General features: G+C 40.8%; 3 protein-coding genes across 8 annotated transcripts; all 3 read right to left on the bottom strand.

Moving 5' to 3' along the window:
- Positions 1-25899: 25899 nt before the first annotated feature.
- On the bottom strand, positions 25900-73280 carry LOC119652617 (probable maleylacetoacetate isomerase 2). 3 transcript variants are annotated; one of them, XM_038056858.1, is made up of 4 exons: positions 72838-73262; positions 67853-68180; positions 60778-60948; positions 25900-26135 (listed from the first exon to the last, which is right to left on the bottom strand). In XM_038056858.1, exons 1-3 carry the CDS (start codon positions 73040-73042, stop codon positions 60786-60788), a joined length of 696 nt encoding a protein of 231 aa, XP_037912786.1. In that variant the 5' UTR covers positions 73043-73262; the 3' UTR covers positions 25900-26135; positions 60778-60785. The 3 variants fall into 3 exon arrangements, with proteins under 3 accessions (XP_037912786.1, XP_037912787.1, XP_037912785.1); XM_038056859.1 differs by lacking the exon at positions 25900-26135 and having other exon boundaries at positions 60432-60948; positions 72838-73069; positions 73124-73280; XM_038056857.1 differs by lacking the exon at positions 25900-26135 and having other exon boundaries at positions 60432-60948.
- Positions 73281-87098: 13818 nt separating this feature from the next.
- Positions 87099-108907, bottom strand: LOC119650856 (probable maleylacetoacetate isomerase 2). 3 transcript variants are annotated; one of them, XM_038054007.1, is made up of 4 exons: positions 108608-108907; positions 92819-92996; positions 92155-92485; positions 87099-89126 (listed from the first exon to the last, which is right to left on the bottom strand). In XM_038054007.1, exons 1-4 carry the CDS (start codon positions 108629-108631, stop codon positions 89000-89002), a joined length of 660 nt encoding a protein of 219 aa, XP_037909935.1. In that variant the 5' UTR covers positions 108632-108907; the 3' UTR covers positions 87099-88999. The 3 variants fall into 3 exon arrangements, with proteins under 3 accessions (XP_037909935.1, XP_037909936.1, XP_037909934.1); XM_038054008.1 differs by lacking the exon at positions 108608-108907 and adding an exon at positions 93138-93167; XM_038054006.1 differs by lacking the exon at positions 108608-108907 and having other exon boundaries at positions 92819-93110.
- Positions 108908-144981: 36074 nt separating this feature from the next.
- LOC119652950 (serine-rich adhesin for platelets) lies at positions 144982-466649 on the bottom strand. 2 transcript variants are annotated; one of them, XM_038057342.1, is made up of 11 exons: positions 465849-466649; positions 403880-403922; positions 289806-290019; positions 261988-262457; positions 234075-234193; positions 233506-233717; positions 223989-224278; positions 156285-156767; positions 151205-153775; positions 145701-145895; positions 144982-145499 (listed from the first exon to the last, which is right to left on the bottom strand). In XM_038057342.1, exons 2-11 carry the CDS (start codon positions 403895-403897, stop codon positions 145224-145226), a joined length of 4848 nt encoding a protein of 1615 aa, XP_037913270.1. In that variant the 5' UTR covers positions 403898-403922; positions 465849-466649; the 3' UTR covers positions 144982-145223. The 2 variants fall into 2 exon arrangements, with proteins under 2 accessions (XP_037913270.1, XP_037913271.1); XM_038057343.1 differs by having other exon boundaries at positions 145306-145509.
- Between the last annotated feature and the right edge of the window lie 98599 nt (positions 466650-565248).

Here is a 565248-nt window from a genome sequence, read left to right as displayed (position 1 = left end):
TCCCCATGGGTCGGAATCCGCTTCCTTGAATAACCTCTTCAAGTATTCAGTTTTGCTTCTAGAGGTGGCTGCTTGAAGTTCTTTCCTGGCCTTTTTATATCGGATGTGCAATTCTTCAAACTTTGTGAAGTTCTCTAATTTCGGTATTCCACCAGAAGTGGCATGTGGCATGGAAGGGTCACATGTTTTCTGAATCCTTTCAAGAACCTGCTTCACCTTTCCATCCGCGTTCCACATCGGCATCGCCTCCTGCAGAAGTATTTCCGCGAACATTTGCTTACCAAGTTTCTTGGATGTCTGTCTGTCTGTAGCACGCATATTCCTCAGAAGCTGTTATACCGATTGGCACTAAATTTGGTGGATAGATGGGAACTTTGAATGCCCAGGCGTATAGTGCGTTACATCGTTCTATGTCTCCATACATGTAAAAGGTGGGTGTAAATGTTTTTCACCGAATATAGTCATGTTGAGTATCCAAAGAAAGCTGTGAGAGGACTTGGCTTGCCGACTTTCTCTCTTACAAGTGAACGCAATAACAACACCTAGGCAAAGTTAAGCAAACATCAGATGTTGATCCGTTTTGGGAACATCGGCCCCAAAACGGAACGCAATTCTTTTGTTATGCACATTCTCAAAATGCACTGCTGTTCGCCATGTGGTTTATCTTAAATTGCAGTAGGCCCTAGGCTCAAACAGCGTGCTGTCGGTGACGAGGTGGTGAAAGGTGGTGAAATCTACAAACCTTTCTCCATTGTTGTTGCAGTTCCCACGACCATGTCTGCCCAAAGCCTGACGGGGCGATGTGTATTGATCACCCATCACGATCACAATGCCGCTTTTATCATGGCTCTCCTAAACTGCGTGTAACTGCTAATAGAAGGTTTTTTTCTCCTTTAAATTGGAAATCTTTATTGGTACATACTACTCGCAGGTCACGGGACCGTACCTTACGGTAGCTGTTAGCAATAGTCAGATTCGTATCTGCTATCACTAGGCTTGTAAGAGTACCAAATCGCAGTGCCGAAATTGGGAGTGAAGTCCGTTTCATTAAGCTTAGACCTAGCAAGTACAATCGATATTGCCGCTTAAGTTGAAGAAAGCGAGTTTTCTGGGAGCCCTCGAAACTATTGACGATGAAAGTGGGCATATTCCGGAAATCACTCGAAAATTGGTAGCCGTCAAGTCACAGGGAATACTTTCAGTGTATTTGCAATCTACTGCTGAATGGGTAATTTCTTACTTTTGTAATGAAAGCTTTATCAGTTCTGGTCCTTATCTGTTTGTATGCTGCGGGAATTCAATTACATTTTGACGCTGCCTCTTGACATGCTCATTTAAGTAAAAGTGAACTTCGTCTTAGAAAATTTTTTAGCGAAACTTGCTACATTAGCCGGATGGAACATCGACATTGCAAAATTTGTCGAAACTCTCTCAAGAGAGACAAACCAGCGACAAGATGCAGGCACATACAGAAGGACTGTAACTGAATCACTAGTTCATCCAACAATACGCTTTATCACCGTAGCTTATAATGAATCGGCTCCCAAAAAGGAAATTGCATCCCCGTGTACTGGTGAAAGGCTGAACTTACAAACTTACGACGTAAACACAGAGCCAGTATGTGCTGGTTACCAAAAGACTTGGTACTCATCGGTCATCCTGTTCAATGGAAGCAGCGAAGATGAAAGAAATCGTGCAAGCACTTTTTCCTGTCCACCGCATCCGAACTGACGCTGTCGATGAAGAAGTAAATACTGACGAATGCCCATTCTTCACTGTAAAGGAATTAGAGGAGGCAGTCTGTCCATGAAGGATAAAAAAGGACCATGATTGGATGGTATTCCCAGCGAAGTTTTGAAGCTCGTATGCAAAGACAAGTCGTATTTGCTACACAACGAATTGAACGCATGCTTTACAGCTGGGGTTTTTCCTCCCGCTAGAAGATGCCGGGGCAGCCGGCGACAACGTATCCTCCGCTCAGTATGTTGGACACAGTGGGGAAGCTGCTTGAGAAGCTCATTTAGCCACAACTGACTGATGCAACATAATTGGTTTTAGAGCGGGGAAATTTGCAATTGGTGCCATTGAGGAGGTGGTCCAAGCGGTAAAATTGTGGTGACCTTTATGACTCTCGACGTAGGACACGCCTTCAATACTGCGAAGTATCTATTGGGATTGTTAAGAGACTATTTAAAGGACCATGCCCTACTCTACGAGTCCCGGGAAGAACAGCGCCGAATGGAGGCGACATCGGGGGTGGATCTATACTTGGTCCAGAATTTTGGAACGCCTTATACAATAGTGCGGATCAGTCCATCCTCCTTTACGGTTCGGAGTATGAACTAATTTTCTTAGTATAGAGATGTACCGTAAGCGCCTCGAGTAAGTACAAAGATGAGTTGTGTTCGCATATAGTACCGTCCCGTAGCCAACTGTATTGGTGATAGCGGGAGTTATTTAGATCACTCTCCATGCTGCCGAGCGAAGGCTTTTTTACTTCAGAAAAGGCGAGCAATCTTTGGAAACAGAATTGAGAGGGAGATGAACCCTACATCTCATAAAATAGATTCGTTCGTGGTTCAATCGAAAGTACAGTGAGGTTGACAATTACCTAACCCAGCTAGGGGTATGGGTATTTTCAATGTTACCTGCGCATAATCGGGAAATCACAGCCGCCCAACCGCATTGTTTGCAAGGATGTGGTTAATGATGCCTGTCACAATTTTTTCTTCTGCAGAAAGTGAAAGCGCCATCACCTTTCCATGGGACATTATAATTGAAGTCATGCTGCGTTATACTCAAAACATTCTTAAGACGAAAAAGAGGGAGGTGAATGGAGATTTGCCAGGGTAACTGAGGCTCTCTGAATCCAGGCCTGGCCTTAGAAAAAAAATTTTTTTTTTGCCATGCTCGTTCAATTTGAAAGTTTTACTGATGCAAATGAAAGGTCCGGGTTATGGCCTTTCAGAAAAATGATCGGTAGTTAGATATTAATCAAAATAGGTGGACTTGGATATACTATTAGGTTGTTGCAAATGAAATGGCCGATTTGGTACTAAAATTTGAAACGATTGTAAAGCTTACAAAAATTTATTTATTTAATCAAAATAGGTGCCAGTCGATTCAAAACATTTCTCCCAGCGAAATTCAAGAGCATGTATGCCAGTTCCGTAGAAGTCCAACTGTCGGGTGTTGATGAATTCGTCGAAGGCAATTTTGGCAGCCTTTTCGTTCCTAAATTATTTTTCCTCCAAAAAATGATCGAAATGCGTAAAAAAGTGGTAGTCGATTGGCAAAAGGTCCGGTGAATATGCTAGATGAGGCAGAGTCTCATAATGCAATTCATTCAACTTTTGAACCGTTGTTCTGGATACATGTGGTCGTGCATTGTCGTGAAGGAGTATGACCAATCTCAACCGTTGAAAACTGAATTTTTGGGCGAGTTGAACACAGTATTTCTGTGCATTTATCGTATCCCCAGGCGCCAAAAAAGAATAGTGGATAACTCCAGCTGTAGACCACCAAAGAGTCATCATTCCCTTCTTAGGATGGAGGCTCGGTTTCGGCATATTCTTCGGTGGCTAGCCATTGTGCTGATCGGCGACGATTGTCGAATAATATCCACTTTTCATCCCATGTCACTATTCTGTGCAAAATGGGATCGCTTCTGTTGTGGGTGAGTAAAGAACTGCAAATTTCCATTCGAAGTGCCATGTTTTGCTCAGTAAGGGCATGTGGAACTCATTTGTCGAGCTTTTTCAAGTGCCGGGAAACTGTCGAATAGTGTACGGCCAGTTTCTCTGCAATATCTCTCACAGACTGACGTGTGTCGGGTTCGACTAGCAAACGCAGCTCGCTGTTGTCAATCGATGGTCCTGGATGTCCACGTGCCTCACTTTGAAGGTGTACGTCGTCTGACCGGGATTTTTCGAACCACCGCCGTGTGGTTCGTTCGCTTACCGTATCAGCTCCGAATGCGCTGTTAATGTTCTTGATTGTCTCCGCTGCTTTATAACCGAGTTTGAACTCATACAAAGAAGTATACGTTCTTCACTCTTTTCCATCCTGCTTTCCTTTCTATTCGCTGTTATCACAACGATGGTCAAAACTGAAATGACTCCTTGATTAAATGTAGGAGTATTTATACTTCATTATTCGATACCAACAGTGCCAACTGGTGGTGGTTTCATACAGCAAAATTGCAACTAACTTCCCTTGCCAGATCGGCCATTTCATGTGCAACAACCTAATAACATTTCTTAGCAAAACAACTTCAAAACATTTTGCAAGTAGTATAATGAATCTATTTCAATTTTTCCCTGTCAGGGGGAAGTTAAAATGTCTGTTAGACCACTGGCGATAGGTTTGTAAATTTTTTTTTAGTTGGAGCCATTAGAACATTAAAATCTACATATGGTGATTCATATCTAAAACGACATACTAGGGCAAATTTATCTTTTTTAGTGTGTTGAAGAATCTACTGATCATTTTTATGAAAGACTATAGCCTGTTTGGGCAATACACAGGTTTCGCAAACAGATGCTCTGCAAATAGGTTGTTGTTTCTTAGAACGAACTAATCGTGGTTGAGGATGAATTTTAATTTTTCAGGTTTTAGTGAAAAAACCTTATTAAAATCCGTTCACTCTTTGCTTGTCTATCGGTCTGTCTATTTGGGAAGGTTGAAAGTGTAAATCCTCACGCAAGAAGTTCTATGTTGAGTTTAACGGGGAAGGCAGTCATGCGAACGGGGGTTCTATATTACGTTCAGGTTCTATCATTCTTTGAGGGTTGCTCTGAAATTTTAAAATGATCTGAGTTCAGTCATAGAAAAAACATTAGAAGCTTTTTGCAATAATGATTACCTCCATGTTATAGCATATATTTAAGTTTCATGCAACTCAGTGAATAATCGGTTGCATGCCTATTCTTCCATTAGACTTTTCAGACTTCAGTTTATCAATGCTAGTTCCCAATTAGTAGAGGGCTACCATAAAAAAATGATTATACAGTCCAAATATACAAGCATCATTCCACCTGTTCAACTAACGAAGTCAATAAATGCAGCAAAAAATGTTTTTAAAATTCATTAGTTGATACAAATATGCAAATGGCAAGTTTGTAAAAAGTAGATAAAAAATAGATTTGCCTAGACTAGGAGGTAGCTTCCAACAATGAACTCAGATACGCAGATATTATGCAAAAGAGAAATCTCCAAATTACTCGTACTCGTACATTCAATCCCGCTTGTCATATCTCTGATATAATGGTACCTTCAACCAACTTTCAGTGCGTAGTAGTTTATCTGTTAGCAACGTCATATTTCGAGCGGAAGAAACAATTGACCAGGCGGCATACAATTTGTATTATAATGGCCCCATCATCGCCATCATCGCCATCATCGTGTATACGAACGTACAATACTTTAAATTGATGCTATTACTCGTAAATATCAAAATTTAGTAGATGGCATAACAAACGGGAAATAGTAATAGAATATTTTCTGCTGGGGTGAGTTTTTTCTACGAAATTCAGAGGAATTTGGTATTTCGGTAAAATTTTGGGTACCACTTGGTGGCCATCTGGCATTGGAAAACTACGAAACTTCCTACATTCCTGAGTAAATGTCAAGCGTGGGTAAAATCATCAAAGATGCAAAGTAGGAAAAATAGTTTATGGAAGATACATCAGTGGACGGTAAAAGTTACAAAAGGATCTAGCTGCAAAAGTCACTTGAACGTAATTGGAATGCGGCTTTCGCAAGGTAAGTAGACCAGTCCGAATAGTGGAGCATGAACAATTGATGGGAGCTTACTTATTTAGGTTGCGCTCTGTGCAGCTCGCGCTTCATTGTACAGAAACTGAAAGCAAACGATGCGACACCGTCGCCAGACTAACTTGAGGTAGGGTTCTACTGCTTTTCATTATTGCTATTCATATGTACGATTAGCATTTCCCAATGAATTGAATGTTCGCAGTTACCTTTTCCCTTAATCAATTGCCACATTGGAATCTCGCCCACTAGATATCTCTGTCTGGAAGGTGCCCTTTGTAGATTTGCAATGGAACGACGCTGCAACAAACCATTATTTTCTTTTGCAGACGAAGGTGGAAACCTTAGAAAAGGAGAACTTTGGTTTAGATCAGTGTGTCTATATTAGTCGCCAGTCTTGCTTCCTAAGCAAATTATAATTCCCAATGCTTCTTTTGTATCGCTAACATTGTGGTATTTACCACAGTCTAGTTCTTCTCTAATTTCAGCAAACCGACTTAGATCTTCAGAGACAGTCCCTAGCATGTACGAAGGATAGCAGCTTTCCCAACTAGAGAACTCCGCAGCCTGGCACTAACTGAAGCTGGGTAATCGCTTGAGGTGTTTCCCCTTCCCCATCTGGTTGATTCTTAAGTAGTACGAGTAGTTTCCACCCTTCGCAGTTGCAAGCAGGATGCCAAGAGCACCCACTGAGGGATGGTCAAAAGCAGAGTCCAACTTCGCCAGTCCGTTCGCCCGCTCATTTCCATTACCTCCGTTTGGAATACACTGCGAAACCTGGATGACGGTACGGCGGCCCCTGAGGTTCCCACCCTTCCTTGACATCCTCAAGCTATTGCGTATTTTTGAGGATGTTCCTTCTAGGTTTCGTGGGAACAAGGAGGAAGAGAAAGGGAGGAAGTCCTCAAATCATTCAAAAATTATTCACTACTCATAATGTATTCTTGTTCACAAAAAGAAACAAATTTATAAAAATAATTTCTAATATTAGGTGACGCATAGCGAGGTGAGGGGTCAAAATGTGTACTCCAAAAAGTGAAATAGGTCTCGTTGTCAGAACCTATCTAACCGAAAGATCTAAAAAGAATTCACAGCGATGTATGTAGACGAAATCTAGGCCTCAAAATACATTCCATTCCAATATCTGCACAAATAAAGTTAATAATAGTATATTACCATGTTTTAGAAATTTACCGGAAACCCCCCTTATTATTATTCTGTTAAGGGAAAGTCGCACCACGTCCTTGAAGAACAATTGTGCCCCTTTGACTGGTCATAGTGTATCTATTGATCGTAGTATCTCAAGCAGACCTATAACTGTTAGGAGCTTTAGTATGTCCCCTACTTCCGGATCTTTCAGCTTTGCATCTGGTATTAAGTATTCTCCCAGATGCTTCGACCTACTTTGCACAAGTGCCGGGCACTGTCCCAGGACGTGTATAGAGGTTTCGTCCTCCTCCTCACAAAACCTGCAGGTAGTGTCCGTATATATCCCTAGCTTCCCTAGGTGATAGTGAGAATTCCCACTGTAATTCGGAGTATAGTTCCCTCAACCGTTCCTCTTCACTTCTTAGATTCATAGTCATGAAACCGTTTCCGATTCCACAGAAGGGTTCTGGCCCGTGTAAAGGCGTTCTTGCTCCCTTCTTGGCTAGTTCGTCCGCTGCCTCGTTGCCTTCCAACCCAGCATGGCCTGGAACCGAAAGTATCCAGACCTTGTTGGACGAGCCGAGTGTATTCAGTTTCTCAAGGCGTTCCCATACCAGTTTAGAGTTCACCTGGTTGGACCTAAGTGCCTTGATCGCTGCTTGGCTATCGGTGAGAATAGCTATGTTCTGGACCCTATAGTTCCTTTGTAGATTAAAGGAGGCACATTTGTAGTACATTTTCCTTGGACCAATGACACCGGATCCGTCAGTGTACCAAGTAATCAGTTGCTGGTTTAAGCCGTATGTCGCAGCCACGCTCTCCCAGTTTGCCTTGTCACTCCAACGTGTTTCAAACTTCTTATCGAAGTGAAACCTCGTTGTCATGTTATCCGTTGGTATTAGTGGCCTTGATGGCTGCTTGGCTATCGGCGAGAGTAGCTATGATCTGCCCCCTACAGTTCCTTTGCAGATTAAAGGCACATTGACACCGGCACCCGCTCCCTCTGCTGTGAGGGATCCGTCAGTGTACCAAGTAATTAGTTACTGGTTTAAACCCTATGTCGCAGCCACGCTCTCCCAGTCCTCCCTTAGGTCCGGAAGTATAGCCATCCCAGCGGTATCAGCATAGGCGATAATATAATAGGTATCAGCATAGGCCATAATATATAGGACATAGGTACAATTTATCAATGCGGTAATAGAAAATGTTTGTTTATTTAGAATGAACACAGTATTTATGGTGTTGATATGTATTTTATATTCTTAGCTATGTGCGAATGGAAAATCGTTGCATAGAGTTTTTCACATAAGATGAACACAAAACCATTATATCCGAAGTGCCCAGCCTCCGGTATCCCGACTTGTTGTTTTTTGTTTTAGTTATTTGAATATCAGTATCAATTACCGGAGACGCGTGTGTCTGTATATGTGTATACTAATGAAGGTAGCGTTCCCTATGTTTATGTATGTATAGTTGAAGCGCCGAGCCTCTGGTATTCCGACTTATTTAATCCTGTTGAGCTTAAGCCTGTATTTCTTGCTTAGCGCACTGCACAATAAGAACCCTACATTAGAATTGGAGGAACCACGACTGTATAGATCCATTAAACCATCCTCGGCTGAAGGCCCTTTTTCCTTACAAGGATTCCCGTACGGACGAAGACGACTAAATGGGCCTAATTATTCTTTTTCAGTTGTTTGTTCAGTCGCCAGTTTAGTAGGAGCCAGGATCACATGTCCTAATAGTTTAGTAGTTAGAGCGCTAGAAGGTAGCAACTTGAAACTGGCATTAAGTGCTAACTCGAAACTCGAAAGAGCGGACTTACTTAAAAAGCTTTTTCCATAACCATTCCTCTTAGGTCATCAATTTCTTCTAAAGTCATGAGAAGGATACGCCGGCTTTCTACTAAATGCCCAACATCTCCTGGTAATCGCTTATTGTTAAACTTCGAGGATAGTAGTTGGTAGGGTTAAGAAGACCCTACATTTTTGCCCTTACATTACCAGCCCCTCGAGGCGTCATGGTTTGTTGACTTAGCATCACGTCGACATTCAACTCTTGAAAGATATGTGAAAGTAGGCCATTAGTCGCTTCGCTTCAGTAAACACATATATGTGTTGGCCAATACCTCCTAAACGAAGTTTAGCGCGTCAAAGTTAGGCAAATTGATCGACGCCTTCGATTTTCAGCCCATTAATGCAAATAGTGTTGTTCTTTAATCGTCCCAGGATAATTTCAGCTATTATCTTTCCGACTGCGAGAAGATAGCAACTGCCCCTCCAATTGTCGCACTCAACACGGCAGATTCCTCGCGGAATCTGTCAAACCCAGCGGCCTAGCTCTGCTTGTTCGCTTTGAGGGCCGATATGATTTTCCTTTTTTTCTAAAAGTGGCCCATTTCATCCGCAAAAGGTGCATATGTTAGCAGATATTTTATTGCATTGTTCAGTTAAATACCCGCTCCATTTCTTAAGGTTGTCATCGTTGTGGATTCAGAATCTACCGTCCTTACGTCCCACACAGGACCATCAACAGATTTCTACCGCCTACTAGTTCTTTTGTGATGCGGTAGACGCAATAATGTATTTCCTTTTGCCAAGGCTCACGCCATGATCTTCGGGGGTCGAAGCTTCTCACTCCTATCAGAAGTTGCGGACATGATACACAAATGAGGATAGGCGTCGTCCTTAGTAAAATCGCATCCAGTGTTTGCCAAAATACATATTTGGAAAAGCTAAGAATGCAATAATTAACCCTAATGCTCCAGAGAGTTTTTATTTTTGGATTTGATAGTCCGACATATATTTTTCTTTGCTGGATGTCCCCTTAGCTATTTTTGTCCAGGTGAAGGCGCTTTCGTTTCACATACTCACATTACTTCGGGTGCATGACGTGCATGCCCAGAATTTTATTATCAAGACAAAGCCCCTGCAAAGCGGAAAATGGATGCCACAATAATCGCTGCTAGCTGAGTTGACCTGAAGAACAGGCATTGACAAAAGCCATTTACAATCACCTCAAGAATTTTATCATTGGTACGGCCTACGGTGACCAAAATATTTTGGGTCCAGTTGCATAAAAAAAACAAAACATGTTCGATAAACATTGTAAGGTAGAAATGGCTGGCATAAATTTAACAGTCTCAAAGAACGAGGACTCGTGCAAGGCTTTACCGCGTTGAGTAGAGAAGTGAATTCACAGACACAAAAAGGATACCTGGGAGAACCAACTCGGGAAGTACGGGGATAAACGACTCGAAGGAATGAAGTTTTACGAACAAGTCAGCAGGATAAAGCGATAAAGACGGCTCATCATCCACCCGAGACAAAGATAGATGGGTTGAGTATTTTAGTGCATTGTTCAAAAGTCAGAATATCTACGAGCCCCACCAACTGAATCATCATTATCATCAACGGCGCAACAACCGGTATCCGGTCTAGGCCTGCCTTAATAAGGAACTCCTGACATCTCGGTTTTGTGCCGAGGTCCACCAATTCGATATCCCTAAAAACTGTCTGGTGTCCTGGCCTACGCCATCTTTCCATCTTAGGCAGGGTTTGCCTCGTCTTCTTTTTCTGCCATAGATATTGCTCTTATAGACTTTCCGGGCAGGATCATCCTCATCCATACGGATTAAGTGACCTGCCCACAGTAACCCATTGAACCGGATTTTATCCACAACCGGACGGTCATGGTATCGCTAATAGATTTCGTCGTTACGTAGGCTACGGAATCGTCCATCTTCATTTAGGGAGCCAAACATTCTTCGGAGGATTCTTCTCTTGAACGCGGCCAAGAGTTCGCAATTTTTCTTGCTAAGAACCCGAGTTTCCGAGGAATACATGAGGATTGGCAAGATCATAGTCTTTTACAGTAAGAGCTTTGACCCTATGGTGAGACGTTTCGAGCGGAACAGTTTTTGTAAGCTGAAATAGGCTTTCTTCGCTGACAACAACCGTGCGCGGATTTCGTTATCGTAGCTGTTATCGGTTGTGATTTTCGACCCTAGATAGGAGAAATTGTCAACGATCTCAAAGTTGTATTCTCCTATCCTTATTCTTCCTGTTTGACCAGTGCGGTTTAATGTTGTTGGTTGGTTCGTTTTCGGTGCAGACATTGCCACCATATATTTTGCCTTACCTTCATTGATGTGCAGCCGAAGATCTCGCGCTAATCATCGCCTGCTCGATCTGGACGAAGGCAATTTGTAAGTCTCGGGTGGTTCTTCCCATGATATCGATATCGTCAGCATAGGCCAGTAGTTGGGTGGACATAAAGAGGATTGCACCTCTCATCACTTTCTCGAGGGGCAGGTTAAAGAAAAACGCATGATAGGGCATTCCCTTGTCGTAGACGGTTGTTGATGTCGCATGGTCTTGAGCTTTTATCTGGCCTCGCACATTGGTCAGGGTCAGCCTAGTCACTCTTACTAATTTCGTCGGGATACTGAACTCTCTCATGGCCGTGTACAGTTTTACCCTGGCTATGCTATCATAGTCGGCTTTAAAGTCGATGAACAGATGGTGCAACTGTTGTCCATATTCCAACAGTTTTTCCATCGCCTGCCGCACAGAGAAAATCTGATCTGTTGCTGATTTGCCTGGAGTGAAGCCTCTTTGGTATGGGCCAATGGAGGCCTAGCAAGATAGCAGAGAATATCTTATAGATGGTACTCAGCAACATGGTATCTCTATAATTGCTGCACTGTGTGATATCTCCCTTTTTATGTATGAGACTGATAACGCCTATTTGTCAATCGTCAGGCAGTGATTCGCTGTCCCATACCTTGAGCACAAGTTGATGAACCACCCACTGAATACGATGGAAAAATGCTAACATCACCAAGCATTGATGAAACAGTTTGTGCAATTAACTGGCTTAAGAACAGCCGAACTGATTAAATATGAAGCAGAGAAACTACATCTTGTGGTTCATCAAATTGCATTCAAGGTTTGAAACAGCAGTCATTATCTGTACCATACATGAACAATTCGGAATACTAGAAGCTGGCGCTTCGGGTATAAAGGTTTTGTGTTCATCTTATGTGACGAACTTTTCACGTATATCAATTCGTATATGCTATGATATGTTATGATGATGTCATACACGTTTAAGAATGTACGAAATTCACACAAAATGCAAAAGTTTTAACTTCTATAACTTTGTTAATGATAGTTGGATTTAATTCAAACTTCCCAAAAGTTGTTATGTTATCCCATATGTAAGTACCAAATTTTGCAGTTCTAGCATGAACTTAAGGAGGTCTCCAGTTAAATTTCTAAAATGTTGTAATATAATATACTATTATTAACTTTATTTATGCAAATATCGGAACGGGATGTATTTTGAGGCCTAGATTTCATTTAGATACACCACTGTGATTTTTTTCAGACCTTTCGGTTGGATAGGTTTTGAGAACGGGACCTGTTACACATTTGGGGGTCATATTTTGAGCTCTCTTTCCCCCTACGTTTCACCCAATATCAAATACTAATTGAGCCCTTTCATTTGATACCCTGCATCGCCACATTCTGTAAAAAAAATTTGCACTCTCCATTCACATGTATGGGAACCCCCTTTTAAACTTAATGTATGTAAAGAGAACACCAGACCACACGCTCTCATCAATTTTCGTGACAATCAGTCCGGCCGTTTTCGAATAAATCGGGTGTGACCGGCAGACCTGTGAAGAGTTGCCAGATCACCCATTGCGGATAAGGGAATGCTCGGTGGTTACGGATGAATATGTACTTGTACGAATTCGAAGGTGTGCGTACATGGGCATGCTTATGCGAAGGTCGGGTAGGTCGGAGAAAAACGCCCAACGAAGAGAAGGTGTATAGAGCTACGGTGCAGGGGCTCGGAACCCCAGTACTGGTGGTTTTGGGAGTGGGCAAGCGGGCTCGCGGTTGTCGATATCCCTCGAATGCTGTGCCTCGGTGGTGGACAACTTGGCCACTGTGGCATCTAATGCTACAAACAGCTTAGAAAAACTGATCACATCGCTCCTTAGTACACCCATAGAAAACAAACAGAAGGATGTACCCAAAGCTGCGGTGACAACAACCGCATCCGAGCGTAAAGACTTAGGGGAGGCTCCTCAGTATCAAGAGCCGGATTCGTTTAGGAGAAACTCAACAATTATGAGATCTCCCCCAATATCCAAAGCGGAAAAGGACCTGGGCCACAGAAATCCCGTTGACGACAGAAAATGTGCGGAAAGAAGAATGGAGGGTTTGGAATAGAAGTCCGACCTGAAAGAGTCATTCTTCGTTTTGCTTGGAGCAAAAATAGTTGAGTTGTCAGAATTCATCAAAGATAAACACAATGTGCACCTAGCAATCAATCATATGGTGAGAGCCATCAGGGTTCTATACAACAAATCGCAGGAAGATGAGAAAGATTTCAAGGAAACCTTAAAATTACTTCCTCGACGATGACGCCGTCGACAAAGGTAACACCTATCCGTATACTCGCGGATGAGCAGAGGTAAAAGAGGGTTTGGGAGAAGGAGGACGAACATTGAGGACATTAGCAGGCAATAGTCTTTAACCTGCAGAGTAAGTCAAGCCGTTGGAAATCTGCACGTCCAAGAATGAGGAGAACGTCAGGTTGGCCTGCGAAAATAATTGACGACCAAACATTCATAGATGTGTGGTTTGACCAGGATATTATACAAGGTACATCCTCGGAAAGAGCCCTCCATATCATGGAGTGTATCGCGAAGGCATGCAACTCATAGATGCCGAGACGTTATACTTTCCCCAGTAGAAGGGCCAACTGCTGGTGGAATAGTGAATTATCAGATCTTCGGTCGGCGTGTCATCGGATCAGACGGGCGGCTCAGAGAACAGTGGGTAGGATTGACCAGGAGGCGAAACAGCGAGCTTACAAGGAAGCCCGAAGAAACCTGAAGCTGGGTATACAGCAAATCAAGAGGAACTGCTTCAAGCAACTCTGTGCTGAGGCGGATATAGTCCCATGCAGAAGCGCCTACAGGATTGTGATGGAAAGATTTAGAGGTCAGGCAACTCCACAAATTACATGTCCCGATCTCCTACTGAAAATCGTTCAGGGTTTGTTCCCTCAGGAGCACACATGGGGTTACAATCTACAGACATCTCTAGATCCGGCTGTAACACCCCCAGTAACGGAGAAAGATGTACTGGATATTTGTTGTAGGCTGGGAGACAACAAAGCGCCGGCCTCGACGACATACCAAAAAAGCCCTTAAACTGGCCATTAAGTCGAGGCCTGACATATTCGTAGAGTTGTTTGAAGCATGCGGATGGGATCTTTCTGAGACATGGAAGAAAAGGTTAGTGTTGTTGCCTTAACCTGGTAAGCCTCCTGGTGAACCATTTTCCTACAGGCCTCTTTGTCTATTGGACACTATGGGGGAAATGTTGGAGCGACTAATCTACAACTGATCGTTCTGGGCTGTAGAGAGTCTGGGAGGCTTATCAGACCGACAACTCGGCTTCTGTACGGTCAGATCAACAGTTGACGCCATCATACTTGCCACTGGCTTAGCCGAAAATGCAATGCACGGGAGGGGTGGCACTAACAAGTATTGTTCTGTGACTCCCCTTGACGTGCAAAATGCGTTCAACTCTGCCAGTTGGAACTCTATAAGCAGGTCATTGGCGGCCATTGGTGTACCCAATTACTTAACTGCGCTAGTCGACAGCTACTTAACAGATATAAGGCTCTTGTACGACACAGTCAATGGAACCAAAGAATGCATTGTCTCTGCTCTGCTGCTGGGACCGCTATTGTGGAACATCATGTATAATGATGTCCTCAACGTTCCAGTTGCTAGTGAAGCCGATGGCAAACCAGTGATTGTCAACGATCTCAAAGTTGTATTCTCCTATCCTTATTCTTCCTGTTTGACCAGTGCGTTTTGATGCTGTTGGTTGGTTCGTCGTCGGTGCTGACGTTGCCACCATATATTTTGTCTTGCCTTCATTGATGTGCAGCCCAAGATCTCGCGCCAATCGCCGCCTGCTCGATCTGAATGAAGGCAATTTATAAGTCTCGGGTGGTTCTTATCATGATGTCGATATCGTCAGCATAGGCCAGTAGTTGGGTGGACTTAAAGAGGATCGTACCTCTTGCATTTACATCAGCATTACGGATCACTTTCTCGAGGGCCAGGTTAGAGAGAACACATGATAGGGCATCCCCTTGTCGTAGACCGTTGTTGATGTCGAATGGTCTTGAGAGTAATCCTACTGCTTTTATCTGACCTAGTCGGTCTTATTAGTTTCGTCGGGATACCGAATTCTCCCATGGCCGTGTACACTTTTACCCTGGCTTTAAAGTCGATGAATAGATGGTGCAAATGTTGTTATGTTTGGTAATGGATTAAATTCGGCTCAATAGACTGCGGTGGGCAAGTCATATAATCCGTGTGGAGGAGCATCCGGTCCGTAAAGTCGTGAAGGCAATATCAATGGTAGAAAAAGGAATCCTTGCAAACCCTGACTCAGGACTGATAGTCGGTCGATCCACTTAAAGAAAAAACTTTAAAAAGTATGAGAAACGGTGTGTCCCATTTCCTCTTCACTGGACTAGTAATTGGAGTAGCAGCAGCATTGGCCAATGCTGCTATCACAAATGGGGAGCTTGCTGCCCATAAAGATAATTGGCAGAGCTTCAGTGCCGCTAAGCTTACTAGACTTTCCTTGTTAGAATGAAACAGACATCCTGTGAAGCACTTTGTTAAAAGGCAGGGGTATACGCAGATGTATTACGGGCAATTTCACTGTCCATAACGATATAGCTGAACATATGAGATATTCGGTTAGACAAAAAATGTCTAGAAAGGTCTCAGTACTGAGAGGCTGAGCCTCTCCCCACCCTATACACACGCAGTGACTGCAATAAAAGTACAAAGTCTGTTATTCTGGAGACTCACCCGAGATTCCACAGGCACCGTTCACCGTTTTCTCTACTGCAATTTAAAAATCAGCATGGGGCACAAAACACTTTGCCGTTGCGTCCCCAGTGATTTCCCATAAGATATTCATTACCACCTTTCCCTAATACGAAAACGTAGCTAGGGCGTATAGTCTTAATTTCAGCATAGCAGGCCTGATCACATTATCAACTTCAAAGCGGCAATGTCATTTGTGTATATCATCAGCCAGATAACAAGTCGGCAATCGGAAGCTCGGCGCTTCAGGTATGAAAGGCTCCGTTGATGTTTTATGCAGGAATATTTAGGTGCACTAAGGTTCCATCTATAAAAAGCTCGTAATGTGTATATATACGTTGACTATATACATTCAATTTGAGATGATACTAACATTTTATTCCTTAGCGAGTAGTAATTTGACGCGAAAGAGGTAGACTTTCGGCCAAACTTTCTAATATGCTGCTTGATATTAAAGCCTATATTAGTGCATAATTTTACAGATTTAGGATGAACTTAAATGATTAAATTCAATAATAACGGGGACCATTGCTGGGGGAACACAGTTCAATAGGGGCTTCTTCAGACGGACTGACAGTAAATTACAAGTAGTATTAAAAATAAGTTCTATAATCAAAACCGATTTCAGTTTAGAAATGGCGAATCTCTTAATACATTTTCAGCACTCAACCAGCGAATGGACGACATTATTTGTGATCTGCCAGCTTCAATATTTCTATTAACTGAAACTTTTAAGCAGGAAAGTCAAGATGGCCATTGTAAGCAACATACAGTCAATGGCCGTCACGTGGCAATGATCATAGCGGAATAGAACAAGCCGAGAAACCGGAAGTTCAACGCTTCGTGTATTGAAGGTTTTGTGTGTTTCTTATGCAAAAACATTTGAGGTTGGTTTCATTTCTACGTAGCTCATAATCTTTATGCATTTTGTATGCCAGACTATTGACTTTAATGTGATATTAACTTTCAAAGTCTTGGATTGTAGTAGATTTCCACAATTAGGACAACACGAATCTCTTTCAAACTTTGTAGTATTATGTTCAATATTATAGCTTCCGTATATTACTGCAAAATTATATGAGTCTGGGATAAACTTAAGGGGACCTTTCAGTCATTTTTTAAAAATGTAGTAATAACATATAAATGTATCTTAACATCACGTAGGGTATTTGGAGACCTGTGGCTGGACTACAATATTTTTTCTGCATTTTTCCCTTGAGTAGTTTCTGAGGACGGGACCTGGAAGTGATTAACTTTTGTCGAACCTCTGCACTCCTTCCCTTCGTAGACTGATATTTCGAAAAGTAATAATCTAGACCTTTCATTTGATACTCCACATGACTATATTCGGTGAAACCCCTTCTCTATCGGTGCAATCCCCTTTTGCATGTACGGGGACCCTCTCTTAAACGCAACGTATAACGATGTTATATCACATGCGATGAGATTTACAGTTTCTACCAAATTTCGTATCAATAAGAGTAACCGTTTCTGAGGAAATGGATGTGATAGAGAGACAGATAGACGGATAGATAGACATTACACCGATTTTAAAACTTTAAAAACGTGAATTTATAGTGGTATTTTCCGCAAAAGACTACACACTGCAGTAGAATTAGCTTCCTGTTTTAGATTTAAAATGCTCAGTCAGCACCACCAAAAGTTTTTGATAAGGGCGGCATTCTGACAAAGACGTTGTTATCAATTCCTTTGACAACAGTTAGTCAGTTCTCATTGCTAACTCGCAGAGAAGTCACTAGTTTAAGATGGTAGTTGGAGCATTGAAGTTAGCAGTGCTCAATATTAAATGCGCTTTAATACTGATGTCTGGTTGATTTTCAGCGACTCCGAACATAGCGATGTTTTCCTCCTCCCTCAAACAGGCTCACTGTACATCAGTTCCTTAAAATCCTATTTCACTGTTTCGTCCAATATATAGTGTGCTTCGCACTCAAATGGCCCCTCAATTAATCTCTGGTTTCAATTGAGGGCATGAGTTGCAGCAACAACATTCTTATTCGTAATATCAGCGAATATTTGAAACAAATTTTGTATTTGACTGAAATCTAATTATTTCCCTCATAATGCCTGCGGTATTTTCAATGTTCACGGCCCAGAAATGTTCTAAATTTACTAGTTGATTTGTCCTGCTTAAAGGAACATTATTTAGATTAATATTCCTAAATATCTTAGCGTCTTATTGAAAAATTAACGTCAAAATTAAGCCCCACTATACATTGAGTAATTTCATTCTTGACGGGCTAAATAAATATCGCAGCACAAAGACGGTCTAGCCCCGAACACATCGCGAAAAGCATAAATATTAATTTCCCGCAATTGTTGGTCTAGTCGTTCTTGAAAAAGTTGCCAGCGAATAACGCCTCTTCCGCCAATAGAAATACACATCAGCTGATTGCCAACCAGCTAAAACCTAAATTCCTCGCTAGAAGCGGGGCTAGCACAATCAAGCGGTGGTTTCACTCTTACATGACGCCAACAGATCCATCGCAGATACTTTATTAACCCAGTTTTAACACATATGCAGCGGTGGAACCGTCTCATCATATGCCCAAGTGCTGGTACCGGGTTAAGCACTAACACTGAAGTGGAATGGTTGGTGTTCTGGGAGTGTGTGAAGGGAGTAGATGGGGAACTTAAGGCTGGAGAATGTCCTTACTCATGGCAGGATAAAAAGGGCTTTTCGAGCCCAACTTTTGGATGCATGTAGGACGGTTACAATTGCCCCCTTTAGGTCGGTTCTACCTTGGGAACAGTACTTCAGAACCCATGAGAATGCACATGGAAGAGAATATTTAAGAGAAAATCTGAACGCAGACATGAATATCTTGTATCTTGCAGTATCAACTCTGGATACCTTGCAGTCATGTGGATTTAACTTAGTATTCGTGTACTTTTCAGTTTTGATTCAATAATTACAATTAACAGTAGAAAGAAGAAGTTTCTGATTGATTAAACCGTTTCTCTACTGTTTTGTTTTTATGGTGCGAAAATTGTTTGGTACTAATGTATATACATATGAGTAATATAGATGTACATTTATCTTATGGATGTAAACCTACAGTTAACTCTGAATTAGCTTGGTCTTGACCTACCTTGTATTGTATGAAATGATATACTTAAACACTGCGGGTAAAAGTGGGACTGGAATCAGTAACAGGGTGTGGAGACAATACTCTTAAGACTATTATTTAAAAGGACAACATAAGTGCGTCTCAAAACGAATAATGGAAGTCAGTCGCAAGTACCAAACATGAAATATTTAAGGAGCGCTACTAGTTCACTAAAGTTCCTATCTTTAGTGATTTACCTGAATATCCGAACGATGTTAAGAGATGTCAAACTCTTTGGCAGGGTCCAGTATTAATAATAATAGTATCAAGGGAAAAAGATTACGTCCTAAAAGGTCGACCATCCTTATAACCGACAAGATGTTTCCTACTACTAAGTATTTAAGTCTTACCTGTATTATTCATCTTTACACAGATGCAGAATCTGCATAAAGTATTGGCAGATATTGCTACTTATTGCCACTATGACCTGTCTTTAGCAATGAGCAACCTGAACTGTTCCACTCCTGGTAAGGGAACCCAGCATAGTTCTTTTTCTAGTGTCATAACTATAAACAACTTCCCCATTCTAAACAAGAGTTTTAAGTACACTTAGCAGTGTTTCTGCTACCTTTCTGATCAGCGCATCCTTAACAACATTTTCTAACCCAGCATGGCCCAGAAACCAGAGTATCCAGATCAAGAAAACTACATACATACAGATTGTGGAATATATGGAATGGTTTTCATCCGCTATATAAACCCAAGCATGTATGCAATGTTGATCCAGACCTTATTGTTCAAGGCAAGCGTATTCAATTTTCCAAGGTATTCCCATACCAGTTTAGAATTCATCTGGTTAGACCTAAGTGTCTTCATAAGGCTGTCGGTTGGGATCGCAATATTCTTCCGCCTATAATTCCTTGTGAAGGTTATATTCGGTGCACCTATCAGTCACGTATATTTCCATTGAAAATAGACTAGCATGTTTACTCTTCGGTTCAAAGTGTGTTTTCCATTGACCAAAACTCTGCTGGGGCGGACCCCGACTAAGTCGATCACTGCCACGCCTTTTCTTATTCTTATTGAAATCCAACTTTATTGCCATGTTATCTCTTGGTATCAGTAATTTGAGATGCCGCCTAGAAAGGGTGTTAATCTTCTTTCGATTTAAACAGCTTACCGCGTCGTTGATACCCCCGAATATTGTGAAAATTACTTTACTTACTAGGTGAAGAGTGTTCAATCCTAAAAAGACCTCCAGGGATTCCTATTCACCCAGACTGTTTCCTCATAGGTAATCATTGGCCTTACTATTGCAGTACATAATAAACGTAGCATTTTCTGGAAACATCAACATTACTGCAAATATCGCTATTGTAACTTTCCTAAATCCTCTGTTTCATGTTTGTCCAGTTGCGCATCATCCACCAGTTGCTAGTAATTCTTAATCCGATATTTCACTCGGCCTAAATACGGGACTCGATGGGAAACAACCAAAAGGCCAGCCGAAGCAATAATGGCTTGATATGCTAGATGGTGATTTGAAAACCTCGCGAGAGGAAAATGGCGCAACCGATCAAGACGGGCCGCTTATGAACCAGACGAAAGCTGAAGAAGAAGAGAAAGCCAGCGTTGTCGTTGATTCCAGCATTTGCTAGCTCTTCTAAATGTTCGTTCACTATTACAGGGCAGATTAAGGGTTTCCTGAATTTTTGGAAGCACTTCACTACTGTTTTCACACGTAGGTGGTCTCAAAAATTGGTCTGAAAAGTTTAAGGTACAAAGGATAATTTTTACCCGCTTCCGAAATGAAGACCACTTGCCACCACATTCTAGGGGGAGTCTTGAACGATTTCTAGCCATACGTTCAGGTAATTACATAGCCACTGCCCATCTTGCTCAAGCTTTCGAGAGTACATGCTACTTTTGCTATTTTACAACTTTCCTTTCACCTCCCTAAGTCTGCTCTTGAGATTTCCGATATAGTGTTACTGTCCCTTAGACCGTGAGATAGGATCCCAGGAAATATATTTTGAGAAACAGCATTCTGTCCTTTTGATTCTCGGTAAATGTCGTTGCTTTGTCCTTGACTGGAATCTTCTATGGCTTGGATGCTTCTGTGGTTCGATGAACCCCTCTACAGAATTGCCTGAAGTTATTTCGCTTTGTTTCTCAATCACCTTCCTGTAAGTCATCAGCCCGCTTTGTACCTCGGTTAGTTATGCTCTTGTTTCGCTGGGTTTAGTATCTTTGACCCTCTGCTTTCTTTCTGGCTAGATTCTGTCAAAGTAACTCCTTCGACCAGGTAGCCGGCCTTGAAGGCATCAGCAGTGACTTTGTTAAGGTTTTCCATCATTGTTTTCAGCTTTAAGTCGTTCCTGACATCACCACACACCCCTAGATTAGCCTACGAAGGAATCTCAATCTTTTCTCCTGGGGTTCTTAATTGACTTTTCTATTTCATAGTTGTACTTGGCGTCGAATCTTATTATTCTGTCATCAACCACAGAGGATTCCTTCGAAATTCTCTAGATCCTGATTTGTCCATTCATAAAAATATTTTGCTGACTTACGCCTGGGACCTCTCGCTTGATGCTAGTCAGAAATTTTTGCATATTTCCTTATTGCATATTACTGATCTATTATTAAGAATCAGGAGAAGGAGCTCATGTCTTCGATTGGTTGCTTTTTCGTCAGATTTCGTTGCGTTGCTTCCTAGGAAAAATGGTAGCGTGTTTTCCTTGCTGTTCTTCATCAGTATAACGACTTGTTCCGGTGGAATCTAGACGTATTTTCCTGGAAAGTAGTCTGTTCCTATCACTGTTTTTCGAACTTGAATCTACCTGGTACACTCAGAGTTCTTGCGCAAGCATTATTCTAATATCATCTTCTGAAAATACCCTCGCAGTTACCGCGGATGCAGTTTTTGTATAGTAAAAGTTCAGCTGAGCTATCTTCTTGCTGCCCATTGACTGTTATAATTCTGTTAGCACTTTTCTAATGTCATCATATAATTCTCTTCTTCAACATGACACTTATTTTCAACCTCGAACCTTAGCAAATCCAAATTTAGATTGCCACCTCCTTACTTTCTCCTGTCATTTCAGTCTCCATAATTCTCACGATTCCTTCAAAAGTCTCGGTGGACTATCAATCCAATATGCCCTCTAAAATATACATCCACGACTTGTCTTTGCGCATCTGCTGCAGTTAATTACTTCTAGAGATTAACAACCAAGATTGTGAGGAGTTTGGTTTTGCCTTCCGCTTTGCACCGTTTGAAGGATTACAAAGCTGAGAAGCTTCACCAGCTCCATCGGTGCAACTTTGGGAAGTTAGACATTCATCAACCGTTCAGCCTGGGAATTAATTGATTTTGGTCTTGAGTCATTCCCAGGTGTTCTCCACCACGCAATTCTCCATTTTCAGACCTAGCCCAAAAGTATATGCCTCTGATTACAAGCTTTGCCTGCCTTATACATCTGCCCGACAATAAGGTTCTCTTCCCTGCTTCTCATGAGTTAATATTTGTTCTTTTAATGATCAGAGTAGAATGGCCCGCAGAATATCTTTCACCGCGTTAGGATAACTAATGTTGGGTTGAAAGGTCCCTACAACTAATAAGATTGATTAACCTCAACACAACAACAACACAAGAGGCCACATTCAAGGAATTCTAACTGAGGAATTTAGGGAAACAGTTCTTGAGTGTGATGTTCAAGCAATCAATGTTAGAAAATCTCTTGCGCTGGAACGAGTGGTCTCACTCACTCACATCTGGGGAAAAAAGATTAGTAAATCTGACCTTTTGGACCTTTTGCGTTACCTTTTATTTTAAAACAATTCTTTTTGTTGTTTGGAAAAATCTTCATTGTCATTCGAAAATAGCCTTTCTGCTCTACGAAACTGTTTCATCCCGGTCCGAAAGTTGCCATAACTGCTCCGGATATTTGCGGCTTTTATGAGGCGAGTAAATAGCACGGCAATGATTCGCAAAATTCAAAATAGGCGACTTTAACTTTGCAACACGCCTCGCCGGATAATCTTCAAAATTCAACTCGACAGCTGCGTCCTTATTTTTGAGTCATAACTATGCCGAGTCATTTCGCAGCCGGCTTTCACGGGTCCATAATCCCATCAGTTTATATAGGAAGGGCTCTTTTCGGTCAGGACCATTACCTTAGCCACTGCTTCCTCGAATTACCACAACCAACCCTACCTTTTTTCATGAGGTAATGAGTTATAATTTGTTGGCAAGGACTGGGTGAATTATGTGTATGGAACACATTGTCCTTTAGTGGAGTATCCCACGTCAATCCGGGCCGACGCGCCATCCATCGCGGCTTTCCACAATGTGTTTCAACTCCTTCTAGGACTTGTTTGAGATGTTTATACTCGCTTTGCACTCACACTCCACTATTAGACCGACATGCTGGCCGTCTTGAAATAGTGAATTCCGCCCACGGGTAACTGGCTTGTTCCCAACGAACTTCTCCATTTGAAATTGTGTCAGGCTAATGTACCTCGATGGCACGTCGAAGGATTAGTGCTTTGAGTAACATTGGTGATCACCTTCCGCTACTGCCAAGTAGCAGCAGAGAAAAACACTTGAATAGAATAGTCTTAACTTGATCTAGGTCATGACTGCATTTCCAGCCTTTGATCAAGGCTGTAAAGCCGGAACTAGCGTTGTTAATGCATCGATACCACCGTCGGCAGAAACCACGCTTCCTAGATTTACAAATTAAGCGACGTAATCGACGCAGACGGGAAAAGACTTATCAGACTGAGTACCCTGGTTTTATTGGTGTTTATTTGCAGTCCAACTCTATTTACCTCTTTTTTCAAATCCAGAGCCAAGGTCTATGACTCGGTGAGAAAGTAAACAGATGCTATTAGCGTAAACAAGGTATTTGACGAAGGCAACAAGAAGCACATTATCAACAACAATGAGAAATAATATCGTTGTTAAAATACAACCCTGACGGACTCGGCTTTCGACTTGAAATTCCTCCCGAAATCACGATATATTTCGCGCCATCATATATTGCTCTGATAATAACTGTTAGTTTTTCCAGAATTCTCCTGCATAAAGCACTACAAATACAATCCTTGTTCACGCTGCCGAAAGCCTTCTCGAAATTGATGGAGAACAGATGAAGCGGAGATCTATACTCCGCGTACGGTTCGAAATCATCCACAGGGTGTTGATAAGGTCAATACAGGGGGATCCGGAGCGGATGCCAGCATACATTCCGCGAGCAACCTGTCCGGACATCAGTTGATGCGTTCCAGGATTATTTTAGTTATCTTTGTGTAGACGGGAATACCGTAGACACCCCTCCAATTGTTACAGTCAAAACTGCCCTTCTTTGGATCCTCCTCGCAATGATCTCCTTCTTTCACTCTCAGGGAAAAGTCTGTGATTCCCTGGATTTTAGTATAAGCGGAAGTAGCAAATCTGCTGAAAATGCAGCAGAAGCAATCAATAACTTTGCGGAGAAACCGTCAAGCCCAGCGGCTTTCTTTTTTGAGTGTATTCATGTCCGAAATCATTTCTGATCTACTTGGATGAACAGTCCGCGCCAGCACCGACTAGCCATTTTATCAGCAAAAAACCGAATTTTACCGGATGTTATATGGTTTAGAACCATGATGAAGTATTCCTTTCACTTTTTTAGCTACTCGTCAACGTCGCAATTCTCCATCCGCATTAGATGGTGTCCATTCCGTACATTCGCCATTGACAAAATTGCTGTTTACAAATCAAGGATTGATTGAGTGGTTTCTTCTCAATCGTTATCCGTGAAGCGTTATTATCATCATCATTATTCTCATCGTCGTTCCCGTTTTCTTCGATTTGGCAAAAGTCTTCAAGAAATCGATGTTAAGAACATCAGCTACCAGGGTATCGTCGTCAATCTAGACACAGTCCAGTAGCTGACAACGATCGACATTATGTCTAGTTCTTCATAGATTGTCAATTTTTTTTTGCTTTATTCTCTTTGATATCTGCCAGGCGTTGGAAAAAAAGCAATGACAAATAGTCATTGTCATCCCACTCAAATTACTCCAAACTTTTGACACAATTTTTGTTTGAAATTGAGGGAGTCCAGAGTCAATTGGAAAGAAACTTTCCCCCACTTTACTGAACACAGGCCCCTTTTTGGGTTGTGACCCAGAGTTTAAAAAACACAGATGATTGCGTTTTCGTCCAGTGCAGAGACAATTCATCAGAGCTACCCCATCTCTGCTGCTTCCAGAGTGGAGGTGAGCTCCTGCCGAGTTGCCTCTGCCCTGAACGAAACAGTGGTCATCTGAGTTCTTTAAAACAATTTCTAGTTATGGACTTAAATCTTTTTGATTCTCCAAAAGTTCCAGAACTGTTTTTAAACTTCGTGGGTGGGTAATTTATTCGTCGATAACAATGAAAACACATCCCGAAATTAGAGAGCTCTAATTACGATCATCAGCGGATTAAGACCGCGTAAATTTGTTATTTTTGCCTTAAATTATTCAAAAAATCACAAATTTATCTGAAATATGACTAACATAATGTCCCAATTTGATTGAATTCCAATTAATTCTTCCCACAAAAAAAAACTACCCGAAAATTCTTCTAATGTGGTTTCCTCAATATATGAGCGGACAGGGATGCCAACATTTCCCAGAACGAAATTCCAATTAAAATTTGATTTTATCTTTTATGAATTTCAGGTATTACCGCAAAAAAGAACCTTTTATAACAATTTGTAAGTCACTGAACTCACCCAGCATGTTTTGGCAGAAAATCTCGGATGCCGAATGTACTGCGAATAGTTTATTCGGATGTCTTTGTATTCCTTGCCAAGTAAAAAGCTGCTTATTCCGGTCTGTTAATCTTTTCTCTCATAAGGCGGCAAGGATATTCTAATTCTTAGCAGACTTATTCAATCCAAGGGTTCAGATAAATCAGAAAGACGCAAGAAAACGCAAAGTATTATTATTCCCAGTAAAACCAAATTATTTGTTTGACATTTGAAATGTTAGTTAAACCAAATTCAGTCAGCTATAATATAGCATATTATGGTCAGCATGTGGTACAGGTACTTTCTTATACATACCTATGGATGAAACCTGCTTAATGTGTTTGCAAATTTTTCACCCTGCTCGAATTAGACAGTACACTTCCTTTCGCTTATACCTACGCTTGCATATACCACCTGTGAAGAGTAAACTATAATTAAACCTTTGTAAACTAATTTCTGTGTTTCATTGTAACATTTGTACACCAAGGCATGCTCACTCGTATTATCTAAATGACCGTGCATCAGCGCTAAGTATCCGTACTAGTGTATTCAACGTAATGCCAATACGCAAGGCACTGAGCGTCTGCTTACATCTAGCCTGGGCTATCTAATTGTGTAAGACCGTGAGATACAATCAACCTATTGCGGAAAATGCAGGACGATGGAAGCTAATTAACAGTCTGTAGAGCCTCTAACGACAGGGTACTTAGACGCGCCAGCGAAAGACGCAGCGTATTAGCAATAATAGCTCGAATGTACTTAGAGAACCACTAGACACGACCTGTATCTGTACTCGTGCATAATCTGCGGAAGATACATAGACATTATGAAGCTATTACAGCGGAATAGTGTTGTTTTGATGCACACTCGAAATACGCCGACCACTTTTCAATGGAGATGCACAAATGTAGGTCAGAGTGGTCGCTTCGAAAGAGTCCCATTTATTGTTTGCGTTATAAAATCGCATTGCGTAAAACAGATGACAGATACTCGACTATAGATGCATACATAGGTATGTGCATTTTCAGATACTCATGTTCCAAACAAAATTACCTCGAAGAGAAAGCAGGAGACACTGACTGTGCGCAATTTTCCCCTTGGAGCTCAGAACTGTCCGGATCTGTATGAGTTAGTAAGAATACTTCAAATTGGTTCCCCTCCACTTTATCGTTTCCTTCCTTCCTGTATGGGAATCACGGAAATGGTAACGGTGCGGGCTCAAAGAGAGAAAGTATCTGAGGGGATTGGAGAAAACGATTCCGGGCTTTCGACGTCACGGATACCTGTTACGTCACTGAAAATATCCTAGTCTAATGGGGGAGTAGATGGGAAATAGGTTTGAGAGAAGTATTGTGTTCATATCTTCATACGTCGATAATTCATTTTAGATTTTTTGATGGCTGTCGAATTGAATTATTGATTTTTTGAAAAATCTCTGAATGGTCTGGATTCGTTAAAATTTGAAATAGATCCTTAGTGCGCTTGAGGGAAATTGTAGGATTTGTCTGTGTGATAAGGGGGAGAGTAATTGAATGAGACCTTGGAACAAGCACCCGTAATAGCGTAAAAACCTGGCAATTGTATGGTTACGTTTTATAACATTATTCACTGATTTGAAGGGTGTGATTCTCAAACAGAGTATCTATGCAGGTAATATAGTGCCACAAACCAAATCTCTATGTTTTTAGTTTGATTGAAATTAAGATCATTGGAGAAGACATTTGACGGATGCAAACTTACAAAACAGTTTTGTAATGAAGAAGCCAAACATACTTCAAACTACTGATGCATTCATTCTCTAAAAGGCTGCTTCAACAGATGGTTCAGGCGCCACGATTTCGGTGTGGGTATAAGGTAGAGGAGAGGCAAAGGCTCTGAGCATTCATTCGATTCTCCTAACGGAATATCCCGAATTCGTTTATTAATCACAAGATTGCCGTTAGTGGATAGAGTGCCACCTGGTGCAGTTGGAGCAAATTAGCACCAAAAATATAATATCTGATGCGTTCATGGACGGGGCACTCACTTAGAAAATGTTCCTTGCATCTGCTTATTACATGATGGACACGGACCATTTTGAAGTATCCCTACTCTTAACTTATGTCCAGCTGTAGTGAACTACAACTACATACATACATATGTACATACTAGTCAGAATACCCACAGTACTCCTGCAAATCTTCTAGCTTTTCGGCAGGAAGAATTTTTCAGCATATTTGTTTGGTTCAGATTGGAAAAATTTTGTGTGTCGAGTAGTACAAAGGCTCTGCCAACTGCCATTATGGGAGGCTTGTTTTTGAGTTTTTGAGAGCAACATTAGTCAATGTATCTGACACCGCAATTACTGGCCCCTGGCATCTGGATAATTGAACCCTCTTTTGCTAGGGCATCCGAGATGTCATTTTCCTCTACACCACAATGACACAATGAACACCAGATTAGTTCCACCGCATTCAATCTAAAAATGCAGTTCAATCGATTTCTACATTCTTGAACATTTTTGAATTGACCAAAAGAGTGCTCAATGTCCTCATTGCAGTTTAAATCACGCTGTAGATTGTAATCCGTCCCTTCTTCAACTGCTCGTCAATCATTCTGGTTACCTCCCATAGGATCGCATAAACTTCATCCTAAGAGACCGTTGCATATTCTCCCAAGGGAAGAGCCCCCTTCTCGTTTTATTCGAGAGGTAGGCTCCTGCTCCAGAACCCTGCTCTGTTTTTCAGACATTATTGGTGTAGAAAATATCAGTATCTCTAGTTTACTCCTTACTGGCATTAGAGTTATCTATATTATATCTATATGGTTGCCTCTAAAAACGCTCCTGGTCTAGAATAACTTCCAGATATTTCATTAAATTTCCTCATTTTTGTTGGTATTTTATTTGGATTTACTGAAAATCCATCCCTGGGGCATCAGTTATCAATCAAATCAAGCGCACGCTGTATATTTTTACACATCGATCCGAGATTCCGACTAACGGCTAGCACAAGCACGGCATCCACATAAGCTTGAGCGTGTATTGGGAGATCTTGCGGTTTCCATAGTAGTGAGTCGACCAACATACCCTACAGAAGTGGCGATAGCAGATCTCCTTGGGGGCAACTTTTCTTCACTTCCGCTGTTAGGTAGCGATCAACATACACTTTAGCACGCAGCATTATTTGCGTTAGCATAGCATAAACCCAACTAATTTTCATCAACATCATGCTCTTTGGGAAACAAAGCCCTGAAGCTATATAGTATCATCGAGCTTTTAGAAGGCCGCACAGTCAAACGCCCTTTCAATCTCCACAAACACCCCCATTTGACTCTGTGTATGAGCCCCTTAGTAAAATCCGAATAATAATCCCGAACGAGCGCAATGCTAACCACAGGAAGGCACACAAGAAACGCGATGATATGGGCATGCGGAAGGCAAGTCATACAAGAAAACAGTGACATTCCCGAGAGCACACTTTGGAAAGGCAAAAGTCAACGAAGCCCATATCTGTAGCTGCTGCGCCTCCTACTTGAAACCTTCGCGAAACTGGGCCCTGTACACAGAAGGTTGGGCTGGAGTGTCGATCTGACTTACCTGAATACCCTGTTTGCAAAAGGAATGGTCTGCTGTAGGTGTGAACACTACACCCACAGTGACCACGACCCCATTTTTCGACATTAGAAACGAAGAATGCGACAGTCACGACCCGAATAGAAGTGAAAAAAAAACCGAAAAGCTGGCTGGTCCACTGGATTTTTTGAGGAGAGAACATTCTTGGCGGCTTCAGAACAAGGTCACGACTCGAAAGAAATGGTGAAAAAGTGAGTGATCTATGTCAGCGTGTAACTCAAACATATGACTTGACAATAGCATGACGGCGTTTTCACCGCAGTAGGAAACAAAACTACTGGTGCAAGTAGGAAATCTCGCTGTTGAGATCACCACGCCCCCGCGGCTCTTGTCCAAAAGATTTGCAATCCTTTTTCCATAACATGAAGAAAATGGAGCTCAGCCAACAGTCCAACAGGAAAGGTTTTCTCGATCCACTAGCGGGACTGAACTACAAGTTATCTGTGTACGAACTGAAGATAAAAAGGCTCCGAGATTGGACAGCATTCCGAACAAAGCCCTGAATTAAGCTGTTTGAATAAGGCTCACATGATTCATAAGCACATTTGAATTTTGTGACATTGGTTCTGCCACCGAAGCCCTGAAAACCACCTAGCCCACCCCCTTCATATCACTCTCCTTGTCTCTCAGACAAACAGAAAATGTTGGAAACGGTGATATACAGCACAATAGTCTAAGGGAGCCGTGTGCCGGAATTGGGACGTATGTACAGGGGTTGAAATCTCTGGTCACGTTGAACACGTTTTTCGTGTGGGTAGCGAGTGGCGACTTCAGCTTCGGCACTTGAGCAGACGCAACAACACCTCTTGTAGGGCAGCATCTGCGGCAATGTCCAAGGCATTGACGAAAACGACCAGGAACGCATCTTGCTGATTTAATGCTTCGTAGTTTTAAAAGGGACGAAGTAATCCGGCGGGAATGTTTCGTATGCGGCTCAGGACGGTAAGCTCCAAGAATTGACTGATGATGGACGGCCTTGAACAAAAAACAACGGTTAAAGTTTAACATGCCCACGAATCTTCTCAGATCCTTCGCCGTTTTCGAAAGCAGGGAGCACGAAATCGTTTGCATTTTGCGTGGTCCGGTTGAATGCTTTCAGGAGTAATTAGGTAGCCGAGGAATTTCACCTGCGATTATAAGAACTTTCATTTCTCAACGTTAAGTATTAGGCTGGTTTCAAACAGAGGTTACAGAATGAGCTCGAGTTGCGCCAAATACTCAGACTCCAAGGAGAACGCGATCAGAACAACATCCAGATGAACGAAACAAAAGTGGAGTTACAGGGGTTTGGTGCTATGCAATGACTAACTCCAAGGTGGCACTCTGCCTAAGAGTACGCAAAGAGTAGATGAGTACAGTGGAGTATCGGACTGAAATCGTCTCAACATCTACACATCTGTAATTACTACAAGGTCTCCATTCGCCAATGGATTTAGAAACCATGTGAAGTTGCGAAAATCAGCAATTGTCTGAAGGTCTACAAATACCGTGTTTAAGAAGGTCTTCTTTGCGTCCAACAGCGAGCTTACTGCTGAGGGAGGCTACGTTCGGTAGTGATATTGCGGTAAAAGGGGTGAATACGTGGGTCGGCAACGTCTTCAAAAAAGATAGAAACAGCGTTTCGAGTGCAGGTTGAGATTGATTTCAACGCAACTCCTCTTCCTCCTCTACGTAGAGCACTCTAAATGCAGAGATTATATGATTTTAGTTACTTGTACGACGCCAGATCACAGAACTATGTTTAAATATGTTACTAATAAAGGATTTAAATATTACAATGAAAGGTCAAAAGAACTTCAAGGAAAACTGAAGTTCAGTTTAAGTCCATTTATTCCAGTTACATAATTGATGATAAGAGGTTTCCCAAATCGTGCTGATAATAGGTCTATCTCGCAAACTCAAAATAGAAGAACAGAGAATGTGTTGTGTGAATAACATATTGATTGACTTTTTCAGATCTTTGGGGATTGAAAGGATGCACGCTAATGCAAAAGTATGGGTATTAGATTCAGGGGAATCACAATTATAATAAATGACACACGGGTAAGCATAAACAAATTACGAAAAAAAATGATTGGAGAAAAAAAAAGTAAAGGAAGTGGCTGAATTAGATTCTGGTAGATTAAGAAAAGCACTGCACGTACTGCAAGAAATCAGTCCAACTGAGCGATACTGCCGTGAGAAAAGTGGTTCAAATTACTCAGTGGGTCACAGAAGCATATTATGTCACTACACTACCCAAAATCCATCCGCTCACCAGTAAGCGTCCTATCTACTATTCGGATAGTTAATGCAAGGTAACTCTACCAGAGATGCAAAGAGGCACAGAGAAAAAGCGGTAGGGTCGAACGAGAGGATGCATATAAACTCCTCCGAAGCAACTTAAAACACAATACGGAGGGACAAGAGGAAGTGTTTGAAACAGCTATAGGGTACCTACTTAGTTTATTAGGTTGTGTGGAGTTGCCAAATCTCCCATCAGGCGCGTCCCTTCGTGCGGATAAGGGAATGCTCGGCGAATGTGTCATGGCCATGCACATGCACGCATCCGGAGATGTGCGTGTATGGACATGTTTATGCGCAGGCCGGGTAGGTGGGAAGTAAACGCCCACCCGTGGATAAAAATTGGCTATGGGAAGGATACCCAGAAATAAAACCAAACATGGAGGAGCAGAAGAAGAATGAAGTTACGGTGCAGGGCTTCGGAAACCCAGTGCCGGCGGTTTTTGGGAGTGAGCAAGCGGGCTCCCGGCCGCCGATATCCAACGACCGCAGTGCCTCAGTAGTGGGAACCTTGGCACTACTACTAGCACTATGGCATCTAATGTTACAAGCGTACGGGAGGAACTTGAACTGGCTCCAGTGATGGATCCGTTCAGAAGGAGCTCGATTTTTTGCAGATCCCCTCCCACACGCGCACAAGTCCCCACGATCGTTACCCCCAGTGGGAAGCATATAGCGGGAGTCTTCGATGAGGAAGAATCGCTGACGCCGATTCACCCGAGCGATGTTTTGGGCAATGATCAGTCTGGAGCTGCCTTTACTGCCCTCGGTAAAAAGATCATGGAGCTGTGTGAGTTTATAAAGGAGCGCAGGAACATTCACCAAAATATAAGGGCCATGATAAGAGGCATCCGTTTGACGTCCGGCAAGGCCCAGGATGAACGAGTAGGGAAGTCGCCGATTGGAAAAGTGAATCAGGCAACTCAAGTAACGCCGGTTCAAAACACAAAAGGGGAGAAACCGGGGAAGAGGCTGCGCGAGAAGCTGAATGACTCAACAGGCCAGCAAACCCCGAAAAGAAAAAAGGACTCAACTCCCAAAAAGGCGGAGTTCATGAAAAGTACGTCTGAAGCTACCAGGGAAAATACTGCAGTGGCTACCTCGAGAAAAGGGATCGAACCTTCAAAGGCGGATGCGGAAGCTTGGAGGAAGGTAGAACCGCGGAAAAGAAATTATCGGAGGAAGATTAGACCGGAGGTGATTTTCATTTCCAAACGAGGCGAAGGGTCATACGCCGACATTCTCAGGAAAGTGAAGGCAGACCCCGAACTCACCAATTTGGGAGACAACGTCAGCCGTATTAGACGGTCGCAGAAGGGAGATCTTATGTTGGAACTTAAGAAATCCAAGGATGTAACCGGACAAATTCTTGAGCCAAACCGGGAAGACTTTAGGACAGGAAACCAACATAAGAGCTAGCAGGCCGGAGATCACTATAATCTGCAAAGATATAGATGAAATCACGACGAAGGAGGAGGTTCGCGAAGCGTTAGAGAAACAGTTCGATCTTGCCGGACTACAAGAGTCAGCGGTGAAAACGCTAAGGAAAGCTTATGGGGGAACACAAACCGCCATCATCAGCCTACCAGTGGAAAACGCACTCAAACTGTTAGCAGCAGGGAGAGTGAGAATATGCTGGGTAATGTGTCGCCTTAGGGAACAGGTGGCGTTAAAACGGTGCTTTAGATGCCTTGGCTTTGGTCACATTGCGAAGTCATGCACTAACCCAAATGATAGGTAAAAGCAATGCAGGAGATGCGGAGTGGAAGGCCACATCAGCAAGGACTGCGGAGCTGACCCAAATTGTCTACTGTGCAAAGGAAAGGAGGGTGTGGACCATCGGCACATTGCAGGCAGCAGCAGGTGCCCGGACTACAGGAGAGCCCTTAGCACAAATCGCAGATGAGGTTAATACAAATCAACCTCAACTACTGCGAGGCGGCGCAGGATCTACTCACGCAAACCATCCGCGAGAAAAACGTCGATGTGGCCATACTAAGTGAACCATACCGAAACCGAGGTGGTAGCGTTTGGGTCAAAGACCAAATGGGCCAAGCAGCGCTGTGGACTTGTGGAGAACAAGCCTTCCAGGAAATAATGGAGCACCCGGAGGAGGGCTTCATCAGAGCGAAGGTGAAGGGCATCCACATCTACAGCTGCTATGCCCCACCCAGCGCTACACTCGTCGAGTATGAGCGGATGCTTGCTGCTCTTGTTTTGGATGGTAGAGGACGTTGGCCGAACATAATAGGAGGCGATTTCAATGCGTGGGCTCTTGAATGGGGCAGCCGGATAACTAATGTCAGGGGACGTGTTCTCCTCGAAGCATTCGCGGAGTTGGACGTGGTACTGGCGAATGTTGGGTCTTCGTACACTTTCCGGGGAAGGGGCCTGGGGTCTATAGTGGACCTGACATACGTGAGTGCCACTTTAGCCAGTAGAATCGCTTGGCATGTCAGTGAGGACTATACTCACAGCGACCACCAGGCAATCTGCATAGAGATCAAGGGCGGATCGAGCTCGAAAAAGAGTTTTCGCAAAATGCCGGGTGGTATGCTTGGCTGGACAGTGAAAGCGTTCGAGGGGGACACGTTTTCCGCGGTGCTCAAATCCGACATATCCCTGAATGGTACGGCTGGAGAGAAAGCCACCCAGATCACTCGATGGGTGACGGAAGCATGCAATGCTACTATGCCCAGAAGGCGATTGCTCCCCAGTAGGCAACCCAACTACTGGTGGAACAATGAAATCGGAAGTTTGCGAGCCGCATGTTTTCGGGCAAGGAGGCTTTGCCAGAGGCTCAGGGGAAAACCCGGTGGCGACGGTCGAGAGGAGGCACACAAGCAATTGCGTGGCCGGCTAAAGGAAGCCATTCGGAGGAGCAAAAAAAACTGCTTTAAACAGCTGTGCGACCATGCCGACATAAACCCTTGGGGCGAGGCTTACAGAGTGGTGATGAAATGGCTGCGGAAATCACCCCAGGTGACCTGTGCGCGCCTCCTGAAACAGATTGTTACCACTCTGTTCCCTCACTACGAAAATAGGGGAAGGCAAGTTTTTGTCCAGCCAAATGACGGCATAATACCGCCTGTAACTGTGGAGGAGCTGCGGGAAATATGTGGTAGGTTCGGTGATAACAAGGCCCCAGGTTTGGATGGCATCCCCAAACGAGCTTTGAAACTGGCAGTGAAGACTAGGCCCGACCTTTTCGCCAACACCTTCGAGGCGTACCTAAAAGAAGGAATATTCCCTGCCCAGTGGAAAAAGCAAAAGTTGGTGTTGCTTCCGAAACCCGGCAAGCAACCTGGAAACCCAGCGTCGGATCGTCCTATCTGCCTGTTGGATACAATGGGGAAGATGATGGAGAGAGCCATCTACAACAGACTCCTGCCCATCGTCGAAGCCAGCAATGGTTTGTCGGAACGCCAGTTTGGTTTCCGACGCGCCCACTCTACGGTGGACGCAATTGGCATGGTGGTAAACCTGGCAAAAGGTGCACTGATTTCTGGCGGCTGCTGTGCCGTGGTGGCGTTGGATGTCAAAAACGCATTCAACTCGGCCAACTGGAATAGAATTAAACGGGCGTTGGCTGACATAGGTGTCCCCGGATACTTAGCGAATTTAGTGGAAAACTACCTCTCAGAGAGGACTCTCTGGTACGGGACGGATGAGGGCCCCAAAGAGTACATTGTCACAGCCGGGGTACCACAGGGATCGGTACTTGGTCCCCTGTTGTGGAATATCATGTATAATGGGTGCTTGCTCTTCCCGTCCCAGAGGGGACTACGATTGTCGGCTTTGCTGATGACCTAGCTGTGGTTGTTGCAGCAAAACAACCAGAAGATGTGGAGGCTTACGCAACGGAAACAGTGAGAGCGGTAAAGTCCTGGCTAGAAAAGGCCGGGCTGACCTTGGCGGACGCAAAAACGGAAGCGGTCTTGATAACGAAACGCAGGAAAAATAATACTGTAAAAGTGGAGGTCGGTGGACATACGGTCGTATCAAAGCCGGCTATCAAATACCTGGGGGTAATAATTGACACCAAATTGAGTTTTAGGGAGCACCTAGAGTATGCATGCCAAAAGGCAGCCAGTGCCACCACGGCACTTGCAAAAATGTTGCCAAATATTGGTGGGCCGAAACATTGCCGGAGGTTGGTGCTAGCCGGAGTGGTGCGCTCCATCCTGCTCTACTCGTCGCCTGTGTGGGCAGAGGCGCTTGCAAACTCTCAGAGACGGAAGCAGGTGAACTCGGTTTACCGGCGGATGGCTTTGAGGGTTTGCAGTGCTTTTAGAACCACATCAGATGAGTCAGTATTGGTGGTGGCAGGCATGATCCCGGTTGACATTCTGGCCGAAGAAATGAGTGTCCTGTACAATGCAAGACATATGGAGGGGCATGAACAGCGTAGAAATGCGGCAAGGTCAGAGTCGCTTGATCTCTGGTAACGCAGATGGGACGAGTCTGCGAAAGGTCGGTGGACGCACAGGCTCATTCCCAACATTAGGGTGTGGCTTGAGCGAAAACATGGGGATACCAACTACCACATTACCCAGTTCCTCACGGGACACGGTGGTTGCTACAGGCAGTATCTGCACCGCTTTGGGTTGGATGATTTTCCGAACTGTCCCAGATGCGATGGCATACCGGAGGACCCAGAGCATGTGATGTTCCACTGCCCACGATTTGCGATGGAGAGAAGGAGCTTAAACCAGGTGCTGGGCAGGAGCGGGACCCCGGAGAGCTTGGTTACTGAGATGCTGGAGTCCGAGGAGAAGTGGCTTACGGTTAGCTCCGCAATCATCCAAATGCAGGAGGAGTTGCTGAAAGAACAAAGAAGGAGGAAAGCTGCAAATAGGAGAAGGATGAGTGCCTAAGAGCAAACCTACCCCGCGAAGTAATACCTCAATGGTGGTCCCGCGGGGCTGGGGCTGGAGAGACCGGGGGTGGTTTTTAGTGGGTGTGAATCCCACACCCGCCCGCTGTTGTTCCGCCGTTCGGGCGGCGGAGCTGCGGCGGACGTGTCTTTCTAAGATTTTCCACCTCCGTGTACGCACAAAACCAAAACAAGTCGGAATACCGGAAGCTCGCGCTTCGGATATAAAGGTTTTGTGTTCATCTTATGTGAGAAACTTCAACGCAAATACTCTGTCCGTATATAGCTACAAATTCAACATAATCCTTCATATTTTTCCAAACTACGAGACATACGTACATATTACAGCCATAGATATTACCCTCACCCTAAACAAACAAACTGAACAAACAAACTGCCTATTACCGAATACTGTACACATATATGCACGTATATAAATTGATCGTACCCATATTTCCGATTTACTTCTTATATCTATTTGAATTAGGCACTACTCGCAAAGTTCATTAGCACGCATATATTATATACTTACATACACACATGTCTGGCTGACAAATAACTAAAAAACTAAAACAAAATAATTCTCTGCGACCCAATTCATAAGAACTCATTTCGTTGTGGCATTGACGAATTGATATGTGATGATGACGTCATGCAGGTTGTAGAGTGCACGAAATTCACAAAAAATTGTAAAGTTTCACCCCCTACAACTTTGTTAATAATAATTGGATTTTCTTCAAATTTGACCAAACTGTGCATTATGTTCTTCATTACACGTATGCCAAATTTTGTACTTCTGGGATGAACATAAGAGGGGGTGCCGGGTAAATTTCTAAAATGTGGAAATATACTATTATTAACTTTATTTGTGCAGATATCTGAACCGGATATATTTTGAGGCCTAGATTTCGTAGAGATGCACCACTGTGATTTTTTTCAGATTTTTCGGTTGGATAGGTTCGGAGAACGAGACCTGTTACACTTTTTGTGGGTAATATTTTGAACCCTCACTCCCCTATGTTTCATCTAATATCAAATATTGAACCAGATTCGAAAAGTACTAATTGAGACCTTTCATTTGATACCCTACATGGCTACATTCTGTGAAAAAAAAAATTGCACCCTCCATTCACATGTATGGGGAGCCCCCCTTAAACTTAACACAAGATGGCGCCACTTACTGCATGTAAAGGGATCACCAGATTACATACTCCCACCAATTTTCGTGACAATCGGTCCAGTCGTTTCCGAATAAATCGGGTGTGACAGACAGACAGACAGACAGACAGACAGACAGACAGACAGACAATATAATAAATAAAAGAAAGATTGGAGCTGCGTATCGCATAAGTGTGCTCCGAACATGTTGCGCTTACAGAACAATTTCTAATGAAGCAGCTTGCGTGATAGCAGGAATGATCCCGATTGAGATTCTGGCGAAAGAAATACAACGACTTTACGATCGAACGTACCTCACCGGAGAATCTCCTGCCCGTCGGCGACAGTTCGCACGAGCTGAAACTGTCGCGGAATGGCAAGAGAAGTGGGACGAGTCAGAAAAAGGCCGTTGGACTCACAAAATCATATGGGATATCCGGAAATGGATCGAGCGACCTCACGGCGAAGTAGGTTTCGACCTAACTCAATTCTTGAGCGGACACGGAGGCTATCGAGCATATCTGTACCGATTTGGGCGCGATGATTCGCCATATTGCCCACAGTGTGTAAACATTCCAGAGGACGCAGAACACGTCTTTTTTCACTGCCCCAGATTCGAAACCCAAAGGGCTACATTAGAAGCTACAACCGGGGAGCACTTTACACCCGAAAATATCATGGAGCTTATGGTGAAAGCCAAGGGGATATGGACCGAAGTAGAAAAAGTGATTACAGCCATCGGAAAGAAGCTTAGGCAGGAGGAAGTCATCCGAAAGAATGAACGCGAGAAGAACACGAATGTTGACATGAGCGCAGAATAAATTCTGATCCAGCCCCGCGACGTAATACCAAATGGGAGTCCCGCGGGGAGAGTGGAAGGAGAAGGAGGTGGTTTTAGTGGGTAAGAGTCCCACATAACCGTGTGGCAGGAGCCTGCGGTAGCTTTTGAAGCTTTCCACCTTCCATCGGGGAAAAAAAAAAAAAAAAAAAAAAAAAAAAAGACAGACAGACAGACAGACGGACAGACGGACAGACAGACACCGTATCGATTCTAATAAGGTTTTGTTTCACACAAAACCTTAAAAAAAAGGTTGTAACGAAGAGGCTGAGACGAGAACAGCTGTCTATTCTCTCGTCACACGGAGTACTTAAAGCGAACGACCATGCAAACCAATGAGTCCCTGATATCTTCAGTTATTATGGAAGAGGTGTATAAATTATGCCGGAGAATCGGCTTTAGGTTTAGGCAGTATTCCCAATATATGATTGAAGATACCAGTGGGTACCTTCGAGGCCTGTTTGGAAAAAAAACGAATAAGCAACCAGGAAACCAAGCATAATATTGTCCTCTTTGCCTGTATCTGTATGAGTTTCGGTATGCCTTCGACACCTGAAATTCAATAAGTATTTATATATGTCTCATAAAAGGCATAATCAGTTCTAGAAAGTACTATGCCGTGCTGGTGCTAGATGTGAAAAATATATTTAACTCTATAAACTGACAACAAGTCACAGACGCTTTTACAGAGGTGTGTTAAGTTTTACTAAGTATTCCTCTTTTTGATCTACCGATCTTTATATCTGATTCTGTGAAGTTGCAAGTTCTTAGTTTTTCATGTGCTTACGGTCAATTTTTTAAAGTGCTATATTGTTGTCAATTGTTTTGTGCTGTGGTTTTTAGCTTGACCAATTGCAACAGTTGTTTCTTCATTTGTTTTAACCGTGTAGTTTCTACCTCGAACTTCTTGTCTGAACACACGCAATCCTTGGTGATATTTGCGTATTTTGATTACGATTGGTGTATTAACAATTCTCATAACAGATCTGACAGTGACATTAAACAGTGATGTCTCAGCTTTCCCTTACTTAAATCATGTTTCAACTTGCTACGCTGTCGATGCTACGCTATCGGCCTTCAAAGGAAAAGTTGACAACAAATTTTCCAATCGTTATACTTTCCAAATTATTGTTTGTCTCGAAGTGTGCTTTCGACACCATCTCGATGACATTAACTATGTTAAAGGTAGAATGGCAGCGTCAATCAAAATCATCTGCTCACATGACTTGAAGGGATTGAATCATCTGTCGTTTTAGACTCCCGGCGTTTTTATCAATGATTTTCGGCGACAAACTAACTTCTGAGCTTCTTTGGGAAAATCTTTCTCCTTCTATCTTCCATTCCGATTCGGAATCCTTCAATTGTCGAATCCCTTCTTGGAAACATTGACGTAAGTGGCGGTTACGGTCCCGGTGGAATTTGGAATCTCTCTCTAAAAATAAAATAAAGAAAACATGTCCCGTCCCCTCACTATCATTTATAACAAAAGCTTGTCCGAAGGTATGTTTCCTGATTTGTGGAAGGAAGCTCGTATTATCTGCTTATACAAAAAAGGTGACATTATCTACACCGAAAACGACCGACCTATGTTCAACCTTTCATCCTTCTACAAAACTTTTGAAAGATACCTAAAAGACTGGCTTTCGTCTCTATTCGATCACCTCAATTTGAAAGAGCACGATGGGTTTCAATACAGTCGCTCGACTGTCAGGAGTTTATTAGAATTCGCCAATTTGCTGCGAAGTTAATACAAGAAACAATGTCCATGTAATCTAGACTGGCTTCTGTGAAGCTTTCGATTCTATTGACTACTCCTTGCTTCTCACCAAACTCCGATCGTATGGACTTTCAACAAATACTTTCTCCTGGTTTAGTAAAATGCTTAGTTGATAGAGTAAATCATATCTTCTTCAATGAGGCTCTATCCTCTATCCATTTTTGTTTTCATTTTTCGTGAACGATCTTTCTTACTTATTTTCTTGGCCAATTCTTTTATATGCAGACAATTTAAAATTATTTTCTCCTGTCAATATTCCTATTGATCAGTACAGCCGTCAGTCAAACCTTGATATATTATATTATCTTTTCCCTGACACCCGTTTATTATCTTGATGATCAGTCCTTAACCGTGGCTGCCTCTTACCTAGGACCTAGGTGTGAGCTTTGTCAATTTATTTGATTCCTAACCTTTAAAGAGAACGTTCCTTACTCAACATATCCTGATTGTCTGGAATATCTTAACTTGATATCTCTACAACCACGAAGACCCTCGATAGACGCATGCTTGTTTCAACTTTGCAACGGCTTGATGGACAGCTCTTTAGTCTCTGAAATTCATACCGTAACACATACACAATATTCGCAACCTTAATGTTTTTTAGGTTCCATTCGTGAACATCTTTTGCTACTTCAGCTCCCCCTTTCCCAGAGTTTTGTGTGCTTATAACCATTTGAATCTTGGCCCTCTGGCTTCATCCTTAGCCACTCATGAAAATAGTGTTACTGACACTTTGATATTATCAAATATTACTTGTCCGGATAGCTGAGTGGTTAGAGCGCAAGGCTGTCGTACGGAAGGTCGCGGTTCAAATCTCACTGGTGGCAGTGGAATTTGTATCGTGATTTGACGTCGGATACCAGTCGACTCAGCTGTGAATGAGTACCTGAGTCAAATCAGGGTAATAATCTCGGGCGAGCGCAATGCTGACCACATTGCCTCCTAGTGTACCGTTACGGTCTTGAATGAAGTGCTCTAACACACTTCAAGACCCTGATCCAACATGGATTGTTGCGCCAACGATTATTATTATTAAATATTACTTACTTACCTCTAGAGCGATTTGCCCTGCATTTATGACATTCAATATTTCCACTTGCAGAAAAAATAGAATCATGATTTGTGCGAATAAGCATTACTCCACTTAGAAGCTATTTTGTTTGGGCACAAAATGCAATTCATCTTTTCACACCAAAACCATCCAAGAGAGCAGATTCGCAAACAGTTGTCGGTAACGCCACTCGATAGTAACCTCGGTCACAATTAGCGGTCGACAATAACTTAATACCACCGCCTATGATAGCATAGCCAGGGTAAAATTGTACACGGCCATGAGTGAATTCGATATCCCGACGAAATTGATAAGACTGACTAGGCTGACACTGACCAATGTGTGAGGGCAGATAAAAGCAGCAGGAACACTCTCGAGACCATTCAACATCAACAACGGTCTAAGATAAGGGGTTGTCCTATCATGCGTCCTCTTTATCCTGGCAATGCAAGAGGCACCATCCACCCAACTACTGGCATACGCTGACGATATTGACATCATGGGAAGAACAACCCGAGATATACGGTCTACTTTCATCCAGATCGAGCAGCGGCGCGAGATCTCGGGCTGCACATTAATGAAGGCAAAACGAAGTACATGGTGGCAACGTTAGCACCAAAAACCAAAGAATGAATAACAGCGAACTGCACTGCGCAAACCAAAACAATAAAGATAGGAGACTACAACTTTTATCTAGGATCAAAATTCACAACCGATAACAGCTATGACGATGAATCCGCGCACGGTTGTTGGCTGCCAACAGAGCCTATTTCAGCTTACAAATTCTGTTTCGCTCGAAACGTTTTACCATAAGGCCAAAGCTCTTACTGTGCTTATGTATTCCTCTGAGACCTGGGTTCTTAGCAAGAAAAGTTTCTAACTCTTGGTCGCGTTCGATGGAAGAATCCTCTGAAGAATTTTTGGCCCCCTACATGAGGATGAACGATACATAACGACGAAATCTATGAGCGATACCATGACCGTCAGGCTGCGGATAAAATGCGGTTCAACAGGTTACGGTGGGCGGGTCCGCATGGCTGAGGATGATCCAGTCCGGAATAAAGGCAACACCTATGGTAGAAAAAAAGACGAGGCAGACCCTGCCCTGCCTAAAGCCAGTCGGTACTCGGTTTCGGCATCAGTTCGCACTCGACAACTGCCGACGAGGCTTGAACTACGAAGAAGGATCATGTTAGGTAATGGTTTGTTATCTAATTTCACACTATAAAACATTATCTACCCCAGAAATAATATTACCACCACATTTGTGATGTGATGATGTTAATTAATACTGTGATGTTAAGGAATGCGGTGATGTTAGGTGGTGTTGTAATGTTTGGTAATGTGTGAATCGCGCACGTTGATGGTAATGTGATGTTACATTTTAAGGTGATATTACTTTTGTAATATTACATGCATCACCTGTCCACTTCTACTAAAAATCACCTGAAATTTTCTCCATAGGGTGGACAGCGTTGTCTTGAAATATAGGCGTGCAAAAGTGGTCTTTATTGCGAATGCGGGCAAACAGGATCCTTTGACCCTAAATCTTTCAGACCAGTTTGTCCAACATCGTTTGTACTCAATCCCCTTCATACATTTTGTCACGCCTGCCGGGCAGGGTGGTTAATCGAATCTGCCCTGTATTAACTGACATTACATGCATTTTTGGACATCGAAGAGGCGTTCGATAACACATCACTCACAGAGATACGAGATGCCCTAATCTATAAAGGAGTAGGAAACACGCTAGCTTCTGGATGGGTACGAAGTTAGAGAGTAAGCAAATAGAACTATCGACAAGCAGAAATTGTATTGTTATGAACACTAGTCAAGGTTGTCCATAGGGAGGGGTATTATCACCGTTAATTTGGAGTATTATAGTTGTCGAGCTCGTAGGAGAGCCAACAAATACTGGAATACATAATTACGCTGATGACATTGTTTTAATCTGCAGAGCAAATAGGAGGATATCCAATGTGACAGAATGAACTATAAATGACTAGCAACTGGTGCAAAAGACGAGGCTTTTCACAAATCCAGCCAAGGCTCATAGAGCACCACTCACTAGGCAGTATAGTTTATTCAACTGAACATAGATTATATGTGTGGAGTTGCCAAATCTCCCATCAGGCGCGTCCCTTCGTGCGGATAAGGGAATGCTCGGCGAATGTGTCATGGCCATGCACATGCACGCATCCGGAGATGTGCGTGTATGGGCATGTTTATGGGCAGGCCGGGTAGGTGGGAAGTAAACGCCCACTCGTGGATAAAAATTGGCTATGGGAAGGATACCCAGAAATAAAATCAAACATGGAAGAACAGAAGGTGAATAAAGTTACGGTGCAGGGCTTCGGAAACCCAGTACCGGCGGCTTTTGGGGGTGAGTAAGCGGGCTCCCGGCCGTCGATATCCAACGACCGCAGTGCCTCAGTAGTGGGAACCTTGGCTACTGTGGCATCTAATGTTACAAGCGTACGGTAGGAACTTGAACTGGCTCCAGTGATGGATCCGTTCAGAAGGAGCTCGATTTTTCGCAGATCCCCTCCCATACGGGCACAAGCCCCCTCGATCGCTACCCCCAGTGGGAAACGTATAGCGGGAGTCTTCGATGAGGAAGAATCACTGACGCCGATTCACCCGAGCGATGTTTTGGGCAATGATCAGTCTGGAGCTGCCTTTACTGCCCTCGGTAAAAAGATCATGGAGCTGTGTGAGTTTATAAAGGAGCGCAGGAACATTCACCAAAATATAAGGGCCATGATAAGAGGCATCCGTTTGATGTACGGCAACGCCCAGGATGAACGAGTAGGGAAGTCGGCGATTGGAAAAGTGAACCAGGCAACTCAAGTAACGCCGGTTCAAAACACAAAAGGGGAGAAACCGGGGAAGAGGCTGCGCGAGAAGCTGAATGACTCAACAGGCCAGCAAACCCCGAAAAGAAAAAAGGACTCAACTCCCAAAAAGGCGGAGTTTATGAAAAGTATGTCTGAAGCTACCAGAGAAAATACTGCAGTGGCTACCTCGAGAAAAGGGATCGAACCTTCAAAGGCGGATGCGGAAGCTTGGAGGAAGGTAGAACCGCGGAAAAGAAATTATCGGAGGAAGATTAGACCGGAGGTGATTTTCATTTCCAAACGAGGCGAAGGGTCATACGCCGACATTCTCAGGAAAGTGAAGGCAGACCCCGAACTCACCAATTTGGGAGACAACGTCAGCCGTATTAGACGGTCGCAGAAGGGAGATCTTATGTTGGAACTTAAGAAATCCAAGGATGTAACCGCAGACAAATTCTTAAGACATAAGAGCTAGCAGGCCGGAGATCACTATAATCTGCAAAGTTATAGATGAAATCACGACGAAGGAGGAGGTTCGCGAAGCGTTGGAGAAACAGTTCGATCTTGCCGGACTACAAGAGTCAGTGGTGAAAACGCTAAGGAAAGCCTATGGGGGAACACAAACCGCCATCATCAGCCTACCAGTGGAGAACGCACTCAAACTGTTAGCAGCAGGGAGAGTCAGAATAGGCTGGGTTATGTGTCGCCTTAGGGAACAGGTGGCGTTAAAACGGTGCTTTAGATGCCTTGGCTTTGGTCACATTGCGAAGTCATGCACTAACCCAAATGACAGGTCAAAGCAATGCAGGAGATGCGGAGTGGAAGGCCACATCAGCAAGGACTGCGGAGCTGACCCAAATTGTCTACTGTGCAAAGGAGAGGAGGGTGTGGACCATCGGCACATTGCAGGCAGCAGCAGGTGCCCGGAATACAGGAGAGCCCTTAGCACAAATCGCAGATGAGGTTGATACAAATCAACCTCAACCACTGCGAGGCGGCGCAGGATCTACTCGCGCAAACCATCCGCGAGAAAAACGTCGATGTGGCCATACTAAGTGAACCATACCGAAACCGAGGTGCTAGCGTTTGGGTCAAAGACCAAATGGGCCAAGCAGCGCTGTGGACTTGTGGAGAACAAGCCTTCCAGGAAATAATGGAGCACCCGGAGGAGGGCTTCATCAGAGCGAAGGTGAAGGGCATCCACATCTACAGCTGCTATGCTCCACACAGCGCTACACTCGTCGAGTATGAGCGGATGCTTGCCGCTCTTGTTTTGGATGCAAGAAGACGTTGGCCGATCATAATAGGAGGCGATTTCAATGCGTGGGCTCTTGAATGAGGCAGCCGGATAACTAATGTCAGAGGACGTGTTCTCCTCGAAGCATTCGCGGAGCTGGACGTGGTACTGGCGAATGTTGGGTCTTCGTACACTTTCCGGGGAAGGGGCCTGGGGTCTATAGTGGACCTGACATACGTGAGTGCCACTTTAGCCAGTAAAATCGCTTGGCATGTCAGTGAGGACTATACTCACAGCGACCACCAGGCAATCTGCATAGAGATCAAGGGCGGATCGAGCTCGAGCGCAAAATGCCGGGTGGTATGCTTGGCTGGACAGTGAAAGCGTTCGAGGGGGACACGTTTTCCGCGGTGCTCAAATCCGACATATCTCTGAATGGTACGGCTGGAGAGAAAGCCACCCAGATCACTAGATGGGTGACGGAAGCATGCAATGCTACTATGCCCAGAAGGCGATTGCTCCCCAGTAGGCAACCCAACTACTGGTGGAACAACGAAATCGCAAGTTTGTGAGCCGCATGTTTTCGGGCAAGGAGGCTTTGCCAGAGGCTCAGGGGAAAACCCGGTGGTGACGGTCGAGAGGAGGCACACAAGCAATTGCGTGGCCGCCTAAAAGAAGCCATTCGGCGGAGCAAAAAGAACTGCTTCAAACAGCTGTGCGACCATGCCGACATAAACCCTTGGGGCGAGGCTTACAGAGTGGTGATGAAAAGCCTGCGGAAATCACCCCAGGTGACCTGTCCGCGCCTTCTGAAACAGATTGTTATCACTCTGTTCCCTCACCACGAAAATAGGGGAAGGCAAATGGCCTGTAACTGTGGAGGAGCTGCGGGAAATATGTGGTAGGTTCGGTGACAACAAGGCCCCAGGTTTAGATGGCATCCCCAACCGAGCTTTGAAACTGGCAGTGAAAACTAGGCCCGACCTTTTCGCCAACACCTTCGAGGCGTGCCTAAAAGAAGGAATATTCCCTGCCCAGTGGAAAAAGCAAAAGTTGGTGTTGCTTCCAAAGCCTGGCAAGCAACCTGGAAATCCAGCGTCGTATCGTCCTATCTGCCTGTTGCATACAATGGGGAAGATGATGGAGAGAGCCAGCAATGGTTTGTCGGAACGCCAGTTTGGTTTCCGACGCGCCCACTCTACGGTCGACGCAATTGGCATGGTGGTAAACCTGGTAAAAGGTGCACTGATTTCTGGCGGCTGCTGTGCCGTGGTGGCGTTGGATGTCAAAAACGCATTCAACTCGGCCAACTGGAATAGAATTAAACGGGCGTTGGCTGACATAGGTGTCCCCGGATACTTAGCGAATTTGGTGGAAAACTACCTCTCAGAGAGGACTCTTTGGTACGAGACGGATGAGGGCCCCAAAGAGTACATTGTCACAGCCGGGGTAACACAGGGATCGGTACTTGGTCCCCTGTTGTGGAATATCATGTATAATGGGGTGCTTGCTCTTCCCGTCCCAGAGGGAACTACGATTGTCGGCTTTGCTGATGACCTAGCTGTGGTTGTTGCAGCAAAACACCCAGAAGATGTGGAGGTTTACGTAACAGAAACAGAGAGAGCAGTAAAGTCCTGGCTAGAAAAGGCCGGGCTGACCTTGGCGGACGCGAAAACGGAAGCGGTCTTAATAACGAAACGCAGGAAAAATAACACTGTAAAAGTGGAGGTCGGTGGACATATGGTCGTATCAAAGCCGGCTATCAAATACCTGGGGGTAATAATTGACACCAAATTGAGTTTTAGGGAGCACCTAGAGTATGCATGCCAAAAGGCAGCCAGTGCCACCACGGCACTTGCAAAAATGTTGCCAAATATTGGTGGGCCGAAACATTTCCGGAGGTTGGTGCTAGCCGGAGTGGTGCGCTCCATCCTGCTCTACTCGTCGCCTGTGTGGGCAGAGGCGCTTGCAAACTCTCAGAGACGGAAGCAGGTGAACTCGGTTTACCGGCGGATGGCTTTGAGGGTTTGCAGTGCTTTTAGAACCACATCAGATGAGGCAGTATTGGTGGTGGCAGGCATGATCCCGGTTGACATTCTGGCCAAAGAAATGAGTGTCCTATACAATGCAAGACATATGGAGGGGCATGCACAGCGTAGAAATGCGGCAAGGTCAGAGTCGCTTGATCTCTGGCAACGCAGATGGGACGAGTCTACGAAAGGTCGGTGGACGCACAGGCTCATTCCCAACATTAGGGTGTGGCTTGAGCGAAAACATGGGGATACCAACTACCACATTACCCAGTTCCTCACGGGACACGGTGGTTGCTACAGGCAGTATCTGCACCGCTTTGGGTTGGATGATTTTCCGAACTGTCCCAGATGCGATGGCATACCGGAGGATCCAGAGCATGTGATGTTTCACTGCCCACGATTTGCGATGGAAAGAAGGAGCTTAAACCAGGTGCTGGGCAGGAGCGGGACCCCGGAGAGCTTAGTTACTGAGACGCTGGAGTCCGAAGAGAAGTGGCATGCGGTTGGCTCCGCAATCATCCAAATGCAGGAGGAGTTGCAGAAGGAACAAAGAAGGAGGAAAGCTGCAAATAGGAGAAGGATGAGTGCCTAAGAGCAAACCTACCCCGCCAAGTAATACCTCAGTGGTGGTCCCGCGAGGCTGGGGCTGGAGAGGCATATGGCCGGACAGCAGGAAAAAAATGTGAACGCACCTCAAAAATGCCACACTGGACTTACACTGCAAAGGAAAGCCAATATCTATGGGACAGTAATCTGAGCAAACAGTACTGAACTTAGCACAACTGCCAAGGAGTTACACAAAGTTCAATGACTGGCATGCGTGAGTTACTGATACTTGGTTTTGCTTGCTGGGCAAATTTACTCAGAATGGGGGATACTAACCCAAGCACTCGAAAGATTGTTTAAACCTTGCCAAGAACAACTTTCGGGTCACAGTAGGAATACTCACTGGTCACTGCAGGCTAAATTATTACCTGAGGATACTAGAGATATCTACGGACTCTGTCTGGAGATTCTGTGAGGAGAATAATAAAACCTGCACACATGTTCTGGGACTGTGTCGGGCAAAGTAGGTTGACTCACCTGGAAAAATAGTTAATACCAGATTGAAACACTTGGAGACGTGACATTTGGAAGTATGGAACATAAGTTCGGTTGTAGACTTGATCAATATACTATAGTTAATAGGTATACAATAACACCACTTTAAAGGCGCGCAACAGTTCTTTTAGGGCGCAGTGAGATTTCCTTTGGGAATATTCTTATTATCTTTAATAGTCAGGTAAACTTCATAGCTTTATATACTAAGTGACATTCGGCTCTAACTTCCTTTGGTGATCTGCATATGCATGGGCTCTTATGTGACTTCAAGCAAGTAATATCGAAATGTTTATAGTTGCATTCATCACTGACACTTATAATTTTCGTAACCTTGTGCTAGTAATCAATAAAATCGCGAAAGCTAATATAGCAGTAACTCTAAACATAGTTTCCAATATTTAAATGATTTTGTTGGAAATATAGCCACACGTATAATAGTATATTAATAATTTACCTGGCATGAGAACAATTTAGTTTATCTTGAAAAGGAATACTTTGAACAACACTCACGAAGCAATCCTGATAGCTGGGAAATAACGCCGAAATTTGGAATTCTATAGAATCAGACCCAGTCAGTCCTAGTGGATGTTTATTTCGATAATAATTTAAGCGTTTTAAAAACCGTTAAATCCCGAAAATTGGTACACTATTCTGAGAATAAACGTTCACACCGGTTTGACTTGCGTTGATTGCATCCTATACTTCTGCTTTGTTACGTTTCATTATTTTTTTCATTAGAAGTATAGAAGGCTCATTAACATCTTCATAGTCGTTTTATCACGATTTTAATTGCACTCAAGGTTTCTTCCGCATCGCAATTACAGATTTGTTGCTTTGTAATTTGTTGGAAAATGAGTCAAAAAGTCGAGCTTTTCGGAATGTTAATTGGTAATGTTTATTGTAAAATCCACACTAGAGCATGACGTTTTAACTACGATGTGCATCTTCCCTGTGACTTTCCCGGAAATTTATAACTCTTTTCTAGAATTCTGCGCTATACTTGTGCCACTCGCTCTGCTCTATTGCAAAACAAATTCGTTAGATTCTCTTGATGGTTAACCTCTCGCAGAGGATTGCCTATGCAACTTCCCTTTCAAGAACTAAAAAAGTTTGTGGTGGTCAAAGGGTAGAATAGGTCTCAGGGCGAAACGTAGATTGGTACCGACGATGGAGCATAAAACCTGGGAAACGTGACCTCGCTATGCAGAGGTGGAGCTGCCAAGCATCTAGCCGATACCCTGTCCCAATATTGGGCGATGTAACAGCGTTGCAGAAAATGCTTTGGACAGGGACTGGTTTTCTGGAGAAGAGTCACTTCACCGTATATTATAACGGCCATCCAGTAAAGCATGTGCTCGGAGTGGGTTTCTTAGTCAGCCAAAAAATTCAACCTGCTCTGATCGACTTTGAAAGCGAACGCTATGCACTCAGCGTTTGCGAAGCAAATTTGCAAATATAAACCTCATTAATGTTCACGCCCCTACAGAGGAGACTGCGTAGTCGGAGAAGGATATCTTCTACGAGGCAGTAGAACGAACCCTCGAATCCAATCCCAGATATGATATGCAAATTACTTGGGGATTTTAACAGCCAAGTAGGGAAGGAACTCGTATTCAGGCAGTGTGACACGAAATGGTTGTTGGAAATACCTGGTTTGCCCGGAAATCGGTCCACAAACATACGTACGCCTCTCCAGATGGGACCACTTTTAACCAAATTGACCACATGTTGATCGAACGCCGCCACCTCTCAGTCATGATAAATTTCAGAACATATAAGGGGCCAATATAGACTCGGATGACTATTTCGTTAGCATGGTGCTCCGAGCTCGAATAACAACACCACCCAGAATCCCCTCTGACAATCAGGTGAAAGTTAACACTGAAGCCATCCAAAACACAGCCCTTTCCAACACCTATAAGAGGGAAATGGATGCTGCAATAATCGCAGTCAAAGGAGATCCTGGAGATGAAGCATCAACAAATGATCTCCACAATCACCTGAAGAACGCTATCATAAATACAACATACTTGGCCCCAGCCGCAAAAAGAGTCGGAATGCCTGGTTTGACGATGAATGTAAGCTAGCAATGGAAGGCCAGAATGCCGCATACCGAGTAATGTTGCATTTTCAAAGAACGTGGGCACGCGCAGAGACTTATCATGAACTCCGTCGAGCGGGGAAGTGACTTCACAGACGGAAAAAGGAAACCTGGGAGAACCAACAGGTCTGTGAATTCGAAAAGTACAGGCGCCCAAGTTTTACCAACAAATCAGCAAGATTAAGCCTTACACACCTCGATGCTCATCCTGCTGAGACAAAGAGGGACATTAGAACGGGCATATTGGAGCGATGGGTTGAATACTTTGACGAACTACTAAACAACCAGACCACCAGCTGCCAAGTGTAGTTTCTTCTACACTTGGCAGTGTGCGATTCATCGGCTTAAAAATCATAAGTCGCCACGAGCCGATGGAATTACAGCCGAATTGGTTAAATATGGAGGCGACCAATTACACCAAGTGGTTCAACAACTTGTGCTTAAGGTATTGGGCAGCGAATCAATGCCTGACGACAAGCAACAAGGTGATAATGCCTCGTTCCCAGTCGTCAGGCATCTCATACATAAAAAGGGGGATATCACGCAGTGCAGCAATTATAGAGGTATCACGTTGCTGAGTACCATCTATAAGATATTCTCCTCTATCTTGCTAGGTCGGATAGCCCCATATGCCCAGAACATCATTGGCCCATACCAAGGAGGCAAATCAGCAACAAATCAGATTTTCTCTGAGCGGCAAGCGATGGGAAAACTGTTGGAATATGGACATCAGTTGCACCATCTTTTCATCGATTTTAGAGCTGTCTATGATAGCATAGCCAGGATAAAACTGTACACGGCCATGAGAGAATTTGATACCCCAACGAAATTAATAAGACTAGCTAGGCTGACCCTGACCAATGTGCGAGGCCAGATAAAAGCAGCAGGATCATCTCAAGACCTTTCGATATCAAGAACGGTCTACGACAAGGGGATGCCCTATCATGCGTCCTCTTTAACCTGGCCCCGGAGAAAATTATCCGTGCTGCTGAGGTAACTGCAAGGGGTACGATCCTCTTTAAGTTCACCCAACTACTGGCCTAGGCTGACGATATCGACATCATAGGAAGAACGACCCGAAATGCACAAACGAGATCTTGGGCTGCACATCAATGGCGGCAAGACAAAATATATGGTGGCAGCGTCAGCACCGAAAACCAACCAACAACATTAAACCGCTCGAAACGTCTGTTACTGTACAAGACAATGATCTTGCCAGTCCTCATGTATTCCTCTGAGATTTGGGCTCTCTACATGAGGATGGACAATTCCGTAGCCTACATAGCGACGAAATCTATGAGCGATACCATGATGATGATGATGAGGATGATCCAACCCGGAAAGTCGATAAAGGCAATATGTATAATAGAAACAGAAGGCGAGGCAGACCCTGCCTAAGATGGAGCGATGGCGTAGGTCAGGACGCCAGACAAGTTTTAGGGATATCGAATTGGTACACCCCGTCGCAAAACCGGGATGTCTGGAGATCCTTATTAAGACAGACCTAGACCGGATATCGGTTGTTGCGCCGTTGATGATGATGATGAAAAAAGCTTCCACTGCTATCAAAAAAACAGCTGAGTTTGGATGATTTTTCACACTTATTCTATGCTAGCAGCTAACTTCCCAAGGCACCGATGCACTTCTGCATTGCATCCGCAATTTATGACTTCCAGTTGTAGGTTGTAGGTGTCGAGAAATTCTGCCTACGAAGACCTTACATTTTCCTATGGCTTACATAGAGCAAGTGATCGATGTACGAACTCAATAACTATATCTTATAAGTGCTTTGAAAATAATCAGTTTAGTTTTAGCGTAAAGGCCACTCTGTACAGTAGATGCTATCAAATGCATCATAGCTTTGCTGATAACGACCTTAAGATAGGGGTTAAATCTTAGGAATTCGTCAAATTTAATTTCTAAGTACTTGATTGTTTCTTAACTACGTTCTATTATGCCTTCCAGCATCTAGCATTTGTGGATAGGTCTAGACTGAACAACTTTTTCCGAATGATACATACCTGGGTTTTAGGCTCATTGGTCTTTATGCTCCAGCTAAGGTTGAGGTAGGGGCTAGGCAGAAGTTAAACCTGTTGTCGACAAATTGGATCAGATTTATGCCTAATTATGAAGTAGCCAATCGGAGATCAGAGTCAAAGGTTATCGTTGAGAATAGGACATGCATGTGGATGAGACCTCCGATACACAGATCTGAGCTACGACCTACCAAATACAGACTACAGTTAGTTTCTGGAATGTGCAGATGCTCCTCGAAAGCAGTATTGGGAATTCCCAGAATGAATGCTTTAAAGACCTTTAGCAAGTATTTCAACGACAAAAACTGGAGCGAAGTGAAGTGATGGGACCCTGGAGACTACTTGTAACAAAATCTACTAGCTCACGGCAGCGGATACTTTTGACGCTGTCGTCAACTAATTTATATATCACTGCGGTGATTCCTCCTAGCGGTAGCCTCGAGCCTCGATCTCTCCCTTACACGCAGTTGAGAAGAGGCTTTCTAAAGGTGATATTTTGATCGTGATGGGTGATCTGAATGCCAATATGAGCGCTGTGACAATACCTTTGCCACCATAGCGATAATAATGGAAGGCTTGTGCGGCTTCAGACGCCTCGTCATTGTTCGAGCATAAAGCTTGCTAGTAAGTCAGTTGGGTTTCAACTGGCTGACACAGTACGAGAAATCAAATCGATAGTAGGGGGTCATCATCTAATGGTCGCTTACACTTGCTTTCATCTTGCGTACGCCACTTACCACAGGGTTAGAGTAGGTATAATCTAGCTGTTGTTCGACAGTGGGAGAACAATCTTGCTGATCGGATGGTAGATATCTGCTGAGCACATAAGCGGTCAACTGCTCATCGACAATTACGGCCAGCTGAAAAAGTGTTAAAGTTACTCATCACATCCGGCGAAGTTGCCCCTATTATAGATTAAATGTCTAGTCGCCATAAGATACGGATGCAGACTGTTTCTCAAATCAGAAGAGAAATCATTTCGGCTGTCACTACACTCAAACGGAATAAAGCCACTGGGCTTCATGAGCTCCCCACAGAACTATTTACCGCTGCACCGGTAGCTGCCGCAGATCTACTATTTTCACTTATCCAGAAATCTAGGGAATCCAAGACTTTTCCGAGAGCCTGGAAGAAGGGGATAGTCGTGAAAATTCTAAAGAAGGGTGCTCGTTTTGGGTGTAACAATCGGGGGGGTATCTTCGTGCTGTCTGCCGTCGTAAAGATAATAGCTTAAATAATCCTGGAACCGCCATCAAACAACATCTCAAAAACTTGATCGACAGGAAGCAAGTTTATTTCCGCTTCGGATAATCCTGCATTGACCACATCAACATACTGTGGATCATTTTGGAATAGTGTGCGGAGTTTAGATCTTCGCTGCACTTGTTCTCCATTGATTTTGAGAAAGCTTTCGATAGCGCGAAGAGGAAATGTATCTGGCGTGTTCTATGCCCAAGGAGGTCATTGTGGAGAAAATGAAGCGAGATTTCATGGCGTAAAATGTCACGTGCTAAACAGAAGTAAAATTTCAGAGGATTTCGAGGTCGAAACCGGTGTCCGCCATGGTTGCATCATGACACCGATATTATTTGACGACGTTCTACATGGTGCTTCGAAGGCGTTGATCAATTTGTATATCCACCATACGTTACAGGCAATGTGATCGATAATTGCATTGCTGGCTACGTCACGCAACGGAACCCACTCTTTGAAAATGGTTACGAATGGGTCGACCCGAAAGTGCTTGCTGCAACAGTAGAGGATGGGTGGAGGCATCCCGGGAAGATCTGGAAAGAGTTGAAGCATATTTCAACGAATCCTGAACGATGGTGAGTACGATATCATATAGGTCTGGTTGACGTGCTATTAATTAACTAGAACTTAACGTAACTGACACTGGAATCATAAGATGGTGTCACAATATAATAATAAAGAGGTGAGTCTCTCTTTGACTTTATTATTAACGTACACCTATCGGTGTGTAGTATGGGCGGTACATCAACCTTCCTTTTCTCCAGCTCGAAGAATTCTGTCACTTGGGAGATCTTGATATTACCATAGCAACCAATAATGGAGCTTTTCGGGTGAATGATTGCGGGGTCTGACCAGATATCCTTCTCAAATCACAGTTGGATACTTGTCAGTCTGAAGCTTACTGTAAAAGTCTCCCACTCTTTCAAAGACACCAGGAAGATCGCCCGAAGGAAGTTTGGACAAGTCATCAAGAACGAAATTTTTGGAGCCTGTAGCAGTGCCACGGTAGACGAACTAGAATGAACGGTTAGGGCTGCGGAAAACGAATTCGAAACGGTCTTTAAAACACTCTGCAAAATACAATACAGCGAAAAGACGTTGCCACCGTAGTGGAATGAAGATCTGTCAAACCTCAGGAAGCTGACCAGGGAGGTCTTTAACTTCTGATACAAGCATAAATACTAACAGCCATACTGCTTGAAGACATACAAGTTCGCCATCAAAACTGCTAGGAAGCGGTCCTGGCTAGATTTTTTCCAGAACATTAAAAAGCCTAGCGATTCTGCCAGATTAAGTAAGATTCTGGCTTAAAAGCAAAGGACGCATCCTTTCTTAAAAAGTCGGAATATTCCTGGACGAAATTTGGTGCAGCCCCATTTCCGTGAGATTACCAAATTAGCAATTACCGAGGATAATATCATCAGTCTCTGAAAAGAGGGCCCCTCAAATGAAGTATGAAACTCCACAGATATTAGACAGGAACGGACTGAGTGAAGATGGTGGCCTAAACTGATGACTTGGTGATACTGGAGTCAGAAGTGTTTCCCTCCGTTATGAGCGAAGCCATAGAGGGCGTGTTGAGAAAGTATATGTGTGCGCAACAAGATGTGTGGGAGTTTTTTCTGATACGCAGAGTGCGTGCGGTCTTTCGGGATCCAGCGGTGTACTCCAGGCGAAAGTGCTGTTAATGCTGGAAGTCTTTAGATGACTGGGGCATGATCGGAGCCCTAAGTGTAACATAGTCGAAGCAACCATTAGGGCTTTTTATTCAGTAGCAGCACCCGGGTAGGTGGAGCAGTAAGAGACGCTCTGAACAGACTGAGTGATACGCTCAAAGCCAACTCCCTCGGGGTTCCTAGTTATAGGGGCATAGTGGGGAGGAATAAGCGGGCTGACGGATTAGCCAGGCCTTTGTCCCGGTATATTTATGCATTTGTCGATATTTCGGGTGTCAGCTACTTCCTACCCCAGTGCTTATTACAATCAGCAATAATTGTAGATATCGATATATGCATAAATATATGGGGTTTATCCCGAATTTAAAAACGATCTCTTTTTCCTTTTCTTTATAGTATGTTACTATATTTTTTTGGAATCGTACAGCTTTGCAGTATCAAAAATCATAATATTATAGTCGGTAGTAGTGTTGAAAATTGATCTTAGTAACGTGGCGTTCCTGTAAAAGCCGGTCAGTAATAGTTACAAAATTCTTAAGAATTATTACCGTGGTAGTGGTAAATAGGTTTTTCTCATTAAAACTTGAAAGAAATGGATAACGGTAAAAGTTTTGCCTTTCACCTATGATCCGAAGTATTCAGCTTAGTCGAATGCTCCGAGCCGGATTTCAAAAATACTTACATCCTGTACAGCTGTATTTTGGTCCGCCCATCTGTAATCCGATGTAAAAGCAAACACTGCACTTTTCCATATAATGCGAATAACTTCAAAGGGTACGTGGAAGCATTGCCTAGGCTATTTCAAACTTCAGAAACTGCATCGTCTTCAATAAGAAATTCAAAAGCGCCGGTAAGATGGAGTCAGTGTATTTTTACACTGCATCCCACCTTCCTAGGCATGTGTGAGTCGATCAAGATAATAAAGTTATAAATGAAATGTTATCAGGTCGATAGGGTCCAAATTGCTTTTTATATCGTTATTGCACTTTGCTACTAAAATAAATACAGAAATAGCTTATCAGTTTCAGTTGCCGTTTTCAACCTTTTGTTACACATGCGGAACTTTGCTAATAGTTAGTTGATCATAAAACTTAGAAACACCCTAATGCAATGAACATTGTCCCTTGAAAGATACACATATATGGTAGATAATTATCAGCTCTACTTCATTGATATCACTACTTTCAGCGACAATACCGGGTATTTACACAGTAACCCAAGGTTTCGGCAAAGACGTTATCTGATTGAAGGAATTTTTTTCAAATGTCTACCTAACTTTGGAACCCACAATTCTCAGAATAAGTTTATTGGAACGTTCCTTATCATGGCAGTGTTCAGATAGCTTGTTTGCACAATTCCCCGGCATTCGTAAGTGTAATGTGAAATTTATTTAATTGAATTAGGCTGTTTGGTGGAAAATCACTTAGAGTAACCACAAAAACAGTTAATAACTTTTTGAAAAAGTACGATTGACAGAGAAACGGTTGATTAAATAACTGATAAGACGTTTTAATTAAAAATAGCTTGATATCGTTCATAGGTATGATATGATATGTATGTGTGTATTTTCCGTTGATTTTATTCATTCAGGTAACGGTGTAAATTATTAACTGAGAAAATTCCGCAGAATGAGTAAGATTTTGGTTGTATTCAAACCTCTTCTTAGCAAGGAAAATTGCGACCCCTTAGCAGCGATCGAAAGAAGATTCCTTCGAAGAATTTTGCTTATACAGGGTGCGGCAGCATAACTTCCTTTTTTCAAAACTCAATAAAAACTATTGTATGCATCGGAAAATATTTATTTATTTTTTATAATGTAGGTACATGTCTAAAGTTATTATTTACATTGTTTTGAAGATCAAATCTCTTAGGTGACGTCCCCCATTATCCATACATTGCGTAAACCGATTTCTGGCGTTTGTCATGACTCTTGTTAACATAGCAGGTGTTATGTTGGCAATTTCTTCTTGGATGTTGGTCTTCAAATCTTGTAGGGTTCTTGGACGGTTCACATAAACACGGGATTTCAAAAAACCCCATAGAACAAAATCACAAGGGGACAGATCGGGAGAGCGTGCCGGCCATTCCAAATCGCCTCTAATTGAGATAAGGCGCTCTGGAAAGTGTTCCCTCAAAACAACCATCGATGCTCTTGAAATGTGTGTTGTTGCACCGTCTTGTTGGAACCAAGTGTCCCCCAAATCCAAATTTTCTAGCCGTGGGAAAAAAAATTCTGTAGCATGTTTACATACCGGTCCGAATTCACTGTCACTGTAACCTCATTTTCCTCAAAAAACCAGGGACCAATAATTCCAGCTGAGGAAATTGCACACCACACTGTGACTTTGGGTGAATGCAAAGGCTTTTGATGCAATTCTCGAGGGTTGGTGTCAGCCCAGTAACGCATGTTTTGTTTGTTAACCTACCCACACAAATGAAAATGGGCTTCATCGCTAAAAAAAACAATAGCACCCTCGGGAACGACATCAAGAAGAAGCTCACACGCGTTCATCCGAGAATTGAAGTCACGTTCTGAAAGTTCCTGCACTATCGCCATCTTATAGGGATGAAAATCAAGATCATCACGAAGAATTCTTCTCACAGAATGATCGGATAGTCCAAGGGCAGATGCGTGTTTGCGCGCAGAACGCCGTGGCGATCGCAACATTGACGCCCTCACTGCTTCAATGTTCTCAGGTGATCTAACGGGCCGAGGGACTCCAGTTCTTCCTTTTGTCGCACTTGCAGTTTGTCTGAATGTAGTGACCCATGAAACAATTTGCGGTCTGGGACGGGAGCCAACGGGACTAAATTAAAGCGATTCCGAAATGCACGCTGTGTTGCAATAATCGAACATCCGCTTGAAAAGTAAACCTCAACGGCAAAGGCACGCTCCTCACTATTCCAGCGCATGATGGCGACTGAACCGTGTCGGGACAAAACTTTACAGTATCCCCTTTTGAACGAGACCACTAGCGCTCCGCTATGACATCAACTAACTGAGTGGCGCGCATTTTAAAAAAGGAAGTTATGCTGCCGCACCCTGTATAACGACGAAATTCATGAAGGAAACCACAAAAATTCGACTCAATAGGTTGCGATGTCCAGGTCACACCGGGATGTCTGGAGTTCATTTCTTATCCAGGCCTAGACAGGATACGGGCTTTTGCGCCGTTGATGATGATGTTTAAAGCCCGTAAATGTTGGATGAGATCTTTCCTGATGTCTGAAAATGCCAAAGGACAGTGTTCTTGCCTAAAGCTGACTTAAAGACTACTTATTATATCTGCAGATTGGATACTATTGGGAAAATACTGAAACGAACAATTTATAACCATCAACTTTTCGACTTTCGTATAGGTAGATCAACCATCGCCGCATTCAAAATGGGGACTAGCTTGGCTGAAAATTCAATGCACAGAAAAGGTAGTTCAGGCAAGCACTAGGCAGTGATTGCCCTTTCTGTGCAAATTGCATTCAACTCGGCCATTCAGTTTTGGTACGATACAGACAATGAACCCAGGGAATACATTTTCTCCGCAGGTGTTCTACAGGATTCTGTACTGGGACCACTATTGTGGAATTCCAGTTACTAAGTAGACCGCAACAGTGGGTAGCACCGATCAAATAGCGGTGATTGTCGTTGACAAACATCTGACGGATATGAGCATTCCTCCGAGGTTATCATTGCTATAAAGAGGAGGATGAAAGATGTAGTTATTCCGCACGCGGTGGACAAAGTAGAGGCGGTGGGTACTAAATGATTTCACGCATCAGGAAAGGAAAGCACATCATCACTTCACACCCAGCAATCAAATACCTTGAAGTGATGATTAATGCTAGGTTAAACTTCAAGGAGCTTTTACACCATGCTTGTATTAAGGTGACTAATGTCAGTGTAGCCCTGGCAAGGATGATATTAAATATTGGGGCCCCGTGACATACCCGTAGATTGCTTATAGCTAGAATGGTGAACTCTACTCTGCTGCTTGCAGCTTATAGGAAGACCGCATCAGACAAAGTGGCTGATGGGGTAGTCGGAATGATGACGAATGACATTTCAGCCCATGAGGTGACACGCATTTAAAAGGGGTCTGTGACGTGAAAAACGCAGAAAGGGGGGAATCATTGAACAGGTGATAAGAACGACGGAAACTGGAGGAAAAGAGTTGATGGTAGGAGAGGCTAGACAGACGATGCGAATGCGAATCCAATAGATGGGCAAAAGTAATTCTCTGCGGTAGTTCCGTGGGAAGATGGTGGCTTTAGTGGGTAAAAATTCCACATGCTGGAACATATGTACCAGTATCTTTTGAAAATTTCCACCTCCGAAAAAAAAAGACCGACAGACAAACATTAAATCGACTTGAATAAAGTTTTCTTTTTCACAAACGCTATTGCCTGGGGGATTTATAAAATAGTTAGTTCCAAACTAAGTTAAGCTGAACCACATTTAAAAAGAGTTGTTCAAAAGTGGGTCTTTTCCTTCGCAGCCCGTGTTCTTTTATCGACGACCGCGGCGTGAGATTAATGGGAAACAGAAAGAAGTAGCTTTGTACTGATGAAGGGTGTAAGTTGCTCCCGAAAAATATAAATACACTATAAAATAAAATTGTAGTTTGGAGTAAGCTACTGGTCTATCAATGGGAAAAGTGTTTTTAAGCAATGACAAATGAAGAAGGGTGCAAGTAGCACCCGAAAAACCCATGCATATACCAATAAAAAATAATTTTATATTAGAAAAATCTTTCTTGGACATATTTTCAAACAAAAAAGCTGCGCTATTGAAATTCACTCATACACAGTATGTTATGACTTTATAGAAACATTTCCATTTTTAATATATCTGTTATATTTTATATTAGTAAAAACTTTGGTTCCTGGAATGAAGCTGAAATTGCAAAGATTTGGAAAATATAGGAAAAGAGGATACCGAAATCCCTTGTTTGGGTTCAGATTTTATATTTGAATAGTTTCTGAAAATGAAGTCCGCCCTAATTTATTTCTACACATTTCAATCCTTCCAATGCAGTGTCATTTTTTGCAAATTGACTTTATCGATCCGTGTATGATCATGTACTTTTGCTAACTTCGTTGAAAATATATCCAATTTTCGGTTATAAACGACAGATGGATGCACTCGCATTCAGTAAAACTTTCACAGCCTTTGTTTAGTGAAATTTACCTAAACTTTCAAAACCGCAAATTCGAAAGTTTTCCGAGGAATTCGGGATTATCTTGTTCAGGTGGATAGTCGGGTTGTTTCGTTGGATGAGCAGCCCGGAATGCTGGGTAGTTCTCAAGTTCACTATCAATTCGAAGAATATTTGGATACTGGCGAAGATCTATACCGAATCTGGAAAAAATACACATTCTAATTTACTTCTTGACTATTATAAAAAAATAATTAAATGATTAAATTAAATAATTTAATTTGGAGAAATTTGAATAATTTTAAGCATTTTAAGTAAATAAGCTAAGGCTACAGCCTAGTAACGAGTAAAAAATCAAGCCTGACTCAAAACCAAAAATAAGGTATTTCAGAGTAGTAATGAACTCAAAACATAAAATGAGATAGGAATAATCAGGTTTTTTTGTTTCCCTATGTAATGAACGATGAGTGCATGACAGTTCAGCATGCACATAGTTAAAAATTCAATTGCCCTCTATTTTTCAAAAAGCCATTTACTTAAATAATATGATTTTGAAAGCATTGTATTGATAATAGTCTTCACAGTAGGTGTTTAACATTTCCTAATAATTTCGGATTTTTCGGTTAAGTAGCTTCTGAGAATGCGGCCGTGAAATTATCACTTTCGATCCCCCGCACCCCACATCTTCCAACAAATGTCAAAACTAAGACCGGCTTCGAAAAGTTCTAACCGATGCCCTTCATTTGATACCCCACATGACTATATTTGGTGAAAAAATGTACACTCTCCTTTTGGGTGTATTGGATCAATTCTAAAAGTATTAATCGAGCCCTTTTATTTGATGCCCCACATGACCATATTTTGTGAAAAAAGATGTGGACCCCCCTTGCAGATGTATGTGGAGCTTCTCTCTCTTAAACTCAACAAAAAATCGTCCACTTACTGTACTCGTATGTAAAGGGATTCATAGACCACATATTCTCGTCAAATTTCGTGACAACAACCTCAGCCGTTTCCGAATAAATCGGATGTGACAGACAGATAAACAGACAGACAGTGAATTAAGGTTCCGTCTTCGCAGGTTTTGTTTTACACAAAAGCTTAAAAACGGTATTTTCAAATAAGGCAAATAAACGCCTTTTTGTCCGAGATATACATATATTTGATGATGAATTGCCTTGAGATCATGTATATAGACACTTTGCTGACAACGCCAGAAATGTTGATAAAACTCCTTCTCGTATTAATGTTTTTTATATTTCGGTATACATAGAACCGTCCGACATCAAAATTGCTCCAACTCCTTGATATGTTCTGGCTCCTCAGATCGTAACATACGGGGAATGTTTGTAGGTATTTTCAGCATATCTACCATAAAGTGTTTTCCACTTCCGTGCCTAACGCTTTAATTACCCCCGGCGACAATCAGATTTACTTTACATTCATTCGAAAAACAACCATTGGCGCTTACGATATCAACATTATGGGAAGAACAACCCGAGATATATAGTCTACCTTCATCCAGATCAAACAGAGAAATTTTGGACTGCAGCTTTTCGGATAAGCAGTCTGACTTCCATGAAGTCATCTCATTACTGAAATCATAAAATTGATACCAGCCTAACTGAAAATGTTTTGATATAATAATAACAATCGTTGGCGCAGCAATCCAATTGTATCAGAGCCTTGAAGTGTGTTAGAGCACTATATTCCAGACCGTCACGATACACTACAGGATTATCGTACCCTATAGGAGGCAATGGGGTCAGCATTGCGCTCGCCCGAGATTATTACTCTGATCTGACTCAGGTACTCATTCACAGCTGAGTCGACTGGTATCTGACGTCAAATAACGATACAAATTCCACTGCCACCAGTGAGATTTGAACTGCAACCTTCCGTACGACAGCCTTGTGCTCTAACCACTCACCTATCCAAAATGAATATTCTGCCAATTGAAACCAAATTGGAAGTACATTGTAAATTGTACTTTGGCCTAAAGAACATGACATACAACGGTATACTCAGCCTTTAACCAGCCACGATAGTCGATAACGCCAAGGACTGCATTGGTTCTAGTTATAAAGCTACTTGAAAACACCGGGTTGTATTCATGTGAAGATGTAGCGGTGCTGAAAGACACAATGTTCAATTTTAAGCAGTAGGTATGTGGTGTACTTTTGGTTCCTCCGAATTGAAGAGAGGAGGTGATTTTCCCTAGGCTCGGAATTTCTCTATAGCCCTGTTCCTATCGTCCAAATAGGGCCCTGTAATCGAAACAATATTGCAACAACAATACGAGAGAATACATCTAAATGTGCATACTTTTTCAAAATATAAGTTGGCAATTAATAAATTTTGAGAGGTGGTTAATGGGATTCATTTTTTAGAAATTAGTTAAAATAATAAAATAAATAAGTAAGAATACCCCAAGCTGGATGCTTCAAATATAAAGGTTTTGTATTCAGCTTGTGTGAAAAACTTCCTATGCACATTGTCCTATTCGTACATAGCCAAAAATTCAAGATATTCCTTGATATGTTTGTATTTCCAAACTCCAACTCCGCCATTCATATAACATCACTTTATATGATGATTTGATGATGACATCATACACGGCTTAAAGTGCGACAAATTCAGGTGAAATACACACAATTCTGACCTTCTATAACTTTGTTATGCACTATTATGAATTTTTGTTTTTCAGATTTCTCATTTGGATAGATTCTGAGAACAAAACTCGTTCCACTTTCTGGGAAACACATTCTGAACACCCACTCCCCTATTGTTCACTTGGTATCAAAAATAGAGTCAGCTTCGATATATCTAGTATAGTACTAATCAAGCCCTTCCATTTGATACCCCACATGAACATATTCTAAGAAAAAAATTTTTTCGCTCCCTTCTTTTCGCATGTATGCCTTGAAACGAAAAGGATACCACGCATTGGGTGTAAAGGAATTCACAGACCACGTGTTCTCCCTAAACTTCGTGACAATTAGTTCTGCCGTTTCCGAGTAAAGTCGATGTAACAAACTGACAGACGCGCAGCCAGACATTGAATCGATTCCAATAGGGTTTTGTTTCACACTAAACCTTAAAAAGTTCCAAATTTTACTCGCCATGTGGGAATTGTTATGCTCTCCGAAAAGAAGTGTGAAAAGATGTAGGAATTGCCAGACCATAAAAACGATTTTAAGTGCAATATGTAATGTCTGCGGCTTCGCGTATCCACATCATTACATTCGTTTTGACCTGTAACGACGAGAGATTCATTTCTTCCTACTTAACTTCTTTCAACACCTTCACTACCCTCCTTCCATTCCACCATTCACTTATGTATTTTAAAATATCAATTCAGAAATGATCATTTATCATAATTTTATTTGCAAAACCTCTATCTTTAACTTTCCCTCAAAACTGTAAAATTATTTTAAATATTTCCGGATTTTAATATAGCAATTTTCTTATATTCTGGAAACGATCATCAACCTTTTTGTTGTTACTTTCACGTGGGCCTGGAGTCGTTCGAGGAGGATACAACTTACAGGCGAATTCGAGGCAGCTTTTGTTATTGTCCCACATGAGGAATTTTGGGTTTAAGGTCTGGATCGAAAAATTAGAGGGTCATTCGGCTGCTGAGGAAGGAAGGATGAGTCAGATTACTTGAGGATTTTGTTGAAGCTGCTGCTGTAGTAATACTATATATTTGCGAGTTCAAAAGAGAGTGGTGAAGGAAGTTATCTTAAAGTAGTGGAGTAGTTGTTTGATTACTGATGTGAGCTTTTGAATAATTGTGACTTTTGAGGACCCACAAACGTGACTCAATCTTGCGATTCCATCGCGGTGGACGCAAACAGCAGCTTTTTGAATTTCCCTGGGTTCATTTCTAGTGCTCGCGCGTGAACTTTGCTATTGGCAAATTTCTACAAACGGTGAAGAGTTGACTATTCAGGTTGCGGTGTACAACTATGAAACGTAGATTTGAAAAAAGAGATTACCCATCAATGCAGGTTGATGGTATAAAATTTGATATTCATGCCATTTTGTTACGTCATTAGTAAGGGGTCCTGGTCGACACTATCTCATACAAAGAATTTGGTCGCCGCACAGGCCTGCCACTGTGATCGGAAAGCGGAAGTAGCAATGGATATGTCACACATTAAGGAGGAGCGCACTACGCGGGATCTGAAAGGCATTTCTGGTAACCGCGAACGAATCATTATTCATCATCATTATCATCATCAACGGCGCAACAACCGGTATCCGGTCTAGGCCTGCCTAAATAAGGAACTCCAGACATTCCGGTTTTGCGCCGAGCTCCACCAATTCGATACCATTATTGGTGATGAAAACTGGACACTTTTTCCTGCCTTGGCGAATAGCAGCCAGTTGATGAACTTACTAGTACCCTGAATTTAATGGTATATTTTTGCTTGAACATTCATATTGAAATCAAAGAAAATGTAACTGATTTTTTTTTTAATGGAAGCTTGTGAGACTACACTTCTGACTTAGCTTATGAAACTGCACTTCAGATTTTCAAAAACAAAGAAAGAAACAACTAATTTAGAAATCAGAGTTTCCCGAATATTTATTGTACGGCATTTGCGTTGGGATTTTGGGAACCCTTTTACGTTTTAAAGTAGCTAAAAATAGTTAAGGAACCCTAAGTCCACATCAACTTGATGTCGGGCGGAGAAGAATTTACTCCCACTTTTTTCAGTTCACGGACTACTCTGTTGAAGCCACTCAACGTCTAAATATTAAAAATTAAAAGGCGACGAAGACGACTTACGGTTTCGTACCAGGGTAGAGGAAACTCATAACACGTTGTCTTACCTCTGCCCTGGAAGCAGGGTGACCGAAGCGGTTCGCAGGAGTTTTTATAATTCGCAAAACACAACGTGGGTGCGTAAATCCCATCGCTCTTCGGACCAAAGCTTGACCGGAGCTAGCAATGTCTGTTTAGGCATTGAGGAGTCCTAAGTCCGTCCCCACTTTATGTCGGACCATGTTTTGTTATTTTTTTTATTACTGTTACATATCGTGATGCCCTGAGGTGGCTGGGAGGAACATGGGCAGCAACTCTGTCGCTGGGAGAACGGGATAGAATTCTGAATGTACGTCTCTTGGGAGAATTTCCGGGACATATACTTTCAGCCTGGTTATTTGCGGTTAGTTTGAGGTTGTGGTTACTTTCAAGCGGACAAGGGACCTTCGGGCCCCAAACGTGGAGTTGCGTTTCAACTCGGATGCCGTACTCCTTAGTTCACTAGATTTTTGGGTATGTAACCATGCCCTCAGTATAAATTGGTGCCGTTGTTACTTGTTGGGCTCTGATTATGGTCACAAAATCATTCCGTGTTTTAATGTCCGTGTCGTTTTAATTCCGTATTTACCGGTCCGAATGACTTCGATAAAATCATAAGAATTAAAGCCAAGGCTTTACTTGTTTTTCTTCAAGAAACTTAAAGTTTATAGACTAAGTATAGCAGATTAATGGTCAGTTAAGATTTTATGGTTAAAAATCGTATTCTACTTTTCAAATGCGTCTTAAAACTGCATGTTAAAAATCGGCTGGCACATAGCCCCAAATCTACGCAACGAAATTCTTTTAAATTTTCACGACTTATTCAGAACAATTGCAGTTTAATCTAATCACCAAAATTTACGAAAAAAAAGCTTAAGAAGGCACCAAAAATTTTGCGGACTGCGTTAAAATGCCGTTTACATTTTTCTTTAGGATGATCACAGTGCGCTTTACCGTGTGGAGATGGGTGTATAAGTTGCTCTTTATTTCAATAATGAACTTTGTTATCGGCCTGGAAACGTATTTATTTGTTTTTTTCTTCATCCAGTCTTTCATAAAAAAAATCTAAAAAAAAGCGAAAAAACGGGATGGCTCCTTTAAGAAGATCATGGGGTTAAGTCCAAACGACGGGTACTCACGTTAAGCCATCAGGACCTAACAGTCGTATGACTATAATTCAATTTATTTGGTTTTTCTTTTCTCATTTTGCTACTTTAGTGTTTCTTCAAAATGTATATTTGATTTTGATTTTGCTTATTTTATCCTTGGTTTTTTTTATTTTTTGGTTGAATTATAGATACGAAATCAATCTAAAGCTTTTGATTTGAGGACTCCCTCTTTCCTTCCTCTTCTTTAACCCCGCAAGTCTCACACTCTCTCATCTCTCATCTCCAATAAAATGGCTTAAGGATCCCAAGGTATAGCGGGAACCTCAAAGGCCGCTCCCACAAATATCTGAAGCAGGAGAAGCATTAATTGAGGACGTACGAGTTTTACGTCTCTACGCACGTGGTCGAGCCGTTATTTTTTTTATTTTATTTCCTGCTGTCTTTACTTTTGATAGGTATGCGTGATGTCACATGTTTGTTAGGTTTCCCATGTAGACCCACGCACCGTTTTAAAGAGACGTAAACTTTTGTAAAATGAGATGTGAGGGACCATAGTGTTCAAAGGAATCCCCCGCCCCCAACTCCGAACATGGTTAGCAAAGAGGCGAGTAAGCGATCGTTTCTGGTCGCACAGGTTGGTCTTTGGACCATTGCCCACTTCATCGTAGTCATTGCAAATATTAGTTGAATTCGAAATAGAGATGCTTCAGAAGAATTCTACATCAGAGGCATGGTTTTCGAGTTATTTGCGAAATATCGTGTAAAAAATGCTTTTTCCCGATGAAAAAACATGTTTGAACATGAATAACTTGAAAATTACTACTTGTACGAAAAATTTTCGCTAAACATGTTTTGCTTAGGGTCGAAAAAAAAACCAAACCAAAAACCAAAACAAATATCGGAGCCCTGTTATGGTGATGAATATACAATACGCAGCAAATAGCTTAATTCGGTGTTCTGTTCTGTCCGGATATAACTCTATTGAACATCACAAGAAAGGTTCCCACTAATATTTTTCATGGCAAGTATTAATTTTCATGTTGATTAGAAAAGACATTCACTACTTTTGGACAAGGCCTCATCAAAATATAACCAGCCATTTCTTAAAAACTATTTCCTAAAATAATGCTTTCGAATCGCTGAATTTGAGATATATAAGTTTGGTTATATGGTTCATAAGCTTACCGTCTTGCGTTGCATGCTTGTGGAATCAGGCAACAGTCTGCCATTGAAATCTCATCACCAACGCAGTACTTTCCAGAGGAGGTTGACAAAATTTTTTCTAAAGCTCGGAATCCACGGTGGATCCAATGTTGACCCCATTCCTTTTTCCTCTCCCCAACGTAACTCAAAAGGCCTATATTCTGCAGAGGTTGAATTCCGGATGCAATTATTTCGCACAGCTCACGGACTTTTGCACGTTGATAAACATCTTGCGGTAATAGCGGACGTTCGGGGCGTGTTTCTTCTAAATAGTGCATTATCGCTAAAGACTCTATAAGTGTATGACCATCTGAAATCATTAATTTAGAAAATTATTTGAAGTACATTATACAAAAATATACAGAAAACTAGATGCACTAAAAATACATAAAAAGTCGAAAATCGGAGGCTGGGCGCTCAGGCATGAGGGGCTTTCTATGTTTGGATGCAGAACTGTCCCATTTGTATGTAGCTAGTAGCGTACACGCATTTAGTATGTCAGACTAGTCATTTTAGTGTGTTATAGATATTCAATGTTTTCGTTTGCAGTAAATTTATACAAAAGAGAAAATTTTTACTTGCTGTAATCTGGTCAGTAATAGTAGGATTTCCACAAAACTTAGTAGTAATATGCTCTATATTATAGCCTAAAGTAGCGTAATTGATTCTAGGATGAAGGGGGTTTTCATTCAATGTTCCAGAAACATAGTAATATAATGTTTTTAACTATATTCGAGAAGATATCGATTTGAAGAGTATTTTCAGGCCGGGACATTTTTCAGTTCAGAAGTTTCTAAGAATGGGTCCATCAAAGAAATGACAACTGGATCACTTGGCGACCATTGCATCTAATACTACAAGTAGGCTGAATCAGGGGAGCTCTTAGAAAGCTAATAAATACGGAAGTGCCCCGTGGGAAAACAAGCGGGAGAACAGCGTTCGAATACGAACGAATCATTTGCAATGACAAAAATGTGACTGCGATAATGAGAAGACCAACTTGGGTGGTCGACATGATCAGAAAGGAAGAGCTATCCAAAAACCTAAAAGGAAACGAAAGTTAGCGAATTTGATCGTGTAGATCCGTTAACTTTATTGGAGAAGGTACCGGAATGGGATGTATTTTGACGCTTAGATTTTGTATAGGTGCACCATTGTGAATTTTTTCAGATTTTTCGAATGAATAGGCTCTGAGAATGAATCCTTTTACACTTTTCCGGGCACACATTTTGAGCCCTAACTCCCTTACGTTTCACCCGATTTTAGAAATATTTTCGATAAGTACTAGTTAAACCGTTTCATTTGATACCCCACATGACCATATTATGTGTTTTTCACATCTCCCTTTCGAAAGCATGTGAAGCCCGCCTTAAACACAACAGAAAATGTTGCCACATGTTTACGTAAAGGAATTCACAGATCGCATATTCTAACCAAATTTCGTGACAATAGTTCGAGCCGTTTCGGAATAACTCGGGTATGACAGGTAGCCAGGCAGACCGACAGACGAACATTGAATCGATACTAATAAGGCTTTGTTTCACATAAAACTTTAATAGTGGCTCGATTGCGCACGTTGAGCGGTAAAACTCCGGACAGTGCCGCCATCGAGAGGGAATACCCACGACGGTTCACATCCTCAATCGATGCTTTTTCTGCCTCAGATGTGCTATAAGGCGCGGCCTTTAATCTTCCCTTTCAGCCCTGGTATCCTCAGGCCATTCTATTGGAATATGCCGCTTATTAAGTGTGAGAGTTGAGGGTTCAAGAGGAGGAGAGGAAGTCTTCAAATTAATTAAAGTTAAATCGTCTTCATTTCCTATATTTCCTATAATTTAGTTCGAATAAAAAAAAAAGCAAAAAACATCATGTAGCGGATAAAAATATAAAAGAAGAGAAATAAAAACTAAAAATGAATAAGAGCGGAAGAAAAGAACATCGGCGGAACTCACTAAGACAAGACATTACTAGGCTGATTCAAATCAGCACTGACAATGCCAGGAGATGGGTGAAAAATAAAGTACAGAAGGCTTACCCGACAGTACAGTTTTCGGTAACAGATACAAAAGAGTATCGGGGTGGATTTTGGGGATTACCCACCCAGCATGCTGATCATGCTAAGTGGATTGCCGAGAAGATGCCCACCCATGCCGGGTATGAATTTTGCGGACGTTAAACAGCTTGAAGAACTGGTTTGAATAGGGTGCAGAAATTCTGATATAAAAAGTTCACCAGAATACCCGGTTAGTTGGCACACAGCATAAACTAGATCATTAGTCGGCCAAAGGAATTTCCACCTTTCCTTACTGCAGGAGTTACTTATCTTGTCTCTAAAGGACACACGGTGTAAAGCCCCGCAAACAGAAGCCCGATTACGAGCAGCAGAAGGACCGTCAGTCGGTCAAAGGGTTGCGCAGAGCAATTCATTACCAACTCGATAGTTGTGAGACAAACAACTAAAGGCCAAAGAAATCTCTTTAGTTGCTGTATCGATTACACCAAAGTTTTTCGTCCTGTACACCTGGCTTATCAATATCCTGTATCACACCGATCAATAACTAATAAAGTTGTTGGCGGCAGCCGTGGAAGGGTGGCATACCACCTTACCAGTGCATTCTTCTGGGGATACAACTACCTCAGAGCCTATCTTAGATGACATCAAGCTGTATGCTGGTACCGAAATCTGCTGTGAATGGTGGACATGTTCAGCCATTCCGATGGAATTTGGATTAGGTAAGTGTTGAATCCGAGCTATAGCCGAAAAAGACTTCTACAAACACCTAGGAATTTGGCAAGGAACCCATTCGCGAGTTGGTGATCTGAAGGATGCTCTACTGTCCGAATACCTGCGACGTGTAAAGCTGGCACTGAAATCGTATCTCTCGGGGAAGAATAAAATAAGTGCATTGAATATATTCGCTACCGCTTCACTGGCTTATGCATTCGGAATATTGTCGTGTGGAAGACTGACCTGGAAAACGCCCAATGGCGGATACCGACTATTATGTTCAAATTTCAAATGCATCACCCAGACTCTACCATGGAGCGAATGAACCTGCCTCGTGACATCGGAATTGATATGATAACCAGACTTGTTACCTTAAAGCTCTTTAACTTCCATCTTGTGGGGTATAGGAGATAATCTTCCTCTTAATTCCCAGAACTTTTCTCAAAAAAAAAAATTGTTAAATGATATTGACGAACGTATGAATCAAGACCGTCACTTGCAAGTACGATAACCTGAATACGATAAAACAAACGCCTTTCATTTCTATCCTGCTCAGCAGCTAAAAATGATCTGCCGTTCTTAGTTCAGCTGATCAAGGTCCAACCTTATTAGTCGTTCCGGATTCCGCTAAATCTTGCTTTTGCTAACCCCGAACTTCAAATTCCAGATGGGCGACAGCAAAAGCAAAAATTATATAAAACTTTCACTTAGCTAAATGTATTTACATTCGCTCCAACTAGAGGCACACATTCAGTATTACTCGTAGCAACAACATTCCCCTTGTCCGATCAACCTTCAGTTTGTAATGTGTATTAGCGAATTATTATTATGTTAAAAATTTAATTTTTTGCAAATGGAGATGGATTTTAGGGTTAAGGGGATAGGTATGAAGTATTAGGTTTTTCCCAATTAAAAAAATTCATTACTTTAAGGGGGTCACCCCGTGTGAAGGTCGTTTTTTTGGCTTTTTTTCGAAATCCTTTATGAGGAACTGGATGAAGGTACACATACGAATTTTTCACCATAGATTTAATAATATCTTCAGCGTGCATAGTAACTTTTCCAGCCCGATCGCATAGTTCGTTATTCAAAAAAGTTCGTTATAGAAGAAAGTAGAAGGCATTTTAACCTACAGACTTAACTACAGTCCGCAAACTAGGATTATTAAAAAATATTAAAAACTAAATTTTTGGTTCCGTGTTAAACTTTTTTTTTTAAGTTTGGTGTTTTTTTACGGCTTCCTCGATGAATAAAAAAAAACTACTGAATGAATCGCAATAATCCTAGTTGGCGGACCGTAGGAATATGTTCTGAATAAGTAGTGAAAATTTCAAAGAATTTCGTTTGGGCTACGGTGGCAGTCGATTTTCAACATTCGGTTTCGAGAAAAACGCATTTAAAAAGTAGAATGCGATTTTTAGCCATAAAGCCTTAACTGACCATTAATCTGCTATACCTAGTCCATAAACCTTAGGTTTCTTCAAGAAACACATGTACGGCCTTGGCTTCAATTCTTGTCCTTTCAGCGAAGTCATTCGAACGTCATTCGGACCGATAAATACGAGCTTTATTACGACGATCGACATAAATCTAGCATGACTTATCACGTGTTTAACACTATAATTTCCGAACGACTACGAATATCAAAAAATCACTTTGCCTATATATTCTACACTTTATCTAGATACAATTGATGCCAAAAAAAATTTGATTCCTCGGATCCGACACACGGATTAACTCCCTTAAATATTAAATTTTTAAAATAAAGGAATGCCAGGATGGGAATTAGGAAATTGAAAGAAGTGACTCGGAAAAGCTACAGAGTGCTAAAGTGTGAGAAAAAGAAGAAATGTTGCATATCATTTAGTGGATTCTCCGCGAACATTACACATTGCTTGCTCTACTCGGAGAAAAAATAATAGAGTTGTCCGTATTCATAAAGGAGAAACCCACGCCGACTTCAATGCACTCAAGGAAGGTAAAGCCCCAAAGAGGAACGAAGGAAGCATAGACCAAGGCTGGTGGAAAGAAAAACGCAACGCGAATTATAAAATAGAAATTTTTTTTTTTTTTGTATTCTTAAGATAATATAAAATCCACATTCAAAATTTTATTTTTTTCCAACTAAAAAAATATTTAGACAAAAAATTTTAGGGGAAGCTTGGCACAGATATTCCAGTTGGGATTTCAGCACTTATATCACTAACGCTATCTATTTCAGAAATGATATTCTACTCACCAATATGCAGCGCCGGAACTAGTTCCATTGGGTTCACATCTCGATACTCAGTAGAATGCTGCTCTCCACCTGATTTGATGAGGTTGATGGGCTTTATGTCGTAAGGAATCTCCTTTAAATTGAGAGCCAAGCGTACCCTCCAGGAACACGAGCTCCGCCAGTAGGAGAACAGTAGGGGTTTTACCGAAGTAGATAGGGAAGACATTTGATAACTTGCTCAGTCCGATCTGATCTGTTTAAATTTAAACTAAGAAATTGTACATATGATTTGCAAATATTAATGCACTTGTAGATAAATAAACTTGCAGGAAGCACAAGGTCTAGGCACTATTCCAAAGCACTCGACTTGCACACCAGAAAATAGCCACCAGCTGTTTCCTACATACTAACGAGAAGTAGAAGCGGCCACTTGACGCTAGTTCGAGATAAGCGTTTCTGTTCGTAACACCATCAAACCAGCTAGTATAAGAGAAGCGCTTCTCTATTGAAATATTTCTATTTGTGTCTCCTCGTGGCTCTACAAAATTGTTGATGGAAAAATTATAATCAAGTTGAAGAGCATGTTCTCTAGAGAGTGAAGATAATTGACTATCTTTTGCAAAATTTTCTATAGATTGGAATATTTAATCTCGCGTTTCTGGCGCTACTGGTAGAACAGAAAGTAGATACTATTCTTCTTGCTGTGAAAACGCGTTGTCATGCATGTCATAACTAATATTGCAATCTTCACCATTTTTTAGTGTTCGCCATTCTAATCAGTAGCTCTAGTTATCTACTCACATATGTTATGAATATTATCATGAGTTCAAATGTTTAAAGTTATTTTCTAATTTTCATTTCTTTTGATTGCTAAATCATTTAAAGCTCCAAGGAAAATAATCTAACAATTTATGAATAATTTTCTTCTATTTCAACTGTGAAATCCTACCTAATTTTTAAGGTTTTATGCAAAACAAAACATTATTAATTTCGATTCAATATCGGTCTGTCTATCCGTCCGTTTGTCTGGATCACCTAATTTACTCCCTTGTCGTGAAATTGGGAGAAAACGAAAGTCTGTGAGTGATGATATGGACTGCAATCCTTTTTAAGGTTTTGTGTAAAACAAAACCTTATTAAAATCAATTCAATGTCTATCTGTCTGTTTGTCTGTCACACGCACTTTTCTCTAAAACGGCTAAACCGATCCAAACGAAATTTGGTAGTCAAATGGAAACTATGAAATGCCACGCATACAGCGTGAGGGCATAAATTTAGGTTTAAAGGGGGGCTCCCCATACATGCAAAGGGGGATTCAAAAAATTTTTCCACCGGATATATTCGTGTAGGGTATCAAATGAAAGGTCTCGATTTATACTTTCGGAAACTGAGTTTTAGCGTGAATTGCAAAGTGCGTGAGTAAGGAGTCAAAATGTACGCACTTAAAGTCAAACAGGACTTATTTTCGGAAACTACCCAACCTAAAAATTCGAAAAAATCAGGGTGGTGCGCTTAGATGAAATCTAGTCCTCAAAATATGTCCCATTCCAATATTTACTCAAATAAACTTACTTATAGTATATTACTAACTTTTAGAAACTCACTGAAAACCTCCTTAAATTCATCCTAGGACTTCCGAATTTTGTGCCAGAGAGAGGACAATATTTCGTATATACGTGCTAAATTGCATGAAAATCTGGCTATTAACGCCAAAGTTATATCAGTTCAATTTCGCTCGAATTAACATTCCAAAGCCATGCAAATAAGATGCTATAAAAGTCGCATTTACGAAGAAGGTTTGTGTAGAATATTTATGTGAAATCTAATCTTCGAGAGATGTCCCATTCCGGTATCCGGTGAAAATCCAACTATTAGTGTCAAAGTTATAGCAGTTCAAACTTATCAATTTTGTGCGAATTAACAGCATTCTAAGCCATACAAATAAGATGACTTTCGAATGAAGTATTAAAATTCCATTCAAGAAGAATCTAATTCTCCCCAGCCTTTTTTAAAGTTTTGTGTGAAACAAAACCTTATTAAAATCGAGTCGATGTCTGTCTATCCGTCTGTCTTTCTGTCTTTTTTTTTTGAGGAGGTGGAAATCTTCAAACGACACTGGTCTGGACACACCAGCGTGTGGGATTTTTACCCACTAAAACCACCCGCGACTCCCTCCCTGCCCCGCGGAACCACCATAAGGTATTAAATCACGGGGCGGAGTCAGCTTACTCTAACTTAGTCACCTTTCTTCTATAAGCGGCGCATGTGACCTTGTTTTTCTCCTCTCCTCTGCTTTTCGCAGTTTATTATGGATAGATGCGATCATGCAGTTAACCGCATCCCAATTCTCTTGATGTGCTAGCATTTTCGGCACCAGATTTTCTGGTACCAGCACCTCTCCTAGAGTCTCCTCTACATTCCTTCTTTCTTCCACAGATTTCGGACAGTGGAAGAATACATGCTCTGGATCCTCTGGGACTCCATTGCAATTTGGACACTCGCATGAGGTTTCCAATTTAAACCTGTGTCCAAACTGGGGTTGCATAGAGCATGATCGAGGTCACCATCCTGGCTATAAGTAACCTAGAGGCATGCCGTGGCCCTCCCACGTTCGCTTTGAGACAACAACCAGCGCTATTTCGTTAGCGTAACCCACAACTGCGGCCCCCGGAAGAAAGAGAATAAGTACATCGTTGTACATGATGTTCCACAGTAGTGGGCCCAATACGGAGCCCTGTGTGCTACTCGCGGAAACAACGTACTCCTGGGGTCCATCATCGGTGTCATACCAGAGCCTCCTTTCAGTTAAATAACTATCGCCGATAGCAGCGAGATAGGCGGGAATACCAACCTTCGCTATATATTTTCGTATTAGATTCCAGTTGGCCGAATACTACCACACAATATTTGCTGGTACTACCCTTTCCGTGAATTGCATCTTCGGCCAAGCCAGTAACCAATTTGATGGCATCAATGGTTGATCTGGCTTTAGGGAACCCATACTGCCGATCTGAAAGGCCGCCTTGGCTCTCAACAATCGGGAGTAATCTATTATACAGGGGGCGGCAGCATAACTTCCTTTTTTAAAATGCGCACCATTCAGTTAGTTGATGTCATAGCGGAGCGCTAGTGGTCTCGTTCAAGAGGGGATACTGTAAAGTTTTGTCCCGACACGGTTCAGTCGCCATCATTCGTTGGAATAGTGAGTTGCGTGCCTTTGCCGTTGAGGTTTACTTTTCAAGCGGATGTTCGGTTATTGCAACACAGCGTGCATTTCAGAATCGCTTTAATTTAGTCCCGTTGGCTCCCGTCCCAGACCGCAAATCAATTGTTACATGGGTCACTACATTCAGACAAACTGCAAGTGCGACAAAAGGAAGAACTGGAGTCCCGCGGCCCGTTAGATCACCTGAGAACATTGAAGCAGTGAGAGCGTCAATGTTGCGATCGCCACGGCGTTCTGCGCGCAAACACGCATCTGCCCTTGGTCTATCAGATCGTTCTGTGAGAAGAATTCTTCGTGATGATCTTCATTTTCATTCCTATAAGATGGCGATAGTGCAGGAACTTTCAGAACGTGACTTCAATTCACGGATGAACGCGTGTGAGCTTCTTCTTGATGTCGTTCCCGATGGTGCTATTGTTTTTTTAGCGATGAAGCCCATTCTCATTTGTGTGGGTCGGTTAACAAACAAAACATGCGCTACTGGGATGACACCAACCCTCGAGAATTGCATCAAAAGCCTTTGCATTCACCCAAAGTCACAGTGTGGTGTACAATTTCCTCAGCTGGAATTATTGGTCCCTGGTTTTTTGAGGAAAATGAGGTTATAGTGACAGTGAATTCGGACCAGTATGTAAACATGCTACAGAATTTTTTTTTCCCACGGCTAGAAAATTTGGATTTGGGGGAAACTTGGTTCCAACAAGACGGTGCAACAGCACACACTTCAAGAGCATCGATGGCTGTTTTGAGGGAACACCTTCCAGAGCGCCTTATCTCAATTAGAGGCGATTTGGAATGGCCGGCACGCTCTCCCGATCTGTCCCCTTGTGATTTTTTTTAAATCTCGTGTTTATGTGAACCGTCCAAGAACCCTACAAGATTTGAAGACCAACATCCAAGAAGAAATTGCCAACATAACATCTGCTATGCTAACAAGAGTCATGACAAACGCCAGAAATCGGTTTACGCAATGTATGGAGAATGGGGGACGTCACCTAACAGATTTGATCTTCAAAACAATGTAAATAAAAATTTTAGACATGTACCTACATTATAAAAAATAAATAAATATTTTCCGATGCATCCAATAGTTTGTATTAAGTTTTGAAAAAAGGAAGTTATGCTGCCGCCCCCTGTAGATTACCCGCTCTAACATTTTCTGCATCGTGTCCAAAAGATATATGAGTCGGTATGACGTTGGTTCACCTGGAGGTTTACCTGGCTTAGGCAGAAGTACCAACTTCTGTCGCTTCCATGCCGCTGGAAATATTCCTTCGGACATGCACGCTTCGAACAACTCAGCGAACATGTCCGGCCTGGATTTCACGGCAAGCTTAATTAGCATTATTATTCGGTACTCCGTCCAGGCCCGGCGTTTTATTGTCTCCTATTCTACCGCAGATATCCAACAGTTCGTCTCTGGTGATTGGAATGTGTCGGTGCTCTCCTCTTGCTGGGGGAATAACCCCTGGATGATTTAACAAGAGGGTGGGACACGTGATCTGCGGAGATGAACGGCCTCTGAATCGTCCCATCACGATTCTGTAGGCACCCCCACGGGTTCGCTTCTGAGCAGAGCTCCTTAAAGCACTCCCTCTTGCTTCGCTGAATCGGCCTACAACCGATCCTGACTCTCCTTTCTGAAAGGTGTTCACAGCACCTTCGTTAGCCAAAACTATGTCCATCTGCGCGAAAGCTTCTAATAAACTGCGCCCCCTAGCATTTGATTCCCTACTACCCCACTCTAGGGCCGTCAAGCATTAAAATCACTAGCAATCATCTTTGGACTTCGTCCCCTCGCGTCGAGAACAAGATTATCAAGCATTTGCTCGAATTCAGACAGTATCAAACTTGGTGGGGCGTAGCAGATGTATACACATACACCACTTATTTTCGTCCACACAAAGTCACTAGCTGCCTGACTTGCAGTACATTGTATGGCCTGTCAATCCCATATCGCCGCTCCACCAGTCGAATCTGTGACCCATGTGCCACCGTGACGGTGTCTATACGGTTCGCTTATGATGGCGATTTCCATCTCAGATTCGGACGTCGCCTGCTCAAGTAAATCCCGAGCGACCCTGCAATGATTAAGGTTTATTTGAATAAACTTCATTTTCTCATTACACGGCCATTGCCACCATTGCCCTCAACTTTGCAGATATTGCGGAGGTTTAGGTTTTTGTATGTGTCCACAAGCTCTACTGGATGTAGAGCCGATCTTGCCATCTTTCTTATTTTTTCCATTCGACAAGGGCCGGATGTGGCGCCTTGAGAAAGACGGGTCATATAGCATCGAACTTAATTGGGGAGATTGGTTGCGGAGAGGGGTTGCCGTTGAATCCATTTCCATGGTTTCAGAGAGCAGGACTTGGCCCATCCGCGGGAGAGAAAAGTGAACTGAAGGAGGCATATCATGATCAAAGGACACATGGTTGTTGTTCTTGCATATGGCGGGAAATAGAAAAGTCTGAAGCGTAGCCGCGGACTGGACTGACCTTTTTAAGGTTTTGTTTTGCAAATTTATTAAATTCAATTTCTGTTTGTCTGTCACACGAACTTTCCTCAGAAAAGGCTATACGGATTGGCGCGAAATTTCGTGGGAGGTGTCGAAAGTGAGGATTTCTTGAATGGATCCATTCTCAGAAACTACCCAATCGAAAAACTGAAAAAAATCATGAAGATGCCTTTATATGGTGTCCAGGTCTTGCTCCCCATATCAACATCTGCTCAAAGTAAGTTAATAGTATTATATTACTACACTTTTGGGAAAATTGAGCAAAAACCCCCTTTAAGTTTATCTTAGAGTTATAAGTAATAAGTAGTAATATAGATTATAGTGTAAAGCAGGTTATCCCCAAGTTTGATCAAAATCATACTATTACTAAAAAAATTACATTAGCTCATTTACATTTTGTTTCACACAAAATCTTAAAAACACCCATTTCTAGAAGAACCCCACAATGTGCGAAAAAAAGCGACGTGGCAGCTGTCAAAAGGTGACCAAAGAAAAAAATTGCTTGAACACGGGAACACCACCACTTGAACGGGAAAACAACTATTGATCGACGCGGTGCACTGCTTTCGAAAAAATTGCGAAGTGAGAAAACTCAACGGCCGGAAGTTGACAAATGCGTGTGATGGTTTGATTTAAAACACGTCCGAACTCAAGCACAGCTACTTCGGGTCCACAAAAGTTGGTATGCAAGCTAATCAGAGATAGAGTTATGGAATGCCAGTAAAAAATCAGACTTCCTGCGCCATCTCTTAATAAGATCAGACATTTTTCATCCCATCTTCGTAAGGCCGTAGTCGCTATGTTTGATAATAATCACTGATGAAAGTGCTCAAAGGACCATATTTCCAAACCTGCCTAGGTAAATAAACTTGTGCCGATGGAGCACTTTGGTTGGGCTGCATTTGGGTACTGGCGGACCTGCACGGTCAATTTTCACGACTTTTCAGCTTTTTGGGTTAGCTTTCTCATAATTAAGTGTCCGGATAGCTCAGTGGTTAGAGCACTAGGCTGGCATACGGAAGGTCGCGGTTCAAATCTCACTGGTGGCAGTGGAATTTGTATCGTGATTTGACGTCGGATACCAGTCGACTCAGCTGTGAATGAGTACCTGAGTCAAATCAGGGTAATAATCTCGGGCGAGCGCAATGCTGACCACATTGCCTCCTAGTGTACCGTTACGGTCTTGAATGAAGTGCTCTAACACACTTCAAGGCCCTGATCCAATATGGATTGTTGCGCCAACGATTATTATTATTATTATTTCTCATAATTGGTAGTATTTACTCTGAATTGTCATTTGGACCTCACCTAGCACATCAATAGTGCCATAAGTGAGCGTCATGCCCTTCTAAGATAAGACAACCGACTTACTGCACGCTTGAAATTGAGATGCCTGTTAAATTGAAATAAAAGGCCAATTCGTAGTTACTACATAAAGTAATTTATTACACCTTTGTTATTTCAGAATCTATTATGAAATTTCATACTCCAATTACACTTAGTAAATTGTAAATTTTAAATTCAGTGAATTTGACTTGACTTTTTCGTTATACCTGTTTTTATGTATTTTAAATATTATCTTTTGTACTCAGTTTTTGTTTTGTTTCTATAAATATAGTTCATCAAGTAAGATTAGTCTTTGTTTCACTTTTTCCAATATCCATTATGTAGTGCCATTCGGAACGATTATTGGTCAACCAACCCAAAATGCAATTGACAGCATTAAAAGTTCGCCGGAATAGAAAGCAGGCTCTAAATGTACAATGTATTTGAAGGAGTTGTTTTTCTACTCAGGAGAACTGCTTAAACAACCAAAATTTAAACGTACCAGAGCAATTGATTCGTTTTCTTGAGTTACGCAAAATTGACTTTATGTGACCTATCTACTGCACAAATCTAAAATTTAGAAATGTTTGCTTTGATTCGAAGCTGGTAGCTATACCGATAAAGGAATCAAACAACAAGACTAATCTGTAATGATTTTGAAGACTTTCCTTTCCCTTTGAAATAACTGAAACCATATTACTGTACGTGAAGGAGTTACTTAATTTTTCAATAATGAAATGGGTCGATTTTCATAAAACCAATAATCTACATCTTAGACTGGATATCCCTGAAAAATCTAAGCGCGGCTTCCAATCAGTTTAGTTCTTTTTCATTCTCAAAAGTTTTGTGCACAAATTTCTTCCTAGACACACAATAACGATACATTAGTAATTAATTACTTACGAACTATATATTTCACTTTGAAAGCATATAATTTCATTCTTTCTTTGTCAAAAAGGGAATGTTTAAAATCCATTATTAAGTAAATGCGCAGTGAGCGTTGAGTAACTACGAAAGACTTCTTCTAATTTGAAATTCACTCGCTCACTGGTAAGGACTTCATAACAGCATTTGTCTGACTTGTTCAGAAAATAAGCGGGAATATGTAATAAAAATGCAATTCATAATTTACAGAAATATTACTATACCTCGAAGCAGTTTTTGACTTAAATAAGAAATAAAATCACAAACCTTCTAATATCCATAGTCTTAACGAATGAACAGAATTTAGATCCTAATTATCGTTTTGTTTCGCAGGGAATTATTGTTCACGCTCGTAGACAAATATATTAATGACTCTTTGCAATCCTTACAGGGCATAAATTTAGGTTTAAAGGGGGGCTCCCCATACATGCAAAGGGGGATTCAAAAAATTTTTCCACCGGATATATTCGTGTAGGGTATCAAATGAAAGGTCTCGATTTATACTTTCGGAAACTGAGTTTTAGCGTGAATTGCAAAGTGCGTGAGTAAGGAGTCAAAATGTACGCACTTAAAGTCAAACAGGACTTATTTTCGGAAACTACCCAACCTAAAAATTCGAAAAAATCAGGGTGGTGCGCTTAGATGAAATCTAGTCCTCAAAATATGTCCCATTCCAATATTTACTCAAATAAACTTACTTATAGTATATTACTAACTTTTAGAAACTCACTGAAAACCTCCTTAAATTCATCCTAGGACTTCCGAATTTTGTGCCAGAGAGAGGACAATATTTCGTATATACGTGCTAAATTGCATGAAAATCTGGCTATTAACGCCAAAGTTATATCAGTTCAATTTCGCTCGAATTAACATTCCAAAGCCATGCAAATAAGATGCTATAAAAGTCGCATTTACGAAGAAGGTTTGTGTAGAATATTTATGTGAAATCTAATCTTCGAGAGATGTCCCATTCCGGTATCCGGTGAAAATCCAACTATTAGTGTCAAAGTTATAGCAGTTCAAACTTATCAATTTTGTGCGAATTAACAGCATTCTAAGCCATACAAATAAGATGACTTTCGAATGAAGTATTAAAATTCCATTCAAGAAGAATCTAATTCTCCCCAGCCTTTTTTAAAGTTTTGTGTGAAACAAAACCTTATTAAAATCGAGTCGATGTCTGTCTATCCGTCTGTCTTTCTGTCTTTTTTTTTTGAGGAGGTGGAAATCTTCAAACGACACTGGTCTGGACACACCAGCGTGTGGGATTTTTACCCACTAAAACCACCCGCGACTCCCTCCCTGCCCCGCGGAACCACCATAAGGTATTAAATCACGGGGCGGAGTCAGCTTACTCTAACTTAGTCACCTTTCTTCTATAAGCGGCGCATGTGACCTTGTTTTTCTCCTCTCCTCTGCTTTTCGCAGTTTATTATGGATAGATGCGATCATGCAGTTAACCGCATCCCAATTCTCTTGATGTGCTAGCATTTTCGGCACCAGATTTTCTGGTACCAGCACCTCTCCTAGAGTCTCCTCTACATTCCTTCTTTCTTCCACAGATTTCGGACAGTGGAAGAATACATGCTCTGGATCCTCTGGGACTCCATTGCAATTTGGACACTCGCATGAGGTTTCCAATTTAAACCTGTGTCCAAACTGGGGTTGCATAGAGCATGATCGAGGTCACCATCCTGGCTATAAGTAACCTAGAGGCATGCCGTGGCCCTCCCACGTTCGCTTTGAGACAACAACCAGCGCTATTTCGTTAGCGTAACCCACAACTGCGGCCCCCGGAAGAAAGAGAATAAGTACATCGTTGTACATGATGTTCCACAGTAGTGGGCCCAATACGGAGCCCTGTGTGCTACTCGCGGAAACAACGTACTCCTGGGGTCCATCATCGGTGTCATACCAGAGCCTCCTTTCAGTTAAATAACTATCGCCGATAGCAGCGAGATAGGCGGGAATACCAACCTTCGCTATATATTTTCGTATTAGATTCCAGTTGGCCGAATACTACCACACAATATTTGCTGGTACTACCCTTTCCGTGAATTGCATCTTCGGCCAAGCCAGTAACCAATTTGATGGCATCAATGGTTGATCTGGCTTTAGGGAACCCATACTGCCGATCTGAAAGGCCGCCTTGGCTCTCAACAATCGGGAGTAATCTATTATACAGGGGGCGGCAGCATAACTTCCTTTTTTAAAATGCGCACCATTCAGTTAGTTGATGTCATAGCGGAGCGCTAGTGGTCTCGTTCAAGAGGGGATACTGTAAAGTTTTGTCCCGACACGGTTCAGTCGCCATCATTCGTTGGAATAGTGAGTTGCGTGCCTTTGCCGTTGAGGTTTACTTTTCAAGCGGATGTTCGGTTATTGCAACACAGCGTGCATTTCAGAATCGCTTTAATTTAGTCCCGTTGGCTCCCGTCCCAGACCGCAAATCAATTGTTACATGGGTCACTACATTCAGACAAACTGCAAGTGCGACAAAAGGAAGAACTGGAGTCCCGCGGCCCGTTAGATCACCTGAGAACATTGAAGCAGTGAGAGCGTCAATGTTGCGATCGCCACGGCGTTCTGCGCGCAAACACGCATCTGCCCTTGGTCTATCAGATCGTTCTGTGAGAAGAATTCTTCGTGATGATCTTCATTTTCATTCCTATAAGATGGCGATAGTGCAGGAACTTTCAGAACGTGACTTCAATTCACGGATGAACGCGTGTGAGCTTCTTCTTGATGTCGTTCCCGATGGTGCTATTGTTTTTTTAGCGATGAAGCCCATTCTCATTTGTGTGGGTCGGTTAACAAACAAAACATGCGCTACTGGGATGACACCAACCCTCGAGAATTGCATCAAAAGCCTTTGCATTCACCCAAAGTCACAGTGTGGTGTACAATTTCCTCAGCTGGAATTATTGGTCCCTGGTTTTTTGAGGAAAATGAGGTTATAGTGACAGTGAATTCGGACCAGTATGTAAACATGCTACAGAATTTTTTTTTCCCACGGCTAGAAAATTTGGATTTGGGGGAAACTTGGTTCCAACAAGACGGTGCAACAGCACACACTTCAAGAGCATCGATGGCTGTTTTGAGGGAACACCTTCCAGAGCGCCTTATCTCAATTAGAGGCGATTTGGAATGGCCGGCACGCTCTCCCGATCTGTCCCCTTGTGATTTTTTTTAAATCTCGTGTTTATGTGAACCGTCCAAGAACCCTACAAGATTTGAAGACCAACATCCAAGAAGAAATTGCCAACATAACATCTGCTATGCTAACAAGAGTCATGACAAACGCCAGAAATCGGTTTACGCAATGTATGGAGAATGGGGGACGTCACCTAACAGATTTGATCTTCAAAACAATGTAAATAAAAATTTTAGACATGTACCTACATTATAAAAAATAAATAAATATTTTCCGATGCATCCAATAGTTTGTATTAAGTTTTGAAAAAAGGAAGTTATGCTGCCGCCCCCTGTAGATTACCCGCTCTAACATTTTCTGCATCGTGTCCAAAAGATATATGAGTCGGTATGACGTTGGTTCACCTGGAGGTTTACCTGGCTTAGGCAGAAGTACCAACTTCTGTCGCTTCCATGCCGCTGGAAATATTCCTTCGGACATGCACGCTTCGAACAACTCAGCGAACATGTCCGGCCTGGATTTCACGGCAAGCTTAATTAGCATTATTATTCGGTACTCCGTCCAGGCCCGGCGTTTTATTGTCTCCTATTCTACCGCAGATATCCAACAGTTCGTCTCTGGTGATTGGAATGTGTCGGTGCTCTCCTCTTGCTGGGGGAATAACCCCTGGATGATTTAACAAGAGGGTGGGACACGTGATCTGCGGAGATGAACGGCCTCTGAATCGTCCCATCACGATTCTGTAGGCACCCCCACGGGTTCGCTTCTGAGCAGAGCTCCTTAAAGCACTCCCTCTTGCTTCGCTGAATCGGCCTACAACCGATCCTGACTCTCCTTTCTGAAAGGTGTTCACAGCACCTTCGTTAGCCAAAACTATGTCCATCTGCGCGAAAGCTTCTAATAAACTGCGCCCCCTAGCATTTGATTCCCTACTACCCCACTCTAGGGCCGTCAAGCATTAAAATCACTAGCAATCATCTTTGGACTTCGTCCCCTCGCGTCGAGAACAAGATTATCAAGCATTTGCTCGAATTCAGACAGTATCAAACTTGGTGGGGCGTAGCAGATGTATACACATACACCACTTATTTTCGTCCACACAAAGTCACTAGCTGCCTGACTTGCAGTACATTGTATGGCCTGTCAATCCCATATCGCCGCTCCACCAGTCGAATCTGTGACCCATGTGCCACCGTGACGGTGTCTATACGGTTCGCTTATGATGGCGATTTCCATCTCAGATTCGGACGTCGCCTGCTCAAGTAAATCCCGAGCGACCCTGCAATGATTAAGGTTTATTTGAATAAACTTCATTTTCTCATTACACGGCCATTGCCACCATTGCCCTCAACTTTGCAGATATTGCGGAGGTTTAGGTTTTTGTATGTGTCCACAAGCTCTACTGGATGTAGAGCCGATCTTGCCATCTTTCTTATTTTTTCCATTCGACAAGGGCCGGATGTGGCGCCTTGAGAAAGACGGGTCATATAGCATCGAACTTAATTGGGGAGATTGGTTGCGGAGAGGGGTTGCCGTTGAATCCATTTCCATGGTTTCAGAGAGCAGGACTTGGCCCATCCGCGGGAGAGAAAAGTGAACTGAAGGAGGCATATCATGATCAAAGGACACATGGTTGTTGTTCTTGCATATGGCGGGAAATAGAAAAGTCTGAAGCGTAGCCGCGGACTGGACTGACCTTTTTAAGGTTTTGTTTTGCAAATTTATTAAATTCAATTTCTGTTTGTCTGTCACACGAACTTTCCTCAGAAAAGGCTATACGGATTGGCGCGAAATTTCGTGGGAGGTGTCGAAAGTGAGGATTTCTTGAATGGATCCATTCTCAGAAACTACCCAATCGAAAAACTGAAAAAAATCATGAAGATGCCTTTATATGGTGTCCAGGTCTTGCTCCCCATATCAACATCTGCTCAAAGTAAGTTAATAGTATTATATTACTACACTTTTGGGAAAATTGAGCAAAAACCCCCTTTAAGTTTATCTTAGAGTTATAAGTAATAAGTAGTAATATAGATTATAGTGTAAAGCAGGTTATCCCCAAGTTTGATCAAAATCATACTATTACTAAAAAAATTACATTAGCTCATTTACATTTTGTTTCACACAAAATCTTAAAAACACCCATTTCTAGAAGAACCCCACAATGTGCGAAAAAAAGCGACGTGGCAGCTGTCAAAAGGTGACCAAAGAAAAAAATTGCTTGAACACGGGAACACCACCACTTGAACGGGAAAACAACTATTGATCGACGCGGTGCACTGCTTTCGAAAAAATTGCGAAGTGAGAAAACTCAACGGCCGGAAGTTGACAAATGCGTGTGATGGTTTGATTTAAAACACGTCCGAACTCAAGCACAGCTACTTCGGGTCCACAAAAGTTGGTATGCAAGCTAATCAGAGATAGAGTTATGGAATGCCAGTAAAAAATCAGACTTCCTGCGCCATCTCTTAATAAGATCAGACATTTTTCATCCCATCTTCGTAAGGCCGTAGTCGCTATGTTTGATAATAATCACTGATGAAAGTGCTCAAAGGACCATATTTCCAAACCTGCCTAGGTAAATAAACTTGTGCCGATGGAGCACTTTGGTTGGGCTGCATTTGGGTACTGGCGGACCTGCACGGTCAATTTTCACGACTTTTCAGCTTTTTGGGTTAGCTTTCTCATAATTAAGTGTCCGGATAGCTCAGTGGTTAGAGCACTAGGCTGGCATACGGAAGGTCGCGGTTCAAATCTCACTGGTGGCAGTGGAATTTGTATCGTGATTTGACGTCGGATACCAGTCGACTCAGCTGTGAATGAGTACCTGAGTCAAATCAGGGTAATAATCTCGGGCGAGCGCAATGCTGACCACATTGCCTCCTAGTGTACCGTTACGGTCTTGAATGAAGTGCTCTAACACACTTCAAGGCCCTGATCCAATATGGATTGTTGCGCCAACGATTATTATTATTATTATTTCTCATAATTGGTAGTATTTACTCTGAATTGTCATTTGGACCTCACCTAGCACATCAATAGTGCCATAAGTGAGCGTCATGCCCTTCTAAGATAAGACAACCGACTTACTGCACGCTTGAAATTGAGATGCCTGTTAAATTGAAATAAAAGGCCAATTCGTAGTTACTACATAAAGTAATTTATTACACCTTTGTTATTTCAGAATCTATTATGAAATTTCATACTCCAATTACACTTAGTAAATTGTAAATTTTAAATTCAGTGAATTTGACTTGACTTTTTCGTTATACCTGTTTTTATGTATTTTAAATATTATCTTTTGTACTCAGTTTTTGTTTTGTTTCTATAAATATAGTTCATCAAGTAAGATTAGTCTTTGTTTCACTTTTTCCAATATCCATTATGTAGTGCCATTCGGAACGATTATTGGTCAACCAACCCAAAATGCAATTGACAGCATTAAAAGTTCGCCGGAATAGAAAGCAGGCTCTAAATGTACAATGTATTTGAAGGAGTTGTTTTTCTACTCAGGAGAACTGCTTAAACAACCAAAATTTAAACGTACCAGAGCAATTGATTCGTTTTCTTGAGTTACGCAAAATTGACTTTATGTGACCTATCTACTGCACAAATCTAAAATTTAGAAATGTTTGCTTTGATTCGAAGCTGGTAGCTATACCGATAAAGGAATCAAACAACAAGACTAATCTGTAATGATTTTGAAGACTTTCCTTTCCCTTTGAAATAACTGAAACCATATTACTGTACGTGAAGGAGTTACTTAATTTTTCAATAATGAAATGGGTCGATTTTCATAAAACCAATAATCTACATCTTAGACTGGATATCCCTGAAAAATCTAAGCGCGGCTTCCAATCAGTTTAGTTCTTTTTCATTCTCAAAAGTTTTGTGCACAAATTTCTTCCTAGACACACAATAACGATACATTAGTAATTAATTACTTACGAACTATATATTTCACTTTGAAAGCATATAATTTCATTCTTTCTTTGTCAAAAAGGGAATGTTTAAAATCCATTATTAAGTAAATGCGCAGTGAGCGTTGAGTAACTACGAAAGACTTCTTCTAATTTGAAATTCACTCGCTCACTGGTAAGGACTTCATAACAGCATTTGTCTGACTTGTTCAGAAAATAAGCGGGAATATGTAATAAAAATGCAATTCATAATTTACAGAAATATTACTATACCTCGAAGCAGTTTTTGACTTAAATAAGAAATAAAATCACAAACCTTCTAATATCCATAGTCTTAACGAATGAACAGAATTTAGATCCTAATTATCGTTTTGTTTCGCAGGGAATTATTGTTCACGCTCGTAGACAAATATATTAATGACTCTTTGCAATCCTTACAGCTTAAAAGCAAAGAAATGCTAACTTAACAAGTTAATCATAATAACTGATAGTAGTTTATAATTACTGGGATCATATAGAAAGATTATTTCGAGTAGAAGCGACGATCTTTCAACTTTATATAACCCGTTCTGAGTTTTGATGGTTCAAGAAGTTATATCATAGAAAAGCAATTTAAAAGGTTCAGTAAAAATAATTCACATTCAATTTTCATTTTCTATTTCTATCTTTCATAGGACTTTGTTCCTGAAATAGTGTGCATTGCGTGTTATTTTCGCTTTTTTGAACCGACATTTCAACAATTCCAGCACTAAATATTTAGGATCGGAGGAAGGAAAATTACTTGAAAATATGAGTTAGATTTACAACTTTGAGTGTATAATAATAACAAACGTTACAATAATTATTTAAATTATTTTGCATCCTATTAAGGATTCCTTTTCTAGTATGCTAGACACACGAACTTTGCAACTTTATAAACGTTGAAAACCACTGCAATAGGAAACATAAGCAAACAAAATTATATTCGAGTTTTGTATCGGTTTTTCCAGAACAAATATTTCAAACGGTGAAACTTTCATTTTTTCTTATTCAAGCTTTAGTATAAAGGATCCGATACCCCATAATCAAAGCTAGTGCTGAAATTGATAGAAAGGTGAATTCATTGAGGAAATTTGAACTTATTTGGCTGCTTCAGGTGGACAGTCAGGCTGATTCGATGGATGAGCTGCACGGAATGCTGGGTGACTTTCTAGTTCACGATCAATTCGAAGAATAATTGGATATGGGCGAAGATCTACGTGGAATCTGAAAAAAGTCACATAAATTTATTCATAATTATTAAATAAATACGAATAATTTGGAATCGATTGTATACTAGGAGAGTATCTCAATCATCGAGGACAGAAATAGGAACAACGCATTTCTTTTAAATTATAATAAACTATCGTTGAGTCATGATTTTAATAGAGAGATGCATTTGAACGGAGTTTTATGTGAGCCGGAGGTTTAGCGTAAAAAGCAAATAACGTCAATGGTTAAGCGTGAGCAGTTTTGGACGTTGCCAAGGAGTAGAGGGCTGACAAAAAGGCTAGCGTTAGCATCGTTGTGGTTGAGTAGTAGGGTCGTATTAGAGTACCGCAATGTACTCACTAGAATGGCTGAAAAAGTGATCCTATATAAGAGCCTCTGCTTCGCCTTTATATAGGATCACCAATTAGCTCAAAATGCAACGAGTCGCTTGCGGCTAATGGGCGGCAGGTTGCTCCTGATGCTATTGGCATACCAGTCGGCCGAAACATGAGGTAAAAATTATAAGTCCGCTGATCCGGTCTGGCTCTGAAGTGATCGACAAATGTATGTCTGGAGTGAACTCCAGACGTAGTTGATAGGTTCACATCTGCTGAACACGTGTATGCTGTGTTAAGTGGTTTAGCAATTGGGCTAGTTCGCACGACATACTCCCTGCAAGCTTCAGGTTTCGACCATGAGGTCACTGATTGCAAGGCAAAAGACCTGTGTGTCCCTTCAAGGCTTGGAACGATACCCATTATCCAGTGGAGGAATAGTGCAAGTTTCCCGAAAAATCGACAGATATGGTGCCTAGGGAGGTACAGGATGCCCATAATGGAAAGTCGCGGTTCAAGTCTCATTTGAAGGTGGCACACAGATTTGTATCGTCACTGGAAGTTGGATACCAATCGACTCAGCTGTGATTGAGTCAAATCAGGAAAATCACTACGGGCGATCGCAATGCTGATCGTATTGTCCCAGTAGCGTTAGACGCCTAAAGCCTTTTTGAAAAAAGATATGACATAAATCAAAATAGGCAGGTTTCAATGTACTCACGTCCACAACCCCGCATGCTATTAACATAGTATGCTGGTCCCAAGCTCAGGTAACTACTATCCTCAGTAAAATCAAAATAAAATGCTGAGATAAGGAAAGAGATCTCCCTTGGTGACAGGTCCCGCGACAGGCCGAGCAAGAAAATGCGTACAATGTCGTTACAAACATGATGATCGGATTGAGTCACAAGCCTCGGAGAAATGCTAGGGCGTCCACGTCAGTCGACGTGGCAGGACGGGCCCCGGTCCTGTCGAGAAATGGGCAAGGGTTCTTGACGCATGGACGGCGTCAGGACGTAAGCAAGTAAGTCCGAATAAAACAAACAAAACAAATACGTGTCTGCACGCTAAATGTTGGTACCCTAACTGGAAAGACGGAGGAACTCGCGTTCGGAAAAGGCGCATTGATATCTGCGCTCTGCAAGCAACCCGATGGCCTGGTGCCAAAAGCTGCGACATTGAACGCGAACGCGGTTAAAATCGCTATAAACTTCTCTAGTTTGGTAACCCACACACTCAATATGGTGTTGGTGTTGCCATCTCAGAGGGTTTCCGTGATGCCATTAAAGAAGTCGAACGATTTGATTTCGGCTGATGAAGCTCACCATTATATCAGCTGATCGCACTATTCACTTCTTCACCGCGTACGCACCACAGACAGACAGGTCGACCTAATGCCGAGAAAGATGCCTTCTGGCAACTTCTCGATGAAAAGACTTGGCACGTGCCTGCTGCCGACTATATTATTATTGCCGGCGACCTTAATGGTCATGTGGGTGAAAAGGCTGACGGTAACAGGTGCCATGAGGGAAAGGGGTTCGGAGTGCGCAATGAGGGTGGCGAGCGTATAATCGATTTTACAGACACCCGGCTACCCTGTCGGCTGAACCAAAACCAAGTGGCCGAGGAGAACCTCCACGTGGTGGCACCGGGAAACGCTGTATCGCATTGGATTCCCGGCCGGGATGCATTAGGCGAATGCTCCAAGGCTTAATAAGGGCGATCAGACCCGAGTCTGCACGGGGACTCATCTGAAGTGGCTTGAATGAGTTCTGTCTCACTTTAAATGGGTACATTTTTACTTACTACTCGCACATTTTACAATTCACGTCAAAACTAATATTAGTTTCGGAAAGTACTAACCGAGATCTTTCATTTGATACCCCACACGATCCACTGGAAAATATTTTTAAATCCTCCCTTTGCAATTTATGTCGCTCGCTGAATGCGTGGGATTTCATAGTTCCCATTTCTTCACCAAATTTCGTTCGGATCGGTTTAGTTTTGGAGAAAAGTGCGTGTGATAGACAAACATACCGACAGACAGGCAAACAGACAGACAGTGAATCAATTTTAATAAGGTTTTGTTTTACACAAAGCCTTAAAAACCAATTGAGTATGCTCGAAAGTTTGTCAATAAGACAGAAGAGCTGAAGAAGAAAACGTCACTAAAATAGGTTAAGTTGACATACCAAACCAGTACATACCAGCTACAGTTGCTATTACAATGACCTAAAACACACAGCCAGGGTAGTTAAGCAATGGGTCCTGTTTAATGTCAAAAGGAGCCACCTCGGAACCCGAATTTAAATCTGATAAAACTCTTGCGGACATACGTCGAATAGGAGCTACGCATAAGAGAGGTAAAAGGCAAAAAGGACTTGAAGAATCATAGAAAGGATATCTGGAGGTTTACTGCAGAAGTTACCGAAGAACTTATAGGATTACCAACCAACTGACTTCCGAGATATGTGACTTCAAAGTGTGTTGCAGTAACTGCCCAACTTTTTAACTGGTTGACTGCATTTCGACTACCCTTTTTAAGATGTTTACAAATGGGAGAAAAAAATATCTTAGTTTTTCTGATCTATTCCGTCCGGCTGCAGACACTTGCTACACTCTAGGATATTGTCCAGTCAACTTTTATTCGCTCACATTGACCAACAGTTAGAGGTTCAGAGATGGATTAATTTAGAAAATGAACTTACCGTCTTGCATTGAATACTTGCGGAACCAAGCAACAATCTGCCATTGAAATTTCATCGCCGACACAGAATTTTCCAGCCGATGTTGATAGAACTTTTTCTATGGCACGGAATCCACGAGTGATCCAATGTTGAGCCCACTCCTTTTTCTTCTCCTCCCCAACATGAATCAAAACAATTAAATTTTGCAAGGGTTGAATGCCGGATGCAATAATTTCGCATAGTTCACGGACTTTTGCACGTTTGTGAACATCTTGAGGTAATAGAGGTCGTTGCGGACGTGTTTCTTCTAAATAATGCATAATTGCTAAGGATTCAATGAGCGTATGACCATCTGAAATCAGCAAATGGGAATTTGAAAGTTATTCAAAAGTTGTCAAAGCATTAAAACCTTATATTTATAACAAAAAAGTTTAATTCCGTTTTTCATGCATTAATTAAGTATTAAAAGGATTTATCGTTAATTGTTAAGTTGTGCAGATAAGCCAAGTGAATCTTAATTTAGCAATCTTTTTGTTTTTTATCTATCTTGCAAAATATCAGTTTCATATAATTCATATTATTCTGCAAGTTACTGTTACCCTGAAGAGTTAAATAAAAGATATATTTAGTCGAAACTGGCCTAGTTACTGGACATTTGAACAACACAAAACATTTGGGTACATACCAATCTGTAGTGCTGGAACTTGTTCCATAGGATTCACATCACGGTACTCGTTACAATGCTGCTCTCCTCCAGACTTGATGAGACTTATTGGTTTTATGTCGTATGGAATTTCCTTCAGGTTGAGTGCTATGCGTACCCTCCAGGAACACGAACTCCTCCAATAGGAGTACAATACAGGCTTTTCAGAAGAAGGAATAGAAGACATTTTAATAAGACAAATTTACACCTTTCCTTGGATATGTTCGACTTGACACTAAGAAGTGATATAAATACGTTCCGAATCGCAAAAATAAATAGATAGGTGGGTTTTGCCGCTTACACGAGGTCTAAACATTAAAATACTCGACTTGTTTGCGGGAAAACCTGATATGCCGGCTATTTAGCATATGAGAAAAATAAATCCGCTGCGACGTTTAAACCGTGGTACAAATATCTACTTTGTGAGATAAGCAATGATTTTGATAACATATCATCAATATATGAAACAAGTACTTTTCTCTTACCTTTTGTGCCTTTGCAAAATTCGCAGGGGTTTGTTTATGAATGAAAACTTATATATAAATTTTATCGGAAAATTAATCGGAGGTTTAGATTTCGAATGTGCAACAAGAAATAACACAACATTGTGAACAATTTCATCGCCTAGAGCTGTACCTTTGATTACTTTTTATGCGTGCAGGCTTAGTATATATCTTAGATTTGCAAATATTCTGTTTATCGTAATTACGATTTTATGCTGCGATAAGTCTTCTTATCTGTTGGCATTTTTTCAAGTGTTGCAGGGAACAGTTGTTATTGTTATCTATTTTCCCGTAGAGTTGAGTTGCATTTTATGAATTTATCTATTGATTCAGTTTTATCATCATCATCAACGGCGTAACAATCGATATCCGGTCTAGGCCTGCCTTAATACAGAACTCCAAACATCCCGATTTTGCGCCGAGGTCCACCAATTCGATATCCCTAAAAGCTGTCTGGCGTCCTGACCTACGCCATCGCTCCATCTTAGGCAGGGTCTGCCTCGTATAATGAGACTACCAATATTGTTCATACACTGTGAGAGATGCGAGGTTAAACACATCTAAGCATATATGAGCCGATTCAATAAAAATCTCACAAGGAAAAGGAGGAAAAATACAACCGAGTGCAACAAACTCGAATTTCCATTTCAATTTTAATGTCATTTACGCAATTACAGCTGCAAGATAACGCTGCATCTTGGGAAGATATTAAATCATTTCGGGTAAAGTTTATTCCTACCTTAATAAAATGTATTTCTCTTGTTCACTCCTTTGTGGAATATAGGGCATCCGCACAGTCTGAGCTTTCACTGAGGCTGTGCTTCATTTTCATTATTATCACACGTAATGCTGTGCAAGTGACAAGCCTACAAGAGCGGGACAGCACAAATACGAACAAAAGCATCCAACGACCGGGATTTTGTACCAAGGGTAATGGGATCGAGGGACTGACCCGCAATCATTTCGATCACCGCACTGATTTTACAATGTTTTCGGAAATCCTTTTTCTGAGGAGATGGGCCGTTTATGAACATGGGGTTCAAGGAAATGCTGCAAATGTATAACCAAATAAAGTTTTACCGATTGAGAACGCTTAAACGTAGTGCTGACGTGGGACAGTATACAATATTCAATGCCTAAGGTGGCGTTTTATAGCATATTAAATCACAACACATGAAAGTACACTTCCTTTTCATATTCTTCAGCCTTTTTCCCGTTCACAAGTGGGGTCGGCTCGTCGTGATCGATTTCGCCATTTGTCTCTATCGAATGCCCGATCTGGGTGCAATCTCAAGGCTTTCAAATCACCATCTAGCGTATCAAGCCACCGTTGTTTAGGTCTGCCTTTTGGTCGGTTACCATCGACTTCAATGTTCAGACCAACCTTGGCAAGTGAATTCTCATTTACACGAATTGTGTGACCATACCATCGAAGGCGCCTCTCTCACAAGTTTTCCACGATCGGTGCAACCCCATAACGATCGCGGATATCCTCATTTCGAATGTGATCAAAACGTGTCACGCCACTAGTCTAACGTAACATCTTCGTCTCCATTACCGCAAGACGCCATCCATTGTCTTTTATAGTCGGCCAACACTCAGAACAATAGACAGCGACAGGACGGACGACATTACGGTAAATTTTCGATTTGAGACGTTTGTTGATACGGTGATCACAAAGAACACCAGTTGTGGAACGCCACTTCATCCATGTTGCGTTAATGCGTGAAGCAATTTCAAAACGCAGTTCTCCATTGGCTGATAGCGTTGACTCAAGGTATTTAAATCGCTCAATTCTAGGCCGGTCGTTGCCGCTGACAGTAATTGTGCCTATTTCATTGGGATCGGTCGTCAAAAATTCAGTTTTATTTAGATTCAATTTGGGACCGTGTTGCATGAGGCGATCATTCCATTTTTGGACAAGTTGCTCGAGATCATGTTTACTATTAGATGGTAGGAAAACATAATCTGCATAAAGCAATGTATAGGGCCAAAAAATCAGAAAATGACTGACGGTTTCGTCCAGGGTAGGGTCAACTCATCAGACGCTGCCTCACTTCTGCTCGGGGAGCAGTGTGACCGAAAGTGCCAACAGGTGGAAAAACGCTCCCTTTTATCATCGCAAAACACGACAAGGTTGCGAATTATATTGGACTAAAACGCCCTGGACGAAACCGTCAGTCATTTTTTGATTTTTAATGCTTAGGGTGCTATGCTCCAAACTAGGGATCCATGGACTAGAAAACGTGGGAGTAAGTTGCTCCTCATTTAGTCCGGTCCACCATCATGTGGATGTGGACTTAGGATCCCGCATATCCTAAACAACTACCTAATGTATAGGGCGCTGGACGTTGGATATCCCATGTGACGGTGTCCATAAAAAGAACAAAGAGGAGTGGTGAGAGGTCGCTTCCTTGATGAACACCAATAGTGACACGAAGCAGTTTTGATACACCCGCCATACTTCGAATTTTACTTTTCGGATCGTGGTAGAGCAACTGAACCCAGCGCACGAGATCTTCTGGCACTAAGTGTTGTCGTAAAGCATACCAGATGAGTTCGTGTGGCACACGGTCAAACGCTTTCTCTAGATCCAGAGAGGTAATGTAAAGAGGGCGATGCTTCTGACGGTGTTTCTCCATGAGTAACCTCGCAGCCTGTATTGCGTCAGTAGTTCCGCAGTTTTTGACAAATCCGGCTTGATTCACGGTTATTTCAACGATTTCGTGAATACGGTTGTTAAAGTAATCGGATCGGACGGTAATTTGAACATTCTGCTGGACTACCTTTCTTTTTCCATATTGGAACAGTGGTACTTTCTTGCCAGTCAGATGGTGTTCTTCCTTCCTGAATAACCCGGTTAAAGAATTCACTGAGCCACAGTGTTGGGTCCCAGCTCTTCTCTTTCCAGAACTCAGATGCAATGTCGTCAAGTCTCGTGGCTTTTCCCGATTTCATTCTTTTTATTGCCTCCTCGACTTCAGTTGTGCTGAAAGGTGGAACTGGTCCAAATGTCGGCAATGATGGTGGAAGTGGAGGATGAGCAAATTCTTCAGTTGAAATCTGCTTGAAGTATTCTCAGCATCTATCTGTCGGGGCTCAACGGTTGGTAAGCAAAGTACCGTTCTTGTCATTAACGCAACAGAAGTGTTCGACATCCTGTGGACGTTCGTTACGGCTTTTAGCAAGTCGATACAGATCTCTCTCGCCTTTTCATATTCCAGGCAATAAATACCAATCTACTCATTCTCGTTGTTTTGAAGCTCGAAGTTAACTGGTTCCCATCACATCCATGCTTTACGGTTGCATGTATTTCGGGAAGTTTAAGCTCCGTATTGGCTTACCTACAGACTAACTGCTTTCTATCAAACTAGAACCATTTGAAACTGAATACCCAAAAGTCTAAGATTTTTAGAGCACACTCACAAAGGCACGCTGTTTTCTTGATTAGATCCGGAGATGGATGGTATTTTTCTGCCCAGATGACTATGGAACTTCGCTACTCACAATATTCCGCATAAATTCTAAAAGTGAACCAATGTCGTGACGCTTTTGAACAAACTTTTGCGTGAATTGCTGATGACGCTGAGGTTGTTGGAAGTAAATGGTTTGCATGGAAAGCACTCCACAGACAATCGTAGGTCTCTCCAGACGGGACTACTTTCAACCAAATTGACCAGGTGCTAATTGAACGTCGCCACCTCTCAGCCTTGATGAATGTGAGAATAAACAGAGGCCAATATAGACTGAGATCTCTATCTCGTTGGCATGGTGCCCCGAGTTCGAATAACAACACCACCTCGAATCCCCTCTCACAATTAGGAGAGAGGGAACAGTGAAGCCATCCTTAACACCTATGGGGGGAAAATTAATGCCGCAATAACCGCAACTAACAGAGTGAAAGTGAAAGTGAAGCATCAACAAATGATTTTCACATAATTGATATGGCGATCAATATACTTGGCCCCAGTTGCATAAAAAGTCGGAACGACTCATTCGACGATAGATGTAAGCTAGAAATGGAACATGAAAATGCTGCATACCGAGTAATGTTGCATTTTCAAAGAAGGCGGGCATGCGCATTATGATGAATTCCGTCGGCCGGTGAAGCGACTCCAAAGACGGAGAAAAAAGGCTGGAGGAGCCAGCAGGCCTTTGAACTCGAGAAATACACGAAGCAACCCCAACCCCAATGGTGCGGAAGTTTTACTAACTATTTAGAAGGATGCAACCATATACATTTCGACACTCATCCTGTCGAGACAGAGAGATAGATGGGTTAAGTACTTTGATGAACTGCTCAACTATCAGGTTATAGGAGGATTGGAGGTCACCAAATAAAAACAACGGGTAGTTAGTGCCACCACCAAGGATGGAAGAAACAGAAGTCACAAGGAATTACACCCAAACTTAAACTGGACAAGCTACACCAGACTGCTCAAAATTTGGGACAGTAAATTAATGCTTGATGACTGACAAGGAGGCATTATTTGTCCCATGCGTAAAACGGGGGATATCACACAGTGCTGTAATTATAATTTATTTTGCCCTTAATAATCTATATTATATCTTTAAATAAATTGTACACGGCCATGAGATAGGAGCAGCAGGATCACTTCCAAGACCTTTCAACATCAACAACGACCTAAGACAAGAGAATGCCCTATCATGCATCCATTTTAATCCGACGCTAGAGAAAGTGATCCGTGATGCTAATGCTACAGGCACAATTGTCTTCAACTCCACCCAACTATTGGGCCATACTGTTGACATCAACATTGTAGGAAGAATAAAATGAAAAGCACAACCTGTTTTCATCCAGATCGAACAGTCGGCGATCGGCGCGAGATCGTTGGCTGGACAATAATAAATTAAGACAAAATACATGGGGATAGCATCAGCGAAAAAAACCAAACAAGCAACTTTAAATAGCGCGATAAAGATAAGAGAATCTAACTTTGAAAACGTTGATAATCTTTTATTCTTCTGAAACGTTGGCCAAGAGAATCTATTTCAGCTTACGAAAACTATTCCTCATAGAGCGTCTCACCACGCGGTCAAACCTTTACTGTATAAGGCAATGATCTTGCCAGTTCTCATGTATTCTTCGGAGACTTGGGTTCTTGGCTAGAAAAATTGTGAACTCTTAACCGTGTTCGAGAGAAGAATCTGCCGAATTTTTGGCTCCTTAAATGATGGACGATTACGTAGCTTATATAACAACGAAATTTATGAGCTATACCACGACTGTCTGGTTGTCGATAAAATCGAGTTACCTTATCTGTAGGGACGGAAAATGGCGATAAGTTCAGTTAACACGCTACAGGCTAATTAGGGGATAATGGCGACAATATAAGTGGAATAAATTGTCGATTTCCAATCACCTGCTTCAAATATATTTCAAGCGATCCGAGATTTTTTTACATTGTATCATCTCCTTCCCTAGCTTTTGTTCGGTTCAGTAGCAATATAAGCTTATCTTAATCGAATGCCCCATTGTGCTCGGCCATAGGGTTGGTCCGGGTGGAGTCGAGAGGCTCTCAAATCACCATCGGTCCATCTTTTAGTCGTTTCCGGTTGACTTAGATGTTTAAGAAAATCAAAGTGCCCCTTCCGCAATTTTTCCACAATCGGTGCAACCCCATAGCAATTATAGATGACCTCATTTCGAATATGCTCATAGCATATTACGTCACTCAATCAACGTAACATCTTCCTCTCTATTACCGCGAGGCATTCGATTGGCACTCAGAATGGTAGATGGTGACAGGGTGCCCTTTACCACATAGCCTGGTTTGTAGAAACGTATTTGCAGGAAGAAAGGGTCCCTTTGTTGGATTTGCCACGTAATAGTCCCGATATGATCCTAATGGAAAGCGTTTAGGAGCTGATGAAGAAAAAAGTGGCTAATAATGTCTTCACAACCAAAACACGGCTTTTGGAAAGAATCAACCAAGTACGGAATCAACATCCACAAATAGAGAGTAGATGCAGTGAAATCTTCAATCGACGGCAAGACACGCCAAATTGAAGCCCATATAGCAGCAGCAAAGGAGACTCAACAAAATATTAAAAGCTTGTTATTTTTTGTTTCATGGGAATATAAATAAATATTAATTGAAGGAATGTAACTTTCTATTTATGGTGAAACCTTCATAAAGAATTAGATTCTGCTTTCTGATTAAATTTATTGTGACTGAATATTCGGAAATTGTGGTAGCATTGAATCACAATTTGCATAAAATCCAAAGGGCGTCTAATGATCTCCCCTAATCGGGAAAACAATGGCCTAAAACTTACGAGGTGCCGTAGCCTCACCACCAGCATCAAGTTAAGGTTGCAAGAACCATCCATCAGTGGCACTATATGCGATTAGGGTACATAATAACCACTTGAAAATTACAACTAGCAGAAATAAAAGCAACAAATTGTTTGCTTACATAAGCCGCTTTCAGAATAGAATAAATGTCTTTTATTTATTTTCTGTTTTTTTTTTTTAGTTTCAATATTCTTGGGTAGGGTAGGTGAATGTGTATACGCACTGAGGTTAGACTCCCGCAATGATATACCTCAAAGTCATCAGAGAATTTTCCAGGAACATTTTGACACTTTGCTTCGGGCTAGCCCTTTCTTTGCCCTGTTTTGAAGAGCTTCCAAGTAGGAAATTCCTTTCACCAAAAGAAGGATAGAGAAGGAAGGAAAGGGAGAGATCCCCTGTATCTGCATAAAAGTGCTGACGATCGGCACTTGATCGGCGTCGTTCAGCACCAGAACACACAGGCAGGTAACACTGAAAGTCTTTTTGTACTGAATCTTCTCCCTTGCCTTTGTAAATGTTTTTACGTTTTTTAGCGATCACAACTACAGTCTTTTCTGTGACAGTGTGGTATGTACACGCCACTCGCAACTTTCTTCATCTCTGTACTTGCAGCCTGCCTCAGATATGATATTAAAATCATACATACATACAGACAAGTAGGGATGGAACCGGTATTCAGGCGATACGTTGGCTTCTATAGCTTACATCAAAATACAAATGATAACAGACTGCGGATTATTCAATTAGCAGTGTCACACGAAATGGTTGTTGGAAGTACCTGGTTTGCACGGAAAACGGTCCGCAAACATACGTGGGCCTCTTCAGACGGGACTACTGTCAACCAAATTGACCAAGTGTTGATCGAACGCCGCCACCTCTCAGCCTTGATAAATGTCAGAACATATAGGGGGGCCAATATAGACTCGGATCACTATCTCGTTGGTGCTCCGAGCTCGAATAACAACACCACCCAGAATCCCTTCTGACAATCAGGTGAAAGTTAACACTGAAGCCATCCACAACACAGCCCTCCGCAACACCTATAAAAGAAAAATGAATGCCGCAATAACCGTAGTCAACAGAGATCCTGGAGATGAAGCATCAACAAATGATCTTCACAATCACCTGAAGAACGCTATCATGAATACGGCTACAAATATACTTGGCCCCAGCCGCAAAAAAAGTCGGAACGGCTGGTTTGACGATGAATGTAAGCTAGCCACTGAACGGAAGGACGCTGCATACCGAGTAATGTTACATTTTCAAAGAACGTGGGCACGCGCAGAGACTTATCATGAGCGGGGAAGTGACTTCACAGACGGAAAAAGGAAGCCTGGGAGAACCAACAGGTCTGTGAACTAGAAAAGTACAGGGAGCAACTGCACCAGGCGCGTAAGTTTTACCAACAAATCAGTAGGATGAAGCCTTACACACCTTGATGTTCATCCTGCCGAGACAAAATTGGAAATCTGATTTTCCACAGAATGGGCATATTGGAGCGACGGGTTGAGTACTTTAATGAACTACTGAACAACCAGAACTTCGGCGAGTTGGAGGTCTCGCCAACTGAATACCACGGACAAATACTGCCACCACCAAGTATAGAAGAAACAGTCGGTGCAATTCATCGGCTTAAAAAGCGCCAGCAGCCGATGGAAGTACAGCCAAATTGGTTAAATATGGAGGCGACCAAGTGGTTCATCAGCTTATGCTCAAGGTGTGGGACAGTGAATCAATGCCTGACGACTGGCAAAAAGGCATTATCTGTCTCATACGTAAAAAGGGGGATATCGCGCTGTGCAGCAATTATAGAGGTATCACGTTGCTGAGTACCATCTAAAAGATATTCTCCTCTATCTTGCTAAGTAGGATAGCCCTATAAGCCCAGAACATCATTGGTCCATACCAAAGAAGCTTTACTCCAGGCAAATCAGTAACTGATCAGATTTTCTCTCTGCGGTAAGCGATGGAAAAACTGTTGGAATATGGACACCAGTAGTACTATCTCTCCATCGACTTTAAAGCCGCCTCTGATAGCATAGCTAGGGTAAAACTGTACACGGCCATGAGAGAATTCGGTATCCCGACGATATTGATAAGACTGACTAGGCTGACCCTGACCAATGTGCGAGGCCAGATAAAAGCTGCAGGATCACTCTGAAGACCATTCGACATCAACAACGGTCTACGAAAAGGGGATGCCCTATCATGTGTCCTCTTTAACCTTTTAGCTTACAAAACCTGTTCCGCTCGAAACGTCTCACCATAGGGTCAAAGCTCTTACTGTACAAGACAATGATCTTGCCAGTCTTCATGTATTCCTCGGAGACTTGGGTTCTTAGCAAGAAGAATTGTGAACTCTTGGCCGCGTTCGAGAGAAGAATCCTCCGAAGAATGTTTGGCCCCCTACATGAGGATGGACGATTCGGTAGCCTACATAACGTACATAAGGTATAAATACACTGAATACTAAACAGACGCGCGTGTTGTTACTTGAGTTGTGTCTTCAGACGTAGTTGTGCTAGGCAAGTATAATTTTAAGCAGCAAAATTATAAAAGGATCTAGATAGAAAATCTACGCTAATGTGTAAGTGTAAAGATTTAATTTGCGCCATACCCCTCAAGGTAGAGAGACCCAACGTTTGCATCAGCTGACATAAGGGCGAAACTTCAGCTGCGGCCTTGTCCGCTGCTGTTTTGATTTGCTCGTAAAAGCTCATCTTCGAGTCGAGCGTCAATCGAAGGTATTTCTGACATCAAGCGTTGCGAGGAGTACTGCTCGTCGAGATCAACGGCTGTGCATTATATTGCTGGAATTCCCGCTCAAATTGGAGAAAGGGAGCATTCTGAGGACCCTCGCAATCGTTATCGAGGAGCGTGAGCCCATTCCAGAAGCCAACCATAGACCGATTTCGACAGCTAAACGTTTTCCTTATCCAACACGTGGTTGACGTTGTGGCGCGGCAGGATCTGCAGCATTCGAAATTTATTTCGGATATTGCGGATGCGGACGGGTAGATGGCGCTGAACTCCGAAACTCTCCACTCACGCGTTTTCTGAACGCACCAGGGGAGTGGAGAACCAGCGGTAAAAAATGCCGTTGGTTGGGACAGTAAGGACCGCATGGAAATAAGTCGGTCTCTTCTGTTTCCAACCGCGGCAGTGAACACTCGCGTTTTCTCCTTTAATTTAAAATATTGTATTCCGTTGCAACATTGGTAAATTTCTCGTTAGAAAGTTTTATCTCGTTTAAATTGACGAGGGTTTTTGAGTAGTTTAGTATTTTAGTGGTTTAATATTTGTTACTAATATTTTCCACAAATTTTATAAAAAACAACTCTAACAAAATTGCCATCCAAAGATTTGTTCAAAACAAAGCGGAAATAATATATTTACAACACAAATATAAGTTGCGTGATTTGATTTTTAGTTATACAACTGTGACTAAAACGTTTCGGTAGCAATATAGTTTAAAAATTTTGCGGATTTCAACCCTACAAATTTCTATCCCTTTCACTCGCGTCTTATGAGACGTAATTAATTTGGTCCGAGTAAATTAAGTACGTGTCTGCACGCTGTATATTGTCATCCACCCTGGAAAGACCGAGAAACTTACAAGAGCCCTTCGGAAAAGACTCATTGATATCTGCATGCTACAAGAAACCCAATGGTCTGGTGTCGAAAGCTGCGACATAGAACGCGAACACGGTAAAAATGGCTATAAACTTCTCTATTTTGGTAGCCCGCACAATGCGGGAAAAGAGTTTGGAGTGCCCAATGAGGGTAGCGAGCGTATAGACGATTTCGCGGACACAGATGACCTTGTAATTCATCAAACCACTGTCTTGTCTTCCCACATTTTATAGTGGCAACAGCAAAACGCAAATCGACTATATTCTCATAAGATGCCGACATTTTACCACCCTCCCTGACTACAAAGCCGTTCCCTATAAGACCATCGCACCTCAACATCGGCCGTTGATTTCCATCTTGCGAATCAAGCTATTGATAAAAGAGTGTGAGGGACTCACTGGTCCGCTGCGTATTAAATAGTGGCGATTTCGTGCGAAGAAAGAAGAAATGATCTCACTTACGCAGTTATCAACCCTTACAAATGTGGAAGAATCGTAGAACCAAGTTAAAGACCCGATCCATAAAGCGGCCTATACAACTCGTGGGGTCACCAAATCAGGAAAGCAGTCATCAGCCGAAATACTTGGCTTTAGAATGACGATGTTCAAATGAGGGTCCGTGAAAATAAACTCATATACCTTAAGTTTCCCGACGATAAAACGAAGACTAATTGGCAAATTTGCAAGAAGCAAAGAAGGCAATCGTTGTTGCCCGTGCGGTATATTACAAAGATATTTACGATAAACTTGACTCTCGGAATGGTGACAGAGATCTGTATCGACTTGTCAAAAGCCGACACCAACAAACATAGAATATCGAACACTACTGTTGCATGAATGACAAGAACGGTACTTTGTTTATGAAACGACGAGTCGCGACGGATATATGGTGAGAATATTTCGGACAGATTTCAACGGAAGAATTTATTCATCCTCTACTTCCACAAGCATTGCCGACTTTTTTAGCAATTCAGCGCCACCGATGCTCAGAGATGGCGGTGAGGAAGATGGGCGGCAACCTTGTCGGCCAAACCAAAACCAAGTGGCCGAGGAGAACCTCCATAGTGGTGGAATCGGGAGACGCTGTACCACATTACCTTCAAAGGGCTAATGAGGGCGATCAAATTCGATTCTGCACGGAGACTCATCTGAAGTGGCAGTAGGTCACGAAACCGTACCATGTGAACCGGGATAGTTTCCTGAATTTACATAGTTCAGGAGAATTCCTGTTGTATGTGCGTTCAGCTTGGTGGTCGCGTTTGACGCCCTAGTCACAGTAGATCTACTATAGGCAGTACCCTTAATAAAATGACCCCCCACTTGCGAATGTGCTTGCAGAAGCTTATCTGTACACATCAGAGACGCCAAACAAGGAAAAGACATAATCTTCGTCAAATCGTATTGGTAAGAGAGAGATCATTGAGCTTTTGCTATTCTGGTACTACGGCGTGCTCACCCATATAGCAAAAAGTTGTTTCACGTATTCACTTATACATAAGCAAAAACTTGCCAATCTCACCAATACATTGGCAAGTCCGGGCGGTATGTCAAACATAGCTGATCGCATTTTCGTTACATCTCGCTCATGCTCAAGCGCAAAACAATTTGAAATCGTGTATACTCGCACTGATTTCCTCCCTTGAGGGGCAAGGGGGAGTGTGGTAGCTGTCTAGTATCTAACTGTGGCCTTAGTGGGATTTTACAGGGGGGTTTTGGTTGTGTTCAAGCGAATAGAGACCTACGGGCCTCAAACGTGTTGTTGTCCAACATGGGTGCCGAACTCCATAGTTCGCTAGAGATTTAGGTAGGTCTTGCATCAACTAATATGAATGCTGAGTCATATACTCAGTATAGACTGGTACGGTTGTGCTTGTCTCAGCGGGGCTCTGATTGTGGTCACAAAATCAATCTGTCATAAGAAGACCGTTGGATTAAATCCCCGCGACAGATAACCTCGTAGAGACGTAATAGAGACAGCGCCACCGAAGTTGGGAAAGCAATAAAATGGTTATTCAGGAATCTAGAACACCATTTGACTGGGAAGAAAATACCACAGTTCCAATATGACCCAAGATAGGTAGTCCAGCAGAATGATACCGTGAGAAGCATCACGCTCTTTACATTGCATTTCCATATTTGATGAAAGCGTTTGACCGTGTGCCACACGAACTCATCTGGTATACTCGAAGACAACACCTAATGTCAGAAGAACTTGTGCGCTGCATGCAACACGGTCTTAGATGGAATCTGAATAACCAAATTTTTGTCGACCGATCCCCATGAAACGGGATTGGCAGTGGTAGTGACCTACCTACCAATTGAGCGATTTAAAGTCAATGGAATAGCACACGCAACCTGGATGAAGTGGCGTTCCACAATTCACACGTATTCTGTGTGATCGACGTATCAATGAACGTCTCCAAAATTTACGGCAATGTCGTAAGGTAATGGAGACGGAGATGGTACATTGGATTAACGGCGTAACACGCATTGATCACATCCGAAATGAGGATGTCCGCGCTCGGTCTGGGGTTGCACCAATCATGGAAAAATTGCGAGAGAGGCGTCTTCGATGGTATGGTCATGTAATTCGCGCTAACAAGGATTCATTCGCTAAGATTAGTCTGAGTTTCGAAGTCGGTGGTAAGCGACCAAAAAGCCGGTTGAAGCAACGGTGGATGGGGATTTGATGCCTCGCGACTGCATCCAGACCAGGGCTTTGATAGATCAAATGGCGCAACCAATCGCAACGAGGCAAGCCCGCTTGTGAACGAGACAAAGGCTAAAGAAAAAGAAGATAGAAGTAATATTTAGCCACTTAAGAAAATCCAAAAAAGTTGTATATAGGAAATTATATTGAGAGGACTGCAATGCGTGATGTCACAGTACTATTTTCTTACCGCCATTGGGTTTCATGAGTTTTTTGAATGGCACAAAACACAATGAAAGGATTCCTCATTCCTCGGAACTCGGGTCGACATTATTGATCAAAAGGTAATTCATTGAGTAGCTGCGATTCCAAGGGCGCGTGATCGTGCTAAGCAGAATACAAAATGCTAGATACGTAGCCGCTTGTCTGCAATAGCTGGCAATCTAAGATAAATGATTTCTTCACTTCCTATACTTCCTGTGTTTTATACAGGGTGCGGCAGCATAACTTCCTTTTTTAAAATGCGCGCCATTCAGTTAGTTGATGTCATAGCGGAGCGCTAGTGGTTTCGTTCAAGAGGGGATACTGTAAAGTTTTGTCCCGACACGGTTCAGTCGCCATCATGCTTTGGAATAGTGAGGAGCGTGCCTTTGCCGTTGAGGTTTACTTTTCAAGCGGTTCGGTTATTGCAACACAGCGTGCATTTCGGAATTGCTCTAATTTAGCCCCGTTGGCTCCCGTCCCAGACCGCAAATCAATTGTTACATGGGTCACTACATTCAGACAAACTACAAGTGCGACAAAAGGAAGAACTGGAGTCCCTCGGCCCGTTAGATCACCTGAGAACATTGAAGCAGTGAGATCGTCAATATTGCGATCGCCACGGCGTTCTGCGCGCAAACACGCATCTGCCCTTGGACTATCCGATCGTTCTGTGAGAAGAATTCTTCGTGATGATCTTCATTTTCATCCCTATAAGATGGCGATAGTACAGGAACTTTCAGAACGTGACTTCAATTCTCGGATGAACGCGTGTGAGCTTCTTCTTGATATCGTTCCCGAGGGTGCTATTGTTTTTTTAGCGATGGAGCCCATTTTCATTTGTGTGGGTCGGTTAACAAACAAAACATGCGCTACTGGGCTGACACCAACCCTCGAGAATTGCATCAAAAGCCTTTGCATTCACCCAAAGTCACAGTGTGGTGTGCAATTTCCTCAGCTGGAATTATTGGTCCCTGGTTTTTTGAGGAAAATGAGGTGACAGTGGCAGTGAATTCGGACCGGTATGTAAACATGCTACAGATTTTTTTTTCCCACGGCTAGAAAATTTGGATTTGGGGGACACTTGGTTCCAACAAGACGGTGCAACAGCACACACTTCAAGAGCATCGATGGTTGTTTTGAGGGAACAGTTTCCAGAGCACCTTATCTCAATTAGACGCGATTTGGAATGGCCGGCACGCTCTCCGGATCTGTCCCCTGGTGATTTTTTTCTATGGGGTTTATTGAAATCCCGTGTTTATGTGAACCGTCCAAGAACCCTACAAGATTTGAAGACCAACATCCAAGAAGAAATTGCCAACATAACACCTGCTATGCTAACAAGAGTCATGACAAACGCCAGAAATCGGTTTACGCAATGTATGGAGAATGGGGGACATCACCTAACAGATTTGATCTTCCAAACAATGTAAATAAAAACTTTAGACATGTACCTATATTATAAAAAATAAACAAATATTTTCCGATGCTTACAATAGTTTTTATTGAGTTTTGAAAAAAGGAAGTTATGCTGCCGCACCCTGTACATTCTAAATTCACTGAAAAAGGCGTTCCATAATTAATCTTGTATGAAATTCTCAGACTACGAGACGAGAAATAAGAATTAGCCAAAAAAATTTTCCAATTTTCGAGCGGGAACTGTATATGCAAAGGAGCTGCTGCAGTCATTTTCCAAACACACATTTTCCGGGAAAACTGGAATAATGAAGGCGTGGGTCACAAGAGATGCACCTTATGAAGTATCGTAATCCGCCTGTATAGGCATGAATGCTATTAGTTCGCCCATTAGGCAAGCTCGAGGGGGATCCACATTGATCCCTCGTTTCGGGAACTGCGTGTTGATATGAGTCATAATTCCACCTTTTTATTCGGCTAATCAGACTGAATGTTTTGGAATTTTCTTAACGGGAAACTAGAGCTCCAGATTGTAGCTCAAATCTTCGGCAACCATAAATGAATCGCGCATTACATCCTTTCTCAGTTTTCACTTTTTCCATAGAATGAGTCATTCCTGGGTTGAAAGTCGCAGCAGGTCAGGTGCTCCCAGAAGCATCCCCGGAGCAGTTACTTGGCCAAAGAAGTAACGTCAGCACCTGCTCTTGGTCAACTCGGGAGTCATTAACCCGCGGCAGGATCTCATTTGAGAAAGCCGGCAGTGACTTTCCCGTTGAGGCTGGTCATTTCACCCAGGACTTGCGCCCCGCAGCTGACATTCAACCCGGTGACAGCCCGTCCGCGGTCACTGTCATCGCCTTTTGATTGCTTCCCTGCGGTGTTCCGAGACCGCAGGACCTCCATTTTCCACCGCATTTACCGAGCAGGAGGCCATAACACTTAGTGACAAAACAAACGACACGAAAAAACATTAAATCCCAAGCAAATTACCTTCGCTATCGCCGAAAGCGACATAGCGTTGTGATACTTTGAGTAATTAATTTTGATGCTGTTTCTTAAAACCGCGGGCGAAAGAAATCCACTTGCCTCCTTTTAGGCGTTGCGAGCGATCGTTTCAGAGTTTTGGGGGCTCGACTTCCGACGGACAACCTCTCACTTTCACTGGAACGCGGACAGAATATCGCGGAACTGACGAAAGGATTCGGCGAAGGGCAGTTTAGAGGTTAAATCCACCGTAACCCTGCGGCGAAAGGACAATACACCGGCACCCGCTGATTTGTGTTGGTGAGCGGCCGATGGGGTGATTTTTGCAAGGGAAGTGGAGATTTGCGCGTGCATGTTGGCAGGGCTGGAAGTTCAACGACCCAGGTGTCCTGCGGCGAGGTGTGATTGAAGGCGTCGCAGCCGTGCAAAACCTATAAAGAATAATTTTTCCTTGCTGCAAATTTAATCTACTTGGCGTCGGTGAAGAGCTTTTAGCCTTCGCCTTACATGAGTTTTCGTATAAAATTACTTTTGCCGATTAACAGATGGCGCCTGAAACGATTTGTAGTTGCCTTTTTTAACCCTTTAATGTTGTCACCAGTTTCGACGTGTTTCATAGCAACTACGAATCAGCATCTCCACAACGGGTACTTTGGTATCGTAGAGCCAACGATTCACATTGCTTTTATTTGTTACATAAAGGGGGCTTTACACGCAACGATACATTGTAGCAATTTATCGTAACGATCAGATTGTTACAATTTATCGTTGTGTGTAAACGGGAGATTGTAGCGATTTATTGGGATTGGAGTTGGAGTGGATGGTTGATGCCGGCCGGCATCAATTTCAATGGTTTTAATGGTTTTCGCGACTTCTTCACCTTTCTCACCAAACAACCGATGTACAGCGACAGCAACACTACTTCCTCCATGGTTAAAGCTTTTATAAAGACTGGGGGGTCGGTGTAGGGTGACATTTGACAAGAAATCGTTACAATTTAGCGTAGCGTGTAAACAGTGCTCTACTCTTTCGATTTGTTGGAGCGATAAATCGTTCAATGAATTGTTACGAGTTATCGTTGCGTGTAAAGCCCCCTTAATGTTTATGGAAGAACTTCACCTCCATTCCTGTGGTGGTTCGACTATGTGGTTAGAATAGACGCACACCAGATAGTGTTTGCTGAAATCATCCATTCCACAGTTTGAGAGTCTCGGTAACATTTCATCAACGTAAAAGGGCCCACAAACGACGAACCAAGTTCCCGGTTACAGTGCGGTTGCACGTCTGTGGAGAAATTCTCCATGCAAACTCAGGTTATGGCAAGGGTTGCAGGAACATCAAAATGTTTTGATATTTTGTGGGCGTGGCCTCTAAATGTGAATCAATTGCGAATCGGTTCGGTGTGTGTTTGATCATTTGAAAAGCTTCCGAGCGATCCTAATGTGCTGCGAATGCTTGAGGCATTCACATCAAATGATGAGGTATCGATTGGGGGGTTTATGGGAAGGGTTGGAAATGGAGGACTGTTGATATATCATGATTATTAGATCTTGCCACTTTGCAAAATTACACTTTAAATTACCCGGTCGCTACAAGTTCATTGCGATAATGTGCTACTTTTCTTTTTTCTTGTTCGCTCATATTCTTTTCTTAAAATGCATTTATCTTATTTGGAATGTAAAGACATGTTGTGTGGTATCTTATGATGTTCCTTATCTTCGAATATTCAAACAGATGTGCATTCGATATTTCATACATTTTATTATTGGTTTGTGACGCGTCGGATGCACTTTGAACTTCTTATTGTTCAATTGAATGGTTTTTAATTCTCGTTTGAATAAGTGTTTAGGGTAGTGGAGCCTACATTGGTATGTGGCGACATAACTACATATATTTGAATTAAGGTGTGAGCATTGCTTGTATCCCATTCATCATCATCATCAACGGCGCAACAACCGGTATCCGGTCTAAGCCTGCCTTAATAATGAACTCCAGACATCCCGATTCCCCAATTCGATATCCCTAAAAGCTGTCCGGCGTCCTGGCCTACGCCATCGCTCCATCTTAGGCAGGGTCTCCCTCTTGACCAAATGAAACTAAAGGCAGATGGACTGCGCGGCTCATCGGTAACTTAGGTGCGTGGCTGTATCGGAAGCACGGTGAGACTGACTATTTCCTTACCCAATTTTTAAGTAGGCATGGAAGTTTTCAGTTTTACCTGCACAGGATTGGAAAGGCGCCGTCTCCGGAAGGTGGGATGGGGTTCGTCAGCAGCTCTATTTAAACACAGGGGATCTCTCTCCCGACAACTTTGTCGAAGAGGTACTGAGGACTGCTGACAGGTGGAACCGTGTTGCCCATTACGTTCGGGCCCTTCTCGTTGCTAAGAAGATAGAACTCGACCGGTGAAGGAGCCGGATTGCAGGGGGTTCCTTGAACTGACAGTTCCCTTCCTCCCCCCCCCCCCCCTCCCGATGGTGAAAGGAATTCCCTGATTTGAAGTCTCCCCAAGGCGAGAGAGTTTGGGGACTAGCCCGAAGTAATGTGACAAACAGTTCCAGGCTAGCTCTCTGACGATGGGGAGGTGTTTAGTTGGTAGTCCGACGACGTACCGAATCGGGAGTCCAACACTGTGTGCGTAAATGCATTCACCTACACTACCCCAAAAAAAAAATCTTTGGCAGGGTCTGCTTCGTCTTCTCTTTCTACCACAGATGTTGCCTTTATAGACTTTCCGGGCTGGATTATCCTCATCCCTACGGATTAAGTGGCCCACCCACCGTAACCTATTGAACCGGATTTTATCCACAACCTGACGGTCATGGTATCGCTCATAGATTTCGTCGTTATGTAGGCTACGGAATTGTCCATCCTCATGTAGGGGGCCAAAAATTCTTCGGAGGATTCTTCTCTCGAACGCAGCCAAGAGTTCGCAATTCTTCTTGCTAAGAACCTAAGTCCCCGAGGAATACATGAGGACTGGCAAGATCATTGTCTTGTACAGTAAGAGCTTTGACCCTATGTTGAGATGTTTCGAGCGGAACAGTTTTTGTAAGCTGAAATAGGCTCTGTTGGCTGACAACAACCGTGCGCAGATTTCATCATCGTAGATAGGAGAAATTATCAACGGTCTCAAAGTTGTATTCTCCTATCTTTATTCTTTCCGTTTGACCAGTGCGGTTTGATGTTGTTGATTGTTTGGTTTTTGGTGCTGACGTTGCCACCATATATTTTGTCTTGCCTTCATTAACGTGCTCGATCTGGATGAAGGCAGTTTGTACGTTTAGGCTGAGGATAATATCTATGGCTGTAATATGTACATATATTTTGTAGTTTGGAAAAGCATGAATGAATGATGAAAGAATATGTTGGATTTGTAGCTATACACGGATAGAAAAATGTGTGTTGAAGTTTCTTACATAAGATGAGCACCTGAAGCAGCTGAACCTGAAGCGGGAGCTTCCGGTATTCCGACTTGTTTATATTTGATGTAGGTTACATTCTTAGTATTTGCTAATAATATTAAACTCAGAGCGTGAAACGTATGAGGTTAACTATTATCAATACAGGGGCTTCCATCAAATTATTATATTTATTTAAATTGTTTTCTAAAAAATAGAGGGCAATGGAATTTTTAGCTATATGACACGGAGCTGTCGTGCACTCGTCGCTCTTCACACTTTTTACTTTTTCTCCAGCCTGTGTCCCGTTCACATGCGGGATCGGCTCGCCGTAATCGGTTTCGCCATTTTATTTTATCAAATGCCTGATCAGGATGTAATCGCGAGGCCTTTAAATCCCCAACCAACGTTTCAAGCCATCGTTGATTCGACCGGTTTTTTGTTTGCTTACCATTGACTTCGATGTTGAGACCAATATTGGTAAGTGCATTCTCGTTAGCGTGAATTGCGTGATCACACCATCGAAAACACCTCTCTCGCAGTTTTTCCACGATCGGTGCAAACCCATATCGATCGCGGATATTCTCATTTTAGAGGTGATCAAAACGTGCCACGTCACCATGCAATGCAATATCTTCGTCCTCATTACCGCAAGACGCCGTTCATTGTCTTTAATAGTCGGCCAACATTCAGAACTACAGAGAGCGGCAGACGAACGACATTGCAGTTAATTTTAGGTTCTCAGGTGCTTTAGGTGCTCAGTTCTAGCAGTGGCAGTAACCTGCCCAGGGCTGAGCAATTTAAATATCTCGGATCAATACTATCAGCCAATGGAGAACTACGGTATCCTCCTCACATAGGGTAACACAAAACCTTTTATACCTGAAGCGTCAAGCGTCCGGTTTCCCGACTTGCTGTATGTATTTTGAATTGATTCTTAATAGGTGCTAAATAAGAAATGTTAGTTTTGGTACTTCATAAGCAACAAGCGACAAAATGATTCTACTTTCTTTACCCTAAGCATACGAGCGTACGCTTCGACTTATCATATTTTCGGCTTAAAGCGCACTTTTATGGAACCAATTGGAAAGTCGAAGTATGCCTGTATCCATGTACATATATACATATACAAGGAAGAAAATTACAGATTTTAACATATTTTACCGAAACATCTACAAATTTCCAGTCTAAGAAAGTTCCTTTTTTGTCTGCAGGGATTTGAAAGTTTTATTTACTGTTTTACTTTTAGAAAAGAAAATTGTTTATTTACCTAAGTACGTATAAAAGAAATAATTATTATAATGTTTTAGGCTCTGTTGCTCCCTAACCCTCTCCCGGGAAGCGTCGGTCCTCCCATTTATTTAGGGTTCCCCCCATTATGTTTAAACGAAAGGGAGCGAACGATTAGGTTGGGGTGACCCGCCGGGTGGATTTCGTTTTGTTGTTTCTTGAGTCAAGGCACGTGATTAAATCTCTGTGTCCTGACAGGGAGATAACATGTGAGAACCAAGAACCCCGGCCCCCATTTCGCCGAACTGCTAACATTCGGGTTAGCTTCAACAAGTGCTGTCCGGTTCCGGTGTTCACGACTTCACGACAATCAAAAAATATACAATTGGTTAGTATTAAGAAGTTCTTCGTAGACATAGTTAAGTTTTAATATTAAGGGTTAAGAGCGGGTGAATTACTGCAAAGAAAATTTTTCTTTGCTCCATCGTTCCGCAGAACGAACGATTGCAATTGTTTGTATTGTTTAGAGAGCCGTAAGCCAAACTTCCTCTGCATTAACATCAGAATTTCTTTTGAACCTTATAGCACCCACAGGCGACGAACCAAGTTGGTAACCCAGTTACGGTTCGTTTGCCAGACACGCAGCAACCGATCCTGCAACTTTATTTCGTTGAGAGATCTCGAGGCGTGCACACCGTCGCAAATATAAACATATTGGAATTCGGCATTAGTTTATTGGAACTGATATGTTACATTATTTGTGCATTCCGACATCTTATTTACTAAATCTTATTGAGTGTTTGTGTTGGTTCGCATAGTTCGATGTAACACTTTGGTGCCGTGAGCATGTAATTGCCAGTATTGTAAATAAACTTAATATTATATTATAATATATATTTTCTTCAAATCTCGCTGGGGGCAGAGGAATTTGTTATCGCGATTGGATGTCGGACACCAGTCGACTCAGCTGTGAATGAGTACCTGAGTCAAATCAGGGTAATAATCTCGGGCGAGCGCAATGCTGACCACATTGCCTCCCACAGTGTACTGTGGTGTACCGTTACGGTCTTGAATGAAGTGCTCTAACACACTTCAAGGCCTTGATCCAATATGGATTGTTGCGCCAACGATTATTATTATTATTAATATATATTTTCTATTTGGAAGTTATTTACCAATTAATTAAAACTTTCACTTTTCAATATCATGCGTTAGGCTACATTTTTACAAATTACCGCACTTAATGCATTTTCTAGCTTAAGTGTAAATATGCCTCCGGTTTTTGAGGTTTCCTGTAAAACAAAACCTTATTTCTAATTACCAACATACCTTGGGCTATCGTTAGCAATTGTTGTGGCACCGTGGTTTCTGATACCAAATGCTTGTAATGCAATAAAACGATCTTTATGAAAGGATTCATGCGACTTAGGAAGGTAATAATGCAGATATTAACATATAAATTCTTATATCTGTGCCACCATTCACCGAAAGGTTAATTAGAATTTAATGGATCAAATTCTTATTTTTATATGTCCATAATTTAATTTAATACAATGTTAAGAAACACAAAGGAGTTAACGGCCTATGATCCGCTTGCTAATTATCCTATCTTAAATGATATTTGTTTGATTTCGGGCTGCATCTTAATTAACTTCTTAATTTCAATACAAGCAATAATTTCTTATTTTCAAAGAATGAACCAAGTTGGTAACGAGGTTTCGGTTCGTTCGCCACGCAGGCAACAACTTCATTTCCTTGCGAGATCTCGAGGAGTGCACATCCGCGCATCGTGAAAGTAATTACATTTACGTTGTCGGGAACTGATAGTGGACGGTTGAATTTGATTGCGTGGGAAAAGTATATGTATAGAGATTTTAGAGTGAATTGGACGTATTTGTAATGGATTTAATATATTGTATTTTTTTCGTCTGTTTGTCTTTAAAGACATCCGCTTTGATCTTCCAAAGCTCCTGCAAAGTTTGTAGCACGAAGAAAAACTCCTTCCACGCCTCGGTATCCGCAATCCCTGCCATACTACTTACCACAAATGTACTACGAATGTAAATACGTTCTTAAAATAATAATTTAAAATATATAGCAAACAATTGCAAATCGAAGTCCTATCACATTTTTGTTAATTAATTTTATAAATTTAACTACAAAATATCAAAATGTTTCGGAAAGGAAATTATTAGTAAAAAAATAGTAATGTTACAAGAATATTCGATTATAATGTATAATATGTTGTAAGCGGCTTATAACTTACTGACTATCTACGAATATAATGTTCCTATTTATACTGCGTCAGGTAATTTCCTAATTTCTTCGTCAATACAAAATTATCTTACCTCTTTTTCTGCCATTTTTTAAGCATTACCAAGGCAGAAGTCTATATTAAAAATTTCACCTTCACCTTTGAACATTGATTAAGAATTTTCGTTTCATTTTTAAACTAGACTTACTTTTTATTGCCTATCATAATCCTAATATTTGGGATTAGCCAACTCACCCCGCCGATTTTGATATTGATCCCTACTGATCCTGTACGAGGCTAATGCTTGCAAAACAATAGAGCAATGGAAACTTTCGTACAGCTACCTATTCCTCAATTGAAGCTGTCCTTCCTGAAATGCAAGCAATAATTCTCAAAGGCGCCGTACATATTTGGAAAAGGTTCCTAAAAAAATATATAGGTCCCATCACAACATTCACTACACTTCAATTTTTATTGGCCATCATTATTTCCATTGTCGGCATTGCCCACCTTACTCACTCAATAATCTTTTTCAAAACAAAAACATCACACAAATTAAACATGATAAAGAGGCAAACCTCAAAATGGATATATGGTACCTGTGAACATTCACTAATTGCGATCCTCTCCTTTTTTACAGACATTTAAATTTTTGCCTCCAAACTAATTACCATGATTGCCATTGCCGATCTTACTTTCCATTTTGCAAGAAAACTAATTAAGTTACCCGACGAACCGATGCAAGGGAAACGATTGCTAAGCAGCAAAAGATAGGAAAACTATGGAAAGTAATGTGCATATTTACAAAAGCAAAATGAGGAAATGTATGTGCCACCTTTGAACACTGCGTTTAATGCTTTGTTTTTCTTGTGATATACATTTAGATTTCTGCTGACAAATTAATAAATGATTCCAAACAATTAAATTAGCTATTCCGCTTACAGTTGGTTAAAGGGTAGTATAGGTCCCAGGGCGAAACGCGGATTGGTACCCACCATGGAGCATAAAACCTGGGAAATGCCTGCTGGATCAACGCCAACAGCTCTACTACCAAACCCTATCTCCACCTCCACGTGGTGACCGCTGGGAGCTCTTTCTTAACGAAAAGCTGCGGACAGAGAAGGATGAAGGCGAGTCTCCCGCGCCTAAAAACGGGACAAATTGTACCAACTGGTCCTCCGGTTGAGGGTTGGGTAGGGCTGACAACCCTACACGGAAAACAAGTTGTTACGAAGTCACAACAGGAGCCTCGGACTGGATGGATAACACAACGACGAACCCGGCAACGACAAAGGAATAACGATTTGCGCATTTTCTCATGGAACGTGCGCTCCCTGTACAGAGATGAAACTGGTGAGCAGCTAGCCGATACCCTGTCCCAATATAGGGCTGATGTAACAGCGTTACAGGAGATGCTTTGGACAGGGACCGGTTTCCTGGAGAAGAGCCGCTACACCATATATTATAGTGGCCATCCAGTAAACCATGTGCTCGGAGTAAGTTTCTTATAATAATAATAATAATAATAATAATCGTTGGCGCAACAATCCATGTTGCATCAGGGCCTTGAAGTGTGTTAGAGCACTTCATTCAAGACCGTAACGGTACACTAGGAGGCAATGTGGTCAGCATTGCGCTCGCCCGAGATTATTACCCTGATTTGACTCAGGTACTCATTCACAGCTGAGTCGACTGGTATCCGACGGCAAATCACGATACAAATCCCACTGCCACCAGTGAGATTTGAACCGCGACCCTCCGTACGACAGCCTTGCGCTCTAACCACTCAGCTATCCGGAGTAAGTTTCCTAGTCAGCAAAAAATGAAACCTGCTGTTATCGGCTTTGAAAACATAAGCGAACGGCTATGCACTCTGCGCTTGCGAGGCAAGTTTAGAAATATAAGCCTCATTAACGTTTACGTCCCTACAGAGGAGACTGCAGAGTCGGAGAAGGATACCTTCTACGAGGCAGTAGAACGAACCCTCGAAGCCAGTTCCAAATATGATATCGAAATCATACTTGGGGATCTTAACAGCCAACGCAATACGCTAGCTCCCATAGCTTACACCAAAATACAAATGATAACGGACTGCGGATTATTCAATTAGCAGTGTCACACGAAATGGTTGTTGGAAATACCTGGTTTGCGCGGAAAGCGGTCCACAAACATACATGCGCCTCTCTAGACGGGACCACTTTCAACCAAATTGGCCACGTGTTGATTGAACGCCGCCATCTCTCAGCCATAATGAATGTCAGAACATATAAGGGGGCCAATATAGACTCGGATCACTATCTCGTTGGCATGGTGTTCCGAGCTCGAATAACAACACCACCCACAATCTCCTTTGACAATCAGGTGCGAGTTAACACTGAAGCCATCCACAAGGCAGCCCTTCGCAACACCTATAAGAGGGAAATGGATGCCGCAATAACCGTAGTCAATAGAGGACCTGGAGATGAAAATCATAAGTCGGTAGGAGCCGATGGAATTACAGCCAAATTAGTTAAATGTGGAGGCGACCAGTTACACCAAGTGGTTCATCAACTCCTACAACTCCTACCCTACTCCTAGAAAACAAAAAAAAAAAAACTAAGATGTGAGCGTTATTCGCTCTTTGTTTTTGAAATTTCTATAGTGCGCCCTGTAAGTTGGAATTTAAAAAGTGGGGAAAGAAACCAGCAAATTGCGAAACTTTGCTGTTACCGAAATATCAATAACGCCTAAGATTGGGAATTTGGCTATCGAAAGAGAACTATGATTGCTTTCCACATTTTACGCACGTTCCTCGACAGAAGTCCAGAGGTCCCCAGAATGCCTACTTTCTCTAATTCGAGCGAAAATGCGAATTCATGCTCTTTTGTCGAATAGGGCTTTGATTACAGGATTCCAGTGCTGGTTAAGACACCTCACAATTGTGGATTACCATACAGCAGCGGAGACTTCCAATGTAGTGAAGAAGGATGCCAACAATTACACGCAGTTTAGGAGAGACTTCCTGAAGGTGACATTGTGATTGTAATGAGTGATCTGAATACCAAGATGAACTCTGATAATATCTTGGTGGACATGATGGAGACGCACGGTCTTGGCCACCGCAGTAATAATGGTAGGTAAGGTAAGGATTTCCGCAGCTTCTACCGCCGCCTTTCCTTGTGTTTGCGTCTACCGTTGCCCACCGGGTTAGAGGACTGCAGCTCCCACGATCTAGTTGCGATCAACTTCTTATCCAAGATGAATAGCAGCTGAAGAGGTGGAAAGAACACTGCATTACGATTGTTAGCTGTATTTCATCCGTTGAAGTTTCGTATCTTGTGAAAGAAATCGCTAATCACCATATCATTTGGATGCGTCTTTTCCTACAAGCGAAACTAAATTTTTTTCTGCCATCAATGCACTCAAACGGAGTAAATCGTACGAGGCGTGACAGTGCCCCCGCAAAGTTATTTATAGTAAATACAACTGCAGTTTCTGCATATCTCCGACTTCCTCGCATACCGAAATCTTGGTAATCCGAAACCTTTCTCATTGAGTGAATGAAGTAGGTGATCACATAAAATTCCAAATAAGGGCACCGGTTTTGAATGTGCCAATTGGAAGGGCATTTGTGGGCTCCCTGCTATAGCAGAGATATGTTAATATCTAAAATAATACTGGAACGCATCAAAGAAAATTTCGAAAGCTCGATCTAGAAAGAGCAGGCTGGTTTTCGCTCCGGCATCTCCTGCATTGACCACATCAACATCCTACCCAACATTTCGCAACTTTTCGCGGAGTTTAGATCGTCACTCCACCTGCTCTTTATCGATTTTGAGAAAGCTTTCGACAGCGTGAATAGGGAGTGTATCTTGTGTGCGCTACGCAGAAGATGCATCCGGGGAAACTAATAGCTATCATCAAAACGGCATATGATGGTGCAAAATATCACGTGCTGCACCGAAGTAAAATATTAGAACACTTTGAAGTCCAACGCGGAGTCCACCAGGGTTGCATTATGTCACCGATATTATTTCTTCTTGCTATCGGTGACTTTCCTCTGCTGCTTTGTAAGGAGAATGTGGAGGAGTTCAATGGATGATGAGATTTTTCCTCAAACATCTTAACAATGCCGATGACATCTGCGGCTGAACAAAACAAGGTTCTCGGTGCGACGGGTCATCTTACTCTCCCTATCTTCATAAATAGGCATATATCGAAGGCGTCGATCAATTTGAATACTAAGGAAGCGTTGTTCTTGCTAACGATTGGCCGAGATCCGAGACTGTTCTATACTAATATGCTGCATATGGATGAGATACGTGTGAGGTGACCAATACTGTCAATCAAATCTCCAAGCCTACGTGAACACCTGTCTGCGACATATCATCGGACTTCGCTGGTCCAATACTATTTCGAGCTTCATCGATGCACAGGTCTGTCATCTGTACGCGATGTGATCGGAAGGCGGAAGTGGCAGTGGCTAGGCTACACATTAAAGGGGGGCGATAATTGTATTGCGGAAGTCCTGGGGGAGCCAATACGGATGCAGATACTGTATATTTTTATAGGGGAACTGAAAAATGGGAGGATGTTGACACCAATGAAAACATATTTTAAAAGAAACTTTCACGTTAAGTTTTTAATAGGCTTTTGTTTTCTCATGTATCTTTACAATACATATATAATAATAATTTTCATAAACATGATGAGATAAAATATACATTTTCTTTCTTATTTTTTTTTCTTTTTTTGGTTTTCTTTTGATTTAAATTAACCTCTATAGGTGTTCTTGTATTCATATTTCAATATGACTCTGTATTTTTATAATTCCTTTACTTTCCGTGTTCACTGTTTCATTTCCATTTATTAAAATTATGTCAATATAGTTTTTCCACTGTTTCTTGAATTTATCTCTTCTGTTTCAACATACATCCTAATAAATATTTGAATTTTACGCCCAAAGAAAATTCAGCTTTATTTTATATTGTGTGGCTATGAACATTCTGCTTACGAGCTCTGTACAGTAGTTTGTAGGAAGGTATTTTGCTGCAGCTGCTTAATTTGTGGATAGTTCTATCTATGAGTACCCTTTTGCAAGGATCTGGGTTCAATGTTTTTATAGCTTGGGGGATCGCGAAATATTTATAGCTTCCGGGTTGTTATGCTGAGTTACTCGGAGAGTTTCCAAAAAATTCACTAAAATCAGCACTAAAAGTGCAAATCAAGACAACTTCTTCAGTAAAATTGTTTTTTTTTATTTAGTAGCTAAAACAATGGAGGAAAAGCTTTTTGGAAAAATATCTAATTCATTTTCGGTTAATAAAATACTAAGCTGGCTCTAAACCTGCATGTACGGTACCATATAACATCAAACATTTATTTTCTTTCTCTATTTCATTATTAACGTTAGTCATCATAGTGCAATTGTTATAAATTTAATTACATATACAATACCCTTATAAACAACTCTAGCATATATGTTTTTACAGTATTTTGAGTTCATGGCCCAATGAAATTTTCCGAAATTTATTTTTGCTTAACAGCCTTAGTAAGTACACTCTGTAAGGTGAGAAATTTTCGTGTATATTTTTTTGTTGCTTCTTATACAAAGATTACATTTACCTTTTCATTTTCATATTTGATAAAAATCGCAGATTGTAGAAATGTATTTACAGTTTAGAGTACACGTAAATATACAGTTTAATGTCGAGTGTTTCCATGAAGTTTTTGTTAGGCCCTTCTTTGATTTCACGTTTAGCTCTATGTTTCCTTTGGTTTTCCTTAGAGGCGAAACAAAATTTCAGGATGGAGTGTGCTTCAGTTGAAAGTGAACGAAAATTTAATTCAATTAATTGTGACGCACGTGCATCTAAAACTTTGTGCCTGAAAAACATCTACCGGAACGTTGGAAAACTAAATGGAAAAGTTCCCTAAATTGTGAAGCTTTTGAGAAGTCACAAACTCTTTAAAAATTTCGTTTAGATTTTAAACCTAGAATCCTAGAAACAAGATCGTCGGTTGGTTTATTCCCTTTTCGAATAGAAAAATACAAAGTGCTCTATTTTATAGTATAAGACAATAGGTACGAATACACAACATCTGATTTGCTATTTTACCTTTTTACATTCTAAATCTTTTGACTGGTTGCTTTTGATTCTGCCTTGTTTCCTGTTTACGCAGTTGTAAACGTTATTTATTGTTCAATTGATTAAAACATTATTTATATTTTCATTATTAAATAATTTTGTTAGAGTTACAGTTAAAATCTATAAACTGATATGTCTAAGAGCTATTATCATTCGTTTCATTGTAAGTACTCTTTGATTATTAGGTTTGTATAGTTCAAAGGAAGGAGCAATTCAAGGATTTTAATAAATACTCAGTAAAGTACGTTTCTGTGTACTTCTCTAAAGTATTGTATTACAATTGTTATGTAAAATTAGAGGTGGGTTGATTTTAACAGTTTTTATCTTAATTAAGCAAAGCAAAAATATTGATAAATCAAATCTCAAATTGAAGTAATATATTTGGAGGACGATCCTGCAGCAACTGCATGTGACTATACTGTTCAATTATAAGTCCCGCAGACGTAACTACACTGAAACAAATGGCAAAGGAAGGCTCGACGGAAAATGGCGGCTAACTATTGGACACTCGCATCGTGGCTGAAAGTAAATCAACATACATAGAAACTGAACATAACTCGCGAAACTGACAATATTTCTTTTACAATATTTTAAAGCGAATTTAATCTCTAACAAGTCGGGAAACCGGAAGCTGGGCGCTTCAGATATGAAAGGTTTTGTTTGCTTCTTCTGTGAATATATTTGAGTGTAGAGCTATTCCATTTGTACGTAGCCCGCTATGTATGTGCATTTAGCATGTCTAACTACTCACTTTAGTGTCATATTGATATTTAGTTGCAGTAAATTTACGCGGTAAAGTCAACTTTGAGCTACTGTAACTTTGTTAGTAATAGTATGGTTTTGATCAAACTTGGGGATAATATGGTTCATATTATATTTTATACTACTACCAACTCTTATAACTCTTATACTACCACCAACTCTTATAACTCTGGGAACTTAAGGGAGGTTTTCCTCAATTTCCCCAAAAATATGATAATACACTATTATTAACTTATTTTGAACAGATACCGATATGGAGAATATTTTGAGGCCTGGGCACCATATGGAGGCAGCTTCATGAATTTTTTCAGATTATTCGGTTGGGTAATTTCTGAGAATGGGTCCGTTCAAGAAATCATCGCTTTTCACCTCCCCTACTCCCCGCCTTTCTAACAAATACCAAAACTAAGGCGGGCATCAAAAAGTACTAATCGAGACCTTTCATTTAATATCCCCACTAAATCTCAACGTAGAAGGATATCACACACTGCATGTCTGGGCGTTCACAGTTCCCACATTTTCACCAAATTTCGTGTCAATTGGTATAGCTATTTTTGAGAAAAGTGCGCGTGACAGACGTACAGACAGACCTGTGCGGTTTTGCCAGATCTCCCATCAGGCGCGTCCCCTCATGCGGATAAGGGAATGCTTGGCAGATGCGTAGGAATATGCACATGTACGCATTTGGAGGTGTGCGTGTATGGGCATGCTTATGCGCAGTCCGGGTAGGTGGGAAGTAAACGCCCACCCGTGGATAAAAATTGACTATGGGAAGGATACCCAGAAATAAAACCAAACATGGGAGAACAGAAGGTGAATAAAGTTACGGTGCAGGGCTTCGCAAACCCAGTACCGGCGGCTTTTGGGAGTGAGTAAGCAGGCTTCCGGCCGTCAATATCCCTCGACTGCAGTGCCTCGGTGGTGGATTACTTGGCCACTGTTGCATCGAATACTACAAGTAGTCTGGACAAAGAAGCATTTAAAAGGAGTATATCACTCCCGAGAAAGCCTATTCAAAATACACGAAAGATGCCCCATAAACTGGTCATTCATTAGCCTATAGCGGGGTGACTACACCTGGTCGGAACATGCCGCAGGACTTAGTGTTTGATCCATTTAGGAGAAGCTCGACGATCGTGCGATCTCCTCCGAAATCAACGTCGATGAAGGAGGGAAATCAGGGAAGCTCCCGGAAGGCCAATAAATACGTAAGCGCCCAGTGGGAAAAGCAAGCAGAGGAGCTGTGTCAGAATGTGGACGAATCATCGTTTGCCTTACTCGGAGGGAAAATAGTAGAGTTGTCTGTATTTATAAAGGACAAATACAATGTGCACCAGGCTATCAAAAACATGGTCTGTACCATTCGTGCACTATACAATGGTGCCAAGGACGAAAAAAATACCCCGAAGAAATCAAGCGTCACCCAGGCAACACAAGTGACACCCCGTCAAAATCCAAAGGGCGGTAACCTTGAAAAGAGGAGAAGAGAGGGCGCGAACGATTCTTTCGGATCCTCACAAAACGTGAAAAGGCAAAAAGGCCTCTCACCAGCAAAAGGGAAGGCAAACAAAGTTACCAAAATTGTGCAAACTGTGGCGCCGACTCCAATCGATCCAAGGGAGGCAAAAGCATGGACCAAGGTTGGCGGAAAGAAAAATGTAACACAGAAAAGAAGATTACGGCCCGAATTAACTATCATCGCCGGTATCCTCAGGAAGGTCAAATTCGATTCTGAGCTGATGGACATTGGGGAAAACGTCAGCCGAATCAGACGCTCTCAAAAAGGGGATTTAATTCTGGAGCTGAAGAAGTCTCCGGGCAAAACCGTAGAAAACTTCCTCGCCAGAAAGCAGGAGATTGTTATACAATGTAAGGACATTGATGAAATCATGACCAAGGAAGATGTCCGCGCCACCTTAGAAAAGCAGTTCGGGCCACTTGGCTTGCAAGATTCCGCGATCAAGGCACTGAGGAAGGCATACGGAAGCACGCAAACGGCAATCATAAGCTTACCAGCTGAAGCAGCGTTCAAACTGCTGGTGGCTGGTAAAGTAAACATAGGTTGGGTTATTTGCCGACTCAGGAAGCAGGTGTCCCTCAAGCGCTGCTTTAGATGCTTGGAATTTGGCCACATAACGGCGAAATGCACCGGTGACCGTGACAGGCCAAAAAGTTGCAGAAAATGTGGGGGAGAAGGTCATATGTTCAGGGAGTGTAAGGCTGATCCTGAATGTATGCTTTGCAAGGAGAAAAAGGGCGTTGACTGTCGGCACGTTGCACGCAGCAGCAGATGCCCAATAAACATTGAATCCAGTAATGAAATGAGGTTGATACAAATCAACCTCAGCCACTGCGGGGCAGTGCAAGACCTTCTCTCGCAGACCTTCTACAAGAAGGGAATCGAAGCTGCCATAATCAGCAAGCCTTACCGCAATAATAAGAGCGGTGCCTGGACTGCAGATGTATCTAGCAAGGTGGTAATATGAGCGTGTGGAAATTAGGCCATTCAAGAAGTGATGGACTTTCCAGAAGTTGAATTCGTCAGGGCAAAAATAGCTGGTAATTATATATATAGTTGCTACGCTCCACCAAGCGCGACGATGGCAGAATTCAAAGGAATGCTAGGTATTCTAGACTCGGATGCAAGAAGTCAAAACCCCGAGATCATAGCGGGTGATTTCAATGCGTGGGCCGTAGATTGGGGCAGTCGTACTATGAACACCAGTGGCCGTATCCTGCTTGAGGCTTTCGCGGAGCTAGACTTGGTGCTTGCCAATACGGGAAATGTTTTCACTTTTCGTGGGGCTGGGTCGGACTCAATAGTCGATCTGACATATGTGAGTAGCACATTGACGAGGAGAATGATATGGTTTGTCAGTGAACATTATACTCACAGTGACCAGATCGGACATAGGCCATGCGTTTCAGTGAAGCTGGAGACCGGGGTTGATCTGTGAAAAGGTTTGAGGAGGATGCATTCATAGAGATGCTATTGGGAGGCCAAAATTCCGGTGGTGCGGCTACAGAAAAGGTAGGGAAAATGATGGGACGCATAATGAGAGCATGCGACGCTGCTATGCCGAGGCGATGAGTTCTCGCAAAAAGGCGCTCAAACTATTGGTGAAATGAAGAGATCGTGGTGTTACGGGATGCATGTTTTCGAGCTAGAAGGATCTGCAGCGATCTAGAGGAAGACCGGACTTCGACGAGAAGCAGCTAGTATATGTGAACCTTCGAGGTAGGCTTAAGCAGGCTATACGGCCCAGCAAGCGAGAATGCTTCAAGGAACTTTGCGCAGAGGCAGACCAAAGCCCCTGGGGAACAGCGTATAGGATAGTTATGAAGAAGATGAAAGAGCGAACACCACAACTGACCTGACTGCATCTTCTACTCGATATCGTGATGGCGCTCTTCCCCCTGCATTGGACGTCTGGACCATACCTGCGGTAACTGAGGAGGAACTTACGCAAATTTGCCGGAGAATTGGTGATAATAAAGCACCGGGTCTGGATGTTGTTCCCAATAGAACTCTTAAACTCGCTGTTGCGACCAGACCCGACTGGTTTATCAGCGTGTTTGAAACATGCATGGTAGAAGGAGTTTTCTCCGACCGGTGGAAGAGGCAAAAACTAGTTTTGCTCCCGAAGCCGAATAAGCACCCAGGACACCCATTATCATACTGACCGCTTTGCCTTATTGACACCGCAGGAAAGATGCTCGAAAGGATGATCTACAACAGACTGCTCCCTATGATCGAATATAAGGATGGCCTATCGGAGCGACAATTTGGATTTCGATCGACGCCGAGCGTTGTTTCGAAGCTGGCTTCAGACGCGATATCGTCTAAAAAATGCTGTGCCGTGGTGGCGTTGTACATGAAAAATGCTTTCAATTCCGCGCGTTGGATAAAAAGCTCATTGGCTAAAATGGGTGTCCCTAGTTTTTTAACTTAGCTCCTCGACAGTTGCTTTTCGAAGAGGACACTTTCGTGCGACACGGATGAGGGATCCAAGCAGAACACCGTCACGGCAGGAGTACCACAGGGCTCAGTGTTGCATCCCCTCCTGTGGAACGTCATGTACAATGGGGTCTTTGTCCTTTCCGTGTCAAAGGAGGTCACGATAATCGGTTTTGTAGATGATTTACCTGTGGTTGTCGTCGCAGAACAACCTAAAGACGTTAAAATGTACACTAACGAAACCATTAGCGCCATAAAAGCGTGGTTGGAGATGGTTCAGCTTGGCCTTGCAGAACAAAAGGCAGAGGCAGTCTTGATTACCAGTCGTAGGAAGAAGAATACGGTTAATATTCGTGCTGGTGCTCACGTCATCACTTCGAAACCGGTTATCAAATACCTAGGGGTGATGATTGACGCTAAAATCAATTTCAAGTGACATCTGGACTATGGCTGTGAGAAAGCGGCAAATACCAGCGTATCATTAGCGCGGTTGATGCTTAACATTGGAGGACCAAGATACAGTCGCAGATTACTTGTGGCCGGAGTGGTTCGCTCCACACTATTATACGCGGTACCAGTTTGGGAGGAAGCACTAGCGTGTGAGAGTAATCGTAGGAGGGTAAATATGACTTACCGCTTAGTGGCGCTAAGGGTGTGCAGCGTCTTCAGAACAATATCAGGCGAGGCAGCGTGTGTTATTGCGGGAATGATCTCGATAGACATTCTGGCAAGTGCGACACGCTGCCTATACGAGACAAGGAAAATTAATCCTCCTGAAAAGAATGCAAAATACCCAAAGGCGGCAAGGCGAAGAGTCGCTGGAGAACTGGCAGAAACGGTGGGACGGATCGCAGAGGGGTTGCTAGACCCACACTTTGATTTCCCGTATTGAGGAGTGGATCCAGCAACGACACGGCGAGATTGACCGAATAATCTGACGCTATTCTTGTGGTTACAGGAAGTACTTGCACCAATTCAGGCTGGATGATTCTCCCTTGTGTCCTGAATATGGTTGCACACCTGAGGACCCGGAGTATATTATGTTCCACTGTCCACGATTTTTCTCAGAAAGAAGGAGTCTGGAAGACTTCCTGAAAACAAACCTAAGCCCGCAGAACATCGTCGGGGAAATGTTGAAGTCGGAGGGAAACTGATGTGCGGTGAACTCCGCAATCAAAAGAATACAGGAGGAACTTAGAAGAACGGAGCGCGGAAGGAGGACGCGAAGAACGGAAGGCTTGGTCGCTTAAAGGAGATTCAGTGCATTGCGTTCACTTTAGTTAGTAGCGATCAACAGAATTTTCATCCCTTTATGCTAATTGCTCGATCGCTACGTATCTGTAGTCAACCGTCTCTTGTTATTTAATTTTTGGGCATGGCAGACGACACGCTTTAGATGATGGCCGCTCAGCACTCATCATTATTCCCGTAAGTAGATTAGTATGAGCAAATTAAATACGTATCTTTACGCTCAATATTGGCACCCTTATTGGAAAGACCAAGAAACTTACAAGAGCTCTTCGAAAAAGGCGCATTGATATCTGCCCTCTACAAGAAAAATGATAGTCTAGTGCCAAAAGTTGCAACATTGAACGCGAACGCGGTAAAAATGGTTATATACTTCCTTATTTTGGTAGTCCACACACTCAATACGATGCTAACACTCCCATCTCGGCGGGTTTCCGTGATGCCATTAAAGAAGTCATAAGTTTTGACAGCCAGCTAATGAAGCTCACCATAATATCAGCGTCGACTATTCGCTTCTTCACTGCGCACGCACCACAGTCAGGTCGATCTAATACCGAAAAATATGCTTTCTACCAACTTCAAGTCTCCCAAATAAAACTCTGGCAATTGGCAAGTTTATAACAAGTCGGGAAACCGGAAGCTGGACGCTTTAGGTACGAAAGGTTTTGTGTATTTCTTAGTCCGGAACACGTAATATATCCATATATTATGTGAGAGTATCCACTTTCGGGTGATATTGACATTCATAGTCTTCAATTTTCAAAGAAGCAACAAATTTGAGGTATTATAACTTTGTTAGTAATAGTGCGATTTCCACCAAACTTGGTAAGACCATGCTCCATATTATAGCCTATATCACTGCAAAATTTCATGGTACTAGGATGAACTTAAGGGGGGTTTCTAACCAATTACAAAAAATTGTTGTAATATACTATTATTCACTTTATTTGAATAGATATCGTCATGGAAGGTATTTCGGAGCCAAGGCACCATATAGTGACAGCCTCCTGATTTTTTTCAGATTTTTCGGTTTGGTAGTTTCTGAGAATGGCCCCCTTAAAGAAGTGATCACTTTCAACCCCCCGCGCTCCCCACCCTTCCAAAGAATGTCAAAACTAAGATCGGCTTTGAAAAGTACTAACCGAGGCCTTTAATTTGATACCCCACATGACTATATTTGATGAAAAAAAATTTTACACCCCCCTTTTGCATGTATGGGGACCCCCCCTTAAATTCGACGTAAAAGGATGTAATTCACTGTATGCGTGAGCGTTCACAGTTCCCACCTTTCTACCAAATTTGATGTCAATCGCTATAACCGTCTCCGAGAAAAATGCGTGTGACGGACAGACAGACAGACAGACAGACAGACAGACAGACAGACGGACAGACAGACAGACAGACAGACAGACAGACAGACAGTGAACCGATTTTAATAAGGTTTTGTGTTTACACAAAACCTTAAAAATGCCAATCGGGAAGCTAAGAAAACGACCGCTGTATCCGAGCGGTTTATTACAAAGATCTGTACGATAAATTGGACACTCGGGATGGCGAGAGAGATCTTTATCATCTTATTAAAAACCGACACGAACACACACAGGGTACTGAATACTTCTCTTGCGTCAGTGACAACAAAGATGCTTTGTTTACCGACCAATGACCCGCAACGGATAAATTGCGAAAATATTTCGAGCAAATTACAACGGAAAAATTTGTTCATCCTCCACTTCCGCAAGCATTGCCGACATTTGGACCAATTCCCCCCGTGCGACTGAAGTCGAGAAACCAATAAAACGAATGAAATTGGGGAAAACAACAGGATCTGACGACATCGCTTCTGAGCTCTGAAAAGCGAACAGCTAGAACCCAACACCATGGCTCAATGAATTCTTCAATATCATCTGACTGCCAAGAAAGTACCACAGTTCCAACATGGAAAAAGAATGGTAGTCCAGCAGAATGTTCAAACGACCATTCCATCCAGTTACTGTCCCATACCATGAAGATTTTTTATCGCATTATTAACAACTGTGTTTGCGGATGCGTTCCAATACCCGTGAATCAAGCCAGGTTTGTCAAGACCTGCGTAACTACTGACGCAATTCATGCTGCGTGGTTACTCATACCGAAAAACCATGAGAAACATCGCAATTTGCGAGATCTGATCTGGAGAAAGCGTTTGACCGTGTGTCTTATCTGATATACTCTATAACAATACATATTGAAAGGGGGTTTCCGGTTAAGTTTCCAAAATCTGGTAATACATTATTATTAACTTCATTTGTGCATATATCGGAACGGGGTGTATTTTGAGGCCTAGATTTCGTTTAGACACACCACTGTGTTTTTTTTTCAGATTTTCCGTTCTGAGAACGAGACCAGTTATATATTTGAGGGTCATATTTTGAGCACTCATTCCCCTAATACTACTAATTGACCCATTTCATTTGATACCCCTCGTAATGATATTCTGTGAAAACAAATTCTGTATCCCCTTTTCGCATGTATGGGGTCCCACTTTAACTCAAGACAAAATGAAGCCACTTGCTATATATAAAGGGATTTACAGACCGCACGTTCTCACCAAATTACGTGACAATTGATTTAGCATTTTCCGAATAATTTGGGTGTGTCAGGCAGACAGGCAGATAGCCAGACGGACAAACAGACATCGAATCGATCCTAATAAGGCTTTGCTTCACACAAAACCTTAAGAAGGTCATATTGAAGTCTAGTAGGTCCAATCACTTCACTGCTGCTGTCCGTTGGTATTTAAAACAGGGAGGATTTTGATACGACACCGCTGACGGATTCATGACGTACATTGTCCCTACTGATGTACCACACGACTTTCCACTGGATCCACTTTTTTAGAACGGTGCACTCAATCTCTCGTTGAGGAAGAAACTACACCGATGTTGTGGTTGCAAAATATCCCGACTGTATTGAGTTATATTCAACGGAAGTAATTACTACATCCTATTATGTAATACCTTATGGGTATTCCATACCACACCATAAACTAGCCTATCTAGGTCAATAATTGCTGGAGACCTCCACTTCCTTAAAAAATGCACAAACAGACAGATTAGATAAACTTTTTAGTTCAATTTTGTTTTAAACCTTAAAAAGGCTAGTATCTCATATTTCATATAAGAGTGAAAAAATATATATCTATAATTAAAAACCTATAAGAGAAGAACGCTCTCAAACACCCCAAACCGAACCTAATAAGGAGGAAACCCAGGATTGACCAGACGCGAAGGTGGGGTCCATGAGACCTGATCTTTAGCTATGCTAGTACGGTAAAGAATAATGATGATTTCTGAAACAAGTACTCACACATGAGGGCAGAACATTATCGATGACCTTCGTGCAGATGTGTGATCGATAGAGTACCAAACTTGTTTTTTAGGGCATGTGTTTTCGGTAAGATCTGGTACTTATAGACTGCGCAACGGAAGACACGGTGGAAAGGCTTGTTTCGGTGGGGAGTAGAAACAAACCGGATGACAAACGCAAACTCCTCACGATCGGAGTAGACGATAGATCTCTGAAGGCAGTTAAAGGCAACAAATGCTATGCAAGTAACAATTTCAGTATCAGCCCGCTGCACGATAAAGGAAAATCAAAGCAGGTTACTTCGGAGGGAATATTAAGTTGGAAATCTGCCGAGATCCCTAAAGGAATCGTAGGGATTACGTAGCACGAAAGGGCAGAAGTGGGCAAGAAAGTGGATTTGCTGCCTATTGAGAATGAGAGGCTGGACGATCTAGACCTGGATTTCATAAGGCTCAAAGTGAACAGAGAGCCATAAGCAAATGCCTTATCAACGGAGGAGGACTATACTCAAATATTGGAGAAGTGCTTGATTAGAGCTCTTAGAGCCAGTAGCCAGTGCTAAAATACCCCAGGTGAAGTTCCCCCATTCAAAATCTGCAATTGGAAGAACAATTTACAAGGACTATATTCGAATTGTGCTAACTCAAGAACTGTGGGTGTATCGAGGGGAGATTCGTGGCCTGCAGCGAAGAAGTATGGAATTGATTCAGAGCGCTTATTGTGAAAAGACAAGAACGTTTTATTGTTAAAATGTCTCACTGGAGACCTCGTGGCCGACCAAGTTCTATTAAAAGCCGGCGAAAAAGCTCAAAGAAGAGACGTGGCATCGGTTCAAATTCGAAATCATACCCTAAGAAAAAGGCAATACCACTTCCCCTCAACTACGATGAAAACGTACGTAACGGTATCTGGGTGAGCAGCGAGCTGATCGAAAAAGATGACTAATTTCTTGAATTTATCCTTAGCAGTATATAATGTAGTAACTACACCACACGCAGGCAAGAAGTCCTGGACAAAATTCTAATCCATGCCGTAATGAATTCGCTAGTCAGGGAGTGGAGAATTTCGCAGGAATTCAATTTATTAGATAACGGAATAATAAGATTCAACCTTCATTCCAACTCTGAAATGGAGAGAATAGTAAGGAATCCCAGGAAAACGAATTGAAATCAAGATTTTGGTAGTAATAACAACAAGTTGGGAAACCGGAACCGCTTCACGTATGAAAGATTTTGTTTGCTTTTTCTGTGAGTATATTTGAGTGTAGAATTCTCCCATTTGTAAGTTGCCTGTTATGTATATGCATTTAGCATGTCTGACTACTCACTTTAGTATGATATTGATATTTAGTTGCAGTAAATTAACACGGTAAGTCAACTTTGACCTACTGTAACTTTGTTAATAATAGTATGATTTTAATCAAACTTGGGAATAATATGCTTCATATTACATTTTTATACTACTACCAACTTTTATGACTCTGGAATAAACTTAAGGGGGGTTTACTCAATTTCTCCAAAAATATGGTAATATACTATTAGTAACTTAATTTGATCAGATATCGATATGGAGAGTATTTTGAGGCCTGGGCACCGTATAGAGGACCTTCATTTTTTTTTTTCAGATTTGTCGGTTGGGTAGTTTCTGAGAATGGGTCCGTTAAAGAAATCATCACTTTGCACCCCTCCCACTCCTCGCCATCTTAACAAATCTCAAAACTAAGACCGGCTTTGAAAAGTACTGATCGAGACCTTTCATTTAATATCCCACATGACTATATTTGGTGAAAAAAATTTGCATGTGTGGGGGTCCACAGTTCCCACCTTCTCACCAAATTTTGTGTCAATCGGTATAGCTATTTCTGAGAAAAGGGACTGTGACAGAAAGACAGACAGACAGACAAACGGACAGACAGACAGACATTGAACCGATTTTAATAAGGGTTTGTTTTACAAACAAAACCTTAAAAATGAACTGTAACTGAAGAAAGGAACTGGGGAAAGAGGTCAGAAAACACTTCAACCGAGCGAAACAAACCCTGGATTGACCAAAATGCAAACCTCACTGAAAACGTATAACAACGCGACCAAATAAGCAAAGCGAAATAATTTCGCTAATTCTGTGAAGGGAACGACCATACCACAAAAGTACGCAGGCTACAGAAGACAGGAGCAATTTCTCCTGCTTGCTTAAAAAAGAAGATGGGAAATTTACTGAGTGCATTAACAAAAGTTTTAAAAATAAAACTAAATATCCTGGACTCTATCCCACGACAGAGGACAATAACATTCTATCTGGATCCCAATAATAGATAGAGGGTAAAAAGGTATGCTCGGAGCGTAGAGGCAGTAGAAACTTTTAAATCATTGAAATCACTCAGAGTGGATGGTATCTTTCCAACACTACTTTAGGTGGTGTTAAAAATCGTTCTAGCATCCTTCTTGAAGAAGTTAGGAGGCTGTGTAGCCTTAAAGTACATACCAAGGGCGCGGAGGCTGGCAAAAATAGGCATAATACTGACAGCATGAGAAAAGGATCATTTTCCAAACAGTGGTGGAAATTCTAGAAAATTACATTAAAGCTAACGTTCTAGAGCAAAATTACTGTTCACATCAGCTTACTGGCCAGAACAGTCAATCGAAGCTACCCTACAATTGTTGACGGATGTATTACGATATGCCATAGCTGTGGAAGTTCCTGTAGACCGAAAGGGTGTTCGACAAAACGTTATTCTGTAGCCTTCCTGATTGGGAAAATGTTACCAGACGGAGAAGTAGGAGTACAAACAATTAAATAGAAAACTCCGCGCCAAAAACTGTCCGCTAAATGTGGTAGTATCATCGCTAATATGTATTATAGTAGTTGACGAACTACTGAGATCTAACAAATACTGAAATAAAGTTCCAGAACAACGCTGACGATATTGTATGAATGTATAGGCGTAAACATGCGGGAACGTAATGAAATCCAGGTGGGGTTGAGAATTACTGAAACTGGTGCCAAAGGGCGGAACTGAGCAACAATCCTGCCAAAGCCGCCATAGTACTATTTAACAGAAAACACAAGCTTGATGGCTTAAGTGCTATTAAATCGTACGGCATAGAAGTTAAACAGTTGAGGGAGGCCAACATTTTGGAGTGCTCAAATGAACTGAAACAGAATATCGCAATTTTTATTCAAATCTGAGCTTAATCCAGAGGGTCGCAATTTGGAAAAGAAACACGGTATATAATCTTCGCTATTTTTTGCACAGAAGAATCACAGCACTTTAGCTACACCAAAACATATTGTATACTTTCTTGTCTGCACGTAATCTGCGGTGAGTTTCACAAAACAAGTCTCTGCATCAAAAATAAATAAGTCGGGAAACCGGAAGATGGGCGCTGCATGTATGAAAGCCAATTACTAAAAATTATAGTAACACATAAAAATAAATATAAAACTTTTTTGAACAGATATCAGTATCGAGAGTATTTCGGACCCTAATTACCGATAGTGGCAGCCTTTTGATTTTTTTTCAGATTTTTCGGTTGCATAGTTTCTGAGAATGGATCCGTTAAAGAAATGACCACTTTTTACCCCCCGCATTTCAACAAGTTTCAAAACTAAGACCAGCTTCGGAGAGTACTTCGGAAGTACTAACCTTTCATTTGATACTCCACACGACTATAGTTGATGGAAAGAAAATTTACACCGCCCTTTTGCAGGTATGGGGACCCGCCTTCCTCTTAAATTCGATGTAAAATTATGTAACTCGCCGTATGCGTGAACGTTCACAGTTCTCACCTTTCTACCAAATTTGGTGTGAATCACTACAACCGTCTCCGAGAAAAAGGCGTGTGACCGACAGACAGACGGACAAATGGACAGACAGGAAGACAGGCAGACAGACAGTAAGCCGATTTTAATGTTTTTTTACGCAAAACCTTAAAAAGAGCTTATACGCAGAAAATGCAGTAATTGTGGGCAAAATCATGCTGCTAATTATAGAGGAGGCAAAGTTCATAAAGCTCTGAAACAAAACACGTCCCCCGGTGTGAACAACAACAAAAGAACACTGCGACAAAAACTCGAACATCTATGGCTCCTGTAGCTTTCCAACCTCAACTATTTGCCCTGCAGTGCAATTACCTGATTTAGTAAAAACGAAAGGTCGAAAAGAATCTGCAATTAAAAGTTCAAAGCCAGAACTATCTTTGATGCTCGCTACACTGTCCCATAATATGAACAAATTCATGAATACTGTTGGCACCATAATCCAGGAGCTAATCAAAAACAAAATATGATGCAGCAGGTCCTTTTAAATAAAGAACAAATACCATCACAATTGGACACTGGAATGCGAACGGCCTAAGCCGAAGTTATACTCTTCATAAAACCGCATGATATTTACTTGTTTCTATCATATCATTTCATGGAAAAAAAATAAGCTCAATGCTCCCGGCTACATATTTTATGATGCTAAATACCGTGGAGAGAAAGTCAGAAAGGATCAGCTATTTCGATTAAATAATGAGTCAGTGGTTCAACTAACCAAGAAAGAAGGAAATATTGCGCACAGAATAGGACTCATGTTTGGAGTCGGGAACGGGTTCATCGCCATACATATCTTTGGACAATATCCGGCATTTGAGCAAAGTATTATAGTTTGATGCCCCTGGGAGAATACTTAATACCAGAAGCATGGCTAAGACATCGCGAACTGATCCACATGCTGCAGTTAATAGGTGCACCATCGCCATCAAAGGGGAAAATAGTTTTCTCGGAAGCATTAAAACTTCCCTTAATACTACTATTATTATAATCTCAGCATACGGTCAGAACAGAAAATATACTATTTCCGTAATTACTTATTAATGAAACATGAACCTAATCGCAAGTCGATACAAATTACTGCAGATAATCGTCTTAATGTTGCTTGCCCAGAAAAGTTTCAAGGAAGAATGGACTGAAAACATATTAGTTTCATTTACACAAACAGACACAATAAAAACAGGAGCTATTAAAATCCTTATTCAAAATAAGGTCTGAGTTTGGTTGAACGGAATTTTCCTAAAATCTTATGGCTATTTCAATAATTTTCAATAAACTCTCTATATAGAGGACGTTTTCTTAAATTTATATAAATAAAAGATATATTTACTAGGTACAACAAAACCCATTAAACTTTAGCCAGAATTCATACTATCTAAGTCAAATTAATTTCATTGCAATGAAATTCATTTATAGAACTTATTCTTTCGTAACATATAACACTTAATAGTCAATAACAAATTTTTGTATGTCATTAAAAGTAATCATTCTTAACCAAATAAACTTTCTTTGTATTTATTTTGGTTTATAAATACTTGATTGAGACACATTTGCTTTGCTGGTAATGATGAAATACTCGTAGTTGTGCACTGTGTTATAAATCCGTAATAATGTTTTAATATACTTATTTCAATTTAATTGAGGATATTAACACTTAGAGACTAGGTACAACCATAATGTCTGCAGTTAAATTTTAAGTTGGTTTTCGAAAAATAATACTACTGGTTTCTTTGTGTTGCAATACTAATGAGCAAGCCCAATTTAGTTGTCTTAAATTAATTCATTCATTCGGGTTTATTTTTATTTATAACTTACATATTTGAAACAGAAGGTTTATACTATTCAGATATCAATAATATTATCCATAAAAATACTTTGATTGGAAGGTCGCGTTTAAATTATTATCATTTTGGTTTCAATTCAAAATTGATTTATTCCTTTAAAGTTAATCAATAAAAATATTCCGTAGAGATTCAATAAATAAATTATAGAATGACATAGTATAAAATTAATTTGTTCTAACATTGCATTTTGTTTGCAAGAACAGATTTTAAATAAAAATTTGAATTGGCTTTCCAATATTTGTTAAATATAAAGATTACATATTTTTATTTACAGAAGTCGTCTTGTTATCTTTAAATATATTCTACTAAATTCACAACTTATGATCGCTGAGCTTAAGTATCTTTTGACTCAATTTTCCATAATAGAAAAGTCATTTTTGATTGTTAGGGAAATAAATAAGGCTAATATACATATAACATGCTTACAATTGATTACAACTAACTATCAAATAAAACGGAAATTCATCTATGTTCACAAGGAGTTGTCACTTCAAAGTAGAATAGAAATAGAGAGTATTTATTACATTAATGCTATTTCCCTTTGGATTCATTTTTGAGTTTTCTAGTTCGTTCCATTACAAACATTTATAAATATATAGATATTTGCTTGTCTTTTCAATTTGAGAGTTAGTTTTGCCAATATTAACACTTAATTTTGTCTATTTGCCGCAACTACTATTCTACGTATGTAATATATAAATTTTATATCATTTTTCCTATGTGTTTTTAGTATATTGACTTACATTCAGTTTTATTTTAATTCTCACTCATAGATTTCGAAAATTTATACTTCTTCAACAGTTGAACTAAAAAGGAAATATGGAGTGGAATTTTTCTCGTCCATTTTGATAGTTTTAAAACATTACATTCCACGGATTTTTTCCATTTTCAAATAGAAGAACGTAAATTCTTTTTTAAATACGATCTAACGTTTTATGTTACTGTACAAAAATTATTACTCCCTCATTGAGTTCATGTAGTTTCGTCATAAAAAATATTATTATATGCAGCTTAGTTTTAATTTAAATTTTATTTGATTAAGGTTTTTATAAATATATTAATTTCCGATTGTCATCTAAATACAATAGTTCCTTTTTAATATATCTTCATTTCATTTCACACAAAAAATAATTTAAAAGAGAACGAAAATAATTTTCTTTTTTAAAAGTTGCTAAAGCGAAAGGTTTTACTGCAGTTTTGCACTAAATGGACAGATTTCTCCTCTTTTTCGGTCGAAAAGTTGAAGGATGCAGTGAGAAGTTCCACTTTGCTATCGAAGGCGATATTTTAATTTGATGGACTTCATCCAGATATTACGTTTACGTCATTTTCCTGAGGTCGATGGGATTTCATATGGGCACTCCGACTTTTCACTTTGCTGAAAGTTCTGGAAAGTTAAAGGAATCAGTTAGATTCTGAAGAAAAGCGGCTGGGTCATGAGAATATATTACATATCGGATAGAAAACGTAGTTTTGATTTGGAAATAATGTATGCCTACCGAATGCGCATGCAAAAAGTTTTTGTGAAATTCAATAGTTTGTGCATTGATACAATTAAAAGTGATTTTAAAATGACATAAAAAATAACACACAAAACAAATTATAAGTTTCTAAATACTGTCTGTTTCAGTTTAAGGATGCATTGAATTAAATCAGGAGAAACTTAAATTACTTAACTTTAATCCACTTCAGCTTCTTTTTCTGGTTGAATACAAGAAGACTAAAGACTTCCGTCTTCATCTCCCAGCACACGTTCGAAGTTGCATGGAAGGGAAAAACTATTGCGGATGTTCGACTTCTACGGAAAATACACGAGAACAATCCTGCGTACAAGGTCTGATATTAGTGCCGTGTATATGATGCAGTGCATTAGTGTGCAACCATGTGGGACAGTTATTTACGGCTTGCCATAATGGATGGGGAACCCACACAAGAAAATCATCTAGGCGTCGTCGACAAATCGACACCAATACATGAGCGACAAAAGCCACGGGATAGTTAGTTACCTCGCTCATGCCCCAGGAATATGCAATGACATTCCGTGCCCCTAAAACACTTAATTTGCTCCTCCTGTATGTAGACTTCTTGACTTGTGGCTACAGTGGAGACAAATCAAATATATATCATTCCATCAACTGGAGGCTGTTATCGAACACACAAAAAAATCGGCAAAGAAATTTAGACCCTACACCCTGTGTGCATCAGGCATGTCGAGTTCTGGGTTTTATTTTGAAGTTCCGAACGCGCACATGTGTAGTCAATTACCAGCGTTCCAGATTTCCTGTAAACATTGTGTTTAAAGAACATCCTTAGCTAACTAGAAACAAGACGGGAAACCGGAAGCAAGACGCTTCAGGTATGAAAGGTTTTGTGTATTTCTTGTATATGTCTCATGAGTGTGCATTTGTCTCATTAGAATATATGCATATATAATATAATATTATGTGAGAACATCCACTTTCGGGTGATATTGACATTCATAGTCTTGAATTTGCACAGAAGCGACAGCTTTGACCTATTATAACTTTGTTAGTAATCATGTGATTTCCATCAAATTAGGTAAGATCATACTCTATGCTGTAGCCTACATTGCTGCGTGATTCTATGAGAAGTTTAAGGGGGGTTTTACAGCCAATTACTAAAAATTAAAGTAATGTACTATTATTAACTTTATTTAAACAGGCATCGGTATGGAGGGTATTTTGATGCCTAGGCACCATACAGTGGCAGCCTCTTCACTTTTTCGAGTTTTTCGGTTAAGTAGTTTCTGAGAATGGGTCCGTTAAAGAAATGATCACTTTCAACCCCCCGCACTCTCCACCTTTCCAACAAATGCCAAAACTAAAACTGGCTTAGAAAAGTACTAACCGAGATTTTTAATTTGATACCCCACATGACTATACTTGATGGAAAAAAATGTACACCCCCCTTTTGCATGTATGGGGACCTCCCCTTAAATTCGACATAAAAGGATGTAACTCGCTATATGCTTGAGCGTTCATAGTTCCCACCTTTCTACTAAATTTAGTGTCAATCACTACAACCGCCCCAAAAAAAAATGCGTGTGACGGTGATGGTATGAGGCAGTCAGGTGTCCATGCAGGCTTGGAGCTTTTGAGTAACAATGGGGTTCACTTTCGATGTCCTACTCTCACATAGCAGCACAGAAAAAACACTAGCGCAGAACAATCTCAACTTGACCTTGGTGTTGAGATAACTGCATTTAGCGGATCTAGCGCTGTTGAAGTGTCGGGCAACAACGAGTTCAGTGGGACCGTGTCGGCAGCCGCCCGACTACTTCGATGCTGTACCCGTTAAAGCAGATAGAGAAAGTGTGATACCCCGTCAGTTTGAGACACTTTGCTTCATCTTCAATCAACTCTATTTATCTCTCTTTTCAAATCTAAAGAAATTTGGCTAAGGTCCATGACCCGGTGAAAGAGCACGCAAATGTTTTCAGCATAGTCCAAGTGCTCGAAGAAAGATGTTATCAACCATTGAACTCCTCCACGTCCTCTGGATAAGGAAACATTAAACATGTCACCGATAGCAAGAAGAAACAATATTGGTGACGGGATGCGACCCCGGCAGACTCCATTTCAAAATCTTCTGAGATTTTACCTCGATACGGCACGTGTCATCAGTTTATGCAGAATACTCTTACTTCCTAGAGCACTCTAGATAGACTCCTTATTGACGCTATTTTTCGAAATCGAGGGAGAGCAGGTGGAGCGAAGACCTGAACTCAGCAAACTGTTCCAAAATTGTCCGCAGGTTGTTAATGTGGTCAATGCAGGAGGATTTAGAGCGAAAACCAGACTGCTCTCCCACGATCAAGCTTGCAGGGTGTTGTTTGGCGCATTCCAGGATTATTTCAGATATTATCTGTATCTTTTCCAGTAAGTATCCAAGTATCTTTTTCCCGAATCTTAACGATCATTCATTCATTGTTACATCCCTTGAATTCCCGTACAACGGCAGATCTGCAGGAGCAGCGGTAAATAATTTTGAGGGAAGACCGTCAAACCCAGCGCCTTTACCCCGTTTGATTCAATTATTGACCAAGATAATTACGATACGGCAGCCATTTCATCCACAAGAGCAGAAACTTCACCAGATGTGATACGGGAAAGAACCACAGTAAAGTATTCCACCATTTTATCTGCTCGAGAGACGTTCGAGACGTTCACCAACGCTCATAGTGGCCAATAGAGCATTAAGTCTCTTCCGTTTATAGAGCCGCCTCCACGATTCCGCAGTCAGCTAGATCTTGTGGCTTAGCAACTGAGAAATGGGTTTTTTTGATGCCGGATGAATTTTGATCTATTTTCTCAGGCAGGCTAATCGGGGTATATGTCAGCAATATTGCTCTTTGAATGCGGTCAACAACTGGATCATACATACAAGCGGTCGATGTTGAACTTGAACGGTTGGAGTTCTCCAGCCCAGATAATGATTTGATTCGAGGCTGATGTCAACGACTCTCTTGTTGTACACATCCAAATGACAATTCCTAAATTGACTACTGATCGCAAGGTGGTTAATCCAATTGCTCCAGCGTCGGCCACTTAGAACCCAAATTACCTTATGTCAAACTTTGTGCACATACAATTGCCATGAATGACGGGGCGGTGGATACTGCAGAAATCGATAAACCCGCCACTTTTATCATTCCGATTGTCAAAGCCATACTTGGGAATATTTTAAGTGCATCTTAACCCCTTAACCCCGTAACCCCGTAAGCCTCGACTTAGACACGCCGGAGGTAAAAGTAGCATCAGATAGGCATACGCTCATTGTCGATCTTCCTTTTTTGGTCGCGGCACGCAGGTTTCGATTTTTTTTAGCTCCGTCGAGTTTTAACTTTTCATTTTGTTTCCAATTTTGCCAAGTTTTTTTCTGATTTCAGATCTTCCGACTCCGATGCCTTAACACAATAATGTTACAGAGACAACACGAAAGGATGCGACAAGCATCAGTTATTATTTAAACGTTTGAATCCAAATATAGCACACAGCATATTCGATTGATGCCCGCGAACGTCAGAGTCTTACTCAAGTGGAAGTGGCATTTGTGAAAGCCATTATAAATACGATTGCTTCAAAGGTTTAACGCTCGCCAATGTGACCAATTAAATCTTAAACTGTTGATCAAAAATGTGATATTGTGCTGCCTCTGCGATGAAGGTTGACAATTCCATGCAGAAATTGATATTGGTATATTTTTGGCAATAAAATCCTAAGTGGTCGTTCGTCTCTTTTATACCGCACTGATTGCAGACGTCTGAGGGTGAAGGCTCAATTGGAATTGCTCCGCTGAAGTTGAGGAAGATTCTGGGGTGAAGTAGGCCTCCGGGGGTCGATTTAATTTCAGCTTCTCAAAGCAAAATCTCCCTAACAATATCGCTTTAGCGTAGTCCTCTTCATTAAAGGGGTTATAACGGTGGGCTGGGGGCCATAATATTTGGCAGTTGGAAATAATGCAACTATGAGAGAATCCTCCGGAGAATTTTTGGCCCCCTACATGAGGATGGACGATTCCGTAGCCTACACAATGACGAAATCTATGAGCGATACCATGACCGTCCGGTTGTGGATAAAATCCGGCTCAATAGGTTATGGTGGGCGGGTCACTTAATCCGTATGGATGATCCCACCCGGAAAGTCTATAAGGGCAATATCTATGGTAGAAAAAGAAGACGAGGCAGACCCTTCCTAAGATGGAGCGATGGCGTGGGTCAGGACGCCAGACAGCTTTTAGGGATATCGAATTGGTGGACCTCGGCGCAAAACCGGGATGTCTGGAGTTCCTTATTAAGGCAGGCCTAGACCGGATACCGGTTGTTGCGCCGTTGATGATGATGATGAGAGTGATGTTGATTTTGTTGGCCATGTAGTGTCTGATGCCGGTGGACTTTAGGAAATTGCATACATTAAGAGAGTCACTGATGTGGACTACTTTTCTAAAATTTCTCCGGTTCAGTTACTATCAGCCCAATATCTAATAGCGCATGCTGAGTTTGGAAGGGAAGAAGACTGTTCGTAAACCTATTTAATTCGGGAAGGCTGCTGCATCTGATCTAATGAAATGGAACGTGTGGCTTGGTGTCAATTGGTGCAAGGTTATTTTGAATACCAATGAAGACCTTGGAACTATTTTCTTGAACTGTAAAAGGGTTCTATTTGTGAGGGTGAAAATAACGTGAGTGGATGTGGATCTTATGTGCCCCAAACATTTACGAAGCTTACTAGCCGCAAAATACGGTCATGTTAGTTTTTGTTTTGTGAAAAATCTAATCTTTCCTGTCAGTGCGTAGTAGCATAGAGTTTCTATGGCTTGATGGCTTGTGATGTCGAGGGTGAGAAACATGAAATCGTCTGAAAATTGGAAAGGTTGCGTAAAGAATTTGGAGAACTATCGGTATGTAAAGGTTACGGAGGTAGGTGCAGAAACAGTTGCCTTGACAACGACCATTCTCTACTGTAACAGAGGAATCTTTGTGGATTAGTACCCTGTGGCACAGGAATTTGGAAATCCACAATATTATTTTATTGGATATATGAAGGTCGATTACTGTTGAGCTAAGGATCATACCCCAGATCAACGCACTCGTACACACTTCATATATAAAAAAAAATAGCTCCAAACATCTAGGAGGTCCTCATTAATACAGCCAGAGAAGGATCTGCCACCACTCTAGGTATAGGTTCGAATAGATAAGATATCCATGATAAAATCTTCCAGTCTATTTTTAACCATAGCTTGAACAGTTCTAAATTGAATATTGATTAGAACAATTAGCTAGAAGTTGGTGATATCAGTTGGATCCATGTTTTGGTATAGGCACTACCTTAATTGCAGATAAAGTCCAGTGAATATGGTGACTAAGCTAACCACTGTTGGGAGTTTAAAGCAGACTTAATGTTGGTAAGAGATGGAGTTCGCGCTGGGAGTTTAGCGAGTTTTGTGCTTCGATAATACGTAACTGAGCTCTTCCATGGAGAAAGGTTGGAATTTGGCGAAGTTGTAAGGCCTGTGGAGATGGGAGCACTAACGTTGCGATTAAGAGATTCGATGAAGTCCAGATTGCGTTGATTTTTTGTGTCATTCCAAGCAAAATGGCAATCCTCTTGATTGACTATGCACCTGAAGATTCGCAAAAATCCTGAATCTTGAAAATCCTGTTCAAGCGGTTTTTTTTCCTTTTAGCGCTTTGCTTTTATGTAGTTCTCTAAAGCCTTAGAGGGTCAGGAGATTTTCCGGATAATTTGTAAATTGCTCGCTTGTTTTTGAAGCTAGATCTTAGGTGAGGTAGTCTCACCTAACCATCCACTGCCATTTTTTCGGTACTCTCACAATGGTCATGGCTGGAATTTTACGGAAACTAGACATAAATGGAGTGAATTGGTATAAATTATATTCTGTCATGTTGGTATGTGAGATACCGGACGGTGTTTTGAATGTGAACTTATCATAAATTCAGCCAAAATTCATCCGATGATATTAGCTACTAAAAGAAAGACTTCCAGAGTGGTATTTCATACGAAATATGATTAAACATAAAAGTATGGATGAAGGAGGCCGCACATGTTTTGTCCAAAGGTGATTTTATGAAGCTACACAGTCGAAATTGTCCTATCAAGACTTACCGCCAACCTAAACTAAACAGGGTGTACTGTAAGTTTCCACTTAATAATCCTAAGGAACTGTAGATGTGGACATCGTGGACCCATTCAGAATTGCCAAACGGTTCCCCTGACGAACTTTTGCGACACCTTCCACTTGATTTTCATATCACATATATTATATTACACAGTGCTATCTGCCTCCTTGAATCAGGATCCTCGACAGCGAAACCTTTGGCCCGTTGTGATATATTGCATCTTAAACATCTCTAGCGAATGAGGATTTTGTTTAGTTTACAGTGACTGGCTAGACATACAGGAACAAGAGGAGGATTGTAAGATTGCAGCTTCATGATGGATGTTGAGACTTTATATGAGAGTGCTTTGGGCACTATAAAGCCTGGCTGGCAAGTCAGATTATGTTTCCTAGTTACACTTCCAATAGTAATGTTTCCAATATTCTTTAACAACGCCTATTATATAATGTTTCATTTCGAACGAATTAAGTAGTGAATGTCCTCTCTCCTACAACCATTTTGTAAAGAATGCACTACTTCGCCCTTTATGAGATATTTTAGGCCGTAACAGTAACAATCAAACTAAACGGTTCTCGTAATATAACTTTAAATGTATTCAAATAATAAATAACAGTTAACAGAAGGAATACATAAGGTAAATTAGAAGATACCATTGAAAAGAACAAATGAATTAAAACAGTTTTTAATCCTAAACAATCATTTAAACTTTAAATTATCCTTAAAATTACAGAGAGAAACAATTAAACTACAAATACATATAAATAAACGAACAATAAGTGAAATTCAAACGTTTAAATTATAAAATTTCCAGCATTCATGAAGTAAACATACCATTACGGATTACAATTACAAAACTTGATAAATCTAATTTACACGAGTAGTCACTTAATTCATTACAAGGCGTGTTACATATGACACTGTGATGAGTATGCATAGTATTTATATATGAGAAAGAGAAAAGGATTTTGGGGTGATCTTACTTGCCGCACACCTTGCAGGGATAATCATCTTTTTGTGGTTGGGACGTAGATACAATACTGAAAGTGGATGATCCTGACCCATAACTGTGACTTTGTCCATTTGAACTCGAGGCCGAAATAAAGCCTGTGGAGACAGAAGCACCACTCGCGGGGGGAGATGTTGAAGATGTGGAAGAGGACAAGGATGATGACGATGATGCCGCTACTGATGAATTTCTACCGAGACAATGGATCCGCGTATGACCAAGTAGTGCAGCCTTCGAGGTAAAACTCTGTAATTGACTTGAAATTAATTAATTTTGTTGTTGAAATCTACTACCAACAGGCAGATTTCTGGCAAACGGAAAAATACAAATTCTGACGGGGAGCGGTTAGTAATGGAATGGTTGGAAGATTTTAATATATTGCTTGGAAGTTTACTTGGTCAATGTCAGTTTTTCTTTCTTAGCTTAGAAGATGTAACTCAAACTCACAGCTGAACAGTCAGGCATTTCACACACGTGAGGGCGATTTTCGGGCGGAGATTGTGTTGCATGAGTTGATGATGATGTGGATGCTTCGTCGTGGTCAGCCAGTTCTTGTTTAAGGATCAGGTTCTTATACTCTGGACATAGCTTTTTCCATAGATAGTAAAGTTGTATGCAATCACTAGTTGTTTTGCCTTCGACCTAAAAATTAAAAATTGAATTTATTATTCACTACGATATGAGAAAGAAGAAAATTAAGAAAAGAATGTGGCTTTTTTCTTAGATTTGAATTCATTTATTTAATGTCAACTAGGCTAAATGACAATGAACAGTTGGTTTGCCACAGCAAAATGTGTAATCTTTTCTGACCTTTCCCTTCAACCATATCAAATTGAGATCAGAACATATAAAATCACGATTGGAAATCCTCAAATTCATAAATAATCAACGCTCCTTATAATATTATTTTAGTTTCTTTTAATTTTTCTTGATATTAACTAACTTACCTTGTTACTGTAGACTTGTTATACTTATGATAAGCGGTATGCACTGTGCGATTCAGGATGATAGTATTCAAGAAAGTTGCATTAAAGGTGAGTCCATTTTCAGTGGGGTTCAGCGAACAACACACCGATGAGAAAAATAGAAAAATGACTCAGTTGTAACAGCTAGATGTAAACCATAGCTGTGCAGAGAGCCAGGAGACCCTTTTTAATGTTTTGGAGAAAAACAAAACCTTGTTAAAATTGGTTTTCTGTCTGTCTACCCACCGACCCATCAGTCGTATTTTTAAGGAGGTCGAAATCCTTAAAAAGCGCTGACCTATGCACTCCAGTTTGTGCAATTTTCACCCTCTAAAATCAACGCTAACCAACGAGATAAGAAAACGTTTCGATTTTCGGTTTCAAATTACTACAACTGGAGATGTCGTTCCTACCAGTAACCCACCCTTGTTTTAGAAGAGCCTACTTTTACCGCAAAAAAACAAGTACAAACGATTGTCAAATTCGTGAATTTTGTATCATAATTCAAGATCCCAGGAATTACATATACATTGCTTGAAATGATTACATTTATTTTTATTGCCAAAAAAAATTCGAAAAAAAAGGTTGAAATACCGATCGTTGCATAGGGAAACCCTTAGATCCGGCATGCCTTTTGAAAAGCTGAGTGAGATTTTAGTTTTCCTCCGCAAACAATTTCTCCAACCACTCTTTGATGGTAGAACCCAGTCTGTGTGTCTATCAAACTTTCCTGAGCTTTATCAGCATGATTATCGCAAATGCTCTCATCTCCTCTACTGAAATTTCAGTCATATCATTTCCGAGATAACAAACGCTGCTTCATCCGATAGGATATTATAGGCGGAACAGAATTGTCCTTCTTTAGACCGCACTCAGTTTATTTTGTTTGGGTGGTTTTATTATGAGGTTTCTGAAAAATTTCTTGTAGCCGTCATTGCCCTTTCCTTATTTTGGAAGAATGTCCTTGAATGGCTTACAACAAGAGTTTGTCTGTTTATTTGTCCGCAATTTTCGCAACAATAATAATATTATATGGTTGCCTTTTACCAGTTGGTAGTGTATAGCGCGTCAACCACACCTACGCTCCATCGTTTAAGGTTAGCTAAAATGCGCTTCAACTCCTGACAGGCTAGCACCTCTTCTCTACTGTTCTCTACTGTTCTACACCATGTACCCTTAGAACGACCCACCGGTTAAAGATCTTTGGAGAGTGGATTTCACTTTAGCAATGCAATTTTCGCCCCTCCTTGATATGTAACCTATCCACTGCCACTTCCATATCGCCCACGGGTGACAAATCTGTCTGCCGACCAAGTTCTATGTTTGACATAGTGTCAGGTCAGATACTCCGATAATACGACGCAGATAGGTGATCAAGAAGACTTGGAGCTTTTTAGTAACAGTGGGTGTCATTTCCCAGGTACTGCTCCCATTGCAACACAAAAAGAACACTAGCACAAAACAATCCTAACTTGTTCTTGATGTTCAGATAACTGCATTTCTAGATTTTAAACAGGGCAGAGAAAGTGGATCTAGCGCTGTCAATGCTTCGGGGGACATTCGGTTTGTTGCCACCATCAGCAAAACCCTCCTTCCTAGGTATATAAATTTATCAACGTTTTCAATGATCTGCCCATTAATGCAAATAGGGAAAGTACAATGAACCGTCAAACTGAGAATCTTAGTTTTATTGGTGTCTATCTTCAATCCGACTCTCTCCCAAATCCAGAGTCATTTGACCGTAGCCCATGACCAAATGAGGTGATTAAGGAAAGATGTCAGCCCATTAAACTCCTACCAAGAAAAAATAATATCGATGGCAAAATGCAGCTATGCTGGACTTCGCTTTAGACCCCAAATTCCTCTGAGATTTTATCTCAGTGCAGCACGCGAGTTTCTAGGGAATGACACCCCTTTATAGAGCCGCCATATAAACTCCCTGCTCTTTCAAAAACGACGTAGAACAGACAAAGATATAAACTTCGCGTCCTGTTCCAGAATGATCTGTGGGGTATTGTTGTGGTGAATACAAGAGGATCGGAACCCACTCATGCTCCCTTTTGATCAAGCTTTCGCGATTTTCTTTGATGCTAACTCTGGGGTAGATCGTCACGCTCAGCAGCTTTACTACGTTCGAATGCATTAATGGCCGGAATGATTCTCTTCTGCTACAAGGAACAGGCCATATTCGTATGTTACCGTGACTAGTTATTTCATCCAAAAAAAGAGAAACCTAACCGGATATAATAAGATTAAGTACATGGTCAAACCTTTCTTGCACATCTTCATTTACTCGTCATCGTAGGTTAGAAATCGACTGTTAACGTCCTTTACAGGGTCATCGAAAGGTTTGCGACCACATGAAAGCACTTTCGTGATACGATATGCACTTCTGAAATCACTATTTTGAGCCACACCTTTTGCAATCCTTCAATCCTTTCCGTTCATCGATCCACTTCCACGATTGCGCAGTTAGCCATCTTATGACAGCCCATGGGTACGTAGGCTGCTTAGCACCTGAGAAGAGAGCATTTTGGATAGCGATCGAATGCTCATCGATATTCTCAATGTAGTGTATCTGCCGCTGAGCAGCAAGGTTGCTCTCTTAGTGTCGAGCGACAGTGATGTTGAACTTGAGGGTCGCAGCTCTCCAACCCTGCAAGAGGTGGTGGATGCAACAGAAGCGGACGTAAGCGACCATCAGATGATGATCAGTTTCCAGACCGATTTCAGCGTCTCTTCGGTTATCAACATGGTCAGTTGAAACCCAACTGACCTTATGGGATGCTCTGTGATCAAACAATGTGCCACTAATGACGAGGCGGGCGAAGTGCGTCACTCCATAAACTTACCACCATACCGTTACCGTCTCTAAGGCCCCCATCATCTGTAGCAACAAGGTATTGTCAGAACCCACCTTGACATTTAGATCCCCCACCATGATCATAATATCACCATTTGGGACGTCTCTCCCGCTGTTCGTTTAATTGTCTGTAGAAAGGATCCTCATACACTATATCGGAAATATTGGTTGGTGCATTACAGTGTGCATTTCTAATGTTCCTTAACTGAATTCGGATTATTATCTCGTTAGCATGCTGATCCAGGGTCGATCACAACACCACTTAAAATCGACATCACGTGAGAGTAAACAAAGGAGCGGTTAATAACAAAGTCCTTCACTTAGAAGAAGAAGTGAATGGGGAAGCTGTCAAATGCTCTGAAGATGAAGCATCGACACCATCAGCACTGAAGCATTCTATTATCCATGCATTCTACATCGTAAAAAGTAATTGTGGATTTAGCAAAACGAAGGGTAAATGCTACATACCAGCCAATGCACCCACGGCTTATTACGAAAATCATCGAACAGCCGACTGTACAGACCAGCCGACTGTACAGAAAACCTGGCAAAATCTACAAGTTTGTGAACTTGAGAATTACAGGAAATAACCGCCCCAGACGTGCAAGAGTGCGAGAGGATTTTCTTTGGATAGGGTGGGTCAAACTCCCGTGATGGTAACCCATCAGACTACCAACTAAACATCTCCCCGTTATAATGAAATGAAGCTGGAACTATTCGCCACATTACTTCGAGATAGATTTTCGGCTCTCCCACGTTAGGGAGCCTTCAACTTAGGGAATTCCCTTCCCTAAAGAGAGGAGTGAGAAAGAAGGGAATTTTAAATTCAAAGAACCCCCTGCCAATAGGTCTCTTCACTGTTCGAGCTCAATCTTCTTTGAAAAAGATCAATTTAAACGTAATGTGCATGTGCAAAACAGATCCAATTATCTCCGCTCTTGTCCGACATTGCTTAACTGTGTCTATATACAGTTGCAGAAGAATATCATCCCAACTCCACTGCTGAAAGCAGTCAGGGCTTCGTGTCTCCTAACAAGCAGGTAAGTCTGAAAACTTTCATATCAGCTTAAAACCTGGCTAAAGATCCAATCAATCTCACCCTGCTTTTGGTCCAATCACGAACCTAAGTTGACGATAAAGCATCTGCCTCTTGAGTCGTTTTGCACAAGGTGCCTACGATACATTTCCTTGCAAAGAACTACAGCCCATACCTCTGTGCAGTAAAGCAGAACGGACTATATTGTTCTTATGAGAAAATATCTCCTGTTACAGATGGGACGCCAACGATTGCCATTAGCCAACTAAAGGCCGACACTGCAGCTGCAGCTTTGTCCACTGCTTGCTGATTTGCTCGACGAAGCCCATTTTCGAGTGTTAATGCAAGGGGTTTTACCGTTGATTTTGACGCATGGTCGAATTCTATTTGTAGTTAAGGTAACTACTTCGGTTTTTTTCCAAGCGCGAGTCTAAAACCATGAGTAGTTATCCATTCTTTTACCCGTCGCATTAAAGTGCCAAATTTGCTTTGCGCAGATTCAACAATGCATCCCGCAACAATGGCCGCAACGTATCTGCATTAGCGACCAGGCATGTCGAGTCTTGGCAGATTACGATAGGAAACGCTCCAGAGGTCCGGCTCTAAAATGGATCCTTCTCCTTCTCCCGACATTATCTCCATCCACCTCTGGCCGTTCAACATTTCATAGAATAGAAACCGGTCTCACAGATAATCCTACAATGCCCGCCCGGTACATGGAATGAATTTTAGAGTGTTTCTCACTTTTGGGAACCATTAAATGCAGCGATCAGTAGGCCCGGGCTATATACTTTTGACGGGATCATTTATGAAGTTAAAAAATTTGAGAAATTTCAAACCGCAGAGATGCAGTGGATCCTGTTGCTTGGAATCTCTGATCCGGACATTTGCCGGAAATAAATATTTTTCACAAATCCTGTGTTACCCGCATTATTTCATGCAATTCCATTTTGCTGGGACCGCATGGTGTCAATATTGGAATTGCGCATTAACCGATGGATGCTTAATTCAAAATCAAAACTAATTGTCAGGTGTCTTGCGCTTCTGCGACAAAATATATAGTAATAAAAGACACTTAAAAACTTACCTCGCACGCAATTCGATAGAAGTCCTTTCCATATTTTTCCAGACCTTTCAGAAACATCTCAATTGTCTTGGGACACCAGCTCAAATGTACACGACTTGACGGTGTTTGCAGCAATGTCAGCGTAGCCACATGTGTTTGACCCTGCGCATCTAATAAGGCTTTTAAGGCGACTTCTTCAGAATGGTAACCGGACGGTACAGCGTAGGATTTACTCAATTCGATAAATCTAGTGAGCAGATTGGCGTCGTAACTTTCACTTGAATTCCACATCAATTCAGCTTTGTCGTCCACTAAGAAGTTCATCTCAGTTTCAAGGTTAGGAATCATCGCCTGGTAGGCAGTTCCTATATTAACCTTGGAATCATCCAAAAATGCGGATAAAATGGGATTTTCTTCAAACTCCTCCTCAAGCTTACTGGCCGTTTCTTGGATTTGAGTTTTCGGCAGGCAACTATATAGGCCGGAGGATCTCCGGTCAGGGTTCAGAATGGGTGGTGGAGTGTAGTGTGTAGTAGATGGTCGACGAAGTTTGGAACGGTATACTTCTAACTTTTTTGGAATTGGTGGAGGTTTAAGTTTGCGCTTCTGTACAGAATTTGAATAGCTTAAGGAAGTTTGAAAAGTTGAGGAATAATTGTGGTGTTGAAGCGTATTTCCACTGGGTTGCTGAGTAGTTTGTGCTGACTGCACTGCGGTGGGTCCTGTTGCTGGTTTGTGTAATGTGGCACAACTGTTGTCCAGGAATATTTGGTTATCTTTTGGCAAAGATATTACTGAAGAACTATTTCCGACTTGCACTGAAGAACCTACTTCTTCTCCTATGGCCGCCGTACGAATTCGTTTAGCAGGCGTCGGGCCGTTATAAGGTGTTGTTGAAATTTGTACTTGTGGCTTAGTTTGTAATTGTGCCGGTGGTGCCGGACCAGTCTGAACAGCACTAGTTACTGTTCGTTGCCCAAAGTCCTTCGGAGAGGAAGATAGAAGCGGGTCGTCTGAATTAGACATCATTTGGGATTGAAGTGTCAATCCAGGCAAGTAGTAAAGGTCAATGTCATTCTGACATGGATTTCCGTCAACTTCGTCAGTTAACGTCGCTGAAGAATTATTTTGTGGCAAAACATCATTCAAAACTTGCTTAACATCCTCGACACTTGTGACTTCAGTTGTGCTGAAGAATGATGCGGAAAGTGGTGAATTTGTGTTCTGGGCATCGTCCAAAAAGCTCTGTGTTTCGTCCAAAAATGACAGGTTTTGGTGATTAAAGTCTTTAAGGTCGCACTGCTCATTATTGTTTTCATTTAGTAAATCCTCAACCTTTACATCTGATCCGAACACATCTGACGAGTTTTCCTCCGATCGAAAGAATTGTCCACCAGCTAAAACGCTTTTACTTTCATTGAAAAGTTCATTTTTCAATTTTAAAATTTTCTCGCTCTCTGTCAAATCTGATGTATCACTTGTTTTCAAAAATTGACTTTGGTTATCATCGATGAAATCCGTGTTTGACTTTTCGTCAAAAAATGATTTCGCATCGGAAAAATGATGCGAATCGTCCAAAAATGGTGAAGCTTGCGCAACTGCTTCATGGCTTGCTGGGGGTGTTGGATATGCGAGTGGCGAAGGCAACGGTGATGCAGTAGATTGGGTGGCTGGCGATTCGTTTGAAGTACAGTTATATAAAACATAATCCTTGGAATGAAGCGCACTGAATTCGGCCAGGCTCTCTGGCAAGGGGGAGTTTAGGACGGCTTGAAGCTGCCTCGATGTGGGCCTATATTCTTTACTATCTCCCATTTGACAACTGTCTCCTGCCGCACCGAGTGAGTAATCACTGAGGGATGCTATTTCTTCCAGCTGGTCGGTACCTGTAGTGGAGTCGTTCAATAACTGGATAGAATCTACAGCTTGTAATAGCATAGCAGTATCCGACACACTGTACATGTCACTTTCTCCGAAAAATGCTGTAGATGAATCTGTTGCGTATGTGAGAGTGAAAACATCACCTGAAGCATTTTGTGTTTGAGATATAGTCAAGGCCACAGGAGTTGCTTCACCGCCAGGTAGAGAAATAGCCAATGGTGGCGTCGTGGTTGGAGTGTTTGGGGCAGACAATGTTCCATCTGATGGCATTAAAACTGTTTGTGTATTGGCGTTCGTATTGGTTCCAGTTGTAGTGGTAGTAAAAATTTGGCCGGGATCAGAACAGGTACGTTTCACTGCTACTTTTGTGCCACGCTTTAGAAGTTCAATAAGGGTAGCATCCTTAGTATCTGTCCCTGTACTTTGATGGTGTGTACCAACGGAGGTGCCATTCAAGTTGGCCACCTTGTGAACAATTTGCTTCTGAACTTGCATTGATGTTGCTATTGTTGTGGTTGTAGTTGTTCCTTGTGAGATGTTTGCGGTTGTCAAAGAGTTCGCTGAATTTGTTGACCCAGAAATAGAAATCGAACCATTCGGTACTGTGCTTGAGAGAATTGTCGGTGTTTTTGGAGTGAGGAACCCTTCAGCCTCAGCGGCTAGACGACGTACAGCTGATGTCAGGGGAGCAGCAGGTACAACAAAGGCGCCCTGCAAATGAATGTAGATGTATATAATATGGCAATTGTTAATGTATCGATGAAACCAATTAAATAATTTATAAAAACTTTGGTATGATAGTAGGATTCACTCAAAATCTAAACGACCATATTGGAAAAACTACATCATTGATGTCTTAACATATAATAGGAGACAAAATTCAACCATGGCTGATTCTACATTGGATTCCAAATCATTCCGAGATTTTAATTCGGTGCTATCATATGCCGGCTTGACATAACATAGCTATTAGCTTCGACGGAGTGCCGATCCTTCGGAAAGCATTCGAGGCACACTCTCTTGTTCCCGTTGTTGAAATTATTTCAAATACCGATAAAAAGCGGGTGAGACTGTGATCTGATTTGCGCTCCCTGCTCCCCATTAATCCGAAGGGTTTTAATGTGATCGGGAATGAAGGATCTAGAGAAGAAACTAAATTCGTCTATTATGTTTGCACCGCAACAGGAGCCGATGTATATCCCCTAGTTTTCGCACTCACGACAGATGTAGTGTACACAGGATACATTTTATAACTGTTCGATGGTATGACCATGCATCGCACGTTAACTAGATTGAATTGGTCATCGCATTTCGGAAATTTGAGGGACATTCCCAGCGCACGTTGTAATATATCAAAATTGCCCATTTCGCGCCAAATTACTGCTTCCTAAAAGATTGACTGTCAATATCACATGAAATTGAATACCGAGCATAATCAATGCATATACACTACGCCTTGGCTTCAACAGTATTTTTTTCCACCAAAAAGCAATTGTTTATTAACGCATATAATCCCTTTTAATGCATTTTCTTGAAATTAACAAAAGTTGCTTCACTCAAATTGCTCTTCGATAGCCGTCAAATTTTTAGACTTGTCTTTTAAAGGTTAGGGTTAACTTAAAATCAAGTGAATTTAATGCTACAAACTTTTCAGCCCAACTGGTATAACATCAGTTTCATCTCTCCTCTGTTGCAGGCGAAAAGGACCGAAAGGAAAAATTCATAAATAAGTGGCAACAATGATGGGATCACTCAAAGAAGTGTCGTTGGACCTAAAGTTTGAACGGTGCCATCGGGAAGTGGAGCTGGAGAGAAAGCATGGCAAGGTCAATTATAACCTTACTCAGTACCTGATTGTCTAGATTGCGATGGAGTCCCGGATGACCAAGATCAGAAAAGAAGGAAGGAACCTCGACAGTACTCTAGGCGGGGTGCTGTCACCGGAAAATTTAATCGAAGAATGGAAGCGCGGCAGGAGGATTGGGATGCGATGAACTCAATGATCGCGTGATCCAGGAAGAATTGTGGAAAGCAGAAAAGTTATGAAAGCGCGGTTACGAACGATGTAGACAGAAGAAAGGAGACCTGAAGTAAGCTAACTCCACCCCGTGATGTAATTCCTAGTGGCGGTTTTGCGGAGCATGAGGGAGTGCGGGTAGTTTTAGTGGGTAAAAATCCCACATTGATGTGTCCCGGTCAGTGCCTTTTGAAAAATTCACCACCGTAAAACAAAAAAGACCGACAGATGAATAGGGAGCCGATTTTGATAACATTTTGTTTTACATAGCACCTAAAAAAGAAGAGGGTACCCTAAACGTAGTAAAATAGTAAATTTGATCGACCACGTGTATTATTTATTTCTAAGGATAACATTGAAATAGTGCTGGCTGCAGGGAAGAAGTGCACTAATAATTCGGGACTCTTCTAGTAAAAAGGCAGAGCTTGCATTACTCTTAAATCCAATTTATAGGTAAGTTCTGACTAGACATCTCGTGTCTAGCCAAGTTCGACTGAAAGCTAGCTGGAGAGCTCAAAATGTTGTTGTGTAATCGACCTATTTCCCAGGAGATGACATCCGGTGCTCATCGGGATAAGGCGCTAGTCTGGTGAAGTACTATGACAGCAAGGCGCTATTACTCTTCATCGGGTACCATACCAGTGCACACCATGAGATGTGGGGAACAGTGACACTAACAGGAGGGATGAATTTATTCTTAGCCGTAGAATAAAAGTATACGGTGTAGGAACCTTAACAACACTCGTTATTAGAACCAAGCATGAAGTCCTAGATATAATCCCAAGGAATACTCTCATGATAGGGCGCCGGCTAAAAGGGCACGTGAATATTTTAATAATGACTGAGAGATAAAAGTGATCAAAGGGTTCAAGGATTCAAGAGATTCATGGCCAGGACACTCTGAGAAAATGAAGAACGGTTGAAGGAATTCTACTAGGTGAATTTAACAGGAATGGGACAGTCCCGCCTGTTTAAGGAGAAGTATGAAAACTTAATATCTCACGCGATGCTAAAACACTTGAAAATCCTGTCAGTTATAAGACTGATGTTGACCAGCAGCGACACACTGGTACTATTATCATTATTATTGCCCCGAGGCGCATGTACATATATATACAGATATACAATAGGATGTTATTGGAGTTTAGCCGTTATGTTGGATCTACGGTAATATAATTAACTCACTACTTGCTCTCCACTTACCTTCAAATCTTTACTCCTTTTGCTAATAATCTTCTCTTCAATCAACGCTCTCACCCCAATGCTAGCTGTCTGCAAAGGAGGACCAGGCGTCTCCTTTTTCTCATTCTTCTTGGATTCAGTATCCTTTTTAAAGTAACCACCATGCAATCGCATGTGCCCATTTAAAGCTGGAATATTTTTGAATTTCCTATGACATAAATTGCATTCGACGGGCTTTTGTTCAATTTTAACAATATTAAGGGCGTGTGTAGTCTGGTGGGGTTGGATGATTTGTTGTTGTTGCTGCTGATGCTGTCCGAGCTGCAGTTGATGCTGCTGTTGACTCAGCACTTCATGCTGTTGTTGTTGCCCCTGCAATTGTTGTTGATTACCAATGGATGTTGTTGTTGATGCTACTCCCGTGGCAACTGTTGTTGTTCCCATCGAATTTACATTTTCGCCTGAACTTGATGAGATTTTTGCATGATTCTGCTGAAGCTGTGTCTGTAATGTGAAAGTGAAAAGATTAGGTGCGAGGAGTCCGGTGGAAATATGCAGGTGGGATACACTAAAGTGAAAAATAGTCTTCTACAAGAATCGGCAGAGTTACTGTTCAAAGGAGTAAGATTCAATATCGACATGTTTTCTATGAAATAATCAATTTGTTGTACCCCAAATTGACCGCTATTCCCATCTGAATAAAGGCAATTGATTTACCACGATGATATGGAAGCTCACAATGGTGTAGTATCATATCTTCACAGTCAAACTCCACAAATAGGTAAATGCAAGCTCTCACTATCAATTTCGCGGAAGCAACGAGGTCATGCTATATTGAGACCAAGGATCGATTCCTGTTCATTATGCGATTTTGACATTCCGAATGAAAACCTTCACAAAAACCATTTCAATGTTAATTTTTCAACATGATGGAATATATAATGAAGGCTTTATCCCGCGAACCACAAACATTGGCGATATTTCCTGGAAAAATGCAATTTTCCGATGTTGGTCAGGACAAACATATCAAGCTGACTCCTTTCCGTTAATGTTTACGTTGATTACATGGCAATTACATAATTCCTCCCCCATTTGTCTTTCTCCGGTACATTTGCCTTGAAAGGCAGAGTAAATTGATTTCCCATTTATTTTGACTGCACACACTCTATAAAGGTTGACCAGAAGTAGGACATCTTGAGTTGAATGGAGCACGGTCGATGGGGAAAAGACGGGCTGATATCGACGACAACGACAATTTTTATCTCACAAGAGATTAAATGAATTTCTCATAAATATGATAATCATGAAGGAAAGAGCGAACACTTAGAAGTGCTGAGCTCTAGCATTCCGGACATGGTGACTGGAATCGTAATTTTGGTATTTTTATTCCACACCAATAGCCCTGCAGTGATCTAGTTGGGATTTCGCTTGATTTTTTCGTCCTTTATCCAGTTCTTTTGTTTTTTTTTGGTTGAAATCATTATTCCTTTTGGTTAGTTACCGTAACGAACACACTATGGTGCTTCCATCCACGTCGTGTAGATGGACGCCCCCGTCAATAGATAGGAGGATTATAGGGGCTGCGATGGTGAATGCAGGCATGGCGGAAAAATGTTGCTGTGCCACTTTGAATTAATTTCAGAGCTTTGTAGCTGGGAGGGAATTGAGTGGATTTGCTGTCCTATATGTCCTATTGATACAGTCGCTACATATTAGGTATTATCGGGACGATAGAAATGGCATAACAAACGCCATTCGCATGATTTGTTTTATTCAATAGTCAGCATATTTTTTGTCCTCGGGTTGGACTGTTGAAATTAGCAACTAAGTAGGTCAAATAAGACAAGTTTCGGTTTATTTATGCTGTTGACGAATAAATTATGATTGAGCCCTATTTGTTACGGTAGGATTGGTTATTCTCAGTGGATATTATTTCGAGTTATTTGACAATTCAACTAAAATATTGTTACTATTAGGAATTGTAACAAAAGGATTTCAAACATCTACTAATTCTGACAGGACAAAGAAAAGTTTGAGAATTGCCCTCGTATTATTTTCTAGGATTGTTTGTCAGCTTCCTGGGCATTTCCAGAAATTGACCAGTAAATAGAAGAGGATATTTGTTTGAAACCACGTATTACACGTAAGAATGTTGTCTGAACCGAAGTAAGGACGAATCCCATATTAAATGATGTCATTGTGCTTTTATGTGCAGGCAGCATGTGAATCAACTTTTCGGGGAGTAAAAAATATCGCAGGGGTATGTTGTGTCTACTCCAAATTACGAGCAGTATCATTTCCATTATTCTCCGTAGGAAGTCGATTCATTCTGATCATTAATTTAAGGGATGCTGTACATACCAGATTATAATGGTTTGCCGATCTCTCTATTCCCTAATAAAAAATATTGTTACCGCAAGTTGGGGCTCCAGAAAAAAACTAAACCATGGTCATCATATGATAAAGAAGCAGGTGACTGTAGTAGCTCTGGTGGCACATTGTTTGAGCACAGGCAATTGATTTCCAACTAACCGACAGCGTGTGAGTAATTATGTCGACCACTTTGTGGTGAGCAGTAGATTTAGAAGTTGCCTCCGGGATGTGTGGAACAAGAGAGGCATGACCTCAAAAGGGAACATCATCATCATCTGATGGTTGCTTACGTTCGCTCTACGGTGGGAGAGCTATCAATGAGCATTACTGGAAGTTCAGCGTCGTGCGAGCCCTGACAAAACGGAATTTGTTATTGCACCGGTCAGGGAAGTGCAGAACAGAAGTTTATACTGCATGACAAAAGAGCTTGAATGTGGTCGCAAATCTTTCGGTGATCCTGTGAAGAACTTTAACGGTTTATTCTTTCTCCACGATAACGATAGGTGCAGGCAACACTTCACCAAAGGTCTTAACTGTATCACATCCGATGAAGTTGCTCTCGTGTGGAGAGGTGTGGTGATAGCTAATCACCATTCCTCCAAGCAGAAAGGAAATCATTTCCCCAATTAATGCACTCAAACGGAGTAAAGCCGCAGGGCTTGACGGTCTCCCCACAGATTTATTTACCGCTGCACTTACATTCCCTGCAGATTTGCTACTTCCAGAGAGTGGAAGAAGGGGATAATCGTTAAGATTCCAAAGAAGGAACCCGTTTTGGGTGTCACAGTTGCGTATTCCGTCACAAACATAATAACCAAACAAAATATTGGAACGCATTAAGAACGAAAGCTTGATCCGGATCCTCCTGCATTAACCACATCAACACAATACGGATCATCCGGCCGAGTTTAGATCTTTGGCTCACCTGCTCTCCATCGATTCCAATAGCGCTTTCGATAGTGTTCAAATCTCGCTGGTGGCAGTAGGATTTGCATCGTGACTTGACGTCGGATACCAGTCGACTCAGCTGTGAATGAGTACCTGAGTCAAATCAGGGTAATAATCTCGGGCGAGCGCAATGCTGACCACATTGTCTCCTACAGTGTTCTGTAGTGTACCGTTACGGTCTTGAATGAAGTGCTCTAACACACTTCAAGGCCCTGGTCCAATATGGATTGTTGCGCCAACGATTATTATTATTATTATATTAGATCAGGGCCTTGAAGTGTGTTAGAGCACTTCATTCAAGATCGTAACGGTACACTACAGCACACTGTAGAAGGCAATGTGGTCAGCATTGCGCTCGCCCGAGATTATTACCCTGATTTGACTCAGGTATTCATTCACAGCTGAGTCGACTGGTATCCGACGTCAAGTCACAATACAAATCCCACTGCCACCAGCAAAATTTGAACCGCGACCTTCCGTATGACAACCCAGTGCTCTAACCACTGAGCTATTCGGACAGTTATTATCAGAGCTAAATCCGCTTTCGCTGCCCTGTCTTAAATCTGGAACTTCAGTTATTTCAACATAAAAATCAAGTTGAGACTGTTCTGTCCTTTCTGTGCTGTTATATGGGAGTTGAACACAGAAAGTGGACACGGTCAGGAACTCGTACGCACCTCGATCGGAATGTGAAAGTCGTAGTGACTAGGTCACACATTAAGAAAGGGCGATAATTGCATTGCAGGCTACGCTATGCACCGGAATCCAGTCTTCTAAGAAGGCCAACGACGAGGTCGCTCCAAGGGAACTTGGCACAGAACAGTACAGGACAAGTGTAGATGTCTCAGGAAGTCATGGTGTGAGCTAAAGTACATTTCAGGTAACCGCGAATGATGGCGCGTGGGCGTGGTTGACGCAGCGCCAAGGGTTAAATGACAACCATATACATCAAAAGAATTATCGGAATAACTTCTGCTATCACCTTTGCTCCTGCTGCGAGGTGGTACCATAGGCGAAGAAAACTTGCAAACCCCCTGGCTGTTATACTTGCGTTTAGCGCTAAGGGTAGATACTTTTACTGTAGGAGTTAGCCCATACTTCGGAACTATAAAGGATGGACTGAACCGTACACACCATTAAATGGACCTTACTGGTTGAGGGATCTCCGACTTTAGGCATCAGCCGGCAAATCGCAATCATTTTAGCCGCAGCGTTCTCCATTCAGAATCTGCTCAAAGAAGCTCATTTTCGTGTCTGTTATGATGTCGAGGTATTTTACTGCCTTCTGCGGCAAGACAATGGTTTTGCCAAACTGAATAGGTTTTTTCCAGAGCTAGGGAGAATTCGTATTCAACCATTCATCTGCTAATTCACCGCATCACTATTCTCCGTGTGCAATTTCCAAAGTTCCGGGCCAAGAATGGATCCCTGCGCAGCCCCTCCCCCCTCCCCGCCCGTTTATTTGGCGCTGTCCTTTCCGGGCCTCGTACAGCAGTGCATGGTCATTTAAATCCTTAAGCTCATAAGTATCCGCAATAGGTAGCCCGGAATTTATAAACAATTTTCCAGCACCTCAAACATGTAACACAAGTTCGCAGAATTGAAAGCGTTTGTTACGTCTAGGTTCACAATCAGCTGCATGGATCACTTCCTCAATCGCATCAATTATGGATCGCCCCACTGTAAAGCCAGAACCCTTCCTAATCAGTACAAGCCCCGCAATTTTCATTGGGAGGGGAAAACTCCCGTTGTAGAACATGCGTTAAATGTGCTAAGTTCCAGCACTTCGCTGGGAATACTATCTAGCACCTAGCTGTTTTTTTGTGTTTCATGGACCGGACGACCTCCTCTAATTCCTTAATTTTTTTCCTCGAGAGTGGACAAGGAAAAGGCTCAACACGGTCTCTTTGATGCTCACTGTTTCTATGCGGCACGGTGATCAATGGACACCCCTGCGGTGATAAGCTTCATTATTGAATGAATTGGCAAGTCAGTGGCAGTTCTTTTGTCCGCGCATGAGCCTTGTCGTTCATTTACCCCTCCTAGGAGCTTCGAAAAATTTCCTAATGTTGATTTTCCCGATATTCCACCCGGTAGGTGTTACCGGACATCAGAACATTGAGAGGAACCGTTTGTCACTTCGAAAGAAATGGGCTGATGAGCACTGGGCGCAAAATATTCGAATACTTTCCATCGTTGAACCGCTCACACCAAGGTCCGGTCTATCAAAGGTTACATCAGAGCTATTGCAATCGCTACCAGGGTATCGGAATATATTCAGGACAATAAGTTTTCTCCTGGCGGTCAACTTCAAAATCTGTGTTCCTCGAAAACCCGGTTGGGCATGCATCATTCGTAAACTCTGGTGTTAAAATCTTCTCCTACTAGAACCCGCTCTGCCGTGTTTCTAATCTCGTTCTTCAAGGAGACGAGCCTATTCCGAAAAGCGGACATTGATTTATTCAGTGGGAGGTAAACGCTGCAAATAGTCGTTTCCACACAGCGAACCCAAACAAAGCTATCTCCCCGTCCCCTCTGTCACCCAGCAATGTCAGATATATTAGCATACCACGATGGTGAGCTTTTATCTCGGTACTGCTCGCTGAAAAAACAGTCAGCTCTGCTTGTACCATGTACCCGATCAGTTCATGACTAGTTGGACACTTATGCATGTTTGTGGATGTGGATCCCGGTGCTTGGCTTTTTGCTTTTTGCAACTTTTCTTTGAAGACCTAGCATTGCCGGGTACCGGGAGCATGAACCAGATCTTCTTTCTACAGACCGCGAACACAGAATTTTGAGGACTCGTAAGTCTTTGCTTTGTGCCCGGGTTTGTCACGCTTGTAGCGCAAAGTGCATCGTCCCTACCGCTTGCAAGCTCCTGCTATATGTCCGTAGGCCCAGCACTTAAAATAGCGGGTTAGAACTGCCTCTTAGCTTATCCACCCGATCTTCATTTTCCCGCAATGAAAAAGTTGGTTCGCTGTCTTCTCAGGGACAGTGACAATGGCCAATTTTTGTACTCTGGAGTTGACAGATGTAACTCCCATGTTCATATCTGTTTCACTAACAGGGACAATCCACATTCGTAATTTTAAAGGTGGGGACTACTACTACATCTGGCAGAATGTACTTCTCTTATCGGTCTTCAACCTAAGCTTAATAACTATATCCATATATGAGTCGACTCGATAGATTTAACATTTATCCCAATGTTTTCTTCTCTTTTTCTTTGATGCTGATGTCTTTCCGTAGTTGTCTTTCGCTTTGGTAACTTGGATACTGTTTGGTCCTTTGAATCCTTTTATCGATTATTTCTTCACCGCCTAGTGAGCTGAAAGCCTTGCATTTTGTGTAGCTAGGGATTGTGCTAGTGATGTATTTTTTCCTCAGCCCCTCCTCGGTTGTCTTCATGTTGCTTATGTTGTCATTGTAGTTTGGATTCCAGCTTCAAATGATCCCCGTAATTATCTATGCGAGCAGGGAGGTCACGCGGGTTTCGATAAGATTCCTTAAGGTAGCTTGTGTTGAAAGTCGGGATCACCAGTCAGGAGTTCATCTCAACTGAACTTGCATTGTCAACTTAATGGTGTTGTAGCACCATTGCAACCCTGCCAAGATTATTATCGGAAGCCCTCTCCACGAAATGTCACTCTGCAGTAAGATGACAGAATGTCACAGCCATCAGCCTATGTGCAACTATTCTGCATTGTTTGCCATATCATAAACTCATAACATGTTGAGTCGTCCTCATTATCGCCACTAATGTTGTTTCACCACCAGGTTGATTGGTGGTTACGTGTGAGTCGACTTGGTTCGGGAAAACAAGGATCGCTGCTAGTCTATTTAGCAAAGAAAACTTTGAAGAAGCATACACTTTCCGATGGCTTTGTGGTCGAAGAGTTGTTTAAATTACTTGGGGAGTTGCGAAAACATATAACATACTGACACCATGCACACAAAGTGATTGCTTCTAAATGGCGACCCTAATATGGATAAAAAAGTGAAATTTCCGCGCTTTGGGCTGCGTGTTTTAGTGTAAAGATTATATGCGCAAACCTCTTGTACTAGGGCGTCTACCTCTTTGATATTAAATGGAATTATCATGCTTCCAACCCCATAAAAGATGATTATCATTAATTTTCTACTTTGAAACTCTTTTTTGCGGCAATATTTTGTCAAAAAAACTCGCGTCGATTTTAGTAAAATTTTGTTTGACTCAAAATCTTAAAAAGGTGCGGTAAATATGCTCTGACAATACTTGAAGGACTGAATCCGATTCTGAAGTGATGGAACCTTTTTTGAATCAGACGCTATCGATTTTTGTTTCGATAGCTGAAGAACTCTGAAGGGCAAGACAGCGGAAAGCTCACCCTCTAAGTTGGAGAAGCTAATAGAGAAAAAGGTTTGATTTAGGTCTTAGCTCGCTGTTATGACCAAGTCTGATTGATTCATTAGAGTGTCTGTAAGAGTAAGTATTCAGGGAATTTATTGGCATATCGCCTCACAGATACGATACTAGGAATGATAATTTATGATATAACAGGAAGTAGGAGTAATTTGATCAAGTAGGTGAGGATTGACTCAATAGCCAAAGCGAAAGTCCCCACCTAGAGAAAACTGTTCCCATGGAATGACAGTTTGACAGAATCGGGTTGAGAAAGGGGATCAAACCGATAGTTTTCTTTTCCGGAGAGTTATTGCTAAAATGGTTTTTGTCAATGCCGCAGAAAACTACAATCAAGGGTTTTGCGGATGATTTGGCAGTAGTTAACCTTACAAAGTTTCTGAAGATGTAGTACATTCTAAAGATATAGTTAATAATAGTGTAATACACAAGGGGTTAGATTTCTCGGAGCTTAAATCAGCGGCGGAAAAGTGGGCGATGGTCTTGCCTGCAAACGGTAGAACAAGGAATATGGTTAGTATTCAGGTTGCTGGTTATTTAATAAGTGAGAGTGATGATCGCGAATTTAAGTTTCTGCGGGAGTCCGGATTATTGCTGTGAGAGACTGGTAACCTATGCCGCAACGCTAAAGCATGGAAAGCCCTGGATAATAGAGCAAAATACTATATGCAAGTGGTTCATTTCATCCTTCTCTATGTGGGACCGATCTGGAAGAAAACACTGGTGTGTGACAGTAATCGAAGGTTACAAGTGCTACCGCTTAAAGGCTTCAAGGCTTTTGAGACAATAAAGCGTGGCAAAGTCTGTATTTTATTAAAGGAATGGTCCTGGGATGGATGGATTAATCTCTGAGAAGGACAATATTGCCGATAGCGACAATGTTTTACTGAAAAATTCAAAACATCGGTGGACTGATTTGCTTAGGATATCTTTGCATCCATATCTACATGTATTTGCTATTTAAAATCGCTGAAAATTATACTTAAGTTGCTTCGTGGAAGTAAAACGTGTTCCGTATGGAATCGTCAAGCGAATCTTCTTGAAAGTGAGAGAACCTGCCACTACATGTTAGATGCATACATCTTAGGTATTCGCTTAACATATGTGTATGCAAACCATATATTATGTCCATATACACAAACCTCGAAAAATACAAAAAGGCGGTCCTTCATTCGTAAATAAAAATGCCAAATATAATAATGTATTTCCGTTAACAAAAAACAATATATACGTTTACATTAAGAATATAAAGTCGTATATGTACTATTCAACGTAGAAGTTTTCGAATTCCCCATAGAAATTGATAAGGGTCAATGGTTCCCTTCTTTTCGACGGAAAGTATTTGTTTAGGTCGAAGAAATGTATGAATTCAAGATTTGCCATTCCTTTCAGATCATCCACATAATGTACATTTCTGTATGTAGGTGTTATGCGTTTCTTTGATATTCCGAAATTCCATCTTTTCATTTTTCATACAACTGGCGACAGGAAATCAATATCCTTAAAGGAATAAAAACAAAACTGTATTGCTCTACAAGCACATGGCTGATACCTCGGTAACTCTGCTTCAAGGAAGGTTCAACTTTCTCCACATAAAAATAATATTAGAGATACATAGTATGCAGGACAACAACAAGCACCTGCAGCTCTCTAGATCCATTTTGTAACCACTCTGCGCCACTAGCATCTTACATAATCTCAATTCCATTGAATGACTTCGTAAATACGATGTCTCCGAATAGCATTGTCACTTAGGAAACGTTCCTTTTACATTTTTTTATCCGACATTGTTATGAGATGAGGAAAGTTTTTTTCAGAATGGAAAGTCTAGTTTGATATAAAAGAATTTGCTATTTATTCATATTCTTGTTTTAATGGGTGGTCTCGGAAGACAGATTGTGGTTCAAAGTCTTCGCATGTCTAGATACATTTTCTGCACTAATGTGTTCCTTTACGAGTTGACTTCACTATTTATTTCTGGTTCAATGGAAAGGCGCCTGCACATTCTCAAATTTAATGGTGATCGTAAAGATTACGTACTTGCATACTTTGTGTATGACTTTCAGAACATCCAATTAACGATTGCATCTTTTTGTATAGATAAAATTGTATCCCTGTGCATGATAGAATAAAGAGGATTCGAACCTCTTGTTAAAATTATTGACCGTTTTAGAAATTAGAAAACTTCAGTCCGCAGAGAAAAGAATTGATTTTCACCTTAATATATGTATATGCAAATGAAACCGGGAAGTATGCGTATTGAATATTTATTCAACTCGGCAAATGGAGGATATATTCTCGAATTTTAGGATCCCTAGTTTCCGACTTACTTTTTACTCCCAAGTTCTTTGGACATGAAACGGGCGGATGACCAAAGGTGTACTTTGTTAAGATAGGCGCATTTTAAAGTATCACTTTGAATTGTCGTCAATGCAACGTAAGATACGGTACATTGACACTTGATTTAAGCGTGGATCTTTTTATACTGCAGCTGTGGACACAATAACTGTCAAAATGATTACCTGCTTCGAAAAGTACTTATCGAGACGTTCCATTTGGCGGAAAACGTTTTACACATACCCAATGAGTCAGTACGAGAACAGACAATCAGAGCCTTTTCAGCTCTCAGAAGAATCTTTGGCGGTCCGGATAACGCAGGATGGAGCAGGGAACCTAAGAAACCTCTACTGAGCCAACATTAACAACTGTATTGCCAAATACTATTTTCACTCACGTGTGGTGATTCCAGGACAGACGAAGAAGAATGAAAACGGGTCTTTCACACCTAACATTGGGAAACCTGTGTCAACTGGTCCACTTATCACCAAAAACTACTCCAGCCGCAAAACATCTCAGAACGAACAAACTTTCTGTTAATAATAAACTTCAATCCAATGATCCTACATTAAATAGCTGAATCCCAATGCCGCCAGCATGACATCCTCAAGAGTAGCATAAAACCCACTTCGATGGGTCCCGCACTCTGTAAAGGCCTCGTCGCCATACGAGATGTACCTCACATAAACAAGTTTAATAGACTGGTTCTGGCTAACCAAGCATTTGGGTGGAAAATTAGGGCCCCCTCCCCTCATCATAAAGATGCGGCGCCAACCAGTTCAATAAACTAAAAGTAGTAATTATAATGTAGCCGGTTTCAAGTCTGGTTGGTCCCTTCAGTATGTTCGACTAGGCTGCGAATATAGTGGACTAAGAAAATGAACCTTTTTGTCATCGGGCGAGATTGTAACGGGGAGGCAAATAAAACATCGTACCACCCTTGTTGCTACCAAGATTCATCGAACGTTTTTCGGTATACAAGCATGTGATCAGTTCTTCATTACTACTACCAACCTAGGCTATCATCAGGGAGCATGTTTGCCTTCAGGTAATCCTGGAAATTGGTGCCCAAGAGCCGATGAAGGCAGACGCGGTGCATCAATAACATCAAGCCACATCACGGTTTTCTTCAACATCCAGCTGAAGTCTCCGCTGAGGTTCGGGATGTATTCCGAAATTCTCGGAAATGTATCCTTTGTATAGACCAGGTATTCCTAGATTTTATGCATTTCCGTCTACACCGAGACTTCAGTCTCAAATCCATTATGAGACTATGTATTGTGGTTCAGTTGTGGCTGTCAGATTGCATGATCAGAATATTCGCTTAGTTAGTTTAAATGACCGAACAGATCCTACGGATGGAAAATTCTTTCCGAAAGTCGACGCAACCCTTTAAGGCAGGCTCATCATGTTGGTTCAAATCAGCAATGACAATGCTAGCAGAAGGGTCAAAAGCAAAGTGTAGGGGGTTTGCCGCTACTGTGCAATACCCAGAAAATACCTCCAACTCATTAACTTTCCATCGCAAGCAGTCGCTCGTGACGATGCGGTATAAATCACTCTTCAGAAGGTACATGCGAGAAACCAACGGAGCCTTTTCAGACCACTCAACGGATCCTAACAGAGTGTCCAGCTAGTAAAGTTTTCGGCGGTGACGGAAGAAGACTCTGAGGGTTATCCATAATAATGTAGTGCTACGCACCAACGAAGATTTCCGGGACAGAGGAGCCTAGCGACAAGACAAACAGCTATACACAATTCAAGAGAGATAATTTGAATTTCGAAGTTGGTTCTAACAATAATTTGTTTGGGTATGTGATTAAGAGGCATGGTGCCTATGACAGTAACAATGACGACATGTTTGTAGATTTCTATAACTTTCTTCGTTTCTGCAATTTGACCATCGTTCAGCAGTTGTAAACTTCCACCTCCCGTCATCCATTACTTCTAAAAGTACGAGAAGCACGGAGTTGCCTACACTATAACAAAAACAATTCCATCATTATGTTGCTCAAAGAAATAGAAACTACCGCAAAATGTGAATATCTCGCTACCACATTTCGCTTCATCAAAAAAGAGCTGGTGGTCATAAGCCTTTTCGCCTTTCGTGAGTGACTTCATCTACGCTAATGACGATGAAGAGGCGAGGCGGAGCCTATCACAATATGACCGAGTTGGTCTCTCTGGGGCTAAGTGGCCTACAACAGTGAAGAAAGAGTGCAAACTACTCGGAATATCATGAGCGAGTTGAAGCACATTGACTGAAACCAAGAATAATGTAGCCTAGTGGATAATAAAACCCTCTTCCCCACCGCCCCATACATACAGGATAATGGAAAATATGATATATAGTATATGGATGTATTTGGTATAGGAATGGGAATCACCAAATAAAGCAGAAGAATAATCAGAAATCCTACGAACTCTTTTGGAAAAACATTAGCTTCGTAATATATGTACAACGAGGGACTTGATTGAGAGATTTACAAGGTGAGAGATCGGAGTGTCCTCTCTACCGAACCACGCAGAATTTAAATACAGAATAATTAATTAATTTTAAGTGAGAAGATCATTTCTGTTGAAAAATTGAAATTGAGGCAGTTTTTGACTTTGTTGATCCAAACAAATTTTGCTGGAAGAAAATAGAACCGTTACAGTTGTGTTAAGCTTTCTCAATTTGTAAGAGCCAAACTAAAACCACCACCTAGCAATTATTTCACAACTCATTGAATATAATCATTTTCGTGTAGTTCCTACTGTAGCTAAGATTTTTTTTTAAGTATCTGAATACGACATTTAAAGAAAACCTTACTGCACTTACCACCTGATGTCTAGCATTCGACTAGTTGCCATCAAAAAAAATATTTTGCCAGCTGTGAATTTGGACTAAATAAAGAAACGCAATCCAATCCAATCTCCGCAATCCGTATTTACAATATTGTAAATCGAAACAAAGTCTTGGAGCCTCTTTACAGAATCGAATTGGAACCATCCAATTGCAAACTGGAAGCCCATAAAACGCATCCGATTTTTAATCTGCGGTATCTCCCCCATCGAAAAATAACCACCGAAGAATCTTTGAAAAGGTTATAATGCTTACTTCTGAAACAAGCCTAACAGATTAACACAATGTCAGCCATGATCCTTTAATTCACATTCAACGATACGAACCATCCTGAAAGTCAGGCTCATGATGAAAAACTAGTGTACAAATTATCTGCTACTGACATCTATTCGAGTGCTGCAAACAAATTCGGGACTTTTTTGACACTGGACAATAGCTGTAGGAAGCTGCAAAGCGAAACATATTCACTGATGTTCCGGACTAGTCAATCCAAAAGGAGTTTATTTCATCTGGGCACTCAACTTACTGGCTGACTGACGGCCGCAAAACTCCTATTCTAACCAATTTCTCAATTACGAAAAATATTCGTCGAGAAACGATTTCAGTTAAACCATGGTATCAATTCTCACCTGATCATTCTCCTGTCATTACACATATGTTCAAACAGCATTCGAGAGGAAGCTAATCGATAGCTTTAATAAACAAATTTATAAACTGGTTGGAATATCGGAAATATTTAAGTTTTGACTTAGTCAATGGAATACCTTTAATTTCCAAGCGTGACATTGACCTAGCCATTGAAAATTTCATCAACACCCTATACTTAACTGAACTACTATTCACAAAACCAAAGGATAGCCAACCGATACAAAACTTCAGGGTATATCCTAGAAATGACCCACAAAAAATGAAATCTTAGACGTGTATGGAAAATGCATTGTTCTCCGAGGAAACAGAAGGATACGAAAGAGAAGCTTAGCTTCGACAGCAGACAACAACTTGGAAATACTAACATAAACTCCAAGGACCGAAACAACATTCACCACATTCGCGCCTAGGAAATGGTAACTCGTAGTGATGCTAAACAAAGTACTGGACTGGTGACCCATTTAGGAAATGTTTTTATACCCAACCTAGTGAAAAACATCTGTTAAAACGAACCTCCGCTTCAGAGTTGAGAATCCGGTCCCTAAATGTGATCACGACAAAGTTCCGGATAAAATGGTTAAATAACCCCCACTCCACGCCACTAAGCATCAAATTAAAATTTTCTACGCGATGACAGGTATCGCTCACTTCCCAAACATGTGGAGAACTTCTGTTCTAATTACGGTTGAAATGCCGGCTGAAGATTCAACCCCAAGTAACATCATGTCATCCGATAAGCCTGCTTCCTATCTTATCACAAGTATTTGAAAAACTATTGGCATCAAAGATTCTGTCATTGCTAACAAGTCGAAATGCAATCACCGACCATTAATTCGGTTTCCAAGAAAAGCATGATAGAATAGAACAGGTTTATCGTAGTTTCCAACCAAAAGAACATTGATGCCTGTCTTTTCCGATATCGCCCAGGCTTTCAACAGAGTATGGCACAAAGGGCTATAGGAAGATAAGAAAAATTCGATCGGCAAATATCTATGTAAGCTATCTTGAAGTCCAATATAACAGGTCGGGCATTCCCATTAAGTTTCAAAAGCTCACATGCGAATATTATACTATCAAAGCGGATGTCCTCCAAGGATGCATACTACGTCCACTATTGTATTTGATATATGCTTCCAAACTACCAGTTAAAGATAATCTGCTTATGTCAATGATTGCGGACGACACGGTCATCATTAGATCTCATGACAACCCTGAGGAGACCTCCCAATTCCTGAAATTTTTTTTGAAGAAACTTGAGCAGTGGCTGATAACATGGAGATTCGATCGAATGAAATCAACAGCTGCCACGTTACATTTACATTAATTCCGAAAAAGTGCCCGGCTATTTCGTTAAATGGAATCAATATTAGACAAACTGAATGTCAGATGTTTTGGTTTCCACCTCGATCCAGCCAGCTCTAATCATACGATCCAGTAATTATCATTTTCATCACTGCACGTTTAAGACACAGAAGAGTTTGTGACACAGCAGGGTTAACAAGATTCGAAATTTATTTCGAATGTTGTTAATTCGACTGTCAGATGCCGCTACTGGTGCTCTTCACGGCGAAGTAGGCTTGGAAATGAAATGTGAAAAATAATTGAAGTTTAAAAAGTGGAGATAGATATAAAATTTTTCAATGAAGCAGAACTAATTATAAAAAGTTGAGAATTTTTTCGACTGAGAGAGTCTCGCTATCTATTCCTTAGCTTTGATAGAGTCTCACTAATTATTCCTTAACTTTATATTAATGAAATTATTTAAGCTGAGTTTCTACGTTTATTTTAAAATGCCAACGCTCCGAATCGAAAGCAGTTGCTAGTGATATTCATATCTAATATCTAGAAGAATCTTGTAATTTAGTCGTATCAAGGCTAAGAGTTGTTTCATACATTTACTACGAGCGTATTCATACGATCCAGCATCAGCCGCTTCGGATACAGCTAGGAATGTGTCAGCCATGCCATCGTAGAAGCCAAAAACACTTGTCTCCTTGCCTGAATTTTATGGCGGAAGAAAATTATTGCACATATACGCCGTTTCGCGCATCACAGTTTGTTTGTTCGTAATGTATATTTAGGACGTCAAACTACTCACTTTAGTGTGATATTGACACTTAGTATTTTGGGTTACAGCAAATTTACACAGAAAAGACAACTTTGAGCTACTGTAACTTTATCAATAATAGTACGATTTTGATCAAATTTCATCATGCTTCATACTATAGTCTATATTACTGCCTTATAACTCTAGGATAAACTTAACGGAGCTTTCTAATCAATTTCCCGAAAATCTAGAAGTACGCTATTATTAACTTAATTTGCGTAGACATCCATGATGATTATGATGATCATGATTTTCTATAGATTTTTCGGTTTGGTAGGTTCTGGCAATAGGTCCGTTACATCCCTTCCCACTCTCCCCCCACTATTCCAGCAAATGTCGAAACTAAAACTTCGAAAAGCACTAACCATATCGTATCACTTTCATGTGATACCAAATATGGCTACATTCGGAGATAAAAAATTTACACCCAAGCTTTTGCAGATTTGAGTTCCCTTAAACTCAACGTAAAAAGATGTAACTTACTGCATATGCCGGCGTTAATAGTTCCCACCGTAGGACCAACATTCGGCGTACCCGTTTCTGAGAATAATGCATGTGATAGACAGACAGATAAGCAGAGAGCCAGACAGACAGAGTACCTAGTGCCGTTGGCGACTTTCTAATTGATAAGCTTTTGTGCTGCGAATCGAATAAGAGAATGAAACCCTGCGACATGCGGAGTCGGACAAGGGTCCGTCCTAGGCACAGTCTTGTGGATTATTATGTATAATCGATGATTGATACTAGTATGTTCTGCTGGTATGGTCTCCATTAATTTTGCGGACGGCATTGCGGAGGCGGTTACGTTTCCTTGAAGAAGTCGAGCTTTACGCAAATGAAGCAGCCTATGATATTAAATCCTGGTTGGAGAATGTTGGTCTATTGCTCGCAGAACATAAGACAGAAGTAATACTTATTACCAAGCAGAGAAAGTATACGTCCATGAAAATTAAAGTTGGAACACAAACGATACGTTCCAAGCTTACGCTCTAGTACTTAGGCGTAATGATTGATCAGTTGTGCTTACACAAAAATTTTCCATTACGCAGCTTGCCTGATAGCTGGAATGAACTCGATTGATATTCTGGCGAAAGAAGGACAACGTCTTTATGATCGAGCGTATCTCACCGGAGAAACCTCTGCCCGTCGGCGGCAGCTCGGACGAACTGAAACTATCCAGGAGATGTGGGACAAGTTAGAGAAAGGGCGATGGACCCGTAGAATCACCAAATATCATGGAATATTTGGAATTGTAGCGACCATACGGCGAAGTTGGTTTCGACCTAACACAGCTGTATTAGGTGGTTTCCAAGCAAATCTCCATCGATTTGTGGATAACGATTCGTCATATTGCCAGCGAATTTGGCGGTGGACGTAGAACACATTTTATTTGGCTGCCCGAGATTCGCAGCTCACAAGGTAGCATTGGAAGCTACAAACGGGAAAAAACATTTTGCATAGTATGTTGAAGTCGAAGGCGTTATATGTAGACTGAAGTCGAAAAAGTAATATCAACCATGCATAAGAAGCTTAGGTAGGTAGAAGTGAGCCGGAGGAATGAACGATAGAGGAGCCCGAATATGACAGGAGTACGATAAAAATCCGTATCTAGCCTCGCGACGTGTACTATATGAGTCCTGCGGGGAGAGTGCACGGAGAAACAGGCACTTTTAGTGAATAAGAGCCAACATAATGGTGGTGCGTTATTCTGTTTCTGTGCGAGTCTGGAACCCCTGGTGCTGGATTGTATGAATATTCTCAACAACAATTTTTTCTGTCTGAAACGTGCAGACCTGAACACGCTAGCTGCGTATGAATAGAGCTGTACTCGGAGAAGGTACATCGAAGTTAAACGAATACAAGTAAGAGTAAAAGTAATAAGTATCTACTGGTCAACCAAATGAAATTCTAGTTTATCTCTAGACAACAAGTTTTTTGTACAAGTCATGAATAAATCCATCTGGACCTGCGGAATTGAAGTTGGAGCGCACCAATTTCCAACCTCAAACTGCTCTGATCTTTCGAATAATAGAAAATGCCTCTTGGTTCATCAATCATAACAGCTTACATCGAGATTTAATGAGAGGAGTCATAAATGCCGAAATATTTACATAAAAATATCATCATCATCATCATCATCAACGGCGCAACAACCGTTATCCGGTCTAGGCCTGCCTTAATAAGGAACTCCAGACATCCCGGTTTTGCGCCGAGGTACACCAATTCGATATACCTGAAAGCTGTCTGGCGTCCTGACCTACGCCATCGCTCCATCTTAGGCAGGGTCTGCCTCGTCTTCTTTTTCTACCATAGATATTGCCCTTATAGATCATCCTCAAACATACGGATTAAGTGACCCGCCCACCGTAACCTATTGAGCCCGATTTTATCCACACCCTGACGGTCATGGCATCGCTCATAGATTTCGTCGTTATGTAGGCTACGAAATTGTCCATCCTCATGTAGGAGGCCATACATTCTTCGGAAGATTCTTCTCTCGAACGCGGCCAAGAGTTCGCAATTCTTCTTGATAAGAACCCAAGTCCCCGAGGAATACATGAGGACTGGCAAGACCATTGTCATGTTCAGCATGAGCTTTGACCCTATGGTGAGACGTTTCGAGCAGAACAGTTTTTGTAAGCTGAAGTAGGCTCTGTTGGCTGCCAACAACTATGCGCGGATTTCATCATCGTAGCTGTTATCGGTTGTGACTTTCGACCCTAGATAGGAGAAATTGTCAACGGTCTCAAAGTTGTATTCTCCTATCCTTATTCTTCCTGTTTGTTGGTTGATTCGTCATCGGTGCTGACTTTGCCACCATATATTTTGCCTTGTCTTCATTGATGTGCAGCCCAAGATCTCGCGCCGCCTGCTCGATCTGGATGAAGGCAGTTTGTACGTCTCGGGTAGTTCTTCCCATGATGTCGATATCATCAGCATAGCAAAGAGGATCGTAGCTCTTGCATTTACCTCAGCATCACGAATCACTTTTTCGAGGGCCAGATTAAAGAGGACGCATGATAGGGCATCCCCTTGTCGTAGACCGTTGTTGATGTCGAATGGTCTTGACAGCGATCCTGCTACATTAAAATATATCGAAAAAAATGAAAACTGACCCAAATATTCTTTTCAGAAAATTGTTGTTTTGTTTTTGAGTGAAATGACGGTATTAATCTATCCTTCACCTTAGAATACTGTTAAGGCTAACCTTTTATCTATCAGAAGTTCTAAACCCTAAAAAGGAATTTATGTTTTGTGTTAAACAAAACCTTATTAAAATCCGAGTCCGGATAGCTGAGTGGTTAGAGCGCAAGGCTGTCGTACGGAAGGTCGCGGTTCAAATCTCACTGGTGGCAGTGGAATTTGTATCGTGATTTGACGTCGGATACCAGCCGACTCAGCTGTGAATGAGTACCTGAGTCAAATCAGGGTAATAATCTCGGGCGAGTGCAATGCTGACCACATTGCCTTCTAGTGTACCGTTACGGTCTTGAATGAAGTGGTCTAACACACTTCAAGGCCCTGATCCAACATGGAAACGATTATTATTATTAAAATCGATTCACTGTCTGTCTATCTGTCACATGCACTTTTCTCCAAAACGGCTAAACCGATCCGAACGGTGGACGTTGAGAACTATTAAATCCCACGCATACAGTGAGTGACATAAATTGGCATACAGTTTAGAGGGGCGTTCCCCTTACATGTAAAGGAGGAATGTAAATTTTTTTTTCATCGAATATAGTCATGTGGGGTATCGAATGAAAGGTTATTATTATTGACGTAAATTGCAAAGTGCGCGCGTAAGGATTCAAAATGTACACACTTAAGGTGAGACAGGACTCATTTTCGGAAACAACCCACCCAGAACTCCGAAAAAAAATCAGGGTGGTGGGCTTAGGTGAAATCTAGGCCTCAAAATATGTCCCATTCCGAGATCTGCTCAAATAAACTTACTAATACTATATTACCAACTTTTAGAAACTGGCTAAAAAGACCCACCTTAAATTCATTCTAGGACTTCCAGGGTTACTGCCATTGGCAGAAATGAGCGATTTAAATATCTCGAGTTGCGTTATGCTCCTCACATAGGGAACCACAAAACCTTTATACTTGAAGCGTCAAGTATCCGGTTTCCTAACTTGTTTTTGTAATCAATAAAATTCGATTAAATATTGTTCATTCTGCAAAAAGTCGAAGATGCAATGATAAATGAAGTTGTAGAAAAATGTAAATGTTAACTTGCTACTAATTTTGTATTATTTGATGCATTATGTGGTATTCCAGCCTAAAATATTGTGATATACCTCAGTATTATACGTCATTTAAGTACATTTGGGAGTAACCCACTTTACGTTCAAATCGTTATCAAACATAATTTTTGCTTGAAACAATATAGTCATGAAACCCACACCATACAGGAAACATAAACAAGAGTAACAACAAAGAATATCCGACAGTAAACAGGAAACGATAACAACATATCATCTGTACGTAATTTAATACGCGATGATCACATAATACGTTGAACGAAAACCATTCAGCCAAGGATTCCAGGACAATCGTCAGAAATTAATATCGGAGCACATCAATATTTATGACGATAATTCAATTCGCCTTCTCCCCAATGTAGTTGGTTCGTATTCGACATTTGTTCCTGTCTTCCTGCAGCCCCCACGCTCTTTTAATATTCTGTCAACTTTCACCCGCATATTTCGTTATTCTCATCAATTTCCCATTCTATGGAGCATCCTCCATGCTTCTACTGATTTCTGCTGCTCCACGGTGGCATTGCATATACCTAATCAACAATCGGCCTTTCGAACTTTATTGAATCTCGTTTAGTTTTAAGGCTAGGACAGGATCAAATCGATAAAGTTCACGGGGAATGCAGGATTCACGTAAGGAATATATCTGCCCCCGTGCATAGCGTGACGAGAATAGCTTTTTAAAGGTGTGTTTTCTATCGGGAGCGGTTAGGCATTTATAAAACGAATGTAACTCAAATTACACATTTTATCCTCATCCTAAAATTTATAATCCTTTCCCTGGAAAATCATTCTTTTGCCAAGTCTTCATTTTCTGATGTCACCTGCACAATTTTCTTCTAAAGATAAGTAATACATTGTTACATGGATAAGAGAAGTGAGAGGTAAGTAAGACGGCATTACATTGACAATACAAGTGTATGTGACCATTTGATTTATGAAAGACTTTTAAAAAAGAAATCATTGACATGTTGCCTTTCATATCAAAAAGGACTGGAGCAAGAACCATGAAAGGAAAAAGGAAAATTTGCCATAGATTAAAGGAAGAAAAATTGCTGATGTTAGTCGAATGGATGGCAAGTCGGATTTGGCCCGGGCGAGGGGTGCAAACAGTTAGGCAAGAACAGAATGGAACTGAAGGAAGTGGAAAAATCGCACCAAGTGGGACTAAGCCAAACAAGGAGCAGACAAAGGAACTAAAACGAAACACTTCGATAACAAGAATCTTTCTTTTTCCCGAAGAAAATAAGAAAAATCCTTAACTTGTTTTCTCTCATTTCTTGTCCATGTTTGAATAAGGGTTTATTGTCTGTAAGCGGATTTTGGCTCCCAATTAGGTTACAAGCTTACAACATAGCCTGCGATGCTATGGTCCGGATATTATAAGCTGTACTACGTATGTACAATATTACACCCAAGCGTCCGAATACTACTTAACAGCTTAAAGACGTTCTCATTTTGAGTGGTTTGTTGTATTCTTACAGTTCCCTACCAACTACGAGCATGTATTCCTGGGGAATTGTTATATTTTCGAAGACGAAATTCCTGTTTCGTACATACATACTTATACATGCTTGGAACAACAAATAAGAAGAGAAACCGTAGCCGAGAGACGGGGATGAAGTCAAACACCCGACACCACTCGTCTGAACCCAACTGCAAGGGGGATTCGCACTCGCATCGAAACCAGAGACACTGTTATATAAGTACATATGTATACACACAAGTACTTTTTCTAAGTAGATCCAATAAAAACCCACATTCGGCTTCAGTGGAAGCCTCTTAGGCTGAGTTTCTTGACCTTCCGATAAAATCCATAGAAAGATAAAGGTAAAAAGGAAAGAAATCGACAAACAGATCCCAAAATATTATAATCAGGTCCATAGAAAACTCGCATTTTTATCTTTTTTCGTGATCCATGAAAGGATTTAATAAAATGTACAATATAAATCCTAGAATTATCCTTCCGATTCATTTTCATATTTCTTAGGAAAGCTTGTGCTACTTCCGATTGGATCCTAGTTGTCAACGAAAAGAATGTTGGATTTTTGTCCTTTCTGGTTTTTATCTTCGCTCCGTTTAGATATCTCCCGCCACTGTGTAGTCTATAACTTGTATTCTATCGGCAATGTCGTAAAGGATAATCTTTGAAACGGGGCGAGAAAAATCGATTGGACAATTTCTTAAATCAGAATGCAGAGACCGATAGAATTAGGGCAAATATAAAGAAAAATCTTAGTACAGACTTCTTTCATTTGATCGTTAAGGATTATGTGGTTGAGTCAACCGTTGACCTAAAAAGAAAATTGGTCTTTTGCCTAGTTGTTGGCTGATTCTTACGTATTGCTGTATCATTTTCCGAACAACTCGAAGGAAGGATCGAAGGGCGATTTTGCACATTATCATCAAACTCGAGTCAATAACTCGCGATTTAATTTGAAGAGTTTGTTTTCGTCCTTTAATAGTAGGATGTTCTAGTGTAGTACTGTCGTGACATATAGCGTCCATTGTACACAAGAACAAGGAACATACGAAAGCTATTTAAAGAGCTACAAACTTAATCATAAGAAAACTATTAAGAGACATTATTTGGAGGTTTCCGAAGTCTTTCTCAACTTCCCTAGGCCAATGGCAATCATTTTTGGTCCCAATTTGGTTCCAATGGTTTGGGATATAATTGGGAAATGTCGGTATCAGAGGTTATTTGAACGAACGTCGATATGGAGGACACTTTGATGCCCGATTTTTTGACTGAGTAATTTTTGAGAAAGGCACTTAACATAAGTTACCACATTCCAGTCTTCGCAGTCCTTCCCTTTATAACTAATGTCAAAATTGACACTCGGTTCAGATAGTGCCAATTGCGGCTAAATTTAAATTTGGAAAAAATGGTTTTGCAACCCTCTTTTGCCCTTAAACTCAACTTGGAAGATCTGATTCACAACGTAGAGGTTTACAGTTTCAATCTTTTTACTAAATTATAAGTGCTCTTGAGACAAATAGACATCTGACTGACAAAAAGGATACTTAAAGCTTGAGCTGGTCACCTGGCAAACCGACTGAAAATTTACTCCAAAACATGAAAAGTCTTTAGGAGAACAGGGTCTAGTGGGAGTCAAAAAGCAGGTTGTAACCTTACAATGTAAAGACATTGTTGAGGCTACATCGAAAAAGGATATTTACGACGCTTTACAAAAGCAGTTCCGACCACTCGGTTTGAAAAAGTCCGCCATGATATTATTTCGTCAGTCCACCATAAGCGAATCCATCAAAAATGGGCTGATGAGGCAACTTGTACATAATCAAGACAACCAAAAATAGTTTTTGTCCCATAGATTTAAAAATCCGAACCATCCGGAAGTCATGTTTCCACTAACAATGCAATGGCATGCCATCATATATGATTAAACCAGCCTGTCAGTTACGCCTGAACAGTCCGCAGTTGGTGTACGGCCGGAACGTGGGTGGAATCCAGTCTGCCGGTGCGGTGATCGAATGAAAAACGACTCAGACATCCGGTCGAAACATTTTCGGCTCAAATCCAAAAATAGCTCTGATTTGCGTTCCCTTTTACGGTCAGAGTTTAACACATGGTGTCATCCGGACTGGCAGTAGGTGGATGCTGTTTTTAGCCCAACAGGCCGCCGGGTGGACTGTGGACTAATCAGGCTTCTCTGACTGTGGGGGCGAGCTTTGGACTCAGACTATCATCAATGCAACCAGACTGACAAATTTTATTTACAAAATACATATACGATTAGCTTACCATAGTTTTATCATTGGGACTGACGCCAAACTGATCAAATACTGATCGTCTAGGTCTATAGAGGTTTAACAAAAGTTTAAAAAACTATCTATGAGATGGGATTCGGATCATAATCAGCGAGCAATACCTTAAAAATAGTAGCGGGCCTGCGTTAAAAATGAAACTGGCAAGGCGACATTATGGGTATATGAATGTCAAGTAAACTAAGAAGTGATGAGCTTCCGAAAGTCCAGTTAGTCAGGATATGCTCCTAAATATACAACTGTTACGTTCCACTAAGCACAACGATTCGGTTCGGATGAAAGAAGTCGAAAGGTCACAATTATAGCCAATAAAATAGGGGCCGAATTCAACTTAAAGCTTTCATGCAACTAAGGTTGATGCTCGCAAACAACGAAAATGTACCCCTGTTTCAAGGGGAAGTCTTGGGATTCATAGTCAGCTGGGCATATGTGAGCATCATACTAACGAGAAGGATGGTTTGGTTTGTTAGTGATCACTATAATCGTAGCTATTTTCAGATAATTCTCCTCTAGATCGAAAATGGGCTGTGGTAGTCAAACTATAAGTGGAACGAAGAAATTGCAGAGCTGCCGGCTGCAAGACAGATTTTCTAATAAGGGCAGGCCAAACTTCGGCTAAAAGCCTTAAGACTTAAGGGTTTTCACGCAAGAGAGTATCCGTATTGAATTAAACAAAAGAATTGTCTTTTTTGGCTCCAGGGTGCTGGTAATATGGTGCTTAAAAAATAGAATGCCGAAAAGCGGCAAGGCCGCAATTATATTGTTGGACTTCTGGGGTCTACTGTCCGCCATTTTGCCCAGGAAGAATAAGCCTGAAAAACTCCCTGAAATAACCCTCAAATAAGAAGTCTTCTGTCTGAACCTGGTAAAGCGAAGCGCGAAAAAGCGAAAGATTCGTTAGCTTGAAGCGTAGTGCTCTTTGCGAAGTAATGCTTTGCTCTTTAATAATTACTAAGACGGTAAAAAGAAAGCAGACAGGCGGACAAACAAACAGATAGAAAATGAAACGATTTTTATAAAGTTTTGTTTTCAATGAAAACTTGAAAAGGAAGTCAGCTTACTCAGACTTTCGCATCATTGTGGCGGGAAGAACAACTTAGATACCTCAATGCGCAGCCCGATTTTGTCTTTTCCATTTCCATCTTTGTTGAGCTGCACAACGAGGTAACACTCGAAGAAGTTAAGAATGCACTAAAAATGAAGAGAAACAACAAAGTGCCGGATATATATAGAATAATTGCGGTAATACTAAGGATATGAAATTAGGTATTCTTAGTCGTGAGCGGCCCATTACAATAATCTTTACGATAAACTGGATACTCGGGATGGCGAGAGAGATCTGTATCGACTTACCAAAAACCAAAACGAACGCACGTAGGATATCGAACACTTCTGTTGCGTTAATGATAAGAACGGTTCTTTACTTACCAACCGTCAAGGGGCGACGGATAGATGACGAGAATCTTCCGAGTGAAGAATTTGCTCATCTTTCACTTCCACAATCATTGTCGATATTTGGAACAGTTCCACATGTCAGCGTAACTAAAATCGAGGAAACAATAAAGCGAATGAAATCGGGGAAAGCAATACGACCTGACGACATCGCATCTGAGCTCTGGAGTGAGAAGAGCTGGGACCTAACACTATGGCTCAGTGAATTCTTCAATCGGGTTATTCAGGAAAATAGAAGACCATCGTACTGCCAAGAAAGTACCATAGTTTCAATACGGAAAAAGAAAGGTAGTCTAGCAGAATGTTGAAATTACCGACCGATCCGGTTACTTTTCCATACCATGAAGACTTTTGAACGCATTCTTGACAACCGTATTCGCGAAATCGAAGAAATAACCGTGAATTAACCCAGATTTCTTAAGAATTTGTCATGAACTGCGAAACTACTGACGCAATACACGCTGCTTACCTTGAATTTCTACAACTAACGAGCATCCTAGCAAGTAAATAATCTGAAGGATGCCAGTGAACCTGAATGGTGTACCACTGTGCAAAGAATTCCTGTGAACTGAATTGGCAAAGGGGACCCTAGTGAAGCTAGTTGAAGTAACGCAAATTATGACACAAACTAGAGCAACCAACCAGACAAAACGCGACAGTTAACGACTGCTACTTCGAACAAGCTTTATCTACTTAGGCACAAATCTCACAAAGGGCAAATACGAAATATACGAAATCAATAGGCAGATCAAGATTAAATGTGGTGATGGTTGTGATTATCGATGGTTTTGGTTGGTTGTTTTGTATTCCTTCCCTTCCATTAGAAATGGTGCTCAATCATGGTCGAATTAACGATTACTTAGGTTTCATGACGATGAATCTGTAAATGTTAATTTAGGTCCAACTTTTTTTAAATTTTTGGGTTGCGAATGGAAATTAAATCACTCCATCAATTCATCAATAGGGTTGTGTTTCAGAAATGGGAACAAGATAGCTGCTGATCGCGTGGCAGATGGCCTGCATCCTTCACTTGAGAATAGTGATAAACACTTTGCTGACAATGCCCTTTCTGCAGATGTCAGTCAGGTTGTCGACCACGTCTCGAAAGAATGTTACAAGAAGGATTAATTAAAGTGAGCGACAACCCCATTCGAGGCTATGCCATACTATGTATACCACTATTCCAAGAATCGCCGATTATTGTCTGGCTCAAAATCACCTGGCACAGAACAGTGAAGGAAGAGTGTGAGCTTATTAGAAAGATCTGTAGATGGTTTGGATATCGTTTTCAATAGCAAGAATAGCCAGTTTAAAATCTTTCTGCAATTAAAAAGTATCCAATCGACTAAATCGAACAAAATTGGAATATCTAAAATTTCCTGCATTTCTTTCAACAAAGTGTAGTATTTAAAATACGCCACGGCGAGCACCTGAAAGCGGCTGAACTGCTGTGAAAGGAAAGTCAATAAACTTCACATCGAATGTGGCAAAACCAAAACGAATGTAAAGCTAGTGAAGCACGTAAACAATTTAAGAAACAAGTCGAAATGCCGAAAGCTGGACGCTACGGATAAAAATTTTGTGTTCATCTTGTGTGAGAAATTCCGTATTCACGTTTTTTCATTCGCGTATACCTTCAATATTCAAAATATTCCTTGATATATATATATATTTTCAAACTTCAACTCTGCCCTTCATATGAGTTGACTTTATATGATAATGATGGTAGCACATCTTAGAGTGCGGTAAATTCACGTGAAATACAAAATTTTGACCTTCCATAACTTTATTAATAACGGTTGGATTTTTGTCAAACTTTCCAAAATTATACATTATGTTATTACTTATAACTATACCAAATTGTGTATTTTTAGCATGAATTCAAGGGGCCCTTCAGGTAAACTTCTAAAATATGTTAATATACTATTATTAACTTTATTTGTGTATGGTATGAGGTGTATTTTGAGGCCTAGATTTCATACGTTTGAACCGTTATGATTTTTTCATCTTTCGGTTTAATAGTATTATATTTTAAGCTCTCACTTCCCCAGGTTTCACTCGGTATCAAAAATATCATTAGCTTCGAAAAGTACTTATTCAGCCTTTCATTCAATACCCCACGCGACCATAATCTGTGAAAAGAAATTTACACCCCCCTTCCAGATATATGGGGGCCCCCTAAACCCAGTGTAAAATGATGCTACTCTTTGTATATAATAAGGTTTTGTTCTACAAAAAACCTTAAAAATGGATATGGCCGCATGGAGGTTTATGAAACCGATAGAGAGTCACTTTTCAATGACCTAGGCAATGATTTCATCGAAATCTAAAATCAAGTCCGAGAAAGTCTACTGCATTTAAATTTCAGATTGGAAGATATTTGGTAAAGAGAAGATATATATGTATAGGAATAAATAAAAGGAGTTCTGTCTTTTATTTATGTTTTTATGCACGTGATAAAATTGAACTGAAGACTCCTTAAATTTGTCGTAGAATGCATAAAGTAGACCTTGAATTTCCCCTGAATATTGCTTTAAGGATTTGCTCGATTAAACGTAAGTTAAGATATTGAAGTCTTTTTCATATTAACACATAAAGAAGCTACGATACAGACCCAAGTAAACATGGGAACGAAATTCGCCAACAAAATCGACATGAACAAAAAACACCCAAAATTAATCTTATTGGCATTGATATAAAAACAAAGCTTGCCTTTTCCGAAGGACAGCAGTCGAAGGATTCGCTAATTTTTATCAGGAGTTGAGGGGACTATAAGATGGTCGTTGATTCAATTAGGCCTGATATCAACGAGCCTAGAGAATGATTGGATTGTTTTATATTTGCTTTTGATTTTAAAAGTAATTCAAGCGAAATTTGTACGGCTCATATCCTTCGATCGTTATTATGTTCCACCAGACATTTTAACGGCTTGCAGATAACAAATACATATCTTTGACTTCTCTTTCAGTTCATGTTCAAGGATATGACGGAGGTTGTAAAGAAGTGTTACTTGCTTTGGTGAAATTATTCTCGCCCAATACCCCAATTAACGATACCGAGGAAAGTGTTGCAATATACGTGGTTTATTTCATTATTTTATTTCACCTTTGTCTTATTACGAGCTAACGGGAACAATCATTTGCCTGAATGCAGCATTCCTGCTTTTCCTACTATCGAGCATCCATTAGCACCTCCTTTCAAATTTCTCATTACCTTGAAACGTTAGGATATTAATTTATAAATTCAAAATACTCATTATAAATGAGTTATTTTCTTTTTAACATTTTTAGCACAAGACCATCTCAACTTCAAACTTCCCCTATTTAAGTATCATTCAATCATAATCTATAAATTTTCAAATAGCCAAAAATGATCATTAACCTTTTTTTGGTTGTTTTTCAATATGATCCGGCTAGTATGCAAACAAATGCATTTGGCATAGCGGAACGTTTCGTGAAATTATGAAACAGTAATATGTGTAAGGATTGTAGTAAAACAGGTGAATGGAAGAAGCATTGGGTTGTGCTGCACGGAGAGCGTGCGCGAATATGAAAAACCACATCATCGGGTATTCATTTTCGGCGCATTTGGAATTCATGTGTTATAAAAGAGGACTAGGTTAGAAGTTGGGATCGTCTGGAAATATCGCTGTTATCTTCTAATAATCTAAGGCAGTTTAACGACACCCATGTAAGGAAGCTTTCACAAATTGAGTTATGTAATGAGGAATGGATCTGCCCTCGTATTTGATCTTCAACTTTGGATGTTCTTGTACTTATCGCACAAACCCCTAAATAATTGCAGTGTTTCCTTTGAAGAAGGTAAATCGATTGCCATCATCGTGTTTCTTACTCCTCTGTACATAACGGTGTATCGCACCCACGAATTAAAGAAACAGGTTTGCACTCCTCACATCATTATGGAAACCTTAATCGACATATGTTCCCTTTCAACATTTCTAAATGTAGGAAATGTGAATTTAAGTATTATAACGGATAATCCAATTGAACTATTACATAATATCGACATTACTGAGTTCTTGGTTTTGAAACAATTTTCAGCGATCCATTCACCCGGCAAAGTTCCATAGTCGATTATGCAACTTTTCAACCACATCCGAGTGGCAGTGCCCGACTATCATCAAGACGAGCACAAATGCACAAAACCAGATTTCATTGCTATTGGGAAGACAGCAGACAACTGATAAAGGATTCAGTCATGCCACCTAAACAGACATATTGAGTTTCTCCCATTTTCCCGCTGACTACATAGACGCGAGATGGTTTTCCATTCTGCTTGACTTGTTAAATAAAATCCTTGTCGTCCTTTTCCATTCCCGACTCACGTTGTGTTCGTTCAGCAGAAGCAATCAATTAAAGTTTTAAATCTCTAAGGCTTTTGTCGTGACGCTCAACTAATTCCGCTTCGATTCCTTTTAGAATCCTCATAAAGTCACAACTAATATTGTTGTCGTCCTTCACGCTTCTATCGGTTATGGAATTGTGCACTATAAACCCTTGATGGCGTTAAAGTGGAACAGGGTCAGAACCAAAGCATTGAGGGTATCGATCCCCGAATATATGGTTTTTGTCCCGTTATAAGATCTCAGTTCAGTGAATGAATTAGTCCTGAAAAATATGGCAGTTCAGGAAGTTCCTTATTGTAAGCAAACGAAAAAGTCCTAGTCTGCAGAATCATCAATACAGGCAGATGGAGGAATCGGATTTTTTCTGTTCCACAGAAGCACCCATCGGCAAGGTTGAAAACAATGGGGGCCGAACAGTGGAACAACCAACATCACGAGCCCTGACTTTTCACAAAAATCACGCTACGAAATATTATCATATATTCTGTGCAGAGAGCAGTTGCAGGTCCTGGTCCTGTGAAAGCCGTGTGTATGTATATTTTTATTGCTTTCATTATAGTACGAAATTCGTGCGGAACATTGAATCGAATCTCGTATCATCGGTTGTGGAGTGTTTTTATGCTGGCACAAATGGCGCATTTCCAGCTGAACGAAGCGAAAAGCAGATCTAACGCTGACTCGAAATGCCATGTTATTTTCCATAGTATTTTATTTTAGATGGCGATAACGAGAGACAAATACAAGTGTGTTTTTTGTGCCGTGTTATGTTGGACCGGTAACACTCTATTTGGATGTTTGTAGCGAAATGTTTGAGAGCGAATACCGCATGTGAATTATTAGGGAGATTACAAACTGCCAGTGCTTTCATGTTTCATTTGGGCGTACAGTTAGCGGGTGAGGATGTGCGGGTCATTGAGCAAGTAGGACATGTTTGTTATGAAAATTTCAGATGAGTGATGATTAGTCGTTTTCCGTAGCATATATTGCTGAGTCGCTGTCGCGAAATGGGGAAACAACAAACAACAAACTACTATAAACGACAAAAAGCACAAATTCAAGCCTACAAATGGATGTTCGATACGACTTCCAGCAAAATATATTATGCTGTTTTTGTAGTACCCGACAATGTTTATAAACATATCGACTGAACGCCTGAAATAACAGATTATGATAGAGATTCCTTACCAGGAAGCCAGGTTTGTCAGTTGTGATATCTACGGGATTTGATATGATTTGGTGATTGGCACTAGTTGGTCTATGTAATCGCATCTAGGTCCGATGTGAAATAACGGATTGGCAGATGCACTTTTGTTGAGGCAATTGACTATTTATTGACATATATCTAATGAATAGTAGACGATTGAGACTAGCCAAATATGCCACTGCCAGGTAGCTTGATAATATAGAAGCTAGTGGGAAAAGACGACGTTTGTCCTTTAGAGAAAAACGCGTCAGAGTTAGGATATTTCTAGGACACTTCAGAGTAAACTGTTTTAATTCCCACGCCCAACAGAAATTCTTTGCCAAATTTATCATTTTGAGAAGTCCATTAGCGTCACTTTAAGCTTCAACACTGTAGAAAGAAAATTATGCGGGTTTCTTATTATTCCTTTGTTTTAATAAATCCCGTATTCCAAAAGCTTATATCGTTTCCTTCCCCACTCACTGTGCCTGCTTCCACATTGAAGGACTTTGGACGTGAAAATAATATTGAACTTTTAGTCCATTTAAGCTGAGGAAAATAATGTATGTAATGATGGATATCTTCCTTTGCTTGGGTGGAGGTAGGAATAAAAGAGTAATTAATCAATTCCAAAGGAGGAGCTAAAAATCTTCACCTCACGGGAGCATTTTTTCCTTATTTGGAGGATACTGACAAAAGGGCCTGGTGTTGAAACGTCAAACCAAAATTGGCACTGCCAAATTATACTAGGCTCAGCTTCACGTAGCATTATTCCGAAGCCGAACGTGCAGAGAAATGTCACCTTAGTAAACTTATGGGGCAAATGGAATTCTTCAATGTAATACTAATTCTAGATAACTTCAATATATTAATTCGAAGCCAAGATCGCGGAAATTGCTTCGTCTGGGTTGAGTTTATTAGAAGAACGCTCCAACGAGTCCATTAGGGTTTGTTGTTAGTTCTGGTAGACCCTGGCTTCAAAGAACGAGGTTTCATGCAAAAGCCTGTATGAGCTTGATTGTCCAGGTCTGTGAAGAAAAAGGGAGAAGGATGATCATGCCTGGGCCCGGATTTTATTTGGGGGAAGAAGCTTAAAAGAGACTTTAATAAAATTCGATCAAGGGTAATTCGCATCATTTTCACTATGGGTTTTCGAGGAAAACTCGAACGAGTTTACTTGTGGCACGAAAGTGTTCATGGAAATGGTATTATCTACATTTTAGGATAGGCCTTTGGTTCTATTATATCAATCGAAAAATACCCTCTAACGTGACAGATTGAAGCTTTACGATAATGAGTATGACAGCAACCCTCAGATAGGAGCTAAAATCTCTAGTAAATCAATCAGTTTACATATTGCTTTTTGGGTCAAATAAAAATTTCCAGGGCTCTGATAAATTACGTGCACTTGAAGGGTAAGAAACTACCACCTCATACCCCAGCCTGAACTTTTGCTCTATATACTGTATGCAAAAGATATTGTCGTGTTGGCGGGAAGGTTTCAAGGCTACAAGAAGGCTACATATAGGAGGAGCAAATCGAGTTTCTAGGCGGCACGGAATGTCATTGAATAGACACGGGTTAGGTACGACATAACTAACTGGCGCTTGTGTCGATGACACCCAAATAGATTTCTTGTGCATGTTTCCCCATCCAATGCGTCACATATATAATCGCATATATAACACTAACTGTGCAAGTGATTAAAGATCGTCGAATATCTACAATGATTTTATTCCACCATACAAATTCAAGCATTGCGCAGGAGACGAATAAATCTAGCATTAATAGGTTACATACCAAGCTAGAATCTGCGGTATTAGAAACATGCCATGCCTATTTGGAATTAGCGGCTGGGGGTCAATATATTCAACTTATCATCTTTAAGACCCATTGAGCCCAGGAACGAAAAACGATCATATTAAGAAATGAGGTGAATTTGTGAATAAGAAACAAATCCTGTAGGAGGTGACCCAAAGCAAAAGCCCAACCGTGGGCGAAATCACAACCCAGGTGATTAACAAGTCTTCAACGACTTTCGCAGAAGCGTAAATGAAGCTACTAAATAGGGGTTGGACTTATGCCGTAAAACATAATTTTCAGGCCCAAAATGTAGTTATAGATATCGATTGAACTTATGCCGAACTTGAAAGTTGAGATTAAACACGAAGTATCCAAAGTATTAGCAACAGGCAAGCATAAATAGAAGAATAACTACAAAGATAGACAATTTACCTGGCACCTCCATGAGTAGTCAGTTTACTATCAGAAGGCAATCAAAGGTAATTCCATATTAATTATGAACGATCAACAATCTGGTTATGGAAAAATTTACGGGAGAAAACTATTTTAAACTACGAAACAACCCACTACCAGCTTCCATCAAACGAGTTGAAGAAGCGTACAAATGCTGGACCTCTGGTTACCTAGATTTAGATGCCAGCCCAAGTAGGATAATGAAATAAGGAAAATCTTTGCAGATTTTAGAATATATGGAATTAGTTCCACCACGGATAATATTACAAAGTGGCTAGTTCAAGAATGTAAAAGGCTCGGTCTTGCAAATACACGGTTAAAAGCTTGCTTAATATCCTACGGCGTGAAATCCGTGTTTCCGAATACCCCGGTAAAACAGACCTTGTTAAAATTCCAAGAATCGCTCCCGCAATTTGGCTCTTCAATAGAAACGGAGAAGAAGGCGAGGCAATACACGAGACTAGTGGCCCTATGTATAAACGAAAATTTAAAACTTTAAAGCCGGGCAATTTTCATATGAGAAACAGAGGAGGACTAGACCATCCTATTCTCTATTGGCACAAGAGACAGTACGTCTTTCTTTCCATGGAAAATCTGCACGCTCCTGGAAGTTATATTGTTGACGCTGAAAACAGATTTTTGGACTAGCAACCTGCAAATATCGAATTTTATTAGTGAATTTTATTAAGCTCGCGTCGGAATCTGACCGATCTTTCGGACGCTTCCCTGTGCTTTCGTCAATATTGAATTCTGGTATATGTGAACGCTTCACAACGAAGGTATCGGTTCTCCCTGGAATGTTTCCTTACACAAACTTCAGCGATACAACCTGATTATTCTGTGAGGTTATATGATGGGACTTTAAGGAGCATTTCACTCCACCGACACTGTTGTATTCTGGGAAGCTTGCCGGAAATTAGCACGAATCGGATCTCGGAGAAATACCTACTGCCTGACAATAATGAGAGGTTTACAGTTTTACAACTTTCGCGGCCTCGAAATTGACAGTATATTGTTCGAGCATAGAGTCTGCCATACAGTCAATTGAGTTTCAACCAACTGGCAACGTTCATCTAATCAGATTAACAACATCTCGATCAGCATTGGATTTACCAGTTGTCTTCTGAATGTGCGAAACAAGGCAGTCGCTGACATCGGCTTGTTAATCGCTTGCAACCACTTCGGTATCGTGTCCGCATCTCGTCATCGAGAGTCAACATGATTTGCTCACCGGACTTAGCAGCCTTTCATCAGTGGGACGGCAGACACAGTTAATTGGAGCAAATCGATAAGTGCTGGGCCGTCTTCCAAATTGCTCTTTTCCCCGACAAAACAGAGGGAATTTAGAAACATGTTAATTTAAATAGAAAAATATAGTTTTTCTTGTTTATTTTCAACGTAAGATCCCGAAGTTCGTGGTTTCAACACGTGGGCTCTCCAGTAAAGAAGTAGAAAAATTAACGTCAGGATTGCAGTCGATTAAAAGGGTTTGCCTACGGGAAAGTGACAGTCTGGTTCATTCTTAAATTTCGCTTTTTAGCACTACACTGGTATATAAAAGGTTTTGATACGTTAGTGGGGACTACACCCACAGTGACCATCATGCGAACATGTCTGAATTATAGAAGGAGTCACGGGATAACAGACCGGTATGTGTAAACTAAAGGTGAAAAGGACATTATGCTACCTTGCAAAAGCATTGGATGGGTAAACAATGCTGATGGTGTGGCTAGACCGTATATTTTCCGTATAATGGAAGACGAAAAAGCTTGTTCTGCCACCTTATGATGGTAGACCTCCAGGAGAACAATTCAGTTATAGGACTATATGTCCCTTAGTTGTAATATTAAAGCGAGGATCCTGCAATAGATTGCTTCTAATTGTGGAGAATCAAAAAAGTAAATTCACTGAATACAACAAAGTGGTTGCTGGCTGCGCCAAAAATGCTACTAATGGGAATGATATTACCAGTAAATACTCCATGGTAGTAACCTGGAACTTGCAAATGCATTTAACTCAGACAATCGTGGCTTAATACGATAGTCTCTCGAAACGATTGGTACTTCTAGCTATCTCGATGTTATTGTTGGCAGTTACAGGAAAAAAGATTCCGATGTGATACTGATGACAGACCCAAGGAGTATGTTTTTGTGAGCTGCACATAGGCTCGTGCTAGGTTGATTACTGGGGAACATCGAGTACAATGATATACTCAACCTTCCGGTTTCGGTAGCGGGTTACACTCACGACACAGGACTTGGTTTATCTTTACTTTATTTTTTGATATCAAGCAACTTTATCATGTATTTCATTGCATTTTATTCGTCATTGACTTTTTGAAAACTGTAAACGAAACTTCTTCTGCATCTCTTGCAAAACATTTTTGGGGTTAGAGCTGGCAGTTTCGTTAGCACCATTAATAAGTACTTGCGGGAGAACAATCAAGATTTGAAAATCTGAGAAAGAAGGGTTTTCGAAACGTCCAGCCCCCATAGTTATTACAATTCTTTAAATACTTCACTATTTCTAATCGCCATATAAATCACGTTCTCTTCTCTCTGAGAAGCGCATTTGTTATCCTAACCCGATTTCCATGATATTTTTGCTGGTATTGCACTGCCCACAAAAACCACCTTCCTACCGAAAGAAAAAGCTTCCTCATTTGCTTAAGTTTTAAAAATTAGAGTTCCTATCTAAAACTAGTCGCAAGCCGCAAAATTTACTGCTCCCATCGAAAACGGGGTTTGACTGGTTTTTGGACACACAACCTCGAGCTTGTATCCAGATCAGGCATTTGATAGAGCCAAATGGCGAAACCGATCACGATGAGCCGACCCCGCTTGTGAACGGGACAAAGGTTCAAGAAAAAGAAGTAGCACTCTCCCAAAATTAGTAGCTTAAAGTCGTCAATTTCTTCTTCTCCAGCACTTTTTCTTTCATCCAATCAATGTCCTATGGATTTGGCTATCGACTCGTTTATCCTTGAATTGTGCTTGAAATTGTTCTTTGTTTAATAAGACCGTGTACATCCGTTGAATCATCGTATTGAAAGTGGCCATTTTTAGATTCGATAATTGTTTAGTATTATTGGGATCACGCGTATTGACGGAATAATATTTCTGAGAAAAGATTGTTCTATGTTTTATGTTTCTTTGTCTAGCATACACACGTGTCAGCTGATATTCCAGAAGCAGGCAGGTTTAGAACGCGAACATAAAGTGAGAAAAGGTGTATTTGCAAGAATTCCTAGATAGAATACCGGCCTTACAACCATGTCATATTTAAATGCAGAAGTTTTGCCCTCAAAGTTCCTCTGGTACGGAAACCAAAAGTTACATGCTTCAGAAGTTGCAGCACCCCAAGTTGTTTATTATTTTTATTTAAACCTCCGCGGGAAAATGAATATAGGATGTGCCAAAGAAGCTGTTATATGGTCATCTAATATAACTTTATTTTATCTTTAAATCAATCTGATGAGCTAATTGCTAGCAATAGCTTACCTTTTCTGTATATATCACATTTCACATCGATGCTGTTTTCATTAAGAAATTCTATCAAATCGTATATTTTTAAATGTTAAACAAGTCGGGAAACCGGAAGCTGTACGCTTCAGGTGCGAAAGGTTTTGTGTATTTCTTAGTACGTAGCACGTAATATATGTACATATTATGTGAGAGTATCCACTTTTGGGTGATATTGACAATCATAGTCTTGAATTTTCAAAGAAGCAACCATTCTGACCTATTATAACTTTGTTAGTAATAATGCAATTTCCACCAAACTTAGTAAGATCATGCTTTATATTATAGCCTACATCACTACACAGTTTCGTGGTGCTAGGATGAACTTAAGGGGCAGCCAATTACTAAAAATTACAGTAACATATAGTATATACTACTATACTATTATTAACTTTATACTATTATTAACTTTTATACTATTATTAACTTTATTTGAACAGATTGCGGTATGGAAGGTATTTCGGAGCCCAGAAACCAAATCGTGGCAGCCTCCTGATTTTTTTCAGATTTTTCGGTTTGGTAGTTTCTGAGAATGACCCCCTAAAAGAAATGATCACTTTCAACCCCCCGCACTCCCTACCTTTCCAACAAACGTCAAAACTAAGGCCGGCTTCGAAAAGTACTAACCGAGACCTTTAACTTGATTTGACTATATTTGGTGAAAAAAAAATTTACACCCCCCTTTCGCATGTATGGGGACCCCCTTAAATTCGACGTAAAAGGATGTAACTCACTGTATGCGTGAGCGTTGACAATTCCAACCTTTCTACCCAATTTGGTGACAATCACTATAACGGTCTCCGATACGTATGACGGATAGAAAGACAGGGAGAAAAATAGTAAACCGATTTTAATAAGGTTTGTGTAAAACAAAACCTTAAAAAATTAGAAGTGACAGAACCCTTAGTTTATAGGTCTCTTTATCAGCCAATTTATTTCTGAGCACTTCTTAACGATGAGATTAAAAACGATCTTCCAAAGGATATCATAATTAACTTACTTTCAGTGGCATTATTTTAAAATGACTGGAACGTAAAAGTCGGCCTCCCCTTAACAGTTCACACCAATTTTCATGAAAAATGTGATATTAATCATTAAATTTTTTTCGACTTTCAGGCAAATAAAAGATGATTGTTAATGGATGGTAATTATTGAATTGTGTAGGTTATTTAATTTTTTATTGAACCTTTTTGCCCACGCATTGTTCGTTTTGCAATTAAATGGTATACAATGGGACATTTGGAAAATTTTCAATTGCAGGCAATTACCATGCAAGAGAATACTTTTTCCAAGCGATTAAAATTGCACAAAATGAAAATTGAAAATGAACTTGTAATAATTTGGAACCAAGTTGATTAAGCATGACCGTGGAGATCGTAGAGGGCTTCGTAATTTTTTCATAGAGAGTGGTACAAAGTTGGGATTGGGTGAGTAATGCAGAAAAGTCGACATTGTAGACATATCACGTTCGGTCATCAAATCTCTTCAAATCTCCACTTGTTGCTAGTCATCTGTAACAGACGAGAATGCAGCACAACAAAAATCCTGCTCGAAAAATGGAACCTCGCAGGACCGATCTTCCAAAATATGAACTGGCTGATGTCTTAGCAACCATTGTCAGCGACTGGGGTCGATTATTTTCTTTTTAAATAGAACTCCTCGAAGAATTAGTCATAAAGAACAACCTGCACTTCAAAAAATTAAATGGGGCACACTTAGTATCTAGATCTGATGAAAGTTAGGTCCTCTGAGCCCAGAATTTTCTAAGGAATTGAAGTTTCAATTAAAAGAGAGATAGTAAAGGGGCCTGCAAAATTTTCACCTGGAGTCTAGTTTTCCGGCACAATTTTCACATTATTAAGACGTTAGAAAGTTATAGAAAGTTGCAATTAGAGAGGTGGAAGTTATATTCTTTAGTGAATTTCGGCTCAAAACCGGGATGTTAGGAGTTCTTTACTAAGGTAGAACATGATGCAGACTCCAGTTGCTGTGCCGTTGGTGATGATTCTTTTTAATAGTGGCAAATAGATCATGGAATATTCATTTAAAGTAACAAACGGACGTTTCGGCACAAAGTTGAGCAAAACAAGACTAACTTCATAACACTGTACTACGGCCGTTCAATTAGAAGCAAAATCATATACTCGTGTGCCACAAAACGCAAGACGCCATTCTAGTATCACAGAAATCGCTACTGAAATTGTAGCCCTTCTTCTAATATGCAAATCTAAAGTTCTGGACTGAGTTAGAAAATTCAGCTCCGAAAGATCATTGCTTCATCTTCGCTCCGTAAACCGGTTGAAAATAAATACACTTCAACAAAACTACAAAACCCTACAGTGGGATTAATTCGAATGAAATGAAATTGCATTTCAACCTCCCAATATTTTTACGGAATTAAAACAAATGATAGGCACTTCGAATGCGAAAGCAAAATTGAATGAAATACACTGCTATCGCCATTGAATGATAAATGCTGGATGGTATATTCGAAAGTGAATAGAATGAAAGAGGACAGAAAGTTGTCAATTGAAATCGAAAATTCTAGAACGATGGGAGTTGCCTATTATTGCATTCGGGGCTTTTCACGATTATTTACATTTAAATGAGACTTTCATTGATTTAATGATTCAGGATGAAAGTTGCGTTGTGGCAATCTTTATATGAAAGTGTTGAAGTGGAAGTCGGCGAAGAGTTCTTCACTTCGTTCAGTGAATTATTTGTGTATTTATGTGGTCCAAACCTAATTGATAAACGTTTTTATAACTTGATGCACTTATGAGCTAATATGGTAGCACTGATACAATGCTTTTAATCTACGTAAACTTTATAGCGCTAGCAGTATTTTGGAATTCGTTACTTGCTTCCATTGCACGGATTTAGATTTTGATCATTAATTATCATCGCAATTCCGTCCCGTCAAAGATCCGGATTTCATATCCTTAGTCATATTAATAACATTCTTTTCTCTTCGGACACCGCCTTGTCTTGGTGAGGTAGCCTGTAGTCGTTCACTACATAACTAAGAGCGCCGAAAATCGGAGTAGCGAAGCTAGCTGTTCCTAAAGGGAGCAAAATCTGTGGAAGACATGCTCTCTTTTCAATGGGGAAGCTGCACTCAGTTTCTAAGGCAATATCGACCAGAAAGGAGAGAACTCTCATAATGGATGAAACTGGATACCAGACAGCTCAATCTTGCCTGTTAGAGCTCCCGCTTACGCCACTACCTGGAAAAGTGGACACAAGGAATTTGGTGATCGTATTGCAACTAGTGTAATATCGATATGTAGATGCGAATCCACATAAGACGAGGCAGACTCTTCAGTAAGTGGCGTGAATCTACCTTTGCGAAAACAAGGAGAAGTGAAGCAATTGACCCAATAATCTGCACCTCAAAGATGTTAGAGTTAAATCGGGACTGGCGTGTGCTGGACGAAGTCTACTTTTAGAATTTACTTAGAGTTTGGTTGGGACTACTGAGGGCGAACATACTTTAGTACAAAGCAGGAATCCTAGATAAACAGATTAGAAAAAGTTCAGTGCGATGGTTGACAATAAAGTGTAGTTCCTTACGTAAATAACGATTCTTTTATTGATAGAAGAATTATTAGAAACTTAAATGCTATTAGAATGCGTTGAAGGGGCTTGCCCTCTTACCTGAAGCAACACGGAAAAATTCTTCAGCGGTAGCAAAAACTGGGAAACCATGGTTCTAAAAGCAAAAGCAACGAAAACTGGTTCAAATAACAGCGTGAATAGTTAGTAAGAAGCTCCAAACGAAGCTCCCTTCGAATATACTGTCAGAATCCAGAAGGGGAGGAGGTAGACTTGTACCTTGAAATTTGAAAGAATTCTTGAAAGGGATGAGTCAGGCAAGTTAGGCTCTTATAGAAAATCGAATGTACCTTCACGAACTCCAGGGTTGAGTTAGTGTAGACTCCCTTGAAAATACAAAATCCAGGAGAACAGGTGGCAAGAGTTGGAGGTAGCGAATTGCAGGTGTCTGCAAATCTTTCAATACGAAAATACATATAAGCGTAAAGCGTGTTTTGGAGCAGGAAGTATGATGGCAGCTACCTAACGATGCTAAAAAAAGGTTTAGAGCGCCTAGAACGATCTTTAGGCAATATTTTTCGAGCGTGTCTTGGTTTACGTACCCATCTCTTGGTAAAAAGGTAAGGAAGTCTTCATACTGAAATCCAGAGGACTTCAGATAAATCGTCTTCGCTGAATAAGCTGATTCGCAAGAGAATGTTCGAGTCGCACCTACTAAATGAAAGTTAACATGCTTGCCAGCGCGGTGAGTTTGCTCTTCCTTTTTGGATTCCGAGATAGAGGATGTACCTCGGGGGTGTTCGCTCTGATCGTAGGAGCTGTTGGTTATGAGCTTTCCAAAAACTTATTGATGCCTCCAGCGAGCACAGTGTTGATGATACTGTAGTTAAGTGAATCTGTGCTACTTGTATGCTAGAAGATTGCTGTGTGCTGAACTAGGTTTTGATTACTGGCAACAGAAGCAGAGAAAGGGTTCTAAAAAACGGAGGTGAGGCGCAACTTTCGAAGGGGAGCCTACTTATTCTACCACGTAAGTAAGACCTCAACTAGGGACGACTGGTATCCGACGTCAAATCACAATACAAATCCCACTGCCACCAGTGAGATTTAAACCGCGATCTTCTGTACGACAGCCTTGTGCTCTAACCACTTAGTTATCCGGAGTCCATAAAAGGAGCAGTTCATTCAAGAAAGGAGCCCTGATCCGGCAGAATTATCCTTAAAACTTCTTTGAGCTAAAGTAGATTAGCTGTGCGAATTTATCAAGGATAAGCACAATACACATAAGCTAGAAAAATTTGGAAAGAGTCATTAGGGTCATTTATAAAAGGTTGTAAGGGCAACAGCCCCCAAGGAAAATCAGAAATCTGCTACCGCAGTAGAAAATCCAAGTGATCCCTAACGGAAATGCCGTCGTTATTATTGAGGGCTGAAGTTGGCAAAGCAAAAGTTCGATTTCATGTCAAGCAAATTAGACGACTAAAGTTTTAACTCTTTTCCTTTATTGCTATTGGATTTTGATTTTATATTCCTTTTAAAGCTTCCAATAAGCTTATCATTTTGTGCAAGAATTGTAATTAGCAACGCACATCTGTTTAGGCTTTTGAAAAGAACTCAAAAAGGACATTATATATGCACATGTTCACCATTCAGTCAAATTTAAAGACATTTTGCATTAGAATGAGGGATGGACCAGATGTTCTTGATATATTACATACCATATTATTGTTCTCCCTTCAGCAGGGGCTCATCCTCACGTTTCAACCAACGAATGCGTTTTTAATCTATTTGTAGTGAGTATTTGGGTTTTATGTGGAAGAACAGGACATTCGAAAAAACTTAACGACGTCCTATTTATCTCCGCAGTTTTCGTTTAGTCCACGACCATTTCCCAAACCGTCGAATATCTTAATGTGATTTTAGTTGTAATCGTAATATTCGCTTTACAATCCTATCTTTCGCTTTCTTTTCCATATGCCGCAATACTTACTTTTCATAATGTCTATTTAATTGAAATCAAAAAGTGAAAATAAAGCTTTAGCCTTTTTTCAGCGTCGTGTCGTCTCTGCATTCTCAAAGCCAACATAAATTGCAATTAATATTTAATTTTGTTTGAGGAGGAAATGTTTAAGTAAGAAGACTATAAATTGCAGCTACTGTACTTTCTGAGAAGACACTATGCTTTAGCAGATTGCAAATTGTTTCAGGGAGACGAGATGATTTTCTGGGGAATATTTCAGGTTTCTTTGGAACTTGCGGAATTGCAAAGAGAGTGTCACGCCCTCAGGATTCGCATTCTTGCAAGTAGATAGTGAAATTAATTAAGTTCTGTATCTAGCTGCTTCCACCTTTTCAGTTCTTTGTTTAAAACAACCTTAATGTAAAGAAGAAGGATGACGATGCTGTTTGAAGTGTAAATTAGAATATTGAATTGCAGGAGAAAAGGCATTCGTTTGGGGTCTAGGACGTTCGTTAATTTTATCTTTTGTAACTTAGATTAAGTTATGTTCCAATAATTATAATTTGGAAAAGTGGGCTTTTGATAGCACCATGAACATGAAATTGGTCTTCAATTGCATTGGGTACGAAATTGTATCTTGTCTCTTTTCACAGCGGAAGATATGGGTTCAGCGTACATGGTAATCGCACCAATATATGTATATACATTAGAGTAAATGTATATACTACAGTCAACTTGATGAAGGGGTTGCTCTAGAGTTACAGAACATAATAAGCGAGGAACACAAATCAATCAACATGTAACTAAAACTAAACAGCGAAGGTTATTAGATGCATTTTATGCACTAGGTCCTAATTAGTTACTCAATGCAATAATATAAAATATAAGGCATCGGAGTGGCCGGGCAAGGTAAGTAAGCGAAAAATGAATAACGAATGCTTTAAGGGGGCCATCCAGTGTCTCGGATACGCGGAATCGATTTTTTTGCAACAATTGTACTAGATATAGTGTAGAATATATGGGTAAGGTGATTTTTTGATATTCGTAGACGATCGGAAATTATAGTGTTAAACACGTAATAAGTCACATGCCAGATTTATGTCGATCGCTGTAATAAAGCTCGTATTTATCGGTCCGAATAGCGTTCGAATGACTTCACTAAAAGGACAAGAATTGAAGACAAGGCTGTACATGTGTTTCTTGAAGAAACCTAAGATTTATGGACTAGGTATAGCATATTAACGATCAGTTAAGATTTTATGGCTAAAAATCACATTCTACTTTTTAAATACGTTTTTCTCGACCCATAGCCCAAAATCTATAAAACGAAATTCTTTTAAATTTTCAAGACTTATTCAGAACATATTTCTACGGTCCGCAAACTAGGATAATTGCGATTCATTTACTAGTTTTTTTTTATTCATTAAAAGAGCCTTAAAAAAACACCAAAATTCCCAAAAAAAAATTAACACGGCGCCAAAAATTTAGCTTTTAATATTTTTAATAATCCTAGTCTGCACGTTAAAATTCCGTTTACTTTTTTTCTTTAAGATGATGGCAGCGCCCTCTAGCGGAGCAGCAGAAAAAATTTTTTTTGGAGATGGGTGTATAAATTGCTCTGTATTTCAATAATGAACTATGCTATCGGGCTGGAAAAAATATTACGCATGCTCAAAATATTAGCAAATATATGGTGAAAAATTCGTATATATCTTTATCCACTTCTTCACAAAAAATTTCCAAAAAAAGCGAAAATAAAACGGCCTTCACACGGGATGATCCCCTTAAAAGTAAAAGCGGAATAGTTTTTGAGAGCAAACGTGGAGAGAAGTATACTCGTCCTAGTTTTTGGGTTGCCTTCCTTCTTTTCTTCGCAATTTTATCGCCTTATGATTCCAATAGCCTTGTTCGAGGTATATCTAGGAGGAAATTTACACGTCCCTTTACGAAGCTCTTGGCTTTGATTTTGTAACTCGTTCAATCTTTATCTAAAGCAGGAAGCGACAACTCAGGCCTTCCTTTCGCTAACTCCCAAAATTAAATTTGATGTCGTGCTCAGTTACTGGAATTGGATTTAACAGCTTGGGGAATGTGCAAAAGAAAGTTCCTGCTAGAGGAACGACGTACAATCAAAGACATCGTATTTTACCAAAAAAGAAACTACCTTCGTATACTCGACTAACACTTATATCGCAGAGGGTACGGTAACAGAAACCGCTCTCACAAAATGTTATAGTGAGTTATCGATGCCCAATCACAGCATGATTCCAACAAATAGTAATTATATTAAAAGTACTGCAGGGGTTTTAATAGCAGATTAAAAGCCGATGAAACCAATATTTCGGAAAGGTACTAATCATGCTGGTAAAATCAACTCACTTCGCAGTATCATAACCTATAGAATTGGTGGAACAATCAGATACTTTCCCAGCAATCTGGTTTGAGAACTTGGTGGCAACGCTTGTGAGCTCTGAAAAGAGCATAGCTGTAATCCAGTACTCTGACCCAGTAAATGCTTTAATCATTCCAAGATGGGAAAAGCAAGGCAGTCCATAAAGAATGTTCAAATTAATGCAAAATTCGATTGTTATTCCCTAGTGTGAAGATGTTTAAAATTATTCTTGGCAACCGCATTCGCTAGTTCCTTCAAATAACTTAGCTTAGTATCTGTTTAGCTGTTCATCAAGGAAATGCTCTCCCGCTATCCCTTTTTGCTTTTGTTATGGACAATATCACATTAAATAGTGATTTGACAACCTCTCAATTTCATCCAAATCAGGTCTATGATCAACGAAAATGACAATCGTGGGAGACGACCCGACCTCGCAAATGAAGAGGGAAGGAAGAACAAGAACATACCTTGTTCCTAATTATAAAAAGGTTACTGTGAAAACTATAAGCGAATACTACGAGTTATAAGCTGATCCTTTTGATGGTTCGAACTTTTTATAAGAAATATTATCAGAGACTATCTGGAAGGATTTCAAAGAGGAAAGTCAACGACTGAGTAAATTTCTTACTTGAAAATACAGGGAGTAATCTAGTGGTGAAGTAAACCTAAATTGTGTGTCCCTGTAGACTCGTTGGGGGACTTATGAGACATGCACACAGCCAGCCTATGTTTCAGTTTCATTAGAGTTTCCACTTAATGCTGTGTAAGTGATAAAGTCGTGTCCGGCCAGCTTAGTGGTTAGAACGATGGGATGCTACAGCTGAAGGTCGCGGTTCAAATCTGACTGGTGGCAGAGAGTTTCGTATCGTGGATGTTGGCTACCAGTCGACTCAGCTGTAAATCAGTAACTGAGTAAAATCACGGTAATAATCACATAGGTGAGCGCAATACTGACCGCATTGTACCGTCACGGTCTTGAATGAAGTTCTTTAACAGACTCCAAGGCCCAGATCCACTTGGATTGTCACACCAACGATTATTATTACAATTACTAATAAGCAATAAGCTCACAGCAGCGAGGCAAACACGAGACAAAAACAGACACCCATGACCACTGGGATCTAGTGCAACAAGTCTGAAAGGCCGAAGCCCTATCCCCTCACCATCGCACTGTCAAAGCTACATAATTGACTAATAATTTATTTTGGAATCGACGCTGAAACATGGCAATTAGTTGGTCCCAAAATTATTCATTATTATTATGATGTCAGTAAACTTAAGGGGTCACTAATATTTTATGAAAACTTTTTTAAAGGATCATTCTATCATGTTAAACTGCACAGATTGGACACTTTCAGTATATTTTTATTGATTGTATGATACAGTTATGTTGCAAATACCCCCCAAAAAATTGTGGCGAACTGGACCATCTGGAAAAACTAGTTTTGAAGGATTTAAAAAAAGTGCATTTATCGAAAAAATACGGACAGTCAAAGTTATTAGGTCGATTTTTCACTAAAAAAAGTTTCTTTGGAGAAAAAAATCTAAACTATTAAGCGCTATATTTCTATGTATTAAATAAACCGGATAGCTCAGTGGTTAGAGCACTAGGCTGTCATACGGAAGGTCGCGGTTCAAATCTCACTGGTGGCAGTGGAATTTGCATCGTGATTTGACGTCGGATACCAGTCGACTCAGCTGTGAATGAGTACCTGAGTCAAATCAGGGTAATAATCTCGGGCGAGCGCAATGCTGACCACATTGCCTCCTAGTGTACCGTTACGGTCTTGAATGAAGTGCTCTAACACACTTCAAGGCCCTGATCCAATATGGATTGTTGCGCCAACGATTATTATTATTATTAAATAAACCTAGGAAGTTTCAAAAAGTTTGGTTTAGTACTTTCCGAGTAATTTAAAGGAGTAGCTTAAAGTTTCAACCTGAGGTCGTTTACGGTAAGGTTTCTTCTTTTTTAATGGTCACACCTCAGTCAGTTTGATTCGGGTCGACTCGAAATTTTAAGAACATATTCTCAGATAGTTATATAATACTTTAAAAAATACAAACAAAAAATCGATTTTTTTTTTACAGTTACAAGTGGGGAACTATTAAGAACATGTTAACAAGCAGCTTATCCGGATGACCATCTTGAGATGGTCGGAAATGAGAGTCCTGGGGGAACCGTTATAGAGCATGATAGAAGAGAGAAAGAAGTCGGAATTAGCAAGAATGAAACGAAGACCATAAAATGTAATGGATGATGTGAAATTAGGGATAATGAGTGCTAAAATTATTACTTTGTGCTGTCAATTTGAAAAAGAAAACGTACACACGAACACAAAACAAAGAAGATATATCAGCGAAACCGAGGAGAAGATTGGACTTTCAGGAGCTGCTCTCCACATTCAAACAATTGCGGCACGATTTGCAGAAAACAGTTAAACAAAGCAAATACAGGAGCTTTAATAACCTATTCAACGAAGCGGACGTAAACCTCTGCGGCACAGAGAGAGAATGGTGATGGGAGTGGTGATGTTTGAAATAAAGGAGAGAAAATTATCGAAAGTAACTTGCCTGACAATGCTGGCTGCGATAGTGAACAGAGTCATCGAAACAATCGGTGTAGCTGGTTAAAAGACCATACCACTTATCATAGAAGATGAATTGCTGCAGATATGCAGAAAATAAAGGCCAAGAAAGCGCCGGGACCTGATGATATTCCCAATAAAGCAATGAAAGCGGGTGCCCACGAGATACCAAACATGTGTTTTCTAGCAATGTCAAAATGAAAACATTAGCGTTTGGTTTTGCTGCCAAAAGGAAACAAATAACCTGGCGATCCGTCATTATATCGCCCAATATGCTTTCTAGATACGATGAAGTAGATACTGTCGGGAATAATTGCCAAAAGATTGCTCGAGACAACTGATCATGAAAGGCTCTTCCCGGTATGCAGTCATTCCACCGTTGATGCAATAAAGGTTGTAATAGATGCCGCAGCTACTGCCAGAGAAGGTGAGAGATGGCGGTGGGGGTCATAAGAGAACTGAGCAGTCGTCACGTTGAACATGAAGAAAGCTGCTCAGTAAAGTGATCGGCCATCAAAAGACCGTGCCCCAGCTGGAGTCCCTCGGAGGTCGGTACCGGATCCACTCTTGTCGAACATCATGTATGATGGACTCTTCCGACTGGATTTATCACAAGGAGTAAGGCGACGAACATCCACGAGATTGACGCAGCAGCGAATGAAGCGATCTGGAAGATCAAGAGTTGGCTGGAATCTGCCGGAATAGTGCTCGCAGATCGGAAAACAGAAACTGTTTTAATAACAATCCGTAAAACCCTAAATACTTAGGAATGATGATCGAAAATAGACTCAAATTCCAAGTGCATGTAGACTACGTCGAAAAAAAAGGAAGCACTGTTGCAGGCAGCACTATCGCGAATGCTGCCAAATATTGGCAGACCCAAATACGTCAGTAGCTCAATCTTGCTTTATGCCGCTCAGTCTTCATTATCAAATCTTCTTAGTACATTCATTTTTATTAGTAGGTAAATAGTCCATTGTCTTAGTCTTAGTCAATCAATCACCAGCGAAGACTTACGATTACCTGTAAACCGTTTCGTAATGCAGAGTATGAAATCGAACCAGTTGCCATTTCCGGCAACTTCTGCTTTTACCTTCTTGACTTGTACTTAACAGGCTTTATCATCGAGATAGTGACTCTCAATACTTGCGTACTTCATCATGTGTTATGTTAACCTTTTAAGGCATGATGAACAATTTCCAATAGCATATAAAGAGGCTTTTATTAGTAGCCCGTCATTCTTTGATATTTTCTGAAGCACTGTTTAAACACTGCCGGCTGGGTCGGAATGATAATTTCTGTTTTGCGCGCAAACACTACGTTCGGGGCCTAATGACTTCCGAAGTGTAGTTCGCTTCATCCCTCATCATTTTTCTTCCTCCACGACTACCAAACTTGCTGTGGTGTGTAAAGTCATTATGGCAAATCTTCTAAGGAAATTGGGTAATCAAACACCAAGTAGAATATCTGACTATCGCGCCGAAAGCTGAGTGGTCCAGTTTCAACTCTTCTCCGCTTCTGGCAAAATCGACCCACTTCCTCCAGCGAAACTAAAGCCAATCATGAGAACTTCCACTTTAACAAAAACAAAAAAAAATAAGAAAAAAGAAAGGTCAAACCGGGATATTGACGATTCAACCTTCAGTAGGGTGGGAAGAGGACAAGTCTAGATTTTTCATATATTCTATTGGGGACCAATTCAATTGAGGTTCAGCCTTTAACGGACCAACTTAACGTTTTTACATTTTTGACACATTCACCCGGGTAAACCGTCTCCGGATAAATTTACAGGTCGTTCGAAAGTAGAAAGAAGAGGAATGCCCTGGGCATTCGTGCTTAAGGATAAACTATAGTAAAGGTGGTTCTATGACATATTCAAACTCCTCAACCCGGTAGCACAGAAGGCGTAAAGTCTCTCTCTATTGGCAAGGCTTGCGTAATGAATGGGTCTTATATAATGACATCAGGGTATGATGCAAACGGCCTAGGCAAAAACTCCTCTCCTCCTATCATCGCATGGTTCTGTTCTTCCGCCATTGACTCATAAGAGGCGTGCCACTAACTCTTAAGAAGGTCACTGAGTTTCCATCGTTCAACAAATACTTTTTTTTAGCTTCCTAAAGAGACCAATCTCAACACCAACGCATTGAGAAAACGGATGTCAGGAAAGTTCGGGAACATCCGCATCTCGAATCGATTTCTCCAGAGCCTGGCTAAAGAGGACGCATGATAGGACATCTCGTTGTTATAGACCGTTGTTGATGTTAAATGGTCTAGAGTGATCCTGCTGCTTTTATCTGGCCTCGCACAGGGTTTACCTAGTCGTTCTTACCAATTTCGTCGGGATACCAAATTCTCTCATGGCCGTGTACACTTTTACCCTGGCTATGTTGTCATAGGCGGCTATAAAGTCGATGAAAAGATGATGCAACTGATGCCCATATTCCAGCAGTTTTTGCATCGATTGCCACACAGAGAAAATCTGATCTGTTGCTGATTTCCCTGGAGTGAAGCCTCTTTGATATGGGCCAATAATGTTCTGGGCGTATGGGGCTATCCGGCCTAGCAAGATAGCAAAGAATATCTTATAGATGGAACTCAGCAACGTGATACCTCTATAATTGCTGCACTGCTTGATATCTCCCTTTTCATGTATGGGGTAGATAATCCCTCTTTGCCAGTCGTCAGGCATAGATTTGCTGTCCCATACTTTGAGCATCAGTTGATGAACCGCTTGGTGTAATTGGTTGCCTCCATATTTAACCAATTCGGCTGTAATTCTACTATGCTTGGTTGTGGCAGCGTTTATCCGTCGTCTTCAGTTGGCGGGACCTCCAACTCGCCGATATTCTGGTTGTTCAGTAGCTCATCCATCCACTCAACCTATCGCTCCCATATGCCCATTCTACTACCACTTCTTGGCAGGAGGAGCATCCAGGTGTATAAGGCGTCATTCTGCTGACTTGCTATTAAAACTTGCGCGCCTGTTGCGGTTGCTCCCTTTACTGTTCGAGTTCACAGACCTGTTGGTTCCCCCAGGCTTCCAGTTTCCGTCTGCGAAGTCGGTCCTCTGCTTGCCGGAGTTCGTGATAGGTCTCTGCGCGTGCGCGCTTCCTTTGGGAATGTGCCACTACTCGATCTGAAGCGTTCTTCCATTTCATTGCTAGCTTACATTAATCGTCGAACCAGCCATTGTGGCTTTTCCTGCGGCTGGTGCCAAGTGTGTTTGTGGCCGTATCAATGATAACATTCTTCAGGTAGTTGTGAAGATCATTTGTTGGTGCTTCATCTCCAGGATCTCTGTTGACTGCGTTTATTTCGGCATCCATTTCCATTTCATTTAGGTGTTACGGAGGGCTGTGTTGTGAAAGGTTTCAGTATTCACTCTCACTTGATTGTCAGAGAGGATTATAGACGGTGTTGTAATTTGAACTCCGAGCCCACGTATGTCCTTCAAACAACCATTTCCTGGATACTGCTAACTGAATAATCCGCAGCCCGTTATCATTGGTATTCCTATGTAAGCTATGGGAGCCAACGTATCAACTGAATACGGACTCCGCCCCTATTTGACTGTTGAAATCTTCAAGTATAATTTTGATATCATGCTTGGGAAAGGCTTCGCGGGTCTGCCCAACTGCCTCGTAAAAGGTATTCTTCTCCGACCCTGCAATCTCCTCTGTACGGGCTTGAATGTTTATGAGGCTTATATTTCTAAATTTTCCTCACAATAGCAGCAGGTTTCATTTTTTGGTTGACTAAGAAACCTACTCCGAGCACATGGTTTATTGGATGGCCTATAAAATGTATGATGTAGTGGCTCTTCTCCAGGGAACCGGTCCCCATGCAGAACATCTCTTGCAACGCTGTTACATCAGCCTTATATTGGGACAGGGTATCGGCCAATTGCTGAGCAACATTCGTCTGTACAGAGATCGCACGTTCCATGAGAAAATGGCCAAATCGTTATTCCGTTGTCGTTGCTGGGTTCATCGTTGTAAAATCCAGATTTTAGGAGCGCATCTCTCAGCTTCTGTTCCATTAGCCCCCTACTGCATACGCGTGTTCTTCCTTATGCCTTATCGTAATAGGACAGTACCATGCTTCATGGTGCAGACAAGTATTGGACCACATCTTTTCATTCTTATCGCTTGCCTTCTATTGCGAATATTCTTACTCCTCATCTTACAGTAGGTACAGTATTTGTAGTGCAGTACCTACTTATGTTATATTTTCAGCTAAACTTCTTGCCTGCGCTTACCCTAGGCCGTTCCGTGTTCCACTACCACTAAGACAGCAATGGCATAGAGCACTTGCATTGGGATACACATTCCACTATTGTGTTGCCCTCATTTGCCCATCGCAAATCAATCAACCTGACATTTTCCAATGAAATATTCATGATACGCGTGTTTGCTAATTTGACAGTGCTCATTTTCAAATATAGTATTAATTGCAAGCAGTTTGCCTTTGTAATTTGATTTCCCGATATTAGGTACTTGAAATTTATCCATTATCCTGCAAACTTCTAGTACGAGGAAAGTCAACAAAGTGTTTGTAAGTCAAACAAAAGCCTACAATCCTGATCCTTATCTATCTATCACCTGACAGAATATTAATACTTGAGAAATTAATATCAATGTTGTTTGACTCCTTCATCAAAAATTATAACTTGATATCAATTAAACTTCTTGATTAACAGCAAAATTAGGTATTCAGCTCTTCCAGAGGGTAAGGGATTAATGTAGTATTATACCTCTCGTGAGAGCTCGCAACAACCTTGGCAAGGAGCATAATGGATACTATCCGCTTTCAGGTACTTCACCTTACTTAGTTGTTTCTTAGCCTCCAGTCTTGTTATTAAATTTCAAAAACTTTGTGAAAATTTCAGTGCCCAAAATTGAGTAAATATACGAAGCGTAAATTACCGTGAAACGGATATTTTGTTTTAGGCGATACTACCTAATAAACAAAACAAAAGCCCTCGTCCCTCATTCACGGCAATGTTGGACGGTTCCCTCCAACTCCCGGCTACCATTGATGGTGTTTATGTCCCTGCGTTCAGCCGGCGAGAATTCTAATGCCTTTCTGTTCAGTGTTTATCTTCGAAAATAGAGTCGTAGAGACAAGTTTCTATCTCAGAGTGGTAACGTACGCAAGAGGAAGGCATCCTTACGCATTGTAGCGTGTATGAGCAGATGAAAACGAATCGGATACTCTCAGTTTGAAAAACAAATTTGCTGCCTCGAGTTGTATGTAGTACTCCTACTTCTTCGTGTATCGATTAAAAGCTGGAAGATACAACATTCGCTTCGATGTCACAGTCTTATCGGATGTAATCCGCAGCAGTCCTTGTTTCAATTACTTTAAGAACATCGATAAATACCATTCGACTGAGTCTTATTTACATTTAATCTTCGTTCAAATATTGATTTCGAAATGTACCATTATTCAGCTCAAACCCAAGCGAGGACATTGAGATGATCCCTTCTTTATGCCTTCCATTTGCAGATTCTTTTTTTGCCTATTCACAATTGCTTCAGTGGTTCGGAACTAGTTGAGAGCGACCTAACTGCATCCAGTTAATTTGCAGAGAAGTCAATATAAAATGCGCTTGCATTTAGGCTGGAGTAGGATAAATGACACATTAGTAGTTTACTAGTTTGAGGACAAATCAGTGCAAAGTTATGATATATACTAAGCCTCTCTCAAACCGCATATTGCACCCAATTAGCATTCCTGAAGTAAATACTATATTTTCCGATGTAATGCCAAAAGTCGACTCCTACTTTTGAGTACTTCCTTCCTCACCTCAAACAAAGACCGAAAGAGTTGCGTGCCATCATTCAAAGTGAGACCAGCATCATGCCTGAATCCATGTTATGTACCTTCCTCTCCTACCAGGTTTACAGTCCCATATCCCCAGCAAATCCGAGAAACACTAAACCAACTGACGGGAATCCTTCTCATTGCAAATTCAGTAAATTCAACCACTAGCTTTCCGGCCAAACATTCCAATGACTTTGAAAGAGACATCAGGATAAGAAATATATGGCCCCATTTCGAAAGAGGCGAAAGCGATAGAAAGATAGAACGGAAGACATTGATGTTGCCTCCATTACATTTGCAGATAAATAGGATCATCCATGCTGTCTGTAGCAGACATAAAGTAAACTTAAATGTCGGGATGTTTTTAAGGATATTAATTTTTCAGGAAAAACCGAAAGAAGTGGAGAATATTTAGATAGTCGCCAACCTTTACACTATCTCAAAATTCACCTGCCATTCGTTACGAGAAGTGTAGGTGTTCGGTCCTTCTAAGAATTCTCTCGTTACGGGCACCTTGCACAGGAGGCGGTCGTTTTCACTGCTCATCCCCAACAAGACCGATGTCATCTATGAACTCAAGAGACTTTCTGATATCTATATCAGGGGACGTGAAGTCCTATATATCAGTGGTTCACGATCCCATTAGTTAGTGATTTATTTCAGAAAATTATAAGGTTGAGAGGGAGCAGGGAAGACGAGGGTAGACTCGAAAACTTTCTGAGAATATCGAAAACGCATCTACGTGGAATGGGAGCAAGGTCTAACTATTGATGGCTACGGACATTGGGTGTCAGAGTGGCAGAAAATTTGTTTTCTACAATTTAAATTTGATGGCGTTTTGAAAACCCGATTATTCGCTCCCAGGAATATTCACAAAAATAAATTTCACTTAAATTTAACGCTTGAAAGTCGTTGTATTCACCAATTTTCCATCAAATGGTTGGTGTTCCATTTTTAAAATAGAGTAGAACAAAATGTGGTCTTTGGTAAGCATTTCATTTTTGTTTCCGAAATAAAGGCGTCCTTCAGGCCTGTAGCCACTTTAAATGGCTCACAGGAAGAAATATGCTCACATCCACCATACATTAGACAACTTTATGGCGCGCACTCATCTTCCGAGAACAGATGAGGGAAGCAAAATGGCATCGAATAAAAGTTATAATTCTTTCCAATGTTTTCATGGCCGGTGATAAACTTTTTTCGGCCGCTGAAGGGAAAGAAAGTAGGAACAGTTTGGCAGACCTTTTGCTGAAATATGTCCGTCATGGGAACGAGATACACATCATAATTATTAATCATGATGAATAGTAGTAGCCTTGACACTTTTGATATTGAGTGTTATGTTGTACTTTCCCTTTCTGCCGTTTGGTCCTCATTTTAGGGGCGATTTTTTACGTTCTGTGTCTTTGATGATGGAAATAACTTTACTGATAAATATTTTAGTAGGTTTTTCAGAAAAATTATTTGGGAAAATTGTTGGCAAACATGTTGTTCGATCAGTTGTTGGTTGGGGAATGGAATGTCGTAAAAACAAGAGTGCTTTGTCAGAGTTGGGTAATTAATAAGGAATACGAGTTTATTTGAAAACAATCTTGGTGTTGTAACTTGTTCGAAATATGGATTTCTGATGGAAAAGCGTGGGTGACTGGATATATTCTTTAGAAACTTTATTGGTTTTCAAAAAAGAACATAGTGTTAACTCAGCATCTCGGCAAAAACAGGGTTGAAAAAGGGAAGGGGAAGAATCATTATGATCTGACTTGGAGTGAATTTTCGAGGAGTAGTTGACATGACGGACAAGGCTGTATTTCATGTCGATAGCGATAACTTATCTTTCATCAATGAAAATTACTTTTACCAATTATCTTAAGTAGTGGCTCGGCTTGAGAGAAATGAATTTAGTTTACATATTATAATTCTTCCTCCTGGGTAATGTGGGTAAAAAGAAAATTCTCTGACAAACTTACTTGTAAATTGTATTAAGTAAGCGCTTTGAAAGATTGACAGGAACAATATCCGTCTTCTCAGAATTATATTGTGAAGGAATTCAAAGGAACCTTGTTAAAATGGTGAACCCCGGAATTCATTATTAACTAAAGTCAGGTCCCACAGAAATGCTTTTGACGAAATGTAAATGTCTTATCTGTTCAACTAGCAGAGTTAACCTACGGGCTCAGAAAAACTACTTCACGGTAAAGAAGTGTTAAAAAACAAGCGAATACCAACTTGTGAACTAAAGCTTCTATGGGTCAAAAATGTGCCATATCGACATTTTCACAAAAGACATTCATCATCATTTATATCCCATTCCCATTTAGTAGCAACGTGAAAGCATTGGCGCAGAATAACCTCAACTTGATAGTAGCGTTAAGATAACAAAATTGCATTTCCAGATTTTGAACAAAACTTTGAAGGCGGAATTAACAGCGTTAAGACATTGGTTGACACCAAGTTCGAGGCCGTTGACAAAAATAACGCTTCGTAGATATAAAAATGGTATATACAAAGCCCCACGTGCTCCGGACAAGACAACATGAGGATCACCAACCATACCCATAAGAAATAGTATCGCTAATAGAAAGCTGGATAATCAACTCCACTTTCGATTTTAGACAACATTTTGTTGCAACTTATGTCTATCGCTCTGATCGCAGCTATTAGTTTCAATGGAATGTTCACGTTTTCTGCTGTACGCCATCGAAAAGCAGGGGGAAGTGCATATCTTAACTGGGCACATTGTTCCAAAAATATGGGAAGGTTGTTAACGTGGTTAGTCCACAAACATCTAGAGCGAAAACCAACTTCCCCTCTATCAACCAATCATTCGACTTGTTCCTTCCCACATTCTTGGCTTTTTTTTGTGATCGCTGGAAGTATCCATTCAGCTGTTCTGAAAAAGTTAAAGACGGTGAACGTGATGACTGGCAATGGAGCTTTACCTGCGGCATACATAGAAATGGAAACATCAAGCAGGACAGCAGTTATGTGGGTGTCACGTTTCTGACTAGTATCTGTAAGATATTTCCCACTAACTTAATAGGCCAAATAGCGCCATACACCCAAATTATCATCGACCCATACCGACGGTTCACTCGAGGTACATCAACAACAGATTAGATTTTTTTTCGGAAAGCTATCGAAAAAACTGTTAGAATATGGCCAACAAGGGTAAAATTGTGTTCGGCCATGAAAGAGTTTAGTCTCTCGACTAAAGGTTGATTTCGATCAATGTGTGAGGGATCACTCTCGATACCATCCAATATCACCAAAAGTCTAAGAAAAAGCGGCCTCCTTTCATTCACCCTTCAACAAGATCAAATAGCACTAGTCAACTGGGAATAGTAAAGATAGGAGAATAGAACTTAGAAACCGTAGATAATTTCTCCTATCTGGGGACGAGAATCACAACGATAACAGATATGACGACGAAATCCACACACGGTTGTTGACAACCAACAAATACTGTTTCAAAATCCACAAACGGTTGTTAACAACCAACAAATATTGTTTCAGCTTACAGGAACTGATCCGCCGGAAACGTCTGACCATAGGGTCAAAGCTCTTACTGTACAAGAAAATTATATTACCAGTCCTCATGCGTTCCTCGGAGAGTTGGATTTTTAGCAAAAAATTGCGAACTCTTAACCGCGTTTGAGAGAAGAATCCTTTAAATCATTTTTGACTCCCTTTATAAGGAGGGACGATTTCGTTCCCTCTATAGCGATGACGACGGTCTGGATCGGGGTAGAATCCGGCTGAAAAGGTTGCAGTGGACGAGGGTAATGTGGGTGAGCATAATCTACCCCGGACAATATTTGACTGAGATGGAGTGATGTCATAGGCCAAGATGGCAGAGAGTAGTTGGGGATATCGAATTGGGGACGTCAGCGCAAAGCCGGAATATGTAGAATTCCCCACTAAGGCGTTGATGGCAATGATCAATATTCATCGATATTCTCTGGTGAATTATTAAAGACGTACCCCGTCCGATCAACCAGATAATTCCTCCACTATCGAACTATGTTCTGAGTTATAAGCGTCGGTGTTGAATTGGTGTTCTCGAAAAGCCCTCCAGCCATGCGAGACACGACACGCAAGTGAAGGCAAGAAGGTATTAGGTAACGACTTACATAACAAGAAAATCCCTTCTAAATCTATCGTTGGTCGCAAAGTGATCAATCTGATTGCTGGTACATTGCCGGTCAATTTAAGCTGATCTAATCTTCAGAAAAGCTTTCAGTTTCAAAAATGTGCCCTGTTTCACAAGCGCTTCAGAAATCTACACTCACAGTTATTATTGTGACCGCCAAGACTGCCTGTCGCATTCCACACCCGAGCAAGCCTACCTTGTCATTCAGATGATCTATCCCGATCTCAGTACCACCTCTAAGAAACCTCTTTTGCACTCCATTCAATTGTTCATAGAAAACCCTTCTGTATCGGAGGGGTCTGTTGGTGCGTAATATTGTACTATTGGAATGTTCCTCAATATAAACCAGAACCTTGTAGTTAGTACCTACCCGAAACTGCTTCGCGTGAGTCGGCTGCGGGGGAGGGACCACCTTACCCGAATGGAAAAGAAAACCCTGTCCATAATGTCTATAAAAGCAATACCTATGGTTATAGGCGGCAAGGTATGGCTAGCTTCTGGTAGAACCACAGCGAATGTAGAGGCGCTAAAGATTTGTTGAAAACAACGGACGGGACGACATTATTTAAAGGCCGTGGCTATTGGATTCTTACAAGTATGAACCAGATACCAGCTATCGCGCGACTGACGACTATGGTTTGCTAAAGAACAGTTTTCAGAGGTGTTTTAAGTCCTCAGCTTCAAAGGATTAATAAGTGGTGTTAGAAGCAAGTGTTCATTGGGACTAATTTGGTCGTACTGCCACCAACCGGCACAAAAATAAAGCAAATAAAGGCATGGCCTCAACATTTTGAAATTCCGCCACTTTATGTCACGCCTATTTTTAAGGTTTTGTGTAAAACAAAACCTTATTAAAATCGATTCAATGTCTGTCTGTCTGTCTGTCACACACATTTTTCTCCAAAACGGCTAAGCCGATCCGAACGAAATTTGGTGGACAGATGGGAGCTATGAAATCCCACGCATACAGTGAGTGGCATAAATTTAGGTGGAGTTTCAAGGGGGGCTCCCCATACATGCAAAGGGGGGATTCAAAAAAATTTTTCACCGAATATAGTTGTATAGGGTGTCAAATGAAAGCTCTCGATTGGTACTTTCCGAAAGTGATATTAGTTTTGGCAAAAATTGCAAAGTGCGTGAGTAAGGAGTCAAAATGTACGCACTTGAAGTGAGACAGGACTCATTTTCGGAAACTACCCAACCTTAAAATCCGAAAAAAATCAGGGTGGTGCGTCTAGATGAAATCTAGGCCTCAAAATATATTCCATCCCGGTATCTGCTCAAATAAACTTATTAATAGTATATTAATACTTTTTAGAAATTTACTGAAAAACCCCCCTTAAATTCATCCTAGGACTTCCGAATTACCAGCATAGGGGACAATATTTCGTACATACGCGCTAAATTTCATGGAAATCCGGCAATTAACGCCAAAGTTATAGCAGTTCAAACTTAGCAATTTCGCGCGAGTTTACCGCTTCCAAAGCCATGCAAATCAGATGCTGACGTCGTAATTACCCGGAATAATTGACATTCGCATGGAATATTAAAGTCGCATTTATGAAGAATCTATTTATCTGCAGCCCTCTTTAAGGTTTTGTGTAAAACACTTATGTGAAATCTAATCTTCGAGAGATGTCCCATTCCGGTATCTGCTCAAAAAATTTACTAATAGTATATTATCAACTTTTAGAAATAGACTAAAAAGCTCCCCTTAAATGCCATCCTAGGTGTACCAAATTTTCCACCGACATAGAGGACAGTCTCGTGCATACACATGTAAAGTTCCATAAAAATCCAACTATTAGTGTCAAAGTTATAGAAGTTCAAACTTATCAATTTCGTGCTAATTAACAGCATCCTAAGCCATACAAATAAGATGCTGACGTCATAATTAACGGGAATAATTGAAATTCGAGGGAAATATTAAAATTCCATTCAAGAAGAATCTAATTCTCCCTAGCCATTTTTTTTATATTTCATGTTGATTAAATTGTTGGCATTTGCTAATAATATTAAACTGAGAGCGTGAAGCGTACGAAGTTGACCATTATCAACACAGGGCTTTCCATCAAAAGATTTATTTAAATCGCTTTCTAGAAGATAGAGGGCAATGGAATTTTTAACTATATTACACGGAGCTATCGTGCATTCGTCGCTCCTCACATCCTTTTCTTTTTCTTCGGCCTTCAGTTCACAAGCGGGGTCGGCTCGTGGTGATCAGTTTCGTCATTTTATTTTATCAAATGCCTGATCAGGATGTAATCGCGAGACTTTTAAATCCCCATCCACCGTATCAAGCCACCATTTTTTTTGGCCGGCTTTTTGGTTGCTTACCATTGCTTTCGATGTTCTGACCAATACTGATTGTTGAACTTTCGTTAGCGTGAATTACGTGACCACACCATCGAAAACGCCTCTCTTGCAGTTTTTCCACGATCGATGCAAACCCATATCGATCGCGGATATTCTCATTTTAGACGTGATCAAAACGTGTCACGCCACCAGTGCAATGCAACATCTTCGTCCCCATTACCGCAAGACGCCATTCATTGTCCTTTATAGTCGGCCAACACTCAGAACTATAGAGAGCGGCAGACGGACGACATTGCAGTAAATTTTAGATTTCGGACGTGCGCTGATACGTCGATCACAAAGAACACCAGTTGGGGAATCCCACTTCATCCAGGTTGCATTAATGCGTGAAATAATTTCATTACGCAGTTCTCCATTGGCAGATAGCATTGACTCGACATATTTATATCGCTGAGTTCTGGCAATGGCAATAACCTGCCCTTCGAGATATTTAAATTGCTCAGTTCTGGCAATGGCAGTAACCTGCCCACAACTGATTTCAATATCTCGGGTCAATGCTATAAACCAATGGAGAACTACGTTATACTCCTCACATAGGGAAACACAAAACCTTTTATACCTGAAGCGTCAAACTTCCGGTTTCCCGAGTTGTTTATATAATCAAGGAACTGCTGCTTTTCAAGCCTCATCGAGTAAAGGGCGTTGGAGCAATTTTAAGGCAAAACATTAGTACTGATTTCACGCTAGAGAAGACGCACCATTTCAATCTATCGATAAAACACCATAGAGCACCCTGCAAGCCATCATCCCAATTGTTGTACGAAAATCAAAGTGACTGATATTCCGCATGGGATAATTTTTGTACCAATCGGTAGATATGAGGAGTTTCCCATTATTTCTGTTCTGTTTGAAGTTTTCTCCCCTAGAAGGAGAATGGCGAGTATAAAGTATATGAGAGAGTATATGCTCAGGTTCCAGGTGCATCAATTTGGTAATGGTCATGCCATCTAATTGCAAGAATTGAAAGAGTAATCCAAATGATCATTACCATGACGAAAGGAGCCGTCAAGAAAAGCCACTTTTCCAGTACTGCAAAGAAATAAATAGTACACTGTATAACCGCAACTTAACAAAGCACAAGAGTCTGTCAAGAGCCCTCTCTAACCGACCTCTAATAGCTGAGTAGACAGGAGACTGGAATCTGTAGAAAAAGGTTTAGGAGGCACTGAAGAATGGCATAACATTAGAAAAAAAACACCGACCACCACGCTTTTTGTTAAAAGGCGTAGCCAGCAACTGGACAATCTGCGTTTATAAAATTTGCAATACCAACTGTTGAAAGAGCATTTCCAGAGCTGTATTCAAACCATAACTTTGAGCAGACATACAAAATAGTGTCATTCGACTGCATTTAGCTGGTTCCATATATACAAATCTGAAGGTGGCACATTTCCTGCCTTGAATTTCAAGAAGCCTACCCAATTCAGTGGATGGACATGTATATTGTCAAGTCTACGGTTCATTGTGGGCAACATATCCCTCAAAAGCAAAACCAAAAGAAGAGATAACTCGACAAGTTTACAGTTAAAATTGAAACTGTAATATTCGAAATACAGGGTGCAGCAGCATTCATCGGAAAATATTTATTTATTTTTTATAATGTAGGCACATGTCTAAAGTTTTTGTTTACATTGTTTTGAAGATCAAATCTGTTAGGTGACGTCCCCCATTCTCCATACATTGCGTAAACCGATTTCTGGCGTTTGTCATGACTCTTGTTAGCAACATTGACGCTCTCACTGCTTCAATGTTCTCAGGTGATCTAACGGGCCGAGGGACTCCAGTTCTTCCTTTTGTCACACTTGCAGTTTGTCTGAATGTAGTGACCCATGTAACAATTGATTTGCGATTCCGAAATGCACGCTGTGTTGCAATAACCGAACATCCGCTTGAAAAGTAAACCTCAACGGCAAAGGCACGCTCCTCACTATTCCAACGCATGATGGCGACTGAACCGTGTCGGGACAAAACTTTACAGTATCCCCTCTTGAACAAGACCACTAGCGTTCCGCTATGACATCAACTAACTGAGTGGCGCGCATTTTAAAAAAGGAAGTTATGCTGCCGCACCCTGTACAGACGTGGAATATGGAAATCGTGGTTACAGCTGGCGCGGCCAGAACCAGTTCATGATGAACAATGGAGAAGCTGAACTAGATATATTCACTATGAAAAATAAATTAGTAAGCGATACACAGCGCATTTTATTAGGGGGTTGAAATCCAGCTGCTGTAAAGAGTTGTTTTGGAGAATCTAGATTGCTCGAGGATGCGATAGAGAAGATCTGGTGTAACTACAACAGATTTATCAAATGCGCTTGAATCCCAGAAAACTGTTGGTTCCAATTTACAGGTTTAGTAAAAGCATTTCATGAAACAGAAACCGATTAACTACGATTATAAGTTTCCCGGTTGAAAAGGAGATCGAAAGCACCTTTTTATGATCGAAATTCCTGGATAAATGTCAGAAAGTTCTGATGCCCGTTGATATTTTTCTAATTCTAAAACATGCTTTGTCAATCTTGCTGGACGAAGTGGTTTAGTCGAGCCAAGGAACCATTTGACCGTGCCCCCGACGTTGTGACTAAAATGATGTCGGCTTCGCTCGAGGACTTCAAAGGGGCCCTCATAAGGTGGCTGCAGCAGCTTCTGGGGAGCGTCCGACCTATTTAGGACATGCGTTCAGAATTTGGGATCCCTTGGCACGTCAGCCACGGTGTTTACGTGGTCGGTGGATGGTGGCGGCTTTGGCTTTGGTATTGCGATCTTGAACAGACGCAACAGATCGGTAGCGTTGAGTCCCGACTTGATGTCAAGAACAGGGTCTCGGGGGAGTCTCAGGTTCTCCTCGTATACCAGCTGCGGGACTGGCAGCAAATTACCCTTGATTAGCTGTCCGGACGTTAAGTTGAACGAGTGGCGGAGCGAGCAATTTGCATATCGGACACACGCAAGTACGAATTGCGATGGATATGACATCGAAAAACAATTTTCATCGTCAAAAATTGTTTTTCAATGTCAAGTCAGTTGAAGAAAAACGAGCACGAGGAACAGGAGGAGTTTTCAGTCAATTTTTATAAAAATATAGTAGTAGCAACTATAGTAAAATACTATTTTTTAGCTTTATTTGAGCCCCAACGGAGAGCATTTCGATTGGTAGATATCATGTGCATCATCATCATCAACGGCGCAACAATCGGTATCCGGTATAGGCCTGCCTTAATAAGGAACTCCAAACATCCCGGTTTTGCACCGAGGTCCACCAATTCGATGTCCCTAAAAGCTCTCTCGCGTCCTGGCCTACGCCATCGCTCCATCTTAGGCAGGGTCTGCCTCGTCTTCTTTTCCTACCATAGATATTGCCCTTATAGACTTTCGGGGTGGGATCATCTTCATCCATACGGATTAAGTAACCCGCCCACCGTAACCTATTGAGACGGATTTTATCCACAACCTGGCAGACATGGTATCACTCATAGATTTCGTCGTCATGTAGGTTACGGAATCATCCATCCTCATATTGGGGGCCAAAAATTCTTCGGAGGATTCTTCTCTCGAACGCGGCCAAGAGTTCGCAATTTTTCTTGCTAAGAACCCAAGTTTCCGAGGAATACATGAGGACTGGCAAGATCATAGTCTTATACGGTAAGAGCTTTGACCCTATGGTGAGACGTTTCGAGCGGAACAGTTTTTGTAAGCTGAAATAGGCTCTGTGGGCTGACAACAACCGTGCGCGGATTTCATCATTGTAGCTGTTATCGGTTGTGATTTTCGTCCCTAGATAGGAGAAATTGCCAACGGTCTCAAAGTTGTATTCTCTTATCTTTATTCTTCCTGTTTGACCAGTGCGGTTTAATGTTGTTGGTTGGTTCGTCTTTGGTGCTGATGTTGCCACCAAATATTTTGTCTTGCCTTCATTCATGTGCAGACCAAGATCTCGCGTCGCCTGCTCGATCTGGATGAAGGTAGTTTGTACGTCTCGGGTAGTTCTTCCCATGATGTCGATATCGTCAGCATAGGCCAGTAATTGGGTGGACTTGAAGAGGATCGTACCTCTTGCATTTACCTGAGCATCACGGACGGCAAGGAATGCGTAGGTTGCTTATAGTCAGGGGGCCTCTACGCTGCATTTCACATTCCCAACAGATGAGTGTGGTTCACAGGAGTGCGGTCTCAACAGTGCACAGCAATCGGACTTATTGCGATCGATTTCTGGGCGATAAGATGACGTGCATTTCTAATGATTAGATCAGCACGAGAGAAGAAGGAGTGGTTGGACAGATGATAGCAAAAATGGGAACAGGCGGAAAGGGTCGTTAGACTCACAGATCAATTCCCAGGCTGAAGTCACAAAGAAATAAACTATAATTTCACGCAACTTCTCAAAAGGGCATTTCGGATACCATAAATACCTAAATAGGTTTACATTGGACACCTCAGCTAAGTGCGGTACTCCGGTTAACCCATCTGCGTTATCCTAGATTCGCATAGGAAAAGAAGGGCTTGGAGAAGGTATTGGAAAGGGTTGTTGCACCGGAAAGTCTAATTGGGAAAATAATTGCACGTCCGAGCAACTGAAATGCAATTAACTGCATTTTGGTTCCAGAAAGGAGCGGTTGCAGATGCAGTCACTGGATACAGAGAGAGGTAGCTGCATGCATCTCACAGCGTAATAGTTTGTGGTGTGTCAACACGGAACAGGTCAAGAGTTAATGCATGTTTTCAGTGGATTAAAATCCCACACTTTCGAACATATACGCCAGTCTCTTTTGAAGAGTCCTACCTTCGCCAAATCAGTAAAGGTTCGATTTTTCTAAAAAAAATTGATAATTGCCTCTTAGCCACAAATTATAAAGAAGCGGGTTTCCTAGAAGACTTGAAACCTTGGATCTAAGTGGGAGCCTGTATAAAAAAAGCAAAATGCTATCTTCCTTTTTCCTTAAACAATATCGGTTTTTATTAGATTCATATTAAGGTTTAGTAGCTCCTTAATTATTATTTGAAATGACACTTTTAATAATAGTTCTCAGAAATGGTATGAAATACACTTGAGGAGTTAAATTTGTCTCTGCTTATGATTGGAAGGAATCCAATAACAAACGTTTGTTAACACTAATCTGTGTTCGTCACGAACATATGGTGATGGTGAGATAATCCATTCGTCTGGACGGTTTCTTGTTTGATTTCTGTCGTCTCAGAATCTTGCAGACTTAATATTAGGTGCGAGAATTCCGTGATAATATGCTCGCGTGTAGCAACATTCGGGGCATATACATATGTATAATGCACAGAAATGATTGCGAATACGGCAAATATTGTGGACGACATTTTGGTCTCTAGACATTCGACATTAACCCTTAAGGATATATTAGATGACTAGTATTAATTCCAGTGTCCGAAAGGTTGCTGCCAATAATAAACCAAACAGAACCCTACTCAGGGTCTTCGGAGCACGGGAAGCGATATGGATTTATGGAAGTTGGCGTTTCCGACAGTTCGCTTCCGGTTCGACTGCTTATATCTGTTCAGGTGGTTTTTCAAATGGCTGTAACGGATTAATATCAGAAATTATACGAGACAGTTTTTCATGGCCGGATTTCTTTTCTCTGCCTTCTATTTTCTTCACAAATAGGCATGTACCTTAAAATCTTTTTTCATTTACCTTCATTTGCATCAATCTTTTCGTCGGTGGGAAGGTTAATTAGCAAAGGTTTTGAAAAGTCCTAAGACCAGGGTTGTCATTGCATTGAATTTAAGTAGTGAAGATCCTCCTTTAGGGAGCAATTCTTGAAGACATTCTCCTTCAATTACGCTTCAATTTAAGGATGTCTAATTGGTCAAGGCCTGGCTGGTAATATGTTTATCCAAGAAAGATCTGTTGCCCTACTGGTGGTTTTTTATGTGAAGCGAACCTAACTGCGAATAAACCGAAGGAATAACTCGGCGTCCGTTTGTTCGGTACTATAAAGGGTGCCAATTGGACTCACAGTCAAGGTCGAAAACCACATGGGAAAGGCTTTATGGACGATAAAGGAAAAGAAAAAACAGGGACCTCCAAGTGATTTACAACCTGAAAGCCACTCTCGTGCAACTGCAAGTAGTTGCTCCATGGCCATGGAGGGTCCGCCGGAAGCATCAAAAGGTCATCCATATTCTTAACAAAATTGTCAAGAATAGGGAAACTTTCACTGTTAACGAGCCAAACAATAATTACCTTGTTAACTAAACAGTGATTCTTAAGGCATATAATAATTTGCCGCCTCCAAACACAACAAATTTCATGGCAAGGCGAACAGAGGAGAGAGAAAAGTTGCTACGTTTCCAGGGGGGGTTGTATCCCCTACATCGAAATTTGTGCGTCGTTGGAAGAACTTCAAGCTTAAGGTTATTTCATACATTGGAATCTCCATGGGAGGCTGGGTAGTAATCAAACAAAAAGAACCTAGACGAGAAGCCTGCCCTTCCTACTCTGCATAAATAGAGTGTTTGAAAAAGGACTTGGGAATGGAATTCGGAGTCAAAAATGCAAAAGCCAAAGTGTTTCGCTCCATGAAAAGCGGGCCAAGATTTGCGAAGATGAAAGTCAGTGGCCTGACGGGGATGGCAAAGAGTAACGCAAGTACTCGTAGGTTCTTGATATCACTTTATGACTTCAACTGACAACTGGACTTCCAGGACAAAGACCCCGAGAGAGTTTCATCATTAATCCTTCTCATATCAGAGATTGAAACTGTTCCATCTCAATAACAACGTAGAGACTGCTACTCTTTTAGAGCAGTGCAGCAGGACTGGAGGAAGTTTTATCATGCTATCAAAGCTAAAGTTGCCGTTAATGCACCATCGACAGACTACAGATGGACTGAATTCAAAGCCCCTGTCGTTTGAGAACTTTCAGTCATTGGAATATGCGCCGTACATCTGGAGACGCAAGCGAATGGTTTTCATACCGAAAGTGGATTGGCACTCATGGAGATAAGGCCGGAAAAACTTTTCCGCTTTCAGTATATGATGAAAATAAAAAAAGAGGTTTCCAGTCCCAAAATCTTAGCATGCCTACCTCAAAGGCAAATCTAAAAAAATGCTTTTCACGTGATAATTACCGCGGGTGCTACACTACAAGCAATATATCTTGACTGCGTGCTTAGATATTGAGGGAGCATTCAACGAGTAGAGTACCAAAGCCATCAGGTTTATGCCGGAACAGGATTTACGGAGTGCTTTTAAGGACCAATGTAATTCAATCATATCTTAGAGGTAACTACCCCCTGAGCTATTAGAGAGCTAAAGCCCAAAGTGCCGTTATCTCCTAAAGCTCTTGTTGATAGTGGTACATTAAAATCTTCGGATGTGGATAGGTACGAAGGAGGTGTTATATGCCGATTACTTGGTGACATTAATGTGGAAGCTATTCTCCTCCATTATTAGCTAAATTATGCGAAGCGACATGTGAGATGTACCTGTGGGTTGTAAGATGCGCACTCGGCATAAATTTGACCAAAACAGAGCTGAAAATACCAAGAAAAATATTCCGCAGTTCTTCTCTCCCCCCGTTGCTTCGTAGAAAGAAAGTCACTTCATAGTTCCTCAAATGTAAGAAATCGCAATTTTTCTTGCTAAGAACCCAAGTCTCCGGAGAATAAATGAGGACTGACAAGATCGTTGTATTGTACAGTAAGAGCTTTGACCCTATGGTAAGACGCTTCGAACCAAACAATTCTTTGGGGACTTTATAGAAATTTCTGGTTGTAGGAGGCGAGACTGTTACCGCTATGGATTCACTCCAACGATAAACTAGCAGTCACCATGGTAGGAGTTTGTGGCATTAAATAGGCACTCCTCGGCGCTTATTGAGCCCTTCGGAACTTATACCTACCTATGTATCCTATAATACTTGAAGCTGCATTTGACACATTAGTGTCTATAATCATTAAGTAGAACTGTCTATGCAGACCAGAGCTATTATATTTTTGGTTTACGTATGATGATATTTCTCAATTCTGTGCAAGCAGAAAGCTTACAACAGCCGACCATGTGTTAATTCAACCCGAAAATCTAGTCGAGTCAGGATTCAGACGGTGAAAAGAGACTCACTAGATTATTCAACGTTTGAAAGGAAACTTTGACGTTTTGGATAATCCGTTGATAACACAATTGATTGTGGTTAAATATGCTGGAATTTTGTTATTGATATCTCCTCCTTCACCACTTCCCGCCCTCAACTTATGGCATTTACGTATTCAATTTCGGAATACAAATATTCGAATACTATGTAAAGCCCATTCTATAGTGATCCCCAAGGAGTAAATTCACTTTACGTCCCCATCGATTCATTTTGCCATTAATTGGACGGTTATAAATAGTTAAATACAACTCACCTGCATGTTCCACGTTCGTGGTCTGGCTTGATGGTAGCTCTTCATTCCATTGTTGTGATTTGCCGAAATTGTTACTTGAGTACTGGCTTGTTTGGTCTGTTGCATAATTTGACTAATGAGATCCAATTGTTGTCGAGTGAGCCCCTCATTACCGGTGCCATTTCCACTCCCCGCCGGTGAACTAGGTGACGATGGCTTTGAATTGTTGAAGTCGCTACTGGCATTACCGCCTCCGCTACTGCTGATACTGTACTGTACACAAGTTGCCCCGTGAGGTGAACTTGCATCGCCTTTTAAAACAGAGAAATACATTTGATTAAGCTTGTTCTGAAAATTGGGAATTTCGAATTTTATCAATAATCGTATTATTTGTTTGACCACATGTTTGAAAAGCTCATGGAATGTAAGAAGCAAAGACGAATTCTACTCCCAGAGAACGCACAATTGTTTGGTACTTCCTATTAGGAAAGCATGCCAGGAAGGTTGGGTACGCTATCAGAATCGTTTGGAATAATGGTCTAGAAATAGCAGGAGTCGTATTTGTTGATAATACTCGATTCTATCGAATACTTCGTCCGTATTACTGTACATTATATTGGAGATAATTAATTCCATTGTTCAGCGTCCAACATGCGCCCTAGCTAAACAAATATTCTGCCAATGTACCTAGATAAACACTTCTACGATATATGGACATATGGTTTTCACAGTTCAGTTGGCTCAAATATGTTTGAAATTTAGTTGAGCTTAATTATCGGAGGAGCTAGGAGAGTCGTAATGTCTGGAGATGTTTGGTAATTATGCAAAGCTTGTGAGTATTGAGTAGAACATTAAATTTTAGCTAAATTGATCTATTTCTTGCAATGTGGATGTAACATAAAGAGTACTTGCTGATTGCTTTCCCAACATGTAAGCATACGATTTGAGAGGATTAATAAATTGTGATTACATGTCTATATGTATGATTTCAGCAGAGGATGTTAGGAAATCAAGGTAGATGGAATGCTTACTATCGCTTGGAATAATACAATCATAACACTATTTAGATCCGATGTGTTCTATGGAGTTCGCTCGTCGTTAAAACTTTCATAACTTCCGGAGTTGCATTAAACACTCAAACAAGTCGCAGATAAGTATGACCAAAATTTCTAGTTGATCAAAGAAGGCGCTCAGGTTATTTGCAAGAGTGGGATGTGTTTCACTATTTACAGTTTCATTAGGTGATGGAATTAGTTCGATGCAAGCTGGCTTCAGTTCTCCAGTAAACTGCAGCTATATGAATGGAAGCTTAAGTTTTCTCTTACTTCTTGAGAACAGTGAAATAACCAACAGGTTTAAGATCTTCTTTTTATTAGGAACAATAGTTTTGTCCATTCTAAAACCTTATGCCGGAAGAACAGTGGGTATAGGATGATACAGGAATATACCGGGGGTCGAGCCGTTCCACCGTCATCACATGGCAACCACAACGTTCGGTAGTTAAGCAGCATTCGTCGAAGATGGACACCATGCCTGTCGCCTCTGCTACACTAATGAGACATCAGCCAATGATATCCAAGCAACAGCAGGCAGCAGGTAGATAAGTGCTAAAATTCCTCTTTTCATGGTTGTACGACCCGCAGAAAATTTCGCATCCAACCAAACCATGATCTTCAACTCGGTTATTCCTGATTAAAAAATCAAGAAGCTCTAATAGTCAAACTACTCTGCTACAGAACCTTCCCAGGAAGAATCAGGTGAAATCCTTCACTTATACGTTTCCGTTCGAGAGAACAAACTCGTCAATAATTCGTGGCCTTGACTACATTTACTCGTCGCAGTAGATCGCTGAGGAGTTCAAGACCCAAGACATCTCCACGTGCTGTCCATTAAAGTTGTCGTCACAATGAAGGCAAGGTAAGAGGGCGAAAGGCAATAAACCGCACTCTAATCCGCTTTGAGCGAATCATGAATAAAAAAATTGTACAGTGGGAAAACCACCAGTGGGTCGGTCATGTGGCTCCGAACTGGCAGACATGGAGCTAGTGATGCCGAACGAAAGTCCCAAATACATGAATTGCGGGGCAAGCGACCGCAAGCAACGACTACAAGTGCCCTAACTTTGGTCAAGTTATGGCGATAGCAAACGCTCAAAAACAGGTTTCTTCATCATAGAATCAACAACCCGCGAGTAATTTCAATGCCCTTCTTCACTCTCCCCATCCATATCCCTGGCCAATGCACTTCGTGGCGGCAATCCAACTACACTAGCTAATCCAGCATTGTCCAAGCAAATCATCCCAGATCTAAATAAGCTGGGCGAACAATCTCAGCATATAATAGTAATGTTTAATACGATGATAAAATGACCTCATTGAACTGAACCTAAACTCCTTAGTCAGTCAGGTTCGTAAATACGATTTCAATTGTTTCTTGGTGAATACAACCTGTAAAACGTCACAACAAGCTGCACTACCGCCGTAGGCCCACATTTCCAAACTTAAACTTTTTACGAACCGGTAGACACTATTCAAACAAAGCGTCCACATCTCCCGCCAGAAGCACCGCAATTCAAGTCTCCGATAAATTTCTTACCACACAACTCTTCCTATCCACTACCGAATGACAACTCCGCCATGAGTTCCTTCCACGCGGATCAACTGAGCCCACCTCTCACATCATGATCCCTAATTTTAGGAAGCGGCTTAAATTCCAATTATGCCTCATGCCACTAACAATGGCCGCTTGCTACACCGCTGGTTGACAACAAGTTTTGCTGCTTGTAACATTTACCGTTTCAGCCTGGCACTGGTGCTGCAAACTCAAATACTTTCCCATTGGTAGAAACATTCCCCAGAATCAGTGACCATGAGACTATCATCCTCCTCCCTGACGGTGCCATCCCCCACCACCCCCGATGGTGCCTGACTACAGGGATACCAATTGGCGACTCATTAACCGACCCTTTAGATCCCGACTTTCACAAATCATACTTTTCCCGAAACACATCGAATCGAGTGAGACCATTGATAGCACAGCTCATCCATTCACTGAAGCCAGCACGCGCACTCAGTAATCAAAACGCATTTGCCTACTGGATGACATTCTTCAGGATATATCCTATAAACAAGTCGGGAAACCGGAAGCTGGACGCTTCAGGTACGAAAGGTTTTGTGCATTTCTTAGTACGTAGCACGTAATATATGCATATACAATATTATGTGAGAATATCCATTTTCGGATGATATTGACATTTATAGCCTTGAATTTGCAAAGAAGCGACGACTTTGACGTATTATAACTTTGTTAGCAATAGTGCGATTTCCACCAAACTTGGTAATATCATGCTCTATGTTACACCCTATATTGTTGCGAAATTTCGTGGTCTTAGCATGAACTTAAGGGGGGTTTTGCAGCGAATTACTAAAAATTATAGTTATATACTATTATTAACTTTATTTGTGCAAATATCAGTGTGGAAGGTATTTTGGAGCCCAGGCACCATACAGTGGCAGCCTCCTGATTTTTTTTAGATTTTTCGGTTGGGTAGTTTCTGAGAATGGCCCCCGTAAAGGAATGGTCACTTTCAACCCCCCGCACTCCCCACCTTTCCAACAAATGTCAAAACTAAGACCGGCTTCGAAAAGTACTAACCGAGACCTTTAATTTGATACCCCACATGACTACATTTGATGAAAAAAAAAATTACACCCCCCTTTTACATGTATGGGGACCCCCCCTTAAATTCGACGTAAGAGGATGCAACTCACTGCATGTGTGAGCGTTCACAGTTCCCACCTTTCTACCAAATTTGGTGTCAATCGCTGTAACCGTTTCCGAGAAAAATGCGTGTGACGGACAGACAGACAGACAGACAGACAGACAGACAGACAGACGGACAGACAGACAGACAGACAGACAGACAGACAGACAGACGGTAAACCGATTTTAATAAGGTTTTGTGTTTACACAAAACCTTAAAAAAAACTCTACGTTGGAGACTATTTAGAAATAGGTACTCTCCGCAGCACTCCTCGGTGAATAACAAAATTGACGATTTTGATACTTCAATCCACAGAGAAATCCTTACCCCATATACCAGCCATCTTCCTTAACACCTGTCATGTATGGAGTTAGACCCAAACACATACACGGAAATCCGTAACCCCATGACTTGACAAAGCTACCAGCTGTAGTGAAACGTCCTTGCAAAACATTTTCGCAAAATTCGCCACTACACCCTCCTCACGCTTGACCAAAGCTTCGATGCCGCAGCCAATCCATCAATCGTCTCCCTTAAAGCCAATCTATCGTACTCCCAAGTATCGAGCCAAACTGAACTATTCCAATTTCACCAATCAAGTTCGTCAAACCCGAAACGGTGACAAAACCAGATTAGGAGGCTTATTTTCACGTATTTTTCTAGCAGGAAAAATTAATTAGAATGCAATTAAATTTAGACATTATATTAGTCGTAGGCCGAACAACTTTTGAAATCACTTAAGTTAAAAATAACAAAGTTAGGCGGCATTGTTCCGCTGAAGGTTGAAACTAGAGTTCTCCAACTGGGGGACGTGTAGCATCCAATAGTAATCTGAATTATTAACGTACTTTGTAAGAATATTAACCTCAATGCGGGAGAAAATAATCAAAATTTTTGGAACTGCTGAGAAAAGAAACTCCGTTTATACCATTTTTTTCACTAATTATGCCAAAAGCATGCTTGAAAAAACGGTATGACCCCAATTCCTAATCCTTGGTAGTTTTATAGAAAACCATTCCTCCAAATTACATCCCATTATCACTTTTTAAGTTCGAATTCTCGCTAATAGGAAAAAGCCATTTTATGAAAAACGCGTTGGATTTTTTTTTAAAGTTGCCTTTTGAAAGCACCGTCAGAAGACTTTCATGTTATTAGTTTGAATGACCAATAGATCCACCGTCGAAAATTAGCCTGGAGTGTCGGCGCCACTTATTAAGGCAGGACATTGCTAGGTTGACTCAAAGAATAAAGTGCACACCTTTTAGTGGAACTATGCCATCTCCAGTGGGACACTCACAGTTGAAATTCTGACCAGATCGAAGAGGAAACTTTCTGTTGTCGGTTGTGGCGATGTGGCGAAAGTCACTTCAGATGCATTCAAAAGGCAGTGCAGTTTTGTCAGATCACTCAACGAACCCCAACAGAGCGCCCAGACAGCTTTCGGTAACAGAAGCAAAAAATTATTGTGGAGAATTTTGAAGGATTACCGCTGAAGCCACCTTTCAAGCCTTGGTCCGGATCAGATGCAGAATTTCTGATACAAAATATTTAACAACATATACGGTCGGTTGGCACATTGCATAAATCAACACATTAGTCGACCGTAAGTTCCACCCTTCCTCAAGGCGGAAATTACCTATCTTATCGCTCAAAAGGATGTGATGTAGGAACTCGTAGATACAAGATAAATTTGTTGCTTACAAACCCACTACAAATTCATAATGTTCGTTATTAGAGCAAGGGTCAATGCGCACCTCTAGGTCAAAAGCAATCTGTTCGAGGAGCAGAAGGCCTGCCGAGTCGAATGAAAGGTTTGCAAAGACCAACTCATTATCGACTCATTGGTCGTAGGACAGGCAAATAGAGGCCAGAAAAATTTCGTCAGTTGCTATATTGACTACGCCAAGGGTTTTAATAGCATACCGCATACCTATCGAACCTGTACCGCATGAATCCCAAACTAAATTTTTGTTGACAATTACAGAAGGTGGTATACCAGTCTGTCAGTGCATTCTGCATTCATCCACTGAGGGTAGCAACAACCCAGAACCCATCCGCCATACGCAAGGGTTATCACGAGTCACATGCTTGGTATAGCATTGGTAACCTCCAAGTCCAAGCCATTCTTTTGGAATTTCTAGGAGGCATAAAGCTAGTGCTAAACTCGCATCTATCGGGGAAGAATGAGATAAGTGCACTGAATGTATTCGCCATCCCTGCACTGGCATATGCAGGAAGCAGGCAAGGCACTTCAAGGTTCACTCCACTTAACTTAAAAGATCCATCTTTCAATCCTCTAAGTGGAGTCGAATCGGACCAGGAGCGGATCGATTAATGGAAGTCGAAGGCAGTGCACGGCAAACACGTGCATTATATCTGACTGCCGTTTATCGGTCTTTATATGTCGAACTGATGGCTGCGTGTTGAGGAGCTTTTCGCTGAGACGGAAGGAGTTATGTGCGCCATTCAGACAACCGAACAAAAAGATCATAGGAGCGGGTCGAGAGTGACCAAGGCATCCTGCCTGTGTTGTTAGAGACGTTGAACAAGTGATACAGCAAGAGGTCGAAAATTATCAGCACTGCCATTATGCATATTGTTTCCGCTACCTTCTTACTGACGTCTTTTTCAATTACTTTTCGTCACGGGAGAAGTGAATCTGCTAAATCTTCAGTTATGAAGGAGAGCCTATGAACGTCGCAACTGCCCACCTTATATAGACACAAACGGCATGTATCACACCTAAATGAGATATCATCATGTGTCAATACTGTTCACTTCCGCTCACAGCATACACGAAAGGAATAACCTGTAGTTTCAGTCAATTCTCTCCGTTGATTTTCCTTTTATTTTCCCTGATTCAACGGAGATATCGTACAATACGTCTTCTTCGTGATACTTTCTAACATCTTCTCTTAATGCAAGCAATTCAAATCGCACTATTTCTTACTCTTATACAGAGTCAATACAGTACAAGAGAAAAATCAAAAGGAAAAATTGCCATTTTTTTAATAACAACGCTGCAGATTACTGTTTTTCTTTTTCTTCAGCCTTCCGAAGCGGGATTAGCTCATCCTGATTGTTAATGTTATTTCGCTCGCTCATATGCATGATTTAGTCTAGGGACTCCCAATTCATCAGCTAGGTTATCAAGCCAACCTCCTTTCGGGCAGATTTTCCGTTGTTTTTCATCAGCTTTGACATAGCAAATGCGTCCTCTTCGGTGCGAATTACATATCCGTACAACAAAGACAGCTCTCCAGCAATTTTTCTACAACTGGTGCAACCCCATATTGAGAGTGGATATCGTCATTCCGGATGTCGCATATTACACCACTAGTCCAACTTAATATTTTTGTCTCCATTACCACAAGGCTTCTACAGACGGCCAACACTCCGAATCATAGAGAGTAATAGAGCACTTCCGCAAATTGTGAACTTAAGAGCTTCGTTGTGGAACGCCATTTCCTCTAGGTTGCGCTAATACCTGAAGCAGTTTTATAACGAAGTTCACCATTGGCAGATGGCAATGATCCGAAATATTTAAATCGTTCCGGGTTACTACCACTAACAGTGATGGTACCTGTTTCATTGGAATCGGTCGTCATAAATTCTGCTTTATTCAGATTCAGTCTCAGATCAAGTTGCATGAGGTCGCCGTTCCACCTTTTTAAAAGTCGCTGGAGATCATCTTTGCTGTTAGAAGGGGGAAACATCATCTTCATAAAGCAGTGTATACGGCACTGGATGTTGGATGTCCCGTGTGACAGTATCCAAACCAAGAACTGAGAAGAGAGGGGAGAGAGCGCTTTCTTGATAAACACCGATCTAGACACGAAACCGTTTTGATATGTCCGCTACACTTTGAACTTTACTTTTCGGACCGTGGTAAAGCAATTTAACCCAGAGAACGAATTCTTCTGTTACTAAGAATTGCCATAGAGCATACCAGATGATTTCGTGTGGCACACGGTTAAACGCCTTCTCTAGGTCCAATGCAATATAAGAAAGGCAATGCTTCTCACGGTGTTTCTCAATGAATAATCGCGTAGCGTTTATTCCGTCACTAGTTCCGATGTTCTTGGCTTGGTTCACTGCAATTTGAATAATGTTCAAAGTACTTTTGTCAAGACTGCCTTTAAAAATGATCATGGTATGGCACAGCGATCGGATCTGGCAGTAATTTGAATATTCCGCTTAACTCCCTCTCTTTTTTTGTATTGTAACAATGCTGCTCCCTGTCCAGAACTCAGTCAAAAATATATGCCAGGCGATGTAAATTTCTGCAATAAATTTTACGTCTTGGAGTGCTTCTAGTCCTAAGTGAGCAGCACTTCATCTAATTTGTATTACAATAAAGTCCCCGAGCGCTTGAACACGATGACTATGACGAGCGGACCAATCCTTGATGGTAATTGCATTATCGTCGTGTAGACAAACCTGTGTTCGCCAATTTTTCATACTGTCGCAATGAAGTAGGCCTTTTGCGCCGCTCAAATAGCTTGCGTTTTACCCCATGCATTTTGTCATACCAGTCTAAAAAGGAACAAACATTGTAATATTGCTTAATATCAATTTCTAAGCAATTGCCAGTATTTAAAAGATAATTTTTGGCGTCTCCTATTCATTTAATTTCTGGAAATCCTGGTTTGATTGACCGGAACCCGTAAAAGAAAACTAGTTTCCTTTCATTCGCATTACCGTTGTCTCTATTCCACCAAGTCATCCAACGGTGATGCAACAACTATTTTAAGCTGAATTTGCCGCTAATATTGTCTTGCACATTTACAACCTCGCAAATTCACACACGACAAAATCTCTCCATTTCCTTCGCCGATTCGTTAAGCAAAATGCCGCCTACATTGCCGTAAAATTTCCTGGTTCTAGGATGTACTTAAGGGGGTTCTGTAGTCAATTACTGAAAATTATAGTAATATACTGTTATTCATTTTATTTGATTAGATATCGGTGTGTAGGGTATTTCGGAGTCTAGGCACCAGATAGTGGCAGCCTCTCGATTCTTTTCAGATTTTTCGGTTGGGTAGTGTTTCAGAATGGGTTCGTGAGAAAGATACTCCATTTAAAAGAAGAGTTCCTCATATTCTTTTAAATTGTAACTGCAGCAACTGAAGGTCTTGAAATGACAGCTGAAAATCAGTCCCGGGCTTGTTTTTGAGTGGTTTTTCTATAGCATTAGTCCAAAAATGTGCCGCTATTCAATCTCCCGATCTGTTCCTTTTAGTAATTTTTTTCGATTTCAGATCGAAATGGCTTATTATATTCTGACGATGAATCATTCTCAAGTCAAAGGGGTTATTGAAAATGATGTCCCTGAGACGAGAAAATTGCGAGCAGTGTCTTCAAGCAGTCAGCAATTAGAAAGGATTCTATGTAGTAATCAAATAATAATTGACATTTTGAAAGACTTGGAGACCGAGCGCTTTTGCTCCCTTGTTTATCAAATAATTTCCCTTTGCTTATTTTATTTCAGCGAAGAACTGGAAGGTTACTATCATGCGCTTAATGATTCGATTCAACTGAAATTTTGTAAAGTATAAACTATGGAAACTTTCTTGCAACCAGTAATGAAAAAATAATTGAAACTGCGAAAATAGACTGCCTTGTCAAGGAAAACATATCTAAAATTAATGCGTGATACATTAACCTACAACTTGAAAATATCTTCTTCCACATTCGCCTAGAACTACATACTCGTATCACCTCGTTGGTGTGCTAGACCAAGGAGAAAATCATTTTCATCTTCAATTTTCTTACCACTTGCGGTTGCCGGTGATAAACTGAGCCCAGTTGGTGGTCCGGTTGATGGCGACATTGATTGATTGGGTGTTGTTGGTGTCATTGCCGAGGAGCTGTGGTGGTTTTCCGTATGTCGCCTTAATGATCTTGCATCACAGTATGATTTTCCGCAACCCTCTGCTTTACATTCGTACGGTTTCTTATTACGATGTGTCAGCATGTGACCATTTCTGTGGATTGTTTGTTCGCCGGTTGTAATGCAATTAACGTGGTGGAATATCAGAGCGAGTCGAGGAGAATGACTGAGGAGCAGAGTTCATGCCAAAAATGCTTGAATTTTTTAGGATGCTCTGACCTAGTTAGCGATAAGCTTCACGAAACTTTTTTTTATTCAGCAGAAGGAGGTAATTTCGTCCTTTGATTTTTTGCTCAATTCACCGATTTATTATGCGGGTCACGCTCAAGAAAGTTTTTTGAACACGACAAAAAAGACTGTTTATGCATGAACTATGCTCCATCAAAACTACATGGTCATAAGTAGTATATTCCTCTCGACTCAAACTATGAACATCTCAAAAGATACTTACAGATGGTCCTGTCTTTTAAATGCTTTCGAACACATTGCACACACATATTTCCTCTCGTCGCTGTGTGTTAGTTTGTGTTTGGCCAGCGCTGAGGCATTTCCAAAAACTTTACTACAAACCTGCAATGAACAAAAAGAAACAAAAAGGCATGAAATGGAGAAAATGGAGGAACCGATGATATTGTTCAATAACAAGATGAAATCATCCTAAAAATAAGGAAGCGGTTATGTGGGTGGACATGAGAACAAAAAACATCCCGTGCACCTAATTGGAAACAGACATTGACGATTTCAGAGGAAAATATTTTGAAACGATTTCTTGTTAGATGTGTAATCGTGCAAACAACTTTTTTATTCATTTTCAATCTTTAATGTATCTTGCAACACACTTAAATGAAAATTAATAGGAACACAGTCGATTATATTTGTCATTAAATTGTCTAAACTGATTTATGGCAATTTTTGATAAATACAGATTTGAAAAACAATTTGTAGGTTACCAATCATTGCTGACACTGCCGTGCTCGAAACGCCTATTTTTACCTGAAACCCCGAAATATCCCGCACAATGCAATGTGGAATTGCTCCTTCACTCTATTTCCCTAAACTGGTAACCGTCATGAGGCCAGTCCCTATATATACTGTATACTGTATACTGGCGTATACTGGCTATATAGAGGCACCCCTTTTGCACTGCAATCCTGAACTTTTGATCAGCAATTTTTCGTTTTTCCCAAGACAATCCTTCACATTTTGGAAGCCCCGTCGGGTCCAAGGTGAGGAAACCCCGATTGGCAGAAACCGGCATGTACTTGTCGAGATTAGTGTGCAATTTAGGGCGAAAACTGGCCACACTGGTTCTGACATTTTCGTAATGAAGAAAAACGGATCGAAAATTAGTCGCGTTTTGAAGGGCCAAATTAGGTTGAAAGCAGCGAATTTATTTATGTTTTTATTTATTAATGAACAATAAAGGCTGTCGTACGGAAGGTCGCGGTTCAAATTTCACTGGTGGCAGTGGAATTTGTATCATGATTTGACGTCGGATACCAGTCGACTCAGCTGTGAATGAGTACCTGAGTCAAATTAGGGTAATAATCTCGGGCGAGCGCAATGCTGACCACATTGCCTCCTAGTGTACCGTTACGGTCTTGAATGAAGTGCTCTAACACACTTCAAGGCCCTGATCCAACATGGATTGTTGCGCCAAAGATTATTATTATTATTAAAGAGAGTAAACTCCGGTGACTTATTACTCAGAAGGAGGAGAAAGTAATAACCTTAACCAATGCTAAAAACTACTCAATGGAAAGAAGTTTAAGGGACCAAGCTGTTGTGCGTTATACCTTTGACAAAGTCTTAGAATCAGGTAATGGAAATAGATTTCCAGCTTCGCGCAGGACACGTGTATTATAAGACGCAGCAGGGTAGATTATGGCGAAACAGTCCATCAGACCCGAGGGAAGTTTGAAGTTTGAAAAATGTGCGTAAATCCAAATAGGTTCTACACTGTTGCAGGAGGAGAAGGTTCAGAAAGCAGAAGTGAAACTGGTAGTCCACACGAGAATCGTTTTTCTTAAAGAAGAGGGAACGGGTTAATTTACGTTGCACTTTTTCAGGGGTAAGAGATAATCACAGCTACGGAAGGGTGACTAGATCACTGAGCAGTACGCGAGGATTTCTCTCACGAGGAAGTTGAAGAAAGTTACGGAAGGTTGGATGGAATCAAAATCCGAGGTGGAGTGATGTAGAAAGACAGACAACTTAGCACCCCGATTGGTGCGTTCGAGGTACAAAGCGGAGCTAATTGTCGACAGTGACTCCGAGGTCTTGAATGTAGTTCCAATATGATTGGGAATATCCGGCAAGATAGTAGGAATAGGAAAGGGGTGCGAATTTGGGCGAGTAGTACATAGAGTGGCACTCTCTAACGTTAAGCGCTTGAACGTGAACAGAGTACCAGGGAACCAGAGTGTATAGGTTTGATTAAAGGACACAGTCTCCCCTCGTCGACGATATAGCGGAAAGCAGCATGAAGTCATCCTCGTAGACCAAACAGCGACAAGTAAAGATATCATTGATAAAAAATAAAGGTAATAATTGAGCGCTGCAAGACGCCCGAGAAGCAGAGGAGGATATGCAGCCATCAAATGAGACGCGCGGGATCCATTGGAAAGGAGGCATGCCATGAAACAACTGATATGCAATACTGAGGGTGGGGCGCTTGAGCAGTAATATCTTGCGATTTACAGAATCGAAGGCTTTAGAATAGTATAGAAAGTATGTACTTAATTTAACATTTGGTCTGAAAGTTAGTGAAGTCGACTAGGTTGGAGGCGGTGGCCATACGCTTAACAAAGCCTTGTTCTTCTTTCACTATAAGTTGGGCAAAATAAGACGATAATTTTCAGCAATAGCGTAATCGCCTAGTTTGTGAATGGAGATGATTAGGGCCTCTTTCCACAGGTTAGAAAAATGGTTCTCTGCAAGGGCTCTTGTCGTAAATAAGATAGAAGGTACGGGGCATGCTGCGTTCACTAATGGGAGGAAAGAGGATGAAGGAGAAGGAAAATAGGGTGAATAAAAGTAGCGGGATAGTAAATCCCAAGATAGTTGGGGGCGTTAGGGGAAACGCCAGAAAATTTGATGAAAGGAGGAGACAGTTGGGCAGAAGTGCCGGAGATGACTTGAGGTATTTCCGTACCAGTGATAGTTGGGGGGTTACGAGAAATGCCAGAAAATTTGATGAAAGGAGGAGATAGTTGGGTAGAAGTGCGGGAGTTGACTTGAGGTTTTCTGGCTTCAGTGAGTATAGTTTTGAAAAAAAAAGGAAATTAGTATAGGTCTCAGAAGACAGGAACTTTTTCCTTGCAGTGAGTATTTGAAAAAGGAGATGGGGCATGGAGAGATTGGGAAAGGCAACGCATAGCAAGATGAAAATCAAGAGTGCGATTTAAGTGTTTCCTGGGTAGGTTAAATTGAAAGGTGGCATACGTGTCTCTGAAAGTAAACAAAGGAGGGGAAAGCTGGGGGGAATTATTGAGGAGGGAGGGAAGGCCGAAAGTAAGTCAATAGGAAGGTTAAATTCACCGCAGAGGAAGAAAAGAAAAGAGAGGAATAAAACGGTTAGGCTTGCTGATATTCTGTCGAAGAAATCTTCATGCAGAGACGGTGCCGAGGCAGGAAAAATATATAGAGGATATAATATTCGTATGTTTGGCGGATTGACTCGTACGGTGACAGAATCGTAGGTGCAGTAGGAGGAGGAAAACAAGCTTTCGGCACTGAGACCTGAACAGCTGTCAAGGCACTTTCGCCGATTGACTTGTCAAGCCCAGCGCAGTTTCTGTGACAACGGGTTACAGAGTAATCTTGGTGGAACGCGTGATGTTTTAACGCAAAGACAGATAACGACAGTTTGGTGCTTAGATCCTTTACATTTTGGTAAATAAAGTCTTAACTAATGCAAATTGTTCAAAGTTGGCGGGCGAGCCGGGCATTTTCTCGATGGTTAATCTCTTGATAAGGCTTGATGAAGACCCCTGGCGGCCAAAAGGAGGATTGGGAGATAGTTTCGAAGTCATGAAGGTATGTTACTTTAAAGAGGAGCTAAGTTAAGTTGGGTTTGCCTCTGACGTAGGCCAGAATATCGTCGGAAGGCGCTGGAAGTAGCGCTCGGGGCGCCAGTTCAAAAATAGTAGCACGATACTCTTAGCTGCGTAGCGCAGCCGATGCCGAGTACGCAACGTGCACCCGGAATGAAAACTCATTATTTGCGATAATTTGTCTTCGAGACACCGTCACACTAGTGCGATATTTTACAGTTGTACTGGAATAGCTATTGGTTGATTGGTTATTGCGGGACCCATTTCCCCCTTATAGGTGTTGCGAATGCTGTATGTGGATGTGTTGTGGATGGCTTCATTGTTAACTCTCACCTGATTATTAGAGGGGACTCTAGGTGGTGTTGGTTTTCGAGCTCGGACAGTGTGTTCTAGCATTCATCAAGGCTGAAAGGTTGTGGCGTTCGATCAAGACGTGGCCAATTTGGTTGAAAGTGGTGTCGTCTGAAAGTGGTCTCTCTTTGTGGACCGTTTTCCGCACAAACCAGGTACTTCCAACAATCGTTTCGTGTGACACTGCTAACCGAATAATCCGCATTCCATTATAAAGTGTATTTTTCTGTAAGCTATGGGAGCCAACGTATCATCTGAATACTGACTCCGCCCCTACTTGACTGTTAAAATCCCCGAGTATGATTTTGATATCATACTTGGGACAGGCTTCGAGGGTTTGTTCTACTGCCTCATAGAAGGTATTCTTCTCCGACTCTGCAGCCTCCACTCGTGAACGTTAATGAGGCTTATATTTATAAATTTGCCTCGCAAGCGCAGGATGCGTAGCCGTTCGCTTATTTTTTCAAAGCCGATAACAACAGGTTTTATTTTTTTGGCTGACTATAAAACCTAGTCCGCGCATATGGTTTACTGAATGACCACTATAATCTATGGTGTAGAGACTCTTCGCTAAGAAACAGGTCCCTGTCCAACGCTCTTCTGCAACGCTGTTATATTTGTGCTATATTGGGGCGAGGTAGCGGTTGCTTGGCAGCTCCATTTCTGTATAAGGAGCAAATGTTCAATGAGAAAATGAGCAAATCGTTATTCCATTTACGTTGCCGGGTTGTCGCTGAAATTTTTGTTATCATATATCGTTTTTATATTAGATACCAAATAAAACGCAACTATAATTTAATCGAAGGTGCCTTGTGTACTTTGGACGAGCAAATTGCTGTTATGTATTAATTTTCTCCGTCGAAACTTTTATTTCATCCTTCTCTAAACTAACAGGTGGTGTGGGTGCTTCCAAAGACTATCCTTTGCTATTTCATTTTCAGATTTTTCCCCGAAGAAGTGCAGAACAACCAACCCCAGCTGCGTTCTCACCCAGTTTGCATAAATTTAATATGTACAACTGCCAGAATGATTTACCTTAACTGCACTCCGCAAACAGGATCCTTACAAATTACACCGACCCTGAGAGATTGCCTGCACAAGCATCACTTCGCCAGAATCCATCTTGACTTGTTACTCCATTTTTTTAGCTTTTCCTGTAATCAAGTCGAACTGGAACAGAAGCAGAAAATTCAATATCTGGATTCGTAATAACGATTGCTTACCGTTTCCAGATCAGTGAAGCACAATAAATTTCCGGTGATAATAATAAGTTAGGATTGCTTGCAATATTGCCGAAGCAAAAGAAATGGAAAACAGTATTGTCAGGATGTTCCTTATCTTGCTCCTGCTTGCCCTTTTCGTGCATCTTGTACCAATCATTATCCATTAATCAAGGAAAAACGAAACCAACTTGCTTCGAAGCGGGAGCCAGGGGCTTCGCTTGTTTGCTTATTAATTTTCTTTAGATTCATCGTAATAAATACAGTTCTGTCTCTACCATTGGATCGATTTGAGAATGCTCTTTGCAGTGCTTCTTTCGGTTGAAACAAGGATTCCCGTTGAAGTTTATTTTTAGCCCTTCAAGGAAAACACAAATTCGTATATCCAAACTTGGCGAGATATTCCTCTGTTCCGCGTTTCAGGCTCCTCTTGTGGGTACATTCGCCTGGTGGAGCATGCAAGAGCTTCGAGCCACACCATTGGCAATAGTCCCCACGATTCTGAATTCCGTCATCTGTACGTTACCGAAGAGTGCTGAGCGTAAGAAAATTCGCAGTCTCACAATAAAATTTAATAATCTTTCCTTGTTTTCATTTCATTAATTTTCTTCCCTCAATTTTCCTTTCATTAAAATAAAAAACAATATCGCGCGTCCTCCGTATGAAAATTTGGAAGAAGCGGAAATACAGAGAAGAAAAAGTATTGAGGTTTCTACGACGCCCGGAGTGGGGGCAAGTATAGCAGTAAATCGGGAATTGGATAATAGATAGTCTGCGAGGGGCTAAGTTGTCTGAAAGCATTCTAAATTTGTATCTTGTTGAATGGAACGACACAGCGGAACGAACGTTACTCCGAGCAATGTAACTGAACAGCAAGAATGAGATATGACGAAAATGGAAGAGATTTTTTCAAATAGCAATATCAGAGGAAAAATGATATTATGAAAATATTAAATTCTGTTGTTGTTTATTTTCCATCCCTACATGATACCATGTCGGATTTACAGAGAGAAAAGACGGAGTTTGTATGGCAAGGCGTCGGGAGTGAGGGTGCAAACGAGCCCTGCTCGCAGTAACAAGAGTCGCCAGGATACATTAAATTGGTCACAGGCAAGCAGTCTCGGCTATAAAATGATCATATGCTAAATGTACGTGTGCTCATGTTGTGAATTTAATTAAATCCCTACTTTTTTGAGGTGTCAATCAAACGATAGGGAGCAAAAAGTTTCCTACTTATTAAAAGAATTAATTAAACAGAGCCGGATTTTTCTTTCGCGCGAAATCTATTAGCCTGGCACATTCCTAACAGAATATAATTAAAATGAGGAAGCGAAGGCCTTTTCACGCTCGGATGCTCTAAGTTGTGAAGGAATAAAAGATGATTCCCGGGAGCTTATACTGAACGTAATTTCTGTATCTAGCGAAACGATGGCTTGTTTAAAGCAAAATGTAATATGATACGGCGTGTAAGTGGGCAAGAGCATTATGGGCTACAATTTCTTTTACATCTATCTACGTTTGGAGCTGTTGTTTGCTTTAATTTTGGTCGCTGCTTATATGTTCGGCTTATCCTTGTTTAAAATTGAGGGGGAATAAATAAAGCCAATATACAACATTTCATGGTTGGCCTGCTCGTTAGACATGTGAGCGACGGTGTACCGTAGTTTCGCTAATTGAATGTTTAGTGAATGTCTTTTGGGTATTGCTATGCATGTGGATAAACTTTTGGCAGAGAATGAAAGAAGGAGGAGTGCTGTAATTGGAAGGGTAGTTGCTTCTATCCTGCTGCCACGCCAAGCCCAAATAATGTCCAAACGCATCAAGGAAGACTCGAAAGTTTGACCAATCGATGCAACGTGAATAGGGAGTGTCTCTAAAATCATCTGTTATTTGATAGGAAATGTCATACGTTGCAATATATTTTCTAATATTTCAAAAATGATCATTGACTTTTTTGTTGTTGTTTTCACATATGCCTTATGATACTGAATATTTTAAATGCATTTTTAGCTCTTTGTTTCCAAAACACAGCTGATGGTGGGGAGTTAAGTACGGACTTGGTCAGGAAGGGTAACGAGTGCACGGTGCGATGAAATCGAAAAACGGAGCAGCGGAACTGGGGAAAAGGTTCCGTCGATAGGAGTAGTGATAAGGCCGGTGGATGGCAGGTTATTAGCCGTAAATTTATAATCATAACAAAATCTGCCCCAGACTGTGTAAAAATTGTGGCAAATAGAAAATCGTCCGACCCCACCCACTTTACGGGTTTAAATTTAAGCTAACATTGTCTATCTAGGAAGCCGTCGTGCATTCTCGAGCAGGAGCGCAGAAATCGAATAGAAAATGGTTGCATCGTACTTCGAACTTATCGTCCTTGTGGTCTTCTTCTAATATCCGCCCTGGTGTTCTGACTGCTCGAAGTCCGCAATCTTCTATAGACAAGACAAGACAGTCTTAGGTTTGAAGTGGGAATCATGTGCAAAGGAAGATTTAAAGAAGAATGGTAGATACTTCAAATCGTTAATATATGTACATTGTATATTTTAGGAATGTTCGACATTTGCATGTTCTGGATAACATGAATTTTGCAATGGAAAGAATCGAAGAGTTGACTTATTCAAAAAAACTGGTCTGTTTTGAAATCTTTATGGAATTGTACTTTAAATGACAAAATAAGCAAGCAAGTTAACAAGATGTTTTGTGTAAACTTTCTACATTTTCTTCAGAGTCAAAGTCATTATTTATAATAGAAATGATTCTCCGCTTTCATTGATTACTTCCTCGTAAGCTAATCTTTCAGAGCTCTAAACGGAGGGGGCTTTCACATATTGTTACAATAACTTTGATAACCATTTTAAGTTATTTTTCTTTTTCTGCTTTCATTTCTAGTTTTAGTTCAGTGTTGTTTTGGAGAACTAGATGTCATATGATTATTTTTCGGATTTGTTGTTGGGTAGCTTCTATCAAAATTACGCTTTACTTCACAATCCAGAACTTTCATCTGTTATCCCACATGGCTACATTTCAAGAAAACGACTTCCTGCATGTATGCTCGAATCTCTGGTGGAAGTCAGAAGTTGAAGAATTATGCATCACGAGGGGAGGGTTGTGGTGTGTTAGCAATTATCAATCAAGGGCAAAAGCTCGCCGCCAACCACAAACCCCAATTTACTTTGGAAAGTACCAAGCCCTTGTGAGAAGAGACGAATCAGTACAGTTTGAATATCGTGTAACACATAGAAAAAATCTAACGCGTTCAATAGAATTCGTTGTTAACTTATTCCATCTTCAGTGCGCTGAGATAGTGACTGCCTTGTAATATGGGGATAAGACATTGACTCAAAGTACGTAAAAAGCGACTAAAAGGGGTAGAAATCTATGAGTATGCAGTTTCAGAATTTTCAATTGCTATGGAAACGTTATCCGTGACTCAGATTAGGACGGACTTACCGGTAGCGATCTATGGCTATTATATCACGAGCTCGTTTTTGACCTGGTGGGGTTCCAGAGACCATTCCTTTTCTTCCTCTTGCACCGCTCTTTTATTGCATCCCCAAATGATTGGCGAAAGTAGGAGCGAATCTGGTGTTGGGTTAATACTAAGGGCAACCAACCGTAAGGAGTGCTCTCACTTTGAACCCAGTTTCGGACAGCATATTGACTGCGACTGTGTTCAGACGGTTCAAGTAGTTAGAGCGCTGGGCTATCGTAGCGGAAGATCGCGGTTCAAATCTCACTGGTGGCAGAGGGATTAGTTACCCGCGATTGAATGTTGAATACCATTCAACTCATCTGTGAATGAGTACCTGAGTCAGATCAGGGTAATAATCTAGAGCGCGCACAATGCTGACCACATTGCCTCCTACAGGCTACACTGTAGTGTAACGTAACGGTCTTGAATGAAGTGCTCTAACACACTTCAAGGCCCTGATCCAATATGAATTGTTGCACCAACGATTATTATTATTATATTTACTGCGAGCCTAAGTTCCAGAGTAAAGAATATTTCAACAGTGCAGTACTATGAACCAATGGAGATTTCCGATTTAGAGGAGAGACTAGATGTAGTCTACGTGATTGCTGCACTTTGACAACAACGCGCTCAGTCATTTAATCGGAAAACACGGTCTTGGCGACGTTGACTATAATACTGAAATTTCAATAGATTTCTGCCGTCTCTACCGCCTCGTCATTGGTGGCGCATTATTTGAGCACGGAGCTTGGGATAAGGATCAAATCAAATCAACCAATCAAATTAAACCTGATTGGCCACATTGCCAGCAGCTGTAGATTTGCGGGTTGTTTTCCAGATTTTATCGAAAATCCAGAGTGACATCAGCTTCAGAAGGGATCATGATCCGTTTTCACATGCGTGTTAGGTTCACCGGTTCTCAGAGGAGCAGGGACCACCCAAGTTTAACTGTTTAGCAGTAACCGCGATGAAGCTCCGATACCGTGCGAAATCCCGGCAAGTTTAGCGTAATATGTACCTTAACAAAGGGGAATTCATTATTGCACTGGCCATGGAAGCAAAAGATTCTGTAAAAAGCAATTATTTTGATGCCTTCAAAAATCCGCCAATGTTGTATCTCGTCACCAACATTATGTCTTCTTGTTGTCGGTGTTATCCTCGGAGGGGAAGGGGACTTCAATGGACCATGACATCTTTTCTCAAGCACCTCAGCTACTCTAATTATGGTTGCTCTCTCATCGTATCATCATCGAATTGGAGCTAATGTCGCCTGATCCATTAACAACCCTGGATCTACCCTTCTTGCTTTGTCCAATATGTGGAAATGCAATAATTTCAAAGCCAAGATCAAGTTGAGATTATTATGTACAAATGTTCTTTCTGTGCTGTTCTTTAAAAGTAGAGCATGGAAGGTCACCATAATTGTTACTCAAAAGCTCCAAACATTCCTCAATACATACCTTCGACGTATATTGGGGGCATCCTGGCGTGATTAAAATTCCAACGATGAACATAAAGTGGACACATTGCTAAACACGCGGAAATAACAATTGGTAACCAACACATTAAGAAAGGACTCCATTGCTGGCTACACCATGCAGTGTATTTCATTATCCTAAGATGGCGAGCCCTGGGAGGAGTATAAGTGCAAGAATTCTTGGGAGCTCTAGAGGAAGCATTTTAGCGAACTGTCAATGATGGCATATACGAGCGATTAACCCGCTATAGCCTACCAAGGGATGAATGGGAACCAAATTATCCATTTACGGATAGAAACCTTTAGAAACGCTCGTGGAGGCAAGTATACTTTTCTTTACTGCCAGTTGACTAAGGTAATTTTAAGATGAAAGACTCTCTGGCAAGTCTGATTCGTGACTTGAAATCGCCACAGAGAAACAATCTAGAAAACGGAAGATCTAGATAATATACTTAGAACTGCATGTCATAATTTTGAAGCATAAGAGCTCAAATATAAAATGCGGCGGTAATAAGATGAAATAAAGGGGGTCCTAACATTATTGAACTATTTGACGAAAGAAAATGAGAATCAGAACCAAAGGAAACAAGTAGCAGCAAGCGCTGGGATCAGCGAAGCTAGCGACCGCTACAAATGCGAATCGTATTAACGCACTCCATCCCTAGATATCGAGGTCAGTGAAGAAGTTGTTTGATGAAGCGGAATACCATCTTTCCTTTAATTTGCCTTAATAAGGAACTCGAAACATCCCGGTTTTGCACCGAGGTCCACCAATTCGATGTGCCGAAAAGCTCTCTCGCGTCCTGGCCTACGCCATCGCTCCATCGTAGGCAGGGTCTGCCTCGTCTTCTTTTCCTACCATAGATATTGCCCTTATAGACTTTCCGGGTGGGATCATCCTCATTCATACGGATTAAGTGACCCGCCCACCGTAACCTATTGAACCGGATTTTATCCACAACCTGACGGTCATGGTATCGCTCATAGATTTCGTCGTTATGTAGGCTACGGAATCGTCCATCCTCATGTAGGGGCCAAAAATTCTTCCGAGGATTCTTTCTTGGAAGGCGGCCAAGAGTTCGCAATTCTTCTTGCTAAGAACTCAAGTCTCCGAGGAATATATGAGGACTGGCAAGATCATTGTCTTGTACAGTAAAAGCTTTGACCCTATGGTGAGACGTTTCGAGCGGAACAGTTTTTGTAAGCTGAAATAGGCTCTGTTGACTGGCAACAACCGTACGCGGATTTTATCGTAGTTGTTATCGGTTGTGATTTTCGGCCCCAGACAGGAGAAATTTTCAACGGTCTCAAAGTTGTATTCTCCTATCCTTATTCTTCCTGTTTGACCAGTGCGGTTTGATGTTGTTGGTTGGTTGATTTTTGGTGCTGAATTTGTCACCATATATTTTGTCTTGCTTTCATTGATGTGCAGCCCAAAATCTCGCGCCGCCTGCTCGATCTGGATGAAGGTAGTTTGTACGTCTCGGGTGGTTCTTCCCATGATGTCGATATCGTCAGCATAAGTCAGTAGTGGGGTGGACTTGAAGGGGATCGTACCTCTTGCATTTACCTCAGCATCACGGAATACTTTCTCGAGTGCCAGGTTAAAGAGGACGTATGATAGGGCATCCCCTTGTCGTAGACCGTTGTTGATGTCGAATGGTCTTGAGAGTGATCCTGCTGCTTTTATATGGCCTCGTACATTGGTCAGGGTCAGCCTAGTCACTCTTATTAATTTCGTTGGGATACCGAATTCTCTCATGGCCCTGTACAGTTTTACCCTGGCTATGCTATCATAGGCGGCTTTAAAGTCGATGAAAAGATGATGCAACTGGTGTCCATACTCCAACAGTTTTTCCATCGCTTGCCGCACAGAGAAAATCTGATCTGTTGCTGATTTGCCTGGAGTGGAGCCTCCTTGGTATGGACCAATGATGTTCTGGGCGTATGGGGCTATCCGGCCTAACAAGATAGTGGAGAATATCTTATAGATGGTACTCAGCAACGTGATACCTCTATAATTGCTGCACTGTGTGATATCTCCCTTTTTATGTATGAGACAGATAATGCCTCGTTGTCAATCTTCAGGCATTGATTCGCTGTCCCATATCTTGAGCACAAGTTGATAAACCACTTGGTGTAATTGGTAGCCTCCATATTTAACCAATTCGGCTGTAATTCCATCGGCTCCTGTCGACTTATGATTTTTTAGCCGATGAATTGCACGGACTGTTTCTCCTAAACTTGGTGGTGGCTGTGTTTGTCCCTCGTCTTCAGTTGGCGGAACCTCCAACTCGCCGATATTCTGATTATTCAGTAGCTCATCAAGGTACTCAAGCCATCGCTCCAATATGCAAATTCTGTTGGAAATCAGATTTCCCTCTTTGTCTTGGCAGCTTGAGCATCGAGGTGTATAGAGCTTCATCCTGCTGACTTGTTGGTAAAAGTTCCGCGGCTGGTGTGGCTGCTCCCTGTACTTTTCTAGTTCACAGACTTGTTGGTTCTCCTAGGCTTCCCTTTTCCGTCTGTGAAATTGCTTCACCGCTCAACGGAGTTCGTGATAAGTCTCTGCGCATGCCCGCGTTCTTTGAGAGTGCAACATTACTCGGTATGCGTTCCTTTGCTAGCTTACATTCATCGTCAAACCAGCCGTTCCGACTCCTTTTGCGGCTGGGGCCAAGTATATTTGTGGCCGTATCCATGATAACGTTCTTCAGGTGATTGTGAAGATCATTTGTTGATGCTTCATCTCCAGGTCTTCTGCTGACTGCGGTTATTACGGCATCCTATTCCCTCTTATAGGTGTCGCGGAGGGCTGTGTTGTGGATGGCTTCAGTGTGGAGTTTTTAAGTTTTTGCCAGAATTTGATTCTAAGCACGTTTACAGGGACATGCAATAGTTCTTTTGGGAAACGGGCATTCAAAGGATGCATTGCACAGAGCTCCTTACCAAAGCTTTGGGTTCATGTAGGTGAACGACATAGTAATATCACTTTCATACTCTTTGTCTAATCGAATTTCAGATGAATTCATCGCAACGCATATTTCAACCTCAAACAATGGAAGGACTCATCTCCTTTGTTTTTCAGCAAACTTTAGAACACATGACGACAAAAGGCTCTAAATATCAATAGCGAAATTACATACCATCTACATGGAAAATTAATCAAACAAATCATTTTCTCATTTCATTCATTCGAGCTTCATCAAAACAACAATTTTCAAGCCTTGATATCCTTAAAGTTCAACATCCAATACTCGGGGCGCTATTCCATTCACTCCATCCCATCAATGCGCCAAAAGCGAAACCGAAATTCAACTCATTCGCTCAGGCACATAAACGAGAGATAGAAATGGAAATGTTCGTTGGGAAGGATCACGACTGGGTTGTAAATGGAAAATGGATGGGACGTAGTGGGAATTATGTTAAGGCTCTGATGTGTGCTTCATGCATTACAGCAATCATGCATGGTTAAGTTTGAAGCTTTAAATTAATGAATTTCTTGCTTCGTCGGTTGCCGTTATTTCAACACGGTACATGTACTGGTGGTGCCGTTTCAAACAGATCCTGTTATTGTTCCTTCGCGCCTCTGGAATTACTGGTGAATCTTACGATGGTTACAGGATGTGCCGCAAATCAGGAGCAGGCAAATTAGCGATCAAAGTCTTTAAATTTATTATAGAACTTGCTGGACACTTGAGGTTACTGATAGAAAACTAATAACTAACGGGATCAAAGTATCAACTTTAATTTTTAAAAATTAAAATGGAATAACATTTGCAGTTTTCGCTCTAATTCTCCAAAGTATCTTGACTAGAAAGTTGGGCCGATGGAGATGAATTTCCAAGATTTTTCGACGAACATTACTGCAATCGAGAGATTTTGTCAACTTAAATAAATTGCCATAAAATTACCCTGTTGGATAAGAATACCAAACTGTTTTGCCAGTAAGTTAAGTATAAGAACTGTTCGGTTACTGTCCTTTCGATTTTCCCCTTACACTGCCATATAATTGATTATGGACAGGTAATGCATTACTTGCCAATTTTCTTGTGCAAAAATTCATACATGACTGATATATCTACCATCTCTTCCTGAAATAGGGCTGGGTAACTAATTAAGTTTGAGAGTATGCTCTATCCGAAAGGTGTGTGTTCCATCAGTTTGGAAGCATTGCCTTGATTGAACTGCCAGCCATCCTCGAAAAATAAATAAATTGACCACGAGTAGTTTTAAGTCAATAGATTTGACGAGGAAAGCCATTATCCAGTGCCATGACCCTGTCGCAAGAAAGTTTGATTGGATAATACGGACCGTCGTAGCTCTCCGAAAGCTGGTTTTCTCGAAAGCTCATTTCAATTCCGGACATCTTCTAGCTAATTCGTGTTAGCTGCAGCTGAAGCTGGAATTAAGATAGTGGAGCATGGAATTACTCCCTCTTTAAATCGAGGACCGATTCTCTTTTCAAAGAGTATGAAATGTGAGACTCTTAAATATTACTGTTGTTGTCAAATCCTCCAGATCTAGCTTCCATAGGTTAGCTCATTCCAAGGAATACTTTTTTCCTTCTTCTTATCGACCGCAACAACAAATATTAAAGAAGATGCAAGCCGTTGTAGATCCTGGAATAGTCCACGGCTGGAATACATGATATGATGCAAGAAGATTTATTTCAGCATTTTTTTCGTTTCTTCTTAAAATACTACCTACAAATACTTCTTCAATTACTCATCATCATCATCATCAACGGCGCAACAACCGGTATCCGGTCTAGGCCTGCCTTAATAAGGAGCTCCAGACATCCCGGTTTTGCGCCGAGGTCCACCAATTCGATATCCCTAAAAGCTGCCTGGCGTCCTGACCAACTCCATCATTCCAGCTTCGTCTTCTTTTTCTACTATAGATATTGCCCTTATAGACTTTCCGGGTGGGATCCTCCTCATCCATATAGATTAAGTGACCTGACCACCGTAATCTATTGAACCGGATTTTATCCACAACCTGACAGTCATGGTATCGCTCATAGATTTCGTCATTGTGTAGGCTACGGAATCGTCCATCCTCATGTAGGGCGCCAAAAATTCTTCGGAGGATTCTTCTCTCGAACGCGGCCAAGAGTTCGCAATTTTTCTTGCTAAGAACCCAAGCTTCCGAGGAATACAATTACTCCCCGTCGTGAAATAAGAAAAAATATAATTGATAACGAAAACAAACGCGAGAATCCCATCAATTTATCGCCGCAAAGGCCCGTTTTTCCGGAGACTTCTCGTCTAAGGACGAGTTCGATGCATGACAAACTTTCCCAGGAAACATTTTGGGATTATTATTATTCTGTTAAGGGAAAGTCGCACCGCGTCCTTGAAGAACTATTGTGCCCGTTTTACTGGTTATAGTGTACCTATTGATCATAGCACATTTTGGGATACTATTGCCGTCCCAATTCGATAACTCAATACGAAGCTTGTCGAAAACGCCTTCCACTGACCCAGTCTGATGAAGAATCTAATGAATAATGAACCCCACATGAGGCACCATTTTTGTAAAGTTAAAAAGAAAAAGTTAATTTTTCAGCAGTTATCGACTTGCAGTCCGTGAGGCTGTTGAAGCGCCAAGGAAACAAAGCAAAATTAACCACAATCAATAATGATGATTAGGTCTGCCCGTATATATATGCAACTTAACTGAAATGTCCCGACGACCCGCATTTGCCGGTCTCCGTTAGCCTTGGCAATGTGCACGACTTTGTAAAAAATTTCGAGTCTTAGTCAAAAGCGCAACCAGAATTTCGTGCCAAATACAAAAATTTGTCCATGCACAGCGAAATTGCATCGTAAGCATTTAGACAAACAAAAATAACAGAAGAATTACGCGACACTATTTCACTGAATTTGACCAGCTGCGGGACATGTAGCTTTTAACTTTACTTCACTAACTTAGTTTCTAAGAATATGGACTTCAATGAAGCTCAAAATAATCAAAATCGAAAATTTTGGATTCAAAAATCCTCGAAACATGAAAAACTACATTTTGACAAAACGCGTTTGAAAAAGAAAGTCGCAGTCATGAGTCCGCAAAGGACTTTCGACCAATCAGCCTGACCTATTTCGTACTGAAGACCCTAGAGTGCATCCTGGACATTCAGTTAAGGACGATTATGGAGAGAACGCCTTTCTCTAAGTCCCAGCATGCCTACCTCTAAGGAAAATCCACTGAAACCGTCCTTCACGAGGTAATTGGCACGGTTAAGCGGTCGCTGCAGTACAAGCAGTATTCCCTAGCTGCCTTCTAGGATATAGAGGGAGCTTGTAACAACGTCAGCACCAACGCCATCAAGGAAGCCTTGACCGGTATTGGATTGGAGGGATATCTCACTCATTGGATTATATCCAATCTAAGTACCAGTCCGATCTGGGAGGCAACCACTTGACCAGAGCTGTGAACAGAGACACGCCTCAGGGTGGCGCCATTTCACCGGTGCTCTGGTTAATAGTAATGGACAAAATTTTACGCACATTAGACAGCAGCGGGGTGAAGGTGGTGGCGTATGCCGACGACTTGGTGATATTAGTATCAGGGATGTTTCTATCCATTATGAGCGACATCATGGAAGGCGGGTTGCGAAAGGTGTGCCTGTGGGCCGCAAAATGCGGACTCAGCATAAACGCAACTAAAACGCAACTGATGCTATTCACCACCAAGACAAGGACACCTGAATTCCACCTACCACGGCTAAATGAACAAAGATTAGTTCTTTCCTCTAATGTAAAGTATCTGGGTGTAATTCTGGATCCAAAGCTAAATTAGAGATTGAACATAGAATTTAGGGGTAAGAAGGCCTGTATAGCTATCTATGCCTATAAGAGAACCTTTGCAAAGAAATGGGGTCTCCGACCGAGGATGGTTCTCTGGATGTACACCACTGTAGTGCGTCCGATCCTATCCGATCCGTACGGGTCTATTGTATAGTGGCAGACTTTGAAGAAAAAAATACGATAGGATTAAGCTTAATAGGATTCAAAGAATCCCGTGTGCAGGTGCTACTGGGGCTCTACAGTCCTGCTCGACAGATGCTCTCAATGTACTCCAGCATCTCCTCGCCGTAGACCTCCACATTAAATACGTGGCAGCGTGCAGTGCCGTCAGATTACGTGAGTCCCGATGCTGGGCAGCGAAGTCCTACGCCCGCAGCTACATCCTTGATGAAGTACCTCGGGAAATCTGGGCATTCCCCACGGACCATGCCACACGCAAGCTGAACTTCACTTCTTCCATGCAGGGCAAAGTGGAAGACCGGCGGCGTGTTTCAAGGTTATGAAACAGTATTCTGTACGGACGGATCAAAGATAGTAGAAGTACTGGTGATATTGGAAGTCTGTCGATAGCTGCAGCGAGATTCAAGCCCCAAGCGTAACATAGCCGTTCTGACCGACACCCAAGCGGCCATCAAGGCCTTGTACTCAGTGACGACATCTTCCAGGCTGGTAGGGTAGTGAAGAGATGCGGGCGGTACGCTCAAGGTCACTCTCCTCTGGGTTCCCGGGCATAGGAACATAGAGGTGAATGAGCGGGCTGGCGGATTGGCCAGGCGAGGCTCTGATCTTGGCAGTCCTTCGGCGAATACAGTCGGTGTTTCATTGGCGGTTTTCGAGGACTGAGTTTACTAGCACTACCTAGCAGCCGCGGGCCTAAAATGGCGAAGGCTTACGAGCTGTGCCAAGTCAAGGAGAATTTGGCCCGCTTATGACATAGCCCGGTCACGAGAGCTCCTGTGCCAGACGCGTGCAAATGCATTCAAGATTACGGTAGTCTGCACGGGGCACTGGCCCATAGGGGTCCATACCGATAGGCTCGGCATATCCTACAATCCGCATTAACGAAGCTGCGGAGAAGGAATGGAAACCCCTCATGCACTTTCTCTCCGATTGCTCAGCTCTGGCTGCGGACACTGGGTGAAAAATTCTTTGGGGACCTCAGAGAGATTTCTAGCTGGGTCGTGGGAGAGCTGCTTTCTTTCGTGAGTGCTGGACTCTGCCTCCCTGATCCCATAACAACAGTCACGGCCTTAGGAATTTGTGGCATCAAAACGGCGCACCAAAGCGCTAATTGGGCTCCCCGGAGCGGCCACTGAAACCTACCTACAAAAAAATACAGTTATATTAAATACACGAAGAAATAGAAGGGACTCTACCGAATTTCGTAAGGATATAAAGCGACAACATCCTGAGTAGTGGACTTTTAGCCCGTACCCGATAATGGCTCGTTTCTATCCCTATCAAATTTGAAGAAACACGACTTTCAATTTCAAATTTCTGCTGCGTATTCTGGAATAGCTAAGGCAACAATTTACGCAATAAAAATCGATTCTGAAAACCTAAAGATTAGCATTTCCAGGTTGCATTTGAATCAAATATTTTTTTAATGGAGTTTTTATAATGTCGTACGTATTTGAAACTGAGACAAAATAAAGGTCATTTGTCTAGCCAATTTTCAAACCACACTCCAAGCATTCCATCCACACCGTGAATCATTACGGACTACCGTTAACCCTATTACTTTTCACATACGACATCTTATTATTTGATTATATTTACAAATATTCGGTTTCATCACAGCACATAATACCGCATATTCAAAACATATAAATTTTGGCAAAGACATGTCAGGAAACCAAGTACCAAGGATCCGACAGATCCTCTGGCTCTAACTAGCAGGGACAAGAGGAAGGAGGAAGGATTTTTCACCGACTTTATCAAAATGAGATTGATATTTTGGCAATATTGGGGGACCCTTTGTGATAAGAATAAAGAGAACATTGCCAAGAAGTGGAAGGTGACCTTAAATCCATGTTGTTTGAAGGAAAGGAGGGAAGAATAGAGAAAATAGATTTTAACTGAAATGGAAAAACTAATTCAATTCGACCTCAGGAGGGAAGATTTCGTACGAGAACCCTCCAGAACTCGTTATAATGATTTATGAACCACAGAGCAGATCCAATGTGGAAGTCTATAGGATTGCAAGAGGCAGCTTTATGTCAGTTATGATAACTTGCTATTCGATGCTCATGATTATTGACGACTAGCAAAGACCCAATGATTCACAGTTCATTATTAAGATTTGCAAGACAACGAAAGTGATATAAGTATGTACTGGAAGAGAAGGTTTGATTCTGTTTTGGGGCTGGCAGTGTTAGAGTTGCTTAGATAAATCCAGTCCATATTGAAAGATTGCGATGATGCACATTTTATGGCAGCAAACTTAACTTCTGCTCAATAGTTAATTAACAAAACCGGACACGTTTGCAAAGTTTTAACAAACGTTCATTGCAGAGAAGATTTGTCCAGCTGTACGGAAGTGACAGAAGCTTATGTTGGTATATAAAGCTCGAGAGCGTTGCTTGACAAAGGTATGCATAACAAGAAAGGCGCTGACATCGATCTCACAAAGGATCGTCATCTAATACTCATTGGTGTACGCATGCGTCGCCTGCGTCGAATTGCATACTCCCTTCCATCTCAAAAATAACAGATAAAACAATTCTGGAAAGCAGGTTAATTTTTGCTATAAATCCTTCTGCACTGAGCACATCAAGATCCCTCGGATCGTTTTGTAACAATGCGCAGAATTCAGGTCTCCATGGGAAGAGTTTCGATAGCGTACACGGGGAAAACATTTAGAGTGCTACAAGCAGGAGGAGAAGCGACATATGAGACGCAAAATGTCACGACATATAATGAAGGGACATATAATGCGCAAAATGTCACGTGCTGCAACCAGGCAAAATGTGAGAGAAATTTGAGGTCCAAGCCGGGGTACAGCACGGTTGTATCTTGCCTTCAATATTATTTTTTCTTACTATGGGTGAGGTTCTTTATGCTGCCTTCTTCGGATCACGTCTAAGGATTCAATGGATCAAGGTATCCTTCCTCAGACCTTGGGCATTTAGCTCTGGATTTTAAAGTGGGGCAAGTAGAGTGAGACTGAAGATCAACACCAACTAGGCCACAGTTCTCAGTCTGAAGGGTATATCTAGCATGGTTTTTGTCATCAGTGGCACTGAACTGCAAGTTCTTCGGCACATTAACAGCGCTAGATACACTTTCGCTGTCTTGTCTAAAATTTGAAAATGAGATTACCTAACTACGAAGAGCAAGTTGAGATTGTCCTGTGTCGGTATATACAGAGCTAGCACGAGAAAAGTGACCACTAATATTACCCAAAAGCTCTAAGCCTTTGACAACACTTGATAGCGACATGTGAATCGAGTACGTCAGCCCGATACGTTTTCCAGCGAAGAACCTCATTAACACACAGGCTAGTTACTCTCAGGAGGCACAAGAGGCAGGCGACAACTCATATATTTATCAAGGGCGACAGCTGCATCACTGGATAGTCATACAGGGGAATCTACTATCCCAAGATGACCAACGACTGGGGTACCTCAGGAACACATGGGCAGCATCTGAGGACCTGAATGGCATTTCGCCGAACAGTAGATGATGGTTCATTCCCGTGGTTGACGTGTAATGCTCTGTTAAAGCGGACCTAATTTTTTTTGACATGTGCTTCATTGGAGTTAACTTCAAAATGATTGAATTAAAGGAATTTAATTAGGGACTACGTTAGTGTATTTAATCGCAGATATCGATCCCTTTGGCACTGAAGAAGGGAGCAAGTGGCTCCAGGAATATCCATATCTGCGAATACACTAGGGTTGTCACTAATTAAAAATAAGCTTTTCGTTTCATATAAAGACTGAGTATAACCGAGACGTTCCATGCCAAAAACCAAGTAACTTCAAAATCATTATTTTCCGTAATCAACTTGTTGCTGTTTTTCATTGGGATTAATTACAATCTATCGGAGGCATGCGGAAATGAATAGCGAAAATCCCGGTTATCTTGTTATATCAAAAATGTGGAATATTTTGAAATTTATCAAAGCGAATTGTGCCTGACCGGAATGCGAGTTAAACATTCAATGACCCGTCGATAGATTTGATCAAGCATTGATAAATATTATACTTCTACGACCAGTTTGCACATTTTTGGAATATTTATTAATTTTCAGCCCTAGCTTTGCGATGAAAACACAAACAGCTAATTATTCAGACTTCCATTTATACGTGCATCCCCGTAAATAGAAACCCATTTAAATTTTGTAATTTTAATGAATCGAATGGAAATCAAAGCTACGTAAATTTGCATATCCGCACTTCAGCCCCGAGCGATATATGAATATGCATAGCACTGGAATTTTTGCAACGATTATTTGCTGAAGGCTGGTTTCATGGCATTATCGTGGGGACTCTAATACAATTGGACTCAGGGAAATGTGAAATCAAATTGTGGTTGTTGCTTCCAACAAAGCCATGTTGAATCATCTCCCTATAGCTAATATACCACTCCATTGCACCGTTCTGAAAAAAGGTGGAAAGTAAATACAAATCACCAACAAAACAAATTGATGGTTGAGCTACCAAGTCGCACTTTTCAGAGGGCGGAGCTCCATTTTCAGCATATTCTCTACGCGTATTTCTCATTGAGGAGACATTATAAATTTCCAATTTTTCCATTAGTAATGATTCAAAAGTATGGAAAATATGTGTCCTGAAAACTACACGTACAAACTCATTTCATCCGGCATATGCCCCCGCACATATCAGGGCAACCACACATACATCTCCAAGCATTTTATCAGGAAAATTATTTCGAAAATTATTTGTATAGCTAAGAGCAAGTTTTCAATTTAATTTGAAATCTTTTTGTTTGTATATTTGTAAAGTGAAAGAGGAGAATGGAGGCGAATATTCGTCCCTAATGAAGTATTTACTCAATGTAGCTCCATTCATCATGAATAAATCACAAGTAGTTGCATGGAGGAAGGAGACTCCAATTGGGATGATTTAATCAGGATAAGGAGTAGTCAAGGGAGAAGTGGGTACAGTATCAAGTGAAGCCATGTGCATACCAATCTCAATGGGTTCGTCCAATAGCAAACTGAATGAGAATGCATAATATTATTTCAATTTTGTGCAATTAATGAAGTTTATTTGCTGAACTTCCGTATGCAGATGGAAAAAGATAAATTTACTCAAATAAAACTCGCATTCAATGCAGATGAACTCACCCGGTATCTGGTGTTTTCAAATTGTTTATATAAACACAATTAAAATAATTGATTCCTGCTATGCATTCCGTAATATACTTTACGGAAACATCTACATTGAATGGCAAATTTACAAAGATATTCAGCTCGAATTGTTTGATTTTTCCAATAAATGCATCCATGATTTCGATGGTAATGCATGAACAGAAATATATTTACTTGCGTCTATCTTTTAATGCACAGAAACACTTCCCATGAGAAACATTAAGTAACGCGTCTGTAACCCTTTAAAAAGTTACAAATAGAACTCGGTTCCCCCTCCAACTCCCTGACTAAGGTTACCACTTTGAAGTGAGTTCGATGTATGTTTCCCAATGTGGACTTTTTACTTTTGGTTTTCCTCGCTGTTCTCATTAAATTGCGGACATACATTTCGCATTAAATTTTGAGATGCTTTTCTATACTATTTATTCACTTAATTAAATTTTGTTAAAACTTTGCATTCTCCCCCAGATTGGGATGGAAAATTTGATTTACGGATGAGTGGGCTGCTCCTGCGATACAGAACTTTTCCAAACTTTGTCATGCCTTCTTTATTTCATTTCACGTCAAAAAAAATATTGAAATTAACACACCAATCACTAAGGAGAAGTTCACCAAACATAGCTTTCTACTCGTTTTGAATTTTTGACAGATTTTATCTTGAAGTAAATAATGCACCATTTATTTTAATTAAATGCAAACTTTTAGACGCCAATTCAAAGGACTGGAACGTTCAATAGCGGGTAGTCTTCTATAGTTGAGTTCCGTCACCGTGCACCATATTGTATATATATTCTGTCCAAACAGCCGAAACTGACCGTGCAGGTCGGCCAGGATCTAAACTCGGGTCCATAGAAGCAACCACTTTGGGAGCAAGGTGGCTTTAGCATGAATATAGTGAAAGTTTTGTGTATTAATCGGGTAGCTGATGATAACTGAATGGATTATAAACCTTGAGAATCTACTGTATCTTAATAACGTCGACAATTAGGACCATGCAATATCGAGTCTAGAAAGATGTTTATACCTTTTCTTTTGCTAAAATTCAATTGATTTTTGTTTTGTAGTGAAAACAAATTTTTTTAGGTAATCTTTTGTTCACGATTATGACACTGCAAAGGCTCTGTATTTACTAGAACACTCAGTCTTTTACGCTTTTCACGTCATTAATCCAGAGAGCTTATTGGTTGCCCTGGACACAACATTTACGTCAGTGGCTCACTACTACAACAAGGGCGTCCAAAACATGAAATAGAATCTGAAATAGATCCCTCTAAGTGATACCAAATCATACACTTTGAATCAAGCGATGCGTTTCAGCAATCAATTCTTTATACAGAGCTGGGAAGTTTGAAGTTCTTTACTAAAGTAGACCTAGATCGGACACCGTTCGTTGTGGCTTTGATGATAGTGAAGTGTCAACCAGGGCGAGGATTTTTGAAGCTTGCCTTTCATTGCACTCGACCGGAAGGAGAGTATTGCAACTCAAATCAAGGAAGAAACTGGAAACCCAACTTCGGCTGGCCTATCTTCGGCGTTATTGCCTAAATCTCCCAGAAAATGAAAAAGAAAATGTCGCCATTAAAAAGGGGTGAATACACGCTACATCTTGTCTATCATAATATTCTTCTTCACTTTGACTAGGAAAAAGGGAAGAAAAGGAAACTAATGGGGTGGATTCAACCAATCTAATACCAACATATGAAAGCAGAGCAGCACCGAGAATCTCGGAATGCTCGTTACCGCAGACAGATGAAGGCTAAGACCGTTAGGAATAAGTACATGGACATTGCTGTATTACCACGTGCGAAACCCTCCCGAGATTTCTGCGAAAGGAACCTGTCCGAATGGACTGTTACTCAGACTCACTTCCATCAAAATTGGCAGTAGGCTTTATTGCTACAATGATGATTTTGGGATAAACGGGGGTCCCCAGCAAACACTAAAAAATATAGTAACATACTATTATTAACTTACTAAACTTTAAACAGGTATCAGTATGCAAAGTATTTTGAGGCGTAAAATTAATATCGGCTTCGGAAAGTACCAACCGAGATCTTCCATTGTTACTCAAAACGATTGTCCTAGATCAGAAAAAAGTATAAAAGTGGCATGTATGGGAAGTCCTCTTAAACTAAACGTGGAACTTTGTTACATTAAATGGGATCCTACTTTTCTACCAAATTTCGTATTAATAGAAGTAACTGTTTCAGAGATAATACATAGGTGTGACAGCCGGACTAACAGACACATAGGCACGAGGATGGACCGGCATACAGAGAAGCAAATCGTGCTTGCCAAAATTCTTAAAAAAAAGCTGGCCATTTTAGCTTGCAGTCTGCAAAAGCCTCCTCGTTTGTTCGGACAACAACTCTTGGGGACCATCCGACCTAGCAAGGTAGCTCTCTATCATTATTGCACTATGGGATATCCGCCTTTTTATTTATTGCATCTTGAGCATAAGTTGGTGAATCGCATGTCTAAGGGAAGGAACCCTAAATCAAGTATTAAGCAGTATAATAAACACATTGTTTCAAGGCAAGGGTAATGTTCAATTAAAAGGTCGTAGTCTGCAAAGAATGGTTCGTTCTAGTTAGAAATGAACTTAACATTGTCTGCGCTGAGTTGGTGGCCGTCTAAACACCGCTTTTAGGCGGTGACTGGTGTTGTTGTCGAAAAGATATAAACTACTTGGAGAGCCAGCTTTCCACTGGCTAAGGAATGCAGCTAGTATGAATTTGCTTAACAGGGTAATCTCGATTAGCCAGCGAAAGGTAGATCGGAGTAAAAGTTAAGATTTTTCGCATCCTGATCAACGGTGGATGTGATAAAGACGGTGGTTAACCTAGACGAAGGAACAATTATAATAACAATAATCGTTGGCGTAACAATCCAATTGGATCAGAGCCTTGCGTGTTAGCGCACTTCATTCAAGACCGTAACGGTGCCCGAGCTTTGACCTAGGTACTCATTCACAGCTGAGTCAACTGGTATCCGACTTTAAATCGCTATACAAATCTCAACAGTGACATCTGAATCGCGACCTTCCCCACGAGAGCATTGTGCTCCAACCACTTAGCTATCTGGACACCATTACAGACGTAAAACCCGTTCAACTTTGTTCCGCAGGAACACATTGAAAAACATCTAAATGTGATTTATACAAGTAAATATATTAAGCGAATCATCAGAGACCGCTTGCTTTTCTGCTACTCGGCTGGAAATAGAGGTGAATATCAAATAACTAATAGAGTAGCTCAAAGATTCCTACTGGGTCTATTATATTGGGAACATCATATACTACCACGCGTTGCATATCAAGTTTCCTCGGCATCATGAATTACCCTGACTAGCTATGCCGACTACTGAAGGTGTAACCAAGGTATATGAAATAAAGATCAAACTTATGACGGCCTAGATGGTGACTTGCCTGTGATAATTTTAGTTAGCAATCGATGTCTTAAAGAAATCATGTATTTTAACATACATGATAAATTCTGATTTCCTTTTTCCATTGTGAGTGAAATATTTTTGACGTCCAACTCCGTCATGCTATTAACATAGTATGCTGCTCCCAAGCCCAGGTAAAGGAGGACCCTTTGAGGCAATGTACTTTGTACTGTCCCCAATAAAGCAAAAATAAAATGCTGAGATCAGGGAAAGAGATAAATAAAGTATAATTGGAGTTATTCCACTATGCTACATCTTTTTTGATCTCTCAGGGTGACCGGCCGGCCAAGAAAATGCATCCAATGTTGTTAGAAACAAGATGATCGAATTGAGTCACAAGCCTTGGAAAAATTCTAAGGCGTCCACCATCCAGAAATGGAATGATCGCCTCATGCAACACGGTCTCAAATTGAATCTGAATAAAACTAAATTTTTGACGACCGATCCCCATGAAATAGCCGCAATTACTGTCAGCGGCAACGACCAGCCCAAAATTGAGCGATTTAAATACCTTGAGGCAACGCTATCAGCCAATGGAGAACTCCGCTATGAAATTACTTCATGGAATAACGCAACCTGGATGAAGTGGCGTTCCACAACTGGTGTTCTTTGTGATCGACGAACGTCTCAAATCTAAAATTTACCGCAATGTCATCCGTCCTGTTTTTCTCTATGGTTCTGACTGTTGAGCGACTAAAAGAGGCAATGAATGGCGTCTTGCGGTAATGGAGACGACGATGTTGCGTTGGACTAGTGGCGTGACACGTTTTAATCACATCCGATCACATCTGAGTGCACCGATCGTGAAAAAATTGCGAGAGAGGCGTCTTCGATGGTATGGTCACGTAATTCGCGCTAACGAGAGTTCACCTGCCAAGATTGGTGTGAACATCGAAGTCGATGGTAAACAACCAAAAGGCCGCCCGAAACAATGGTGGCTTGATACGTTGGATGGGGATTTAAAAGCCTTGAAATTGCATCCAGATTAGGCATTTGATAGAGCCAAATGGCGAAACCGATCACGGCGAACTGACCCTGTTTGTGAACGGGACAAACGTTGAAGAAAAAGAAGAAGAGTGAAATATTTTTAACGGTATGGGTAAGCCCATGGGATCTTACTCCGTCCAATGAGTTATTTTATTTAGATGGGTAGTTAGTTAGTTAGATAGATGGAAGCTTGAAAGAACGGTTTCCGGAGGATGATAAACATATTGAAAAGAAAGATTCGCCTTTGAGAAAAGCTGTAATGCTCAAGTTATTACAAAAAGTATGATGCGATATAGAACAAATTGGTAAGGGTCATGGACTCAATAGCCGTATAACGTCTTCTCAGGAACCACAACAAACCAAAAACAAAACAAAGTGGGATTTGTACGTTCTGACCTAGACTACGACATAATCTATGTCGCGTGGATCAAACAGTTGATTTGTATAATATTTACTTGCTTCACCACATATCGTTCCCGCTGTATAGCTACATTTTTCGCAGTGCAATTAAATCTTTTTTGCTTCTTCCTTGAAAACTTATTGGTGAATGGCGAAAGCATTGGAGCACAAACTTTCATCCCAGCCTTCTGTTTACATGAAAACGTTGGCCACCAAGCGCTTCGTTGAGGGGCTTGGAAAGGTGAGTGCAAGAAAATGAAAACTCAACAACATGGGGAGGATGCCTCAACATATCCATTTCATTATGTTTCTATGTGAAATTGCAAACTGCCTTGATTTTGGCATTGATCATAATCGCACATGGCCCAAAGGACGTTAACATCATTGAAATTCCAAAATATTAATAATTCATAATATAAAAAGATTCCTGAGAATTACCCTTTTGCCAATTCTTCGCAAATATAAGACTCTTCTTAATGGTTCGCTTATGATATTACACGTTGTGTTGAGCATCATTACCACATTTTTCTGGGATTCATTTTCTTCTTTTTCAATCAGGGTGATCTCAGATTATTCTACGCGCTCCCATCGATAGCTCAGGATCTAACGCCCTCTAATATTAGTAGGCCCCTGGGATCACCAAACAAATGCATCATAATTTAAATGGAATGACAAATTTTTGGTCAATCTTATTGTGCTTAAAAGCGACCCGATGGACAGATAGTGGCTTACATTTATGATATCATTGGTTTATCCAACACTTTCTTTCAGATTAGAAATATTCGTAAAAAGTTTGCCAAACTCACCTGGCACTGTTGTGGGCCATGCCTTGTTGGTGACGATGTTTTAGGCCTTGTCTTCTTTACAACTATCGGTGGATGATTCGAGGACGTCGACGAGGCGGACGATGTTGGCGACGATGACGACGATGAGGACGACGACAATGATACAGGAACTGTTGTACTTTCATTACTGCTGCTACAACTGCTACTATTACTACTCACACTACTGCAGCTATTACTACTATTGTTACTGCTAAGGATTAGACTAGTTCGAGTGTTTGTAGTACTAGTAATGGCGTTGGTGTACAAACTACTATTTCCAGTTGTACAGCTTCCTACTGAATTTGTTGTAGGACTTTTACTATTTCCAATATTATTACAACTAGCGCCAGTATTACTACTTGTAACCACTGTGCTGGAATTACTGCTTATTGTACTACCACAGTTGCTACTGATGTTACTATTGGTGGTGGTACCGGTGCTGGTATTTAAAGCTGAAAAGAAGAAAGCAGAATTTGGAGTATGATTCAGAATAATTATTAATAATTTCAATGACAGCGCATAAGCATCACCATTCATAAGGACTAGTGATAGTTAAGACAGGATACTATTAGAGCAGACTAGATATTTACTAAACTATTCGGTGATTTTTGAATACAGACTAGTCATATCATGGATCATATCGGGTCAAAACAGCTAGGCTGAAATCAGGTAAAAATACATGACTCTAGCGTTGGCTGTGTGGTCTATAATCTAATTAGATACAGCCCGGAGCGAAGGTATATTATCTGCAAGCGGTATTCAAAAGGCTTATCGCGTTGCAAGTTTCAATACACTGGCTTTAAGGCACGTGAAAATTGTTTCAAAGTACAACGCTACTTTGAACAGTCTACTCCAACTACAAACTTCGTTTTTGAACCGGCTGATAAAGAATAAATGATTTGCGGCGATGAGCACTTGGTTTAAAATTTTATAAAATTTTTGTCAATTTTGCTCTTTATTTTCGATGTAATAAAAGTTTGTACCTCTCATTCTAAGCAGCACAACTAAACTCCAATTTTGCCTTTTAATTTCCCGAAACCCCAATCATTCAAACATCGAATTAATAATTAGTCTCTTTCTTTAACATCCCCATAAATTACTTTGTCTGGCCACGTAGGTGCCCATGCGGAGTCTTAACAACTGCTTTTCTGCCTAACGGTTTTCTTCAAACAATTGCGAAGCATTTATTTGTTTATGTATCTGCGAACCTGGTGCTCAGTGGTGGCGTGGAGGAGCACGGGGCGGCAACCCTGTCGGCTGAACCAAAACCAAGTGGCCGAGGAGAAACTCCATAGTGGTGGCACCGGGAAACGCTGTATCGCATTGGCTTGCTGGCCGTGATGCAGTAGGCGAATGCTCCAAGGCTTAATTAAGGCGATCAGACCCGAGTCTGCACGGGGACTCACCTGAAGTGGCTTCGGCCACGAAACCTTACCAGGGGTATACTGGTACCATGGGAACCGGGGTAGCCCCTGGACTCATATACTTCGGAAGAATTCCTGTCGTATATGAGTACAGCTCGGTTGTTTGCGGTTGGCCCCCTAGTGGGAGCTTCATGGAAGCTCGGCGTGGTGTTGCGTTTCAACACGGGTGCCGTACTCCTTAGTTCGGTAGAGATTTAGGTAGGTCTTGCTGAATGCTAAGCCATGCACTTGGTATAGACTGGTACCGTTGTTGCTTGTCACAGCGTGGCTCTGATTGTGGTCACAAAATCAATCCGTGTCTTAAGAAGACCGTAGGGTTAAGTCTCCACGACAGGTACCTACGTAAAACACTCAATGATTCAACTGTATCTGCGAACCAGCTAAGCAAATGCAGCATGGGATTGTGATTGGAGTGCGTGCGATGATTTGTTCGAGGAGAGTGCAAGATGTCCAGATACTAAAAGAAGATGTCAAGTATAGATCGAGAAAACGCAACTTGAAAATTTATTTTTCGGTATCGGTTTTTTCGTAGAAATTGACCACAAGTTGTTGCAACAACATTTTTTCAACAAGAGAAAAAAAAATAAGAAGCACATTTTTTTGAAAAAAGCTGTAAGCTGTTTAGTCATTTTCAAGTTTCAATAACTTTTCCCCTAAGTTTCATTAGGATTTCTGAATTTATGGGTCCGGTTTCCCGGCTTCACGTGCAAATAACGTTAGCGTTATCTCCTTGACTTCCATACCTAGCTACTCTACAAAGATGCACAATAATACCAGTAAATTTGAAATAACAAAAACTTGTTTTTCCTATTCGCTGGTGTTGATTTATATTTTGCAAATACCGATATTTCGGGAACCACTTGTTCACCAATAGAGAAAACTAGTTTTTATTATTTCAAACACTTAATCGCTAGAAATATCGCGTAATTACACTCAGAAAAATACTAGTAAAGCCAAACAGTCTCCATTCTGAAGAGAGTTAACAGTAAGTTATTTGTATTGAATATACTTGGAAATAAGCTTGGGATAAGCTCCTTTCTATCATCCCTCCGGATTTCTTTTAATCCTCGAACAGTTGCGGTTTGAATCTCCTCAATGGAGTCAAAACGATGTCCACGAAGTGAAAATTTCAGTATGGAGAACAGCTAGTAGTCAGACGGAGTTAAATAGGGTGAATGGGTTGTGCCAAGGTGCATTATCGTGGTAAGGAATCCAAGAGTTGTTGCCCCTTCAAAATTTACTAAATTAAGCCAAATGATACGTTGGTTATGTCAACCAAATCTTTGATTGACAAGTGATGATCCCTGAGCACTAAATCCTTGATCTGGTTGACGTGGAAGCACAATCAAGACGCTCATCGTCCTCAACGCGATCTCTGCCTTCTTTGCACAGTTTGTACCGCCCAATGACACTGGCTCTCGACAAAACACTGTTACCAAATGCCTTTTTCAACATGTCCAATCTTTGCGTAGCCGAATAACCATTTTTAAAACAAAATTTTACGCAACTTTTTTGTTGAATTTTCTCACTCATTCTAAAAATTATAAAATGTTATTTTGTGGTTGACTGAAAACACGCGTGCCTCAGTAACGCTATGGTCTCTAATGCCCCGGAGGTTTCAATTCATTTGTTTAATACTACTTTTTGATCACAGTAGTAATTTGGCAGACCCAAGCATCGATTTTTAGATATTTGCCACTGGCCCCTATGATCTGGGTAATCACTTTGATAGAGGCTATGAAGCTCAGCGCGTACAGTATCGAAAAGTATCATATTCGCTAGGAGATATGCTGCCTTTTCCAGCATATTTGTTCAGGGATAGAGTCGTCGTGAATCACCCATTTACTTGATGGTGGACAGCACCAATTCTGGAATACCTCTTTTGTCCTAGTTCACGGTCTTCTTTTTCAGGCAAATATCCAATATTTCAAAAAATTTGGTAGCGACTTTGTTATCAGGACAGATACAAATTCATCAGACGCTGACTTTCTTCCGCCTTCCGTCCATTTCCACCAAAATATGTATGTCACCGCTGTCGATCATGCCGCATCGGCAGACAGACAATGCATATGGACGAAAAAGGGCAGGAAAAAATCCGCCCGAAAATATTATTATTCGCTAGAAGGGAGATATGTGACAGGTATGGTCTGCAAGAACCTAGACAAGATCACCAAGTTTGCTCTGCGTTGAAGGAGTAATTCAACCTTAGAATATATGGAAGGTTTACCGAGGTAAGCAGACTACTATTGTTAGCAGTGTAAACAGCAAAGTGTAAATACGATCAGGTCATTTGCAGACTCAGGGAACCGGTATCTTTAGAGAGGTGTTTCAGATGTCCTGATTTTGGCTGCTTTGCAGCAGTACGTATGATAAGTCGAAAAGGTGCAGTAACTTGAAAGGAAGGGGGGGAGGTGAACTGAACCGTTAAAAACTTAATACAAATCAACCTCAACCATTGTGAGGCAGTCCAGAACATACATTCACAAAACATTTGAATGAGTCGAATGCAAAAATAATGATAATTCGTGAGTAATACCGAAATGACGACAGCATGATTTAGATGAGGAATACATCTAGTAACGTGGCAACATAGGCGCATGAAGAGTCATACAAGAAATGCTGAAATTTCCGGGAACCAGTTTTGTTAGGCCAACAATCAACGACGTCCATCCCTCCAGCAGCTATGCTCCTGCTAGTACTAAAGTATGAGGAGAAAGAAACAAAGATGATAATTGTGAATTAGTTGTGTCAAAGTATAACGCAGGCATGCGACGCTACTATGCCTCGAGGCGTTGGCAACCGTAACAGTAAACCATGTAATTTCGATGATGAGATTGTCTTGTCTATGAGCGATCAGACTTTACCAAAAGTTAAGACAGAAAGCAGAACGCTGAGTGGTGGAGGGAGAGTATTGGGATCTCTGAGTGGTAAAGAAAAGAAAACGGGGTCGGTGCAGGCAGATGTAACGTGACGCCAGTGCGAACAAGTGCGGGCAAAAATCACCCTCTTTCTGCACCAAAAGGAGTGGACATCATCCAACGGTTCAACATTACGTCTTCTGGAGATAAAAATACTGCTAAGTCTGTACTGGAGATAAAAAGACTCCAAGGTTAAAGGGGATTCCGTACAGAGTTTTCAAGTTGGTTACTAAGGCTTACTCCGAGTGGTTTATAACCGCATTTGTGTCCGTTAGCGTGGAAAAGTTGGATTGCACGCATCTCCCGACTGTTTCAAATGCACCGCTACACCTGAATCCAGAGCATATTATGTTTCAATATGCGAGAGTCGTTGACTAAAAAGGGAAGGTGAGTGTTGCTCTCATAATTCCACAACATTGCAGAGCGGAGAAATTTTTCCAATCGGATTGATCCTGGCAGACACGACAGGCGCATGATTTGATCGAGGTAATGTAAGCTTTAGCCGTAAAGTAATACTCCACGGTGGTCTCGGGAGAATATTGGCAGAGACGTGGGGGTGATATTTTTAATAATTTAATCACTTTTTAATATTTTTTGTGACAAAAACTCTGCTTGGCATTCAGTTATCGCTTGCTTAAACGGTACTTTATCAGATATCTACATTGCAATCCTGACAGATTTATCTGCAATCCAAATATTTCTGCGTCAGATTTTATATTGCTCACACAATACCGGTGCACTATCATCTCGTAGATACTTTGTAGATACTTTAGGAAGCAAATTCTGTGTTATCACACAATGTTTGAGCTCAGCTAGATGACTATCACTTGCATTTATGATAAGATATCAACCATTGTCAGATACATGCCAAAAATCGCCTTGATTTGCCCTGGTACAGAAGAAGCTTCTTTGGTCTTTACAACACCCTTTTGCGAAATGTCCCTATTCAACAAAATGCCAGAAAATGTAAATGTGACCTGCCATTTACACTTTTACATTCTCTAGCTAAGTGATCATACTCCAGCGACCTGAAGCATCCTTTTAGTTGCATGTGCTCATGTAGTTGACTTGCCTATGTTACATGGGCAGGTGCGATAATTTGATGGTAGCACCTCGAACCTTTTATATCTTCATTTATTCCCGTTGCACTCCAGTCACATCTGAAACGCATTCATCTCGTCCTTGCTTATCTTGCATTAAAAATCCCACAACTCACTGTGTGTGTGCTTCCGTTTATTCGAACAGGTACAACTCCACTGAACAGATTAAAAAAGTTGTTTTCGCAGAAAATTTAAAATTGCTCTGCAATAGTCGAAGAGCTGGTTAAAAAGTAATGTTCAAAGAAACTATTAGAAATGTTGACGGTAGAACTGCTAGTGTTTGGTAAAGGATTTATGAGAATATTTTTCTACTTTCGTTGATAGCAAAGAGAAAGTTTGTCCGTTCGTTTCGTTGTGTGCCGGTTGTAAAACTCCTTCTTGCCACTGCCTTTGTTGTTGCTGGCGCAATAGTCGCTCTCACAGCGGCGTGTTTTTTCGCCCTCGTTCGTCTTACCACCTTTATTTTGACCAGTTTACATTCTGTGAAAAATTGTGTGCCCCCATTTAAAGTTCCTCCAACAGAGGGTGTCACAATGGCCACATTACCGCAGGTATAAAATGTTTGTCGTATAGTAAAGCTTTGCTGTTATTTACGTGTAGCGAGTACGCTACTTTCCGGGTGGTATGTTCGCTGTTAGAAGTCTAACGTTGAGAGAACGAGGATACTCGTACACATAGGTGAACATCTTTGTCGTTTACTTTATAGGGTTGCGTTTAACATTTCAAACTGTATAAAAAAGTTCCTTCTTTCTGCCTTTTCTTTCCGAGTGAAAATTCGAATGAGATGAAACCTAGTCTGTGATATGTACAAAAGGCAGCCGCAATTGTGAAGTGCATACACAGCCCTGGGAAGTCGGTGAGGAAACATGTTCGAGGTTCAGTCGGCAAAGAATAAATGTGAAGTCTTTGTTTTCCAGTTTTCCCACGTTCTTAGAAGTGGTTGATATGAATGGATGCTATAAGGCAATCCAAAAAAGGTTTTCACAACATAACAAAAACAGTACGTAGGAAAAATTTGGAGATGCCTTTTAAATAAAAAATACAAATTAGATGTAGGCGTTGTTTCAAAAAATATTCAGTCGATGCTATCCTATTATATGTCCCATGTTAGAGCAAAAAAAAGGCTGTGTGATCCCTTCATAAATCAGGGCCTTTTCTCAGCAACTCAGTTATGAATTTCCACAAAAGCGACAAATTTGACCTACTCTAACTTTGTTAGTAATAATGCAATTTCCACCAAAATTGGTGGGATGATGCTCTCTCTACAATGTTGCATTCCGTGATCCTAGAATGAACTTAAGGGGATTTTGCAGTCAAAACTGAAAAGTTATTAACTTTATTTGAAAATAAATCGGTATGAAGGGTTTTATTCAGATTTTTCAGTTGGGTAGTTTCTGAGAATGGAACACACAAATCATCACTTCCAACCCCCGGCACTCCCTCCTTTCCAACAAATGTCAAAACCGACTTCGGAAAGTACTAACCGAGACCATTCATTTGATACCTCACATGATTATATTTGGTGAAAAAAGTGTACACTCCGTTTTGCATATATTGAGACCCCCTCTAAATTCGACATAGAGTGAAGTAATTCACTGTATGCGTGAACGTTCACAGCCCCCACCTAATGTCAATCGTTATAACCGTTTCCGAGAAAAGTGCGTATGACAGACAAATAGGCAGACAAATTATAGCTGGTGATTTCAATGCCTAGGCTGAAGAATGGGGTAGCCGCGAAGCAAACCCAAGAGGGTCCATACTTATTGAAGCTTTCTGGCACTTGAATATCTTTTTGGCAAACACTGCAGGATCAAAAACATTTCAAAGCAGGAATTGTATAATAGACGAAACATTCGTCGGTGATTTCTTAGCTAAGGATCTCCACTGGCACGTTAGCGAGCATTACACGCCACGAATGGGCCATTCGATTGTCTTTCAAATGGGACGCATCATTAGACCAAAGCAACGACGAACTTCATAGGAGAGACTTCTAAAAAGCTCCCTGAAGAAACATTCCCGGAGATGTTGCTACAAGGTACAAATTTTTCGAAGAATCTAATGGATATGGCTGCACAGATTCTGGTGCGAATGTAGTTAGCTTGTGACGTGCAGGCAGCGGCGAACGGGATCCTTGAACCGAAGGCCAAATTCCTGGTGCAATGATGAAATCAACGAATATCACAAAGAATGCGTAAATGCGAAAAGGGGATGTCAACGCCACAACAACGGGGTTGGAAAGTGGTCACTTATTTAAACGACCCATTCTCAGAAGCTAGTCAACCGAAGTATATAAAAAATAAATTGTTACTTTTATAAAGCCTATATAAAGATGATATTTATGGCTCAATAGGCTAATGTGCGGGACACTCAATCCATGTGACTGAGGATGATCTTGCCAGGAAATTCTATAAGGGCAACTTCTATGGTGGCAAAAGACAACGTTTCAGATATAGCCTCAGGTGGGGGGATGTCAAATTGGGGGACCTCGGCGCAAAAGCTGGATGTCTTAAATCCTAACTACGACAGGCCTAGACGGAACACTGATTCTTGTTGAAAATGGGTCACGTGGCAGACGTTTTAAAGATGGTGCGGTGTGGAATGTCGAGTTGATCTTTGAGAATATTTGAGGACAGCTTTGGCATATATGTTAGAAGGGCAGGATATATTATATATTAGAATATCGGAAAATAACGCATGTTGTTGCTGCGGGGAGAGTCAGTGAACATTTGATTTCTCTGCATTTTCTTTTCAATATAGTGAGGATACCTTTGCTCCAGCGAAAAACGCACCATAAAAAATTAAGAAGGGCGAAAGATGTCTCATCCATAACCATCATTTCCAATAAACCTTTAAACTCAGCGTGGAAGCCCAACAGGTTTATTAGGTTATTAGAGGCAACCATTACGGAAGGAATTTCTCCCGCTCATTGAAAGACCGAAGCCAGTTTTGTTACGGACCCATTAAATAACCAGATGATCCACCATTATAACCCCCATAATGGTAGCAAGGTAGCTTATATGGATGCGGCTCACTATTTCAATAGAATCATCAAAATTAACCTCTTTGAAAGGGACTCTGATGTAATTCGTCATGGCAGCGATTTTACAGCTTTGAAGCTGGGTCCTCTCTCCTAGACCGTGATGCATGATGAATTGTTCCGATATCGCAGATGTAAGATACAGTCTCAAATTGCCACTATGGCCGGGTTGAGTCTTATATATGCAGCACCGGTGTGGAAAAGAGAACTAACTTATGAGAGTAATAAAAGGAAGGCCAACTTGGCACATCAGTTGGTACATTAATTGTGGGATAATTTGCAACAGAATAGTTAGACCCATACACCGAATTGAGGCGTGGATACATGGTGAAACGAGCTAACACCTGACACAATTCCAAACGGGAAATGGTAGTTACTGAAGTTATAGATACAAATTCAGATTGAACGAATCTATGTTATGTTCTGGTTATTCCAGAGCTTGCTACGTTGTACCGTTAGCGTTTTGACGCGAGAGCAGAGAGTGGAAAATTTTCTGAAGATTAATATAATATTATGGCAGGGGTGCTGAATTTGAGAAACAATCATTTCCCGTTGAACTCTATGAGAAAGAAATAATTTTCCAAGATGGATCAAGTAAGAAAAGCTCGAGGAAGCAGGAAAACAGAGCGTAGCAGTAAGGAGGACTTTACTAGATTGAAAGTTCAAGGCAATAGTGACATTAATCAACGAAATGATTGTTACTGACTCCCACACAGAGGTACTATTTATACATAGAAGAAATTTGAAATTTCTGACAATAGCTTGAGTTGCTCAACCCTTCTATTTATATGTCGCTCACAATATGCATACATTCATTATATTGGACTATTAATTTCAGTGCAATATGATTACATAATTACTTTATTATTGATTTGGATACCTTGAATTTTTTTGTTTTTGTATGATATTTTGAGTTAAAGTTAATTGATAGCAAAGAGACTGCCTCAACTTTGGCAGAAATAATGGGATTTCCACCAAACTTTCCAGAATTTTGTGCTATGTGATGATCTATAAGAAAACAAGATTCAAAAATAAGCTTTTATTTGAAAAGATAAATCGGCTACAGAGACATATACCCCAAAATAGCCACATTAAGGAAAAATGTAGTACCCGTATTACTTATAAGAGACCCTCTCCTCTCCAGTTAATGCCATGCGATATCCATCACTACATGCGTGAAGTATATTGCTCCAACTTCCCCCTCAGACCCCATATCAATAGGTATGACATTTTCTCAAATCCCATCACGTAACAGACAGATATGCGAACAGAAATATGTCATTAATACTGTCAGGTAATAGTTGTAACGTGGCATAAGTTGATTAGTAAATCCCTGTTCTCCACTGAAAGTACCGGGATGTTTCGGAGCAGTGTCGTAAATAAAGAGAGTGTAGCATACACATTCGACGGAAGAGGTAAAAGAGCGACGAAAGAGGCGCTATAATATGTGGAGACTAGGAGAAATGGAATAGCTAACGCAGTCAACCTGGTGAGTACATAGATGTAAATGCCCTCGAAGAGGAAAATATAGCGTAAATATAGTACTCTACAATGTGTGAATAATAGCTGCAATTATGTCTAGAGGAATAATGATGCTAGTTTTCCCAACTAGCATGGCACCCATTGGTTTTCCCAACTGGATTTGACTGATAGTCATGTTAGAATAGATCTTCATTTCCCAAGTTATGAATTGTCTTGAATTTCTTTTTAGGCAAGCGACTTGCTCAAAACTTGCAATCTTAAGGCACTCATTAACCAGGTCGAAAAGTACAAGATAGACGTCTTGGCGGCGCAGGAAACGAAATTATTATTTGACTACTAAGCGCACATTATTATCAAGAGCAGAAAAAAGTCTGAAACGCAACGCGAGAATGTAATACACTTTTGTTGCCGATTAGAATTTTTCCCGCTACTGCAACATCCAAGCAATCAACGAAAGAAGTGCAGCACTTTCCAATTTCTCAACGTTCGGCTAATAAATACATCAACCCAAGACAAGGCCACTCAGAAAAAGATGAGCTTTATAGTCGCCTTCAGTCGGTATTTGATTCACTTCCATAAAATGAACTAAAGGTAATAGCCGCAATAGCCCACCCTGGAAATACTGGGGATTATACTCTCAACGATAACACTGGTGAGAATGAAAGCAAAGACATAGCATTTGCAACACAAGCATGACAATTTCATCGACTTGCTATTCTCATCGTGAGATCGAGAAAAGACCATGGACCTCTCCAAGTGGGGTGACCTTCAATAAGATCGATCTCGTCTTAGTTGGGAAACAACCTGCATCCACGCCCATACCAAAGAAAAAATTACTGTACCGATCACTATCCCGCCAGAGTAAAATATTGATGACTCCTAAGAAATAATGGGAGTAGCAAGGTCACTCCATCAACCAGATTCGATACTGCAAAATGCAAAGCAGAACAAATCTTGCAGACACCAGTATGCCTATAACATTGATGCAAAGTGTGGTCTGGTGAAGGACGCAATCACTACAGGTGTAGAAAAAACCATCGGATACATCTGGGCGAAAAGTATGAAAGCTTTGACAAAGAGTCAACAATATTATAAGGACCCACAAGATCCGCACAACCCAAATACATGGAATTATTACCTACTGCAGACAAAATCTGCAAGTAGAAGAAAGAAAATCATATAAATAGCGAGATTTGCCGACTGAACGATAACTTTAATAATACGAAAAGAATAACAGCAGGATTCCAGCCCAGAATCATATTTTATAGCAACGCAATGAAGAAACTTATTGAAGACATGGGGCCAATAAGCATGTTGGGGAACTACAATCTGCCCACATTAAGGAAGAACAAGCCGCATAGGGACCTGTCTCAGAATAGTCAAGGATGCACCAAACACACTGATAAACGACAAAATCCGGGTGGTGGATGGAAATCCTGCCGAGTTACTAAAGACAAGAAGTATGGCGATGGTGGCCAGACTTCAGGAGCTCCTAAACACTATTGGATATGATAATTTTCCTATCATTTTCCCTGTTTATATGCCGGAGGTGGCAATCTCTGCTGCGAAAATATTTGAAAGATAGATTTGGAAGATTTTTGTACACATCTTACATATTGCTGTCAAAAATAATTGAATTGATAAGAGGCTCAAACTTGCTGAAGAAGTGCTGATAGCGAATATCAGGAAGGATTTTAACGGGGAAATTGATCGACTAATGAGATAATAAACCTAAAATGTTTTGGCACAGACTTCAAATGAAAGCATAGCGATGGACTAGCCCGAGCATTATTTAACTTCGCTCTGAGTATATAATCCGTAAGATATCAATAGATCTAAATAGCATGCTACTATATAAACCATCTTTCTACGAATAATATATCAGGGCATGATCGAAAGAGTGCGCGGATAAGAGCCTGTATGAAGAAGCATAGAAGGTTCCGAATATAAACGAAGTGAAGATAAAAATCATGACACAAACTAGAAGAAAGACACAAATCAGACAAATTGCAACACTAAGCGATTAGAATTTTCACCAAGTCGACAATTTTGTGTACTGGCGAAAATATAGCAAAACTCTCATAAAAAACAACTATGAAATAAACGAACAAAACATGGGGATCATACTTGCTAACAAAATATTTTACCTTAAACTGCCAATTCGAAAAATTAAAAATCTACATACGAAAACGAAGTTCAAATATTTAAAGTTCTGATTCCACCTTGGACGTGCACGCGGAACCGTGTCGCAAAATCAATTAAAACAATGGTTTCGGACGTCAAATCGTAGGTTCAGTGAGGGTGAATGGCAAATAAGACAACACTGAATTTTACCTATTGTATGGCAAACCAGAGGCCGCCATTCTTATTAAAATCTAAAAGGTGCAATGCAAAGAATTTTCAGCTGCACAACCACCAGGGAAACCCTGAAGCATATAGGAGGATTCAGGGGAAGCGGAACTTACACGCTATTCGGCTTTCGATATTGCAGAACAGAAGATAGAAGACTTCGAAAGGCCAACATCGAGGTGTACTCCCATGAAAGAAGAAGCGAGTAAGGAAGTCGAAGGGAGCTTCCTCCTTCTCATTCCTAAGTGATGTTAAAAAATCGTGATATTCCATGATGACGGCCAAACACCTCCCCCCCCCCCTCTTTGAGATGCCATCGCTTGTTAAGGTAGGTAGTCGCTACAAGGCTGGGGAGAGGAAACCATCCGCTTTTCTTTCTATAAATAGGTTTAAAATTGAATCTTACCTTTATCAAACTAGCACTATTTAAAGCGACACAATTCTTCAGCGAGCTTATTTTTTTCTCGCTATACTGTTTTTAAGGTTTTGTGTAAAATCTGTTTACTGTCTGTCTGTCCGTCACACCTATTTTTCTCAGAGACGGTTGTAGCGATTGACACCAAATTTGGTAGAAAGATGGAAACTGTGAACACTCACACATATAGTGAGTTACATCCTTTTACGTCGAATTTAAGGGAGGAGGTCCCCATACATGCAAAAGGGGGTGTATTTTTTTTTGTCATCAAATATGGTCATGTGGGGTATCAAATTGAAGGTCTCAGTTAGTAGCCGGTCTTAATTTTGAAATTTGTTGGAAAGATGAGGAGTGCGGGGGTTGAAAGTGATCACTTCTTTCACGGACCCATTCTCAGAAACTATTTAACCGAAAAATCTGAAAAAAGTCAAGAGGCTGCCATTATATGGTGCCTAGGCACCAAAATACCCTCCATATCGATACCTGTTCAAATAAAGTTAATAACAGTACATTACTATAATTTTTTAGTAATTGGCAGGAAACACCCCTTTTGCTGCAATGTTTGCTGTTTATAAAAGAAATACATAAAACGTTTCATACATAGCTTCCGGTTTCCCAACTTGTTTATTTCGCATCATCAGGAAGTATTACTCGGTCTTCTTCTTTTTATATATGTATAGAGATTTTAAATTTTTCCCACCAATATGCTACAAAAGCACTTGTTTACTTGGATACCAACGCTTTCGTACTTGGACTGGTTATCAATTTGTAAAACTCTGATACCCAAAAAATTTATTTTACCCGAGCCTCCAAACTTTCATAATCATAATCCTTACAAATCTGCATGAATCGCGATGGATCTGAATCACTGAACCCGGTCATAACTTTATAACGCTTTTCTTTGCAATTAATTAATTATATTCCAGGCGTGTAACATTTCACTAGATTTTCCACCTATTGCTCTATTTCTAAAACTTGACTAATTTCTAGGGCGGACCTTAGGTTCTTTTATACCTTACTGAATATTCCAGTACGGTATACGGATACTTCGCTAGAAAACTGCTTTACTACTTAGAAATGAAACTCCTTACTGGCATCCGATTTATCTGTTATAAATATTCAGTCCTTTATTTTACAATTTGTGTGTCCCCGCTAATTGTCGTTACTGCGAATACGAACTGGCATCACACAGATTTTTCCAAAGTGATTTTCATCACAATATGTTCAAGTGGAACACTTTTCTTAAGACCAAAAATTCCACATTCATAGTACATTTAGCAATTAATAACAATTGATGAGTGACTGAAGTAAAAAATCGAGTAAGAGGTACTTCCATCAGTTAGAACATCCCTTATCTTCTCTTTAACAAAGACGGAGTATATTTCGATAAATCGTACTATCTTTACCATTCAGTAAGGCATCAATAATACAGATTATCCAATCCCCCTGATAAGGTTATTCTTCCATTAGCCATGTCCCTGTGGGAAACATTGAGTGGGCCTAGTATCTAGTTGGTGACAGGATAGAAACTTATCACCAACATCTAGGTGAAACTATATTTGATGTGACCAACCCCTTCAGAAAGTTTCCTTATAAGTTCGGAAAATAGGGAATTTTGTAACTCTCCAGGGCAATACTGGTTGCTGTACGTATTATTATTATTATAACGCCTTCTTCCAACCCCGTGCATGTGGCATTGCTTCGAGCAACAAAATATTTGTTCAATTCCAGAAAGCGGATAGTCAATAAGATAAAACAGTGTGAATGGGCTCCTGGAAAGGATTACGGCTCCAGAACATGAACTATGCTTGGAAGTTTTGTATTCTCTATTAGAATAATAAGAATCTTTTGAGGTAGTTATTATCTACTATACGAGTGTGTTCTGGTTAACAAGGCTGATTTGGTATTCAATGTATTTTTACTTATTTTAAAGCTTCTTGGTAAAGATGACGATAAATATACAGCTGAATTGGGTAAGATAGGAAAAGAATGCTCAACCAAAAGCAAATGAAGTCTATCCACCGTAATTATTTTACTGGTAGCTAAAAAGACATTTTTACTTATTACATTTTTAATAATAAAAAAATCTAAATTAGCTCGAAACCATCTTTTTGAAGCAATTTAAATTTTCTGTACGAAAATTTCTCGCGTTTATTGTGAAAAGTACATGAAAGCATATACACACAGTAACTTTATATCCATATAAAAGTACGTGATTAGAAGATAAACAGTCATCTTTTACTTTTCCGAAAAAACGGAAACAATGCGGGCGCTAATTAAGAGAATGAAAAGAAGGAAAACTTAAAGAAAAAGCCTGCGGATTAAGGACGACTAAGTTTGAAAAGGTATTTGAAATAAGAACCTACACACAACTGTATATATATATGAACATCTCTACATAGCACTGCCATTTACTCTGCGCGTTACGTGTGAAGATGATATATATGATACATACTTTCAAAAAGTTCTTTGTAGGCGTTATAAATTCCTGGGGAGTTAACGCGCACTGAGGATTTCGAACATTTGAAGCGGAAGAAGGAAATAAAGGACCCTTTGCAAAAAATATTTGGGGTAGACGTAATAACTTCTTTTTATATCGCTTACGTACTTTTCTTTCAAGTTTTCAAACAATGCCGGGTTTATATCATTTGCTTCTTTAAAGAGTATCGTAATCTTTGGATGTGTTTTTTTCGCTACACAATTTTTTCTCCTTTTTCCTTAGGGATTGAAGAGGACTTTCATTGGAAGGAAGAATCATTACTGGCTTCTATTACAAGAGTTTTAAGCAGACTAAAAGAATAAGTTCTTTATGATTGTAGGCCTTAAAATGAGGGCTGAGAATAAGAAGCTTTAAAAAGACGTATTTTTTATAGAATAAACCGTTAACCTTTGTAGTAGCTGCGTCTTTGGTAGCGCTCGGCTGCTTTTGCTCACACGGAACTCAAAAGTCTAACTGCCCTATAATGCCCGCGGTTTCGTGGCATGGACATTTTTTTATTCTTTTATTTGTTTATGCCGAACTGATTGATGAATCCATGATTACATATACGCAGCATTTTCCATTTCCCTACCACATAGCATGGTTTATCATTCCACTATTCTGTTAATTCTGTTTCCAATTTCCCAAATCTCATCCGAACATCACAATACTGAAAAGTAAGATATTTTTAAATATTTATTTTAAGATGATCATTTTATTTCTAGGTTTTTCTACCTAAAATATATAATAATTCAATAAAGTACTTAATTGCCGTTATGTAGTCGAAAACCTAAACAGATTATCATTTATTAATATGCTATTTATCCGCAGCTACTGGCGTGCAATTCCATGTATATTGTCGGAGTGTTTTCCCTTAAGTAACACCTGCAAATTACATAAGTATGTTTTTTGGCGGCGCACAGTGCATCAAATGTATAGAAAATGTGGTAAAAATCGAAACGATCAAGTTTCTGGTTTGTTTGTATTGCTTTTGCCATCTGGAGTTAATTTTAAGGATCAATGTTACGCAATTAACTACCACGGCTGGGAAACGCTTGTAACTTTTCCCTCACAGAAGATGTAATTCATTGGACTGCTTGAAGACATTGTAACAAAGCATTTTTTTCCAAATTTTTCCTTAAGCTAGGAAAGTAGTATTTACGTGAACCGCTGATTACAGACCTCAAAGATTTAAACTCGTGCCTGGTGAGAATTCAAAGAAAACTGCTGATCACTAAGAAAATTTAGCGGGCGTATCTGCAGCACTCGTACTTTCAGTTAGCGAAACTAAATGAAGTCTGAAATCTTCGTTATATTGCTTGTAGGGATCGCGTCTGTGGACATCTTCGGGGCCGAAAAGCGACTTTATGAACTTTGTCCAAGTTTTTATTAAACTTGAGGTAAAATAATCAACTCACGTTGCTGATTATCCTTTGCAATTCTTCCGTTGACTCATATACATTCAATATCGAATATAATTTTCAATAAACGGTTATTCTGTTGTTCTTCCTCCGTTGAAAACAGCTCCGTCAGATGTTCTAGGCAAAGATACCATTGCCTATCAAATGGTACAACCACGAAAGTTGCATTCAAAAGCAAACTACATGGCAAATTAAAGGGTATACATGAAGCAACTAAAATAAGCAAAAAGTACCAAAGGATATTTGAAGATTTTTCAAAGCTTCTTCAAAGTTATAACTTCAATAATGGTAATTATTCTTAGTTTCCAGGCCATGAGGATAATTTCTTAATAGGAATATTTTATTTCAAAAACAGTATTTGAAAGTACAAACCCTGCCGCGTATTCCTTATTCAGAGATGGGCTTCCATTCAAATATGAGGCGTTTCACACGAAAGATAAAGTACAACTGATGTAGCAATTTATTAAACAAGTCGGAATACCGGAAGCTCGCGCTTCGGGTATAAAGGTTTTGTGTTCATCTTATGTGAGAAACTTCAACGTATATAGCTACAAATCCAACATAATCCTTCATATTTTTCCAAACTACGAGACATACGTACATATTACAGCCATAGATATCACGCTCACCCTAAACAAACAAACTGCCTATTACCGAATACTGTACACATAACATATATGCACGTATATAAATTGATCGTACCCATATTTCCGATTTACTTCTTATATCTATTTGAATTAGGCACTACCCGCAAAGTTCATTAGCACGCATCTATTATATACCTACATACACACATGTCTGGCTGACAAATAACTAAAAAACTAAAACAAAATAATTCTCTGCGACCCAATTCATAAGAACTCATTTCGTTGTGGTATTGACGAATTGATATGTGATGATGACGTCATGCAGGTTGTAGAGTGCACGAAATTCACAACAAATTGTAAAGTTTCACCCCCTATAACTTTGTTAATAATAGTTGGATTTTCTTCAAACTTGACCGAGTTGTGCACCATATTCTTCATTATATGCATGCCAAATTTTGTACTTCTGGGATGAACATAAGGGGGGTGCCGGGTAAATTTCTAAAATGTGGAAATATACTATTATTAACTTTATTTGTGCAGATATCGGAACCGGATATATTTTGAGGCCTAGATTTCGTAGAGATGCACCACTGTGATTTTTTTCAGATTTTTCGGTTGGATAGGTTCTGAGAACGAGACCTGTTACACTTTTTGTGAGTCATATTTTGAACCCTCACTCCCCCATGTTTCATCTAATATCAAATATTGAACCAGATTCGAAAAGTACTAATTGAGACCTTTCATTTGATACCCTACATGGCTACATTCTGTGAAAAAAAATTTGCACCCTCCATTCACATGTATGGGGAGCCCCCCCTTAAACTTAACACAAGATGGCACCACTTACTGCATGTAAAGGGATCACCAGATTACATACTCTCACCAATTTTCGTGACAATCGGTCCAGTCATTTCCGAATAAATCGGGTGTGACAGACAAACAGACAGACAGACAGACAGACAGACAGACGGACAGACAGACACCGTCTCCTGTGCGGAGTTGCCAAATCTCCCATCAGGCGCGTCCCTTCGTACGGATAAGGGAATGCTCGGCGGATGCGTAGGAATATGCACATATACGCATTTGCAGGTGTGCGTGTATGGGCATGCTTATGCGCAGGCCGGGTAGGTGGTAAGTAAACGCCCGCCCGTGGATAAAAATTGGCTATGGGAAGGATACCCAGAAATAAAACCAAACATGGAGGAACAGAAGGAGAATAAAGTTACGGTGCAGGGCTTCGGAAACCCAGTACCGGCGGCTCTTGGGAGTGGGCAAGCAGGCTCCCGGCCGTCGATATCCCTCGACTGCAGCGCCTCGGTGGTGGATTACTTGGCCACCGTTGCATCAAATACTACAAGTAGCCTGGAGAAAGAGGCATTTAAAAGGAGTACATCACTCCCGAGAACGCCTGTTCAAAACCCAAGAAAAGATGGGGCACAAACTGGTCAGGTATTAGCCCATAGCGGGGTAACTACACCTGGTCGAAATATGTCGCAGGACTTAGTGGTTGATCCATTTAAGAGAAGCTCGACGATAGCGCGATCTCCTCCGAAATCAACCTTGATGAAGGAAGGAAATCTGGGAAGCATTCGAAAGGCTAATAAGTACGTAAGCGCCCAATGCGAAAACCAAGCGGAGGAGCTATGTCAGAGTCCGGACGAATCATCGTTTGCCCTACTCGGAGGCAAAATAGTAGAGTTGTCTGAATTTATTAAGGACAAACACAACGTGCACCAGGCCATCAAAAACATGGTGCGTACCATTCGGGTATTATACAATGGTGCCAAGGAAGAAAAAAACGCCTCGAAGAAATCAAGCGTCACCCAGGCAACACAAGTGACACCCCCTCAACATCCAAAGGGCGGTAAACTTGAAAAAAGGAGTAGAGAGTGCGCGAACGATTCTTTCGGATGCTCACAGGACGCGAAAAGGCAAAAAGGCCTCTCACCGGCAAAAGGCAAGGGAAACAAAGCTACCAACATCGTGGAAACTGCGGCGCCGGCTCCAATTGACCCAAGGGAGGCAAAGCCTCAAAAAGGGACCAAGGAAGCATGGACCAAGGTTGGTGGAAGGAAAAACACGACGCAGAAAAGAAGATTACGGCCCGAATTAATCATCATCTCCAAAAAAGGGGATATGACTTACGCCGATATCCTTAGGAAGGTCAAAACCGATCCTGAGCTGATGGACCTTGGAGAAAACGTCAGCCGAATCAGACGCTCCCAGAAAGGAGACTTGATGCTGGAGCTGAAGAAGTCTCCGGGCAAAACGGTAGAAAATTTCCTCGGCAAGGTGGAGAAGTCCTTAGGAGAAGAAGCTCAAGTACGGGCCAGAAAGCAGGAGCTTGTCATCGAATGCAAGGACATTGACGAAATCACGACCAAGGAGGATATCCGTGACGCCCTAGAAAAGCAGTTCGGACCACTTGGCTTGCAAGATTCCGCAATCAGGGGACTGAGGAAGGCATACGGAGGCACGCAAACGGCAACTATAAGCTTACCAACTGAAGCAGCGTTCAAACTGCTGGCGGCTGGGAAAGTAAAAATAGGTTGGGTCGTTTGCCGACTCAGGGAGCAGGTATCCCTTAAGCGCTGTTTTAGATGCCTGGAATTCGGCCACATAGCGGCGAAATGCACCGGTGACTGTGACAGGTCAAAATGTTGCAGAAAATGTGGAGGAGAAGGCCATATGTTCAGGGAATGCAAGGCTGAGCCTGAATGCATGCTCTGCAAGGAAAAAAAGGGCGTCGACTGTCGGCACGTTGCAGGCAGCAGCAGATGCCCAGTGTTTAGGCGAGCCTTGAATGCAGTAAAAAAATGAGGTTGATACAAATCAACCTCAACCACTGCGAGGCAGCGCAAGACCTTCTCTCGCAGACCATCTATGAGAAGGGAATCGAAGCTGCCATAATCAGCGAGCCCTATCGCAACAATAAGAGCGGTGCCTGGACTGCAGATGAAACTGGTAAGGCGGCAATATGGGCGTGTGGAAATCAGGCCATTCAAGAAGTGATGGAGTTTCCAGAAGTTGGATTCGTCAGGGCAAAAATAGCTGGTATCTATATTTATAGTTGCTATGCTCCACCAAGCGCGACGATAACAGAATTCGAAGGAATGCTAGGTATGCTAGTCTCGGATGCAAGAAGTCGAAACCCCAAGATCATAGCTGGTGATTTCAACGCGTGGGCCGTGGATTGGGGCAGTCGCACTACGAACATCAGGGGCCGTATCCTGCTCGAGGCTTTCGCGGAGCTAGATTTGGTGCTTGCCAACACGGGAAACGTTTCCACTTTTCGTGGGACAGGGTCGGGCTCAATAGTCGATCTGACATATGTGAGTACCACATTGGCGAGGAGAATGACATGGTTTGTCAGTGAGCATTATACTCACAGCGACCACCAGGCGATTTTCCTCCAGATCGAATATGGGCCATGCGTCGATACGTGTTCCCGTGAGGCTGGAAACCGGGGCTGGTCCGTGAAGGGGCTTGAGGAGGATGCATTCATAGAGATGCTATTGGGAGGCCAAAGTCCCGGTGGTGCGGCTACGGAAAAGGTAGAGCAAATGATGGGACGCATAACAAGAGCATGCGATGCTGCTATGCCGAGGCGACGAGTTCTCGCAAAAAGGCGCTCAAACTATTGGTGGAATGAAGAGATCGCGGTGCTACGGAATGCATGTTTTCGTGCTAGAAGGATCTGCCAACGAGCTAGAGCAAGACCAGACTTCGACGAGAAACGGCTAGCATATGTGAACCTTCGAGGTAGGCTTAAGCAGGCTATACGGACCAGCAAGCGAGAATGCTTCAAGGAGCTTTGCACAGAGGCAGACCAAAGCCCCTGGGGAACAGCGTACAGGATAGTTATGAAGAAGATGAGAGGGCGAACACCACAATTGACCTGTCCGCATCTTCTGCTCGATATCGTGACGGCGCTCTTCCCCCCGGATAAAGGGGAGCGCAAACAACACAAGCGAGCACTCGACGTCTACACCATACCTGCGGTAACTGAGGAGGAACTTATGCAAATTTGCCGGAGAATTGGTGATAACAAAGCACCCGGTCTGGATGCTGTTCCCAATAGAGCCCTTAAACTCGCTGTTAAGACCAGACCCGACTGGTTTATCAGCGTGTTTGAGACATGCATGATAGAAGGAATTTTCCCCGATCGGTGGAAGAGGCAAAAACTAGTTTTGCTCCCGAAGCCGAATAAACACCCAGGACACCCTTCATCATACCGACCGATTTGCCTTATCGACACGGCAGGAAAGATGCTCGAAAGGGTCATCCACAACAGACTGCTCCCTATCATCGAATACAAGGATGGACTATCGGAGCGACAATTTGGATTTCGTCAAGCCCACTCAACGATCGACGCCGTAGACGTTGTTTTGAAGCTGGCTCGAGATGCGATGTCGTCTAAAAAATGCTGTGCCGTAGTGACATTGGACATCAAAAATGCGTTCAATTCCGCAAGCTGGGAGTGGATAAAAAGTTCACTGGCTAACACGGGTGTCCCTAGTTACTTGACTAAGCTCCTCAACAGTTACCTTTCGGAGAGGACACTTTGGTACGACACGGATGAGGGATCCAAGCAGTACACCGTCACCGCAGGAGTACCACAGGGCTCAGTGTTGGGTCCTCTCCTGTGGAACGTCATGTACAATGGGGTCCTTGTCCTTCCCGTGCCAAAGGAGGCCACGATAATCGGTTTCGCAGATGATCTAGCTGTGGTTGTCGTCGCGAAAGAACCTGAAGACGTCGAAATGTACGCTAACGAAACCATTAGCGCCATAAAAGCGTGGCTGGAGATGGTTCAGCTTGACCTTGCGGAACAAAAGACGGAGGCGGTCTTGATTACCAATCGTAGGAAGAGGAATACGATTAATATTCGCGTTGGTGGTCACGTTGTCACTTCGAAGCCGGTTATCAAATACCTGGGGGTGATGATTGACGCTAAGATCAATTTCAGGGGACATCTGGACTATGCCTGTGAGAAAGCGGCAAATACCAGCGTATCATTAGCGCGGATGATGCCTAACATTGGAGGTCCAAGGTATAGTCGCAGATTACTTGTGGCCGGAGTGGTTCGCTCCACACTATTATACGCGGCACCAGTTTGGGAGGAAGCATTAGCGTGTGAGAGTAATCGTAGAAGAGTAAATATGACTTATCGCTTAGTGGCGCTAAGGGTGTGCAGCGCCTTCAGAACAATATCAGGCGAGGCAGCGTGTGTTATTGCGGGAATGATCCCGATAGACATTCTGGCAAATGAGACACGCTGCCTGTACGAGGCAAGGAAGATGAATCCTCTTGAAAAGGATGCAGAATTCCGAAAGGCGGCAAGGCGAGAGTCGCTGGAAAAGTGGCAGAAACGGTGGGATGACTCGCAGAGGGGTCGCTGGACCCACACTTTGATTCCCCGCATTGAAGAGTGGATCCAGCGACGACACGGTGAGATTAACTACCATCTGACGCAATTCCTGTCAGGACATGGTGGTTACAGGAAGTACCTGCACCAATTCAGGCTGGATGATTCTCCCTTGTGTCCTGAATGTGGTTGCACACCTGAGGACCCGGAGCATGTTATGTTCCACTGTCCACGATTTCTCTCAGAAAGAAGGAGTCTGGAAAACTCCCTGAAAACCACTCTAAGCCCGCAGAGTATCGTCGGGGAAATGTTGAAATCGGAGGGAAACTGGTGTGCGGTGAACACCGCCATCAAACAAATACAAGAGGAACTAGCAAGAGCGGAGCGCGCAAGGAGGACGCGAAGAACGGAAGGCGTGGTCGCGTAAAGCGCAGTCCACCCCGCGAAGTAATGCTTTGCGGCGGTCCCGCGGGGAAGGAAAAAGGAGAAAGTGGGGGTGGTTTTAGTGGGTGAGAATCCCACACGCTGCTGCAACCTGGCGCGGAAGTGTCTTTCTAAGATTTCCACCTCCATCCATAAAAAAAAAAAAAAAAAAAAACAAGGACACACCGTCTCGATTCTAATAAGGTTTTGTTTCACACAAAACCTTAAAAAGAATAATTGCTTAAGGTTCGCCATTACTACCGACTTAATAGAAAATGTGAATAATGGAATATTTGGATTTAACAACTGTCTAAGGTCCCCTTATTAAAACCAAGTGTGTGATCGCCTGATCGAAGGCAACCGGTGGTGCAGAACACAGAGTTAACAGGTTTGTTTCGACCCTGTGACCAACCGACCGATTGAGGGAACGATCTATCTGGCAGAGAGGCAGGAGGCAGGAGGCAGGAGAGGAAGTGGAAAAGCCTGTTGCTGGGGAGAATAGTGAAAGGAAATTTGCAGAAGACAAAAAATAAAAATAGATTTTTTCCAACAATAAATGGGAATATCTTCAATTCTGCAAGAAGTATGGATCCTACGGCGAAGTTGTTATTGAGAGTAACTACCGCATAAAAGAAAGAGTGTCAATTACAAATTGCCCAGTTTTGACTTTGGCCTACTCCCTTTTTCGGAATTTATTACAGGACAGACAATTGGGAAGTACTGAAACCTTGCTGCGTGATCGCTCTAAAGTGTAGGAGGAGCAGAACGGCGAAATCGCGATTAATTAGGCGTGAGATATATGTGCCTTTGCCTTTTTTCACGCACATCATTCTGCCGGCCTCCACTTCAGAGTTCCCATTATTATAACACCTTTTGATTCCAAAGCACTTGTTTCCATTTTTGGACAGCAACATGCAAATTTCGATAGAACTTTTGAAAATGGTTTACGATTTGCTTCAAGAATGTGAACACATTTTTCGACAAGTATATTGGAACCCTCCAAAAAGCTCATTTTCTTCAAGTTCACTTAGAATTCCAGAGAAATAAATTGGGCATTACGGGCCTAACGGAAGTAAGAGGGTAGGATACTAAAGAGCTGTCCTCCCCTTCTTGTGGCAATGTGCTTTTGCACTTTGCAAATCAAATTGTAGCAGGCACGAATCTCCTGTCGAATTATTACTGATGCTACCGCAAAGTGAGATCTCTTAACATGAGAGCGCTTTTCTGACAGTTCTGGTTCACATTAAGGAGCATTCCAAATGTATGGTCCTATGCACAAATCGGGATCTTCTTCACATACAAGGTATTCGACGTGGAATTATACACAGTTCAGGGAAAGTTCGCTAAGGTGACATTGTGTTGATTAGAAGATAGACCCTGATAACATCGTGTTCGCACATTATATTAAGGCATATGCTTCGTTATTGTGTGTATGTGTGTATGCGGTTATAAGGAGGTTTCAGCTATGATCAGCCACAAATTTTATTAAATCATGGTCTTGCATCACAAAGATTTAAGTGCAGTCCTGCAGCTTTATCAATCTTGCTATCAGGAGAGAGAATTTTTGATATGCTACGGATCGCCTTGGCCAAATTTTAAGTTTTTGATCCGACTGCACAATTGATGTTGAACCAATATCGTTCCGTTTCTTCCGTTAAAAATGTAGGAGGAGCGATAGTATGCGGGGTCTTCTACACGGATGGCTTAAAAACTAAAGTAGCTTCTGGATCAGTAGTCTAAATTTCGTATAAAAACTAGAGGTGTGCTGCTTCTTTGAAACACTATTATATATATACAAGGTTTTTCAGACAATTCTGTATGCGAACCTGCAAGCTCGGTGATTCTGGGTGACGGCTTAGCAAAAGGGAACTTCCTTGAAGGGACCGAAATCTCTTTCACGCAGAGATGAACTTGGGCCGGCCGCCACTTTAGAGTAACCTAATCGGTGCACTCCAAATGGAAGAACTCATCTCGAAAACCTTGATTGCTGGTGCAAAAATAACGATTAAAGGTTTGTAAGCTACTGGAATTTCCACGTCATCGGCAACATGCTCTTGGAGCATAAGGCTAGCCACAAAGTCAGTTGGGGTAACTAATCTCAAATTAGATCAACTATATCGCAATTAGAGAGATTTAGAGATTTAGAATTTGTCGTCTACCTCGAAAAGAACCTTCACTTCGTTCATAGAGGGATAGACTCTCGCTCGCCAAATTCAGTACGACCTGTCTCCACGACCCGCAGTCTTTCAGTAGTAGGAGACGTAAACGACACAAATCATAAACCACCGCCCAAAAATATTGGAAGGACTGAGACACAGCGAAAAGCGTGGATGAAGTTATAGGCCACGTTACAAAAGAACGCCACAACTTTTGACTAAGTACGGAACCGTGGTTACATGAAGGCCGATCAGTGAAAGAAAGGAGCCGAGATTTGAATAAATGGACGCGCCGAAGCACCGTTAAAATGGGAAAGTAAGAGAAGTGCAGCGTATTGTACGCGGGAATAAGAATCCAAACATTACGTTGGTGATTGAAGTAGAAGCTCCTGCAAATAACAATGATTTCGCTACCGTATACCACATCATAAGCAGTTAAGGTACTTTAAGGGTAGGCTTCTCAACCACGACGATGAGTAACCTCAGTATAACATCCTATGAAATTTCTCCTGTGGTGAATGTTATGGCGAGCCTCTGTAACATGAGGATGCGAATGGCATTGTGCGCACATTATATCACTTAATCGGTGTATCTGAAACGTTCTATCTGAGCGATATATTTTTTGGGTAAAATGTCCCTTCCTGCATTGAGGCAAAATATAAGAGGAATTTGAAGTGCAAGGCAAAGTCTGCTAGACATCATCGTTTCTCTTATACGTCGACTGCGCTGATAATACTTGAACGCCGAAGTTATCCTGAATGGTCATACCTTCCTTGAGCGGAATACGAAAATCCAGTGGAAACATGACATCTGTAATAAGAAGAGACCGTGCCGAGAACTAGTAAGATTTCTTTTTAAGGATTGAGGAGTTCTAAGTCCGCATCAATTTAATGCCGGACCAAACCAAAAAGAGAAGTCCGTGGGCCATAAATAGTGGAAGCAAGTTGCTCTCCATTTGGTCCAGTCTGACATTGAATGGATGCGGGCTTAGGACTCCTCAATCCCTAAAAAGAAATTGTCTACCTCCGGCCAAGTTTTGATCCGAACTATGGGGGATTTACGCTGAATATAATTCGTACCCTTGTTGTGTTTTACGAATTATGAAAGAGAGCGTACAACACCTCCGAGCCGCTTCGATCACGCTGCTCCTAGGGCAGAGATGAGGCAGCGTTTGAGGAGTTGCCTCTGCCCTGGTAAGAAACCGTAGCCGTCCTCATCCCTCTTTTCATGTTAGCAGGATTTGTAACGTACATGATGGCGCCAGTGAAACGTTGCACTTTGGGGCAAGCTGAAGCGCCCTTTCCAACCGAGGTTAAGTACCTAACACCTACTAGGACGATTTTCAAGTTCTTGCGGAAAAAGAATCAAAATTCCATATTCACGAAGAATCAAGCAAATACTGTTTTCGTATCATGATAGGTGGGAACACAGTTGACTCAAACACATTTCCATACAGTATAACTTTGTGAGGGGACAGATGAAGAAATAAATCGTCTACGACCAGTACTTGGACACCCAGAAGCTAATGGCTGGCACATAAGAGAGAATGTCTTTGTATGAGTAAAGTTTGGATGCATCTTCTCCTGATGATTCCTTCTTTTTTTGATGAAACAAAACCATATTAGAATTGATTCAATGTTTGTCTGTCTGTCATACCCGATTTACTCTAAAATGGTTGAAACTATTGTCAGGAAATTGGGTGAGATCGTGCGGTCTGCGAATTCCTTTACATACAGTGAGTGGCATTATTTTGCGTTTTATTTAAGGGGGAGAGAGGGCTCATAAATAAATAAACAAAACTAAAATCAAGGTCTGTTTTGAATTTTTACCTGTGTATGATACGAATGGAAAATCGTGCATAGGAAATTTCTCACACAAAATAAACACAAAGTTTTTATTCCCGAATCGTCCGACTTCCGGTATTCTGACTTATTTTTTTTTAATGGTTTTCAAAATTAAGAACCGTGTTGCAATATGTGTGTACGTATTATTTTATATTTTAAATATGTCAACGGCAAACTTCTTAGCTTTTTTTTTACTTTTTCTAATAATTGAGCTTCAGTCCTCCAGAATTCCAGTTTTTATTGAGGGCTGCTTTCTTGTAAATACGGGAAAACTCTACAAAACTCAAAATTAATAAGTGGAAGCTTCCCGTTTATGGAGGACGCATTAGAAACTTGTTCTTGTGAAAAGACTCCACCAAATGGTAAACTAATTGTGAGCTACAAAGCAGAAACGTTGCTAACGTTAATTCATTAACAGTGTAAAGCTTTGAATAACGCCAAGATCATGGACTAATAATTCCTACGTTTTCCACCATAAGACCGAGCTGCCGAACTGAGTACTGAATTTTGCTGATTTATTGATCAAATATCATGTACGAGAATTGTAATAGACAAGCTATTTGCCTGAGGACGTGCATGCATGTGATTTTCTTCTTTTCTCAATCATTGAAAACACTCCGCTGAAAAAGGGACTTAATTTTTTGGAAAAAGCCCCGCCAATGCGAAATCTTTTAACGGCTTACGAAAAGTACATGGTTGGGTTAACCATTGGAGTACATTGCATCTTTGGATTTCCCTCACCTTGATGATAATGCTGTTCGATGCATAGCTCCATAATACTAAAGAATTACTCTTACCTGCAGCCTGTAATGTTCCCAATACATCAGCCAATATTTCCGGATCAGGATAACCAATCGTTAAGGCCGTATCTAATGAACTTCCTGGTTCGGGTGCTTGTACAGCTTCACGTAATTGAAGTGTTACAGATCCTTCTGCACCCATTGAGGCACTACACATTAATACACGGGGCGTTGCTAATCCTGTTAATGGCAAATGAAGGGCACTTTGTACCTGAAAGGAAAAAGAATAAAATTGAATAAAACACAGTTATAATTCCTTGGCTAGCTGCAACTATTCCAACCAGTATTTTATATAAAAGACAAGAGAAAAATCAGCGGAAATGGAAGTTGCAAAACCAACAAGATGCAACTGGCACCGTATTTCAAAAAGGATGTCATTATTATCAATTTAGAAGGAGCGCTACATTGAGAAATGGTGTGAAGTTGAAGTGGACGTGTATGTATGCAGTCGGAAAAAATCGCAGTGAGAGAAAAGTCAGAAAGAAGAAAAATAAATTGAAGAAAATAATTTTTCTCAACTACTACACTCTACTAATTTCTTTTCATTGCAAGAGAAGAAAATGTCGCCAAGTTTTCCTTGCTGTCAAGTGCAGAAACCTTTTATTTCTGTTTGGCATCATTGTCGCCCGGTTGTAATAAAAACGGTGTTCTAGCGCTATGTCCATAGAAACTAAAGGAAACTACACAGAAATAGGAATGGATATTTGAACAGAAAATAAAAGAAAATGAAATGCTGGAGCATTTGCTGTGAATTGAATTAGGATAATGGAAGAAGGAAGGCTAGTGGGGCTATTCCGAGTCATGGAGAATGTAAATGTTGGAATAGGTGCGGGTGGGGAAGCTCCAATGGTTCTCGGATTGGTCGTGTGATTGGCGGAGAGAAATGAATCCTGTGGATAATAAGGGACGAGTATTGCCATTTGTATTGACAAGTTTGAGAAGAGGAGGCAGCACAGATTCAAATAAAACAAATAGTAAAGTTCAAAACAATGAGTATTTTCCAATTTTGCTCTTTCCTCTTTACAATCTAGAAGTAAATCACAAGTTTTAAAACATTTCACCACCACATGGATTTTGTATCCTCTTTGCAAAAAAGGAAAAACAAAAGCCACCCCCGCGCAATTCCCTTTCTAAATCCATTACCTCGCATTGCTAATGGAATATGTCGCAAAAACACGTTGATTGTCTTTAATCGGACCTTCTTTGCTTAACTATTGGATGTAATCAGGACGGATTTTCACTTCTCAGAAACTGACATGAAGAGATTCCATTTAATCTGATCAGAACAGAACGAATGGAATTGGATAATACCTCTGATTACATCCAATGAGTGTTGTGATTATGCTACTGCAGAAATTCACCCTTCTTGTGACCGAATAACACAAAAGATTTCATGGCCATGCCAATTCCGCGTATTTTAGACTGTCAGGATGAAGAAGGACTCGAAAGCTCTGTTTTTAGTGAATTAGATAGGAGCTAACGATGTTAGCCTTAATATCCTTCGCATTCATCGTTTTGTGGTGATAAATGGACGTTCTGAAACAATATATGCTATTGTTTGACCCAGAACCGACATTGTTTTGAAAAGCTTCCGACAGTATCCATTTTCGTGAAATCCCTAATTTCCAAGCCAGTGGATGTGAACCTGCGTAAACTTTACATTTTTCAGTAGAGTAAATTGTTAAATATTTTCAACTTGAACTACGCCTTTAGTAAGTAACTTGAAATTCAGAGCAATATAGGAAAATAATGTTTAAATTATTTTTGCCTACTTCAATGAATTCGACGTGATACTGACATTTTATCTCCAAGGAAGTAATCATTTGATGCATTTTGTGAATAATAGTAGGGTTCCTATCAAACTTTCCAGTATACAGCTCCGCATATATCATCCTATATTATCGAAAAATTTTACGGATCTAAGATCATCCTAAGCGGGTTTCATATGTACGGACCACCATATTGTTGTTCAGATTTTTCAATTGGGTAGTTTCTGAGAGAGGGCCTTTGAAGTAATTGATCCATTCCGGTTAACCTATAAGAGTTAAGAGTTGGGAATCCTCAATCTTTCTCGTTTCTCTTTTACAGGTTCAGCCATAACACGTTTACCTACTACGACTATAGACCGAATACCGATGAAGAGGCGAAAGCTTAGTCTACAATTGAACACTCGCAGGCTGCAAGGAAGATTTCCACAACTGCAATCATACATGTCATCCCCAGCGTGGTAACAATCAGCCTGCCTGCCTAAATATGTAACTCCAAATATCGGAAATAGGAACCCACATCCCCTTAATCGATATCCCTTGCAGCTGCTTCACACCCTAACCTGCAAGTGGTCGGGAATTCTTCAGACAAAGCTTGGCTCAAAAGTGATCGGCTTAGCGGGTAGCGGTTGTGACAGATGGGAGAAATTGTCAAATATGTTCAAATAGAAGTCTCTTATCGTCATTATATCGTTATATCGTTATCATAAAAGACGGCACGTCTTGCCTTTTATTAATGTTCAGCCCGAAATCCCTCTAATTGGATGAAGGTAGTTTGTATATATCGGGTGATTCTTTCCATTACGGATAGGCATAGGCCATCAGTTGAATATACTTGAAGGCAATAGTGTCTCTGACAACTATGTTAACGTCAGGGGTCACACTTTTATAGAGCCAAGTTAAAGCAGATACATGTTAGGATAATCAATTCCCTCACGAGTGATTCTGCTGCTTCCAACTGGTTTTGTGCATTAGTTCGAGCCGTGCTAGTTAATTTTTCGCAACTGTGTTATTGCAGAAGACATTGAAGTCGATAAAATGGTGGTGGAACTGATGGGCTTATTCCAACAGTATTTCTGTCTGCTGGCGCAGAGAGAAAATATAATTTGCTGCTGATTTCCTCGGAAGAAAACCTCTTTGTTGTGGATCGAAAATATTCTGGAAATAAGAAATCATCTGACCCAGCAAGATAGTAAACAACACCTTATAGATGGTATTATACCTGTTTAATTGCTACCCTGCATGAAATTGCCTTTTTTATGCATGGAACAGTTGATGGCATTATTTCGATCTCCGAAACTGACTTATCGAATTCAGCTGTAATTGAATCGCTTCTCAGCGAATTATAATTCTTAAGCCAATAAATTACACAAACCGTTTCCTCCATGTTTGATCGTCTTCAGTTAGCGGGAGCTGTAACTCGCAGGTTGCTAAAAAATTCATCAAATACTAGTATCACACTTCCTTTTTACGTGGACAGAGTGAGCATCAACATGCAAACGGCTTCTTACTAGTGACTGGGTGGCCAGGCTTATGGTGCGGCTTTCCCAAATGGCCTTCTCTGCTTGGGAAGTCGTTTCTTTGCTTAGCTAAGTTCGTGGTAGTTCTTTGCATGTGTCCGCATTTTTAATGACTTCTGCATTCCCCGCAGTCATGCGGTATTCTATCGTTACGCTGCTAACTTGCATCGTCGAACTAGCGGTTTCTATGATATATTCGTGGTCGTACCAATGATAATCTGCTTCAGATAGTAGTGCCAACCAGTTGAATATGCATCATATCCAAGGCCTTGACTGGCTGTAGTTATTACGGTATCCAAATTCCCGCTAAAAATGCTATCGAATACTTTGTTAGAGAGTTCACTTTCAGGCAATGAAACGGGGGAGGGTCTTGAGATATTAATTCATCCTGGAGCATTGTGCTAACAAGATAATGATCCAAATCCATATTGACCGTCCTATTTGCTCCGAGATTCGTGTTATTAGAATTGAGGAGTGGTGATGTTCGATTTACATATGATCAATTAAGATTAAAGTGGTATCATCTCGGGAAACCCACGACTAGCTTATATAATTGCAGTGACCATTTCATATTCGTGGTTGGATAATCTGGTGCATGAGTTTATGACTACCGACTTGCCAACTAAATATGAGCTTTTAAACTACTTGGCTGCTGAAATTTGCAAGTAAATTTCAATTGCCTTTATTGCAACGCTCTGTGGTCGTCTCCTATCAATTCTGTAGCCTCATCTGCAGGGGTATGAACATTTACCAATCTGATGTTTCAAAACTTGTTTCCCAAGCTCAGAGTGCATAGTAGGTCGCTTATGTTTTCAAAGTCAATGATAGTGGGCCTTAATTTTGGCTGACAAAAATTACTACTCTGAACACATGGTTTACTAGATCGCAGCTATATTAAATAATTTAGCCCCTTCTTTCTACAGAACAGGCCTAGCGCATTTCTTGGAATGCAGTGGGATCAACCTTATATTGAAAAATGATACTGGTTAGCTTAGTGGCTCCTTTTTTGTACTGGAAGTGGACATTCCGAAGGGTCTTTCGCGGATTCGTGGCTTTTTACTTTTGTTGGTATGATTATCGATCCTACATCGACTCCAACCTGAAAGACTTTTTATTACAATTTTTTGCTTTTTTTAGTTGCAGCCTTCATCCTTTTCTGTTGGCAGTTTTTTGTAGACAATTTGGTATTGGTTTCCTAGTTGTTGCTTTCTTTCGTGAGTACCAATGCGGACTTTTCCAGTGAGGTCTATACTCTTCTTTGATCGCCATATAAATTTTTAAGGAAATAAAACAAAAGCTTTATGTAGTAGGGCAATGCGCTTTTCCAGCCAAAGATAACACAAGACTTTAATTTAGAGGCTGTAATCTCTGGTAGACCAGTGCTATTTGCCAAACTTCAATTTAAAAATGCTTTTGCTGAAAGTCATGAGGATGGTAGCTAATACTCTGGTAGTAGGTTGAAAGTGTTGGATACATCTGCAGAAACATTGCAGCCAGTTCCAAATCCACTAGCTTTGCTGGCGCTTTTCGTCCGTGCATGGGAGACGACGCATTTCAATGGCAGAACAGGTGCCAAAGAGCTCGGTATATGACTGGTGGGATTGAAGGAGTCCTGAAATTGAATCGTGATGCGGTAGCATTCTTAAAGTGCTAGAGGATCGTGACTCTCAATATTACAACACTTTTCAATTTGATCTGACTGGATTAGGGAGCGATTCGGTATAGAACAAAAGATAGACGGGAGGTTCCTTACAGTTTCATTTCGAAGTAGGGAATTTTTGGTAGAGTGTTCGGATGTCGTGCATCAGAGGAGTCAGCAAGTCATAGTCTTGTGGATAACCTGGGTTACGAACTGTACCTGGATCATTAATCCCATGTAGAAATAAGTCAACTACTACATAATACTGTTATGTAGGTGACATGATGATTGTAGGAAGTATTTACATCTCTTTGTATCGGTTGAGTCGTCTGCTTCTTTTGACTATACTACCGTACGTGAATGCTCAAAGCAAATACCGCTCATTTCGCGTCCCGAGGCAGCAGGAATAAGAGACGTGATATTCTGTAGAATAATCAAGGAGAAATGAGTGTGTAATCGACACTGTTCACATTCCCGATCTAGGCACACAACCCTCCAATTTGCGGGCATGGATAATGGAGATAGTTTTGTATTATTAGTTGTATTTGTATTAGTATTTAATAGAAATCCACATTTCTCCGTCAGTATCCTTAATACTTTTTCCACAACCGTTAAGCTTTATCATGAGATTATAATTCCAAAATTAGTATCTTATTCTGGAGACACTTTCTCTCAAATGATGATCTCAAACATTTTTAGTATCTTTACGATTTTACTATCTTTCCATAAGTGTCTATTATAACAGACTTCTGTTAGGTCTGCTTGATTTTTTGTATTTCTCTAGAAAAACACCCTAATCAGCTGTTAGACTATCTCAAAAATAATGGCCTAACTGCAAGTCGACTGTTCTCTCAAAGGATCATCTAATGGATGACATACACGTAGATCCTTAATTATAAGCTGCATGGCCTTGCTTGGTTTTTCTCTGCATGAGTACTTTGCTTAATTCGTTGCAAATCGTTTTCATCATAAAGACTAACAATTCCTTCAAATCATCCCAATCACGAAAGCTTATTGTCCTTATCCTGATTTTATCTTTTGCCGTGTAGCTCAAGTATGTTTATTTTCGCGAACAAATTCTCAAAAATTGTTTAAAAATAACAACACGTGTCTCTGTTAGGCTCATAGCCTTAAAGTCCATTTTCCAGTTTCTCTCTTCAGAATCGATAAGTTATTCACAATAACAAACTCTGAGTGGTAATACTTCCGAGAACTGCTCCATAAACTTTCAAATTTCTAGACTAATGGGGGGAAATTAGATAAAAATATGAATAGATACAAACATCTATTTATTCCTTTATTTGAAATTATAAACCTCAAGTCTGCTTTCATATGTTTCAAAGTTGGACACCTTATTGAATTTTCATGTCACTCTAAGTTTATTGGAAGCAATCAGTATACTATTAACAAATTTTCTTTTTTCAAAAGTAGGATTGTTTCAGACTATGCGAACTCCGTTTAAGAGGGTAGAGTTATTACAACCTGAACTGCCAAAAAATACCTAGGGCCTTATGCAGTAGGTGGGGAAATCTCATTCTCGAGTTTTCCATACTATATTATATATATAGAAATCACCCACGATTTCTCTTCGCGCCCAACCGTATCGCCTGCGTCACAGCGCCAATTCGTTTCAACGCAGTCTATATGACCATGTGAAAATATTTTGCTGTATTTCCAAACCCTTCAAGTAGTAAAGCGGTGGTTCTTCGCTACCAAGACATATAGATCGCAAATGGAAGACAGTGCAACTCTAAAATAGAGACGACTAGGCCAGATTGCCACCACACTCTTCGAAATACGGTTCGGTGAGGCAGGTTACAAGAATGATAACTTTTTGCAACTCCATGTAGAACCCGACCCTTTGGTCCTGCGTCTTTATGTAAATTTTGCGGTAATAATCCTGTGGCTGAAATGATGACCGGCACCACTTGGATCTTTTGTAGTCCCATGTCCCCTCCCTTTTCTCAACAGTGTTTCGATTCAGTCATATCACTCGGCCGTGCTTATATTATTTGCATTTTATATACTTGTTTCGGCCCCCTTGGTCGGGCTTAGCTGATCTGCATGGAATCGAGAGGCTCTCAGCCCACCATCTGCGGTATCCGGTTAGCCTTTAGGTCGTTTCTCAGACCAAGAGTATTGAAGTTGATGGTAAACGACCAAAAAGCCGACCGATATTGTGATCATGCTGAGATCCTTTCACAATGATTAGAAGCTTAACCTTCGAAGGAGAGCCATATTGCATCCACATCCTCCTCAGTTGTTAATCCCTGTGGCCGATACTAATTTCTTAAACTATCCCTCACCTTTCTTCTCCTGTCCGTTACCTTCACATTGATATTTCTCCTGTTTATTTTATTTCATCCAAAAGCTAAATTCCAGAATTGAAAGTACAACGCTTGCGCTTAAGATATTTTTTTTTGTTCGGACGTAGAAAAACTGCTTTGGCATAACATCCCTTAAGGCAAATTTATTTTTGCAAGTTAAAGCCAGCCACTGTGGTATTTCAATCGTTTAAAAATGAGTTTTTTTCTAAACTAGGGCCATAGGGGGATTAATTAAAGGAGCGGCAATAGTAATCGGATAGCAGGTTCAAATCCAAAACGAAAAGCCAACAAAGCAGCGATGGGAATTGTTTGTTTCGCTTACGAAACCTCATCAGCGGAAAAATATCATTTCGCAGCTTTTGTTGATTATGGTGATCGAGATATTCACACACAACTAATCAGCGAGACTCCAATTGAACTCCGGCAAAACGGCTGTACCGGTACGAATTTTTGATGTATGACAATCGATTGTTCCATACCTACCTTGAAGTTGGTTTATTTGATTTATTCTCCTATGCGACAATGAAGTCAGTTTACATTAATTCTACCCATTGCAAAATGAAACCTCATCTATTTGATTGGGATACAGAATTTAAAACTAATCTAAACTGGCCTTTTATTCGGAAAATTAACTTCGGTTTCGTCCGGTTTCGTAGAGGCAATTCTCCAAACGCTTCCTCCCCTATGCCTAGGTTCATAAGCAGCTATTGGTTGCTTCTTTTTTATCAACTTTATGAACACAAAATGCCCAGGAATAACGTTCGTTAAAACCGCTTCTCCATGAATTGGCTAATGTACCACTATACCATGAGACAACCAACGGTAAGGGTAAACGAATATTTTGAAAAAAAATACCCTCTTAAAAGTTAAAAGAGATTGCGATTGGAAAAAGTGAAACAAGGTCTATCATCGAAGGTTTTTCCGTGAAGAAAAAACCCACTAGAAAGATGCACCCCATTAGGTGAAATCATAAGCAAATTCTGATCTGCTTTATATGACAATTACACACGGTGCCACGATGTCAACTTGTGTCAACAGAAAGCGATGACTGCGGAAATCACCCATCGACATCCCTGGAGAAAGCAATATAAGTAAATCGAACACCTGATCATAACTCACAGCAAAATAATCATTAGGCATTTTGCTGAGATCACAAGATTACAGGGATGTCATATCATAAGTAGCTTCAGCTTCAAATGAAGAGCCGCAGCATAATATAGCAACTAGCGACAAAAAATGGTAAAAGAAGTAAAAGCTGATCTATGAGATCTTACGTTTTCCACACAGGAATATTAGCTTAAAGTCTACAAGAAAATATATTGCAAAATGTCCGTCAAAAGGCGGTATAGGTCGCGCAGTGAAGGCAACGGTTGGTACCTACGAACACAAAACCTGAAATTCACCTGATACACTGTCAACAACAGCTCTGCGATCAAATACTACTTCAACTTCTAAGTGTTGGTCAAAAAGGATTTTTTTTTTGTTCAACAAAAAACTGCAAACAAAGATGAATGGAAGCTAGTCAACCGCAGCTAAAAGCGTTACAAAATGTGCCAACTTATTCTCTAGGTCAGCGGTTGGTGCAGGGCTAAAACTCCTTCCCGGGGAAACCACCTGTTATGAAATCACGAAAGGAGACTAGAACACAGTAGCAGACTGGGCAAAGGAGAAGAATAAACGATTTACGCATTCCTTCATGGGATGCGTGCTTCAGTTAACAGTTAACCAACACAATGTCTCAAAATAAGGGTGATATCACGGCGTTCCAACAAATGCACTCAAGAAGAACCTATTTCTTGAGGAAGAGCGAATGTATACAAGGTTCGGAAGGAAATCGGTCGGATAAAAAATTATGTCTATTATTACTATACCAAAAAATTATGCTTACAAGGTATGTTTCAAAACAATACTCTCATAAACATTCGTAGCCCTACAGAGAGACTGCAGGGTCGGAGAAGGGTGCCTGCTACTAGCCAAGCCTGTTCCCAGGATAATATCAAAATCACACTTAAAAATTTCAGAAGCCAAATAGAGAAAGAACCCGTATAAATGTACCATCGCCAGCCCTTGAACCTTGGGATTTGTATCGTGATTTGACGTCGGATACCAGTCGACTCAGCTGTGAATGAGTACCTGAGTCAAATCAGATAATATACAAATTTTAAACCATAAATAATAAAGTATGAAGGGAACAAGTGGTTCCCGAAATATCGCTATTTGCAAAATAAAATTCTACACTAGCGAATAGGAAAAACAAGTTTTGTTATTTCAAACATAATAGTGCAATCTAATCTATCATCTATGAGATGAATGATCTGGTTGACCAGAAACTTATGTGGAATGACGGCACAGGATTATGCCATCTCTACGGTGCTTTGAAAATGATGAATGCAATTCTATCAACACTGGATAGGACCGGGGTGGAAATAGTGGTGTATATCTAGGTAATATTGGAGTCAGGGATGTTTCTCTCCATTATCAGTGAGATTGTGACAAGATATAAACTCGGCCAAATCCAACCAAAACCACCCAGACAAAGATTGCCCGATTCAATCTTAGCGCGAAAAGGGAGAAAAATGGTAAATTTCATCCAATATAATACATATTGGTGTGATGAACCCTAAGTTAAATTAGACCGTAACCGACATAGTAACAAAAGCCTGTATAACCTTCCAAACCTTCAAGAAGGAAGGTAAGGTAAGGAACTGGGATCTCTGGCCGAGGATGTTTCTGTGGACGTACATAATGTTAGATTCCGTGAATTCGGATCCAATGGCCATGAGAACATTATACACATTACAGAGGTACCGCCGAAACTCTAAGCATTCCCAACAAACTACACGCTATGTAAGGTGAGCTTCAAGAAGAATTTTGCGAGGATTATGATTCTTTAACGACGAAGTGGGATTATTCTCAGATACTCACAGTATAACAGATTTGTAAGGTCTTTCTAGAAATGCCAGTATATTCTAAACAGAGATCCTAGTAGTAGTGCTAGTCATTCTGATGACCAACCAGGCAGCCATTAAGACTTTGTACTCACTGGAAATAAACAGTCTGGACCAGACGTTAAAGGGCTCTTGAGAGTCCCACCGTGGCCGGAGTCTGCGTTCGCTATGACTGTGAAGGTGGGAATCAACTCGCACAAAATCTAGAAGAATTTGGTCTTTCAATAAAGAAATCCGATCACGAGAATTTTTTAAGAAGACGTCTGTAAACTGATTATGAAGGTTTACAGAGCACCAGCTTAGAGGAAATCATGACATGACGTGACTCGGCATACCCTACAATTCGCAACGTCGAAATTGTGGGTAGTCAGTTCTTCGAGCACCTCAAAGAGGCCTTTGGTTGTAGGGTTGAGGATCTGCTGTCCTTGTCAGGCGCTACGGATTGGATGTAAAATTCTGGATCAGTTAGACTCAACTGCTGTTTCCCTTCCCCCAATAGTAATGACTTAGAAATTCGTGGAATAAAAACTGCGCTCAGTAGCATTAATTTGGCTCCTCGAAACTGTCAAATATCTTGCCTTGGACGAAGCTTCGTTAGACTTGTGCTTCAGTGGCATGCTTTTTAAGGCTTTGTGTGAAACAGAACCTTATTAAAATCGATTCAATGTCTGTCTGTTCATCTGTCACACCTGATTTACTCGGAAATGGCTGAACCAATTGTTATAAAATTTGGTGAGAATATGTGATCTGTGTTTTCCTGACCATGCACTGAGTGGCGCCATTTTATGTTGAATTTTAAGGAGGGATCCCCATATATGCAAAATTTTTTTTTCATAGAATATGGTAGCATATACGGACAAAACGAAATTGATACTTTTCAAAAACTAATCTTATTTTTGATATAAAACAGCTTAATCGATGTGGGTGAGGAGGATCCAGCCCGGAAAGTCTATAGAGGCAATATCCAAGGTGAAAGAAGACGTGGCAGACCCAATCTCAAATCGAGCAACGCGCAGGCAAGGTCGCCAGACCTTCTTGGGATATCGAATTGACGAACCTCGGTTCAAAATCGGGATGTCTGTCCTCACTAAGGCAGGCTCAAACCACATGCTGGTTGTTGCGGCATTAATGCTAATGATGAAAGCTTAGTTGCACTTCGACACCATCTGTTTTCCTGTGGATCGTTCTGCGCCTGTGAATACCTAGCGAATCAGTTTTGTATGACGACAAGTTGGCTAGAAAAATGAATTTGTAAGAGCCCTCCAGAAGAAAAGAATCAATATCTGCCCTTTCCAGGAAACTCGGTAGAGTTGTAGCAACACTTATTTTGCTTTGATAGGCCCAGCACTCAATATGGTATTGGCATGAAAATGTCGATTTTTCTTCCGAACCGGACAAGCACAGAAGAGATAGAAGAGTGAATTATTTTATTGATTACATTGACAAAGCCACTCGGTGCATGTGTAGTGCTGCTCCCTCACTTTTCTCCCGGCGGGTTTATTAGAAGGCAATGATATTATGGATGGATCAAGATTTATGAAATAGGAACAGTTGTAGTAAAACATGCCATTCTCAGGTAGATTTGCTTCAAACACTATCCCTAGTTCAGGACTAAAATTAATTTACAACGCTTGAGGCTGGTTCAATCTTTTTAAATGGAATGTTATGAGGAACTACAAGGAAACACTAAATACAGTAGTTGAAAAATACACAATCTATATTGTGTCTAATGCTGGCATATGTATATAATATATTTAGTGAAGGATGTCAATAAATTGCCCTGAAAAGGTCATATATTTGTCAACTAACATTTAGCTCCTAACCGTTGAAGTTGGTCCTTATAACACCGTCAACTTAAATGTGACGTTAAATTTTGATGTAAAATACTTGACCTGATTAATCAATGATACTTTTGATATTATCACCGCCCACAATTGTTCTCAGGATTTTAACTTCAATCTGAATTCAAGCTAAAAATAAAACCCCATACCTTGCCATAACATCGCGCCTGCAAGAAGCTTCGGCACCACTGATTCAATTTATTCAGGAAATTTACCACTGCGAACAAAGACCAAAGCCATAGACCAAGTAACTAAGAGGCAGCAGATATATTAGCACAATGACGAAAAGATGATATTAATGGGTACGAGCATATCTTAACGTTATTATGCTCTCGCCTCTGTGTGTATGGTTAAGTGGAGATATCTTGAATGCAGGTTTCAGCACAATGATAAATGGGGAATGTTTCCGACCCTTATATGGCGCCTGGGGCATTCTCTTTCGTTCTACAGTATGGGATTCGCACCGCTTCAGGATACTTCAGGACTCTTACAAGGCCTCTGATGTATGGCCCGACATATAATGAAATTTCTTTTTTGTTCCTATGAATGTGTCCATAAATTTGGCAAGGCGGCACCCGAAAAGGATTCTTTTCTGTCTCTCACTCCTACCTTCTTCGTATACTTGAAAACCTATGCCCTGCCGGAAGAGTCTAAACCTAATTCTATTCCTAAGGCTTTGCCGATTAGATGCTATAACAAAGCGACCGTAATATGGAACGATGACTGCAATTAATTTCACTTTTTCTTCTACTCACATGCTGAAGCTTTAGATCAAACGCTTGTACGAGTGGATAGGATGGTTCTTATGTTTATCTATTTGGTTTCAGGAGTTACAGGAAAAAAGGTAACAAGAACGGTTGGTCTCGTATCCGTCTTATAGTCCGCTTCATGGTAGGCAGTTTGTATCAGAATGAAGGATGGATGAGCAGAATATAATTGAATTTGCGGCCTAATCAGGAAAGGAGCAGGTGAGAGTGTAATTCATAACATCAGACTAGGACTTAAAAGAATTCAGTCCTTTCAATGGCTAGGTTAAGTCTATTAACATCTCGGTGAAGGATACTTTACGATCGCCATTGTGATAAACTTTATTATGATACTTGTCCACGCCATTCTAAAAATTCGCCAGAAGCTAAGAATACAGAATAACAAAAAACTTTAAGGTTGAAAGGGCTAAGCAAAACCTTGAGACCTACAAAGATTATCTCTAACCATCAAATTTCCATCATTGTCTGCATCGCCTCCTGTGAAACATTCTGTAAAAATAGACTAGATGATAAATGTGTATCCATACAGAAAGGCTGATATAACTCTTGGCAATAACAAGAGCCACCACTTGTCTGGTCCTTCTGCTTTTTGTACCCATATGTTATTTTTGCTAATTTAATAAAAAAATGTTTGCTTTATACAGCGCTAGTGGAAACAATACAAGACAAGGGCATAATAGAAGAGTTTTCATCCATGGAAAAGAGGCAAACGTATTGACTTGGCTCTAGAGTCAAGATGTTACAAAAGAGTGTGGAGTAGATACAAAATGTATGTATGTTTATTTTTTCACAAGCTTGTGAGACATGAAAAATGAAATATTGAAGGGTAATATCCGGCGACTGAATGGAAACTCAGGAGTACTGACTTGAAAGGATTCTAATCCTTAGAAAATTGAAACGCACCCTTAAGCTCTTTAGATACTAAGAAGTGGAAAACTGTACCTGTACCTAGTGCTGCTAATATACTGTTAGCAACAATTATTGATTTAAAACCGTTCATTTTGGTCATGTCTGCCTGTTTTTGAAGCGAAGTGGGAAATTTAACGCACAGAAACGCCGTGAGACTAACTCCACTACTCACGAAAAATCTGAAAATAGAAGATGGAGATGAAACATTCATCAAGTTTTTAATATTCAGTCGAAAGGTGCCTCATCTAGTAACCGCTGCCTTTTTGTGTTGGGATTCAAGAGCCATAATTCTCTTTTAATAAGGTTGATAGCGAATGACCACGGCGAATGGATATTTGCAAAAAAGTCCACTTCCAAACCAAGGTTCCAGGGGACATCGAGCAAGCTCCGATTGACTCGGCATTGGCGGCCAGCGATCAAACACGCGGGCACTTCCCAAAAACAATTTGTGGGAACTGATTCCGTATTGAACTCAATTAGAAGAAATTAGTGTCCTGGCAACCTATTTCGAAGTTTTATTGCTACCGAAACATCAACAACCCCTCGTATATGGACTGACCCCATGCCAAAGAGCTTCGGGTGCTGAAAACGAACTATGTTTTGTTTCGGCAATGTGCGCACGCTCCTCGACAAGGGTATCGAAGGTCCCTGGAATGCTTGCTTTTTCAAACTCGAGCAAGATTTCCAACAATGTAAACTGATTAAGAAAAGAACTAAGTTTTCTGTCCTTATTCCATATTTTTTTTAATTTCTTTTACATACAATTATTTCGAGGACCACACACCTCCTTCATCAGTGCTAATACCTAATCTTACCTAAGATTAGCATTAGCACATGGTCTCCGAAATAATTGGATGCTAAAGAAAATAAAAAAATTACAGAATTAGGAAGAAAACCTAGTTCTTTTCTTAATCTATAATCACTGTAAAAAACAAAAACATTGACACAATTTTCAACTTGGCATAAACTGGACCTTCAAGGTCTAAGCTATGAAAGATGGTGGGACTCTGGGAAGTGCTTCCCACCCCCTTGCGGCAATGTGATTCTGCAGTATGGAACCCCGATTGCTAGCAGACGCAAATCTAGTGTCAAGTGTTTCTCACGCTTTCCGCTTGACCTAGGAACCGATTTCTGACAGGATATTTACTGCAGGATTCCAGTCCAAGTTGAGAAACCAGATAATTGTACATACAGTGCTATGCACCAACGAAGACTTCTGAAATAGTGGAGAAGGATGCTTTTTACGAGCAATTACATCGCGTTCAAAAGAGGCTTCCTGAAGTTGACATTGCGATCATAATGGTGGGCTCTGAGAACACTTTGCTCGGACATGTGATGTGGAAAAACGGCCTTGATGATCGTAACTGTATCGATGGGATGTTTGCGGATTTTGGAAGTTTGGACCGCCTCATCATTGGTGGCACATTGTGCTAGCAGAATGCTTGGTAATGGAGTCAATGAGTTGGGTTTCTAACTGGGCAACACCACACGATCAACTAGATTAACTATGTTACCATTAACAGCAGAGTTGGAAGTTTTCATCTAGACGTGCATTACACAAGAAGTGCTGACATCGACCGTATTACGTCCGAGCTTCTCGCCGTTCAACGACTACCAACAGCAGTTGTCCGGCTGTGGAAAAACTATCTTATTGATCGCAGGGGCGACACCTACTTTAGTAATAATCAGTAATGCCCTCTCCTCGTGCACAATTCGGCTCATCGGGCACATCCCATAGAGACGTCACAAGGTTTGTCTGACCGCGGAACCATGGGAAAAAATCGATGAACGGAAGGGGTTGAAGGCTCTGTTGATCGCTGCGAGTGATGCGTGTGAAATGGCCTTCAGCTCTGATACCTTGGGAATTCCCGATAAGTTTAACATAGTATACGCCGCTAGTGCGGTAAAAGCCGCCGCAGATAGTAATGATTTCAGAACCGAAATCACGAAAGAAGTTGCATGTAATCGGAAATATTAATATGTTCTTGCGAAGGTCGTTAACGGTGGCCTCTTTATTCGCGATGACAACCAGCTGAAGAGGTGGGAAAAATCTCACGGCTCCTAACCACATTACATTTTGCGAAATCCCGCCTTTTGTGAACGAAATGGCTAGCCACTGTACGATCTTCTCAGACCGACCAGTAAAAAAATGCGCTGAGTTTAAACCTCCGCTTCACCTACTCTTCATTGATTTTCAGAAAGCTTTCGACAGTCTATCTGAAATGCCCTACGCCGGGCAAGCATTCTGATTAAAATAGTAACTATTATAAGGACGAGATTTGATGTCGTAAAATGTCACTTGCTTCTCGGACGTAAAGTCACAGAGGAATTTAGTTTTTCTAATTTGTACTTATTATCGATGACGTTGTTCATCCTGCCTTGTCCGTACGGCGTGGAAGACTTTTCTCAAACATCTCGACTACGCAGATGACATTTATTCGCACCATCACCAAATGGCTCTGCTGGTGAAAATGGAGGGAAGTAGAATGGGACTGAAAATGAACACCAACACCTCGTGTCGCTTGATGCATTATTAACGCCTCGATCCACCTTCGATGCTTTGTCGAAAATTTGCAAATGTATTTATCTCGACACCAAGATCAGATTGAGAAGGTTTTATACTAGCGTTCTTTAATGACTAATCCTGAGTTCACGCAGTTGACCTAGGGGGCAGAGCTATTCCAAAAACTTGAAAAGTCGGCAAATCGGTTGCAAATATAGAGACTCGACCGAAGTGTTTCGTGGGTAGTGATCTTTAAACACGTCAAGAGTCATTGAATAAAATATCACGTGCCACGAACGATAAGGAAAACCTACGATGGGGACATGCTCAATCGACGAGTCTCCTACATTAGACGTCTATGAGTCGCAACTTTGGGGCTCCTATCCTCTCTTAGCATCATCAAGTAATTATATTGGAGCATACCCCATAGTTGCTAGGAGCTTTGCGGGCTAGAGGGGAGGAGGGAGAGATTGAGCCCTTCAATCGGAAAATCTGATTAAACTTGATCATCTAATAATTAGGACAGAGGTAAAGTGAGCAAACAAAAAGGAAATAATAATTTCAAAATAAAAGAAGGATAAAAAAATAATCATAAAATAAAAATTAAAAGTAATATAAAAATATAAATAATAAGGTAAGAATTAATATAAAACGAAAACTTTGAAAATACGAATATAAAACACATCGGATACCCGGAAGCTGGACATTTCAGGTAGGAAAGGTTTTGTGTATTTCTTTTATAAAAACGTTTGAGTAGACATTTGTTCCATTAGTACCCAACACGTAGCATATGAATATATTATGTTAGAATATCTTTCCCGTGATATTGACATTTCCTTGTTAATAATAGAGCGATTTCCACCAAACTTGGCAGAATCATGGTCTATATTATAGCGTACATAACTTCAAAATCTACGATTCTAGGATGAACTTAGGAGGGTTTTACAATCAATTTCTAAAAATTAAGGTAATATACTATTATTAACTTCATTTGAACATATATTGGCATCCGGGCTATTTCGAAGCCTAGGTCCCCTAGTGGAAGCTCCCTGATTTTTCTCAGATTTTTCAATCGGGTATTTTCTGAGAATGGGTCCACGAAAGAAATGGTCACTTTCGGCTCCCGTACTTCCCACCTTTCCCACAAATGTCAAAACTAAGTCCGGCTTTGAAAAGTACTAACGGAGACCTTTCATTTGATATCCGACATGACTATATTTGGTGAAAAAAATACACCCCCCGTTTGTATGTGTGGGGACCGTACCGATTTTAACAAGGTTTTCTTTTACGCAAAATCTTAAAAAAGAAGCGAAAAGGAACATATAATATATATTCACACGAACAATTGAATTCTGCACCAGGAGAAACTTTACCAGAAACTACTTGGTAAACTGGTCTTCTTTTGTCCGTGCTGAAAATTGGCGGTTGCGTTTATTAGAGCTCTTCATTATTAGCCTGATTTGCATCCGGTATTCATTCGCAGCTGAATCGACTGGGGTTCACATTTAGACATTATACAAATCCCACAGCCGCCAGTGAGATTTTAACTGCGACTTTCCGTACAAAAGCTTGGAACTCAAAACACTAAGCCATCTGGGGACTAATAACTATCTTAAAAGAATTGAATTTTTCATTGAATATAGAACTTTCGAAAACCGAACTAGGCTAAAACGCCGAATCGATATACTAAATTTTATTAGTTGAAAAAAGAGAACTAGGTTTTCTTCCTGATCCTGTAAATATTTTTATTTTTTCCCGCATACGATCGTTTCGGAGACCACGTGCCTCCTTCCTCAGTGCTAGTACCTAATTTTATTACTTAATTCAGGAAACTCGTCAGGTAAAAATCATTTTAACCATTGCTTCCGACGAGTTCGAAACTATTACCGCCATTCTTTGGGGCTTGTAAACTCAATTCATTATAATGATGTAAATGATGAAGTAAAGCACCACCCACGAACAATTTCCTCCCTGGCCCTTAGCTCGAAAACTTCACTTGCAAGCCCCTGTAAATCTTTGGGAACCACTCACGGCTTTAACAAGAGAGAGATCTGTTATCGAAAGAAATTACAAGACAAAAACGATGTGCGCTCAAGAAAAATATCACGGTACCTTCCAAACGTCCGGGGACACCGAAGAAACCGCACGCGACATTTTAAGATTCTTTTGCAGAAGTTTCCTGGGATGATCAAAGGAATTCTACTTACATATGTCACCACCTTACCGATTGCCAGTTTAAGAGCCACTACGAACAATACCTTCTCGCTTATGGCGATTATTACAATTAGCACTAAGCAGATTGCCAATTCGAGCATTCCAAGATTTCCGTTCATACGAAATGGGAGATCGTGATTTCTTCGCAAATTTTTTAAAAGATTATTGGCCAGAATCAATGCCTAGCCCCTTCTATGAAGATCTCCGGCCCTACCGCTAAAAGTGCCTAACGCCGAAACTACCGCCAAAGAAAACTAGATGAAGTGCGATCAAATCGCACTAATGATGCAACTTCTTCAGTTCAAGTGCTCTGCATCGGCTCAGCCGGCATTCGTCCAACAGTGATACTACTAGATCCCGTATTACCCACACACAATATTTAGCTTTGGCCAGAAACAAGCAGCAATGCATCTCGGAATATGTAACGCGATTAAATCTATATGTAAAAACAACAAAAAAGGCTAATGATCGTTTTCCAAGATAATATCTTTATTAACTATGAAATATTTGAATGAATTTTAGGGTTTTGTGGAAAGTTACCAGATGAGAGAGTTTTGTAAATAAAATGGAAAATAAAAATTATCCTTTTAAGGTTAATATCTTTAAAATAAGTGGGTGTTCGGGTAGGAAATTGGAAACTGAAAGGAGAGTAATGACAGCAGTTGTATGCGATAAGGAGATAGTTTAACTGCAAGAAAAATTAATCTCTCATTTGCTCTTCAGAGAATAAAGTGAAGGAAATTAAGCGCACCCTGAGAAGCCGCGAACACTACAGTTCTTTCAGTGTTGCTATGTGATAATAGCACAAGGAAAGTGACCGCCGATGTCACTCAAAAGTTCCAAGGCTTCGTCAACACTTGCCTGCGCCGTATCATTAGCATACGCTGACCTGATACAAAGTACTTCGTTGGCATACGGGCTAGCTACCGGTCGACGTGTTGATGAAAAGATGGAAGTTTCAGCGCATAGGTCATATATTAAAGAAGGGCAACAAATTCATCACTGGCTACGCCATGCAGTGAAATACACCATCCTAAGATGGTCGACGAGTGTGGCGCAACAGGAGCACTTGGCATAGAACAGTAGGTGACGAATGCAAATGTCTCGGGAAGTGCTGAATAGAGCTGAAACGCATTTGAAGGAAATGTGAACAATGGACTGGTTGGAGCCCTATTCCCCATTCAGGGGTAAATGACAACAATATATATATATTTCAGCTAAGTATTGCTCTCTTGAACCATTAACTTGATTTTATCAGCTCCTATATAGGCTGCAGCATTAACAACCAAAGGAATCAGAAAATGGCTGTCGTGATCATGCAAGATAGTAATTTAGGGCTTTCGAACGATTACCGATCACGCGACGTTTGTCATAGTTGGTTTATTGCCGATAGCCTGATAGTATCTGAAAAAAATTCACGAAGCTACATCAGAAGAATGACAAGCAAGGACCTCGTAAAAATCATCAAGGCCGAAGAAAGGTAGCATCAATGGTCAGATGACAGCGGCTTTAATATGAAAGTAGAATGGTGATGTGTATATTTTCAATAAACAGTAGTTCATCAATATCAATTTCAGAAAGAATTGACCATCAGAGGTTATTTCGTGGCTTTGGACTTCAATTATCCTTTGTTTCAGATACTCCATCAAACCAACATGAAGATAAGAAGGGCTAACATACAAAGGGTTCTGAAGTACACATGTAGAGTGCAATAGAAATATTTTCACTAAAAATCAATTGGGCCCAATCAAAAACCGAGTGTACAACATTAATCCAAATTATTGAAACACCTCAAAGGCGTCCTCGAGAAATAAATCTAATACTGCCAAACTTACCCAGGGTTTCCCTTTCACTCAGTTTCAGCGAAATTGCAAACCATATTACAAAGTCGGCACGAAATAAATTGCCTGTCTACGCTCAGGCGCCTACGCTGGTTTTAATCATTTGGTAAATTGATTTACACATGTAATATCCACTCAAATTTTCGAGCTGTGTAGTACGAGACAACTAGATCTAAATAGCAATAATTACTGCCATCAAAACATTGGCTCCTAATTGCACAATGCAACTTTGCACCGAGAGCGATGCTAATTCCACTTTATCTGCCTTGGCCATTGCTGAGCCGGTTTCATTGTCCAGCCGGCGACCACAGCCAAAATTAGCCAATCCCACTATTGCAGCAAATCCACATAGCAAATTTGCATTAATATCTTGGGAATAAACAAAAATATTCACCCCCACCCGCCCCAACCAAGCCACAAGACTTTAAGTTCACGTTGTTTGGATGGGACTGTTTTCGTCCGTCGTTGTCGTCCGCTGAAAAACACAGTGAATTATAACATGGCTTAGCATCAAATTGCCGTTGATGCTGATGTTTACAGAGTTCTGGTCTACACGAAAACAAAATAAATCCTTCGTAATTTGATTAATTCCTTAAAGGACATGACATCTTGTACAAAGCATGTACCCGTACATCGAGCGTGGAGCGAGCATGTTGCGCAATTTCGGTATCTTTGTCGAAAGCTTAGATGGCTCCAACGAGCACAAGCAGCTCCTGTAAAGTGAAGCAAAGTTTCTAGTCAAAAAGTTCTGTACACAGATCAAAGTGAATTATTGGCTTAGGAGCGGACTTGGTCCTTATCTTTCTGTGTGATGTCTTGAGGAAGTCATAATAAATATTAAACTTCAGATTTTCGGGCTAATATCGACCTCGATGAAGTCATTCTGGGGGGAAACGTTTGGTTAATTGACGTGACTTTGGCAACTGGAGAGCGTATTTGTGGTTCAATACGTCCAAATACTCATAGGCAATTGAGGGCTTTTGAGCGAAATTTAAAAGTTGTAGGCAATAAATTACCGAAGTATATACTAAGCGGATAATAAGTTTGAAATTACATTAAGGCGCGATGGATTAGGGTGAAACCATAAAGTGTTTTGTGGGGGTATACCCCGCAGTTCTCGGAAATGTGCACATGTTTGTTCCCAGAGTAGATGATAAACTTGCTAAGAAAGTGAACAGATTTTACTAAAATTTGAGGAGGATGGGCCAATTTCCTATACCCTGTTGCTTATCTGTATTTCTCCCCCTTTCCTTAGCTGGAGATTTTAACGCAGCATATTAGGTACAAAAGTTTATAAAGGACATTTAGTCTTGAGGATAGTAGAATATTCCATTTGACTAGACATGGTTCATTGTATTTGCTTTTCTTGGCTTCACACGATTCTGCGTTCCCTACAATCGTATACAAGTATGTATGATATATAAACCCGATATAATTTTGATGAAAAAGTGTGCTATAGAAAATAGAAAATATCATCTTTGATGTAAGAAGTTGACAGGCAATAATCTACCATACTTAAAGTATCTTCCAGTAAATAAGAATACCCTGTGAAGCCCCCAAGATTTTCCGCCCTTGTCATCTTCCACAACTAAAAAAGGTATGATCGGCGTCGCTCACAACTTCATTACAGAATACACAATCAAGGACTCCTGCTTTCCAGTTTTGTACAGGTAAGACGGCAACTTTCATGACCCCTTAGATGCTCGGTAAGATAATAGTCATCCCACCGTGCTTCCGATTCAGATACCAACCTAAGTTCTCGATGATTCATACTATCCATATGCCTTTTGATTGATTGTACCTGACATTAGGCTCATCTGCATGGAGCGCAATGGAATCATAGCCGGTTCTATGACAGTGTGATAGGCAGACGCCACCTGCAAAGTTTCCAAATTCTTTCCAAATAATTTACGATGTACTAGATGCAACCTTCCGGTCTGTGAAGTCTTATACCGTAGGAAGCGTTGTGTAAGTCCGTCCCTAGGAGTGACCCCTGTGCTCTTCCGGGATAATATTCATCCTTTTCTCGTCCTCTAGCTTTGTATACAGCACTACACGCCGCGATCAGCGGCAGCGTGCCTTAGCTCGATGGACGACATCTAGCGTTGCTTGCTCTAAATCTAAACTGTCTTATATGCGTCGCTTGCTCTAAATCTAAGCTGTCATATATGTGAAATATATGTTCGACGGTACGTATCATTTCCCTGCTGTGCCAACCCTATTAAGTGGTCGGCATAGTAGCTCAGGATCTACTTTCCCTTTGCAATTCTCCTTCCATGCTGCAATCATCAGCCCGTATGGGTTAACTGTTCGGCACTAAGTGAACAAAGTTGCTTGCTTTTGTCCATTACGAAAGTAGAGTCTTTTTTCAAATGATCTTTCATTTTATTTCGATAATGCCCCCCTCCGAAGGCGTTTAAACGTTATGTCAAACGGTGGAGCTTGTGGCATTTCTTTTTTGTAGCTCGACAATTTCCGCCGACTACCAATGTAAAGAAAGTTTGTCAGCCAGCCGCTAGCTTTGGGTATGGACGTTCGGTAAGCTATCATTATTAGATTCATAACTGAATTTACGACGGTATCCGCTGCAGCACCAGCACCACTGCAATTCCATTCAGCACGATTCAATCCGTTCCAAAAGCTTGGGAGAATCTCTCGCCACCCATCCTCACGACCTTCCAGGAACAGCTCCACTCTGGTGCATAACGGGAGCTAACACTAACCACTTCCAACATGATATATTGATTGTCGTTCTCGCGCCATTTCGAGTGTCGTCTCCCTTCTGCAGTCTTGATCAGGCATGCCACATTCAAGTGGCCTGCCAATGAAATCACCCCCAACCTATATTCTTCCCTTCTTGACCAAGACAACGTAGTCCAGGGCATGAAATCTGCATTGAAACTCCGGCACCGTCTCAGGCAGTGTCAGATAGTTTTTGAAAAACGTTATCCATAAACACTGAATCCAAACAAAGCAATGCTCCGATATTGGACAAGAATTCGAAGTCGAATCCAACACCGAACCCGGATGACAACAGCACCTAACAAGTCTTCATGCCATTGAGCATATTTTGATATTGTTCGGCGATTTGCATTAAATCGGCTTTAACTTTCGAAGCGAATTGTACAAGCAACTCATGATTAATGGCACTTCGGAAAATGTTGACTTGTACGATGAAAAATTCAAAGCAGGTTGTAGAGGTGTGCCCATAATCTAAATACAGGGTGCGGCAGCATAACCTCCTTTTTTAAAATGCGCGCCACTCAGTTAGTTGATGTCATAGCGGAGCGTTAGTGGTCTCTTTCAAGAGGGGATACTGTAAAGTTTTGTCCCGACACGGTTCAGTCGCCATCATGCGTTGGAATAGTGAGGAGCGTGCCTTTGCCGTTGAGGTTTATTTTTCAAGCGGATGTTCGGTTATTGCAACACAGCGTGCATTTCGGAATCGCTTTAATTTAGCCCCATTGGCTCCCGTCCCAGACCGCAAATCAATTGTTACATGGGTCACTACATTCAGACAAACTGCAAGTGCGACAAAAGGAAGAACTGGAGTCCCTCGGCCCGTTAGATCACCTGAGAACATTGAAGCAGTGAGAGCGTTAATGTTGCGATCGCCACGGCGTTCTGCGCACAAACACGCATCTACTCTTGGACTATCCGATCGTTCTGTGAGAAGAATTCTTTGTGATGATCTTTATTTTCATCCCTATAAGATGGCGATAGTGCAGGAACTTTCAGAACGTGACTTCAATTCTCGGATGAACGCGTGTGAGCTTCTTCTTGATGTCGTTCCCGTTGAAGCCCATTTTCATTTGTGTGGGTCGGTTAACAAACAAAACATGTGCTACAGGGCTGACACCCACCCGCGAAAATTGCATCAAAAGCCTTTGCATTCCCGCAAAGTCACAGTGTGGTGTGCAATTTCCTCAGCTGGAATTATTGGTCCCTGGTTTTTTGAGCAAAATGAGGTTACAGTGACAGTGAATTCGGACCGGTATATAAACATGCTACAGAATTTTTTTTTCCCACGGCTAGAAAATTTGGATTTGGGGGACACTTGGTTCCAACAAGACGGTGCAACAGCACACACTTCAAGAGCATCGATGGCTGTTTTGGGGGAACAACTTCCAGAGCGCCTTATCTCAATTAGAGGCGATTTGGAATGGCCGGCACGCTCTCCCGATCTGTCCCCTTGTGATTTTTTTCTATGGGGTTTTTTGAAATCCCGTGTTTATGTGAACCGTCCAAGGACCCTACAAGATTTGAAGACCAACATCCAAGAAGAAATTGCCAACATAACACCTGCTATGCTAACAAGAGTCATGACAAACGCCAGAAATCGGTTTACGCAATGTATGGAGAATGGGGGACGTCACCTAACAGATTTGATCTTCAAAACAATGTAAATAAAAACTTTAGACATGTACCTACATTATAAAAAATAAATAAATATTTTCCGATGCTTACAATACTTTTTATTGAGTTTTGAGAAAAGGAAGTTACGCTGCCGCACCCTCTATCTTGAAAATTTGATGCGCCTGCTCGAATTCGTACGTTACATACTATACAACCAACTCTGATTTTCCGCCGTTAAAAAGTTTCGTGACGTATTGCTCGGTAACTATCAACGCATATAATTTTTAGCCCCGACAATTTACAGAGGTGATATAAAAACAGGTATGGGTTACTTGTGGACATTCATGCTCAATAGCCTCTTCTACTTTGGTCTTTTCTGGAAGACAAGATCTCGGAGCACGTAGACTCTAAGGTACAAACCTGTGCCTATTTTTCTAGTAGCTTCATGACCGCCTCAAAGAACGTACCTCATTTTATTCTTTTCGAAACTAGTTCAACGAAGACTCCGCTATTCTTTTTTCTACGAAAGAAAGACACTTCTGCTTCACTTCAGGCTTAATATTATAGCAGATTTTGCTGAGAACTTCCGCAAAGGTTTTGTATTCCCTCGGTTTAATGAACAGAACTGAATGAATTAGGCAGCCTCCTTCGTCCCCTCATTTGGTGCTCTATTATTTAAATCCGCCTTTCTTTTAAGGAGACGGTTTTCTGATGATTCATTTTCCTTTCCTTTTTACGAATTTTCTCCCATTCGCTCAGCAACTGCGAACCGGAAGCCGGATATGGTGCTTTCAATAGGAAATGGGGTTACTTCTCATAAACGCCTATAGAAGGAATACGGTCCAGGTCTATCATGCCTTTTATTATGTTTTTCTGGAGGAAGGTTACTGTGAAGTATTTCCTAACAAACCTTTCCTCTTCGACCAGATGACTGTCCTCCAATTCGACTTATTTTCAAAACATCTGCCCAGTTCAAGCGACTTCACTCATAGTACACTCAATTCGAACTCCCGGGAGAGAGTTTAAGCGTGATACAAACTTATACTGAGCAAATAGTTAATTTATGGCCCGTGCTGCTTCGGAAACACAGATGATCATTATCAACATAAGGGAAGTTTACCAGCAACGATGCCTTGTAAGTATGCTAAACATGAGGAAGGAATTTGGCAAAATAGTGGAAAACTGCAAAAGCAAATCAACCCAACTCGGAAGGCTGAGTCAACTCAGTACATGATGTTAAGGAAGAACCAATTTAGAGAGACGCGCCAGAGGCGATTTCCAAGCTAGAATAAATCTTATTTAAATAGCCCAGCCAGAATGAGGTTGGCCAACATTTACACAGTAGCAAGTATACAGAAAGGGAGGAAAAGGCAGAAGACTTTCTGCTTAAAGTGCATTTCACAGAAAGCGTCCGGAACCACAATTCTCGACCAGTAGTCATACGCACACTCCGAACCCAGAGATCTGTTTGTGGTAAACAGACACAAAAAAACTTAACTTCCTTTCTTCCAAAAGAATTAGAAAGCTGGTAGGGCTGGTAAGGAATACATATATTTTCAAACCCCTGTTTGGATAAATCGAAACGATTGGTCCCTAAATATTACGGCGTGGTGAAAACTATACTAGCTGGAATTCTGAAAGCTTCCCTATCTATTTGCCATTCTGCTGGAGCTGTAATGAAAAGCAGATTCATAAAGATTTGGTACTTCTGCGATTTTGGAAAGGCGCCATCCGATTATAGATCTAGCTTAGCCCTTCGCAAAATATAATAGCTTATTTCAGGCTTAGATATGTGTATGTACACCATTTTGTATGCAGCAGAAGAACTTCTTTGGTGAAACTTGCTCAGAAAACCTGTTCCGACTGTTACCCGGCGTTACTTACACTACAGACAGTTGGTATAGAGCTTGAACCAGATGCAAGTAAAACTTGATCGGCTATAAGAAGTGTTGCCGAAAGAGGAGCCGGGGTACCCGAACATTTTTGGCAATCAGTAAGCTGAGAAATTATTTTTCACAAAGACTCGATTCAAAATGGTGGGACCAGAGTCACTTTTGGCCGCAGGACGGATTCACTTGGAATCATGCATGAATAATTTAACTTTATCGTTGTAAATGGACTTGAGGTATTGTGCTCCATGAGGAGCACATGAAGTTTTTAAGAAGGCACTGCTCCCTTCACTATTACCAAGAAATGGTTATAGTCACTCCCACGTAATGGTGATAGTCACTCCCAGGTAATATTTGACGAGATTGACTGCCAGCGTATACCATCAAGAAACATAATATTAGAATAATCAGATACAGTGGTATCAGACGAGAGAAGAGGATCATTTACAACCTCAGAGGTAAAGTAGTATACTACATATAAGTGAACAAAGGAAATGCACTGCTTATATTTGATACAACAGGCAACAAGAACAGGATAAAGGACAAGTTTGATAATGGACCATACAGGATCGATCCTCTACCACAGTTCGTGAAACAAGTGCAAAGTTATCAAGAAATGCCAACTAATCTTAAGAAAAAACAAATTTACTCTTTTTAATTCAGTATTTCCTCGAGCTTTACAAAATCCGTAAACGGGGCAAGGAGACGAAGGAAATCATTCCGGCGACAATCTCATTAATATATTAAATAATTAAATTGACTAACGTAAAGGAATTCAAAAATGTAGAGAACAGGATTGAGACGTATTTGGTCAAGAATTCAACCATCGAGGAAGATTAATTCTTTGTGTCCTTTCTTGCATTATGCGTCTTATATGAACATTTCGACCAAAAAGCGACCGCTGTAGTTGAAGATGGACTACAAAGGCAACAAAGTGGTTTTCAATAAGAAAGTAAGATGAGTAGTACAGAAAGCTGGTCAGAATCCTATTGAGCAACTCCCTCTCCCCGGTCATCAGAAAAATCTGCATGGCAAAACCAAAATCGGAGTTAGGCTCTGTCGGTCTGATACCAAAATTTTGGAACGGACATGTGAAATGACATGAACCTTTTCAATAGATAAACATCCAAACACAGAATTTACACAGCAAATCAAACCATGGCAATCAGTTCACAATCGCCTATATGATTCATCGGATGGTAATTCCCTTTGTATCATCGAAGGGAGTGATAAGACAGATGAAATCTGATATACCGGCCTTTCAATAAAAAGTTCCATCGACAAACAAAAGTGGACTCACCAACGACAGGCATTCACCAAGCTTATGAAACAACAGCCCCAAAGAAGAATAGCACTGGAGTTTAACCAATTCTCCCAAATCTGTCTTGAGGAAATAGGGTTTGGATTTCAGTAACAGGAACAGTCAACTTTAAACCAAGCACTCAATGAACGAAATATCCAGATCTTAGAATACAAAATAACAGGAATATTTGAGACACATTAGAAGGAAAATATAAAGAGACCTCGCGGAATATCTAAACGAGGCAGAGCTTTTAGATGTCTAGCGTACTCTCCGAATTTGATCAAGGAGGAATATAATAATAAACATCGCTTTCTACATTTGACACTACACTTTTAATTATTTTACAATAAACTTAAAATGAACATCTCTTTGACTAAATTACAAGGACCTGCTCGGTCAGGAGTTTGCAACTTCAATTGGAAAATTACACATAAAATGAATGTGGCTAGTTTTGGTAAAGAAAACACTAGCACCTCGTGAACGGTTGTGAACTGACTACCCTCTTCAATTATTTTTTACAATTGTTTCTAATCAGATTTCAAAGTCTACTCCGCCACGGAGAACACCGGTGGTGGCATCTGTCAGTCGAATTAACAACATTGGAAATAAATTTCGAATGTTGCTAGCCCTGGTGCGCCCCAAGCTGGCCGTAAAAAGAAGCCGGTAGGTTTCATATCGAAAATATCAGAGCACGTCGTCTTAGGAGACCACACCATTTCCAAGGAAGAAAAAGACGTGCAAGGGCTGTAAAGAAAAAGATGCATTTCTCAACGAGGACCGAGACAACCGATATCCCCGGCTGTTCAGGAGAACAGCAGACTACTCAAGACATTATCTATAACATTTCTTCCACGAGTCATCTAGAAATCAGGGGGAGGTGATAATGAGGATTTAATTATGGGTCGAGGGATGGGTCGACCATCCACCCTGTTCGAAGGTTAGAAGCATTAACAAGATGATCCTAGATTTCTTTTTGCATTCGAATTGAAACATTCGGCCTTGGAAGGTATTGATTGCTTGTTTTTCGCCCTGGTTGATCGTTGTTGGACCGCCGGTATGTGGTGGCCGTTTTTCTCTACCTACCGCTTGTCATAATTAAGGTTTTGTTTCTAAAACAAAACCTTATTAAAATCGGTTCAATGTCTGTCTGCCTGTCTGTCTGTCCGTCTGTCCGTCTGTCCGTCTGTCCGTCTGTCCGTCTGTCCGTCTGTCCGTCTGTCCGTCTGTCCGTCTGTCCGTCTGTCCGTCTGTCCGTCCTAAAGGTATGCCGTGGCCCTACCGCGTTCGGCATCATACTCGCCAGGGCCATACTGGCAGTGGATGATTTATCACAAACATACTGTACGTGTTGCTTATAACTGAGCTTCCTGTCTACCACCACCCCCAAGTATTTGATGGTCGGCTTGGAAGTGATGATATGATTCCCGATTCTAACACAGTGGTAATTTCTCTTCCGGCGCTTCGTGATGAGGACCACTTCTGTTTTTTCCTCCGCAAGCGTCAAACCAGAGCTCTCCAACCAGCATTTGACAGCACTGATTGCCTCGCTTGAGTATAACTCAGCATCTTCAAGATGCTTTGCGACAACAACCAGCGCTATTTCGTCAGCGTAACCCACCACTGTGGCTTCCTCCGGAAGGGGAAGATTAAGTACATCGTTGTACATGATGTTCCACAGTAGTGGGCCCAATACGGAGCCCTGTGGGACACCGGCGGAAACAACGTACTCCTGCGGTCCGTCATCAGTGTCATACCATAGTCTCCTTTCAGTTAAGTAACTATCGACGATAGCAGCGAGATAGGCGGGAATACCAACCTTCGCTAGAGATTTCCGTATTAGATTCCAATTGGCCGAATTGTATGCATTTTTCGCGTCCAGGGTTACTACCACGCAATATTTGCTGGTATTACCCTTTCTGTGAATTGCATCTTCAGCCAAGCCAGTAACCAATTTGATGGCATCAATGGTTGATCTGGCTTTTCGGAACCCATACTACCGATCTGAAAGGCCGCCTTGGCCCTCAACAACCGGGAGTAATCTATTATAGATTACCCGCTCTAACATTTTCCCTACCGTGTCCCCCATCTAGGGCCCAAGCATTGAAATCACCAGTAATCACCTTTGGATTTCGTCCCCTTGCGTCGAGAACAAGATTATCAAGCATTTGCTCGAATTCAGGCAGTGTCAAACTTGGTGGGGCATAGCAGCTGTATACATATACACCATTTATTTTCGCCCACACAAAGCCACTGGCTGCCTAACTTGCAGTACATTGTATGGCCTGTCGACCACAAGCCCATATCGCCGCTCCACCAGTCGAATCTGTGACCCATATACCGTGACGGTTTCTATATGGTTCACTTATGATGGCAACTTCCATCTTAGATTCGAACGTGGTCTGCTCAAGTAAATCCTGAGCGACCCTGCAATGATTGAGGTTTATTTGAATAAACCTCATTTTCTCATTGCAGTGAGCGCCTTCCTAAATTCCGGACATTTGGCACTTCCGGCAATGTGCCGGTTATCCTGTCCCCCTTTGGCTTCGCACAATAGGCATTTGGGGTCCCTATTGCACTCTCTGGCAATATTGTCTTTCTCCCCACACCTTCTGCATCGATCGGACCGATCAATGCTGCTGGTGCATGCCTTCGCGGCCCAAACATGAGGCATTTAAAGCACCTCTTTAGTGAAGTTTGCTCCCTTAAACGGCAGACAACCCATTCAATCCGAATCCTTCCGGCAGCTAACAACATCTGCGCTGCCTCCGCTGGCACTCGTATGGTGGCCGTTTGAGTGCCACCATAGGCCTTCCGTAGACCGACAACAGACTCCTCTGTAAGTTCTTTCAACTTGAATTGCTCCTTCAGAGCAGTACAAATTTCTCCTTTCGATGTAACTTCATCCAGATCCTTACATTGTATATAGATTTCATGTTTTTAGGCACGCACTGCGGCATTCTCCCCAAGTGAGTTTTTCACTTGAGTGCGAAAGTCATCAGTTTTACTGGATCTTTTCAGCTCGAACATGAGATCCCCTTTCTGGGTTCTTCGGATTCTGTTCACATTTCCGCTCAGATCTTTTAGGTCGGGATCAGCTTTGACCTTTTTGAGATTGCCCTTACTGGAGATAACAATCGCATCTGGACGAGTTCGCACATTTGCTTTTCGTTTCGCTTTTTTGTTGGTTACTTTAGTCCATCCATCGTTTTCGTTCATCTTGGGCTTCGCAACGCTTTCCTCCTTCTGAGCTGTTGGTGTTGGTTTTGAGGATGTCCTGTCCGCCTTTTTTTTTCTTAGGCACCTGCTGATTATTTAAAGGATCCCCCTCTTTTTCACGTACTCGCTTATTTCGGTGGGATTCGATGGTAGTACGGTTAGGCGTCACTTGGGTCGCTTGTGATACTGTTGGCACAGCGGGGTTCGGCATGTTGTTATTATTCTTCTCCTCCATCTGTGATCTATTATAGAGGGCTCTAATAGCACTCACCATATTCTTTACGGCTTGGTGCACGTTGTGCTTGTCCTTGATAAACTCGGACAGCTCAACTATCTTTGCCCCAAGCTGGGTGAAGGGTAATTCCTCCGGATCGGGACTCTGCTCCCTATAAGTCCCGCCAGGGTTACTCCTTTTACATGGTCCTTCACGTTTGGCCTGTACTTTATCCTTCATCGTCTTTGGCATTGGTAGAGATCTCAAAGTTGATGAGCTTCTTTTGAATGGATCTCTTCCTTGCTCCTGGACCACCTCCTGCTGTCGAGCATCTTGAACATGTGCGGTGGGTGTTTTCACGGTTTTTGTTGTCCAAAAAGCTGCTTTTAGTTCATCTTTGTTTGGTCTTGTTATTGGTGTTCTCGGTAAAGTCGTACTTCGCTTGAATAGTTCCTTCTCCAGATCCAAATCACTTGTAGCATTATATGCCAAGGTGGCCAAGTTGTCCACCACCAAGGCACTGCGGTCGAGGGATATCGACGACCGGGAGTCCGCTTGCTCACTCCCAAAAGCCGCCGGTACTGGGGTTCCGAGCCCCTGCACCGTAAGTTTCCTCCTTCTCTCGTCTTCCATGGTGGTTTTATGTTCTGGGTATCCTTCCCATAGCCATTTTGATCCGCGCACCAGAGATGAGCAAACACTCGTGCATGAACATATATTTACACATCAATAGGTATGCCCCGATCCGCCTGATGGGAGATCTGGCCACTTCTCACAGGCCTCCGCCTGTTCGTCAGTCCGTCTGTCTGTCTGTCTCTCTGTCTGTCACAGGCATTTTTCTCAAAAACGGCTATATCGATTAACACGAAATTTGGTGAGAAGGTGGGAACTGGAGACCCCCAGACATGCAGTGAGTAATATCCTCCTACGTTGAGATTTAGGGAGGGTCCCCATACATGTAAAAGGGACGTGAAAAAATTTTTTTCACCAAATATAGTCATGTGGGGTATCAAATGAAAGGTCTCGATTATTACTTTTCGAAGCCGGTCTTAGTTGTGAGATTTGCTAAAAAGGCGGAGAGTGGGAGGGGTGCAAATTGATGATTTCTTTAACGGAGCCATTCTAAGAAACTACCAGACCGAAAAATTTGAAAAAAAATCGTGAAGCTGCCTCTGTACAGTACCCACGCCTCAAAATGCTCTCCATATCGATATCTGTTCAAATTAAGTTAATAATAGTATATTACCGTATTTTTGGGAAAATTGAGTAAAACCTCCCTTAAGTTTATGTCAGAGTTATAAAAGTTGGTAGTAGTATAAAATATAATATGAAGCATATTATCTCTAAGTTTGATCAAAATCGTACCATTAGTAACAAAGTTACAGTAGCTCAAAGTTGCCTTACCGTGTAAATTTACAACCCGAAGTACTAAATCTGATATGATAAATGCATATTCTTAACGGGCTACGTACAAATGGGAAAGTTCTACACTCAAATATATTCACACAAGAAACAAACAAAACCTTTCATACCTGAAGCGCCCAGCTTCCGGTTTCCCGACTTGTTTAATATACTTTTGAGGTTTTGGGTTCACCAGAATGAATTCTAGAGTTAAGATGAAAAGCGAGATTTTACGGGATGGCGTGAGGGTAAAAATGGCAAAAAAACGACATCCATGCCATGATTCCCGAGCAGTTATCGGGTGAAATATAGAATTCTATCCATTAAAGCAAATTTTCCAGAAAAAAAAACGTTTTATTCGTTTGCCTAAGGCTCTTTTCAAAATTAACTTTAGGGTGGAATAATTTCATGCAAATGTTCCAAAAGTTATTATATCGTTTGAAAGATTGAATGCTACGCGGTTCATGACCCATAAATTGAATTGTGGTGTAATGCAAATATAAGCATAAATTATCATTTCATCCGTGAATCGAAGGTTAGCGTTGCATGGGTTCCCACATTCCTCATGGGGTCGATTTATTCGTACAATTTCCAAAAGCTTTTCCCATCCAGATAAATGAAATCTAATAAAATTCGATAAAATTCGATAGACTAATGCCATCGCAAACAGGCAAACACATGTTGATTTTTTCGCCTAAATCGCCCTCGACTCTGCACATCTGGTCAATGAAAACAAGCTCAACTCCATTTCACTCACAATCCGGGATGGCGTCGTGTATTTACTTTGAACATGTAAACAATTTGTCTGCACATACTTAATTCCATGCCAAACAAACCATCACTGCTGGGAACAGGCAGTGGCAGTTGTAATTGAAGCGCCATTGTACCCATGCAGGCACCCCCGAAGTCAGCCAACTCACTAAGGGAATCCATAGCTCCTCCAGCGCGCTCCATTTCCTCATTTCTTTTGATTTTCTTGCCTGTTTCCTAGTCTTTGCTCTGAAAATTGCATAACATGCCATCAAAGAAAATCGTCTAGTGGTTTCCTTTTCCACGTTTGCGTCTTCCATCATGAAGTCGTTTTCCCATATGCCCTCAAGTGTGCATTAATGTGTACATTTAGTAGCAAATATTCATGGGGAGCTAGTTGCTTCCTGTCGACATTAAATAATTTTTGATGAGTGCCGCTAGTCCAAGTGCCGAATCAACGAAAATCTTCAAAAGGGCCCGATATCAAAGCAGCTTCTCCAATCTTATCGAGATTTTAGAAACACTCAAACCGCATCGCTTTGAAGTGAAATGGTTACAAAATGAGGGCTTTGGAAAGTATTCCGTATTCCTTCGCTAATGGTTTCATGTTACCAGATTTGTCATTATTCACTGCGAACGGTGTATCTTATCTATTTCACCTTGCGATCGAAATACGAGTAGAAAGCGCTTGTATTGCTGCGATTAATATTAGAAGGACAATGTACATACGCATTTAACATACTTATATGTATCTCGTTTGTACTGTTACTGTTATAATTCTGGGCTGTCCATGTTTCATGGAATGTAGTCATTTGGGATATCAAAAAGAAAAGACTCGATCAGTACTTTCCAACATAGTTCTTAGTGAAATGTGGAGTTGGGAGTTTAAAAACAGACCACTTAAATTAACAAGCCATTTTCAGGAACTATCCAAGCAAAATAGATGAAAATAAGTGGGGAAACCGGAAGCTTTACGCTTCAGGTATGAAAGATTTTGTGTATTTCTTTTATAAAGAGATTTGAGTGTGCATTTGTTAGTATGTAGCACGTAATATATGCATATATTATGTGAAAATATCTACTTTCAAGTGATGTTGACATTCATAGGCTTGAATTTGCAAAGAAGCGACAGCATTGACCCAGTATAACTTTGTTAATAATAGTGCGTTTTTCACTAAATTTGGTGGGATCATGCATACTGTTGCCTACATTGCTGGTTCTACGGTGAACTTAAGGGGGGTTTAAGTGTCAAATACTAAAAATTATAGTAATGTACCATTATTAACTTTATTTGAACAGGTATCAGACCCTAGGCACCATATAGTGGCAGCTCCATGATTTTTTTAGATTTGTTGGTTGGGTCGTTTCTGAGAATGGGTTCGTTAAAGAAATGACCACTTTCACCCTCCCCCCGCACTCCCCACCTTTCTAACAAATGTTGACCGTCTTCGAAAAGTACTACTTTAATTTGATACCACACTTGGCTAAATTTTATGAAAAAAAATTTACGCCCCCCTTTTGAATGTATGGCGACCCCACTTAAATTCGACGTAAAAGGATGTAACTATATGCGTAGACGTCCACAGTTCCCACCTTTCTACCAAATTTGATCTCAATCGCTACAACCACCTCCAAGAAAAATGCGTGTGATGGACAGACAGGCAGACAGTAAACTGATTTTAATAAGGTTTTATGTTTACGCAAAACCTTAAAAACAGGTGGCAAATAGAAATAGATTCTTCAGGAATGGAATTTTAATATTTCACTCGAATTATTCTCGTTAATTATGAAGTCAGCATCTTATTTGCATGGCTTTAGAAACAGTAATAATAATAATCGTTGGCACAACAATCCATATTGGATCAGGGCCTTGAAGTGTGTTAGAGCACTTCATTCAAGACCGTAACGGTACACTACAGTACACTGTAGAAGACAATGTGGTCAGCATTGCGCTCGCCCAGAGCAGTAAATTCGCGAGAAATTACTAAGTTTGAATCACTATAATTTTGACGTTAATAGCCAGATTTCCATGAAATTTGGCACGCACATGTAAGATATTGTCCCCATGCTGTCGCATTTCTATTCCTAGGATGAATTTAAGGGTCGAACAATTTCTAAAAGTTGGTAATATACTATTAGTAAGTTTATTTTGAGGCCCAATGCCACCCTGATTTTTTTCGGATTTTTGGGTTGGGTAGTTTCCGAAAATGAGTCCTGTCTCAATTTAAGTGTGCACATTTTGACTTCATAATCGCGCACTTTACAGTTCATTTCAAAACTACAAACGGTTTCGGAAAGTACTAGCCGAGACCTTTCATTTGATGCCCCACACGACTATGTCAGGTGAAAAAAAGTGTTAAATTCCCCTTTTGCATGTATGGGGAGCCCGACTTTAAACTCCACCTAGGTTTATATCACTCACTGTATGCGTGGGATTTCATAGTTCCCATCTATCCACCAAATTTCGTTTGAATCGGCTTAGTCGTTTTGGATAAAAGTGCGTGTGACAAACAGATGGGCAGTGAATCGAATTTAATAAGGCTTTGTTTTACACAAAACCTTAAAAATCATGAAGATTCCTCTGTATGAAATCCAAACCCCAAATTATTCTGTTTGGTATTATCTTGTGAAATAAAGTTAAAGTCAACTTTTTCTTTAGCCATTCAGACCACCATTGTTCCGCCAGCCGTTTGGGAGCTTACCATCGACTTCGATGCTCAAACCAAACTTTGCAAATGAATTCTCGTTAGCGCGAATTACATGAACATACTCGCGAAGACGCCCCTCTAGCAATTTCTTCACGACCGAGGCAACCCAACATCGATCGCGGATATCCTCCTCCTTTGATAATTTCTCCTATCTAGGGTCGAAAATCACCACCGATAACAGCTACGATGATGAAATCCGCGGACGGTTTTTGCCAGCCAACAGAGCCTATTTCAGCTTACAAACGTCTCATCATAGAGTCAAAGCTCTTATTGTACAAGACAATGATCTTGCCAGTCCTCATGTATTTCTCGGAGACCTGGGTTCTTAGCAAGAAGAATTGCGAACTCTTGGCAGCGTTTGAGAGAAGCATCCTCCGAAGAATTTTTGGCCCCCCACATGAGGATGGATGATTCTGTAGCCTACATAATGACGAAATCTATGAGCGATACCGTGACCATCCGGTTGTGGATAAAATCCGGCTCAATAGGTTACGGTGGGCGGATCACTTAATCCGTATGGATGAGGATGATCCATCCCGGAAAGTCTATAAGGGCAATATCTATGGTAGAAAAAGAAGACGAGGCAGACCCTGCCTAAGATGGAGCGATGGCGTAGGCTAGGACGCCAGGCAGCTTTTAAGGATATCGTGGGCCTCGGCGCAAAACCGGGATGTCTGGAGTTCCTTATTAAGGCAAGCCTAGACCGGATACCGGCTGTTGCCCCGTTGATGATGATGATGATGTTATCCTCCTCCGGATGTAATAATAGCGTATTATGGCACTAGTCCAAATTGAGTAATAATATTATATTATTATATTTTGCGCATTTAATGGAAACCCCCTTCAGTTAAAGTTGAAAAACAAACTTTGGCAGTAATGTAGATCGCAAAATAGGCCATGCATTTGTTGTACACTAAGCATCTTATAAAATAATATAGATTAGTTCATTGATAAATATGGACACCACACTTTAAAAGATTTATAAAGTCTTATGATGATCGGTCGATGGGCGAGAGGCCATACTGTGTGGCGGAGACGATCTAGAGTCTGGAGCTATTCTACGATCAAGCAAGCAAAATCTACCAATGAAATAAAAAAAAATAACCATAAAAAATAACTCGTGGAATTATGAACTCCGGATCTGAGCCCCGCGATGGCAAGGGAAGATCATCTAAAGGATCGCACCCTCAAACGATGCTTCTTCTACCTTAGATATACAATGCGTCCCGGCCTTTGATGTTCTTTCACTATCTTGGCATCCTTGAGACATTATATTGGAGGATTCCCATTAATTAGTGTGAATTTTGCGGAGCTAGAGAGAAAGAGAGGAAGAAACATCAAAATGTCCACAAAATAATTTTGGATAACCGCAAAGTGAACTTGATCCATATGGCTGAGGCTGCAAAAATATTAAAGAAGCATGTTGGACGTATTGTGCATGAATGTTTGGATATGCGAAACCTCTGTTTAAAGTGGGTGCCGCGCGAGCTCACAATCAACCAAAAAGAACGACGAGTTTACGATTTTGACCAGAGGTTGAAGTTTTTCAGTGACAACGCTTTTGCGCAAATCATGAAGCACCATATCGCAGCACCGCCAATGCAACAATTCCTTATAACGTAAATGCGTTTTCAAGCTTCCTTTGGAGCTAGATTTTTGAAATCGAAATTCGTTCATTGATTATGAATGTCAGCATACCAGTTTCAGAGGCAGTCAGCATATGTCGTGTCGTTTCCAAAGGAATTGGAATATCTCCTCATTATACTTTTATTTCAATTAAATCGTAGCGCATGAAATTAAATCCCCAAACGCTTTCAGATCTCCATACACTCGACGCAACACGTTTATAAAGTCATTTTTGTTGAAATGCGAGGCCCCTCATAACTTACGATATTTTGAGCCACCGGCGCTGGACAGTGTGGATCGAAGATAAATCAGATTAACCTTTACTGAGAGAATTAAGGCCTACAGTATCACATGAAAACCACTAGTTTTAAATTTTTCGGTTTGGACATTCAATTCGAAAGTGTATACCAATCGTTTGCTTCAATAATCGAGTTTTTCTCAATTGCCCCGATGAACGTTAAGAAATTCTTTCGTGTGTTTCATTTTCATCAATCATTGTCCATCCTCACACTCCCGCTAACTTTTTCTTCATTTCAACCCGAACTTCAAACTCCATATCAACGATAGCAAGAGCAAAACTCACAAAACTCCCCTCGAAAACAGCAGCAACCCCCTAGCATGAAACAAAAGTTGGCTATAGCATGCACCCAGTAATATGCAGCGTGAGCAGACTTGTATGGAAACAAAAGTGGTCAACCTTGTTGAAATTTTAAAGTGAAGTTTTGGGGATGATACTAAGTATTAGGTTTATAAGTAATAAAAATGAGCAATTTAGATCACTTTCGTGTAAATGAATGCCGGTATGGAAATTAGGAAATTGGAATGAGTATAAAGAAAGCAGAAGAGTGCTAAAACGTGATAAAAAATGAAGAAACGCTGCATAATAGCAAATGCACTCTATTGTCAGTGTCGAGTGACAGACAAGACAAATGAAATGCTGCACAAGTCACAAAACCGCGGACACTACAGATTCTTAGCCTAACAGAAACCCTACCTTCTAACATATCTGAGATTGAGGAGCTAATAATATCACAAGGAAACCATGTTCAAATTTGCACTTCTCAGTAATGCGTGCTGACTTACATATATAAGTTTCCGACTACTGAATTCAATTATTCAATCCATTTTTCCCTAACATATATTTTTTAGAGCAATATTAATGCATTTATGTTTATGGATGCATGTGTTCAGTTACGATAGGTCAAGTTCGTCATCGCCTTTAACTTGGCAAAGGCTGGTAACCATCTTTGTCCATGCCTGCACCAAATCGACTTATACCTTTCAGTAGTAACACTGAATAATTACTAAACATATTTTTGCGTTATCCCCGCCAGCAACCACTTTAATACAAAGGCCGTTGAACTTGGGAAGAGGTGAATTGCGTCCACACATATGTAATGGAAGAAAACAATGGTTTAAATACACCCCTCTCTAGAGGTCGGCCTTACGCATTCTGTGAAGGACATTTTACTGTATTTGTTCGAGCCTTTTAGTAAGAGTTCGAAAGTTACAGAATTACCACCATCGATTAAAACTATATAACCCAAAGTACAGAAAACATCACACTAACAACAAGGAAAGGATAACCTAAAACTATAAAACCAGTATTCAAGCATAAAGACTTCAGGAAAAGAAATGTTGTGAAAGGAGAAGGGAAGAATAGCTTCAGTCTGAATGGCTGTTGGCCACCTCAACGCCTGAGGGAGCAGGCGAGGAAAGTGCAGGTCATTTCTGGTGTTGCGGATTTTCAACTGTGGAAGCTGCATCACAGTTGACAGTTAGAAAATGTCAAGTCAGAAGAAGCATAAATTTAAGGTCTAGTAGTCTAGTAGTCAGTTGTCTGACTTGGTGGCGGAGTCGGGTTTCGTTAATGGAAAGTATAACATAAAAACCGCTAATCGTGGGGCGGTTCTACGTGTGGGCGTCACGATGAGCAGGAGCATGGCTTCGCCTGCTGTAGCTGTTTCGCCAAAATTTGTGGTGGCCGCTTAAGCTGGTTCGCTGAATGCCTTTATTATCCGCTTCAAATATGAGATTACAACGGCAGGGTCAGGTACAACGTCTAACTGAACTCTGAATTTTGTGTACAAAAAGTTCACCAGAATACATGGGCGGTTGGCACATAGTATAAATTAGGTCATTAGTTAGCCGGAGGAGTACCTCTTAAGAGATACGCTATAGGACGTCGCAGATACAAGCTCGATTACTTGCTTAACAACACTCTAAAAATTCATGAAGTCTGACATTCTGTCCGAGGAGCAGAAGCGCTATCGAGGTGGATCAAGGAGTAAATAAAGTAATCTCTTCTCTCTTTCTGCTATATTGTTTACCCCAAAGCCTTTGGCAGCATCCCGCACACTTGGCTAGAGGATGTTCTATATCTGTGTCGCACTGATTCGAGTCTCGTAAAGTTTTTGGCAATAGCCATGTAAGGGAGACCCCAAAAACTCAGAGAGAGTACCCATACGTAGAGGCATCTTTCAAGGCGAATTCATTGCGTTCTTTTTGGATTTGTTTGGCTCTGGATCATTACTGCTTACTGAGTCATGCTAGAGGACATGATTCCGCAATAAGATATCGCCTAGGTGCTAAGTGCTAGCTGACACACTCGATGTATTTGAATGACATCAAGTTCAACGCTGTGAATTGATTGATGACCATCCTAGAAGTCTATTATGCATAATTGTTATGACTAGCTACACTTTGTTTTAGAGAAGTGTCGAATTCGTGCCATCCGCAAGCGTAACATAAATAAATTATGCATTATAAATTCACCACAAATATAGCGAAATCTATTGGAATTATTCATACAACTATGATTTGCCATTTCTTGTTCATGGAGCAAATAGAGAGCCGTGAAGGACAGCTAAAGTTGCTCAGATCTAAGAACCAGCGATAATGGCTCAGAGATCACAATAGAAACTATGAATTACAAAGAAAAAACGACCATGAGGTGTCATTCTGCAATTTGGATCTGCTGGTTAGGTTCTGCGAATTCGATCCCACCATCTCAGTCCTACCGATAAGAAATATAGAAAATACGAGACTCCAGACCAGCACATTGAATAGATTTCGATCACGCTGCTGCCAAGGCAGATGTAAGGCAGGATCTCATGAGTTGCCTCTGCCCTGCCCATGTGAACCGCAAATTATCTTTCTTTAAAAGCTAAATGTTTAAACTTAAAAAGATGGCTCTGTGGATCAAAGAAAATGAACCAGTTTCGCTGCAATTGTTCCCTTACGCCATCAACCTCATGACAGACTCGGGATTCCCTCAATTCCTAAACAAAATTGAGATCTGTCTCGGCTGACTTCCACTGGCGGCTTTTGTTAGGAATATAATGCATACCCACTTTACTTTTATGAATTGTATATAAGGGGGCAAACAACGCCTGGTAGCTAATTCGGCCATGCTGCTCCCAGAGCAGAGCTGAGTCAGTTATTTCCCTGGACGAAGCCGCAGTCGTCTATAATTTTTTGCGAATTCGGGCATTAGGATTTAATGAGGGGGACGTGGACCAAAAATAGTGGTCGTAAGTTTCGCAATTGGTCCCGTCCGGTATCGAATAATTGGCAGAATCAATTCCTAAACCAGAAGAATATAAGGCAGAGACGAAACTACGAAAAAAGTTTTAGGTACTTGGGTACATAGTTGGGTCCGGTGAAAGCCAGTGTGGCGGAGTCGGATTGCGGACTGAACCTTCAGATTGCGGATTGGTCGATGTTATCAAACTAGGAAAGCAATCTCACGATGAACAGATTCACCAGCAACAACTTCAATACCGGATAATACAATATTTACCACGTACTGTGTCCATATTTGACTGCATAGTGCGTTAACCTACTTGCCATCATAGCGGTTTGGTCGAAATGTGTTTTATCCTACGAAACACACATCACGCTAAGATTGTCTTTCTTTACTTTTCTATGCAACGTATTTTGAGGAAGATTCACAGACATGCCATCTTTAGATAGTAGGATCCATTGCATGAAAACACACCCAATAAAGATGTGGTCCTTTCCAAATGCGTAACCTACCTATTTTTACTACAGCTTTTTCATTAACACGCCCGCCGGTATTTGGTCCGAACGTCATCAAGTTTGTTGCCACGGCCGACAAAAACAAAGTGTCTTAGATATAAAAACTGTTCGTCCCCTTTGACATTCAGCTTAATAACGTAAATAATAAATGACATGACTATACTATCAAAGAACCTTCTTGGTCGATTTCCGGATAATGGGTGAGATGGTCAGTTGTGAAGGATTATATTTGATAAACAGTCATAGCAAGTTATGATACTGATCCAACTCAAAAAATGTAACTTTGAAACCCACGAACAACGCAATCCAGTACTTTAAGGGCACTTATCACTCTTCTAATAGTCTTTCCCTTAGTGTTGGAATTTCCGGTTAGGCTTTTTTCGAACCTAACGATCGTCGCAAGTATCATTTAAATTTCATCTAAGGAAAATTCTCCTTAATACCACGAACCCTACAAAGCTTCATTGTCCTTTTCGCGGTCCCACCCTTAAAATCATTCCCCACCATCGCATAATCCAGCGCACAAGGTGTAACCGTGTGACATATCTTCGTACGACCTAAAAACGCTTCTGACGTTTCGTTTTGAAATGTATGGAATAAAAGCTGACTGGGTATTATTATGACGTTGTAAAAACACCAACATTTTCCGAGTAATATTCGAATTTGGCCGGATGCCAGACAAACTTTTATAACATTGTCAATATCGGGAATACTTGCAGGAATATCGGGGCTCGAGTATGGGATTTGGATGACTGTCATGGGAGAAAATAACTCGCAAGCATATTTACCTCACGTCATCGTTTCTTATTTCATTCCTTGTATTATTGTGTTGGCTCCATCCAGTTTGGGCGATGCGAATGTAAAAAGCGAAGACGAAAATTTATTGTCAAAAGCATTTTTATTGAAAAAGGTTCTTGTCGTTTCGCTTCTTCCAGCGACGAGCGTACACGGACGACATCAGTTATTAGGATTGAATCGAGGAATTTTCCATAATTTTAGTATTTTCCCTTGTTTTTCTTGGGCGGTCGTTTGCTTCCACTTTCCCCGTAGTTCTATTCATGTTTTCCATTTAAGTCTTATGATATCTTGTTATTCTGCCGCGATGTAGTTGCTGCTGCTGAAAGCTGGTGAGTGGAATCCATCCCATTTTCCGGATCTTGTTGTTGAAATGGTCTCAAGTGGCACACGAAAATAATAGTCGTCCGTTAAAAATTATGAAAAGTTTTCCGAAACAAGCAAAATGTATTAAGACTCAATATATCATGGCGTAACGAGGAAAACGGTTGTGTGCTCGAGATGAGCAATTTCTTTTATCTTTTATGGGCGTTTTGGAGCCTCCAGTTTCCAATGGTTTTCGATGGTTCACTTCTTGGGTTTATTTTTTCCGAAATTCCCAAAATGATTACTGCAATTTGTGCTTTGGGTTTAATAAAATCTTGGTGGATCGCTTAATTTCAACAAAAGTTATAAAATATGTTGTTGCTAGGATGCAAACGGAGTCGTGTTCCATCTTTGAGTGGATGTCGAAAATTCAGTCTATTCATTGGAGCGCAATATACTTTGAAGTAGAAATTCAAGTTCGTGGAGGCGTTCTTTTTGTGTCAATACTTCAACAATATACCCTTCTGCTGTCTTCGAAGCGAAAACGTTGTAAGAAGTCGATCCCGAACAAAACAAGTTGTCTTTTTCATCAAATAAGTCCTTTTTAGCTGCAGTTAGGTTTGAGTACCGAAAAAAGATGTCTTGTTGGATGCACCGGTATAATCATACATCAATATGTCATCTTAAGATTTGAGAGATGATTCAATTGCTTTTTGCGTTTTCCGACAACGAAGAGATCTTCCATAATATTATTCTATTTTGGCATTGGTGTCTGGTATTCGTTTCCGAAAAGTGTTTAAAGCCTACTTCTACATACTGACAGCAACACTAAACGATCTTTTAGTAATATTTGAGCATTATTTAGCCCCAAAACCGTAAGTTTCTTTACTGACAAATATTTTATACGGAAAACTTGCAAAGGTGTGGTTTCAGACATCGGTCTAATTTCCAAGAAGATAATTCCACCGATATTTGCAAGGTGCCAGACAATACTTCTTGGTTTTTCCTTTATTTTCCTTTCCTCTTCATAACTCCGTTGTTCATTCCTTTCTGGAGCATGGGCATATTCATAACTCCTCCTCCTCCTGCATTATTATCATCATTCTTCACCTTATGCCTTAATGGTACCATAGTGATGGTAACTATTGAACATTCAGAGAAGTTTTAATTGATAAGTGTATGGCGTCCTCTATTATCTTATCTTATTCCGTAGATGCGTAAACGTTCAAATATACATTTGTGGCTCTAATGCACTGGCAAACAATCAACATTTTAGGACAATAACTGGTGATATGATAACCAACTTCAGTTTAAGGTAAGCAGTGATTTTGATTAGAAACTATAAAGAGAGACATACTTTTTAATGGACCCTTATACTCGTTTTGATGCTTTGAAACATTTGAACGCTTATCAGATAATTTTCTAGGCGTTTTTGTAAAACAAATACCCACCATACCGATATCTGTCCAAATAAAGTTAATAATAATATACTACTATAATTTTTAGTAATTGACCGCAAAACCCCCCTTAAGTTCTTATCACCACGAAATTGTAATTGTAGTAATGTAGGCTATGACATAGAGCATGTTCCTACCGAGTTTGGTGGAAATCGAACTATTACTAACAAAGTTATAATTGGTCAAAGTTGTCGCTTCTTTGCAAATTCAAAACTATGAATGCCAATATCATCCGAAAGTGGGTGCATATATTATGTGAGAGTATAATATATGCATTTATTACGAGCTACGTACTAATGTGGCAAACGCACATTCATGTATCTTTATATAAGAAATCCACAAAACCTTTCATACCTGAAAAGTCTAGCTTCCGGTTTCTCGACTGGTTTATCTTTATCTTAAGTTCGTTTCCCTTTCCTTTGGGATTTTTATTTTGCGGAAACTATGAACGATTTTGCATTCTGCTGCCGTAACTTATTTTCTTGGTCCCGTGTACCGGTCAAACGTTTTCGTTATTTAAAGCTCTTTCGCACTTTTTAGGACTTCCTTTTGAAAAAGGCTGATATCTACTTATACAAAAAAATGATAAATTTACTGTTCTTTGGTTACAACTTTACATACAAGCTCTCCTTGGATTTACGCGACCTTTCCCTTTTTGTACTGGAGCGTCAAGCCCCTTTTGGTATGATCGAAACACACCTTAACTTTCGACACCCAATGTTACGTTTGATGTGAGGGGACCTTAGCAGCCTGAGTCTAGCTGGTATAATGGCTGATTTTCAATCAGCTAATCTGAAACTCTTCTTAATCCTCGATGCCCAAAAAATGACCCTACCTTATAGCTGAGGCTTTTCTACCAACTAAATCTTATTTATTCTGAGAGTACTTCTCCCAGAAGTTATTGAGGCCTTTATTAGATACATACGTATACATCATCATTTTATTATTCGTAAATGTGGAAGATCCTGCACTGTAAGCAGTAAAAAATTGACTGCCCTCAGCTGGAGTACTCTGAATGTCATCTAGTACTTTATTCCTCGCAATCATATATATATACAGACGTAAGATGGGATGTATAATGAACTTGGATAAGGAATAAATAACGAAAATATGTTGAAAATTATATAATATAGATATAGATAATAGCATACGCTAACTCTGTCGCTCCTGGTTCGATGTTCGTGAAGGGAGTCTTCTTGTCGTGCGACTCTTCTCTCTTTCTTTCGAGCCCGATCCCTTCCTTAGCCACTCCTGCTGGCCTAATGCCTCTGGATAATAGAAGGTGCAAGGTTATACACAGTGCGCATATAGCCATCTTACCCGGGGACCCTCCCATCTACTTTCCTAGTCATTTTAAAACGATACCATCCTTAAGACAGAATGACTCGATACAATCTTATAAACGTATGCCCTCTTTTTAACCCTGTATTCAGTGCCCCTAGTATAATTTTTATCATATTCGGTAACCCATTTTGATCCAGGCCAAAAGGTTCACAGTCTGACAGGTCACCCCACTCTGCCCGACGCATTAGCCGTCGTACTTTCGTCGTCTTCTACCATTAGCTTGATAGACTACAGAGATTCAAGTTCATCCTGTTGTTTGCCCGTACTTGAATTCTCCGAGTTCAACACTCTTGAAATGAATATATCCGGTTAAACCCAGAAAGCTCAGGGTCGGCTTTGTCATGTTTCTTGGCCTTAGTTTTTACAGCAATACCGCGCCCGATACAATGGGCGCCTTTTCGATACCGCCCGATACAATGGAGTCATGTATGTAGGTATCCCCCTGGTTCCGTCAGCAGAGTAGAGCCTGAAATCTGTATCTATGAACTTCACAAAGTTTTACTGAATTATTGCACAGTCCAAATAAGGTTTCTGATAAGTTCCTAGAGCGTGAAGAAGAACGTATAGTTTCCACTTTCGAGAGTGACGGGTAAGGGGAGGAATCTGTTTTCCAAATCGAGTAGTGAAGCACTTGTACGCTCGGTAAGTAGTCAGTACGTCTACCAATTAGTAATTTCCTGCATGAAGTTCCAAATGTTTCTGGAATCAGTTGTTCCGTTCCTTAATATTTAATTCCTTACAGAGGGGTAGCTAATTCTCGAAGTAAAAGGACATAAACACTGATGAAGAAAACAATTGGCTGCAGAAAAATGATACTTGTTTAAGTAAAGCAAATTCCAGCTAAAAAAGAAGATCCTTCTATTTTTTCAATCTGGTATAATTTTCCTTTTTAATTGACGGTCATTAACAAGTACACGCCTTTCTTTCTAGGAATCAGTTATTCAATTAGAAAATGCTTACTTTTGACCGATTGTCCGGTCGTTATTATTCTCCTGATGAAGTGGATTCAGATTCGCCAGTCCAGTTTCCAATCAACCCCTTGTCGTTTCCCCAAAAATTGTTGCATGCTACCCTGGATTTCCTTAATTTTGAATGTGTTTGATTCATTATAATCTCTCTCTCAGCTTACGTCGGGCTCCGTATTTGATTAGAATTGTTACTTATTTGGCACCAACTGGGGATAACTACATCTAAGTGAAGTGTTTCACCGCTTGATGGGAAGACGGTATTTTGTTGGATCTCTTCTAAAGCGCGTTGCATATGATGCTTTACCTGGTTGGACCCAGCCTTTCGATAAGTCTGTATTTTTTTTATTTAGAGGAATTTCTCACGAATATGCGCAACCCGAAGTCCTTCCGGTAAAGACCTCCAAAAATCTTCTAGGTTTTTCGCGCTGAACTGCCCTTCAAGCATTGCCTCACGGAACTGGTCCAGTTTACGTGAAATTTCAAATACAGCATACGTGAAACAACAAACAACAAATACTGAAGTCTTGCAGGGAATTATTTTGGGCAATCTCCCATGTGTCCTTCCGTTTAAATTCAGCTTGCCATTACAGATGATTTATTCCTTTTGCCACTTCTATTGCACCTTGCATTTTGCATTGCCATGCACGCTTTTTCAACAACAAACTATTTGCTCACTATTGAATGCTATTTTCGAGGTGTTCTCTTACAAGTGGAGACCTCGGGCAAATAAGTAAGACGTGTTCCGCATCTTTCTCTACGACATTATATGTGGTGAAGATATTCTTTTTATCCACGACAAGTTGTAGTTTGCTCTATAGTGGTGTGAATGTCCCACAACACTGGTGCAACAAACCCGTGGTGCCTGTCAATATAAAATATTTAGGAACGTAACCAACAACCAACAAAACTTCACGACTATTGGTCAGATAATAAGAGCGGCTGCAGTGGCAGTCGGGAACTGGAACCCGCTACCTCTTGAGCCACTATTGAGTTGAAGTAACACCCTTCAGATTCTCCATTCCTTTCATATCATTCTATCTATCCCGGTTTCTTGTTACGTCTCGTTCTCCCCTAGGTTTCTGCTGTCTTACCCATTTTAGTTCATCAAAAAAATTAATAAAAGGCTCCGACGGAAAGTCATACATATAGGAAATATCAAATTTAAAGTTCTGTGAACTTCAGTAAAATCTCTAATAACTAAATCCAGGAAGGAGTAGTTGGTTTGTGTCGAGATTGCATTGGCATGAAACGTCGAGTCTAGTCTCATATCCGGAACACCCGCAACCCTGCTCTTTCGTCTCCAAATTCAACATGTTTTCAGGCCCCTCTATTGATTCGCGTCACATATCATGTGATTTAATTTGTATTTACTTTTAATTGTGTGTATAATTTTTCCTCCCATTCTCCTTCCCTCGATTGACTTCAGCTTCATTAAAGTTCCACAAAACTCCTTCCTGCCTACCGATCTCCCTTCTTTAGTCAACCTTGACACCACTGCCCCTGCAACCTTCCTAACCAGCGTTTGCTAAAAGTAAATCAATACATCTCCCCTACATAAGTTTTAACGAAAGCGTCGGATGTCAGTATTTTCCTAGTGTGTGGAAAGTGATTCCTATTGCCACTGTACACAATACTGGTTATACACTCACTGAGGGTTAGCATCCTATTTCCCTCCAATAGGAGGGGCTATTACAAAATCTTTGAGATATGCCAACCTTTGTTTTATCGCTGACTGTGGCTACTTTATATTACTCAATGCATGCAAGAGTATTCACAAGTGCCATTTTTCCACCAAATTTCGTATCAATAGATGTAACCGTTTCTGTGGAAATGGGTGTGGCCGACAGAAAGACATACGTGAGACCTGTATGGGCATTAGCGCTAAAAATCGTAGAAAATCACAGACATGCTGCGCGGGAATTGCAATAATGATCCCAGTTCCCAGATTGGTGGAAGCAGAAGCATCGCGGAGGCACAGAAGGGAAGCTACTGCAATTAACACCACGGAAAGCGGTAACAGCTAATATAACATGAGCAGTTAAGAGCTGAACAGCCCCGCGAGCAATACCAGAATGGTGGTCCGCGGAGAGAGTGTGGAGAATATGGGAGGTTTGAATACGGCAAGCACATCCTACATTCGATATGCATAGCCTTGATGAATTTCACTTACTCAGGAAGAAGGCAGACTGACAGAGGGCGAACGAGGCACTCCCTTCAGCTATCTTGTTAGAAGCTTCGTTTAGTAATGCTCCTTAATCTGGTCCCTTTCCTGCAACTGTGAACAATTTCACTTAAACTCTCTTTTAACCTCTCCTTACTCGAAACTGTGTTTTGAGATAAAAGGAGTAATTAGCTCAGTAAAGTATTGATATCTCTTAAATATACCTGAGTAGTCTCGCACTTTAATCGAAATATCTAGCTTCCCTTGACGGCGATCACCTTTCTTTCTTGCCATATTAACAGGCCTTGGGATAACCTTCTTTGCAATTTACGGCACAGAGAAATATTTTTTAGTTCAACAGTGGAAACTATGCCTGTCTTCTCATATCTAGAAAGAAGGTGGCCTGGTCAAGGCTATGCTAAAAATGCTTATTCATTGCTTAAGTTCAGTTTATGCATTAAAATTTATCCCGTATTGATATGCAGAAAATAAGCGTATTTGATCATCAGATTCGTTTTTCCAATACTCTTCAACCAATAGATTCCAGTAGTGCCAAGAAGCGGAAATAGCGTGAATGGCGAAACCTATTAAATTACTTTATGCAGTAGAATAAGCCAAAGCTGGCATAAGACTAAGCATGAATACACCTTTCTTCCCACAACCCATTATTTTCCAAATTGCTGACTCTACATGCAAGCTCACTGTGCTCTCGTAAAAAGAGTATCTTATGAAACTTCTCCATACACTTTGCCAAACCTCCAGATAAAATTTTCATATCCTTTAAACGACGCTCACTCACTTTTTCAAGATTATTGTAGTCCATGAAAAGTTTCCTTTCATAAGTTTTCCCAACTTGTTCCTTGCTTGGCTTGGTGTACTTTCCCCAGAACTCCCAGCACATATTTCCGCTTTAAAATAATTGCAACTGTCGTTCAGACAAGCATCTCCTCTTCCGTCAAACTGTACCATAGTCGTCATCTTCGCGCTAGTCAATTTCATCTTTCTCAGGCTCTTGGTTTTTGCCGACACAAAGGATGCACTCAGATAATCTACGAATTTCTTGAATGCTCTTAATTGCATTGTTGCACATAAAGACGTCGAAGTAGATGGTCTCCGCACATTATTTAGTACGAGGATTGGAGAAGGAGAGGGGGTGACCACGTATATTCAGATGGGTGTTCTGCAATAATGCATTGCAATGCATTATGTAATGAAATAAGCGACAGATGCAAATCGTCGTGTAACTTTCGAAATTATTTCATCGTCTGCATCGTCTTTTCAGAGCGATTCGGCGAAAACTTGTTTGGGGTTTTGATTAAATGATTCATGTCAGTGGCATTCGCATGCAGATATTATGACAGTATCGGGGACGGGCAAATAGACAGACAGAGAGTCAGGCATGCGAGCGGGCAATCAGACGCGGTTGTGGAATTCAGAGCCCTCAGGAGGCAGACGTCGGTTTACCCGTGCCAAAATCAGAGCAGAATCAAGCGCAGACAATGGTTAATAATGAGTTCCACGGTAATTTATTGGAACAGCCCGTGACTGTATTCTCTCGTATTCCATCCATGCCAACTTTTGCAATTATAGGGCAGCGTTTGGCACAGATTTACTCATCGCTGAAGCCATGATGTACGACACACCGCGATGGAATACAAAAATAAATAAACGAGCATGCGAGCATGCAAGTGGACGAATGGTGGTGCTAATCTGGTCTTGATTTCTTAACAATCGCTGGCAGATTTTTTTGAAAGGATGACATTCGAATAATTGATTACAAAAAGTTCTTTTTGAAGGAAATATAGGATTTTTGTTTTGCGATTTAAAAAGTATGATAAATAAGGGCTTTGCTCTATTCAGTGCTGCGTTGTTGCTGTCATATTGTCCATGCTTATGAAAATGCACCCATCAGAGTAAATCTTATTATAATTACTGTTAATAAACTCAGGTGTACCTCCTGTCCCTTCTATGTCTTAAAAGAAAAACAATGTGTGATTCCCAATAGGTCCAGAGAACACAGACATTATTTTCTCTCAATAGCAATTCCTGAAAATATCAGCCATTCCAGGATACACAAAATAGAGTGCAACTTCCGAAACCGTCGAAGTTGGTCGTTATGGATAAAAATTGGGGGAACTTACCCCCTCCTATTTACCCCTTAGACACCATCTTGTTGTGGTGGGGGAGCCTATGGTAGTTTACTATTACAATAAGGGTGCCCAAAAACACATGACGATGGACTTCGAATCCATCCACGACTTTGAGAAATCAGGTTGTGGTTGAAGCACATATTTTTAAGATCTCACCAGGCTCCCTACTTCTGTGCAATACCTGCACCCGGTGTCTAAGGCGCGGCCAGTCTGAAAGGATAGTATATTGCAACTCCTTTAATAAGATGAACTGGAAAAGTGAGTACGGCCGGCTTGTCGATGACAATGCTGCCTAACTCTTACAAGAAACGAGAGAGGAAGGTTCGGCGGAAGGAAACTTCAGCGCACAGGAGAAGGGACTACAGGCTTGCCTGTCAGAATATTCTCCTCCGCCTCTACTAGAAAAAGCGGAAAAACGAATGCAGCCCGGACACCGTGAACCTGGGACTCCCAGCTGACGACAACGGAAGGCACTGCAAAAGAAGGCAAAGTTTCTTAAGAACGAGGACATGGGCATTCCTACAATCACAAGATTGTCATCATCGTTAAGTACAAACTATTGAAATTAGCTTTTCGAGAGTTGAAAGAAGCACGCGCATTGCACAGGAGCTAAAATTAGCAGTTTGAACATCCAATTGAAGATCTAGATGGAAATCATCAGGATTAACATAGAAAGATGCATAATGACATTGACACTCGGGACAAGTTTAAGAGAGCGGAGATACTGGTAAGATTATATTTAAAGGTTGAATAAGCGCGCATAAAACTGACTAAAGGTACAACGTTGTGAGGAAAATAGAAGAGAGAGTTAAAACCGGATCGTCATCCTGATTGAATATGGCATAATATTAGACTGGAGCGGGGTGAAGGTGGTGTCCCATGCCCGCGAATTGATGATATTGGTGTGAAGGATGTTTCTCTCCGTAATGAGTCAAATAATGGAGGGCGCGTTGGGAAGGGTGTGCGTGCCTACTGCAGGATATGCAGTCGGCATAAATCCAACCAAAAGGGAACTGATGCTATTTACTACCAGCATGTGGGTTCCCGAATTCCATCTCACGCCATTGTATGGGCAAAGGTTGCCACTTTCGCCCATGTACATGAATTATCTGGAAGCTATCTTAGACGGTATGTTAAATTGGAGGCTTCTAGGTTTGCATGAGAATATTTTTAAGGAAATTGGGTCTTTGGCCAAGAATGAACTCTGCAGCATTCCTCCGCAGATGTGCACAATGTACTCCCGCAAGTTCCCCCTGGACCTCCAAATTAAATACGCTGTACTACTTTCATGAGTAAAACTAATGGTTTATGGTGAGAACAGAGAAAAGAGAGCATACTTAGGCAATGAAACCGCCGCCAAATCGCAATAATTCTCTACTCCGGTCGTAGTTGTTGTAGCGTTATTGCGTCGGAAACAGTTTTTTAGAGGCAAGGCCAAGTGCTTTGGGAAGAGAGTGACCAAAACCCCGTCCGATTGTCGGGAAATTTCCCCGGTCAACATGGACTGAAAGTCAGTTTTGCTTCACCTAATTAGAGGAGCGTGATAGCTTGCTTAGGCGGCCTGCTATGAATGGTCCGGAAAAGGTGATTACACATTTTCCTTCGGGAAACTTCAGATGTGGTGTGTATGCAATGTTCCCCCACGTCCGTAAGTATTTAAAAGTATCCAATGAAAAGCTAAATATTATTTGAAACTGGGAAAATTCAATTCAACTCAATTCTAGAGGTATACTTAAGAGTTTGGAGCGGCTTTAATGGGGGACTTGAAACTTTGGTCAAGCTTAAGTGTATTGGTATGGGTTTCTCTGGTTTCTCATCTCAAGGGTTTGTGTTGAGAAGACATGAGTTTTCTTTTATGGAAGTCATAACTCGGAAGAATGCATCGAGTTCCAATGTTCTCAGCAGAAAGAGTATTTGAGCTACGATCGTTATTTTTTTTCTTCTTTAGTCTTCGCCCCGTTCACCAGCGAGAGGGTTGGTCTGAATCGAATGTACCATTCTTCTAGATCCGAGGCTTCGAATCATCATGTAGCATATCAAGCCATCGATATTTTGGTCGACCATTTGGTAATTTCTCATTTCCCATAATCTTCGATGTTAAGGTGACTCTTAACAAGTGAATTGTCGTCAGGCTAAACCACTTGACCACACCATCGAATACTACTCTCCTTCATTTTTTCGCGATAAAGGGGCAATGAGGAATGGCGAGAGGGCTCTTCCTTGATGAACGCTGACTGCGACAAGAAGCGGTTTTTGGCATGGCTGGAATATCTCCAACATTACTCTTTGAATCGCGGTTGTTGAATTTTTCCTAACTCACAAGTTCCTCTAGTACTAGGTGTTACCATAATGCATACAGTAGTTTGTGTGGTCCAGTGTCAAACTTCTCTAGATCCAGGAATTCAATGCAAAAGAACATTTTTCCATGAGTGATTACGACACCTATATTGGTTCAGTAGTAGTAAAATCGGCAATACCGCCGCCACCTACATTGTCTTTTCCAAAGCACCTGTTGTCACCTTCAATGGTAGGCACATTACAGATCTTTGTGTCGGACATCGGGTCGCCTGGCTGTGGTAAGTATACGGGGAAGAAATGAACCATGTGCTCAGACGAGATAAAAGGTGAGTTTTAAAACCAGATCATTAAATTGTTCGATACCATAAGGATTGTGTGGACTACCAAAGACTAAAAGAATTATTAAAAGACTAATGGCCATTTTTGCCACTTTCGCGTTCTATGTTGCATCTTTTGGCACTACGCCATTGCGCTTCTTGCAGATCGCATATATAGGTATTTTCGTAATGGACCTTGCTAGTTCCTCCCTCCGCAGGCGGACTAACTTCCCAATGCCCTCACACCGTCCACTCATAAAGAACCTTTGTTCATTTGTCGACAAGGCCGTCCTGCCTAATATTTCTCCAAAGTTTTTCGGATGGCATGGTCATTTTTGGTAACGGCATTGATTGTGCTTTCTTGATGAGTCTCTCACGGGGCCTGGCACCAACAGAGATCAGATAGGACTTAGCCTAGAGTAGTAACTTCAATTATACTTTATTCTCATTTCATCTCAGCATTTTATTTTTATTTTACTGAGGATAGCACTAAACACATTGCCAATATCTTTTAACAACAAGATTCACAAAACATAGCTAAATTACATGAATTCTAAGTTCCTAGGGAATACAAATTCTTTACAAAAAGACTACAGAGATTTTCTTTTTGTCAAATTTGACAGTCTATCAACAATTCTTTGGAAAAAATCCCCTTCTGATATCTTTTTGAAAAGACCAAAGTAAGTTAAAGCAAACACAAAGGTTCAGACAAACACTGAATCGAATACGTATTATTCCCGCAACCAAATTAAATTGAGTGAATTTTTCTTCCTTCGTCGTAGGGGGTTTCGCAGCGTGAATTCCACGTATATTCAGATAATCCAAAGAGTAACGTTTGACTTGTAAGATTTTTCTGCTCTGCCATTTCCATCTAAACTTCACATCAACTCATCTGATAACAGACACTTTTTCGCCGGTAAAAAATCCATGATTTTCCCGGAATTCCCTTTCCATTTTCTTTACATTTAAATACATTTTGAAATTCTTTATTTTCCCTGACATCTTTGTATGACAAAACTTTTGACAAGTGGAGCTTTTTATTTTGCTGAATGAAGAAAAAAGAAATCTTCCCAGACAACGAAGAGGACGACCGAGACCGCATAAAATGGAATGTAAATTTTCGAAAAGCCTGAAATGTTGATTCCTTCCTTATACTCAAAAGGTCTATTATTTCTAACCCATACAAAAGATTGAAAGATTTTATGGATGGCTGAGCATCTCTAAAATGGAAGTTTCATGTCTTAGAAAACCCAACACATTTTAAGATTACATTGGGATATACTAGGGCGGATGGATATTTTGCTAGTGCATAGGGGAAAGTCGGTTTTGGGAAGAAGTTTGAGACGATGTTGGGTTTGTTAAATCCACCGTGAGTATGCATGAAACATTTTGAACTTTCTGCCTCTAGAAAGGCGGAGGTGAAAGTAAAATTCAGTAAATAATCTACTTTTCGGGTTACATTCTTCAAGCTAATCCTATTCCAAGGATGAGGGTAGAATTTTCGATGCATACAGTGCGTATCTTTATTATGGTTTAGGCCAACTGAAATATCATGCGTATTCATTAAGCCATGTACTATCTAAAATTTTTTCCGATCTGACTTGGTGGGTCGGTAAATTAAAAAACTGAGGAAGACACCAGTTCCAAGCATTCATACCTCCTATATTAGGCCCCATCTACTATCGAGTCTCAAACTTCTTTAGGTTTCTGGCGTTTCGAAATTGATAAAACCATTCGCCAACTACGCTAGTGGAAAACTTTCTAGGTACGTTTAAATCTTTGTATGTTTCGTACTCGAAACAGTTCACGTTGCAAGGATGTTAGCATTCTTTACAATATTTTCGTTAGTTTTCAAAGTGCGAATTTCACATTCGCATATTTTCTGGCGCTTCTCTCATATAGTTGGAATTCTAGGTATGGGTCTCATCTACATTTTTCTCCCCTAAAAGAAGGAAGAAAGGAAAAAATGTTGAAATGCTCGAAACCTTGTTAAGAGCAACACACGTAAGTTTATAAATTCACACTTCACAAGAACGAACGACGGTTTGCCAGGTTATGTGTCAGGCAGCCAACATATTTAAACACCAGGCACTACACATCAGCCACCAGGCGCAAGATATACAAAGTCCTGACCCTGATGCCATGATGCTGGGAGTTCTAGTTCATGTTGCTCTTGCTATTGTTGTTGTAGGAGCAGACACAAAGCACAGGTATTTTAAATATTAATGGAATACGTAGGCAGGTGTGTAGCACCTGTCTAGGGTTTTGGAAACCGGGGAATGTAAGAAAAAGTCCCGTACGGGCTGTAGTCGTAACGCGTGAATGGAACAGGAGGAGTTCCGTCCTTCCTTTTGGCTTTATGTTAAAGTTATGCGTGTGTTACAAGTGTGGTTTCAAAATGTGCTTTTTATTTTGGTATTCCAGCACGTTAACCCGCATCACCCTTTGGGTACACCACAATGGATTCACATGCAGTCGAAGTCAACGAAATGTTCTCTTTTAACTTTATCCCTGAAGTCTGTTACATGCAAACTCTTAAGAAATTTAAGTGGAAAGGCTGCAGCTAGAAGTACTTTCGGAATTCCCACGCTTGGACTGATTAAAGTGATTTCAAAGGGAACTTCAGGTTGGATACTGCGATTACTTTCAAAGTATAAGAGACCCTTTCTTGGATCTGTACATTTGAATTTAACGAACGCATGTGTAGGTGGAAACGCGTTGTTTACGTTTTGAACTTCTGCCCTGACTAATATTCTTTCAAATATGAAGCATTTTTGACGTTCTGAATAGTATTTTAAACATAAAAAGATTAGTTTAAATAAAAGGAGAGAGACAACAAATGCTTTTCTGTTTTGTGGAAGTATATCAGTCGATGATATACCAGCAGGACTATTGAAAGGTGACAGAATTGCGTGAAAAGGCCCTTTACATACTTCTCCAGCAGGAAGAAGTAGGAAATCTTGGCAGAATCGCATAAAGGATCATGTGTTCAATTCACAAAAAAAAACCGAGAAAATGGCATTACCACGATTACCTGACCTACAAAGTATTCACCAAAATAATACAGGCTGGAGACCTACGCCGAAAAAGTCAACGGGGAGTACTGAAACTTTTTTAGAAGTAGACATTCAACAATAGATCAGCCCGCGACCGTAAAAAAGTGCTCGAAATTTACTGGGAGTGCAACGTTGTAGTCTAGCAAATATTCGTGGACTTCAAACAAGCATGACAATATCGCTCGCAACGTGCTGCGCAACGTTATGCTTTGGCATCCTAGCAAAACTAGCTTATTTCATGATAGCAATCATGACAGGCGTCATAACAGCCCGGCTGACCTGCTTTCAGCACGGAACGATGTCAAGCATGTGGACGAGATGGAAAAATCCTTCTTACTTTAGCCCTTGAACACCCAGTTAGAAAAACAACGGTTGATATCAAAGGCCCACTGAAGCAAGATAACGCATGTGATGCATCGATGACGCCAACAGCTTTTCGCTGGACGATGCAGCGAAGGAATTAGAGGCGCAGTTCATTGGCTTTTATAGTCGACCAACAACTCCGAACCATACAGGGCGACATGACGAACGACACTGCGGTAAGTTTTGGATTTGACATACTGTTTGATATGTCAATTACAAGGAACACCAGTTGTAGAACGCCACTCCATCCGTAAAGAAATTTCATAAGGCAGCTGAAAGCATTGATCCGAGGTATTTAAATCGGTCTGTTCTGACAGTGATAGTGCCTCTTTCATTAGAATCGGTCGACGAAAATTCTATTTTATTAAATTTAAGAGATCGTGTTGCATGTGGCGATCATTCCAGTTTTAAGTAGCTCGAGGTCAGCCTTGCTTTGAGACGCTAGGAAAACAGGTTCTGGATATCCCGTGTGACAGTGTCCATAACAAGAAAAAAGAGAAGTTTTCAGACGACGCTTCTCAGCTGAACGCCGATTAGGACACGTCAATCCATGACCAAAACCTAAATCCATGGCCCAAACTAGAAGGCAGATGCCGACTAGGCAAAACATCAAACTTGGAGAATGTTGGAGAATACCAATTGCATGAAACAAAAAGAAGAAAACAGTTTGCAAATAATTCACGTTAGGTGTTCCACATGATTCACGTTAGGGTGTTCCACATTATGAAAAAAATACATACAAAGGAACACGAAACTTCTTGTTTATAAAGCGATAATCAAAACTAAGTTATGTTGATCCAAAATTTAGGCTTCAATTCAGACGTTTTAAAAAATTCGGGACGTTTTTAGACGGTATGAAGAGAAATTCTTGGAGTAGTTCGAGAGGATGATGGAAGATGAAATAGGTACCATAGAAAGTTGCACGGTATATGTGACAACTTGGAAGTCCCTGAGGTCAGTAATTTGCAGAAGTTTCGGTGGGAAACCTCCAGAATACGTCTCTCCTTCTAAGTCGGTTCCAGCTACACTTCATTATTAAGTATAAGGGGCTGGTAAACGAGGTCAATGTACGAAGAAGGGTAGACGCAATGCACACGGGAAGCCAAGACTCGAACCGGACTGTAGCACTACAAAAAAGAAGGGAAGCAACCGCGAATCGGCTATAGGTGAAACTGTAAACTCAGTAAGCTGGCTTCTCTGCAAAGAACTGTATTTCTGAGATTTATTGGGAGTCAACGGAGGTAAGCATTGGAAGAGTTATTGAGAGAACTGAATATAGTTTTTGCAATGCCTTCTGATGTTCCGATCCCTATACATCTGTTTGATAAAAGATATGAAGTTATCCTCAAACGTAGAGAAAACTGGGAGAAACGAGAAGAATGGGTGGCTGGATTTACTGAGGTTTGGTCATTGAATAGCCTTTTGATCAGCTGAGGGTACCTGGTCCCTGTGATCTAGAGGGAAATGAAATTTCGCATGCATTAGCACAAGAGGTTTCAATTCCCACATACCGGGACCGGACCCGGCAATTGGAGTGTCAACGGCATTGGCTAATGCTTCTATCAGGAACTTGGAGCAAACTTTCCATAATATCAGATGACAAAGCCTTAGTGCTATTAGACACAGCAAACTTTTTCTGTCAGAACAAACAAACATATTGCAACGTTGAACCTCTCCAAAAATGAATTGAATGTGCTAGCATTTCAGAAAGAGATAAGTAGTTAGGAAAACACAGAGGCATGGCACATCATTTTCAGAAATTGAAAGTCATAAGGGGATGGATTCTGTAGCGTATTCTAAGACAAAAGGAATTTCATAAAAAAACTGATCGATTTCAAACTGAGAAAGGAACATTTTTTTGTATTACGCGAAATTGTGTGAATCAGTATTTTACCAAGATGGTTTTGAGCATCGAAGTCGCTAGAAAATGACCAAAAGGCCCGTAAAACAACGGTGGTTTGATGCGGCGAATAGGGATTTGAAAACCTAGCGACTACATCCATACATCCTTTGACAAAGCGAAATGGCGCAACCGATTAAGACGAGCTGATCTCCACTCTGAAGAAAACAAAGACTAAAGAAGAGGAAGTAAAATGGACCTGAATTTGAAACTTTTGAATGTTCAGAATTCCCTTGTGTCCTGTTTCCATTGCCATCAATGAAGGTGGTCATATCCATAAGAACATTAATTCAATAGCAAGAATGAAAAGGAGATATATATAAGCGGCGGGCTTGTTTATGACCATTGTCGTGGGGTCTTCCACGAATGGTACAATGTTAGAGGAAGGACTTTCAATCCCGCGGGAATACTTGTGAAAAAAACTGTTGGACTAAACCGAAGTCGCGGTTTAAAAATTAAAGTTTTTGCAATGGGCGTTTGGGGTGCCTTGATGCAGCTAATTGAAGCAGAAAATCACAGTAATATTTTCTGGCACTAGGTCTAAATTCGTCACCGTAAACATCGAGCTGAACAGGATAAGCCATGCCGAATTTGGATACCCGGCTCGCGAAGGAAGTCAGGGAACATCATCCATTTAATTGGTGAACAGAATGCCAGGAGTTTCAGCTTGGTAATTGAAATGTATCAAAATAATCTGAAGGAGGCCATAAGCCTATGCAAATATTGGAGTTGAAGCATATCATTTGTAAACAGAGAAGAACGACGCGGAAAGAACATATATTGACAGAACCCTATTTAAATCCTTGCATCAGTGAAAGGACTACAGGCTAAATTTTACCTGTAAGGACCTTCTCCAAAATCTTCCACGGAAAAATTAGAGGAAATGAAAGCTAGTGGCATTAACGGCTCTTGCTCAATACCAGTTTGTGTAATCAAATCTGTGATGACAGGGCTGCACGAAGCAGGTAAGGCGTAAAAGCGTAAACAAGACTCGATATCCTTTGTAAATGAAGGTACGGACATTTTTCCACCTCAAAATGCAACAATTCTCAAATAAATCGTTTTCCTTTCTACTGTCACCAAAGCTGACAAGAGTCATGGGTTCCATTTAACAAAATTTGTGGATCAGTAAAGGAGGTTACAATAAAATATTCACAATACCGAAAGCGTCCAAAATTAAATCAACACTGACTCTCCTGGAAGCGCCCTTATAATAGTTTTTAGCTTCTCTGCATTGCCCTCCTATGGATGCACACCCTATTTACACTATTGATAGTTTCCCAGAAGTTAAGCAGAAACCAGCTTGCTTTCTGTGAATTATGCTTTTTTGATGTGTTTCAATATTATTTTAGGCATTATATTATCTTACCGATAGTAGAGAGCTAAAACACAATTCAATTGCGGTGCTCAAAACGAGTGCTCTTTTTCAGAATTTTGATGGTCAATCTTTCCTTCCAGGAGGAGATTTTCTTTTACACATGTAACGGAGACTAGCCACTTCATGCATTTCATGTGATAGCTTCAGAGCTATTGACTAACTCAATGAAAAATTTCATTTGGTCACAGTTCACGTTACGTTGCACTTTCCGATATTAGACACGGTGTGGGAGCTTGCATGCATACCATTGGCCCCCCACTCGTAGCAGCTGTAAAGGCATTTCTCTCATATTTGTTGAAACTTCAAGACGAGGTCGACAAATTAACCCTAACCGGAGAAAAGAGTACTTTTGGTAGCGTGCAGTAGCTCGCTCCTACGAATAAATACAGACATGATATGTAAACGAAGACATCCAACTATCAGCTTGAGGCCGACCTCGGCGTCGCTCTTGTGTTGCACATCCTTAAACGGATTCCACTTTTAAGGTAAATTAGTAGTGAGCCAAAGGAGCCGCAATATAATCAGATACTAAGCGCGAAGTGAAGAGCAGAGACACCCAGACGAGCGTGTTTTATATTAGGCTTTTAAAGGATGGAATAATTCTGAACTAAAAACCGCCCAGAAAGCTAAAAACAAGCGTGCTATTTTCTACAACAGTGTGTGACGATAAACATCAATGTAAAATTTTACGATAAATTAAAAAAAAATCCGAATTAGTGCTATAGTTTGTTGGAAAAGGCTTCTGAGAATTCTCTCTTTTGTGTGTATGTCATCCAATGGTATAAGCGGTTTTCTGAAGACTGAGAGAGCGCCGAAAATGACCACCATCTAGGTCTACGTATCTCAATCAATCTATTTAGATTTTCTTCAGAAGTTAAATGAAGAACTTAAATTGCTGGCACTCAAGTGCTTTCACAAGCGCCGTACTTACCTAATTTAGCACCTTGTCGCGAAAATCTGCCTTAAAAGGAACCCAATTCGGGTGGCCAGCAGTGCTCCTACAAAAGAAAGCTGAAAGTTGCTTTGACCAATGTTAAAAACAAATGGAATGGTGCAGTACATTAAATATTCAATTGAAGAGCAATTTGTAAAATAAAGCTCTTTTTCATAAGCAGTTATTTAATAGCCAGACCTCGTATCCTGAACTGTCAGTTTGCCAGCCGCCTAAAGTACTAAGCTTAGTATACCCTCTTTACATTGGAATAGAGCGTTTGGGCTGAGATCAATCCAAAGACTCTCACTATTACTTGTTTCTCAGGTGTTGAAAAGCTTCCAGAACTATATTTTAATATAAATATGCAATTTTCCTCAGGTCAGCAGCACTCCCATAAGCAGGTTTTGCCACAGGGCTCTCATTTTGGCAAACATTCTATTTTCGCGGGCCAGCCTACCGGCTTTTGCAAAGATTCATGTTGCAAACCACGTTTCGCTATTATTGTCCAGCTGAAATCTTAAAGTTGATCCATTTACCCAACTCCGTTAACTCCTCCTTCTGAGCGGGCCAGTTCGTTCTCTGCTCCTCAATAAAGGATCTAGCTCGTGGCTAAATTCGTCTCTTACCTTTTTGTTCATCTATGCAGCTCCGTGAAGGATAATAACGAGTGATTAGGCTTCTTGGTACTCCTTTTTGGACGAAATTCACTTCACTAAGTGCAAATTTGCCTTAATCCACTCAAATGTCAAAGCAATCTATGTAGGCGTACTGAAAGTGGTAACCAAAAAAACGTGAGGCATCCTTGAAGTATCACTTGAGTGCAGACAACATCATTAGCAAGGTTATACACCCATCAGCCATAGTAAAATCATGACAAGTCGAAAATAATAAACAAATGCAAATGCAAATGCTACCTTTTGATTGTTCTGTACCCTGCTCTTATATAACAAGCCCATCCTGTCAAAGGTCAAACTCTTCTGCTTCTGACGATTTCATTCTTTACTTTTGTGAGATAGACATATTTCTTTTCATTAAAATTAAATTAAAATTAAAAGGCTCCACATCATAGAACATCACAGCCTCTTAGACGAGTCATAATGTTTTACAACGGTGGCCATTTGAATGTCAAATGGCACGCCTGGATGTCAAATATCCCCTGAAATTTCTCGAAAGTGCTAGTTGTACCCTAAACTCATTACTGTTAAGTGTACAAGGATTTGAAAGTACCAAAAAAATATCGTAGCATGGACCGCAAAAGTCAGATCATATTTAATACTATTAAGCATGGGTTTGTCAACATAGGTTAGATAGTGCTCCACTCGAGGTTTATACCCAGTAGCAATTTGTATAGTTCTGCAAACACTCCTCAGGCCCTGCAAGGATTTCTTGCCAGGTTAAATGTATTTGACTTATGGGCACTTAGTAATAAATGAGTATGGTCAGAACAGATAGTTTACTTTTTCGAATGCAGATGTGCGGAGTTTGTAGTGCTTACTTTAAAGCTCTATCTGCTCGTATACGTCTCTACCAGTAAGATTTCTAGAGAGACATATTACATTTCAAATAAATATTCATCATAATTCCACGAAAGGATAACAAGCAAAGGTGTTTCCTTCCCCGAAGTTCCCTTAAAAATCCCCTTGACGTAGCAAACACATTTTAAACTTTAGATATCCGAAAGTAATCTAATATTTTCTTAGACAAGTCATTTTTGTTACTGTACATCCCCAAACCAGTCAACATTTTCCCTCAGGCATTTTCATGCTCTAAATAATTCAAAATGAAGTGTCCTCCATTCTTATTAAGGTTATCTACGAAAAAAGATATTTACATCGAGAAAAAATTTCTCATCTTTTGACGAGGCAACCATGGCAGTAACAGTCCGACATGAAAACGAAAAATGAAAAAAATGAAAAACGAAAAACGATTCGAATCCAAAATAACCTGCGGCTCGACAACGGCAGAACCGAGGGAACAAGGTAATAAACTTTATATGAATATGATATTTCATCGGAAACGCTGCTCGAACCTTTCTTTTTCTATCCTGTTTCCTGTCTTTTATCTCCTGCCTATTGGCAAAAATGGTGTGTTTATGCGTAGGACAACTTGGATTTCCGTTTTTCGCTGTCATTCGAAAGTACCCCACCTCTCTGGGCTTTAAATTCGTACCTTTGTATGATCCAGTGAATATGTACATTTGTATATCCATATTATTTATTTTTTCGTTCGGGGAACATTCTCTTTCAGCTCCACAGCTAAACAAGCACAAAAATGGCGATGCTGAGCATTCTCGCTGAATTGATACATACGCAGATGAAAAATGTGTTTACTCTTGCGGAATTACGATCTGGTTTACTCCCGCCCGTTGATATGGTGTACTTTTATTATTATGATTTCAGCCACAATACGAAAAGTACGCTACATCTATTTGCAGACTAGACAGAAGATTTAATGCCTACAACGGTACAGTGGATTTCCTCTGTGGCGTGGCTGTGGGTGCAAAAGTTTATCGAATTTATCGAAGATTGCTACAACAGGGCCGAAAACAGGCAAACAAGAACATTTTGGAAAATTAGATCTTCCCGCTAATTGCCACGTAAAGGGACATTTGGGCTCTAGGTCTTGATATCTTATTTCATTTGGAAAGTAATGGCTGGCTCAAAAAGACATAGCAAGTGACTAAATCAGATACTCAAGGGCATGAGAGCGAAGTGGATGATGAGCAACAAAGGAAGTGAGTGGAAATCAGTAACTGAGACCTTCAGATATGGAAGATTTTGTGGCTTTCTTGTGCAAGAAAGTTCGAGTACGCAACTTTTTCTGTAGCTAGAAATACAATTTTCATAACCATTCATAAAAGATTTTTCGGAATTATCCAGATAGTGATTTGGGACGACTTTGACGATCAAATAATTAAAATTGAAAATAGCTCCAACAGCCGTTGTTCCCGAATGGTACCCGATCTTAAATACTAACTTCTTCCAACAGCACTTTTTTTGGAAAATTCATATCTTTTACAGTGCTCACAACACATGCAAATGGTTGCCTACAGAAATACTCAGCACTCCCGCAATTAACTTTGGCAATCCGTCACGAATCGTTTCCGCTTTCAAACTTTATTTCATTTCTTGAACAAAAGACAAGTGCAGTCCACCGAATATTTTCTATGTGAGTGCCCTGCGTGTGAATGCATTAGACATAAGATCTTTGGTGCTGATGTGCAATAACTGCAGCGAGTAGCATCACATCCGCTAACGGAAATCCTGCGAGACATAAACGAACCTGCGATATTCTGTTAGACCGGGAATCGAGTCAATGCACCACTAGGTCCTGAGTGCTCAGAGGCTTTGCCTTTCCTCCACCTTATACAAACACACTTACACACACAATATCTACTTGACGAAGTTCTAATCGAGATCTTCAATTTAACATCTCACGTGGTTTTGCTTGGAGAAGCAAATTTTTACCTTCTTTCTTCACAGGCATGGCGAGAAACCATCGAACTGAACATGAGAACATGTTATTCGCTGAGTAGATTTTCTATTACCTAAAAATGAACGTTTCAATTATAGTCTATGTGCCAACCGATACAGCAAAATAACCCAAAAACAGAAATGTGTAAAAATCATCAAAGAAACTGCTCTCCAAGAGGAAACGGTGTGTTTCTGCAATATCGTCATGCCCTCAATATAGCCTTCGATTCCAGCAGTGACATTGCGGCCTTCTCTTATAAATTGTCTCCTTTACATTAGAGCTATGATCTTCATCCCTATCTGATGGATCGTTCACAGGTGATCCATACTGGTGGTGACTTGCTTGGCACCCACAACAGGCAAAATTACAAGCCGGATAACTAGTGAAGAACGAACACTTCCGCGGGGCTACTATCTAAATACAACTGAAGGATTCCGTCTTCCTGGCTCAACTTAAAAAGGATTACCCATCGAAAAATAGCGCCAATTTACCGGATTCAGTTCTGCTTAGGACAGGAACTACAAAAGCGGTTCATTAAAGCTGAAAACAATTCCAGCCTACGCCAGTAGAAAACATCCAATTAAAGGTGCTGATGAGAAAAGAGATTATCTAATCCTTAGATAAAGGTGAGTTTGAAAAGGTCTTTGGTGAAACAAATATGGAAACTAAACTGCCAGCCAATAATGATAATAATAGCAATAGAGCATGATATACTCATGTTTTCTGCAAATTTTTTTTTCAGCTTTTAGGTAATAAGAACTGTCCTGGCAGCATAAAAACGCAACTCAACAACGTACAAAAGCATCCCCCAACTGCAAGCATTACATTTGTTACAGTCAAATCAAATGGTTTGAATCCATTAGGCAGGAGGTCTACACACCTCTTAGTAAGGATCTAGAATTGACAATTTGCGATATTCGGATGGCAACAACATTAGAAAGGTATACGGTGTAGTTTTAGTTTTATTATCTCTGCGGGATGCTTGTTAAGCAAGACATTCTTCGTTGATAGATTGACTATTGGATGAGGAATGTGTAGATTGCGCGAACTATGTGCTATAAATGCCTCAGCTTGAATGCATGTCACCAACACTCACGGTGCTATATAGGACCAATACGTTCAAAGTAACGGCTAATGAAAGATAGCGTCGGCGTACGGGCCAGATTGTCATACAGGGTGCGGCAGCATAACTTCCTTTTTAAAATGCGCGCCACTCAGTTAGTTGATGCCATACTGGAGCGTTAGTGGTCTCGTTCAAGAAGGGATATTGTAAAGTTTTGTCCCGACATGGTTCAGTTGCCATCATGCGTTGGAATAGTGAAGAGCGTGCCTTTGCCGTTGAGGTTTACTTTTCAAGCGGATGTTCGGTTATTGCAACACAGCGTGCATTTCGGAATCGCAAATCAATTGTTACATGGGTCACTACATTCAGACAAACTGTAAGTGCGACAAAAGGAAGAACTGGAGTCCCTCGGCCCGTTAGATCACCTGAAAACATTGAAGCAGTCAGTCAGAGCGTCAATGTTGCTAACAAGAGTCATGACAAACGCCAGAAATCGGTTTACGCAATATATGGAGAATGGGGGACGTCACATAACAGATTTGATCTTCAAAACAATGTAAATAAAAACATTACCTACATTATAAAAAATAAATAAATATTTTCCGATGCATACAATAGTTTTTATTGAGTTTTGAAAAAAGGAAGTTATGCTGCCGCACCCTGTACATTAACAAAGGGTGACTATTTGACTGATGGTTCAACACACCTCACTGATTTAATTCATGGACAGATTGGTAGTCGATCTACTTGCGATTGCTCAATCTTTCACTATCCAGTACATCTTATGCCATTTTATGGCCGTGTTGGCCGTTAAAGACATGGTCACTGTCAACCCCCCGCACTCCCCATCTTTCTAACGACTGTCAAAACTAAAAACTAACTTTCATTTGATACCCCACATGACTATGTTTGATGAAAAAAATTTTACACCCCCCTGATATTCCCTATCCAAGGAAGTTTTCTGACTAGAAGATCAACAATTGACCACCTATTTACGGTAAAAAAAGAGCTAGAAAAAAATTCTATAATGACGTTCATTAAATATACGTTGACTTCAAGTAAACACATGACATTATTGACCGAAATATACTGTACAAAGCATTGCTTTGGTTAAAAATTCCAGTGAAACTGGTAAGTCTTATCAGAATGACAATGTCCCACTCAACAGCGCAAGTCGAAGTCAATAACAGCCTGGGAGATGCGTTTAGGACGAACGTTAGATTAAAGCAAGGAGTTGACATATCTACTGTTCAGTATGGCATTGGAGTAGGTTATACGAAAGATGAACACATAAGACACGCTACTCAGGCATTATGGTGTAATCGTGCAAACCAGCAAAGGACCTAGATGGAATAGCAAACGATTTTGGTGTACAAATTAAGCCAAAAATTATAGCGCAGCCCAAGAAAACAATACCCACCAGACAAAATATAACATTTAGTGAGTACAAGCAGGAAAATCCAGACGACTTTATATACTTAAGTGTACAACTAACAAAAGATGCAAGCGAAGTTGACGTAATAAAACGAAGAGCTCGCAAGCGGAACCTTTTACTCGATCGGACCGATTTTAAAGGTTGATTGAATACTCTGCTCTGCTGCTCTGAGTTTACAAAAGGACAGTAAGGCCTGTGCTATGCTATAGATGAGAAATATGGACCCTAACATAAACTTTTGAATAACGGATCGGAAATAAACGAGAGGACGACCAATGGAGAATCAGATATAATCATGAATTAGGCCAGCACAGATATTTGGCTGCCCTAAAGTCTGAAAATTAACCAAACTCCAGAAGTTGCAATGGGCTGGCTGCGTTGACGGATATCTAAAAGGGTTTTCGAAGAGAGGGCAGAAAGACAAAGTGGATAAAGGTGGACAAACCCCAAAACCATAGATTCTGTTGGCGCATCACTGTTCGAATTTCGAAATTGGAGGACTCGAACGATGGATCGAAATAGTTGGAGGGAAGAGATCCTGGAGTCCAAGGTCCAGATAACTGGTAATTTCAATGGATTTCCATATTGGGCTTCAATTGGCCTAGCTTTCAGTTTTCTACTTGCTTAGTATAGTGGGTTCAAACGCAGGCAAAGGCATGGTATTCTTAGCATTCCAATACACTTTTGAGGGTATTACATATCTATGTGTGATTTAATGTCGCAAGGAAGGTGCTAATTGCCAATTTGTGAATTCATTCAAGATACATTTTAGTTGAATAACACCCACTTTAGCCGCTACATACGTTATATTCATATATTTCTATTGCAATTTTTTTAACAATTTTGTAATCTCCATTTTATAATCCTACTCTTTCCTCTGTAATAAAGCAAATATCATCTTACCCCATTACTAAAACTGCAAGACTATAAAATGCATCGCTGAAATATTTCATCAAAATTATTAGCAGACCATCTGACTCAATAATTCATCATCCCCAGGATTACAAATAGCCCCGACTTTCTTCATCTTTTTTTCAAAATATTTTGTTTTCTGCTCATTTTTATTACAACATTAGATAATAATGTAAAACTATAATTTCGAGAAAGAATGTCTGCAGACAACAAAAGCACGAAAACTACTCAGAGTCAACAGAATTCCTCATAACCTTCATTTCTATAGAGGAAAAATCTTAACTAGCTGAAAAATGTGTTTAATGGATATAGTGAGACACTCAATGAAAATTTCACCACAGTCATGAGAACGGTCGGCGAGAATGCCGAAACTGCTGTCTAATAATAAAATGGCATCCGTTGTTTCACTAAATATTCAAGGAGATTTGTTTATAAAGTGGGTGGGCGAGCATAATAGGGCCAAGACAATAGACGATAAATCTCTCAGTCGTGATGTCCAAAGGGAGTGGGGGAGGTAGGCAAAATGATATTTTTGAAGGTTGATGTTTCATGGGAGGGTTCCCCAGTCGTGGGAGCTTCGACTTTTCATTCATTCGAGGAATTTCTATTTTTGACTTGCATTTGCGCTAGGTAGTCATGGAGAGTGCATTCACTTACTTTTTAATAACCTGAGTCCTATTTGCGCTTTTATATGATAGTCATTTGGTAGCTCTGCTTTCCTGGATTATCTTTCCACAGAGCAATCTGCTATGAAAGTGCACCTGATATTTTCTGAAGTTAAGCCTTTCTGCCTTGATTGACGCATTTCCGTCAGAGGCCACGTCTTCTTTTCGCCACGTGTTCAAGTGAAATGAGACAGAGTCCCAACCGATGACGTGCAAATTTGGATTTGCTAACGTAATCGTCTTGTATTCGAAAATCTTTTCTAATGGATTTTGAGAATATTTTTTGCACTAATACACTGCTTCATAAAATTATAAATTCACATTGATTTTGCATATTTTCTAGTGAAATTTCATTGTTATTGCTCTGTCTTACACTTTTCAGTTTATTTATTAAAAGAGTCCCCAAAGGAGACAAGAGGCAAAAATAGCACCAAGGAAAGCAGGAAGAAGATAGGCATGAGTGCTGGAAAGTGCACAGAGTATGACTGAGCCTCCTCCAAAATTAGGTCGGAAAAAAAGCATCACTCTTTCTGGCCCATCTGTACTATAGTTTTTCATCGGCCCAAATTAACTAATTATGTAAGGGCTCATATTAAAAGCAAACAACCCACCTCGAATATCCGAAAAAAAACTGCATGTGAATTTGTAATTTTATGGGATGATGTATGCGCGAATAGTGGGCTAGTCATGTGAAACTAACGTGCTGCCATTTGAATTTAATGTTCAAGTGCGCTGAAGACATTTTGACATGAGACTGATTTGTAGCTCCATTTTACCTGTTACTTTATTTTTAAAGATGGGGGTTTGTCCTTCATTCTCCGCTGGTGCATACTATGATTACAAAGTTAATAGATGTAAAGATTTTCTCAAATGTGGTTGCTTGCTTTGTCGTCTGCAAATAGCATACTGTATTAATGTTCTGACAATAACTTGCTATAGCACAAAACAAAACCTTATTACAATCGGCTTACTGTCTGTCTATCTGTCCGTCCGTAACATACATTTTTTCGGAGACGGTTATAGCGATTGACACCAAATTTGGTGTAAATGTGGGAACTGTGAACGCTCACGAATACAGTGAGTTACATCCTTTTACGTTGAATTTAAGGCGGTCCTCATACCTACAAAAGGGGTGTGCACATTTTTTTTTCACTAAATATAGTCATGTGGGGTATCAAGCGAAAGCTCTCGGTTAGTACTTTATGGAGCCTGTCTTAGTTTCATTCTTAGTCATTTATTGGGGGGGTGGTCATTTTTTTAATGAGTCCATTCTCAGAAACTACCCAACTGGAAAATCTAAAAAAAAATCAAAAGGCTGCCACTATATCGTACCTAGGCTCAGAAATACCTCCCATACCGACATCCTTTCAAATAAAGTTAATAATAATATATTACTACAGTTTTTAGTAATTGGTTGCAAAACCAACACCCCCAACCCCCTAATACCACGATTTTGCAGCAATGTATGTTATAACAGAGCATGTTTCTACCAAATTTGATGGAAATCGTACTATTATTAGTTTTTAGTTTAGTTTTTTTAGTTATTATAGGTCAAAGTTGTCGTTTCTTTGCAAATTCAAGACTGTAAATGTAAATATCACCCGAAAGTAGAGAGTCTCACATAATATACACATGTATTACCTGCTACGTACTTATAGGACAAATGCTCACTCAAATGTCTTCATATAAGAAATACACAAAACCTTTCATACCCTGAAGCGTCCAGCTTCCGGTTTTCTTTATTTTTGCTACTCCTATTTCCCATAGTACTTCGTGGGAAAGATTGTGTAATGAACCTGAAAACCATCTGAGAAGATTATGGCTTCGACAGCCTTAATAACAAATCTGGAATTGCTTTTATAAAATTTTTATTATTTGCCCATTGTTACTTGTGATTTATTTATTTAAAAATTCACCTTGAAGTTTTCTTGCAAATCGCCAAGCCTTCCTCCCTTTCACTATTTGTCCGTTTGTGGTGTTTTAAATATGAATTTCGACACTCTTTGAGTTTAAGGTCGCCATGGTGGAGCGAGGTTCACTTCGATAACGGTGGTAAAGCTAATTGTTGGCTTAATTTAATAAATTGAACAGTAGCTAGCACCTCAAAATACGGCCCTAAGTCCGTTTGAGAGAGCAGGAGTTACAACACGCAGGCGTCTAGGAGAATATGTAGGTAGGGAAATATGTATTCTTGGTAGTACTAAACAACTTAACGCATCTTATACCTCAATGAGGTAGGTAGTAACTTCCATTTCAATGGGGATCAAGAATTCACTCCAAGTATTTCTTGTTTGTTGTTAGAGATGACTAAAATAGATGGAAATTTGTGAGTTTATAACTCTAAAAGCACTCCACGCTTCGGATAAAAACGGGTTTATTCCTCAAAAGCATTTTGCAACAGTGGGCATAGGTTTAGATCTATTCTCACCTGCTTTTTAAATCGGTTTACTGTCTGTCTATATTTTTTTTATGCGTTGGAAGATGGAAAGGTTCAAAACCTACCGCTAGCTCCTGCCATACGGTTACAACTAAAACCACTACCTCCTGCTTCGTTTACCCCGCAGGACTGCCATTTCTGTATTATGTCGCGGGGTAGGATTAGTTACGAACTGCGCCTCGTATGGTTATTTGTAACTTTCTTCCAAAACTTCTCCTTCCTCAGCAGGTTATGGATCACCTTCATTAATTTTTTACCGCCCTCTAAGATGTTTCAGAGGCTAGCATGTGGTCCACAATATTCTCGGGTGTTAACCGTGCCCCGGCGTCAACTTCCACCTCCGTTCTGTGTGCGGCGAACCGCGGCAGTTTAAAACAACATGCTCTGTATCTTCCGGAATCCTCATACATGTCCTCACGCTCGAAGCGATAAAGGTATGCACGGTACCCTCCGTGTCCGCTTAGGAATTGAGTTAGGTGGTAACTAACCTCACCGTGCCTTCGTTTCATCCCTTTTGAGACATCTGCAGTAATCCTGTGTGTCTAGCATCCTTTAGGTGAATCATTTCGTGCCATACCAAAATAGATTCACTTCGTGCTGACTGCCGTCGATAGATATAGGACTCGCCGATTGCATATGGTGGGTCATAGAGACGTCGACCCTCGTTTGTCAAGATGACGATGGGGACCATGCCTGCTATCACACAAGCTGTTTCGTCTGATGGTGTACGGTAGGCGCCCAGACTGGAGCTGCATAAAGCATGATGGAGCTCACAACTCTCGTGATAAGGAGCTGTCGGCTTTGTCTAGGTCCACCTATATTGTTTAGCATTCTTGCCAGCAATAGAGGAACTAGAATTTCAGTTTTTGGTTAACCATGATTGCTAGGTATTTAAGTGTTGGCTGCAATTGTATGGTGTGTTCGCCAAACCTGACCCTTTTCGGCGTTTGCTTCCTTTGCTTGGTGATCAAAACTACCTCAGTTTTATGTTCTGCGAGCGTCAAACCAACTTCCTCTAGCCAAGACGTGATTTCAAAAATTGCCTCGTTTGTGAGTATCCCTCATCAGTATCTTGTGCCACGATAGTCACTCCGATGTCGCCTGCGAAACTAATAATTGTCACTCCTTTGGGCAATTGCAACATTAAAATTCCGTCATACATTATTATCAACAGGAAAGGACTGAGGACTGATCCTTGTGGAACACCGCAGGTTGTCTCAATTTGGCTAAAGCCGCAATTATTTTGCTCCATTTTGCCATATAAAACGATATAAAACGGAAGATCATCCAAAGGTTTATTTGGTTTCGGAATTAGCACAAGCTTCTGTTTCCTCCACTTTTCCAGGAAAATCCTATCTTTGAAGCACGTGGTAAATGTTTCAGTGAACCACCTTGGAACTGTTTTGATAACCACTGTCAGTGCTTTAATCGGAATGCCTCCTAAATATAGGGCTTTATTTTCAGCAATCTTCTTCGCGGCTTACAAGACTTCTTCAGTAGTTACCTCGGGATCTATCTGGACAGTGGGTAAGTTCTATTCACTTGAAACTTGTGAGAAGATAGTACTAATGATATCCCCAAGCAAATCAGGGTTGGTGATCGGCGGTGAGCGGTCACCCCTGATTGACGCCATAACTGCCTTGTATGCACCTCCCCATGGATCGAAATCCACTTTCTTGCATAACCTCTTGAAGAGTTCAGCTTACTTCTGTCCGTCTGTCTGTCTATGTGTTTGTCTGTCTGTAACACGCATTTTTCTCGGAAACGGTTGCAACGATTGACACCAAATTTGGTGGGAAAGTGGGAACTGCAAACGCTTACGCAGAGTTGCATTCTGCGTTAGTTATTGGGTTTCCTTTTACTTTACTAAAAATTATTTATAAATTGAGAAATATACATATTTAGGGGACTTCTTGTTGCCTTCTTCAGTGCTTAGGTTTGAATCTTCTTCTTCCCTGTTCTTAACGACGTTCTCCGTGTTACTTAATCTAGAAGACGTGATAGGCTTCACCAAACCCTATCAGCTCAGGAGAAGGGGCCGAAGAAATTCGGACTAAACAAAGCCAAATTTCTCCGTCAGGAGGACATGTCACTCTTTGCATTTGCAGCATTTCAATCAATTTCAATATTGAGGAGGTGTTATCACTGTTAACGGTCGCGTTGAACTTAATTTGACTAGAAGTATCAACAGCACGAAATCCTCTTTCGCAGTTCTATACAAAATCTTAAAAATCCAGCTACTTTCACACCAGCAAACGCCATTGTTATTCAAAAGTTCCAAGCCTTCGCTGAAAATGTCAGTGCTGCGTGACCCGGTACTTCTTTCTGACGCTAACTCAAACAAAGAACTAATTCTACATGCCAGCCGCACATCCGGGATCACATTGATACGAAGCTTACATTCTCAAAAATCACATATTGAAAAAGGGCTACAACTCCATTGCTGGCTTCAACGGGGGTTGCCTTAACGCCGGTCTCAGAACAGTTAAAGAAAAGTTCTCCTTGGAAGCACTGGAGAAAGCTCAAACCTATTTCAACAATTCGCTAGCGAAAATGTAGAGGCATTTGTTGTACTATGTTCCATTTGAGGATAGCTGGCTACCACATATAAAGATGACTTTGAGCGATTTAATTGGGAAGAGTATAAAGTACAGTAAAATATCTATTTCCTTTTTTGTTGAAATCGTTTCCTTTCATTGACAAAGTCATCATGTTCAGGAGAAATGTTTTAGTGAACTTTTTCAAGTATAGTACTTGCGGCTTCAATTGCATATGCCATATTTCGTTCGTTTCGTCTGATGACAAACTGAGGGGAAAATTTATTTGCTAAAATGCTTTCGTTGTTCTAGTATTTCCTAGCTTCCCCACTTCACTCCTTTAAATTTCCTGTTTCCCATCCCAACGTTCATTTATATTAAAAATTAATTAAAAAGTTATCATTGTTTCTTTATTTTTACAATTTTATAGATAAAATCCTTCTAACTTTATTCAAAACGATAAGATCTATCAACATATTTTCAATTTCAATGAAGAAACTCCCTAATATTTCAAAATGATCAATAACGTTTTTGTTTGTTGTTGCTTCATGGATCTGACTATGTTGTTTATTGGAAATGCATTTTTAACGTTTCATCCAATTGGGCGAAAGGTCATACATCGAAATTAAGCTGGAGACCGCTTATGCCGCGGAATCGTTATTCCAGACTCGCTTGAGTTGGTTCGGGATCGCTATTGAATAACAATGTTTCCGCTTTGAGCTCAGAGTTTTTAATTGAACTTTTGAACGGTCCAGAAAATTGATTTTAAACGTGCAACTGATAAACTGAGGCCGGTATCAGAGAAGCAATGACGATAAACGAGGAAAATTTGCCGTTTGTGAAGTGTTTAACGCTTTCTTATTGGATTTCGAGGAGCGCCGAAAGGGAACCATTATTGGGCACATTGCAGCAACCAGGAAGAATTGAGTAAGATCTTGAGACCTGCAGACCATGAATCATGTTTCCTGTACAGTACGCAGCCACGCTACGTCAGAAATTTTCAGAGATATTAAGATCCTCTACTGATAGTCGCTTCAAACATTTGGTGCGGCTTATACCCCACGTAAACCAGACAGACTAGCCAAATTAGACCTTCCATTACCTGCAGATAAGTCGTTAGTTGAGAACACCGACAAATCCATACAATATTTTAGTATTATAAGGCAAAAAAACAAAAGGAGAAAGTCTGCATTTCGCACTATCTTGAATGAATATTTACTTTTCTCCTCAATGCGGTTGTATGATTAGTTTTTGAAGCTACACGTATAATCTAGAATCATCAAGGACCAAAATAGGTTTAAAATTTATAGTCTTGTTAATATTATTTTAAAGATGCTACATGCAGTTTTACGGCTCCCCACGTGCTATCAAGCCGTTGGTTTCTTAGTTTTGATTGTCATCTTTAGTTCGCGTGTTATATTCCGATAGATACGCGCGATATCCCGACGTTTGAGTGATTTTCAGGGTCCGGTACGGACCCACGCATTGTACTTAAAGGGAAAACCAATACAGAACTTTCGGAAAATCGATTTTGTTTATTTTCATAAATACAGCGCGTTTTTTAATAAAAATATTTAAAACAAAATTAAATTAACAATAAAATAAATAAATAAAAAAATCAAGAGGCTGCCACTATATGATGCTTAGGTTCTGAAATACCCTCCATTCCGATTCCTGTTCAATGCTTTCGAACGTTCAGTTCTCAGGTGGGCGAAGGATGGAGAATGAGATGAACCGGTACATATTATACAACCAACCAAAAGGCATCATGTTTAAATTTGAAAGCTCCAATCGTCTGGTCATGTATAGCATTCAAAAGAATTTCTAAATGCCTACTGAAAGGTAAGGTGGAAAGTAAACGACTCTCAGGAAAACACCGAAGCGACACAAGTTAGCAGCTGTTCAGTTTCAGAAATTATATGACACTCTGTTACTTCTGTCATCTTCTGTCTTCTGTTATCTTCGTTGTGAAGCGAAGATTTCTGGAGACCAACGAATGACATCGGGTCGACGCACAAGAACAAGAAGAGAAAATTAAATATCGTCGGAATGAAATTGAAGTGAAAAGTTTAACTTAAGATCCCGCTTCTTTTACTAAACAATGTTAAAATTATGCATTACCCATACTCATGGCATAACGTTGCACTGAATGATAAAGTTCCAAATAGCTGAGATCGACTTATAGTCATCAAGGTTAAGCGTTCCAAGTGGTAGTTCGCTTTTAGCTGGGGTACAGGGAACAATTATATTTCAATTTTTTTTATCTTGCTGAGTTAACTGTAAAACAGATTCATAATGCAGAACTCGATATTGCAAAGAGTTATGAAAATCCTACAGTTGTTAATAAATTATAGTAGATAGAAGCTGCTTTTTTTTATATGAATCTACTATACTTCTGTAAATAGCCTTACATACGTAGGATATGAAATACATTAAGCCGAACATACTAGAAGCCCTAACTTCCGACTTGTTCAAAACATACATTAGCGGTGGTAGCTGAAAGCTGGCTGAAGGAACGTAATCGTAATAACATAACTTCTCAATTCATTGAAGACAAGACTGAGTTTCACATTTTAGTATCGAAACCTTTCTTTTAGAAATCTTTTCCTTGAACTAGACCTTTTTCATTACGAATCCTTCAAGCAATCTGAATTAGCCGAACAGCGTTAACTTTGAGGGAGAAGCATTGAAGGTGCAGAGTGTTCTCAAAAGAAAAAGTAATAAATGAGTTTGTCAAGCTTTTCGCTTTTAGCACGCTGCTATGAGTTTCATGGTATGCAGGATGTGAGAGATAGCACTCCATACACTAAACATATAAGATTTTGCTAGCGACTCCTAGCTGGTCGGTATAATACTTTCATCTAAATTGCGTCAAAGGGAATACATTTCTTCATCAAGCAAGAACCAAAAAGCACAATATCCAATTATCAAAATATTCCTTGTTATGATCCCAACATCAAATTTTCCTGCGGAATATTCACATAATGCTAAATATATGGACTTCAAGGTTATCCTCAAGGCTCTACTTTATCTTTTCATTTCATTTCAAAAGTAGTCGTATTAACATTTTATCATCTCCAGGATTCTTCCTATTCACTGATCTCTATTCTTCACATGCATTTCACGGGATTGGAACTCATTGTATTCGAGTCAAGTTGTTTTCCTCATCATGGGCCCAACCCACTCCTAGTTTTCTATAGAGCTGCCCTCGAAAAAAATATACGAAAAGTAAACATCCCAACGGGGGAAGTGAAATTTAATAAAAACAAAAATGGTCCATGCCTGCGGAAGATACAGAAATGCCATAGTTGAAATTATCATAAAATCTAACATTTTTTTGGAACTATCACGATGACTATTCGTCTTTTCAGTTCCATTTTTTTATAGTCCATGTGTGTGTATGGTCGATAGTTTCATACAAATTTCATGGTTGATACAGAAATAAATTGCTGTGGTGAATTTTTATTGAAAGCGAAAAGGGTTTTATGCATCGTTGAGATGAATGTGTGTAGTTAATATTATGGTTGGCTGCTAAACTGGGTCACATATAATTTGCAGAAATTGCTACAGTGAAAATGGAAGGGAAGGTTCTCAATTATTTTATGAAAGAAATTTATGGATGCAATGTCATTTGCTCTGTTAGTATCGTGAAAGGATTAGGGGAAGTGAAAGTAATGAATATCAACCTCAACTTTGTGTGAGCATTCTGCCAAATATTTCACAACGATTGATGCTTGTAGTATTTGCGTTACGAACATGGCATGTGGAATTGCAGATTATTCAATACCACGAAATTACAGACATTAGACATTAAAAATCAGTAATGGTGTAATCAAATTTTCAGTACCCAAGGATTGTTTAGTTCACTCGCTTTATGATAGACGCGGTTGATTTTTTACGCTCCTGAGAGCCAGGAACAATTGCTGAGATCACATTATCGCCATAAAATGTCATTGAGGTAAAATTATAGAAAAACTTGGACACTAAGGGGGAATCCCTGCAAGTTACCAGTGCTATGTATTCGTGTAATCATCGATTTACAATTTAACTTATCTGAAAAAATGGATAATACTTATCGGTTCATCACTTTGAAAAAAACTTTATTAAAATCTGGGTAAAGTCTGCCTGTCTTCTGTCTTTCACTGGCACGCTTTTAAAAACGGTTATTGACTTGAAATTTGGGGAAAAAGTGGAAAATGTGAATTGTCACACAGGTAGTGTATAACATCGTGTCTAAATAGGTACAAAAGGGAGGTGTAAATTTTTTTTTCAACGAGTATAGCCATATTGGGTATCAAATGAAAGATCTTCATAAGCATTTTTCAAGGTTGGCATCAGTTCTAACATTTGATTCAAAAAGGGGGAGTACGGGAGTTGGAAAGTGATCTTGCCTTTCGTGGGCCTATTCTCAAAATTACTCAACCAAGAAATCCAAAAAAAACAGGAAGTTACTACTATACGGCTCCAAAACCTCAAATAGGCTCCATAGGTCGAAGTTGTCTCTTTTATACCAATCTACTGAATATCACCATCACACCAAAGTGAATATTGAATGCACAAATATTACCAGTTAGGTAGAAGTGGAACAAATGTCTACTCAAATATTCTTACATAATAAATATATAAAACCCTTCATACCTGAAGCGACAAGTTATCAGATTTCGACTTGTTTGGTTGAGATATAGTAGATAGATATAGTATATTTCTGTTTCGGCTGTGAAGGTATAACACCAGTATTGTTTCCTTTCCTAACTAAACAAATTTTTAATAGCTTATTTTCTTCCGTGATTTTTATGCGTAGAGATATTCATCCTTTATTTTTCGCAGTTTCATAAACGAAATTCTTTTTTCAGCCAACTCTATTGCAAAAAGTTATGCCCCTCTCGAACTCTCTCAGTTTTTTGTTTATGGTTTGACACTTTTGAATGTTCTCAAAAGGCAAAAGTACAGAAATGTGCCTTACAGGAACTAAACGATAAAACTTCTTCAATTCTTCATCCAACCATTAAAAACTCAAATTTCGACAGGCTCAATACAGCTTTGAAGCAGATTCGTGCAGGCTTTGAACTCAATCATTACCTATAAATCTAAATGAAGATTGAATGTTAAAATCGAAGAATGTAAAGAAGACTAAGCGAAGCCGCAATTTCTATCTCATCCGTTGCCTTAGCATTCCTCGAATGCGAATAATTGACCTTTATAAAATCTATAAATATGCTCGTACATTCGAAGCCTTGTTCAACCGAAAAGATGTCACCCCACATTGAGACTTTCGTTATACTATTCGCAGGAAAGTATAGGTAAATATAACGGTTTGGGTACTCAAACTCAGGGCAAACTTACATTTGGGAAATCTGCTCACATCCCTCAGTGGACAGCTCCAGTTTACCACCGCTTAGCTTAATAACGAACTAACATGAGCAGCGACAACAATGACCCGGTATATGATAGATTCATGGCTTTACATTGAATATTAACTGACAATTGTCGCATTACCGTAAGGGGGTCATCCCGTGTGTCGGATCAGCGGAATCGATGTTTTTTGGCATCAATTGTATCTATATGTAATGTAGAACATATTGGTAAAGTGATTTTTTGATATTCGGAGTCGTTCGTGTGTGTGATAAGCCACATGCCAGATTTATGTCGATCGCCGTAATAAAGCGCGTATTTATCGGTCCGAATGACGTTCGAATGACTTCGCTAAAAGGAAGAGAATTAAAGCCAAGGCTGTACATGTGTTTCTTCAAGAAACCTAAGGTTTATGGATTAGGTATAGCAGATTAACGGTCAGTTAAGGTTTTATGGCTAAAAATCGCATTCTGCTTTTTAAATGCGTTTTTCTCGAAACTGCATGTTGAAAATCGGCTGCCACTATAGCTCAAAATCTATCCAACCAAATTCTTTGAAATTTTCACGACTTATTCAGAACATATTTCTACGATCCGCAAACTAGGAAACTGCAATTCATTCAGTAGTTTTTTTTTATTCACTGAAGAAGCCTCGAAAAAACACCAAAATTCACAAAAAAAGTTTAACACGGCACCAAAAATCTAGCTTTTAATATTTTTTAATAATCCTAGTTTGCGGACTGTAGTTAAGTCTGTACATTAAAATACCGTTTACTTCTTTTCTTTGAGATGATTACAGCGCCCTCTAGCGTGGTAGCAGAAAAACACCTTTTTTTGGAGATGGGTGTATAAATTGCTCTATATTTCAATAACGAACTCTGCAATCGGGCTGGAGAAATTACTGTGCACGCTCAAGATATTATTAAATCTATGGTGAAAAATTCATATTTGTATCTTTTTCCAGGTCACAAAAAATTTCTAAAGAAAAACCCAAAAACGGCCTTTACATGGGATGACCCCCTTAATATACATGGGATGCATCTCATGGGAGCAGCTCTTTGGCAAATCTCACAGCTGTACTATCATCTTGTCGTGTGCCATTACGGTCTTGAATGAAGTGTTCTAACACACCTCAAGTCCCTGATCCAATTGAATTGTGGTGCCGACGATTATTTTTATTAATAATTTGATCAACGCTTTTAGGAGAACAATAATATCCCGTGTTCACCGCCTCTCGTGATTCAAACGAGTATTATACCATAAACTCCTTCCCAAGAAGCAGAAGTTACGGCCGCGACCTAGCAAAGATACTTCTGTAAAGATATGATGCTACTTGTGTCAATCATAAGGGAAGGAAGAAAAGTTACTGCTCAGCACGTGTGACTGCCTAACGTCGTGAAATACGGGGCAACAAAGGGGAAGAAATTCGCTGAGCTCATCTCCTTACATGGAAGACCGCTAAAGAGTAGCTGAAAGCAGTCAATAAAGAGAGAAAAGGAGAAACTACGGAGAGCTGGGTTTATTGACATAGCAGGAAAAATTACTGCAAGGTGTTACCAAATGAACCATACAGCATCAAGAAAAGACGGAGATGATGTGATAATAAATAAACTAGAAAATGACCAGAAAAAGGAAAAAGCAAAAGGAAAAAGGAAAAAGTAAATGAGAAAGTCACATCTAAGCGCCCTCTCCACCAAGCATATCCGGCACAGTAACAAGCAAGAAGTTGCGGGAAGGCAACCATATTTATCAAAAGGACTCGAATCGGCATTATATTTGTCGAACTAGAATCGGGGACCAAGGAAGCGACCATATAATCCACAGTATGACGGACAAAACAACTGTACCACGTAAAAGTATCAGTGTATTTAAAGAGGACGTACTTCGCCTTCATCGTCCAGAGCGATTCGAGCTCCTAAAAGGAGAGTTGCAGAAAGTGTCAAGCCGAATACCATAACCTACATCCAGAAGGGTGGACCTCTTGAATTGATGGAATTGATGTGGCATATAGCACGATAACTCAAACTGAATCTAAACCTCTCGTTCGGATTGAAGGCTCACGAATCGGGTATTCTGATACATTTAGCGCTTATGTAAAATACGAAAGATGATTCCTAGGTGGAAGAATCTGCAACACTAGTGCCCTTGAATTGAGCATGGCTCAACCACCCTGTCATAGCGAACGAGTTTTATAGGTGACCGTCAGAGAGGATACACTATTCTGATTTAGGTAGCATTGGGAAATTACAACGCATGACTTATGGGCAGACTATCCCCAATGTAATATTTGCTACGAAATGCTGGGCGCAATATAACGCTAGGTTGTGGTGGAAGACTACAAGGCCAGTGATCACCAGTACATTCCTTGCGAAATGACAAATGATTCCTTAAAAATTCCGAGGTCAAGCGGAGATCTTGATGAAGTTGAAATAGGTAAATCTGCGATAAGTCACTTAAGAAGGGCAGATAGAAGAATCGCCACTGAAACACTAGTTGGCTTAATGGTGAAGAGTATAACATTAGTTTAGGTTGTCTCCGGAAAAAAGACCTAGTGACGGGAAGTCGTCGGCATACTTGTATAAAACCGCGGAAAATTTCGCTAAATCTTGATACTAGTATTAAGGTATAAGCCCGATATGCTTCTCGATGCGTTCAAAGCTTCTTTGCTAATTTTCTTACTCAGGGGAAGGTTGCGAGTTTTTGTTGATAAGTAAGGGGGAAGAGGGCCGTATAACAACCTCCTGTGAGAGTTGGCTGTGACTAATAAACACGTTGCATTCCGCGGATGATCTGTCTCTAAAACATCATTTAAGCCATGCTGGTGAGGATTGAAAAAGTGATTCAAGTGGCTAGCTGACATAGGGCGCATAGTTATTACAATAGCTAGTAGTGTTTCTCGCGACGCTAAACGCAAGGACAGCAGAGAAGGAAGGCTAGGCTCATCAACTTCTAAACGACACATTGACAACATAGCCATAGACAAGTGTTCACCAAGGTTTGGAGCTTTCAAGTAACGGCGGTGGTCACTTCCCATGTGCTCCTTCCCTCAGTCTCAACTTGATTTGGATGTTGAAATATTTGAATTTTCAGTTTTTAGACGAGGCAGCGAAGCTGGATCCAGCCCTGTAAACACACCGACCAACATCCAGTTTAGTGACACCATTGGCAGAAAGCACGCTTCCTAGATATTTGTACAAATTGATCAACGCCTTCGATGCTCTGCTACTTGTCTCTCTTTCCAAATCCAAAGCCAGTTGACCCGGTTCATGAAATTGACATTCGAGAATCTATCTCTTGATAGCTTATTAGAAAGACGCTCGGATGTACATACTCAAAACAGCAAGGAATCATTGAAAAGCTATATTTGGATGTAACACCTCTCTCCTGCCCATTTTGCAGTAATAATCCCCAACGAAGGATTTTTGTCCATTTTGAAAGTCATTGATGTGTTAGGAAGTAGTTTGGGAGACGAAAAACGCATCCACATCTCCGAGCGTAGAGTCAGTGACACTGCAAAAAGGGCAGGAAAATAAGACCAACCAAGAACATTTCCTTGATAAGGAAGAAAAACCCTACGGAGCTGACATTGCAGATTCAGTCGTAAGTTTCTGCAATTGGATTTTATACCATGTTTTACCTTTAAACACATTTTCCCGAAAGTAAACTTTTTTCAACATTGGGGCATCACTTCTACCAAAAAAAATTATCGAAATCAGTCAATTTTTGTTAAGTTGTCCAGTAAACAACTCAAGTTAAAACCAGTCGGGAAACCAGAAGCTAGACGCTTCAGGTATGAAAGGTTTTGTGCATTTCTTTTATAAAGAGATTTGAGTGTGCATTTGTCCCATTAGCATGTAGCACGTAAAATATGCATATATTATGTGAGAATATCCACTTTCGAGTGATATTGACATTCATAGTCTCGAATTTGTAGAGTAGCGACAGTTTTGACCTAGTATAACTTTGTTAGTAATAGTGCGATTTTCACCAAATTATGTTCTATGCTGTAACATACATTGCTGCAAAATTTCGGGAGTCTAGAGTGAACTTAAGGGGGTTTTTCCTGTCAATTACTAAAAATTATAGTAATGTACTATCATTAACTTTATTTGAGCAGGTATCGATATGGAGGGTATTTCGGGGCCTAGGCACCATATAGTGGCAGCTCCCTGATTTTTTCGGATTTCTGAGAATGGGTTCGTTAAAGAAATTATCACTTTCAACCCCCCGCACTCCCCACCTTTCCAGCAAATGTCAAAACTAAGATGGGCTTCGAAAAGTACTAACCGAGACCTTTAATTTGATATCTCACGTGACAATATTTGTTGACAAAAAAAAGTTGCACCCCTCTTAAATTCGACGTAAATGGATGTAACTCACTATATGCGTGAGCGTACAGTTCCCGCCTTTCTACCAAATTTGGTGTCAATCGCTAGAACCACCTCCGAGAAAAATGTGTGTGACGGACAGACAGACAGACTGACAGACAGACAGTAAACCGATTTGAATAAGCTTTTGTGTTTACACAAAACCTTAAAAAGCAAAACAAGTTACAATTTTTTTATAAAATTATGAAAATTGTTTGCCCAATTTCAAAATAATAGAAATCTGGAACGGGAAAAAATAGTGAATGAAAAACGTATTAATAAAACCTGGCCTAGGCCTTTTATTTAAATTGGGATTCATATTCCGGGCCCCTAAGAAAATAACAGGGAAGTAAGCGGAAATAATAATAACGAGCAAATCACTAACGTTCATATTTTATTATTTCAACTTTGACGCCAATTCGTCAATCCTTCATACTTTTTATACAGGACTTAACTTGTAAACTTTCTTTTCTGAACTAAATATTAAAACGCTTCAGATGTGGCATTTTTAACGTTGATTATAAAATAAAATGAATTTACACGTTGCTTTTGAAATGCGGAAATGTCAGTTATTAGTGTTCGAAAATTCGATGGGGAGTTACTACGTGCAGCGAATATTTGCTACAGAAATTTGTGGTGACTGACAGCATATCACAATTTTAATTAAATCTAATTGAAAAATATTGAAACTAGAAGAGGAGAGTATGTGACACCTGTTTGTGTCATATTCTTATTACAGGAAAGCTTCAATGACATGATGCTTGCCGTATGAATTCCAGGTTCAGGGTGTACATGTTCCACTTCAATTAACACAACAAAATCATTGTGGCGTGCACACAAATAGACTAAAGACCAGAGCGAGTGGGGAGAAATTAGAAATTACACAACTCAAACTATCCCCAGACGAAGCATCGTTAATGAACACTTAACCCCTGCAGGCCAATCCTTGTTAATCTCTAAGTACCTTTCTTAATCAACAAATCCAGAGAATTTATAGGAAAAGACAACTTTGAACGTTCAGAAATTGATTGCATTAAGGCTCCAGCAGCAACGAATACTAAGTACATGTTTTTGTCGTGCCCTCGTCATTTCAACTCCTTTCCACACTCAATTCTACACCACTTCCGACTGGGGCTTCATTTACCAGGATCTCGGCAACGTTATGGAAAATCTGGTTGGGTTTTGTGGGCGACATCGAACATTCAGGAACCATGACTATGACAGTTACCAACAAATTAAATTTACGTAAAATACGCAACTAAATGACGACATAAACACCTGTCTCCGAAAATCTTTGTCTTCTACTTAATATTCCCATTTGGCATGAAGTTAAGGATGTATATGGTGGTTGCCCGCCCAGCTGTAGTCTACCTCAGAGCATCAAGGTGCCTAGGTAAGCATATCAAATTAGAGGGGTTCCGTTCGTCTTGAGACCGAAGTGAGGGTGATTGTGTTTACCTCTATTCTTCAGTACATGCTGAGGACTGTATAGATTTATGGACGCACGTTACAGGGAAAGGATAATGCATGACAGCATCAGGAAAATGATTACTTGGGTGTAAAGACAGTGTATCATATGGGAATGGTGCCATTCGAGTTGTTAGATTGTTTGCCTTGACTTCGTTGATTGCGTATGCTGTCTGAAGAGGGAAGGAACTATTGCGAATAAGGCGTCAATTAGCTTTTGCGGTCTTAATTTATCAGATTCTTGACAAGTCGCGTATGTTACCCATTAAATTTGAGAAAATATTAATGTGAACGCAAATATGGTCTTCAGCAGTAAAACAAGCTAGCCTTGCAAAGTATCTTAAAAGTAAAGTAGACCATTTAAAAAAATAGTTGTGAAAAATATAAACCCCAACAATTTCAGCCACACGAATTGAAATTTCCAAATGGAAACCCATTCGCAACCGACAGTGTATCATATATTTCGGTCTTGTTAGTCTACCTCCGTAAGACCCGTTGGGGTGAGTCGAGTAATGTCATCTGCTTAAGTTTCAGCAAACGTACGAATAAAACTTTGTCACGTCCTATAGAAACTTTCAAGACACGTGATCCTTTCTAGTTATTTTGCTTTGACGACACACCATAAGTCTACAATATCCGTGCTGCATACCTAGATATGCTATCCTGAGATATGATGATGCCGTGAACGTACTCATAAAAAAAGATTCTCCACCTGAATAGCAATCATTTAAGAAAAATTATGGCATCTATTGATTTTTAATAGATCCCATCCCCTTGCCTTCCGATTGCACGTCTATTCTTTGATTCCTCTGGACATGAATTGTGCTTGTGTGTCGACAAAATGGAACATCAGCTCTATCAGGATTCATACCTGCGCTTGCACGACTGCTCTCTATCCAATTTCCCACCTACAATTTCCCGGATGGAATTGACGCAAAGAATACGAAACGAAAACGGAACGATTATGAGTTTCTCTTTGGGGGTGAACGTTGTCACCCGATGATAACAAGATGATTAATATTGCGAAGGGATAAGCTTTCCTACAGCTGAAATATTACTCCCCATATTTTCTCGAGGCAGGCATACAAAAAACTTTGTTCTATTTTCTGTCACTTTCAACGTGGCGGACGAGAGGGTGTTTTCTAAGTACACCCAAATTGATGAGATGCATCGTTAGACAGATATTCTTATCACCAGAATTTGACAAAGACATGCTTGGCCCGTTTTCAGTGTATACCTCCGGCAAGAACATGTAAATCCTTTAAATCCTTGAAAATTAGAAGGAGCGCATTCCGCTCAAATCGCATACCCTTATCGTTCGTGCCTTGTCGAACAAGCCTACCAACGGAATTATTCTTGCGAGCATTTTCCTGTGGAAGTTTTGAAAGTGTTTCAGGTGATCCTACAAAGTAGTTCGCTTGGCCCATGCTATAATGTTTGAACGAGCTCCAGTGAAGGACATAGCAGCCGATTTTTTCTCTTGAATTTAGCTCATTTTAAGGTACTTCGAAAGCTGGAAATGGACCAAGAGGGAACGTAAGGCAAGACTAATGATCGAACATATTTTTCTGCTGGAAGAGATTATTTTCCCGTTTGTAACTTTTTTTCTTTCAATCCTCGAGAACTGTACGGAACATGCCTTTTAATTGCGGCTTCTCCTTTCGAGGGGGAAGTTTGGAGTTTTTCTTAGAATGTTTTGTTGTGACTTTTATTGCGCTCGACGACTGAATGATTTCAAATTAGATTGAGTTGAATATCCTAATTGAGTGTATCTATATTAATATAGAGAGAACTCATGTAATCAGTTCGAAATAATGACCAGGTTATTTGTATACAGGAATACAAGCAGTGGAACTTTATGATTTTAAGCGACAACAATAATTAATGTTGCTTTCGACAACACTATTATTATTAGGTTCCTCCACTAAATTTAACTACACGGAAGAAGAAAAAGTGTTCTGAAAGGATAGGTTTCGTTTCAACGGACTTGCTTCGTATCTTAATACTACTTGACACACATCTATTCCGATTTCTCAGCGAGGCAATCGGCCATCTTATAAGCAAGTATTAGTCAATCGATGATCACCTTGATGTTTCTTCCGACCGCGTCAACTTTAAAATGTTTTCAGTCCTATTGATCATCCGATAGCGGCCCTAGAACAATTTGTTCCAATTTGTTTGAGAATTTCTTTTGTTTTCCTACAAAAAGTCTCGTTCAATATTGCGTAAACTCTTGCTGCTCTGGATATGGATTTCTTTAAAAAATGTTAAAAAATTTTCTTGGTAGACAAGGTAAGTTTTTGAATCTCAGAGGCAACTACTCTGAAGTTCTGGAAGAAGTCCATAGTTAGCTAAAAAATCATCCAAACCGTACCTTTTAATATTAACATTAAACTTATAAGTGGAAAATATATATTTATTTATGGGGATCCTTGTTTTTGCATTTTGGTCGGACATAAACAGACAGATTGAAGATTATGAAAGGAACGGCTGAGGAAACTTTACTGGACGAGCCTACCAGGAATGGAGCGGTAAAGGGTGCTTATGGGGAGATACGAACCCAAGCGCGCAGAGGACTCCTTAAACCTCATCAAGAAGAACCTTCGGATTATGGTGGGAATACTGACTGATCACTGCCGGCCAAATAATCACCTATGAAGCTAGGGATATCTAAGGACAATGCCTGCAGGTTCTGTGCGGAGTGTGTCGAAACTTCCATACACGTTCTAGGACAGTGTTCGACACTTGACACAGCCTGGAGAATATTTAATACCAGATGTAAATTTGAAATATATAGAAGTATGAAATATACTAAAATTCCTGACATACTATAGTTAATAGGTGCACTATAGCTAGCAAAAGGGGCATAACAGAGTTCAGTGCAATTTCCCTTAACAGAATAATAATAATAAACCTACAACAACTGGAGAAACACATGTTAATAACCAGATAATCAGCACATAGTTGAGTGTTCAAAATGATGAAACAAATTGAGAAGTTGTTCTCATGTAAACGTAGAACCATCTACGCCCTGAATCATCGGTTAATAAATGCTTATTACCATTAACTTCGTTGGCAAAGACTCAGCCAGGTTTAACACAGCCTACGTAGGCTAATAGGAGCACTTAGTATATGGATTTACGAATTCCATAGGCTGCCCTAGGAAAAGTGTTAGTAGATCGAGTACTCAAATTTTCCAAGCATTGTGTCCCAACATAGCGATAATACAATAATCCTCAAGAAGGAGAGGCCATCGAAGGTTTCGCACGATGGTCAAAAAATACTCTCCATAATAATGATATTAAGGAAAATTGCGCTGCGTCCTAAAACCATCGTTGTGCCTCTTTAATGGTTATAGTGTCCTTATTAACTACATTATGTCGATCAAGCCTATAATCGGGATTCTGAGGTATTTCTGATTTGATATTTTCCCTAGAACCTTAACCTACTTTCCACAAGTGTTGGACACGGTCCCGAAAAAATGAAGGTAGACGTCATCACTCTCCACACAGGATCTGCGGACAGCGTTCACAAAAATCCCTAGCTTGCCCATATTATAATTTCGCCTGCAGTAACCCATGTGTACACCCATTATGATCCTAAAGCTCTTCTTGATTACGTTTAAACAATTCTGCGAGTATGGATTCATATCCCCATGAGCACCGAATATAGTTACCTCAACCGTTTTTCTCCAGTTTTTAACCTAATGGCCCTCTTTGGTGACACCAGCTTTTCATTACCTTTAAACTCAATATGGCCTGTATGTTCTTATTGGACGCGGCAAGCGTATCCAATTTATTAAGCGATTCTGATTCTAGTTTTGAGTTCACGTGGGCCCAAGAGCTTTGACAACCGGTCAAGTTTCTACCCCCTATAGTTCCTATAGAGGTTGACATAGACACATCTATCTATGGCAATTTCCGCGTGAATATAATAGTGTACTTACCTATTGGTTCAAAGTGCATTTTCCTTGGACCAATAAACCCTGCCTACGTTCCCTCTCCTATGCTATGACCCGTGAGTGTACCAAGTAATGAGTTGGTGGTTTAATTCTGAATGAAACTTCATTCATATCGCCTAGAAAAGATTATCTTCCGTCGATTTAGGTAACTTTCCGACTTACTTCCTAGATATGCTGGCATCGAATTCAACGAAATGTTGACATACCAAGGACATACTCGTCAAGCGCTGGAATTTATCTATTTCTACCTAAAATTGCACAAGGAAACAAGATAAAAAAATCACTGACTCGACTTTCTGGAAAAAGAATTGCAACAAAAAATTGCCAACCCTTGGTCAAAATATTATGAGAAAAATGAATTTACTGCAATTTTTTTAGTTTTCTGTTTTTGTATTCAAAATATCACAAACTAAGAAAGAAAAAGGCTTCAATAGGAAAGCCACCCTATCTAAGAGAGCCTTACGTATGTACCGAATAGATGGCTTTCAATTATTTACTGCGGTATATGCATATACCCTTGATGTTATTTACAAAAAGCAAATAGAACATGGCCTGTAAGATACATAGAATTGGTGACTATACTCCCAGGTCATATTGCTTCTCTAATCCAACCTCCATTTTCCCTCATTTCCACTCATATCAAAAGAAAATCACTTCAATTACACAACTGCTAGCCTGACCCTTTCATCCATGTTTTCATTAGCATTTTCCCATTAACTCCATGTAGCCATTTGTGTGGAGCCCACGTAAAACTCTTCAATTTTCCCGTAATTACAAGCGCGTACAAGTAAATGGCCGAGGAAATTACTGGCAGAAATTAATGGATACCATTTACCGTGCTTAATTAATATTCGTCTATAAATTTTAAGTACAACGTCATAATTTGGCGTATGTAAACCTTTCGATACGAGTATTTTGACGACGGTGCGTATTCCAAGGAAATATGCAATAAATATCTGCGAGAGAGATCTATCCGGGAAAGTGTAAAAATATTAGTGTTGCGATGGGATTGATGGAGGGAAGTTGATGCGTGGGAAATTATGAATACGCGTACATCTCTGCTTGGATCCAGGCGGAAGGAAGGCCGGAGTGGGTAGGCCAATGGCAGGTATAAGCGTGTATGGATTCATAGTGCGGAAAATACGCGGAAAGATTATCAATGTTTCCTGCTTTTTACGAGCACTGTGCAGACTCGAGTGTATACGAGTGGATGTGACATTAAAATAATCTGAGCTTAGTGCCAATCTGAATAAATATGTAGCGATCGATTCATGGATTGGGAGCTATACTTACGAGCTGGCACCTGTTCATCCAATCAATTATCGGCTATGTTCAGAATATGGGCTGTGTTATGATATGCGCACTTTGATGCTATTAGAGATTTTCCTTCAATATATGCAAATTCTCCTTCACACTTGAGTACGTGCTCTTAGTACGTGAGATGTGAATGTCAATCAGCTACATAAAAACTCGTTTTTCAACGCACATTTACTTACTCTCTGCGGTAAAATGTTTCACAGAAAGTGCTTAAGCCGGGCGAAGACTTCTATAGCAATCTTGCTAGGGCACGCGGTCGGGAATGGAACTCCGCCAATACATATAGGGTTGATCTTCAATGATCTAACGCTTTCATCTGATTAAGTTATTATTACGCACATGTAATAAAATACACTTCGAAATCGAAATGCCGTTCACGTGCAGACCAAAACCGGCTCATGCCTAAACCATGGTTGATGTAATGCGCTGGACAAGAATTGATCCCTTGGAGAAAAACCACTATGTTATATATTATAGTCGTCCTTCAGTAAGTCATGCATTCGTATGTTTCTTAGTGCTGCTATTATCAGCTTTGAAAACATAGGCGAAAATTGACCAGGTGCCTATCGAACACCACCGCGTTGTTGAATGTCAGAACATAAACCGAATCAATATGGAATAACTGTCTTGTTGGCATGATGCACCAGGTATGGATAACAACTTTTTCTCGAATCCCGTGCAAAAAAATCAAGAGAGAGTAAACTTAAAAACCATCCACAATATAGTTCCCCGTAGCAAAAGGAATATGGACGGCGAAAAGCTGCATCTGCCAGTTATTTTCGATATGACTCTTTGATAAATGATCTTCACAATCACCTGAAAAACGTTACCGTTGATGCGACCGGACCTATTCATGGAAGGTGGGCACACGCGGCAACTTACTAGGAACTCCGTCGGACGCAGAAGTGACTCCACACACAGAAAAGAAAAGCTGCTGCAACCAACAGGTCGGCGATCTTGAGAAGTTTACGGAGCAACTCAGCAGGATGAAGTAATATCTATCCGGATTCTCATCTCCCCGAGGCAAAGAATGAAATCTGATTTCCAACCGTGTGGGCATATTGGAGTGATGGATTGCGTATTTTGATCAACTGTTCAATAACCAGAATATCGGCGGTTTGGAGGTCCCACCAACTGAAAACGACGGTCAAGGTCTGCCATGACCAGGCATGGAAGAAACGGTCGTTTTAAGAACCATAAGTCTTCCGGAACCGATGAAATTACAGCGAAACTATGCAGTTAAATACAACTACATAAAACGGTTCATCAACCTATGTTCCGGGTTTGGCACAGCGAATCAATGCCTGATGATGAGAACGCAGCGCGGCATTATCTATCCCATGTATAAAAAGGGGGTATCATTTCGTGCAGCAATAATTGATATATAGGGATGCTTAGTACCAGAGGTAGATATTGACCAGAACACCAGAACATTATTGGCCCATATCAAGGGGCTTTATTCACTGCAAATCAGTAAAAGGTTAGGTTTTCTCCCTGCAGCAATCGATGGAAAAACTGTTGGAATATAACCATCGGCTTTAATGCCAAGGTCAACTGAAAAGAATGAAGGTAGGAGATCGTTGAGGATTTCCTCCGTCTACAACCGAAAACCACAACCGATAACCGCTGTGACAACGCTGTCGGTTAATAGATTATCTCACCATTGGGTCAAAGCTCTTAGTTTACAAAACAATGATCTTGCTAATCTTCATTTGTTCAATGTGGCCGGCCAGGTGGGTTGGTCACCAAGCCCAGTCCATTCTGAGTAAGGATGATTCAGTCCAGAAAGTCTACAAGAGCAATCTGCAGTGAATTGGATTGGGTAAGGCGACGACGGATGTAAGTTTGGAGGTAGACAGTTTTTAGGGATGCGGAATTGGTGGACTTCAGCCCGAAACCGGCATATCTACAGTTCCTCATGAAGACGTGTTCCGCCGTTGATGATGACTGGTTTACATAAAAAGGCTCGTCGTCCTTTCCATAATCTTCTAAAAGAAAATTATTTCTTTATATATCATTTCTGTTGTGATTAGTGCGTCTCTTGGCAATTCAGACCTTGGACAGACCCAAACTATGGTTGTAATACCGCGAGTCATCTGGTTTTCAGTGAAATGCCAACCAGGATTTCATGTCACTCTATGTGGTTGGCTAAATAGCTGACCGATGGAAAATTAACCCAGTTATCAGCTAGAAAATCTAAGATCAACTGACCTGGATAGCAAACGTCAAACGAATGCATTATCACAGATGCTAAAACGTTTGTAGGTAGTGAAAAAGTTGAAAACGACTAGGTAGATAATGGAAAGCAATAGGATATGAAAGATTATTTGGTTTAAAAAAAAATATTGCGAAAGAGCTTTGGGAGTCAACTGGTTGTAGACAATTTTATAATAGCTTCTTCAAAGTTTTAAGGCATTTTGTGAGTAGGACTTGAACTTGCTTGAAGATAAAAAACTGCAAAAATGTATATGCACTTCGTTTGGATGGTTGGTTCCTTCATCATGGAGTAAGTCGAGATAAGAAAAACGCACGATGGCAGGGACGAGGTGCAATCGAATGTGAACTAGAACTGAACTGTAAATGCAATCACTGATTTCCTTCAGCCGAGATAATTAATTAACTAAGTAGGTAACTTTAGCTTATCCGTTTCTACGTAAGGAGTTTGAAAAATCTAAACGCGGTTTACTACATGCGCGATAATAAACAACGTATCCCAGTGATTCTAAACCGTAAATTTTAATACTGCAGTACGTGAGAATTGCTACAGGGTAGAACAGGAGTTGCTAGATACATGTTTAGGAGATGCCACGTAGCTTTTAAGATTCCATGCCTAAGTCTTTATGGGAAAGTTATATTTGAGCATGTGTTGCATGGCTAAAATATCCTACACTTTGGAGAGTAGGATGGACCTTTCAGTGAAACAATTCATGTTCTACGTATTGAAGCTTGCCTGTGTCACTCTGCGATTTGGACTACCATGCATATGGAGTACGGGCTTGGATAAATGGAGTACACGCACACAAATGCGCGAAACAAAGTTAACTTTAAAGAAAAGTTATGTTAGTTATGTTAGTTAGGTCGAATCGACATTTTCGAGGAGAAAGTGGTAGCATATATGTTGAAAGTTCCAACTTAAAAACCGTAAATGAGCAGAATTTCAAGGGAAAGATATATAACACAGAGAGGAAAATTCAATTCACTAGATCCACAGGCAAATGCCTTCCATCAAGAAGTGGCTGTAGAGAAAACATTTAGTATAACTACAATTTAACCCACCTTGTTATGAGATAAAGACGATGCCATGAAGACCTCATCAAATTCAAATTTAACACCTCCCAAATTACCAAGCAGCAAAGGAGTTCGGGGGACTCCGAGCGCGTATTCTTCTTCTGTCTGACATTTATGGACGCAACGTCAGCACCGAAAACCAACCAACCAATAACATCAAACCGCACTGGTCAAAAGAGAAAAATAAAGATAGGAGAATACAACTTTGAGACCGTTGATAATTTCTCCTATCTACGATGATGAAATCTGCGCACGGTTGTTGTCAGCCAACAGAGCCTATTTCAGTTTACAAAAGCTGTTCCGCTCGAAACATCTCAACATAGGGTCAAAGCTCTTACTGTACAAGACAATGATCTTGCCAGTCCTCATGTATTCCTCGGAGACTTGGGTTCTTAGCAAGAAGAATTGCGAACTCTTGGTCGCACTCGAGAGAAGAATCCTCTGAAGAATTTTTGGCCACCTACATGAGGATGGACGATTCCGTAGCTTACATAACTACGAAATCTGTGAAAGATACCATGACCGTCGCGTTGTGGATAAAATTCGGCTCAATAGGTTGTGGTGGGCGGGTCACTTAATCCGTATGGATGAAGATGATCCCACCCGGAAAGTCTATAAGGGCAATATCTATTGTAGAAAAAGAAGACGAGGCAGACTCTGCCTAAGATGGAGCTTAGGCCAGGACGCCAGACAGCTTTTAGAGATATCGAATTGGTGGACCTCGGCGCAAAGCCTGGATGTATGGAGTTCCTTATTAAGGCAGGCCTAGACGGGATACCGGTTGTTGCACCGTTGATGATGATAATGATGAAGGAGGAAATTAAAGCGGATTGCAGTACCAGGAAATCTAACTAGGGGACTGTTAGCGTGACGGAAGGGTTGAGATCCGAACAAGTCTATTACTAGGTCCAACCAAAGATTTTTAAATGTTTTGTTTTACAGAAAATCTCAAAGAAAAGGCGTGAAAAAGTATTCTATCATAAATCATAATGGAATGGGATGAGTATTTTACCATCGTGATATCCTAAAATGCACTGAGATAATACTATGTATAAAGATAGGCACAAGTTGCACAGCCGATCTGTTTATTTAGCAAAAACGGCTAAAGTTTCGTGTTCGAAAAACAATCGTGACGATAGAAAAGGAGGGGTTGGTTCGCTGATCATGCCAACATTTTTGGATGAAATATGCTGGCAGACCGGTGGCTCTCTGCGAACCATTTATAGGATTGGGGTTTACCTTTCGCTAAGCATTCAACTCCATAAAAACTTAACTTAGTAATCCATCCATTTAGATTGGAAAGCACTCAAACTTAGATAGCGAAAAGCTACGGTCATAATAACATCCCAGACTAAATAGTACGGCTTCTCTGGGCATTGCCAATGCACTGACTACACCCACAGTGCAGTTTAGTTGTATGATTTACCAGAGAATACTCATTTATACCAAGGAAAGTTATTCGTAATATTAGTGGTCTGTCGATGGTTGGACTCAAGTACCAAGTATAACATTCTGTTCAATCGCTAACCAGCCATTAAGTCTTTTGCTCAGTGGAGACATCATTTAAGCTAGTGTAGCAATGCAGAGACGCGCTCAGCAGGCTGGATGACATGCTCAAACTCACCCTCCCCTCGGTTCATGGCCATAGGAACTGAGAGAATGAAGAGCAGGCTGGTCTTGACATGTGCTCGTTGGATCGGCCAACTATTTCTACCTGTCCAACTATCTCATTAATTGCCTGTGTACTCCCCGAATAAGGCGAATATTCCTTCGTCATTACTCATAGCTCTGGTATGATTATTGCCGCGTTAAACTACGAGGCTAAGATTCTTCCTTCCCGCTGCTATAGAAACTTCGCAAGTTTTCGGTTTTTTAGACTTTTCACTGTCTTCCGCAACCTATCTTAGCATTTTCTTTGATGGGAAATTTTAATTATATTAGTGGCTTTGTGAATTATTTGCGCTGGTAAAAGGCACAATATTAATATTAAAGGTGGTAAAAATTAAGGATAACCTTTCCGGAAAGGAATTTATTTACATTATACGATACACCGTAGAAGCGAGCAGGTTGGCTTATCCTAATTACTCTTTATTTTTGTTTCGTTTTGGAATAAATCGATGCTAATTAAATACCACCATCTTTTTCTCAAAAGACTTTTAACAGACTTACACTGTATACAAATCTAATTATGTTTGTTATGTTACGCGGTGTAGCAGTTTCAGCCCACATATTACCGTGGAAATTGTTTACGGAGCTCCAGCATTTGAAACCTGAAAGCCTCCATTTTGAAATTCATTAAGTTTGTTTCGTCTAAACAGCGCCTGGAAGATATATTGCGAAATATTTTCAAAGAAGCATAGATGGTTGATATTTACAAACATTTGGTAGACATCTTTATTGATATTCTTATCTTTAATTGAAGGATACAGTTAGCCTGCAGTTGTATTTAAGGGAAAATGAATACTAGACGATGAGGTTTGAGTTATACGCGGCAATTATTTATATTTGCTATTCTATAAGCTCCAACCTATTAACGTTTGGACTACTCAACTTCCAGTAAGGTAGTATGAGACGAAGAAATACCCCTTAACCCTGCTTCTACTACCATTGAGATTTCTTGTCCATTTCAAGTTGTCTGACGTAGTAATTTGCTAAGAACCTGAAAGGGGTCATAAAGCCTTATCAACCTGACAATTTTGAATTTGAATTATGGCAAAAGTCCTGACAATTCCATTGAATCATAAAAATCTGGAAAATGTCCGTACAATAAAGCAATTCACTACGATGACATTTAAAATGCAAATCTCTCAGTCTGTATCCTTCCAGCATCATCATCATTCTCTCCTGAATTCGAAATAGAGGGGAACGATACAATAAGAAAAAGGTCGGCGACATTAAACCAAATTAGATGAACGTCCTCATAATGTCTTGCGAATAGCAAAAAATACTACAAAATATCTTACGACCTAATAAAAATATGATGATGACTGCTGTTCCTGCAGGAAAAAGACGTCGCGATACCTGGCAACCGCTACACATACAAATCTATAGGGAACCATTTCGCGACAAATCCGTTTTATAGTAAATTAAAAATTTAAAGCCTTCCACCCTCATTTGAAAAGGCATGAAGCATGTAAACATAACTCTGCGTCGTGTTACCGCTATGTTTCTTCCATCACACCTGAATGTCCTGAGTTTTTCTTTTTTTAACAGTTCTTCGATTTGCTGGGGTATTCGCATTTAGTCTGTTTCTCCCAGGATCTTGTATGCGGGTATGTTCCATATAGATGGAGCTGATTTATGCAAATCCTCCTGACTGGGCAACAATTTTATGTATTTATGGGTCCCATAAAAAATCGTGCACGCTGAGCATTGCGGTACGGTCCAGGATGGATTTGTTTTTGGAGCTTGAAATATTCCGAATATGGCAGGTACACTTTTCGAGATGAAGCTTTTACGTCTTCCTACCCTTAATGAATTTTTAATTTGTGGGAAGGAATTATTGACAGTCATGATGGCGAATATTTTACTGGGGCACTTGATACTCGCTTCTGGGACATCACATTAAAGTACAGAAGAATGATGCAAACGCATTGGAACTGTAGAGACTTTGAAAAAATTACCAAGACGTTGGTGGTACTTCAGTTTACGTCCGGCGGTTGTCCTTTGAGAGGGCGTTTCAATTTGTCATTCACTTTTAATATCTTCTATGGCTGTTTCATCTCCATTTTAAAATTTTGTGAAGAAGGGAAGGAGAGGGAGCGTGAAATTATCTACATCATTCAACAATTTCTCATTCCTCCCCATTAGCCTCTTAAAGTGTGAATGTTAACTTCAAATACCTTAAACGAAGATGATTCGTAAAATATATATGGCATGATTGTATTGCCCCAGGATGTATGAAAGGAATTTATGTTGCTAGTTTGGCCTTACCACCGCGACGATATTTACACCCACCGTACCGACGGACAAAGCGCGCTCGCGAGAAAGCCAGCACGTCGAACACAAAAACCCAAACACCCTTTCCATTCATTATTAACCTGTTACACAATTCATAATGGAGGAATATCGTCTCGAACAATTTGCGCTTTGTTGGAAGCAACTTCCGGGCGCGCTGACGCATCAACCTGTCTGCCGATACGAAACCCCAATACCGGTCCCTCAAATCCCGCAAAATGTTCTTCAATTTTTAATATATCCTTTTCATTACACAGCATGCATTATGTGTTCAGATTCGCCATACACACTTTTCCCTCGGGCCACTAAGAAGCACTTCTTCCCTGCCGGACTGTAATATTCCTTTCAAGAAATCTGTTGTTATTGCTGGTGAATCTTGTAGATAAAACTGTCGAAAAACGTCCAATTATTCCTTTTTTGCACCCGAATGAAAAGGGAGAGCTCGAGACCCTTTTGTATTGCTATTGTTATGGCTGAAGGAGATTGTCCTCGAGATTTTGGAAGGTCGACTGTTGTGTATAAAAACGCTCGCTAACTTTGCGGAAAGGGATGGGCAATTTTGAAAATCAGTCAGTTAAGGCTTACAACAAATTTCAGTGACCCATTATAAGGACGAGTTAGAGCTATATCCGAGTGGACAATATAATGCAAAATAACTGGCGAAAGAAGAGAAAATAATCGAAAGTATCCGAAAGATACGAAAATATTCCTGACAAAATGAAGAAAGTTTCGTGGAAGTTACTTTTAACACCATGATGAAGGCAGACCCTATTTGGGATGCAAGCATAGAAATTGGCAAAGCGCCACAAGATTAAAAGGAACTATTACTGACATTTTGATTTTGATTGATGTTTAGATATGAGTGACAATTACTATTTGTTAATATGCACATCGAACGGGGATTGAGTCCAGTGTGATTGCTTCTGTTTGAAGAGTGTATTTATCACAAACACCAATATTTTAAATTTTCATGCTGTAAAAATGGAAAGCTTTGATTCCGGCAATTCTTACGGTTACTTCTAGTGGCTAGAAAGGAGTTAATTTTATAGAATCTAAGGTTTGCCAATCAGATTTGGTATCAACTGAACCAAGCTTTTAAGTGGTGCTGATCTGGGCTTTCGGATCTTTCGGAGTTAATGTCAAAATACCTACCTACCAACTCTGTAACCTTTGCACGTCTCGTGTTAAAAATAATAAAAGTTTCTTATGAATTTCAGGTTTTCGTTGAAGGCCTTTTCAATATCTTTCATTATTCTGGAAGAACTACAAAAGATAAGTGGACATATTCTGGACAAGAAGGATCTGAGATAGAATGGAATTCCTATTTGGCACTTGAGCTCTTTTGATTCATGCATTGTAAAACATAGCATGCGCTTCGAAAATATGGTGAGTGCTACGCAGTAGAAACGATGTAGTTGAAAAATGAATTGAATTCTATTAACTGGGACTAGATTAAGCCCGAAGCTAGACAGCTCAGCTTGTCAAGAATTACCTCACTAAGCGACTTTTTTGATAAGATAAGTAAGATATTGAAATGGCGAAAGTTTCGTAATGTCACTTTAACTTTCAAAGATGGTAGTTTAATTTATTGGTGCGCCCGCAGTTCCTAGCACTCAGTCCTTCTGTTAGGCTCATTGCACTATCCCCTATAATCGACTACTTAAGTTTAAAGAGCATTGTTCCCCCCTACTAGTGTTCTCATATCTCACTTCTTAAGGGACGACAAAAATGCGACTCTGATGGCTTCAAGGTCCTTTAAAAAGTCTTCCGTCCGCCGGAATTCATTCCTGTGCATTTGGTTGCATGGATTCTTGTAATTTCACCTTTCAGAGTTAAATTGACAGTGGATATCCGGCTGTCAAATTTTTGCTGTGCCACCATTATAAATAGAGACCTTTGGCGTGCCAGTCTTCCAGCCCCTCATTACTAGCGATGTTCGTGTGACCTGGCACTGACATCATAGTACGTAGACAAATCTGGTAACCAACTGAACTTTTGAAAGTGCGCTTTCTACTTCCTGGTGTTAGCAAAGTTTTGTATTGGCCGCCCAAAAATGCATGCATGGGGTTTATTGTGAATATATGCTGCCATTAAATTCGTGGTGGTGAAAGTCCCCCGGTATTACCTATCGCAGTCCTATCGCACCAGAGCAATCCATCAGTTTAGAGTCGGCTGGATTTCTGCCCTTAGTGAATATACCCAGTTCAATCTTTGTGTCCAGATAGCTGAGTGGTTAGATCGCTAGGCTGTCGTACGGAAGGTCGCGGTTCAAATCTCACTGGTGGCAGTGAAATTTGTATCGTGATTTGACGTCGGACACCAGTCGACTCAGCTGTGAATGAGTACCTGAGTCAAATCAGGGTAATAATCTCGGGCGAGCGCGATGCTGACCACATTGCCTCCTAGTGTACCGTTACGGTCTTGAATGAAGTGCTCTAACACACTTCAAGGCCCTGATCCAACATGGATTGTTGCGCCAACGATTATTATTATTAATCTTTCTAACGTCGACAGTGACTCCAAAAGCCTACTCAAAAACTTTTGCATCGTCCAGAGGAGGAAGAGGTGACGTCTTCTTATGAGGAGCCCTCGGCGGACGTGGATGACGCATGCCTGGTATCTATTCCGAATCTACAGATGTAGGGCATCTATTCCTTCAACTACAAGAGCAGGGATGATTTCATCCGGGTTCGCAGATTTGTATCTATGGGACTAGGTAAATCATCATCATCGCGCCATTGACAACAGGTATCCAGTCTAGGCCTACCTTAATAAAGAACTCCAGACACCCCGGTTTCGCGTCAACCAATTCGATATACCTAAAAGCTGTCTGGCGTCCTGACCTATGCCATCACTCCCTCTCAGGCAGGGTCTGCCTCGACTTTTTTTCCTGTCATACATATTGCCCTTATCGACTTTCCGGGCGGGTTCATCCATACGGATTAAGTAACCCGCCCACCACAACTTATTGAGCCGAATTTTATCCACAACCAGACGGCCGTAGTATCGCTCATAGATTTCGTCGTTATATAGGGTACGGAATCGTCTATCCTCATGTAGGGGGCCAAAAATTTTTCGGAGGATTCTTCTCTCGAAAGCTGCCAAGAGTTTGCAGTTTGTTGAGTTGAGTTTAAAAACCCAAGTTTCCGAGGAATACATAAGGACCTGCAAGATCATTGTCTTGTACAGTAAGAGATTTCCCCTATGGTGAGAAGTTTGAAATAGGTTCTGTTCGCAGCCAACAACCTTATGCGGTTTTCTTCGTCATAGCTGTTATCGGTTGTGATTTTCGACCCTAGATAGGAGAATTTTCAACGGTTTCAAAGTTCGATGCTGTTGGTTCTTTTGGTTTTGGATAGGACTAGGTAAGTGCTCATTTTATTAGCTCAAGTGACACTATTTCGAATGCCAGATTGCAGCCTCTTGGTTAAGTGCTATATGTACCTGTCGACCCTGAGCTGAGATCTCGGATGCCACTTAGAAAGTGAACTTCAAGCAAATGCTTTCCGACCCAGCGGCTGGCTACATTCTTTGACAAAAAACTTCTCCATCTTAGAGGTGACCACAAGCGAGTTAGTCCCTCGGCAAAAGTGCCTCCATTATTATCATTCAGCCAACTTTATGCTCTTCTTTAGATCATTCTGAGTCCTTTTGAACTGATACCACTCAAAATCTGAATCAAGTTTCGAATCACGGTTGAAAAGTTTGTGTTGTTCTTCTCTGTTTTGCCAAAACCGAATTCCACCATGATTTTTTACCCGTGGTTGGTGTATTTAATGGACAGCTCCTTTCGAAATCTTTTCTTATTCCAGTTGGGGTAATCTGGGGTGTTTTGATCCATCTTCCAGAGATTGTAACTTGGGTAGCTTTATTTGTAAGTCACTTTGGAGAAGGTATCGGTTATTAGTCCTCGGGACGACCTGGCGGTGAATATAGTCGGCAGGAGCAAAGAAGACGCGCAACGGCAACTATTCATATCAGCAAATTATGATTATATATAGTAATGTTAGTGGGATAGTTGTAGAAATGAACGGAGGTGGTTGCCACTTGGCCATCGGCAACATACTGTTCAAACACAGGGCCTTTCGACTAACAGTCAAGGAACAACTAATAAGATCGATCAGCGGTAGATCTAGGAGCTGCTTACTAAATTTGTGTAATGAAGAAGTTGCCGGTGGTAGCATAAGGAAAGGAGCTTTCACTTGATAGTTGTAAAGTGTAACTCCAATACGGGCTGTTGGGAAAACATTCTTAATTCGCAAACGATACAAATTCCGACCCATTCACTGGGGAAATTGGTAAGCGTTGGGCCGAAACCAAAGATTTTTTTGCACTCGTCGGGAAAGAAATTCACCCAGATGTCCTTCGATCTGAAATCTGTCGCTGATGGATTTCAAGAGCGAGTTCCCCATTCGCGCTCCTTTTAGCTGCTTATAATCCTCACTCCTAAAAGTGAAATAGTTTTTGTTCATGCAGATTCTGACCAGTTTCATATACTGTTTTAGCTAACATAACCCACCTCTCTGCACCATTTTATTGTCGGTGTAGTCAATCCTCTACTAGAGCGATTCCTTCTTTAGCCGGGACACTGCTCTTCCTCATGTTATTTTTCTTGATGGCATCCGCTGTTGTAACCCTAATGCGTTCTTTTCTTTCTGAAATAATGACGGGGGTGGTGCATTTACAGGCTTAGAGCGGAACTATTCATCATGGCCTTTAAAGAGTCATTACTTCTATTCATTCGTATTTTCATGGAGTCTGAGATGTCTTCCAAAGCATGAAAGAATGTAGTGGCTGCCATGATTGTGAAGAAGCCTCACATTCTATTGAAGAGGGGATTCACTGAACACTCCTTCAAACTCTTTTACCTAGTCATGGACGTCGGTCGAATGGTTCTCAATTAGGCAAGTAGAGTCAGACTGAGGTTAAACACCAAAAGAAACCAAGGCTTTCACTGGTCACACAATCTTTCTACTAGTAGGAAACGCTCTGAACAGAAAAGTGACTCAGTTTTCAGCGTGCACCCTGGTATCGTACAAATTTCAAAAATAGGATACTTTTACATTCAGAAATTTTTGTTTTATAGGAAACTATAGGTGCATGTGCGACAGGGGCATATATATTAAGGAAATTCTCGTAGGTGGCCAGAAATGTTTTAGTTTTACAATTAGTAGATTTCAATTGGGAACGCTTGAATGTTTGCTAAAGTGTGCGACCAAATTAAATGCAAGGAAGGGTTTCATTGCTCCTTTCGGATGTGAATAGGCTATCTATTAATTATACCGAAGTCGCCTTAAGCCTCACAAGCAATCCTGGATGGGCAATTACCCAGGCCAATTTTCTATATAGATTTATGCACTGTCGGAGCGAGATCAGTCAGTTGTTCGCTGATGGTCCGTCCTAGTAAGCGATTCGAAACGTTTTGCTTTGAAGTTCACGTTAGCAAGCTGCCTAGGGTGCTGCTCTACTCCATGCCTTCGTCACAACAAAGTCTACTGTGTCTAACTTCTTCGCAGTAGATTTTCTATTTTCCGGGCTGGACCATTTTCAGCAGTATTAATTGACGCGCCTATTGCGACATCATTTTTAGGTTTCTTCGTTGATGCTGCGGTAGGATCAAAAGTTCTTCATCATTGTTGGCTAGAAATTCAAAGATAAGTTTTCCAGCCTCCTTTTAGCAATATATAGAGCATACTATGCAATAAATGATTTACTATTATAGATGGAAATCACATTACTGATAAAAAACTTCACGTTTTTTGGAGAGATTGCAGCAAACAACGGCGGCCCTGCCTACACTTTTCGTAATATTTGCAATATTTGGCTTCCACGAATCACCGTTGTTGTTTATCTTGTCAATGATCTTAAATTTTAGGATTCCTTGGTATCTTAAGAAGGAATTTAAGGGATTTGTCATAGAGAATGAAAAAGGGAATAGAAAAAGTAGAGTGGAATCGTCAGCACAAAAAAAGATACAACCAACAAAATGAAATTCATTGGTTAGAATGCGAAACGACCCGAATCAGTACAAAGGCTTACGGAAGGGGTCATTTGTTGTTTGACTCTAATCTGCTTCACTCATTTTTTAATGCCTTCATTATTAAAACTAGCCTTCCAAACTTTGTATAGAGAAAGCTGAATGAAATAAAAAACGCAATCAAAGGCTAATGTCTTGCCAGATAGGCCGCCCAATATGGGTCGTAATCAAGAAGTTACCATTAGGTGTCTGAATCCAGCGCCAATTACATAATTTTCACAAAAGTCTAAGTTAGTTGAAATCCGCCTAGTCATAGCCTGGCTTGTCAAAAGAAAGACCCAGCACCTATCTTTAAACAAGTAGAATGTTCGGTTTTTAAACTTTTTTTCAAAGTTGGGTTTTCGACTTTGCCCCATTATAATTAGCTAGGCGGAGTTTCTACGACAAGAGAGAATATTCCTGAGATCGGGCCTATTTTTTTATAAATATTAATTATATGTCCGTCATCTACAGGCTAGCTAGAAATAAACAGCGACCAAAAAGCCTATTATAAATACCCTGAAGTAATAGCTTCATCAAAACTCAAATACTCCCGTTTCCATAGTGTTAACATAAATCCAACGAAACGTGGGTACTTCCAACCTTCAACAGTCAGCCTGAATGAAAGGTATAGGTCGACTGTGGGTTAAAAGTTTCTTCTTTTTCATTTTTCAAGCGAAAAGACTCCACAACTGTCCGTATCCCTGGGGAGAATGTAGAGAAAAAAAAAGTGAGACGAGTTCTTGAAGGAAAACTTTAAAATAGAAGTTTTTCTTTCTAAAGATACACGGACATATCCTTCATCGTTTATATATGAAAGTGTACATGTTCGTGTATTTCATTTGGATGACTTCCACTCCTTGTATAGAATCTGGCTTTCTAAACTTTCTTCAATGCTGACGCTAAAAAGTAGCAGACTTTTCCCTTCGACTACTCCTCTGTATCTTATTCGACTTTCTTTTCATTCTCATTGTGGGTCCCGGTATATTGCCTGCAGATTCGACAATGTTGCCGACGAAGACGATGTTACTTTTCTTATTATTGTTGCTAAAGAAAGAATTTCACTGTTGTTGTGGACGAACCGTTTTTTGTTATAGCTGCTAGCTTGTGTTGTCGCTGCCTCTTCTGCTACTGATGGGACGCTGATGCCCCTTTGTTGTTCACCTGCCGAATACACTTGGGATACCTTCTGAGTTGATCACACAAAAGCAGTGCAAGACTTAGTGTACATCGTCATCATTCCCATCATCATTATCGTCAACAGCCAGCAATGTGCGATTTAGAAATGGTTCGCAGGACTTCATGCCGAGAGGGCCAGGGACATTTGTAACTTTTAGAGGTGGTTTTCACCATAGTCTATTATATGCATAGAACCGGAGGGAGACATAATTGCGATAATGAATACAATGCAGAACTTTATACAGTTCCAAATCTGTCGTTTGAATCACAATAGAGATTAGAACGCGAATTTATCTGACGAAATATTTGATCCGAACCAGCATTTTTATTTCTCCCATCCCAAGAACTTCATTTGAGGACTCTGTCCATATGTTATTATTCTGTTAAGAGGAAGTCCATATGTTACAGCGGCACTTTGTAAAAAAAAGCATAACAGGTGATGAGGTGTAGCAAAAGTACGGAAAAGGACTATCTTGCATGTAGCACTTTTCTCGAAAGTTTTGGCCTGTTTCACGCACACCCTACAGGATTAAGAACTTTTCTTGACGTAATCTCAGATATTTTCTTTCCTTCCTGAATTTTCGATATTATAATCATCTCCACTTAATGCTTAATTTATCTTTTAGCGTGGAAGAGGCCAACAGGGAAGCACTTTGAATAAGCAAAGTTTACGAACAAGAGGTTGAAGGGACGGGTCTACCTTCTAACGTTGTGCCTAATGAGTCGACAAAATGCTCCCATTCCACTAGCGGAGGGCAGGTTTCCTCCAACTTACCTGTTCGGATTCATTCCATTGCGTTATTTTTTTATTATTTCTTTAATTTCTTCCAGACCCTGTTTCTTTTCTTCCTCACTTCGAGGACGAACATGGCTATGTGTGCGCGTTCTAATTACGATATCGATTTTCCAATTATCATTCAGACAGGTACCAGTGAATATTCTTTGGCACTCTTCCTCTTCTTTCCAACCTGACCATTTTGCCTTATTTCTACGCCACTTGTGCCTCTCCACTTCGATTACCGTGGATGGCGAATGAGTGGAAATTTTCGCAATTATCTGGATGAAGACGAAATGCGCTACCATTGCCTTAACTGCTGAAGCAAAAGGTATAGTGCCTTAGACTTATCGTTGAGATATGGTGGGTGGATGGCAAGAAGGACGAAAGCCAGCAGAGAGAGATGGAGAAGGACTAAGACATTAAACGCAGTGATGCTGGCATTTGATTTCAGCACGAATTCAGTTCCTTCAAATTAGTAATTCAAAGGATTTTAGTCCTAAATGGATTGGAAACTTTTGTCGAAATACTTGAATCATGAAAATCGAAATTAGGATAGTATCCACCCTTTCAGCTGGAGAGGGTGTGGGTTGCTTACGTCGAGTGGAGTGAAATGGAAATACACAAACGAACAGATAACCTTCACGTATAAAATTGGTCGTAATTTATGATAAGATTTAATGAGAGATGATTTGTTTTTCTCAGATAAATAGAATTTAAATTATGAAAGGGAGCGGGATTTCGTTTTGATGACTAATGCTGATTGCGAACAACTAAATTATTCTGGGAACGTGGATCGTTCATGTGATTTGCTTTGATCTTCCAAGATGTTGCAGTAAAGGTCAATGTTCTGCCATTTGTACACATTTATAGTTAGTGGGGGTGGTTATTTGGGAAAAATGTATGTAAATATTAAAACGGAGAAACCGAATAACTAAAGGTCCCCGAACTCTGTTGCCTTAGGAGTGACCGGAACTTGAAATATCGTGATTGAAATATAAGTAGGTAGCATCGGTTTTGAACTCACTTGAAAAATTATTATAATGCATGAACAAGTCGAGAAATCGGAAGCTAAACGCTTCAGGTATGAACAATTTTTGGCATATTTGAGCGAACTTTTACCCTATTTGTGCATAGGAACAAATTGCAACAAATTTGCACAAATGAGACAACTTTGAACTATGTTAACTTTGTTAGCAGTAGTGCGATTTTCGCCAGTATCATGCGTCAGTATCGAGCGCAATGCTGACCACCTTGCCTCCTACAGTGTACTGTAGTGTACCGTTACGATCTTGAATAACGTGCTCTAAGACCCTTCATGGTCCTGATCCAATATGGATTGTTGATAGAAGAAATTATCAACGATCTCAAAGTTGTAGTCTCCTATTTTTATTCTTACGTTGTCTTGCCTTCATTGTCCAAGATCTCGCGCTAATCGCCGCCTGCTCGATCTAGAAGAAGGCAATTTGTACGTCTCGGGTCATTCTTCCCATGATGTCGATATCCTCAGCATAAGTTAGTAGTTGACTGGACTTCAAGAGGATCGTACCTCTTGCATTTACCTCAGCATTACGGATCACTTTCTCCAGGGTCTGGTTAAAGAGGACACATGATAGAGCGTCCCCTTGTCGTAGACAGTTGTTGCTGTTGAATGGTCTTCAAAGTGATTCTGCTGCTTTTATCTGACCTCGCACATTGGTCAGAGTCAACCTAGTCAGTCTTATCAATTTCGTCGGGATACTAAATTCTCTCATTCTCTCATACGCGGCATTAGAGTCGACGAAGAGATGGTGCAACTGATGGCCATATTCCAGCAGTTTTTCCATCGCTTGCCGCAGAGAAAAAATCTGATCTGTTGCTGATTTGTCTGGAGTGAAGCCTTTTTCGTATGGGCCAATAACGTTCTGGGCATATGGGACTATCCGACCTAGCGAGATACCGGAGAATACCTTATAGATGGTACGCAGCAACGTGATACCTCTATTGCTGCACTGTGTGGTATCTCCCTTTTTATGTATGAGACAGGTAATGCCTCTTTGCCAATCGTCAGGCATTGATTCGCTGTTCCACACTTTGAGTACAAGTTGGTGAACCACTTGGTGTAATTGGTCGCCTCCATATTTAACCAATTCGGCTGTAATTCCATCGGCTCCTGGCGACTTATGATTTTCAAGCCGATGAGTTGCACGGACTGCTTCTTCTATACTTGGTGGTGGCAGTATTTGTCCGTCGTCTTCAGTTGGGGGGGCCTCCAACTCGCCGATACTCTGGTTGTTCAGTAGCTCTTTGTCTCGGCAGAATGAGCATCGAGGTGTATAAGGCTTCATCCTGCTGACTTGTTGGTAAAACTTGCGCGCCTGGTGCGGTTGCTCCCTGTACTTTTCTAGTTCACAGATTTGTTGGTTCTCCCAGGCTTCCTTTTTCCGTCTGTGAAGTCGCTTCTCCGATCGACGGAGTTCGTGATAAGTCTCTGCGCGTGCCCGCGTTCTTTGAACACTACTTAGTGTGCGGCATTCTTCCGTTCCGTTGCTAACTTACATTCATCGTAAAACCAGCCTTTCCGACTCCTTTTGCGGGTGGGGCCAAGTATGCTTGTGGCCGTATTTATGATAACGTTCTTGAAGTGATTGTGAAGATCATTTGTTGATGCTTCATCTCCAGGATCTGTGTTGACTGCGGTTATTGCGGCATCCATTTTCCTTCTATAGGTGTTGCCGAGGATTGTGTTGTGAATGGCTTCGATGTTAACTCTCACCTGATTGCCAGAGGGGATTCTGGATGGTGTTGCTATTCAAGCTCGGAGCACCATGCCAACGAGATAGTGATCCGAGTCTATATTGGCCTCCCCTATATGTTCTGACATTCATCAAGGCTGGGAAGTGGCGGCGTTCGATCACACATAGTCAATTTGATTGAAAGTGGTCCCGTCTGGAGAGGCTCACGTATGTTTGTGGACCGCTTTCCGTGCAAACCAGGTACTTCCAACAACCATTTCGTGTGACACTGCTAACTGAAAAATCCGCAGTCCGTTATCATTTGTATTTTTATGTAAGCTATGGGAGCCAACGTATCGCCTGAATACGGGGTGCGTCCCTACTTGACTGTTAAAGTGATTTTTATATCATATCTGTGACCGGCTTCGACGGTTCCTTCTACTGCCTCGTAGAAGGTATCCTTCTCCGACTCTGCAGTCTCCTCTGTTGGGGCGTGGACGGTAATGAGGCTCATATTTCTAAATTTGCCTCGCAAGCGCAGAGTGCATGGCCGTTCGCTTATGTTTTCAAAGACGATAACAGCAGGTTTCATTTTTTGGCTGACTAAGAAGCCTACTCCGAGCACATGGTTTACTGAACTGCCCCTATAATATATGGTGTAGTGACCCTTCTCCAGGCAACCGGTGCCTGTCTGACAAGTTTGCTGGCAATAAATGTGAATCCGATGTTAAACTGATGATCGAAGCCCCACGCGAGATAGCGTGCATCATAATAGTACCGTGCCTTTCGATTTTAACTACCATATTAGGACGTTTCTTATAATCCTCAGCAGGATTATAGAAGACATTGTATTGTGATCAAGAGGGGCAGTGTTGTGTATACGATAGGGAAATTACGAGCGCAAAGAGGGAAAACCGTTTGTAGATTTTTTACTCTTACATCGTCTTGTCATCGGCGAGATTTTATTTGGCAATACCACCTTCCATAAGACCAGTTCGATTTCAACAAACGATGCTCTCTGAATTGATTATTGACATTTTTGGAAAGAGACCACAACGTTCGTTTGCTTTTGTCTGCGTTTTGGATATATGTACATTTACCCACATGACCCAGAAATTGAACATGAACTGCTTCCGCTATCTTTCTGTCGTTCAATAGTAGAAAACTTTTCTCAATGCATAAGTGATATGAATAGCTACCCCCGTGTGCCGCATAGCGCCCCAACCGCACGCGTTATCGCTATTACTTTCTGGAAAAAAGTCCTCGCTATCCGGACGACTCTTCGAAAAGCTTGCATCTTTCTCCCACTGTTCTGAGCCACTTAAATCTAGAGCGTCGACTAATCGGCCATCCTTAGATAGTGGGTTTCTTTGCATACCAAAACCCCCAATCGTTCTTCATTTGTTATTATTTCATAAAAAGTGCCCCGATGGTACGATGCAGACATGAATTGATGAAAGCTTGAAGCTGCTGAGTAACCGTGGTGCTCATTTTCATGTATAATAGCACTAAGGCAGCTTTGGAAAAGCACCAACTATTGTTTGTGTTGATATAATTACATTTCTAAATTTTTGACAAAACAGTCGAAGCAGATTTGGATATTTGTTGCTGCTGCCCACGGAAATAACTGGATATATAACCTGATGAACCCCTCTCTGTATTCTACCCATTGTGTGTGCATGTGACGTGAAAAAGAGGTATAGCTTTTGAGTGTTCCAACCATAGTATTCCATTGTTCTCGCCTAACCCGCAGGATTCCTACTAATGGATATGATTCCACCCGTTGCAGCTGGAGCACATTAGCACCAAATCTGATGTCAGATGTTCGGCTTGCTCTGGAGATTTCGAACGTGTGTCTTCTGGTACTACAGTCGAAGGAAGTGCATGTGTACTTTAAAGGAAGGTCCACATCGGAGAAAGGTGAAAGCGAACGATAGCCACTCACGAACAGCAGCATAATTGCTATCAGGCCACGCAAAGTAATAACTAGTCGTGGTTCCAGCGGAAAACCAGTTGAAGTCGTCTACAAATCGTGCAAGTTAACGGTCTCGGTTGATGTATATCGAAGATTCCACATCCATAACTGAGCCAAAAAAAGAAAAAAGCAAAGTAGTTGATCAACATTCTCCGCAGAAGTGTCGTTGTCACACCTCATGGGAGGCGACCTTTCGTTCCTTCCTTCATCAAAGAGCACTTGAGAAACTGCAACCTTTGCACTAGCATAGTATAGATCCACTTAATAGAGTATCATCCACTCTCTGGCGGTATCAAGAAGGTTTTGAAAGGCATACAATCAACGTCCTTCATATTCCTTACTCTCCTTTTAGAATTTTGTCTATTGTCTTTCAAACCAATGAATGCAGAGCAGGCACATAACGCTATAACGCCCAATCAGTCTCTCCAAACCTTGCGAGATTAAGTTAAGTTCTCTGTGTCTTCGGTACTCGGGAGTGCAGTATATTTTACCATAGTCGGTCTTTCTTTTGATTGACTGTGTTATGGCTAAGCTCTTCTATCGTCCCGCAAACCTGTTAGCCAATATCTGGCAAAATTGGCCGGAACACAATGGCTCATCTAAGAATTTTCGAGAAACCTACTTTTCTTCCTTCTTGAGCTTTGCGACTTTGTTCTAGAGCGACTCGCTGTCTAACAAAATTGAATCTGATTGAATGTCATTACCAACAATGAATTCTTCTAATAAATACGGATCTTATGGTAGGTGACATCGATCTCGGTGCCACCGTCAGAGTAAACAAAATTGCATAGGAAGAATCCATGAAGGCTCGATGCTTGGTTTCCCTGCTGTTAATCTCCGGTATGATTATAATTGCTACTTTACCTAAATACAAAGCTGTTTGACCAATATCGGTCGGTGAGAGAGCGATACGATATCTTGCGGCTAGTTGCGATATTTGGCGAATAATATCATCCTTTATTTTACTCTCATTCCAGATCATGCGGTGTAGATAGTTTTGCCGGCCCGAAGGAGAAGATCCTTGACAGAGTAAATACTTGACTGGCTTCATTTTCGACTTAAAATTCCTCGGAGATTACACGTTGATGTAGCTCGACATATTTTGTCCGTCCTATGTCGTCTTTCTGCGTAGACTATCTATTCAAGTTGCCGAGAAGCCCGTTTTCAAGCAGGTGGAATAGTCTACTCTGCTCTACTCTATTTAGTATTGAGTTGGTTAATACAAGATGGTCCTGCATGCAAACCAAACTGCTCCTTTTCAGTTGCGGTTTTGAGATTATTTTTCATGCATTCTGAGATCATTTAACCGTTTACGAAAACACCGAGTACGCGAATACCCTCCGCATTATCGCACACAAAACTTAATTCCTCACTTCTCTAACTTTTTGCGAAACGCTCCATCTTAACATAAGTGCAAGATATAGAATCTGCATGGGCTGACAGAAGAAGTTTCATGATGAACCGCCAATCAACCCCATTGGCTTCAACCTATTGATTGCTTAAGTGATGATGAAGGGCTAGCCTGAAGGATGAGGAACTAGCCTAGAAGGCATCCAATCCTGTGTATAATAATTACAGCTTTAAAATTGCTCGTCATCTGCGTAGCATGAGAATTACGATAACTTTAATTCCCGCAAGCCAAAGTAATGATTAACTCCAAGTGAACGGGGTCTCAGGCGACTAGTGACGCATAGAGCGACCACTGACATCAGTTGTAAATTAAGTATCTGCATGTGCGAAACGCCTCGAGTGAAAATATCTGTCACCTTCCTTCGTCAGCATATTACGCGAGCTAGATGCTCTTATTGCTACTGTCAATGCTGGAAAAGGTAATGCGTTAACTATGATTTCACTACCGTATACTGCATCATGATAAAATTTCCTGTCCCAATAGCCCTCAAGCGGACTATTTCGATGATCCTGCAACGAACTTTAACATCAAACTGGAGGAAGAGGGAGTGAAGGTTTCACCACGGTTCGTAACCGTACGACAAGTGTGAATAAGATGACTAGTCGCCGGATGAGCCTACTGGGCACGATGATCTCCCCAAGCAACTGTTCAACGCTGCTTCCGCTGTCTTTTCAAAGTGATTGCAACAACAAGGGGATGATGATTCGAAGAGCAGTGCTCGTAGTGAGCGCAACAAATAGAGGAGAACTATATTTTTATGCTTCCTGCCGTCGGAAGGATTGTAACTAAAATGACCCTGGAATATATTAAAGAACATCTCAAAAGCTTAATAGACAGAGAGCAGTTTGGTTGTTGGTTTCTACTCTAGGTCCTTCTAAGTTGAGGTGATTTTGATTCAGTGTGCAGAGTTCGGAAAAACTACAAGCTATTATCAGAACGATGACGCAAAATGCAATTTCTAAGGAATTTAGGACTTCAAAGCAAAGTTCGGCAAGATTGCTTTCTGTCACCTATGCTATTCCTCCTTGTTATCGGTAACGTTCTCTACGCTATTTTATTCGGACAACATTTTGAGCTTCAATCGCCCATGATTTGTCAAATACTCCAGCTACACTGATGGCATCTATTTGCTCTCTTACGGAGTCATAGGGCCTGGCAAAATGGCTCTCTATTGAATAGAGAGGCATGTAGGGCTGGGCGGAAGACAAACACCAGTCTCAAGGGGCATCAAACTCTTCATATCTTCATTAGCCAGAAGAATCTGGAAGCGTTGCTTCTGCCGTTAGTGACAAGGAGCTTGATTTCACGTAACGCATTAACAGTGCTAAGTACGTCTTCGTTGTTTTATCTAACATTTGGAATTCAGATACCTCAACACCAAACTCAAATGACGGTTTTACGCCAAGATTTTTCTGCTCTGTTATACGTGAGCTCCCCTGTACCTCAAAGGTTTTAAGCTTACATTACCACCTGCGCCCACAATGTTATTGGTGTACTTTGGCCAGAAAAAATTTTGAACGATGAGTTGAGTCAGCTCACGGGCCAGGTACAGTTAGGTGTGGTGTGCCTATGCCATGCAACGGAACCCAGTTTCCCATAGTGGCCGACGAGTAGGTCGACCTACAAGTATATAGCGCATAAAGGTAGAGAAGGATTGAAGGGTTATCGGTAAGACCTGTCAAGACTTAGAAGATTCCGTCAAACTAGGAACAATCGCACATAGGGGCCAATATCTTCCATCTGAGGGATATTGACTACCATAAACCGGTATTTCGCTGAGTTGGCGAGGTTCTCCTCCATTTAATGAAGTTCTGCCTTGAGCTGAAAGATTGAAGTGAGTGAGTGAGTAAGTAAAGTGAGTTACACTTAAAGCAATATCGAATAAAAACACAAAAAATATACCGATTTGGACCAGTACTGCTGGAAATGTAAGTTCCCGGGAACTACAAGGAAAGAAAGCAACAAAAATGCCATCGGCTTAAAAATAACTTTTGATTTCTTGTCAAGACCGAGGTCAGGAAGATGCCATTGAGGAGGTATTTGCATCGTTTGGGGTTGGGATTTTCTTTCAAATGTAAGGTACTACACCCAAGGACCCGACACGAGATATGTCTCTTTAAATCATCGACGAACGAATTTTGGAAGCGTGGAACCGGGCCTGCTCTCATAAGCGATCAAAAAGAGATTATCCAATACATTTTGCATAGAGTAATTCGACATGCTAAACGTTCGTCATAGTGAAGGGTAATGTTTCAAAACATTTGATATTTTTCAAGGTCGAAGCCCACATACAATAAAAGTTGCACCGTTATAGCAGCCTTATATAATACAATGCTACAAATAAAACGGAACAAATATCAACATTTTATTTACTTCAGTTTGCTCGTAATATTTCGGGATAAACTCAGAATAAGCTTTCCAAAAATTTCATTTTGCTCCCCATCTCCTGATATACATATGTAAATAGCTGTCTTGCCCGCCCACTTCTCTTCAAGGTTTGCAAAACATCTTTGTTTTTAAGATATTTTTTAATGCAAGAAATTAATTTTCTTCTAGGTACTTACGGAATTTACAGCAGCCATATCAGCCTATGAAGACAACAGTTGCCTGAAACGAGAAAGGGAATAAAATATCAGCACGGAACGAAGGAAAATATATATACATATACGTACACGAAAATAAAAAGGAAGAAAGGCACATTATTAGTCCTTAATGCTCTTATATTAATTCTTCGAATCCAATATAAAAATAAATAGATATCAACAAAGTTATACGAAGGAGAATACTCAAGTACGGACCAGTTTTAATATTAATTGAACGTCGAGCACAAGGACAGAACATGGAGGGCAGAAGACGAGCAAGGATGCTAGAGGGGCATACACTTGCGAGCATCTTCTAAAGTTTCTTCGGTTGGAATAAGTAATTCATGAGGTTAATAGATACCTAATAGACGTATTAATAAATGGTAACCAAGAGAAAATATTTTAAGGGTCGTCGATGAGGTAGTATCAATTCAAGGGAGGATAGTCGAAATCGAAGGGGAAGAGCCAAATGAGAGATGCGATCCTTCTAGTTGCCGACCCGTCGAGCCATAACTTCTGACAAGGGTTTGCCACATCTCGCACTGGGGAATTAGTGGAAAGTCGAAAGTCATGTAGTATCCTTTTTGCCTCTGCCTTTCTCTCGCATGGTTAGGCGAGCAGTGCGGTCGCCCTGGGAGTCGGGAAAACGAAGCAACAGGGAACGGCAAGGACATCTCCACATCACATCGATCGGTTTGGTAATAAATTGCTTGAAGGAAGAGATTAGTAATCAATACATATATATTTTCTTAAGGTAATGTTCGCCAGATCCCAAGGAGTAAATTACACAGTGTGTTCCGCAATGAAATGTTATCTAGAATCCAAGCGGAGGGGTGATATGTTTTTGAATTACCATTTCCAGGAAATTTTAAATTTATTTAGGTATTGAATTAAAGCCTGATTACCCTCTTGGAGCAGAAACTTCTGTATTCATTCATGGAAATTCCGGTGAAAATCTTGCAAATGCCTTTCCATTGTAAGCAAATCCCTCGAAATTTCATCTTAATCGCTTCCACGAACTCTCAACGAGCTAAGCTTATGTGGATGTTTCCTTGTAGCATCAACTATGTACACCCCCACAAAAGAGAACGAAAGACAAGACCTATGATACAGGATACGAAATAAACTTAGAGAGGAAAATATTACTTCGCAGGTAATCCTTCGCATGTTGCACGATATCAATAAGAAATTGGATCCGAATGAATGAGTTACATTTTTGTATCTACGAGCTCGGAATCGATACGCTCCTAGAGATATGGACAACATAAGTCGCTTAAATTAGTTCGTATGGAGCAAAGGCTCTCTGTGATTCTGACTCCTTGATATTACGGGATTACACGAAAAAGGATTAAATGTGCTGCATCTTACTAAGGATTTGTTTGCCTCTCGTCGAAAAGTTAAAATCCTATTACTCATTTGGGAGAATAATATCCCCGATATATGTATGTATTTATTTGCTGCTATTTAACTTCACCTTCAACTGAAGTTAGGGAAGGAAAGGGTATTTGGACGTCGCGGTATACATGCTTCCTATATAAAGCGGCAAACATAAAGATGATAAGTCACGGATAATTAGGATAAACATGTATCGTGGTACATTCATGATTAACGAGCTTATGAAGGATATCGATCTCGGAGTTAAATAAGTGGAAAATCCTTTGAGTTTGAAGATGACTACAGATTTTTGGAAACAATCTTAACACGTGAATGTGCCCACCTTCGCACGTAAGACACAAGTTTGCTGAAACTACGCCTTCTAGTGGCAATAATCGAATGAATTTTCTCGCTCTTCGGCAACTCTTTCCACAATATAGACCTATAATCTGATTTTCGGCATGCGATATCTAATTCATGCCTCATATGAATCAGGGTGGGGTATGGAGAACTGTAGTAAAGTTGAGGTGAATATTTTAATGACTAATTAATTTTATATCTAATGAATGAGATTTTCTTCCCACTAATTTCGAAATATATTCATTTTCCTGGAAATATTAGAGTGGGAAATTAAAGCTGAATAACAGAATACCAGAGAAGCCAGCTTTAAGTTAGTTGCAGGAGGTATCTATACATTTTTAACCGCTTGGATGAAATAGTGGGAACGTAGGCATAAATATTCAATGTTAATTCCGGTTATTTGTTCATTAATACAAATTTACCGTCAGAAATAGCCATACAGCACAGTGCTGTAGCGCTCAAGTTCGACATAACCCTGATCATCCAATGGGTGATGGAAACATGCTGTGCAACTAGGTTCCAGAGGCGACTGCACTCCAGTAGCTAGTTAATCATGGTATGTTTCTGGGCAAGGAGGCTTTACCACAGGACAGTAACGACGATCTGCTCATGCTTTCTGAAAGAAATTGTTAGAAATCTGTTTCTTCACCGCCAACAAAATGGAAGGCGGTAATGCAGGGCAATGAGCGCATGTTACCTCCAGTTAATGAATAGGAGCTACAGCTAGTATGTGGGACCAGTGACAATAAGAATCCAGATTAGCAAGTCAATACTAGGACCGACCTTTTCTTGAATACCTTCAAGGCGAGCCTAAACGAAGGAATATTTTCTTTCCTGTGGAAAACGCAAAAGTTGCCATTGCTTTCCGAATCCAGAAAGCGATTTGGAGATGCAGGATCGTATCACCCATCCTGCTTCGTCGATACAAAGGGCAAGATGACAGGGAAAGTAGTCTGCAACTCCGTCGAAAGCGGATATGGTCTGTGACGGTACCATTATGGGTCTGGCGCCCATTCTTCCGTAGATCCAATAAGCATGGTGGTAAACGTGAAAAAAGACGCGCCGAATTCTGGTGAGTATTGTGCGATATTCGTCCATTCAACTCCGCCAACTGTTTACCTGACTGTAGTCGCAGCACCCGGAGAATGTGGAGAGATACGGAACGGAGACAATGTGGAAGCTAACAAAACCTTTAGCCAATCATATAGCAGAACAAGAGGAATTGGAAAGCGCCTATAGAATTGCAATGTGATGATATATCTCCACAAATCATATCTTAAACCTTCTTCTAGAGAATATACATATATTATAGTGCACCCATCGCTAACTCCAAGAGACCTCAAACAACCTCAGAAAACAAAGCACCTGACTATCAAGGGATATTTAATAAAGGTTGTAAGGTAATTTGTGCAATGCATTTTCTTTTTCTTTAGCCTTTGTCTTGCTCACAAGCGGGGTTGGCCTGCCGTGACTAGTTACGGCATTTTCTTCTCTCATTTGCCGGATGCAGATGCAGTCGCGAGGCTTTCAAATCACCATATAGTGTATCAAACCACTACCGGCAAGTAAACTCTTGTTAGCGCGAATTACGTGATCATAACATCGAGGACCCTGTCTGGCAATTTTTCTATGTTACGCTACCGGTCCATTACCACGAGACAGCTTTCATTATTGCCGTTTATGAGCGGATGACACTGAGGTAAATTTTAGATTTGAAGTTGTACATACATGCATTATATGTGGCGGATAGCATTTCCCTTTCATCATATAAACACTAACGACTAGTACTGCTCCCACATCAATGAGTCCTATATGACGACACTAATAATTCGGTTGCAATACTGAGCAGCGGCAGCCGCTTAGGAGGAAACTTCTCCTAGCTTTAAGGACTGGATCATCTCGAGGCGAAAGCATAAACTATTGGTTCTCCTCAATGATGCGTCGGAGGGTACGTGACAAAAGTTTAAGGAGGTCTTTTAGCTGCCACCGTTTAAAAAGCGTTTTCTCTATCTATCAGGAGAGGAAAATAATGGTGATGTCCCCTTCGTCAGTGTTCCATATTGTATATGTATAGCATTGTAGCCATATGGAGCAGCACTAGTGCGTGGAAAGGCGGTCAATCATACAGTCATGCGTCCATCCAGAAATTCCTTAGCAAACACCAGGAGGGTCTGATGGCTGCCGGTCATATGGTTTCCATATTTGCCTTTGAGAAGGCATACTTTGTCGTAATAATCTTAACCAGCTGTTCAGTCATGGAAGACGGATTGAACTCAAAGGAAGATACGATTATTGGGTAAAATGGCGGCCATATTCCATTCGGCGACACATGCCATTCGATTGGCAACAGAAAAACGTTGTCAACAAAAATGGCGAGGTCGCAACATTCGAATCTGTGCGGGTGAAGTAGCGTTATATTTATCGTCACGCCAGTTATTGAGGTGCTTGAGGACTGCAACATTGCTAGTAATGAGGGAGTTAATAGACCTCACAGGATAATACTTGAGTAAGGCTTTCTCCAATGAAGAATCTACGCACTCTCTGAATCTGGAAGATATTCTCAGATTGGTAGAAGCCTGAGAGGTCGCAGGCAGGTAGTTATTGATTAGGCGATTCTAAGAGATCGTACAATATTTGAGTGCTTGGAACTTCCACTAGCCTCACCGAACTAAACTAATTCATTTTTCCCACAAGCTACAAAATCCGTCATCGTTGTACCGACGCACACAATTTCTGAACTCTATGTGTATAATCCTCACGGTACGCTGTGAAATATATATAAAAATACTTTGAAGTGATAGTGATCGCTAGACTAGATTTTATGTTGGCGTTAAATAACCAGTACCGGCGTGGCCAATCTTTACACACCGAAGCTATTGGAGAGGGTAATATACAATGGAAAAGTCTCGTTCACCGTAATTGGGTTACCAAAGCGACTGTGTGATAACAATAGCCTGGCGTTGGTCGGTGGTAAGCATTACCTGGTAGTGAGACTTGATGTCAAGAATGCTTTGACTCGGCCAGCTGCTCTTGGATTAATGATACCTTGTCAAAATTCATACTTCTTGATGAAGCTTCTTTGATATAAAATGGATGACAAGTCGAAAAGGTACATTGTGACAGCCTGTGTTACTGGAGACCCCATATTAGGGTCCCCGCTGTAGACCATAATGTATGATAGGACGCTTAGCCTTCGGGAGCCGAAAAAGGGAGCATTGATTGGCTTTGCAGATGACCAGATGGTGGTAATCGTTACATACATATGGTCAAAAAATGCATTCAATCAAATCATGGTTACGAATGATCGACCAGTATTTGGCAGACACAAAACGGGACTATCCGCATTTCCAATCGCAGGAAAATAATACTATCAATCTCGGAATAGGTGATCATTAAGTTGTCTCTCTCATTTGATACATGGGAGTGTTGGCACCTGGTTCACTTCATATTGAAATATGTTTGCCTGAACTATGACACAACTGGTAGCTAGGAACACGTTAGCGATTTTACTGGTGAGGGCCTGCAAAATTGCTAACAATAAAACATTTGAACTTTCCGAAATATTATCATAATTTGTGAAGAAAGCAAAAAAGCTTTTTGGTTTTTATTCTACAGTCGACTCTATCCACTCTGTATATTCAATTGAATACACTTAATTATTCGACCAGATTTGATGAACTTCGTCTTCCAACAAGGGAGAAATTCAAGATAAATCAAGGATCAGTGATAATATGGATAAAAGTTCAGGTATGAGTCTATAATCCGTTCATCTCAAATTTTCCGTCTACGTATAACTGACATTTAAAAATTACTATTAGGACCAATGACATTTTTACCAGATCCCATAAATGCATGAATTAACACCCACCACCGTGTTAATATCCAACAGTCGAATGTCCTGCAATTTGAGATCTGTACTCCCCAAGTACCCTTTAAGCACATCCCCTGTCAAAAGTAATTTATATCTCATATCCCTCACGACAAAAGAGGCCCGACATCCTGCTGCTAGCATCTCCATTGTTCCCTGCTTTTTATCATTTCTTCAGACATTATATTATGTCATTCGACAATTGCACAAATCAAGTGATGTTACATGGCACACGTATGTACATGTGAACTTCTGCTTTCATCAGTGAAATGTGCAATCCTGCAGCCCCTAAATAACACACTGTCACAGTGAATTCTTCTCACTCACAATGTCGACTGTGGCGTGACTGAGGGGTGGCAGTGGCACGGCGCTTTCTTGTAACAATTCTTGAAGACAAATAGTCCACTGTCATTCGGCAATTATTCAAAGTGTCTTGGATTGGATCAAGCAATTTCCTGGTTTTAATTCGATTCCTTCTTTTTTGTCATTCTCATTCGTTTGCAGATGAATGCTCTTAGCAGACACCTTTAGAAAATTTACAATGAAAATGTGTAAAAACTGCATAAATTTTTTTTCTTTCGCTGAATTTCGCATGGAAAATTCTTGCTGACACAGTGCCAAAACGACGAATCGTTCGGTGAAGTATCTATAGCGAAACAGTGCATAAGTTGTAGCATAGTGGATGTTAAACTTTCGTGTAAGGGTCCTCGTTTTAGGATTGGACCTTGCCCAGTAGTCGAATGGAATGGAAAAGTCTGAGCAAAGGACTAGATGCCTTTGCATTATATCTTTCCTGGAAGAAAGAAGAAAATCAAAAGGTAATTTGGAGTCTGAATAATTAAGGATTCGCAAACCACACATTTTGGAAAACATAAAACTCCAATATGGACAGATTGCAATAGTTCCTTATGAATTCTCAGTAAGAAACATTGCACTATCCTGGTAAAAGGGGACAATTGAGGATCTGCTAATTCTCAGGAAAAGTCCGTTGGGGAGCACTGCCACTGCAGAACCTACAAATTCAGCTCTATCTCGATTTGATAAATGAACCAAGTTAAGTGAGAGTATTCGTCCCAGTTGCTATTATCCAAACGGCAACCGAAAGCAACGTGAAAATGTTCTGTGAGATTCCAAATGTGAAGTAAAGTGAATTTGTTGCCGTTTTCCACCCTTCCTTCTAGTTATTTTTTTTTTAACTTTTTTTTAAATGTTGAATTACAAAAGTCTGCAGGAATGTCAACTGCTTGAATGCATGCCAAAAAGCTAGGGCTCATAACAATACCAGCCGCCAGCTAGCCTGAACACGTTGTTATAAAAGTAACGGTGGGAAAAATGTGGGAAAATCGTAGAAAAATAGAAAACTGCCAAGTCGAAATTGAAATGAAATGCTGAAAAGTTGAAAATTCTTTGCAAGCAATGCATTTTGTACTATTGCACGTTATTCGAATCGTTCATCGTTTTTTTTCTTGCATGTCGAAAACAGCATAGAATTTCATTTTGGTCGGCAACGGGTTTATTTAACTCAATTTTGAATGGGAAATTTGAAGCTATTTACAGAAGTAGAAAATCCAGGAATTTATTTCGCAAAACAAATTGGGTTGAGAAGAGTTAGTTTTGTTTAGTTTAATTGGGTCCTGAGATGTGCTTTTATCTGCCGCTTGTTGCTTAGCCTGGAGACTTTAAAAGCTTAAAATAGTGAATACTAACCTACCATCCGCAAAAAATTTAGAATCCAAACTTTGTATTTTAGCTGCAACATCTACTAAGTATGGAGACAATATTCATCGAACTGCAGAGATTGCTTCCCCAACGTATTCAAAGCTAACCTAATATCGTTCTGTCTTTCTAAAATTGACACCGGACAGCTAAAAGGTTATCGGATTCTGTAGAGGTAGCTTTTGTACCACTTTAGCTCAGTTTAGGGGGAACTTAGGCATATTTTTTCTCATTAAAGCTTAGCACTCGTTTAAAGATTTACACCGAAAGGAGTAAAATGGTACCTTGGTCGCATCATCATCATCATCCTGAAAATCTGATACTTCAAAATTCAAAAGTTTTTTACTTCTAATGTCAGAGCGCTTGGGTATACCAGACGATTTATTGAAATTTTTGGTGTCTGGGAGCAGCGAACAGGCGAACAAATTATACACCCCACTTTTATGCAAGTATTATCTCGTAGTTAAACTTAAGGGGCTCATCCCGTGTGTCGGATCCACGGAATCGATTTTTTCTGGCATCAATTGTATTGTATTGTATTGTATTGGTGGTCAAAGGATAGTATAGGTCCCAGGGCGAAACGTGGATTGGTACCCACAATGGAGCATAAAACCTGGGAAATGCCTGCTGAACCAACACCAACAGCTCCACTACCAAACCCTATCTCCACCTCCACATGGTGACCGCCTGGAGCTCTTTCGTAACGAAAAGCTGCAGACGGAGAAGGATGAAGGCGAGTCTCTCGCGCCTAAAAACGGGACAAACTGTACCAACTGGTCCTCCAGGTTGGGGGTTGGATAGGGCTGACAACCCAACACGGAAAACCGATGTTACGGAGCCACGAAAGGAGCCTCGGACAGGATGGACTTCACAACGACGAACCAGGCAACAACAACGGATTAACGATTTATGCATTTTCTCATGGAACGTGCGCTCCCTGTACTGAGATAAAACTGATGAGCAGCTAGCCGATACCCTGTCCCAATATAGGGCTGATATAACAGCGTTACAAAAGATGCGATAGACAGGGACCGGTTTCCTGGAGAAGAGCCACTACACCATATATTATAGTGTAAACCATGTGCTCGGAGTAGGTTTCTTAGTCAGTCAAAAAATGAAACTTGCTGTTATCAGCTTTGAAAACATAAGCGCTTGCGAGGCAAGTTTAGAAATATAAGCCTCATTAACGTTCACGCCCCAACAGAGGAGACTGCAGAGTCGGAGAGGCAGTAGAACGAACCCTCGAAGCCTGTCCCAGATATGATATTAAAATCATACTTGGGGATTTTAACAGCCAAGTAGGGAAGGAACTCGTATTCAGGCGATACGTTGGCTCCCACAGCTTACACGAAAAAACAATTGATAACGGACTGCGGATTATTCAATTAGCAGGGTCACATGAAATGATTGATGGAAGTATCTGGTTTGCACGGAAAGCGGTCCACAAAGATACCTGGACCTCTCCAGATGGGACCACTTTCAACCAAATTGACCACGTGTTGATCGAACGCCGCCACCTCTCAGCCTTGATGAATGTTAGAACATATAGGGGGACCAATATAGATCTCGTTGGCATGGTGTTCCGTGCTCGAATAACAATACCACCTAAAATCCCCTCCGACAATCAGGCGAGAGTGAATACTGAAGCCATCCACAACACAACCTTCCGCGACACCTATAAGGGGAAATGGATGCCGCAATAACTGCAGTCAACAGAGGATCTGGAGATGAAGCATCAACAAATGATCTTCACAACCACCTGAAGAACGTTATCATAGATACGGCCACAAACATATTTGGCCCCAGCCGCAAAAGGAGTCGGAACGGCTGGTTTGACGATGAATGTAAGCTAGCAGCGGAACGAAAGAATGCCGCATACCGAGTAACGTTGCATGCTCAAAGAACGCGGACATGCGCGGAGACTTATCACGAACTCCGTCGATCGGAGAAGCGACTTCACAGATAGAAAAAGGAAGCCTGGGAGAACCAACAAGTCTGTGAACTAGAAAAGTACAAGCAGCAACCGCACCAGGCGCGCAAGTTTTACCAACAAGTCAGCAGGATGAAGCCTTATACACCTCGATGCTCATCCTGCCGAGACAAAGAGGGAAATATGATTTCCGCCAGGATGGACATGGGGGCATGGGACATGGGTTGAGTAGTCTGATGAGCCACTGAACAACCAGAACATCGGCGAGTTGGAGGTCCCGCCAACTGAAGGCGACGGACAAATACTGCCACCACCAAGTTTAGGAGAAACAGTCCGTGCAATTCATCGGCTAAAAAATCATAAGTCGACAGGAGCCGATGGAATTACAGCCGAATTGGTTAAATATGGAGGCGACCAGTTACACCAAGTGGTTCATCAACTTATGCTCAGAGTATGGGACAGCGAATCAATGCCTGACGATTGGCAACAAGGCATTATCTGTCTCACATATAAAAAGGGAAATATCACACAGTGCAGTAATTATAGAGGTATCCCCGTTGCTCAGTACCATCTATAAGATATTCTCCACCATCTTGCTAGGCCGGATAGCCCCATACGCCCACAACATTATTGGCCCATACCAAAGAGACTTCACTCCAGGCAAAACAGCAACAGATCAAATTTTCTCTCTGCGGCAAGCGATGGAAAAACTGTTGGAATATGGACAACAGTTGCACCATCTGTTCATCGACTTTAAAGCCGCCTATGATAGCATAGCCAGGGTAAAACCGTACACAGCCATGAGAGAATTCGGTATCCCGACGAAGCTAATAAGATTGACTAGGCTGACCCTGACCAATGTGCGAGGCCAGATAAAAGCAGCAGGATCACTATCAAGACCATTCGACATCAACAACGATCTACGACAAGGGGATGCGCTATCATGCGTCCTCTTTAACCTGGCCCTCGAGAAAGTGATTCGTGATGCTGAGGTGAATGCAACAGGTACGATCCTCTTCAAGTCCACCCAAGTACTGGCCTAAGCTGACGATATCGACATCATGGGAAGAACCACCCGCGACGTACAAACTACCTTGATCCAGATCGAGCAGGCGGCGCGAGATTTTGGGCTGCACATCAATGAAGGCAAGACAAAATATATGGTGGCAACGTCAGCACCGAAGACGAATCAACCAACAACATTAAACCGCACTGGTCAAACACGAAGAAGAAAAGCGATAGGAGAATACAACTTTGAGACCGTTGACAATTTCTCCTATCTAGGGTCGAAAATCACAACCGATAACAGCTACGATGATGAAATCCGCGCACAGTTGTTGTCAGTCAACAGAGCCTATTTCAGCTTACAAAAGCTGTTCCGCTCGAAGCGTCTCACCATAGGGTCAAAGCTCTTACTGTACAAAACTATGATCTTGCCAGTACTCATGTATTCCTCCGAAACTTGGGTTCTTAGGAAGAAAAATTGCGAACTCTTGGCCGCGTTCGAGAGAAGAACCCTCCGAAGAATTTTTGGCCCCCTACATGAGGATAGATGTTTCCGTAGCCTACACAATGACGAAATCTTTGAGCGATACCATGACCGTCCGGTTGTGGATAAAATCCGGCTCACTTAATCCGTATGGAAGAGGATGATCCCACCCCGAAAGTCTGTAAGGGCAATATCTGCAGTAGAAAAAGAAGACGAGGCAGACCCTGCCTAAGATGGAGGGATGGCGTAGGTCAGGACGCCAGACAGCTTTTAGGGATATCGAATTGGTGGACCTCGGCGCAAAACCGGGATGTCTGGAGTTCCTTATTAAGGCAGGCCTAGACCGGATACCGGTTGTTGCGCCGTTGATGATGATGATGATGATCAATTGTATCTAGATATAGTGTAGAATATATGGGCAACGTGATTTTTTGATATTCGGAGTCGTTCGGAAATTATAATGTTAAGCACGTTATAAGCCACATGCCAGATTTATGTCGACCGCCGTAATAAAGCTCATATTTATCGGTCCGAATGACGTTCGGTGGGCTTCGCTAAAAGGACAAGAATTGAAGCCAAGACTGTGCATTTGTTTCTTCAGTAAACCTAAGGTTTGTGAAGTAGGTATAGCATATTAATGGTCAGTTAGGTTTTATGGCTAAAAATAGCATTCTTCATTTCAAATGAGTTTTCCCCGAAATTGCATGTTGAAAATCGGCTGCCACCATAGCCCAAAATAAAAAAAAAACGAAATTGTTTGAAATTTTCGGCACTCATTCAGAACGATTCGTTCAGTAGTTTTTTTATCCCGTGAAGCCGTGAAAAAACACCAAAATTCACAAAAAAAAAGTTTAACAAAGCACCAAAAATTTGGCTTATAATATTTTTGAATAATCTTAGTTCGCGGACTGTAGTTAAGTCTGTACGTTAAAATGCCGCTTACTTTTTTCATTAAGATGATCGCAGCGCCCTCTAGCGTGACAGCGGAAAAACACCTTTTTTTGGAGATGGGTGTATAAATTGCTCTGTATTTCAATAACGAACTATTGCGATCGGACTGAAAAAATTCCTATGCACGCTCAAGGTATTATTAAATCTATGGTGAAAAATTCGTATTTGTATCTTCATCCAGTTCCTCACAAAAATTTCCAAAAGAAGCGAAAAAACGGCCTTCACACGGGATGTGACATGACGCCATTCAACGCAAACGTGGGGATTCACACCTGCCCATAATCGTTACGGAACAAATAGAATTGGAGGTAGACAGAGAGGGGTATACATACGCCTCCAGCGACTTGTGGAACTGATAGTACCCAATCACAACCCTACGAAAAGAAACCATCTACTGCTTGTCTACCAAATCTTACCACTCCTTATTTCAAGTAGTGGTGATTACACCCCGAAGAATCAGCGGAAAATGGAAAGGCAACCTGCGCTTAGAAAACCTTTTCCATTGAAGTTCGTTACTATTTCGAACACCACCAGAAAAATCTGAAACGATCCGGCCAGAACACGATAATATTCCCAATAAGAGTTACCTTAACTAAAATTGCAGAATAATCAAGCTAAATACTCTCATCGGACAGCTAATGGAATTTGTCAGGGTAATGAAGTGCACCACTGTTCAATAATCAGATCCAGACTATAAGAGGAGCTTACAATAGGTCGCTAGGATCTTAATTGTGGTAATCTACAAGAAAAATTTCTCATAAGGAAAATATTCGACAGATTCCATAGTGACCAAGGTTATATCTGCAAAATTGTCTCAGTCGCAGATGAGCAAATATACCCCAACAAACACCAAGGAGATTAAAGGAATTAAAGCATCTTCTTGCATTGATTGGGAACAATATGGCATGAATAAGATGAACAAAGAAATAAGAATTATTCAAACTATATTACCTGCAAGAAAATATGGAGGCATCGTTTAACGAACAACCCACCGTTGGCTTAAGCCGCCCATAAGCTGTGTGTATATTTTGGGACCCTCAAGAGAGGGAAGAAATCTACAAAGCTCCGTAGAAAGAGTAAGGTCTAGAAAGCGTACACGAGTCCAACGTGCAGAGTCTAAAAAAAGGCATATGACAGAACACAGATAGCAGTCTGCCAATATGCATGCTGTCTTCTTCTTCTTCTTCAGCATTTGTCCCTTTCAGACAGAGTCGGCTGGTCCTGATCAATTGTGCCAATTTGCTCTGCCAAAGACTCGAGCTGGATGCAGTCGTGAGGCTTTCAAATGTGTTTTAAGTGCTGTGATTTTGGACTCAAGGGGGTGAACAGCAAACAACTTTACTGTAGGCCAAAGCTGTGTCCAAAATGTGAAAAATAAAATATTCCAATGAACGATTGTAATAGAAACCCTCACTATTTAGTTTGACAAAAAGTCACGGGTGGTAACTATAAGCACATAACCGGTAGTACCCGCACACAAGATAGCTCTCAATATTTTGAGTATTCAGCTGTAGGTGAATACCTGAGTTAAATCACGGTAATAATCACGGCGAGCGCAATGCCCCCTGAAGTGTACTGCAGTGTACCGTGATGGTCTTGAATGAAATACTCTAACATGCTTCAACGCCTGTTCCAATTGCATTGTCTCGTCAACGATTATTATTAAAGTAGTCTCTATCGTAGATCTTACATTCACAAAAGACTAGTTAGTTAAATACCTACTTTCATATGTCAGCCGTCACATATAGTGATCATCAGGCAATCGATAGTCAAATCAGTCAAATCATACACAAAGAAATGTTCTCAAAAGTATTACTGTGAGACACAATTACTGTGAGACACAATTCTAATCAGAGCAGGTATGGTAACGCAGATCACCCAAAAACTGGCGAGTTTTTTTGCAAATTGGAGCTCGAGTAAATCCTAATCCATTTTGACGTAAGCCAAGGGCCTGTAATCATTTCGTAAGTGTGAGCGAAAGATCGACGATTTCCAGAAGAGAATAACTGTAAACAATAGGCAGCCGCAGGGACAGGCCAATGGCTTTAAACACTCAGACTTATGACATTGAAAACAACGTTGTGACACTAGACTCTAGCATGAAAATTATTCAGAATAGTTGCACTTTATCAGGTGGTTCACGGAGTATAGACCCGTGAGAACTGGTGATGTTAAATTCACAGCGGAGACCAATGAATCAATCAAGTTTTCTTGGTACTGTGTGTACAGTTAGCATTGCACAGATTCGTCCTCTTCAAGGAGAAACGCTACCTTAGTGAAAGACAAGACAGCATATCCGCAATCTCTGTTCTGATCTTGTGACTTGGGCAAATGTGCTCATCAAAGCGAAGGAGTCCGCTAAGGAAGACAAATTTTATGACTATGAAAACCCGGGAGGAAGACTGATAAGGATGCTGAAAACGCTAGAAATAACTACGGCGAAAGCTGAAAGACAATTGCAAATCATAACAGACACAATTTCATGTGAATAGGCCACCTAAAGTAGTGGGAAAGGTATTCGGCGGCATGTCGTGATCTATTCGATAAAGTTAATGGAAAAATATTGATAGTCGCAATGAACATCGAATTTGACACATCTTCGGCGGAAGTCATTGCCAACCAGCACGCCTGCAAACGGATCTTCAAACTGGGAATGATTAGAACTATAACGCTAGCGACTTGCGACAGCAACCAACTTAACATCAGCTGAGTAAAAATATCATAAGGAAACTTCTATCTGGAATAGATGAAGATGTGAAAGCTATATTATATATTCATCTGATACTCACAAACAGAAATAGTGATAAACATTTTCTCTGCTGCCATTTATGTGCATGATAATCCGAACCCACTGAACTTTCGTGGAAATAAAAAAAACCGCTTTTTTAACAACCGTATCATTAATTTATTATTGTATATCAGGACAATTGTTAACATGTACGTTGGATAAATATTTGGATGATAATTCCTCTCAAAAGTTAGCATAGGCCCTAGGGCGAAAACGCGGACTGATACTCCCGATGGAGCATAAAGCTTGGGAAAGCCCTGCTAACTAACACCAACAGCCACCCTATCTCCACTTTTACGTAGTGACCATTAGGCGTTTCTTTTTTAGCGAAAAACTGCAGACGGAGAAGATCGAAGGAAAGTTCCTCACGCCTAAAAGGGGACAAATTGTACCAAATGATCCTGCAGGTTGGCGATTGGGGAGGGTTACCAAACCTACTTGGAAAACAACTTGTTACGAAGCCACAACAGGAGCCTCGGATTGGATGGGTATTACCGCAACGAACCCGGCAACGAAAATGGAAGAACGATTTGCGCATTTTCTCATCGAACGTGTGCTTCCTGTACAAATAGAATGCTGCCCAGCAGATAGCCGATGCCCTGTCCCAAAATAAAGCTGACGTAACAGCGTTACAAAAGATGAGCAGTGCCTCTGCGCCATATCATTATTATGGCCATTCAGTAAACTATGTGCTCAGAGCATGTTTCTTAGTCCGCCCAAAAAGAAAACTTGCGGTCATCGCGCTTGCGGAACAAATTTAGAAATATAAGCCTCATTCACGTTCACGTTCCTACGGAGAAGACTGCAGCGTCGGAGAAGGCAATAGAATGGTATGATGTTAAAATCATACTTTGAGTTTTAAACAGCCAAGTAGGAACGAAAACATCAATGATAACGGACTGCGGATTATTCAGTTGGCAATGTCATACGAAATGGTAGCACCTGATTTGTGCGGAAAGTGGTCTGTAAGCAAACGTGGGCCTCTCTAGACGGAACCACTTTCAACCAAATTGACCCACGTGCTAATCTTTGGCATAAATAACTAGACCATAAGACCAGTAGAAATGGATGCGTGATTACAACAGTTGACAGAGGTCCTGAAGGTTAAGCATCTTGAAATGACCTTCACAACCACCTCAAGAACGTTATCACTACACAACACTACCGCCACCCCAATCCCAAAAGAAAAAATCGAGAACTGGTTCGACGATAAATGTGAGCTAGCAACAGAACGGAAGAACGCTGCATACCACGCAACGCTGTACTCACAAAGAACGCGAGGACGCGCAGAGACATACCACGACATTATCGAAGTAGGGACATACATAAAAAGGGGAATGTCGTCCAATTCAGGAATTGTAAAGGTATCACGTTGTTGAGTACCGTCTATAAGATATTCTCCCCTAACTTGCTAGATGTTATCATTAACTTCAAGGCTGTCTGTGATAGCGTAGCCAGTACAAAACTGTGCACAGATGTCAGAAAATGCAGTATCCCCACTAAATTTATACGATGGCTACTCCGACCCTGACTAGTGTTCGAGACCAGGTAAACGCAGTAGCTCTCGAGACTATTTAACATTAACAACAGTCTAAGGCATTGTGTCCTTTTATACCTATCACTGGAGAAGTGATCCCTGATGCTGATGTATAAGCGCCGGGTACTATCCTCTTCAAGTCCACTCAACTGCTGGCGTACGCTGACGATATTGATATCATGGGCGTAACCAGAGATGTACAAACTGCCTTCATCAATATCGAGCAGACGACGGGGGAACTTGGGTTGTATATTAATGAAGGCAAGACGAAGTATTTGGTGGCACTGTTAGCATTAAAAAACGAAGAAGTGACAGCATCAAATTGCATTAGTCAAATGAAAATAATAAAGATACGAGACTACAATTTTGAGAAAGTCGATAATTTCTCCTCCCTAGGGTGGAAAATCAACACCAATAACAGCTATGACGCAAAAATCCGCGCATGATTGTTGCCAGCCAACAGAACCTATTTTGCTTCCAAACGCTGAATTCTACGAAGAATTTTTGGCCCCCTACAAAAGGAACCTATATAACGGCGAAATCTTTGAGTGACACCACCACCGTCTAGTTGTCGATAAAATCCGGGCCAATATATAGTATATTATTATCGTTGACGATGACGATGATCGTTGTTTGGATGATCTCTGGATGAACGAAATAGGTACGAGCTAAAACTTAGCAACGATGAAATCTAACATCTGAAGATCTAGAAGTGGTTGCAAGTTGTTCGTAATTACTCTATGCGGCGCCAGTCTTGAGGGGGACATTGGCCAGCACCACCGGATGGAAGTGAGTTCATCCCACTGTGAGGGTTTCCTGATCGAAATGATCATCATTCTGTGAGTCAGTGGGCGTTAGCATAAAAATAATTTGCAAAAATTGAGATGCACTTGCTTTAGGAAAGATGCAAAGCAAATACAATGAATCATAAAATAGCAACATTTCCAAATTTTACGCGTAGATGGAACAAATTTTGTGCCACTATCCTCTATAGAAATACTGCTCCTTCACAACCTGAACAACGTTCTCCACTTTAACGTAGATAGGAAGAGGGTGACGTCAGGTGAGAAACCTTGGTTTGTTGATGTCTGTCTCAAGGAATCTATTCGCTTCTTCTTCAAATCCAGAGCCATTTGGCCAAGATCCACCACTTGATGAAAGAGCAAGGAGGTGACATCAGTATAGTCGAGGTGTTATAGGAACGATATCGAAGTTCCGGGCAAGGCGGCATGAAGACCGTTACCACCAATAATGTCGCCCTAGTGGACTTCGCTTTGGACTAGTAAATAAAGATAAATTCCTAAATTGACTACGGGGTGTTGTTATAGTTAAAGGAGGAAACCTTGACTATGCTAAATTGAAACAGCCTCTTTGTTGAAACTGCAGGGGCCGCGATGAACAATTCCATGCCCTCAGTGCTGCTGGTATTACGCCGCTTGAGCGCAATGATGGGGGAAATATTTTTAATCCAGTCCATATTCATATGTTACGGTCACTAACCAGTTAGTCCATAAGACATTGAAATTCAGTGAATGTTATACGGTTGAGAACGAAACTTACATACTCATCATCGTGACACGCGGACCATTAGGACCATAGGAGGATTTTCGACCGCTTGCAAGCTTTATCGTGATGCAGGCTACAACAGCGAAATCGGTATTATTTGCGGGAACCTCTGCTTCTCTGATCAATGCACTAGTAAGTTATTTTCTATCGCGACTTCCAAAAAGTTGTGATTCTCGCAATTTTTCATAGTATCGAAGCTCGAGCGCGCTACGTTAGCAGGGGGATGTTCACATGTCGCTACAATATGCCCCTGTAATGGAGAATGAAAACACTGCCGAATTAAATTCTATTCGCAGGATCCAGCAGGCAGAGTGTCCAGCACCTAAAGGAATTCTTCCACACATTTACTAACGCACTGTTTATACTATCCAGCAGCAGTCGTTCCGTATCCAGCACGGAGCGTATCAGGTACGGCATCATAAAAGCTCCGCGCTTGACCTGGTATGGTAGAAGAAAATCATTGCGCATATGCGCCATTCCGCGTATCCCAGTGGAAATTCGTACAAGTATTTTGCCTTTATATCAGTAGTTTCATCAATTCAAATTGATGAGAAATGTGAAATTACCATCGTCAAATGCAACTACCGTTCGTTTTGAATAACATTGTAATCATTCGTTCATTTATCCAACCTGATGACAAATTTACAGCTGAAAAAGTAACAAATTTGTCGCGACACTACCTTTTTCGCGAAATTATAAATCAAATAGAAGTTCGCATTGCATTCTACACATGGAACCACTTTATATCTGTGAAAATTGTTTCAATTCTTGGGAGGTTCATTTTGACAGAGAATGGCATCCGGCGGAACAAACAAACAAAGGAAACAGATATGCAAATGATGTCACCTTGGAAACGCGCTTTAGGATCTTTCAGATCGTTAAGAATGATGCCCTTCCAAAAATCATACCAGCGAAAGAGTGAGAGATATTTCCCATATAAGACCACCAAGTTATCATATATAGTTTGCTATGTTCCATCCAAACAACAATGTGCACTGAAACCGAAAAACAAATTGTTCTCAATGTTTCACGAAGAATCCCCAAAATCTTTTATAATATTTGTTCTCGTACGACGTATTCAGGGAAGGGTGGCAACTGTCGCCTATGTCTGTTGTTTATTTTGGAATGAGATTGAGTTCAACTTATTAAAGGAACTCCTCGTTGGGACAATTTTGATATAAAGCGATTAGTAGTAGAGCGTAGTCACTCATCCTAATAATCAGCAAATTTCTTACATATTGCATATCAAATATTTTCGCCATATTCAGTAGGAAGGAATAGCAAGAAGCGATGTGCCCCAATATAAAATTCCCTGAAATGGTCAAGAAAACTTTGTTCCATAAAACGAAGTTAAGATGTTCACTTTCCTTGGCGTTATTTTAATATAATAGTTACTACATATTTTCCTAATTTCAAATAGAGCTGAGCTTCGAGGCCATTGGTGATTCATATGAATATTAGCCGAAAGTTGTTTGACACTTTTCAAATTTATGAGGTTTTCCACTCCCAGAATTCTTCCCAGAATTATCTTGTTTATTCTACTCATGACCTCTGATATCTCCCGTATTGTGATTTCACGGGGGTACAAATATTTCTAAAATTGTGATCACAAACCGGGAAATGCGGGGGCGTTGCGTTTCCAAAAAATGGACCATTTCGCTTCCAAAATGCTGGTCTTATGAGCACTGCTCTTATTTTCTAGTATCTCAATACCTAACAATAAATCAAGAAGCAGTCCAAAGACTCACCTCCAAAGCATCCACTTTCGAAAAAGTATCGAATTGTGTTTACGCAAAACCAAAATCAATCCTTCTAGAGAACTGCATACATCAGTGCGTAAGTGTATCTGTTTGCCTACCAGATTTCAATTGTGATTGATTGAAACAGCCTCAAGTGCAATCCCAAAGACTAAAGAGCAAAATGTACAACATATTGAAATGCGCCAAATTTCGATGTCGAAATCATTGTAGCGCATTTCGCTCGCTTGTTAGGTTCAATCCAATACACTCATACAATTTAGTTTATTAGATTTTTGTCTAGAGTTGCGGAACGACTAAAATAAAATAGAAAAACAATGGCACATTCAACACGAGTGGCACACGAATTTTACAAAATAATATTGGCATAGTTCTCGAGTTGAATTTAAATGCGATTGGACAGCTACACCGTTTTTAACACTCGAAGGACGAGGAACTCGATCTGATGATATTTTTTGGTGAGAATTTTGAGGAAACATTAGACTCTAATGGAACCAATTCGCTACCATTCAATCCGCATATTGATTACACTAAAATTATACAATTAAAATACTATAGGGAAATTTAGTGACAGAATTGCAGCTACGAGATGGGACATGAATTAGAAATGCATAATTTTGTGGTATTTTTAAGCTAAAATGCGTGTGAAGGAGGGCTAATTTCCAGTCACATTTGTTATTAAACCTACCGAAACTAAGCTACAGCTCACTTGAAATATGAAAGAATAAAACAAGTCGGAATACCGGAAGCTCGCGCTTCGCGTTCTTGTGTTCATCTTATATAAAAAACTTCAACGCACATTTATCTATCCGTATATAGCTACAAATCCAACCTATTCCTTCATATTTTTTCAAACTACAAAACATACGTACATATTACAGCCATAGATATTATGCTCACCCTAAACAAACAAACTACCTATTTCCGAATACTATACATTTATATGCACGTATATGAACTCGTACCCATATTTCCGATTTACTTCGTGCACAAATATGCATACATATGTACATATATAGCACGTATATTAAATACGGTTGGTTTAATGTACGAATATATCTATCTGAATTAGACGATACCCGCAAACTTCATTAGCAAGCATATACTATATACCTACATACACACATGTCTGTTTAGAGTAATTGTTATGCATATACAAATAACTAAAAAACTAAAAATAATTCTCTACGACCCCATTCATATGAACTTACTTTGTTGCAGTATTGACGTATTGAAATGTGAGGTTGACGTCATACACGTTCTAGAATACACCAAATTCACACAAAATGGCAATGTTTCATCCCCTATAACTTTGTTAATGTTGTATTTTTTTTCAAACTTGACCAAATTGTGTATTATATTATCCCTTATCCCCATACCCCGACATTTTGTGCTTCTGGGATGGTGACGAGGGGAGTTGCCGGGTAAAATCTAAAATGTGCAAATGTACTACTATTAACTTTATTTGTGCAGATATCGGAACCGGATGTATTTTCAGGTCTCGATTTTGTAGAGATGCACTACTGTGATTTTTTTTAGATTTCTCGGTTGGATAGGTTCTGAGAACGAGACCTGATACACTTTTTGGGGGGGGGTCATATTTTCATCCCCCACTCCCCTATGTTTCACCCGATATCAAATATAACATTTACTTCTTTAACTTTACTTATTTCGTAATTAGAAGCGTCATAGGTCACGTATTGAAAAGAGGAATAGTGCAGGAAGGGGGATGGAAGGAAGTGGAAACATATTGGCAAGAACTCACGGCGATGCACGTATATAGTCCAGGCCTTCACCTTTATTGCCGGGCGGAAATTGTAATTTTAGTATTAAGTTTTCCTCCGGTCAATATCAACTGCCGGCTTGGCAGTGACCCATGGATATGTGGGTTTAAGCCATCGATGTACAATCAATTTTCTTAGTAATCATGTCCTGGCTTTATGACGAGTAACTTAATAAAACAGTAACGCACAACTTAGACTTAATGACTCCGAGCTAAATTCATTGCAAACAGTAATGGAGGAACTTTAGGACTCAGCTTGAGGATATGGCCGGCCAAGAAATGCAGCATCTTATCGGCAACTATCCGAAGAATTCTGCAGAGAAAAAGATTGGAGATGGAAATCATAAGATTAAAGAGCTGAACCATCTTCATCCCCAATTATTCGTACTTCATGAGGCGCTTCTTCGATGCGGCGGCGTGAGTGCGTCAAATGAAAGAACACTATAAGTAAATGGTTCTTCACAGTTCCGAGGGTACTTCAAAGACATTATTCCCTATAACCATATCATTAAATGCAGGGAATTAGAACAACACAGAAGTTGCCACGTCAGCTATTCTCAAGTGAGCAATATCTTCGCATGGTGTCACGGCATTGATTACGCAACAACAACGCAGGATTCGTACAACTGCTTATAGCATCCACGCATACTGTCAAATAAAGACCACGATGCTTTCTAAAGTTTGGTAGCAGCTACGGCAAGGTCATCAGCTAACCTGGCAGGCAATCTATTTGAGTATGGATAATATAACTGATATTTCGATTCTAATGTAATCGCTATTATCCATACTGTAATGGATCTACTGTCAGTGACTATTTTAGAATCGAAGTATAATGGTGAAAACCACAGAAGGATGCGTTAGAAGACCGCAACCCATAGCAAAGCTACCTCATATAACAGTGTCGGTATTACTTTACATTACTACTGGATAAGCTGACACAACAAACGACGACAACAACAGACTCATCCATTATCATCAACAAGCTGCATGATATTACCAACAAATTGTTGGCAAGTCTGGACGGATGAAACCCTATCATACTGCGAGTGCTGGTGAAACCATGAAGGAACAAGCACTTGGTAAACCACGGGAACTACAACAATTAGATAAATTCTTATTCGATATCCCGCTTGTCAGTTGCATTGGTAGCCAAACATGGCCCCCTACATGAGGATGGACGATTCCGTAGCCTACGCAATGACGAAATCTATGAGCGATACCATTACCGTCCCGTTGTGGATAAAATCCGGCTAAATAGGTTACGGTGGGCGGGTCACCTAATCGGTATGGATGAGGGTCATCCAGCCCGGAAAGTCTATAAGGGCAATATCTATGGTGGAAAAAGAAGACGAGGCAGACCCTTCCTAAGATGGTGTGATGGCGTAGGCTAGGACGCCAGGCAGCTTTTAGGGATATCGAATTGGTGGACCTCGGCGCAAAACCGGGATGTCTGGAGTTCCTTATTAAGGCAGGCTTAGACCGGATACCGGCTGTTGCCCCGTTGATGATGATGAAACAAACCTCAATTTCGAAGTCACACTGGATATACTGAATCCTGAAATTAACTGCAGGAGTCCGTACACTAGAAGTAAAACAAGTTGGAAACCGGAAGGCAGGTGTTTCAGGTATGAAAGGTTTTGTTGATTTTTTAAATGAGAATGTTTGGGTACACTTTGGTTCCATTTATATATAGCACGTAGTGTATATACGCGGAATCTACCTGATATGCAATTCGATGTGTTAATCACATTTTATCTCTTAGGTAGTAATAATTTGACCGGAAAGAGGCAACTTTAATCCACTATAACTTTTTAATAATAGTAGAATTTTACTCATACTAGAGGCTATATTATTGCAAAAGTTTACGGTTCTTCGAAGAACTTAAGTAGGGTACGCAGTAAATTTTTAAAACATAATTGTGAGTAGTATGTTCATAACTTAATTTGAGGAGATATCGCATTTCGAGACCTAGATATTATATGGATGGACTACCACACTTTTTCCACAGTTTTCGGTTTGGTTGTTTCCGAGAAGAGCGCCTTTAAATAATTGACCGCTTTCGGACTCCTGGGCTCCTCGCTTTTTAACCAATGTCAAAACTAATATTTGCCTTGAAAAGTACTAATCTCTGTCTAGATTCTTTTCAAAACCCGATGTCCACAAATGATTTGGTCCTGGAAAGCATACCGACGACGTCACTCACATATAAAGAAACGGAAATCGAAGTCGAAGCAATTTTAAAATCAAGGCTAATAACGCTATTGTCAAAACGAATGAATGCATTAACGGCAAAAACTCCCGAACATTTTTAATTGGCAAACTGTGAGCAATATCATTGATACACATGTGGGGGCAGTAAGGACAAGTATACCGACAAAAGAAGCAGTTCCAGAATATAAAACAAGGGAACAAGGGGATTTCACAAACAGAAATAAATTTGCGGAAGCATCAAGTGAGGCATACCAGCATTCTGAATTTTTCAGTTTCTCAACCAGGAATACAACGTTTTACTATTGTAGTCGACGAATAGCAACGACAATTAATTTTTCGCTCAACGGCAGGGCGGATGCTCAGCCATCAATCTATACATAAATCATCAAGCAACACATCGGACAACCCGGGAATAAATACAACAATTAGTTACGTAATTGAAAAGTTATGAACGGAGTTATCCGCAATCAAACATCAGGCTCACTCAATGAATTCATTCAGACGCAAGCGGCTTTGCCCTTGATCTCGTTCGCGTTTACAGTCCAAAAGTGACACCAATTGTCACATATGTAACCGGATCAAATTAGCGGAATGGTTGCTTTATTAAAAAAATGCTCTATGGTGTGATTATTGTACTCCTCCCTTGGACACCAATACCGCGTTAATAGTAATTGCAATAGTTTGAATGTATAGCCACTAGCCTCATGTCGTAATAACCTATTCACCACACTTTCCTTTATTTGGTACCAAATATTTTTCAAAGACGTCAATCGACTTTTTTTGACGCTTTTGTCATCGTCCATCGTTCTATAGCGACGGGTGAATCTTAAACAAGTCGGAAAACTGGAAGGTCGGCGCTTCAGGTATGAAAGGTTTTATTTATTTCTTGTGTTCAAATATTTGTGTGCAAAACTATCCCATTTGTACGTAGCCCGTTATGTATTTGCATTTAGCATGTGAGACTATTCACATTAGTGTGATATTGGTATTTAAATTTAAATTTTTAAGGTCAATTTTGAATTACTGCAACTTTGTTAGTACTAGTATGATTTTGATCAAACCTGAGGATAACATCCTTCATACTATAATATAATTTATATTACCACAACTCTAAGATAAACTTCTGCAAGAATATAGTAATATAGTATTATTAATTCATTTTGGCAGATATCGATATGGAGAGTATTTTGAGACCTGGACACGGTATAAAGGCAGGTTCATAGTTTCTTTCATATTTTTCGGTTTGGAGGTTTCTGAAAATGGGTTCATTAAAGAAATCAGCGCTTTCGACTCCTCCGACTCTCCGCCTTTCCAGCAAATGGGAAAACTAAAACCGTCATCGAAAAGTACCAATCAAGACCTTTCATTTGATACCTGACATGACTATATTCATAGAAAAGAAATTTACACCCCTCTTTTGCATGTATGGGGACCCCCCCTCCTAAATCGCAACGTAGAAAGATATCACTCACTGCATGTCTGGGCGTTCTTAGTTGCTACATTTTCAAAAAATTTCGTATCAATCGGTATAGCTGTTTCTAAGAAGCGTGAGTGTGGCAGACAGACTGACCGACATTGAAACGATTTTAATAAGGTTCTGTTTTGCAAAGCCTGGCCGACTTGCAGCTTATTTTCGCGTTGCATTTATTCGAGCACATCAACGGGGGGATTACAACATATATTTGGTTCCTTCTAGTTATATTTTTTGCTGCAGAGTTTAGACAATTTTATAAATCGTATGTAGTCGTTAAATATGGTTTCAGACTGAATTAAGGTTTTGCGAGACTGCTAGCCAAAATAAATTTTTTGCCGTACCCACGTTGAATAGTTCCATATTTTGGTAGATGACCAAATTTAACACAGAAGTACATACAAATTTATGGATCATAAACAAAATGTTTTCTTCCATTTCCTCAGCATAAAGGTAGACCCGAATGGAAAGTTTAGTTCTGAATGAAACAACCGATTAGACTTTAAGTGGAACAGCATATTTGAATTGAGTAGCACACCCTATGAATGACGCAATTGTGGGACAGATCTAGATTTTTCCGCACTACTTGGGGGGGGGGAAAAATGCTTCAGCAAAAAAAATTGAATAGAACGGATAACCCAAACTCTTCCCCAATCATTTACTTAAATTTTCGAGTGTGCAGAAGTCAATTTCGGGTTCTTATAGATTTTGTTTGCCTTCAGAGTTTCTAGGATTATTTCGGCTACTCTACTTCCTAGTGACCTAGGATTGCCCGCTTAGCTAGTAACATAAATTGCTATTTGAATGAAATCGCTAATCCTTATTTGACCCTTGTTTTCATCTCGTTCTCTATCTTACATTATGTGAAGCATTCGTGTAGAAAGATGATGCAATGTCCTTCAACAAAGATTTAATAACAAATTTAATAACCATTTTTACGAAACAGGCTCACCTTGGTATAATTACTCAGTAAGTTGGGTTGGCCAAAATCAGCATCCAAATTGGTTAAGATTCCCTATCAACAAACTGAAAACGTGGTCAATTTTCGACCACTCCAATTCACTGACACAAAGCCAACTGAAACGGATCAATCGTCTCGAGCTTGCCTTTTACTAGCTAGTTCTGTAAACTGGGTTGGGCTTCCTCCTTATTTCCTCCTGCTCTGAAATTGTATCTCACGTGACTGAAATCAAGAATCGTGATGCACAGATTAAACTGCACACAGTTATCGATACTTTTCTGTCGGGAAGAAGAGATTGGTTGTAACTGGGGAATAGATTGGCAAGGGAGGACGTTAATAAGACACTATCCCTGGTCGTTCCCATTATTCCAGTTTTGGTGGGTCTTCTCGATCCAATGAAGACAGAATTATGAAAATAAAACTTCTCTTCTTCTTGGGTTGAAGAAACAAAGTAAGCGAATGTAAGGTAGAATGTAGGTTCATTGCAATATGCAATGTAAGTCTGGTTGTCTTCAATAGATGGTCCTTTTGCCGTTTTCAGATGTCAAACACATGGCTTCCTGTTCACTCCTTGATGAAGTATAGGGCATTAACACAGTCAGAATCTGCTTCAGTTTCACTACCACCAAACTTAGCGCTGTGCAAGTGATAAGTTCACAGCAGCGTGACAAACACGAAACGAACAAAGACACCCATGACGACTGAGATTCGAACCCAGAGCAGTGAGATTGGGAGGCTGATGCTCTACCCCGTCAACCATCGCGCCGTTATCAAACATGGAGGAGTAAACATTCGCATCTCGCTGATCATGGCTGACCTGAGGGAAACTTTCTTCATTGCTCGTAGGATAAGGGTGATTGGGGATAAGTACTAGATTGAATCTGAAAGTATGCTATATGGGGCTGCCGCTAACACTTCGTCCCCAGTTAGCTTCCAAACTTCAAGTAGCAAATATTAGATTTGTCGATTGATGAGATAGAACTTTGTCCCGGTTTTGTATTAATCTTGTTCTTGTGCTAATAAAGAACGGAAGGGTAAGCAATGTCTGAATGGCTAACGGACTTTTGAAATTGGATGCTGCACCTGAACCTCCCAAGGGTGCAGTCTCATTTCGTTTTCGAATTTTATTCAAAAAAGTAATTCCCGCTTTTCGCAACTCGTCCTATCCGCTTTATAACCGAGGAGTCTTACCGAACATCAGAGTTGAAAACTAAGGAAAGCCCTCATATTAATATTTTATGATTTTGGTCTGGAACATAGATCTTTTTTAATTTAGGTTAGTTGATTCTGTACTGAACGTATGCTTATTTTTTGTAGAATGTAGGTTCTTTTGATCTCTCTGATGGAAGTTCAGATTTTCCAGATTTTAAATACGTGATGAAAGAGTACAACCATTTGGGATAGAATGATTAGAGAAAGAAATAACCTGTCGCGAAATTTTACCTAACTAGAGAAAGTTGTACTTAATTGTAACAGTTCGTTATCTTGCACAAAGCATGCGGCTGTGGATGGAGCAAATTAAACTCAAAGTAAAAATATCTCTGATATCAAATTCTCTGATTCTAAGACTTCAAGTGAATTGTCATATCCACGCATTCACATCTAACTTACTTCTTCCTAAAAACTGTAATTAGCTAATTTCAAACGAAATTTCAAGTACACGCTTGAATAGTGTTAATAAGTCTGCCTTGAGAAATCCGTTGTTTGCTCTAGAATTTTCACCAAGCGCACAGCTATTAAGTGAAAGAAAGGACTAAAAATAACTTTCTCTGATTGCAAACATGAAAGCGATGTTCATGCACGTTGCACACATATACCTAACTATACTTATCCACATATATACAAAAATGCTACTCTACAAGAAAAGTGACTTAATAACAGACACCTGTCGTTGTCATTTAAGAGAGAATTCCGCAAGATTTTATCTACTGAAGCACATCATTCACTTTTTTGTCTGAATTCATCAATAACCCGAAAGTAATTTTCTTCACTTGTATGAGTTCAATTTTATTTTGAGATAATGAATGATTTGAAAAACTTAGAAATCCGTTTTCGAAGACTATGTAAGTGGTCAATTTCTAAATAAAAATTTCGATCTGATCTTGCTATATTTTACCTATACCTAAATTCCTACCTTTAACCCTTCGAAGATGTACAAAAAAGTAGCCTTCAGGTTTAATACTCCATTATCATTTTGCTCCTTACCCTGTTCCGCCAATTTATTTGCATTAACTATTAACGCGTACCCTACCCTCAGGGTTCAGTCTAAATTTATTGTAAACACATATTTTCGATTCGGAAAGAACGAGAGCAGCCACTACTTTGTCCTATATTTGATGGGATCAGAAGTTTGAAGCGTTGGAAATGTTTGAATTGGGGATCACCAAATGATCAAATGACAGCCTCGCTGAAAGTTAGAAGACTGACCGTTCGTATCCACCCTCTTAGTTGACAGTAGTTATCTCGGATGATCATTTAAACATTCCCCTCAACTTTAGCGTTCATTGCAACCATCGTGAAGTTATTCCATTGAAACAAAAATTGAACGGCGGAACCCGTGTTTTTCTGGCAGAAATTTTTGGGGAATGTGTTCGAGCTCCTTCTGATCAGTTGTAAGACAGATTTATAAGGTATCAAAATGTAGGCATAACCAGCCTTACGTAAAGAAAAACTTTCGAAGGAAAAATCCACAGATTGCTTTTATAGACTTTCCTTGCCAAAGTGGATGACCCGCCTAATTTTATCCACGAGCAAGCAGTCGTGATATTTCTCATAAATCCATAGTTATATGGGCTACAGAAACATGCATCCTCCTGTAGGGGACCAATAATTTTTCGAAGGACTCTTCTCTCGAAAGCGGCTAAGAGCTCACTATATTTCTTGCTAAGAACCCGATTCTTCGAGGAATAAATGAGGACTTCATTGTTTTCCGTTGACCGGTCCAATTAGGTGATGGTGTTGCTTCCGTTCTTGGAGCTGATATTTCCACCATGTACATATTTCACATTGTTTTCGTTAATATATCGCCAAAGATCTCACGCCAATCATCTCCTGCTCCATCTGGATGAAAGCAGTTTGAATATCACGGGTTATTCTTCCCATAACGTTGATATAGTCAGAGTAGATCATCATTTGAGTACACTTTACAGTTACATCGATACCACCGATCCTTTTCCAGAGACCAATTAAAAAGTATTAATGATAAAGTACCCGTTTATTTATGAGTGCTGTTGATGGTGAAAGGTGTGGTGAACCTGTTCCTGTCATGTGGATTTACACTTGGTCAGGGACACCATTGGCAGTCCTGTTAGTTTTTCAGGATACCGAATTCATTCATTCATTCTCATCGTGGTGTACAGTTTTACCCTACCAATCCTATCATAGGTGCTTTGAAGTCGATGGAAAAATAATTCAACAGTTTTCTATCCATATTGATTTGCCTGTTGTTAGGCCTCTTTGATATGGCCAATGATGTTCTGAGAAGTGAATAGGCTTCCAATCACTGTCCCAAACCTTGAGCACAAATTGATGATTAAGTCTCCCCTATATATATTCCTTTCGCCTGTAATTTCATCGCCTCCTGGTAACTTATGACTCTTAAGCTAATGAAGTGTGCGGACTCGTTTTCTCTATTATTTGTGGCGGCACTGTTTGTCCGTCGGCTTCAGCTGGCGGAATCTCCAACTCGTTGATATTCTCGTCGTTCAATAGTCCATCAAAATAAGAAGTCCATCACTCTAACAATTTCGTACGATCGGGAATCAGATTTTCCTCTTTGTCTCGACAGGAAAGAACATCGAGGTATGTATGACTTCATCCTGCTGACTTATTGTACCGCGACCGGTGCAATTGCCTTCACTACTGCCCGAGGTCGCGGACCTGTTGGTTTTCCCAAGCTTTCTATTTTTGTCTGCGAAACCACGTCTCGGCTTGATGAAGCTGGCGCTAAGCTTGCACATGATGGCATTTTTTTGAGATTGTTGCATTGCCCGTTCTGAAACATTCTGCTATTCCATTCCTAGCTTACAATGATCATAGGACCAATCATTCTGACTTTCGTGCCACTATGATCGAATATGTTTTTGTCTGTAACAATAAAAGAAGACAAACCTATTCAGATGATTGTGATTCGATGCTTCATATCTAGGACTTACTTAGGTTTGCTTCTGGACCGCTTTTCACGCAAAACAAGTATTTCCAACGACTATTTCACGTGACACTGCTAGTTAAATAATCCACCAAAGAGTCGCATGGAAATTGGCTCCATCTTTACTTGGCTGTTAAAATTTTCATATATAATTTTGATAGTATACCGGGGGCAGGCATCGAGGATTCGCTCCATTGCCTCGTAAAACATATCCTTCTCCGAGTCTGTAGTCTTTTATGAAGAGACATGAACATCAATGAGGCTGGTTTTTTTGAAATTTGGCTCGCAAACCACGGCCTGCAAAACCATTACATAACAAAGATCTTTATCATAAACAAGACACAACAGTGAGGGAGATCTGAATGGATTTGTAAAAGGCCGAGATCCGAGCATAATGCAACTGATTTTCATTCTAATCGGCGCATTAAGGAACATATCAAACCCAAAATATACTGCAATGTCGTCCGCCCCGATGGCCGGTTCTGAGTGTTGGCCGACTATAGAAGACAATGAACAGCGTCTAACGAGAATGTAGACAATGATGTCATGTTTGACCTCTAGTGTAAAACATAATAATCACTCCGGAAATGATAAAATGCAAAAATTTCGAGATATTCGACTTTAATAGTATGCAGTATTAATTCGCGTAAACGGGAACTTACTTGCTAAGATTGTTCTAACCGTCGAAGTGGATGGAAAATTATCCAAACCCGATCGCAACACCAATGGCTTGGTACGCTAGTTGGTAACTTAAGAAGCTTTAGATTCTATCCAGATGGCCCAGATGGTGAGTGGTACACTTAATCTAGATGAACCGATCCTGCCATTGTATGCGATACATGTTAAGAAGAAGAAGCAGGTCATCAGAAGAAATAATAAAAACCTATGGAAGTAACTTGCTGGAACTCCATGCAGTGTACTACGAAAACTTACAATGATTGGATATGATAATTCGATATAGTATGTGGCCAAACGATAGTTAGGATCTGGTACACGACTCTCACCAGTCCTGTGAAACGTCTCGTGTATTTTAATACCGACACTAGTTGCGAGGTGCGGCGAGAGAATTTCGCCATTATCATAAACAACACATTTAGGCAGCTGGTAACTGATTTCAAACCGATTAATAAACTAATCTGATTAAACCGCTTCAAGATGAAGATTCTCAATGTGGGGTGTGTCAACTGCCACTCACTTACGGAGGACAAATATGATGTCATTAAAGACGAATTCTATACTCGACTGAACAGAATTTTTGACGGGTTGCCCTCCAATGATATCGAGGTATTATCAAGAGATGACTTCAACGCTAGAATTGGGAACGAAATGTTCCATAGAGGTTTAACAGGAGGGCAGAGCTTCTGTAATGAAACAAACAATAATGGTCAAAGACCCTTTGACTTGCCAGCAGCAAAAATTTCATAGGATCCACTTACTTTTCTCATAAGAACGTACATGAAATGACGTGACCATCACAAGGCCGGCACATTCAATCAATTCGACCACGTTCTCGTCGGAAAGGAAGATAACTCAAACATATTGGTCGTGAGGACACCTCGAGGTGTCAACTACGACTCTGACTATTTCCTGGTTAGAGAGAAACAGCTTTGCCGAATAGCCAAAACAGTCACAGGAACTGGACTCCTAAAATCATTAGGAAAAATTGAAGTGAGTGAGATCGACGCCCTAGCTCATGCTGGTCCTGACGCAACTAAAAATATCATTGAGCATGTAGAAAACTGTAACGAATGGATAGATGATGCCTGACTGGAACCGATTAACAAGAAAAACGAAGCTTATTGACTACTAATCGAAAGGCGAACCTGAGCCAAAGAATGCAAGTATCACCAACAAAGATGATGTGCTAAGCAGATCAGTAGATGAGAGCAGCGAACTGGTCGTTGGCTTCTATCAAGCGTACGATAGCGTAAATCGTACTGCTCCGTATAGAATAATGATTGAGCTAAAAAGCCCACCGATGACAGTCCAGCTAGTGAAAGCCATAATGATTAACGACGAAGGCCAGGCGAAAATCCAAAATGAACTGACACAAAGTTTTCCAAAGCGCTCCCACCTTCTTTAACTTGGTGGTAGATTATGTCGTCAGGAAGGCGGTCTCAATTGATATCTGAGGTACGTTGCTGGTGATATCCGCACAATTGGTGGCATACGCGGATGATATGGATATTCTTGCCCGATCGATCAAAATAAAATACACGACCGAAACTCGAAAGACGGCAGCTAGTATGCGGAACATTACAATGGGCGAGCATATTTCGAACAGGTGGACCAATTCTTCTACCTAGGAGCTCCACTCTCGAACGGCGGAAACGAAAAACATGAAATCGGAAGGCGGATTACTACCGCTCATACAGCATTTTATCCGGTCCTCAAGAAAATGACATAGAGATAATTAACTACGCATCTATAAGATAGTCATATATATCCCGTGAGACTGTATGGATGTGATACATGGATCATGACGTAAATGTCGGACAAACAGATCGATATCTTCGAAAAAAAGTCCTGAGAAAGATTTTCGAAGAAATAAAGGCAGAGGATGCCTGACTAATCAGATATAAGCCTGAATTGTATGAATTATTTGACGATCCATTAGCATAAACACGAGTCAAAATCCGAAAATTACAATGGGCTGGCCACATCGAACGGATAGACGAGGAAACGAGACGAGCACAGAAAGGCAAAGCCGATGGTAATCGGCCAAAAGGGAAGTCAAGGAAACGTTGGCTGGACACAGTGGACCCAGATTGCAGGTCAATTCTAAAATTTTCTAACTGGAGGACGCGGTCTTTGGATTCAGATAATTGGAGGTGACGCATCTGGGAGGCCAAGGCTCAATTTGGGCTGTAGCACTATCGAATATGTATTGTAAAGCAATTTCTATTCTTTATAAGAACGTCGTCTACATTGCGTAGAACTATGCCTCATCTTTTGTAAGGAGAAGACCATTCTGAGCTTTTAGTCTTTGCCTGATCGCCTTTTGATTGATATATATATATAATTATGAAAACATTAGAAAACTCACTTGTCGAGAATGCATTCAAAATTTTTGATTGAAATTCAATTTCCGAAATGTAAGCTCTTTTGTTTCATTGTCGATCATGGTGCTGCTACAAGGAAGAGCGCCTCTAATTCAGTTTCGGTAAATTACACAATTATATGTCAAAATTTCGGGGCTAATTCAAAAAATCTACATTCTAAATTTGTCCAAGGAGCTCGAAGTGGCGGAGAGAATCCTGACAAATATAGTACAGAAGCGTTTAAGTTTGTTATGCGTAACATCCGTGTCCAGAATATTCGTTTTGTCGTAGTTTTAACATTTCTATGGCTTGAGACGGCATAAGTCATACTTAACAAGGACAAGAATTCACATTCTAAGAATTGAGTAAAATTAATTTGTATGTTATGAATGGGTATGTGTGGGTATGTAAATGCAGAGTAATTTTGTTTGATAGGTTTACAGTTTGTTTGATAGGATCGTGCCCTATTTTCATTATCATTATACTGAATATTGTGTATGTAACAAGTTTACAGCAGCGGGAGAGCATAGAAATGGCCACAGACATTCATGACTCAAGGGGGTGCAACACGGGGCAACGTTTATTTTGCTACAAGTTGTCCGATACACTGAGGCGACAATACTTTAGTTCATTTAATGCACATTTAAAGAAAAGTGTGGTCCTCCATGAGTAAGCAATTGTAATGGAAATGATAGGGTCAAGCAGTGCACTGCAGGATAGACTGATGCGGAACATAGCTCCCTGAGGCAAACCTATCTCTCTCCAAGGATGAGTTGTCTCTCCTCTGGGACGGTGTGTGCCTTTTCAGAGGCCAAGCCTCTCGTCTACCAAGACCGTTAGTGAGTGGTGATAGCCACACCCTGTACGAGGTGACCCTACTATTAACAAAACGCTACGGATCTAGACTGGGGAGTCGAAAAACACCTCCCCCAATCCAGGGTGTCATGCGAACCGTGCCCATTGGATAGTTTGCAGTCGGGGGTAACTGACTGTATTCAAACGGAGCCTCACTGATACCTGGTCGTCTCAGTGAGTAAGTTAGACCTTACCGTGCTACGGGGGGCTATGGCACGGCGGACCTCTTAACCCCCATACTCGTGGGAATCAAATGAGTTCAAAGCTAGAAAAGAAAACAAAAACCAAAAAAGCGGGGCCCCGTACCGCACCAAAACTGGTTAATCAGGCGGAGGCACGTCTCCGAATTACTGAAAGCCAGGTGACTATACCCAAGAAGGGAGAAGTTGGAACGTCAAGCAGTGGATCCAAGGTGAGCATTGGTATACTGCGTGGACTACAGCCAACGAACACCACTGCTCAAAGAGCAGGGACCAGCAAAAGCACGTCTGAGATAAATATAACAGACGTCAGGAAGGAGACAGGTCTCAGTGGCGCCGAGGTTAAATGGTACCTGCGCTATCTGAAGGAAGGCCTGAAACCAGAAGAGGCCCTTAAGAAGGCTCAGGACAGATCTAAGCCATCTCTACCGGAGCCGAGAAAGCGGGGAGCAGCAGAGATCAGCCCGCATGAAGGGAATGCTCCCAAAAGACCCAGACCTGAACCCACGGGAGGAGAAAACCCGGGCAGGTCAGGAGTGAAGGCAGGACCCAGGATGCCCGGCATTAGCTATGCTAGTGCGGTCAAGGGCATTCGACTGGCCATGCTGCCAAAAAGGTTTCCCGAGCAAATACTCACTTGGGAGGAACAGGAAATCATCGAGGAACTTGTCGTCAAGCAGATGATCAAGGGTTGGACGTCGAAACTGGTGTTCACCGGGATACGCTTTCGACCAGGCCTTATACTGGTGGACTGCGCGACGGAAGGCACCGCAGAATGGGTTAGAACCATAATTTCCAGATTGCCAGGCTGGGAAGGGGTAGAACTGTCAACATGTGCTGGAGATGATATACCAGGAGCCCACATGGTGACAGTTTTTCTGCCAAAGGCCGCGGCAATAGAAACAGAAGACCTTATGAGACTCCTAATTGCTCAGAATGAAGATCTCCATACTCGACTATGGAGAGTCTTCAGAAGCAAGGTAGAGGGAAAGGGTAAACTCCTCACGATCGGGGTAGATGACCGATCCCTAGAGGCAATTAAACGTCGGAGTTGTCATATCAACTACCGATTTGGCAACATACCCGTGCATGTACACAAGGAAAAGCCAAGGAAAGAGACCTCGGAGGAGGCATCGGGTGGAAAACTTACCGAGGTCCCTGAAGAAGTCGCGGAAGCCATAGAGGCGGAAAGAACTGGATCAACCAGGGAAATAGACCTGCTGCCCAGTGAAGAACAGGAGCTGGACGACCTAGACCTAGGACTCCTAGGGCTCGGGGTGGACAGCGACGCGCAGGAAAGCGCCATGTCGGAGGAGGAGGGTGACACTCCGACAGTGGAGAAGAGCTCCAAACAATAACGGAGCCAATGGCCAGCACTCTCCACCATGCGAGAGCTGCATCTGCAGTGATTGCAAGGGCAAATTCTAAGGAGAACATTGGAATAGTGCTGGCTCAGGAGCCCGGGTGTACCGGGGGCAGATTCGCGGTCTGCAAGGAGGAAACATGCAGGTAATTTGGGACTCCTCTTGTGAAAAACCAAGAGCTTGCATAATTCTCAAACGTAATTTAAAATACATATGTCTTTCAGAGTTCTTAACCGGGGACCTTGTGGCTATCCAAGTCTCATTGGAAGCCGGGAGGAGCACTCGAGAGGTAGTTGTAGCATCGGGATACTTCCCAGGAGACGAGAGCCGGGCTCCACCGGAACAAGTCGCAAAGCTGACGGAGTATTGTGAGGAGAGGGCGTTACCACTTCTTCTCGGCTGCGATGCCAACGCCCACCACGAAGTATGGGGAAGCAGCGACATTAATCGTAGAGGTGAGTACCTTCTCGAATTTATTCTTAGTAATAAGTTAGAAATATACAACGTAGGAAACACTCCTACATTTGTGACCAGCACCAGACAAGAGGTACTAGATATAACTCTAGGAAATACCCTAATGAACGGGATGTCGAGGGTGTCGGATGAACCCTCAATGTCTGATCACAGGATAATCAGATTCGACATTGAGGGTAACTCCGAAATAAAAAGAATAATAAGGAATTCCAAGAGAACGGATTGGGAATCCTACACAACGCACCTGAGCAACAACATTGCCCACCTTCAAGGGGGCGGTGACATCAGGAGCGAATTGGAATTAGAAACGGTGGTGGAAGACCTCAACACAATCGTCATTGACAAATATGAGGCCCGCTGTCCGGCCAAGACAGTCAAGTCATCAGGGGATGTACCATGGCGGAACAGGAACTTAGCCAGAATGAGAACGGAGGTACGAAAACTCTTTAACCGGGCAAAACAAACCGGGGACTGGCGGAGGTATAAAAATGCACTGACTGCGTATAGCAACGCGATCAGGAAAGCGAAACGGAACAGCTTTAGGGAATTCTGTAAAGGGATTGAACAGATCACAGAAGCAACCAGGCTGTACAAGGCTGTAGCCAAAGACGGGGGAATATCCTCTGTCTGCTTGAAAAAGGAAGATGGGACATTCACCGAGAATGAGGAGGACAGGGTACACCTGCTTCTCAGAACTCATTTCCCGGGGTCCTACCCTTCGGCGGCAGGCGACAATAATTTGCCTGACACCCCAACAACGAATAAAAGGGGAAGGAAAGAGAGCTGGAAACTAGCAAAAGAGGTATGCTCAGAAGCTAGGCTAAGATGGGCAGTGGGAACTTTTCAACCAATGAAATCTCCCGGAGTAGATGGCATTTTCCCAGCACTTATCCAGAGAGGAATTATCTTAGAGTTTCTTCTGAGGGTGGTAAGAGGGAGCATAGCACTGGGTTACATACCAAGGGCATGGAGACGGGCAAAAGTGGTCTTTATTCCGAAAGCGGGTAAAAAGGATCCTTTTCACCCTAAATCTTTCAGACCAATCTGCCTAACATCGTTCGTAGTCAAAACGGTGGAGAAGGTCATAGACAACTATATTAGGACTAACGTTCTAAAGTGTAATCCCCTACATCACTGTCAACACGCTTACCGGGCAGGACGGTCAACTGAAACTGCTCTGTATCTGCTGACAGAGGTACTACGGGACGCCATAGAAAAAAAAGAAATTGCACTGTGCGCGTTTTTGGATATCGAAGCAGCATTCGACAACACATCGCACACAGAGATACAGGATGCCCTAGCCGCAAAGGAGTGGGAAACACCCTGGCACTCTGGATGGGCAAAATGCTAGAAAGCAGACAAATTGAGGTACAAACAGGTACAAATTCTATTATCATGAACACCACTCAAGGCTGTCCACAGGGTGGAGTATTATCGCCGCTGATGTGGAGTATGGTAGTGGATGAACTCCTGGACGTGCTAACTAATACTGGAATACAAGTCCAGGGCTACGCGGACGACATTGTTCTAATCTGTAGGGGCAAATATGAAGATACCCTATGTGATAGAATCCAAACTGGATTAAGGGTTGCTAGTGCCTGGTGCAGGAAGGTGGGACTGCGGATCAACTCAACCAAAACCACCATAGTACCATTCACTAGGAGGCGTAAGCTGGATCACCTGAAAGCCATAACATTACATGATATGGGGGTGAAACGAGAAACAGAGGTCAAATATTTGGGAATCACGCTAGACCAAAAATTACTCTGGAAGACACATGTCGGAAACACTTGTCGAAAAGCCACGAGGGCTCCGATGACTTGCAGATCCATAGCAGGAAAAAAATGGAGTTGCAGCCCGAAGATAATACTTTGGATATATACTGCAATAGTAAGGCCAATGATTACCTATGGGGCGGTAATCTGGGCAGAAAGAACCCAGCTCAGCACAGAAGCCAGGGAATTACATAAGCTCCAAAGGCTGGCTTGCGTGTGTATCAGTGGGGCAATGAGGACATGCCCAACGGCATCCCTGGAGGTCCTTCTGGGATTAACCCCTCTCCATCTGCACATACAGATGCAGGCAAGGAGATCAATATTCAGGATGGCCGGTAGTATGAGTGAGCCGGGGAGCTGCCTAAATCGAAGGAAGATTGATATCCTTTCTAGGCGGTATCCCGAATTATTGATACCGAAGGACAACATGACAGCGAGGTTTCACTTCGATAAGAAGTTTGAAACACGTTGGAGTAACAAGGCAAACTGGGAGAGCGTGGCTGCGACATATGGTTTAAACCAGCAACTGATTACTTGGTACACTGACGGATCCCTCACAGCAGAGGGAGCGGGTGCCGGTGTCATTGGTCCAAGGAAAATGTACTTTGAGCCAATGGGCAGGTACACTAGCATATTCCAGGCGGAAATTGACGCCATAGACAAATGTGCCTCCTTTAATCTGCAAAGGAACTACAGGGGCAGAACATAGCTATTCTCACCGATAGCCAAGCAGCGATCAAGGCACTTAGGTCCAACCAGGTGAACTCTAAATTGGTATGGGAATGCCTTGAGAGACTGAATACACTTGGCTCGGCCAACAAGGTCTGGATATTTTGGGTTCTAGGCCATGCTGGGTTGGAAGAGCAGCGGATGAACTAGCCAAGAAGGGAGCAGGGATGCCTTTACGCGGGCCAGAACCCTTCTGTGGAATCGGAAACGGTTTCATGGCTATGAATCTAAGAAACGAAGAGAAACGGTTGAGGGAACTATATTGGGCGGGCCTACCAGGGATGGAGCAGTCCAGATTGCTTATTGGGGGATACGAACCCATGCGCACAAAGGATTGCTTAAACCTCACCAAAAAGAACCTCCGAATCATAGTGGGAATTCTCACTGGTCATTGTCGGCTGAACTATCACCTAGGGAAGCTAGGGATATCTACGGACATTGCCTGCGGATTCTGTGAGGAGGAGGACGAAACCGCTATGCACGTCCTGGGACAGTGTCCGGCACTTGTGCAAAGTAGGTCGATACATCTGGGAGAACACTTAATACCAGATGCAAAGCTGAAACTTCTGGAAGTGGGGAACATACTAAAGTTCCTAACGTTAACAGGCCTACTTGAGATACTATGATCAACAGGTACACTATAACCAGTAAAAGGGGCACAATAGTTCTTCAAGGACGCGGTGCGACTTTCCCTTAACAGAATAATAATAATAATGGAAATGATTGTCTAAATACAAATATAGTATTCAATTCTTTAGTTGACCATTCGAAGTATGTCGAAATCTGTGCAATATTACAGTGAATTGCCGGCTTTACAATTCATAGATAGATATCTATCTATTTTTAATATCCTCTTGAAGTGCATTTAAACTCTAGAACACACTCAGTGCATTCATTTGCCAAAAAGGCGTAACGTATGTGAAGTTCAATTTCAAACGTCTATAATAATTCTCCCTAAATACTTTTCAAATCTAATTTATTTCCGGCAGAAATTCTCAACTTGACTGCTTACTCTTACTTCAAACAAGGCTTTCATCTTCAATTTCGAATATTGCCTGAATGTGCACATGAGAACAGAAACATGGGGCTGTGACATTCCTCGATCATCGGCCTGTCAATCATAGAAATATTATATGTGTGTTATACTTCATACGGTTTTTCGCACTCTATCACTAATGCGGAATGTTGTCTTTCATCACATTAAATTTACGCCAATCATCCAGTATAGTTCTGGATACTCATATTTGTTTGAAATGTTTTTCAAGTATGTGATGTAAGCAACTTTAGTTTAAAGACAATTGAAGCTGTTTTGGGAAAAGATTGGGGAATAGACAGGCATACATATGTGCAGAAATTAGAAAATAGATACAAATAAATGTTTTGAGCAGTTTAAAGACATTTCCATTGTCCCCATTTCCAATATCGTGTGATGTTATTGTGACCTCGAACTTCTGAAAAGGACCACATAGCGTTTGCACAAATTTTTTATTCTCAAACTAAATCTTCTATGATTTTAATGTATTTTTAGCCCCTGACAACAAATCTATACAATTGTCCCCCATTCCTAACTCCTAAATGACAAACACAAAATATTGTGTCGAAGATGACCGTGGAAAAATATGTATGTGTGTTAGTTAAAATTCGCAGCAATAATAACCAGAAAAGACACAAAAATTGAATACGGTAGTACAGTGAATATTTAGTTAAAAAAGTTATCAATAAATGGCTCGACTGTCTACAACAAGTTCCGACTTCAAAGTAGTTTTCTAGCAAAATATGGCCTTAGCTTTCTGGAATATTCAGTGAGGTATAATAGGCATTGAGATCTGCGCTCGGGTCAGTCCATTCTTTCAACACAGATTTAATTTTTTTTTACAAATTAACCCGAGGGCCAACTCCATTTATGGCACCTGGACCCAGTTTGCAGGGGATAGTCTAAAGTGGGACTTTCCTCTCTGGACATTTGGCATGAGCCTTCGGACATTTATCACAACCTGCTAAGAATAAAATTTGATGATTTGTTATCGTGACTGGATGTCGGGCACCAGTCGACTCAGCTGTGAATGAGTTCCTGAGTCAAATCGTGGCGGTAATCTCGGGCGAGCTCAATACTGACCACATTGCCTTCTACATGCTATCCTGTAGTGTACCGTTACGGTCTTAAATGGAGTACTTTAAAACACTTCAAGGCCAAAATGGATTGATGCGCCAACGATTATTATTTCTAATCCACTGCTACTTTCGCTTTCCCATCAACATGTCGACGGGTACCCAATCCATACGCCAACCCCCTCTTTATTGGCTATTCTCTCAATACTTGCGTGGTACACAAACGGCCCATTAACGTAGATAGGAAAAGTGCGACGACCAGGCAAACTAAGAACGTTGGTTTTGTTGGAAGATAAAATAAAGATAATAATCTTCAATCCAATTCTTTGGTTTTTTTCAAATTAACAACTATTTGCTAAAATCCTGCTTGGTCTCGAGCGTATACGTAAAGTCTCATTCAGTGAAAAGCATCCCTACCCTTCCGGACGTACACAAATATTACTTTGATTTGATGGTTATCTTCCTCTGTTCCATACAACCCATTTATTCAGCTGCACTGATGATGGTTGTAGTTAACGTTCAATCGAACGCATGGTATTGTGCTCTCTAGTAGGAGGGCTTCATTCTACAGCATAGTTTGAAGTTTCGGGTAGGCTACAGTCAACGTTGGGAGACTTGCATCCTAAGGCTGTAACCTCAACATATTCTTGTTGTGGGGCGTTCATTTTCGTAACAAATAAAATGATGATCTCTACGGGGACTAATAAACAAGAAAACTGAAAATAATCTACACTTTATGTGCCTGTAAAAGACATTGTAAGATTTGCAAAAGTCTATAACCAGCCTTACAGATATTTAGCTGAAAAGACGCACTATACTTGACACCATGGTTTTTCTCATTTTCCTAACCTAACCTAAACCTAACTTGAGGGTTTCCATGCATTCTGTGCGAACTTTTTGTATTAGCCGGCACAGACACATTACTAGAAAGACACCCGGCAATGAAGAATGGAACAAGTTCTTCCCGAAATATCAGTATTTCTCAAATAGAAGGCATCGGGAGCGACGGAGATGATGTTGCGTTTCACACCTTTAACCTCTTCGTTAGAAATCCCGCGAACACATATTGACTAGAAAGAAGCAATGAAGGACAACTCCCTTTTCTTCTTGCTATTTACCAGATGCACTGATGAATGCGCTACCAAATTGAATATAATTTATCTGGTAAAACGAATCTGCTCAGAGTTCGGTCACACTCAAAAATTACTAAACATAACCCCAAAAAATATTCCAATAACTGGACTGATCACGAATTGTAGGGTGCTGAATTAACCCTCTACGCCAGGTTTGAGGGGATCCTAAGTCCTCATCCACTTGATGTCGGATTTTTACTCCCTCTTTTTTGGTACACGAACCCCTTTTTTTGAGCTTAGCATCCAAACTTCAAAAAATAAAATGCTAAGACGACGATTTCTTGGGTGGTAAGTAAAAATCCTAAAGCTCTACTATACCCATTAAAGGCCTAGTACTTCATTTAGGATACAGTACAACCTACCTTGATACCGTTGTGATTGCATATTACAGAAGGCGAAAGAGAGATTTCAAGGCTGTGCAGAGTCCTCAAAAGGGATAAGTCGGGTAAGTTGGATTCTCTTAGAAAACCCGACGGTACTTTCACGAGCTCCAGACTGGATTTAGTACAGACCCTCCTAGAAGTACATCACCCGGGAGACCCGATGAGAGAAGCGGCAGGGGAAAAGTTGACGGTTCTTGCAACCCCTTCAACACGCAAATGGTGCAAGAGGAACTCGAACAATGCGAAAGCGGTTGTTACCTCTGAAAAGGTGAGAGCTGCCATACTGTCCTTTGAACATTTCAAAACACCTGGCTTGGATGGCATCTATCCGGCAATGCTAAAGGAGGGTATGGAGCATTTAGAGCGACCTCTAAGAAATATTTTTCGAGGATGTCTTGCTCTGGGCTGCGTGCCTTCCTCTTGGCAACAGGTTAAGCTAGTCTTCATAACGGAACTTCGGAAAGATGATTATTCTAATCCAAAGAACTTCAGACAGATTAGCTTGACTTCATTCTTGCTGAAAGGTTTGGACAGACTGGTGGAGCCTCACATACGTGGAAACGCACTTAGATCACACCCACGTAGTGAAAACCAACATGATTACCAACGTGGAAAGTCCTGTGAATCTGCTCTTCATTCTTTGGTCACAAAGATAGAGGTTGCAACTTTGAATGGTGAGTACGCGATGGGGGTGGAGGACTGAATCCAGTTCTTAGAATGCCTTCCGATTCTCATGTCCCCATACATCTGTTTGGTAGAAGATATGAAGTTACTCTGAAGCGTAGAGAGGACTGAAAGACCCTGAAGAATCCGTGGCGGGATATACGGAAGTCTTCTGCACCGATGGCTCAAAAACAGAAGCGGGTTCTGGAGCCGGAGTCTACCTCTCGAATAAAAACGAGAAGTGGGCCTTTCATTTGGGACAATATGCAACGGTTTTTCAAGCCGAAGTTTGGCGTGCGATTGAAGGGCAGGCGCATCGCAATCTGCAGTGACAGCCAAGCTGCATTGAGGGCGTTGAGTAGTCCTTTGATCACCTCGAAAATCGTTCAAGAATGCAGAAACCGTTTGAACTCTATCTCTAGATTCAATACGGTGGAACTACTGTGGGTACCTGGTCACTGAGGCGTAGAGGGAAATGTCGAAGAGCAGGAGGACTTGCAGGTGTATTGTGGGCATTCTGACAGGCCATAATTCACTAGCTGGGTATATGTTCAGAATAGGAGTTACTCAAGATGATACATGTCGCTCCTGTAATGAGGAAGCGGAATCCACGGAGCATTTCCTATGTGAATGCCCCGCCTATGGACGCATCAGGCATCAGATCTTTGGTGCCGATGTTCTCCAATTGCGACGGGTAGCATCACATCCCCTAACGGAAATCCTGCAACACGTTAACAAATTCGGAATATTCCGTTAGACGGGGGGTGGCGAGTAAAATGGGCCAACACGGCTTAAGTGCTCAGAAGCTGTAGCTTCTCCCCCCCCCCACCATACACACAAACACACGCATATTACCTTCCCTTTTATTCAATATTGTTATCTTAATTTTCGAATTTTAAGGCTCTCTTCAAGAATCAACTTATACAACTTTATACAATAAGAATATTTCGTATTACGGATTATGAAATTACGGAATTTATGAAAGCATGCTGAGTATGAAAGCATAAAGCGGTGCGCATATTTCTTAAATCAATCACCGGCTGATTTCTCCACTGGGGAATACTGAACAGTAGAAATATAGATAAAAAATTAAATAAAAAAAAACCAAATTCCCAGAAGCAAATAAAGCCACTTTTTCTCAAAGCCTGTTTTATAGGGTCATTAATATTGCCTACACTTTTTTCTTTTTCTTTCAACCGATCAGCGAAATTATTATCGGTCAGGTCTGAATAGAATGAATAAAAATTCATCTCGTGAAAGTAGTAAAAATAAAAAGCAATAAAATTTAATCCACCCCTTCCCCTCCCACTCCATTATATTTTTTCCATACTTCAAAGCTTGGGATATTCTGTTTTCAATGAAAGTCCCTTCGTGGGAGAATGAAAACATTCGGTCATTGCATTTGGATTAAAAACTCTTCAGAGCAATAAAAAAGCATATTTATTATATGCTTCATTAACCAATGATTTATTGGGAAGCGAGCTCGGGTGTATTTGTTTTCATTCCTGCTTTCCATTTTATTTTGAAATAAAAATTGACCATTTCTCAGTAATTGCGCGTGCAGATATCGAATGAGCTTTCACGTGATTTTGAGGCGGCCAGGTACGAGTATTTCGATATTCTGCTTGACTCTCCGATGGAGATGTAATAAATGTCAACCCTCCAAATTTTATCTTCAAATCCCTTTATGAGGGTCAATAGTTACATAGTGGAAAGAGAAACGGCTTTAAAATCGCTATTCGAGGTAAGTGAACGACAAATTCAAATATATAGTCATACTTTTCCGCAATTTCCCGCCAGCATCACCCACCTTAAAGTGGAAATTCCACAGAAAATATAATATTTGATTTTATGACGTTTTTTCTTAATCGAAAACTAGAATGCTATATTAATAGATGAAGACTATAAAGATACAATAAAAGGGAAATTAATGGTTTCGATATGCCAACATAAATTTTTAAGTGAGTCATTAAAAACATGTAACCCGAGACCGAGCTGGTTCTCAATGGTCTGAAATGGCTTCAGATGAGCCTTTAGAGTAGTTTTTGACCTGTGACGGTATTGTACTTAAGACCCGAAATTGGTTAGATTTTGTTTCGGTCTTTTCATCCTGAAACCTTCATTGCGTCTCATTATTTGTAACGAAGGCGCGAATGGAGGGGGAGCGGCAACCCGAAAACCTTTTTAAACCATTCAAAGCACTATACTGGAAATTTATAGCACCTATCCTTACCAAGGGGGAAACGGCAACTTAATTTCAGGGCATTCCCAGGATAAGTATAGCCCCGGCTCGACGGAGTACTGCACAGGACGCCTATTATGGAATGTTAGGCCATTTCCAAGCTTTTCATTTGAAATTGGCTCAACAGTTTCTACTTCGATGACCTCATTTATCTCAAATTGGAATAATTGTTTGGCAACAATGGGCCGAAAGTACTTCTGTGGAGTTTCAATTCATTCACCCATTTTGGCTTCTTTTCCGGCGTACATGGAGCTTGTTTCGAGCAATGTTCAATGTGAATTTCGGAATGGTAAATGATGGGTATTGAGTGTATTCCACATTTGATTAATGTGCCTTCGAGACTTTGACTGTTTCTCTCCGGGCATTAGGTGTTCTCCGGGAAGAAAGGAGTTTTAAGTCACCGCAATACTGACATAACCCAAGGCAAAGAATAATCAATCACCAGATAATTTTTTCGGTAGATTCTAGAAGGATGTAGGCTTAGATTGATTTCTGGAAATAATTTGGTGGAAATAGCCTTTTGAATCGTTTTAGGCTCCATCTTGAGCAAACACACACTTGCGATGCTTCTTCCAGAACAAGCGGTGTATTTGAAATAGTTTTATAGAATTTCCAAAGATATAAGTTTCATCCACTTGGTTTTTCAACGACTTTTCAATTGCCTTTGCAGGCTCTGAGTTTTTTCCAAGGTAGAACAAAGTTGTTAATTTATAGCGTGACACCATCCTAGTCGATTGGCTAAATTCGCCATGCATGTGTAAAACAATCAATTAATATTTCAATACCTAATACCAACAAAAGAAAGATATTTAATATAATTTCCAAAAAAATACTAAAAAATAGGTCTATTTATTTTATTTATTTTTATTATTTTTTTTTACTCTCATCGCCTCCATACCAGGTCTTGACATATCTTTGACATTCTCATCTAACTGAATTTTGAGGGTTGCTTGCACTATTTATTCGATTGGAGAGTGAATGCACCAGATTAGAAATAATTACAGATATAGAAAAAAATTTAATATTAAGCTTATTGATGGCAGAATCGGTTATGGATTGATATAATTCTGTGATGATAGAAAATCGATAAATTCTGAATCGAGCATCTGGAAAAATAGTTTATGCGAAACATCCGACAATGAATTGTCACCAGTTAGGTAACTTTAATTACAAATGTAAACAAGGATCAACACTCCAGCACTCTATGGTTACGATCTGTTTTGGTCGGTTGGTACAGTTTTCGCCTGTCAGTGGTGAAGTCGCAATAAAAACTTGCATTAGTTGAATTTGGCATCTTTCAACGAAAGTGGAAGTGGAAAAAGCGCCGGAGCCTGATTTTCTATCCCCAGTGGTGGCTATGGTTCCGAATCATCCAGTTAAGCTGGAAGCTGGAGCATAAGATATGTGAGGTCATACTTATTCTGCCGATAAATAAGTGGGTATCACATGGTCGATTGACATTATGCTGTGTTTGCCTTGTCTCTCCTCTCCTTGTCTCCTCTGCTAATAACATTGAATGGCATTCGTGAAGGCATATGGAGTGAATTTCTTATAGCATCTTGTCGGAAAAATATATGTTCAGAACTTGTAAGGTCCTCGAAACGAATATTTTATTTTGCCTGTGACGTTTGACCGGTGATGGGTGAAGCTGTTGGAACTGTCGCCACAGCTTCTAGATAAAATGGTTTTAATTTAGTAACACGTCTGCTGGTCAATTTAAAAATTCGTCATAAACCAATTCGGCCGATATTGATGAATGCTGCATGACTGCTCATGAGAACGGCTATTAAAATCTCAGACAAAGTATCTGTTTGGTTGCATCGAATGACTCCCCTGAGTTGTCGATGAAACTGTAACAGAGCGATGCACGCCGACGGTTGGAAAGAAAGCGGGCAGCCACGATGCTGGTGGACAAGCTTGAATAGTCATCCGTGAAAAAAATGGCATTATAATTTTTACTAATTTCTTACAATTACCAGAAGACCAACATATATTTGAAGTAATTTTAAATTTCTCACTCGCAGGTACTAAAAGCTTCCAATTTTTGACAAATTATGAGTCATTTTCTCTATGAGAAAATTTGATAAAAAGGTTATTAACACATAGTCCCCGTCTTCTTGTAAAAATACCTTTTAGGAGTCATTTTCTACGTTAAGAGAACTTAGCAAAATCATTCCATTTGCTTTTATTTTTGCTATTTTCGTTACTTCCGAAACAGTCAAGAACTGCCACCCTGTGGGACGGGGTCTTCCTTGATTGCCATAAAAGGCAACTAAAAGAAATAGAAATTTGCGGACAAGTCATCAGAAAATTTTACTGCTACTGAAACGTCAGCTATGCCTCAGATAACAGATCTTGATAACCGAAATGATAATGGTTGGAACTTTGTGAATTTCTGCAGTTTCACCATTCTACATTGGCGGCACATTATTCGAGTGTAGAGCTTACCATAGGATAAATTGGGTTTCAGCTGATCGACACCATGAAGCGAATTAGATTGACCACTTTGCGATAACCACGAGAAACAGGCAGCGATGAAATCGGGCCGTGTAGCTTCCGCCAATTTCTGCAGGTGTGGAGAACTGCCAGACCCCAAGTTTACCATCGGCCCACTTATATGTTCAAGCTACCGCTCGACAGTGGGAGAGCTCTCTCGATGATTGGACGGCAGATACCCTGAGTAATCCGCTTGATTATATTGATTCACACTGGAAAGGCATCAAAAATTATCTCTTCTCGGATGCTCTACAGGTCGTCACGAGATCTGATTGGCTGCAGAATCATGGAAGCAGATCAATGAATGGAGGAGATCGAAGTTTTTGTTGTCGCTGCGGAATCGAAATCCTGAAAAGTTTAAAATAGTGTTCGCCGTGACCAAAAATAATTCGTTATTACACCGGTCAGGGAAATGCAATCTGCCCCAGATAACACGACACGGAAGATTTGATCGTAAAATTATCGATGGTGCTATGAGAGGCGTTAATAGTCGACTCCTAATCCAATGACCACCAGCTGAAGAGGCTTTAGGAACACTTCACCATGTTTTCTTTTTTGGGAGTTGGGAGTCCTTAGCCCACATCCATTCGATGGCGGACCGGACCAAATGGAGGGCAAGTTGCTCCCACTCTTTATGGTCCACGGACTCCTCATGCTGAGATTAACATCCAAGGTTAAACAAGTAAAAGGGGGACGAAGCCGGCTAAGGTTTCGTACCAGGACAGAGGCAACCCATCAGACGCTGCGTCATCTCTCCCCTGGGAGCAGCGTGACCGAAGCGGCTCGCAGATGTTATACGCTCCGTTTTATAATTCGCAAAACACGACAAGGTCACGAATTATTACCAGCGTAAATCCACCCACAGTTCGGACCAAAGCTTAGCCGGAGCAAGAGAGAGTCCGTGAACCATAAAGAGTTTGAGCAAGTTGCTCTCTTAGTACTTAGAACTCCTCAATTCCCAAAAAAGTGTCTAGCTTCGGCCAAGTTTTGGTCCAAACTGTGGGCGGATTCGTTGTGTTGTTGTTGTGTTTTGCTTCAACATGGTTCCTAACCGTATCACATCAGCTGAAGTTCCACCCCTTACGGATGAAATGACTAATCACCGTAATATGCGAATACGGACAGCTTCTTAAAACTGAAGGGAAATCATCACGGCCATCTAGTACGCAAGCATCCGCCTTTTGATTGCAGCTTCACTTGCTTCTACAGATCTGTTATTTCCATTCATACGGGAATCCTGGAAATCAGAAACCTTTTTCGAAGGGTGGAAGATTCTAGATAAGGGCATCCATGTCGAATGCGATATCTGGAGGGGTGTCTGTGGGCTCCCTGTTGTTTCAAAAGTGATAGTTAATATAATCGCGGAATGCATCAAGAAACATATCAAAAGCTTGTTGGGTGGAGAGCAGCGTGGTTTCTACTCTAGATCCCCCTGCATTGAACACATCAACACGCTGTGGACCATTTTGAAAGTGTGAACAGGGAGTATAACCCACGTGCCGTACGCAGGAGAGTTATATCGTTGGAACTAGTAGCTATTATCAGAGTGACATATGATGGCGCAAAATATCACGTGCGGCATCAAAGTAGAATCTCTGAGAAATTTGAGGTCGAAGTGTATTAAGATAGGAGGCAAATAGAGTTGGACTAATGATAAAGACTCAAAAATCAAGAATACCAGTCTGACGGGTCATCGCAGTCTTCCTACATTAATGGACAGAACATTAAGGGTGTTGATCGGCTTGTATAGCTCTGGGTTGGATGCCTCTGAGATGTCGCAGGAGATTGGATTTTTTTGAGTAACGAATCGACCGTTTTCGCCTTCTTTTTTTGACGATGGTAGCGTCACGTGCATTAACTAAAAAGCTGTCTTTATCAGATCTGTGTTTAATATCAGTAAAAAGTTCAATGAAGAAGCTTACATTCCGTGAAGTATGTCGTGCTTTTTCTAATTTTTGTTTGAATGGGAAAACTAAGTTAAAAAACCCAAAGGCTTCCGTTCACAGATGATTGACTGTTGTAGCGACGCGTGAATCGCGGAATCAAAACATGCCCTGACAGATGCAGCAGATGATGTCATTGTCTTTTCGTTTATCCTGTAATGGACTATTTCAAGATGGTAATTCCAAAGGTTTTGGCGGGCGCTGTGACGCTCTCCCAGGGTGATTTGACATCATGACAATTTACCAGATGACCTAATTGGCTCCAAAAATGTGGAAAAACTGAAAATTTAGATCTAAACGAGAAAACTAAATTTTTACTTATTCTATAATATCATAGATTGTTTGATGGGGATCTCGTCAATAAATCGTTGGAAAGTTTGCACAGCATTGCGCAAGCCAAACCTCGCTAACGGGAATTCAAACAAACTAAATGCGCCGTGCCCAGTTTTTACATCATGGGAAGCTCAGATTGATAGCCTCTCGTAAACGCTCAATTCCAACATCAGGTATTAGTTATTATCACTGGGAATATTTCGCTCACCGATAAACTTCTTGAGCAGTCTCTATTGGCGGTGAGTGACCTCACCAGTACGGGGGCGAACAATGTTGGCATTGAATTTTGAACTCCGATGGAAGCTTTCTTGGTTATTCTTTATTGCAAATATGACATGAAAAAATGTCAGAGTACACTTTCTTTTCTATTATGGTTTACTGAATAACTTGAAGGACTGTGATCTCATTTACCAAACTACAGGGTTCGGGTTGGAAGGGCAACCACTTAACTGCAGCACCTCCAGGGTAAGGCTAATCAGTGTCAGGGTAAAGGTAGTCGGTGTGAATTGATTCATTAACAGAATTTTTGGAAATTTGGAGCTTCGGTCATCAAACTTAACATTAGGCATTACATGCGTGTCACACCAGAGCCTGTCACGGCATTAAACTGTGAATGACTGACTATGATTCGTTTTCTAACAAGATGGAAACAGGGAATGGTGGAACACAATCGCCTGATAACCTTATTCAAACAAAAATTTGAAACATACTTGACGGAAACATTATGTCTCTTGGGGCGCGCCATGGCCACACAAGGAATTGAGGTGGTAGAATGCAATGGAATGTTAGTAGGTATTGAAAACCACACTAAAAGCCAGGCAAAAGAAAGCGGCATTTATTACGAATTGGATATACGCCTACATAGGACAAACAAAACGTTTAGATACCAGTCGTGTTAAGGAGCATTTAAAGAAAACTGAATTGGTAAAACGGGGGAGAAAACAACACATAAATCTTGCAATCCCACAGCACACCGCAGAAAATAAACATACGAAAAATTTGAAATGGATGAAGGGTTTGAGGCTTGAAGCCAATATATAGTCGATTAATATGAGTTTTGATGAGTAACCCTTGTTATTTTACCCCACACTTGACCATCCTCAGGGTCGTTCCAACGACTAAGTTGACTAAATGTTCGAATAGTCCATTTGTCTGAGCTTAAGGGGGTCATCCCGTGTGTCGGATCCGTGGAATCCATTTTTTTGGCATCAATTGTATCTAGATATATGTAGTATAGAATATATGGGCAAAGTGATTTTTTGATATTCGGAGTTGTTGGGAAATTGTAGTGTTAAACACGTGATAAGTCACAAGCCAGATTTATGTCGATCGCCATAATAAAGCGCATATTTATCGGTCCGAATGACGTTGAAATGACTCCTGTACATGTGATTCTTGAAGAAACATAAGGTTTATGGATTAGGTATAGCAGATGAATAGTCAGTTAAGGCATTATGGCTAAAAATCACATTCTACTTTTCAAAATGCGTTGCGCTGCTACCATAACCCGAAATCTGTCTAATGAAATTCTTTGAAATTTTCACGACTTATTCAGAACATGTTTCCGCAAACTAGGATAATTGCGATTGACCCAGTAGTTTTTCTTTATTCATTCAAGAAGCCTTAAAAAACCACCAAAATTCATTGAAAAAAGTTTAACACGGCGGCAAAAATGTAGTTATTAATATTTTTTATGTATCCTAGTTTGGGGACTGTAGTTAAGTCTGTACGTTAGAACGCCGTTTACCTTTCGTCTTCAAGGTGCTCGCAGCGCCATCTAGCGCGGTAGCAAAAAAAAACCTTTTTTTGGAGATGAGTGTATAAATTGCTCTGTATTTCAATAACGAACTATGCGATCGGGCTGGAAAAATTACTATTCACGCTAAAGATATTAATAAATCTATGGTGAAAAAATCGTATTTTTGTCTTTATCTAGTTCTTCACAAAAAATTTCTAAAAAAAAGCCAAAAAAAAAACGGCCTTCACACGAAATTACCCCTTTAATGCCAGCAATCGCACAAAAATAGAAAAAACAAGTCGGGAAACCGGAAGCTAGATGCTTCAGGTATGAAAGGTTTTGTGTATTATTTTTTATAAAGAGATTTGGGTTTGCATTTGTCCCATTAGCATGTAGCACGTAAAATATACAAATAGCCACTTTCAAGTGATATTGACATTCATAGTCTTGAATTTGCAGAGGAGCGATAGATTTGACCTAGTATAAATTTGTTAGTAGTAGTGCGATTTTCACCAAATTCGGCAGGATCATGTTCTATACTGTAGCCTACATTGTAAAATCTTGTGATTCTAGGGTGAACTTAAGGTGGCTTTTCCCGTCAATTACTAAAAAATATAGTAATATCCTATTATTAACTTTATTTGAACAGGTATCGATATGGAGAGTATTTCGGAGTCTAGGCACCATATAGTGGCAGCCTCCTGATATTTTTCCAGATTTTTCGGTTCGGTAGTTCCTAACAATGGGTTCGTTAAAAAAATGACCACTTTCAACCCCCCGCACTCCCCACCTTTTCAACGAAAGTCAAAACTAAGAACGGTTTCGAAAAGTACTAACCGAGACCTTTAATTTGATACCCCACATAACTATATTTGATGAAAAAAAAATGTACACCCCCCTTTTGCATATATGGGGACCCCCCCTTAAATTCATCGTAAAAGGATGTAACTCACTATATGCGTGAGCGTTCACAGTTACCCCCTTTGTACCAAATTTGGTGTCAATCGCTATGTCTCGGAGAAAAATGCGTGTGACGGACAGACAGACAGGCAGTAAACCGATTTTAATAAGGTGTGTTTACACAAAACCTTAAAAATGAGGAAATATTTTTATGAGACGATGGGACTTACTGGCTTCAGGAACTGCAAATGTTTTTGGAATTATATCTTGAAATGAATGTAGAACAAGTAAAGGAGAAACAAAAAAACGCAGACTAGTGAGCACTATAGGCTGACGACTGGATGCTTCTTGACAAGGCTTGAGTTTTGAAGGAAATCGGCCTTATATGCAGCTTACTCTGGCTTATTTCATACAACTCCAACAATTCAACTCCCAACAACCCCCAACTCCCCTCTCCCCCCAAATAAACTAATTGGCTAGTTGGGTTGTCATTCCAATGCATAATTAAACGCTTGAAAGTCACACATGCATTCATCTACCAGTGAAGTGAAGAAGTGCCGATTTGAAAGTCGATTTCACAATCTGGAAGCTTATGATGCTTTCGCTAGCGACATCTTGTATCCAAGGATATGCACATATTTTGAAAATCTACGAGAACATTTCCAAGGTGAATGTTGCAACAAGCACACCAAAAAATTTATTCCGCCTGTACAAGAAATTGAACTTCTACCTGCTCATGGGTGTATATGAATTCTATCTATTTATGTACACTATGTATGTACATATATAAAAGATACTATGAACACAAGGATGGATACAAGTACATCCACAGTAAATATGTGCATATGCTTCAATATCACTTCAAGGAAATAAATTACAAACATTGGGGATTCCGGAAAGTTGGTTTTGATTTGGGTCACATGAAAATACTGAAAAGTCCCATCTGATGTATCAATAATCGATGCAATCTAGTCAGGATGAATTGGGTCAGGTTGTGAGAAATGTGTTGATCTCGACCGTGTTGTATTTTTTTCAGAGAAATATGTTTATTCATAAATATTTAAATTCACAGCACTCTTGGGGAAGGTCTATTTTGTCATCAGTATGGAAGAAGAATGTCATCAATTTGTATTGGTAGCTGTACAGGTTTGAGAAAACTAGTGATATGTGTTTCTGTATATGATTTCAAGCGTACAGTTCAAGCAACATTAGAAGTTAACTTTGGAAGTAGTTGATAACGCTTGAAGAAATACACCATAAAATGTAGAATATTATCTTACCCTCTAAGATCAGAACATACATTTTTCACTAATTTACACTCTTAGTTTTGATCGACTCAAACTCATTAATGATAGACCAATACCATCTGGATATATAAATGATTTTTAAACTCTGAAATTCACAGGTTCAGTTAGAGAAGAATTGCATAATGAAATTGCCTTCCTTTTTGTTTCCTAATCGATTTTAATGCATATCGACTGGATTTTTCGAAAGCCATCAATTCGAAATTGTAGGCCGGTTCCGTAGAAAGACCATTCCCAATCTGTTTTCCATTACATCCAACTTTCACAACTATTTCCATATATTCAGGAATGTGTACCATAAATATTTACAAAACAACACATTTCGAAATCCAGGTAATTTTAACGTTAATGCGCGGAAATGCTTGACATGTGCGTTACCAGGCGCTGTCTAATGGACCAAAGTACATGTACATTACTCCCGTTTCTATTTTTTCGGCCTTTACTCTCCCTCCTCAAAACGAATTCAGGCCGGGCCATTTCCTTTTGCAATGATACATTTTTCGGAAAATTATGCCTTCACGTGTAAACTTCAGACGATAGATTTTCCTCTACGTGGTCTTTTCTTATTTTCACTCAGGAGACCGTGAAAAATGCACGATCAGTTCTCGATGGCATCTGTGTACGTCGGGGAAAACGCTGCTATTCCAAATGTTTTCCCAGATTCGAAATATCCACGCGCACGTTTGTATGCGACGAAATATCCGTTCAGCTTCAGTTAATGACTAGGTTGTTGCGGTATGTAATTAGTTGGCATAAATTGACATTCGAATTGCATTATTTTTAGATAAACCTGCTCGAAATTTATAGGTTGAGATGTTTTTCATGAGCTTGGGAATCATCTTTCCATGTTTCAGCGTGAACGATATGGAGTGTGTGACTATTTCAATAATTATGCATGCCAATCACCTAGGCGAATAAAATAGAAAATTATAAATAAATTGATTATATGACAACGTTGAAGGCCAAAAGACTACTATCAATTGTAGGCAAATTTGTTATGTCTGGCTTCTTAGCGCGAATGCCGAAACTTTGAACAGAAATGCAAGTTTCGAAGACAACGTGAAATTAAATGTGAGACAGAGAATTAGCAACGACTCAGCGTAGCGTGAGGGTTTGCAGCGGCATAAGGATATGAACTTTACAATTCATGTTCTAAACACTTCCACAAGCTGTCTGTAATGTTAATTTCTTGGGGGTTTGTCCCTTTGTCAGGTGTGATTAGATATTTTTAAAGGGTGAAACCACATCAGGATGCCTATTTTCGAATATATTTCTGGGATTTTAGATATTATATGAATCATATTTAGAAGAACTTTTTTAAAAATTTTTTGAAAAATTAAAGCCAAAATTAAAAAAATTATTTATCTGAAACCAACAGGCTTTGGATTTTACATTGCTGCCAACTCCCCACAATAATCCTGCGACCTTCTCTGCACCTACTTCTCTTCAGTGTTTTCTCCCTCGAGCCCTTCACCCTCTACACCTTTCATAACCACAGACTCCTCCGAATCACTAGCCATTCCTCTCCTTACGCCTTCCTTGGTTGAGTTCCTCATTGGTAACCTTGACCCCAATGTCGGACCTGGCCCCGATGGGCTTCCTAATCTCTTCCTCCTTAACTGTGGAAAACACATTTCCCTCCCCCTGTGTATAATCTCCAATAAAAGTCTAGACGAATGCTACTTTCCCCGTCTCTGGAAAGAGGCCCTTATCATTCCTATCCTCAAGAGCGGAGGCCCTTCTCTTGCTGTGAACTCTCTTCTCTCCTCTTGCTCTAAAATCCTAGAAAGATACGTCAACGACTGGTTGACCGCGCACTTCGGTCACCTCATTGTCAAAGAGCAGCATGGTTTCGTGAAACATAGATCAACGGCTTCAAATCTTCTGGTCTTTACCAACTTTGTTGCTAAACGCTTGAATTCACGACAAGAGGTACATGCTGTTTATACTGATTTCTCCAAAGCCTTTGACGCCGTTGACCATAACATTCTCCTCTCTAAACTTTCTTTGCTAGACTTCCCTCCCTCAGTCATCTCCTGGCTTTCCTCCTATCTCTCATACCGTTCCTGCAAAGTTTCTTTTCATAGTCGCTCATCTAGTTCCTTCTCTCCTTCCTCTGGTGTTCCCCAAGGCACTACACTTGGCCCCCTACTCTTCCTGTTTTTTATCATTGACCTCGCCTCCATCTTCACCTGTCCGTATTTGCTTTACGCAGACGACCTTAAATTGTTTGCCTCTGTTTCCTCTCCATTGGACTGTGCTCTCTTACAATCCACCCTTGATAATTTAGCCCGTTCGTGTTCGGTCAACAAGCTAACGCTGAATGTCAACAAATGCCACTGGACGCAATATTCTCTTAAACCCTCCCCATCATCCTTTTCCTATTCTCTCAGTGGTCAACCCCTTTCACTACTGACCTCCTTCAAAGACCTGGGTGTAATATTCGACGATAAACTTCGTTTCAATTCCCACTTCGTTGACATCATCAATAGAGCTCCCAAAATGTCTGGTTTTATCCTACGTTCCTCGTCCGACTTTATCTCAATCCAGCCCTCCTTAACACTCTCCAATTCCCTTGTCAAAAACATCCTTGAATATGCTGTGTAGTCTATTCCCCCTACCGCATCCGTGACGGCCGCGCTCTTGAAGCTGTACAACGCAAATTCACCCGGTCCCTCTTTTATAAAAAGAACCTTCCACGGGTTGATTATCCGCCACGGCTCCGCACCCTCAATCTCCCCTCCCTACAGCAACGCCGTATCTTCCTTGATATATGTACCCATTTCAAATTCTGCAATGGTCTGATGGATTGCTCCGCTGACTCGGATATTACTTTCCGTATCACCTCGTCTCATAACACACGTAATGCGTACATTTTTGATATACCCTTCGCCGAGCTCGAGATTTACTTTCACTCTCCGATCCCGAGGTTTTGCCGGTCCTACAATGCCCTACAGCTTGGTTCCTTTGACTCTATGTCCCTCTTTAGCTTTAAGTGCAAAATATGCCATTTACTTGCTCCTCCCTCTGAGGACAATATGTAATAAGAAATTTGCTTTCTGTGTATTGTCCTCATTGAATAAATAAATAAATAAATTGCTAACTTATTTCCTAATTATATGAACCTGAACGCCGATGGAAATAATCAAAATCAAAAATTGAACAGCTGCGGAAAGAAAAAAAATTTTAAATTTTCACCACTTTGTTTTACATATAATGCAAAAAGAGTACACTTAAAAATACAATATTGTCCCAAAAGTTGGTTGGAATCATACCTCCAAATTTCATGACGATCGGTTCATTACTTCTTGATTCAGAATCACAGAAAATGTCAAAAATGTCGTTTTGAGAAAAACGCGTTTGAAAAAAAATTGCTGGAAAATTCGGCGGATAAGGCATTTCTTACTTGTAATCGCAAATAAAACGCAGTTCAAAAAAAAATAAACACACTCGTAGAAGGGGCTGACGTCAAATATTTATACATACATTATTTACAAATTCATACTAGATTACGTGAGGACGCAAAGCAACAACTGGAACACCCAGTCTGACCCTGTACCCGATAATGGTTCCAATGTACTCTCATAAAATCTAAGGGAACATGAATTTCGCTCAGTTAATGATCTATGCAATAAAAAAGTATTTCATTTTGAAAATCCCCTAATGTGGTTTCCCCCTTAAGGAATGTGGATTTATGTGTCTTCGGAAAGCGGGTTCAAACCGTGGTCCGTCGTAGATGTTTGTGTTCGTTTGCGCTTATTACCTACCACTCTAGGTTTATAACTTGCATAGCGTGTAGTATGAAAATGATAAAAAAAGAGCGCTTTAAACATTGCTCATAGCTTTCTGTACGTGGTGTAATAGAAAGCGGCAAGATTAAATGAAGCTTCAGATTAAGGCTGCATAACAGGCACTCCCCCACGTGGTCTCACTCGTCAAATGCACCATCCATGAAACAAAGGTCCAAACATATGACAAAAACAACTATAGAAAAGTGATAGTAATAATGAAACTGATCACAAAAATAGACATATTGAGTAGCTGCCGTAATGCACTTGTACCTGGGTCCTGCGAAATGTTATTTGGGGTTTGACGAGCCGCTTATCTCGAAGCCTAAACAAAGTCTGCGAGGTTGTGATGGAAAATTAATACCGAAATACCGGAAAATTATCTACATTCATAGCTACATTGAATAGCGCTTGAAAGCAAGAATTACTGGTGACTGGAACATATTGGACAGGCGATTGTTGAGAAACAAGATTGGGTTACGTTAAAATGACAGCAACTGGTCAAACATAACACATCTGTTAAGAAATCCGCTTCTGATGCCAAGTTTGCAAAGAAGCAGCAACAGGTACGGCAACATCATGAAACTTTTTAGCAAGGTTCCCGGAAGTCATCCAGAAAGAAGGTTGGTGAATAAGAAATCCGCCAAACAAAAACTAACGCGAAGATCTGGATCAAGTTAGAGGCACGGACTTGGAGATCATAGTCAAAGAGCAAGTGGATCACCCTCCTAAGATACAAGTCAACCTAAGATGTTTCCACTCGTCCGTTCGAAGTTAAGAATCAAGAATTCAGATTGTGGCGGTGTTAATTATTTTCATACACTTACCTGGAGTAAGAAACTTAGGAACCGCCTCAACTAATTTAATTATCTTTATTTTTACTGAAGTGATCTTTCCCGCTCTAAAACAAGGGGATACCCTATCATGCGTCCTCTTCAACCAGGCCCTTATTCGCGATGCGGATGTAAATGCGGGAGGCAACATCCTCTTCAAGTCCTTCCAAATACTGGCCAATGCTGACGATATCGACATCATGGGAAGAACAATCCGCGATGTATAGTCTACCTTCATCCAGATCGAGCAGGCGGCACGAGATCTTGGGCTGCACATTAATGAAGGCAAGACGAAATACATGGTGACAATGTCAGCGCCAAAACCAAAAGAATGAACAACATCGAATCGCACTGGTCAAACGAAAACAATGGAGAGGAGAATACAACTTTGAGACCATTGACAATTTCTCCTATCTAGGGTCGAAAATCACAACCGATAACAACTATGACGATGAAATCCGCGCACGGTTGTTGGCAGCCAATAGAGCCTATTTCAGCTTACAAAAACTTTTTCACTCGAAACGTCTCACCATAGGGTCAAAGCTCTTACTGTAAAAGACTATGATCTTTCCAGTCCTTATGTATTCCTCGGAGACTTGGGTTCTTAGCAAAAAACTGCGAACTCTTGGCTGCGTTCGAAAACAGAACCCTCCGAAGAATTTTTGGTCCCTTACATGAGGATGGACCATTGCGTAGCCTACACAATGACGAAATCTATGAGCGCTACTATGACCGTCAGGTTGTGATTAAAATCCAGCTCAATAGATAACGTTGGGTGGGTCACTTAATCCGTATGGATGAGGATTATCCAGCCCGGAAAGTCTATAAGGGCAATATCTATGGCAGAAAAAGAAGACGAGGCAGACGTGTCCTGGAAGAAGCCTATCTCCGATCACAATTGGAAAATCTGCCTTTCATGAACATTTGGAAAATCCACTGGATAAAAATTTGTGAAATGAGATGAAAGTTGTCGAAAACAATCACTCTAGCCAAATTTTAGTTATATTTCAAAGTAAGCCGACTAAACTTATAAGACTGGCTACATTGATCCTGCGACTATGCGAGGCCAGATAAAAGCAGCAGATCACACTCGAGACCATTCTCCATCAAGAAATGTTTAAGACAAACGGAGGCGTCCTTTCCAACCTGTCCTGAAAAAAGTGATCTGTGATGCTGACGCATATGCGAGAGGCACCGCCGTCTTGAAGTCTGCTGTCTATCCTAGTAATATAACCATTATGACAAGAACAAATCTAGATGTACAAATCCATTCGCATCGAAAGAGGATAAAGATGATAGCAACCTAAGCATCAAAAAAGAGACAAGCAGCAAACAACTGGAAGGGAAAAAGATAGGAAACTACACTAGAGGGGTACTTACAAATGCTCAAGGAAAAACTATAGCTATAATCAATACTTTTCACAGTGGGCATGCAATTAGATTTCTGGATTGCCTACGGGGTCAGATAAAATGCACTTCAGTCGTAGCACCCAAAATCAAAAGCTTAAAACAAACAAGTCCGCGGGGGTCATAACGATACATCAGTACCGAGTGTTTTATTTTTTGGCAATGTCGCAAAGAACTTAAAGGCTTGAAGCTTTAATCAAAGAGGCAGGTGGGGCAAGGTCAAGTATAAGGCTATTGTTGGTGAAGGCGTATATTAGAACAACAGCGTTTTAGCCTGACGTCTGGTATTAAGTATTCTCTCAGGTGCCTTAACCAACTTTGCAGAAGTGCTGAAACATTATCTCTCCCCGCAGTATCTACAGACAGTGCTCGCAAATATCCCTAACTTCAGCGGTGAGCATTCCTACTATAATCTTAAGGCTGTTCTTGGTGAGGTTTAAATAGTCCTACAAGCGTTTGGGCTCATATCCTTCCATAAACACCCTAGAGTGCGCCATTTCCCTCCTGCTATGGACCTGCAAATGATCAAATCGCCTGCAGCTTATAATTCCCAAATATTTTAATTATTGTCGAAAGCCCCTTCGTCATCCAGAAATGCTCACCGTGATATTTCTTTAGTTTTTATAACATCGCTTAAAACATGCGGTAGCTGATACAGAGCAGATTGAGTTGTCAATTCTTCACAGTAGGTATGTTGCTCTGTATATATCTACTGTTTTCAGCACAAACGTTCTGAATAATTTAGGTTATAAAGAACTTTTTTTGCTCTCTTTCGGAGTAAAGAGGAGTAAATATCCTTCTTCATGGCTTTGGTATGTATGCTTTGGCAACACTATCCGTTATCGCCCTTGGAAGGAATCCTATAATAATTTCTTAGCGCCTCTGAAGTTGTGCCGAGAAAATTCCCAAAATTGCATAAACTCCGAGTGACTGCATTGGTTTAAAGGACTCAGAAGAATTTCGAGAAAGAGATGTTCCCTGTCCTGTTCATTCCCGGCAAATGAGCTATCTTCCACTTTCAAGCAGATAGACGGCATTGTTCTACCCTTGACTATAGCTTTGTGTAGACTAGATGATCTGCAGTTTGTTCCATCTTTTCAAAAAATTTTCTGAAGCTGCAACAATATCCTGCGTCTACTGTCAAGTGACCGAGCTAGGATCTATTTAGAATCGCTTGGTTTCAACGAGTTGTTTAGTCTCCAGATTCATGACAGCGCTTTCCAGGCCCATGAGCGTGTTAATTCCTGAAATTTCATGTGCCCCCTCAAGGAAGTATATAATTTGTACACAGAAGCAAGCGCTATAAAACTGCTATAGTCCACTGCTTTATTTGTTGAGCAAACACCCTGACATGAACAATATAGACGATTTATTCACTGCCCTCGTAATTTAAGTCCCCGAATGCGGGGACAGGCAGGATTGTGATGTAGTGTTCGCCAGAAGCTCGATAAATATAGTGAAATGAAAGAGGGGATGTTCTTCTACCTCTTTATTACAACAACCGCCAAATAGCAAGAACTGACTTCCAGCATCACATCGAGAAAAATTTATTACACTTGCTAGGCAAGAATATTGATGTGCTGCGCGCTTCTGCGATTGTGGAGAATAGGTACGGCATTCCTGGATGATTTTGGAATATGATCTATCTATCGTAAGACCAGTAATTTTGAGTTGAAGAAGACAGTCGAAGGATCAAGGTACCCCTGAAATTTCCATTTGGGAAACTTAGCTAGCTACTGCACGATTGAGAAAAACTTGTCAGACTATTGACTATTAGAGGAGTAGCAGATAGTCAGTACCATTCCTCAGATTGCTGGAAATCTCATCTATTTTGCGGAATCTGAACAAGGTAAGTTTTCAATGCTTCAAGTATAAGGATTTCATACATTAAAGCTAAATAATGTTGGCTTTTTTATTACTTCGAAGCATCCCAAGGTTTGTTTTCGTGGCAACACGATCTGGATAGAAGGTTAGTTTACCTATTACTTTACAGTTAGAACCGAACTACCATCGTAAATTATCCAGTAGGCCAAGACCGATTGCATGGCTTCAGTCATTCATAAAATCTTGCAAAATTTCTATCTCCCATAAAATACAGCTTTCGTCAATTGTCCAATTTATTTAGTTCGTGGCATTAATTTGTGATACGCCTTAATATCAAATGGAATTGTAAATCCATCAGAAAGTCAATCTAAAAGCAGTTTATCCACAATATTTCACCTTAATGGATGGAATCCATCAACAGATATTTCAAAAAGCGAACAAACATGAGATAAACTTTAAATTCACCAACAAAAATTGATACCAGAAAACTAAGAGAGCTTCCACTTACCTTCAGTATCACTCCAAATATTTCGATCACGTGGTAATAATTCAAATTTATGATCCATTCACCGCAAAAATTAATTTGCCGTAAGTTTCTACATAATCTCTCCCTTGGAATATTGTGTGGAAATTTTTTATTTTCCCAACAGTTTTCCGCGATTTTTTGCTTTTCTCGCTTGAACCGCTCCAACTGGCTCCTTACGTAAAACGGCAGAAATAATATTGCAGCTTCCGATTGGGCTGACTCACTGATGTTCAATGAATTTTTCTTTATGACGTAAGCATTTGTAATTTGAATTAATTCGAAACACAATTGATATTTTTTTCCGAGGATTTGAAAAAAAATAGTTCTTTTTCGCCTGCGTTTATTGACTGCTAGCGAATTAATGTGTTTTGATTTAGTTTCAGCAACGAATGATAGGCGGGCCTCGGGCACATGAACACGGGCTACATAAATATTTATTTAATTTCACGTAATAAACACATCGTAGAATTAAGTAAAAGTTTATTTACAATGTTTTACTCACTCCGTAATTATTTTGATTCGCCCACTTTGTGATGTTCGAGTATCTGTTTAAATTATATCATTTAGTAATTCGTACGACTATTTATTTGCTGACTTCACCGACTTTTCTAGATATTCTCTAGGGTGTAGATTCTTACTTTGAGCTAAGTGATTTTTTATAGTTTATCATTAGCTTATTACTTTATATATTTGTTTTTAACGTTTATAGAGGACGGTTGTTGTAATGTTTATTACATTTTATTTAAAATAGTTTCATTTAGCTAGGTTTCGTTTAAAAAGAAGTTTCCTTTAAGGGTGACAGTGCCAGTAAAATTAAAGATTTTATCTTCTGATTACGTGTATTTTGTTTGAAAAGAGCTTCTCATTATTTATTTATTTTTCACAACCACTCGAGAGATTCGGAAATGATTTATACAATTTGTTTGGATTATTTAGAAAATATATTTATTTGTGTTTTAAATTTATTTATTATTTACTTTTATTAACAATATTAAGGGTGGTAAAAGATTAGTTTTTGAAAAATTTTGATTCATTTGTGTGTGCTTGAGTTTGATTTCTGCTTTTAATTTTGTCGATAAATTGAGCATGAATAAAAATTACACAACCATAGAAATTACACTTTCTGCATCGTTCTCTGGTCAAACCAGAAATTAGCATAGATCTTGTGACTTTGCCCTTGTTTCCGCTTTAGAAAAGTAAAAAGTGTTGCATTACCGATTGTACCTATCAAGGAGCAAACCTATTTATTGGTATTTAACATATTATTTATACGTAATAAGTTACACAAAGTATTGCTAGTTGTTATAAATAAGATATTCTGGTAATTCTACTTTATACTTTATTACCTATTTATAGTTCTCGTTAAATTATAATAGTTCTATTTACATTACATTTCTGCAGTTCTTTTTGTTCAAATTAGGGTAAGTACTATGAAAATTATCACTCGTGGGTTTTGCAGATTTCAACTTTGTTTTTCTCATAGATGGCTCCAATAACCTGAAAAAAAAGAAAAACATAAAATTATATCATTTATCATATTATAAATAAGTAATTTGATTTCTGCTAAGGCATTCATCACCATTCAATCGAAAATATTGGAAAGGTTTAACTTGTTTGAAAACTTTAAATAAATTGATCAAGTTCCACGAACGAATGGCTCTCTAAGCACGGGGAAGTTGCCATCAAAACCTCATCCGAAGCTGAAACAACAAATGCCGAAGGCTACGTGGTCAAGAAGAAGCATGATTTCTAGTATGCAGACTTTGAATACCGTGAGCACTTTCAGTTCAAAGAAGACTATTACCCCGGTGACTGGTCTAGCCAGGGTGGATATTTTTAAGAAACAAAAAAGTCGAAACCCGGGAGTTCAGCTTATGCAAGGTTTTCTAGAATTTTTATGTAAGAATATTTGGGCAAAAGATGTTTTTTCTTACATATACCCTGTATTTATATGCATTGAATATGTCCGACATGCAGCTTGATATGTTACTGACGTTTTATCTCTTAGGGAGCAGGATTTTAACATGAAAGGGACAACTTTGAACGAGTACAACTTTGCTAATAATAGTAGGATTTCCACCAAGCTATGGTGATCCATACTTGGAGCTATATTACTGCAATATTTTATGAATCTAGAATGGTTCGGAGTGAATTTACAAAATATACAAACATATTATTATTAACTTTACTTCTGCCGATATTGTAACGTGGAGTCTATTTTTTATCGTAAACTCTACATTACGGCTTAGATATCTTACACACAAACAACCATATTTTTGTTCAGATTTTCGATTGGGTATTTTGTGATAATGAGCCCTGGAATGGACCCCCTTAAGTCCCCAAAACACAATTTACCTCACAAAACCTCAAAAATTGACGATAGAAGAAGAAGAAGTGTTGATTCCAGTCGCATCATCATAGGACGAACCGCTGACATTCACGCAGGAGACTATGTAGACGATGTGGAGCTCTAGAACTGCTATACTTGAATCGAAAACAGATGCGAAATGTCAGACAAAATAGCAGTTTACAGCATGGAAGGCACTAACGAGGGGAATGTCAGTTACCCGCAGCCAGCACACACCCAACTATCCCCATGGATGACTGGGTTGTGAGCCCTCGGTGAGCAGCCGACGCTTTTTGGTTCGCATAAAAGAAGAGTGCCTCGTGGCAGGCTAAAAAACACGGTGTGAGTCAGGAACGCAGAGATTCAAGTGTTTCGCTTCACTAAACCGGGCGACAATTTGGTACCAGTCGGTGAAACCAACTAGTTCTTAGAGGCTGGCCCAACGGAAGCTAATCATGCAATGGGTAGTGCCGTGAAGCCCATGGTGTTTTATGCAGGCACCTGTCGTGAGACTTAATCCTACGGTCCTCTTCAGACATGGATTGATTTTGTGACCACAATCAGAGCCCCGCTGAGACAAGCAACAACGGTACCAGTCTATACCAAGTGCATGGCTTAGCATTCATACTGGTGGATGCAAGAATTACCTAAATATCTACCGAACTATGAGTAGTGCAGATAAATCTGCAAGTACAACATCTGAGGTCCATCAACTCAGCGAAGAAGGACAACCTGTTGACATACTGCGATTGAGCAGTTTTGTCAAGCTAGCAAGCACAATCTTCACAGTGCTGAAAATATTGGCATGGCAGACGAATTAGAGTCAAAAATCCAGGCTCTTCCAAACCGCTATTAGACACAAAACACATAGCAACCGTGGTGGGAGTTTCTCAAGATCTGCTACAGACGCAAATACTCGCAGCCATACAAGGACTGCCAGAAGAGATACACCCCATCTAGCCATCTAGACTGCCAGAAAGCAGGATTGCCAGGAAGACCGCGAAACACAGGAGCACATCCTTTCGTAAAAAGTCGGAAGGCTCCTGGAAAAGACTGTGCTGTGGCTTCTAAACATTTACTGCATCTATCTATATCTCTCAAATGTGTACTCCATTATTTGAGGTGCTCGCTTGGTTATCTTGGTCTGACAGGCGCAGGAATGAGTCTGAGAAAAACTTTCGGATAATCATCCACACTTCTTACGTGTTGAAAAGCCTAGAAGGGATATCCGCTTAGAGAGGATTATGAAGGGGAGACCCTTTATCAAATTTTAGCATCTCTAGAATTCACTTGCAAAGATTGGTCTGAACATCGAAGTCGATGGTAAACGACCAAAAGGCAGACCTAAGCAACGGTGGCTTGATACGCTGGATGGGGATTTCAAAGCCTCGAGATTGCACCCAGATCAGGCATTCGATAGAGCCAAATGGCGATGCCGATCACGACGAGCCGACCCCGCTTGTGAACGGGACAAAGGCTGAAGAAAAAGAAGAAGCGTCTCTAGCTCAAGGGCAAATTCAAAGAAACCTCTACTCACGAGACAATTAGCACAATTAAGCGGTGGGATATACAAAGAGTGTTTAAAAAAGCTCGTACTAAAGTCACTAAGGGGACTCTAATCAGAATAGGATGGCTTAGTGGTTACAGCTTTAGATAATGGAAGATTGAAGAAAAATTGATATTTGTATTGCGACTGGATGTTGGATACCAGTTGACCAGTTGACTCAGTTGTAAATGAGTAGCTGAGCCAAATAATCGTTCGCGGCAATCCAATGGGATTAGGGCCACTTCAAGGTTGCACCATTCCTTCATTCAAGACCGTAATGGTACACTATAGGACTACATTGTAGAAGGCAATATGGTCAGTATTGCGTTTGCTCTTTATTAATACCCTGGTTTGACCCAAGTCAAATAGGAATGATAATCACGAGTGAGTGCAATGCTAACCACATTGCTTAATAGTGTACTTAAAGAAAGGTTATCTCCACCTCCACGTGGTGACCGCTGGGAGCTCTTTCTTGACGAAAAGCTGCAGACGGAGAAGGATGAAGGTTAGTCTCCCGCGCCTAAAAACGGGACAAATTGTACCAACTGGTCCTCCAGGTTGGGGGTTGGGTAGGGCTGACAACCCTACACGGAAAACAACCTGTTACGAAGCCACAACAGGAGCCTCGGATAGGACGGATTTTAAAACGACGGACCCGGCAACGACAAAGGAACAACGATTTGCGCATTTTCTCATGGAACGTGCGCTCTCTGTACAGAGATGAAGCTGATAAGCAGCTAGCCGATACCCTGTCCCAATATAGGGTTGATGTAACAGCGTTGCAAGAGATGCGATGGACAGGGACCGGTTTCCTGGAGAAGAGCCACTACACCATATATTATAGCGGTCATCCAGTAAACCATGTGCTCGGAGTAGGTTGCTTAGTCAGCCAAAAAATGAAACCTGCTGTTATCGGCTTTGAAAGCATAAGCGAACGGCTATGCACACTGCGCTTGCGAGGCAAGTTTAGAAATATAAGCCTCATAAACGTTCACGCCCCTACAGAGGAGACTGCAGAGTCGGAGAAGGATACCTTCTACGAGGCAGTAGAAAGAACCCTCGAAGCCTGTCCCGGATATGATATCAAAATCATACTTGGGGATTTTAACAGCCAAGTAGGGAAGGAGCCCGTATTCAGGCGATACGTTGGCTCCCATAGTTTACACGAAAAAACAAATGATAACGGATTGCGGACTATTCAATTAGCAGGGTCACACGAAATGGTTGTTGGAAGTACCTGGTTTGCGCGGAAAGCGGTCCACAAACATACGTGGGCCTCTCCAGACGGGACCACTTTCAACCAAATTGACCACGTATTGATCGAACGCCGCCACCTCTCAACCTTGATGAATGTCAGAACATATAGGGGGGCCAATATAGACTCGGATCACTATCTCGTTGGCATGGTGCTCCGAGCTCGAAAAACAATACCACCTAGAATTCCCTCTGACAATCAGGTGAGAGTGAACACTGAAGCCATCCACAACGCAACCCTCCGCGACACCTATAAGAGGGAAATGGATGCCGCAATAACCGCAGTGAACAGAGGACCTGGAGATGAAGCATCAACTAGTGATCTTCACAACCACCTGAAGAACGTTATCATGGATACGGCCACAAATATACTTGGCCCCAGCCGCAAAAGGAGTCGGAACGGCTGGTTTGACGATGAATGTAAGTTAGCAACGGAACGGAAGAATGCCGCATACCGAGTAATGTTGCATTCTCAAAGAACGCGGGCACGCGCAGAGCCTTATCACGAACTCCGTCGAGCGGAGAAGCGACTTCACAGACGGAAAAAGGAAGCCTGGGAGAACCAACAAGTCTGTGAACTAGAAAAGTACAGGGAGCAACCGCACCAGGCGCGCAAGTTTTACCAACAAGTCAGCAGGATGAAGCCTTATACACTTCGATGCTCATCCTGCCGAAACAAAGAGGGAAATCTGATTTCCGACAGAATGGGCATATTAGAGCGATGGGTTGAGTACTTTGATGAGCTACTAAACAACCAGAACATCGGCGAGTTGGAGGTCCCGCCATTTGAAGACGACGGACAAATACTGCCACCACCAAGTTTAGGAGAAACAGTCCGTGCAATTCATCGGCTAAAAAACCATAAGTCGCCAGGAGCCGATGGAAGTACAGCCGAATTGGTTAAATATGGAGGCGACCAGCTACACCAAGTGGTTCATCAACTTGTGCTCAAGGTATGGGACAGCGAATCAATGCCTGACGATTGGCAACGAGGCATAATCTGTCTCATACATAAAAAGGGAGATATCACACAGTGCAGCAATTATAGAGGTATCACGTTGCTGAGTACCATCTATAAGATATTCTCCACTATCTTGCTAGGCCGGATAGCCCCATACGCCCAGAACATCATTGGCCCATACCAAAGAGGCTTCACTCCAGGCAAATCAGCAACAGATCAGATTTTCTCTCTGCGGCAAGCGATGGAAAAACTGTTGGAATATGGACAACAGTTGCACCATCTGTTCATCGACTTTAAAGCCGCCTATGATAGCATAGCCAGGGTAAAACTGTACACGGCCATGAGAGAATTCGGTATCCCGACGAAATTAATAAGACTGACTAGGCTGACCCTGACCAATGTGCGAGGCCAGATAAAAGCAGCAGGATCACTATCAAGACCATTCGACATCAACAACGGTTTACGACAAGGGGATGCGCTATCATGCGTCCTCTTTAACCTGGCCCTGGAGAAAGTGATCCGTGATGCTGAGGTGAATGCAAGAGGTACGATCCTCTTCAAGTCCCCCCAACTACTGGCCTATGCTGACGATATCGACATCATGGGAAGAACCACCCGAGACGTACAAACTGCCTTCATCCAGATCGAGCAGGTGGCGCGAGATCTTGGGCTGCACATTAATGAAGGCAAGACAAAATATATGGTGGTAACGTCAGCACCGAAGACGAATCAACCAACAACATCAAACCGCACTGGTCAAACACAAACACGAAGAAGAATAAGGATTGGAGAATACAACTTTGAGACCGTTGACAATTTCTCCTATCTAGGGTCGAAAATCACAACCGATAACAACTACGATGATGAAATCCGCGCACGGTTGTTGTCAGCCAACAGAGCCTAATTCAGCTTACAAAGACTGTTCCGCTCGAAACGTCTCACCATAGGGTCAAAGCTCTTACTGTACAAGACTATGATCTTGCCAGTCCTCATGTATTCCTCAGAAATTTGGGTTCTTAGCAAGAAAAATTGCGAACTCTTGGCCGCGTTCGAGAGAAGAATCCTCCGAAGAATTTTTGGCCCCCTACATGAGGATGGACGATTCCGTAGCCTACACAATGACGAAATCTATGAGCGATACCATGACCGTCCGGTTGTGGATAAAATCGGGCTCAATAGGTTACGGTGGCCGGGTCACTTAATCCGTATGGATGAAGATGATCCCACCCGGAGAGTCTATAAGGGCAATATCTATGGTAGGAAAAGAAGACGAGGCAGACCCTGCCTAAGATGGAGCGATGGCGTTTGCCAGGACGCCAGACAGCTTTTAGAGATATCGAATTGGTGGCCCTCGGCGCAAAACCGGGATGTCTGGAGTTCCTTATTAAGGCAGGCCTAGACCGGATACCGGTTGTTGCGCCGTTGATGATGATGATGATGATATTATTGGTAGCGAAGTTAATCAAAAGCAGACGATTTTGGTTATTTGAAAAAATGTTGTGGCTGATCGGTTTGGTCGCAGGGCAGAGGCGATCTGATCAGATGCTGTCTTATGCCCCTACCATGCGGAGTGGCCGAAAGTGGCTACTGGTGTTATCTGCTCCCTTCATGTTTAATTCAAAACCCAATAAGGGTATGAATTGACTGGTTTCAGCCTTTCAGTCAGTCACAGGGTAGAGACACCAACCAGCGTCTGACGAAATCGCCTCTGCCATGTGATCAAAGTTGACCAGCAACAGCAGTTTGTGGAAAGTATTGACCACATACCCAAGAAAAGAGTAATACGTGCACCTAGCCCAGGAAGTGAATTGCTCCTCAAATTAGTGCGGCCCGCCATTAACTAAATGGATAAATCATATCCCGTTCTAGGGTACATACTGGCACATACTGAAGAATTGTAATTTTAGAATTGCTGATGGGTTTGCAGTGTCTAGTAAAATGTTTAATAATATGCAAATCGTGCAATCGACTTCGCTTCTTGAGTCACAAGGATGCCGATATTATATCTAAACTTCCTGAAGAGCTCTTCTTAACGCCCTTACTCTACCATCCATCTCATTTTCTGCATATCACTTTTCAATTGTTCTAGCATTGTGGACATATTTGTATTTAAGCTATAGTCGATTGCAGCCCGGCTGTCTTACGATCTCAGTTATTTAATTTGTGTGCCACCTAGCTATTGTTACACTATCATTACGGACTTGACCAATAGTCCAACTAGCTGAAGCTCAGACACGCTTTGGAGTAAGATCGAGGAACATCAAAACTTCTGGGCTATTGTGACTTTCGTGTGATACAGACTGATGGATGTTGGACATGATCTTCGAAACTGAAATCGTTACTGTAAAATCCAACTTTTTCTTCTGAATTTCACCGACTTGCTTTTCAGCCTTATGTAACATATGTATTAAAGCTACCACTAAATGGGAAATAGCGCGTCAATCATACATACTTGCCATCGTTGGCGCTTTTGCTGAAATGTCTTTCAGTTCTCTCCAGCACTTGCCGAGAATCATGCATTCATTGTACGGCCAAGCCAGCTTTTAACTTCTCCGTACAACGAAGAAGTTTCCCTTTCAAAATTTTGTCAGGCCAGAGTAGTGGAGGTAACTTTCCATGTGCTACTCCCATACAGAAAGAACATTGGCACGAAAGAGTTTCAACTTATCCTTTGCGCTAAGATATTTGAATTTCTAGATTTTAAACAAAGTAGCGAAGATGGATGTATATTCAATTCGTCTAGAAAGAACATTCGTTTTCATATGATTTTTTGGTGTTTTAATTGCAGTCTTATTTTCTTGCAATACTAAGTAGCGATAATTCCTTTCAACCATTCATTTTCTTTAACTTAAATGACTATAAGATCCGCCAATTTCCGCTAATAGTTTCTGCTTCATATTACAAATGCCACAAGCGATATTTTGAGCATTTGACGGAATTAAACTGGCTTCATTTTTCTCCAAATCTAAATTTCATCACATCTTTCTTTACTTGTGTTATCTTAGACCTACACGCTATTTCTTGGCACTTACTCACTGAATTCGCCAGCTAAGAATCTCATTATGAAGAAATATAATTTCAGCGTAGTACACCATTCCTCCCTTTCATTTAGGCTTCGGATAAGCATCTTACAGGGGAGAGCTCTTATAGCATTACAGACAGGTACAATATAAGCTTGCCAGCAACTACGATATTCCTTAATACTTTTGATGCTTAATTTGGGCTTGAATTTTTTTCCTAGAAGCAAGTTCATTAAACCCGTGATGGCGGCAGGATATTATCAACACGTGCGACGGAAAGATGACCGTGAAATGAAGAAATATTTCGGTGGCAAAGGTATTTGTTTATATTGTTTCAACCAACGACCCTAGCAAGAAGATGGAGTAGTAATGCCTCATGTTTTTGATTAATTAAATTTTCTGAGAAAAGCACCTCTGTGAACTTGAATGTATGTATATCTGCTTACTTAGTTACAACTCCTCAGGCAAATATATCCAGAGCATAGAAAGGAACCGTAAATGATAAATGATACCAGTAATTTCAAACCTTCACTTTGATGTTAGAGGGCCTCCCAATTGCACATTCTACCTACCTCGATGTAGTTTTCGTGTGAAAATAATTCTATCAAAATCAACTTCAATTTGGGAATGCGAGAGACAATAGATCTCTACATAGGGAAGTGTATGTCTCTTTAACAAAGGATATATGCCGGGCTTCAGGCTATTTCTTCAATCTTCATTCAATGGAGCCCCGAGCCATAAGCTCCTCGCTACTACTTTGGATCGTTTAAATTAAGCGCTTTTGCATTATGTGTTTTTTACTGATAAAACAATGAAATATGTATTGAGGATAAATAAACGTTTTCCCTGCATCCAAAAGTCCACCCTCCGGAGAGAGAAACTTCCAGCAAGAATATCCGATTCAAGCCGAATTAAAGCACTTTACTACTCCACGTCGATTGCAAACCTGATTTTAAATTGAAAAATTCAGAGGCAGACATCCATTAAAACTCTTTCGAAATCCCTGTGAGCTTTTCCACCGAAATTAGGTGTGGGCGGTATTTCGCATAATTCTAGAAAATTGACTGTTCTCTTATTCATGAAATGTACGCGTAATCCGCAAGTTTTGTGGAAGTTCTCATTAAAATGAATTCAGTGGAAAGCTTAGCGAAGAAATTAATTAGCGATGGAGGATAGTTATAAGGACTATGTTTTAGGGGCTCTTAGGTGCTCGTGATGGAAATGAAAGTTATGATAATGGCACATTGTGCTATTATCAAGCACTATTAGCGCTACGCTCTTAGTATGGGAATTAATTACAAAGCAAGAGAAAAAAGGCAAATGTAATCGAGGTCAGGTCGAGGAAAGAATAATCTTACGGTAGTTCAGCAGCTTTAACTTATCCGTGCTCCTAGGAAATTATTGCATCCATGTTTTTTCCAGTGAAGTGTTAAATATCGTGTGCCATAACTCCCTATAGTAACACAGCGTCCATCAGCAACGCATATTTACCATCGCTGCCAGTTTCTGCTAATTTGCTTCAACTCAGGGGACTATTTACCCAGAAGGATGCACACTTCCTCCACTGCTCTCCGGTACTTTTCGAACGTCATCAAGTGCGAAAAAGCGCTTATTAGATATACAGATTAATCAATGTTGTACCTACCAATACAAATAGAAAGAGTACGTTCACTTGCTAGACTGCGATTCCGCTTGTCTTCACCTCCAAATGCTAAGCCAGTTGATCAAGCTCAATAAGAGCAAGTAGATGTCACCAGGGTAGTTAAAATATTTTACGAAAGGCGTGGTACATGGTAAATTCAGTAAGATGGTACCTTAGTTTAGTTTAGTGGAGGGAGCTGCAGCTTCAAGCATTCAGGCCAAAGTTAGACCCATTGTACAATCTCCGAAAATCGCTTATTCAATGGGCTCCCGCCTGCGGCGTTCTAAGGCTTTTGTGCGTCTGAGAGCATTCTCCATAGGCGGAGAGTGTGCAGATTCTTTGTTGACAAAAATCACCTCGAAATGTCTTCGCCTGAAATATGAAGAAGCCGGACAGCTGCATATAACATGCAAGGCCGTCTCCTCCACCTCCTCACATTTGCTGCATATAGACAAGACCACCACGTCTTTTTTTCCTCATAGTAGTTTAAGGACGTTCGACTTCTTAAAGGACAATAAAAACGCCGTGCTGGCAGCCCCGTATTCTTTCATAAAAATTTTCGCTTGCCGGCAAGAGATACTCAAATCACGCCTCTCGGTGGCGTGAATCCTTGCAATTTCACCCTTCGGAGTAGACTTGGCAGCTGATGGCTGGATGCCAGGTAGCTCTGGTCCCACTATTGTAGATCCTGAACCTAGCTAGTCTATTAGCTTTCATATTTCGAAGGATGTTTGTGTGCCCTGGTGCCCATACCAGGAATGCTACGTTTAGTCGACAAAGTTTCAGCAGCAACTGGTGGCAACTCCACGCCAACTGGTTTGATTTTTGTAACTGTTTGGTGCTCCCCGATGGATTCGAATAGTGCGACCTCACTATTTTTGTTACAAGCATTCGTCTGCTGCCAATGAAATAACATATGTGTATATCTGCGCTATTTTTCGGAGGGGTTGGAGCAGACCGGTTTTTCCCCGTGCCCGATCTGTCTTTTATGACTATTTTCACCGGCGGAAATTTATCGACCATTCTTCTTTTTGGTGGTTACGGCGGAGTATGTTTCTAAAGAAACCATATCAAGAAATCTCCAGTTGGAAGCATGACCGTATGATTAAGGGTAGCTTTGAGTACTGCCGTCGGCGTAGTACTCATCCCTCCAGTATTACTTAGGCAACCGTGGACTTGCCTTTGTGGTAGGCATGTTGCCTATAGTGATCTATTAGCTATTCCAGTTCCTTTAAATAGAAAGTTAGACTGAGCGGTCGAAACCTTCACGCCAGTTAATTGGAATATAAGCGTGTGCTAGGTATGTACGATATATATTCTGAATATGTAGACCCAAGACATCGATTTCTTCAATTAGTAGGACAGGAATATTACCGCTCGGAAGCACAAATTGGTATCTATGGAACGACTTAGCTGCTTATTTTATTCGTTTCAGATGCCAGTCTTTCGGTTGAGGCCTGCATGCTCCTGCGGGTCCCAAGATGAGATTTAGGATACTGCCTGGGAAGTACATTTCAGGCAAATGGTTTGCCGTTTCTTCATCGATTTCTGGATACCTTCCGTTCAGTAAACGTAGATAACTCAGCTACGTTCTTTGACAAGAATCCACTTCAGCTTCAAAGTTGCATCAAGAGGGTTACTTTCTTCGCAAGAGCATCTCCACGATAATTGTTTAGCTGATATTATGCTCTTGTTTGGGGCTTTCTGAGGCTCTTTGAACCAAACTGAGGAGCGCCCTTGTCATGGTGGACATGGTGTTTTACCTCTTCTTTGGTGTCTTAAGTAAACACCTCTTTTCGACAGCTCCTCTCATGCCAGTTGTGATCACTTGGGTTATTTTCTCAATTTTAGCAATGGATTTGATGTGTCTCCCAGAGATTGTAACTCGAGCGCTGAGTTCTATTGTATACGTCGCCCAAACTATCATACATGCCTGTGCTGCGCGGATTCCGGAATGGATTGGTTGGAGATATATCCATGCTTATAACGAAAAGAATGCGTCTGTGATCGGAGAGTGTAATATTATTTATTACTATCCACTCTCCGACATGTTGAACAAATTGGACTCATTACCAAAATTTAAGACCTGCAGATTGGGCCCTAATAGTTACTCTAATAGTCTCGATCCTCTCACGTTGGTTTTAGAACTTCCCTAACATATTCTGCGTCCTAGAGGAAATATACAGAGCGCCATAGAATCTGTTTATCTCGCTGCTCGCTTTTTGTAATTGGTTTGTTAGCGTGGAAGTCGTTCTATTAGCATACAACAGGTCAGCATGTTGGAAGTTTAAGCCCTTGACTTCCACACTAACAACCCAGGGTTCTCATATGAGGTACCTGAATATCTGGCAGTTATTGATCCCATGACTGATAACTGCAGTCGCCGCACTAAAATGCTGGGGTGGAACCTTGATGCGATTTTTCTGTAGGATTTAGATGCCAGAATAGCCCTTATTCCTATTATTTAGAAACACCATCACGCAGGACATCATTTCCACTTGACATTTGCTGATGAAGTCGTTATTCGGTCACTTGTAGCTGTCACTGACGCAGTAATTCTCATCGGCATTGGTTCATCAGGATTTTTATGGCTTTCTAGGAATTAACCAAAATGCCCTCAATATACATTATGACAATCGAAGTTAAACAATAAATAAGATATTGAGTATATGTATAGGTCCCGAATATCGCCGGATATATCACCGGATTTCCATTGGTGGATGTAATGCCATCCTCTGCAAATGGAGTACATCATCATCAACGGCGCAACAAGCGGCATCCGTTCTAGGCCTGCCTTAATAAGGAACTCCAGACATCCCGGTTTTGGGCCGAGGTCCATCAATTCGATATCCCTAAAAGCTGTCTGGCGGCCTGACCTACGCCATCGCTCCATCTTAGGCAGGGTCTGCCTCGTCTTCTTTTTCTACCATAGATATTGCCCTTATAGACTTTCTGGGTGGGATCATTCTCATCCATACGGATTAAGTGACCCGCCCACCGTAACCTATTGAGCCGGATTTTATCCACAACCGGACGGTCATGGTATCGCTCATAGATTTCGTCATTGTGTAGGCTACGGAATCGATGAGATGACATTCATACAAGGAACGTTCAGTGAATTTCATTTCCTGTTAAGAGATGGACATGTCTAATTTTCTCATACTCCTATCCTGAACAAATGTCGAACTGGTGGGGGTTAGTCAGTCAAAATAAAGACAACTTTTCGACAGGATAAAATTCGCAGTATCTTTGTTTTATTCTGAGAAATGTGATCAAGAGATTGCCTCACGCCCTTAGAGCGGATTGATTGTCGTGGCAGATCGCGTTGTGCTTGCCCATCAATGACTCAGATTGTTAGTCCTGTAATATATACAATGCCGTTATATACTGTTCGGAACAAAATGTCCACTTTTTCTTCTAATCTGAGAGGTAAACCTCTGCCCCAGAAATTTGTCCTATTTTTGAGCCATCGATCTAGAAGACCTCAGTGTAGCCTCCTTTGCATTCTTCTGGTTCATCCCTTTTTTTTTAAGGTTGAGATAGACTTAAAAATATGTGGGGAGCCAAGAATTGCAAATCCATTACAGGGTTCAGTTCTTCAAAAAACTCCTACACAATTATGTGCCTCTTTCGTCTATGAGCTGCTATCATTGCAGTATTCTCGATATATGTATATTTACAGTGGTTGAAGTTGTGTAGTGCGCCTTTTGTCGGCGTAGGACAGAAGTAGTCGCAGGGAGAACCATGACGTGTGCTCTTCCTACTAATCTGGTATTGTAAGATGATCGCAGCAGAATCGTATTTGTAGACCTTTCATCGTAGAGGCTTCTCGCCCCTTTTACTTATCCAGAACCACAGATTTTATCAACATTAATGCATTGCTCTTACACCACAAACATATAGAGGCGACCCTGGAGATTTGCACGTCTGCAAAGGGATGTACATTTGCATGATTTGAACCAAACTATATGAGAGTCCCAAACCATCTCGTGTTTAGGGAAGTGGTGAGCAATTTAAGTGTAATACCTTGCACCTGATACATATTTCCGCTCAATATCGAGACTTTCAACTAAGGGTATTTCACTGGGGTACAAAAGTGCAGTCCAGTCAGTGCTGATTTGAACCCGCGTAGTAATGTCCATTATCCATTATGCAAACGAATGTTCTCATCGTGCAACCGAACGGTCGCAAGTGCACTCCAATAAACAAGTGACTCTAAGGTGTCGCAGAAGTGAATGAGGTAGCAACCCTGTGGACCGAACCAAGACTAAGTGGCTAGGAAGAACCTCCTCCAACTGGTGGTATCGGGAAACGCTGTATTCATATTGACTTGCAGGTCGTGATCCAGTGACCCAAGGCATTGTGCGATCAGATCCGAGTTTACAAGGAGATTTGTCTGAAGTCGCTTCGGTCACAAAGCCTCACTAGACGATATGGAAGTTGATACATTAGTCCCAGGAGGATTTCTAGGAGATGTGTTCTTGTTCCGATTATGTCTGCTTGTCCCCTTGTGGGTTCCTTGTATCCACCAGTATGAATGCTGAGCCTATACCTACCAGTTCATACTGGTTACCGTTGTACTAGTCACAGCGGAAATCTTTTTGTGGTCTCCAAATAATACCTGTCTGAAGAGGACCGTGAGGTTAGGCCGACGCTGCGGGTGCTCACCACCAAGACTTAACTGACTTGATTCCAGTAGCGACATAGTAGACAAGCATTCTGATTGATTGTCAACATTGAAGCCTGAGAATACTTGGTCTATGCAAATGATTCATTTTCGAAAATTTTATGCACGCTCTTTGAAATTCATCGCGAACCTCAGCGGAGACTTCAAATTGACGGTAAAGACGAGAACTTCAACGAATACCGAAACTCTTGCGGTGTGGCAATGTGTTTTGGATGCCATCCCTGCCCCTTCGACTCTTGGTCACCAATTTCCACATTACCTCAATTCGAGCACGCGATTATTCTTTCTGCGTTGTATCTGTAGGAGTTCCTGTCTCTTTAGTTGGGTTTATCACCATGCCCAGATTTATTTTCTCTACTTATTTCATCCGCTGCCTAAACGAACCTGATGAAATGGCATTTAATGGGGACGCATTTTTTTTCGAACTGCCAAGAGTGGTGACTGTAATTCCCAAACCCACAAAGTGCATACATTTTTTCCGCGTTTGCAAGAGCCTTTTCAACTGAAGTTATCCATCCACAACTGGACAACTATTTGATTCCATTTCAATTCTTATACATTTTTGTATAGTTGTATATCTTATATAAAAACAATGAGTTTCATTATGTGTTAGTGGCACAACTTTGCATGCAGTTTAAATGTGGTTGCCCCTAGATGCAAAGGAGATGTAACTTTTTCCCCCTGATGTAATACTTTCACGAGCAAATTTTAGTTTCGGGGCGAAAAAGGGAATAAGGGTATAAAAATGCAAATTTAAAGTGAGACAGGACTCGTTTTCGGAAACTAACCAAACCGGAAATCTGAAACAATTCAGAGTGTTCCGCCTATATGAAATCTGGGTCTCAAAATACAATCCGTTCCGATATATAAATCTAATAATAGTATATTACCACATCTTTTAAATTGTTGTTTTTATTTTTACAAAACCTTACTAAAATCAATTCACTGTTTGTCTGTCTGTCGATCACACGCACCTTTCTCCAAAACAGCTACATCGATCCAAACGAAATTTGGTGAACATATGGGAACCATGAAATGTCACGCATACAGTGAATCGCATAACTTTACATGGAGTTTAAAAGGTAGCACCCCATATAGGCAGAGGGAGGGTGTAAACATTTTTCTTGCCTATATTCTCAGAAACTATCAAAACAAAACCTGATTAGAATCGATCCGATATCTATCTGTCTGTCACTCTGTCACACCCGATTTACTCGGAAATGGCTAAAACAATTGCATTAAATTTGGTGGGAACATATGGTCTGTAAATTCTTTACACCCAACGGGTGGCGTCATTTTATTCTGGGTTTAAGGAGGTAAATTTAATTTTTTAAATTTTTTTTCCACAGAATATGGTCGAGTGAGGAAAATTTGAAAAAATCACAATGATGTATTCATACGGCATCTAGGACCCAAAATACATTTATTTGAATTATTAATACGATTATGAAGTGGATAGTAACACATTAGTATTTCTAAAATGTTAGATATTGCCTTCTGCTTGTAGTTAAGTCTAAAATTGATAGACCAGTAGCTTAATCCAAACTACAATTTTATTTTATTATGTATATATATATTTCGGGAGCAACTTACTCCCTTCATGAGTACAAAGCTAGCTATATATACATAATAAAATAAAATTGTAGTTTGGATTAAGCTACTGGTCTATCAACATTAGTATTGTCTACTTCATTTGTTGTTGTTATTGAGTCTTAGACGTAACACGATACACTTTGTTAAACTTGTAGTAAATAATGTATGTAAATAAACCAATGGAGCTAAAACCAAGTTATTTCGCATTATTCCATAAAATGTATGCAATCATAATAAAGCTTGGAGTGTTAAGTACCAGATAGAACGGAAATTTTTGTGCACTTTTGTGATGCTGATACCTTATTAGAATCGAGTCGGCGTCTGTCTTGTTTTTTTTTTTTGAGGAGGGCGTGTGGGATTCTTATCCACTAAAACCACCCCTGACTCCTCCCAAGCCCCGTGGCATCACCGTACGGTATTACATCACGGGGCGGAGTCAGCTCATTTGAGCTTGGTCCCCTTTCGTCTCTACGCGGCGCACGTAACTGCGCTTTTCTATTCTCCTCTGCCTTTCGCAGTTTGCTCTGGATAGATACGACCATGGAGTTGATCGCATCCCAGTCTTCCTGACATGCTAACATTCTTCGCACCAGATTTTCTGGTACGAGCACCTCTCCAAGAGTCTCCTCTAGGTTCTTCCTTTTCTCCACAAACCTTGAACAGTGGAAGAATACAAGCACTTGGTCCTCTGGGAGTCCATCGCAGTTTGGACAATCGAGTGAGGTATCTTGTTTAAACCTGAACAGGTACTGGTGATATCCTCCATGCCCCCTGAGGAACTGAGTAAGATTATAATTAATCTCACCGTGCCGTCTCTCCAACCACTCCTTGATGGCAGGGATGAGCTTGAGCGTCCACCTACCCTTTCCCGAACGTTCCCAATGCTCTTGCCATCTATTTAGAGATCTCTTCCTTTCGATGTTCTTCGCCTGCGATAAAGGAGAAAGAGACTTCGCACTATATATATTCGTCATCTCATCTGCCAAGATGTCAATGGACATCATTCCAGAGGTGACGAATGCTGCATCATCTGAGACAGTCCTGAATGCCGAGCACACCCTTAGGATTGTTGTTCTGTAGACTGAACTCAGTTTGTTAGTGTTAAATGCAACCTGCAATGCCTTTCCCCAAACTGAAGCTGCATAGAGCAAGATCGAATACACTACCCTAGCTATAAGCAACCTGGAAGCATGCCATGGCCCTCCGACGTTCGGCATCATCCTTGCCAGGGCCACACTTGCAGTGGATGCTTTATCATAAACATACTGGACGTGTTGCTTAAAGCTAAGCTTCCCGTCTATCATCACTCCCAAGTATTTGATGGCAGGCTTAGAAGCGATGATATGATTCCCAATTTGAATACAGGCAAAATTTCTTTTATGGCGCTTGGTGATGAGGACCGCTTCCGTTTGTTCCTCCGGAAGGGTTAGATCAGAAGTCTCTAGCTAACCCTTAAAAGCACTGATCGCTTTGCATGAGTATAACTCAGCATCCTCGAGATGCTTTGCGACAACAACCAGCCCTATATCGTCGGTGTAGCCCACCATCGTGGCTTCATCTGGAAGGGGAAGATTAAAAACATCGTTGTACATGATGTTCCCGCGGAGACATTGTACTCCTCCTATACCAAAGCCTCCGTTCTTATAAATAGCTATTGACAATAGCTGCAAAATAAGCGGTAATACCAATCTTCGCCAGAGATTCCCGTATTAGGTTCCAATTGGCCGAACTGAATGCATTTCTCATATCCAGGGTGACTACTATGCAATATTTGCTAATACTGCCCTTTCCGTGGATTGCATCTTCGGCCAAGCCAGTAACTATTTTGATGGCATCAATGGTTGATTTGGCTTGACTGAACCCATACTGCCCATCTGAGAGACCTCCCTGGTTCTCAACAACCAGTAGTAATCTATTATAGATTACTCGGTCTAGCATTTTGCCCACAGTGTCCAAAAACAAATAGGTGTGTAGGAGGTTGGCTCACCTGGAGGTTTGCCAGTCTTAGGCAGTAGCACCAACTTCTGTTGTTTCCATGATGCAGGAAATATCCCCTCGGACATGCACGAAGTCAGCGATGTCCGGTCTGGATTTCACGGCAAGCTTAAGGGCCCTATTCGGAACGCCATCCAGACCCGGAGCTTTGTTATCTCCTAACCTAGCGCAGATTTCCAGCAGCTTGTCACTGGTGACTGGCGGTATTGCCGTGTCGTTCATAGGTCGCTGGGAGCTGTCTATGCTGTCGGACGACGACGATCCACTTCTTCCAAAAATTTCCAATCGGAACAGCCAAATAAGGTTTCTGGGAGTTTTTGTGGAGTTAAAAACAATATTCCATCGTCCTCACTAGCATTGCACACACATTGCCGAAAGAGGGAATATTATAGTATGGAATAATTTGGCCCCGTTCTCAAAGGATTCTGCAGGCCATATTCGTCTTGAAGTTATTATACATTATAAAAAAAACCATTGAAAATAAACAAGTCTGGTCTAGTTGTTAGGAAAGTTCTCGATACACCCATTTCATATGATTTGAAAAACCTTCGAGTCCAGTTTTATGATTGATTCGAATCGTTTTCATCTTTACACGATAGATGGTAGGAAACTGTACCTTCAAGAATATTCTTGACAGAATATACCTGTGATTTCGTATTGTATTCTTCTAAATATTTAAAGAAAACCCAAGGGCCCAGAAAAAATAATGCATACTATCGTAAATCCACGAGAAAAATCTCGCGAGTTTATACCAACACAGGTCTCCTAAATAGACTTTTAATATCAGCTAGTCCCTACTTACCAAGCTTAAGGTGAATTCCGAAAAGAAATAAATGTCAAATTTAGCCTGGATGCATAATGCTGCTCCTGCCAACAACAAATGAATAACATACTTACATATATATTTTCTCTGCAATAAGTAACTTACAATACATTTATTATCCTTTATAAACATTAGTTATAACTTATTTCAAACAAATTTGTGGGTTCTGTACAAAAAAAATTAAATCCCACCAGATCATGATTTTTTTATAGAGTGCCCCGTTAAGTCATCCTAGAAGTACATAATTTGGTGCGGGTATAAGTGATAACATAATGCATAATTTTGGAAAGTTTGACAAAAAACCAATTATTTTTAACAAAGTCAGAAAAGGTCCAAATTGAGTATTTCACGTGATTTTATTGCACTGCAAAACGCACTGATGACGTCATTCATATAAAATGAACTCAAATGAGGGGCGAAGTTGGAGTTTAGAAATAGATATGTATATCAAGCAATATTTTGAATTGGAGGTATCAACAAATGGGAAAACGTTAGTAGGAAATTTCTAACACATGATGAACACAATACCTTTATATCCGGAGCGTCCGTCTTCCGATATTCCGATTGGTTTATTTATTTAAATCATAAAAATTCAATAATGAATTCCGATTCTTGACTTCTTAAACTTGAGGTCGTTTCTACCTCACTCCTCCTAACTCCCGGAAACCCCTGACCAAAAGATGCCGAAGCAGTAGGGGAACCTCATAACGCGGCCTACATTTGAGGCAAAAGAGTCACTCGATGAAGATGTAATCCATCGTAAATTTGACCCCACACGCACAACGACCGTGTCGGTACTTTTGTTTTGTTTTCCGTAGCTTCCCCCACAACCTTGACAGTCCACTTTTGGCACTTCCTCTGCTTTCTAGGGATAGCTCTGCTCTCGTCGTTATCCATAGTTATTTCAGACTCTTAATTTGGGCGACGATAACGACATAATAATGATCACAACAGTCAGCACTTCTACTAGGGGAGTAGAAAGCTAACAGAGAATCTTGGATAATTGACTATTTTCACTTCCAAGGAATAACAAGAATAATATCTAGTAGGGTTTCCTAAAAGAAGAATCTAATAAAATTCTGTCAGACCACTGTGAAAAGTATTCCTAAGAAAAAGAAGGTTGATTAATAAAAAATTACGAATTTCGGAAAGTTGAATAAATAACGGAGTCGTGGGAGAAGCAAATGAGTAAACAAAACAATTTTTTATTTAGTCTCGGAAAATTTAAGTTTTAAAATTCAAAAATTAGAGAACTTTTTCAAATATTATGAATAGCTTTAAATGCGAAATTGCTCACCCCTGGGGAATACTTCTAGCTTAAATCGCTCTTTTCAAGCAGATCCTTTGTTGGACTCCAACCCACAGGGCGTTATCAATATATACAAAAGCGCCTTAAATACATAAACCTTACATTGCACAACATTTTACATTATGAAAACTCAGTGGCAAACATTGCCCTTGTTCGCTGGTGTATCAGTGCTAAAACTCAAAATCATCATTGAGAGTAAATAAATTCTTAATTACGAAATTGCAATTAAACTTTTCCATAGTTTTACAATAATTATACAACTGAAAAGTTTCTCTTTGGCGCGAGGGAAAAAAGTTGCATTGGAAAATATTGTAGCTTGTTAGTTCGCTTACCATGCAAACCGGAGTGCAGCCACCTCGGATTTGAAACTTTCAAAAAGAAAATTCGTTTGAGTTGTGTTTTTTTTTCGTTTTTCTAGTGAAAGAGTTCGAAATCGAAAAAAAGTGAAATAAATGAGCAACTTCCCTGTTTTTGTAGTATTATTTCTAATTAAAGTTGAATGCGAACTGGACCCCCCAACCCGGCGGAAGGCAAGCTAAATGTCGGAGCGAGTGCGTTTGTACGTAGCGGTGTTGTCAGGGATGCATTTGTGCCGTGGAAGCTACTTTCATGACTATAACAATGGCAGCAAGGAGGAAAGTTTTCATGGGAATGCATTGTATTGCTATGTGCATTGCTAGTCAACAGATCGTAAGAAATGCTGTCAAGAGTTGATTGGATGAGAAAAGTGGAACTTTAATCTTACTTTACAAGGAATACTGCTCCTGCTCTAATAAATGTTATTTTATGTTTATGTGACAATGACGAGTCGTTTTGGATGAGAGTCACACTAAGTCCTTTGCATTATAGCCGGATCAATGGGGTAAATGTGCGTTATGATATGTCTACAACGACAGTTTAGAAAAGTTTGTTTTCTGTGTAGCTTAAATGGACAGTCTCCAGTTGCATTACAGGCCTATATGCCATAATTTTAGGCTTCCATCTGGACTTCTTTACGCAAATGTCCTCCTTCAATTATGATTTACAGGGAATCACTGGCGTTGTCATTTAGATAATTCACTTAATTTGATAGTCTTTCCTTCCTCATCCCTTTCTTCATGTTAAATTGAAACTATTGTTAACATTTAAATCCCCGGGAAGCAAGCGAATATTCAGGAGATTCCATTAGGGTTTTGTGTGAGCAGATTCTTGAATTCCACAATACGGATTGCCTTTTCAGGATATTCCGCCAGAGAAAGCTGATAGGATGAATTACAATTTAAAGTAATCAGGCTTTATTTCAATGCCTTAAAGAGGATGCCCTCTTAATCCCGGCTGGATTTACATTCAAATCAATTTTCTTTTAGAACATTCCTTGCTTTAAATTTGTAGGTCGAAAGGTTCTTACTTTCCACGTGGAAAGCATCCTCAACTCCCACATACTTTTCTACGAATAATTTAATTGCACATCTGCCCTCTGCCGGTTACATTTTCAATTGGTAATTTGGTATAGAGTTCTATGGTGTTTGGGTCAAGAAATTAGGTCAGTAATGATTTGGATATTTACCCCAAAATTGCTTAATTTTCATTCAATTCATTTTCAAACATTATATTGAGTGTTATACGCATGAACAACACAAGATATGGCAGAAAAGTTGCTCTGGAGTTGGTTGCATTCACCTATATTTTTTTATATATGCAGCAAGTCAATCAGAGTTATTTAGCAGTAGAAAACCAGTTTGCAAGATTTTCTGATAGGAATTTTAGCCTTATAGATTGATGATTAGGTTTTATTCTCCAGAATCTTACGGGAAAGCCTATATATGATACCTGGTATGACCAAAAGCAATCAAAACAGGGGCAGGAGAACTGGTTCGATAAGAATCCCAGCGCCGGTGAAACGATTGATTTAACAATGAATTCCTGGAACCGCTTACTAAGAAAAACCACATATAGGATGGAATACAGAGGAGATAATTAAAATTCTCCGACGAGTAGCAAATAAAATATTAAGGCCAAAGATGCGAAAACATTTCGACGAAGATTTGAAGAATACGACAACATTGCAAGCAAGAACACAAGACAAGCCTATAAAATAGTGAAGAGCCTAAAACAACCCTTTGTAAAAAAAACCGAACAATCATCGGAGACGAAAGCGAATAACGTGACTTTGCCAGTAACAGAAATTGAATTATAAAATCGACATGCTTTCCAGACAAGCGTATCCACAAAAGAATATGAGTTTCATCACCAAAAGATAGTCATCCAGCATCATCGATGAGATCTTACCGAGGAGCGAGCGGCGATTCCAACTTCTACATGGTAAAAAGCGTCTACAGTACCAAACTTCAAAGACCCGCGGAATAAGAACCAACCCTCACGAAAAATTTGATGTCTACAAACTAAAACGCGAAACCGGAAGTTAGAGCCTTCAGGGATGAAAGGTTTTGTGTATTTCTTTTATAAAGAGATTTGAGTATGCATTTGTCCCACAAATCAACCACCAGAACTTACAACAATTATGGTCGTGAATACTAGGAATATAAACCTCCAACATTGGAAATAGTCAGCAATCAAATCTCAAAAAAATCAACACGATGCTGGACATAGATGACATCCGCACTGAACTCATCAACTCACGCAGTCCATGTATCACGAAACCTATCCATAACTTGATTCTGTTCATCTCGAAGCAAAAACAGATCCCGCAAGAGTAATCAAAAAGTGTGATATGTCCCATCCACAGAAAAGGTGACAAATTAAAATTACGGAGGCATTTTACTACTTTGTACGTCCTACAAAATCTTCACAAAATAATTGATAAGATTGGTGGTTACCATTCGGACTGGAAGATCGACAATTGAGCACCTAATTATGTACAGTGAAACAGGTGATAGAGAAATGCTGGGAATGTAACATCGACGCCCATCAAATTTTCGTGGACTTCAAGCAGCAATTTGACAGTATTGATCCAAATATAATAAACAAAGTAATGCCTTATTTGGGAATTCATTCAAGCAAAATTGGCAAAACTTACCAGAATGACTCGAACCGAAGGCAAGGATGACCCAGTAAGAGATGAATTCTATAGCCACCTTGATTCAATATTTCATTGATTGATCTCGAACGACACGAAGAGTTCTCAGCGACTCGGACGCAAAGATGAAAAGGGAACTGGTTCACTTTGGAATTATTGGGGGCCATAGTCCCATAGCAGGTTCATAGAATTCACTTGTAGCAGAAATATGAGAATCTTACCCCAGATCCCCAGATAGAACGACGGTCAACCAGTTTGATCACGTCCTCACTGAAAAACGTGATGCATTTAGTACTCTTGACGTACGCTCATTTACAGAGCAAATTGCGAAAGTAGATGCTAACCAGAGCAACATATCGATGCCTGATAATATATAATGGGGGTACTCCGTTTAGCTATAAGCTTCCAAATTGTGAAGCCAAAGGACGCATAGATAGCGTCGAAACATGTCGGAATGTTAGAACAACAAATTCTGCAAACTGAAGCGATACCAGCCAGAACAGCGATAGTATAGATTGAAAGTGAAGTAAGTTAGAAGACGTAATTAAGACTGTTGCAGGGATCAAATACGATCGGTGGCGGAAAGGGACGAATAGTTTGACAAAAAGTAGTAGCTGGCAATCGATGACAAAAATGCGGAATATTAACAATATCAAGAGCAATCCAACCAAATGAAGAGAAATACGTAGAATTGATACTTACCGCTTCCAGAATTTGCAGAACGAAGAAATGAAAGCTTTAAAAAAGGCGATTTGCGGATTGAATGATAACTTGGCATGTTTTAAGATCCTCCTACAAATGTACGATACGAATAAAAGTAGGATTTCATCCTAAAAATACATTTTTCATAAGCACTGCTGGCAATCTTGTTAATGGGTTCAATATTTTCAAAAGCTACTTGATGCTCAATTTCCGCACAACACAGAAATAGAGGCTACACAAGCACCTGTCCCACCATTTACACTAGAAGAAGTCAAGAATATAAGGAAAACGTAAAGAAACAACTAAGTGCCGGTAAAGTATAGAATGCCTCCGTAGCTACTAACAGCACAAAATATGCTATTTGGAATAACTAAACTGTAGAGGAAGATTGACGCAAATATGTCAATTACAATAAACAAAACAAGTCGGAATACCGGAAGCTCGCGCTTCGGGTATAAAGGTTTTGTGTTCATCTTATGTAAGAAATTTCAACCCACATTTTTCTATCCGTATATAGCTACAAATCCAACATAATCCTTTATATTTTTCCAAACTACGAGACGTACGTACATATTACGCTCACCCTAAACAAACAAACTGCCTATTTCCGAATACTGTACACATATATGCACGTATATCAATTGATCGTACCCATATTTCCGATTTACTTCTTATATCTATCTGAATTGGGTACTACCTGCAAAGTTCATTAGCACGCATATACTATATACCTACATACACACATGTCTGGTTGGAGTAATTGATATTCACATACAAATGATTAAAAAACTAAAACAAAATAATTTTTTACGTCCCCATCCATAACAACTCATTTCGTTGTGGTATTGACGAAATGATATGTGATGATGACGTCATGCAGGTTGTAGAGTGCATGAAATTCACAAAAAATGGTAAAGTTTTACCCCCATAACTTTATTAGTAATAATTGGATATAAGGGGGGTTGCCGGGTAATTTTCTAAAATGTGTAAATATACTATTATTAACTTTATTTGTGCAGATATCGGAACCGGATATATTTTGAGGCCTAGATTTCGTAGAGATCCACTGCTGTGATTTTTTTCAGATTTTTCGGTTGGATAGGTTCTGAGAACGAAACCTGTTACACTTTTTGGGGGTCATATTTTGAGCCCTCACTCCCCTATGTTTCACCCAATATCAAATATGGAACCAGTTTCGAAAAGTACTAATTGAGACCTTTCATTTGATACCCCACATGGCAACACTCTATGAAAAAAAAATTTGCACCCTCCATTCACATGTATGGGGAGCCCCCCTTAAACGTAACACAAGATGGCGCCACTGCATGTAAAGGGAATACGAGATTACATACTCTCACCAATTTTCGTGACAATCGGTCTAGCCGTTTCCGAATAAATCGGGTGTGACAGACAGACAGGCAGACAGACAGACAGACAGACAGAAGAAGATCAAAGTTGGAACGCAAACAATTTATTCCAAGCCTGCACTTAAGTACTTAGGTGTAATGATTGACCAGAGGTTGAATTTCAGATTGCATGTGGAGGGTGCAGCAACCAAGGCATATAACATCGGAGCGCTGGTTGCGAGAATGTTACCAAATATAGGTGGCCCAAGGCCGAGCCGTCGACTCCTTATTTCAAGGGTGGTCAGTTCGATCCTACTGTATGCAGCCCCAGTATGGGCAGATGCACTGGAAAATACAATAAATAAGAAAAAGATTGGAGCTGCGTATCGCATAAGTGTACTCCGAACATGTTGCGCTTACAGAACAATTTCTAATGAAGCAGCTTGCGTGATAGCAGGAATGATCCCGATTGAGATTCTGGCGAAAGAAATACAACGACTTTACGATCGAACGTACCTCACCGGAGAATCTCCTGCCCGTCGGCGACAGTTCGCACGAGGTGAAACTGTCGCGGAATGGCAAGAGAAGTGGGACGAGTCAGAAAAAGGCCGTTGGACTCACAAAATCATATGGGATATCCGGAAATGGATCGAACGACCTCACGGCGAAGTAGGTTTCGACCTAACTCAATTCTTGAGGGGACACGGAGGCTATCGAGCATATCTGTATCGATTTGGTCGTGATGATTCGCCATATTGCCCACAGTGTGCAAACATTCCAGAGGACGCAGAACATGTCTTTTTTCACTGCCCCAGATTCGAAACCCAAGGGGCTACATTAGAAGCTACAACCGGGGAGCACTTTACACCTGAAAATATCATGGAGCTTATGGTGAAAGCCAAGGGGATATGGACCGAAGTTGAAAAAGTTATTACAGCCATCGGAAAGAAGCTTAGGTAGGAGGAAGTCATCCGAAAGAATGAACGCGAGAGGAACACGAATGTTGACATGAGCGCAGAATAAATTCTGATCCAGCCCCGCGACGTAATACCAAATGGGAGTCCCGCGGGGAGAGTGGAAGGAGAAGGAGGTGGTTTTAGTGGGTAAGAGTCCCACATAACCGTGTGGCAGGAGCCTGCGGTAGCTTTTGAAGCTTTCCACCTTCCATCGGGAAAAAAAAAAAAAAAAAAAAAAAAGACAGACAGACAGACAGACAGACGGACAGACAGACACCGTCTCGATTCTAATAAGGTTTTGTTTCACACAAAACCTTAAAAAGGATGATAAACTGTCTTGCGAGAACTATATAGGATATTTTTAGAGTGTACATCTTAAAAATGGCTGTCAAAAATAATCGAAAGGAGGCTCGAATCCTTCTGAAGGAAATTTGAATACCGATCGATTGATCACATATTTTCAATGAAACAAATGCTGGGAATACGTCATTAAATTTCAAACCGGCATATTACAGTATTGATCGATCGGTACTGTACAGAATATAGTGTGAATTTGAAGTTCCAACGTAACTGATTAGGTACATCAGAATGACAACAACTCAATCTAGCGCTCAAATGAAGGTATAAAGCCAAGTAACAAAATGTTTCGGCACAGGCTCTAGGTTAAAGCAAGGTACATTATTTATAATCTCCCGGGAGTCGACAATTCAAAAGACGCCAGTGGATCTAAATAGTACGCTACTGTATACATCATCCCAGATGGTGATCTAAGCGGGTGTAATAAATGTCCTGACATGGTTGGATTGCGCAATATTTTGACTACCAGAAATTCAGACACATTGCTAAAACTGTTCTATCGTAAACGGATGCTTTAATTGTACTAGTAGGGAAGCTGGCCAAATGAAAAAAAATATGCCAAGTGATACGAACAATTGCAAAGTAGGGTCAAACAGGGTTTTTCTTACGCTTACGTCGGTAGGGGACCATCCCTAAAATTGCGACCCCACATCTTTTTACTTCTTCCTCCAACAAATAACAACAAAATTAAAATTCATCGTCATCCCCATCAACAACCGCCGGTCTAGGCCGTAATTTCTGTTTATTTCAAATGTAAATCCTTAACTGAACAACTGGGCTATGACTTCAAATCCTGGGGGAATCTCCAGTTAAAATTCAAGTATTTTACCTTCAATGGCGGTTTGAACTCAAGGCGCACCTGTAAAAAAATAAATAGATCCACGACAGTTACACACCAATCTGCCTTAAGACAGCCTGTTCTATGTCAACGTCGGAAATGAATTTGTCGATCTGTTGCCAGTCACAACAAGATGACTGGAAGGATCAGGCCCTATCTTACATAATGTTTTCGCCGTTAACAATCCGACTTCTGAGACCATCACTGACATTATCCAATATACCGACTAGCCCTTATCTTCGCGTTAAACCTCCGCCCCAACAGCACCGCCAGAGTAATAAAGAAATACTTTATACTTCTCTGCAAATACTTCCGCTATTGGGGCATTAGAATAAATGAAAACGCTTCAAAATTGAAATCAGAAGCATAACAGTGAGTAATCCATTAACCGTCAAATATCTGGGAGTTAAGTTTCACTAACTCCTCAAGTTTAATCCGCACTTGGCGTTCGCTATCAGTAAGGAACGCGGTGCAGTTAGTAATAAGATCTTCTTGCAAGAAAATAGGTCTTATTACCAAAGTCAAACTGATTCTCTATAAGACCCTGATTTTTTATGGAGCACCTGCTCCAACTCTATCATAACTAAGTGCGAAGAATTTGAACGCCGAATACAAAGTTATTGCACCGGTGTATCTTGTAACTAGAAGACTAGAAACATGCGAAAAAACACCGAAAAATATGGGCGAGTAAAAGTGAAACCACCGTGAGAATTTTCTTAAATTGATGAAAAGGTTTTTTTGAAAATACGAAATACCACCGAAATCTACTAATTCGACAAATCTACCAACAGGGTAGCACATCCTCAGTGACCATGTTTCTTGGGCCCTGCAAATTGTGAATAATAACCTAAAACCCTCCATGCTTTTCTTGTTTGATCTTCCTGGTTTGGTAGGGGTACATAGAGCATAAGCATATGTTAGTATGATATGTGATTGTATTTATATAGAATTTTATGTATCTTATAAAAATTTTAAGTATATTAAGTTATAATTAAGCTTGTAAATAGTAAAATAAAAACCTTGTAACACTTACACAGAAAAGTAAATTACACACAAGGTCCGATAGGCAGCAAGCAATTTCCTGACGTATCTAACAGCTCTGACATGTGGTTTGCAAAAGCGAGCTCGGGAAGGTTTTTGACCGTAGCCAAGTATTGGCGCTCATTGTAGGATTCAATCTCATTAACTCTCTAACTGAAGAATCTAAAACTATAAGACCATCCTCAAGACCGATCAGTACTATTATACGGATTTCTTCTTGAGTAAAGCTAATCATGGTTTATGCATTTGATGATTTGATCCCAGGTGCCAAACCTGGATAAAGTAGTGTACAAGCTGTGATATTATTAATAAAGCTGATGAAAATAAAAAACTGGTTAGAATTGGAAACTTTCTTAGCTTAGGAGTTGTGCGCGTGGAACTACTGAAAATTTTTATTCACTCTATCAGTCTTCAAACTATGGGAAACTATCATATACCATAAATTACCAAATCTTTGCTTGTTAAGGGTATTAGAAAGCTGTATACTCGTATATGCAGTCTCAAAGCCGTCGTAACAACTATGTAAACTCCCCTATGATTCTAATAGAACTGACTTTTCAAAGAAGTTGCTTGGAAATTACAATAAACAAAATGGAATGAAATTCAAAAAGAAATCCTGGTACCCAATCCAGAAACAAAAGCATCGAGTAGACTTCCCACTTGCAAGAAACAAAGCAAGGACCCGTTTGTTATTTGTACTGGTTGATATCAGGCAAATCAAGTGAAAATTATAAAGGACGTTGGGATGATAATGACCAGGGCAAAGGGGTTTCCAATCTTTTTCATCGCCTACTGCAAGCAATTGTTCCACGCTTTAGGGACTCTCCAAGTCAATTATCATGCAGCGGCAGGATTAGAATATAATACTTTCCTTCTTATTTTATTATATTAATGACTTGTATTCATATTCCTACAAATATTTCGAAGGACTGTGAAGAGTTGACGGGCATTCATTACATGGAAATTGAGGGTGTTGTTAGCATGGATAGGTCTGTCTGACTTTTGTTGTAGAAAAGATTGATTGAGGCGACGTTGGGCTTGAAATTAGTTGATTCGCCGGTAAATGCATTTGATTTTTCATTCAGCATATTTTTTAATTTTCTTTTATTTACTAATTTGATAGACTCAAAAACCATTCCTCCCAGTTTCAACTAGAAACTCGCAATAGCTTTTTTTGAATTTTTTTTTGTAAAGGCAAGTCAGGAAATTTCATAGAAGTCACTAACCAACAAGAAGACACAAAACAGCACATTTTGCATACGAATCGTATTTGTAACACTTTTTACAGATACTTTTTGATATTGTTCGGCCATTTATTATCCGATTGGCTTGATTCTTATTTTTTATATTATTTTCTAGACGTACCTTTAAAAAACTGCATTTAAACTTTAAAAAAAAATTCATTCCGAACGTAATAAAGATCTTCTGAAACATTTTACGCGTTTATCTTCAAAATCTTCTCCTCATTTATCTCAGGAAATACTGGGTTGATTTTAACAATTTTTTATTAAAATGATTGCAATACTCGTAACATGGCCCGATGCTCGGTGTTTTCTGTAAGAAATCGGGAGCGATTTTAAAATTTAATTTTTTAAAAGGGACCAAAATTCTATTCAACCAATCCCGTCCGCCGCTTCCTTTTCACGGTTTGTTCAAAAAAGCAAGAGAAGTTGGATCAAGTCTGAAACAACAGCCGGGTACAAAGGTTTTGTGTTCATCTTATGTAAAAAATCACGATGCATGATTTTTCATTCGTACATAGCTAATAATACAAAACATTCCGTCATATTTTGCCAAACCTCATAATACACATATGTACACACAAATCACCGACATAAATAATATGTTCACCCTAAATAAATAAACATTGTTTATTATTATATATTATTATTTATGACGATGCAGGCATATATATGTGCGCATCTAAATTGATGTAGCGCATCTTCACGCATTTCCGCTTTACTCCGTGCATAAAAGCATACATATACATATATGTTAGGCACATAAATTAAAAACCGCTGGTAACCAGAACACACATGTCTATTATATTGGTTACTACCGGCAAGCTAGAGTGATTGACACTGAAATGCAAATAATTAAAAAAAAGTCAAAAAAGGAAAACTAGAACGTTCCCACAACCCCCCTGTTCGTATAAGTTCACTTTATATTATGATGACGTCATACATGGCTAGGGTGCCATAAATTCACCTGAAATGCGAAACTTTGTAAATAATAGTCCGATTGCCTTCAAACTTTTCAGGATTATGTCCTTCATTATCTTCTATGCTGATATCACTGCTGATTTTGTACTTCTGAGATGAATTCAAGGGCGGCTTCCCGGTAAATTTCCAAAACATGGTAATATACTATTATTAGCTTAATTTGTGGAGATATCGGAACCGGGTGTATTTTTAGGCCTAGATTTCATATATTTGCATCACTGTGATTTTTTCAGATTTTTCGGTTCGGTAGGTTCTGAGAACGAGACCTGTTTCACTTTTAGGGGCACACATTTTGTGCCCTACCTCCCCTGGGTTTCCCCCAATATCAGAAAAATCACATGACCATACTATGCGAAAAACAATTTACCTCCTCCTTTCGTATGTATGGGGAGCCCCCTTTAAAATTCAAGACAAAATGGTGCCACTCGCTACATGTGAAGGGACAGATAGATCACATATTCTCACCAAATTTCGTAATAATCGGTTCAGCCGTTTCTGAGTAAATGGGGTGTGACAGACAGACGTCGTCTTGCAGGTTTTCGCAGATGAAAATTATTCCAAAAAGGAGAAGTTTTTTCATCTGCTATTGTCCCGCAATTTTGCTTTAAAATTAGTTGAAAATAGTTTTCCTTTATACCTTAGACCTGATATGAAGGAGTTAGGTTACAGTAGCAATTTTAAAAAATCCATTGTTCTTTTTTGACTAAATGAATGCCCAAACAACTTGAAAATGACATACTCAGAAAATTAAAGGGGGCAAGATTTTATTTATATTTTGACGAGTTTTTCTCGAAACGACATTTTTCTCGTTTTTCTTAAATCTGCATGGAACTCATATTTCAAGCAAATCTTGACCGATTGACTTGAAATTTTAACTGTGAATTTATATGGATGTACACAAGATTTTTGTGTTACCTTACATAGTTTTTTTAATAAATAATTTTCGCACCAGTTTGGTTACAAATTTGTTTTAATTGAAATAATAAAAACTTGTTGTTTCTTTTTCGTTGGTGTGGATATTTATTCTTGCAAATACCGATATTTCGGGAACCACTTATTCCCTTAATCAGTGCTAACAAGTTTCACTCAGAAATTTTTTTTTTAAGTTCAACGCTTTTGCGAAAATTGACATATGGAAAGAAAATGTTATGTACTTCTCTTGCTACGTTTGTATATAATGGACAAAAATCATTTCGTCGTAAACTAAAAATTATAGGTGAAATCGGTTAGACCGCGCAAATTTGTGTGACGATAGACTTGCTATTTATTTGATAAAATGGAATTCCTTTTTATTAATAAGAAATGCAATTTGCGTCTAGTATCTAAGGTGTGAATGTTTATTCGCTTTCCATGTACTGTATCAAGTAAATGAATGGTGGTTTGTAAAAATATCTACATTGACCGAAAATGGAGTGAGGAATACGGTTTCAGATTGAATCTGAATAAAACTGAATTTCTGTCGAACAATACCCATGGAACACGCACTATCATTGCCAGTAGCAGTGACCTACCAGAACTGAGCGAATAGAATATCCCGGATGTATGCTATCAGCCAATGAAGAACCGTATTGTGGAATTGCTTCACGGGTTAGCACAATCTGCATGAAGTGGTGTCCCACAACTGGTACATCTCAAATCTAAAATTTACCACAATGTTGTTCGCCCTGCCGCCCTCTATGGCTCTCAGTGTCAGCTGACTATAAAGGGCAATGAACGCTGTCTGTTGTGGTCCCAATTGAGTTTTTCATCCTAAATTATCTGCGAGCAAATTAATTGCTGGCATTGTATTTGACTACCTTAGAAGTTTGAGTACTAAGTTTTCAGAATGGAGGATCATGATTAAAATTGAGAGATTTGTATCATAGAAAAGATATAAAATATTATAATAACCCCAAGCGGGGGCATATTGCCCCCTGCCGTACCATCACTCTTTTGAAATGAAATGTTTTAACACGTTTCAAGCCCTAGATTTGGAATGAACTCTTGTAGCCTCAATTTCTGATACCTACATGTATCTCATCGAGCTTAGCCAATAAGGAATGTGACTTATTACCAGAGCCTGATGAAGTCCCGTCATATAAAGAAACTCGTTTGGATCCCTTCATTCGACTCTACCCTGCTCCAAATGCAAATTGCTGGACATTTAGCATCATTAATAAAAGACTTCCATCAATGTTTAACACAATACGCTACATATACAGTAGGGATCAAGAAAATGGAAACAAAATAGTTTGTGGATAATGATGTTCTTGATTGAAATTGTAAAAAGTTTTCAATTTATAATACCAAAAAAAATGTCTAGTTCTTTCGTAAAATTAGTCGAAAGTTTAGGGGTTAAAAAATGGAAACAAATTTATTAAAGCCACATAGACAACAAATTCCAAACTTTAGAGCATTTTTGTTATTACTATATGGTAGCATGGCCCTTCGCGTTTATCTCTGGGGCGGATTTGGGGGCCATCGAGTTTACAAGGTTAATCAGGACGTCAATCGGCGTGTTTGTCCAATCTTCCTGTCATTCAAACGATAAATCCGCCGCTTCAGAAAATACCTGAACTCAAAAAGTCGATTAAATATTTCCCAAAGATTCCCAATTGTTTAGAGCGGATTTTTGGAACAGTCATTCGGATAAATTTTGTTTGGCTCAATCTTACGATTAACCTAATTAAATAAACGTTTTTTTAACAATGATCATCTTGAAATATCTAATATTTTGTCCAAAAATATGATAGTAAGTTTGGACTGTTAAAATGTCCCCAACTAACGTTAAAAAATAACTTTATGGTGCGAAACACATATTGAACAAATGAGAAAATGAATGAATTATTTAAGTCATAGCCAAATGATTACACTACTTGCTTTGCAGTTAACTATAGCACTTGGCACTTCTGATGAGCTCGCTTATCCTTTGTATGCATCTAACATCGCTGGGGAACAAATTGAATTTACCCCCTGTTACACCAAAAATGGCGGCCCCAATCTGCAATGGACCAGTGTTGATGCTCGGAAATAAATTTCAAAAATATTAAAATGGTTTACTCTTCAAAAATCGGGCCAATTTTTCACTGAAAATTTAGAATAAAAATAAGAAAATGCGTAATCATGGTTCGAACCAGAACACACGGATGTGTAGAATAATTAATGAATTAATATTAATTAACAAAGGTATTGCCTTCCTTTTTAGAATAGCTATGGAACTTCCCTTCAAAATGCCTCCATAATGATTCAAAAACCGTCCAACTAGCTAAATTTTCTCCTGTTCCAATCTTAAATGACGGTTTTAAAAGTAATTATTGCAACGGATAATGATAGTGACAATTGATCCTTTTGCAAATCGATATGCTAAGAATAAAGATAACCACAGAGTTTATCAAGCAAACTGGTAAAGCAACCAGGGTTCACAAGAGGCTCGCACAATATGAAGAAAAGGTTTTGTAAACCAGCAGATTCTTTTTGAAGAAGTGGAAGATAAGTTGCAACGGAATAGCGATTGGTGATGGTGGCAAATATTAGTAATTTAAATTTCATGATATACGATTTATTGACAATAATTCATTATGTACAATTTCAATAATAGTAAAAAAAAGAGTCCAAGGGTTGAGAAATTTGTAACTGATACATCTTATCCATAATTATAGATTTAGCCTGCTTGCATAATTTTTCTTTATTTCTAAGTATACAAATGTAGATACATTAGCTACTAATAGAGGAAAATAGCAAAGTAAAACCTCTTAAAATTCTCTTAAATTTAGACTTTTTCCTAGTTTATCCTACTATACAGATATCAACTGATTGCTAAAAGAAGTCTTTTTAATCTTTTTTAATTTTGCCTCAACTAAGTCGATCTGGGCTAAAGAGTAACGTGTCTTTGTGCGGAAGAATTTTAGATGATTTAATATCAATTTCAACACTTTATTTTGTGTAATTTGTGAATATGCGACTTATCGCAGGTGGCAAGAATTGCGCCACATACAAAATTACCGACTAGCAAATCATCGTGAGTATAAATGAGGTATAGCAAAAGAGCTAGGGCTGTTCCATATGGACCTCCAGCCTCAATGTTCTTGAGCTCCAGGAATTAATGGATATCTTAAATGATCTCTCGCTAAGGAAACTCTTGACAGTATCAATGAGAAACCACGGGAAATTAGCTTTAATAAGTTTGTAAAACCAACTCTTAGGCCAAACTCTCTCTCTCTGAGGATTTTTTCAATGTTCAAAAGATACCATAGCCTTGGCTGAACGTTGATTTAATTTTTGACCTAAAACCAAATTGTTCATTTGCATTTAATTATTGATAATACTATCAACGTACGCTGTTAGCGCTGATGGATCACCTATTGAAATATTTTTAAATGTTACTGAGGATACTTAAAGACCTTTAACTATTAGTAAGATGAGATTGCTTTTGAGGTTTTAGGATTGGTGTGACTTTTGCAGACTTCAACGCAGTTTAATAATAGCCAATTTTATTTTAATCTTTTAATCTCCTTCTCTCTTCATATTTTCAACATTTATTTCTATTGCAGCACTATGAAGTTCTTCATTAACACCAAAGTTTTCAGCAAAACTGTCTGCTAAATGGTACATTTTTATCTGTTACAAGAGGCATATTTTTACTTCTGTTTTTTTTTTTTAGATTTTATGCAATGTTCTAGAATGGGTTGGTTCCTTCCTCCAGTTCAGTTTACATTATATTCCATCTTTTATTCCTGAAGATAGTGAGCATTTCTTGCATAAGGACATTCATTTGCTTTCACCTAACTTTCGAGTTAGCATCCCTATCCCTCTACCAATTCCTTCTACAGGCATTTCTCTGAGCAATAATTCAGGTAGAAAACGAAAATTTCCACATTGATTATAAGTAGTTTTGGGAACATAGGTGTTAATAGTTCTATTCCGGAAATGCTCTAATGATGTCAGCAGATTGTCGGTTATATGTAGATATAATCTTTGATTGTGAAATAGTAGCTAAATCAAAATCAATTTCTATTGATCCCTAGACCAATTCGCTCCTTTAAAATTAAAGAAAAATTCGTTGTCCGTAACTAGTCCGGGTTTAACTCATTTCTCATTACTAAATTAGAACAAATACATATGCTGAAATATGAATATTACAAATGGCTAAATCTAAAATTGATGGTGATGCGAATAAGATGGTGATAGGGTGACTGAACTGAAAGCCTTTTAAGATGTTATCTCAGCTATTGCTTTTGCAGAAAATAAGATCTCCACCAATTAAAAGAATCTACTTTAAGTAATCTAATTTTTGTAAATCATTGTTGGAGAAATTTTTTTGATACCGTTAATATTGTTACTATTGTTACCGCGTAGAAAATAAGCAGCAACGATTTGCAAATCAGCACCCGAATAGAGTCTTCCTTTGACTCCAATAGATTGCATAACTGAAGTCTCTATATTATGTACCAACTCATGTTTCAAATTCAAATTAATAATTATAAAGGAATTTCAAAGTGGTTTTGACTGCTCTCTCTTATCTTTACAATTAGATAATTGATATAATACCTCCTGCAATAGCAGCAGAGGATTTATTAATTTGCAATTTAAATTTAAAATGCGTTTTTCTCGAAATGATATTTTTCAGATTTGCTCCTCCTCCAGATTTTGACAGCATATCTTAAACAAGTTTATTTATATGAACAAACTGGACGAGGTCAGATACCAATTCTTTCATACCTGAAGCGTTCAGTTTCCGGTTTCTCAGCTCTACAGCACGTTTGAAGGTTTTTTTTCAACTTCACCATTTTGACGAATATTTCAATCAATATTTCTCAAAAAGCCTAGTTGATCGTACAAGAAATAAATTTATATGTCAGTCACACACATTCAAACTGTAGAGCTACTAGTATAATTTTTTTATGGTATCGGCAGATTTTTTTTTGTGTAAATTTTCTTAGCAATGCCTTTTCTTCAAAAAATTGCGAGCTTTTACACTAGGATAGTCTTAACTTTTCGTCCTGGAATTATAAGCAGCACATTGTGATAATTCTTTAGAGACACTCATGTGGCTGTCATCTTACCATGAATTTTTATGTAACCTTTCCTACTATAATAATATTACAGGTAGACATTGAGATTATCATAATATTTATTTATTTAATGAAGACAATACCCAGAAAACGTATTCCTTATTACATATTGTCTTCAGAGATAGGCAATATTCTTCGCTGTTCTTGTTTTATTCCATAAAGTATGAAAATCGCCCCTGTGAACTATTGGAAAGGTATCATTTACATATCTAAGTTTAGTGACAACAACTGCATTATTGGTTGTATCTTCCGTTACCTCGATTGGTGCCTTCTTGAAGATTTGTTCAGAGCGTAAATTACAACGTAGCGGAGATAAAATATATTGTTGGTGAGCACCTCATTGTACTTGTACAATATTATTGCAGATGTTTCTTTGTAAAATAATTGTTAACAGTAGCTGCTCTCTCTGATTCGAATATACACTGCTGGGAATACTTTCAGCTCCACCTTCATTTTTCACCATTTCTCAGAAACCAATAAATCAAGTTCTATGAAATTTTCAAATTCATCAGAACATCGAATGAGAAGTGTTTCCAAGGAAAATTGGCCTTACTGCTTTATATATAGCAAGCTTTTGCCTAAAATTGTTATTTTAAGAGTAATAATGTTTTTAGCTTTATCAGCGATTTAACGTGCTTTAAAGATTTTGTTGCAATTGGTTGGCGTTTTCATACTTGTTAATGAGCATACGGGTTTCAGTTATTATGTCATGTACTATTGCATTATCTGATTACGAAAAAACTATCACTGACGCGCTTAAAATAGGTGGGAAGTGTAGTCGCTGCATTGCAACGCAACTCGACCCAAATCACAAGCTGGTCAACTACGACTGCTATTTGTCGAATCTGTCCTCTAGCTTCCAATCCATTGTGGAAGATCTAAAGATTCTCGAAATTCCTAGTCGCATCTGTCAAATAAATTCTGCTCAAATGCATCTTTGTTCCGCAAAACCGAAATCTGCACCGCATCTAAAGACATTCCATTAACTAGTGGCGAAACCAGAAGCTGGACACTTCAGATATGAAAGGCTTTGTGTATTTCTTACATAATACATTTGGGTGGACGTTTGTCTCATTAGTACCTAGCACGTAATATATGTGCATATATTATGTCAGAATATGCACTTCCGCGTGCTGCTAGCATTCAAAGTCTCAGAATTTGCACTGAAGCGACAACTTTGCCTACGTTGCCAGAATAAGACGAGCTCAAAGTTTCTAAAGATGTGTTTCGTTCAAGAACGAATGTATTTTTAATCCTTATAACCTCTACTTTAAGAGCAGCTGAAACATGAGAAGAATAACACCTACGCCGAAAATATGACCGGATCTGAGCTTCTATTTCAAGAGCTCTTGGAACAAGCGAGATGCATGTCTGACAACATGCGACTTTGAACTTCCATTTGAAGAGCTATCAAATATTTCTACAATATAGTGTACGAGTTACAAATCTTTGAACTAAAGTGTCTACTTGATGCGATTTCCGAAGTGTTTTCAAGTTTCTGTAGAAAATGCCTGACATGTGTGGTTCTACCGGGAAGGCCAATTTGCCACCACTGACTGAGCCAAAAGATTAATTTCTAAATCGTATTGTAGGAACTACTCACAATCCAAATACTATTAACAGTATATGAAGGAATGGAAAACATGCTTTCAAATGACATCATTTAGAGGGAGGAATATTGCAATGTATCATATGATAAATTCTCACCCAGATTAGAGTTGCAAGGACATGATGGTCCAGAGGTTTTAATGTGAATGCATTTCATATAAGAATAATCTCACGATCCGCTCCAGATATGAATTGGTTAGGAATAATAAATCAGAGTCCCGCTGAAATTGGCACAGTGCCTTAGTTGTACACTATAGTCCACAAGGAGCTCTGCCAACCGCAAATAATAGGGCCGGGAGCATATCTCTCAAGAATTCTTCTGGAACATAATCTTCAGATGGCTATCCCGGTTTCGATGGTACCAGATAAACTCCGGTTAACTTTGTGGCAATAGGCACTCCCGATGAGTCCTATTGTAGACTTAGGTGTAATTGCCCTCCTTGATTACTTGGGGACAAAATATAGGGATAAGTTTACCATCTGATTTGTTTACTTCCGCAGTTTTTGCAAATATATCTGGGCAAAACAACGTCTACCCGGGTCAGCGAGCGTCACTATAATAAACTATGGTAAATTTTTTTGTTAGGTGAAGGTGAGTAAAAAATTCTTTTCACAATGTCGGAAACAAGAAGAAGACACTCAAGGTAGTAGGAAAGCAATCCAAGCAACTCAGCAGCATCTTTAAGGGGATCCCTCACCAAATCATTTATCTCTTCTTGGAAGAACAATGTCACTTTCAAAGTCGGAGCTTGAGCTCTAAGCGTTCTGAGGTTGTACTTCACTTTTGTCTGAGTCTGGTATACCTTGTAACATAGTAGGGGGCTTCGGCATTCGTTCTTCAGCATCATGAGGAAGAGAACGGTTAGCAGAGAGGAGATTTGGAGTAAAATGTAGTAGGCAGCTTACATGTAGTAAATATGTTATATGTACAAGAAAACTCTAGTTTTTACCAGGTGTTGCATTCAATTCTTTGCATCTCTATCATAATATCAAATTACAAAATTAGCTCATATGTATTTCACTTTGATGATAATAATTTGAAATTTGAAAACAATACAATACAATAATCTTGACAGATTTTCGTGGTTCAGACAAGGGAAAAAACCAAATCACATTTTGACCTTCTAGATATTTTCTGAATCACGAAATAAATACGACCGTACCATCATAGATCCGTCTCCATGCTTGCCTGCCGACACTTGGTATTTAACGTCCTAACGTTTTCCGAAAGGTAATCGAACAAGACTGGTCTTTTCTGTCGTAATGGGAGCACATTTTCATTAGCCGAACTAAATACGACGGTCTAGCCTTTGACAAAGTGCTAGTTCGCGAATCATAATCTTGTGTAACAGTTTTCCCAGTGTCAATTTCTTTCGAGTGGTTCGGAAAGCAGTTGGATTTGCAAACCTAAACATAAAACAATGTAATTTAGCATAAATAAAACATAAAAAGGAACAAATTTCATTGTCAACTGCGGAATATCTTTAACCGTACTTGTCGTGAATCCCAATTTACACGAGCCGTCGGCCTAATCTGCGACATAAAGACGCAAAATTTAACATGACGGACAAGCAGACGGTCCCGGGTCTCAATTGATTTCCTCGGATGTCCGTTACTTGGAAGGGAGTTCGTGTTACGAAACTGGACTGCAAGATACTAAATTCCATAGCAATAGGGCCTTTTTGTACCACTTTAAAAATCAAGCAATCAAATTACTTTGATTACGCTTTTTTTTTGCTTAAACCCGATGGAAAAATTACTTGGAGCACTTTTTTTTACCTAAAAATTTGACAAAAATGGCAGTAGTAAAAATAATTAATTTATGACAACTTTTTTCAACAATTCAAATTGTACATCAGTTCATTTGTTACAAAATAATATAACAAAATAATACATATAACATACAGACTACTACTTTTTTCGCCATTGTTTGTTAGTAGGAGTATAATTTCCACCAAGCTTGGTACGATGGTTATATTATAGTCTGTATTGCTGAAAAATTTCATGATTCTAGCATGAACCTAAGAGGATTTTACAGCCAAGTACTAAAAATTATAGTAATATATCATTGTTAGTTTTATTTAGGGAAATTTCGCTATTAGGGGTATTTCAGAGCCTAGGCAGAGTATAGTGGTATCTTGGTGATTTGTTTCAGTTTTTTTTTCGGGCGGGTAGGTTCAGAGAATGGGTCCGTGCAGTAAATCGCCACTTTTCAAACCCCCCTCCTCCTCCCCCTTGTGGATTAAATATTAGAACTGAGAGCAGTATTGCAAAGTACTACGACTATATTCGGTGAAAAAAAATGTAAACTGTCTCTCTACATGTATTTATCTCTTTAAATTCTACATAGAACGACGTAACTCACTGAATGTATGGACATTCACAGTTGCCAATCGTTTTACTATATGTATATAGTCTACCTTCAATTGCTTCAGATCTTATTCAGCGACCAAAACAAGTTCTCACTAAACGGAAAGAAGACTGGTTTGGGGCAAGATCTAGTTAGTACTCCCATCAACCAAAATGGACGTGGTGCAATGTGTAGGCATACTTACGGAGTGACTACTGCTTTTTTTAACGCTTCCGACGTATTAACCTCACATTTCAACAGGACAGCGCATCGGCCCATGTAAGTTGAAGGACGTAAGTTTATTTATGCTCGACCGGCCTGCGTGGAATCTGAATCTCAACCCGATGGAGTACATTTTGCGGTATAATGGTCTGTCGTATGTATCCAGGTAAAAAGCAATATCGATTCATTGAGGAGATTTAAACCGTGATCACCAATGCGTGGAACGTCAATATAGTAGTAAAAAATCATGTGAAAAAGGAGAAACCCCACTAATTATTGAAATTGCCACTATATGTGTTCCTGCTTTAGAAAACTTGATGAACTGTGAATTTTGGCTAATGGGGCTAAAAGCCTTAACACCCTTAAAATGGATAATTTAGACCGAAAGTTTCTTTTCAAACAATAAAGCAAATTTTGGGTTTCTCCTTTTTTACGTTTTCAGAATTCTGAAAACTTCATTAAATTTGGTCTTTTGGTTCCCGAAAAATTATACATAGGGACGGAGCTAAAGCTATTTGCAGCAGTGTAGAGTTTTGATGAAGAATAGATATTTATGGTGAAAGGGCAGAATCCTTTTAATTTAATGTATATACCATCAAACATTAAATTTTTTCTTGAAAATTGTCCCAATTTTTATGCTGGAAAAGTTCTCTTCTGCACAAAAAATAGATCTATCACAAAACTTTATTTGCTTAGTTTAGGGCTTTCACTACCTTGAGGCGAATAGTAAACAAATATTGCCAAAAAGTATTCCTCAGTACCTTTCCTGAATAACTACCTCCAAAAAGAATGCGGAAGGACGAAATGCTTATAAAACCATATTAAATGACAAAAATTAAATTTTATCTACGTGAAAAGCTCTGCACTAAAGTTAAAACCACCTTTCAAGTTAGTTCTTTTGAAGTTGCAACGAAATTGACAATGTTTCAAAATCAATTTGCAACAATGATGAAAGAATGCATTTTATGCACACAAAGGGCTGCATGCAACACTTTTACACCATCGTTAGAGGGTTGCTGGGATCCCAAAGCATATTCAACATTCCGCACTTCCACCTTTAGCCGCGTCCCTACCTTATCTTCCTTATCTGGCATCGTACATATAAATCTATCTTGCAAATTACAGCTGAGCATTTTCCAGAGTGGAGAGGTGTTTCATCATGAAGAGGACACTAGAGACCCATAATAAATAGAGTGTCCCATTAACACGTTCCATTCTTGGCACTTTTACTGCCTTTTTGTTGTTCGGTCGTTGTCGTCATCATCGCTCTGGTACGCTCCTTTATGAATGCATCACAAGCATCGGATGAACATTTTAGAAAATCAATATTATCCTGTGCGGAGATAAGGCAACTGACGGATATCTCTATGATTTCATGGTTCTAGCAATGTCTTATTCATCAAATCCGGGACACTAACGTGTCTACATGGAAAATTCATCCAAAAGTAATGTACTTGAAAAGTAAGTTGGGATGATGAACGTGTAATTGGGATATGTGAACTGGATGCATGCCGAGGTACGACAGCATGCAAATTTGTTCCAGATTTTCTATACGATGGGGACTTATTAGATAACTCGGCTTATGCAGTCTGTTGCTAGGGTAGATTTTGTGGTTGCTGGAGTCTGTAAATCAGTGAAATAATAAACCGAGGAAAAGGTTGCATTCAATTTTATGAAACTTTATTTGGAGCGACGCACATTATATCAGTTTCTAAATTGTTTCAGACGAAGTTGATTTAATGGCAGACCTTTTGGGAGATTTGAAATATTGTAATTTACTGTATTTTAAATGCATCGCACATACATATTCTCGTCAGAAACTACTCCGGATAAGATAGCAAACAAAGTAGCGCTTATATATTTGAGGACTCTTAAGTAAGACAGCCCATCAACATTTTAACAGTTTTCCGAGATTCTCAACCGGAAGTAGTCGTAGGATAACCTAAATATTGCACTATTTCCCCAAATATGCACACTAATCACATTATGTTCGTCGCTCAATTAGTAACTTCCTTGTTTTTATCTTGAACTATTTTCTACCGGGAGCAAGTATTTTTCCATAGATTTGCTTTATAGCACTTTAAGCTCATGTTTATCTGTTTCCAAAGATTTCTGCTATTAACGCATTTTTGTTTATAAAGCAATATCGATGGAATCGGTTAAAAGCAGCTTAGAAGCCTCTTCTTTATCTTGAAACTTCGGTAGTGTTACCTTAAACAAGCAGGTAAGAAAACATTCAGATTTCAGGGAATTTCAGATAGTAACGGAGCAACCTTAATTGAGAAGTATTTTCAAATCTTTCGTTCTTCATGAAAGCAATTTTTTTTTTGCGATTCGCCGTTCATGATACCTTCAAACTCTAAAACATTAACTTACGTTTAAAACCTCCTCCGCAATTACGAGTAAATCTCTGTCAAGGTGTTCATTTGCCACTTACAAAGCACACACAACAATTTGCAAACAGAACACCATTTCCGTCGGCAATCGAACCAAGCATCAGCAAAGCTATAAAATCCAAGATATTTCGCAGATCTTCCAAAACCCCTCACAATCATTAATCCTTGTAATGATGAGCGGTCGAGGTTTCTTCAATTTAAAATTCACTCAGTGGGAAGCGAAAATCAACCACGAAACCAATACACACTATTTGCCTTTATTCCCGATTCACTATGCTTCCTTTGCACTAAATTTAAAATATTTCTGAAGGATTTATTCCATACAAACTATTTTCACACGAATTCATTCCACTGAACTTTTCTCTATTGGATTATCCGACGGCACTGCAGAACTTCATTCCAAACACGTTTTCAAACACCTGTTTACCGTGAACCTTATTCGGATTTTTTTCGAAGAACTATGGGACAACTAACAGGAAGCTATAGACACTTTACCAGAAATAATTCACAGGATTAGAATTAAAACAGAATATAAACAGATGACAGGAAATTTCAAAAGGGATGCAGGTCCAGAACACGAGTTTTCACTAGTCAACGGCAGAAAAGCTCACGTACAGGGTCTAGTAAGCAAATCTTCAAAACGAACTGAAATTCATGGAAATGTTCGAAAGCACGTCGAAAATATTTCTAACAATCGAAAAGAATTTTTAAAGAATTTTTGACGGATTTAAAATAGCCGATTTATTTATTTTTTGTTTATTTTTATTTATTTCTTTTTGATAAAAGTAAAACGCGCTGTGCGAAAAATTTTGTATGTTGTGTGTGCATGCGAGCCAACTATGATCAAACACTACATGACATCGCCAGCGACAGGAGATGATGAAAATCTTTGCTAACTTTCACTAACACACTGAGATCTCCTCAACACCACAATACAACGTATTTTTCGGGAAAACTCGATTTTACTGTGTATAGATATGAATGGAATACGCATACGCTCCTATCGCCTTGTATTCTAGACGTAAATATTCCGTTGGAAAATTCAAAGCTTCGCTCTCGCATTTCGATGTGGTGTGTGGATGCTGTGAGTGGACCAATTTCCATTTGTTTTCCTTTTGCTCTCTCAACGTTGAAGTTCACGTGCCGAAAAGCTTGGAGTAATGTCAGTTTGGATAATAAGGAAGATTCCCCATTTCTCTTGTTTATGAAGCCATGGAAGAAGACGATGAAGAGGAAAATGAGATTGAAGAACAGTGGAGTAGAAGCTTTAGAAGGATCAAATTATTCTTAGGCGAAATGGTGCTTTGGTGTAGTTTATTGAAGAGGTAGAAAATCTCCCGGACTCCAGTAAATCGTATAAACTGATATAATCTTCATATGTTCAAACCGGAGGCTTGGTTTAGAAAATTGGCGTTGTTCACTATCCCCATTAAATATAAATTCCATTTATTAGCCTATCTATGTATCAATGTGTATTTATAGAAAACGCCTCCTTTTCTGGCTAAATATTTTCAATGAATTCTTGATTAGACATTATCATAAATTCGCTTTTATTCCAAAAAGCAACTAAGTTTCGAAAACGGATGTTCAGAGCTTCAGATATGAAAGGCATGTAAAAATATTTAAGAACTGTTCCACTTACACTAAGCTGCCGGTTATAATTCTAAGATAAACTTGAAGAGATCTCTAGCCAACTTTCCAAAAACATAGTAATATATTCTACTATTATTAACTTAATTTCAGCACATATCGGCATAGCAGGATTTTTAGGGCTGGATACCGGAATAGAGGCAGCTTAATGATTTTTTCAGAATTTTTTGTTGAATGGGTTCGTAAAAGAAATGAAAACTTTACAACCCCGGTATCACTTTTTTTTTTTTAAATCACTTTTATTTTTAAGAAATAGGTAACAATAGTATATAGATTGGAAAAATGAACAATAAAAAACAATCCTTTAAAATAACAAAAATAACTTAAATCTAATGGCCACTGTGGGCTCTCAAAGTTTTCGAATAACAATTTACAGACAGAGAGAACAGTAAGAAATAAAAATCTAATTTTACAATAAGTTGTCGGGAAATGGTCAAAAACCCGACAGAATTCACTTGGCGTTAGTGGCAAATAAAGAAATATAAAAGTAATAATAAATATTCGATCCCTTCAAAAAAAACTTTTAACTTAAATTATTGTTCTTAAAACTATCATTATTATATATTTTATATTACACATTTTTTCTTTTTTTCTACAATAACATCCATACAAAAAAACAAAGAATAATAACGTATGTATTTATAAGTTACAGCTGGAGACAAAATGAGCACGGCCACCGCTAACCGGCATCCCGCAGCCACCAGTACCAAGATTTCTCTTTTTCATCCCGCTTAATATCAATTGCTCTCGCTCTGGAGTATCTCCAGTCGAATCACGGAGCCCCCACTGTCAAATTCGGGGGGTATTCTATCCTTTTGTCCGTGGCCCGTCTATGTATATGATACATAACCGGATCACCGGCAGAATCAAGAATTAGACCATTCCTGTCAAGATACACGAACGCTTCGGAAGGAATGAAGCCTGTCGTGAGAGTTTTCTCGAAATACCCATCATTTGGGTAGAACGGCTGCGAAACCCAAGGGTTCTCACCATGCAAAGCAGATCGCACTATATGATTCCGAATCAATCTGACGATAACTGTGTCGATTCTTGGCACAGCAGCAGCTGCATACATCACTTCATTAGTTACATAGTGCTCATAGTTTGACGAAGCAGTCCTATTAAGCCCCGTGCAAGCACGCAGACATTTCCTTTCAAAGATCCTTATTTTCTCCATTTGGCTAGCACTCAAATTAAACCAGATAGCACACCCGTAGGTGAGCACCGGTCTAACCAAAGTAAGATAGCAAATAATCTTAACCTTCCGGCTAAGATGTGGAGCATAAAAGAGTCTTCGGAGAGACATGAATGCCTTGCGAGCGCTCTCTAGCGCGACTTTAACGTGCTCGTTAAATTGGAGACGCTCGTCAAAACGCACACCCAGGTATCTAAAGCACTTCTTATGAGGAATGCGCTCAGAACTATCCTCGTTCGCGACAATGTGGAAATCTCTCCAATTCCTTTTCAAGTTCCTACTGACGTACGCCAAGGAATTTTGAAACAGAATCGTTTCACACTTTTGCGCATTGATTTTCATCCGCCAACTGTTCGTGAAAAACTTAATATCATTGAACATCTTCTGAAGTTCAACTTGCACCTCAGTTACCTTCTTTTGCGCCGTGTAGGCTATCAGATCGTCAGCAAAGGCAACCAACGACCTTTAAGGAGATTTATTAAAATCGAAAGAATTGAGCAATTCGCCGGCAAATACCGCAAAAAGTGTAGGCGCAGTCACTGTCCCTTGCTGTAATCCATTCAGAACATGAAATTCTCTGTTAGTAGTGAGATTTCCGTCCGTAATGACAAAGCACTTGCCATACAGCATACTACACATCATCGCTACGAGGTGGCTGGGAAACTCATTCTTTAGAAGCCTGAAAATCAGTCCATCCAACCAGACGGTATCAAAGGCTTTCTCCATGTCTATAAGGCAAGCGCCTACACGCACTCCCCATTGTTAATCCGCCAGCAAATATCAGACGTTATTGCTTCGTTGCTTCGTTATTGCATGTATTGTCCAATGTCCAGATCGAAATCCGAATTGCGCATTCGACAATAATTCCTTCCTCTTGATATGCCCGTTCCAGGCTTTCAATACCAAAACCTCAAACACCTTGCTGATGTTAGGCGGCAAACTGATTGGGCGGTAGCTTTGAGGGCTGGATGAATCCTTCCCTCTCTTTAAAATCGGGAATACTCGGGCTTTCTTCCACTGTCCTGGAAAGAAGGAATTGTTCAATAAATTATTGAACAAAATGCAATAATTACGAATGGCAATGTCTGGTAAATGCCTGAGGACCACGTTGGGAATGCCATCCATACCGGATGATCTCTTATTGTTTACTCTTATGAATATGGAAGTTAACTCTACACATGAGACAAAGTAATCAAGCAGATTATCACTCGGTATGAGATCAGCCTGCAACGCAGAGCTAAATTGGAGAACTGTGGTGCCGTTCAGGCTATATTTGAAATTGTGGACATCTCGTTCTACAATTTCCGAAAGTCGCGTTGGCTCTAAGTCCGTTCTGGGCCGATGCACCGATTCAAAGTGCTCCCCTATAAGTTCGAGTTTCAGAGCATCATCCATCACGATGTAATTGCCTTGCGCATCAGCAGTTACACTATTCGTGTCTATACCTGAGTCAATAAGGTGTTGTATCTCGCTGCCACCAACTTTAATTCTCGGCACAGTTATTCGTGACTTCTTCCGGAATAACGTATTTATCTTAGTAAACATGGAATCTGGGTCGCTTGGTGAAATACCCTTTAACTTCTCCCGCCACTGGGAGTTCACTTCATTTACGTAATCTTGACGGATAAGATCCCGCGCGATCTTTAGAAGTGATTTGAACTCAACCAATATGGGATGATGATAGTCCCCATATCTCCGATAGATTTTGTTGACGCGAGTGAGCAGAAGGCTTTTCACTTTTTTCAACCGTTTTATGGCTGCAGTTTCATATCCTTCCATATTATTGCGAGGTTTAATTTTAGGGACGACTTGTTCAATTGTTTCCAGCGTCAAGTTCTCCAGCTTGAGAAGATACTGAAGTATTTCCTCGTTGCTCAAGTTCCTGTCACCTGGTGCAATTGTACTATAATTTTCCCCATCAAGAGGTGGGCATTCCTCTCGATATCCCCGAATAAACCTCTCTTGGAATTTCTTCCAATTTGTTTGTTTAAAGTTCAGCCTGTGGACGCCACTGTCCATCGGCAGAAGGCGAACTCTTCGTCCATCAAACAGAACTTCAATAAGAATAGCGTTATGGTCGCTATCGTAAGGAAGAGTCTGTAGTTTCCGTTGAGGATTCCTAAAATTAAAGTTCAAGCGCGCGTCAGCAATGCACAAATCCAGATAGGAATTTGCCCTGGGCCAGGTTGGACTCTCTGACTCATATAATTCGCATTTATACTCTATCTGGTATTGCTCTATCCAAGATTTGAGGAATACCCCTCTGGGATTGTTTGTGGCGTTTAGCCACGAGGTATGCTTAGCATTCAAGTCGCCAACTATAATATAGTAATTATGCAGCCTATTCAGTTCGAGTATCGTAAACAGAGAATGGAATTGGCTCGGTTGTTTCCCACTGCATAGACTGACAGAATGTATAAATTCCCTCCTCTAGGCAGTGAAAAAAGAATACATGAGACTTCGATACCCTCAAAGGTTTCGAATTCAGGCCTATTAATATGTCTGAAACGATAATGGCGACCCACAAGTATTCCGGTACCACCTCCCCCATCACAATTTCGTCTATCGTTCCTCACGAATTCAAAATCCTTGAATGTTATCGAATGCCTCGGATTGAGGTGGGTTTCTGAAATCAAGACTATGTCAGGCTGTTGTCTGGCAGCGAAATCAAGGAGCTCCGCTCTTCGATGGATTCCTACGATGGAATTCACATTAATCGCGATGATCCGGAGACCATCCAGTGGTACCGCTGTGACTGCAAACCTAGCAGCGGGCATGCTGTTTGTGTAAATATTCTGTTATGCTATTTATTTTTGTATTGTGTACGTGTAGCGTATGCTGCATGTTTTCACACATGGTTAGTATTTTATTGAGGATAGTGTTCATCCCGCCACTTGCATCTTGTTGGCGCTTCTTAGCTCCCCCTTGTCGAACTACTTCTGCAAATGGGACCCCCGAGACGATTGGTGCCGAAGGGACGGTACTGTCCAACGCCGCTGACACCTTCGTTCTTTGGGCCGATCTCGGAGCCTGCTGCCTTGTGACCTTAACATTGCGGTATGCAGGACATCCACGGTACGAAGCCGGATGCCCTCCGCTTCCGCAGTTAACACAGAAAGTTTTTTCATTGCCATCTGCTTCAGTCAGCGAACATTCAGCTGCGGTATGGTCTTTCCCGCACTTTACACATCGTAAGGTCATTTGACAGTTCACTGCCGAGTGACCATAGCGCTGGCATCTTCGACACTGGACTATTTCGCCCCTTAGCAGGCGCTTTGAGCGCCTGGTAATTAAGCGACCTGATGCCGATCAGATCGCTTCCCCGGCTCTCCGGGCTTATCTGCACGAGGAAATGCGGCAGGATTCGCTTTTCCAAAACGGATCTCCTCGTATTAAACCGTGATACTGAGAGGAACTTGACCTCAGTTCCCGTCTCCCGGAGCATTTTGGGCACCTCATCGGGCTCTTCCTCCGCATCCAAGCCTTTCAGAAGGAAGGTTTGCACCTTCTCTTCCTTTGGAGTGTAGGTGAAATGAGGAGCCTTCACTCGCTCGAGGACCTCCCGTGCTTTTTTGTAGTCTGCAATTTTATTACATTTGACTTGGCTCTCTCGGCCCCCGTCTTTTTAATAATAAAATTTGAGAGCCCCGCGCTCCTATTAAGTAGAGTGGCTAAATCTCTACCACCTAATTTATAAACATTAATGGGGGGCACCCTTTCCCCCTTTTCTTTATTTCGGGTGCTAATTGTATCCCCAGTCGGACCATTTTTTAAATTTTCACTCGTACTTGCATTATTTTTTAAATTTTCACTCGTAATTGCATTATTTTTTACATTATTTAACATTTTTTCTTGAGTTTTGTTTTTTTTTTCTTTAATTTTTTGGAAACATAGAGCAAAAACTCACCCAATTTTCCATCTTTACTACTGCAACTTGCCTGGTTAGCATCCTCTTCTGGCACATTTCCATCGCCACCGTTGTCGCTGACTCTCGTATCGTCTGCTTTACTGCTCTCTATGTCCTCCATACGGACAGATTCGCTGTCGAGAACTTGTTCGCCCTCAAGGCAGCCCGGTTCCTCCATGACTGCAAAAGTAGTCGAGGAAAGCTTAACCTTTTTTCTGGCTACCTTTGGAGACGGCGGGCCCGCCTCCCCAGCCATTAGCTGCTCTGTAAGTTTTCCATTTTTTTTTATCAACATTGTCATTTGCTTTTTGAAATCTTCGAGTGTCTTCGCCAGCTCGCCATTTCTTCTTTCAAGATTGGCTATTCTCACTGTGGCTATTTTCAAGTCTGGATCCTCCTCGTTGCGGACTCCACGACCGATCCGAGTGCCCCTAGGCCTTATGGTGGGGGGCCGGTCTGGTCCGGCACCCGCCGGCGGCTCGCCGCTCATTCCCGCCAAGCCAAAAAAAACGAATTTTTTCTCAAAACTTTTTAAGGAAAAGTAACTTAGATAACAACTCAAAAGTAAATTAGTTTCAATTAAGTTTTAAATTATATATTATTAATTAGGTAATTTAAGTATCTTTTTATATTCTTGATAAAAGTTAATTTAATTTCAATTTTAAATTATTTTTTATTAATAATATCAATTTGTAGACACGTCCGTTCTCTACAAATGTCAGCCTACCTTTCATGGCGGTAATTTGTCAGTTTTCCCGGTATCACTTTGCAGTAGCAATTATGGGAAGGACAGCCAGAAATAAGGATTAAACTTACGGTGCGAGGGCTTGGAATCCCCGTACCAGCGGCTTTTGGAATTGAACAAGCAGGCTTCCGGCGTTGGTATTCCTAAATCGTAGTGTGTGGGGATAAGTTGGCGTTTAATGGTACATGTGATTTACATTTGGAGCGGTGTTCACACGAAATACAAGAAAACCAGCAACATAATCGAAGAAAAATGATTTCAAAGCAAATCGCTGTAGGATGAAAAAGGTAACAACACCCACCGCATTTGTTCAAGTTGTCATCCATTCTTCGAACAAATATAGGGCTTTCTTCGTCGGCACGCTTGGGACTAGCGCTTTTACATCGAAGAATACCAGTATTTCATCATTTTGTGTCCCCCCAGCCTCAATGAGTTTGGCGATGCAGGCAACAGAGAAACCGAAGGAAGAGTTCCTACCCAACTACGTGATCCACAAATCCAAGGAACAATTTACCCAGCAACAGCTTTCACTACTCAATATCAAATCCAAATTAATGTTAATGTTACACATTTTCTTGGTTATGTATTTGGCTCCTGGAGGAATATCAAAAATTGTTCTCTTAAGGCCTAGGTTATTTTTTTTTGAGCCGATTTATGGTGATATTCCTGTTGTACCCGTTTTTTAATGGTTGTTTCTAGGATGTAGTTCGTTCCCTTTTTTCTTTTCTCCTCATTGAGCCGTGTTGTGACCATCCTGTGGATCATAAAATTATAAAAATAGTACTAATCGTTGGTGCAACAATCCATATTGGATCAGTGCCTTGAAATGAACGACGAAAGTACTTCGTTCAAGACCGTAACGGTGCACTACAAGATTACTGCATCCTATAGGAGGCAATATGGTCAGCATTGCGCTGGCCCGATATTATTTCCCTGATTTAACTCAGGTACTCATTCACTGTTGAATCGAATGGTATCCGACGTCAAATCAGGATACAACTCCCACTGCCCCCAGTGGGATTTGAACCGCAATTTTCCGTACGACTGTTCAGTTATTTAGTGATGGAGATCGTGGTTTGATGTGTATGTGATGATCCGTTGTGGTTGAGACGGTTTCCTGTGAATGTTGTATTCAAAGTGCGCTCGTTCCCGGATTATTTTTAAATCTTCCTTTTCGATTTCAATGGTGAGTTCGATGTTTTCCTGTATCCTGTTGAGTTTCTCGAAGATCGTTCCTGTTATTTCCCATTTGATGATTGCTAGAACATTCTCCACATATGTGATCCAGAATCTCGGGAGTGAAACAGTCTCTGCGAATTCATTCTCCAGATTTTCCATAAATACTTCAATTAGCAGCGGGGAGAGCAGATTGCCCATTGCTGCCCCGGTGATAGTTTTATAAAACTTATTTCTGAATATGAAATAGGACTCACGAATGCTTTCGAGAGCAAGCGTCCTATACAGTATTACCTTCCTCCTCCATTCATCATCATCAACGGCGCAACAACTGGTATACGGTCTAGGCCTGCCTTAATAAGGAACTCCAGACATCATGGTTTTGCGCCAAGGTCCACCAATTCGATATCCCTAAAAGCTGTCTGGCGTCCTGACCCACGTCATCGCTCCATCTTAGGTAGGGTTTGCCTCGTCTTCTTTTCGTACCATAGATTTTGCCCTTATAGACTTTACCGGCGGGATCATCTTCATCCCTACGGATTAAGTGACCCGGCCACCATAACCTATTGAGCCGGTCATGGTATCGCTCATACATTTCGTCATTGTGTAGGCTGCGGAATCGTCCATCCTCATGTAGGGGGCCAAAAATTATTCAGAGGATTCTTCTCTCGAACGCGGCCAAGAGTTTGCAATTTTTCTTTGCTAAGAACCCAAGTTTCCGAGGAATACATGAAGACTGGCAAGATCATAGTCTTGTACAGTAAGAGCTTTGACCCTATGGTGAGACGTTTCGAGCGGAACAGTCTTTGTAAGCTGAAATAGGCTCTGTTGGCTGACAACAACCGTGCGCGGATTTCATCATCGTACCTGTTATCGGTTGTGATTTTCGACCCTAGATAGGAGAAATTGTCAACGGTCTCAAAGTTGTATTCTCCTATCCTCATTCTTTCTGTTTGACCAGTGCGGTTTGATGTTGTTGGTTGTTTGGTTTTTGATGCTGACGTTGCCACCATATATTTTGTCTTGCCTTCATTGATGTGCAGCCCAAGATCTCGCGCCGCCTGCTCGATCTGAATGAAAGCAGTTTGTACGTCTCGGGTGGTTCTTCCTATGATGTCGATATCGTCAGCATAGGCCAGTAGTTGGGTGGACTTCAAGAGGATCGTACCTCTTGAATTTACCTCAGCATCACGGATCGCTTTCTCGAGTGCCAGGTTAAAGAGGACGCATGATAGGGCATCCCCTTGTCGTAGACCGTTGTTGATGTCAAATGGTCTTGAGAGTGATCCTGCTGCTTTTATCTGGCCTCGCACATTGGTCAGGGTCAGCCTAGTCAGTCTTATTAATTTCGTCGGGATACCGAATTCTCTCATGGCCCTGTACAGTTTTACCCTGGCTATGCTATCATAGGCGGCTTTAAAGTCGATGAACAGATGGTGCAACTGTTGTCCATATTCCAACAGTTTTTCCATCGCTTGCCGCACAGAGAAAATCTGATCTGTTGCTGATTTGCCTGGAGTGAAGCCTCTTTGGTATGGGCCAATGATGTTCTGGGCGTATGGGGCTATCCGGCCCAGCAAGATAGTGGAGAATATCTTATAGATGGTACTCAGCAACGTGATACCTCTATAATTGCTGCACTGTGTGATATCTCCCTTTTTATGTATGAGACAGATTATGCCTCGTTGCCAATCGTCAGGCATTGATTCGCTGTCCCATACCTTGAGCACGCCTCCATATTTAACCAATTCGGCTATAATTCCATCGGCTCCTGGCGACTTATGATTTTTTCTCCATTCGATCGAGCTTTTATGTGTCGTGATCCTTTCTTCGAACAAGTATAGGGCTTTCTTCATCGGCACACTTGAGAACAGCGCTTTTACATCGAAGGATACCAGTGTTTCGCCATTCCGTATCCTTCCCCGTCCCCGGTCTCGGTGAGTCTGGGGACGACTTTCTTCCTGTTCTCCACTAACTGTTTTCCTACCTTTACGCTCAACCATTTGATTCTAGGCAGAGATGGGTTAGGCATTCTGAATCCGGACGCATTCTTAATAATGGGTTCCCATCCCGTGGGAGCCTTTACCACTCTGTTAAGGAAGCCTGGGACAGGGTCCTTCCTGATTAAATAAAACTTACCTTCTTCCAACTTCTTTCGTACTACTTCTTTTTTTTCTAACATAGGTATTGTCCTTATAGGTTTTTCGGGCTAGATTATCCTCATTCCCACCGCAACCTATTGAGCCGAATTTTATCCTCAACCTGACGATCATGGTATCGCTCATAGTATCGTCCATCCTCATGTAGGGGGCCGAAAATTCTTCGGCGGATTCTTCCCTCGAACGCGCCAAGAGTTCGCAATTCTGGAGGACTGGAAAGATCATTTGCCTTGTACAGTAAGAGCTTTGATCCTATGGTGAGGCATTTCGAGTGGAACAGTTTTTGTAAGCTGAAATAGGCTCTATTGGCTGCCAACAACCGTGCGCGGATTTCATCATCGTAACTGTTATCGGTTATGATTTTCGACCCTAGATAGGAGTATATGAATATTTAAGAAAATCGTTACAAATTTTATAAAGTACGGTTCAATCCCGCGTACCGGACTTCACTCTATAATGCATTGCAACCTCGAATTCTTCTGTTCCTTTCATTATATACTTCCCAATTCTCACGATTTCTTGTATTTGGAGTGAAGAAATGATCAGTTCAATATCCATATATACGAGAGGTTGTGTCGTGAGTAACTGTGCTTTTCGCAATCAAATTGAAATTGGTTTCATCAACCATATATTGTAATATATAAATAAGTGGAACTATACGTGGAAACAGCAGTTTAATTGAAGATATGAGAAAAACCTATTTGACTCACACTTATCCCAAAATTTCTAAGAACGAGAAGCCCCAATATCATCTATACTCTGTAATGAACTAAATGTGATATCAAAAAACTGAGTGGCCGAGAACAACCTAGAAACCAACCTAAAAGAAATTGGCTAAGTTGACCCTGAAGGTCTACTCCCAAAACCTGAAGCTCCATCAAAACGCTCTGTCCACATACGTGCTCGGGCTCGGGAATATGATGGAGGGGGGGGGGGGGGGTTCCTTTCAGCACTTCGATCCCTCACGTGGCATTCTACAAAATTCACGTGTCTATACGGATGCGTGGGTCTGCACCGTAAATTGCAAATGTTCAAACAAACAAAGGGGATTCGCGTAAGTCTATCGAGATAAACCAAAACGCGAGCTAAAACCTGAAAAATGAAGCAACGAGGGGAGCTCCACGACTGATCACAGTTTTCATCCATGTTTCTCCTGCCTCAGATGGTTATTGAGGTACGGCCTCTAAATTCCCCTTCTTTTGTTGACATCATCAGGCCATTATTCTGGAGGATGTCCCCAAGTTAAAGTTTTAGGGGGTTGAGGAGGAGGAGAAAAGAAGGAAGTGCTTAAACTGACAAGAGAGTTAATTCATTATATTAAGTATATTCATTCAAAATCAAATTAACAAACAAATGAACACTCATGCAAATATGTTAGCAAATTAAGGAATCCCTCGCCCAGAGCTCTGGTGATCACAATTTGTTTCCCAAGAAAATTTCCCCAAAATCATTATTGTCTCGAGTAATTGATATTGATATATACCCCTTTACAAGTCAAATTAACGCTCTTATTAATGAAATTAATACTTAAACAAATGAAATTAGCACTTCAACAAATGAAATGAACACATATGTATTTCTGTCTCGAGTAATTGATATTGATATATAAATGAGTAAAAACTTAAAACGAAATGTTACCCTGCGACCCCCATTCATATGCGTTCATTTGGTTGTGGTATAGACGAATTGATATGTTATGATAACGTCATGCACGTTTTAGAATGTACAAAATTAAGATAAAATGTAAAAGTTTCATCTTCCGTAACTATGTTACTAATAGTTGGATTTCCTTCGAACTGCCCAAAGTTATGCCTTATGTTATTTCTTATATCAATGCCAAGTGTGGTTCTAGCATGAACGTAAAGGGGTTCCCGTCTAAATTTTTAAAATATGGTAATATGCTATTATTAACTTTATTTGTTCAGATATTGGAAGGGGATGTATTAGGTTGTTACAAATGAAATGGCCGGTATATAGCTAGGTATGGCTTCGCCGAGCCATCATTACCATTGAATCTGAATTATTGGGGAGATGTCACACGATCCTCGCTTTTTTTTAGAATTAGCACTTATTAATTCTCAGTTTGGAAGTATTTGGCGGTTCGATTAGATATGTTCATATAGTAGGTAAATGCCGAGCGACTCCACAAGAAAACCCGACGTGAAAAGCTCACCTGAATTTCACCTCCGGTAGCAAGCCACTGTCTCCGCCAGCCCGTCGACCAGAGGCAGCGATCTCATCTCTTAAATATCCGCCTCACGCCCCGTGTCTCGCGCTGAGGAAAGATAGGTAGCAGAAAACCAATAGCACCTTTACCATATTTGGCACTGCAATCTCCACAATGTTCCGCTTTCATTGGACCTGTTGCTACTTTTTCTGACTTCCTTTTTCACAAATGTGCGGAACTCCGAAAGATTACTGTCACCTTCCACTCCTCGGTCGTGAAGTTGACAGTTCACCGGCCATTAATCAGCTGTCTACCACGGACAGGTGGTGATGCCGCTACGATCGGCCTTGAACTTCTAGAGTTCATGTTGCCAGCAACATACGTAGTAGCGTTGACGGATGCAGCAGATCATTCACCTTTGTCACAATCAATTCGCCCGAATCCATTCAATAGTGTGTTGAAGTACGTAGGTTTTTCTGATTGACAAAAATTTGATTATTTTATGACCGATTTCAGATCATTTTTTCTAATTCTTACTTCAAGGTGACGCAATTTTGTTAAAAATCATCATTTTCAAAAAATTCTATGTAATTCACTAAGCTTTTATGTCTACTTTAGGAAGAATTTTGGTTTTTTGCTCTAGATAAAAAAAAAATTAGACCTCTTTTATCCATGGAGGTAATTTAAAAAAGGGCTTCATTGAATCGGCTATTGCGGCGCCATTTTGTTTTAAACTAATGTAGAAATAATCGTTTCTCATACACATTAACAAGAAACAGAACTAAAAAAATTAATTCGTTTTTCCTTTATGAATCATAGAAAATGACCCTCGATTTCTTGCGTTCAAGCTAATGTACCCTTTAAAGCATTTTCCCATATATTTAAAGAATAGATTAGATTAAAATTGGTTCCTTAGTTTTCTACAGTTACGAAAAAATGTTCAATGGATGATAATTTAATATATTTAATTATAATTGAGAGGATTTTCTAAACGAGTGCGTGATGATATGAACTGACTAAAGTATCTGAGGCCCACATCCAATTTGTCCACTTTTATATGGCGAAATGAATATTAGCTGTTAGGCAATTCGAAAAAAATGTTTTTTGGAAATATATCCTAGTACATACATGCCTCCTTAGAACTTTTTATCTCTCAAGTAATAGCGTTTGTGATGTCGGCATGTTTTCATTATCACCAACCTAAAATTGTAGGTAACACGTGCTGATTTCATTTCCCGAATAAAACAAATCAATTGCTCTCATCTACCTACGCCAATGTCTTTTTCACTCTCAACACTACATACGAAGCTGTAATTATTCAGAAAAATGAGAGAAATCTTCTTTAAAACAAGATCTTGTTGTGTTGTGTTGTAATACTTCTTTCAGAATTTCCCACGTGAAAACGCAGCATTGTTCCTTGGGTTCTTCTTTGAGCGATTGTAAGTTCTGTAAGTTGTAATGCTTGACGAATTCGTGTGTTGGTTTTCTCTTTCTCCGCACTATCTCCAAGTTATAGTGACTTTAGAGAGCGTGCCACGTGTGCATACAAGCAAAGCAGGAAAAATTCTGAGTTCAAAATGGCTGCAAAACTTTCCCACGAATACCAAGGGAAAGTTGTGACCACAAGGCTTGGATGTGCTAGTTTGGAGCATCAGTTCTCTCATGCGAGAATGATAAAGATGTGGACCAAAGTAGCAGGACGCATGTCCATTGGAAGTGCAAGACTGTAAGCGAGTGCACGAGGAAAACGTCTAGTTTTCCCGACTTTTCACGGTGGATGGATGCGTCGCTCTGATAGGAGCCAATGTTTTTCCAGTTGCGTTCTTTCAGATAACTTTCTGTTTCTCCCACGGAAGATTCTGTCTAGTACTAGAGCTGTTGTATGTATGGCGAACAATAGTAATCCTCTGAGTTTTCTTTTCCTTTGCTTTTTTTATTATTTTCGTTGTCGTGTTTCTTGGATTCCCGAAATCATCCTTTTGATTGTCAGTATGCGAATTATAGTAGCTGAGTATGAGTGCCTCGAGCCCGACTAGGGAAGAATGCCAAAGCTTAAGCAGAATAGCAACGAACATTCATTCCCTTCAGACATTGGTTTAACTCGTTAACAACTTGCTTCATTTGCAATTCAATTTTGCTCGGAAATTTTCCCTTTTCTGTGTTATTTTTTGACATCATCCCCTATAACGAATATAAACTTAACTAACAACAAAAGGGGGAGCGAATAACTACGGGAAAATTCTGTTTCTGGGTCTTATTCCTTCGGTTGCCTTTTTCCTTTTTTCCTGTTTTGGGTAAATGAAAATGAACATGAACTCGGTGAATGTGTACATATTTGTTTTTATATGAGTTGTGTATTTCGGTTTGATATTCCAGTAACATATGCAGAAATCATAGAATCCGAAAAGTATGTAGACAGGAGTATGTAAATTTTATGGAAGGTACGTTTGTAGAAATTCAGACCTGGTTTACATAGACTTTCTGTTTTCTAAAGGATTTTACGATTCAAAGAAATTTGTAAAATATGGGTAACGATCATACAGAAACTGTAAGGATTTTTATTTTCTATAGACTCAAGTCATATGAGTGCTCAAAATACAGGTCAACGTCGATTTAGAAGTCTAAGGTTCAGATGAAATTTCTATATTTTATTTTCATATTTTTCAGAATCATATGGAATGGAATTTCACGAATGGAAATATTTTTTCAAGGTAAAATTCTGTCTGAAAACTAAAAGGCCTTCCAGGGTTTGCGTAGGATGGAAATGACTGAAGGGAGTTAACAGAATGCAATAGAGATGTTATAGGAATGCCTATGTAAGCAGGCCCCTTCAAACGTTTGATAAAAATACAGCACAGACGTAGGCAGTTTTCCAGTAGTAACTATCTGAGACTGCAATCCTTTTGAAACAAAATTTGTAAGGTTATGAATGTCAATAACTTTCACTCCTACTCAGTACAGATTGATAACTTTATTAAGCCAGGAGCAGGAGGGGTCAGGTTATGAGACTACCCTCAAGTTGGGTTTTTGTGAATATTGTGGGTGGAGCCATACCTAACTACAGTACGTGCAGAATGTTTGCCGTGAAAGTCTGTCTTGAACTGGATCCCTGTAGAAATATCTGCGGGTGAAGTTTTGTATGCCATTACACTAACTACATAATTTAGGTTAAGTTTCTTCCTATTACGAATATCTCTTCAGTAAGACCGTCAAAATAAGGAAGATTCCTGCTGAATAGGTCTGAAATAAAGTCAGCTTTAGTCTGCATTACATTACAGAGTTAACATTAACAGTGACACAAAAACGTAACGGTTGGGTGTAGAATGTCATATAGGTTATATACACGAGTTGAAAAGAAACCTATAACGAGGTTGTGCTATTCACTCAAAAACTTTGTAGGCAAAGACATTGCCGGTGAAATCATGACAAGATTCCAAAAATTTAGTCATGCGACTCAAATATACGGCAGTAAACAAGTTTATACGATGTTAAAAGCCAGTAACCACTCTTACATGTTATATGTATGGTATAGAATGCTTGTAATAAATTCAGGTAAAGAAGGAGGTTTGAGGCAAAGTATCATCTCAGTAAAAAACCCGTGATCGAGGAAAGTGCGAAAAAAGTAGAGGTTTATACACAGATTAGTTGGAATAACTTCACCATACTGCATCCTATTTGATCATAACGCTTCGTTAAGGGAATTTATGTAAATCAATTGACCTGGTCCTGCAGATTCTAGGATCGAAGCGGTTGGCTCTTATCCACCATAAAACTAAAGATCATCTATAGAGACAGAATGAGCAATGAATGTAAGATCACTAGACAAGTCCGTTGCGGTCAAATACCTGCTCCGACAGGCCACCAAATATAAGCGCAGTGTTCAAGCAGTCCAGGAAACGAAGTGGAATGACTGCGATATAACCAACATAAGGTTGCACACAAATGAGAAAGTATCAGCGAAACGTGAGTTTGGAATCGTTTTCATCGTACGTAGGGACGCTTCAACATACACGTCTCAACTGAAGACAAAAATGACGAAATCAAAGAAAAATTTTACGGTAGTCTAGAAAGAAGATACCACTCACTGCCTCCGAATAACGTGTTCGGTAATTTCATCGATAAGATTGGAACAAGGGTACACGTCGGGAAGCGACCGGGAACATAGTCGCCACGATATATCAAATGACAATGGCCAACGCCTCTTTGACTTCGCAAATAGCATAAATCTAATTACAAAATCGATATGTTTCCCAAACAAGTTCATTCGCAAAACGACATGGGTGCTTTAAGATGGCACTACCCTCTACCAGATAGATTCCGTTCTTATTACCAATAGATGGTCATCCAGCATCGTCAGTGTGAGATCATATCGAGGAGTAAATTATGACTCCAACCACTACAAGGCGTCTGCAGAGCGAATTTGGAAGACTCGGGGTATAAACATCAACTTACTTTGAATATTTGAGGTTCGGGGGTTGCCAGAATTGAGGTACGATTAGTTTCTTCTGAATTTCAGAGGGAAGTCTATGCATGACAGATGTGACCTAAAACGCACTATCAAAACAGCAGGTTTAATAACGAAGGCCGGATGGAATTATAGAAAATCAAACACAAAACAAGCCTGCAAAGTAATGAAGTGAAGAACCTGACGAGTGGATATCAATCTAAAACCACCCTCTGTAAACCAAAAACGGAAGTCAGCAATCAAATGTAAAGAAATGAGCAAAGCGCCGGACAAAAATGACATCCCCTCGGAACTCATTAAATTAGGGTTTCCATGGATCATAAAAGCTATCCATAATTTGGTTCTCCCCATCTGAAATCAAGAACAGATTCAGCAAGGGAGGTCAAAAAGTGTTATGAACCCGATTTCCCAAAAAGGCGACAAGCTGACGTGCGTCAATAACGGAGGTATCTCAAGACTTTGTACTTTGTCGCAATCAGCCTTTGTTCCTGGATAGCGAACTTAGAACAACGGATGGAAGCGCCAACAATCACAAAATGCGCGAGCGGCCACGAGACTGATGAAGAAGCGGTATTCGACCTACCCAGTCCATTAACTAGCAATTCAATTCTAACAAAGAAGCGTTGTTAAATGCGCCTTAAATAAAACAAAAAAATGCTTTCCAACAAAGATTTAAAGGTTTTGATATAAATTCCCAAAGAGGTGCTATAAAAGTGCTGGCAATCAACATCGACGTCCTTTAAGTATTCGTTGACTTCAAGCAGACATATAACAGTATTGACTAAATTATACTGTATAAAGTAATGCTTGGCTTGGAAGTTCCAGCAACACTGGGAAACCTTTTCAGAATTATAATATCCTACACAGCAACGCAAGTTAGATGAACAACAGCCTAACAGATGAATTGGAGGCAAACGTCTAATTAAAGCAAGGAAGGTAGATCGTAAGAAAGTTGCTCTTCTCCTTCCTCAGCCTTTATCCCTTTCAGAAGCGGGGTTGGCTCATTTCGATGAGTTGCACATTATTTCCCTGTAAAAGGCCTGATCTGGATAGAACCGCAAGGCTTTTTAATCACCATGGACTTTGCATCATTTCCCATCGGTTTCGACGTTTAAATCAATTTTTGGCAAGTAACCTCCTGTTAATGCAAATTGCATGACCATACCATCGAAGAAGCCTCTTTCGCAATTTTTTCACAATCGGTCGAACCCCATATCGACAAGGAATATTATCATTTCGGACCTGATCATAGCGCCTTATGCTCCTGGTCCAACGCAACATCTTCGTCCCCATTACCACGAGACATTGTCTTTTTTAATTGGCCAAGACTCAGAAAGTTGCCTGTGAATAGGCACGTCGCATGTGTGGGTGATACAAATATCATGGTTTGGTCTTTCATAAAGCCAAAGGAAATTTTCATAAACTTCAAGAAACTAGTAAACGAAGGTGATCTATGTATTAACGAAAATTGTGACGCAAACGAGGAAAATGATCCGCACCAGACAAAATATCCGATTGATGAAGACTGAGAAAATGTAGACAACTTGTTGTAGCGTCGACGATAGATGGAAATGAAGTCGACGACGTCTTCTACTCTATCCTGACGATTTTGAAAGCCAATTGTATTCAAGGGAAAGCAAAGCTCCGAATATACAAAGCTATAATAAGACCGGTGCTATGTTACGCATATGAGACATAAATTTCCGAAAAAGTGGTCACACACTGAGGTTTCCAAAATAATCAAATTTCGTAAGCTGGTATGGGCTAGCCACACTATACGTACGGGCACTTGGTAACCTACAGGGATTTGAAGGGAAAACAGAAGAAAGAATATCATTAGAAAAATCGCGAAAGGGCTAGGTGGATTTTTTTGTCGAGGACAGCGCATCACTGCTCAGATTTCGGAATTGGAGGAGACATCAATGAATCGAAATGATTAGAGGAAGAATATCCTGAATACCAAGACCCGACATGGACTGTAAAGCCTCTATAACGCAAATCAGCCAGACTTTTAAGTTGAAAATATGGCAGTTGTTGGAAATTATAGTGACATTAAAATCAGGACGACCCAAAACATGTTTGGCGGATACTACCGATAGAAGTGAAGCGTGGAGCAGAGTTGCTATCCTCATTATTCCGCTGTCTTTCCATTCAACTTCAGTCCCATCAACTCCTTCCATGCAGTCTAATTGGTTGTTATCCTGCCCAGACGACATGGTTTATTTGGCTGCTTTTAATTCAATTTTAATCAAATCCATACCCTTAATACATTTTGGAAGGGACTGGTTCAAATCAACAGCCATCGCATTCGGTTACATCAATGAGAGGAATTAAATACTGTCCAACCCCAATAACATACATGTGTCTGCCGTTATTGGAAAGAATAAGTCGGAAAGCGGAAGGTCGGCGCTTCAGGTAGGAAAAAATTTGTGGATTTTTTATATAACAACCTTTGGGTTTTGAATGAAGTGCCCTAACACACTTCAAGACCCTGATCCAATTGGATTGTTGCGCCAACGATTATTATTATCAATAATCTTTAGGTACAGGATGGTTTAGTTTATACATACAGAGCTATGTTACAATAGTACGATTTCCACCAAAGTTCAGCATGATGGTTTATATTAAAAGTTAAAACAAGAGGGGTTTGCAGTAAATTCTCAATATAATAATGTACTTTTATTCACTCTATTTAAACAGATTTCATAACGTAGGGTATTTTGAGGCCTACATACCATGTACATAGACCGCCAGGAGGTTTTTCAAACTTTTCGCAAGATTAGTTTCGGAGAACGGGTCGTTGAAGTCTTTAACCCCTTTAGGGCCGTCACTATCTGCATCGAAAACTACTAATCCAGCGGGTTCAGCGTGGCGAATTTAGTGTCAATAGATGTTCTTAAGTAAAGTGCATATGATAGACAGACAGATGACAAACAGATGTTTGAAGTGCATGAAACGTTGACAAATTGCAAAAAACTGTTGATGCAAGTACAATGCCAATCCCAAATGCCTTGAATGCAGAGAAACACAATAAATCGATCATAATACATATATGATAATATCGAATAATATCGATCATAATACATACAATTTCAGCTTTTCTTAAATTAAGTTCGTACAGATGATTTTAAACCATTAAAAGGTAGCTTAAGGCCTGCTCTCTCAAATCATACTGGCAAATAAAATTGACGTAGCGATCATATGCGAATTTTACAAAGATTTCCAAAGTGGCGTTTTTGTATTAGACAGACGCGGTAAACCGGCAACTAGTTGCCTTTCCATTAGGACCCCCGTCATTCCATTTTGATATGACCCATAAATACTAACCCAGATGCTCTCATCGATACAAACCCCGTTGAGACCTAGCAACCTACGGAATTGTAACCAATAGTCACTGCACCGAAAAATTTCCTAACCATCGTCATGATTGTTCGAGTTTGGAATTAGAGGTCCTCAACATGGCCATGGCAGTCGCAAATTCTACAAATGTTGGAATTATTTTCACTTCGTCAATTCGTCAAGTACACATTTTGGATGTCTGCAGTGGACTGCAACTTCATAAAGCCCTCCCAGGTGTAGCGTGCTAAAATTAATTTCCAGGTTATAACGTCTTTCGTGAATATAGCTGCGGCCTATCTGCATGTCATGCTCATTTTCTAATTGATTGTTTGCTTCTACGAAATTTGTACGATCATAAGTACATATTTTTGTCGACCGATCCCTATAAACCAGGCATGCAGGATCCCCATAAATCAGAGTATCACTACCAGTGGCCCAGAACTGAGCGATTTAAATATCTCAGCTTAATGCTATCAACCAATGGAGAACTGCATTATGAAATTGCTTTTCGTATTAACAAAACCTGGACGTATTGGCGTTCTTTGTGATTGACGTCTTCCATGGTATGGTCATGCAAAATTAGTGTGAACATCAAAGTTGACAGTAAATGATGAAAAGACTGGCCGAGGCAACGGTAGCTTGATACGCTAGATGCTGATGTGAAAGCCTTGCGACTGCATGCAGATCAAGCAAATGACAGAATAAAATGGCGCAACCGATCACGATTTGCTGACTCCACATATCGAACATAAGTCTGACAGTGAAGGGGTTCACTCGGCATCATTTTTAGGATCCAATATCACATCCTCAAGTAGTTTTAGACAATCGGAATCCCTCCATGCACGGTATTTTTATGAATCTCTCGTATTATAAGGAATGTAGCGTGATGACTCTGAAGTAACAAGTTTGTTTACTTGTGATCATTTGTTATATAATCGTTATGCATCCTGCCTCCTATCTTAAGCAAGCCTTGTTTGTCATGTCATGTTTGCTAACATCTTATCCAGGTTCGATGGATCTTTCCTAAACCATTCCAAAATTATTGTTCAGTAACACTAACAATATACTGCTAGCTTCTTTAGTTCCATCGTGAAAACTGATATTTTCATCAGCACTGTCAGGAGTGTGGCGCCTTTCAATTTCAACTCTGAAAGTGTGGACTTCCGTGCCTGTAAGTCTTGCTCAGTAGCCCTAATGTGACCCTCCTTTGATTCGTTTGGAATTCCTTGTCCTTGCGAAGCCGCTTCTCCAATTTCCTAATGACGATATACTTGATAATTTTTGAGAGGCAATCTAAATGCATATTTTCTATCCGCTTCGCGACAGACCGTACTCTCACAAATGATTTCACACTCATTAACAGATGGTGTCCGTCTGAAATCCCTTGCAAGTCGAAAAAGCTTTAAGTGCGATTTGCAATTCCAAAATGCTTCCCCTTCGCATTATAGGAATCTTCCTGAAAGGAGCCAGCCTAACCTAGTCTTCTGGAGAACTAACGGCTTTCCTTATATGATTAGCGGCTCTACTGTTTCCAAAAATATCCACTCCGAGAATAAAATGGATACCTGGTTTTTGTTGTAGTCTGCGTCTCCAGCCTCTTCAATTATTTAAGCTAAGGATCAGTCAGATTTGCACTTAAAAGGCGTCAAACAATTACAAGATACAGGTCTCAACTGCAAGTCAAAGCTTGGATATAATTCGAACTACCATTGAGGTGCTTCATATCAAAGGTCATCGAAGACGGTTAGGCCATTCCAATCTGTACCCTAAATGTTACTGGCCGATCTGTTGCCCAACTCCTTTCCTTATTAGCTTCCGTTCCTTACTGAGGCCAGTAACTGTCAACAGTCTACAATCAAAGCAAAGGCCTTAGCATATACCTTACCTAAAAACACGTTGACGCCTATCTCGAAGAAGTCCATCATTTGGTGCAAAGAAGAAATTGGAAAGAGGTTTGTTGCAGTAGTTATAAAAACGTTCATTGCAAACAAATCTTACTATCCTCCATCTACCAAACCAGCTTCAAGAAAATTCAAAACCCCTGAATAAGAAAAAGTGGGTATTAACGCAATGGAATCGGAGGCTGATAATGGTTCCTATAGCAAAATTGTGCAGGAACAAAGGATAATGAACCTACCATTACAATTGCAATCGATACGTAGCAGTTAGCGATCCTTCCTAGCAAGTGGAAGTTCAGATAGGCAAAAAGCGTCGTCATGAAGCACGAAACATGAAAGGTCCAAAACTTGAGAATAAGACACTTTTTGGCAAACACAACAAGTTTTACCATGTTCGAATTACAATTCGAAATCCAATTCGGAAAAGGGAAGGGAACGTTTATCACCTCATGTGATTGGTACTCTGAGGTGGCAAGGAGGCAGCAACCCTGTCGTCCTGTCCACGTGAAAACGTCGAAAAAAGTTTAATCACTTTAACTTTCTGCTTATAATGCAGTGGGCGAATACTCCAAGGCTTAATTACGACGATCAAACTGGAGTGTGCATGGAGACTTATCTGAATGGCTTCGTTCAAAAAACCATACTAGAGGTAATCTGGTACCATGGGGACGGGATAGTTTTCTGAATTTATGTGTTTTGGGGGAATTTCTGGGGTATGTACCTTCAGCCCGGTTATTGGCCCCCTTGTGGGAATCTCCTTCGGGCCTTAAACGTGGAGTTGCGCTTCAGTGGAAATTTTTGTAGGCCTTGCCTTGAATGCTGAGCTAGGACTCAGTATAGACTGGTACCGTTGTTCCTTGTCATAGTGGGGCTTCGATTGTGGTCACAAAATCAATTTCTATGGTAAGAAGACCGTAACAACGAATACTCACGATAAACCATCAGAACTTAACCTATTATAACTTCTCGTGCCGACATTTTATAGACTATGCTAAGTGAAGAAGGTGGAAACGAAGTAGCCTTTTTGCAATCAATCCATCGGAGTTATGACAAAGATGTAGCCGCTTGGAATTAAAAGTAATCGAAAAAATCGAAGTTTATCGAAGTATAATCTCGCGGTTCTTCTAGCTATTAAATTATTTGAAATAATTAGATGATTTTTGCGTTTTTGCTAATGTTATTTAGTTTGTTCGCATATACCGTTATTTTGGAAAGAATTTGACATAGAAGCATCTCTACTAAGAAAGGACTTACCCAGGTTGTCTAAAAGCTATAAGAAATTAGCTACCCCTCAATGTATAACTATTAATGAAAAACCTTCATGGAATAAGTTATTGGTACTCAAGGCGAATAAAAATAAGCTAGTTAATAAAACTTGTGTGGGGAAGTCTCTATTTAAAGCAGTTGAATATGGTAAATTCTGGCAAATAATATTTGATAATGTCGCTTATCGAGACTAATATGTGATGTCGGTGATAACAATATCACATTGAAGGTTGGGGTAATAAAAGGTATTGTTTGTGATATAACTTTGTATCAGTTTTATCCGAAAGTGATGCGGTATTACAGCAGCTAGGAATGTAATATTTCGCACATTTTTCAAATGTAGTAAGACATGTTTCAAATGGACCGACGAAAAGCAGTCAACCTAAACTCACACAATAGGGCAGAAAATAAGGGTAAACGGCAAAACAAGGACCAAAATATTAGTATGTAGTATTCGTGAGGAACTAATCATATAAAGTTCTAATGTCATTAAAGTAGGAATTGGAGGTTCTTTTAAAGAAAATCCATGGATACAAAAAATTGAAAACACAGAAACGTCTATAAGGGCAGTAACTTCAAATCGCATTAGACCATGTTGCACTGTACTGGCTGCTACACTTCAAAAGTACAGAGCGACAAATCGTAAGAAGAAAGACTTTCCGGGGATAAGTCAGGAAAATGTTGATACTGTGCCTAGATGTCCTTTTGAACCCAATAGAGAAGAATTTTCTGGCGAAAAGTGTAGTATCTAAAGCATACTTCAGTCAATTGAATAGTTTGCCATTAGTTAGCGGTTGCTTGGTTCGAATTTGGGATATTGAAAAAAGACAATAATTGACAAAACGTAACTGCAATAAAGGACCGGAATTCGGAATTCAATTGTGAACAAATTCAGATGTATACTGTTATGGAGTCTATTGAAGGAGGGAGCGACTAGGCCTTCAGGTTAAGGTTGCCTGACACCTTAACCGCTGGAAAGCGTCGTCAGACGGCAAAACAGTGTACAATGCCGGGCTCCGTGTACTGAAAATGGCCCTAATATGACTCCAAGCCAAGGTGGAATAGTATAGTGGGTGGCCCGGAGGAGATTGGTTAAACCAGTCTCTAGTAAGTGGACTCTGAATATCTTTTGTGCCTTCAGTTTCAAATAAGTCTTGAAAAAAACCAAAACAGAAACTGATGACAGAAGAAGATGATCAGCGCTTTTCGGCCTTGAAGCTATTGGATGTCAAACCCGGCGTACCGAATACTAGCCACAGACCTCGATCGTCGATGTCGCGACCTCGTTGGATACGAAGCGGCGATCGCCGACCAACGAAATATGCTCTAAAAACATTTCCAAAAGTCACTATGAGAACATCGCAGCTAATCTGGTAGCCTCTCAAGGAGAGGAAGATATATTCGGGAAAACCGAACCATCAAAAGTCTCCAAAGTAAACGCTATAGTTTGCAAATCAACGAAAGTGGTGAGTCTTTATTTGACTTTATTATTGACACAAACCTATCGAAGTATCACAGTGACAGTAGAAAAACCTTTTATTTCCCCAGGTCGGAGTATCGTGGCAGTTGTGCGAAGCTCCTTGATGCCAGCTTACTAAGCAACTTTTAGGGTTGAACTGGAGAGTGTCTGACCGGTGTCCTTCTTCGATAACATTTCGAAATTTTTCAACCTAAACCTTGGTGACAAGGTCTCATATGCTTTCAAGGATTCCAGGAGGAAACAAACTTTCAACCTAGAATGAAAGTTCGAGGCTTTGAAAAAGGCTTTCGAAACCGTCTTTGAAATCTCGTTGCACAATACAAACAAAACACAGCCAATGTGAACTAATGAAGATCTATCCAGTCGTGGGAAGTTGACCAAAAAAGTCTTTTACATATGCCATCGTTAGATGGTTACTTTCATGGAAAACCTTCAATTGTGATTACACTTTTCAGACATCTTCGTGTAACCTTTGACAGCAAACTTCTGTTAAATCTTCATTGTGGGAGGTACTGAACTGGGTTTCTAGAATGTAGAATTCACTTGAAAACGAAACTTTAAAAACAATTTTCCCAATTGTACTTATTCTGATTGCTCGGTTTCCCTTAGCCTTCCTCTCTACAATTCGAAGATCCACGATTAATGGATGTGTGCTTTCAACCTTTGGAATAACTTAATAGAGACCATTAAAATCTCCAATATACAATAATAGTCTGACAAGTTATCACACAATTTTTCTCCCCTTAAATGCTTTTGAGGATCCATTGGTGGAACTTTTGTACTACTTCAACTCCCGCTTGCCCCGAATGATACGTAAATGCAACGATTTGGACTTTTGACTTCATCCTTAGCTACTCACAAAAATAGAGTTGTTGACGCGTTGTAATTCGTGTTGAAACGCGAAATTCTCAACGCTTAAATTTCATGGGTTTATTAAATTCGAATTGCAGATATTTTACGTACCTTAAGAACACTGTAACGATTCATCGCTTGCCTTATCTATTTGTTAACTGTGGCTACCAGTATAGGGTTCTGATTCTGTAAACCATCCTGAGGCTACCGTTTGAAATTGAGAGAGCATTCGACCCGATAATTTAATCCTCCACTAAATTCCTCTAAGACGCATACTAAAAGCTAAATTAAATTTTTTTCATAACTTCTTAATTCCATTATAGTCGCATTTATCGTTATGAAGCATTTTAATCACCATAATTAAATGCTAAAAAAATCCACAAACGACAATCAACTTGTCCACAACCACAAAATCTGGCAATAAAAGCGGGAAATTCTCCAAATACTCCGCACTTTATGTAAGTTTTTCTTCAAAAAACCATTCATCCGAAAAATAAAACGATATTTATGTATACATTTTGCTAGAAAATAATCACACAAATAAATCGAACGAAACCCATTAATAAAATATGACGGCTGGCTGGTCAGAATATGATGAGAGTATTCAAAACAACCGTTTTACGATCAATATTCTGTATCTTTACGATGCTTCTGAATTTGGTCCAGAAAATAACTTGAATCCGGGGCGCAATCAGCTGGCCCATCTGTCCAAACAAATAGGAATCTTTGTCTCACTGAATTGCTGTGGGGACGTTCCTCCGAAGAGCGTCGCCTCCTTATTGCGGTGAATGGGCTGTACATGAATCTCTGGATGCAGTTTACGGGGCTTGCAATATTCCATCTGATTATTTTCTTGGAATCATAGTTGCTATGACCACAGACGGCTAAGACTGCAGAATGTCCTTGGAAGTTATGTCCTTTCCATCTTTATTACGATCTGAATAAAATGCTAAGAATGCCCAGAGAATTATTGCCATGAAAATGACGATGAAATGGGGATCGAAAGCAAATAATAATTGCAAGCTCCTTGAACTGACTTTCTCGTTTAATCCGTGCTTTACACAAGAGATATCAAGCCGAAACTTTTTCAGAAGTGCTCATTAGCAGAGGCAGGATGCTGATGAACGGCAGCGATCTGATAAATTATTTATTTTAAGATACAAGCTGAAGTAGAGGACACCCATGCCCTTTGTCAAGATATATTCCTCACATTAACAGAAATAAATCTCTGTTAGTATCTCTCCCTCGATCACGTGAAATATCTACTGTCACTAGATTCATTTTCACGCCGAGAACCCTAAATAGAACGGTGTTAGCCTAGGATTAACTGGGAGCTCATCACGTCAGGCTGCCACGCAAGAATTCATAATTTCGAGATTAAGCGAATCACAGTTCTCCTACTTGCCATTCCAATGTCCGCCCCATCGTCACGCTCTTAGACGCACTAGTGCGGAGACTTTGCTTTGATTAATGATGGTCAGATATCAGCGTGCCGTGGCGCGACTATTTAAATTATTTAGCTGTTTCGCTGCCAAATATTTTTGCAATCTGCCATGACCTCTAAAGTACGTTTCAACATTCACGTTCATCTCGCCCACGCATTTCTTGTAGGATTTTCCCTTTTTTCACCCTTTCGGTCCCGTTCCAATTCTGTGTGCACCGAGCCAACGTTAATATGCTAATAGTATCTTTTCCTCTTAGTAGACAATAACAAAGATTGAAATATCAAATCCGATTCCTGCTGCTGCTTTGTATAAGTTGTGATAACGGATAACGAGAAAATATTTAAATGAAGATGTCATATATTATCTTATATTCTCACGAGGCAAATAAAAAGTGTATATTTCAAAAGGCGGCGAGTGGTAGTGGCGAAATTGCGTTTGGGTCGTGCGAGTGGTCCGTGGATCGAGATTTATGAGTGCAATTTACGCCTACAAAATTTTTTGACTTTTTAATTCGGTTGGTAATTTGTCTGCAACGTTCTCGTCTACGCCATTAGATTCGTTATTATAATAAAGCTCGTAGGAGGACATACTCTCGTAAATAACATGCTTTTCGAAATTTCTATTCAACGTCTAAATGATTGAATTTTCTAAGTTAACTTAAGTGATTGGAATTGTTCTGTTCACTTCGTGTTAAATTTTAGAAATTCTGGGAATAAACTATTTCTGTTCATATCTTTTCTTAAATACGAGTATGGTGCTACAATTCTCGATGACACCTAGCTGAGACGCAACTGCAGGAATCTTTTAGCCTATATGGAGTTCATCCACTAGGCGCGTGCCATTGCACATATATATAATGGGATATCAGCGTGTTAGGAAATGTACGCGTGAGGGCTGGGAGTAGGGTTTTTCATTTTTCTGACAGGTGGCATCCCCTCAACATAAGGTAGGCTAACAAGCGGGGAAACGGGGTAGGAACTGTATTAGTGAACCCTTCAGGAAGAAAAAGCCTGGGCGGGTAAAATTCCCGGAAGGAGTTAGTAGTTCCTCAATTGAAGCTTCCACATTAATAAAAGGGAAAGAATTGAGAGCTTGTAAGCCATATAAAGGTGGATAGCGAAAAGCGGAAAAAGGACAAAAAAGGTGTGCATACTGCAGGGAGCATGGGGATTCCTCTAAAAAAATGGGTCTGATGAATCGATTTTGGCTGTTTCACAGCAGGATGCACCATCAGTACCGCAGACCATCAAAGATTGTACTTAAGATGCATGCTGGGCAAACGAAGGAGGAGGAGTGGACAATGGGTAGATCGTGGAATGCTTCCGGCATATTGGAGGAGCTGCTTCACTATATGCAAATGAACCTAAACCACGTGAACCATCTACTCTTCAAAGCATTCAAGAATCGAATATGGACACGACTGTAATCTGCGAAACAAACCAAAACTGTGATAATGCAACGTTGATGAATGATTATTTCAACGCGTGGGTCTTGGAACCGAAAAGCTGAATGACAAATAGGGGCTAGATCCCACTTGAAACCTGCGCTGACCAGGTTGTAGTACCAGCGAACGTTAGATGCGTGCCCACCTTCTGAGATAGATGGGTTAAGTTTGATCTTCGGCGAGAGGTGGGAAACTATATCCACAGTGACCACAAAGTCACCTTTATTGACGTTAAAAATGGGGAAAGCGACAGTCAAAGGCCCAATAGAAGTGAACAAACAATGATAGTAGGTTGGTATTGGAGGAGTATTCTAGGCACCCCTGTAGAAGAAACAATGGTGCTGAAAAATAAGTGCCAGTTGTATCAACGTGCAATCAAAGCAACGTGGGCAAAACGAACCGGGGACTGGCGGAGGTATAAAAATGCACTGACTGCGTATAGCAACGCCATCAGGGAAGCGAAACGGAACAGCTTTAGGGAATTCTGTGAAGGGATTGAACAGATCACAGAAGCAACCAGGCTGTACAAGGGTGTAGCCAAAAACGGGGGAATATCCTCTGTCTGCTTGAAAAAGGAAGATGAGACATTCACCGAGAATGAGGAGGACAGGGTACACCTGCTTCTCAGAACTCATTTCCCGGGGTCCTACTCCTCGGCGGCAGGCGACAATAATCTGCCTGACACCCCAACAACGAATAAAAGGGGAAGGAAAGAGAGCTGGAAACTAACAAAAGAGGTATGCTCAGAAGCTAGGCTAAGATGGGCAGTGGGAACTTTTCAACCAGTGAAATCTCCCGGAGCAGATGGCATTTTCCTAGCACTTATCCAGAGAGGCCTAGGAATTATCTTAGAGTCTCTTCTGAGAGTGGTAAGGGGGAGCATAGCACTGGGTTACATACCAAGGGCATGGAGACGGGCAAAAGTGGTCTTTATTCCGAAGGCGGGTAAAAAGGATCCTTTTCACCCTAAATCTTTCAGACCAATCTGCCTAACATCGTTCGTACTCAAAACGGTGGAGAAGGTCATAGACAACTATATTAGAACTAACGTTCTAAAGCGTAATCCCTTACATCACTGTCAACACGCTTACCGGGCAGGAAGGTCAACTGAAACTGCTCTGTATCAGCTGACAGAGGTACTACGGGACGCCATAGAAACAAAAGAAATTGCACTGTGCGCGTTTTTGGATATCGAAGGAGCATTCGACAACACATCGCACACAGAGATACAGGATGCCCTGAGCCGCAAAGGAATGGGAAACACCCTGGCACTCTGGATGGGCAAAATGCTAGAAAGCAGATAAATAGAGGTACAAACAGGTACAAATTCTATTATCATGAACACCACTCAAGGCTGTCCACAGGGCGGAGTATTATCGCCGCTGATGTGGAGTATGGTAGTGGATGAACTCCTGGACGTGTTAACTAATACTGGAATACCAGTCCAAGTCCAGGGCTACGCGGACGACATTGTTCTAATCTGTAAGTGTAAATATGAAGATACCCTATGTGATAGAATCCAAACTGGATTAAGGGTTACTAGTGCGTGGTGCAGGAAGGTGGGACTGCGGATCAACTCAACCAAAACCACCATAGTACCATTCACTAAGAGGCGTAAGCTGGATCACCTGAAAGCCATAACATTAAATGATATGGAGGTGAAACGAGAAACAGAGGTCAAATATTTGGGAATCACGCTAGACCAAAAATTACTCTGGAAGACACATGTCGGAAAGTCACGAGGGCTCTGATGGCTTGCAGATCCATAGCAGGAAAAAAATGAGGTTGCAGCCCGAAGATACTACTTTGGATATATACTGCAATAGTAAGGCCAATGATTACCTATGGAGCGGTAATCTGGGCAGAAAGAACCCAACTCAGGACACAGGCCAGGGAATTACATAAGCTCCAAAGGCTGGCTTGCGTGTGTATCAGTGGGGCAATGAGAACATGCCCAACGGCATCCCTGGAGGTCCTTCTGGGATTAACCCCTCTCCATCTGCACATACAGATGCAGGCAAGAAGATCAATATTCTAGGCGGTGTCCCGAATTACTGATACCGAAGGACAACATGGCAGCGAGGTTTCACTTCGATAAGAAGTTTGAAACACGTTGGAGTAACAAGGCAAACTGGGAGAGCGTGGCTGCGACATACGGCTTAAACCAGCAACTGATTACTTGGTACACTGACGGATCCCTCAAAGCAGAGGGAGCGGGTGCCGGTGTCATTGGTCCAAGGAAAATGTACTTTGAGCCAATGGGCAGGTACACTAGCATATTCCAGGCGGAAATTTACGCCATAGACAAATGTGCCTCCTTTAATCTGCAAAGGAACTACAGGGGGCAGAACATAGCTATTCTCACTGATAGCCAAGCAGCGATCAAGGCACTTAGGTCCAACCAGGTGAACTCTAAACTGGTATGGGAGTGCCTTGAGAGACTGAATACACTCGTTTCGTCCAACAAGGTCTGGATACTTTGGGTTCTAGGCCATGCTGGGTTGGAAGAGCAGCGGATGAACTAGCCAAGAAGGGAGCAGGGATGCCTTTACGCGGGCCAGAACCCTTCTGTGGAATCGGAAACGGTTTCATGGCTATGAATCTAAGAAACGAAGAGAAACGGTTGAGGGAACTATATTGGGCGGGCCTACCAGGGATGGAGCAGTCCAGGGTGCTTATTGGGGGATACGAACCCATGCGCACAAAGGATTGCTTAAACCTCACCAAAAAGAACCTCCGAATCATAGTGGGAATTCTCACTGGTCATTGTCGGCTGAATTACCACCTAGGGAAGCTAGGGATATCTACGGACACTGCCTGCAGGTTCTGTGAGGAGGAGGACGAAACCTCTATGCACGTCCTGGGACAGTGTCCGGCACTTGTGCAAAGTAGGTCGATACATCTGGGAGAACACTTAATACCAGATGCAAAGCTGAAACTTCTGGAAGTGGGGAACATACTAAAGTTCCTAACGGTTACAGGCCTGCTTGAGATACTATGATCAACATGTACACTATAACCAGTAAAAGGGGCACAATAATTCTTCAAGGACGCGGTGCGACTTTCCCTTAACAGAATAATTATAATCAACGTGCAACTGAGTCATGTGAGGATGCAATCCCGCGGGGGTGGGAATCAATTAAATCGGGATATGTCCACATTAAAATCATCCTGGCTTGGCTTAACTTTGCTAAAGGGCACGTCGAAATATCAGGCACTGCAGTAACAGTGCAAGATGTTCATAGTAGCTAGAAGAGGGTCATAAGGGAAAGCAAACGGAATTGCTGTTGACAGATGGGACTTGAGGCAAACACGAAACCGTAGAGCATTGCTTACAAGATTATAAGGAACACAAAAGAGTGACAAAAATCCCCAAGTGATATATCCGCGGCTCTTACGGCTTCGCCAACGTTTCAACAGGATGATCTGGCGGGTGGAAAATCGGAAGCGGTCTTTATTAAAAAAATACTCTGGTCACGAGGTCGTTTCAATATTGACCATTAGATACCTGGGGTAATGATCGATGTCAAGTTAAGCCTCAAGAGACATCATAAGGCTATAATATATAAAATATAACCGAGTAGTAAAATCCATCCCATTTTCTGAGCGGGAACCGCAGACAATACAGTAAATTGGAGTAGAGTGGGTTTGGCATACCGGTCAATCGGACAGCAGCGGATGAGGCGGTGAGTGTCATTGCGGGAATGATTCCCTTTGATCTTTCAGCAAATGAATCTTAGTCTCTCTACCAGACCAAAAGGTGGAATCTATCCAAGGTGAATACAGATTTTCGGAAACCCCCAAAAAACGAATTGTACAGGAGGTGACAGTAATGGTGGAATAATTTCGACCAAGGTTGATAACCCATGCATTAATCCCGCACATTGACAGATAGCTCGGCCGAAAGTACGAAGAACCAAATCTCCAACCGACATGGTGATTATGGAAAGTATGAAATTGGACGCTTTTCACGATTTTTCTGAATACACCGCTGCATCCGAGGGCACGGAAAATGATATGTTTCAATTTTTGAGATTCGGATGAAAGAGGGAGGCTAAGAGGTAACCCTAACATAAATACCGCACCTCTTAATCTTGTGAAAGGGATACTCTGGTGGGAAGAAAACATAAAACAAAAAAAATGGAAACTCACGTTTTCAGTCGCTATTCAATCGAAAATTTAAAAAATCATTCAACATATCATATACGAAGGTCTTGCGAACGTTGCCTGAAGAAGGCAGCCTGATGAAGGAGAGTAAGGATTCAGGGTTCAAATCATTCAAATTTTTAGCTCCCTTGAATTGACTTCTTTTCCTTATCATTTAGTATATTCTTGACAAGCATATTCGTGAAGTCGTTGAAACAACCGTGAACCAAGCCGGATTTGACAAGAACTGCGGAACTACTGACGCAAAACTCGCTGCGTGGTTACTCATGGGAGAACACCGTGGTAAGCATTTCCATCTCTACATTGCGTTTCTGAATCTGGGGAAAGTCGTGTGCCACACAAGCACATCTGGTATGCTCTACGACAAGACTTAGTATCAAAAGAATTCCTTTGTTGAGTTCTACCACCATCCGAAGAATAGATTTCGAAGTCTGGCGGGTGAATCAAAACCACTTCGTGTCTCTGTTGGTGTTCATCAAAGAACCATCACTCACGACTCTTCTTTGTTCTTGTTATTGATATTGTCACACAGGACATTCAACGTCCATATACACTGCTATCATATACACTACTTTATCAAGATGATGTTTTTCTCGCATTAGTGCAACTTGGATGAGGTGGGGGGTACACAACTAGCGTTTGATCGACATATCATCGAACGTTTATGGGGTTGCATTGATCATCCAAAAATTACGAGAGAAGCGTCTTTCGATGATATAGTCATGTAATTTGTGTCAACGAGAATTCGCTTGCTAAGATTAGTCTGAGCATCCGAGTCGATGGTAAGCGACCGGTCGAAATAATTGTGGTCTGCTATGCTGGATTGGGACTTGGAAACCTCACGACTTCATCCGAATCAGTCATTTGATAGAATCATAACGAGTCGACCCTGCTCGTGAACCGGACAAAGGTTAAAGAAAAAGAAGAAGAACTAAGAACAGATACAGACTTTATTCCCTGAAAGAAGAAGACCTTATTTGATGCCCTATTACTCATTCTTTTGTAAATTGTTTGCAGTTTTACCCCCATTGCTTATAAAACATCGTCCTTCATTGGAAAATTGCCATTCCATAATTTTCAAAAGGAGATCATAGAAGAATTTCGTGAAGATGGGTTCCTGATCGGACGATTACAATTTTGTAAGCACCACGAGCGATTTTCGCCGTTTCCATATGAAATTGCTCAAAACAGCCGTCTTTGCTGTCATTTTTCACAAGCCACCAGTTGAATATAGTGCCCTCAAATATCAAACGAAGTACTTTGTCGCATCTGGTGTGAAGTAAAAGGCAAAGGTATCAAGTTACAAGTAAGGAAATCGGCGGTGAATTCATTGCAAGGAATGCACTATCCAAGAAAATTTGATGTGTGGGTTGTGAAGCGCAGTGAATAGTTGAGGAAGCGAGCAAGCTTTCCGAGAGTATGTGGATGATGTGAAATACTTCTGGATGAGGTGAAGTACATCTCAGCCTTTGGCGAGGACAAAGCAGTCGCATATATATATAAATAATAACCGTTGGGGCGACAACCGAATTGGATCCCTTGACGCTTGTGAGGGCACTTTCATCAAGACCGTAACGATACACCACGAGGGTTACAGTCCCCCTTAGGAGGAAAAGTGGTCAGCATTGCGCTAGTCCGTGATTATTACCCTGATTTGACTCAGGTGCCAATTTGCAGCTAATTCGACAGGTATCCGACCTCCAGCCATGATACAAATCCCCCTGCCCCCATGAGATCTGAACCGCGAACTTCTGTACGACAGCCTAGTAGAGCCTTCTTGACAACGCGAAAATACAACTTTCTTTTAGTTTTCGGTGCTATAATGAGTCTTATCCCCTTTCCATTGGTTTACTCTAACATCCCCTTGGCGATTTATCCATCTGTACCACATACTCTTCTTTCCTTGTAGCATAAGCATTTTTATGATTCGCGCCGTCCTGAATTTCCAGTCCTTTCACTAACTTCCCGAAACCATGCTATTCAAATTTACTTTCCCTTTTTTCCACTTGAAAAGTAGACGCTCTCTTTACGATTATTGAACACAAAACCTAATTAAAATGAGTTTACTGCTTGTCTGTCGCATGTACTTTTCTTAGAAGCGACCTTACTGATTGGCACGGAATTTGGTGAGAAAGCGGAAACTGTGATGGGTGGTATGTGGTGAATCACATTACTGCACGTTGCACTTGAGGAGGAAGGTCCTCATAGACCTAAAAACGGTGCATATTTTTTTTCCACTAAATATAGTAATGTTGGGTATCAAATGAAAAGTTTCGATTAATACTTTCCAAGCAAAGGAGAGGAGGACGGAGGTCTGAAAGGGGACAATTCCAGAAATTACCCATCCTAAAAGTTTGAAAAAAATGATGGTGAAAATACTATTGAAAATACTTATGGTATCGGTTCAAAAAAGTTAATAATATAATAGCATATTTTTTTGCATTGAAAATGTAGAGCAAGCTACTTAAGGGTGTTCTAGATACGCAAAATTGTTGTTGTGTTTTGGTAGGAAGCATTTACTGAAAAATTTGGTGGAAATTCTTCTGCTATTAACGAAGTTATAGTAGGTGAAAGTTGCTAATTTCGCGCCAAATAACTACTCGCTAATAGATATTATAAAATATCGGTATCACGTCCAATTGAATAACATGTGTATGTGAGATTGTTCTTGTGATAACACATGAAAGCATCCAACCAGACCCAGTCAAGGTGCAAGCGTGTAAGAGCTTCTCGCTTGCGAAAACATGTTATATTAGTATTAAACTTGTTTTTTGTTTTTAAAAATCATTTTTATTTTTAAGAAATAGGTAACAATAGTATATAGATTGGAAAAATGAACAATAAAAAACAATCTTTTAAAATAACAAAAATAACTTAAATCTAATGGCCACTCTGGGCTCTCAAAATTTTTGAATAGTATTAAACTTCTACCGTCGTTTCTTGCACAAGGCGCGCGTCAGCCGATCCTTAACGCTTACCTATCTAGGCCGAAAAGCAAAAGTTTTCCAGGCGTTTGAGGCCACCAAGCAATAACTTCTGGCGTTCTTCCAGCGAAATGCACTTCTCAAGCATCTCCGTAGGGGTTGTTCCTCATTATAAGGTAGCCATTGAGTTTCTTTTCCAAGCAAATGAGCCCCGCTCATTGGAGCTGCAGCATCAGGCTGTTCACAGTATTCACGAAACATAACCCACTCACCTCTGCATTAAAACAGAAGCCCGACAAAACGTCCTTTTCAAAACTTCAATATCTGAACATTAACAGCCAGTGCAATTCCAACATTCGGCTTGTGTCTGGAGGAGATAACGTAGTTGTCGGCGCTGTATCACGTGTTCCAGAGGTCAATACCCTTGACATCCTTGGTTTTCCGACAATGGCGGAGATGCAGAAGAATGACGCAGTTCTTCAGAGTCTCAAGATCAACTCCTCTTAACATCCAGTATATACTATGGGAACTCAGACAACGAACTGCTGTGAGCGAGAATTTTATGGGTATCTTTATCACTAATGAACATTTTTCATAAATGCTCGTACTCGAAAATAACTCCGACTGTTATCTCAAGACCTTCCACGTCCCCACTTGAACGCAAGATGACGCTTGCCGTTACGTGGATGGTGCTTTTACTTCATCTTGCGACCGGGTTCACGCGGGCTCTTCCGGCGGAGCTAATAGGCCGAACTATACATGGATGGCGGTCTAAAGGAAGTATTTCACGTCGTTTATGATTCTAGCGCATCCAGGTATCTGTATAAGGAATCGGTTAGTCGCCGCAAAATATTTCTGACCACCGTGAAGAAGGATACTAACTCTGAGGCTACATAGTATATCTCATGCAGAAATGCTACGAAACATGTGAGGAAAGAGATAGGCTTGTTTCGTTAGTTCACAAGCGCTATCACACGATCTAACTGGATTTAATTGGTCCTTTGCGAGATTCGTGCGATTTCAGGTATTGCTTTACAATCATCGATACGCTCACGCGATGGGCTGCGGCGATATCTATGAAATACATTTCTGCGGAAAACTGTGTCTTGTGGATTCTACTGTTCGGTTTGTTTTTGATTATAATCACCGGCTAGGGAAGGCAGTTCGAGTTTTCCCTTTTCTCGAGCTTAGAAAACTTCTCGGTTTCAAACGCCACCGAACCACCACGCACCATTCACAGTCTAATGGGATGTTCAAAAGATGGCGTAGGACGCTGAAAGCCGATATATTGACCTAAGATGACCGTTCATGATTCCAAGTCCTACCACTTGTCCTACATACCCCCGAATTGTTGCATCTACTCAAGGACACAGGACCTCTCTGGTCCGAATAAAGCCTTTCTAGAAGGTAATGTAACCTGGAAAAAGGGCGCATGATATGTAGGCTTTGCCTTGCGGCATCCGAGGTGAGAGGGCCATTTATCTAATTACTCGCTGAAACCCCCTTGGTTTCAGCTGGCGGTGGTTTGCCGAGCAATTTGAGTAGCGAAGAATGGAAAGGGCCGTGACTGTAGAATTTTAAGATTTTGCCAGTCAGTGGCCATTGTTTTTTCTTCCTTCACCACAGGACTTTGCACATCATTTGAATTAATGTTTATACAATTAGATTTAAGTAAAATATGAAAGACAATATTAAAGTGATTTATGACAATAATATGTTTTTTTACAACAATACTGCCATAGTGAACTGAGTTGATGATACCTTAGTTAAATGGTAGATACATTGCTGTTATACTAACGCAGAGATTTGAGAGTACTGAAGCAGATTTGAATTGCTACTTGACCAGGCGGTATGCAACGAATAGTTCGGTGGAGTATGTTGATCGTCTCACTGTTATGTAAACTGCAAAAATTTGGTAGTTGTATTAGTAGACATCTACACTACCAAATTTTTGGGAGAACTGAATCAGCTTTTCCTCGGACTGCTTTCTTTTGTCCACGAAGATTATTCATAAAGTAGGCGTCAATCGGCCAGCTCTTCAAAATAAGGGTAGCCAAAGTTAGTGCCTTTTTCTGACGACACTACAGCGATATTTCAAATAAATATTTTCAGAAATATTACTTTGCTAGAGTAATTAAATTAAGGTACTGGGATAAATGCAATTCCGGTACCCGAAATAATAATTGGCTAGAACCTGTGACTCAAAACCCAATACAGCCAATTTCTACGTTCTTTCACCAAAGTAAACATAATTTGTGTTGCATTTGATGTATTTCTGAACAGTTTTTTAAGGTTGATTTCAAAATTCAAGGGTTGACGTTTGCCAAATTTCGAAATTGCTCATCAGCCTTTTGGCAGATTTATTGCAAATTTTATACGACAATAAGATGTGTAAAAGATGACAACCATGAACATTGTTGTCGCTTCTATTCCTGTCTAAAACATGGCACCGTGAAGAATAAGTTGAACAAGCGAAGTAACAATATACTATCAGCAATTTATTGTTTCAGTGGTATTTTGTGGGCTCGTTCTGAAGTAAAGCATGTGCATAGCACGTAAGTTACTAAACAAACATCCACATGCAATTATAAGCGCTCATATGAACGTTCGCTGTGGCAAAGAAACAATGAGTTTTGAGTAAGATATTTTGGGCCATCAAACAAAAAGAAAATTGTGATAGAAATTGTTTTCAGGAATTGATTAAAATTTCTGACACTAGTTTTAATTTTAAGCATAAGCAGAGACAATACACACGGATTGAAATTGAAAACAATTTTAGAGAATATTTGTGTAGACCGAGCTAAAGAGGATTTCTTCAAGGAATAAGTTTGATGATTACTTTGGGATTTAAATAGTTTTGGGAGATATATCAGCTCTCCTACAAGATTTAATACCGACATATGCATATTCAAAGATTTACTGATAAATTAGAGATGCAAATTCAATAGGACAGTGCAAAGCTGTAAGTTTAGAACAGATTAAAAATATATTCAGACGTTACCCGTTTAAATAGTTAGTTTTAAAGGTTTAATCTTCGTCTGCCACTAAGAGATGATAGCATAGTGTAATGATTGAGATGTGGTGGGGCGACGGTCCATTTTGAATGGCCACAGACAAGCGAGAGGGAAGAACCATTCCAAAAACCTAAAAAGATGGCGAAATTGGCTGTGAAGATCGACCCACAAATATTTAAGCTCCATCAAAGTGTGCCCCCGACACGTGTTATCCATGCTTCTATGTCCCTATGAGAGCTCAGCGCTTCAGGTTTGAAAGGTTTTGTTTGTTCCTTATGTAAGTATATTTGAGTACACAAATATCCCATAGTCCGGTATGTATATGTATATTTAGCATGCCACACTAATCACTTTATTGTGATATTGATACTTAGTATTTTGGGTTGCAGTAAATTTACTTGGAAAAGGCAGCTTTGGGCTACTGTAACTTTATCAGTAATAATACAACTTTGATCAAACTTGAGGGTGTCACGTCTCTTGCTATTGTCTATATTACTGCATATTATTACTGGATTTTTATAACTCTAGGATAAACCTAAGCGGGTTTCTAATCAATTTCCCAAAACATAGTCATATATTACTATTAAGTTAATTTGAGTAAATATCGATATGGAGAGAATTTTGAGGTCTGGTCATCATGTAGAGGTAGCTTTTTCATTTTTTTTAGATTTTTCGGCTAGGTAGTTTCCGAGAATGGGTCCGCTCAAGAAATCATCACTTTCGACCCACCGCCATACTGACCTTCCCAGCAAATATGATAACTAAGACTGGTTTTAAAAAGTACTAATCGAGGGCCTTTCATCTGATACCCAACATGACTGATTACACCCCCCTTTTGCATGAACGAGGACCCTCCCCCCGCCTTAAAGTCAACGTAGAAAGATTAACTTACTGCATGTGTGGGGGTTCACAGTTCCAACCTTCCCTCCAAACTTCGTGTCAATAGGTGTAGTTAACTTTGGCGGCCCGGTCTGATTGTGCTTCAGGTTAAAGTTGCATAATTCGGCACGTCCTCACACGACCTCCGCGTGGTGGCCCCTGGAAACCATCTTCGGGCGGGCCAAGAGTGTGTAGGGCCGGGCTGGGAGTAGGCTCATCCAACTGACAAGGATCTGCTTGCCTGCTGGTCATGTGTTAGGGGTAAGTAGATCTGGCGGGGGATGGACTGAAGCAACAGCCCGGGGATCGTCCTCCCTGCACCGGAGAAGGTGCTAATAGGACCCCAAGCCAAGGTGGAACAGCATACGCCGAGGGCTGCGTGGCCAATGGGGAGCTTGGTCTTTAGTATGCGAACTCTGAATACCTTGGGCACCTTCAGTTTCAAATAAGACCCTTACCCTGGTCGCCGGGCCAGCCAGGGTGGACATTCTTCCCGGACTACTCCTGGGACCAAGACATGGACTCAATTAACAAAAAAACTAAAACGACGATAGAAGAAGAGGCGATGATGCCAGGCCGATCATCGGAGGACGAGTTGCTGGCTTCCAGCTAGGAGACAGTAGCCGCCGAGAGCAGTACCCTCGGTGCCAGCCGTAGCACCGTTGACCTGAAACCAACCGCAGGGATCTCCCGAAGCGAGGCGTCAGATGGACTAGTGGCTTCCAGCCTGGAACCCACTGCCGTCAAGCTGGGTGTAGCGAATACCAGACATAGTACTCCTGAAACGAAGTCCTCAGCGTCGGGAGATCCCGCGAAAGCGAAAACCGACAAGAATGTCGGTCGCCGGAGACCGGCTAAGAAGCGAAGGTCCACGGGTGTCCATCCAGTACCAGAAGGCCATGTATATTCTCGGCAAAATTGCCAAGAATAAGGAGGCCGGTACTGTCTACGAGCGGGATGAAAAAGACCTCGCTAAATACCAGGCGATTGTTGATGAATACAACAGCAAACGCCGGACTGACGAGCAGAAGGCGAAGCCCATCGCTCTAAAACGCAACCGATCTCAAGACGAGGTCGAACAAGATAAGAAGCGGACCAGAGTGGGCAAGAGCGCAGACGCCAAGCAACATACGAAGGAAATTGTACAGCAACCGTCAGCCGGCGGGCCACGTACTGCGAAGCCCCCCCCCCCTCAGCGACGTGGCCAGGAGTCACTTACGTGTGGCGCTGGCGGATGGCAATTCTGCTAGCGGCAAGCTAACGCTGGAGGTGTGGACTAGTGTTGAGGCTAGGCTGTCGACGTAATAGCTTGCATGGACCAGTTCTCTAAGGACTTTGTCGGTTCGTGTGACGCTAAGATCAGCGACGCCTGGGAGGGCGTTAAGCTCAAGATTATCCCTTACGACGAGATTCCCAGGAGACCGGTCGCTCGCATCTGGTTGCCGAAGATCCGCATGGAGAAGGACAAGCTCGTCCATTTCCTGCGCCTTCACAACCCCGGGATTCCCATGGACGACTGGGTTGTTATAAAGGAGGAGGAACCTCAGATAAACAGCCAGCCCGTACTACTCCGGATAAACGAGGAGTGCCCGGAGGCATTGAAAATGGCTGATTATAAAGTGTGGTTTGAAGTCAGGAATGCCAAAGTAAAAGTGTTCCGCTCTGCAAAACCGGACGACGACCTTGACCCAATCGACGCCGCCAACGAGCTGTTGGAGGAGATGACGATCGACGGTCCGACGGGGGCTGACAAACCCCCCACGCAAGCAGATCATGCTGAGGGTAACGCAGATAAACCTGCAGCACTCGAAGTGCGCCTCGGCTAATCTGCTCGTCTTCCTCTTAGAGGAAGACATCGACATCGAATTAATACAGGAGCCCTTGGTCGGAAGCGACCGAACCATCAAAGGGCTTCAAAGCAAATATTTTAATTTATTCCACAGCACAGGAGACGCTGATCAGGCTAAACCTAGAGCATGTATTGTTGCGAAGAAGAGTCTGCACGCTTTCCTGTGCCCGGACCTGAGTTCCAGTGACCTAGTTGTGGTCAAGCTGGAGCAGGTGGGGGCAGAGAACGTGTATATTTCCTCGGCGTACATGGCTCACGACCGATTAGCTCCGCTAGAAGAACTACAACATCTGACGAACACCATAAAAGCAAAGAAAGCCAACCTGCTGATAGGCTGCGACGCAAATGCAAGGCATTCGCTTTAGGGCAGCACCGAAATCAACGAAAGAGGTGAGTCATTCTTTGATTTTATTATTACTTCAAATCTATCGGTGTGTAACAGGGGCAGTACACGAACCTTTTATTTCGCCTGCTCGGAGAACTGTGACGGTTGGGAGGAGGTCCTTGATATCACCCTAATAATCGACAACGGGGTTCTTAGCGTGGAGGACTGGAGAGTGTCCGATCAGAGACCCTTCTCTAACCACAGTTGGATACTCTTCAGTCTAGATCTCGCCGCAGAGATCTCCAAGCCCTTTAGAGACCCCAGGAGGATCGACTGGAGAAAGTTTGGTCAGGTAATTAAGAACAAACTCTCCGGTGCGCGAATTGGTAGGATTGTCACGACAGACGAACTGGAGTCAAAGGTCGGGGCTCTGGAGAAGGCATTTGATACCGCCTTCAAAGTCTCGTGCCCTGCTAAGTACAGCAAAAAGACCCTGCCACCGTGGTGGAACAAAGATCTTTCTAGTCTCAGGAAGCTGACCAGAGAAATCTTCAACATCTGCTACAGAGAAAAATACTGGCAGCCATACAAGGACTGCCTAAAGAAGTACAAGTCGCCCATCAGGACATCCAAGAGGCGGTCTTGGCTAGACTATTGTCAGAACATTGAAAGCACTAGTGAATCCGCGAGGCCCAGTAAGATTCTGTCCAAGGAACATAAGAGTCCATCCTTCCTTAAAAAGTCGGAAGGCTCCTGGACGGAATCTTCTGGCGAAACCTTGGAGCTGCTAGTGCAAACGCACCTTCCCTCCAGCGAGGAGGACTGTGAGTTAGAACCTCGCTTGGAGGGTTTACGGCAACCCCAGCTGTGCCAGACTATCAAATCGGTAATTACCGGGGATAGGATCGGCTGGGCTATAAACAGTTTCTCCGCATACAAATCTCCAGGCCCAGATGGCATAATGCCAGTCATGCTACAGAAGCAGCAGGAAAGGGTTGTGCCGCGGCTTGTTGAGATTTACCGGAGCTGCATCACTTTAGGATACGTACCGCAGTCCTGGAGGCGCGCACGGGTGGTTTTCATTCCGAAAGCGGGTAGGCGCGGTCATGAGTCCGCGAAAGACTTTCGGCCAATCAGCCTGACCTCTTTCGTGCTGAAGACTCTAGACCGCGTCCTGGACATTCACTTAAGGACGATTATGGAGAGAACAGAAGCCTTGGCCGGTATTGGATTGGAGGGGTATCTCAAGCATTGGATTATATCCATGCTAAGTACCAGGATAATCCAGTCCGATCTGGGAGGCAACCACTTGACCAGAGCTGTGAACTGAGGCACGCTCCAGGGTGGTGCTATCTCACCGGTGCTCTGGTTAATAGTAAATTTTACGTATATTGGACAGCAGCGGGGTGAAGGTGGTGGCGTATGCCGACGACTTGCTGATATTAGTATCAGGGATGTTTCTGTCCATTATGAGCGATACCATGGAAGGAGCGTTGCGAAAGGTGTGCCTATGGGCCGCAAGATGCGGACTCAGCATAAACCCAACCAAAACGCAACTGATGCTGTTCACCACCAAGACAAGGATACCTGAATTCCATCATCATCCATGGCTGAATGAACAAAGATTGGTTCTTTCCTCTAATGTAAAGTATCTGGGTGTAATCCTGGATCCTAAGCTAAATTGGAAGTTGAACATAGAACTGAGGGTTAAGAAGGCCTGTACAGCCTTCGATGCCTGTAAGAGAACCTTTGCAAAGAAATGGGGTCACCGGCCGAGGATGGTTCTCTGGATGTACACTGCTGTAGAGCGTCCGATCCTGACGTACGAATCTATTGTATGGTGGCAGGCTTTGAAGAAGAAATACAATAGAACCAAGCTTAATAGGATTCAAAGAAACGCGTGTGCAGGTGCTACGGGGGCTCTGCAGTCCTGCCCGGCAGATGCTCTCAATGTACTCCTGCATCTCCTCCCCCTAGACCTCCACATCAAATATGTTGCAGCGTGCAGTGCCGTCAGACTATGTGAGTCCGGATGCTGGGCAGCGAAGTCCTACGGCCGCAGCAACATCTTAGATGAAATACCTAGAGAAATCTGGGCATCCCCCACGGACTATGTCACACGCAAGCTGAACTTCACGAGAAACTTTGCTGTGGACTTTCCAACCAGGGCAAAGTGGAAGACCGGCGGCGGGTTGGAAGGTTATCACACAGTATTCTTTACGGACGGATCAAAGATGGCCTATGGAGTCGGCGCGGGGGTTTTCTCGAATACACACGGTGTATCCAAGTCGTATGGTCTCCCAGGTTTCACCAGTGTATTCCAGGCGGAAGTACTGGCGATATTGGAAGTCTGTCGATGGCTGGAGCGTGATTCGAGCCCCAAGCGTAACATAGCCATTCTAACCGACAGCCAAGCGGCCATCATCAAGGCCTTGTACTCAACGACGACATCTTCCCGGTTGGTGGAGCAGTGCAGAGACGCGCTCAAGATCACTCTCCTCTGGGTTCCCGGGCATAGGAACATAGAGGAAAATGAGCGGGCTGACGGATTGGCCAGGCAAGGCTCTGCTCTTGGCAGTCTGCACGGGGCACTGGCCCATAGGGGACCATGCCGCTAGGCTCAGCTTACCCTACAACTCGCATTGCCGAAGCTGCGGAGAAGGAAGGGAAACCCTCATGCACTTTCTCTGCGATTGCACAGCTCTGGCTCGAGTCAGGCTGCGGACACTGGGTAAATCATTCTTTGGGGACCTCAGTGAGATTTCTAGCTGCAGGGTCGGAGAGCTGCTTTCCTTCGTGAATGCTACGGGCTGGCTCTGAAGATCCGAGCCAGCTGGACTGTGCTTCCCTGTTCCTATAACAACAGTCATGGTCTAAGGAGTTTGTGGCATCAAAACGGCGCACCAAAGCGCTAATTGGGCTCCCCGGAGCGGCCACTGATACCTACCTACCTACCCAGGTGTAGTTAGATGTAGTCAGCTTTAGATAATATTTTGCTATCAGAGGTCGTGTTGACACTGTTTCCCTAACATCCGAAAAATACATTTCCTAGCATTAGGTGCCGAAGATGTATCTCCAGTAACAGTTCTGATGGAGTAAAACCAGTACAGGAGAACTCCGCCCCCCGTGTTGATTAAATCCCCGACAAAGCGCTGAAACGTGTAATGAGAATGACACCAAGAATTTTGGCATAGGTATTCACAGACTGTCGAAAAGAAGGATCCTTTCCCGCAGATTGGACATTACAAAAACTTGAATTGATTCTGATCCAATAGGCTAGCTAACATCCTATGAACTTATCTGTCTTCTGAACCGAACCTTGCCTATTCTCGAGAGGATAATAAATTACCGGTTATATCTTATAACTGATAGTGGTGGTTATTTATCAAATAGGCAATTTGGCTTCTCGAAGGTTCAGTCGGCAATCGATACAATCAAAGTGGTTTTTGAACTAGCCCGGAAAGCCTTGCACGAAGGATAATGCTGTACCCTGGTGACTCTCGACATCAAGAACGCATTCATTTCCGCCAAATGGGGCCGTATTATCGAAGCGCTCAGCGCGGCACAAACGCCAAATTATATATTTAGTATATTTACAATCCGGATGAAAAGTCAAAGACATACGATACAACGGCAGCAGTTTCGTAGGCCTGTTGTGGGACCTCTGCTATGGAACATAATGTATGATGGCGTTCAGCACCTAAGGAGGCTGCTATCGCCGGATTCGCAAATGACGTTGGAGTGCTCATCACCTCGAATCACCCTGACGAAGTAGTAATTTATGTGAGTGAGACTAAATGTACGATCAAGTTTTGGCTTGAAGACTTCGGGCTGAAGGTTGCCGAACGAAGTTGGTACTTTTTACAAAGCGAAAACCAAAAGCCGCTCAGATCTACATTGGTTCATTATCATCATTAACGGCGCAACAACCAGTACCCGGTCTAGGCCTGCCTTAATAAGGAACTCCAGACATCCCGGTTTTGCGCCGAGGTCCACCAATTTGATATCCCTAAAAGCTGTCTGGCGTCCTGACCTATGCCATCGCTCCATCTTAGGCAGGGTCTACCTCGTCCTCTTTTCTACCATAGATATTGCCCTTATAGACTTTCCGGGTGGGATCATCCTCATCCATACGGATTAAGTGACCCGCCCACCGTAACTTATTGAGCCGGATTTTATCCACATGGTTATGGTATCGCTCATAGATTTCGTCATTGTGTAGGCTACGGAATCGTCCATCCTCATGTAGGGGGCCAAAAATTCTTCGGAGGATTCTTCTCTCGAACGCGGCCAAGAGTTCGCAATTTTTCTTGCTAAGAACCCAAGTTTCCGAGGAATAAATTGGAAAAAATTGGAAAATGGTCATTTCTTTCATTGACCCATTCTCTGAATCTACCCAAGCCGAAAATTTGAAAAACTCACAAAGCTACCACTATAAGATAGCTGGGCACCGAAATACCCTCGACACAAATATCTGTTCACATAAAGTTAATATTATTTACCGTACACGCAGTACTACAGTTTGGTGGAAATCGCATTATTATCAACAAAGCTATAAAAAATCCAAGTTGCCGCTTCAGTGAAAATTCTAAGACTTTGAATGTCAGTTTCACACTAAAGAGAATCATCATCATCAACGGCGCAACACCCGGTATCCGGTCAAGGTCTGCCTTACGGCCTACGTCACCGCTCCATCTCAGGCAGGATTTCCGTTGTCTTCCATTTCTACTATAGATATTGCCCTTATAGACTTTTCGGGCTAGATCATCCTAATCCATACGGATTAAATGACCCGCCCACCGTAACCTATTAAGCCTGATGTTATCCACATCAAACGGTTTTGGTATCGCTCAGAGATTTCGTTGTTATGTAAGCTACGGAATTGTGCATCCTCATGTAGGGAGTCAACAATTCTTCGGAGGATTCTTCTCTCAAATGCGGTCAAGAGTGCGCAGTTTTTTTTGCATGCAAGATCATTGTTTTGTAAGGGTTTTGGCCCTACGGTCAAACGTTTCGAACGGAACCATTTTTGGAAGATGAAATGGGCTCGTTTGGCAGCCAAAATCCGTGCGCAGATTTCATCGTCGTATCTGTTATCATCTCAAAGTTGTAGTCTCCTATATTTATTATTCGCGTTTGAACAGTGCGATTTGGTATTGTTGGTTGCTTTTTCGGTGCAGCCCCTGATCTCGCGCCGCCTGCTCGATCTGGATGAAGGCAGTTTGTACGTCTCAGGTGGTTCTTCTCACGATGTCGATATTGTCAGCATAGACCAATAGTTCGACTAGAAAATAATGGTGCCCCTCAAAGATAAATCAGCATCATGGATCAATTTTTCCAGGGCCACGTTAAAGAGGACAAATGATAGGACATCCCCTTGAATTAGGTCGTTGTTGATCTTCAATGGTGTCGAGAGTAACCCTGCTGCTTTTATCTTACCTCGCACATTGGTCAAGGTCAGCTTAGTCAATCTTACCAATTTCGTTGGGCCACCGAATTCAATCGAAAATCAGATTTCCCGCTTTACCTAGCCTAAATGAACATCGGCTTCATCCTGCTGACTGTTGGTAAAACTTCCGCGTCTCGTGCGATTCTTCCCTGCACTTTTGGAGTTCACAGACCTGTTGATTCTCTCAAACTTTCTTTTTCCATCAATGGTGTGGCTTGTTCATTCAACGTTGACTGACCTCTGTTGACTGCGGATATTGCGGCATACATTTTCCTCTTATAGGTGTTACGGAGGACTGTGTTGTGGATAGCTCCAGTGTGATCTCTCTGTGATGTCCCCCCTGCAGGGGCGTGAACGTTCATGAGGCTTATATTTCGAAATTTCGAAACGCAGAGTGCACAGCCGTTCGCTTATGTTTTGAAAGTCGATAACAGCAGGTTTTATTTTTTGGCTGACTAGGAAACCTACTCGGAGCACATGGTTTACTGGATGGCCACAATAATATATGTTATAGTGACTGTTCTCCAGGAAACCGGTCCCTGTCCAACCCAGTTTCTACAACGCTGATACATCAGCGCCCCTGTATTGGGGCAGGGAGCTTTTCGTTAAGAAAGAACTCCCTGCGGTCACCACGTGGAGGTGGAGATAAGGTCTGTTGTTTGTCGCGGTCAAATACGAACCCAAGCATCGATTAAAAGACGAAGGGCTGGCTGGTTAGCCTAGAGGCAGGCAATCACGTTTCGACGGAACACTTCAATTTCGCTAACAGTTTGTAGGTTTTGGGATAGCTCTCCCTTCTTGGGCGACTCCGAGCACTCAGCAACATTATAAATTCACAAAAGTCTTTTCAATCACTTCTGCCAAAGGATGAATGCATATACCATTAAGTCAAATATTTTTCAGATATAGCGTTTCATATTCAGTAAAAAACGTAATAAGAAAGTGAGACCGTAATATGAAAGTGAGATCCTCCACATATGAGGTTACTTGTGGGTCGCCCCTATCATTTCAGGCATATTAATAGGGCTGAATTTGAAACCTTCGAATGTATGGAAGTCTCTTGTATTCTGTTTTCACTGCCTAGAGGAGGGAATTTATACATTCAGGCAGTTTATTCAGTGGAAAACAATGGGGCCAAGTTTCGGGAGGAATTTCATTCTCTATTTACGATTCTCGAACTGAACAGGCTACATAATTATAATATTATAGCCAGCGATTTGGTTGGCTAGCCAGTATTTTTCAAACCTTGGATAGAGCAATACCAGATAGAGTATAAATACGAATTATATGGGTAAACCTGGCCCAGGGCGAATTCCTATCTGGATTTGTGCATTGCTGATATACCCCTGAACTTTTAGGAATCCTCAACGGAAACCACAGAATCTTCATTACGATAACGACAATAACGCTATTCTTATTGATGATCTGTTTGATGGACGAAGAGTTCGCCTTCTTCCAAGAACTTAAACAACGAGGAAATCTTCTCAAGTTGGAGAATTTGACGATGAACACAATTGTCCCTAAGATTAAGCCTCGGAATTATATGGAGGGATATGAAACTGCAGCCATAAAATGGCTAAAAAAAGTGAAAAGCCTTCTGTTCATTCGTGTCAACGAAATCTATCGGAGACATGGGAACTATCATCATTCCATATTGGATGAGTTCAAATCACTCCTTAAGATCGTGCGGTATCTGATCCGCCAATATTACATAAATAAAGTTAACTACCAATGGCGGGAGAAGTTAAAGGGTATTCTACCAAGTAATTCAGATGCCATGTTTATAAAGATAAATATGTTATTCCGGAAGAAGTCACGAGTAACTGTGCCGAGAGTCGAAGTCGGTAGTAGCGAAATACAATACCTTATTGACTGAGGTATAGACACTAATAGTGTAACTGCTGATGCGCAAGGCAATTACATTATGATGGATGATGCTCTCGAACTCGAGTTTACAGGAGAGTACTTTGAGCGGAGTATCGGCCAAGAACGGACTTTGGACCAACGGACAACTTTCGGAAATCGTGAAGCGGATTTCAAAAGCAACCTAAACGGCACTACAGTTCTTCAGTTCAATCCTGCGATGCAGGCTGATTTCATATCGAGTGAGGGGTAGGCGATGATGTGTGGCATGGTGTACGGTAAATACTTTGTCATCACAGTTGGAAATGTCACTACTAATAGAGAATTTGATGTTCTGAATGGATTGCGGCAAGGAATAGTCACTGGGCCTACACTTTTTATAGTATTTGACGAAGAATTACTTAACTTGTCTGAGTTCAATAAATCTTCGAAAACATCGTTCGTTGCGTTTCCTGACGATTTGATAGCCTACATGGCGTATAAGAAGGTAAGTGAGGTGCAAGTTGAACTTAAGAAGATGTTCAAAGACATTAAGTTCTTCACGAACAGCTGATGAAGCAGATGAAACTCAACGCGCAACAATGTGGAACGATTCTGTTTCGAAATTCCTTGGCGTACGCCAGTAGGAACTTGAAAAGGAAATGGACAGATTTCCACATTGTTGCGAACAAGGATAGTTCTGAGAGCACCCCTCTATGTAGGCGTGCGTCTTAACGAACGACTTCAATTTAACGAGCAGGTTAAAGTTGCGCTGGAAAGCGCTCGCAAGGCATTCATCTTTTCGAACACTCTTTTATACTCCACACCTTAGCCGAAAGGTTAAATTCTTTTGCTACCTTACTCTGGTTAGACCAGTACTCACCTATGGATGTCCTATTTGGTTTAACTTGAGCGCTAGACCTCCATCTGGAAAATAAGGACTTTGAAAGGAAATATCGGCGTGCTTGCTTGGGGCTTAACAGGACTGCTTCGTTAAATTATGAACATTATGTAACTAATGAGATTATGTTTGCAACTGCTGCTGTGCCGAGAATCGACAAAGTTAGATTAGATTAGATTGACCTTGGCTGCGGGGGCTCCGGGATTCGACTGGAGATACTTCAGAGCGAGAACAACTGATGTTACGCGGGTGAAAAGGAGAAATCCTGGTACTGGGGATGCCGACTAGTGGCGTCCGTTCTCAGTTCTGCCATTTGTATCATGGTAGGACTATGTAAGCTAAATGATGTTAATATTATTCGAGTGTTACTCTCACCTCCGGTCGTTATGAATTAGATATTCTATTATATTGTATTGTGTGCATTTCGTTGTTCATTCATTAAAAAAGAAGAAAAAATTGTAGAATATAAGCATAACCATATTGTAGTGACCGCGGCTGCGCGACGGGAGCGGAATTTCATTCGGCTCTTTCTTAATCAATTTGCTTAAACAATGCATTTAATAGTGTGCAATTGCCTTAAAGTTCGCCGCAGATTGCACATTATTCAATGTATTCAAGCGAATTGATCTTGACAGGAGGGGAATGATTTGCCGCATCCGCAGGCGCATGCGCATGTTGCCGCAACATTGCCTAGCGAGTGAGAAAGGCTATGTAGCGGGAATAGAAGCGGTGCACGAACAAAGGCAGCGAGAATGTTGCTGGGAGAAGGTTTTTGGCGGGAAGGAAAAACGGGGAGTTTGGTTGGAGAGCTGGAGGACAGCGGTTCGAAGAGCTTCTTGGTGGAGGAGGAAGTTTTTGATCTTGAGGAGGTCTGGTGGACTTGGAGAAGGAAGGTGCCGCGAGTACTGAGGGGGAAAAGAAAACGAGGAAGAGGAAAGATAAGAGTGAGGACGGAGGAAAAAGAAGAGGATCATTCATCCGAAAGTGTGAAGATTTTCGCGAGCAAAATAAAAGAATCCGACCAAGAAAACTAACACCACATCGTGCTAACTGAAGTGTATTTTAAACGAAGATTCCGAGAATAAGTTAAAATCGTTTAATCGTTAACAAATGATCAATGTACAGAGTTTTAAAGCAAAAAGGAGAAAAACAATTGAAATAGGCGAAATAGCAACGGAAAGAAATTAATATTTAATTGCTGAAGTTTAGTGACGAAATTTCCGCGCTGTGTATAAACAAAACAACCTCATAAAAGCATGAGGAACGAAATTATAGAGAAGAAGTGAACTAACGTTAGTTTTTTTTGTAGGACTATATATTTGGTAGTTATAACTAGTTTGAATTTAAAGAAAAAAAAAAGAAATAGGTACCCGAAGGATCGGTCCGAGCTCGGAGTGACATTTGGGTAAGTGGTTTGTTTATTTTCTTTTCTTTTCTTTTTTTTTTTTTGATTTTTAGTTTATTTCCATTCTCGTTGGTAAATTTTACACTTTGGTTATTTATTGTTTTTTTTTTCTCTTATTTTATTTTCATTTTCTTTTTCTTAAACTTACATTTTAGTTAACTTTATTTTAATTTCTTTTTGGTTGTAATAATTTTTTCTTTGTATTATGTTCTGAAGCTTGAAAAAGTACATTAATGTGTGAATAATCAAAGGTAGTTTGAGGACTTCCTCCCCTTAGTTCCTCCTTACTCCCGCGGAATTCTTACAGAAGGGACATCCTCTAATAGAATAACTGGCCGGAGGATGTCGAGGAAGGGTGGGAACCTCACCGGCCGCGCCTCGTTCAAGATCTGAGGCGGAAGGGACGGCAATCAGGAAGGTGATCCGTCGTGGATTTTCCACTACTTGATCGCGGCACTCGGGTCCGGAGACAAACGGCTCCACGCGCGCGGTCGAGCCGTTTTTTTTTTATTTTTATTTTCCAATTTAGCTCGCGTTCCGGTTTTATTCGATAGGCCGTCGCGAATTCTTACGTAAAATTCGATTTTAAAATCCGGTGCGGACCCACGCACCGGTAAAGACACGTTGTTTTTAGTAATGAAGCGTGAGGGATCAAAGCGCTCAAAGGACCCCCCCACATTCCCGAGCCTGGCTAGCACAGAGGCGTGCAAGAACGTGTCGACCGAGAGCTTTGATAGAGCTGCAATCTTCGTGGGCGGACCTTCACGGTCAAATTTTGCCAAATTGTTTAGCTTTTTGGGTTAGCTCTGCCCTCTAGGTCGTTATCGGCCACTCAAGGGATCGACTGGATCTCTTATCTCCACTATTATCATTACAATATCTTTAAATACAAATACTATTTATTTTATTAACTTTAAGATATATATTGTATATGTATGTTGTATATTTTTTTGAATAAATTAAATTTTATGCTAAGAAGAGAGCAATATTTTCCTATTATATTTAAGTTTAAATTTATATACACACTTTTAAGAAATACTGATTCTAAGTAAATTAGCTATAGGTTCAGAACTAATTTCCCAATTTTTTAAAATTTTTTCTTTTACCAATTAGGACACATCTCTAACAATAAAACGTACTCTGATAAGACAATTGGACACTTTTAGGATATGAAAGGGTAAAATAAACAGGCAGGTCTCGATTAACAACCGTAGCGGTAAACATAGCAAACAGTAAACAGCAAAATAGCAAAGCCTACAATAAAGTCCAAACCGGGATGAAACCTTTTTTCCTGATCCGCGTTGCTTTTCTACATTACCTTCTGTGTTATTTTAAAGATTTTGAAACTTCTTCGTCTTTTCCATCCTCAGCCTTTTTATCATTTCGTAGCGAGGTCAGGTCGTCTGAATCAATAATATCTTGTGATTTATCCCGTTGCATTATGACAAACTGAGACATGAGAATATTAATTCTATGTTACTTCAAGTAAAACTACCCCCTGTCGACTCTATGCCAGTCTAACTCAATTCTCTATTATGGCATAATCCGACATTTAACACATTTCAAAAGGGAAAGCGAAATTAAAAAACCATCTAGACTATGTTCAGGCACCCGACATTTATTGCAGCAATCATCATCTTTTGTGAGACGCTACTAAGGAACATAAAAATAATGAGATTGTGTACTCCCTCTCTAAGTCATTACATTTAGCAATTGAGTTTGCTATGAGAAGCTGTGGAAATTGCAGAATGTAGGAAAAAATGAAAACCAAAGAAAAATGGGAAAACTTGCCCTTTTTTGCATGAGTTTTTACCAGTTTTTTTAGATGTCTCTAGAGCGTCTTGTTCTTTTCGCTTTCGTTTGAAAGACGAACACGAAAAGGAGAAGTTTTAAGGATGGATGTATGTAGGTTGGTGTAGTGTTCGTTATTTCGTAATATCTAAGAATGGTTGCAAGGCAAGCTAATGACAATCCCCTGAAGGACAATTTCTTACTTGCTGGAAATAAACGTGTGCTAAAAGTATCAACTGTGGAGTAGCTTGAAGTATTTTTGAATTAGATTGATTTGTTTGTAATTCGAGGCATAATTTAACGTATTTTATTCATTTAAAGCATTCATTTAAAATATTATTTACTAGATACTGTAATATTATAATATATGTCAAACTTATCTCAACCTGGAGTTTGGTTTCGGAAAATGGAGTACTAAAAGCGGAGATTTTATGACCCAATGTAAAGGAATAACTTATCCGCTCCCAAAGAGCTTTGAAAATATAACGAGTTTCAACTTCGCTAACTTTCTACCTACAGGAAAAGTTCTATTCTTAATGGATAACTGACCAAAATAGCGAACTGAATTTGTTGGCTATGAACTATGAACAATATAAAGATTTAGATACGCATCCTCCTATTCAAATTAGAGAGCAATGGGAGGGAACTACCATAAACGGTTAATAAATGCCCCAATCCGGATTACGAGACATTCGACTTGGGCCCTCAAAGCAAGTATTCTCCGTACCTTCATCAAATACTCTTAATAATTGCAAAATCGTCAAATAAAATCGAAGGACTCTTCTACATCATCAATCCATCACCAACGGGCCAAAGTATCCAGCAAGTAAATTATATCTAAGAAATTCGCAGTATGACCAGCAAATTTCCAGAATATAATCAAATAAAGAATGTAAAACTAGCAATGATAAAAGATGTTGCACAGCAACCAGTTAAGTTAAAAGAGATGGCAGGACGGAAAACTTAATTTGAAGGACTGAATACAATCGCTGTCTTTGGGTGAGAACAAATTAGATAGATGAGTCATATACACATATAGGTAGTTTCCATTCACCACTTGGTGGAGCAAAGCGCGTCAGCTATGCTTAATCGCCATCGTTCACGGTTCGTTGAAATGCGTTGTAATCCCTTCCAAGATTCCTGAGAAGCCCGCGCCCCTCCTTCTGCGGTTCTGTATCAAGTACTCTTGAGACCCACTTTGCATACTGGGAAAATGGGTTCCACTGCATCGCGTAGCCAACATCCAGTTCAGTGCAACCATCGACAGAAATGACGCCTCCTAGATAAACAAATTGACCACCGCTTTCGATACCCTGTACTGTGAAGCTTAGTTTTGTTGGTGTTTATCTTCAGTCGAATTCTACTTG

This window comes from Hermetia illucens, chromosome 3 (genome assembly GCF_905115235.1).
Source record: "Hermetia illucens chromosome 3, iHerIll2.2.curated.20191125, whole genome shotgun sequence".
NCBI lineage: Eukaryota > Metazoa > Arthropoda > Insecta > Diptera > Stratiomyidae > Hermetia > Hermetia illucens.
This window is presented reverse-complemented; position numbering and strand designations above follow the sequence as displayed.

Bases quoted from the DNA above. Each gene is read 5' to 3' on its own strand.
- LOC119652617 (XM_038056859.1), bottom strand. From the start codon at position 73,042: ATGTCTTCCCTATCTACTTCGGTAAAACCCCTACTGTTCTCCTACTGG. The intron at 68,181-72,837 runs GTGAGTAGAATA...TAATGATTTCAG, and splicing joins AGTTCCGGCGCTGCATATTG to ATGGTCATACACTTATAGAG. The intron at 60,949-67,852 runs GTAAGCTTATGA...TATTTTTTCCAG, and splicing joins CAAGCATGCAACGCAAGACG to ATTCGGTATAGATCTTCGCC.
- LOC119650856 (XM_038054006.1), bottom strand. From the start codon at position 93,023: ATGTCTTCTATTCCTTCTTCTGAAAAGCCTGTATTGTACTCCTATTGG. The intron at 92,486-92,818 runs GTATGTACCCAA...TGCTGATTTCAG, and splicing joins AGTTCCAGCACTACAGATTG to ATGGTCATACGCTCATTGAA. The intron at 89,127-92,154 runs GTAAGTTCATTT...GACTTTTTTCAG, and splicing joins CAAGTATTCAATGCAAGACG to ATTCCACGTAGATCTTCGCC.
- LOC119652950 (XM_038057342.1), bottom strand. The intron at 234,194-261,987 runs GTGAGTTTGGCA...TGTTCATTGCAG, and splicing joins ATGGCCCACAACAGTGCCAG to GTTTGTAGTAAAGTTTTTGG. The intron at 145,896-151,204 runs GTAAGTTTTTAA...TTTAATTTTTAG, and splicing joins TCTATCGAATTGCGTGCGAG to GTCGAAGGCAAAACAACTAG.